The 576716-nt window shown below is 39.5% G+C and overlaps 3 protein-coding genes, 1 long non-coding RNA gene and 2 other non-coding genes across 15 annotated transcripts in view; 3 read left to right on the forward strand and 3 right to left on the reverse strand.

The window, feature by feature from the left end:
• ZFPM2 (zinc finger protein, FOG family member 2) overlaps positions 1–11461 on the forward strand; it is a 305791-nt gene extending 294330 nt beyond the window's left edge. For both annotated transcript variants that reach the window (XM_051611559.1, XM_051611558.1), the window contains 3 exons: positions 436–642; positions 4589–4813; positions 7982–11461. In XM_051611559.1, the coding sequence (XP_051467519.1) occupies positions 436–642; positions 4589–4813; positions 7982–10473 (2924 nt within the window). In that variant the 3' untranslated portion in view covers positions 10474–11461. The remainder of the gene's footprint in view (positions 1–435; positions 643–4588; positions 4814–7981) is intronic.
• Positions 11462–171730: 160269 nt separating this feature from the next.
• OXR1 (oxidation resistance 1) lies at positions 171731–442689 on the forward strand. 8 transcript variants are annotated; one of them, XM_051609265.1, is made up of 17 exons: positions 171731–171812; positions 207980–208058; positions 311698–311894; positions 378735–378817; positions 389916–390023; positions 391083–391202; positions 396300–396452; positions 402134–402318; positions 405447–406240; positions 410040–410208; positions 413239–413401; positions 430120–430200; positions 433518–433643; positions 434349–434501; positions 437617–437712; positions 439994–440067; positions 440667–442689. In XM_051609265.1, exons 1-17 carry the CDS (start codon positions 171794–171796, stop codon positions 440800–440802), a joined length of 2736 nt encoding a protein of 911 aa, XP_051465225.1. In that variant the 5' UTR covers positions 171731–171793; the 3' UTR covers positions 440803–442689. The 8 variants fall into 8 exon arrangements, with proteins under 8 accessions (XP_051465225.1, XP_051465229.1, XP_051465232.1 ...); XM_051609270.1 differs by lacking the exon at positions 171731–171812 and adding an exon at positions 197744–197843; XM_051609266.1 differs by lacking the exon at positions 171731–171812 and adding an exon at positions 304714–304879 and having other exon boundaries at positions 208001–208058.
• Positions 194226–194308, forward strand: TRNAL-CAG (transfer RNA leucine (anticodon CAG)). The gene has a single exon. It is a non-coding gene; the product is annotated as a tRNA-Leu (tRNA).
• TRNAL-CAG (transfer RNA leucine (anticodon CAG)) lies at positions 224296–224378 on the reverse strand. The gene has a single exon. It is a non-coding gene; the product is annotated as a tRNA-Leu (tRNA).
• On the reverse strand, positions 356029–366641 carry LOC127380426 (uncharacterized). Of its 2 annotated transcripts, none has more exons than XR_007888498.1 (4): positions 366353–366641; positions 361524–361604; positions 357002–357124; positions 356029–356459 (listed from the first exon to the last, which is right to left on the reverse strand). It is a non-coding gene; the product is annotated as an uncharacterized LOC127380426 (long non-coding RNA). The 2 variants fall into 2 exon arrangements; XR_007888497.1 differs by having other exon boundaries at positions 366035–366641.
• Positions 442690–446052: 3363 nt separating the features above from the next.
• On the reverse strand, positions 446053–455553 carry ABRA (actin binding Rho activating protein). The gene is made up of 2 exons (XM_051609274.1): positions 454736–455553; positions 446053–448350 (listed from the first exon to the last, which is right to left on the reverse strand). The coding sequence occupies exons 1-2, from the start codon at positions 455485–455487 to the stop codon at positions 447873–447875; spliced, it is 1230 nt and encodes a 409-aa protein (XP_051465234.1). The 5' UTR covers positions 455488–455553; the 3' UTR covers positions 446053–447872.
• Positions 455554–576716: the final 121163 nt, after the last annotated feature.

The following is a 576716-nucleotide window of genomic DNA, read 5'->3' on the forward strand; positions in this document are numbered from 1 at the left end:
TTAAGGGGAAATCTGATTTCTTTTTTGCAGCTGTTTGGTTTTATTGTGCTGTGATTTGATGTTCAAAATAAAGCAAAATTGCACATAGGAAAAAATATACAGGAAGTTTGATGAAAAGTAATTATAATAAAAATGCTATATACAACATTTTCACCTATATTTGATTTTCATGATGCTGACATTTTAGGAGACAAAATGGCAAATTAAAATGAATATTCATGCTGCAAATAGTTAGGAAAAGTATCCCAAAATTGTTATACATTAAAAATTCCTATGTTGACAGAATGAAGACAGTGAAAGTAAAAATCATTTGCCTCTTTACCTTGAACAAGCCATAAAAATTTTTAAAAAGAGTGTGAAGATACGGCACTGAAGTTTTAAATACTGGAATCTGATATCTTCAATTAAATCTTTCTGCTTTTATATTTCCTGTAGGAGGGCAGCTTTGGTGTACCACGACCAAGGCCATCTCAGAGGGTGAAGAGCTGATTGCCTTTGTTGTAGATTTTGACTCAAGGCTGCAAGCTGCTAGTCAGATGACTCTCACAGAAGGGATGTATCCTGCACGCCTGCTGGACTCCATACAACTGCTCCCTCAACAAGCTGCAATGGCATCTATTTTGCCCACGGCTATTGTGAACAGTAAGTGATTAATACTATTCTCTGGTGTGTTTTTTTTTTTAAAACAGCAGTACTTTGTGGCACATATGAAGAGCTAATACAGTGATAGTGAATTCAAGACCACAGAAACCACACAACTCAAACCCACAGATTGAAGCCTGCTTTTGTTCCCCCATCATCTCAGATGAACTCATAGAGATAAAAAGAGGAGGAAGATTGGTTTGGTGGCTGGGCTCTGCAAGAGCCTCACCAGAGTATCCGACCTGCCTTCGAGTAGAGCTTCTGTGATCTGCTCCCAGAGGCAATATGATCAGAACAGTTAAAAAAGCAGATAAGATAGGCCTGTTAGCTCACAAAGTCCAGCCTCTGCTGCTCAAGTAAGCTTGTTGCTTACAGCTGCAGCTTCTGGTAAAAATTCATAATACTCAATAGAAAGAAAGAACAGATTTCTTCCATGGCTGTTTCAAAAAGTGACGGAGGTCATGCCTTATAGCAACACTGAATTATTGTAGTATCTCCATTCAATGTGGCTACCCAAGAATGTTTTTACATCCTCTGGGCATCAACAGACCCTGTCACGAACAAAGTACAGCATGTAATTAAGTGCTGTCCTTAGAGAGGAGGGACATGAGTACATGATAAGTCTGTCTCTGAACTGGAAAACTAAATATATAATAAATATATAATTAAATTTTATTTCTTCAACTTACTACTGGTTTTTACCTTTATACAGCCCTATTTCCTCATCATCCTCTCTAAGTACTTTACAAATATGTTAGCTGTTACCATGATCCTCCTCAGACACCACTTGGACCTATTGCACATCCTTATCTCTCAGCTCTTTGCAAGCATTTCCATTTAGACCCCATGTTTGTGCACTTTCCCCTGCTCCCCAAGGTTTGTAAGCATTGTAATAAGGTGTACTGAACTACTGAACACAGTATTTCAGGTGCAAATGCACATGCAAGCACATGATCTTCCACTCAAGACTCACACCAAATGACACTGTGTCTTAAACAGTCACACCATCTTCAAGCTCTTCAGACAGGACTATTTAAAATATCTGTGGTAATTAATCTCATTCCATGCTTTCCTTTTTTTTTTTTTTCAGTTGTTGCTTATTTTCTGTGTAAACAATCTTAATAGTAGCATGTTTATATTAGCCTGTTTTAAAAGATTGAACTTAAAATGTTCAAGTCATCCAAGTCCTCCCTTCCAGAGACTGAGTTGACAGCAAACTCAAGTCCTTTAGCTAAGCACATTCAGTTTTACCCCAGCAGTGGGGCTGCTGTGAGCTGACACACCTGTTCACAGAACTAGCAATTAGCATTGTGCAGGGCCCTTCCAAAAGAATGTGTCACAAGCTTCTAAAATGGACCACCAAGTTACCATAGTTAGGACAGACCAGCGTTTTATGACCAACAGCTGCAAGGAGGCCACCAGGGAAAGGATTACTGAGCCTAAAAGGCAAAGACTCATTTACACCCTGTTTCAGCTGAGGGTGTCTATTTGTGCAAATCTACACGAGGCCAACTGTCAGCTTTGGCAAATTAATCAGATTTCTACAGCATCAAATTTCTGGAAGCACCTTTGCTGCAAGCACTGCCTCTTGCAGAAATAACACCTTTGCCTCATTCAGCTTGACCTTTGATGTTTCATTTCCTGAATTGGTCCATTGAAAGTTTTGAAAAGTATCCATTGAAACAAATTGGTTTGTTTGGTTTTTTTAATAATTAAAACATTAACTGCAGGTAGTCTTTATTTATTTTACATTTCTTTAAAGGAGTAATAGTTTCAGATCCCATCCTGTTACATTGATCTCCCTGGAATTCCATCCTCTCACTCTGCAAAATTCCTCAAATGCGTTCCTCTGCATGGCATGTAATGGAGTCACATATTCACCATGCATAACTGGAGCATAACTGGACTCTCCAGGCCATCTAACCTGAAGGAAATAAAGATGGCTGGAAGTAAAAATCATTAAAATAATCAGAAAGTTCAATTCTGTGATGGAATGCTATCAAATTAATTCAAATAGGACATGTTGCCCATATCAGAATTTCCTTTTGGACTTTCCTTCTGTGGAAACATCAACAGTTCACCTTTTTTAACCCATTTGAAGCCAAAAAGAAATGCTGAAACGTCAGCTTTCATATGAGATGGACATTTCAAATTATGCAAGTTGTATCAGTAGTGCTTTAATAGTGGAATATACTGAAATACTAACTGTTCAATTTTTAAATGGTTTTGGGTCTTAAATTCATGCACAATTATTCGGCAGCTAAGGAAAAAATAGAAACTGGTAGTGGGGAAAAAGAAAAATTATGCAAATTAATGAGCAGAAAAATAGACAAGCATATACAGTCAGAGAAGCAAACTAAGCAATATAAATGTTGTCCGTATTTGTAGGTATTTAAAAAGTAAAAGACTAATTGATTTCAGTGGGTTGGAGTCTTCAGCTTTGTTTGCCCATAAAAATTGGAACAGAGTAGTTGTCCTAAACATGTCAGTATTTGAAATTAAACATAAATTGTCACTAATTATAATGAATTACATCATTGGCTATGTGTGCCATATATTTCAGAGCAGCCAACCATTCTTCAAGACTCAGTTACCAAGATGTGTTTGGATGCTGACTGCAATTGCCCCTTCTCTCATGCTGAGTTCAGCTGGCACAGTCTGGCTGCACTCATAGCTTTATCCTCTGTTGGTCACATAAACAGGCAAGAAGTGTCCAAATCAGTTGCAGGGAAAGATCCTAATCCAATGGTTACTTCTGAACTGTATGCAGGAATGGTGAGTGTGTTATTTAACTTAGCTGAAAAGTGTGGAAGGGACAGTTCTTGTGATCTAACAACATAAACAAGAAGTTCCAGTTCTCTATTCTGGACCCTGTCACTGTTAAATGTACTAGGGTAATGTACCCTAGAGGACTGGGATTTCTTTCCTGTTCCTACTGATAGGATGACAAGTTCAGCTTTCAAAGAGATCAAACAGGTCTTTTGTCCTTCTGCGACAGATACACAACATGTGCTGTGTAGGTATCCTTCTGACAGGATATTAACAACCAAATATCTGTCCATTTTGTGTAAATACACAGTATTCATTATTACTCTTCATACGAGTAAAGTATACAGCCTTCAGTACATGATCAAAGTATCTACTCCCTCTGCTGCTGGCAAACACTCTGTGCAACCTCTCCTTTGTCTTCCCCTCAGAGAGGGTGCTGCCCCTTTGGGATAGAAGACAGTGAAAAATTACATTATTCTTAGCAAATATCCCTTTTGCATAGTGAAAAGTGGAACAGTAACAATTTACCAAATGCAAGAGGACAAAAGTTCATTGGAAATTTTAACTTCTAATATTAGGAAACACAGGGACCAAGGAAATAAACATGCTGCTTAGTATAACATTACGTTCAACACTGTAGTATCTTATGGAAACATAGTCTAGTCTGGCCTCTTGGATATCAGAGCAACAGGATTTTACAGTATTAACTGCATAAACATTCTGAAAACATACAGACTTCAGAATAAGCTGCAATTGGCACTTACAATTTCTAAGGCCTGATGCTGGAAAGACTTGTGTACACAGAAGAAAAAGCACAATTGAAGGATGTCACTTATTGAGTAGTGATGTACTGGAAATACAGATTATTTATTGAATTATTATTGCATATTCTCAACAAACAATTTATTTTTTTTTCCATAGATAATTGCAGGCCAAAAACGTCTAGCTTTTTTTTTAGCAACTATTTTTTAAATCTCCTTTTGAAAGAAACAATTGTCTCTCACGTTCGGTCTCTCACCAGCAAGTGACATTTTAATAAACCCATGGCTCTGTTTTCAATATTTTATTAAATAAGCATGCATTTAATGGGAAAGTGAGGGGAATTAATCCAGCTGTGTTAATTGGTTGGCACTTAGTGCACTGTGGCTAACCTACACCTGGTTATATTTGCTTGTAGAGGACATATTCCCTTGCAAATCCTGTGGCATTTGGTATCGAAGCGAACGGAACCTGCAGGCCCATCTCATGTATTACTGCAGTGGGAGGCAAAGAGACGGGCCTCAGCTGCCAGAGGAGAATGAAGATAGTGCTCAGCAGATATCCAGTGTCTGCCCCTTTCCACAGTGCACCAAAAGTTTTTCTAATGCGAGAGCTCTGGAAATGCACCTGAATTCTCACAGTGGTAAGTACCGTATATATACCTGTCTCACCTTCTAGGTTTAGCTTTTTGAAAAATTATTCACTATGGACATTCAGCTGATCAGTGTGTCTCCAAATATATACAAGTATTTGGTGTAGATACTACTACTGTCAACATTTTCCAACCTGTGTACTACACCCATCACCTCTCCCAGGTAACCAGTGTCATTTATCTTATCTACTGAATGCTGTCTCTCTCTTAATGTGTGTATACACACATGTAGGCAGCATTTCTTTACTGATGGAGGTATGCTTACAAATCCAGACACAGTTTGCTGCTCTTGGTCTCTATGAGATTCAATCAATTACTGCAGAATTCCATCCACCAAACATGAGTCTGCTAGACTACAATCTCTGCCTACCCTGTTTTGATGCTCAGCAGAGTAATATACACCATCAGAGAGCAAGTCTTTCTGAAATAACATCTTGAGGCCCTAGAGTAGGCTTCTTTGAGAGGAGGCTTTAAGGATCCCAAGGTCCAGAAGAACTCTGTGTGCTTTTCCCAGGACACTTGTTTCATAAAAACTTTCTGTTTCATAACAATATTCTTTGCCTCCTTATAAACTGAGAATAGTATTTTCTTTCTCCATGTTGTTAAAATTATAATACTAGATATACAGAGAGTGTTATTGAAAAATTCTTCACATTAAAAAGCTAGAACTCAGCAGGAATCTTATCTCAGTCCCTGAAAGTCCTTTGACTGTGCTGTTTGAATATGTTTGGAATTAGGGCTGGAAGCACAAGTTATGAGTTTGCAGAACATCCTGCACTAGAGTTTTCAGTAGCAGAGAAAACCTAGAAATAAGAGACTGCAGTGTTAGGTTATGGGTGTGTTGACTGTCTAGCACAGAGTTGTGTCTGGAAGGGAGCAAGGGCCCTACAGGTGTTCCCAATGCTCCTGTTATGTGGATGGAGTCTGAAGGACACTGATACGTGCTTTATTTACAGAAGAAAGCCTTCTTCAGCTGCAATATAAAACTCCTGGGGGGTGGGAATCTACTCTGTAGACTTGGTGAAGTGAAAAATGTTCTTCTGATACTTGGGCAGCAGTTACAAATCTAGATAGCATCATGTTGCTTTGGAGGAGTTTGTTACCTCTCAGAACAGGACTAAAAGGGTCCTGAGTGAAAAACTACGTAGACAACACAGACAACACTTAACCATTCGTTTAGAGGTCAGATCTTTTTGAAATTCCAGATCCTAGCTCCGAATATCAGGCTAATGCCATTTTCTGTCTCCAGCCTAGCAAATATTTCACTGTTCAGTGAACCAGAGGAACAGCAGGAACAGCTTCAACATGAGCAGGTGAATGCAGGCCAGCATGTCTTACAGCCTAGTAATTAAAACCAGGCATACTTGGAAGATAACAAATTCATTTCTCCCCAGCAGAGGAAAATTCTGAAATCTTAGCCACTGTGTAAAAAGGTTGCTTCAGCTCTTTCCATTTAGTGACATACAGTCGACTTAGGTGTAGAAAGGGTTTTCAGCTGTGAGCTGTGAGTGACCGTGTCTTCTTGCAGTCTAGAGATAAGCATCTGTATTCCTTGAAAGACAAAGTTCTGAGATCCTGCTGAATTTCCAGTAAGGATATTTAGGTATTCCTAAGATCAGAGACTAAAACTCAGGCCTTCCCCTTCTTTTTAGTCATAAACCAGTAATTTCAATCCTTCTTGCTCTATTTTGAATCCTGTCAGTCTTTATTTTTCCATACAGATTATGATGAGTTAGAAAAGGTTCTGCAGTCGGAATGAAACATTCCTTTTCCAAATGCCCTGTAAGCTCATGCTGTGTTTGCTTCAACTTCTGCCACTGTTCCCATTGGAAGCTGCAGGAGAGCCACACCATTGGAGCATGAAATGCAAAGTCTGTAGAGATGCTCCACTGTGACTATATCACATGATGTGGAAGCATATGAAACACCATCTCATGAGAGTGGTGGAGCTAAAGCTTCATATGGCCTCCTGGTGAAAAAATGCCTGCCAGGGAACAAGTGCTTCTTACAGTGCAGCAGATCCCCTTGGTTCCCTTTTGGCCTCTGAGGCTGAGAGTAGTGCAGATTTCAAATGTCACTCACAACTGTGGGATCACTGATGTTAGGGGTGAAGTGAGGACCTCCAGGTACAACAGAATGACTTTGCACAGACTGAGCCACAGTATTCTTACAGCTTTATATTGTCCAACTACCATGAACCTAGTTTACGTGACCAAGGCATAGTATGTGTGTGTGTGTGTTGACACAACAAACATCCATTTTAGATTCTGCGTATCATCCCTACCAATGTTTTCTCAGTTTTTATTGTCTAACAGGTAATCAGATTCTGTGTTGTTGCAGTAGAGAAATTTGATCTTATCTCTTTTTAAAGCATTTTCAGTTTCAAAATACCATGAAACGTTTTTTTGTTTCAACAGTGATTCTAAGATGACTTTGAATGTACTTTTCTTGATAGGGAAAGCTGTAGTGATTTCATGAGGACAAGGTGTTGTAATATAGCAGTAGCTGCCTATATCCATTATATATGGAAGATAAAACGTGAAGCCGTGTCTTACTCCTCCTCCTCCCTTCACAATGGACGCAAACTCATCAGTCCTTTCTGACGAGGACAGATCTGTATCCTGTTCCCACACTACAGCTAACCCATGCAGGCAAGAGCTGAGCATCAATAATGCTCAAAATGCTACTTCTGCTCTGTCTGTGGCTTTCAGGCACTCTGGAGGGTGGTACCTCAAGCCACAGAACAACCTTGAGCCTCTTGACCTTCATGTGTTTTCTGTGCATTCAGAATTTCCAGTGATTTTGTATGGGGAACATTATGTCTCCTTTAGTTAAAACTGTAGTTTCTAGGACATTTTCATTTAGCCCAGTCTATTTTTATCCTTTCTCTTGTTCTTTCTTTCCCTTCATCTCTGCTAAATGCATGCAGATACGAAGGCTCTCCAAAGCAGAGCAGAAGTCTGGAAATATCCTCTAGCAGTTTAAGGAAAGATATTTTGAACCAATTCAGTTATTTTCAGGGTGACTAATACTATCCCATCAGAAGAAAATTTGTTATTCTCACTGTGTTTGTACCTTCTGTGCAACTGATTTTCCAGTATATTTAATGAAGGACAAAATGGTCACTTTATTTTGAATTTTTCTTGTCTTTTTCTATAGGAGTGAAAATGGAAGAATTTCTCCCACCTGGTGCTAGTCTGAAATGCACAGTTTGTACTTACACTGCAGACTCAGTGATTAACTTTCATCAGCACCTGTTCTCCCATCTTACTCAAGCTGCCTTTAGATGCAATCACTGCCACTTTGGTTTCCAAACTCAGAGGGAGCTACTGCAGCACCAAGAATTACATGTCTCTGGCAACAAAATTCAGAGAGAAAGTGACATTGAACACTCTCCAAGTGGAAATGAAGAAGGTTTACCGCCAGCAGCGGACCTGTTGAGCAGAAATGATGTTCCTCAGAGCCAAAAGACCATGCAGACTAAAGATGCAAGTTCTGATACAGAGCTTGATAAATGTGAAAAAAAGGCTCCACTTTTCGTTCCAAACCAGAGACCAGAAACCCAGCCTGCAACAAATAAGCAAAGTTTTTCGTACACTAAAATAAAATCTGAACCTTCCAGTCCGAGACTTGCTTCATCTCCAGTTCAGCCTAGTATTGGTCCGTCTTTCCCAATGGGACCTTTTCTTTCCCAGTTTGCTTTTCCCCAAGACATCACTGTGGTTCCTCAGGCTTCAGAGATACTAGCCAAAATGTCTGAACTGGTCCATCGAAGACTGAGGCATGGAAGTAGCAATTATCCTCCTGTAATTTACAGTCCCTTGATGCCCAAAGGGGCTACATGTTTTGAGTGTAACATAACTTTCAATAATTTGGACAACTACTTGGTACACAAAAAGCATTACTGCAGCAGCCGATGGCAGCAGATGGCAAAGTCACCAGATTTTTCCAGTGTTCCTGAAAAAATGCAAGAAGCTGTAAGTCCCAGTAATGGTCAAAGCTCTATAAACATCCTCAATGCACCTCCTCACACATCAGATCCAGAGAATCAACTTCTGCAGACATCTTGCATAAACTCTTCCAGTGTTTTAGATCTGATTGGGCCAAACAATAAAAGTCATGAAAAAGACTTTACAGCACAATCTAAGAAGCTGTCAGCTGCAAGCAATGGTGATGAGAAGATAAACGGAAAACCATCTGATGTGAAGAATCCCAGTGCTCCTTTAGTAGAAGGGGAGAGTGATCCTAACAAGACCACATGTGAAGCCTGTAACATTACTTTCAGTAGACATGAAACATACATGGTCCACAAGCAGTATTACTGTGCCACTCGCCATGATCCCCCACTGAAGAGGTCCGCTTCCAACAAAGTGCCTGCCATGCAGCGAACAATGCGTACCCGGAAGCGAAGGAAGATGTACGAGATGTGCCTACCTGAGCAAGAGCAAAGGCCACCACTAGTTCAACAGCGATTTCTAGAAGTGGCTAATCTTGGCAATCCTTGTACATCTACACAAGAGTCAACAGAGGGCCTTGGAGAATGTTACCATCCACGATGTGATATCTTTCCAGGAATAGTCTCAAAGCATCTGGAAGCATCACTGGCTATTAACAAGTGTGTTCCAGTTTCAAAGTGTGATACTCCCCACTCCACTGTGTCTTGCTTGGAGATGGATGTGCCGATAGATCTTAGTAAAAAATGCTTACCCCCATCAGAGAGGACGTCCACATCTCCCAAAAGGCTGCTGGACTACCATGAGTGCACAGTATGCAAGATCAGTTTTAACAAGGTAGAGAACTACCTGGCTCACAAGCAGAATTTTTGCCCTGTCACTGCCCATCAGCGTAATGACCTGGGACAGCTCGACAGTAAGGTGTTTCAAAACCCAGAAAGTGAAAGAAACAGCCCAGATGTCAGTTATGAAAGAAATATAATTAAGTGTGAGAAAAACGGAAACTCCAAACAGTCCTCTCCAAATGGAAACTTATTTTCCACACACTTAGCAACACTTCAAGGACTAAAAGTCTTTAGTGAAGCAGCCCAGCTTATCGCGACAAAAGAAGAAAACAAACATTTGTTTCTTCCACAATGCCTTTACCCTGGAGCAATAAAGAAAGCTAAAGGAGCAGATCAGCTTTCTCCATATTATGGAATAAAGCCAAGTGATTATATTTCTGGTTCTCTCGTCATTCATAATACTGATTTAGATCAAAGCACAAATACAGAACGTGAATCTCCTAAAGGCCAGGTGCCTTCTAATGGTTGTGCTGTGCAGAAGAAAGAGTCTCTTCCACTATTGCCAAAAAACCGAGGCATGGTAATAGTTAATGGGGGACTAAAACAGGAGGAAAGACCTGCTGCAAACCCACAGCAAGAGAACATTTCCCAGAATCCTCCGCATGAAGATGGACACAAGTCTCCTTCTTGGATCTCTGAGAATCCCTTAACTGCAAATGAAAACGTCTCTCCAGCAATTCCTACAGCAGAGGAACAGTTGTCTAGTATAGCTAAAGGTGTGAATGGTTCTACCCAGGCCCCAACCAGTGGAAAGTATTGCCGACTGTGTGACATCCAGTTCAACAATCTTTCAAACTTTATAACTCATAAGAAGTTTTATTGCTCGTCACATGCAGCAGAACATGTCAAATGAAACAATTGGTCACCTTTGGTACCTGTGTTTAGCATATTGTTCCATACAGTCTAAAGAAAGCTGTTTGAATTACATCTGGACAATCAGGAGATTTCTCTATTGCTGAGTTGAAGACTTAAAGGTGTAATTTCATTACAGTCCATTAGTAAGGTGTATTATTGGTGCCATTTTCAAAAATATTAATTTATTTTACCAGCAGTATTCATAGCTGTAGTTATGTTATTTTTTATTTAAAAACTTTATATTAAAGTCATTTGTAATGTTATTGTATAGTTATTGTGTAGCACATATGGTTTGCACTGTATAGTAGATTTTGAAGAAAATAGTCACAAACAATACAGAAAAGCATTTTAGAAATAGCTTCAAAAGCACTTGTGTATTCTGATTTTTTTTCTTATATGCTGTTGCAAATATATGTATATGCTAAAATATAACTTGCAAAGAAGTTTCAACTATGCTGTAAAGTTCGCCTTAAAAATTCAATTTTTGAACAATTGGGCTCAGTTTGCATGTTATATTTTAGCAGATACAGTACCTTAGTCATTAGGCTTTGCATTTGTATGTAGCAGTATGTTTCTGTCCACTTTCTTAATCCGAAATGTACGTTAAATGAAGATGGCCATTTTTTTTCTTGTATAGTACTTGTATTTTCTTTCGCTGATGCATCTCTGTCTCAATTTTTAAACCTTTGCTGTTAAATGCAATACTTTATAAAGAATGAACAAAATTACTGGAAGCAGTATTGTAAGTAATGAGGTCATATCAATCAGTTTTATCTTTTGAAAGGCACAGTCTAAAACACAATCCTAAACTCAATGCTGCAATTATGAATCTAATTCATATATAAGATATATTTAAATATAAGAGTAGCAATACTGCAACTGGTGATCACAAAGATAATGTTCTACTTCTGATAGAAATAATTTCTCAACAAATGTTGTTACTATGCATGTATATGGATGGAATAAAATTCCAGATCATCGGAGAAGTTTGGCAGCAATTTCTTTAAATTTGTTTTTTATAGCTCACAAAATGTAAAGAAGCTCTTAGGAACAGGATAACATTGCCCCCTCTTCAGTGGAAGCAAATAGAGTATGAGTGCAAAGGAGGGAGTTCTTGCTGACAGGTCATGAGTACAGCTAAGTCCAAGACAACCTAGTGAACTAAAACTTAAAACGTGAAGGTCTGAAGCCATGAGGGCTGTTCTCTTCATTGGAGCTAAGGAAGACATGCTTTCTTGACAGAACCTCTATATGTCAGAATCAGTGGAACAATCTCCTTCATAACACCTCTGGTATGATTCCTAAAGTGTTCAGTGGTCTTCTATAGAAAGCAATAGCATTCATTTAAATAAAACAGCAGTTTCTCCACTAATTCAATACAGAAATACTATTCAATAACTTATATTAAAATCTGAACTAATGTGCAATTAATACCCTTCACTTGTAATTGTTCAGTCTCCCATACACTGTTTGCATAAAAAAATTCATAGCATAAAAGTGACCTGTTGATGCATTTTTTTTCTACAGATTTGAAAGAAAAACCATGACCTGACTCTTCACATAAACAGTTCTGTTTAACTTAGTTCCTAAGGAAGCCAATGAAACAACCCAGAACAAAACACATAGAAGGATGGTATTTCTGCTAAGCAGCCAGTTAGAGTCAAAGGCAAGAGCATGCAATACCACTGATGTTCAGCAATCCCATCCCTGTGTACTTTGAAACTGAATTTTTCCTTTTTCTTTACTTTATAAATGTAAGTGCATGTGATCCCATAGCAAAAATAATAAACATTTCAAGAACAATAAACTGTTCTGGTCATTAGCTGGGTTTTAAACACAGAATAATAGTGCTTAAATTGTGTTAATTCTCACATTCATCAAAGGTAATAGATATTAATATCAGTAGAGACAAAATTGGTCCTATAGCAAATACTTTGGGTAATAAGATGGGTGAGGGAGAAAAACCTACCCTCTTTCAGCTTAAAACAAAAAATATTTATTAGAAAATACCACACCAACAAATATAAGACTCCACAGTATTTGAGGTAGGTGGTACATTCTGACCTTTTTTTTGGTGGTAAACAGTATTTTGAAGATACAGAACCATAGAATCATAGATTGTATTGGTTTGGAAGGGACCTCTAAAGGGGGTCCAAACCCCCCTACAATAAGCAGGGACTTCTTCAACTAGATCACATTGTTCAGAGCCCCATCAAGCCTGACTTCGAATGTCTCTGGAAATGGAGCTTCCACCACCTCTCTAGGCAACCTGTTCCAGTGATCCACCACTCTCATATTTAAGAACTTTTCCCTAATGACTAGCCTCAGTCTACCCTTTTCTAGCTTAAAACCATTACCCCTTGTCCTATTGTTACATGCCCTTGTGAACAAAACCGATTACCAATTAAAAGAACTAAGTGATTACATCTGGATTGAAACAAGCTAATTCTAAAAGATCTACATGCATAGACAAAAACTTTGAGGTGACGTTGGTCAGAAAGAAACAGGTGGACTAAATTACAGTTGCTGAGCTCTAGGGATGTGTTTAGATCATGAAAAAGTGAAGGAGAATATCAAGGTTAAAGGGAATATCTAGCTGAAAAGTGGTGCTGAAAGGGAAATGCCTTCTCCAAAACATTTCTGTCTGTAAATGCTGTTACATTTCAGAGGTTAATCAACGCCTACCATTCTACATCATAACCTTTCCACTGGCTGGTCCAATTCCTTTCACACAAATGAACATACCTGGTAGCAGTTTCTCTTTATAAGTCCCCTACTTGGTTGACCAGTCACATTTTTACAAGTTCAAAACAAGCATAACCTATTCATCTCAGGGTGCAGAGTTACTCAATTTTGTACACCTTTTACACATTTTATTCACTTCACTGGGGCACCTGGGAATTCTGTTGTGCTAAGCCCCAAAGTTACACCATCACTCTCCCTGGAAGTAAAACTTCACACTAGCCAGGTGGGTAGCAAATATTACTGACATTTGCTTTCTGAAATATTTGTTAAAAAGTATTTAATAACTATATATGCTCACATAACTGGGCTCAGGAACCATGTTTTTCCATAACTTTACACACTATTTTCCATTTTTCACTTTCTTTATTCCACCCATTTCTTAATTTGCTTAAGTATCAACACTTTGGCCAGGCAGAAGTTTCTTTCCAGTCTTTAAACCAGTCTGCAAAATACTGCCTTAACCCCAGCTGAGGGCTTTAACATAATCTATGTCTCAGTCATAACTATTGTTCAGAGGACTAAAGTACTGAAGTCTGTTTTCGGACCAAGTGATTATTGGTATTCTCTTCTGATTATTCTTATGCATTCATTCAAGGTGATACAAAAAAGGTAAACTGCCTATTGTTAGAAACTTCTCTTATATATAGACTCTTTCCTTGTTCTACTTTTAGGGTTTTGTAGGTTTATTTATTATTTATGAATCAACTATGCAAAAAGAGTCCACCCTTAGTGAATCTTTGACACCTGGAACTCAGCAGGAAGCAGAGTACCTCAGATAAATGGTTTGGATCCGCTAATTCCTGCCACCTGGAGTCAGTGAATAAATCTTTGGGGACACTGAGTGGGAATGAATAGCTCAACAAAAGGCATTAAAACATTTCCTGGTTTTGTGATACAAAAAATAAAATTTCTCCATATGAAGGCAAAAAACTGATGTAGAAAAAACATCAAGGTGGAGATGGGCTAATTAATTTCTTTCCATGTGCATAAACTACAAAACGGAATCCACTCTAAAAAGGTGAAGTTGAGATGGAGTTCTTAACAGCCTGGAAAACCTGGCTTAAAGAAAATTCTATGGTGAGTACAATGGGAGAAGGGTGGTGTGGGGTAATCTTATTGAGGGTCAAAGAAGATAAGGAAAAGGGGAATCAGCACTTTGTTAATCTTGAGAGTACAGTGTGGGTACAATGATGGCTGCAGAAGGCAGCAGTTACAAGGCATCAGCACTACAAAAGCACTGCACATACCTGGAGGCCTATTGAGAGAGACTAAAATACTGAGGAGACAAAACCCTTCGAAGATCACTCCCAAATGCTTAATATTGCCAGTGCAAAGATTCTGGCTCCTAGTGGTCTCCTTTTCCCCAAGGCTGACAATGAGGAAGGGAACCACTACTCTTCCATCTTCCAGGTCACCTTCATGGCTAGAGACACAGCTGCTGAGAGCTGTCAGGACAGACACTGCACGGAACAGATGTGTGTGACCCTGTTGTAAAATAGACAAAAGTCAGATACCCAAGCTTCCACTGTGTTAGCCTGTGAGCATGCCTGGTCCTCTCATGTGATGTCTTTCACGAGGTCACTGGTAGTGCTTAGAATCCAGAACCCTTAGAGCCACAGCAAAATGAACTAAAATAATACTGGTGGCACTTGTGTATGGACTGAAACAGAGCATGGGATAGGGAAGTAAGCAGGAAATCTGCTCTCACATAATTAAAGCTTCTTTGTAATACGGAGGCACAAGATGAATGAATTGTGACTGGAAGCACAAAATGGGCTTTTGTGTAACGTGAACAGGAAACTCTGACAATTTCAGCTTCTAAATACATGTTTTTATTAGTCTATATACAGACACACACATACATTAGGCATGAAATATACACAGAGAGATGTGTGTGTCCAAAGAGGGAAAGAACCTAAACTAGATGAAGAAGTTAGATGAAGGAGCTGAATGAGGTGATTAGACAAATTCTTTGTTGCAAAAAAATGTTTAATCCTCATTGCAGAGGTAACTGGCACCTTTTGGTGCATGGAAGGTGATGATGCATTCATTCACTTCCAAAATTTAGATGTGCTCCTGGCAAAACTGCTCTCTTCTCTTTTTTCTCTCAGCTGCTTTGCACAGGTCCCAGGCCAAGTTATTTGTTCCTACCTACCTACCTACCTACCTACCTACCTACCTACCTACCTACCTACCTACCTACCTACCTGCCTACCTACCTACCTACTCAATTTCTCATCCATTCATTTTTTCTACCTGCCAGCTTAGCTCGTTTTGTAATTATTTGTTTTTTGTTCTTTTTTCTTTTTAAAGAATATTAAGGATTGGAAGGGACCTGTGGAGATCATCTAGTCCAACCTGCCTGCCAGAGCAGGTTCCCCTAGAGTATGTTGCACGGGATGGCATCCAGATGGGTTTTGAATGTCTCCAGAGATGGAGCCTCCACAACCTCTCTGGGCAGCCTGTCCCAGTGCAGTAAATAAGCTTTTCTTTAGGTTGAACCTCTTATGTTCCAGTTTGTGACCATTGTCCTTGTCCTGTCACTGAACACTAATCAAGGTGCCTCATTCAGGGTGGAGGCAGGTGAAAAGAGCCACCTGAGCTGGTGTATGGGAGAGGGTGGTCATCTCTACCAGTGAGGTGGTGAGAGGCCGCTGCTGCCTGCTTTATGAGCCAGATCATGGAGATCACCAGCCCTGCAATGTTCACAAGACTCCCTTAAATATCTCAGCCTGTCAGGAACCTTTCACAGCGCAATCAATAATAAAAAACAATAGCTCATATACCACTCAGTTTTGTCTGCAGATGCCTATGGCTAAGAATAACAGTTCTTCTTTTCAAACTTTTGGATAGGGTGCTGAATAATAAAAACCACAAATGTGATTAATAGGACTGGATAAAGCTGGAAACACCTTCAGAAGTAGTTTTCATCTCAGCTTCCCCAGTTCTAGGTGTGCTTACTGAAACTGTGAAGCCAGGCCCATGTGAAGTGATGGCTCTATGTAAACGTAACCACTTTCCAGGACCACCAGTATTGATACTGGTTTGAAAACACATCTGTAATCAAAACAGTTTTCTGCTGAATTTTTCACATTCACTAGTAATTTTTTGTTTGTTTGTTTTAAGAAGAGAAACATCTGCATGTCAGAAGTTCTCTCCTATAGCTGTGATTGGCATATACAGAGCAGACTGCAGAAACCACAGCCCTCAGCCTACACAGTGTTGAAAGCAGCTGTGCCACTCCCAGTCCTGTTTGAAGCGTGAGCCTCAGGGGTGGTAAACAGAGAAGCTGAAATGCAAAATGGTAATACAGCTTCAACTCTCTGGAGCCCTAAATAGTGCCCATGGATGTCTGGTTTATTCAGTCACTTGGGAGGATTCACCTTCATTTCATTTGCTTTCCCTTTTTTGAGGAAGCCTTGTTAAACCCGTTGCAATTGGATCTTAGGAGGATATGGGGAAAATACCAGTGGGCTGATTATGTTGGTGTTTGGCTAGAGGGAGAACAGACTGCTGCTTTGATGCTTTGACATTTTTGATCTTGTGCTAATTCTGATGAAACTACCCCCAAGAGATACGTTTATGGAATCTAATAAAAGACCTGTAGGTTCAAAGACTCATCAAGGAAGAAAATTGTTTTAGAGAGAAGCCATCTCAGTCTGTGATTGAAGTTTATATTAGGGTAAATATGCAAAGGGAAGGAAACATTTTGGTTTACTGCCACAAGTTTTCAAAGAGAACAGAAAAGGAACCTCCTCAAATGATGTCTTTCAGCAAAAAGAGCAAGTAAGAAGAATCTGAAAAAAAAAAGGAAAAAAAAAAGAAATCTGTTTAGATGAATCATCATTGAACTCTTTTCTAGACCAAAGGAAGGAAACTCTGCAGATGCAATCTGGGGATGATTATTCCAAAACTCTCTCCCTTTCCAATCCCTTGAAACCAGAATACAACTCACAACAGGATCGTGTACATGGCAGAAGCAAGGTGCAGGGTACTGAGATGCAGCCACCCATGACGAGGGTTCCCCTGTGTGCACCTGCCACACCTCATTTCCCACATCCTTGCTCTGGCAGGTCTCTCACAGCTCAGCTGGGTGAACACGGTGCCCCACGGTGCCAAGGCCCTGCCTGGGCCTCATACAGCTGCTCTGGCAGCTGTTCAGCAGCACTTTTAGCTGCCAGCAGAAACAGGGTTTCTCTATCAGGGCAGTGCTGGGTGGAAGAGGCAGGCACAAGCTTTCCAAGTATGTCCACAAGAATACTAACACTTATCGCTGGCCAGCTGACACTGCACAGCTTGCATCCCCCAAGCTAGCTTGCTCATTTGATTTATAAGAAACATAAGATAGATTCATTTTAAAGGACTAAGCATGAAAAAGGCAAAGAGCTACCTATTGGGAGGTACAAAAATAAGAGCACTATTTATGTTTTCGGGAGGATTTCAAAATAATAGTTTATTTTTTTCCTTGATGCTTTTCAAATTATGCCTCAAATGCATATAGAAATATAGCAATAAGAGATTTATCTTTTTGTTGTTACACAGTTTGGTTCGTGGTCTTGTTGAGGGTGAAGGGATACCTGCAAGGGAAGAAGCAGGCTTGAGTGCAAGCATTACTGAGGGAAAATGGATATACCAATGGCTTGTCCCATCTCCTGGATCTTCCTCTTCAGATCCCTGCCACTCATCCTGGACTTCCGTCCATGCTCTAAAAGATGCCAGACTATGCAATCTACTACCACTGCAGACACAGAGACACTCTCCTTTTGAAATGAGGTTTATGTACACTCAGATGGTTGTCATCTCCTCCACTTAAGTCCCTTTGTTAGGTAGGGCTCTTACAATCCTCCCCATGTCTTGCAACTCACTCCTTTGTAAGTGTTAGTCACCACAGCGAGAGCCTTGGTCAGTTGTCTGCTTTTGCTTAGAAATATTTCTTTCTGGGAAAACTCCAGGAAAAAATAGATTGAATGACGCTGTTGATAATTTTAATGCTCGTTGTTTATATAATGACCTCATATTCATCCACAAAGTGGGGGCTCAATTCATTGTGCTCAGTAGTCGAGGTCTCACCAGCTCTTAGGGCTGTCAGGACAATCTCAAGCTACAGGTGAGGGCAGCTACGGGGACAGAGGGCAGTCAGCATTTATTGCTTCTCTCCTTCCAGATGTGTTACTCTGCAAAACAAAGAGTCATCAGATCACAAAGAGATGAAGGGACAAGAGGGACTTTAAGGGTTATAAGATGTGGGGATTCTATCCTCATGGTGGGTTCTGCCTTTTCACATTAAACAGAGATTTGGAAAATGTTAGTCTATCAGCAACTGAAGTTTATCATCAGTGTTAGAAAACTTGACATGCAGTGTGCTTTTGTAATTTTTGTCAGAAATCCCTTTCCTTTTATGAGAAGTGTCTTTTCTTGGTAGGTAATTCTTAGATTAAGTAAAAGAAAAAAATGTCAATGTTGCATGAATTTTTAATATGTTAACATACTATAATATTTCTAAAATCTATAGCATCATTGAAATACTTTCAAAGCTGTCATGTAATTTATGGAACTAAATGGTACAATTATGTAAGAGATCATAGAATCATAGAATCTTAGGGGTTGGAAGGGACCTCGAAAGATCATCTAGTCCAACCCCCCCTGCTAGAGCAGGGTCACCTAGAGCACATCACACAAGAACGCATCCAGGTGGGTTTTGAATGTCTCCCTTTCTAATGCAACCCAGGATGCCGTTGGCCTTCTTGGCCACAAGGGCACATTGCTGGCTCATGGTCATCCTCCTGTCTACCAGGATTCCCAGGTCCCTTTCTCCTGCACTGCTCTCCAGCAGGTCAGCCCCCAACCTGTACTGGTGCATGGTGTTTTTCTTCCCCAAATGCAGAACTCTACACTTGCCCTTGTTGAATTTCATCATGTTTCTCCCCGCCCAACTCTCCAGCCTGTCTAAGTCCCTCTGAATGGCAGCACAGCCTTCTGGTGTGTCAGCCACTCCTCCCAGCTTAGTGTCATCAGCAAACTTGCTGAGGGTACATTCTATACCCTCATCCAGGTCATTGATGAAGATGTTGAACAACACCGGTCCCAGTACCGACCCCTGAGGGACTCCACTGGTCACACACCTCCAACCAGATTCTGCCCCATTGACTACAACTCTCTGACTCCTTCCTTTCAACCAGTTCTTGATCCATCTCACTACCTGATCACCAAACTCATACCTGATCAACTTATCTACGAGGATGCTGTGGGAGACGGTGTCAAATGCTTTACTGAAATCAAGGTATACCACATCTACCGCTCTACCATCATCTATCCACCTAGTAATTTCCTCATAGAAGGCTATGAGGTTAGTCAAACATGATTTACCCTTGATAAAACCATGCTGACTGCTCCTGATGACTCCCATATCCTTGATATGCCTGGAGATAGTGACAAGAACAAGTTGTTCCATCACCTTTCCAGGGATGGAGGTGAGGCTGACCGGTCTATAGTTACGTGGGTCCTCCTTCTTGCCCTTTTTGTCTATAGATGTTGACATTATTTCACTTATCTGGACTTTACTGTGTTATAGGGATCCAGAGTCACATTGGGTCAGTCACTTCACAGAAGAAACTGTCTCTGCTCTGCAGGAACCTTCCTCACCAAGAACATTCTGTGTATTTTTTTCCTTTAATATAAAAATATATCATAGTTTATGTCTGTTATGTTAGATTTGATAATGCCATTCACAGTAGAAAAATACTATTTATATAAAATGTTCAGCTTGCAGGTATCCATTATACCTTCCTGGTATGAAACTGCTGTGTATACTTGCCAACCATCTATAAAGGTTAAGTGATAATACTAGGTTTTGCATTAGCTTTAAGATCATGACAAACACAATTAATACCAATGACCAGCAAGGTTAAAATAGGATTCATTCTCAGGTGATAGAAATGCCAGTTTTCTTTCTCAAGCAATTAATTCCAAACCTTTCTTATTACCAGGTAAGATTAAAAAGAAAAAATGAGATGTTGTGCAACATTGTCCAGTGACACTTATGAACTATTACTCTGGGCTGTGGAGGATCCCATTGTGGATGCATTAGTGGTTTGGAGAAGCACAGTTCAAGCACCGTCTACTGATGTCTAGAACCAGCAGTGAAGTGAGAGGTGTGATGCAGGCTTAGATAAAAATAAATTACTTGTTTCATTACAGTAAATAGTTTGATGCAAATTGCAGCATTCTGAAAACATGAATTACCCTGCTATCTAAAGTTCTCTTAGAAATGAAGATGAGGTAAAGTTAGTACTCTGCTGAGTATCAAAACCTCTTGTCTTTGCAGGATTACCCACTGCTGCAAACAAATCACCCATAAATATGAAGGTCAGGCATTTGGAGCCTACATATAATGCTAACAAAACTCCATTGAAATGAATTATGGAATTGCTCACTCCAGTTGCAGAGACTACGAGTAGATAAAAGAGAATATGTCTTTGTGACCTTTACACAAGTTCTGCTGCATTTATGTACTACACAGCTTCTTTTGTATATGATACTGCTGGCTGTAGGGTTGGAGCCAGTAGCTCCTCAAAATTACAAAGAGATAGAGCCATGTCTCAGGAAAAGTAATGTCCAAGATAGGCTGAGGCTGGCTCTGGAAATCCTGCAGCCCAAACACACCCCTGCTCAAGCAGAGTCTGCCAAGACAGCTTGCTCAGTGCTGTATCCAGTTGTGTTTTGAATATCTCCCAGGACAGAGGCTCCACAATCTCTCTGGGTAACCTGTTTCAGTGCCTGGAGTTGTTCCTCCTCGGGGGGAGGCCTTCCCACTTCCCTTTGCTGAACTCCACGACATTCTTCTTGGTCCATTTCTCCACCCTGTTCAGATCCCTCTGAAATGCAGCACAGCCATCTGGTCTGCCAACCACTCCTCACAGTTTTGCATCATCTGCAAACTTGTTGAAGGTGTGTGCTGTCCCAACATCTAGATCATTAACGAAGATGGTAAACAGAATTGGCTCTGGCATTTACCCCTGGAGTACACCACTAGTGACTGGCCTGCAGCTGGGCTTTGTCCTGCTGATCACAGCATTCTCAGCCCAGCGGTTCAGTCAGTTTTCAGTTCAACTCCTTGTCTGTTTATCTAGCACATAGTCCATCTCTGTGAGGATGTTAAGGGACACAGTGTCAAAAACCATGATGAAGTCAAGATAAACAGCATTCACTGCTTTCCCCTGTTCATTCCATTGTAGAAGCCTGTTGGGTCAGGCATTATTTCATCTTCATAAATTCATGCTGACTGCTCCAAGAGACTTTCTTGTCCTTTATTTGTTTGGTGATGGTTCTCAGGATTATTTGCTCATTACCTTACCAGAGACTTAGGTAAGGCTTTCTGACATGTAGTTTCCTGGATCTTCCTTCATGCCTTCTTGAAGATGGCAATGACATTTGCTTTCTCTCAGTACTCAGGGATCTCCCCTGATCACTATGATCACTATCACATAGTCAATCAAGAGTCGATTCACAGTGACACCAGCCAGCTCCCTCAGCACCAGTGGATGCATCCCATTATATCCCAAGGACTTACATATGTCTAGTTTGTTTCAGTGTTTCCTGGCCTGATCCTTGTCCACCAAAGGTAAGTCTTCCTTGCTTCAGACTTCCCTCTGGTCTCAGAGGCCTACAATTCCTTGCTTACCAGTAAAGATGGAAACAAAGAAGAAATTTAGTAGCACTGCCCTTTTCACATCCTTCATCACCAAGTTCATTGTCACCTGCCCTATTCAGCCTCTGGCACACATTTTTCTTAGTCTTTGGTGCCAATAGACCTGCAGAAGCTCTGTTTGTTGCCCTTCACAGCCCTCACCCCATTCAATGCAATGGGCCAGTAATGTGCACTTGCAGCCCAGAAAGCCAAGGCTAGCCTGGGTTGCATCAAAAGAAGTGTGGCCAGCAGGTCAAGGAGGTGAATTATCCCTCTCTGCTCTGCTCTCATGAGACCCCACCTGGAGTATGGTGTCAAGTTCTGGGGTCCACAGTACAAGAAATGCATGGGCCTCTTAGGGTGGGTCTAGAGGCAGAACACAAAAATGGTCAGAGAACTGGAACACCTCTCCCATGAAGAAAAGCTGAGAGAATTGGGATTGTTTAACCTTGAGAAGAGCAGACTCCAGGGGAACCCTTTAGGAGCCTTTCAATGCTTAAAGAGGGCTTATAAGAAAGAGAGAGATTTTTGACCAAGGCGTCTAGTGACAGAACAAGGGGTTTTAAATTGAAAGAGAGTAGATTTAGATCAGTCATAAGGAAGAATTTTATTTTACAATGAGGGTGGTAAGACATTGGAACAGGTTGCCTGGAGAAGTTACGGATGCCTCCTCCCTGGAAGTGCTCATGGTGAGGTTGGATGGGGCTTTAAACAACCTGACCTAGTGAAAGTTGTCCTTGCCCATGGCAGTAGAGTCAAAGTGGGTGATCTTTAAAGGGATCTCCCAACCCAACTATTCTGTTTTTCTACGAACTTCAGTTGGACTTTGTCTGTCACCTTTTCAAATTACCTACATCTCAATGTTATTTTACATGTCTTCCTGCTCTTTGGCATCTTCTTAGGCTGTCCGTACATTGTTCACCCTGACTATATTGTCAGTTACAGTAAAGGAAATACAGAACAGTTTTGCCAGGAATCAGCAAGACTTTCTGGATTATGAGAAGCACAACTGAAAGCAGCAAGAGGCCTATGGGCTGCATGTGTAGTAATTGTTTTGGAGCCTTCAAAATTGCTATGGTATGAAAAAATGTCCATGTTTAAAAAAAAAAAAAAGGGATCCAGAGCCAAAATCTGTAGTTTCCTGTAGGGTCCATCACACTCTGTCTCCCAGTAAGATGCAAAATCCTTTTTCACTTTCTCTTTTCCTATATTCTTGGTACCAGGACTTTTGTATCACTATTTTTCCTTTCCCTCTTTCTCCTTTTCACTCTTCACCTTATTTTTGATGTCCCACTTGCCTTCAGTCAGACCTTGTATCCTATTACATCCAACCCCTGAGAAAACAAAGAGAAAAATAACAAATCCCTAGAACAGTAAAAACAAGATTCACCAGATGTTACCCTGATCATCACAGGTCTGGACTCCAAGGTTACCTCTAACCTCACTTGAATTAATTCCTCTGTAAACTGTAATAAATGGTAGAAACCCCAGTGAAACAGGTTTTCATTTCATCTTCTAAATCAGAGAGTCATTTCTGTAGTGTATCCCTCCACTGCCCAGTGTCAGCTTGGATGAAAATGTCTGTGTAAGAAAAATACAATGTAATTTGCAGTGAGGTAAGCAAAACTTTCAGAAGTGCTTTCTGGGAGAAGGGCAGTTTTGTTTCTCAATGCTCAGTGAGGATGAAGTGATTTTTCTCCAGGGGCCTTGTTGTTATTCGTTCAGACCCCTATCAATGAATTGGTTTGCCTTTTTTTCTTTTTTTGTTCCACCTGTTCATCACAAAGAAAACTCTGTTTTAACATATAGATATCTGCTCTGGAGCAGAGTAAATCTTATTCCAGAGTAGTGCAAAACTAATAGGAATACAGCAAAACCAAACCCATCTTTGCCACCACACAAATCACTAGGCATACAATGAAGATCTCTCTATCCACACTTACATTACAAATGAATGAAGATCTAGTAATTTTGCATTGAAAATGGATGCAGTAAATAGTCATGCTGTTCTACATTTGGCATTACTCAGACTAGATTCCCCTTTCAATTCCACCAGAATAAAGTCATTTAGGCCAAATTATAACTGGAGTTACTCCACATTTTTTCCAGTGCCACTGAGAACAGAGCATGTCCCGGAAACTGCAGTTAGCTTGTCTAAATAAGACCTCATATCATCATCTTCACAAAAAAATAATTATTAACATCATTTTAAAACAATTAAAGAGCTCTGGTTTTATGCATTTTGGGTCAAGCCCAGCTACCACCACATATACATCTATTTTTTGGAATAAATAATCTGCAACATTTTGAAAGGCAAACTATTCATAAAATTACTACCATTAATGGTGTCACGTTGTTCTCTGACTTGTTCCTTCTCTGAAATGTATGTGACAGCGGAAGGTCCCATCCAGACAACAGTTCATATCTTTTACAAGAAGATGGCTTTGTTGAGTTGTGTCTAAGAAGAGCACGAACAATATTTGATCTAAATAAGGTGTATTATTTTTTTCCCTGGGATGTTGCCAGATGTTCCACAGCAAGGGGACAGTGTGTGTGACTGTGGGACCTGATGCTGATACCAATGCATATAACAGCACATGGTGCCTGTTAAAAATTCCTACTGAAAGCAATGTACATCTACAGGAACTTATTCAGTGTCTGCCCAGGCCTGTTTCCCCAGCTAGTTATGTCCTCTCCATCTAATGGACTCTTAGATAAGCAGAGAGCAGACATGGAAAAGCATCATCTTCTGTCACTGCATCAACACAGTTCATGATTCCTACAGTTTAAATCACCCTCAGATGATACATACAAGATGTGCCCCTTCATATGCTGTGTGACAGTATCTGCTGATTCAGCTCCAAAGATACAATAAAGGCTTCCTCAAGTTTCAAGACTACTGTCTTCCCATTCTGAAGGGTGGATATATCCATAATTGTGCTATTCTCAGTAAAAATTGTGCTCTAGGAAAGTATGGAACAGCTTTCTAGTTTAATAGGTGCGTGAACATTCATACACAATTTTTGTCAGCTGCTGATCCCTCTGATACCTTTCTGGAGATACTGTTGGAAAAGTTCTTTTGTCTCTTAATAGCTGTTTTAAGTATTTTTTAATCTCTTCTCTGAAGCAGCAATGATGCTTCTCATTGAGGCAAAAGTGAAATATGATACTTACCCTGACCTCTGTTTAAAAGAAGGTCTAAGAAATGCACAATTTGAAAATTTCTGGGTGATGTCTCTGTAAATCGTGGGAATCCATAGGAAATATGGCCCCTTTTCTGCACTACTCTGAGACTAACAAAGGTTTCCTAAGTATCTCCTCACAAAAGCAGTTCATTCAGGAAATTTCAGTTCAGGCTCAGTAGGGCAGTGTAACTGGTTGATGTGTTGTGCAGATGTAGATATGGGGCATAGAAAATAGAGAAGATTGGCTTTCGGTGATAGAATCACTGACACACTGATGAGATCTCAGTGGCTCAGGCATGAGCAGTTCAGATCCTGAGCAGTGGACATGTTTTAAAAAAAGATTATTCCTCAGGCATAAAGTATTATATGAATGCGAAGTGTTACTGTTTTCCAAATTCAGTCGTGGTGAACATTTTCTTTCTAAGCAAATAATCTAGTTTAAACATGTAGCGTACAAGTTATTTATCTTAGATAAATGATATTTTTGTTTTATTTCAGTGCAGAGTATTTAAAGTTAATCATTAAAAACCAACACTCAAACTTCAAACATGTATAGATGAGAGTTCTGTCTTCTATGTAACAGTTTTCAGAAGGTTGAAATATTTTCAATATAAAAAGCACAAGTGTGCCATACCACCAGGCCATTCCAGATGCCTGTTCAGCCTTTTGAATAAAAAGAGGTCAATTTAATCAAACCACCGTGGCAGACAAATGTAATGATATACCTGCACTGCAAGTGTTTAATATTTTTGGCAGGTGCTTACGTAGTGGTCAGGAAAGTGCAGTTCTGCACAGAGTAGGACATACACTTTTTTTGTGGGAGTTCAGGAGAAGGATTACATTTGAATTGCTTGCATGTGATTGCTTAAGAAAAGCAGTATGTTCTTGTAGAGATGAAATGAAAGGCCTCACTTTCCAAGATCGGCTGTCTCTCAATAGCTCATCCCCTTTTCCTAACAACAGTCTGAATGCCAGCTGGCATCCTGAGCAGGAGTCTAGCTGAGCTGTGAAGGTAGCAGTGAGGATCGTCGTGAATTTGAAAGTGAATTTCAATTTAGCAATGCTCTGGATTTTTGTTGTTGTCAGACTTCTGAATGTTTTACTGTTGAACATACAGTTTTGGTTGAACAATGATGTTCAGTTTGACTGTTTTCTAGACCTGAGTTGCAGATTCCATTTTCTAACTTCCCTCTGAAGAAGGGAACCTGGTTCTGCACTAATGCATTCAGGAGATATACTTCACTGGCGAACACCAAGCAGCCTGAGACCTGCTTAATATCAAACTGATTTCTATGTTTGAATGGTGTTTCTTTCTGTAGTCAGTTATTTATAAAACAATTAAAGAGAAGAAAGTGTTTGTAAAACTATTGTTGAGTAATTTTGATTAAGAAGATGATTCTAGAATGTTGGGAAATAAAGGCAATATTATTTTAACTAGAATACCCAAAGTTCTACTTCCGGTTTTCCTTGACTATAGCTATTTTCCAAGTAACTGTGTGCTGTGGTTTCTTATGCATAAGTGATACACAGATTGTAGGAATTGTCTGATTCAAACTGGCTGTCTATTTTAGATCTGTAAGTCTCATTCATTAGCTAATAGGTAACAGATTCTATGGAATACAATATTTTAATCAGGAAGATCTTGCCCACATCTGGAAAAGATCTAGAATATTTGACTACGTGTGGTAAAGTGTGTTGTTTAGTTAATTTGCACAAGAAAAGCTATGCTGAGGCAAGTAAAAGTACATTGATGTACATTGCACTTTCATGTCCAGAAATCATACCAGGATTTTGGCCTTTTATTTCACAAAGTGAATTTCACTTCACATTTGTAATGGTTGGCATTGGCTTCAATTTGCCTTTACAGAAAAACTCCTTTATGTTACTTAAACAACGTAAGAATATGATGAGGAGGGTAGTTGTTTCTTATATGGTTTATGGGGTATGGTCATCTAGACTGTCTGTCTACACCAGATTTTCAGTAAAATCCATAAACACTTTACTTTTCCTGGTCCCTTTCTCACCTGGAGTCAGCTCTCATCAGACTTTAAAAACGGCCTTTTCTCAGAGCACTTTTAGACCTTTTCTTGGAAATGTATGAGGAAGCCATGATGGTTTCTTAGCTCTAGTAATATCAGGAACATTTGTAATAAAAGTAAGAATGTATAAGAATGGTGTGTCTTAGCACAGTCCATACTCATTAGCTGCCTTCCAGAGTGACAGCAAGACTGGTTTAGTTAGAGGCAAATGCTTCTAATCAGTGTGGATCATGTGGGCAAGGGAAGGATTCATCTTTATTCTATACAAATAAGCATGTAGATATTTTCTTCTGAAAGTAAATGGTCAAAAAAAGTCCACATTGTATAGTGGGTTTGACCAGAAGGCCTGTCAATCAGGTAATTTGATTTCCAGTTAAAAGATAAACTACTACTGATACATTTATTTTTTCCCCATCATTCTTTAATCTGACTTTTATCTTTTGTGAATGACATTGGGCGTATATAGTTATCCAAAATGAATATCTTGTTTATATATATGGATTCTTCAGATTGCCCACATTAACGACTCTTAACCTTTAAACTGATTTATAAACATATAAGAATAAAATGTCAGCATTCATTTGTCATCTCACAGTAAACTGTCAGCATTTGTTTCTCAGCTAAAATAGAGTATCTGGCTAAGAATTTACATTAGGCTTTGTAATCAAACTAGATTAACAGCAGTGCAGCTCAGCATGAAAACTTGATACCAAGCATGCACACTCCATTAATACCTTAATGTTCATTCCAGGCTACATCTTGCCACAATCTAGTGAATTCAGTAGGACTTGTTGCTGAAAAATATGACCAATTCATGCAATCTCTTTGTCTAGCACATCAGCATAATGCTCTAGTGGTCTGTAAAAGGGAAGGGACAAAGTCTTAAAGGATAAATACAGGACATTGGCAAGCAATGGTGTGCATTCATGAGGAGTGAGAGAGAAAAGTGCAATGAGTGGATCTTGGCTTGGAAACACGCCCTGAACTTCTATTGACCAAAACATGAGCAATAGCTTAGATATTTGTAGCTAGTTGAAAGGGGACATTCCCCAAGGAGGTTTGTTACATCATCCATTGAACTGGCCGGCAATAACAGTTCTGCAAATGTTCTGAAAACTGGTTAAAATTAGTTACTGCTACCTTAAATCTGTATTTTATTTCCTGGAACAGACCTGGAATACTCACTGAAATGGTGGAAGAAGCTCTGCATTGCACGAAGAGGAAAATCAGTGTCAACATACCTGATGTGGAGTTACTGTTCTGACTTTCTTTGATGCAAAGGAAGGATCAAAATAGGTGAGGAATAGACATAGTTTTCAGTGATAAGATCCCATATTTCTGTACCAAATATGGAGAAGAGGAAATAATGTAGAAGGACCCAAGCACCAAACCAAAATGGATGTGATACATCTGGTGATGCCTGTGCTAACCAGTGGCTGTTCCTGAAGGCATGGAAATGTGCTTCCTGGTGTGCTGTTTGTTCAGTTAACTTACAGTCATCCTCTGTAAAAAGCCAGAGTGCAATACAGAGGTATAAATGTAGGTGTTACAAGCAGACTGTGCGTCCCCTGTCTAGCTGAGACAGTACCTAGAGAGGAAAGCACCACACCCCATCATCTCTCCTGTCCTCCCCAGATCCTGCAGTGAATGCATGAACATTTCTTGCCCGGTGCTGGCAGGGTTCAGTGCCAGCGTGGGGAGTCCCAGGCTCACAGCCCCCACCTTCTGCAGGGCCTGGAGATAACTTGCCAGCTACATCTTACCATTACTCTGAAAAGATGGAAAAATTATCTCTGAGCAAAAATGAGAGGAGAACATGTTAAAGTACAAGTGTAAACGTTGTACTGAAGCCTTGCATTTAAATTTAAATATTCAACAGCTAAAAATGCAGGGAAGTCTGTATGATGAAAGCTTGGATATTTAAAGTCTTAACAGCTTTTGTTTAAAACTATTCAGAGTACTGTAAATACATTTCATAATGTTTTATATTGTTTATAATGTTTTCTGTGGGTATGTAGTGTTTGTTTACTCAGGAACTGTACACAATTCTCTCTTTGAAGAGGATGGGGAGTTGTTAACATTTATTTATCAGTTTTCTACATACCACCATTCCTGATTTTTAACTGCGTAATACTTTCCCAAAAGTCATTAAAAAGCCTGGCTTACAATTGAACACAGAGTTCAGTTTAGTTGCAGGAAACTTAGGTCTACAAAACAAAGTATAATATTATCTCAGTTCCCCTACTGTGTAGAACAGATATTTCCAAGCCTCAAGTCAAAATAAATATATTTGAGGTGTTTAAAATGCTGATTTTTAAAATAGTCAGAACTTCAGATCCATGGTGAAATTACTTTTTTTTCCCTATTACTTCCAGTGGCAGTCAGTCTAGCTGCTGCCATCATTGAGGTATCAGTGGGTCTTTCCCAGAACAGGGTAACCAGACATTACAATTCCCCAGCCATGTGCAACTTTGCTCTCTATGGATCTTGACTCAGTTGAAAGAAAGAGCATTGGCCCCTGCATGACCAGTGCTACTGCATGCAGATTTTTATCTGTCCTTCAGTCAAATACAGAGCTGAACAGAACTTGGTTATCTTGAAGAGGTACAACATTTTCCTTAGGCAATTACCCAGATTGTTTTGACAAACCAGTACGAGCATTGGAGTTAGAGTAAGCTTACAAGTATTATTACATCCATGCTTCTTTGTCTTAAATGGCTGGCATGGTCCTGCTTCAGCAAACTTTGCTTAAAAAAGGTCGTATTTTGCAGGGTTTTCATGTTCCTGATATCACGTTTCACATTTACACTGAGGAGCAAACTTCTAATCCTGGACTTCCCTCTTCTGGCAATTTAGTATATTCTTCAGTCTTGACTTAATGTGACTTCAGTGGTCAAACATAACAAAGCAGTGTAACCTAAAGGACAAATATTTAACACTCAGTACAAAAATACTAAGTAAAAAGAGAAAGAAAACTTACTTCAAATTTGGTGAACAAATTAAAATTATATAGACAAACATGACATACTCATGCGTGAGTGCTCCAGGTGCATGTATCCATCTGTATAATCTTGATTGTTTTTGTGAATTATTGTGGACCTCATAGCAACTTTCCAGTATCTGAAGGTGGCCTACAGGAAAGCTGGGGCGGGACTTTTTACAAGGGCTTGTTGTGAGAGAACAACGGGTAATGGACATTAGGAAGAAATGCTTTTCTTTGAGGGTGGTGAGACACTGGCACAGATTTCCCAGGGAAGTTGTGGAAACTGCATCCCTGGAAGTGTTCAAGGGCAGGGTAGATGGGGCTTTGAGCAACCTGGTCTAGTGGGAGGTGTCCCTGCCCATGCAGGGGGGTTGGAACGAGGTGATCTTTAATATCCCTTCTAAATCAAACTGTTCTGTGATTCTATGATTCTGTAATTCCTGGACACAGATATAATTCATCATCTGTTATTGATTCAGTATCGATGAAGCTCATTAATAAAGGTAGCTCTCCAGGATACATTTGCTATATTCACAGATCATTGTAACAGAGAAACATATTCTTTATAATTAGCTGAATCCCAGTAACTGCTAATATAGCACTCTTGACCATGGGCAGATTAGTGTAAAATTTAATTTGTGCTAATCTGTCCAAGACCAAGGAAGCACAAAATATATTTTATGCAGTGTTTACCCACTTTACCATATATAGATATATGCATGAGTAACAAATCATGCAGCTTCAGGTTTACAGGAGTGAATATTGATAGTGCCATTAGGCCTGGATTTTATTATTTCATTTTTGTTGCCATGGGAAAATAAGGACTGGAGTCATTCTTAAGCAAATATATAAATGCAAATCTGTAAAGTTTTTAAATAGGTTTAGAGTTATCAACTTGTATCTAGAGAGTAGCTGTAACTTTTCAACTACTTTCATATGGGGCACACAGATAATTAAAATATTCCTTATTTTCCTTTGTGTAAAATTGCTAGTATTTTAGAGAACTTATTGAAGTAGGTTTTTTTTGAGTAAACCTATGAAAAGCTACAGATTTTGTGACTGAAACCAAGAGTGTAATTTGTTACATGAACATCTGAAAACAGCTGCTCCTCTGGTTTTAACTGCAGCAGGAGTGCTGCTGGATTTGGAGGCTCTTGTCATGGGAATTGGTTTTGATTTGCTTTAGCATGATAAAACCAGATGTGTGGAGCGAGCCTGCTTGTGCACTGACTGCTTTGTCTCCAAAGAGTACTGTGAAAATGTTGCTTCTGCTCAGACATTACATAGCTCTCTCAGTATTTCTCACAGTTTGAAAATACACACTTTGTTCCTCAGAAAAAGCCTGTAAAACAATGGGATAAATGCTAAAATGTGAAATGGTTTGACAGTTGATTATAAATTATATTAGAGAACGTGTTTGCTGTAAAAGTGAGGGCCATCTAGTAGCTTCCAAGAGCTGTTTGGCAGCTACTAATATTTTTTTTTAATCAATGCTTCTCCATGATTTATGTTTACAGCCAAAACGGAATTGAGTGTCTTTCCATAAGAAGTCTGACAGGGTTCAGCCCGTGCTTTGCTATCCATGGACAAGTCTGTCTCTAATGTTTGATGCAATACAGTAAAACAAGGCAAGATTTGTGAGCTTTGTGAGCAGCAGCAGGGATGCTCAAGGTGGCTAAACAGGTGCCCAGTATTTATATGAATTTGAACATATTTCTTTAGGGTTAGATCCAAATTGGATGACCAGTACATTGTGAGAATTTACCCGTTGTGTGATTGCAATCTGCTGTGGACTTGCTAGCGAAAGGCTGCACTGTGATGTCCCACATGGACTTTACTTTGCATAAATGATTCCAAGATGATCAAGATACACTTGCCAATAGATGGAAGTGAAGTCCTTAATTTGTAGAAGTTGCTAAAAGCAAGAGGCGAAACATCTTCACATTGGTAGGTACTTTCATTGCTGGGCTATGGAACAATTTCAACAGCCTAAGAGCAGCTTGGATTTAGTCTTTTACAAAGGCAGATTTTGATGGGTTTATGGAGCAAATGTTTTTTACTGGTATTTGCTGCTCTGCTTTTATGACTCCCAGTGTCCACATTTGCCTGTTAATCATGCATAGCCAATATTCAGGTGGCAATGCCATGCTTTGGCAGACAGCAGCTCCCAATCCTCGTTGTTTTTTAAAACCAAACATAAACAACTTACCAGTTCACTTTGAAAACCTTTGCTGCTGTGGTTCAGCAGCTGAGCTACAAAATTAAAGGGCTGGATTGTTACTGTGTCACAAGGTCATATCAGAAAAATAATGCATTCTGTAAAACATTCATACAGTTCACAGAAAAGACATATATTTTGTTGTTGGACAGAACCCTCATAGTTATTTAGTCATTATTATGTACTATTTATTGTTCCTATAAAACCACAGAGGCATGGCATATTTTTATAACAGGTCTGTACTTCTTGCTGTGCTAGCCAGCTGAGTCTGCTCGTGAGCCTCTCCAACTCAAATATCAATTTGAATTTCAAGCATGCATAGAGAAACATTTTGCCTTCTCAAACCCAACCTGTGTAAGGGCCAATAAACTTCTAGCCTGATTCAGCATTAAATATGGCTTTGCCTCCCCTGCTGTGGTCCCTGATACCTCCCTGCATGATTATGACCTCAGTTTTCTCTCCTTGGGGTGCAGCCCTTTTAAGGCTAAAAGCCAAGATATAGCTGGAAACTTCTGTGCTTACCTTAGCAAAGGATTTGGTCCATGAAGTGAGGCATGTGCAAACCTCTAACCTGAAGAAGTGTTAGCCTAATGACTGCAAATTTTTAAAACCAAGCATTATGCAACTCTGTTTTGCCTTAGGATCTTACTAATCCTAGCCATGCCCAATCTGTGGATTTTACATATCAGACTGTTCTCCAGGTGCTTTCTAATAAGATAGTAGAACTCAAAATCATCCTTACCACCTTATCTCATTCAGGAACTCTTGGAAAAATCTGGCATGCCAGGCCCAACAAGGAGCCAAGAAAGAGCTTGGTTTTAGCCAAGAAACTTGGTTTTAAGTGGTCTCAACCATTTCCACAATGTCTTCAGAGGGACAAATGAAGATACTTCTCCCTGACAGTGCCGCTGTTGACCTATCTCAAGAGAACAGTGAGTAATATGATAGCAAAATCAAGAATCAGTATTCATAATATTATTACAAGCAATTCCTTGTCTATTAAAAATAGCTCTGCCACTTAAAAAAAATCAAGGCCTTCTTAGAAGAGTTCACAGAGGTTGTATGACTTCTAAAATAAATGTGCCCTCACTTATCTTAGTTGCTAGTACACGGCATTACTTTAGCTCCAGCTATTTGAACAATACTTCTCACAGTAGAAAAGACTCAAATACATCTTTTGTAATGGGAGGAAAAGGGAAATAAACATTCAAGTGAAAAAAAATGTTCCCAGACTCTCATGTGCAGAAGGAAGAATAAAGGAGAAATGCAAATATAATCTGCTAATTGGTTTTTGACAACCCATTGTGGTCAACGTTTAGCAGTAGTTGAACTGCAGTATTTTGGGTACTCTTTCTTCTCATTGATGAAAAGAGATAAAAAATGTAAACTAGATAAAAATCTTTCCTGTCTAGATTGTAAGGTAATTTACATATCTTTTTTAGATTTTTCAAGGTAGCTGGATGGGTTGATAAGAGCTCTCAATGAAAAGATCCTCAATTACATTTAGGACTGTCTTATTCTTCACCTTTCAAGGATATTTTAACCTCTTTCTCAAGTTCATTCAAGATTTGGGCCCTAAAATTATTTACAATAACTAACTGCATGTGAAATTTGAAATTACAGTTCAAATCACTTTCTTACTCCCTTACACAGAAAATATATGATACTTCTACCTACACATTGCATACCCACACTCCCAGTTGCAGCTGGTGTTATAGATTATAATCTGTGCCTTTTTACAAGGTCATCTATTCCTTTCTTGTTGCTTTATGAGTTTTTCTGCTCTTGTCATTTCAAATGGTATCATGTCTATCGATCATCATCTTCATGTCTTCAGTTTTCACATCAGCCTCTTGCTGTCTCAAATTGAAGCTTTAAAAATTCTTATCCTGTGCAGGCATTGTAACTGGAATCCCACCTAACCTATTGCTACTGCTGTAATATCTTCCACATGATTACTGTAAGTACAGTACATCTGATAGGATCTGGAAAGCAAAGTACAGACTCTGTAGTCGATAGTGACTTTTCTTCTGCCATTGGAAAACATTTTTATCTTCCCAGGTATTACTATCATCAAGGGAATCTAAACACCTCAAAACCAGAATAAAACTAAACACATATGCCAGCTGTTCCTACCTATTTCACCTCTTCATTTGAGTATAAACCTTATAGATTTTCTACTGGAAGATTTTGATACATATAAAAGATTTTGTTAATAAGGTGAACATGAAAACACCAGAGATATTGTCCTGGTTTGAGCCAGGATGAAGCCAATTTTCCCTTTTACTGATTTTTTTTTTTCTTCAGTGAGCTTTCTTTTAACTAGCAACATTCTGTTCTAGCTAGGCTGATAAGACATTGGAATGTTTTTTTAACTGCTGGGTCTCCAAGGTTGTGCCTTCACTCTGCCGGCTCAGACACTACGGGGAGATCTATGACCCCCCTGTAAGAGGTTGAGATAGACAGACAGCAAAACTGGCCAGAGATATTCCATTTCATATATCTACGTAAGCTCAGAGGAAGGTCAGAGATCACAGAAGACAACTTCCTTCCTATTTCTTCTTCTTCCTTTCTCTTCCGTCCATGGCCGGCGTCCGGGGAGGACTCCGTCCATCCATCACTGTCGACCCCCAGGCTCGAGCTCTCCTGACCCTCATCACTCTCTCAGCAGCAGCTCCAGGATTCCTCGGGACTGTTCCAGCTGAGGGGAGTGCTGTGGGAGTTGCTGGGGGTGGGGGGAGGAGAGAGGCTCTTGCTCATACCTGAACATATTTGTATATAATTGTGTATATACATTCTTACATAATTCATGAGTGATTAATTAAAGCTGTGTAGTTTAGTTTTCAATCCAGCCAAGTTTCTCTCTCTTTTTCTCTCTCTCCTTCCCTGCCTGGGTGGGAGGGGGAGGGGATTGAGAGCATTGTTGTCTGATCTGAGTCAAACGGTGTCAGATATGTAGAAAAATAACAATAAAATAATGCTATGGATGTTTTATATATTTTCATTAACTTCATGAGTTACATGGACTTAAGCTGAAGGAAAATAAACTTTCTGCACTTTTATGACTCATTTGTAACAGAATTGCATAAGAAGATGCAATCTCTTTTCTTCTTCCCTTTAGCCATCCCCAACTTTCATTTAAAGGCAACCAAGTTATCAATAAAATGTTGCAGAAAGGCAAATAAAGGCTTAAATTGATATAACGGTTTTAAAAGTATTAAAAAGAGGTGTCCATTAAAATTATCCATATTAGTGGGTATTTACTGTACTGATAAATTGTTCTGTCAAGGCTGAGTTCAGAGTTGAATTGAAAAGCTTGAATGTCTACAGTGCAACTAAGCATTAACACATCAGCAAAGCAGAAACACTGATAGTCGAGGTTACAGACGGAAAAGATTAAATGTTTTAAATCTCTGGAGAAATATTTGTCATAAAGGAATGATATCCAAATTATTTTTTACTTTATCTATTCTTAATGACTGTCATTAAAAAGAACTATTTATATCTTAGTTTTATACATCTATATTTAATAATATCAAATTCTGTGTTTGTGTGTGGGTTTTTTCTATAGAGTAGAACCTTGTGAGTAGATCTGTACATACTGTATGACCAAAATAATTTCAATAGTTAATATATATGCTGCATCAAGTATTAATAATTTTAAATATATGCAAAAAGTACCCCACAGCCACAACTTTATTTCTAAGCTAAGAAAAAACAGCTGGAGATTGAGCTGTGTCCCATATCTGCCCATTCTGTTCAGCTACCAGCATGCTTCCTGGCACTTTTAGCCTGTGTTAACTAGCTTTCTAGCAGACAAACCTGAGCATAATTCAGTCTTAATGACATTTACTGAACAACCAGAATGTTTAGCCTTCTGCAGAGTGCAGCACCCTAATGGATCCTAAAATAGTAAGACTAGAAACCAAATAAAAATGTTTACAGAAATCTGAGACAGAGATGTAAAACCTCACCTAATATTTGTGTTGCAAATGGATTGGCAAGAGGAGTTGCATGTTTGTTTTGAGAGCCTTTCTCTTTTAAGAAAAATATAAGACACCTAAAATCTGATATTCAAATTCTTATGTGTTGACAGCATACAAATCTGAAGCTACAGACAAATACAGCAGCTGGGCCTGATTGTGACAGCATGATACATAAGACTGTGAAAGAAATGGCAGAAGGAGGAGATTTTTGTTTCTTTAGTTTTGTCTAGTCCTGTACAGTAACCTCTCTAGATGGTTGCATATTGAATGATGATGTCTTTTATGGATTGGGTCTGTAATGGCACACCTCCCAATTCTGTTGCAATAAATGCTTTGGTGTCTTCAAACACCACGGTACAACTGGTTTCCAGCCTTTTGCCAAAAGTGAACTGGCTACCTGGCTGGGGGGTGATTTCTTAACTCCAGGTACCTATCAACTAATATTTTTTTCTCCTGCTTTCTTAATAATGTGAATGCCTCTTGTTTCAGAAGTTCAGTTGTTCATAAACAAAGTCCTAATATCCAATCTAAACCTCCCCTGGTGCAACTTGAGCCCATTTCCTCTTGTCCTATCACTTGTCACTTGGGAGAAGAGACCGACACCTCTTTCACTACAGCTTCTTTTCAGGTAGCTGTAGAGAGTGAGGTGGTTGTAGTGAGTGATGTCCATGTCTCTCTTGCACTGGGGAGCCCAGCACTAGACACAGTACCCAGATGTGTCTCACCGGGATAGGACAGAGGGGAAGGATCAGCCTTCTTGGATACAAGGGCTCACTGCTGTCAACTTGTCAACCAGGACATCCAGGTCCTTCCCTGCCAAGCTGGTTCCCAGCTGGCTGGCCTCTATCACGTCCTGATGTAACAGGTTGTTTCTTCCCAGAGGCAGGACTTTGCATTTGTTTTTGTTATACTTCATGTTCATCTTTATTAAATTTCTACACCCTGTCCATGTCACTCTGAATGACAGCATAGCCATTTGGTCTGTCAACCACTCCTCATAGATTTGTATCATGTGCAAATCTGTGGAAGGTGCATACTGTCCCAGCATCCAGGTAATTAAGATGGCAAACAGTATTGGCTCCAGTATTGAGGACACCACTAGTGACTGGCCTGCAGCAGGACTCCATGTTGCTGATCACAGTCCTTTCAGCCCAGCAGTTCAGCCAGTTTTCAGTCCATCTCCCAGTCCATTTATCTAGCTCATACTCCATCAATGTCTATGAGGATGCTAAGGAGCACAGTGTTGAAAGCACTGCTAATGTCAAGATAAACAATGCCTGCCACTTTCCCCTTATCCTGTGGGGCAGTCACCTCATTGTAAAAGACTTTCAGACTGTTCAGGCATGATTTCTCTTTTGTAAATCCATGGTGACTACTCACATTCCCCTTCTTACCCTTCTAATGTTTGTAACTGTTTCTCAGGATTATTGCTGCACCCACTTTCAAGGAACTGAGGTGAAGCTGACCAGCCTATAATTTACTGGATTGACTTCTTGCTCTTCCTTAAGATAGGAGTGACATTTGCTTTCTCTTGGTCTTCAGAACATCCTCCACTCACCATGGTCTTTCACAGATAATGAATAATTAAGAGTGGACTCAATGACAACAGCCAGCTGCTTCAGAAGCCAGGGGTGCATCCCATTAGGTCCCATGGACTTACATGTGTAAAGTGTCTTTCAATTTTCCCTGATCTGATCCTTGTGCACCAAAGGCAAATTTTCTCTACTCCAGACTTTCCCTCTGGTGTCAGGATTATCTTGGTGGTCTTCACCGTCTTTGGGTATCACATGATCCCTTTCAAAGGCAACATTAGATAGACAAAGCACTTGCATTTTGTGCCAAGAGACACAAATGAGCTGTGTCAGCAGCCTGAGCTGAGCCTGAACATGGAATGGCTACAAAGCATGGCCAGTATCTGGAGCAGCCCTAGGTTCAGGTGACTCCAGGAATCATATATGACATCCAGCACATAGTAAAAGGAATTCTTCAAGTTATTGACAGCTTTGCATAGGAGAAACAGATCGGTCTGACAGGTACACAAACAGTTCTTTGTTCAGGGTTCTGACGCTAGCCAACTGTAAGGCTTAGACCCCAGTATGAAGTTTCACCTCCAGTGACACATCATACAAAATGCAGAAGTCAATGTGGGTAGAACAGTCAGAATTTATATAGCAAACATGGACTACAGTGGTCTAATTTACAGTCACACTCTGACAAATAGATTTCTTCTTCACGAAGGTACGTTTTCCCACATTTGCTTTTTCTATTCCTTTGAAATTAGGGAGGCATCGTATCTTTTGCACCTAAAAAGAATAATAAAAAAAAATCATTTCAGAAACTCTAAAATAACTTGTTGAATCTAATGAGCAACTTGGGCATGAGTTATTACTGAAGCTGGCACAAAGTAGATAGGAGGTCAATAGGATACACATAGTAATTAAAATGCAAAGATTGCATTGTTTTTAAGTAATACCACTGGGATGCAGGATGCTGGTGGTGAATATGGTTTAAGAAAAAACACAATAACATCTACAAAAAGCAGATAAAAGGATTTTTTTTGACATTGCAGAGAGTGAAAAATCTGATGGAAAAAAATGACTAATTTTTTTTTTATTTAATTTAACATTGGAGTATTTTTTACAGCAATTTTTTTTTTAAATTAGAAGAAAATTGATTGGATCAGTAGAAGACCAAAACTAAAAAAGATAACTGTTACAATAATTGTCAATAGACACGTGTTCTTGTGTTGTTCTCTGAATGTAATTTGTGTGACATAATTTAAATTCTGGTCAAAGTCATTGGGTCATGATAACCTCCTTTCCTGCTACACTAGCAGCCATATCCTTCTGCCATAGCATGTAATGAAGACTAATTATGTTCCATTACTCATTTTAATAATTTATTATTCATTAGCCTCCCCATCGAATATATAAATATTCCTTTTAGATTTTGCTATTTTAGATTTTACTAGTTTAGCACACATAATTTAAAAATAAAAATCTACTGGGCCCTTTCCAGATTGAATATTTTCTGAGCTGCAAATACTACAATGCCAATGGTGAACTGCTGCAAGACAGAGCTTTCAGTGTGTCTTCAAGGAAATTCCCAGCATGACTACTTATGCAATTAGATATTTGCATTAATATGCATAACATTTGCCTTGAATCTCTTTGCAAACCAAATGTTTTCTAACACAGATGTTAGTGTTGAATTAAGAAAAAAGATGTTCAATAACATGAAGGAAGAGAGCTTTAATTCTGGTAGCAGCTCACAAAACCTGTTTCAATTTGTTCCTTAATTTACCCTTTCCAGAAAAGCCTCCATCATCTCAAAGTTTCTAAGTGCTGCCCCAAGTCTCCTGTAACCCCACACCAAGGAGGAAGAGGTCTAAAACACCCAAGCAGTGCAGCAAGGGTTTCCAGCTCCTATTTGTTCTCTGGTGCATTTGTGGAAAACCACAGCTTCCAGATGCTCAGAACTATGGGTGAGAAATAGACTTGGTTTATCTCTGAAGAAATAAAGTGGCATGTGAGAGTAATTACACTGGTCCAGAAAGATCCAATAAAAGAAAGTCCTCTCAGGAGAAAATGTAAAAAGGAAAAAGAGAAAAGACTTTCCAAGCAGAGTCAGATTATAAAGCTAGGCAGCACTTGTGTTGCCAGTTTGTTGCATTGCTAGTATCACCAAGTTTGATGAGAAAATATCACAGCCTCTGCTATGGTTTCAGGCAAAATCATTACAATTCTCATCATTTTCTACACAAATTACCCATAAGGGAAGGCTCTTTTAAACAGTCAGCAGCAGTCTTGCTTATTGTACAGTGCTTGCTTTGCTGAGGTTACACCTACACAGCAGAGTGCATTATAAATTCATAGACTGTACCGTGCAGGAGTATTCATGTTGAGTATCTGCCAGTGCATCCGCAGTGTTTGAGCGCAATCCTAGCGAGCAGCTTCCTGGCTGGCTCACAGATTCCAATGCAGTGCTGCGGCCCACGTGCCTCTCTACATAGCCAAGGAGATTAAAAAAATTTACAACCAGAAAAGCAAAAAGTCTACCTTTTGCCTTGGGGATCTCCTGCACTGCTTCTTTACATAAGTGTGCAGGACAGACACAGGAGAAAGATATGAGGTTGAGGGATAGTGACAGGTTTTCCTTTAGATCGGTGGGTGCATATTCAATTGTCCTATCGGAAATGTAACATGCCAGAATTGGATCCCCTAGTTTAAAAGACTTCAGACTGCAATGAAAGGTGATACTTAGGTGTAGGAGTCAGGAAGTGTAACTACATCCCTGTAAAAGTGCGATATATCCTAGTGATTAGGACTGGGGAAGGGCTGCTGGCAGTAGATGATGAACAACCTTAGTAAGATGTTGCACCTACAACCTATCTTTCCCCTGCTTTGTTTAAGAGAACAGCATTGATTTTGTGCTTTTTGCCCTGAACCCTGGGCAACCAAACCTAGGCTTAAAAAGTCAGATGATTCAATCAAAAAGCTGAATAGGTAGTAACCACATCAGAAGTAGCAATTTTCAGTTTCTAACAGTCCATGTCCAATCCCTCAAACTAAGGCTTTATCAATCTTTTTTTTCCACTTTTACTTTTTTTTTTTTTTTTCTTTTTTTCTAGACAGCATAGACAGCAGAAAATCCTCAGTAGCAGAAGCTGTTTAGAGTCCCTGGCCCAATATCGAATCCTCAGATTTGGCAGTAGCAGGTTTCAGCTGGATTTTCTGGGCAGTAAGTAACTCAGCAGCAAATTTACTCTTTTTAATACAATGGCAACAGTCCTTGGAAGTAAAAGGAATTACTTCAGATGGTGCCAAAATTTAAATGAAAAATCTAACTATAGCTGGCCTTGCAGCCTGCTGGCAGCACACCCTGTGCTTCTGTGGGAGACCAGGGCTCAGGAGCGGGCTCAGGAGCGAGCTCAGGACTCGAGGCAGCGCCTGGGTGAGGGGCCCTTGCTCCACCTTGGGCTGCTCTGCCCACCTGCTCGGTGCACGGGCAGGTGCAAAGATCAGTGACAGGGTATGGAGAAAAGTGTGTTTACACATACAGGTATGTGTATGTCCAACAGAAGGACTCAGAAAAGCCTGAAGACCCATTCTAGGGTGCTTTCTAATTGGCTGCTGCAGTTTTCATGTTTTTTTTTTCTTATTCCTTTGCATTAATAAATACACAGTTCTTTTACACAGAAGAAATGCAAAGGTGACAAACGTACGCCTCTTCAAGAACAGCATTTTCCTTGGGGATTAGAGAAACTGGATATGTAGTTTGTAAGATTGTTAAGATTTCGTTTAATTGCAACTCCTGTAGGTTTGCTGTCTCTAAAGCACAAGTGTACACAGCCGTCACTTTTTGAGAAAAAAAAATATGGAAAAATACCAATGGAGAAGAAATCCTTATAGCTGCAGGTAAAATTGTCTTTTTAGGTGCCAAATAGGAAGGTCCATATCTTCTAGCCAAACTAGTCCAGACTACATCTGCTTGAGATAAGCCTTAGCTCTCTCCTTTGAGGTGCAGTAGGTGAGTGAACACTTACAGCAATATTTACATAGGCTGTGAGAACAGTCCTGGGAACCAGGAAGCTGTCTCAGGTCTGCTAATACACACATGGCCTATGAGGCTCTTCTTGCAATGAAATCTCCAGCAGCATAACCAGGGAAAAGCAGAGTTTTCTCCTGTGTGGAAAAGACTGAGCATCAGCATGGAATGCCACATCTCTCTTGGCCTGCCAGCACCAGCACTGTGGGAACTGCACATTTTTACAACAGCTCAGTCTAATCAGTACAAATTGTAAGGATCCTCCACCACTCAGAAATAAAATATAGGTTGAACAGTACTTAAGTTTAAGTAGTCACTACCCATATGCTTAAGTTAAGCACATGCCTCAGAGTTTTACTGTAATGTAGCTTCAGTGAAAGGACTAAGACATGGAAAAATCATATTAACACAACTGCTTGGATTAAAGTGCACTTTTCTCACCTGCTTGCTTCCGTAGAGAGCATATTATCAACAAACTGCTTTTAAATTTACTAGCTATGATGCCGGGAATTTTTTTTTACCTTCTTTCTGGAAAAAGTCAATTTTCAATCCAAAGTTGTAAATCCTTGAGAAAGGGATTTTGAGCAGATTCCCCACAGTGACTGGAATAAAAACATACCAGAAAATGTGCATGTTGGGATGGCTGCCTCATAAGAAACAATGCCTTCTCCTTCTCAATCACATTATGATTGCCATTCTTTTAATGTATCTCAGCAACCTACCTAGACATCTTGCTTCACTTCCATATGAGGTATTGCATGTTTTGAAATATGCTCTAGACAAGAAAAAAACCCAAGAAAACAAACCAACAACAAAAATGACTAAGAAAACTGAAGTGAATCACTTACTTTCATGGTTCTAATAAGCACAGAAAAAGAAGTATGGAGTGAATACAGATAGAAAAGTAAGGGGAAAAAAAAAGTTATTTGAAATCACATATTAGTCCCTAGACAGAGGAAAGTTTGGCAGAGTTTTGTAGTGCAATGTGTGTTTTGAAATACTTGGGTTAAACAGACCTTACCAATATACTTTTACAACAGGCATTTGCAGACACACTTTCCCTCTTATTTCTCAACCCCACTCCTGTCAAAACACCTAACACAAATACATTTCCCTCCATTTCAAACACTGAAATGTTTGAGTGTAGGAACTAAATCTCTACACAATTTCTGCACTTGTAAGTCCTCACTTCCGAATCTTAATTTTGCCTGTCTTCTGTGTGTGTACTTTTGAAGCTTTGAAATTATTTGTATGTAAATTTGTTTGATTGTTTAAAAGCAGAAAATGAAGAAAGAGGGTGCCTGAGATATTCTTCCTGTATGTCTGTGTAATATGTACCCACACAGCAGACATTTGCCGGTACAACATACAATTCAGGAAATGAGAGAGGAATGAAAGAATAGCCCACAATATGGCTCTAACACTGAGAAATAATTTGACCTAAATTAGGAGGCAGGGTGAGGAGTAATCAGACTGAATGCAAAGGAAGTGTTGCTAAAGCCCATAATATAGTAATGTGCTATTACTACCCTTTAAATACATTTGTTGCTCATTTACTACAGTCAACTCATGAGGAAAAGCTATTGCAAAGTATTTTCACTAGGGTGAAGACAATGCCAGCATGTTCACTATGGCTTGACAACTAACAACTTCATCTAATTGCACTTAAGAATATCACTATTTTTTTTATTATAGGGATCCTAAGACAATTTTTTGGTCAAAGTTTCTTCATGTCCTTTTGGGGGAATAGTAATGGTGCTTTATTACTACCTTGTATGGAGTACTCCCTTTGTGTGTTTAAGACACAGTCTCAATAAACCATCAATGGGATCAGCAGGCAGTTTACTGATTACTTGAAAAGTTATTTTATTCAATGCATGTACATAAAAGCAGCTACAGTTCACAGTCTACAGAAATCTATCAAGAAATGTAATGTAAATACTTCCTCTGTATTTACATATTCTGGAGAAGAAAGTATAATGGAGGAGGTAGTGTGTTGATCCCCTGCCAAAGTAATTTAGTGTTTTCTTGGATTCGCTTTTTCTCTAACAATCATTTATGTTTTCTCCAAACAGTGTTAATTCTAGCTAAATCTAAAAAATATTTTTAATTAATTTATCGAATATTTCAGGCTTTAAAAGGTATCTCCTGGATTTAGCTAATGGAACTAGTTACCAGCACAACTCCCCTGGCTGTTCATTATCAGCAATAGGACTGAAGTTATCATCTCTTCAGAGCTGCTAGTGGAACTGATTGTGTGAGGGCTCCCTAACCCATTTCACTCAAAATAAGCGAGTTTGCAAAAACCCTTCTCGATAGTATGGACAGGCATATTTGGCATTCTGTGAAATGAAGGTATGATATGGTCCCTTTTAATCACTTTTCACACACATGCATAGAAAAATTAAAGAAACTGTTAATCGTTCTCACAGTTTTTTAAGTTGAACACCCAGGAAATAAAGTTGTGAATGTTTTTGGAAAACTCAAGAGGTCTAGTGGGAAATTAAGTGCAAAAAAAAGTCTCCATGGGGCTAGTGTTTGTATTAGCTCCTTATATCTGCTTTGTAATCACTTAGCATCACAAAGTGACTCGGCAGACAGAGAATAAGAGAGAATGCTTGATCCTAGGAAAAAGAGTGTTGATCTGCTGGAAGATTGTTTACAGAATGAGTACTACATTGTTTTTTAGCATCTTCTTTATCTTATTTATATGCTTCTTGTTATCATCTTTATAATAGCAAATCCAGGAGTGGATTAGTATATCCAAAGGGAAAAGTATATAGCAAAGGGGAAAGTTTTTGCTTAGTTAATGGAAAATGTTAGGGAAACGTGAATTGTACTTGAGATATTTTGTTATTGAAGAAAGACCTTTCATTTGAATAATTTCTGTTGATGAAAATGTTATTAATGTCTTTGGAGCTAGGAACTGGACATGTTGGAGGTAGAGGCAGAAGAGCTGCATGACTACTGCCATGAAGCCTGCATGGGCTGTCTTTCCAGCACAGTATGAAGCTGTGGATAGACTAAATGCCTGCCAAATCCTGCCAAAATTCAAATATTTTATCATAGCACTAATATCTCTTACTTGAGTTTTGCAGATAATCTCTATGTGAGATATGGTGAAAGGCTTTCTGAATGAAAAAAAAAATCTATTGACTAGTTGTATTTTTTGCTTCAAGTCTCACTTTTGTCTTAAAAGAGGGTGTGCCAACACAGGTCTTTTATTGTCTGGAAGTACTGATTTCCTGATTCTCTTCCTTCCAGTTTCAGAGGCCTAAATGTGGTATGGAAATTGCACAAGTGCATTCTTTGGCAGGTTTTGTCAAAGTTACCAATGGCCTTTGATTATGCTTTCCATACTGACTTCACAGATTTGGCTTGGGCTTTTCTAGGAGGAAGATGACAGAATATTCCTACAGTTATTTTTCATTTGAAGCACTGATTTCAAACAGACTAATTCCCTTTTTTGTTGCCTCCAGATTCAGTATGTTGTGAGGTTCCTGATGGGCTGCCCGGGGAGGAATGATTTGGGACATATGTGGAAGGTGCAGCCCCAAACTGAATAAGAGGGCTCCTGCCCCAGCAACTTTGCCATTGAGGTGCAGAATCAGGGGGCTATCTGGCCTCACCACAGACCAAATAATCTAACCTGCTGTCCCAGAATAAATTCACTTTCCATGTTATCCATAAGGTAAATTTATCTAAGAGATCTTTTAAGGTACCAGTGCTAAAACGACTGTGATCTATCTTGCCAGTCTATTTCAGTATTTTCAGCATTAGAAAGTTTTTCTTAATATTTAGCAAATCTTGCTGTAATTCATGCTAATTTCTTTCCATCCTAGTGGCTATAGACAGATTTATTTCCTTCCATACTGAAGCAACCTCTGTATACTTGTTTCTACTTGTTTACTTTCTATACATAAAAGAAAGGGGCTGAATGCCCCCACTGTTAAAAGCTGGGAAAGCTGAGACCCAAATATCAAGCAAGAAGGAATTGCAAAGTAAATGTAGAACCATATCATAGAATCATAGAATGGCTAGAGGTGGAAGAGACCTTAAAGATCATCTAGATCTAACCCCCTTGCTTTGGCAGGGACACCTTCCAATAGAGCAGGTTGCTCAGAGCCCCATCCAACCTGGCCTTGAACATCTGCCCAAAGGGGCTAGAAATAAAGGTAGTGCTGATTATATCTGAACTTCAGGTGCATCCTCCAATTTGAAATGAACTATAGTGTTGCGCCTTTGCGAAGGAGTGATTTATACAGCAAGGTCTTCCATCACTGTCATTAATTGTCTAAAGACCCCAGACCCGACTGCTGACTGGTAGGAGATTTCTGAACACTGCACAACTTGTGCCAAGCAGCATCTATTTCCACTCCCCTGCCTGGATGGGCATGGAATGTGAGCTATCCTTTTTGGTTTTGAATAAAGTTTGTTGGTGAAGGCTCCGTTACATTGTGAACAGAAAGCACTAAACAAGTACTAACTCCTGCTCTCCAGTAAAACACCTCAAGAATTGCTGGCAAAGTTCATCTGGTGAAGCAAGTACCTAGTATCTTCTGCACATCCTCTGAAGAGACAGGGGACATGATGGTTTTGCTGCTTTGTGCTTAATTAATGCATCTTTTTTTAAGTTCATAGCGTATCTGTACAGGGGTGACCTCCCTGCCGGCTCCTGCGACAAACGACATGCTCTCGGAAGGTTCACCTCCAGCTCTAACGAGCCTTCAGCCACAGGAGGGCAGCAGCTCGACGCACCGCGCTGAAACTTCAGCCTCTGGTCTAGTACAACACGACAAAAACAGCAGAAAAAACCGGTATATCAACAAATAAAGGCCAAAATAAGTGGCCGTATTCCCTCCTCTTCTGCAGTGTTGGTTACTGTGATGGGGTGCTCTGAGAGTAGCACAACATCCTTTTTAGACAAGTTGCAGATGTATTCTTTATATATGTGTGTGTGTATTTCTTGAGTTATATATAGATTTATAGCAACCTCACAAAATTTGTGTCTTCCCTTTCTTGGTACAAATCATATGTAGCAGGCACACATCCAATGCTGTGGCTACTTCTAGTACTGCTTTTAATTAAATTCAATTGTTCCTGTGGTATTTGATGGAGGATATATGACTTAATTTATATCTGTGTTTAAGTTTTTGTTTTCTTACTCTATACTATGTTACAAATATTATTGGAAAAAAACCCCACATCATTTATTAAAACAATAAAGTGATTAAAATAAATTCCTCCGTAACAAAATTAAAAGATACCTGACTTCATTCCCATCTGAATTGTGATTATATTTTAAATAAACTTTAAAAGAAAGCTATGTGAGAAACAGCTATTTCAGTGAGGATTTAGAGGTGAAAACAAGCTTTCATGAAGCAAGTGTTGGAAATGCAGGCCTATGGCAAAGCCTAGGATGAAAACTGCCTCAGCATGAGCAAACACTGGTTGTGTTTGCCTTGCTTGCAGAAGCAAGGGCTAGGGCATGATGCACTTCCTGACCCTCACTCCAGACCTCCACTTACAGCTCAGGCAAGCTGCCCTCATGCTGCTCTTGCTGCTCCTGCAGCACAGAAACCCTCCGTGTCTCCTACTGCCATGGTGGAAAAGAGGTCAGACTGTCTGAAAAAAAGGACACGATGTATCTTTGTACCTACAAGTCCATGGATCATGGGCACCATGGATCACAGATTAAGCTCAAATGGGCATGGAAGGATCAGTGTCGTCCACAGTGCTGACTGTAGGCAGTAAACCTGAGCCACAAATGTTGCAAGAATTAAAAACTTTTTTTTTTTTTTTTTCCCCCCAGTTCTTGAAAAAGTGCCCAAACCCCACATGCATAAACATAGTCATCAGTTGATGAACACCACCACAAGAAAAATACTACTTTGTGTGCATGTACCCTTCAGTAAAACTAGTAGTTTTTACTTTGCATTTTTAACCTCCAGAATCTTCCATTCCTGACTGACATCCAGATGTTCCTGTAGCTCTACTCTAGCTTATAGGGCTTTTTTTTTTGCTATGTTGAGTTTTGGATACTTTGAGAAGGAGTCCATCTCACAAAGCCTCACTTCTGCAGGCAGTTTTGCCCAGCTGAGCTCTGCAGTGGGATCCATGCCCTGAGCGGGCAGTGCGGGCTAGTGCTCGAAACGAGAAACCAGCCTGCGGGACTTTTTTATTTTGATACTGTAATTATTGCAAGTAGCCACAAGATGGTGCTACTATGCTTTGGTTGAACCTCGCAGTGAGGCTGGAAGAACGACAAAGTAGCTAATAATGTCGGTAATATGTCAGAGTTGTTGAATATATTCATATTGCAAAGTTGTCTTTTTTTTTTTTTTTTTTTTTTACAAGTATAGATGGAGTTCAATTGCAATGAATAAAAAGCTTTCATAAAAATATCTGGGTGGAGGACAGTAGATTACAATAGATGACTATCAGTATCTAACACATACATCTCCAGGGGGAAGCCTAATAGCAATCTTTAAATATCAAATTCAGCCTTTTAGTTTATAAGAAAAGATTCATTTTCAACCAAATCTCATCTAGATTAAAGATCTCCATTTTGGACACTGCAATAAAGCAGTATGATTGCTATGAGATAACACTGGTATTTGAGGATCAGAAGGGAAGAGGGAGCCACTTGCTCCTATCATTTACAGAGAAGCTAATGAGCCACTCCCTTTTTGCCTTCCACGTGTGCAGCTTTGAGGTAACTGTACTATTCCTGTAGTGCAGCAGAAATTACCTAAATACAGCTTCAATCCAGTAGAAAACATTTGTATTAGACAGTAAGAGATTAACCTGGGCAAGTGATATGTGGAAAAGGTCACGATTGTGCTTTCATACCCAGGAAAGATGTTGAAGCCTGCCAGCTCCTGCACTCCTGTCACAATCTCTTCCTCCAGGAGTCTCTTCAGGCTAGCAGTCAACACAGTTCAGCAAGTTGTGCCTGTTCTAAGGAGCAGGGCAGGCAGTAAATGTCATAGCTAGTGATCTCACAGTAACTGCAAAGTGGAAGCTCTCAAAAGTGGGTGAAATGACCTTGTATCTTAAGCAAGGAACAGACACCATCCTGCCCTTCCCAGATTCATCAAGGTGGAGGAATTTTAGCAGGGTGATTTATCCCAATATAGAGAAGACTGAGAACCTCAGCTACAAAGAAAAGGAATGGAATGGGGACACTTCACTAATACATATGGTGAGAATTTTCTTTACATGTTTAAGGGAACTGAAAGCAAATAGTGACATAAACTGCAGCAATCCAAACAACAGATCACTTTTCTCTATTGAGTGAGGTAGCTGAGTGCTGAACTGCTGTGCTGAGGTCACCATGCTATGAAGGGCATACAAAACCCATGTCAGTCAATGCATAAGAAACAGCAGGAAACTGTAATAAAGAAATGAACAGTAGAATCTGCTTATCACATGTACTGCTCATAACTTTTCCTGCAATACTCACTTAAGACTTCACAGTAGGGTTTTTTTTCTTTCTATGCATACAGATGAAAGGGAACATCAGACATGCCAGTGGTCTGTGAGTCATACACCTCCTGGTCACTTGTTAAAATTCAGATGAAGTAAGTATTGTGACACCATGCCCCTTGACCAACATCAGGGCATAGACTGGACATCAACCACAACATCCAAGATGATGTGCAGGGTACTCTACTGCCATATAAAGTGGGATTCTCCCAGAGCACATTACCATTTGTGGAGTCAAGAGGCAGTACCAGTCTCACTGACATTCAAAAGGCATTTGCACGGCCAGCTGCTGTTTTCAGATTATCGAGGAATTCAGTGTCCTTGTCATTCCACCAGAGCCATGGTATCATGCATGATCCCTATTGATGATAGTGTGGGTCACCATGTGGGTGTGTTGTCGCTCATCTTTTTTTTTTTACTGCCTCAATCAAGTTTGACTTACAGCATGTTGTCAGACTTTGTTACTGTTCAGACCACATTACTTGGCATCAGAATGGATGCTGCTGGAGACTCTGAGAAAGGAACAAGATTTGAGCTGTCCCAGATGGGTGGAGAATTGGGTCTGGGACAATTGGATGAACCTCCAGGCTCTCAGGGATGAATTTTAATGCTGGTATAAAGCCAGTGGTTGCAAGTGAGGTAAGGGCAAAGGTACCTTTGTCGGCCTCCTGAGTTGTGCCCTAGACACTGCCCAGGCTGAAATCACTGGGCAGCACCATGCCTTTGAACAGGTGAGAGAAACTAGGCAAGGGAGAAAAAAAGACACAGCAGCATGGTGAACTGCCCAGCCTCTCAAACTCAGGGAGCATAAGCTAGCCCCTCCAACCAGCACACCCTTGAGGCATGGCACAATCGTCCTGTTACAACAGTGCAAGTTAGGGCAGCCATCTATCAAGATGATAATAGTGGTGATAATTAGGACAGGGAGATTCTTGGCCCTGAACCAGACACCCTGACTCTTCCTGACCCTGCAGAGGAGGACACACCTGTCCCTCCATATTGTCCTCCCCTCTCCTTAAATACTATAAATACAGAGGAAATTGGTGACCACACTCCCCAGCCTTGGCATGGCCATAGCCCAGGAGCAGGACCCCCTCCTCTCAAGTTCTCAAGTTGCTCAAGTTCTGCTCCCTAGGTGACTGATTTTGTAAAAGCCCAGAGGAAAGCTGGTAAAGTGACTCAGGATGCTCCAGTGGGGGCAGCTCTAACTTACCTCAATGAGGAGGAGGTGGCCATCCTACCCCTTGGACCCAGGGTGCAGTTGCAGCCATTCCCAGGGGCAGGTAATGCTTTCACCCTGTAGGATGCCCCTGGCCATGATGCAGGCTCTGCCCTGTAATTAGCAAGAAAGCAAGTGATGTTATAGGCCACAGCTGAGGGGTATGAAAATACCATGGAGCTCTTAACCATCCATTATTTATTTGATCACGTTGGGATCAGAAGGAATTCCCTGGCTCTCCAGGATACAAATGGGGTACAGTGCCCCAGCTGCCACCCTTGGGTGTAACACTATGGCAGCTACAGGGTACTGATGGCAGATCCTCTACATGGACAGAAAGTGACAGGGACAGGATGGCTAGCCAGTTTTTTATAAGACCCCACTTTCCAAGTGCATCTACAGCAATGGCATCTGTGCCTGAAGATCAGATATGAAGGAGCCTTTACCCAGGCAAAGGACCATGTACTTCCACTGGCAAAACAGAGAGGGGACAACTCTGGCAGCTCCTGGCCTTTAGCCCCTCTCAACAAATAGCAGAACAATGTTTTGTTACATCTTTTGAATGTTCATCAGCAGGTGGCCCCCATGAGCCACATAGTGCCTCCTTGCACCCTCGTGTTAACCCCTCCAGCTCATCCTCTGCCAGAAATGGTGGGAGTGTCTGCTGCCAGACGGAAACCTGCCTCCTAGTTCTGTTTTCAAGCAGACACTTTTGCTTACCCCATATCCTGGCCCTGATTAGAAGCTGTCATGAATCACCAGCACCTGATCACCTTTGTTGTGGACAGCAGGGCCCAAACCTTGAAGTTGGAGAAAACCTTATCACTCTCTACAACTACCTGAAAGGAGGCAGTAGAGAGGTGGGAGTTGATTTCTTTTCCCATGTAACAAGTCGTAGGATGAGAGGAAACAGCCTGAAGTTGTGCTAGGGGAGGTTTGGACTGGATATTAGGAAAAAAAAAAATCACCAAAAAGGTTATCAAGCATGGGAACAGGCTGCCCAGGGAAGAGGCGGAGTCACCATCCCTGGTATTTAAAAGGTGTGCAGTACCAGTTTAATGATTGCACTTGATGACCTTAAAGGTCTTTTCCAATCAAACAAAGTCCATGATTCCTGGCCCCCCTGCACACTATAGAGGGACAGAGAAGTATGGCTATGTGGTGGGTTGACCTTGGCTGGATGCCAGATGGCCACTCAACCGCTTTATCACTCCCCTCCTCAGCAGGACATGGGGGAAGAAAACGAAATGAAAAAGAATTTGTGATTTGAGATAAAGGCAGTTTAATAAAGAAAAAGCGAAGGCCACATATAGAAGCAAAGTTAAACTGGGATTTATTTTATCTTCTCCAACAGCAGGTGATGTCCAGCCACTTCCTGGGCAGTTCAGCCTCAGTACACTGAGCAGTTGCTCCAGAAGACAGACTCCTTGGTGAGAAATGCCCCCCTTCCATCTCCTCCTTTCTCTTAGCTTTTATTGCTGAGCATGATGTCATGCAGTCAGCTTGGGTCAGCTGTTCTGGCTATGCCCCTACCAACCTCTTGTCCACCCTCAGCCTAATAGCCTTAGGAAATCTGTTTTCAGCCTAGGGCAACAAACTCCAAAATTTAGCTGGGGAATGAGTTTCAAATAGAGTTCATCTCAGTGTGCTAATTTATGGATTTAATTATTTATTTTTACTGAAGGCTGCAATCTTTCAAACTGATTACGCTTTGAAGTTGCACATTCAGGCAAAGCAAATCAGTAAAAGGTCATGTAAAACTGCCCTTGTCATTAGTTTTCAACAGTTGCAGAGGTTTGGATGTGTTTTAGAATTCGGAAACTTCATAAAGAATGTGTCATCTCTGAGTGTGTACCTTGGATTAATAACTTACAGAACATTTATCTTTGTTTTAGAGGGCAGTTTGAATTTGAGCTACCCATTACTGCAGTAAAAAACATTTTTTATTTTGCTGTATCCACAAAGCTGCACTTGTCTGGACAATATAACCCTTTAGGATACTCTGCAAAAGGTAAAGCAGCTCCAGTAAAACCTTCCAAGATATCTCAAAGGGTGTGGAAGAGTAGCTATATTATCACAGTACGTCATCAAAATTAATTAACTTTTCTGTAACACCAATTAGTCAATTCTGAGCACCATATTTTCAGTCATAGTAGCTTGTGCTAAGGTATTCAGGACTACCATTAATATCTTTACATAACACTGTGTTGCTTTGTGTAGCTATGCCCAGCTGTGGGTCTGTACCAATGAGAGTAACATGGATATCTTCCTCATTCATTTATTTTCTTGCCAAGACACTTTGCAGAGCAGTTTAAGAACACAGTGTACTTTAAGGTTATATATTGCTGGCAAAGAAACCTGAGATCACAAACCCTGTTTCTGGCACGTCTTATTTGTCAGCCTACACCAAGTCCCATTGGGGCGAGATTAATGGCCTTGGGAGTCTGCAGTAACAGTGGCTTATGAAATGCATTTCATCAGCCTGTACCATAGCTCAGCTCCTGCTTGTACGGATTATTTTAGTCAGACTAAGATCTTAATAGCAGGCTGATGGCATATATGCCAACAGGAAATATACTGCCACAGAGATATTCCAGAGACCGCTCTAGAGACACCATTCATGCCTGATGCTGCTGGATCTGAAGCTGGTAAAGAATATGTCTGCGAGGGCAGAGTGCCTTACTTACTCTGTATATAATTCTCTCACCCTGGCCTCAAAACTGATGCAATTTCCAGACTATTCTTAAATACCTCATTTTTTTAAAGACTGAGAAAGAGATTCATCCACAGGACTCTGCCAACTCATGCCTGATCTGTGCTAGTCAGTGCACTGTATCACTTTCCAACCAAGATTTATTTACAAAGAAGCAATTTCTCTGTAGGCAGGACAGATACCACAAATTCAGATTCTGAGATGAGTTCAGGTAAGGGTCTTTTGTCAGCATATCTGTGGAGCTTAGAGGAACCTCAGTGAGCTCGCTGCGCTCCTGCATCACTTCTCTTAACCTACGACTTGCCTAGTACTAAGTTGACTGCATTTCCCTCTCAGTGGGCAGGGCTCACTGATGACTGTGTGATGTGTTATGCACGCAGCTACCATAGCGTGCAAGGACAGCACCACCAGGACCTTCTGCAAAGAAATGTAGCTCTTTCCTAACCTCAACTGGAGAGGCTGAGCTAAGCAACTCCTCTGCCCTCCAGCATTGTTTCCTGAGGTGGACTTTGTGTGCTACAAGAACCTGAGGACATGGTTTAGGTAAAAGTCATTAGTGCTGTTTTTGCTACATGTAGGTTGAAGATCTTAAAAACTCTCAGTGCTAGAACAGATTTTCTGCTCTGTACTCTGTTCCAGTGACAGTTGTATAACTTCAATAGTAGCAGGACCTCATGTTTTATTATAAAATCCTTTCCTAGGTTATTAACTCTGATATTTTAAGGACTATATTCTCAATAATAATTATTCATTGTAGTTATATCTGCTTCACTGTACACTAGCCATTTACTTGTGTGTAAAATGGAAAAATTGCAGGTGGATAAACTCAGGCTAGTATTTTCCCAGTATACATAATGAAGTAATTACAATGAAGTTATTAGAATTCTTATGTCTCTAAACACAAATGGAAAGTCTCAAAGTTTTGATACTATATTTGACTGTTGATTTGGCTTCCTATTTTTCTGAAAGTCTTCCTCAGCTTCAGCACAGAACTTGCATATGCTTGGCCACATTCCACCGTACCGAAACCCTTCCACTAAGATGTCTGTCAGACCTTTCACACTAAAAACTCAGTCAACCCATCTGCAGATAGTCAGTCTGGGGCTGCCTGAATCACAAGAAGGGAAAGATTATAAGCTGATTATGAAGTCTTTCAACTTTTGCAGTTTTCCATAAGACACTGAGAACAAACATACACAGCATCACAGAGATGAAAATTTACACACACACCCCATGAAGGCCAGCTGCTCAGAAAGGCATGTAAAGTGTCTCAGGTGGGAGCAGACCCTCCTGCCCTGTAAAGCAGCTGCGTACTCTGCAGTGAGCAGTACCCTCTGCTTTGCACCTGCTGGGATGCTGCTAGAATGAGGACACTTGGAGCACTGAGCCTCAGAGGCACCATTCAGTAAACGTGCAGGCAGTTAGTAACGTTTTAAAGCACCTTCTAGTCCTATCTTTTTTCTTTTCCTTTTTTTTTCCCCACCTGACTCCCAAGTTACTTCCACACAAAAGCACATATATAAAAGACTCTTTACCCATTCCAAAACCGCCTAAAATTGCAGAGTTGATACATTCTTCTAAGGGAAAGAAGAGAATATGGAGCTCCTAATTTACTTGGCGAGTACTGAAAGCCCTAGCCTAGTAATAGGAGGCTTTTAAGATGGGGATAACATTTTAGTAGGGCCTGTTTTGATTGAACAAGGGGTAAGGGCTTTAAACTTACAAGAGGGTAGATTTAGGCTAGTTGTAACAAATTTTTTGCAATGAGTGTTGTGAAACTTTGAGACAGATTGCCCAGTGATGTGGTAGATGCCCCATCCCTGGAAACAGTCAAGGTCAGGTTGGACAGGGCTCTGGTTGAACATGTCCCTGCTCATCTCAGGGAGGTTGGACTAGATGACTTTTACAGATCCCTTCCAATCCAAACCATTTTATGATTCTGTGATTCTATGATTCTATGATAGTATTATATGGACAACAATTTTCTTCTTCAAACAGCAAGTTTGGAAACAAGAACAAACCCTGCTTGCTTCTTTGAACAAGGGGACCTAGTCACCTTATTGCTGCATACATTCTTCAGCTTCAGCATCTGTCATGGGAAGAGGTTTATGCCTGTATCTTCAGCTTCTGGAGGTCTGCTTTGAGGATAGATTAATTTTTTAACTTTGTGATTAGTGTTTGCTTTTGACAAACGTCTCCTGGGACATAGGAGTCCTGCGGTTTGCTCCCAGCTTGGAATCTGACAAACTGTGGGCTTCCACTAGAATTTCTTCCTTCCTGGAATGTTTCCTAACCACTGCAGAGTTAGCTAAGCAGGACAGTGACTCATACACTTGTGTCTTTTCTCTTGTTTGTCCACTTGTGAAAAATTTTGAAAGGTCTCAATGTGGTGGATTGAAAAGCAAATTATGAGTTCTGGAAAATTTTCAGAAACAGAATCTGTGTTTTCCCAGGAGCATTCTTATGGGACCTGAAATATGGATATCAGTTTAAACATACTTTGAGATTTAACCCTATTGATATTTTTACAATTATTACACATATGATCTTTGTGGACAGTGCTCAGTGCTGCTGAGATTCAGAGACCAGTGTGAACCCACTGATTTCTGTGGAGTTATTCTATATTTGCATAGTTTGTTATGTATCTTGTTCTGTGCATCTGCCTGCTCACAAACAAAGATATTTCACTGATAATAATGCAATTGTTCTCTATCTTACTATTAGCAAAGTGCATATAATGATGCTCATAAAACTTACACTGATCTTTTCTGATGGGTTTCAGTACTGTTTTCTTCTTTTATTTAAACTAATAGTTTCCACCAAGAAGGAACATGAAGTAATTGGATGAAGCATACCATGTAACCACATTAGAAAAGTTTTGCCCATAGTAAAAATAAGGAGGCTGAGTTTTAAGTTTCAAAACACAATGCTAATATTTTTCATGAAAAAGCTGGTTTTTTGGTTGTTGCAAAAAATTAATGTCAGTCAGGACTAGACTAGAGACAGATGAAAAGGACAAAACAGAAACCAAATGATACTGAAGTACTGATAAAAGAACCCAATGCCAATTCTGAGTTGGATATTTTCATTATTGTTCAGAATTGGTGATTTAAAAAAAAAATATATAATTCATCCCAGGTAATCAAGAAGTAAAGGTTAAAACATACGAAAAGTTTGTTCCTGCTGTAGCCATATTCTAGTGGTTTTGACAGCTGACTGTTTTTATCTTGGATTACTTGCATTTGTAAATAAACTATGTTTCTTTGGCTAAATTCAGGAAAGCATCAGTAATGTGTTTAAAGTTTTTTGTATTGTCAGATTGTTCCTTGGACCAGCTAGGACCTGATAATATAGTGTGTTTTTCCACTATAAATTCTGTGATCCTTTAGGATGGCAAGAAAATTGGATAAGCTACTGGGTGTAATAGATAATACTTTTTGTGCCTAAGGTACCACAGGCCTAAATTGAATTAATACAATTTTATACTAAAATGATAAATGTTATAATATCCCCAGAACAGTTTAGTGCTTCTTTTTCATTATTCATTTCAATGTAATTCTTGACCCTATGCAGTTATATTTTTCAAAATGAGCAATATTTTGGAAATCTGGATGAAAATCTGAAAAGAAGGTAAAATGCAGTGAAGAAAGCCAAGAAGGCCCTTTTCTCACCAAGCAAACTCTGTTGGTTCTTATTTTATCTCCATTTTGGGCCTAGTGGTGGCTAGGCTGGGCTCTATGTTCTTCAGCACTGGAGAGCAGCTGGTGCTATGAACAGTAACTTAGCCTCTGTACTTTCAAGATTCCTACCAGCTCAGAGCTTGCTAGGCCCTTTCCTTTCCCATGGGAATCTTCCCACTCCAGGCTCAGTGCTGCAAAACTGAGAGACAAAAATCAATTGAATCATAAAGCAAAACTGAAGCAGGCACACCGAGATGGGGTGTCCTGCTCCTTACAAGTTTCTGGATTCACACAGTTGACACAGATTGCAACTAGGGCAAAATCTTTTTTGTTTGATTCCACTTCTACAGAGAATAAAGAGAATCATATTAATAAGGATCATCATAGTGAGACCAAAATTTTTTCATCCACCTGATCTGGCCCAAGAAGTCTCTTACTGCTAACGAGAATATTCTGATAAATGTAGGAAAGCAGATAATTACAGTGAGAAGTGTTGCTAGCCCATCCTACAAATGTGTAGCTTTTGGCTTCAGATGTCAGGCTTCTTATAGCTGAGATATCAATTGATGATGACCTCGGCTTTCTGGAAAAAATGTAATACTTCAGTAATAAAGCAGTGTAAGAATCTTGTCCTAAAATTCAGTAACTGGATAGAATTTTGTAATAATGAACTGGGAAAATCACAATACTATTTTCATTATTATGAAAAATGAAAAATGAATCATTAGTCACATATTACGTGATGTAGTATTAAAGGATACAAGAGAAAATGCTAATTCTCTAATGCATGAAGCTATAGAAAAAAATCCAACTCACCAAATTAGATAACAGGTCCCAACCTTTTTGAAGCACAACATTAAAATACTTCTGATAGCAAATTAAATGTAATTATTTTTAATTAAAAGTTGTTTTATGATGCTGCATGTTAGACTTATCAACATGATTATTAGGTAGGTTTTGTTGCTGAGGGCTTTGATTTTTTGTTAGTATTGTTTTTGATTGTAGTTATAAGGCAAGGCTGCTGCACAGTGATACTATAACTTTTGCTGCAAGTCTCATCTTTCACTCTCTTCTTGACAGGTGAACAAACCAAATGCATGGAGGGCAAGATTGTGTATTAATCAAGTTCACAGATGTATTAAATGGGAAATGCTATAAAGAAAATGTATGTATGGAAATCTATGGAGCTTAGACTGATTTATCATAAATTTTAAAGTAAATAAAAAGTATTAGTCTGGGGAGAGTGTAGCTGGCTAGGACTAGCAAAACATGCAGAAATGCACACCTTCCTGTGAGAGAGGAACCTGGAAGGCACCTCTCCAAAACTACTCCTGACAGAACTGAGTTATGTAAATCTCATAAGCTGGAGAAAAATGAAAAAGTAATCTTGAATATTTTTTTTTAAGTGACATAACTGCAAAACAGAAGAAAAAAAATTATCTCTATATAGCCCTTATTTTGGCTCTCTTTGAAGGCATAACTGTGGAGGCAGGCTGACAGAGACAATCAGGTGAAACAGTTGTAAGAGAACTGGCATCTGGGCATAACAGTTCTGAAGACCATGACTGAAACTCATGCCAGTAGAGGTCTCATGTGAAATCTTGTTTGGGAGGAGGGAATATAACCTAATATAACTCAAAGAAAAATAGCCTGGAAAGGATGAACTCAGTGGAAAGGAAAAGCTGAATTGCTCTAAGAGACTCTTGAGTTAATGGTGAATCTCTTGATTTATCTGTTGATAATTGCCTTTCAGTAAGCTTTACTCACAAACTTTATTCACAACCTACATTGCATACCTTTTGGCAGTTCATGTGGTCCTTGCGGCCTTTTCCGTTTCCTGCTGCATTTTGGAACTTTAGTGTCTTTCTGATAGGTAGAAATATTGCATTTTATATTCTCTCAGTGAGCCTGCTGTTCTAGATTTGAGTGCTAATGCATATGTGTATTCACTTTGTTCTGTGTTTTATGATCCATGTTGCCACAGGAGAACAGAAAATTTGCCTGTAGACTGTAGGCAATAACTCCTCTAGTGTCAATGGGATCCAGTTTTTACTATGATCACCTCTTAAGCAGATGATGTTTCTAAAACTCAAAGACCACAGAAGCCATAATGATGTTCTGAAGGGAAATTCACCATGCAGGACAGTTCTATTTAACTTTTAGTTTTCTGCTGTGGAAACTGGTCAGTTAAAAACAGTATTCAGCCTGTGCTGTAACGTGGATCTGTAGCTTGCATCTGTTAAAATGTCTTTACATTTGGGAAAGCTCAGGGTCAGTTCAACTGAGCAGAGTTGCAATAGGCTCTGCATATTTCTGTGCTCAGTTCTGAGCTGGAAATACCTGATATACATTTTATGCTCCCTTGTTTTTTAACTTGAGAGGGCAACCTTTACCTTGTAGCTAACAAGTTCTTTTCAGCCCTCTTGCATGTGCATGGTTCGAATGTTCCCACCTCTTAATGTACTCACATGAGCCATAGCTAAATCATAGGGACAGGCAGTGAAAAGGCAAGGTGGTCATTAAGCTTCAAAAAGGACTGGATTATTGACATGGCTAATCACACTGTGCTGGCTGCAGTAAAGGCTAATAAAAGGTGAAAGATACAATAGTAATTGTGCATCAGGGTGACATCTTTAATATGGATATTGAGAATAAGGCCTCATGACTTTGTACAGATTACTCCACATCTCACTGTGAAAGGACATTGGATTGGTTGTGGCCTTATCTACTATCTCCATTTCTCTATAACAGGATAAACTGAAGTGCCTCAAGCCTGCCTGTATCAGCAAGGGAAGAAAATAATATTTTTATTTCACAGCCAATAGTCTAAAGGGTTGTAACAAAGGCTGGATATCTCTCTCCAGTGGTGCTGCACTATTGCCATGTTATCCTCCACAGGTAAGTGCCAGCTTGTGCTGATGAGGTCCCAACGGCTGCAGCAACGTGCTTTTACCCTGGAGAGCTGTACACTCCTTTGGTGGGAGCTGTGCTTTGACAAGAGACCAGGTATAAAGTACTAGTGATTGCCTTGGTCCGGGTAAATTAAAGTGTCACCCTCAAAACTGGCTGTACACTGACAAAGCATCATTGTGGGACATAATCTGATTGACAACTATTTTGTTCATTTCAGGGAGCAATTGTTGGCTGCTGACTTCGACCAGAACAGCATGGTGCCCCACAAAACCACAGAGGCTGTACATAACCTGTGATGTTGAACTCCGTTTTTGGGCTATCTGGCAAAACATTTTTAATTACAGAAGTGCTGGATATTCTAAAGCCCTGAAGGACAACTTCTCCAAGTTGACTGCCAGATAAAAATAGGTGCAACTAGCATTTTTGCAGCAGTTTAAAAGCAGTTCTAAAATTTTATTACTTTATTTAAGACCCTCAGCTAAAGAAAGATTTATCAGTCTGCAGTAGAGCAGCACCTTCTCATAAGAGCTCAGCAGTAAGCAGACAGAAAATGTGAAGTGTCATATAAGCTCTACTGTATCAGAAATTGATTAAAAAACAGCCTGTGGCTTTCTAACTAACTCACAAAAGAGACTTACTGCTGTGAATAGTATTTTTCTCAGATTTTCGAAGGAACCATTCCTACTAAGAATTCTAGATTCCTTCCTTCTTGATGCAGCTCTTCTCCAGACAAGTCAGGAGTGTCTCCAAGGGACAGAGAGGCCCAGGATATGCAAGAGCTCTTGCTCAGGTTTGGTGCTCAGGATTTGAGCAGGCTGTGCTCTTCTTCTGAGCAATGGGGCCTGCTGAGGGACAGATAAAGGAGGAACAACATAATTTGTCCCCTCTCCACCCTCAGCAAGAAGACTTTAAAGAGTTTATACAGCTTTGAAGTTGGCCTTTCTAATGCAACACCTGGAAGAGGAAGTGTCCTTTTGAAACTCTTGTATAAGCTCTCAAAATGGTCACTATACTTCCTGACTCACCAGCAGGCCCCAATGTAAACATTCGAGTATCTACATTTTAAAAGACAAAAATAGTTTACTAAGTCTAACTGCTTCCAAACACACACACAGAACCTTCCGAGTAATGTATCAGTGATTTAAGGGAGACTGCCCACCTTGACACTGTCACAGATGTGGACTGCATTGTGGATCACCAGCTGAAATGTGAAATGGCACAGGGCAATACACAATCAGTAAAAAACTGCAGCCATCACAGTACTAATTAAAGCAGAGGCTCAACCAAAAATGTTCAGAGGTGATGTGGTTACAGCTTTGCTCAGGTGAGTTATAATCAAGCTATAAAAACATCGACGGTGTTTGATTCTGATTTTTATTTTAAACATTTTCTTCCTCTCTATTCCATTATTGAACCATGTCAACACGTATTGATGTACATGTAAAAAAGAAAGGTACTGATTCACAGTAAAGGTCAATTGTGCTGAAACAAATCTTTCTGGCATATAAAAATGATAGTTACTGTGACTAGACTTTAACAGATTTTACAAGGTGAACAACATGGAGAGAACGTTAATGTAACCTGCTGACTTTTGTCCATGATAAATTAACAAATGGGTAAAATGATAAAAACCAAGTCAAACTGGTTATCTACTCGCCACCAGAGCTACCTTTTGGTTCTATGTATAAGTTCTAAAAGATAGTATGGAAAAAGTAATCAAGAAAAAGCAACGTTAAAACAGATGTATTTCCTTTTCTGACAAGGACTGCTTTAAGTGATAAAGAGGGAGTGGAATCTGACTTTAAAAAAAAATTCCAACACTGTCCCACTTGACAATCCTGCCCCTAGCTAAGAACACATGGTCTAGGTGGAAGCACCGCCAGAAGGACACATGATCAGTTAGAGAGCTATCCTCAGAGGTTTGCTGTCTGTGTCAGGAGCACCACCACCCCATGGACAACAGACAGGACCCTCAGCCAAGGGGACATGCCAGCCTGTGGGAGCCTCAGGACCATGACCGGTAAGTGACCATTGTTCAGATCCCAGAAGGCTATAAAATGAGCCCCCTGCTGGAGAGCCCTGGGTGTGATTCTCCTTGCAGGAGCGGGTCTGTGATTGGAAGCCTTCCCCTTTGGACTGGGACACCACCCAGGCCCTCCTGGGACTTAGCACCCCCACCCCCCTTTTGGTGAGTGATCATTCTTCTGGATATCTCCTTGAGTGAGCTCTTGCCCTCTTTTGGGTGAGTGATTCCATTTTTCTAGGTGCCTTTGAGTGTGAGGTTTTCGCTTTAGTGAGTGAGTGTGTGCACATTTTGGGTCATCTTTCTAAAAAGACTATTTGAGAAAACTTAGGAATTCTTAAATAAAGTTGTGTAATCGTATGTTCCAGCTGGACATCTGAACCTGGGGTTTGATTTGGTAGTGGAAATGTAGAGTCAGCAGTGGGTTAGAATCTGGCTGCAGGTTCTTTCGCAGAAGAGGCAAGTTACATACTGGGAGGTATTAATATGAGAGACAATTGAAAAGATAAGGAAATCCATTATTGTTGATCATGTTTTTATCTCAGAAAGATTTCTCTAAGTACAGGTGGAAGGTTATTAGAAAGATTTAAGTTACTTTTTTTCAGGATCTCAGCCACCAATCTTTTATACCTGAAACATCCTTATGGAAAAATACAGATAAAATGCAGGGTTGTCTTTGTGCTCAAGTCATATAGCAGTTATGCTGCTAGCTGTGAAAAATTAGATGGCTTCTATTTCAGTCTAGTTTTCAAGAGTTTATGTAACTTGGAAATATAAAGGGAAAGTGACACTGAGGTTAAAGAAGAGCCACTTTCCTTTGCATACTTCTCTGTTAATTTCTGAATCTTTCATTCCAGCCACCCCCACACCTGGCTGTGGCAGTACTTAAAGCACTAGTTTCTTGCAGCTGTATCATCTCTTCACTTGTACTTGGTATTTAAAAAACAAAACAAAACCAAACCCCAACAACAAAAAACCCAGAGAACCTGATTTAACGTGCTTTAAAATAAAATGGCAAATATATAAAATGGCAAATATATCAAGCTACTTTTGACATTGGGGAGCACTACTTAATTCCCTTCAGTAGTTGCATCAAAGATAATGTGGCTTTAATTTGAATATGAAAATTATTACTTTGTTATTTTGTTCTTTTCCCAGAAAGAGATATTTTCAAAACTTCTCAGTTTCCCGTCAATCTCTGGGTGCTGCTTATCTTGACTTTGTCATTCAGAAACTGTACGTCCATGTGTACTTGATAGTGACACTCGTGTTCACTGCAGCATTTGAGGAAAACCCACTAGTAAACTATATAGCTAAATCAATTTATTCTCTGTACTCTTAGAAACTTATAAAGCAACATTTATTACCTACATGCCTTCTCTTGTCTACATTAATGAGCCCTGGAGACAATTATTAAGCCAGGACAGGTAAGGTTGTTGTTTTTTTCACTGCTTTGAATCTATATACAAAAGAAATTGTATCTTCATCTGTTATCCACTGTGCCTATGTACAGAAGTTGAGAGGTCTGTATGCCTAAGTCATCATGAGCAATATACATCAGTACTCTTTATTTGTACAGAACTGCAACAACTTATAAATAGCTTGCACTTAAGAGGTTCTCAGCACATGACTTGTGCTTGGGGCATGCATATCTTTGTTCTATATTGATGGTTTTGGAAGACTTACTCACTTACTTAAAAATGGAAGTACAAAACTGGTAGAATTTGAGGTATTACTAGATATTATTGGTCATAACCTGAGAAGAATCAGCATCTGTGGTAAGACAGAACACACCGTGATAATATTTTTCCCAAGTTCAAAATACCATCCTAGTCTTCTTTTCAGAACAGCAAAAGACAGACAAGGCATCTAGGAGGTCAAGACGCTTATCCTACTAAAAGGTAGGGAGGCTGGTAAGTCCAAAAGGAAGGACCTTTACAAGAAAACAATCTAGTTAAGGTGTTTGTCTTCAGGCAGAATCGCAAAGTGTTCACCAGTTAGGTTTTCTTCTAGTACAGGAAAGTATTGGCTTCACAGTACTTGCACAGAATTATCATGAGTCGGAAATTTTTCACTTTATTTCATAACAGTAGTTCTTAAAATTTCATTTTCTGGTTTACATGAAGACATAATTATGGACAAGAGGGCTCACTCTGTACTTCACAAACACAGTGGCCAGGTTTTTTTAAGTGCAAGGCTTCTCTTGCACTGAGGATTTTTGGAAGAAATGCATGAAAAGTAGCTAAGACTGGAAGAAGTATGTGTAGTTCCAATCCAGCTCCTTCTTTGTCTCTATATGTAACAATGCATCATTTTCTATGAAATATCCTTGCATTTTCATCCATACGTTCATCATTTTGAAGGGAGGGCATGACTAACTTTTCTGTCAGCACCTTGTCCTGTCAGATTCTTTTAGAGACATAAAGATGTGTCCAGGTTCTGTGGGATACCATCATATTCCTGAGCAAAATACAAAAAGTTGTGTCTGTGATAACATGAGCAGCAGCAACTGCTGACTCAAGTCTTAGCAAAACAGTGGCTTTTTACTTGCATTCCCCTTCACCTGTCCCCTGATTTTAGTGGCCAGTTACCCTTTTTTTCACTAATCATTCTTGACTTGTGGCTGTCAGAATTATCTATGAGTCTGTTTGCTTGGCTGGTGTCTTTGAATCATGGATCTGGAAAGATGGCTAAGACATGTTTCTCATTTTTTAAAGCACATTATGTGAAAGACCTCTTCAATTTTAGGTAACCTGCCATCCAAAAGGAATTGAATGACCTCATCTGTCAGTTGTCTGTGTTTTGTCTCCCAGAACCTTTGCCTCAAGTGCAAAAGTAGTAGATGTATTTACAATGTCACCACAAGGATGGCTGCACAGCATTTGTTCTGACTTTTCCTGGGCTTGAGAAGGATGATGCACTAACTTCCCACTAAATTTAGGAGGTGATAAAGATGAGGAAACCTGGCCCTTCTACACAACTGTGATTATGCTATAGAAAATGTCCCATACTCTGTGAGTTGGTCTCACAAATGCAAGCAATGGGTCTTGCTTGAGATAAGGCATTGTATTTGTTGTCTGCCAGTAATAATTATCCCTCAGTCTGTGGTTATTTTTACTTTCCCTGTCAGTGCACACTGAAATGGAAGCACTCCTCTCCATGAAAAGCAGATATGTTAAGATATTTAGTCCACATGTTTTAGGTTACTAGCAGATGGTATTTAAAGGGAATGAAGAACATTCTTATTTCTTTACTCTGCTGTATGTTCCTTAGAGGGCCAGGCAGTCATTGAAATTAATTCTTCTGAAGCAATTTGCTCAATCCTGAACATGAAGTTTTTAGTGACCTAGATAAACTGGCTCCAAATTTTACAATTATGGAAATTTTTGCAAATCCACTGATCTAAATGGTTTTATGTCCTGGTACATGATGTGCAGAGATGTAATTTTAAACTGTTTAAAATTCACTGTCTTCCCTAGTTTCTAATTAATTTCTTCTACATATACCACAGACAATAGCAGAGCTCCTGGTCTTTGTCCTTTCCTTCTGCACAGACTTTGTCCATATAGGTTTACTCTTTGAAGCCACAGGAAGCAGCAGAACCTCTATGCTACAACCTTGCCAAAACCCAGGCAGGAATTCACACAGCACTCAGGAGTTAAGGTTGCTGTCTTAAATATTCAGTGGGCTGAGGTGTCTTTGAGAGTGTACAGAAGAGAAGTTGTGGTACTGTAAAAGTACTGCTACTTCTCTCTGCCAGACTGAGTTCCAACAAGGCTCTCCATTGCAAATAAATCACAGTTATTCTCCAGTAAAAGTAAGAGATCTCAATACAACTGAAAGGATACTGCTCAGAATTACTTGTTGTCGTATTTAGATCCAGGGAATTGATTGCTTTGTCTAACTAGGAACTGCTATTTTCTGAGCTATTTGCTAAGTGACAATGGCTGGTAGCTGACAGACCAGTGTATTTCAAACACCTACAGAAAATAAATCTTTACATTTTAAAGCTAGGAAATATTTCACCCAAGATGCTCTCTGAATTATCCAACACATACCAAAAAAAAGCATAAGAAAACTAAGAAAAATACCATTTGGGACAACAGCCTTCAAAAACTGAACAATAAAATATATAAACAAAAATATTTAAGAACCTTGTCAATCTCAATTGAGTTTGGTTTTCATTATGTTTGAGGAAAATGGAAGCTAAGCAATTGCAACAATATTAAGTGACTCTTCTGAATCCTTTGTGCTTTGGTTTACAACTACCTAGGAAAATACAAGAAGAACTAATGGAAGAGACTGCCTGAAGCATCTTCAGCTTCTTTGTGCAGGCAACACAGACCATCTCAATAGAACTATTTCAACAAAGTTATCTACATTATCTACAAACTCACCCCTGAACCTGGATGAATATCTAACCATCTCAGAATGCCAACATTCGGACTCCTATCCCACTACCAGTACCTAGACACATGGTTCAAAATCTGCCTTAAATATCTGATGATTCACCACTTTTTCCTCATTTCTGCTAAATAAGCGTCGAGATTCCTTGTCTCTCTCCTGCCTGGCTCACCAATAATGTCATGGTTTGGGCCCAACACAACAACAAAGGAACAGCCTTGTGACCGCTCACTCAATTACCGCCCCCCACCCCCACCCCCACACACTCTGGGATGAGGAGGACAAATTTCATAGGTCGAGACAAAGGACAAGGAGGGTTCTTCACTGCTTAAGATCCCAGACAAAAGACTCAACTTGGGGAAAAAAATAATAATTTAATTTCACACTAATCAAACACACAAAGGACACAGACAACACAGAGAGCAGGGCTTGCATGTGTTACCCCACCCCTCCCATCTTCCTGGGCTCAAATCACTTTGTTCCCAGTTTCTCTCCGTCCTTCCCCCCAGCGACACAGGGGGACAGGGGATGGGGTTTAGAGTCAGTTCCCAGGCTGGTGGTTCTTGCTGAGCCATCCTCCTCAGGAAGAAGGATTCCTTACAGTCCTTCCCTTCTTCCCCATGGAAGAGAGTCCTCCATGAGCTCTCCTTCATGAGTTCTTCCCACAAGGTCCAAAGCTGATCCAGTGTGGGTTTCCTACAGAGTCACAGCCAACTCTCCTGGCACCAGGATCTTCCACAGCTGCATAATCAGAGTCCACAGGCAGCAAATCCTCTGGCCACAAAATCCAAGTCCACTGGCCAAGTTCACCACTCCTGGCGCTTTCAGAGAATGTTCCACCACGTTCCTCCACGAGTGCAGGGGGACAGCTGCCATCTTGCCATGGTTAAAGGGAAACTTCTGCTTGGGCACCTTCTTCCCCTTCTTCCTCACCAACCACCAGCGCAGCTCTTCTCCTTTAAGTGCTTCTCTGCTCAGGTCTCATTTCAGTTCTTTCATATGTTAATCACAGAGGTGCATTTTATTGTCCCTCTAAAGGCTCCTTGGCTGGTTTTGGAGCAGGGGGAGCTTGCCAGCTTCTTACAGAGCCACCCTGGGGCCCTTCCCCCTGCTATCAAAAAAAAAACCAAACCAAACCAGAACAACAAGTCAGGTCTTCAGATTCATTTTCTACCAAAACCTACACAATGCTTTGGACACTGTTTCTTTTTTCTGTAAAACCATTACTTTTATCAGTCTTTGTCAGGCCTCCAATTGTTTATGTGCCTCCAGCAGTATTCCTGAAACAGTGTGGTACTTTATGGAATACAGAAGTTTCACACAAACCATAGAATCATTTTGGTTGGAGAAGACCCTTAAGGTTATCAAGTCCACCCATAAACTATGTCCTTAATTGCCACATCTACACATACCTCCAGGCATGGTGAATCAACCACCTCCTTAAGCAGCCTGTTGTGAAGCTTGATTATCCTTTCAGTGAAGAAATTTTTCCAAATATCCAATCTAAATTTCCCCTGGAGCAACGAGGCCATTTCCTCTCATCACTTGTTACTTGGGAGAAAGGACAGACACCCACCTCATTACAACAATAAAAAGCTGGTTGTACCAACTTTATGTTGCCCTGAAAAACATAGAAGTGAGGAAGAAAACGAGAATTTATCATGCTGTCATCTTAGAAACTGCAAGAGAAGAGCAAGACAAGTGGCAGAAATATAATTTCTCACTAAGAATCACCACAAGAAAATAATTATATTAGCTGGAGACTTTGCTAACATTCTTTTTTGGTGAAAAATGGTTTGCCTGGTATGCACCTAGATAAACGTGAAAAGACATGCCTGAAAAAGACCTGAAAATTACAGTATTACAAAATAGAGGTAATGGGATTGTAATGCAGGCAGTGGGGAAAAACTGGTTTACTTAAATATAGTAGAATTTAATTCACTTAGTGTGTCTGAGTGGGGTTTGTAGCTCTGTTTAACTCATAGCTAGTAATAGACTGGTCAGGTAGAAGGTCATGGGAAACCCAAGAAATATGAAGCTGAAAAGTTCTGCACATCTTTAGAGAGAGTTGGCTCTGTTTCATCCAGTTGCAGCATTAGGATTCTCTAGCTGTCAGAAGACAAATTAAATTCTAGATTGTCAAATCTCAGCAACCTTAAATTTTATGAAGAACTACAGTCCCTATTCACACTATGCAGATTTTTGGCTCTCATGGTCTCTCACCTTCCCACCTGCACAGAATTGTACCTTTTTTATCAACACTGAAAGCAGAATGGTATTCAGAGAACCATTACTCAAGAAATCATTTGCAGCAAGAGAGGTTATTTCTGACTATCAAATCCTGCACCCCAAGGGAAGGTGGGAATCATGCATATTTAACTTACAGATCAAATGAGCCTTTTTTTTGTGATGAGTTGTTGAAAGTTAGAATAAAACCAGATTTGAAGATCACTTATCTTCTAAAGCCAACTTTTAAGTCCTGAAATGTGTCAACTGATCTCAAAGGTGTATCAGCTATTTCACAGGGAAACACGTTATCATGCTTTTTAAACTTTTTCACTATGTGAGTCACAAAATAATAGGTAGCAAGTAATTAAGTTTGAATAAATTTGAAAGCCTACAAACAGATTTCCCAGCTGCAAACAAGGCACAGAGCCTGTAAAAGCTATATAACTTCACATTTACTCGGACATTCCTTTCATTTGTTCTCTAATAGCATTGCATTGAAGAAGGGGGGAACAAGGAAAATCTGTACACTGAGATTATATTGCTACTTGAGCCTGGAGTAGGTATTTAAATAGCATTGATAGAAAAAAAGGGCATCCTACCCCTGTACAATACTTCCCCTCTATTTATATATTGGAGTCTTGGCTTTGTATGCCAATGATAAGACAGATGTAACACCAATGTTGTGAGAGGGATTAGGAAAGCAATCTGGAAGGCTTCCAGCAGAATCAGATAATCAGCAACCAGCACTTCACATGTGAGTTTTTAAAGCCCAGTTCAGCAGACAGCATACACAGGGAGACAGACAGACAAAGAGTGCAGAGGGTTTTCCTATGCTGTCTACACAGTGCATGGGGTCATACTGAAAAATGCATCAGGGAACTTGCGAGTGGCTGAAAACACTTTGTTCATGTGTGTTAATTTAAGTCATGCATAAGCAGAGACTTTGTCCTGCCTTTTTGTCTTCTCAGTATGCAGATGTTTGCAGCAAGACCCTGACAGGTAGCATACCTGTGAGAAAAATATCAGTTACCAGACTCGTTTTGTAAGCTCAACACTAGTACAACATCAAGGTCTCCAGTTTTCTTACTGACATCTCAGTCACTCCAGTTCTTGGTTGCCATGCCTGCAATTTTCCGTTACACTACAGGTGATGTGCTTATCAGCTGTGTCTTTTCACTCCAGCAGCATTTGTGAAACCTTGCTCAGGTAGTATGTCAGACACAAAACCCAACAACTTTTCAATCATCTCGCTACTGTGTTGCTGGCACTAGGCCTGATGCATAACTGAAACTGCCTTCACAGAGTTCTTCTACACTGACAATGTGGTAGAACCTACTGGAGGAATAAATTATCTGCCAGCCTTTATTTTTGGTTGCATCTGCCATTTGTCCTGCTCCTCTGCCAGAGGCAAACCTCTCTTCTGGGGCACTGGAGAAGTGCGATGCTATCGGGCATTGGCTGTTCTGTGGATACATTGCATTTATGTGCGCTCTTGTCTTGTGGCTTTCACTTTTGCAGCAAGCAAGTTGTCACCAGAATTGTAAAAAACTATTAATCAAGGTAATAAAAAATAGCATTTCAGTTTTCAAAATGACTACCCTTGGATACCTCCACCCAGCACAGAACTGAAGCAGGAGAGGGCCAATATGTCAGTATTTTATAGGTTGCTTACCAACCTGCATGGTGAAATTTTGCATCTTTCTGTGTACTCAGAGTTGGACTCATTAAAAAGGAAATTGCAGAGTCACTGAATAACTCAAATTATGTTCCTCTGTGTCCAGCATTTAAGGAATTGATTCAAGACTGAGCTACAGGATGTTGAGTTGGCTGTGTTCACACCAAGCCAGAACATGTGCATTTGTATGAGAAAGCTTAGTACCCTGAGATAGCCAAGCAGAGACAGACATCACTCATACCTCAGTCTTTGCTGCCACACAGGCTTCTGGCACACTCTACCTCCCACCACAGCAGGCAGTAGCTGGTCTGTCACGCAGACAGATGAAAGCTGACTACTTACTTTGAGACGTGGAGTGCAGCTGATGTGATGGCACTAAGTGCTCTGGTGTTATATGTAGATACATCACAGCTTGTTAGCAGTAAGTTGCCAAGCTCCAGCTTAGAACTGGCTATGCCTTTGCCTGATGTCTCCAATTCAGAGGTTATTCTTGCATCTGATTCTGTCAACTTGACAGTTTCCTCAATTTTCCTCAAATGCCTATGAGCCAGTAATGTGTCCTTGTAGCCAAGAAGGCCAATGGCTTCCTAGGGTACATTAGAAAGGGTGTGGTTAGTATGTCAAGAGAGGTTCTCCTTCCACTCTGTTCTGCCTTGGTGAAGCTGCATCTGGAATACTATGTCCAGTTCTGGGCCCCACAGTCCAAGAAGGACAGGGAACTGCTTGAAAGAGTCCAGTGCAGAGCCACAGAGATGATAAGGGAGTGGAACATCTCCTTTATGAGGAAAGGCTGAGGGAGCTGGGCCTCTTTAGCTTGGAGGAGACTGAGGGGTGACCTCATCAAAGTTTACAAATATGAGGGGCGAATGTCAGCAGGACAGAGCCAGGCTTTTTTCAGTGATGTCCAATGATAGGACAAGGGGCAATGGGTGCAAACTGGAACAAAGGAGGTTCCATGTAAACATCAGAAAAAACTTCTTTCCTGTGAGAGCAACAGAGCACTGGGACAGGCTGCTCAGAGAGGTTGTGGAGTCTCCTTTGCTGGAGACATTCGAAACCCACCTGGACACGTTCCTGTGTGATGTGCTCTAGGTGATCCTGCCTGGCAGGGGGGTTGAACTAGATGGTCCCTTCCAACCCCTAAGATTCTATGATTCTTTGATTTTCTAGACTAATTCATGATTTCTTAAATTCAGATTTCCATTAAAACCTTACCTTTGCAGTTTTTCAAACAGATGTTGAGGGGGCAATCAAAATGTAGCAGATGTTTTTACAGATCAAGACTTATTTGTGAAGTGTCCATTTAAGACACTTCTTGATTATCTAGAGATAAAGCATCTTGCCAAATTAATTTCATTACTATGAATTATATCACTGTATTAAGATGCAACTAATCCATGAGGCAATGCTAAAAAATTATTGATTTCTGTGTTAATTATACAAAAGATGTTTAACAAAGAGCCCTATGAACCCGTCATCTCCCTTTTCATTAAAGTTGTTGAGTTAAGTTATATCAAAGAAATATTATTTATAACTCTCTACAAAATAGCTAAGACATCATAAATCCAAGTATCTTATAAAAGCAAAATGCCAAAGAGGGTCTGTGTTATTTCATTAGGATGGAGACACCATAATTATTTCAGCCTAATTGTGTGTTTGGGAGAATCAGTGTAATTTCTGTTTCTCTTGTTCTAACATAAAGCCCCAGAATCTGATCAGGAGAATGGAAAGTGTTTGGTATAAGGAGAGACTAATAGAACTAGGATCATTTAGGTCAGTAAATAGAAGCCTGCAATGGAATATCATCACTACTTCTATGAGGGAAGTGCAGACCAGGGAAAGAAAATAATGTTATCTAATGGACAATGTTGGCAGAAAAACAAACGGGTGTAGATAGGCCATTATTCCAGCTAAGAGGGAAGTTAGAAGAAAATTTCTACAGTCAAAGGTGTTTGCAATAACTTTCCAATCACTACAATAACTGAAAAAGCCTTACTATTAAGATAGAGCTTAAAAGGTTTGTGGAGAAAACTATCTGATGCTGCTGCAAGTGATAGAGAAAGAGTAGACTTGTGACCTTGAGGATGTTTTTTCAGTCCTGTGCATTAGGTTATCTTATTAAAAACTGATCAAATTCACTACAGAGACTAGGTGATGAATAGAGGGCAGGCAGGACTCTGAATCAGCTCCAAAAGAGAAGGAACAGGCCATGGTCCCTGTTTTAAAATAGAGAGAGAGAGAGAGAGAGAGAGAGAGAGAAAGAGAGAGAGAGAAAGAGAGAGATGAAAGACCAGGACAAAGAAAGAGACTCCCTCTCCAGAACACCATGCAGACCAAGGGCAATTATTGTGCTGAAAGGTATTTCTTTTTACTATGGGATCCATAATAAGTGAAATGATAACTTGGTGTTGGAGCAAATCCTTACTATAGGATGATTAAGGGATGGATCAGAGGCAGGGAAAAGAAATTAACAAGATGGATCAGGGACAACCAGGCATGGGAAAATGGAGGAGAGGTATAAAAGGGGCCAGTGGCATGTAAGGCACTGGCTGTTGAGCACACTTGTCTCACTGAGCCCTGTGTGTGATCATTGCTGTTGACCCTATATTCTTGTTAAATGCTGTCTGACTATCCTCTGTGTGTGCTTATTACTTCCTTATATATTTCATTCATGAGCCAATGAACAAGGCATGTTTAAATATCAGAGACAAATTAAAAAACGTCAGTTTTTTTCAGCTTAATAATCAGTTTACTCCCATTGCATGAGAAGGCAGTAACCCTAACCTGTGACACTGCTTTATTCAGTGTATTGAGTACTCTAACTGCATTAACTTTCATATATAATTAGATTTTTTGAACAAGATGACCTTGTGTTTTACTTTACTTACAGGTGATCCTTAGAATATTTTAGTTCTAACACCTTCCAGCTACTTTAGAGAGTGCTCTCATTACATAATACTAGGGACAATATTTTGCTAATAAAATGTCATTATTTGCCTGTTAATGTGATCAATTGGTGCAATTCCTTTTTCTTTGCATAGTGTTTAGAAATATTTTCAGAAGAGCCACATACTGAAAAAGATGAATGGGACAAGATTCTGAAGGACACTGAAAATAAAAAGGCCCAAGTTTGTTCTGAAAAGACCAAGTCTGATGTGTAAACTTCAGAGTTCTTTATCTTAGGCAGAAGACTGACTGGTTACCATGCAAAGTCTTCACACATGCAAGCCATACAGATGGGCAAAACATAATTAGTTTAACTAGACCAGGTACTGAGGTTATACCATCTAATCTATAAGGACGTTCCCTGCGTGTGTTCACATCACATGTAACAGGGTAACTACATCACACATGCTATGGGTTAAGAGTCTGAAAAGAAATAAACCCATAGAAGCAGTCTGCCTTGCAGTAGCCTGCAGTATTCACACATGGTTTGCTACTGTGATGTTTTGCCGATACTAAAATTGGCATGTAGACAGCACCTCTAGAATAGGCAGTCCCTCAGCTGCAAGTAGATGGTCATAAGAAGAAGCAAGATTATGCAGAAGCAGCATTGTATGTTGCCCAGTTTAGGTAATCTCTGACAGGCATCAGCATTAGCCCAGACTGCAGCCAGGACACTGGATGATAGTGTGTCTCTATGCTGCTCAGCAGGAGAGTCTGGGCTATAGTCCAGATCATTTTGATGATGTGGATATCACAACCACATAGTCCACAAAAATGGCCTCTTCACTAAAATAGAAAAGAAAAAATACCTATGTATTACTGCAAGATTTTGTTGAATAAATTGTATTTTTCCAATTTTAAGGCAATTTAGTAGCTACTTAACTTTCTAAAAAAGAGAATGTCACTGACCTTTCCTTTTCAATAGATGAGCCCCTTGTCTTGACCATGTCTGAGCTTCATAAAATCTAGTTGCTCTAGGAACCTCATTATTATACTACATTTCAGTATTAGTGGACTCACGCATTAACTCAAAAATGTGATTTCTCCAGTCATAAGATCTATAAGAACAGTATCTCTATCTTGGAAATGGAAAGAATATAGAGAGTAGTTTAATCACACACCTCCAAAGGATCAATTTTGATTTGTTTTGTTTTTCAAAAGTCTGTAGTTATTCTGAGTTTTAACTACAAACTAATGTGGATTATGGCAAGTTAATTTTATGTTGGCATGTTCAATAGGATGCATGTTTTAATATATGTTCATTAAGGATACTAACACACTGACAATTTTTCTTCTTATAAATGTAGATAACTTTGATCCTAAGTACCAAACTTATCTCTTCTAAAACTGTAGGGAGTCTGCTCTTAAAATAGACTTTGGCTCTGCACAGACAAGATGAGGAAGTAGCAGGGGGATAGGTTTGTCTGTATTGCAGACTTTTTCCATTTAACGATTTGCTTGAATATCATTTAGTGTTCTGAATACTATTAAAAGGAAAAGCCTGCAATAGCAATCAGGTGTTATTCTTCCCATTCCCCTCATGCACTCTTGCTGAACAACAGAAGGTCAGAAAAATCTAAAGGTGGTATCTCGTATTGCTGAAGAATTACCCTTAGAACTATATGTTAAGACTGGGAGAAAAATAATGTAATATTTTTAAAGGGTTGTTTTTGAGGTATTCTTTTGGTGCCAGAAGAGTTGATTTAGAAGCTTCTCATTGAAAAGTACCAAAATTTTGTTTTAGCACATAACCTTGCAATGAGGGTGGGTGCCAAGAAGAGTGGGCCAGCCTCTTCAGTGGCACCCCGCGATAGGACAAGGGGCAATGGACAAAAGGTGTAACACAAGAAGTTCCACCTCAACGTGAGGAAAATCTTCTTTACTGTGAGGGTTACCAAGCACCGGGACAGGCTGCCCAGAGAGGTTGTGGAGTCTTCTTCTCTGGAGACTTTCAAGACCTGTCTGGATGCGTTTCTGTGTGACCTGCCGTATACGATCCTGCTCTGGCAGGGGGTTGGACTCAATGATCTCCATATGTCCCTTCTAACCCTTACCATTATATGATTCTATGATTCTATATTTCTTAAAAAACAATCCATTTCATTCATTTCTCATTTGCAAAGGAATGAGTCTGCTTCTCCCAGCAAATACAGCATGTACCATTCTGTGGTCCTCCTGTTTCTCCTCCTTTACACTGCTCCCTTCATTTTCCCTGAGTGCATTTCTGAAGTCCATATTATATTTACAAAATCCTTATTTATTCTTAGGCAGTACCTGTTGCTAACTGCCTAAGATTGTGGATAATTCTTGCAGTGTTTACTGTCTGATTTCCTGCACCATTGCACATGAGAAGCAGCACTTTTAAAGTCAATGAGCCAGCACAGATGATGTGATCTATTTCACATTAAAGTCTTTAAAATACATCCCCAGAGGAAATGTTACAAGTAAAATTACTTTTTGTTTGTGTTTTGATTGCTCTCTAATTACATGTCCAATGCTGAAAATGCACAACTTTACAGTGATTAATTTACCTCTATTTACTGCAACCAGACTTTTCAGAGGTAGTCTGCAATTTGCCTATCTAATGCTTCAGATTGTAGGATCTGGATCATGTTAACTTGAAACAATAGTTTGTTTTCAACATTACTGCAATTACAAGAGAACTCAGGCATGAAATTTTAACTGTTTACACTGTTTAACTGTTCACAGCTTTTCTCCTTGAGCTAGTAGATGCCAGGAATCAAAGTCTGTAAGACACTCTGACTCATTTTTTCTTTATTTCCATGCCTAGAACAAAGTGCTAGCCTTAATTTCACCTTTAATGTTTATTTTGAGAAATATATCCTGCCATGAGATAATTTGATATATTTCTAAATAACTGAATTAAGAAAAAAATATTTTCTAGGTAATGTTGTTCAATGTGTAGATCCCCAAACTGGATTAAGGAGGAGACAGAGGAGCCTATTCAGTGCCTTCCATCTATCACTGATTTGCACCTGCCATGGGCTGGCACAGGAGCATGCAGGCAGATGTCTGGAAGGGCCTCTCTCATATTTCAAACAGCAGGAATCTTCTGGCATTCGGCCATGGACTCAACTTTGTAACGATTGAAAATCCTACCACCAAGATGCCTCTGCCCATCTCTCTTACTCCAGAGTAGGGGAAGAATGAGAAGCCTTTTTGAATTTCCTGGAGAACAGCTGTTGAATGGAAAATGCAAAACAGGTATTCAGTGCTGTACAGATATGCAGTAGAAAATCCCTGGTGATGCTAGATCTAGTGGAAATTTAGTTGAGTTTAGAAAAATACTGTAAAATCTACTTGATGTTGTTCAGATTATTTTCCAAAATAAAATTGCCAAGCAGAATGCCTTCTTTGTTAAACACAGTCTTGCTGCTTGTATAAGAATATCCACAAGGAGTTTACTCCGGATGGGAAGCAGCTCACTTGCTGAACTGATCCTTGACAACCTGTTTCTCTACTAGGAAATACTGTGCTTGGCACTTCTATGGAACTGGGAAAGTATATATTTTATCAAATACTGAAAAATCCTCAACTTAGACTGAAATCTCAGATTCTTCCCTTTGCATCTAAGAACTCCATACGATTTCCTGCCAAATAAGATGTTTCAAGTCAGGAAAATTTAAAACAATTATAACAATTATGTATGCCACCAGACTCTGCCTGACAAACAAGTATGACTGCAGTGACGTCCTCAGAGTTTCTCCCGGATAATATCTTTCTCACCACCACTGCCATTAATCAAAGATGTGACGCACATTTCTCTGTATAAAACTGGAAATGAGTCAGACTCTACAGATATATGTGACTCCTTGCAGATACTCAGGCACCACTGAGTCGTGACTTGAGTAACCAACTGCTTCAAAGCTGCATGTTATTTGAAGTATTCTTTCACAGGAAAAAAAAAAAAAATCAGCAGGAAACTTGTTCCTAGTTTAGTTCTGTTGCATAACAAGATGTGTCAGGTGCCACATATTGCTGTACACAGATCCTGCAGGGATGAAAATGTGAATATGTGATTTTTCTCTTCCTTCTCCTACTATTTGCAGCTGAGAGAATCATGTTGTAAATTTGAGAGGTCTCTGACCATGAGAATCTCAAGCTTTTGTTAAAAAGACCTTGACTTTTATTGTGATAAGTTTTTCTTCTTATCTTTCATCATGTTTGATATGTTGTTAATATGTCAGTAAAGATGTTGAACAACTGGACATTACAATTACAGCATGTAAAGGCTTTCATTCCCTGGTCAGAAATTGTAATGCAAAAGGGGTTATTAAAAGCTAAGATGTGATGTTCAGAAAGTTGGCTTTAACCATCCTACAGTTAAGTTTCCAGTCCAAGCTGGGCATTCAGGATCTCTCCATAATCAAAAGTGAGGCATCCTACAGAAATTCTCCGATGAGCCAGTCACTAATTTCACATATTTTAAAATTAAATTAAATCCCCTTGGATTTTCCTCTCTCTGCTAATTAGCTTTATCTAATGTAGACTAGACACTTCATATTTGGGTAGCTAAAATCAGTCGTCATGAATTCTAGCTTAGAAATTGTGGAATACGCAGCCAATTATTCACTTTAAAAATATGCTTGCCTCAGTCCAGTTACTCTCGGCAAGATGTTCCTCGTTAGGTATTCAGTCCTATTCTTTTCGCGTAAAACAGTCTTAGAGTGCTTTAATATAAAACAGTCTTAGATTGATAGCAAGACCACAGGCTTAAAAAGCCTGCTGGCAGAAGGCTGTTCTATGTTCTCAGTGGAAGATATTTCCCAGTTTAGAGTAGCACTGCATTAAACACCAAATATTGATTTCTGCTCTAGGGAAGATAAAAAAAACAAAAACACACAAACAAACCCCCACACACACACACACACACAAAACCCCCCAAAAAACCAAAACAAAAAATCCCAAAACCAACCAACCAACAACAAAAAAACAAACAAAGAAAACCCAAACAAAAACCAACACAAAAACCCCCAAAACTATTCTCTTCATATGTTTCACTGAGGTATCTGTTGGCAAAGACAGTAAATGTCTAATGTATCATTACTTTAGACTGACAGGAAGCACAAGTCAGCGGGGCTCACTGAAGTTATGCAATGTTCAGTTCTTCCTGCCACCGTGGTGACTGAAATTATTGCTCCGTTTTCCTACAGGAAAGCTGGGGAGGGACTTTCCACAAGAATGTGTAGTGATAGGACAAGGGGGAATGGTTTTAAGCTGAAAGAGGGTAGATTTAGATTGGATATCAGGAAGAAATTCTTTTCTGTGGAGGTGGTAAGACTCTGGAACAGGTTGCCCAGGGAAGCTGTGGATGTCCCCTCCCTGGAAGTGTTCAAGGCAGGTCAGATGGGGCTTTGAGCAACCTGGTCTAGTGGGAGGTGTCCCTGCCCAATGCAAAGGGTCTGGAACTAGATAACCTTTAAGGTCGCTTCCAACCCAAACCATTCTATGATTCCATTGTTCTAAGAAAAATCACTGCTATTAGACAAGCTAGTGAGTATAATGCATATAAAATGCTCCACAGAGCTCCAGTACAGAAAGACAAACCTGTATAAGGAGGATATGCTAGAAAATCTTGTTAGTTTAACCAGTTCAAGGCTGCCTAGGCTATCCTAAATTCTTGACTAAGAAACAACATGAATATGAAATGAATGAATTCATTTAGGCTGAAAATTATGGAAAGCTCATTAATCATGTATATTTTTAATCAAGACTTTCCATAGAAGTTGGGAGTCAACAATGTGATCTGTTTTAAACTGGAGCTAGATAGCTTTATAGAAAAGAATCTATGAGGCAGCTGTTCGAAGTAGCAGACAATGTGATCTAATGACCCTGCTAATTCATGTTCCTATAAACTATCTTGAAAAAGTCAGACTTTTCCTTACTTCCACATATCATGAAATATACCATGTTTCAAAAAGATCAATACAGAAAAACTACTGTGTTCTGTGCAGTGAAGTCTTTTCTTTTGAGGCATAAAATTCCAGACTTGAGAAGCAAACTGAGACAGCATACTGTTAATCTAACACTTTGTTTTAACAACCGCATCTAAAAGTCAGGCTGCTTTCATAGTCCTCAGTTTTACCTATTTACTTTGATTGTTTTATTTTTTAACTTTCCAAGTGTTTTGATACAAAAACTAGAATTTAGTTTGTTGGGGTTTTTCTTTATATTATTTCCAAGAGTTATCAAGATTTTGCTTCCTTTCTCAAACAAAACCAAAGGGAGTTTAGAGATTCTCTTATCTTCCAGGAACACAAGCATGAACCTACTTTGACACATGCCCATATTTCTTGTACTTATGTCTTGTTTTCCTCTGTTCAAACGGATTCTAGATTTATGTAAGTATTATCCCTTAATATTAAGTGCAAACATATTCATAAAATATTGGAACAATCTAACTCCTGGTTAAATAAAAAAAGATATGTAGACTCAACATTTTTAAGCATATCATAGCTCAGTTCTGTTGCTAAAGTGCCAAAGCCACAGCAAATGTGATTTCAGGTAAACACATCTAAAAGGACATGCAATTCCTTCCTTTCTATCAGAAAATTCCCATGATATTAATATTATATATTTTTAATATTATTACTTTTTTTCCCCTCAGGATAAAAGAGCTGTTTTGAAAGACAGGTACCAAAAAATTTACCAAAGTTATTTGTAGTTAATTTCCCACAAGTCCGGTTTTCTGTTGTATTGGGCATGCCTGTATCACAATTAACAAATAAGAGCACTGTTTTGTCTGTTAATTCTGACATTTCTGTACTTCTTAGTATATAACTTAGAAACTGTAGCATCCTTTCAATATAATTGTATACTACAGCCCATAGTTTAAAGGAGAAATGTTGGGATTTTTTCCTGACTTTATATTTTTATGCCAAATTTTCTATCCATAATTCAAGAGATTTAAATTTTCCAGCTAGCTAATGGAAGGAGAGTAAATGTAAAAAAATTGCTTAATAACTTTGTGATTAGTCCAAATGTATCTGTTTGAATAAAGAAAAAAATCTATAGATTATTATTTTCCAGAATTGCTGCAGTAAATTGCTTTTACCTTCAGATCAGCATAGGTACACACAACAGGGTATTTACATAAATGTTCTTGGTGTTTGTACCAGGGAACATAATAAAATATTTACTATAGACTTGCTTTTTTGCCATGTCTGTCATAGTCTCACAAAAACAAAAATTCATACTACATTCTTCTACAGTCCACGAGAGTCTTTGGTTGTATTCAACAGAAAGAAAAAAAGAAAAGCTTTTGGACCTGAAATGGGCAACTGATATTAATATGTACTCCAGCCAAAGGCATGGTCATGTCCTCTGTAGATGAGTGATTCAGCCTTAATGAGCAAAAATGAGCTTACATGTAATTTTGTTAGTTTTTTTTATTCCTAGTTTCCAGACAGAGGAGACTTTTCTGTTCAATCAACAGCAACAGACTCACAGATTCTAGATTTTATATGTGTTGTATTTTTCAAGGCCATTGCCTTGAAGATTACCTGTAAGTAGAGGATTTTAGAAGTATGCCAATTAATATCAGAGTGATATTCCACATTATCTGTCTTTCGGGGACTGAATACATAAATTACAGCTGCTCTATCAAACCTATTTTCAATCTGACAAATGGGGCATGGCTTTTTTGTCACTGATCTCGTGTTTCTGGATTTGGTGTTTCTCATCCTTTCCCAGTGGTATCTGAGGAACAGAAATTTTACTAGCACCCTTAGTTTGTTCTTAAGAAATTCTAATGAGCTATGGGAAAACAGCTTTTATGGTCCTGTCTCACTAATGGCAACAAAAGATGAGAAAATTAAAGTAAATCTTTCAAACTCAGAGAATCTGAACTTGTTTGGAGAAGACAAATCAGGTTCTGTACTTCAGAAGTATCCTGTTACCTAGGACCACAATGAAACATTAGATTATGGACTATGTGAATGAGCTGTTCATTGTTTTGAAATCCTTCTTAACTGAACAGTACCACATCCATGAGGTAAGCAGATCTTGTTTTAAGCAAATAAGTGGTTAGTCTTCCCATCCATAGTTTTGCAAAAGGAAGATTGTTACTTAATTGCAGTAATCTGTTTATGGTAAAGTCATGAAAGAAGACGTTATGTTTCTAGCAGAAGTGGTCACTACTAGGATCTTGCTCTTATTCTAAGACATTATGATAACCAAATTCTAAGAAATATCTGTAGTATGAAATGCTACACAAGTCTGGGAAATACATCTTATGTTAAGAATATTGCTGTTTTAGTTAAATAAGACACATAGCTTTTTTTGCTTTTTTTTTTTGTAAAAAGATCTGCAATGAGCTGACATTGCATTAGAAATAGTGCAATGACTCATTATGAGATTTGCTCAAAATATTGTATTTTAATACTCTCTAAAATGATACACAGAAGTTAAGAGGATGCTCATATGGTTGTTTAGTTTTTTAAAAGCACAGGAAGGCCAGTAGTGTGGTTAATGCATCAGACTGCAGTTTAGGAGACTGGAGCTGAACTTTAGTATTAGAATCACAGAATCATTGAATGTCTTGGGTTGGAAGGGACCTCATGAGGTTTCCCTGGGCCCACTTCCCCGCTTGTCCAGGTCCCTCTGGATGGCATCCTGTCCCTTTGGCATATCGACCAGCCCACCCAGCTTGGTGTCATTGGCAAACTTGCTGGGGGTGCTCTCAATGCCACTGTCAATATTGTTAATGAAGATATTAAACAACACTGGTCCCAGTATGGACCCCTGAGGAACACCACTTATCACCATTTTCCATCTGGACATCAAGCCATTGACCACTACCCTCTGGATGTAACCATGCAGCCAATTCCTTATCCATTGAACCATCCATCTATCAGACCCATATCTCTCCAATTTAGAGGGAAGGATGTTGTGGAGGACCATGTCAAACGCCTTGCAGAATTTCAGATAGATGACATCCATAGGTCTTCCCTTGTGCACTGATGCAGTCACTCCACTGCAGAAAGCCACTAGGTTGGTCAGGCAGGAATTGCCTCTAGTAAAACTATGCTGGCTCTCCTGAATCACCTCCCTGTCCTCCATGTGCCTTAGCATGTCTTCTAGGAGCATCTGTTCCATGATCTTCCCAGACACAGAGGTGAGGCTGACAAGTCAGTAGTTCCCAGGGTCCTGTCTTTGTACTGGATTCTTCATCTGAAACAGCGTGACTGACAGGACTGCTTTTCTCTAACCCTTTTCTTCTTAAAATCCTGTTATCTGTAAGCTCTCAAGAACAGAAATAGTTTCTTGCTGTGTATGTGAAAATTATGGTTTTTGTCATAAAGCTCTGAGTTTGACTGGTCCAGCTGACACTGAAATGTCACAAGAAACATAAGAGTCTTTCGATTATTTGCCTAAGTTTAATATTTACAGTGTTAGCAGTGATGGTGTCCACTGCAGTATTATGTCCAACATCCTGGTGCTTTCTTGGAGGCTTTTCTATAGGTCTTGGCAGGAACTTTCTCCATTTCCCATGTCTCACAGACTAATGACCCAGGATTTAGCCTGCAATGAGGAGATGTAGAGCCATCATTGCCTAAACTACTTTGGGTAGCACAGCAGTCTAACTATGTAACAATTTTGCTCAGATTGATTTTCATTCTCTTGTGTGTCTTTCGTGCTTCTGGTACTTGAATTGGCTTGTCTGCATTTAGGGCAGAGCCTAAGTAGTCAGATGTTCTTCTGAACTGAGTCCATAAAAAGTTAGGGATTATTGCAAAAAGTACTTCTGAGCTGAGATAGGGATAGAAATCAGAGAACACTCATAAGGATTCAGAGTTCAGAGTGATTCCACGAGGAGGATTGAAGCAAACTTTTATTATTTGAAAATACCTCTAGGGATGTTAAAATATTAGAAATAAGACGATTTGATCTTAATGCAGTGAGTGTCTTATATGCAATTTTAAGGAGCGCTGTCTGACTGAAGGTGTATGTTCTCCTGTGAATTGATAGCACATTAGTGTGTGGAATGCAGCATGTTTCAGCTAAGATAATTACATTTACATTTTCAGAATGGTTCTCACATAGGGTCTGAGCCAAAGGTCCTCTGAAGTCAATGGCAATTTCCCTTTTTAAAAGTATGCATTTTAAAATCAGTATAACTGAAATCCTAAATGAAATAGTAGATACAAATTGACATTAAATCTACAGTTCCTACCTTCAGTAGAACTCAAAGCCCTTAATTCTAACTTTATATTATTCATCCCTGAATAATAACACTTCCAAGGACTTTATTTGCACAGTTTAACAATGGAACCTCTTGATTGGAAACATAAGGTTCCATTAGCTGAGCTGATAATTCAGAATTACTGCATCTTTGCCCCTGGCAAATGCAATCTATTTAATTATCCAAGTCACTAGAGGGAGACACATGCTGTACGTGGGCAAAGGGCGTGTTTGTAAGGAGAAAATCAGGTAAAAAGAGTTCTTACACCTACCCAAAGGAACTTGTCCTTGCCCATCCACCAGGTTATGGCTGCTCCTGGCATGGTGTGGGTCACGTATCATAGAATCATAGAATCGTATGTTCTACCACAGATACATATGGTGTGACTGTATTAGTTACATTGCTTACTTCACAGGTTCCTTTTGTGAACAAATTTGTTTTACAACTACACTTGAGGAACCACAAGGTATGATCTCTGGTACAGCACTGGTGTGCTCCAAACAGGTTCCTTACTCATGGGACCAAGGTTTAAGTTGCATCCTGCAGAGAAATGGATACAACAGCAGGAGTGTTCAGGTAGATCATCAGGTAGTAGAAAATAAGTTTATATCTCTCATTCTACTTCAGTAAGATGTTCTTCTTAAGAATAACAGTGCACACTGATTTCTTTATTTTTAGTTTTCTAGCTATGCTATGCCTGATCCCCTAATTATCTAAACTGTGTATGAAGTAAAAGATGTTCAGAGGGGAGCTACCAATTGAAGAAAGGTTTTTATTTTAATAATTAAACTTCTGCCTCCACATTTCATAAGCAAACCCACAGGCTTTTTTTGTGACTTTCAAGGATCATGACTTCCAAATTGCAGAAAACAAACCATGCCCATCCTCTTCCATTTCTTGAATAGCTCTAGGTATCAGCAATTACAAAAATGTAATTTGTTCCTCATTATCACATGTGAGAGTTCCAATGAAGCTCTTGGAAGTGGTAGCAAAAAAATCCCTGTGGTAGGAGCACATGAGCAAGACTTCATACTCTGGCTTTCTGTCACTATTCCACTGTGATGGCTCCAAGTATGAAGTTTCACTGTCATTACACTGAACTGAAAATTTTTTGCTTTGTAATTAATTGCAGGAAATTAACTTTCAGAGAAAACAGAGACCTTTTTCTATTCTAATAATTTCTAAAATATCTTGCTTCTAACAGCTGGAGAATGAACACTCTCTTAAGAGAACAGATATAAATTTGTTTTGGAAGTTTGCTATTCTTTGATAAATTTTGTAGACTTTATTTAGCACTTCATTGTTCAGTATGACCAGAGCTCCAGAAAAGCGGAGGAGTGAATGCAGATGGAGCCAAAATAAACTTTTCTTGCAGTTTTGAGACCTATTGAAGAAGCAGTGAGAGTAAAACCTTTGCTTCTGTTGTCTTGTCAAGGGAGGACTGTAGCTGAAATAGCTGCCAACATCTCAGCCTTCGCAAGCCCTAAATTACTAAGTTTTGAAGACAAGCAGTATTGGGTGCTAGTTAATGGGTAATGTCCAGTAGACAAATCAACCTTGCACTTGAAGATTTAGTAGACCTGTGTTATATCAGTTATTTCTAAGTACTGCTGCCTTGAAATCTTAAAATAAAGTGATCTAGCAAAACACAAAACCATCCACACAATTAGGCATGAAGCAGCGAATATGGCTGGTTTGAACAGTTATGCCAGAGCCTATGAAATCTACCTTCTGAAGGACAGCTGAAGGAAAGTATTAGTCACAGCAATCAGAACAACAGCAGCCACAATGACCTGCAAGCAATGGAAAACCATGTTCATTAAAACGTTTGGCTGCATCTGGCCACTGGCAGTACAGCTCTCATAAAATGACTACACATAAAGGCTAAAGGCAGAGTTGAGCGTGACACCAGTAGCAAAAGAGTCGAAAGAGACATATCTCCTCATGCAGATAAGCTGAAGTCTATGACATTCTTCCACTTTCTTCTTTAGATATTTCTACAGATGATAGCCGAAGGAAAAATTCTTATCCAGCAGACCCAAAGCTGAAAATCAGAGCAGTCATTAAATCCCAAATTCAGTAATTCTTAAATCACTTGAAGATTTTCTTAGAATAAGAAATGCTTGTATTGATTCAGCTAAATGGTTGGCAGCTACTCAGAATAGGCTAATAAATGCATTGTGTTATGATTTAGTTTTCATATTACTCCTCATTATGAAGTTACTATTGTGTTGTGCCATTGTTTCTTCATATTGTCATCATAGCAATGCCCGTCCAAAAGGCAAATAGAAATTTTCAGACCATCGGGTACGAAAACACGTATCAGGAAGGTTTTCTGTTCAGCTGTGTGGAGTTCACTTTATAGGAAAACAATCCTGCCATATGTGTCTAACACCTCAGGATATGTGCTTTACAGCAATACTTATGTCATGCATCCAAAGCCACAAAACAACTTTAATGAAGGACAGTATCAATTTGCCTCTAACACATCTCTACTTTGAACATCACTTGAGTTGTCCTGTGGGAATTCAGCTTGTTTGGATAAAATCTGAATTTTCTTTGCCTGCAGAAATATATAGCTTGAAGAAAACCTGCTACATTATATAATATCAAACAGCTTAACTACTACAACTAATTATATTAAAGACTAAACTACTAGAAGCACTGAGAACACTTCACATTTGATTACAAACATGAAAGCAAATGGGAAACAGTGAGTTTATCTAAGGCTGTACCATGCCTTTGAAAAATCAATGTCCTTCCCATCCTTTCCAACACCAAGCTACATTTTGTAGGTCATACTGTAAACCATACTTAGAGGAAACCTCCCTGGTGGAAATTATCAGAACTGCCTCTGGCAATTGTCACAACCTTTAGCAGCAGTACTGTTAGTTTTTGAAAAAGAGTATAAATGCTGTCTCAGTTTCCTGCAATTCGGCTGAAATGTTCAGCTCTTCACAAGGAGAAGGATTAGAAAATTAGTCTTTCCAAAATTAAATCTGAATCTTAAAGACCGAGCTCTTCAGATCTGAGTATTAAACAAAACTGTCAAGTGGTCTGAATTTTTCAGCAGCCTAAGCATTGCACTTGCATGGTGGGAGAGGCCACCATCTTCAATTCAGCAGCTGTAGCTACGTGGGCAGAAATACCGGCAGGTGTTAGAGATTGAAAGCCTGAAGACTTGCAGTACCTGGCAGAATTTTAGAAGAGGCTTAATCCAAAGAGGAGCATAACTACAAAAAAAAAAAAAAAATCAACAAATCTTTTCTTCTTTTCTTTTTCTTCAATCCTCTTTTCTAAAAATTTATTCTACTAAAAAAAGTGGTAAAGGTCTGCTAATACATGACATATGTCTAGTAATAACTGGGACTGGAGTTTGATTCAGCACAATTCACTGTATGTTGACTTTCTGGGGGTGTCCTTCAATGCTAGTGAGAGATGTAGTAAAAAATGTAACATGCAGTGTGCAAATACTCTGCAGCAGAATTTGGGGAGAAAAGATAACAAACATAAATTGAAAGTTGAATACTTTTTCTCATGCTATTCTCTTATGAGCATCTGTAATATATATTTTTTTCTAGAATTTCTTTACTACTGGCATTTAATGTCATGAAGAATTTACTAAAACCACTTACAAGTTCCATTGTTTTTTTTTATTTCTGTGTATTCTCCACAGAGGCTCCCAAGAGTTGTTGGTTGATCAGTGTGGTCTGTGCACACACTGTATATTTGCTTCTACATATCTGTTGCAGCAGTCTTTCGTTGTTGTAAAAGGTACTAGGCTTTCTGACAAGAATCTCCTGGCTTGTTTGTTTCCCTGAACCTGGTTGTCTGGTATCACCACACAGCATAAAGAGCATCTGAAGCCAGACTCTGATGGAGGCTTCTGCTCCTCCAGGCTCTTGAGCCTGAGCATAGACTTTTGCCCAGGCAGTAAAACACTAACCAAGTAAGATTTCAAGTTCCACTGTGGGCCTGTGCCTAAAGCATTGAATAGACAACATCTGTTTAGATGGCTGAGTGTACTGCAATCTATGTGACTTATATGCTAGGCTACAACCTTAAAAAGTTTCTCTTTATCACTGCAATTTGCTGTCATTATTTGTGATATAAAGGATCAAATGAAGAACTGTAACTACTCTGACAGATAGCTCTTTTGGCAGTGAAGAATTTACCATATCAAGTGATCTCAACATTTATTTGATTTGTCAGTCTCAATGACAGCAGTCATTGTGAGCTGCTTTAGAAATAAACCTCTAGAATGTTTTGTGCAGGGAGAAATATCCTTCTTGTACTAGAAAAGTAGTTCTTTCAAAGGTTTAAGGAGTCTCTCTGTATAGGTGTGTTTGAGGAGCTGCTGTAACATTACAGTCACTGTGATATCTGAATGTAAATGAGAACTAATATATTATAATTATTTAGTTTTCATACTGTTTCATCCTTTAAAAAGTGTATTAAAGTCTTTTCCCTTTGTTTTGTAGCAGTGAGTTTCACAGCCTAACAGTGTACATTTGAATACTAGGATGTGTACAGGATTTATGTATACTCTAACAAATATGCTGCCTTTTTGTTCCTTTGCTCTTGTATTATAAAAGATAAATATTACTGCTGAATTAACATTGTAGGATTAAGCATATGTAGGTTTTTTGCACTGTTTTGCTTTCTGCCAGTTTTTTTTTCAGTACTATCATCTCTTTGCCATCCAAACAACTACCAAATTGGGAATTCAGCAAAATTTTTAATGGCGCATACTAATTCTGTGTACAGTATCCTAAAAAATCCCAAATTCAAACCAGAGCTGTTTAAAAACTGATATGAAACTGTTTTCATGTAATTTCATACTTCTAAAATGGTGGTGTCCACACCTGGGGAACTGTTCCTAACTACCGGCCATTACACAAAAACTTTGTAAAATCTTTATCGCCAATTATTGTTATTTCTGCTTTGCAGAATATTACTGATCCACTACAAAATTACCCATTTTGCGTTGTCTAGGTACACTGATCAAACAATGAGAATTTACAGAAAAAATGAGAGTTGCAAATGTTTTAGTGGAGCTTTTGTGCAAGAAAAGAGTCAAGTTGTTCCCTTGATAAACCAAAAGGACAAAAGTTGTTCTTCATGCATTAAGTCTCTGCTCTTTAGATGTTCTTTGGTAAGTAACCATGGGTGTAGAAAAAAGGTGTCATCGTTTATGGCCTAAAATTGTATTTCTCCACTTTGCTGTTGGTTTAAAACAGTGGAAGAGCTGCTCAGTGAATATGAACTGGTGGGACTAGCTCATCCATTATCATGCTGCTCTTTCAGTAGACCTAAACAATGGACAGTATACAGCTTACCAACTGAAGTGCTTTATAAAATAAATCAGCACTGGTGACACAGCCCTGCATTATATGTCTGTCTTGGAGCCTCACAGTGGAAATACTATTGACATGTTTCCTTTTCAGAAACAATACATGTTCACATCATGGCTACAAATGACACAAAATTAATTAACTCCCTAAGTGGCTATTAAAATTTATATGTCAATTTCTGTTTTTTTCCTCATGGTTTTGCAGAGGTGATGCTGTATTCATTTCAGTGGCATTCCTCCTGCTTCAATTTGGAATATAGAGATGAGAAGCTATTATCAGGAAAACAACTGATCATGACTCATGTTCAGTGAAGTACCATTTAAAATATTGTTGCTATTGTGCTTAAGCAGACAGTATGTTTATGCCTATTTCTGTCCAAACACTTATGTTAAACTCAAAAATAGTTACTTAATACTTGAATACTCATAGCAAGAGTTCTGACCAAGGTATAGATCTACATGTTATTTTAGATAATAAACTATCTCAGATATTCTTGTAGCTATTATAGATACCATTAAAAATATAAAAACAGAGTGTTTCCAAAACAGTGCAATAACACCTCTCCCCATTAAGAACTATCTGCCTGTTTCTAGTAGGAAATAAGTCTGAAAATAATTTATTAACCCATGTGACATAGAATGTGACTGAAGCAAAACCAATTTTTCTGTAAAAAGAATGTAAACGTCCAGAAGGAAGTAATTGCACAAATGCAATTAGACAAATCTCCTAAGCCAGAGTACAATCAGAATTAAGTAACATGTATTTCCTTTATTTTTCTAACTATTCTATTTAAAAATAAAAGATCATAATAGAATCAGAATAGTTTGGGCTGGAAGAAACTTTTAATGTCACCTAGTCCAACCCCCCTGCAATGAGCAGGGACATCTTCAACTAGATCACGTTGAACAACCCATACAACCAGACCTCAAAAGTTTCCAGGGGTGGGGCATCTATCACCTTTCTAGGCAAACTGTCCCAGTGTTCCCCACCTTAACTGTAAAAATGTCTTCCTTATATCTGGACTAAATCTACCCTCTTGTTCTTTAAATCTATTACTACTAGTCCAGGACCACAACAGGTCCTGTTAAAAAGTTTGTCCCCATCTTTCTTATCAGTGCCCTAAAAGTATTGGAAGGCTGCTATAAGGTTTACTCAAGGCCTTCTCCAGGCTGAACAGCTGCAACTCTCTTGGCCTGTCTTCACAGAAGACATGCTCTCATCATCTTTATAGGCCTTTTCTGTACCCACTCCAACAGCTTCCGTGTCTTTCCTGTGCCGAGTACTTCAGAACTGGACACAGTACTCCAGGTTGGATCTCACTATAGCAGAGCAGAGAAGGAGAATCACCCCCCTCGACCTGCTGGTCAAACTTCTTTTAGTAAAGCCTAGGATACACTTGGCCTTCTAGGCTGTTAGAGCACATTGCCAGCTCACGTTCAGCTTTTTGTTTGCCAGTATCCCCAAGTCCTTCTCCACAGGGCTGCTCTTAATCCTTTCATCCCCTAGCCTGTATTGATATTGGGGACTGCCCCCTGCTCATAAGGTTCAGAGTGACCCACTTCTCAGACTTGTCCAGCCATCTCTGGATGGCATTTCATCCCTCAGGTGTGTCAACCATACCACTCATCTTGGTGTCATCTGCAAAGTTCCTGAGGGTGCATTTGATAGGTTGTTATCCTAAAATTCTCTCAAATGATCCTCTGTATCAGATACACTCTTTTCTCCCAGCAGGAATACATTTGGTCTAGTTGATCTATGAGTCAGTGAACTTTACATCAACACTGAAAATACAGAAGATTCATGAGAGTGTATATGAGCAGCAAGAAAGGATACAGAACTCTGTTAAAAAATAAATTGGACAAGTAATAGTTGTTTTTCTTCTCTTGGCATTTATTCCTGCTGAGTTTCCTATTAAAATTCAATGGCTTATTAAGGAAACTTACACATAAAATAAAGTAATAAATATCAACTACTAAAATAAGGTGAACAAAAACTGCAAGAAGTTTCAGTCACTTTTTTTTTTCTTAAATTTTTATGTCACGGTTATAGGACTTAATTTCTATGCAAAATTTACATTCAACATATGGTATGAAAATAATTATACTTCTTTATTTCCCCTAAAACTGAAAGCAGTGTTTCTGTTACAAGACATGATTACTTCAAGAGAATTCATTCTCAAATGATTGTTTTTATCTAAAGTGACAGATTTATCCTTTCTTTCACAAAACAGATGCACAGAAATTGGCCTCAAAAAGATTTTGGAATTTACTTTTCATAATTTCATTGCCTTTCCACACTTAGTGTAGGAAATACTGCTCAATTGTACATACCTAATTCAAGCTCTGGCCTTCCAGTTATCTCAAAAAATTCAAAGAGTTCAATTATTTTGTCAGGATATCTACATTCAAGAGTACATTTAACTCTCTGATTTAGAGATCTGGAGAATATTCCTTAAGCATGTCAATGAAGACATATTTTTGTAATTTTTATTTAGCAAAGGAAGATGAAGAAATTAGACATAAGACAAAACAACAACAACAGCAACAAAACCAAACCAAACCCAACCAACCAAACAAAAAAAACCCACAAAAAAACCCCAAACCAAGAAGGTAACGGTCTGGTTTACTCCTTATAGAGCACTTTCATATAAGGAATCTTAATATATCAACAAGACTTGCTTTAGATTCATGCCAGGAATGATAAAAAGCAGGATTTAATATCTACATCTTAACTTGAATCAATTTTCTCTTGTTTAAGAGAAGCTTCCTGCTTGCTATTTTAGTTTACATAGACCTTATTCAGTGAGGATGCTTTGTAATTTATGATGTATTTCCTGCTTTCTACAGTGATAATTTTAAGTGAAGTTTCAGATAAGGTTGGGTTAGCTTTAATTTGTGCAAATGACTTAATTATGGTGGATACAGAGTCTGCATCTATGTTTCCCTTATCCGGCATCCTGGGAGACTCTTAGATGCTCTGAGCTAGGGTCTGTGAGCAACTGCTGATTATTCAATGCCTTCTTGCAGGCCTGTGTCTGAGAACCATTCACGGAAGGACACTGAAGCAATGCCAGAGGAACAACACACTACTTGCATCTTTGATTCAGATCTCTGGGGGAGCTCCCTGGTTCCTAGATTTATTTCTTCCAAGTCCTGGACAAGAAAGACTCCCTAGTGCCTAAGCTTTGAGGGGCTTGGAAGGCCATGCAGGCAGACAAATAGGACAGGCATGTGGAGGAATGTCTGCCATACAAGCACTTGACAAGGAGTTACAAAGATGGCAAGGTTACCTGAGGGTGCCCAATGCAATGCACATAGGTCCAAGGCAGTCTGTTGTCCTCAGATGCTCACAGGCTGGACACAGGTGGGAAGCTTTAAAGATGCTTTAAAGGATGGCTCTTTGCCGCTACTTTATGCTGTCACCTAATATTGTCACATTTCAAGTGCACACAGAGCACATACTTCTTTAGCTCCTACTTCTCTGACTATGCTGGAGCAGAAATATTGAGCATACAGAGACCACTTGCTGTAGCATGCTAAGGACCGATTTCTGAGGTGTATCTGACAGTGTAAGAAAGGGTTTACTTTGTTTCCTGTGCACACACCTATTTCAAGTCATAGACCTTTTGTTTTGTGTTAGTAGGACCACACAAAACCAGATGTATTGCAAAGCGTGTATTGCAGGCACCCCAGTAGGCTGGAGCTAGTGGCAGAGATGCAAGATATATCTTCTTCTCAGCTACAGGAGACATCTTGATCAATAAAAAAATAAAATAAGCAAAACAGAGATGGCCCAGCTCAGGAAAAAAACATTTACATTCAGACATAGACATTTACCTACTCTAGTTGAACCAAAATAATCAATATCATAGGTGCCCTGCTCCAAGAGCCTCCTGGGACTGTGCATGAAATGAGCCAGTTATCAAGCTATGCTGCAACTAAAATGAGTGAGTGATGAATAATGTTCTAGTTCCTCTTGGCTTGTTTCAGTGACAAATTCCATTTTAAACAGTTAAATGATTACAAGCTTTGAAATTAAATTTCAGGATGAATAATTAAGCAGCACTCTCCAGTGTCTGTGAGAAATCACATTTCTTGCTCTAGAAACACTTAGAGTAATAGATACAGGAGTAGATTGGTAACACATTTCTGATTAAATTTAGCCTATGTAGAATGACTTCTCATATATTGCAATCAACAGTACACTGAAGTCAGCTGCATGTTTCATATAATTTAATTTATTATTAACAAATTATAAGCAGAATAATTATAAAAAATACACTCACAGTTGAAAATTAGGTACATTTGGCCACTTCTATGGGAAATAACCAAAAATATAGTAATTTAAATCTGAAATGCAGGTTTAGCTGAGATACGTAAATAGACTGGGGCTTTTTCTTTTACTACCAAGTGGAAAAACTCATTAGAAATAATTGTTTACATGGTTGGTTTATAAACAACTGTTTTTCCACTTTGGAAGAAATTCTTTTCCTCCTGGCAAAAATCAAATAATTTACTGATAGAAGTTTAAATAAAAGAAGACAAAAGAAAGATACCAAGAGTAACCTTTCTATCTGTTCCCCTTTATGTCATCCCTTTCCCTGGTGATGTGAGAGGATCTATTTCAAATTCCCCTTTGGTAGATCCAGAGCAGGCACTATAATGTGGTATTGCTTGGATCATGGCTCCTTGCTTTATAGAGGGGTCTCTTCCAAAAGGTCCCTGTAATGATTAATATTTCCAGGGCCTGTGAAACTTCTGTCTTGGAGACAGGAGGCTTATATTCTTGCTTATGTTAAAAAATAATATTTTGCTGAAAAGTGTTTTACCTTGTCCTGGAGACAATGCAACTATAATAGAAAAATTACTGAGCAAGGCAGGCACTTTTTCAAGTCATCTAAATAGATATTTGTGTGATGTCAGTGGAATTTTAGCATGGTCCTGGAAATGGAGTTTCAGCCAAAAAGTCTAATTTTTTACTTCTCAAGAGGTGAAGTAGCAAAAAAAAAAAAAAAAAAAAAAAGCTGAAAAACTATTGTTTTGAAGTAGTTAGTAATTGGTAACTGATGTCAAGAATTTTCCTTTCCCATGTGCAACTAGTTTATTTCACCTTTGGAAAGCAGACTTATCAAAATACATTCTTTGCAAAATATGGATTCTCACAAGATGCAGCCACACAAGATACCAAGTAACCTTTCTCTGGTTATAAGAATTTTGCTTTTTATATATCAAAGTTACTTGTTTTATCCTTCCTATAAATCACACAGGTAACATTTCCAAAAACCATGGTGACTCACCCAACAAACATATAAGCACCAAACATTGCATTAAATCTCTTAAGAACTATGTTACTACAGCTGCAGTCCTACTTCTGCAAAAGGGAGCAAGAGATCCAGCCTTCCAATGAATGTTGCTAAATCGAATAAATTTAACTGAGAGCAGCCACAGCAAATTTTCTTAAACATTAACAAGTTACATGTTATAGCATAGTAATCATGCATATTTAAATTAGCAACCAAGTCTATAATTCCTACTGCCATAAAACAGAAAACCTAAGACGTCATAAAAAGCCTGAGAAACTTTGTAATTCCAACCACATTTTTTTAAGGTAATTTCTGTAGAAGTAATTCCATTTGTTATGGTAATTTTGGAGTCTGTACAAAGTGTCATAGTGAAGGCCTCTCTTCCAATCCAAAAAAAAGCACAAATACAGGCTGGGTGGAGAATGGGTTGAGAGAAGTGTTGAGGAAAAGAACTTGGGGGTTCCAGTTGATTGGAAGCTCAACGTGAGCCAGCGTGTGCTTGCAGCCCAAAAAGCTAACCATATCCTGGGCTTCAGCAAAAGAAGCATGGCCAGCAGGTCAAGGGAGATGATCTTCTCCCTCTGCTCTTGTGGGACCACACCTGGAGTCCTGTGTCCAGTTCTGGGGTCCTCAACACAAGAAGAACAGGGACCTGCTGCAGTGAGTCCAGAGAAGGACCACAAAGATGATAAGAGGGCTGGAGCACCCCTGCTATGAAGACAGAATGAGATGGTTGGGGTTGTTCAGCCCGGAGAAGAGAAGGCTCTGGGGAGACCTCATAGTGCTTATAAGTTTCTTTCCAACAAAACCCCAAAATCACTCTTGGCTTTCAATACTGTTATTCTTCTCTGGAAACTACATTACTCAATAAATATTTCCAATGGACCGGGTTCTTTTTTTAACCAGTTCCCATCATTATGAGATTCTGAATAATGTCAGCCCAGGCGCAAATTAAAATTGAGTGTTCTTGACCCAGAGATTACTGGGTTCAGTGATTTTATTGGCTTTGGATCACACCCAGATCCAAGGAACAGAAAGATCTCATTATGTGGTCCAGATTTTCAGAAGCTCACCTCTCATTAAAAATTAAAACAGTAACTAAGTTTTCAAAAGAGTTTATCACCTTATCTACTGAGCTGTTTAATTAGCCTGACCAGGAGTGTCACAATGGGAGCTTCTGGGCACAGAACACATTTGAAAACTGGCCTTTCAATTCTCATCATGTCAGTAAATTTCCCTGCACATTTAACTTAATGCTGTCTTTGCTTCTCTAAAGCAGCAAACTTGCTTGGAAATCAGCAAATACTGTTGCTCCCTTCAGTCACTGTAAAATAATTAGGAGAGTTGTTTGCACATTGTATAATATTTTAGCATCTGAGATTCATAATCCAATAGCATTTTTCCAATTTCAGTGGTCCAATATTGGACCATCCTTTATTTCCATGCACTGTCTATTAACCATATACAAATATCACTTTAAACTCTTCCAGTCATTAAGCAGATAACACCATTGTATCTATTTTATTTTGTTGTTTCACTTTACAGATTATTGACCTGCCTGTATGTACAGAATGCATATGAGTGCCAGGAGCTAATTACTAATTTTGTTTAATTGCAAATTATTACTAGACCCTGCTTCACGTTAGTTTCAGAAATAAGCTGAATCACTTAGTTCAGGTAGGACAGTGATCCAGATATGAAACATTCTCAAAGGAAAGGAAACTGGCTTTTTGTGTAATGCATTATACAGGATTTAAACACGGAAAACATGTTGACTGATGTCAAAACCATTTAGCATCTTTAAAGTATAAAATAGAATGTAATTTATCAAAAAATGGGCTCATATCCTACTGCAAAATGTCAGTAATTCCCAATAAATCCTGACCTAGCCTCTTGGAAAGAACAGTGACAGAGGCAACAAAGAATCATTTATAACCAGGAAAACTTAAACATAAAACTCTAATGTCTGCCTGCAGACCTGCTAGTAGCAGCAGTGTGAGCAGATGATGAGGGCAGAAACACTTGAGACTACAAACAACCTAAGCTACCTCCTAAGGCAAAATGGCCTTCAGGGCCAGAGAGATCAAATCACTCTAGTTTCTAGAGGTAAAAATGCATGAGAGTGATGTGGCAAACATAACATTTAGCCATCTTCTGCCTATTCAACTGGTGAGTCACAGTTCTTCAACTCGTGTTCCAAAATGAGCCCAGAGAAGAGTAAAACACAAAAAACCACAGTCAACACCTGAGCTCCTTCGGGGCTCTGCCCTGACACCCTGGAAGACTCTGTTGTATCAGTTAATGTACCAGTTCGAAAAAAAAACAAACAAGCACAAAAAAAACCCCAAACAAATCCCTGCAAAATGCTGGTTTTCTATTAAGACCTTGCAGACATGGACAGATGCTCACTCATCAAAAGTAATTTCACTGATGGTTTACATTTGCTTCCAAAGTTAAATTCCATTACAGTTAAATTTTTATGCAGTTATATTTTTTTCTATTCGTTATCCTGCAGCATTTTTGCTTTAGCTGCATCAGCAGAAAACCCCACATAATGTTAGCATATCTAATAAGTATAAAATCTGATATTGTTGGCATTAAGTGCATTTTTTGGCTTCTGTTACAAATATATGCCATTTATGCTTTGCATATAGATTATTTTTTTTTAATCAAGAATGTTACCAAAACATAATCTGCTTAACTTTCCATCAGTACGGAAATAGCTTAATGCAGAATCAGTTTACAGAATTTTAAAAAAGCAAACTTTTTTTTCAGAATGAATGCATTCATATTGAGAATTTTCTATAAATGTATTTCACATGAAACTATGAATCAGTTGCAGATTTTAAAATCTTAAATTCAGCTAAGATACCAGGCTGAGATTTTTAACAGGAAATGGTAATCCCTCCCTGACAGGCTGCTTTGCAAAGCAGCAACAGACTGAGTTTCAGGCTTGTGTTCAATTTAGCTCAACAGAAGCATGTATTTAATCTCAAAAAATAACTACCCAGTTTGTTTGTGTCATGTAGACTTAACGTCATGAGCCATGGAAGATGGAGGTGTTTATTGCTACCATGTACTTCTGAAAGTAAAAACATCCCTCAGAACTATTTTATTTATTATTCAGCAATAGTCTAGAACCACTATTGTTCTAAGTTATGAGACTAATTTAAAGAGGGCAGGACTCCCTGTGCACACAGGGCAGCATCCTGTGCTTCCACATGTGCAATGCCCAGGATTCTGCACCTAGCAAAGGCCGCCCTTCTTGGAAAGTCACATGGGCAGAATGAAGGCATCATCACTTCACAAGAAGTTGCTCATTAGTATCTATAGGGGGTGGTTCATTCACGTAAGTGTAATTCTTGGAACTCATGTGTAGATGTGGTGCTTAGGGACATGTTTCAGTGGTGGACTTGGCAGTGCTAGGTTAACGGTTGGACTGGATGATCTGAAAGGTCTTTTCCAACCAAATTGTCTGCCTCTGTTCTTCTTATGAGGAATTGAGGATCATCTGTACCTCTACACAGCACTCATTGCAGACTGGCACTGATTTTCAAGTTAGTAAATTTGATGGGCTATGAGCATCTCCCAATCAAGTTGTTGCTTCAGTGCTCACCTGCATGTCTATTTCCTGGACTCAACAATCAACAAGGAATGGCAACCAAGAAATGTGTCCTCTTCAAGTCTTCTGACAATTTTCCAGACTCACAAACTTCTGCAAACCAAGGTTTCCTAAAACCAATAAATGAAATGCAAGCAAACTGTCAAGACAGAAAGCTCATCATTTGCAAACATATCTCCTCATACACCACCATAAAAGCAACCTACACATAATCATTCTAGATCTTACATGTGTTGCACAATTGGACTTTTTTTCCCCTTGCATCAAATACTCTTCTGGAAACTCTCCAAATAAAATCAAACCATCCTTAAGCAACTAAAAGAGCTCTTGCTAACACAGTTACAGCAAGCAAACTCCCCCGTCCTCAAAAAAGCAACGAAGCCACCTCCAGTCTCTCAGCGCCGATCCTCAGTAGAAACCCACAGAATACAGAAGTCTGTCTTCTAAAGACAGTCTTTCCACCTGAATTTCATTAGACTGTAAAAAATATTCTTCTATGGTCCGTTATGGCTTTCCCCAAGACTTTGTTTGACTAATCTCCTCCAATTCCGCAGATATTGTTCCTATCTTTGCTCCAGAGGCTTTCTTAACCTACCATCTCTACTTTCTCTAGCTTTATATTTGCAACTATTCTCAGACTTTAATAAGCTTGGTGTTTGCTTTGTCTGTGTCAGACCTGGCTGTGTGGCTAAAAGATTTTGTTTGTTCTCTTTCCCTTAAAAATATTAGCTTTACTTTGTCTCCCAAATAGCTTCACTTCAGCTTCATATATTAAATAAGTAGCTACTGTATCTCACTTTTTTGTAACATAACCTCCTGTGCTTTGACATAATTTCCCTCTGTAGAGGGTCTTCAGAGGCACTCTTCAGAAGCAGGAATTTAAAGCTTTCTTGCTGCAGGCTCCAGAATACATCACTCACAATATATCTGTACCTTAATAGCATTTTAAGTTAATCCATTAATTATTGACATAATTATTTAATTTTTTTTAAAGCAAAAAACAATTATAATCAGATTGAACTTACAACCCACAATTCACCAAGTAAAGAAACACTTTTTGTTCTGACTTGTTAGACAGAGTCTGTAGAAGGGAAGTCTTTAAATGGTGCCACAAACCTGAAAATCTGAAGGGAAGCTCAAATGGCTGCCAGAATTAAGTATCTCAAACACATTAACCTTGTCCAATTCAGGCAATCTAGAATTTTATATACTTGTAGAAATTCATGTGTGACATTAACATGTACTACCCGTGCTCATAAAGATCTAAGAATTTAGCATAGACTAAATGAACACTGTAATCACAGGCCATTGAATTTAATCTTACTTACTTGAGTAAGTAATTAAATCTTATCTTACTTGAAAAAAAAGTGAGAATTACAAAGCCCCACACTTCCCATCCTCTGGGGAAGTCAGATTTATCTTCTAATTTGACACAAGATGGCAGAACTTCCCAGTGGAACTAACACAGTTCTTTTGAGTTTGTTTTGTTTAGGCCTCCTTTCTGAATTTAAATGTTTGCTATCCACCCCTGCAATGACTCATGGGAATGTTAGTGTCTTCCAGTGACTTGCTTTGAAATCAGATTTTTGCTGCCAGATCTGAGCATCTAAGCTAAAGCAAATTGTATTATAAGCCCACTTCTCACCTACTCACCCATTCCAACCTGATATAAGTTACGTCCACCAACCCAACCAGCTGACATTTTAGATGGATAAAACACAATAAGAAAATCTGGGGTTTTGTTTGTTTGTTTGTTTTTAAATATTCAATCCACCTCTTTTTTTCTTAATAGAAGTCCCTGTTTCATTTAATTGAGTTATACAATACAATTTCTTTGGTTGCAATGATACACATATGATTTGAAGGAGTAAGAGGTGGGAAACAGGTGATCAAGATTTTCTTCCTAATGATCTGCCAAAAGAGGTGGTTTTCTCTGTAAGCAGTTTGCTCTTCTTAGAAAACAACTGGAGGCTGCTTACTAATGGGGAATATTGTGAGAATGAAACATTATATCAGTGAAAGTACATGTGATGAGAGGCTGAATGATTCACTCTACAAAAATCACAGCATTTTTAATTTAAGAGGAACGAACTAGATCCAGTCTCTTAAACATGTAATACTTACTATTTCACAGATATCATATTCTAACTTGACAATTTTAATATTAAATCTTTTGATTCTTGAAGACATTTTCCAAAAAGCCTAGGATGTCCCTAATTATTTTTCAAATTTAGCTTTAGACATCATCAAGGTTAAAGAGTTACAGATCAGAGGATGCAAAACTGATTGCTAGAAGAAAAAATATATTGCATAGGCAGATTTCCAAGATCACGCTCATTAAATTCATCATTGAGACAATTTGTTACTCAGTGTTGAATGAGATCAAAATTATAATGTTAATTAAAATTTATCAGATATTTCAAGCTAAAAAAAAAAAAAACAAAACACTGATGCTGTAAGAGAAAAATACATTAACAGGTACAAGAATGATATGGAAGAAAGTGTTATTTCCTGATTCTTAAAATGGAATTCTCTACATGAAAATGGTAATATGTAAAGCCTATTTTTACCAGAGAGCATAAACATTGAAAGGAACTGATTGCATAGGAGACCAAAAAAAGAGAAACTTGTCATATACCATTCATATATTTTTAATGCTAATTAATAAAAACACTTCACCACTCTGAAGAAGTTAAAAGATGACTGACTCATCAATATTTATCTGATGTTAGACAAGACAAAGAATGTAATTCACTATGATAAAAGACAAGGGGTAACTGATCAAAAATGGAAGAGGGGAGACTTAGGTTAGACATTAGAAGAAATTATTCTATATGAGGGTGGTGATACACTGCCATAGGTTGCCCAGGGAAGCTATGGAAGCCCCATACCTGGAAACATTCAAGGACAGGGTGGATGGGGCTTTGAGCAACCTGTTCTAGTGGGAGGTGTCCCTGCCCATGCAGGGAGCTTGGAACTAGATGATCTTCAAGGTCCCTTCCAGTCCAAACAATTCTGTGATTCTATGATACAATTCTATGAATTTGCCAAAGGGAAATCATGGTTGACCAATCTGATAGCCTTCTACAGTGCCCTAACTGGTTGGTTGGATGAGGGGAGAGCAGTGAACGTTGTCTACCTTTACTTCAGCAAGGCTTTTGACACTCTCTCACATAACACCCTCATTAGGAAATTCAGGAATTGTGGGCTAGATGAGTGGACAGCGAGGGGACTGAGAGCTGGCTGTGTGACAGAAACTCAGAGGGCTGTGATCAATGGAGCAGGGTGGAGTTGGAGGCCTGGAGCCAGTGGTGTCCCCCAGCAGTCAATACCCGGTCCGACCTTGTTCAATATATTCATCAACCTGGATGAGGAGACAGAGTGTGTCCTCAGCAAGTTAGCTGATGATACCAAACTGGGAGGGGTGGCTGACACTCCAGAGGCCTGTGCTGCCATCCATCGTGATCTGGGCAGGCTGGAAAGCTGGGCAGAGAGGAACCAAATGAGATTCAACAAGGGCAAGTGTAGGGTCCTGCACTTGGGAAGGAAAAGTTGACACACCAATATAGGTTAGGGGTGGACCTACCGGAAAGCAGTTCTGTGGAGAAGGATCTGGGAGTCCTGGTAGACAGTAAATTATCCATGAGCCAGCAATGTGCCCTTGTTGCCAAGAAGGCCAATGGAATCCTGGGGTGCATAAGGAAGAGTGTGGCCAGTAGGTAGAGAGAGGTCATTCTCCTCCTCTCCTCTGCCCTGGTGAGACCATATCTGCAATACTGTGTCCAGTTCTGGGCTCCCCAGTTCAAGAGAGACAGGGAACTACAAGAGGGAGTCCAGCGGAAGGCAACAAAGATGATTGGGGGATTGGAGCATCTCTCTTACGAGGAATGGCTGAGAGAGCTGGGACTGTTTAGCCTGGAGAACAGAAGGCTGCAGGGAGACCTTATTAATGCCTATAAAGTATCTAAGGAGTAGGTACAAGGAGGATGAAGCCAGACTCTTTTCAGTAGTTCCCAGTGACAGGATGTTGGGCAATGGGCACAAGCTGGAACACAGGAAGTTCCATTTAAGTATGAGAAAAAACTACTTTACTGTGATTGTGACAGAGCACTGGAACAGGCTGCCCTGTTACATCTAGTCTAATATTATCAAAATTAAGGTCATTATAGGATTGAATTATGTGGTTTTTTTCAGCTTCCCTTGGTATGATTGCAGTTTACAGCAGACTTTTCATCATAGTTTCTCTGGCATACAGGTCTGTCCAGGAACATACTCAAAGATTAAATGCAGATGAACAAGCCTGGGCAGAGATTTTTAATCCTTATAATTGTTAATTCCCATCATATATCCAGTACATTCCATGGCAAATTAACTATTTATTTTATTTCAATTATTGTAGCTACAATAAAGGAAAAACAGTGAATCTGGGAAGCTCCGCGTCAACACATTCAAAAAGCTAGTATACAGAATTGTCATATTAAAAGATGTCTAACTTACCAGTCAGAGTTCGCACTAATTTCACTTGGAAGTAAATAATAATTGACAATTCCATAAATTTTAGAATTCTGTGCCATCGGTAATTGAATACATTGTAGAATCCTGGGCCTATAAAAGTCTGGTGAATCAGGAAGTATATTATTGCCTTGGTGGGTGTAAGACACAAGAACTTAAAATGAGTTTATTTTCTAACAAAGTCCGTTTATTTAACTCCACAGGGCAATTCATGTGACATCAAACTTTAGACATGGATTCTGTGACCTTCAAGAAAGGCAGCTGTGATGAGGGTACAACTGGTGAACATGACAGAATACAGGGCTAAATCACAGGTAAGACTTTGTACAGAGGTTCAAAAACTAAAAGGTAAGCTTCAAAATAACTGGGTAGACACTTCTTCACTGTCCAAGCAAAATAAATCTGAAAGCAGCACAAATACTGATACCCAGACATGATATTTCTCTGAGAAATCTTTCTACTCCTAAAATGACATATGGAAAATACAGCTGATATTCCACCTGGAATGTTAGTATTTCTCAGAAAATCTAAACCCTTATCTTTGCCACTGATACATTTCATTTCAAGCAGCATTTGCTTTGTCTTTCTGATCCACATACTTTCACCTTCAGTTATGCTAAGTTTTGGAATCATAGTAAATTGTCTAGCAGCCCCCAGATAAGTTTTCTGTCAGAACGCCAGGATAAATGAAAATGTAGCCCTTTTTAAAAGTATCTCCATAAATGAAGGAGACAAAATAAATCTCATTGCACCAATAAATAAATAAATATGAAACCCATTATTATATTACATAAAAGACTGCCTAGATAAATTATGTTGCAAGAGTTCAACATAAAAGACATAGAGAATGACCTTTTTATTAGAATCTTTCTACGTTACTTCCTAAGTGAAAACATGTGGACCATGAAAACAATTATATTTTTCTTCATTCACAATGTTAAAGAAACTATGGCTTTTTTTTCTCAAGTGTCTGTACCCTAAGGTAGTAATAAATATTTTGGACAGCTTAAAAAATAATTAGGTCTGCAGTGGCCTTTATTAAGTATATCATAACCTCTTAGTCTAACTTCTGCTCGTCAGTAATTCTGTATTTGGTATTCTTCATTGGTCTTTTTTCTTCTAGATCTCAATGTCTCTGCCCTTTTATTAATTGCAGCCTCCTATGCCTGGGAGCTGGGGTGTAATGTGCTGGGTGGGATGTTCTCAGTCTCTCACAGTCTGCAGGGGTCACAATTTCTGTTAAATTCTGTATGTCATCAAGATTATATTATTTGTTCACTAAATAATTATGCAAGGAAAATCACCCTCTTCAGATTCTATTGTTTCTAAATTCAGAACTAAAATTTCCATAATTACAATTCACTCAAGAACTTGATCTCCTACTCCTGTGCTTCCCCTCCAGAACACATTTTTAGGAGGAAACTTGCCTGGATAGCGCACAATCAATTTACTCATTTCCAGAGCTGCTTCTTATCTGGAGAAATAGACACATTAAAAGTCTAACAGTTTGGCTTGTTCCTTTGGATGAAAAAACAGTGATACCAAATAGTTTATTTTTACACATTTGATGACCACAACCACATTAAGGAAACTGTTGAGTGATACTATGTACATTAAGCTGCTATTAGAGTCACTTAAATCTAAGCCAGGAACAACCATGACAGCAGCTCTGTGGATACCTTCTTTTTTTGATCAGACAGTTTGCACTGAACTGACTATCATAATTTCAGGATCTAGTGTAAACACTTTTTCTCCAGTATACCCAGAAAAATGCCATTCACTTGCATAATTACTGGCCTCTAAATGAAGCTGGTTTATTCTGATGCAGAGGAGAGATACAAAACATGGGGCACCAGGAGTATCTATGTGGGTCTCAATGTGAGTGGTAATTGGAGAGCAATAGCACAGCTGCTGAATAGGGGTCCTTTTCTCTTTGACATGTAAATAAAAAGTAGTATGCTGATTACATTACAGTTACAGAAAGAGGACAAGTGATAATCCTAGCATTTGGCTTTTAGTATATGTTTGAAAGATTCCTTTTTCTCACTGGAAATTGTAAGATGCTTCAGTGTGTGTAGGAACATATTCTGAGGGTGGCAAAAGATTTAAGCAGTGTAAGAATTTCTATCACAGCTATTTGTACATGCACACATACAAGTTCTACATTCATTAGCAGTAGAGATTACAGTGATAATCCCCTTGAATTTATCAATAAACCTAACAAAGTATCTCCAACATGACTGGGAAGGCTATATTCAAATAATTTTTTCCTCAAGCAAAAGCACTTTTTTTTTCAAATTTTCCCAGACTAGTAGTATTGAAACCAATTCAATGGCACCAGAGAAAACAGGTAGAAAATCAATTTGGTGAAACAGATACATCTAAATTACATCTGGATCACTGTTTTTCATCACCTTATCTTATCTCTACCACTGTGAAACAATTCACATAGCTGAATTACTGACAAAAAGCAACCTGTAGAGACCAGTGTCCCTATATGTGCATCTAAGAAACATGATACATACAGGGCTAAGACATACCTTGTTGCCTACCTTCAAAACATAAGCATAATACTGAAACAAATATGATTTGGGTGTCTTTTACTACATGCAGAGTTCCTGAAAGCAAGATCATACACTATTTATGAGTATATATCAGTCATTTACATAGTATGTAGGTAAGACTAAAACGGTATAAGGCTAAGCATTCATTTCTTCAACACCTGGAAAAAGGCAATTGAGGAATGCTTGCCTGTGACTGATGGCTGATGAGTCAGCAGGGAAGTGTTGGCTTCCATCACTCGTTGGAATGACCTGACCTTCAAAACCTGAGCTAACCCTCCAACTCTGCCTTTTTTTTTTTTCCCCTCATTATTATATACTTTTTCCTCACCCTAGTTTTCCCCTGAGTTTCTAACTTTCTATTACTAGCTCAGTAATCACTTTTTCATATTTTGTTTTCTTCTCTTATGTGGATTTAGCTTATGAATTCACTTGGCAGCTCCACATTCCGGAACGCTGTGTAAAAGTCACCCAGCTGGGCTTCACCAAACTGGGTCTTGCTCACGAGCAGCTGAAACCCTGGGTTGGAAACTGCAGACAGGCTTTGGTTGGTACCTGTGTTTGTTCTGGTGATGATGAGAGAGAGCAACTTCAAGGAATTCATCCAGCTGAAAAACATTAACACAAATACTGCACATTCACCTATGCAGGTTTTTTTTAATAGATATTAGATTTTTGGAGACTACTGGGTGGGTACTTTTTTGTATCTATCACGCTTCAGCTGTGGAGAAGACTGGAAAACTACCAACTGTGATGAGCTATAATAAGAGCATTATCTACTTACAGAAATTAAAATGTGGTATGACTCCTATGAAAACTGTTAGCCTGTTAGAAGCAGGTGTCTAAAATAATCTCATCTACTGTAATAGGGAACAAGGTAGATAGAAGGTTAACATGCAATACAAAGCTTACATCTGTATCAGATGTATTGATTTAATGTATCAACAACGGATTACATGATGCCCTTGTTTTTCACTCCTGCACTGCAGCAGAGGCTAGCTTGTTGTTACCAGGCAAAAAGGAAAGGAAAGTATGCTGGTTCAATCAATCACTTAAAGGATAAAAATATATGCTTTGAAATGTACATATGGTTTTCAGATGACAGAAATGTCCAGGAAGAAGACTTAATCGCATAAATGAGATGGCACCAGCTGCATCAGAGCCCTGTAGCTAGAAAGTAACATTTGGATCGACATAATTTATAAAGAAAAAAATGGCATGAACATTTAATGGTGGTGCTATAAACAAGGATATAGAACACTACTGAAATATATGTGCATTAATTTGACTTGGAATACTATATTGTGGGTAGGAAGGGATTCTAAAATGAAGATTATTATAGTTAGAGAATATTTGTTTGACATGATGTACACTGCATTTTTGTCAGTTTTTCCATTTCTACTAAACTCAACTAGAGTTTTAGAGAGAGACTTTCTGAGGATGAGGCACGGCTGCCATGGAGAGGTTTATTTCCTAGGGCTCAGTTCTATAGTCACAATGTGCCCAAGCAGAATCAAAGTATGGTTCAATGAGCAAAGACTGGACATACTCTTGCATGAGCAAATGAAGCATTTGAGAAACAAAGAAAAAGATTTAGGAGTTCTGAAGGATCTATGTCCCCAGTGCCTGAGAGATCTAATGCACATGTTGGACATACAAAAAGAAAACAGTAGAGAAGCTAAGGGTACCTATGCTGAATTTTTGCAGCATATGGCACTGCTAAAGCCCTTGCTGGAAAAGTGTTCCCTGTTAAGCTGCTAGTGCTGCAGAAAGGATATTATAAAAGAGGTTTTCAAGACAGATACAAGGATGATTTGAAGACTGGATAACTACTTATCAGTTCCATTCCCTTTTACCTACATGCAAAGGAACAAAATGCAGTAGCTAGAAGTTAAACTCAGCCAAACAAAGATGAGAAACAGAAGTGATTTTCAATTGGCATAACTTCACCAAAAACATAATCATTCATCTGACGTATGAAATCTTGAAATGGCATTTAGAATCACCCCACCTTCTACCTCAATAATTGAAGCATCTAATTTAGGAGATTTATTAAGTACAGAGGAATAATCACCTTCAAGGGATTATTGAAATGTTATAAGGCCTTGAATTACACAAAGTTTTTCTTGATTTATTAAAAAAATCCTAAATTGGAAACCTTAGTTGCTTAAAATTCAGTGAGATAAATTGAATTTTCACTATCTCAAGTTAACTTGCACAACTAGCAGAATACAGTAAAGAGGAAATTAAATTAAAACAAGTGGAAATCAGGAAGCAAATCAATATTGACAGGAAATCAGACAAAGGAAAGGAAATAATTTTTTTTAAAAACAGACACTGCCACCTCCTCAAAATGCTTGTCTCAGGGAAAATTATACTGGTGATTGCTCTTGAGAGTCAGTGCAACCAGGAATGGAAAGCTATTCAATGGATTCAATAATGGATATTTAAGGAACTAAGTAACCTCAAATGCATCCTTCAATAAAAAGCAGTAGAGTTTATTATGTTTCTGCAGATATATGAAAAACAATTTTTGCTACCTTTGCACTCCAGGTAGACTCTAAGATGCCAATTGATTCAAATGGGAGTGAGGAATACTGGAGTAAATGACTGCTCATTTTAAATGAGGCTGTCAAAATAAGGTCCTGAACAAGTTAATCATCAGATGAATTATAGAACCCAGGAGAATGTGGAAAAAATACAGGGTAAAGAAAATTAAACGGAAGCAAAGAAGATGTAGTCTTGTAAAACACTGGTTATTTTTTACCCCATAAAAGTAGAAGCACAATGGAAGTAGGATCTGTTTAGAGTGCATTCACAGATGTTCCACACATCATTCTCTTTAGCACAAATTTGAAAGCCTAGAGCTAACAATTCCCCCAGCATTGACCTTCTGTCACTAGAGAGGTGGTCTGTCACAAGCAAAATGAAACACTCTTCTTGCCCGCTACAGGAGGTAGAGGGAATTAAGTAGAGAACTAAATCTAATGGATACAACAATAAACTAAGATACCAGAAATCTAAAAGAAAGATGAAAAAACACACATACTGCACTGGATAGCCAGAAGAAAAAATAGAAGGGAGTTTACATTTACAGTGCTAGAAGATGAAGCATGTTATAAAGCCCTGGCCATTTCAGTTACGTAAATCCTTGAAAATAAATAGCCTTCAGAAGGTATTTATCTAGCTGTGGAGGTGAGGATAATGGTGGATAGCAATAATGAGTGATAGGCTTGTGTATTTCATCAACATTTCATTTCCAGTCTTAAAGACATGCTCATCTGACCTGAAAAGTAATTAAGGGTTTCTATAGTACTAAGTATTTGTGTATTTGCATAACAAAGAGGAGTATGTCATGTATGTAAATTCAAATACAGAATTGGTAAAACTAACAGGCATAAAATAAGTATTTCTATCGCTGTGGTTACCTTAGTAGAGTTGCTGAGTCAGTACTAGGAGCTACGTACCCTCTAAAAATTTGCACTTGACCAACATTTTATGGGTTTAGCTGGTACCACAGTTCAGAGTGTATTATACCTGTGCACGCTACTGCAAAATATTCAGTGTCAGACTGAACTGCCTGTGTGCCTGACTTTTCTCTCAGTTCATTCCCACACCAGTTTTATGGGCCTGATTCTCCACCTTTTACCTTGGAGGCAAACTTTGAAATGTAATCACAATTATATACAATCTCATGCATTGTTCTTACGATGTGTTCACTCGTGATGCACACTTGAGGATTCAGGGAACTACCTCTACAGTCACTATTAATACACTTTTTTTTGCTCATCTTCTGTGCATGAGTTACAGTGGTGGAGGTGGAAAACTTAGTTTTCATCCATGGGTACTGCAGGCTCTCCTCACGCTCACTGCAGGCTCCTCTGGTGAGGCTTAGCACCTGTTCAAAACTGACAGCCCTAATTCGTCCTAACGTAGAAACTAACCAAGGACCACCATCTTGTATTATACTGATTTCCATGTAGTCAAAATGGTCATTCTGTGTCCTTAAGACTCAGTTTAGAAATTCAGATGGAGAAAACAGGAGCAGGAGACCTGCCCTCCCTGACCTAAATCACTCACCTTTGTTTACCAGCATGGTAAACAAATCATCCAGTTAGTTTGTGCTTACAGTTAAATAATTTGAAGTAGGTCTAATCTTAAAAACGGATAAATAATAAGCAAGCCAGTAAAATCACAATGCAATATATGGGATTATTTTGTACACTGCTGTAGCATATACCTCTGAGTATGTGAATGTAGATCTGCCATGTATATATCCATAGAGACAACACAGAGACATATGACATAGAGATGAGTATATTAATCAACATACACACAAAGTGCTTCCCAGTCAGATGCACCCACAAAACTTCATTAACTTAAGAAGACCTTGCTGCAATTTATGCCATGTTCAGTGAGTTAGAAAGAAAAAAAGTTTATATTTGTTTAATTGCTTGAGTGTAGAGTGTCAGTTTCCTGGTACAGATTTTCGGTGGTAGCAAGTAGCCTTCCTGGTAACTTTTCCTTTTATTTCTTTTAGAAGTTTATAATTTGGAGCTGGAAAATAAGTAATTTCATGCTTCAAGTATAACAATATACTGAGACTTCTTATCCTTCTCTCACACAGGGAAATGTGCTGTTATCATCAGACCTGATGCAGCCATTAAGCGGAATCTACTTGAGCTGTTTTATAAGAACTTCACTGATGTCACTAGGTTTTGACTTTAAAACCTATTATTTATTCATTCTTGCTGAAGATGAGTGATAACGTTAAAATGCATAGCAAATGTATCAAAATAAATTACTTTTTTGTAAACTCTAGCATTGGTTTACTCATATATACCATGCCTTTGATATGTACCACTGGCAAGCCACATGAAAAGCAAAGCCATAGCCTTTGCCTGCCTACTCAGAGCAATTTACTTCTCCAAGATGATTAATAGCATTTTTAGGTCCTGAAACTCGAAACTTGAAAGTCAGACTGGAGGTATATACCATTTATAGTAATTATAATAGAATATTTTTGTGGAGAAAGGAAAAACAGCCATTTCTACAACAAGAAAATAAAATAATTATTCTCTGAGTACATTTTCCCTTGGCCACTGATCATGTTTCACTGAATCATGTTTCTTCCAAAATTTCAAAACATGATTTTCCTTTAAAACTGACAAAAACTAACATGCATAAGAATAAATATGTCAACAATACACAATACATCTGTTAGCTGACATCTATGACACCACAGCATTGCATCCTTTGCTGTGAAAAAAAAATGCTATTTAGACGATTTCCCATTCCCTGATGCTAAAAGTGGTGAAGAAAGAAAAAAAACAAAGCTCTTCATTTGTTCCTGTGTCTATAGATATGTGTGTATGTGTGTATATCTAGCATGTATATAAATATATATAACTTCCTGCATGGATGAGAAAGTGCATCCCTCCCAGATACTCCTTCCCAAATTAAAGGAATATTTTATGAAACAAAGGTGTATAAAGGAATTGTATTAAGTGTGGGGAGCCTGGTGCAATGCATTGGATCAAGTGTAGCTGGCAGATTGGTGAAAGCACAAACAAACAAGCAGTTGGTTATGCTAACATTCTTTCTCTGTGTGACTGTTTTGTCTGCCTGTTTATGTTTAGCTGTGAAATGCTCAGATCACAGCAATGACTGATCAGGAATATGTGTCCTCTGTGAACAAGGTCTTAATCTCATGTTAATTTAGTAATGCATTTAACATACTGGTTTGCACTACATTTCTATGAAAGGACTCCAAAGCTACAATTGCAGTCTACTAGTTCACTACTTGAAAAGCAAGTGGCTGCACTTTTCCTGCTTTCGTGAGACATCACAACTGACATGTGAAGGTGATGGGGACATTGTTGGTTTTGCCCTCACATTAATTACATGTGTGCAATATCAAACAAGTTGCTAATATATTGGATCTGTCATCATCAACCATCAACCTAGAACACAAACCCAATATCAGCAATGAGAAGGGTAACAGTCACTGTCATGACTGCAGATCATGTAACTTCTGTATGCTCTTGCATACTACAGAAATCTGTTAGAAAGACTTGATGCTATTGCTCCTTTCTCTATCTCCTGCTTTATTTGGAACATCAGCAAGGGTTGTGTACCAAAAGAGTATCTTCTGTGGAGCAGCTTGTTTGAGATCATTCCTGTATTTAAAAAAGGGATAGCTACACCACCAGTTCCATGTACTTGAATTTATCGCAGCAAGGTATATTCAGCAGATAGATTTATTTTTTTTTTACAAATATCCCTGAGAAAAACAAGCAACTCTGGCTTTTCCAGAGTCTGCTACAACTTCCTTTGAAAGGGAGCAGGCTGTGATGGAAGATCTAATTCATCTTAGTCTCCACACTGCTGCATATCTGGAGCAGCAGTGAGTATGAGCCAAACGAGACCAATTATACTAGTCAAGGCACCATGGGCTCAGTACCTACAATGCTTCACTGAAAGAAATAAAGAAAGAAAGAGGAGGGGCGGAAAGATGAAAAGTCAAGGAGCCAAGGAATATTCTATTATACTGTATGCAGTAAATCTTCAAAGCCTCACTTCATCTGTAAGAAAGGTGTAACACAAGATATCAGTTGTTCTACCTGATCCTTTCCCTAGATGTTTTTGGAAAGCTGTCTTTAGATGCCCAACTCAAAGTTTTTCTTCTCTTACTTTGACATATCTCAACCAACGCTTCTCATGGACCTTTCTGCCAGAACTACTTTTAGTAATTTTTAAACTTAATATTTGAAATGTCTCTGGTAGTTTTGGAGCTTATGTCTCGATTTTGTTCCCATTTCCTCCTTCGTTTCAGTACACACTGTGGAATTTAGGCCATGCATTCCCTGCAGCCTAGTAGAACACTGGCTATCCCTCCTCACCTTTCTCTCCAAATGCTATGGGCCTGACTATGTTTGAGTTTTGGGGACGAAAATTCAAGTTCTGCTTTCATTATTGAGAAGTCTTGATCTGCTTCTGAAGAGAGTTTTGTAGGGTAAAGTCAGAGGTATTATAAAAACTTTGACCTAGCCAACAGATCCAGACATGTACAAGACCATAGTGTGGGCCATCAAGCCATCAAGCTAACTTTGGGCTATTTATGCTGTAATAAAGTTATTTGGCAGAGCACTATGATGCATAGATTAACAATTCAGAAAGATACTATAGTTTGAGTTCTGTGCAGTTGTGAGCAAGTTACTAAATTAAATACATCAGTGGCCTAATCAAGCCTGGGAGCTCTTATATCACTTTCAGTTGATTCAAGAAATCTAACATACAGAAAAATAACCAAGTGATCACCTTTGTAGATCTTGTAAATGCATATTTGCTGTTCCCTCAAATCAATAGCTGGAAGACAGTTAATAGCTAGGATATCACTAAATTGATCAAGTACAGTATGGCGGGGTGAAGAGATGAAAAAAAAAAAACAGCTCCTTGTTAGCATTAGAAAAATCCAGAAGTCATTAGCCTAGCCATTTTACAAATATTTGTACTTTTTTTCCACCTAACCATGCCAACTAATGCAAGTCATATTACTAGGTCTACTGAGTGTTCAACCCTTCTGTCCTCCCAGTAATGATTGTGGTAAAAAGTCAGGCTTCAGGGTATAAATTAATCACCTTTATTTAGAGACTGGCAGAGAATCAATAAAAAACCTGTAGTATTGCCCGATTTAACAAGTTTCTTTCTAAATACACTTCAGCTCATTTGGGCTGGTTATAACCAAGGTTTTCACTTAAAATTTGCAGCCTCTTTTTACTCCAGACCTTGCCAGGGCCCCGAGTGCATAGCGGGAGGGTGAAGGCATGGGGCAGCTGAGCCCAAGGTCAGCACCCTTGCTGACAGAGCAGTGCTTGTGGTTGCTCCTCGGTGCTGTCTCTGATCCAGATTCATCACCTGGGCTTTCTGGCTCCACCTTGGAGCTGCCCCATCCCTGTGGACTGGCTGAGCAATTACTGGGCTGTGCCTGACCCCCAGTCACTGTCTCCAGGTCTGATCCCATCCTAATGTGTTGTTCAGCATCTCGGCTTCTTCGTGCTGAGGTAAAGGCTCCTGGCAGCCGTATTATCTCTGTGAGCCCCCTCCCAGCTCCCCTGGCAAAGCAGCCAGCGCTTGTGGCACCATGGTGGTGCTGGCCTTCTCCTGTGATCTTAAAGGGGTGACAATGCTATAGAAAGTCTCCCTGTAAGCTCATGGAAGCCAGGAGCTACATTACAAAAACAGCAGGACGTGTTTGGTTTTTTTTTTTTTAAAAAAAAAAAAAAGTGTTTGTGAGAGCTGTGGAGGAGAGAGGATTAGTTTCTAACAGACTGGTTTGAGTTTAACCTGAATAATTATCTTTAGTTCACAAAATATAGTGAAGTGCAACAATTACACAGCATATACCAGTGTTATGTAAGGTGATAAAACAATAGAAATATGTGAACAATTCTTTAAGCCAGGACAAGCTCAGTCAGTGGTGTATCTGTAACTACTTCAGCTTTGTTCCTTTTTTCCTGGGAAGCTACAACAAAAGGTAGTGAACTGTCAGCATTGAAATGGGGCCTGTTTTTGTTTTTGAAATATTATTCTTCCCTTCATTCAGTCGTATTCAGATGGATAAGAAGGACAATCCTTGCAATACTTCTGAAGTGCAAGTATTACAGTTCCCAAGCTAAAAGTGAAGCAATGAAACAGGAATCTACCTAAGACTCCATAGACCCAGTGGTTTATTGTCAATCTTACAAAATTCAGCCTAGGCTTGGACTCTGTCTCCGTCTGTCTCTGAAGGAGTCCATCTTTCTACAGTTATTGAAATTCCTGGTGCTTAGCTCAGAAAGACCTGAACTCCACCTCACCACAACAGATCAGTTTGCTGTCAGGTAATGCAATTTATGTAGGGTTCCCTGGCCTGAGGAAACAGGCAAATCCCACTTTTCCCTAAACACTCAGTATGTGGCAGAGCCCAGGAGCAGAGGGGACTGCCGGGAGTGGCAGGGCAGGACCTAGCAGCCAGGGCTGGTCCCAACCCAAACCAGGAAAAGGCAGCCAGGGTCACTAGGGCAGACCTAGCCCTAGATATCGGGCACCTCCCTGGGGATGGTGATTGGGCAAGGGCAGGCCAGGATGTGGGTCCAGCTCAGTGAGGCCCTTGGCTGGGCTGTGAAGGCCTGTGGGGAGCTGGAGATGAGCCCTGCTGAGGGATCAGTGGGGCAGGCAGCTCGGGGTCCTGTCATGGGGTCCTGGGCAGGGTGGGAGGTACCTGGGGAGGCAGGACATGGACAATAAGGCCCATTGGTGCCTTCAGGGCCCTGACACAATGATTAATTAATATATGTTGATCTTTTAAATATTATTCAGATTCTCTTGAGTTGTATGGAGTTGACTTAAGGGAATTAAATGGTTTTAAAATGAAGTGCAATAGAACTTTTATCCAAAACTGCTGATCATAAAATCATTCAAGTTTGAAAAGTTCTGTAAGATCATCCAGTTCCAGTCTTTAACCTAACTACTTACCTAGCTCAATCAACCTATTCTTTTTCTGTGATGATGATCATTCTTTTTCTATGTCAGCAAAATAAAGATGTTTTGTATGTTATTTTGAAGACATTTTTTAGCACAGAGTTTCTATTCCAATTTGGAATATTGCAATTTATGTTTCTGGAAGGCATTCTGAAGAGCCCACAATTTAAAACTATTTTTTTTTTTTCCCCCCTGAAACAATTCCCACACATTATTTAACTTCAGGTATTGAAAACACTGTTCCACAGAAGAGTAGTTAATAATTCTTTCAGCATACAGAAGCCCACTGCACTGGGGAAGCAGTGAATGGCTCAGCTCATTCTGACATCATACATTACACACTATTTTGTAATTCAGTTTACAAGTATTTCTAGAAAACTTTTATCTGTGAGCCAGACTGAAATATCCAGATCACGTCTTTGGTCTCACAGGTGCTTTCTGGAATTCAAACCACACCACCAGGAAATACAGCTTTCTAGGGCTGTTTCACACAACCAAATCCAAACAGGCTGGACAAAATCATAGGATCTTCTAGGTTGGAAAAGACGTTTAAAATCACCAAGCCCAACCCTTAACCCTACTCTATCATGTTCACCCCTAAACCATATTCCCAAGCATCACATCCATACAACTTTTAAACACATCCAGGGATGGTGACTCAACCACCTCTCTGGACAGCATGTTCCAATGCCTGACAACCCTTTCAGAGAGAAAAAAAAATAATAATTCCTAATGTCCAGCCTAAACCACCCCTGGTGTATCCTTAGGCTGTTCCCTCTTGTCCTATTACTCACTATTTACTTATGAGAAGAGACCAGCACCTACCTCTCTACACTGTCCTTTCAGTCAGTTGCAGAGAATGATGAGGTTTTGTCTCAGCCTCCTCTCCTTTAGACTAAATAGCCCTAGTTCCCCCAGCTGCTCTTCATAAGACTTGTTCTCTAGGCCTTTCACTGCCTAATTGCTCTTCTCTGCAGCTGCTTCAGCACCTTGATGTCTTTCTTGTATTGAGGTGCCCAAAACTGAACACAGTAGTCAAGCTGGGGCCTCACCAGTGCCAAGTAGAGAGGGACAATCACTTCCCTAGTCCTGCTGGCTACCCTGTTTCTGATATAAGCCAGGATGCCATTGGCCTTCTTGGCCACCTGGGCACACTGCTGGCTCATATTTAAGTGCTTGTCGCTCAGCACCCTGAGGTCTCTTTCCTCTGGGCAGCTTTCCAGCCACTCTTCCCCAAGCCTTTAGTGCTACAAGGGGTTGTTGTGGCCAAAGTGCAGGACCTGGCACTAGGCCTTGTTGAAGCTCATACAATTGACCTCAGCCCATCAATCCAGTCTGTCTAAGTCCCTCTGTAGAGCCTTCCTACCCTCAAGCAGGTCAACACCCTCACCAAACTTGGTGTCATCTGCAAACTTACTGAGGGTGCATTCTATCCCCTCATGGGGAAAGTCATAGTGAATGACAACAGTGAAGCAACCTCCATGCATCCAGTGCAGAAAGTGAAAATGGATTTCTAGTTCAGCTTCACAGCATGAACTTGTCCCATCTTTTTGCCTATTTCCTCAGGCCAGAGAACCCTACACAAACTGTGTCACTTGCCCGCAAGAGAGTATAATGCTCCATTGTGGTGACCTGGAATTCAGGTTCTTCTGAGCAAAGCATCAGGAATTTTAATCACCATTAAAAAAATTACTCCTTCAGAGCTAAATTGATACAAACCAAGCTAGGTTGTGCTATAACTACTTCTGCTGGCCTAAAGAACTTCAACTGAAGGAGAAGGATCATCTGGGCACTTCAAAACCTAACCATTCACATTCCAAGTCAGCCTTCTTCGAGGCTGCCAACAGAGTATGTGGGGAATACTACACGATTCTACTACCTCTGTAAATTAGTCACAGCAAGCCCTAAAAAAGATGTGTGATTCAGATGTATCCCAAGGAACTAGGCATCTTCTACCAATTGGATATTTTAGCGAGGAACCAAGGATTTTAATTCTTTCGTGTTTGAAAGTTGACACCTCAAGTACTTTGGTAAGATTTATTAACTGGGGAGTAAGAAGCCCAAAGGTTTTACTTCCTTGTAAAATGCCTTTAAAAAAGGCACAGAAAGTATGTAATTTTGTCACCTGCTACAGAATTCCAGGTCTGAAACTTGTAAATTTTAAAAATATCTAGTGGAAAGAATCAACAGCAAGCAAAGATGAGCTTGTTTGACCTTCTAACTGCTAGGTTCAATAGCTGCAGGAATCTAGCAGTGAATCCAGTGCTTGTAGAGTATTAGAAGGAAGCAAAAGGGAATCCGTCCTCATAAATATGGATAGGAAAAGCAGTATATTTTTGCATTCAAAAGATACTGTTTGCTTGGTTTTGTTTCTTTCTTTCTTTCTTAAGCCTTATACGAGAAAAGATCTTTTCCTAGGCTTATTTTTCAAATATGATCTGCTTGATGGCAATGTGCTCAGTCCCTGGGTGGGAAATATGCTTCATTTAAGTAAACAGCAATCTCATCCCTTTTATCTTAGCTAAACAGTTGGTAGTGAAAATGATGCTGGGAGGCAGGTAAGGATGGTGGACAGTGTTCCATGAAACATTGAACAACAACAGCAACAAAAAAAAACTCATTAATTATCTGTATTTAAAAGTTCCATCAGTATGGAAAATTGACTCTGAAAAGAGAATTTCAAACTGTTTGACGATTGCATATCCTGGGCATTCTAATGAACTTTGTCACCACTGCCAATTTTATAAAAGAATGAAGACTCCAGCAAGGCACAGATGGTATTTCTGAATGAACAGATGATTAGGACAAGAGAGTATTATGCTTGGAAACACATTTTATCGATATGTGAGTAAAGCTGTTAGAAGGACAGCTATGGAAAAGAGGACCTAGCTCTTTAAGAAACACCTGAATACTATAAGAAATTAGGCAATGGCTAAAGATTATATAGTGCATTCTTCAGTCCTACTTACCAGGAATTAACTGGAAAACTATCCAGACATCCTGAAGGTTAAAATGGTACCCACAGGAAGATTTGTGAACAACAAAAATTAGTAATCTGTATTTACCTGAAGAGAGATTTTGCACTAGCTATTGGATTTCCAAACAGCACCAGTGTGAAGAACTTAGAAGAGGGGCAAAATTCCACATTGATTCTGCATGTAAATTAATTTCAGTGAAGCAAAAGAAAAATTTACACTCATTGACGTTTACAGACTCACAAGCCCAAACATACACCCCATGTTGTACTGCAAGTTAATGCGTTTATGGAGTTACTTCTGATTACACCTGTGTCATCCACAGCTGAGGTGGGGTCACTGACTTCAGTGGAAATGCTGTGACTGTAAAGCAAGGATCTGATGTGACAAGAGGTCAGAAAAAGGGTGCATGGTATTTTGCATAACTGACTTTGAATATGTTAACTTCATACGTAGTCTGACTATTTCTAGGTGAGGGTTGGAAACAACAGATTTGGATCCCGCACCAATTTCAAATCCAAAATAGCTCCTTTGAGGTCAACTGTCTCCTTCTGGTGACTTCAATATGGTTTACATATGGGATGAAATGTATCACATCATAACATTTTTGTCAGGGGTGAAAGATCTTCGGCACTGTATCGTGCAGGGCCACATCATATGTGTCAGTCTCAGCTTTTTCCATACATTTTCTTGACCGCAGAGGACAAGCCTTGGAGGCAGATGACCTGGAGAAACAGAGCAATCTTTGAAGCTTAAATGAAATTATATTTATCACCAACGTAAGAAAAATAATATATGTCCCTCAGGTAGCATTTATCCAATGCCAGTGATAAAAATATATGAGGGACTACCTAAGCTAGTTAAAAACTACTTGTGTCCAGTTACAAAATTATTTATGAAGTTAGGAATAAACAGGAGATTTGGATTATTCTGGGGAAAAAAAAAAAGGTACATTCTCTTCTAGGTTTCTTATCCAATGTGAGACAAATGCAAATTTTAGTAATGAAGCAAATAGAAGCCATTACAGGAATCCCTTCCTCCCACATGCTCTCATGTCGCAGTACTTGAGTTTTTTGTGTTATTAAATGGAGCCCATAGGTCAGGTGCCAACTCCATTTTTGTATTCGTGCAAGTTGATTTCAATGCCAACAAAGACATATTAGAGCAAAGCAGTGAGACGTCATCCCCAAATCCATTTTGTACATGTGAGATGAATACATTAGCTTCTTAGCAGATGGCTGTGAATTCTTCCAGACAGAGCATGTCTCCGGCTTTCAAGAACCATTTATCAAAAGTAACTCTGAATTGTCTTCAGTTCTGCAGCAGTCACTCCAGGGGATCAAGTGCTAAATGGTTTAAAGATAAGAAACAATAGCACTACAAGCCATTGTTCCAAATACTGTGCCCATTGGTCCATGCATCACATCAGCTGGAAATTAATGTGTATCTATTACTTGTTGCTTTGTGATGCCAGAGAGATCCCTGTTCCTTTAGAAAACATTCTTCTCTTAGTCAGTGGGGAAAGAGGGTGTGGTAATTACATTTTGAACATCCAGAATTATTCAGTGCCTCCATTTCTTCTGTTATTTATATGATCCTGCCATTTTGAAGTGAGAAGAGGCAAGTGGAAGTTATGAAAAAGGACATCTGCATAATGTAAGCAAGGAAATTATTTCCTAGCTTTCTAAACAGAATTTTAAGATAAAGTATACATAGATCTATTTAGTAAAAGGTTATTAGAGTTCAGCTAAATAGATTCAGTAGAATATGGGTGAAGTGATAGGATTGCCATCTGTGGTTTGAGAACACCTTCCACTGAACGATGTCAATGCAATATGCAGTCCTAAGCCCATGAGGCCTCCCAGCAGTCTAGTGATGTAGACAAATTTACCTAGTGGGCTACATTTCTCCATCATGTAGAATGAAGGCATACAGTGAGTGGGGAGGTGACTAGTGAAACTCAAGGAACAAATAACAATGTTCTTACTACGCATTTCCATAGAGTCAGAACAGGATGTTCTAAGTGGCTGATAAAATGCCATATTTTAATTTTTCAATATCCCACAGTAGACACAGTATGTGAGGAATGTATAATGAGCCATTAGTGAAACTGAAGCCTGTAAATATCTGGAGGGCACTGGTCATGTTTGTGGGCTGTAATTTAGGGAACAGGAGACAGCTGCAATATTCCTAAGTGAAATGTCAGAATCATCTAATCAATACACATAAGAGGGGTATGCAAACTCTGGAACGGACTAAAAAGGCAACTCCCTTCCCAAATCCTTAGCAATCCCATCTACAGTACTCTGTCACAAACACATTTCACATATATTTGGTGAACACAGCAGGCAACATGCTGTAAGGTACTTCAACTATTCGTGCAAATAGAAGTCGTAGTTTATTTTTACTGTGTATAAATGTGTAATTATGCTTCGGCAACTGTAAATAATTTGGCAAAAAATAGACAAAAATCATCTGAGAATGCCATTAACAGACAAGGGTTTAGATCTATATTAATGACTTAGTCATTAATTTTCTGACCATCCCTTTCTCTCCAGTGGTCTGGAGATGACAGAAAACAAAATTTCTTCACATTGAGAAACTGTAAGCAAAAAAAGTCTGATCCTTCATTAAAAGAGTGAAAGTACACAGACCCATCCCACAGAGACAGAGAAAGAACAAACACAAACTTTCTGTCTTCACTTAGTGAAGAGGAGGGGAATAACAGTTCGTATCCTCTAATAAATTTCTTTCTTGTCAGGAATGAAGTTTTCTAGTTTCCTTACCACATAGTTTCTGCATTTGTAGAATGAAGTATCTGTGAAAATCAACCTCAACACTTGTTAGAGTTACACTTTAATGCTTTACTTCCCCACCCCCTCCAAAAAAATTGAGTTGAAGGCAAGAGAAATTTGCAAAGCCGTATTATCAGGCCCATTACTAGTTGCTCCCTGTGAGGGACCAGCCCTCAAGACCTGTACTTGCTGGAATTGGTGTAGAAACCCCATTGTAACCCCTAAGCAAAGTCTTGTTTGCATCCCAAAAGTCCTGCCTGAGAGGATGGAGACTGCACTGATGGATGCATGTGGCCTGAGGCTGCATGTAAGATCGAGGGGCGGAAGGGGGGGGAGATCCACTCCAGATTCTCAGGCTTATGACTCAAACACGCTTGCTCATCCTGGAGAAACAAGGTAACTAGGCCTATAAAACAGGGGGCTGCAATGGTGGGCTTGGGGAGCCTCACTGACATCCATTCTCCCCCGTTGGCTGGCCCAACACTGGATCCAGGACTGCTGATTTTCTATTATCTATCCTCTATAAACTCTTCTTCTCCTACTCTCTCCCTCTCTACCTTCCTAACATCATTAAGTAGCACAAGGCCTAACCACAATATTTTTCTCAGGTTGTGCAGCTTAAATATATGTGTATTGTACTCTTGTGATCTAATTGTCAGTCTTCATGATCGTGCAGCCTGAGATAATAATTGAAGTATCCATATTCCTTCTATAGCTTCAAGTAAACCTAATATTCAAATACAGACCTTAAGTGTTGTTTCACCTGAATCTGATCAAGGGGTATTGGACAGTCAAGCATTTCCTCTGACTGTGACATTTTAATCACTCTCCCTGGAAGGACTAGGTCGGAGACAAGGGTTGGATCCAGCCACACCTGGGCTCCTCTCTGAGAAGGAGTTTAGAAAGCAAGGAGGTCCAATCTGAATCTCCCTGGGTTGCCCTACTCGGGTCATGACACTCCCAGATCCTGCTAAGCACATGTAGTCCTGATAGATGGCACTGTTCAAGAGTGTCAGCAACCAGGAAGCCTTGTAAAATCAAGGGGTGCTCTATTTGGGAAAGTCAGTGAGTCTAATGGATCTGTGTACATTTGGCTAGAACTGGAGTTGAGTAGGGTCACACCTACTAGGTAAGTAAAATAGCAGTTAACACATTCATTCTTTAGGAAACTAACACATCAGTTCAAATTATGTGACACCCACTTTTATTCTTATTCTTTGTTTTCCTTTCCTGTTTTCCCATTTATTTTCTTTCAGCTGCACATCAAGAAAATGGATATTGATTTTGGAAATGCTGATCTATAAAAAGCAAACAATATTAAAAAATAATAGCTGGTCAAAAGGTCTAAATTAAAATACTACTTTTTTGTTTCTCTAGGTGCAAAAAAAGTAGTGTATTAAAATGTTGAATTAAAGCTGAACACCTTCAGAATTCAAATGCAGAGGACACAATTTATGTATTTGGAGAGCGTGAAGCTGTGACTGGCATTAGAATTGGAGTGTCAGTACCTTTCCCATAAAGAGGGGAAGGCTGCTGATGTACATTGTTGCAATACTGTTTGCATAACTTAACTAGTGACTTATTCATTACTTCGGAATTAGCAAGACAGTAGATAGCGGACTGGAGAGATGGATTCCTTACTTCCTATGTATACTTCCTAAACATTATCAGCAAACCCACTAAGAGATCTTAAGTATTGGATTCAGTTCTGTGCAAGGAACAGGTTACCAAGGTTCACAGATAATGCAGATTTTTTTTTTCTCATGAATGACCGAATGATTGGTCATGTATTACAAACACTGGGGCTTTATTAATACCCATATATGATGTGTGTATGTCCCTTTTCAATTTACTTCCCCTCCTGAAATGAGACATTGGCTGAAACATCTTCTCACTTGTAAGTATTGTCTGTTTATTATGGAAACCACTGAAAGCCAACACAACCCACAATGCTGTTATTTACAGTGCTGTTTTTCAGAGTAGAGCAGCATCTTGTAGGATCTTCTTCCCAACAAGCCACAGGAAGGAGCAGTCCTGTAACTTTCATTCTTGCTTTCCCCTTTGGATGTGTCTGCATTGGAATTGTTGACTGATGTTGAAATAATTTCACTGTGAAGTCACCCCTCTGCAGAATTTCTTCTTAATGCAGAATAGGGACCTCTTCTCTCTGAGTTTTGGTTTTCTTGGAGCCCATGTGCAGGATCAGAATTTCTGTTGATTCTTACAAGGAACAGCCAGGTAGCAAGGAACAACTGAAAACTGTGCACCTGGTGTGGAAAACACAAGGTGTTTGGTTTAGGGACAAACCTCCTATTAAAATACAAGCACACCAGTAGATTTCAGGAAGGGCTGGACTGGGTCCTGACAGAGGGATTGTGTGACAGTTTGTGGAATAGAGAAGGGAAGAAAGAGAAAGTTTCAAGTACCTGCAAGCAAAAATATTTAAGTGGTTCACTTTTAGTTAAAATGTTTGTCCTATCCCACAGTATGCCACTGGGGAATCATAAAGCACGCTGGGCACATAGGATAATTTCCACAGCTAAAAAAATATTATGTATGAAAATACAGATTGTGAGATTTTAGGGATACAGGTTCTAAAATAGAAGACATGCCTTAGTACTGATCCCCAGGCTAGTATAACACCATCAGATATATGGAATAGTAATAAAACCCTCACACCATTTTCCTTAATGGAATTTTGTTAATCAACAATAGAATAAAATTGCAGTTTTCAAGAAGGAAGCTTGCACTGCTTCTCTGAAGTACTGGTATCTCAGTTCTGGTCAGAACTTTGTTATTGGGGAAAAAACTTGTTATTTCACACAGAGTTCATGACAGCAGAGTTTAGATTTGCTTATTGCAAAGAGTTCTGCTCATTTGCATTGCTGAAGCCTTTACACTGAATTGGGTAGTATGAGTCAAGACTTGTAGTGATCCGAGGAAGTAAGCTGACACTAATAAACACAGACTGTTCTGTCATTGAGCTAATCTTTGACTGGTTTTGTTGAATGTTAACAATGAAAGGCTATAGGCATCTATGAGTCTCATTCAGTGGTAAATAATGCCAATCCAAATTAGGAATAATAATACAGAATAATTATACAGAAATGATAGCAAAACTAAATAAAAGAAAGGGTTGCCTCAAACTTTAGACATGTTAGTAAAGCATAATACAAGGGAAATAAATGGCATTTTAATTTTAATACCCTTCTTAAAAGAAAAACTGAAACAGCTCAGCCACTGTGGCTTCACTTATTTTTCCCTAAAGGACAAAACCCAGATCTTTGGCAGGAGATTATTATCTTACCTTCATTGCTTTCCTGTTCAATTTGTTAAGCAAACAATTTTTTTTTTGACTCAGACATCTAATTTTCTTCCTTGGTCAGTATTTGGTACATTGCCATATAATCAGCTGTAGATGAGCAATATTAATTACTGAAAACTGTGATAAACCCAGTGCATTGATATTAGCTATCTGGGGAAAAATCCTGACAGAACTGATACTCTCAAGCCACAGATTGCTGTGTCTATGATCTCCATGGAATGACCAGATATTGTTTAGAAGAAGTAACTAAGAAGATCAGATATAGCAGTTCTGAAACTCATGACAGATCTGTACTGAGAGCCTGTGGCTAGCTCAAGGGCATTCTTACTAATTAGTCTGATGAGGCTTTTCACATTCTTAGTGCTGCTATTGAGTATGAGAGGCATTAATCACTAAGTCAGATGACCTGTTCATGTTAGAGGTATGAATGACTAATGCACATTCCCAATCTGAAGAGACAGAGAAAGATGACACAAAAACTATCTAAAGACAGAATAGCAAAATTATATTTGGATGTGAAGCAGGCCAGAAATATTAAAATACTGTCAGCCTGAATTTTTAAAGTAACTTTGAGTAATTATTTGACCCTTCCTGATGTCTAGGTGCATGCTAAGTGAACATGAAAGAACTGGAGGTGAGATCTTGATCTCTTTAAGTCAGCATTTTAATCCAAATGTTTTTCCAGAGCCTAAATAATGATCAGTAGTTATTAACAGTGCTATTCATCTTTCCTCTAAAAACTGAAAATACTTGAAATCGCTGCAAATGAAAGATACTGTCTGACTAATGTGAAGCTTGTCACATGGGGTTATGCCATGTATTTGAACTAAAGAAAATAATGCTGGGAGGAACTGTGAAAGGTCATCCAATCCATCTTTGTGCTCCACTGGTCCATTTATTCTAGTACCTTGCTTGTGGTAGTTGCCCAGTTGTCGCGGTTTGACTCAGGATCAGTGATTAAATGAGTGACAATAATGCTTTCAATCCCCTTCCCCTTCCACCCAGGTAGGGAAGGAGATAGAATAAAGAGAGAGACTTTATGGATTGAAAAATAAACTAGACAGCTTTAAGTAAACTGGAGCATAAGAGGTTCTATGTGAATATCAGGAAGAACTTCTTTCCTGTGAGAGTGACAGAGCACTGGAACAGGCTGCCCAGAGAGGCTGTGGAGTCTCCTTTGCTGGAGACATTCAAAACCCGCCTGGACACGTTCCTGTGTGATGTGCTCTAGGGGATCCTGCTCTGGCAGGGGCGTTGGACCAGATGATCTTTGCAGGTCCCTTCCAACCCCTAGGATTCTGTGATTAAATACTAATGATAAAAGAAAATATGTACAATTATATACAAGTATGTTCAGGAATGTGCAAAACCTTATTGCTCCCCTCATCCCCAGCAACTCCCAGCGTATCTCCTGAGCTATGAGCAGTTCCAAAATGTCCCAGAGCTGCCGGAGAGAGTGGCAGAGCAGACGGGAGATGAAGGGAGAATTTTGAGGGTCAGGAATGCACGAGCCTGGGGAACAATGGTGATGGACAGATGGAGTCCTCCCTGGACGCCAGCCATGGATGGAAAGGAAGTGAAGAAGAAACAGGGAGGAAGTTGACTTCCATGATCCCTGACCTTACACTGAGCTTACATAGATATATGGAATGGAATACTTTAGTCAATTTTGCTGTCTGTCTAGTCCACTTACCCCTACAGGAGGGTTACAGATAGGACTTTTCTGCTCTATTGCATCTGAGGTTGCAGAGCAAAGTGTCCTTGATGTCTTGGCAGTAACATAAACTTTCCAGTGCTATCAGTCCACTTGCTGGAAAACTTGCTTCTAGTTAAAAGAGATCTCACTGAAGAAAAAAAAACAACAACCAGTAAAAAGAAAATTGGCTTCATCCTGACTGGACACCAATCGACCTGACTAATTCCTGATTTTAGCAGTTTATACTGTTTACCTGAACTAACAAAAAAGAAAGATAAAAAATCTGTCACTCTTTTCATTTCAGAAGTCTGATTACTTCTACTACCTCTTTACATGATAAGAAGCACTTAATTGTATCTTTAAGTAAAATCTATCATGAGGGAAATTGTGTGGGCAAGTATGCTTATACATTTTATTTCAACTACAGAAAATAAAGGGTTTCCAAATCAAGGCAGTCAAGACCCTGCAAGGATGAAGTGGGGTAAAATTAAAGAGAAATATTTCAGAAACATTTTAAAATACTGCCTTTTAGTCCAGGCATTACAGGGAGGGAGGAGGGGCTGGTGGTTCACTGCATGAAGTAGGGAAATTAATTGTACAAACAAATTTAATTATTGCAAAAAAATCTGTCTCTAGTGACTTGGATTTTTCACCTCATGCATCATTACAACATGTTGCAGTGAGGCTATTAGAACAGAATATACCCTTCAAACAGGACTGAAAAGAAGCGAGTCAGTGCTCTCTGAGGTTTTGTGAACTCCTGCAGCATTCCTGCCTAGACTTACTGGGTATGATCCAGGTGTCCAGGCGTAAGTGTGTACTGCTGTTTGAGATGCCTTAGATATATCACCTGTCTTCCATCTACATCTTCTGAAGGGTAGTGGTCTGCTGTACCAGGTCCAGTGTCATTTCTGCCAGCCCCCTGCAGATGTCTTGAAAAGCCTACAGCATCTCAAGTGGTTGTGGACTGAATGGCAACTGCTGTGTTGAGTTGTAGCTATAAACCACAACCTAAGTTAGAACAGTGAAAAATGGTCAGTGTGCCACTGGAAGTGCTGAGAGAGCACATCACTTCAGCCCTTTTGCAGGGCAGGAGATATGGGACAGCGTACATTTGCCTTGCATCTTGTCAAGAATTCATGATGGTTTTGGAAGCAGGGGAATCTGATCTCTGTGTCCCTCTACAGTGGTTCAGGAAACCTCCCTGAAGTTAACAGTTTGGCAGTCTCCTTGTCCTATCTCCTCTTCCACCTATAGTTGCTCAGTTAGATAGACTCCTGACAGTAGTGTGATAATTTTGTTTCATTACAATACGTAAAGTAACCAATTCCACAACAGATTGCCAAGACCTTCCGATATTTTCACCCTTCACTACAGCAGATTTCAGCATCTGACCTTCCCGGTGCAGTACAGGTTTCTAGGAACTTTTCTCCAGCTATTGAAATGGACCTTGTCTGTAGCCTGAGAGGCTCAGAAGATAAATATTCTTTAGATGATCTATTTAATTTTTTTATTTATTTATTTACATATTGTTTTATAATTGTCAGTGAATAACAGAGTAAAGATCATACAAATACATATATATCAAGAAAATTTATATTCTTCATTAAATCATGAACTATCTTCAGACTACTATGAATGAAACTGTACAGAAGTATGCATTGGTTCAGATCACTACTGCATGGAAAAGGTCTATCCTCAACTCCAGGAATTAGCTTCTAGCTTTTATTCATCTTAAGAGTAAAAACATACAGTTTTATTCCTGCCTGGGTGCTTTTTTCTGATGCTTTTTTCCTTCCTTCTCACCTTTGTTTAAATGCTCTTTAATTTCCCACTGAAGAAACCCTCAATACAGGGATTGTTGAAGTCTTTTCTGTAACAGGATTAGGTCAGTGAAAAGGAAGTTAAAAATATTTTAGAATTCTTCTTGACTGAGAATTCCTTGTCACATCTTGAAAAAAATTTATCTGAACAAATGTATTCAGACAGCAAAAAAAGGAATTGGGACTCAATTTTTGGCTGGTATGGATTGAAGAAAATCATAGACAACCCTACCATTTACTGAACCCATTTTTATTTGTATTCAAGTTTGTCTTGCTCACAACTCTGGCTGATAAACTCAGAAGTACTGAGCTACTATTTAAAACACCATTAAAGGATTACAGTAATGGAATATCTCAAGTTGAAAGGGACCTGTAATTATCACTGAATTCAACTACCTGGAACTGTACCATATGCCTAAGAACAAGGTCCAGATTCTCTTTCAACCCTGACAGACTTGGTGCAGTGACCACTTCCCTGGGGAGCCTGTTCTAGTGACCAACCACCCTCTCATGAAGAATCTTTTCTTAACATCCAATCTGAATGTCTCCTGATGCAGCCTCATTCCATTTCCTTGGTTCCTATCAGTGGTCACCAGAGAGAGGAGATCAGCAACTTCCTCTCTGCTGCCTCCCTTGAGGAACTTGTAGACTGCCGTGAGGTCTCCACAGGTGAAGAGGTGTTGACCTAAAAGAGAGGTGAAGAACATATTAATACAAAGTGATAGTAAGCAGGGAACTGTTGAATTTGCTGTTTAATTGCACACACAAGGCAAGATTCTATTTTCTTTGAGCTTGTTCCTGGCCTTACATCTCTATGCATATATTTGCCCAAGCAAATATTCTGTAGTGTGCCAGGTATCTAAGTATACTAAAGGATAAATGTAGTTAAGCTCATAAGGTGAGGTTGTTTGGACTATTGTCAGCCCTGTGACATGTAATGCATGCTGATGCCAGGTGACAGAAATGAAGGGGGCTACAGCCCTCTCACTGTTCCTGGCACATACTCTGCTGCTCATACTTTCTGTCTCTTTTTGTCATGTCTTGACACTTATCCAACCCATGACCTAAGTTCTTGTCTCACAGAGTTTGTCAGCATTGATGTGCTTATGTGCAAAGATGCCAAATAAGCCTACATAAATGTGGGATGCTTAATACCATCTTACCTGGGGTAGAGATATCTGCTCTGGTAAACTACCACTATCTTTGGTTTATTGCCTCTGCGATGTCATCTAAGCGCTTTTCTCTAAATAGAGTATACTTAGAAACAATGGCTCTAAGCTGTTGATTCACAAGTTCACTTTATTGGAGAGGTCTGTTTTCAGAAGAGCAATGCATACTTAATTCTCTGATTAAAAAATGGATTGTTTTCACTGAAAAGTAACGTGTTTTGCATATCCAAGTCAGCTTCTGAGACCATGATTAGATTAACCAACAGGAGAGAAAAAGAGTAATGTTTTTTTTCTTTACATCTATATTTTTCCATACAGTTTTCCTTTTAAAACATGGTCAAATATATGACAGACCCAGTTTGGGTTAAATGGCAAAAAATGATGGGGTTTTGCAGCCTTCATGGAACACCACGCTCTACAGGCACACTCTGCTACTTGAAACACCAGAAAGAAGATTTTATTCCAATATATAGTGATAGCTTAGTGCATCATCTGCAGTTAGTTCATCATTTCGTGGGTTTCAGCAGACACTTTTCTTCTGTAAGTCTTCAAGTAAAGGAAGGAACACACAGAACAGCTACTTTAGCATGGTTCCTGGCCTCTCTTTCTTCTTATGTTTTCCAGTTGTTTAGGAGGTGCCATACTCCCGCTACTCATTTCCAATTTTAGGATCATTGTTAAGGTACCCAGATAAAGAAAATAATAAGAGGGAGAGACAGACAACTGGGAACTTTTGAAAAAAGCTCTTTTTAGCATTACAGCATATCTTTCGCAAACAGCTACACCAATTTCTTTCCACAAAAATTTGCTGAGGAAGTCTAAAGGGGCCAGTTCTCTTTCTGTTCTGCTGTAGGATTAGTCTCAATAATTTTTTTCTCAAAAAAATCCCAGCTGAAAAAACAACTAACAGTTTAATTCCTTCTAGATTATTTTTATGAGAGCTGCTTCATGCATCTGTGCCCTTTTGTTTTTAAAACTACATACATACATGTGGAAATGCGACAGGTTTTACAGATTCAGCTGAAGTAACACTCATAGCATTCAAAATACTCAAGAAGGAAAAATTAAGTGAGGCGATCAATAGAATCAATGGAATCCAGAGAAGCCTAGCAATAACAGGGGACAGCTCCATCAGCACTGGTGAGTTCATCTCATCCAGTCTTGTAGACTTGTGCATGACCAATTTGTTTAAATGCTCCCTAAACTGATCCTCCTCTGCTGAGCCTGTCTTCACAGCCACCACCTGGGGTATGGGCAATCTGTTCTGGAGCACTGGACTTGTTGTGAGACCTGAAGAGATACTGTGTCATCATGTCTTTTTGTAAAATGGAAATAATACCGCCTTTTCAAAACATGTTGGATATACATGTTAACCCTATAGAAAAATTACTTTTTATTATTGCCATGAGCATGTATGAGTGAAAATGCCAGTAGAGTTAAAATCATATGCTAATCAGTCATGCCAGGTTTTATTGCTTTCAAGTCTGCTGCAATCATGTCTTCTCTCACCTGAACCATATTGTTAACACACTAAACACACCTCAAGGAGCCTGTAGGGAGTAATCTACCAAGTGTAAGCATTTAGTGGGTTGCCTCCTCTACACTTCACCTATGTTACCAGTACATATGATTATGTAAATGCAAAGTGGAGGTTGCATTTACATTTTTGCACTTGGGCATACTTTCGTGAACATATTCCTTTCTCATTTTACAGTGAGAAAAGCTTGGCATTGTGGTCACCCTAAAAAATGTAGTATAGATATTACCCTGATATTTGAGAAGACATGTTATTTCCTTCCAAACTTCATAAACCCACTAGTGAATAAGCAGACTGGGATCTTCACAGTTAGCTGTTTCCCATACCCATGTCCATAGCCAAGTTGTTCTAACCTGTGACTAAATAGGATTGCTAGCAGCCTGCTGCTAGCATTTCTCAACATTGTTCCCTGGATTCCTACATTGTAGCCAAAATGCTACAATTTTGTCATAAACTCAAAGAAGATTTTTGAGAATGCAAGTATTTGCAGCAGAGCTTCATGAAGCCCCTATGCAAAGACCTTCATAGGTAATTAGGTCTAACTGCAATCTAGGTAGACCTCTAAGCCAGAGTGAGGTGCCAGGCTTCCCACAAAACAGAAACAGCTCTAGCTTTCAAAAGACAGTTCTTCAGAAATCAGTACAGGATGTTGTCTGCACTATCTGAGTGATTCCCAGAGAGGGATGTTGTTCTGCTGTGACACCACCTACAACAAGCAGACAATATGGAATAGCTGTTGACCAAAGCATTCTTTTGGTCTTTTAGCTCTTTTATTAGTGTGTGATGTGCAGTCCCCAACATTAACAACCTGATGAATTTTTCAGCTGCAAAAATATTACAAATCCAGGCCAGGGTTTATTAAAGCAGATTGTGCTGTCTAGAAAGGGAGAGGCTAATCAAAGCTGAAGTTTTATGGTCTCATTGATCATCAATATAAAAAGAGAAGGGAAAGTCAACATTCCTAAGAAATCTTTTGAATACCAGAGATAGCCAACCCCTCTGTGGGTTTGAATGCTATATTTCTATTGTTTTGCTAGAGGGCTCCTTCAATTAATATTTTATTTCACTGGAGATGGCTTAGAAAGGTCCTTTGATCCTAAAATATCATAAATTATGTACTCATTTCAGATGCTATGACTTACTCAAGGGAAAAAAAGGAAAAGAAAACACACCCCAGGACAGGTAAGGTTATCAGGTGCAGGTTCATAATTTAATAACTGTCCTTAATATAGAAATTCCCTAAGGATAATGTCAAATATGGTAAAATACTTGTCATCAACTGCAGTGGTAATACAACTAAGGTAACACAGAATCTACATCCAAATGTCTGCTGAGGCTTAGTCCCGTGAAGGGCTCCATTCAAGGAAACTTTTTCAGAGGTCAGGCAAATCTGTCAATCAGTTTGGTATGATTCAGATCAAAGACCTAAAATCACATCCTAACTCGGTCCCCTAAACATAGTATTAAACACATTAAACCCAGTAATTTTCAGTCTCAGCTAAGCAGTTTTTCTTCTTGTACATATTTATTGCCACACCCCTTCCCCTTGGTCTTTTCACCCTCTAACTGATGTCTTAACTAGTAAGACACAACCTCTTACTAATTGCCCTTTCTCCCTATATTCTGCCCCTACTATAATATGTAAATATCTATACAAAGTAGAACAGGTTGAATATGTGAAGAGGAGATGGTTCTCTCTAGCACAGGTATTTCTCTTGGGATAAGGGGTACTGAAGCTCAAGTGCTGTTTCTGAAGGTGGTATAGCTAAACTTACCGCTAAGATAATAAATATATGGGATTGGGTGTTAGTTATATTTAAACAAGTTAAATAAGTGAGAGAATTCCTGTTTTGAAAGAACTCCTTTGACTTCTGTAGTTTCAACATGAGCCATGGCTCTAATGTGCTCGCTAGGTAGCATTGCAATTACATTTTGACAGCCTGAACCTGACCTAACAGACAAATGTAAATAAATAAGTAAGTAAATGCACCTTCCTATCTGCTTTCGTGACTCTTGAAAATAAATCAAATGCTGCAGCACATGTATGAGTTACATAAGGAACAGGTAAGAACAGCAGATTTGGAACAAGGCAAAAGACAGATGTGAAGAGTTCTGAATAAATTATGTAACTAAAAGTATGTCTACATGAACAGATTATTAGTGACTTGCAGAAGTAATTAATTAATATAGAACTTTTTAATTAGAATCTCCATTATCTATGAACAAATAGGTATATTTTTAGGGGTTTGAAGTCAATTAAAGGTTACTCTTTGTTTTTGAAGAAAGCAGTTTCAAAAGATTCTGTAATCCTGAATTTATAATTCATAATGTGACAGTGAATACACAACACTTAGGAGGAGATATGATAAACAATAAATCAAGTCTAAATGGAGTTTCATGCGTGCTCAGAAATACCTTGCTATGCTAGAACTTCATTCAGTGTTGTACTGGCCATTGCATACCAGAGTAATATGTCAGAGGGATGCAGAAGGAGAGCTGAAAATGTGTAATTCATAAAGCATGTGTAATTTGAGAAAAAAGTTTTTGTTTGGGATGAAGAATTACTCCTGCAGTGGGGACCATTTCCATGTTGGCATACTCCAGGTTCTGATTGCAAATAGGCAGCAATAACTGTAGTTTCAGGTCAACACTGAAGACTGCCATTCAGAAAGCATTTGGGAATAACCTTTTCTTACTTTGATCCTTCTGAATCCTTTCTATCTTTTTCTATTTGATCTGCCTAAGGCCTGTATTATTTTTTTCTTAAAAGCTCTTAGGAACACATAAAGAGATGAATCAGTTACAGGAAAAAACTTCACTCAATACTCAGTAGATTAACTATGACAGTTTCATAACACTTGTCAGTGGGGGTGATCTGATCCAGTCTATCCAAATCTAAAATGGAAATGACATTTCCTTCTGCATGATGAGCTGCCTGATAATGAAAATAGGCCAAAGATAGAGATTTATGGGTCAGCAATAGACTCAACCTCAGAAACAACTGTCAGCCAATAAATTTGAATAATTTCAGTGCTGACATATAACTATTCATTAGCAAATTGTTAGCACAGGATATTAACACAATGTTATAGTTGTATTGTTATCTGAATATAGTTTCAGTCCCATGGAGCTCAATGGTAAGCTCTCACTAATTTTCACATGAACTCATTCAGGTTGTTAAAGAAGCATGAGTAAGCTGTTTGAATCACACTCATCTCTACTAAGTTTAGAATCAAAATGTGAAGCATAATATCTAGCAATGTGTCTCTGTTTCCAGTGCAATGAACAGCTAGATGCGTCTCCAGAGTGTGCTTAATTTCATTCTGAGATTAGTGTCTAGGAGAGATTGGAGGAATCATAGAATCATAGAATCATAGAATCCTAGAATCACCCACTCTTCTTCCCTTGACTACAGCAGAGCCTTGATCACTGTCTTGACTTGCTGCCTAAGTTTTAGATAACTAAAACTGGATGATTTCTGTGGAATACAAATCCAGTTTCAACAGCATCACAGCCATGTCATTGTAACAGTACTTTTCTTCAGACAGCAGAAGAGTTAGACAAATATTTTCACCTTCTCTTTGGTGTAGTCAAGTTACAAGAGATTAACCGGAACAATATGATGTGGCAGAGAGAAAAAGTCAGTATTAGAAAAGGAACCAATAGTAATATTGATGCTGTGGATTTTATTTTTTTTTACTTACTAAGATGATGATCATCAGCTTGTCTGTTTCTTGGCTGCTACTAGTAGCACTTAGAATCACAATAGTTATGATGATATACAGCACGGAGACTTATGTCAGCACAGCTCACACCCAGTACACTCAGTAAAGCTCTGTAATACAAAGAGGAGGTTAGTAATAGGTGAAGGTAGTAACGTTACATCAATACTATGCCTCTAATTAACAACTGAATGACTGCCAAGTTCTGCAAATGGGATCAACACCAAATGGATCTCTTCATCTCCCACCACCTACTTTATTATCAGCTAAAGCTAGCATAATGCATTTCCCTGCAAACCCAACAGTCATGATAGAGGCTAAAGTAAAAGAGAAGGAAAGCCTGAAAAGGGATATTAGAGGTTTGCTTAGAATACAAAAGCTTATCAATTTGTCTGCCAGACATATGCCAAAGTAAAGTGCCGTGATCAAGAGCTGATGTATGAATTATTTCTGTCACAGAGGTATAGATTCAAGAATAAAGCTTTGAAATACAGTTCTTAATGTTTTATATGTCCCCGGGGCAAGTCTCTCTCTAGCTTTGAAATGAACACCAGTTAAAGCACATGGAAGAGATATCAAGGAGGAGGGGGAAAGGGAGTGATTCATCACCGAGGTGTGAGATGGTGGGGACTGCAATGCCAGGATTATCAGAGTCTACTTCACTTTCTCCATCACACCCTGAGAGGGCAGAGATGAGCAGGCAACAGTTTCTGCAGGAGCAGCAGCATCAAAAGCAAATGAATCATAGAATCATAGAATCATAGGGGTTGGAAGGGACCTCGAAAGATCATCTAGTCCAACCCCCCTGCCAGAGCAGGGTCACTTAGAGCACATCACACAGGAAGGCGTCCAGGCGGGTTTTGAATGTCTCCAGAGAAGGAGACTCCACAACCTCTCTGGGCAGCCTGTTCCAGTGTTCTGTCACTCTCACAGTAAAAAAAATTTTTCTGATATTCACCTTAAACCTCCTATGCTCCAATTTGTATCCATTACTCCTTGTCCTATCACTGGTCATCCCTGAAAAAAGCTTAACTCCATCTTCTTGACACTCACCCTTTACGTATTTGTAAACATTGATGAGGTCACCCCTCAGTCTCCTTTTCTCCAAACTAAAGAGACCCAGCTCCCTCAGCCTTTCCTCATAAGGGAGATGTTCCACTCCCTTAATCATCTTTGTGGCTCTGCGCTGGACTCTTTCCAGCAGTTGCCTGTCCTTCTTGAACTGAGGGGCCCAGAACTGGACACAATACTCCAGATGCGGCCTCACCAAGGCAGAATAGAGGGGGAGGAGAACCTCTCTTGACCTACTAACCACACCCTTTCTAATACACCCCAGGATGCCATTGGCCTTCTTAGCCACAAGGGCACATTGCTGGCTCATGGTCACCCTCCTGTCTACCAGGGCCCCCAGATCCCTTTCACCTACACTGCTCTCAAGCAGGTCAGCCCCCAACCTGTACTGGGACATCGTGTTGTTCTTCCCCAAATGCAAAACTCTACACTTCCCCTTGTTGAATTTCATCATGTTTCTCCCCGCCCAACTCTCCAGCCTGTCTAAGTCTCTCTGAATGGCAGCACAGCCTTCTGGTGTGTCAGCCACTCCTCCCAGCTTGGTGTCATCAGCAAACTTGCTGAGGGTACATTCTGTACCCACATCCAGGTCGTTGATGAAGATGTTGAACAACACCTGTCCCAGTACCGACCCCTGAGGGACTCCACTAGTCACAGGCCTCCAACTAGATTTTGCCCCATTGACTAAAACCCTCTGACTTCTTCCTTTCAACCAGTTCTTGATCCACCTCACTGCCTGATCATCAAACCCATACTTGATCAACTTATCTACAAGGATGCTGTGGGAGACGGTGTCAAATGCTTTACTGAAATCAAGATAGACCACATCCACCACTCTACCATCATCTATCCACCTAGTAATTTCCTCATAGAAGGCTATGAGCTTAGTCAAACATGACTTACCCTTGGTAAAACCATGTTGACTGCTCTTGATGCCCCCCATCTCCTTGATATGTCTAGAGATAGTGCCAAGGACAAGTTGTTCCATCACCTTTCCAGGGATGGAGTTGAGGCTGACCGGCCTATAGTTACCTGGGTCCTCCTTCTTGCCCTTCTTGTAGACTGGAGTGACATTTGCTATCCTCCAGTCCTCAGGCACCTCTCCTGTTACCCATGACTTACCGAAGATGATGGAGAGTGGACTAGCAATGACCTCCCCCAGCTCCCTCAGCACCCTTGGATGCATTTCATCCGGACCCATCGATTTATGGATGTCCAGATTACGCAACTGATCCCTAACCCAATCATCATCTACCTGGGCAAACTCCTCCTTTATCTTGACTTCTACTGGGGCTATATGAAACTGGGGCTCATGGGGAAAGCCTGCAGGAGTAAAGACAGAGGCAAAGAAGGCGTTCAGCACCTCTGCCTTCTTTAAATCCTCTGTCACCAGGGCACCCACCTCATTCAGCAGTGGGCCAATATTGCCTCTGGTACTAGTTTTGTTGGCTATGTATTTGAAAAAGCCCTTTCTATTGTCCTTAACCCGACTTGCAAGGTTAAGTTCCAAGGAGGCCTTAGCTTTCCTAGTTGCCTCCCTACATCCTCTGACAACAGTCCTATATTCCTCCCAAGTAACCAGCCCCTCCTTCCATGATCTATAGATTTTCCTTTTCCATTTGAGTTTGCCCAGCAGTTCCTTTTTTAACCACGCTGGTCTCCTAGCTCCCTTACTAGATTTTCTACCCATTGGGACACACTGATCCTGTGCTTGCAAGAAGTGGTCCTTGAATGTTGTCCAGCTATCTTGAGCCCCTGGAGCTCTTTGTAAATTTTTGTTGTAGTTGGTTTACAGCTAACAATGATTTTACAGTCTGGATCTAGAGAACTGGTCTAAAACATGTCCATTATGGTCCCATTGGATGTTCTAAACTGTTTTGGAGGCACAATTAATTGAAACCTATGGGCCCCATAAATAGCTAGGAAAAGTATGAAGGAACGGAAAATAATTGTATGGATTATTTCCTCCATGTTCTGAGGAGTATTCCATTTATACTTATATTTGTACCTATATTTATATTTGTAGGTATTTAGTCATAGCTTTATATATATTTATATATGTATTTCACATACTGTATTTTAAAAAAAAAAATTATCAATAGAAATATTTTCTGACTTCTTCAAGTATATCACTGCCATGAAGAAGGAGATTATGTTATAAACTGCCTTAGCTAGGGAACGTACTGAAAGGAACATGCATCTCCTACCACTCCAGACAGATTTGGATGTGCCAAAGGAGAGGAACACTGTAACACCAAGAGAATTAAACATAGCTCCCAGTCATTGCTTGAGACCTTGCTGGTAATAATTAGTGATGTCCTCATTGTGATGCAAAAAGTAAGCCATCAACATGAGACAGGAACAACCTGGCCACATGGCAGAGGAAAGTATATAATGTATTTTTTTCAACACAGGTATTTTAATCTGTAAAACATATGGTCTAACCACTAGACATGCTCCATTTCAGTTACAATTTCTTTCCACTCCACACACTCCCAACACAAACCAGTGTTAGTACTGATACTTCTTTAAAACTCCTTTGTTGTATTTTTCCTTTCAGTAGACAACCCTTTTAATGTAGCTTTATATTAAAAATAAATCCATTAGGGTTTCTGTTCAATATTCCAAAAATTGATCTATAAGTCTTTATTCTGCATTTTAGAATTGTAAAACAGTAAGCTAGAGTCTTTCAAGTACTTTCTTCACTCAAGTCCCAGGGGATAAGAATGCTTAATACGTGATCAAAATCTAGTGCTATTTCTTGCAGAGTGCATCTGACTTTTGATCTAATCTACAGAGAGAGCAGAGTTTTAGAAATGATGCAAGCTGACAATTGATGTCTAGCTTATTGACATTTAGAAGGGTAATAGTTTGCTGGCAGCTTGTCCAGAAGAAGTTTCCAAAGGCTCAGTGTACACATCACCCAAAGCCCTCACTGAAGGCCAGTCTTCAAATGTCACTGGTAGAACATAAACATATGAAAGGTTATCCTAATTAAAGCTGCAATGGGATAGTTCAAGACTATTAAAAAGCAAAAAAAAAAAAAAAAAAAAGAAAGAAATATTACAAAAATAGCCTAGATAAATTATTTTATAAGAAAAAGGAGGGGTTTGTTGCTGGTTTGGTTGGTTGGTTTGTTTGGTTTTTTTTTTCATTTGGAAACAAGGAATTTAGATCTTTATTTGTCCTTCTTTCAAGTACATTCCTTTAAACTTGTATTAACTCTCACTTTAAACAGCTCTTTCTAAGCTATTGAAGGCTCAGAATATTTTTCCTCTTGGAAAAGGAATTTCCATTTGAGAAATTCTTGACAGGTTTAGCAGTAATAAGCAAATTTTGGCATTATGAAGGGCACCAGAAGAGGCTACATAAAAAGGCTGTGTGAAGGATTAGGACAACGCCAAGAAGAGGGCTGACAGTCTCTCTTCCTATGCACTGCTGTGTTGAATCCCTGTTCTGTACCAAAATAAAGTCTTAGTACTCTCTTTAAATACTCATCTGCCTCATCATTCCCAGCTTATCATAAATCCTTCCCCCTTTTTCAGCCTCTAGCAAACTGTGTGAATGAAGCTGCTCTAAGATGATGAGGGTACTGTGTATGAGTCTTGCCAACTTGGAAATTCAATGTCTGCCTAATGATCTGAAGAGGCCTGGCCTGAACAACAAAGAAACACTGAGGACAAAGATATTTGACTACTTTTCCCCTCACGTCTGAACAACTCTGCAGAAGGGAGTGAGGAAACATCCTATGTGAGCATATTGCCTTTTAAAATACCTCTTATGATCCGCAGAACTATACAAAACACTGTAAAATCTCAGCTGCAAAACAAGAGATACCTTGTCATAGCAGTCTCTTCCTTCTTCCCCAGTATTGCTCCCAAGCAAATTTCTGTAGCTCCCACCACACACAGTTGCCCTCTCACCAAAGGGCTGCCATTGTAAGAATTTAATTTTTCTTTGTTGTCAGGTAACTGGCATGTCAGTATCAGCCCTGGATAGGCCATAGTACAAATGAAGAAGTTCACAGAATAATGTTTGGTAGCACAAAACAGGAGCTCAAAAAAGGAACCAAGACAGCTGAACACTTGCTGCACTAACAGTTTGCACATCAGGGAAGTAGTGTCGAGCTCTCAGCATGAGTGGCTGGTGTAGCAACCACATCTAGAAGAATTAGAAATGTAAATATATGTAGTTTCCCATTCATATACTATGATTAGATGAAAAATAAGGTAAAATAAGACCTGTGCTAGCAGTGTGTAGACTAAATCCTCACCACTACATCTCACCATGTGGTGAGTCAACAGGCAATTTTTTCTGAATTGTGGGATGCAAAGACATGTACTGTTTCTACTGGTGTTTTACATCTTAAACACATTCCTCAGTGCACACCCTAAAAGAGTTTGGAACAAATTACTTCAAAGGAGAAAAAGTCCAAAACTCAGAGGGCTGTGATCAATGGAGCAGGGTCAATTTGGAGACCTGGAGCCAGTGGTGTCCCCCAGCACTCAATACTCGGTCCGATCTTGTTCAATATATTCATCAACCTGGATGAGGAGACAGAGTGTGTCCTCAGCAAGTTAGCTGATGATACCAAACTGGGAGGGGTGGCTGACACTCCAGAGGCCTGTGCTGCCATCCATCGTGATCTGGGCAGGCTGGAAAGCCGGGCAGAGAGGAACCAAATGAGATTCAACAAGGGCAAGTGTAGGGTCCTGCACTTGGGAAGGAAAAGATGACACACCAATATAGGTTAGGGGTGGACCTACCGGAAAGCAGTTCTGTGGAGAAGGATCTGGGAGTCCTGGTAGACAGTAAATTATCCATGAGCCAGCAATGTGCCCTTGTTGCCAAGAAGGCCAATGGAATCCTGGGGTGCATAAGGAAGAGTGTGGCCAGTAGGTAGAGAGAGGTCATTCTCCTCCTCTCCTCTGCCCTGGTGAGGCCACATCTGTAATACTGTGTCCAGTTCTGGGCTCCCCAGTTCAAGAGAGACAGGGAACTACTAGAAAGAGTCCAACGGAGGGCAACAAAGATGATTGGGGGATTGGAGCGTCTCTCTTATGAGGAAAGGCTGAGAGAGCTGGGACTGTTTAGCCTGGAGAACAGAAGGCTCCAGGGAGACCTTATTAATGCCTATAAGTATCTAAAGGGTAGGTACAAGGAGGATGAAGCCAGACTCTTTTCAGTAGTTCCCAGTGACAGGACGATGGGCAATGCGTGCAAACTGGAACATAGTAAGTTCCATTTAAATATGAGAAAAAACTTTTTTTCTATGATGGTGGCAGGGCACTGCAACAGGCTGCCCAGGGAGGTTGTAGAATCTTCTTCTCTGGAGAAGTTCAAGACCCACCTGGATGCAATCTTGTGTAATGTGCTCTAGGCCATCCTGCTTTAGTGGGGGAGTTGGACTAGACGATCTCTAGAGGTCCTTTCCAGCTCTGGCAATGCTGTGATTCCATGAAGAAATGGTTCTGGGAATGACCTGAACTTAGGTTCTAAAACATGTTCCATCTTAGAGCTCTAGCTGTATTCTCAAGAGTGTGTTGTTACACACAGCCAGAGAGCAGCAGTTCCCAGCCTTTAATTAACTCTTTTGAACATATCCACAGTGTGGAACACACTGTCCTTCCCACTTAGGCCTCTCTCTCTGTGTCTTATCATTATTTTCTGCTCCAGAATTTTCTCCCACCTCCCACCCTGTCGTTTCCCTAGTCTCTTTGCACAGCTATGAAAGGAGTCTCTCACAGCTTCACCTTTGCTCCACAGAAGCAAGAACCCAAATGCTAATGGTGCCACTACCCAGTATGCTACTGATGAGAGGGAACTGGCCTTGTGCTTCCTTAACCTGCTGGTCCTTGAACCTGGCACTTCTCCTCTGGCCCTTCCTTTTAGAAAGCCTTCATCTCCCAGGCAGCCACTCTCAGCAAGAGCACACTGCTGCTGTGTGGGGCCACCACAGAGCCTTCAGCTGTTCTCTGTCTTCCTAAAATCTGTTTCTTCACAAAATCCTTAATTTGTGAGGATATCCATGGGGCTAAGAAAGCATGAATACTGCAGTTTCATAGCAGGCTTACTTTTATGATACTAGAACTGCAATATGATTTCAGAACTTTGCCTTCCTGCCAAAACCTCCGCTTTGTCCTCTCCCTCAAAATCTGGAGTTGCTTCAGAACTGACAGTTATATTTTTATGGACCTTCCTGTATCCTGTTTTGAATCAGGGCTTCACAGCAATTTTTTGCCAAATATAGGTCTGCTGCCTACACAGTGACAAAACATTTGGAGATTTGACATAAGAGTCAATATAGAAAGGTGCTTAAAAAGACAACGAAATTATGACAGAAAAATAATGCCAACAAAACCTGTCCATGCAACTTGGTATATTGGGCTGTACTAGATTAGACTGAGCACAATGAAGGTAAATTGCTCACCTATTGACTTTTATTTCCGTTTAAAGATAGTGTAAGTATAACAGGAGGAATTCTGGGCTATCGGGTAAACAGCCAACCTCACAACAAACATGAAAGAGCACCTCTGTACCTCTTTAGGAAAAAGAATAGAACTAGACAGTTATGTTGGTGATATGCACAGAAATGAGAGCACAGCAGGTTTGCAGCATGAGCTCTCTGTGGATTTTGCCCTGAGTCTGAACTAAAGCAGAGCATTCCCATTGTCAGAATTTTAGTGGACTTCTGTGTATGTGTGTGTAGTTTCTTCTCAAAATTTGGCCCAAGAATATTTACAGTCACTGCTGAAGGCCAACCCAATTCCATCCCTTTGGAATTCAGACTTTTTGTCCTCATAAATAGTAAGAAGGGTTTAGGGACTGACTCCAAACCTACTGAAAGCAATGGCTCGTTTCCAACTAGTATCAAAAGAATCTGGATAAGTATAGAAAGATCCATTTGAAAATATGTATTGTTATTGCTTTTATTAATGACTTCAGAGAAAGTAAAATCCTCCCTTAATCCTTTACCAAACTGAAATGACAACTGTTTCATACATTATATGGAAAAGCTGGACATTGACTGAAGAGCAGAAAGGTCTCTTTTTTAAAGAAAATATTCTTTTGCATGTAGTTTCTCCCGTCAGCTCAGAACACATTAGAATGTGATGGAGCACTAGTTAGGTCTACAGTGGTATTAAAAATCTAGGGATAAAAGGGATCAGTGAAATGGCAGACTAATGAATATGAACATAATCTGTATTTAATTTGTCAAGCTTAATGCCTTAATTAATAATTTAAATTAATTTTTTCTTCTTCAGTCATATTTCTCAGGAAATATTTACTCTGCACCTGCTAAAAGCTGCTACCTACACAACTTCAGTTAAATTAATACTGTGAAGGAAAATAATCTATTGTCTCATAGAGGATTGGTAACACAGCCTGTTATTAAGTTTTCTTGACACTTTCCATTATAGGACTCTGCTTCCAATTGCTTCTAACTTTGTTAGACTCTCACCAGTTGCCTGCCAGGTGCTACTTCAAGGTGACAATTTTGGAATGTTTCATTCAAAACAGTTCAGTCAATTATGAAATTAAGATAAGGAAAGAACACTGGTTTCCTGCACTGAAAGCTTTATAGAAAAATTGTTCTGAGAGTTGCTTTAAATGAAGACTTAAAAAGCCTTCCAGTACTTTAGGAGATTTGCATGCAAACTTGATGGAGTCAGTTTGATATTACTGGCTATGTGCTATAGCAGTGACAGGTAATTTCTTAAAACTGTCTCTGCTTCTACAGAAGATTGGGCTGTCAGAGAGGAAAACATGTGGTCTGCAGTATGATCTTTTTTCAGCAAGGGTTCTTTTTGTCCCCAAAGACCATAATCCCTGATGGTTTATACCGTTTATTTTACAAAGAGCTGCCTCACCCCAAGTGGGTGAAATGAGAGCAGTCTAGCTGGACTGATAGAACAATAGCTCTTACATCCACCCTAGGTGTTTGGTTTTCAGATGCATCCCTTTCTTCAGGGACACCACAGGGTTCTGGCCCAACATTTCTAGCAGAGAAGTGCAAACATCATTGCTAAGCAGCCCAAATTTACCTCGTAAGTAGTTGCTGATGAACTTCGTTAACAGAAAGAAATCTCAGGGTGTTTTGATGGTACATAGGCATGTACTGAAGCCTGCTCAGATGCCCTTAATGCCTCTTTCATCAGTCTGCCCACAGTGGCTTTTGGGGTAGGTAACTGTGCTTCACATGGTCAATTTGTGCAAATGCACAAGTGGACAAACAGAGAAAAACCTATGGAAATCATCCTTATTTGGATACCAAGCATTCTTATATATGTCTTCCCATAGCACCTCTCAGAGGCAGCTGGATTCACAGGTTCAACCCTAGCCCTCCTCTGCTCACATCTTGGCTTTACCAGCCCCCAGGCTTCACTGATTTTTCTCTGTATGTGCCTCAAGCTGTGCAAATCTTGCCTTGAGGGCAAGGCTGGCAGGCTGGGCAGCTGCAAGAGAGGATTACCTGGGAAGGAGGAAAGAGCAAGAAAAGCTTATCACTGGCTTCACACTGAGGACATCTGCTCTGTCCCATTCCAAATCATCAGTAACTGTCAAGGACCCTTTCTTCCCCCTCTCACAGCTGCAGCTGAGGGATGCACAGTGGCCCTGCACAAACAAGCACCCACAGCCTTTCACATACTCTCCTCTTCCTGCTTTGAAGCATTTGCAAAGGTGGAGAGCACACTTCCCTCTTGATGTCTTGTGCTGTTTAGAAACAGTAGCTCTTGATACCAGCTGGAGTTGTTCTACAGGGCTTTTATTTGGTGCCATAGACAGAGAGGATGTTCACAGCTTCTCCAGCCTTTCAAAACCATAATTTCATGACTCTTGCAGCTCCAGGTTTGCTCTGGTAGCTGTCTGGTTTCAGAGTATCCCAGGAAGGCCAGGAGCACCAGGAGCTGAGGGCTATGAGAGACCAGCAACCCTATCTATGTCTATCTATGTTTTGGAGGTGTGAAGTGGGTTACTTTGGAGCAGTCTCATCTGGTTCCACAAAAACAACACCACACAAGCCTTCAGGAAGGCAGAACTCTAGTATGAGGTTCTAGGAGGACATTTCAGAAACCCTTGCACAAAAGTGGGATAACATCTAGCACAGAATAGGCTCTATTTTTAAAACTGCTCTTCTCCCTTGACTCTCCATGACAAGCTGTCAGAATAACCATGGCTGGTTTGACCTCCCTTGTCATCAGTGATAAATACAGCATCTCGGGTGGCAGAAGCACTATGCCTGAACATATGTGCTAGCCAGCTGGGCAGAAGATATCTCTTTCCTAGAGAAGCTTTCTCCACAGACTCTGAGCATCAAACTAGATGCTGGATCCCTCCAAAACAATGGCCATTGCATATATGGTAGAAGACCATATATGGTGGAAGACAAATTAGTCCATGGTGAAGACACAGGGGTAAGAGCATCTGACAAGGAGGGAGTATGCCAGAAGCTGGGGGTGAGGAGTTTGTGAACATCATGTGTAACTGACACCTCATGCCACAACCCATACTGGGCTTTGCATCTGAAGTGCTCTCACTGTTAGGCTGACATCTGCCTCAAAAACAGGAATCACTTGAGACTTTATGGATGCTGTGCATCCTGCTACATGGCCGAGCCTCCACCTCCCACAGCTGCAGGGGGGTGCAGGCAGTAGGAGGAGGCTGGGGGCCTGAGGCCATGGACCCTCCAGACACTGTGCAGCACAAGCAGCATTTTGCCTGCAGACAAAAGCCATCTCCATTACCCTACCAATGCAATTACTGTCCACAGTTCCAGTGGCTGCAGGCTGCATTATTGGCTGTGTTACAGATTAAGGCTGGTCAACCCGTGTACCCTTGCTGGTGAGGAGGAGAGGACGTGTGTGGGCAGCCACTGCCATGCACAGCAGCTGCTATGGGAGACAACAGTGCCTGGCAGAGCTGTGCTCTGTGGGCAAATGCTGTCAGCCTTGGGAAGGGCTCATCAAATTTATGCCAGCCAAAAGCTGATCCACAGGCATGGGAGGAGGAGGAGGAGAAGGACCTACAATGTGGGTGCAGTTCTGGTGTCAGGAGGGTGTGCAGAGGAGACCAGGCAGGAGCCTTTGTGGGATGAGCATTGGCAGGCTCTGGCTCTGCATGCACAGCTTTCCTGACAGCATGGGGATCTCCTTGCAGCCTTTCTGACTCACCCTGAGGGAACTTCTGATGTTACTCAAGGAGCGCAATAAAGTCAGGGCATCACAGGCAGCCTTCCCTGCTCAGGTTAGGGTTAAGGTTAGGGATAGATACAAGGTTAGAGTTCAGGTTAGGGTCAGGGTTTAAAAGAGTGTGAGGAAAGTCAGAGTTTAAGAGAAACTGAAGATTATGGATCAAAGCAAAAAAAACTGCAACAGCAGGAGAGAGGTTGCACCTCTGTTTTCTGAAAACTGGATATTGGATACTTTTGCAACTAGCTAAGGTGGTAATTTATTGCTAGTTCCTCATGTCCTTATGTGCTCCTAACAACAGCGTGTACGAATAACCTATATAATTATGTTGCTGATATGACTGTGGACTTGCCAGTATTGAGTTAATGATAGCCAAAAGAAGTGTTGGGGAGAATTTCTAAATGTGAATTCATGGGCTGTATCTGCTGTTTTGTTTTTTTTCAACCTTACACACAGGCAGTACACATCATTAATTTTTTTTTATGACTAGCAAATGATATACTAGGACAAAAACTAGCATCTGATAACACCTATGATCAAATGTGTTCACTTGTCCTAGACTGATCTAAAATCATGTTTTCACATTGGGATTAATGTCATCATTACATCGTTATTTTCCTGTTACATACACGTGTGGTGAGGTGTGCCATTAGATGTGTATGCTCTGAAGCTATTTGTAAACTGATCTTCATTGTGAGATACATTAACTGCTGTGATATGGCATAGGTGAACACAAGTAACAAAAGGGAAGACAACAGCAGGTCCCTGTAGAAAGCCCAGAGAGTGTGATGTCTCCCTTTCCCCTTCCAGAACTGCAGAGCACCAATAGGGAGTGGCTGTGCTTGGCTGTCCAGCCCTGGCCTTCTGGCTTTGGGTAGTGCTTGCACACAAGCGTGTTCAGTGAATGCAGAACTGAAAGGAAAGGAGGTTTCTACACCTTTCTAGTGGGAAATGTGCACTCTCACAATGATGTTTCAGCTGCATCACCAAGCCTAAAGAGGGGGAGGGGGCTTGTGATAAGGCTGGAGGAACTGCAGTATGGGGTAAGCAGTGCAAACTCACTTCACAAGCCTCTGCTTTCATGTTGCTCTTGATCAGTCATAGATTCTTCTGGTTTCACATCATTTTATATACTTGGTAAGGACTAGATATCTGGATTTCAGTAATCAAATAAAAAAACTATGCCAAGGGAAAAGTTATTCAAAAGCTTCCTAAAGCAATGCTGGCCTCACCTAACCCAGGTTACTTGTAGTTTCTTCACTTGCTCTTTCTGTACCCTATTCTACCTTGACTTATGTGGGATTTCTTACACTGCTTTCAGCTATCTGCTTTTTATTATATGCATTATTCTAGGCATGCCCAGTGCAGACAATAAGTTTGTTCAAAGTCCAGTAGTTTTGTCACACCAAGGGCTATTTGTTAGACAAACAGCTCCATTCAGATGCACTTAATGACAGCCCTGTCATATGACTGATGTTTGTAGTGCTTTCAGAACCACAGCACTGTGCTTAGATTCAAACCAACCTAATTGCAGGAAGCAAAGAACATGCATTAGATGGGATTGTAGGTGTAAGCAGAAGTTGAAAACTAATTGTTTCCAACAGGTCTCCACAATCTCTTACTAGAGGAACTGACAGATGTTAAAACAGCCCTACACCTAATATTGATTTGATTTCCAGCTGGTTCCTACTTAACTGTGTCTTATAATAAATTAGTGACTCACCAATATATTGTTTATGAAAGCAGGATGCATTTAAGTTATATTTAGAATGCAAGCATATCTTACTAGAAATATAATATTTAGCAGCTCGTGCAAGGAATACAGAGCAGAGCAATTACAGCTTATGGGCCAAGTCTTTACAAGGTGAAAAAGAGGGTAGTCATTTATATGCTTGCATAGAGAGTGTTAAAACAGCGAGAGCAAAAAGGAAAGATACTACTTTATCTGTTGGTGTTTGTGACTACAGAAAGTACACACATTAATCTTTCATTTTTATAAGTGACTAATAATGGGATGAGGTCTCTGACTTATAGAACAACCAAAGAACTACAGTGCATGATGAATTATATAATGCTAAGTTGTGTTACCGGAAACCTCCATGCAGCTTTAGGCACTTCTGTCCCAGGATGCTTCACGGTGACTTGTGGTGACTTTTTCATTATTTGCTTTAAAGAACCAGCAAACAAATATTGCTGGATCAATTATTCTTGTATTCTTCTCATGTAAACTGTGAATATGGCAGGAATTACATGCCTCTGAAATATATTAAAATGCAACATGAGATATATTAACTATGGAAAGGCACCTCAAAGTTGAACATTATATGTGCAATTCTACTAGTGTCCTTCAAGAGTTACTGTGAGATGTGACTTCAAAATTAATTCGCCAGTACAGCAGCCTTCTAAGATGAAGGGTTAAATGAAAGAAAATCCAAAGCACCTTATTCTACATTAGACTGAGGGTGAGGTGGAAGGAGGAAGAGTTGGCTGGTTCTTTGTCATTGATAGTGGTTAAATAAAATGTGAGAGAGCAGCAGTCTTGCTGAAAACATTTCTAGAACTTAAAAGATCTAGAGTTGCTGAGCAATATGACTGTATCTTCCTGTATTTGAACCCTACACAGAGCTGCCAGGGTTATTCTACAGCAAGGGGTAAAATTTTTATCTTCAAGCTGCATCTAGTTGCTTAGAGGAATGTGAGTCTGAAAGAATGAGATCTGGTCTGACATGTGCTGTACAGGGCAGTGCAAATGCATCTTTCCTTCTAAGAGGTTACCTCTGACAAGATTAAAAATGCAATGAATCTTCACTATTATCAGAATTATTTTCCCCTTACATGTTTTATTAAGAGTATCTCAACAATATCATGTTTATTTGAAATTAATTTATTGGAGGGTTGCTTCTCATCCCTTTCATCCAAATCAAGAATCAAATTGCAGGATGCTGTCTTAGAGAAGCATATATGGGTTAAGACTAGGAACTGCAGAATAGGATACAGGAGCAATTGTACGACAGAGCAGCAGCTGTGACTTTAGCATGTGAGAGCCTCTCCAAGACAAAAAGCTGATAAAAAGGGTCCCTCCCACTTCTCTCAAATATAAATGACATTGAAAACCAGTGCTGGAACTTTTAATGTTCTCCTTGAAGGAAAGACATATGTATTCACAAATCCTGTGAATTATTTATTTGTAGTTCACCCATGATACTGGTCTCTAGACATGCTTGGAAAGAGGAAGGAAAACACTTTAAGCTGGCATTTCTCATACACAAAGAGTTAAAACATAACTTGTCACTAAATGTAAGACTGTCATAGAATGGATGAGTTGCTTCAAACAATGCTGAATTTGGGAAGGTGTTGGGCTTTGTCAAACTATCTGTAGGGATATACTTCCAGATTTATCAGATTCATGCTTCAACTCCATGATCACCTTAGTGTATGACAGAGTCTGGTGTTGCATGAAAGGTGTAAAATTTTTGAAAGCTTAGTTTTAAAACAGGCACTAGGTAAAGTTTCAACTGTAACTACTGCAAAAATGCTCTGAACTAGGTGTCTTTTTCCTGCTGTTTTGTTAGCATTAATAGAATTTTCACTTTCAGTAAATACCAAGTTCATACTAATGTACCTTATTGTAAAAACATAGCTTGTTACTATGAAAGTTTAGTATTTGTGCTACAAAGCACACCAGGGTTTAAAAAAAGCAAGCATCTTCCTGACAACAATGTAAATATAATCTTCCCATGTTTGACTCTAAAATGTTAGTTTTGAAATGTCCGTTCTCGTATTTTATGTGTGCTTGATGGAGCTGAATGGTACTGAATAAACTGCTGATCTTACATCTTTGGTTCACTGATTCAAGCCTACAATGAATTGCTGAGTAAAGCAAAATGTTTTTCAGGTCAGGCCATATTGCATAACAAAGAAAAGTTGCCAATGCCAGAATCTCTGTGTATAAACTGTGTCTAGCCAGAGTATCTATGAAGGATCCCTACAGGTTTTGTTGTCTGCTTACTAGGAAGGACTGAAGCCCTACTGTTCCTGATTTTTAAGTGCTGTTGTCTATGTTAGCTGTACTAAAGCTATCACAGCTATGTTGATTCTGCTGCAGTCATCCTGCTATCATTAGATTGTAACTCTCTATTTTCCTTTGTAGCCATGTTTCAGTTCATAGAGAGGGGACTTCTTTTTTTATATATACTGTTAAGGGTAGCCTGAGCGTGGATCAGATGAGCTTTTGCTGAAAGCCAGTGTAATGCAAAATTAAGCATGGGAATTACTCCATGTACCTTTGCAAATGAAGAGTGTAATGTCTTACATGCGTGGTGCACCTGCTGTCATCCCCAGACCATTCTCAGGATGCCCCAGACCACTCTCAGGATGCCTGCACAGCTCTTCAGCACCAGTTCCTGCGCTGTAGTAAAACCATTGCCATCTGTTTGGCAACCCTAGATGAATAAGGACTCAGGGCCCTTAGTTCCTACACTGCTCCTGGAACAGATTAAGAATGTTGCCTGAAACAAATTATTCCTTCCCTTCTAGTTAAAGAACTGGTTTATAGTCAGGCTTGAGCCAGACTATTAAAAGCAAGATGCATGTTCTACACAGAGTTTACAGACTCTATAAGGCTAACGGCCTTTCTCCAAGACTCCTGACCTGCCATGCCAGCCTGTACATCCTCATGCCCAAAGGTGCAACCACCACATGACAGATTTTGGCTGTCTACAACTTTATCAGAACAGTGGCTTGAGACAGGAAAATTCACTGTTTAGAGCAGACTTGCACATCTTTGTTCTAGCTATAGACTGTAGCTTGGGCTCTCCAAGGCAGTCAGTAACACAGAATCACAGAATCACAGAATCTTAGGGGTTGGAAGGGACCTCAAAAGATCATCTGGTTCAACCCCCCTGCCAGAGCAGGATCACCCACAGCACATCACACAGGAACGTGTCCAGGTGGCTTTTGAATGTCTCCAGCAAAGGAGACTCCACAACCTCTCTGGGCAGCCTGTTCCAGGGCTCTGTCACTCTCACAGGAAAGCAGTTTTTTCTGATGTTTACACAGAACCTCCTATGTTCCAGTTTGCACCCATTGCCCCTTGTCCTATCACTGGACATCACTGAAAAAAAACCTGGCTCCATCCTCCTGACACTCGCCCTTAACATATTTGTAAACATTGATGAGGTCACCCCTCAGTCTCCTCTTCTCCAAGCTAAAGAGAACCAGCTCCCTCAGCCTTTCCTCATAAAGGAGATGTTCCACTCCCTTATCATCTCTGTGGCTCTATGCTGGACTCTTTCAAGCAGTTCCCTGTCCTTCTTGAACTGAGGGGCCCAGAACTGGACACAATACTCCAGATGTGGTCTCACCAAGGAAGAATAGAGGGGGAGAAGAACCTCTCTTGACCTACTAACCACACCCTTTCTAATACACCCCAGGATGCCATTGGCCTTCTTGGCCACAAGGGCACATTGCTGGCTCATGGTCATCCTCCTGTCCACCAGGACTCCCAGGTCCCTTTCTCCTACACTGCTCTCCAGCAGGTCAGCCCCCAACCTGTACTGGTACATGGGGTTGCTCTTCCCCAGATGCAAGACTCTACACTTGCCCTTGTGGAATTTCATCAAGTTTCTGCCTGCCCAACTCTCCAGACTGTCCAGGTCTCTCTGAATGGCAGTGCAGCCTTCTGATGTGTCAGCCACTCCTCCCAGTTAGGTGTCATCAGCAAACTTGCTGAGGGCACACTCTGTTCCCTCATCCAGGTCATTGATGAAAATATTGAATAGTACTGTTCCCAGTACTGACCCCTGAGGGACTCCACTAGTCACAGACCTCCAACTAGATTCTGCCCCATCGACCACAACTCTCTGACTTCTTCCTCTCAACCAGTTCATGACCCACCTCACCACCTGACCATCAAGAGCACACTTCCTCAGCTTATCTACGAGCATGGTGTGGAAGACAGTGTCAAATGCTTTACTGAAATCAAGATAGACCACATCTACCACCCTGCCATCATCTATCCACCTAGTAATTTCCTCATAGAAGGCTATAAGGTTGGTCAAACATGACTTCCCCTTGGTAAAACCATGTTGATTGCTCTTAATGACCCCCTCATCCTTGATATGCCTACAGACAGTGCCAAGGACAAGTTGTTCCATCACCTTTCCAGGGATGGAGGTGATGCTGACCGGTCTATAGTCACCCAGGTCCTCCTTCTTGCTCTTCTTGTAGACTGGAGGGACATTTGCTATCCTCCAGTCCTTAGGAACCTCTCCTGTTGCCCACGACTTACCAAAGATGATGGAGAGTGGCCTGGCAATGACCTCCACCAGCTCCCTCAGCACCCGTGGGTGTATTCCATCCAGACCCATCAATTTATGGATGTCCAGATTGCTTAACTGATACAATACAGAATACAACAATACTAACCCAACAATACTAACCCAATCCTCATCTACCAAAGCAAACTCCTCCTTCATCCTGACTTCTTCTGGGGCTTTAGGGATCTGGGGCTCCAGCAGAGAGTCTGCAGCAGTAAAGACAGAGGCAAAGGAGACATTCAGTACCTCTGCCTTCTTTATATCCTCTGTCACCAGGGCACCCACCTCATTCAGCAGTGGGCCTGTATTGCCTCTAGTGTTAGTTCTATCTGCAATGTATTTGAAGAAGCTCTTTCTATTGTCTTTGACCTCACTTGCAAGGTTTAGTTCCAAGGAGGCCTTAGCTTTCCTAATTGCCTCCCTACATCCTCTGACAACAACACTGACATTCCTTGTGCCAATCAAGGGGGCAAGTTGATCATCGAAGTCTTTATGCTTAAAACTCATTCCACTGTGAATTTATGGAGTGTTGCTAATGTACATCCTCCCAGATCATAGCGGATTTGTGGGCACTGGGCAAATATACAGTGTCTGTTTGCAATCTCCAATTGACCAGGGTATGCTCTGCATTATCTTCCTCCTTTCAGACACAAAGTTAGCAGCACTGAAGAGTCAGCATATATCTGAGCTGATGGTGATTGTCCTCATTTAGACTTCACCCAAAGGAAGTGTTGACAACTACTATGTACCGATAGTCTTCCTGGAATGGATCAGGTAGCAGTTCTGCTGAAGCTAAATGATCCCACAGTGTTTTGCATTCAAATGTACATGTCACTCTTTAGCAAGTCTGCAACAGAAGATGCCCTGAGCAGTTAGGGATGAGACAAAGAATGGAAACAGCTCATGTAGAATGTTCAAGAAAACACACACAGGCTTCATTGTGTTGCCCTATTTGAGGGTCATTTTGTTGCTTGTGAGAACTCTCATATGTACCTGTGCTATTCAAGCAGTGTGTGTCACCTGTGAATATCCTGGAGTCCTCAGTCTTCTTTCTGATGGGAAAGAGGGAAGGGCAAGTCTATCCTGTGGCTTGCTGTATCCTGAATCTGTCCAAGGGACAACATCTGTCTTTGCAGAACTTGGCAGCAGAATTGTAACCATGTGCAAGTCAGACCCTTCCCTGCTTCACACACAAAACTCAGCATACCTAACTCACAGCACACCTACCCTACTCACCAATAGGTCTGGCTTGATATTTGGTGGTGATCATGGAATCACTCCAGTTGATGGCACCATGGACACACAAGCCTCTGATCTACAGTATGAGCCCAGCTGCACACAGACAAACACACACACAACTACAGAGTCCTTCACCCAGAAAAAGAGTTGGAAATGGAATTTAATGAGCAGACAGAATACTCTGATTAGTTTTTTCCCCTGTGCTTGATCCTCCTCAAACAACAGTATTTGCTCCATTCTCTCATTTTTTGTTCCTTTCCTAAACAGCCCATAATAAGCCTAACACAACCCCAGAATGCTTTCCACCCACCCCATAATCAATACCATCCTCCAGAGCAGGGACCTGCTCTGCTCAGTGCCCTGGAAAGCCGCCCCCAGAAACTCATGGTGCTGGGTCTCACACAGCCCATGGGGCTGATGCTCTCCTGGGACAGCCCAAGGTGGGGCTAGGACAGAGTATTATTTGTTTCTCCTGCCCCTATATTTTTCTCATGGTCTTCTCAGAAGTATTTTTTGTGATCAAGGTGTGTACACAGAGGGGAGGGAGAAATCCGTGAATCTTCCTGTTTCCTCTCAGATGTACTTGTGTGCCAGCCCTGAGGAGAAAAAGCTCAAGAAATACAGGAACTCAGAAAAACTACCTCTACTGAATTAAGCTTTCAGACCCTCACTTCTCCAAATTCCATAAATATGGCAGCAGATAATTTGTCTTTTTGCTGTGTTCTTGTGCAACAAATGCCTGAGGCTAAAAGTACAGAACTTACAGAGCACATATCAATGGCATCTTACTGCAGAAAAAGTGCACACGAGCTTTCCCATACCAGTGTTCTGGCTATTAAGATCAATTTTCTTTAAATCTCCTTTGGGTTTTTTAACCAACATAGATATATATACTGCTTATTCTTGCCCAAATTAACTACAGGTAAGCTAACCAATGAATGGAAGCTTTATCTTTCTTCCAACCTGCACTGGCCAATATCTCAGAAACAAAATGTTTTATTTAAATACTATGTATTCTGTATGGCATCCTACAGCTTTAGGCTAAAATGCACTGGGGACACGTTTATTGCCCTCATTCATAATGTTTACTTGTTAATCTGTGTCAGCTAGCAGCTGCTAGACAAAGACTGTGCCTGGTCTGGGAGAAAATTTGAAATTTTTCCCAACAGAAAGTATGGGAGAGGCCACCACTTGGGGGTGCACCGTGTTCTGCCACCTGGCCCAGCATGTGGGCTCGGTCCCCACTTGATTTAATGCTAGAGATATTATTCTGAATTTTATAGATATGAGTCTGGCTGGGCAAGAGTCTTGAGAGGTAGGAGATGCAAATTTTGGTTCTTGCAGAGTGAAGAGGTTGCCAAACTTTCTGCTTCCCATTTTGAGCAGTTTAGTCATTTAGCTGGTATATAAACTGAGGAGAGGACTGAAGAAAGAAGGCAGGAAGTCACCCTGGTGGCAAGAGTAGTGAAATTATGATAGGACAGAGGCATTCAGGGAGCTGCCCTGTCCTGCTGTGGTACAAGTGCATGGTGAGAACGTGGGATAAAAGAGCTCTGTCTACACTTCAAGACCTGATCTGGCTAAGGTGTAAGCAGGTCTTTTTGTGAAGAAACAATTCCATTAATGTTGGACAATTTAACTAAAATATTAAAAAGGTGCATCAGGACAGTACAGGAATTATTTGGAGCCTTCAAGATTACAGTTATGCACACACATGCCTAAATTTTGTATCAAATCTTCTTTGGAGAGGGCCCTATTCTGCTGAGATCCCCTGGTTTCCAGGATAGTCTCTCACCCCTCAGCTGCAGTGGCTGTTTCTCGTTGACTCAATATGATTCAATGATCCAATATTGATCACACTGAAACACAAATTACTTGCTTTCATGACCCTTCATTGGTGATTGCCTCTATTCATTATTTACCACTATGGACATTTTTTCATAGTTTGTTTCAGTGACTTTTTTTTCATCCTTTCTTCTCTGACAAATATGTGAAATAGCATAGATTTCAAACCAAATCCCTGTAGGAAACCTCTAGACATATTACCACACAAGCTTTTTCTCTTTGCAACCCCATTTTAAAAGCCATTAGTTAGCAAGTTTTGAATTCATTTAATGTTTTCAGGCTAAGTTTATACTTGTGAAGCTAGCTTAGGTGCCTGAAAGAATTTTTTAAAATTAATACATTACTGATATTATTTATCAACTAGATCCATAATGTAAGAAAAATATCAAGTTAGTTTGAAAATATTTATTTTTCATAAAATAAAGTTGTTTTTATGAAGAGGGGAATATAATTATTTATTAATGATTATGTCAAACATTCTATTGTTTGCCTAGGACTGAGATTTGATGGGTAGTTTGCCCTTTTAACATATTGGCTTAAGATAAGGTTTTTTACAGCTCTTTGTTATTTACCCTGCATTTTGCACTTTATTAAAAATCAACATGCAGAGTTGAGGAAGCTTATGAGATTTTTCCTTGTTGGTGGTTTTAAATGTTTTAAATGCATGGGTTTTAGGTCTCTTGGTAAAAAAAACAAAACAAAACAAAACAAAACAAAAACCTAACCAAACCAACCAAACAAAAAAATAAACACAAAAACTAGCTGCTGCTTTCACATTTTTCAGGAGAGTTGGAATGGAAGTTCTTACTCTTAATCAGCTCAGTCTGTCAGAACTTGTGGAGTGACACTGGGATATGCTCATTCAAGTCACCTCTAGTTCTTCTCTGCTATTACTAACTCTTTCCCCCATGATCTTTTCAGACATTCTACCAGCTAATGAGATTCATAATTATTCTTAGCTTTCTGAAATAAAAATGTCATGTTTAGATACGAATGCATGTGCTTCTGTGTATGCATGGTTATACATGCAGTAGCATACATGTTTGCAAACAGCAGACATAATGAAGGCACCATCGCTTGCCCATATACTTTGCTAAAATTCTGTTCTGTGATCAGTTTTTCTTCATCTCATCAGGCTTTGAAGTGATACTACAAGAAAATCCATTGGCTGCAGACAGCACATGTGCTGCAGGCAGTGTGCCAGGGACCTAGGCAGTAACAGCAGAAGAAGAGAAAGCATCTGTGATGGTTTTACCAAACCACTGTTCTGAGCCTTCTTCTACAGCTCCTAGCTCAGACACATGGGTTTGATCACTTTAGAGCTAAATATATATATATATATATAATTACTTAGATGACATAACATAAAAAATATAGTCCTAATAAGACCTAGTATTATACTGCAAGAATATTACAAAACAGACTAGTATTAATTCCTAAAACTAGATTATTTTGTGCTATGATTGTTTTCTATAAGCAAAAATACTCAGCTTTAGGTTATAATGCCTGAGGGGCAATATATTTAATCTACTCATTCCTCATTTTGACAGAAAGAGAGTCTGACTTTCATCTCAAGCATCTAGGCATTTTTTAAAGGAGCAGAAAACAGAGAGCTGCAGAGAAGGTTTATAATGTAACACTATAAACCAAAACGCAGTTACAGATGCGTAGAGGAATGTTTCCCTCTTATGTCTGGGATTAGAAAAATTACAGGCAACCAGAGTTGAAAGCTTCACTCTTCTTTCAGCATTTGACAGTCTCCCTTGTAAGACACAAATAGACACCATAAAAAAGGCTTTACCTGAGCTACAGTTACAGATTTTGCCTTTGTCCCTCTTTCATCCAAAATCTTGTCTGCCTTACACTGCCGGTAAACACATATGAACACTTCTTCATCTAACATCAAGTCCTTGTGTTGTGGTTTTTTTCAAAAGGAAAGAGATTAACTGTGGCCAACTACATTTTTTTTATATAAAAGAATAAATTATTTTATTCCAGCAAATACACACATAGTGAATAGCATAAAAACTGTGCAGTAATTTGTGCAAAAATCAATTACAACACCGTTGTATCACTTCATACATTAGAGATCTCGCTACCTGTATTTGAGCCATCAAAAAATCAGTAAGGAATATATTTCTACATTTCAGAAAAGGAGTAAGACTCAAACAGGAGGGGATATATAAATTATTTTTTAAGGGGGAGCACAGCACTTTTAGTATAGCCATAAAAGGGGATATGTTCTATGTGTTAGATAGAAAAAAACCACAGGTGATCCTTCTCAGATAAATTTCATACCTACATCTTATTTCCTTTATCAGACAGTATGAGACTAAATCTTGAGACTTTTATTTATCCTTCTACCTTATCTGAGTAACCTCCCACTAAAATGGTACATCCAAATTACAGCACAGAAATGTGACAGCTTATTGCAAGGCAGTGTTATTAACTCTTCCTGCATATGCACCAGTCACATGAATCAGCATGACCTGTGCCTACTATTACATTCTTTAATTTGGAAGTATTGTGCTGAGTTCCATATTTCATTACATTTCTACCTGGGTCTCTGATAAAACAATCTAATCAGATAAAACATGATTATATGATAACTGTAGATGCATAGCATGAATATTTGATCCCTACATGATTTCTCTATTAAACTCATTTTGTTTCTCTCATTAATTTTACTGAAAATCATTCTGCAGTAAAGCAAGGATGTAATCTGCCATTGACAAATTGCCTCAGACTCTTCAGTCCCCATATCTTTATTTTCAAAGGCTGTTCCCTCCATGTTTCTTCTGGTTACTTAAATAAAAAATAAGATGAGTGAAAACAGTTTTTGTAGCTCTTTTCATCAGTCTTTATAAAAATGCAGTAAAGACAATTCCCGTATCTTTCCCCCATCCTCAATCATGTTCTTTCAAGGTTTCAATTTCCCAGCTTAATGCTCCTCCTGTTCTGTGTTTGGTCTGTCAGTAACTTCCTAGACACCACAGCAACCTGTTCCTTTACATTATCTGTACTTGCTGATAATGAGACAACCCTCAAATTGCTCACTTTCAGTTCTCTGGCTATTGAATGAAATCTGGAGCCCTAAGCTGGGAAGAAGACAGAGCAAGGTAGAATCTCTTGAGCCCAAAATGCTAAGAGGCAATTTGTTTAAAACAGCCGAAGGTGAGAAATACCTAATATCTCAACGGAATGCTCCCCTGTACACTCATCACTCCTTCTGAGTACATATGAGCCTCTTCCCCACCTCTTGGAAGAGGGCCCTGAGTAGCAAATGCATATGTATTTTGCAGTAGGACTTCTCTGCAAGACTACTTCACTTGCAAGTAATAATTAACTACCCATCTGGTATACGTTGAAAAGAGCAAGTGAAAGTGAGCTTTGCTCCCCAGCCTTTTGGTAAGAAAATTTGTGCAGAAATGGAAGAAACTTTGATCCAATGGTGAGAAACCTTACCATCTAAGGAGTCAGTCCTCTTGGTGAAAGTATATGAAAGCATATCACTGCTAAATTCGGACCCCACAAAGGTTCATTTGAAAATTCCTCTCTGAACAGTTTGTCCATCTACCCATGAGCTAGTACCTGATTTGGCAGCAGGCCTTCACTTCAGGGCTTCAGGCTTTTGGGCCAGTGAGCTCCCAATGCTTTCATATGCATGCCCTGAACTTCTGCATGTAAAATGCTAGAATAGCCTGAGGCTTAGTGGAAACTGGCCCTTTCATGGTATTACTTCAGTGAAATAGGCATTTTAGGATTTTTTATTTTCTATTTTATCATTGGGGGAAAAAACCCAACTATTCTAGAGAACATTTATCTATTGGTTTAGAGAGAGCAAATGTTAAAGTAAATATCCTGAGCTTTCAGCCCTAGAGCATCTCTAACAGAACCAGAGGCTATAATTGTAATTTGCAGAAAAGTTCTTAGAAGATAATATTTCCCCATCATTCATTATACCACCAAAAAAGAGTAAATTGAACAAGTAAGTATTTATACAGCTATGCATCTGTGCTTATATTGCCACTGTTTTATATATCTTTTGATAGCTCTTTTAGAGACCCCACTACATGGTAGGAGAGTCCCTTGTAACTGACTGCATCCATCCATCCTGCCCATACACCTGGGAAGTTGTGGTGTTTCACAAGAATGACACAGAGGCCCAACTCAAGTAAAAGAAGTAAGGCCCTGTTAGCACTCATCTAAAACCTGCATCAGCAAAATGCAGGTACCTGACCTGTTAGACACATCCAAAGTGACACAAATCTTGGTTCATGCCCCCTCTTCAGAGGGACTCTGAAAGCTGCCACTCACCAGTGCAGCTCAGTCCAGTAGGAGCTTTCAGAGAGACTCAGAGGGCTGAGCACTGTACCACTGAAGTGCTGCTCTGAAGCCTCATTACACCCCATTGCTTGTGGTTAGTTCACTCCCCATGAGTAGAAAAGCCTGTTCCTAAATCTCCATTCTGCCCAATTTAGACTTCAGGCTTCCCTGTTTCTTCTCAACACATTTTTTTTTTAAATACTGTGGGGAAGATGTTTTCAACCTGTCATACTTAAACTCCCTGTGAAGTTTCCTTCTATTTCCATTCTGTGGATAGTGAAATATTAGGGAAGGATCTAGAACCTAACACTCTTGTGAGAACTGCAGCAGGGAAGATTCCCACTGGAATGCCAGGTAATGTGTTGCAAAGGGAACTGAGGCATGAGTCCCTGCTCCACAGCACTGGCCAGACTCTGTAACCTCTGCTTCTTTGTCTTGTGTGAGCAAAAGACATGGCAACTGCCACATCAAAATTCCAACCTTCAAATTTTGTCTTAAAAATAAAAAGAAGGAAGGCTCTCACCTGGACACTTTACATTATCAAACATTAAAAGCCATCCTCAGCTAGCAGCCTTTTGCTTCACCTGTACTGGATTCATTATCCCCAAGCCAGGGGACGCAAGCCAGCTCTGTCCCAAAACACTTTGTTTCTGTGGGATTTTTAACCCAAATGCAGCACCTTTTGATTGTAGAGTGATTGCATCAGATGGCTTGAGAGATAGGTTAGTAAAGGGCAGATCTGTGTAAGTCCTTTGCAGATAATTATTTCCTGAATAAAAAGATACTTGGCTAAAAGTTGTGAAGGAAAAACAATAAATATGATTTAAATATTGTGTTAACATGAGGTATTTTCCCTTTGGTAAGAAAGGGCTGAGTTTAGCCCTTGTCTCAGATAGCTCATTCTACAAGAGGTTTCACCATTCTGCACAGAATTAAATTTAGTTTACCTTCAGGAACAAAGTTTCTTCTTCATACCCCTCCCTATACTTCCTACCTGGTTTGCTTAAGTGATTCCCTGCATTTGCAATTGTCATCCTCAGGATGCAAAAACGTCCAGTGGGGAACTTTGTATTCAGATCACCTGAATCCTAGCTTATGCCCTGAACTCCTGTGCTACCATTTTTTTACTGTCAGCCAGTATATTCTGATCCATCTGACAAATATCACAAGGCATTTAAAGCCTTTCAGCATTCCTCGATGAGGGCTGCCAAAACAGTATGCTCCAGACTGCATGAATGATTTTGTGTCTGTCTTATCACACGAGCTGTGAAGGGCTGATCAACTCCTGGGGAGGTTCCTAAGGGCTAATAAAATACAGTAATGTTCATCTTCCTGCTGCAAGCCTAAAAAACTGCAGCAGGGCTTACATTCTCCCAACACTGTTATGACAAGTCTTGCAAATCCCCTCTCCGGTTACATGGTTTTAAATGATGAAGGAAAAGTTTGTCATGAAGTATCTTGTTCTCTCTTGCAAGGAAATGTAACTTCTTTTCCTCATAGTTTTTGTGTGACATTTTCATCCTTCAGAAGGTCCTAATATTACTTTTCTACCTTAAGAATTATTAAAAACTTGTTTGAGATTTTTCCTCTAATTGCAGTATTTAAAATGTTGCTCTTAAGATGATCTAGTAGAGATATTCATTGTATCTATAAAGCATTAACTGCTGGTACGTGTAAAGTTTGTTAACTCTATAGCATAGAAGGTTTGTGAGCCTTTATCTTCAAATTCTTTGGCTGAAAAAAAAAACAAAAATAGTTTCATACTCTTCAAAATGGGTTTAATCTGAAAAACTCCTAAAGTAATGGTGACCTGTTACTTAGTCCCATGCTTTTCACATATTTATCTATGCAGGTTGGCGTAGGTAGCTAAGAATACTCAAAATCAGAAAAGAAGGGAGAAGAAAAAGCAGGTTTAACAAAATACAGAAAGTGATGATATAAGGCATAAACTCATGTTAAAAGTTTAGGAAAAAAAATAATAATACCAACAAGAACCCCCTAGAGTTCTATTAAAAAATGCTGTTTTGTTGTTTGTCTTCAATGAGATTTTCTTCTGCTACCAAATGTCAGCAGTGATGCTCACAAACTCAGTTAGGAAAGCAGTGCGTCATCCTGTTCCCAGATGAAAAATGCTTATTGCATTTGCCTTTCTACATACTTCCCTAGGAGGATCTGAAATAAGCATTCTCAATTACCATTATGGCTAGTGCTATTTATTAGGCTCTGTACAGCTGTGTTATGCTTGTTTTCCATTAATCTGTTCTTTCAGTTAAAGTACTGTTTAAATTTGCTGTAAAATCACAGTCAAGAAGACAAAAGAAATACACAGGAACACATCAGAGCTGCCCAGTGTAGCACTGAGATCCAAAATGAATACTTGAATTCCATCTTTGTGTTACCTGTCTTCCCCTTCCCTAGGTTTCTTTTAACAAAGCAGCATATTATTGTACTATAATTGTACAAATTGGAAAAGCAAAGACCAGTACCAGAATAAAGCATCTAAATACTGAAACTTGACAAATTAAAATAATGTAAGCATTTTGTCAAAATAACATGGGAACACCTGGAAGTTTTGTAAACAACTTTTTTAACTTTTTGTTTGTTTGTTTTTTGGTTTTTTTGTAATAAACTTTTACTGTAAAACACCATTACTAATTCTAAAACATTAACTCCCTCAATGTATTAATTCCTGTTGGGCACAGTGAATTCCTAAGGCAAAGAGTGACTAAATTGTTAGAAATGCAACTCTGGAAAAACATCTTATCACAAAGACAGTTCCCTCACCTTTTTAGTGGTTTGAAGTTCCAGAAGGTTCCAGGTGTACTATTGGGCAGAAGGCAGTTGACTGACTTTTTTTCACTTTTCAGAGGCATTTACCATTTTGCAAACCCACTAATAGCTAGACCTTAGATTTATTCTTATACAGCAAAGCATTTAGACCCTTACTGCTTACATTAATATGTAACTGCAGAATAATATTAGGTCAGGATGACTGGTGTTGTTTCTTCCACTTCATTATATTTCGTTTGGGGTTTACTTCAGATTGAATAATTGCAATATAAACATGGTGCTCAGAGCTTTTGGTGAGGCAGGAAATTTTGATTCTCTCAGCTGGGATCCCTGTAGGAAATTGCCTCTGCCTTTTTTGTTGTGTAGTCACAAGGTAATCCCCCCTGGTCCTCAATTTAAACATAAAAATTGAAGTCTGTGTTTGAAACTCAGAAATGAGCAAGGACTGAACACAAATCTAAAATGAACTGATGTTTTTCTAAGAATTTTTTAAAACTTACAGATTTTATACTTCACTTTGCCAATAATAGACAAAGTTATACTTCAGTCTTACCTTATTTTACTGAAAAATAAATAGCATACAAAGTTTTAAGATGTACAAGAACAACAGTAACACGGGTATTTATTTTATGAAACCTCCTGAGTTTTCTATCAGCCCTATTAGCCCCCCTTCCGGAATTTACAAAAATGCAATTGGCAATTATATATTATACAGTGAAAACCATAATTAAAGATCTTTCTATCTAAGATGTGTAAATAATACACCTTTGAAAATGCAAGCTTAATAGTACAAGAATCTGACAGCTACAGACTGGTGTATCGAAAAAATTTTGAGAGATTGACTCATTTGACAAAGGATCTAAATTCAAATGAGGACCACGATCAAACCACTACTAAAATAACTTCCATCTAGGCAATGCAGCAGAAAAACTGGTTAAAAGCACAGCTAAAAATATCTACTGTGACTCAGAGTATTTGAAAACCCACAATAAAAACTGCCAGTAAGGTGCACCTGCGCCCCATTTACTTGTTTTTGTAAATAATTTGTCTTCATTTTTAGGAGATATTTATTGCAATGCAGGACCTGAAAGTAGAAGATGCCAGGAGTTTCAAGTCTGCTGAGAAACAGTAGGTTTCTACTGCAAGAAACAAGGAAGCAAACAGAAAAACAGAGATCCTGTTTGTGTTAGTTTAAATATTGCTTTAAAATATATGATCTGTTCGCTGCCTTACAAGTGGCAGACTTTTATCTCTGCATCATTAAGCAAAGAAAATATGATGGAAACCAGAAACTACCAGTAGCAGGAAAAGTTGGTATTGACATTCAGGTGTTAAGTTTCAGAGTGGGAAAATTTATTGAGGGTTTTATCAAAAACACAAGTACAGGGTAAATTTAAAAAGTTAAATTAAAAATTGAGTTGAATAAAGGAAATAGTTCTGTGTTTTTCAGCCTTCTTTCCAACATGGAATTGAAAAATTCTGAAGTATTTAACTTTTGTAATTTTGAATATTTGTTTTTAATTTGTTTTGTTTCGTGTTTTGTTTTTTTAAAGAAACCCATACATATTTCAAAGAAAAGGTAAACAGGTTCTGTAATTTCAATATTAAAATGTAGAGGAGGTTTTTGTTTCTTTGTTTGTTTTGTTTTCTTTTTTCTCAGATAAAAGGAGACATCAGGATTTATTTTTTTTAAGAAATTCCCTAATATTTTTCTATTTTTCAAATTTACTTAGGGGGTTTCTTACATAATTTCCGTCAACAGACAGAAGATTTTCATTTCTATTTAAGCTAGCAGGTCGTTGGAGAATGTGCCTATCTATTCCTGTGTTTTTCTAGTCTACCTTCAAACAAAACTGGAGTTGAACAAGAAATTTCTAGCATCTGAGAATATTTACCTCCAGACAGAAGTGCAGGGGTATTATTATGCTGCCTACACCAGATAAGTACAGCTGTGATCCTCCTGACCCTAAATCACCAGTGTGGTTCTCTATAGCATCAACAGTAAAACTTCCATCATCTTGGTGCATTGTCAATAAGCTCCCAAGGACACTTAAAACAACTAGCAGTTGTATTCAACTCTTCATTCTAGGTAGTTTTTTATAAGGCTTGCACAAAACATGCAAAAGGAATTCTGCCTCTTATGCTCAAGGCGAAATTACTAAATCTCAAGCAATTCTATCATAGCGATTCCAGGAGTGAAGTGCTTAAGGGGAGCATCTGATCAGGTAGCCAGTGTCCTTCATTTTCATTAATATATCAGCAAAGTGTGCAATACAGGAATGTTTCACATTCCTTTTAGTGCCTTCCTTGCCTTTTATCATCCTCCATGCTCCTTTACATTGCTTTTGCTGGTTGCTAACCCTCTGTTATGCCTGAATACAAATACTAAAATGCAACTTCAATTACATACCTTGACCAGCTATTTTTGGTCAGCCCGTATGTCATTATATAACAGCACATACGCTATAGATAAAGGTCTTGACTTAGCTAAAATAATTTTCTCCAGTGGCTTGAATTTAAATTTTGCACTTATTCTTACACTTGCTTGGAAGTAGTTTACCTTCTGGCTTACTGCATCTTTTTATTTTTCTGTCAGAGTCAAAACAGCAGAGATCAAGTGTAAACTTTAAGAAGCAACATTTCCCTTTAATTTTTTAATTAGATTTAGTTTATACTGTTTTGCTCAGTTATTTTGTGCTTTGTTTTGTTTTGTTTTGTTTATTTTGTTTTGTTTGTTTGTTTGTTTGTTTTTAAATGGTGGGACCAGTTTTCTTTGTGGCTAAAAACCACACTTCCCAGAGCTGATTGAAAATTCATAAAGCTCTATCAAATGCTGACATGTCTTCCTGTTAAGAGCATGTGACATTCTCCTTAGAACAGCATCTGTGAAGTATTATTAGTTCCAGCAAGGTGTTTTTTTATTATAAAGACCATTGAAGACCTTGATTTTGTATTTTCTTTTACTAATGTGTGTTGCTTTATAAATTCACATGGAAATCCCACAAAAGGAAAGTTTTTGATTATTCCCACAGTAAACTTGCAGTTGCTTTTTTTGCCTATTGGTATGTTGCCTGTTGTTTACTGGAGGTCCCCCTTTTTAAGATTATTATATCTTGACTGATGTTAGTTTTTACAGTAATAGGATGGATGATTTGTATGAAATCATAGATTATCTCAGTGTGCTTCTAGTCTTCATACTGATTTACAGAAGACAACCAACGGCTCAATCACAAATGCACACCCCTGGCCCAGCTCTGCTGACTAGCCGAGGCGTCGCCTAATCTTCCCTTGTAAACAACCTTACGACTTGTTTGAGATTACTAAGGGAAATCAAGGGGCCATATTAGATTAAATATTGATTCCAAAGTAGTATGCTGCACTCCTCTCTTGTTTTTAATAGCAGCACTAATAGCACTCTGCTCTTACTGCTGCTCTCCGAGAGACAGATGCTTCCGGCAGCTTCCTGATGCAGAGTGCTCCACACACACGTCTTTCCACATTAAAAATCTGATATTCTCCATTTATGTTGAGTTTTATAATGCTTACTGCAACTTGCAAGCCCTACAATAATTAAATAATAGAAAAGTTACGATTTTCTATTTTACAGGGGTGCTACTTCAATAATGTTGAAAGAAGGCTGGAACTGGTCTAGGTTTTATTTTATTATTGAAGACTATTAAGAAAATATTCCTGAAGCATTTAATACATTCACATAGTAATATAAGCCTGTGACTGTGTTCATAACACATTGCTCAATTATTGTTGTCTTTGAAAACAAAGCAAATTAATGTCACATATACAAATCTACATAATGTGACAGGAATGCATGAGCTGAGTAAGTTTCCTAGACACTACTGAGAACATCACACACACAACCTAGTAGAATGTTCCCCTCCAAGCCCCAAAATACCTGGCAGAGCTCTCGGTTAAAGAAATCAGAGATGGATATTTAAATTTCAATGTCTAAGGAAAAAAACAACTTCAAAGCCCACAGAGGGCAGTAAAAAGATTACTGCAGACTGACTGGGGAGAAGAAACCCATTGATTACAGTGAAGAAAATATCTGAGTGGAATATGGCCAACAAATGCGAATGCTGATCTAACTCTTAAATAAACACATGTTCTGTATTCTCCCCTGGTTAGTATTCAAGGGTATTTTTCTTTTACATTAATAAGGAACAAATATTAAATGCATAGTTTTAAATTCAGCTACATTTTTAATTGCTTCTCTTAACAATTCTATTTCTTACATAAAAACCCTTTTTCTAAGGAAACAACGGAGACTCATCCACTTGGCAACCCTCACATTTTCTGTGTAGCCCTGGCAGGACAAACCCCTGCTGCTTTGAGCTCATCAAACTCCTAACAGGAGGCTGTAGAAAATGGGTGGATTGTCATCTCTTTCCTCTCATGGAGCAAACACTGCTGCTCAGTTTGCCACTGACCCAGACAGACCTGTTAGCAGCAGAATGGCCATTTGATATTGTCAGGGAAGAAGAAAGGACACCAGAAAGCTAACAGATTTCAGAAGGATGAGTATACACGAGTCTCAAACCACTCATGTCCACTGGCCACTTCTGGAGTGCATGATAGCAGAGCCCATTGGGTTGGTAAATGGAGTGGATACTCAACAGTGACAATCACCAGTTCTCAAGGACTGTGGGATATGGTTAGGGTTTACTTTAGGAATCTTCTAAATGTCCCTAGCAAGATATCTATATATTCAGGACTCACATGGGTGGTAGGATTTGGGCCATTTTGAATTCCAGCATGGGGAAAGCTGTTTATCCCAAACCTTCAAAGGCCTTTGCCAGTCATGCTTAATGAATATGAATAGTGAAATGGGGATTTTTCATATCCTGGTTTATCAAATGTAATGAGGCTTTTTGCTGCATCACTCGTAAACTCAAAATAACACAGCAGCACACCATTAGCTACCTCTAGAGTTATTAGTGGTCACACTTGTTGAAAGCATGGATATGATCCACACTGGGGATCACACACAGTGTAATATACAACAACTGAATTTATCACAGGTGTTATCTAGCCCAGTATTCTGTCTCCAGCAGTGATAGGAGGAGATACTATTTGGAGACAGTATAAAAGCCTAAACTTCTTGTAGTCTGTACACCTAGTACTGTCCTAGAATCCACAGCTCTTGGATTCCAGAAACTGAAGGCAAATCCCAGACTTTTACTTTTTATGCATCTCTTGCCATTGGATTTTGACAATTCTTTTTTGAACCTGCTGATGAGGTGTCATGGTTTAACCACAGCTGGCAACTGCCACACAGCCACTCACTCTTTCCCCCTGTTAGGGTTCTGTGGGAGCTGGTCCCCTTCCGATCCCTATTCCACGCTTACCTCTGTAGCAGGAGGCCCTTAAATGCTCATTTTCCTCTGCTCCAACTACCTTCCTAAAACATTTTTTTTGTTTTAGTTCCCTGATTTTTCTTTAAATTCATTGGACTTATGCTCCCTGGCCCCCACAACATCTCAAATTCATTTCTGTAAACCTTGGAACTAATTGGATGTGGGTTTTAAAAATAATGATACAGATACATCATAATAATCTAATATACATTTTTAATCAGTATTTCAGACACTAAGTATTTTTCTCCTCATCTTTCAGTTTAGGCTCATTTTCTTGATCTTTCTCTAACAATTGTTTCTGAAGTTTAGTTTCAGGGTCAATATAAATCAATGCCAGGCAGTAGGGAAAAAATAAAGATACTTTTGCTAAGAGGCCCAAGATAGTATTGAGTAAAAATTAGGATGCTTCTTTATGCACTATGAAGTCTAGCAATCTGGTGTTGTTTTGTGCTTCTTAACTGTAACTAAAAGCAGTGAATTGTTTGGTATCTTCTAGTAAAATTGTTCCTCTTCCCTTGAGCACAGCTGGACACACACTGATCATGCCAGCCATTCTGCTGCTCTGAAGAACATCTCCCATTTGGGCCCCAGCCCCACAACTGGACTCTCTTTATGCACATCTCTTTGTTCTCTGTACCTAGAAATACGAACTTTGGTTTGGTGTCCCCTCCCTGTAGTGTTTAGTTTAAAAGGATATACAAGAAATGGTCACATAAAGGATCATAAACCATGAAGGAATAACCTTTACCTTTTATTTACATCTTTAATAAAACTTCCAAGTTATACACCTTGAAAATTAGTTTTGCCCTGTAAGAAATAAAAAATATATAATTTTTAAAAATCATCAAAATAATCAATGCATGTTCTACCTACCACACAGGAAGATTATGCACTTGACTATGGCAATGTTACTTAGGCCAGTGAACATGAAATGTAAGGGCACCAAAATAGAGCTGAGTTACATGAGGAGAACGTAGAGAAGAGAGAATCTGAACACTGCTGTCAGGGAGAAGAATAAAATAACAATGAGAGGAGAAAGCTGAGAGGGCTGAGGTGAAAGTCTGAGAGCTGCTGGTATGTCACAGCCTCAGATCATCAGCACTGCGGTATCATAGGAGATACCTTTGAAAAAGAAAGATTTTACTAGAGCTTTCCCAAATGATAGGAAGAGAGATTGGTAAAGAGCTGTGCTATTCATGGAGACCAAAGCTGCATGTCTTCTGCGTGCTGAGGAACTGTTCCTCTTCTGTCGTCTGATAGGAGCACAGCAGCATAGCAGATATTTAAATCTTTGTTACTGTGTAAGAAAAAAACGCAACTCTCCGGATTTTTATGCTGAGCAAAAGTGGAAGGAGAAAGGAACAGCATCCAGCTTCAGCTGGGTGTCTGCCTCTAAATAATGTGTAGTTCACTGGTTGGCACAGCAGATGCTACCACCACTTACTTGCTAATGTCCACTTTGGTAATTTGCATCCGGATGGTGATGGTGTCTTTTGAAAATGTGAGAACTTGTTATGTCAGGCAATTTTTTTTTTATAATTGAATGCAATTTACAATAGCATGAATTGGGTAAGAAAAATCCATATGTGTTTATCTATCCTTGTGAAGCAGCTATATTTGACAAGTTCTGAAGAGACTCTTCAAAGAAAAAGATGTGAGACTCAAAATATAGCTACCCCTGAAGACACTGGTAATGCAGACTTAAAAAATACCCAACATGTTTTCACCATAATTTTAAAAGTAATTTGTTCCCATGTTGGACAGTATTCTGCACTCCTTAGAAAGTAAGAATTCCTAGTGGGAAGCTTCTCTCCTGAGACTCAGGACATCTTTTGGTCTCCTGATTTATCTAGAGCTGTATGCTGGTGAAGGTGCAAACTGTTCTAGGAAATTCTCCAGGGGCTGCCTACTGTTCCTGCAGAGCTCCAGCTGCAGCCAGACATACATTAGCCCTCTGTTATCCCAAATCTGAGGCTGCACTCAGAAAACTGCCTTTTCTATTTCCCCTGCTGTCTATCTCAAGATAAATAGCTCCAGGTGAAAGTGTTACATAATTTTTTTCATCACTTTGTACAGTTATGCATGCTGCATAATTTACAACCTCTTACATACAATACATAGTGTGAAGGCTGCTGTTAGACACGGGCCACAGAATATAGTGTATTTCACGGCTTACAGAGAAACTAGAATGAAGAGACAATTAGTGAACATGATTCATTCCCTTTTTAACACTATAATCTTTGTGATATCATCTTTTGGTTCTTGAAGTACTGCAGCAGAGTTGCCTATATAATCTTGTCTATTAATCTACCCTATTGTATGTCAGTCTGTGAGGAAAATTGCTTCCCTGCTCTCACTTTATTTGATGTTACTGACAAGTAATGCTTCCTTTCCTGATTATACTCACCTACTTGTAACTGAGCTCTTTTTTTTTTTCTGCAGCAGTCTTTGCTGAAGGCTGTGTTAGAGTTCAGATTAAGATAAACTTCTCAATGAAATAAATGATACTTTTTAAACAATGTAATCTTGACTGTGCATACTATTGGATGTGATGTCGTCAGAGTAGCAAGTTACCATGACACAGATGCTGTCCGATACTCTTTTCTGAGTGAGAATTTATTTGGTATTCATACTGTAAAGATGCTTTTTGTGCAGCAGCAGTTTTCTTTATCTGTAAAAGCAGAACTGAACAAAAAGTCCTAACTCCTGAGAGGGTAATATAATTTTAGGCTTTGTAGTATGTTTATAAACCTAAAACAATGTAGTGTTGTCATGTTTGTCCATACAGGTATTTTAGGAAGACAGGGAATCGTAAGCCACGGCTTAAAAGCCACTTCGGAAACAAATACATTAGGGGCTTTTTAATTTCTAACGATTATCTACAGCTCTTTATTACAGCTCTTCATTTGAAACACAATAGTGTTTGTGGACGTGGAGTGATCATGTCATTTATCTTGCCAAATTGGTCTCCCAGCCTAGAAAATAATATTTAGGTGGCTGTTCTGTAAGCTCTTTAAGGCCTTGGACCTGTCACGTTCCGACTCCCATCTGACTGCTGTGGGCTTCCCTAGAGAGCCAGGGCGAGTTTGTCTCTCCCCAGGTCCACAAAACCTAACACCTCTGAGCCGGACGGAGATCTCATCCGAGAAATACTGCATGAAAACTCCGCTTGGCATCGTCTCCTACACTTTCCAGACCTGATTTCTGACCTGATTTTCTTCCCGGAGGTGGGGTGAGGGGGTGTGGAGGCGGCCGTGAGGTACATCGCCCGGCCCGGAGGTTCGCTGCCCAGCCCGGCGCTGGGGCGGGCAGAGCCCGCCCGGAGCCCCCCGGAGCCGCCCCGCGCTGCCCGGCTGGCTCGGGCGGGAGAAGCCGCAGCGGAGCGCACGGCGCGGCTCCCGCTGCCGGGGCGCCGGCAGAACCCGGGCGGAGAGCGCGGGCACCGCCCCGCTTTCCGCGGCCTCTTCTCAGACGCAGCGGGGAGGCCCCGCACGGCGGGAGGTCACCCCCAGCCGCGGGGAGCCGCCCCCGCTCCTTCAAGCTCCAGCTGTTCTTTCCTGCGGCGCCTATTTTTAGCTCATCCCCGTGGTAGCATCCGGCCCTGCCCCGCATCTCTCCGGGCTCCCCCCGCCGCCCCCCGGTGGTAGGTTCCGCGCGGCGGCGCGGGCACTGAGCATGTCCGCAGCCGCTCGGCAGCGCCCGCCGCGCCGGGGCTGCGCTCGCGCGCCGCGCTCGCGGGGCGGGAAGGAGGGCGCGCGGCCGGGGGCCGCGTGAGGGAGGCGCGTGCGGGAGGCGCGTGCCGCCGCCGTTGCTGCGCGGGCGCCGCCGCCGCCCGCAAGTAAGTTTGTCCGCGGGCGCGGGGCCGGGCGGGCGGAGGGAGCGGGACGGCGGAGGGAGCCGCGGAGCCGGCGGGAGGTGGCGGAGCGGGTCCGGGCGGCGGGGGCGGGGGGGGGCAGCGGCGCCGTCTCGTGCGCAGGTACGTCCCAGGGCAGGGTCTCGGAGTTCGGCGACCCCCCCCCGGCCCCCCGGGGCTGGCCTCGGGGGGGACGCGCGGCGCGGCCGGTTGCCCCCGCGCGCCCGGCCGCCTCGCTCCGCGCCCCGCGAGGTCGCGGCAACTTCTCGGTCGCCCGCGGCCCGGCCGCGTCGCCCCGGGGGGCAGCGGTCCGCAGCGCCTTGCGGGGTCCTGCTGCCCGGAGCCGCGGCCTGCCGGCTCGGCCGCGGTGGGTCCGCGCTGCGCGGGCTGGCGCTGGGTGAGCGCGTCCCCCCAGGTGCGGGCGAGGGTCCCGCGGCCGCGCTGCCCCCGCCGCTCGGGGGGTCGGGCTGGGCCGGTCTGAGCGCCGTCCGCGGTTGCGAGCGCAGCGGAAAGAAGCGGGAGGATGCGCTCACCCTTTGAGAAAGGCGCGGTGCGAAAATACCGAGCAAGGAGCCGTGCAGGCAGTGCATCATCAGAATTAGCGAGGCTGTGGCGTCCAAAGGAGTTTCTGGTTTAGCAGATGGTACCGTAGGAAAGAAAGTGTTTGCTGAGAGAAGCTGTAACGGCACACGCTTTTGCTCCCTCGTGTGACAGTTTATTCAGGGTGTTCTTTTAGTTCAGTAGGGGTGCAGGGTTTTAACTTACCTGTCAGGAGCAACCGAATACCAAACTGTGCCCCGAGGTTTTTTCTCTCTGAAAATGGGGTTTTGTTAATAATTTTTAAAATGCTTATTCTGTCGTTGTTCCTTCCACACGTAAAGTCGGTTTGAAAAGTGTTTATTACTGTTACGAGGGAATGTGAAGTGCTTCACTTAGTGTTGAAAGCAGCATGTTTTCGTTAATTTATTTTCATGTGCTCTGAAATGAGGAGAGGTTTTGGAAACTGCTTTCCTAGTCAGTGGAGGCTTGTTGCTGTTTGCAAAGTTGTATTAAGACAGCCATCTAATTAAAATAATAAGTTAATAAAGAAGGGGAGTTTGAGGAGCTTTCTGTGAAGCTGAGCATCACTTAAGAAAATTCTGCTGCTTATCTTGTCACTGGTGAAAGAATTGGACTGAGAGAGGGGCAGTAAAGGTGCTCTTGGTGGACAGTCAGTCTTAATTTTTGTTAGACCATTCCAGTAGGTATTCTCACTGACCTGTCTTTTGACACTCGTATAGGCATTGTTATCTTTGCACTTAGATTTGGTGGAGTACTCAGAGATGAATATTTGTATAAACTTACATGTCTGCATGTCAAGACTCATAAAAATTTAGACATGTTTTAAAGTAGTTAAAGACCCAGAACTTGCCATCCCTACTGTGTATATCTTGATTCTGTTAATTAGTGTTATTGCAGTGGAGACAGGAAGACTGCTGTATGATTGTTTCCATGCCTCTGCAACTCTTCTCTCCCAGATGAAACAACCGCCCTCCAGTAAGTCACCCTCGCACCCCGCCCCATCAGTAGGGGTTGATCTGTGGATTTCTGAAAGCCAGGCCGTGTGTGTGATTGAGATCTGACTTATGCATGAATAAACTGCTGTCCTGTCAGTTCCATTTTTATGAGTATATACTAATGGGGAAAAAATGAATTCTTGAGTAGGTGCCTTTTGCCTGCTGCACCACAAGAGAATGCAACAAGAAAGAACAGCTGTGTTGCCTGTGTTGACAGCATAGTGAAAAATAAGGAGGGAAATTTTTGTGCATGACAACCTGCTGTTTTTCTCCTGTAGTTAAATTTGAGCTGGAATAATACCAGGTATTTTAAAAAATGAAATTATTCAAAGTACCAGAATCTTTCAAAGCCTGAGGGTTAAAAATGCCTTTCCTTATGCTCTTTGAGTAATAATTTATTTAATTATTTGTGTTGCGTTTTACTCTTATGACATTTTAATACTTATAGTTCCAGAGTCATACAGATTAAATGAATTACTTCAGCATCCTAACCAAATAAGCATTCTTTGATAGTCAAAAGATACACTTATAGAGCATATAAGCACATCCTTGAAATATGTGCTGTCCTATAATTCCTGTAGAGTCTCAGTTGATTCTTTGTCTATGTTCAGGTTTGAGCTCAACTGCCAGAAATCAGTAAATTATTTGAGTGGCAGTGGGGTTACTTATTATTAAGTGTTTGGGAATGTCTAGTTAGCAGATGCAGGGTTTGCACATAGTCTTTTTCTCTTCAGGCAGAAAAAAGTAAGTAATCTTCTTTCTCATCTTCATGCATGTCTTGCCTTGAACATTCTCTAATGCTTTGTTATTTGCTTAATCTAGGAAATATCTTCTGTGTTTTTCTTTTTTTTAATAAACTGTGTCATCGCACATTATAGGAAATCATATATACTCATCCCCCCAGGACTTCAGGGAATAACTGAACTATGGGAAGAGACGTAAAAATTCTTTAAATTGAACTAATTTTTTTTTTAATTTATTTAAACACTCTCCTCCTCCCTCCCCCCCCAAGCCCCCAAACCCTATTAGTAATGCCCTTTTAAATTTTTACAGGGAAGTTATTATTTTCTAAGGCTGATAGCTGAAGGCAATAGTCTAGGATTGTCAGAATTACCTGTCAGCTGTTAATTCACAGGAAGGTCTCTTATGATTTGTTTTTGTTGATGAGCTACTGTAACTTATTTCTTCTTCTCCCTTAGTGAGCTGCTGTTTCTGAAGTTACTATAGCAGAAACATGAAATTAAGCATGCTATTGAAACAAGTGGGAAGTGACAACAGAGAAGCAAACAGTTAACTGTTGACAAGCATGGTTGGGTGTCAGGTTAGCACGAGATCGATACATGTTCCTGAATGGGTTCATGCAGGAGATACTGATGCTTTTGTTTAATGGAGCTGTTTACTTAAATTTTGCATGGCTGTCTTGTCTACCACAGCAGATACTTGCCAAGGTAGGGTGTCTGTCTTTGGTGTGTGAACTGTTACCATCAGAGGCAGAAGGAGCAGTTTGGGATAGGTGAAGAACTGCATGTGTCCCAAAACTCCTGGAGAAGACCTTCAAGTGTTTGAAAAACACACTGCTGTCTTAATTTCATCAGTGGTGGTTTGTGCCAGGAACAGATGCTTGCATGGCATACTGCAGCAGTGAGCTGTAAATTACCCTTTATTCTAGCATCTGCTCCTACCAGTTTTCTTGAAGATTAGACATAGATATAGGGAAGGTATCTCCTGGATATCTCAAGGTGCATTATGGATGGATATGTCATATAGTTCCTGAGACAGGAAGTTATTTGATCAGACATCAAAATCTTTAAGACTGTGCAAAGGCCTCTGTCACAGAGCTTTATCTGTGGCCGCAGCAGTACAATTAGTAATTTCCTCCTGTACTTAATGTTACTGCCTGTATCTTTCAATTGCACATTGAAGCAAGTGATGACCTCCTGTTCCTGCTTTCTTACACTGCCTTAGCAAAACAGACATAGAAGGAGTGTTTGCTATTTTTTGTTACTTGACTGCCTGTAGTAGGGTTTGGAGACGAAGAAAAAGCCAGAGAGAATTTGTGTGAATTTCTCTTAAAATAGCTCAAGGCTATGAAAGGTATACCAGTCTCTGTTTTCTTTTTGCTGGACCCAGTTGATTTTCAGCTGGACTGGTAAGTCTAGGCCAATTTATATATTTCTGGTAGGCTTCTGTGACCCTTTTGTTTTACATGATAGGAGACTTTTTTCAACATCACCACTAGCCCTTCTTTCTTCCTGCTCTACTCCCTCCAACATCAGAGGTGAAGTAACAAAGTACTTACTCAGCAGTAAAGTTAATCAGCATTGGCAGCCTGACTAACTGATGTGAAAAGGAGAGTTAACATTAAAACTTATGACTTAAAACCTATGAAGGGACAAGGGAATTCCCCCAGCACAGCCATGTACGTCATAAAACCCGTATGATAGAAACTGGTGGATTCTGTTGAGCAAATTCTTGGTTGAATGAGACTTACCACTTAGAAAAAAGGTTACTATTAATTTAAAAATATGGAGTAAACCCTTCTTGACACTTGGGAATGCTTCCAAATCCATTGTGAGCTTTCCAGTAATTAATTAGCCTGTTTGCTATTAATATTTTAGTTTTAGCTTGGCATTGTTTTTATTCAAATTCCAGCTATCAGATTTGACTATCTGCCTGTTCAAAGAGCTACACATTGTCCTATAGTTTTCCTGTGAAAGTACATAGAGATTGATGAAGACCTGTTGATAAGACTGAACTTATAAAATCTTTTGATGTTTATCTATTTTCAGTCCTGTTTCATTTTTGAAACTAGACAGTTACTCCTTTTTCTGTCACTTGAAAGTTAGACCTACTGCATCCTGAATGCAGTACATGTCCTGCAGGTGCAGTATTTTCACACACAAATGAAATCATTTGGGCAAAAAAACCCAGTGCCTTAGTAGGAGGGAGAGAACATAAAGAAATCTTTAACTGTGAAGTTGTTTAATACTTTGCTAGTAAATCTATCAGTGATAAACAGAAAGGTGGATGAAAGAGGAGATTTGGAACACTCTAGACAGAGCTTAAGCTGATGTTAGCAAAAGCAAGACCGTTTTGTGTGGAAGGAGAGGAACTTTGTTCATCTGTGATTAAGAGCCTTAGGCGTGCAAGATCCATTGTTACAGTTTACATGTTCTTCAGGAATCAGTGTCCAAAGGGAGCATATCACTTGTGTCCCGGTGAAGGCACAGTTGACATCTGTGCAATCATGGACTTACAGTGTATCTTACAGAGCATATAAAGCTGTAGCAGTTCTGTAGCAGACTCAAGGGAGCAAATTACAGGGATACCTCTGGAAGACAAAGTGCTTCTTGGTAGTGTACTTTGATAATACTATTTGTGCACACTTTGGTTTTGGAAGGTGTTCTTGCAGCCATTGGGACAGTATACTAGGAACCATCTTTTCTGTCATCAGTGGGTGGTCTTGCCCATTAACCCACCAAATTTGGAGGGAAAAAAAATGCTGTGTGAATACAAGAATGTGTTGATATGCTTCTTCTTTCTAGATACTTGATGTATACAATTCCTGTTAATTTTAATCTAAATTTGAGATGTGGAAGAAGGAAAAGAATAATAATTTTTCTCCCATTCTCCTTTGTATAAAATTCTTTTGGGATGTATAGATGGGAAACAAATTCATAGGTAAAGCATAATTCACTTAAGTACTACTTTGATACTGTAGTCAGAACTTTCTTTCCCCCAAGGTGTGGCAACCAGATTCCGTGGAGAGACCTTCTAAAATAACAGCAAATACATTATTAGTTATTCCATAATCATAAATATAACCATAGCTGTACAAGAGCTTAGTAATAAATCACCTCCATATTTCATAAATAATACAGGATATACTAAAATGTTGTATTTATAGTACTTTTCATTTTAAATTATTAATACTGTTATATTTCAGAAATTGATATTTATATACTGTTGATGTAAACCTAATCTATTCAGTCATCTGAATCTCTGGCAGTTGAATTCCAAGTTGTCTTATGTTTTTTTTGCACTGGAGAGCCAGGACATCAATGTTGTTGATACAGGCACATTCCAATATTATTAATTATTGTCACAGCTTCTGTAGCTTCTGAAAGAGAATCTGTAACAGCTTTTAAATCCCCTTTAGAGAAGGAAACAGCTCATATTCAGGACTACAAACAGCAATTGCAAGGAACACAGATATGATGGGAAAGAAAATATGTTTGTTTCTTCTGGCCTTAATTCTCCTTTGGTATTTTATCATTAGTCTCTCTGGGTTTTCAATAATTTTCTCTGGGATTATGACTATATATTAATTTTTCTTCTCTTTGCTTGAGTTAGTATGAACACTAACTGCAATGAAATGTTATGGCCATAGGACTAATACTAATTAGTTAGTAGTCAAACTCACTTCTAGATGAAACCTCAAGCCCCTTGTGGTACTTTCTGCCTGAATATTTTTTTAAAATTAAACTAATTTTAAGTGTGGTCTTAAACCACTGATAGAAGTCCCACTCCTACCCTCTGTTGCCTTTATTATATCACCATGGCAAAAATAAATTTTGTCTTTCTTTGCATGCGTTTTCCGTATACCAGAAAGGATGATAGTAGCATGTGGTCCATGTGGAACACTTGACTGTGAAATTTTTTTCCATATGCAAACTGTCATACCTGCTTTTTTTCCCCCTTAGTTTTTTCACTAAGGTCTACCTCACCTGAAAGCTTATAACCCAAATTTTTGGTGCATCAAGAAGTTTTACCGCAAGCAGTGAAGGACTTGACACTTCTAGAATGGAAACAGTGGGATAGCTGTGTGTAAGAAATTGTGAAGAAAGTTTTGAAGAGGAAAAAAATTAAAGCTTCACTGCTCAATTGATTTTTGTATTTACTACTTCCCACTGTGTGCCTGTATGTTATGTATTCCTAGTGTAAGCTCTCTACAGTGAAGTGTGTGTATATTTGCTTGTTTTAGAGGGCCAGCTGTTTTTACAGAATTAAAGTGTGTTTTATGTTTATCTTCAAATTAAACTGTTAATTATCAAATCTGAAGACCCAAATACATGATTTTTCTCAGGCGTCCCTGCTATAATAGCAGCTTCATGTACCTTCCCAGTGTAACCTTGTACTTGCTTTATCCTCAGGCTGTACCTGAAGCGTGGGATGTGAAGCAGTAGCAGCATTGCTGTGCTGCATTGCATCTGAGAGTACCTGCAGGCACAGCTTTCCATGTGGAATGTCCCTGAGTTCAGGGGTCCAAGAGGGCACAACTTGGTTTCAGCTGAGTCCGTGTACTCACATCTAAGCAGGACTTACCCAGCATTTCCTCTTTGCCATAGACGAGAGCTGCAGAAGAAATTATTGAAGGAAGTTAAATTTTTTTATATGTTATTTGTGGTCTTAAGGTCCTTAAAGCTTTGAGGCACTGGGATGTGCCTGCAGTTCAGGTAACCTTATGAGCAAGCATCCTGATGAAGTGATGAGGCAAAAAAAGTTGTCTTTGGAGCTGGGATCCATGAGTGATAAGGTCTTGGCTTTGTATCAGGTTAGGACTTGGATGAGCTGCCTGGATAAAATCTTGATGTAAGTTGCACTGAAAAGCAGAACTAAGGATGAGGTTGTCAGGGAATGGTGATGGCATGGGGCTGAGGGAAGATGAGAATGGCACTGGGCGACTGGGAAGATGTGCAAGTAGTAGAGTCCATGTCTTGTGAGGGTAAACCTTTACAGAGTCCAGAAGGAATTGAGTTTCCTGGTCTTCCTGTTCAGTTGTAATTCAGGCAAGCTCATTATTAAGGGTATTGTGCCTCATTGTTCTGCTTCCCTACAACCTCTTAACTATTTCTCTTACTTATTATTGTAAACTTGTATTTCTGACTCTCGTGGGACTTAAAATGCCTGGATATCCAAAGTAAATGAAGACTTCTATTTAATTTTGGTCTCTACTTCAGGTCTGTGTGTCAAAAATGAAGACAATACTAGCTGCACAACATAGCATGATATGATAATTAATGTTGGCTAAATACTGTAATGGTGTAGTGATGATCACCTTGGAGAGGCTCATGAGGAAATTAATACTTCTGGCATCCTAGCAGAGCTTAAGTCGAGTACCGTAAGGCCATGGACTGAACAACTCTGATCAGGTTAGACAGTGGATACCTTAGCTGTTAACTTGGTAAATAGTGTCATTCCTGCTCTCTGAGTATTGAAGCAGTCTTAGTGGAAAGAAATGCTGTGTGAACACATAGGTGAAAACTGTATAAAGCTGTTTATGTATTGTCTTTGAGAATACTGTTTAGACACTTGGTGACCTGTAGCTCTTGACTTGGTGAAAATAGCAGCGGTAGTACATGAGAGGTTGGTACCTGCTGAAGTCCTCATCTAACTGCAGCCAGCCTTCTGAATTAGGATGTCCTCAGAGAAGATTAAGGTGGTTTTGGTTTTGGTGAGTGTGATACTTTTCCTTATGCTCCATGAAGGACATAAAGGCTTTATGCATCACAATTATGTGACTTGTCTGCTGGAAGACTAATATATGTGTACATTGTGTGCAACAGCACTAGCAAGGGTCTGCAAAATGGGTGAACATAGTGATGGTGGCAGCAGATGGAGTTCCCTAGGTGTGGAAGCTGCATGTCTGGATGGAGCTTACGGTGTTTGGCAACAGAACAATGTGGTCATGAAATTTAAACAGAGACTTATCTGTGTATCTATTTTGGCACAGGGAGCACCATTTGTCTCAGGGCCGTTCTGCCACCATGTCCTATTCATGCTCTTAGCCAGTATTGCAGTACGTTTTGAGTGAGGGTACTTAGAGGTAAGGCTTGATCTCACTGAAGCTTAAAAGGGTAGGTATTACAAATATACCCCTGTACTGAGAATACCCAGAAAAGATACTGTTGCTTCTCTTTATGTATTTTCCTCAAATGCCTCTACCATTTTGTTTTCCCCAGTTATCAGACATGTCCTAAAACTGGAGCATGGGCAGAAGGCAAACTTGTTACTGCTCTTTCAGATCCCTTTTTATGGCCTCAGTCACTTTGGACAACTTTTGTTTTTCAGATGTACCCAAAGGCAAAAGTTCTGTAAGATGATGTGGTAATGGGCAGTAGAGACCAATTCCCCAAAGGAATAATTGAATGTTAGCCCATGTGACCTCCTTTGAGCAACACAAGGGAGCAGTGGTTGGAACCTGTGGGGCTTTCTTCAGCTGAAATGAATGAGATCTTGAGGAAATCTGAAAGTTAGCATTGATAAGGAGGAATTCTAGCTCCATGAAACATGCAGTTTCTTCTAAATTCTTGTATTAGCTTTCTGCTTCCTAATTTTACATCCCAGTTACTGTAATTACAACCCAAAATTGCAAAAGTACCTTTCCCTTTTGCTATCTGAGTGAATCAAAGAGTAGTAGGAATAAAAATTAAAAATAAAACCTCTTAAAAAGCAATCCTGTTTTAATTTCACTTCCTTCTAATACCAAGTCATGATGTAGATCAGTTTTCTATTTTTACTTTACCAAATGCACACCTCTTTAGGTAGTAGAAGTTAGCTTTAATTAACAGTATCTTTTTTTCCAAAGGTTTGCAAAATTGTCAAGGTGAATTAATTCATAGTTGCTGAAGTGAACCAGGTTTATACATCTGTGAGGACAAAAGCAGTCATCAGTATGCTTTAATGCATGTGAGTCAGGACACTTTGTGTAAGTGCATGATTATTAGAAGGATTTTAAATAATAGTTGGAAAAAAATGAAGATAATGATTTTTTGATGGGGAAATTAATATAAATTGTACCAACCTGCAAAAATACAGACTGAAGTGGTGTGAAACAGTGAAGCTGGTATAAGCAACTTGTAGTTTTCCAGATGCTTGTACCTGAAATTTTACACCACAGTGCTTACACAGTGGCACCATGCAAATTTCAGTTTATCAAGCATTCAGTTTCCATGCCGGGATTAAATTACTCAAGTTTGTTTGGAGTTCTGGACTGTTGCAATTTTAAACCACTAGTGTTTTGTCATGTGTCCTTGTTTGGGAAGAATCCCATTCCATTTAATAAAAATTGAATTATGATAAATTAATGATTTTTACCATTTCTGGGCTACAGCACATCTGAAGCCTGCAAATTTGTTGATGCTTAAGATATATGTAACTGAATAACAGTTCTCATTGAATCTTTTAGTCAGTTCCTGGTGCATTGCTAACCATACTTCTCTGGTAGATAAAGACAGATAAAATGAAGTATTTTCTCCATAGAAACCAGACTAATCACGCACTTCTTGATCTTGGGCTAGAAATGCAACATTATTCCTGAAGGACTTCAGGCTATAACCCTCTAAGATGCTCTCTTCAAACACACAGCTATTGAGCTGTGCAAGGACACTTATGAGGAATACAGTGAAATCTTACAGATCCATAAAATATATGTACCTGACTTTGCATGAACTTTGACTCTGAATTCATGTGTTTCTAAGAGCGCATGACTCCTAATTAAGAATCCCCACAAAGGATCTGAAGTGACCATTTGACTCAAAACTTCTTCCCCACTCTCCTGTCCCCTGCTCCCAAGTAAATAATCTAACCTGCCTCTTCATGCTTTTCTTTTTTTAAGTCTTTAGATGTTACGGGTACGGTGTTAGTATTGCTAATATGTCATGCTAATTATTACACTTCTTTTTTTTTTGTAAAAAATGCTGATGCAAAAAAACTTGTTTCTGTGAGACTCCTAGGAGAGTGCTTTGAAAATTGTAGCAATTTGTGAGCCCAGTCACATAAAGCATGACGTTAAGTACAGTTGCTTAAAGGTGAGCTACAAGAAGAACATTTAATTCCAAGTTTAAATGAAGTTCTTAACTAATTGTTTGGGATTGGAGATTATAGAGACTGTAGCTTCATCTGGTAAGAGCACTACTACACTGAAATTCATGCTTAAGCTAGTGGTATTTTTTCTCCTTGCGCAAGTTATCTCTGTTTGGAAGTTCTAGTTTTAATGCTTTCCTCTTAACAGATGTTACTGTTAGAAGTCTTTACTATTAATTTATAACCTAAACCAAGTAAAACTCTATGGAGCAACAATACATCCTTGTATAAACAAAGAAATTTAACCCTTCCCTGTAAGAGCTACTTCAGCAGGGTCTGGAGTCTAGAACAGAGACGTGAGAGACAGACTTTTACTGACTGATTTTAACATATGGAAGATGATGGATAATTTTCCTTTAATCAGCTCTATGAATTAACAGGTAGTGAAAGATTGATTCTTCTCATAGGTTAGTGAAGGGTCAGACAGTTTTGCTAGCAGGTTTTGACCATGTGTGGAGAATATTCCTACCTTCTGTTCATCAATAAGGAGGCAAACATTACATGTTTATATTTGTATTTAATAAATTCAAGTCGATATGTATTTTTTGTTCTTTACTTTCTGGCTAATTGGTAGCATGAAACTAATCTGCAATGGACTGGACATGCATGCTACCAAGGGTACAAATTTGTGTTCTATGCCTTTAAACTGATTAAAAAAAAAAAAAAAAGCAGCAAAGCTTTCTCTGATGCGGCACCACTGATTTTACTGTATTTTTTACATGTGACTTTTCCCTAAGTGCTGTCCACTACAGTGGACAGAATGGGCATAAAACGTATTGGTGGTGTGTAGAGCAGTCAGAGGACACTGGCTCTGGGATACAAATCCTTGACTTACTTCAGTTGCAGGATGGTTAGGAACAAATGACTCAAGTTTGTTCTTTGCAGGGTGTTAAGCCAGATGTGGGAATAAAAGTAACTTGCTTAAATTTTTACAAAATAGTATATTGTGTTGTTGCTTTGCATTGTGAATTCAAGTAGCTCTGCTGTGCTTGCCAGTAAAATAAACGGATTATAAGAACAGAGCAAAGCCCTCTTCATTCTCTTCCAATTAATTTAATTCCTGCTAAAATCCTGTTTATGTTTCAAAAGGAGTCACCTTGAAACATTGCAGTTCAAAGTTCAGATCTTTTGGTTGATACTGGCTTATATGTTGAGTGACCCAAATAAAAATGAATAGATAGAATCTTCTGTTGTTGAATTGTTTGTTGTCTTTTTAAGGTGTTAATTTTTTCGCTTTGCTGTATGCCATACAAAGGATGAATTTCGTATTGTGGAGACAGTATCAATGTTTATAATTCCGTGGTCATAGTTCTTACTTAATGCTATCAGCACAGTCATTTTTTTTGTAGGTGCTCAGCAGAATGTATCAGCATGGGCCAGATTCTCCTCTGTGACTCAGTAGCTGTTGTCATTACATTGGTGCAGGCAATTGCCTCTCTGATGATGCTGTAGTAGTGGTAGTGAGTTTTTTGTGTGATTGGAGGATCTAAGCCTACAGCAACATTATATAAGTAACTTCTGACAAGTATTGAAATTTGTTTTCAGTTATTTGGTAGTGTTCTGTTGCTTCTGTCTTGTCCTTAAGCATCTCCATATATGCTTGAATTTGCAGTGTGCTAAAGTTGATTTGTGCCCTTGTGTATTCTGTTGGGATAGTGGTGAAGTTGTCATGTTGGTAAGAACATACTCTGTCACTCACTCCTCTTATGCCCTGAATCACCTCGGATGTGCCACAGTTGAATATTGCTGAAAAAAAATGCCTAATGCAGGCAGCCTGAGCTTATGTGTAAAATGCTTGTGTTCATCATGATGTAATACCTGAAACAGAGCAGAGGGCACCATTTATGCATAAATATAGAAAGCTTGAATTTTTTATCAGAAGATGGTGGAAAACTAGTGTGCATGATGCCAGGCAGAAGAACAAATTAACTGTAATTTACCAAAGCAGTACGGGTTTCCCAAAAACATAGGTGTGGGGTTAGTTACTAAACTGTGTAATTTTTACCTGAAATAAGAGGGAAGCAGCAGTGTGATTCTACATTAAGGGGATGCACAAAGCCAAACAGTAACAGCAGAGCCCTGTTAGGTGTTGGAGAGGCACAAGAGGGTATTTGAGTTGACTGTTTCCTGTGTGCTGCCTGTACCTTTTGCAATGTTGATGTTCTCTGGTTCTATGTGGAGATCACAGCTAAGAAGAGTAATAAGATAAGCTCTTAGCTAAAAAAAGAAGGGAGGTGCTAAGCTTGAGGATGAAGCACATGTAGACTCTCCTTTGGACTTCCACCTGGAACCGACAGAGTATGTAAAAAATCCTTCTTAGCTAATGAGATCTAGGGAGTTCCCATACTGGTCACCTCCCGTTTTAACCTGCTGAGAGCAGCCCTGTAAAGCAGGCAGGTTTGTTACATTCATTCAGTGGTCTGTAATAAAGTGTGGTACTGAAGTGAAAGAGATGATCTCCCCTAGTTTGGAGTGAGGAATTAAAGATTTTTAAGATGCTGTTTAAGTGGAAATGGACAAGTATCAAATAAATGATGTCTTCTTTCAAGCTTGATTCAAATTCTATTCTTGTAATCCTAAAAACCACGCTTCTCAACAGTGGACTGCATTTCCAGTGTCATTTTAATAGCATTTGAGCAATCAGCCCTGTTATTATTGGTATCATTGTATACAAAGTGGAATTTAATAATAAAAACTAAGGAATTACTTATATTTAATATATATTTCATATAGAAATACATTTAAAAAATTTCCATAGTAGCAATGGCTTGCAAAACAAAAAGTTGGAACATTAAGAAGCAACTAAAATACATGTTTTTTAAGAAAAAAGTTAGGAAAAATTTAAATAAATTCTAAGTTTTAATTAGAAAAAGATTAATTATCTGACTTTATTAACAAAAGTGCAATTAGGTCCAATTTTGTTCTTCTCTATTGTAGTTGAAATGTCCATGTGAGGATTTAGAAATCTTAAAACTCTGCAAGTGAAGCCTCTAATACAGGCACTGTATGTTTCACCACTTCTTTCTTGATTTAATGGTATTATCAACACTGACAAATTGACAATCCCAGATCCATCTTAAAATTGAAGTGCTTGCCGTTTCATTATGTTTTCCCATGAGGTTTATCTCTGACATTTGTTTTTTCAATTACCTTTTGCTGTTATTCAGCACTTCTTGCACTTTGATTTTTATAATGCAAATGCCTCTGAATCCATCAAAGTTTATTTTAGTCTCTTCTCTGTTTCCATACTGTTTTCAGTTCCAAGTAATTTTTAAGGATTGATTTCCAAAAACATGATTGGTAAAGTATATTAATGTTCAGAAAGCAATATTAAGAGTTAATAGTTTGTCTTTTTTGAAAAATCAAAAAAATGAGACCATTTCTCTTTTGAATTTTTAGTGAAATTAAAGCATCACAAGGTATGAATTAGGGCTTTAAGAAAATTTAAATATCATGGCATAAATTATCTTCAAAGTAAGAAAAGTCTAATGTTGGGTTGCATCCATTGCAGTAAAAGCATAACATAATGGCTTAAGAGTATGTGTAGTGCTTCTAGCTCCTGTCTTATGCTAAATGTGTAATTGGCCAGGGGAAAAAAAAAAAAAAAATCACAATAAAAGAATGATATTGTTGGCTACTCTCTTGCAATGGAAGGCCAAAGTGGAGTAGACTGCTGGTGCTGATACATTTTTGCAGTTACAGATCTTGGGGCATTAAGCTTTTCATAAGTGAAACTGAATTCAGTCATTGTTATGCTTGGTTTTCTACAATGCTAAATTCCTACTGATTTTTTGGAAGTTCAAAAGTGCTTTGACCTTTACTGAAGCTAGTCAGAGCAGTGTGTGTTTAGGACTACTGAACTCAGACCAAGCTGCATGCCACAACACATTATACACAAGGCTTCATTGTTAAATTGCCATATTACCTCGCTAATAGCTAAATTAGACCTCTGCTCTTGAATCGCCCTATGAAGGTGTCTGTCTTTTTGTCCATCCATGAGAAGTAGCTACTTGACACATAACCTTATTTTGTTAAAAATCAGCCTCTGCAAATACTGTGTGTTAATTTTTCAGCCTTAGTTTGAAAATGGCAACTTTTGCATTCATATTTTGTGACAGAACAAGTAGCTTCATTCTCTCACTGTAACTTCTGTTTATGTTCATGTTACAGGAAAATTAAAAGCAAGGACTCATTCTTGAGTGTTTGGCCACAATATTGGTAGATGTTAGAAGCATGCTAACTAGCTGAGCAATTTTCCAGTGAGACATTTTACATTGATCCTTTTTGAATTGATGTAGCCTGTTTTTGAATTTCTCCAGTTGCATATCTTACGTTTCCCAAGATCTCAAATGTGAATGTTGTGCCTCCTTTTTGAAAGTGCTGTAGTTCTTACTCAATTACTTCCTTGTCAGTGTGTTTCACATTTTCTCTCATTAGACAAAGTAAACCTGCATGCTGTTTCATTACTGAAGTGGTGAATTTTAATTGGCTTTATAGTTTAATTTCTTCTGGAGAGTGACTTTATGACATCAGTTTAAATGAGTCAAGAAGCTACCTTCTGTGAAGTCAGTCTGATTTTTCTCTTTGATTGAAACAAATTTCTATGTACAAGTGCTGAACTGATTTTTACAGGCTTTTGTTAGGAGCTGTGGTAGGGTTTTTTCTTTTTTGCTTTGTTTTAAATCCAGCTCTGGGCTTGTGATACCACGTTTCCTTAGGATTTTGTTGCCTGTGTTTCAGTGAATGGGGCTGATGTTGGTATCTTGAGTCATTCATCGTACAATGTCCTTCCAACTGCTTAAATTGAAGAATGTTTTAGGAGGAGCAAGTATTTAGGGGTGGTTACTGCAGCCTTAAACATTCTTCTCATGTCTGTGCTGCTCCTTGTGTTCAGTTTTGAGTGGGGATACTTTTGGCTGCAAGTTTTCATGCTACTTGTTATTCCTCAAGTTAAAAATTCCATTTGGGAAAGGTATTGATCTGAAAGGTGATAGTGGTGCAGCCTGCTGTGAAGTTGTTTTGGAGTGGGACTGATTTGAGCAGTTGTTTGTTAAATAAGGAGTGACTTCTTCTGAAATCTTTTTTAGTATATTTAGATGTGACCATATGCTTTCAGAGTGTTTTATGTCCTATTTGTTACAGTTTTGAGCACATTGGTGACTTTGTCTCTCAAGCATGTTTATCTTGAGTGGATTCATCTATTTTCTTAGTTTTTTTTCTTTCATAAGGTCTAATTAAAAAAATTGCTCTGACCTAGATTTCTTGCAAATTCCTTAGATCATGTTGCGTATACTACTTGCAAATTATAGTTTAATATGAATGGGAAGATTTCAATGTTATTTTTCTTTTAATTGCAGTTTAACGATCAGATGAAGTATTGTGTCAATGCAGAATTTGAAAGTAGGTATTTTAGAGGCAGCCTTTTGTAAGCAGTTTTCCCCAGTATTTCAAATTCCTGTCATATAACAGAGGATCAGTGTGAAGTATTCTTGGAGGGAATAGTTTCTTATGTTGTTGCTAGATTAGTCTTGAGACCTTGTTTCTAATTAACAAAAAAAGCCCAGCAGCATAATTTCATATGGGAAAGAAAACTTAGGAAAATGCATGGTTGAGAAAAGGCAAAAAAGGACCTTCCTCAGCAGCATCTTAGAGACAGTTTTACCAGGTGCCATTTTTAATTTTGGTTTTTGTTTTGATTCGTAAGGTAATATAAGGTAAGACTGTCTTTGCAGGAAGAATGATCTCTTCTTATTCCTAGTCTTTCCTTGTCTCTGGCTGCTGCAAAATACAATAATGAGGCCTTATACATGTAAAAGTGAATTAGAATATATTCGTTTTAAAGATAAGACTTACCAGAGACAAAATCTGATACGCTGTAGATTCTGTGTGACTTTCCTCTCTTTCCTCCCAGTCTCAGGGGAGATGATCCAGCATGCTTCTGCTGAGCAATCTTTATTTTCCAGAGATTTCAACCCCGACATACCCACTCATCCACCTAACCGCTCTTTGAGAGATTTTAATTTCTAGGGTTGCAGTTTCTGGGGCCTCTGGGAGAAGATGTAGATCCAGAGCATGCTTCTGCCAATGTGGTTGCAGATTGCATTCAGGTACCATTGCTTGCCATCTGGGCAATTTTTTTGCTGTTATAGCTCGTATTTCTAAACATACCAAAGCCAAAGTCAATATGTACTGAAATTAATCCATTCTTTTCTATCCCATTCCTCCTTGCTCCTTTGGGACAAGGTAGAGAATGTGTGTGTTCATAAACCAGCATGGCTTAACATTGCTGGTTTTCGTTCTCTAACCCAGGGGTAGACTGAGGGATTAGAAAGAGTAATTAATATGTAAACTAGCATTTTTCTCAAGTTCTGTTTATATGTAGATACTGAGTGTTTAATTTCTATCAGTTTCTGCCCCCTTAATTTAAATCTTAGTGAAAGGAAGGATGTCAGTTCTATAAACCATACCCAGAGCTGTGAAAAACAGCATTTGCTGCAAAATGGGGTTCCTGATGAAAGCAAATATGCTTGCAGATAGTAGTCACTGCTTCTTATAAGGCAGGCCTGTGGCAACACTCTGCAGTAGGGAGACAGATGGGGCAATCGAGGCAATCTACTTGTGTCACTGGAGTTTGCTACATATACTTAGTCCTGAGCTACTTAAAATGAAAATCAGCATAAAAAGCCATAAGAGGGGTATGTGCTGCTCTAAATTTTAAGTGTTTAAATGTGGGGGTTCTGTTCAAGTTCATTCATTGCTGGACACAGGGGGTTTCAATTCTGCTTTGTGTATATACGTGTGCTGCAGGTTTCAACCTTTTGGAATCCATTTTGCCAACTGATGAGATGGTAATTGATATATTCAGATGAGTTGTGAATTCTATGTAGTTTGTTTGGCAATATTGTACAAGTTTTGCTGTAAATTCAGGAAACTGGCAGAGAGCTTTCATTGAAATTTACAGTATTGATAGCAGGGATCCATTTGTAATCTTTAGAGGTGAGGTTCTTCAGCTGTGTCAGGATGATAAACAGAAACTCCATGTTAATCTGACTTGGTAAGGAGCTTTCAGGATCTCAAGTTAGCAGATTCATAATCTGACTGTTTGTAAACAGATGCAGCTGTTGACCTTGTTCATTGTGGCTGTGCTTCATCATCATAGCTTTAGAAGAGCAAAACACAATTTCCCCATTACCTAAATTGCACCAAAAAAAAGTGGAAGCCAGATCTTTCTGCCATAAGTTTCTCAAATAACTGCATTATCCCGTAGCTGAAGACCTAGTGCTGTTTTCATGTTCTTATGCAAGACTTTTAATCCTTGGTGATCAGCATCCTTTAAGAATTAGAGCATCCAGTTTTTCCACTCCTGTTATTTGTATGGCCACACAGTGCACATACACTTGTGCTGCTTAGAAGCCACTGTCTGAAATAAATTGATTAATAGGAAGCTGTATTTAAGGGTTCCCCTGCTGGACGTGTTGTCTTTCTATTACTTGCTGTTCTTGTTTTTATTATGCAAAATAGATTGTGTTCATAATTTGACTGGATAAGAAAAGATGAATGCCAAACTCTTAATAACTACCTCTTTAAAGTGCTGAGTGTTAATTGGGTTTCTCATGAGAAACTGTCTTGAGAGGCAATATGACTATATTATATTATAATTGCTTGAAAGCAAAACATTTTGAAGATTGAAGCAACATCAAGTAGATTGGTTTTCTAATAAGGTACTTGAAAAGAATTAAAATTATTAATATTTTTAAATGCCACAGCAATATTTTTCAATCCAGTGGCTTGTGTCTTCACTTTCTCTCACAGAAAGCACCAAACAGAACTTACTCAGTGGGAATGTGTGAGACTTTTCATCCTCAGAAGTTCTCTTGCATGTCTTTTTATTTCAGAGATTAAGCTGACTAGAAGAAGTGAGAGGTCGGGTAATAAAGTTCCCATTTTTTTGAGAAAATAGGGCCAGATTTCACAGGTAACATCTTTTTGCATTTTCCTAGGCCTACTTTCATGCCCTGTCAATCCTGTCTGTACTTGTGTCAACAGTGCTCAGTCCGTCAGTGCAGTGATGGTATTCCTGTTGCATTTGCTATGGGAAGTTGAGTGCCTGGAGGGATTTTTGTATTTTGTGCCCATTCAGAGTATTGGCACTTGATCCCTGTGTTGTGGCTGCGGAGCAATAGTGTAATGATGACTATGGATGAAACTGCTGCTCTGCAGCAACTTTTTTTCCTTTTACATGACCTTTTCACCTCATTATTCATAAATCCCAAATCCAGAAACAAGTAGCTAGTCAGTGTGTGTTACTCAGAAATGCTGGTTGCAGCCAATGCCCACCACTCATAAAGAAGTAATCCATTTGCAGTAGTTTTTTTTTTTTAAGCAAAAGTATACTTAAAGCTGACCAAACAGCAGATGACTGGGTAACATCTTTACCTGAACAGATTTTAGTTGACTTTATATTAGTTGATTTGTGGAGTCTCCCAAATATTTTTAGGAGCTTCTGTATTTCTTCACACTTTACAGACTCCTGCATCTTCCCAAAGAAGATGGTTAGGCCCTAATATTGGGGAACATGTCACCACTGTGAAAGGGCCATGCAGCACATCATGTCCTGGTATATTGCTTCTTGCAGTTAGCAGGCAGATAGTCTGTAAAGCATAATTGAGCTGCTCTATAGGAGACTGAAGCATCTGTCTCCCACCTACTTGGCTTCATGCCTCTTGCATTCCTGAAAGCACTGACTGGGACTTCTGCATGTGAAACCATCAAAGAAGAGATTTTGGGTCTTGCCTTCAGGTGTTTTACTCCTTCACTTAATCTGCTCTTAGTGTGGTAGAATGACAACTGCTCCTGTTTTTACCAAAGATGATGGAGACTGGCCTGGCAATGACATCTGCCAGCTCCCTCAGCACCTGTGGGTGTATTCCATCCGGACCCATCGATTTATGGATGTCCTGATTGCTTAACTGATCCCTAACCTAATCTTCATCTACCAAAGCAAACTTCTCCTTCATCCTGACTCCTTCTGGGGCTTTAGGGATCTGGGGCTCCAGCAGAGAGTCTGCAGCAGTAAAGACAGAGGCAAAGGAGACATTCAGTACCTCTGCCTTCTTTATATCCTCTGTCACCAGGGCACCCACCTCATTCAGCAGTGGGCCTGTATTGCCTCTAGTGTTAGTTCTATCTGCAATGTATTTGAAGAAGCTCTTTCTATTGTCCTTGACCTCACTTGCAAGATTAAGCTCCAAGGAGGCCTTAGCTTTCCTAATTGCCTCCCTACATCCTCTGACAACAGTCCTATATTCCTCCCAAGTGGCCAGCCCCTCCTTCCATGATCCATAGGTTCTCTTCTTCCACTTGAGTTGCCCAGCAGTTCCTTGTTTAATCATGTGGGTCTTTTGGCTCCTTTGCTTCATTTCCTACCCACTGGGATGCTCTGATCCTGAGCTTGGAAAAAGTGGTCCTTGAATACTGACCAACTATCTTGAGCCCCTTTACCATCTAGTATTCTGTCCCATGGGACTTCTCTTGACAATTGATTGAAGAGACCAAATTCAGTGATAATAATGATTGATCTGCCTATTGTATAAGGAACTGGGAAGCACTTTGCAGTATGTTTAAGACCTAGGTGTTTCCTGGGTATGTCCAGTTCTTTTTTTTTCTTTTTTTTTTTTTTTGGAAATAAGATGTCATAAGTGGCAGAATTCAGGAGAAATATGTAGAAGAGAGGTAAGCAAGTAATGACCCTGAACATCCTACAGACTGTAAAGTGTTTACCAGTGTTGGGGACTTACAAGAGAACTCATTTTTCCTTTCTTCCCTTCTGCTGTCACTGTAAACACTCACTTCCAACTATCTCTAACGCAGTTTTGTGTTTTTAGGCATTATCTTGCACGTCATCATGCTCCTACACGCTGCTTTCCCTACTGAGAAACTATTACAGCACGGTGGACAATACAGGCTGCCTGCTGTGATAAATGTTGGCTGCCCAAGGGCAATGACATCCTTCTTGACTTCACTTCTGAGTTGCTGACTGTGCGTCCCAGGAGACCTACATGAAAGATCTTAATAATAGATTGAGTCTCAGTTTTGTTACTTATTCTTAGCTGGTGAAATAAATTACAAAATCTTAAGTAAGGAAAAAGTGCTACACTTCGTTGTGTACAAAGTAACCACTATCACAATTAATTTTACTAACAGGTGAGAAGAAATTATTTGCAAGTTGGGAGGAGTGGAGCGAAAATGTTTGTTTATTCTTCTCTGTGTAGCTTGGAAAATATTTTTTTTTTGTTCACTGCCCACCCCTCATTGACTTAAAAATTTATTTTAGTATCTTGACTTGTTCATGGCTGCTCCAAACTGCTCATGAATTCAAGCTGATCCAGAATTCTCATTGATTAGACTTTGATTTCTTCTCCCAGACAAAATAAACCAAAGGATGCTGTATTTAGCTGCTTCTAAAGGATGTGACAGAACCAATACATATGAGAGTCTGACTTCTTGTGATAACCTCTCCCTGAAAAACATCCCAGAAAAAAGAAGTTGCAGGTCATATGTTTGAAGCTAGTTTGGCAGTCGCCTGGTCCTCAGTAGGGCTAACTAGCATCTTGGCAGCCCTCTCCAAAACTCTGCTGAACAATCAGCTGTGTTTGGCATATCTGGAAGACAGAGGGCCATCTTCCAAGCTGCTGTGCTGAGACTGGGATTCATGAGTTAACAGCATGTTAGGAAATGTAAGTTGTCCCAGACAGGAGGGATGACAGACAATATGTATATGCAGTAATCAAAATTTACTGCATACAATGTTGGGGGTTTTAATTATTCTGGACAAGAGGCATAGGTGTAGTAAGAGTGTAGGGAAATTGGGACATAAGAACAGAAGTGCAGTTTGAATTCAAAGGGCATATTAGCAGTGAATTTTACTACTTATAATTAAATCAAACAACAAAGGTTAACCACTAAAATGCTGGCAATTTATTATCAAATACCATGCTAGGTCTAGAACATCAGCCACCATCTTTAAAGGATCTTAAAATCTTAAACTTAATAATGAAGATTATTATGTTAAGTTTGCTATTTGTTAGTAAATAAATGGCGGTGAATGAGTAATATTTCTCTTCCCGAGAATCAGTCTCTCTGGCAGGTGTCCCCGCTAGAGGAGAGAAGGTCCAGCAACTTCCCAGGGCAAGTGTACGGAGATCTCTCCGATTAAAAATGGGACCAGGCTTTTATAGAATAAAGTGAATTGACTGCTATCATTTAACCATTAGCCATACCTCTGGCATCTCTCATTGGAAAATAAAAAGAAAACAGTGGAAAAACCATGAAGTCCTTGTTCCCACCAAGCAAACTCTTTTGCTCATCTATTTGCTATTACTTTATCTCCATTTCAGGCCTAAGCGTGGCTGGTTGAGCTCTATGTTCTTCAACACCGAAGAGCAGCTGGTGTTTTGCACATCACTTGGCCCTCTGTTTATACCTTTCAAGGTTGTTACCAGCTCAGAGTTTGCTAGGCCGTTTCCCTTCTCATGGGAAGCTTTCACTGCAGGCCAGGGCCTGCAAAATGAAAGGCAAAAAGCAGTTGAATCATAAAAGTGAACTGAGGCAGGCATATTGAGAGATGGAGCACCCTGCTACATAAGCCTATGTCTAATTATTCATGCAAAAAAAGGTGTAAATTGATAGATTCAAATAGGTGTGTCTCAGGGTACCCATTCCACATTTTTTGTGTGGAATCATTGTTATTGTGGATTTAAGGCAAAGAGCTTTCCAAAGTGAAACATTAAATAAATATGTTAAAATCTAACTTACGGTTTCTTCTGAAAATTTTTATTTCAAGGTGGATAATAGAACATTCTGTCACAGTTAAGATTCTGAGAGCTAAACTGAAGAAGCATGTAGTCATCTAACTCTGCTATTTTGTTTTCCTCTTATATATAAGCCCACTAGGGAGCTCCAAAATATAAACTCCAAAAGAATGACAGCAGCAAAAATAAATTAGTAATAAGGCATCTCAATAAGCCTGATTTGCCTAGTATGGTTTGTGGTTTTTTGTTGTTGTTTTGGTTTTGTTTTGCTTTTAGATTTCATTCTTCCCTTACATAATAAAGTTTCTGAGTCTCTTGCAGATCACTGCCCTTGTGTCAGGTTATACACTCTCTGTACCTGTCCTGCAGGCAGCATGTTAGTATTTCAGGTTCCAACTTCAGGCATGGTCACTTGCATTTCAGAGGAAAATACTTGATTCTGGAGAATCCGTGGTTATTTCTACTGGACATCAAGATAATGGCACATATTTCAGGGAGGACTGTGCATGTCTGTAGCAGTAACCTGAATCCCATGATGGACCCTTTATTTTGCCCCCACTGAGGCCACCTAAGAATACGAAAACCTTCCAAACAGTAGGGTTTTTTGTGTGAGTTTTTTTGTTTGTTTGGGGTTTTTTTTGCCTTTCATTCAGACCATAAATCCTGTACCTTTGACAGACAGGCAGAGATTTGGTGAGATATTGTACCACTAGCTGCCAAAAGACAGCTCTCCAGCTCTTGTATTGTGTCTCTGAAAAGCATCAAAATTTCCTTGTCAGATTTTGGCTAGTAAAGTAACCACATGTAAAACTCCTTCCCTGCTCTTTTTTGATGTGAAAAACTCAGAAGAGAAACTTGACATTTCTGAAGTAATTTAAACAAATCATAGACTGTCTATTAAAAGTAAAATAAATCTTCCTTAAACATCTTTGCATTGATTAGACCTTTTGTAATCTCTTTGCTGCGGTGCTGTAAATCTCTTGCAGCCATAGGTATTCACCATCTTCGGTGAATGAAGGAACCTTCATTTAAACAGTAAACAGGCTCAAGTGTTTATATAAAGATTTGTAATTCCCTCATTTAGCTTTCTGCTGGGAGGAGTTGGATGCCATGTGTGATTTTCATAGGCTATTGTTCTAAATACCAAAATAATATTCCTATGTTTTATTAATAAAAAAAATGGGATAGGATAAGCCCTTTGTGCTGTTGCTTCCAACAATGTATGATCTGAGACCTGTTTTTATATACTCAAAGGAGTCATATTAATACTTAGTATCTTACAAATAATCTATTAATTTTTTTGCAGTACTCACAAATTTTAACAAGTCCAAAGCTGGATTCTGCAGTTAGGATGGAGTGACACTGACCACAAGTATAAACTGGGAGTGGAGGGAGAGCAGCTGTGCAGAGGGGGATCTGGAGGTGCTGGTCCACAGCAAGCTCTGCTGCATTGTATATGTGATGTATGTGCAGTGGTCCCTGCTTCTTTCTCAGAACACTAACACTCGGGTACTCAGAGAATGAACCAGACGCGTGTACCAGTTCACATCGACTCTTACCGTTCCTTTACACTGAACACAAGACAGATCCCAGTCTGGCATTTCAGGCTCCCTGGGCGAGAAGGGTCCGACGCAGCCCCACCCCCCCCCCCCCCCCCCCCCCCCCCCCCCCCCCCGCCGCAGCTCCAGGCACACAGCACCACGGACAGCGCCCCGCACGTCAGGATGGCCGAGCGGTCTAAGGCGCTGCGTTCAGGTCGCAGTCTCCCCTGGAGGCGTGGGTTCGAATCCCACTCCTGACACCTCCTTTTTGCGGCTGCCCCTGGCCCCTCGCCATCGCTGCTCCGCAGGGCTCGGCTCCGGGCCGCTTCCCTGCCATGGAATCAGCAGCCGCTTGGGTGCAGGACTTGGGACACCAGCACCAGCCTGGCCAGGGAGACCAAGCCAGGAGATGCTGCTGCTTCTCCTGCGGGACAAAAAAGGCCTTGTGCAGGGACCCGGGGACATTGCACCGTTGGGCTGTGACATTTAGCAACACACCCAAAAGCACCTGGACTGTGCACCTGAGCTGCAGTAACAGCAGGCACAAGTGTAATGGGAGAGGAGGGGCTGGGGAGCAGCCCTGCAGAGAGGGATCTGGGGGTGCTGGACGGCAGCAGGTTCAGGAGGAGCCCCCTGGGAGCCACAGGGCAACTTGCATCCTGGGGGCATCAAACACGGCACCACCAGCCCATCCAAAGAGGTGATTGTCCTGCTGTCTTCAGTGTTGGTGCAGCCTCACCTTGAGCACTGAGTGCAGTTCTGGGCCCCACAGTTTAAGAAGGATGTGAAGGTCCTCAAATGCCTCCAGAAGAGGCAGCAAAGCTGGTGTACAGAGCTGGAAGGAATGTCCTATGAGGAGCTCCTGAGGACTTCGGGCTTGTCTAGTGTGGAGACAAGGGGGCTGGGAGGAGACCTTAAGGCTCACTCGACAGCTTCCTGAGGAGGGGAAGGGGAGAAGGAGGTGCTGGTCTCCTCTCCCTGGTATCCAGTAGCAGGTCATAAAGGGAATGGTTCAAAGATGTGCCCAGGGACTTCAGAGTGGACATTCAGAAGCATTTCTTTCCTGAGAGGGTGGTCAAACGCTGGAACAGGCTTCCTAGAGAGGTGGTTGGTGCCCCAAGCCTGTCACTTGGACAACTGCACGGTGCCCTTAATAACATGCTTCAACTCTGGGTCAGCCCTGCATTGGTCAGGCACTTGGACTAGATGACTGTTGTAGGTCCATTCCATTCTAAAAAAGGGGGTGTCTTAAATTAAAATAGATCTTATTTTTTCAGCCTAAAGAAGGGAGTAGTTCAGACTTGGACTAGATGATTGTTGTAGGTCCCTTCCAACTGAAATGCTCTATTTTATTCTACTAAAATCTCTTCCAACTTGTTACTAACATTAGCAGTTGTGTTATATCACCTTTTAAGGTCATATTTTGTTTTCTAACGTGGTTTATTCTCACCAGCTCTTAGCCTGAGGGCAGCAGAGATGTAACAGTAATTGCGGTATTTCCTATACTTGTACATGACAGTGAGCTGGTGATGGTGGTAAAACTCAGACTGCCTGTTCTAGCCTTAATGTCAGAGACCCTTTGATCCCACAAATGATTGATGGAATAGGTGTTTTTTATTTTTATTTATTAGTCAAATCTTAAATCAGATGAACTTAATGAATTTCACAGTGTTGCCATATGTAAAGTAATAAATGATTCCAGTTTTACTCAGTTCTGCATGGATTACTGTCTCCAACTTCGAGCATCCACAATTTTTAGCAAGAAGGGTGATCAAAAGTCTAGAAAACAGGACCTCTAGAAAAAAATGGAATTCTAGGGGGTGCTTGACCTAAAAAAGAGGCGCATTGAGGAGGCATGAGAACAGTGCTTAAATATGTCAAATGGTTTTGTGAGAAAGAAGATATAAAATGTTCTCTGTATCTGCTGGGTAAGTAACAAATGATGAGCTTGAGTTGTGACAACATTTTCAGGAAAAAAATTGTGATGTTTAGAATAACAAAGCCCTGTTTCAGTTTCTGCAACTTCCATCCTTCTGTGTTTCAGTTTATAGTTAGGGAAAGGCTGTGGATATTGTCTGTCTGGACCTCCGAAAAGCATTTGACATGGTTCCTGATAGAACTCTCATTAAAAAAAATCTGGCTGCTCATGGCCTGGATGAGCACACGAGCTGTTGGATCAAGCACTGGCTGGACAGTCGGGCCCAAAGAGTGGTGGTCAATGGAGTCAAATCCAGCGGGGGCCAGTCACAAGTGGTGTTCCTCAGGGCTCGGTGTTGGGACCATTTCTGTTTAACATCTTTAATGATGATCTTGATAAGGACATAGAGTATATCATCAGTAAGTTTGCAGATGACACCAAGCTAAGCAGGAGTGTTGATCTGCATGAGGACATGGAGGCTCTACAGAGAGACTTGGATAGATTGGATCGTTGGGCTAACGTTAATGGTCTGGGCTTCAACAAGGCCAAGTGCCAGGTCCTGCACTTGGGCCACAACAACCCCAGGCAATGCTACAGGCTTGAGGAAGTGTGGCTGGGAAGTGCCTGGCAGAAAAGGACCTGGGGGTTCTAACTGACAAGCGGCTGAATATGAGCCAGTAGTGTGCCCAGGTGGCCAGGAAAGCCAATGGCATTCTCACTTGTATTAGAAATAGTGTGACCAGCAGAAGTAGAGAGGTGATAGTCCCCCTGTACTCAGCCCTGGTGAGGCCACATGTGGAGTATTGTGTCCAGTTTTGGGCACCTGAATTCAAGAGAGATATTGAGGTGCTGGAGCGAGTACAGAAGAGGGCAGCAAAGCTGGTGAAGGGCGTAGAGAATATATCTTATGAAGAACTCTTGAAGGAGCTGGGAGTGTTTAGTTTGAGGAAGAGGAGGCTGAGGGGAGACCTCATCACTCTCTAGAACTGCCTGAAAGGTCATTGTAGAGAGGTTGGTGCTGGTCTCTTTTCACAGGTAATTAGCGACAGAACAAGAGGAAATGGCTTCAAGCTGCAACAGGGGAGGTATAGACTGGACATTAGGAAAAAAAATCACAGAAAGAGTGTTTAGGCACTGGAATGGGCTGCCCAGGAAGGTGGTTGAGTCACCATCCCTGGGTGTGTTTAAGGGTCATTTGGATGTGGTGTTGGTGGATATGGTTTAGGGGAGAGCTTTGTAGAATAGGGGTGATGGCTGGACGTGGTGATCCCAAGGGTCTTTTTCAACCTGAATAGTTCTATGATTCTGTGATCTCTTTTTCTCTATAGTTTTTACTGACTTTGTAAAATAACGTTTCTGCTAAGAATTGTTTCTTCTGCGAGAGTTAATTTTGTAGCTTCCCAGCTTACTATGAATTTGGTTCTATTTGGGAAGGAAAACGGTAGAACTTGTTTTGTTGGTCTTTAGAACTGGAAAGTCAGAGTGTGTCTGCAGTCAGCATTCTTCCAAACAGGACTGGGAGAGAAAAATTAATGAACAGTCATCTTTGGGGGCCACAGTCATGGATGAGCCTTTTCTGCTATGGTAAATCCACCTCAGGTTCAGCTGTGTTTGGTGGAATGAAAGCTGTGCAGTGCCAAGAAGTGGAATACTTTAATTATTTACAAAACTGGAAGTGTAACCTTTGATCTGAAAAACTTGTTCACCAGTTCTTAAGAGATCTGGCCCCAAAAGTCTGAGAGTGGCACAGTCTGTCTACAGTCTGCAGCACACTCCAGCTGAGAACTTCACTGTATAGTCAGCTTTCTTCTTGAAAAGGAACGGAAGTGGAAAACATAGCAGAACTGGATATGTAGAAATTGTGAAAGGAAAATAAGGTATTGTAAATATTTAATATTGTCATTTTTGTACCTTAATGGCTTTCAAAATGTTGGATAAAAACTATTAATGTCAATAAATGAATGGTAGTGGCACAACCACAGTGATTACAAATGAAACATTTTTTTATTGTGGAGAATATAGGAATTAATAGGTAGACATGCCAGTTGATTAGGGGAGACTTTTAGTAAGAGAACTGTCTGAGAAGAAGCATTTGTAATAGAGTCAAGAAAATCTGCATTATCGTTCTTGAGTTATATTCTTCTACCAGCTAATGACTAAGCATAAATACCCTTCATCTTGTATTTAATAAATGTAATTATCTTTTTATTTTCCTCCTTTTGAATATCACAGACTAGATTAAGTGAAAGTGCTTGTACCTATTTAATAAGAAACTGATATATTAAAATTATTATTGTTTATCCCTTTGCACAGGTAAGTGACATCTTATTATAGATGCAAGTAATTATCACTGGAACTGCAGTTAAAATGAAAATCAGCATTGCAGCATTAGTTCAAAAGCTGAAATGTGAAAAACAGAATCCATGTTTTTTTTAAAATGAATCTACTACTGCTGTTGTCTGTAGCATCTGTAATCAGGTACAAAAGAAATTGAAATGCCTCTTTTTATGATGATAGCTACTAAACTCCTGTGTGTGGCACATTCTGCTTTGTCTATCAGACACTCACTCTGCTCCCTTTTGAATTAGTACAGGTAACTACAGCCCAGGCTCATCTTCATTTCTTCCTCCCCCAAAAGTTTCTTTGTTTTGGTTGACTAGAGACTCAAGTCTTTGTAATTCTGTTCCCTGCTGCTGGTCACATTCAGCTGAGATTATTTTATTCTGAGGAGGGAGGGCTTTAGCTGTTAAAAAGTGCAATGCTTGTGAAATATTGAACTGAGCTTACAGTACCACTACATTTCGTAATAGTGCAAAAGAGTACAGGAGAGAGAGCAGTTCATCTGCTTTGGTCCCTGGAGTTGTTTTATCTCTATTTCCGTGAAATTACTTATGATTCCTGCAGTCCTCCCTCTGCTGCTGTAAATTATAGAACCATGTTATATTTTGTCTGTAGCATTAGCAAATTATATCTCTAAATCTGGTACACAGCTTCTCAAATGGCTTGTAATCAGACAGAAGTGAGACTGTTGTATCGGCTTGATGTGGCAAGGTTTTGATAGTGCGGGGGCTGCAGGGATGGCTTCTGTGAGAAGACATCCCGAATTGCCTCCCTGTCTGACAGAGCCAGTGCCAGCTGGTTCCAAGGCATCCACCACTGGCCAAAGTTGAGCCCAGCAGTGATGCTGGTGGCACCTCTGTGATAACATATCTCAGAAAGGGTATAAAAAGCTGCATGGTATCTGTGATAGACAAGTGAAGGGGAGGGGGGGTTGCAAAGAGAGAGATAGAACTCTGCAGACACCAAGGTCAGTGAAGAAGGAGAGGGAGGAGGTACTTCAGGTGCCAGAGCAGAGATTTCTTGCAGCTTGTGGAGAAGACCATAGGGAAGCAAGTTGTCCCCTTGCAGCCCATGGAGGACCACAGTGGAGCATGTATCTGCCCTTCAGCTCATGGAGAACCCCAAGATGGAGCAGGTGGATGTGCCCTGAAGAAGCTGCAGCCTGTAGAGAGCCCAATAGGAGCAGGCTCCTGGCAGGTGCTGTGGCCCACAGAGAGGAGCCACTGAAACAGCATAAATTACTTTTACTGGGTACAAGCATTTATTTAAAGATTTTAAACTTTAATGGTAATTTGAGAAGTTATGACCTGTGAATATTGTCTTTGACTTCTAAGGCTGCTTATGAAATTGTGTCAGAGTTCACAGATGCTTTCCTTGTGCCAGTGCAGCCTGTGCTGTAAATCACATCATTTCAATTACCTGAAGTATTTTTTTTTCTTAAGTAAATACTGGGTTTTAAAGACATTATTTTATTTTTTTTTTATTGAGAGGTTAATAATCTGATTCATTTCAGCTGTCTGGTTTTAGTGTATTCTTATATGCTATTATGTTTGTACAACTAAAGGGACAGCAAGCTGAGGGATAGGAAGTAAAAACCAGAGTGGGCCTGAAGAGAGTAAGACCTCACTTGCTACTGGAGGAAATTTGTCACTGATTTATGTCTGAAAGCAGCAGCCCAGCTGCTCCAAGTGATGTTGGTTTGTTCAGCTTTGAGGAATGTTAAGTTCATGAGCTTTTGTGTCTGCTTGGGATATTCTTGATTTTCCTGGAGAGAAGGGTGGATAAATAGCACCAACTTCACATGTCATAGCAGCTGAAAAAAAAAAGTGGAAAAAGACACTGCATCTAACATTTATGTCTCAGCAGACTTAGATTTATCATTAACGTTCATTGACTTTAGGTAAGCTTTTGGAAAGGTTTTTTTTAGTGTACATTTTTAGCCTGTTACAGTTTTCAGGGTTGTTTATGTGTGTTGTTGTTATTTTATTTTTTCCCCAGGGGGTTTCAGTGGGCTTTATAACTTTCTGTAAATGAAGAAAAATAATGAAATCCTGACCACTCCAGCATACTCCCTGTGAGTCTTCCCTGTATGCCTGGTGTTTTCTGTTCATAGGCAGAAATAATAATAAATAATTGATAGTCCAGTAATTGTGCCTATAGAAGGAGAAGGGGTCCTCAGATTTCCATGGAACTTAGATTTTATGATATTCTAAAAGATGTAGAGGAATGTCCCTTTATTCTGAAATCATTGGAGAGGAAGCTGTGTGTGCTGCCGCGAAGGTGAATGAGGGCAGAATACCCAGGGCAATTAGTTAGTTGTTTTTGTCTGTCTTACTTTAAAAATCAGTGCATTTCTTAGCATGCTCACAGACACCATGGTAGGACTTGTTTTGTTTTCTACTACAGTAGCTGTGGTTTGCATTGAATTACCTACAGGCACAGGCAGATGATCTAACAGGGAATGAGTGGTTGAGCACATCCACATTGCTGCATCATTTACACTATGCAGATTTGGTGGCAGAAGCTACACTGAGCTAGGGCACAAGTAAGATGTGTATTTGGTATAGTGCAATGTAGAAAAGGAAGAGAAACAAAAGAAAGCAAATGGAAATTAAGAATATTGTGAAGCTTTGGTGATTATATTATTTTAAAGAATAAAAGATGGGGGTTTAAAAACAAGGATGAAAGAAAAAATATCAGGTGAGGTCATTTGAGTTGTCATTGGGCTGAGGAGGTAAACTGGTAGTTCTTTTTTATGTGGTGTTGTTTTAAAACCACAAATATTTAACTTTATTTTGGAAGAAGAAATCATCTGTCATGGAAACAGTATGATTCCAATGAAAAGCACACAGCAGTCTTCATTTATTTAATTTGTAAAGAAAAAACTGAAAGTGTAAGAAGATTAAATTAACAGGATTACAAGTGTAATCATAATAGACAATAGTATTAGAACTTTGGTGACTGTGTCATTGCTGTAAAAGACTGTTGACAGATGAACTAATCTCCATAATCAAATCTATGAAGTTAATTTATATATTTCTAAAATACTTTCCCTTCAGATATCAGAAAAAAAATGCACATTAAAAATACAGAATACTTCTGAATGATCATAGTTTTGGCTGCCCTCATGATTTATTGTAGACAAAATTAATTATTTATTAAACTGTTGATAGTGTTACTGACCTTTGATCAACAACAGATGGCAGTTAGTTTTATTTCAGCCCATTTACTGTTTAAAATTTCATTTACATTTCAGATAAATCAGTATTTACATTAGTAATTACATTTGGTTTTCTCTGTTTTAATAGGACTTAATATTTTTCATTCTTTTATTTCTTATTTTGCTGCTTAAGAAGCTCCAAGACCTGCCAAACGAAACCTTTAATTGTTCATTTGAATTTTAAGGTATACTTCTTTCAAGTGTTAAGGTAATTAAACAAAGCAGAAACAAAGTCAGGCTAAACAGAGAAATGTGTTGTGTGTTTCATAAAGGTTTGAAGAAACTCTTTTTATTTTGAAGTTGTTGGTTGTGCAGTATGCTGAAAAAGTTGAAATAAATAGTCTGAGGCAGTTTCACAGAGCTTAAGGCCAGAAATAATCAATCTCACTGTTTATATCTTGTGGCCATTACATTTCTTCTGGTTAACCCTGTATCATCCTAGTGTCTGACTAGACATAGCTTGTGTTTTTTGAAGCATAGCTTTTGGGAAGATCTTGTGCTCCTACCTAAGCAGCCTGTATGCTGCTATATTCTGTATTACTTGCTGTCAAACTTTTTCTTACATTGCTTCCTTAGGTCTTTTACACTGCTGTGTAAAGTACTTGAAAATTAAAGTGACATTTTCTTTTTTTATGTGTTTTGGATTAATCTACATATCCCTCAGCTTCTTTTACTCTGAACAGTTCAGACTGTTAGATGAAAAGTAGTCTGTAGGGTTCCTCAAGTATGGAAGAGGGCAGATGGAGAAAGCCAACCTTGTCAAGACAGAGGGTAGGAGAAGAGCTCAGACATACCAAAAATGTTCTGCTGTAGGTGATCTTACCATTTTCTTTTGCTTTTTTTTTCATCTTTTGGTATCTCTGAGGGTATTGGTGAGTTTATCAGAATGTTCTTTCCTAAGCACTAGCAAATGAGTAACTTTTAATAAGGTGTGCTACTTAGGTCTAGTGCTGTATCATTGAGACACACTGTGTACATACTGAATCACTGAGATACTCTGAATTACATGTGTTTAATCTCCAATGGCATTGGGTGGAATTACTCAAAAGGGCTCAAATGTATGACAGTACACTTTAGCGAAAGAAGTGTAATGTGTTTTAGTGGGTGATATAGCTGAGAACAGGAAAGTGTTTGGGTAGTGTTGCTATCTTTTGGAAGGGTCCATCAACACAGAGGCCCTGCCTTTGGGGTGCGAGTATAAAGAATTTAGTAGTATATTTGTTAAATATCGTATGGGCACTCTGCATCATACTTGCGAAGTCTGAATAATGTTTAAGAGCTTTTAGATCCTTTTACATTATTAGTTATTTGTTATTCATTGTTTTGTTTTGTTTGTTTTTGTTTTGATTTTTTTTGGTGGGTTAAAAAAAAACCAACAAAACACAACAAAAGTGGTTATGATTAGTGAAATAAAGCAGTAGCTGGTTTTGGTAAATGGTGAGATTTATTTCCACTGAGTGCTTGCTTCATGACAAGGGTATAATTAGGAATATTTCTAGTTAACTTCATGCTTTGCTTATCTGTTGTTTTGTTTCTCGTCAGTCCTTTTCCAGAGAAAGCCTGAACTAACTGACTGCAAAGTCTTTCTCGGAATTGTACTTTCCATTTTACTGCAACCATAATACTTATATCAAAAGCCATCACATACTGTCTTTAATGTGGCAGTATATCAAAGCTTTCCTGAAGTGTAAAAATTGTTTCATCCTGATTAGGTCTCATTGCCACTTCATCATACTGGAACCTAAGTAAGCATGACCTGTTCTGTGTAAATCCATGTTCATTTTTAGTTGCCCAAGTGCTGGAGTTCTCTCTATGATTTCTGTTTTCTGTGATTTTCTCCTTCACTTGTTTGCATCTGCAAAAAAAAAAAAGTAGAATAGTGATGCTGCTAATAATCTTATTTTGTATTCCAGGTGACCCCAATGTTGTGGGTGTAGCAGTCACTCACTTTCCATTCTTTAGGTTATTTATTTTTCAACTGGTAAAAATCTAGGTATTGTTCTTTTTGTTTCAGAGGAAGCAATCTGCAAAATCTTTGGGTTTGGTTGTGTTTTGTGACTCAGATTTTGTCTTTGCATATGGAAGACATTTAGTTCTGCTCTTACTTTTCAAGGCTTACTATGCGTAGTAGTGTTTAATTTCTCAGTTCTTGCCTCATCTGCTTATTGGACCCTTTTAGATTTCAGTATCTTTCCACTCAGCTAAGGTTTATAGTTTGTTACATGTTCTGGTTTGATATTTTAGTCCTTCATGTAAACTTACTGAACTGTCTCTTTTAACAGGAACTTTATATTGTTTGGTTTTCTGACCTTTCAGCACAGAAATTTTAAAATGTTCTGTTCTTGCTATTTCCTTAAAACAACAAATCATCTGTAGTCATCCTGTCATCTTACTTGTATCAACATTATATTGTAATTACCCTAACTTCAACCATCGTTTCACATCGCCTTCCATTCATCGTTTCACATCGCCTTCCATTCATTGCCTCCTTTTTACATAGACTCATGGGATCACAGGATAGCTCAAGTTAGAGGGGATCTCAGAGGGATCTCATGCATTCTTCTGCTCAAAGCAAGGTCGGCTATGAGATTATTCCAGGCTTTATTTGGATGGGTTCTTAAAAGCTCAAAGGAGGGAGGCTGCACCACCGGCCTGGGCAGTGTGGTCTACTGCTCGACTGTGCTTATGATAAGCAGCACCACCATGGCCTCACTGCACAAAGTTTGGCTCCATCTTCTTGGTAACCTCTCTGTTGGTACTGGAAGGAGTCGTTATGCCCCCTAAAAGGCATCCCTTCTCCAGACTGGAACATCCAAGCACTGCCAGCCTCCCACAGGGCAAGTATTCTAGCCTGACGAGGCTGGGGTTCTGTGATGAGCTTGCTTTGGTTTATCAGTGTCTTTCTTGCATGAGAGTGCAGAATTGATGCAGTATTTCAGGAATGGTCTGATGATCTCTGAATAAGGGGGGATGAAAGCCTGGGATGCTGTTGTTCATCTCTGCTGCCAGGGAACGCTGCTGGCTGGTGCTCAGCTTGCTGTCCCCAGGGCCATTCCAGTCAGGCAGTGCCCATCCTATGCCATTGCAAGAGTTTTTTTCTTCCCAAGTACAGGACTCTGTATTTTTGTCCTTGCTGAATGTCATAAGGTCCCTATCAGCTCATTGCTTCAGCCTGTCCAGGTCTTCCTGGATGACAGTCCTGCCCTTAAGCCCATCAACTGGTCTCCCCTAATCTGGTGCCATATGCAAACTTGATGATAGTGCAGTTCATTGTTTCCTCCAAGATAAGTATCTTCTTTTGTAATTCTATGTGAACATTTTACATCATATTTATCACTATAATACAATCGTTTCTTAGCAAAGGATCTTTATTCTTCGTACTTGTACTCGGATTTGCATAGGTTTAAGCAGTCAGTGCTAATCTCAGTAAATTATACTTAAATATATCTGTTGTAAATGAAAATGTTTACTGAGTTCTTGTGCCAGTTTTACTGTAAAAAATGGCAGCTTTAAGACATAATTTTAGAAATGATGTTGCTGCTAAGAAAATTTTCATTCACAGCCTTCAGAATTTATGTCCAAGCAGATAAATTATATTTCTCATCTGCTTCAGTGCAAAGTAAGTCTGCTTTCTTTTAACAGCCTTTCTTAGCAGTTTGATGTGGGTGTCTAGGAGAGAGGGGGTGGTTCTCCCAGGCTGTTCTGCCACTTTGAGCTGGGCATGGTACCTTTCACCAGAGAGGAGTGAGGTTCAGATGAAAGGCAGTATCTGACACACAGTTGCTCTTGCTAAGCCAGTGCACTGCTATGGGAAACATTTCTGTGGAAAAACCTTCTGTGGAAGGGAAAAAATGTCCAAAGTCCAAAATAATGCTTTGTTTAATATTTTTGGTGACTGTATAAATTTTATTTTATTTTATTTTTTCAAAAAAGAAGATACCTGTGCCTCAAGGAGAAGGAACATGATGCTGTCAGCAAAGTTTCTGCTGAAATAGGTGGCAACATATCCAATACCTTACTCTTCTGACTGTTGCACCAGTCACCTTCAAGAAAGTATTCTTCAACTACTCAGCAGTTTTGTACCTGTTGATTTTCCTCTCATGGAGTGTCCTGTTTTCTGAGAAGCTGCAGTACCATATGTCATCACTAACATCTCCAACATTATTTACATCCAAGAAGTAAGAAAGCATCAAAGCCCATCAGTTAAAGCTCTTACGACTATAAAGACAGTCTTATCTACTAATGTAAGATGCTTAAAATATAATAAATGCTTGTGATTGGTGCTCTTTAGTGGGCATAGAGATGATCATCAAATGACTGAACAAACTGGGGTTACAATTTTCCCTATCAAAGTTTCACCAATACTGCTGAGATCATAAGTGACTGTGTCATTTTTAAATATGGGATCTGAATTTCCAGGTGACAACCTAAATAATTCTGAAAAGTAAATTAAGGAGCTTGAACCTTGCTACTTCTAAGAGAAAAGAGACCCCTGACTTGGATATTTATAATGGATTTACAGATTTAGGATCCACTTTGTATAATCAGTTACCTAAATGGCTTGGGTTACTAAATGTGTGCAGTGGGGCAGAGGCTGAGTTGCGCTCCTTAATCTCATCCATATTCTGTGTTTGAGCTGCATATCTGACAATGTAGGCATAGCTAAGGCTTCCAGTTAGCCTTACAATCATAAATAGGGAACTGGAGTGTGATTTCCCAAGACATGCAGGGAATGCGCATGTCCCAAATCCATTGATTTTCAATTACAGTGGACACTTGGCTTACTTAGAGACTTCAGAAATTCCCAGTCAAGACAGCTAACTTGAAGCGTGCATTTGTTATGCTCTCAATGTAAAGAGACTGATGTTGGTGAGTGGCAGGGGGAATAATTGCATGGGAAAGAAAACGTACCTCAGGCTGATGTTTGTGCTGCTTACCCATCTGCAAACCTGTGATTCTGAAATAAGAGGGCATGGATAGGAAGACTTTTCTTTGCAGCTGTACAGGTGAAGGAGCCACACCAATTAAAACAAACAAAAAGCTACACAAAAAAAATGAAATGCTTTAAGAGCAATTGGTAAATTGAGACAGTAATGCCACTGCCCATACCAATAATGAAATATGGTGCTTTCCTTGCCTGGAGTTAACAAGACATTTTACCTGCTGTCATTTTATCTGGTGTGGCATGGAGATATGAGATTCTTACACATTTAGGAGGGAGTCTGTAGACAAAAATCCTCCTGTCATCCAAGATCATGTAATCACAGCCTCTTATGTAATCACAGCTTCTTCCTGATCAACAAGACATTTGTATTTAGATCACACATTTACATTTGAAAAATCAACTAAGTTCAAGTACACTTTTTGTTTTGTAAGCTGTGTCTTTTTGCTTTTGCTCAACGTTTGGGAGCTGGGCAGGAAGGTTTCAGTAGGATAAAAATTCTGTGCTGTGGTGTCAGTGTGTGTGTGTGATGGCTTTCATAGGGGAAGTGAACCAAGGTCAAGCTGTGTCAGGCTGGTAGGAAGGGACCTGGTGAGGGAAGCCTCGAGCTGGAGGGGCTGATGCCTTCCTGTGCTTTCCAGTTGCTATTTAGCTGCTCCTTAGGCACTGAAGGACCAGAGCCCTATGAACAGGGACTGCAAAAGGGACTCAGTTTGTGGGACTGAATATCCAGCATATCCCTATCCGTCTTGAACTGGAGAACCCAGAACTGGACACAGTACTTCAGATGTGGTCTTCTAGGGCAGAGTAGAGGGGGAGGAGAACTTCCCTTGACCTGCTGGCCACACTGTTCTTAAAGCGTCCTAGGATACTTTTGGCTCTTGTGGCCATGAAGGCACATTGCTGTGCCATGGATAACTTGTCCACCAGGACCCCAAGGTCCTTCTCCATGGGGCTGCTGTCTAGGAGTTCAACTCTTAATCTGTATTAGTGCATGGTAGGCCCACTCCAGGAAGTGTCTGATTTATATTAATGGTTTATTTCTGGGAAAATTACTAATTTAATGAGGTTGTCATTCAACAAATTGAGCACCACCGAAATGCAGTTAAGATGCAAATTTATTTAGCTGCATTCAGACTGGCAGTTCAGGAAGATCATGTTTAGTTGCTTTGAGGCACCTGAATTTAACTTGGGCACATGAATTCCCCTCTCAGAGATGAGGGCTTTTAGATGTTGCATTACCACATAGCATTACACCCAGGTCTTTTGCTGAATAACTGCTCTGATAACTTCAGGTTTAAGGCCTACCAGGAGGATTTGGTCTTGGGTTTTTAATTTTTATCTTTTGTTTGTTAACCTTGACATTGTTTTGCTAACCTTTGTATTTGTATAAAATTGCCAGCTATTCTCTGACGTTGTGCTTGAAGATGTTTACTAATGTATTTATTGTTCAAGATACTAAAATCAAAGCCCTCAGTTGCTTGATCTAAAACTCTCTCTTTCTTAACCAGGTGAACAGAAACAGCTTGTGCAAAGCAGTGAATTCGTAAATGTGAAACAAGCCTACATCATCATGTTTAGCACTAAGAGGTCAGTTTTCATCTTTTTTTTTCTTATGCTTTTCATCTCCAAAAAACTGTGGCTGCTGTGAATCTGATCTGAAAATTTTACGTTTTCTGAATGTATTATTACGCAAAATACATCAGGTAGATTTATTGCTCTTTCTGTTATATTCATTGATTTTTCTTTGCTGTACAGCTCTGGTTTACTTTAATTGACAGGTATGTGGCATACAGACCATGTAACACAGGGCCCAGTGATATCCCCAACACATTATAGGTTACAGCAAGACTGGCAGAGAAGACACTGTACTAGTGCTGGGGGGCATCCCTCCTGGTTTCTGGGTACAACGCACCAGTATAAGATTAGTTCTTTTCTGTCATTTTAGGGAATCCATGCTGGATATAAAGTAACCTTTGTCTCTGACTCTGCATGTTTCAGTGTCATACCCCAAACGTCTCAAAAACTAACATTTTTTAATTCATGCTTTCTACTTCCTGCACCCTTTAAGTGCTCCTCTTGAGCTTCAGGTTGTGCAGTTCTGCTCCTGTACCCATCAGCAGACAGCATAGCCTTGCTTTCCCCCACTTCCTACAGCTGCACAAGCTGTGCGACACCTGAGGCACCTTGCCAGGTATCAGTTACTAAGATACTATAGACCATTCATCTTCTCTGTGAAATCCATTATATTTTTGCTTATTGTTGGGCTTTTCATTTGTTAGTACAAGCTAGCCAAGGACTCCGACTCTTGTGCCCCAGTCTTGGCAGTTTGCCCCGTGCAGTGGCTGAGTACCTTTAATCTGGTGGGAGAAGGGTAGGCTGTCTTGCCTTTAAGAAGCAGCACAAATGAAGCATCATCTTGCATACCTGCAGGAATCAGAGGTGGCAAATAAGGAGAAGCAGCTTTGTTTCTGAGGCAGCAGCTCCTGCACCTGTTGTGCAAGGCTGCAGTGAGAGCTGCAGCCTCATCTGAGTCAAGGTGCTGCCGAGGCTGCCCCAGTCCCTTGTGCTCCTGTGAGTATGGGCACTGCTGCCTCACGAGGCAACAGATTCAATGGGATATTTTGTGTCTCTCTGAAGAGGTACTGGCATCTGTCTCTGTACTCTCTGACCTTGTATATGAGATGAAAATGCAGTACATTTTTTAGGGTAACTTTTAATGAGAAGGAAACTTTGGTCTTATTTTTAGGTAAGCACAGAATCTGTTGTTTTGCCAGTATGATGAGGTTAAGGTAACTGCTGCTGAGGGTACAGTAACAGAATTGCAAACTTGCCATTTGAGGATTTCTGCTTTTAATTGATTGCCTGTGAAGGTTATTAACACTCAAGTGAACCAAAGATATTCTGCTAAGAGAATGAAATTATCGCATTACATTATATTCAGATGGTTTAGTTATTTTTACCACTGTTTAATGTTATCGCATATTGAATCCTTCTGGACAGATCTAAACATTTTTTTACTCTCTGGATAGTCTCTTTATCTTTTCTTAGTATTATGAAACAATGCCAACATAAAGAACTGTGTTTTTTTTGGTAGCAGAGGTCTACAGTTTTTAACAATCTTTATTTAATTGGAAATATCATGAGTAACAAAGCTATTTTTTTATAGGAAAGGATGATTTAAGGTTTATTTTCTTGTAAAAATAGTTTTTAATTATTTTTAACAATACACTACTAATTATAATCTACACAAAACATTTAACATGATCACAAGACTCAGACTAAAAAACTAAATTATCTCACTATCGCCAGATCTTTGGAAGTTACCAGGTAAGCACTCTCAGCTCCATTTTTTATTTATACCTTTCTTTTAATATTGCATGCAAAGTTTATTTTTAGTGGATAATCCCTATTGAATGAACTGAATAATAAAGTCAGGAAAAATTACTGTTTTATCAGAAGAGTTTGACAAAATTTTTAAGTGAGGAACATATTTCTCAGCTGCTTTATAAGATGCTGTGTTGTTAATGTGAACTGACATCGCTAACAAAGAGGTGAATTCCTCTTGATTTCAGTTTAATTTGAAAGTTGATCCCATGCTTTTAAATACTGACCTCTGTTGTCTTGTATTCTGCTTTCATCTTCTTCTCCGTCGTGTTAATTTTTCTACAATGAATTAAATCCATAATGTACACCTGCATTGAAATAGCAGTGGTCAGTATGTACACCAGTGAGTTTCCAATGTGATGTGTTATTCATGTTGTGTACTTCAGTCTTGAAAGCACAATTGCTGATATCATGGTCCTCCTGTATGTAAATAGCTTTAAAGAAAGGATTTTTATTTTGTGGGAACCAACTTTATTTATGAAAATTGCTCTGCAAAGATAGGCTCCAAATTAGCTTATCCTCTGGCTTTGCAATAAAATGTCTGTCTACGTACCACTGGTGTCATGACATTCAGGGATACTCTAACCTGTGGCTATATACATACTTCAGTTTGGAAACCTTATGGTATATAACTTGCTTAAGCTATGTCCACACAGCTGGAGAGTATTTCTCCAGGATGTTATGCTCAGTTGTTTTCCTTTTCTAGCCTAGATCAGGGCGCTTCAAAAGATGGCCTGTGTGACAGATCTAACTGTTGGTGCCCAGCTGTTTGGTCCTTAAATGAGTTTAGGAGACTGAGTGAAGCAGTTGTGAGAAGCAGGAGGTGAGAAGTATGAGAACATTTGCTTAAGTGTTTATATGATATGGCTCCAGTTCTGGAGCTGCATCCATTTGTCCCTTTTTTGAGGAACTTTGCACGTGGCATATGTTTGAATTGAGCTTGTGGAGGATACCATCTTGGTCCTGTGAAGTGCATGGAATACCAGTCTGGCTAATCAGAAGTCAGCTGCCCAAATCCAAGTCTGTCTGAGTTGTCTCTTGCCCTAAGTGTGTGATGTGTCCTTCTCCCTCCACTGGTTTCCACCTCAAGAAGGTCTGTAGAGCTAAGGGAGCACCTCCTGTTGGCAGCACTGTCATGGGCCGGTATTGGGGGACTACCGGCTGTCAGGATGTTTTCACGACTTCCCCCCCCCAGTGTGGAGAGGTTTGTGAATAAGACCGAGGGTCACACGTGGCATTCGCCTTTCACAGAGAACGGCCACTACGGGACCGTATCTTAGAGGGTAGATTAGAATACCCTCTCACCACGCTCACAAATTGTTACTGAGAACAATGTTTAGTTTACCGATGAATTGGTTTATTAAGGGTCAACACAAACTAAGGGATCAAGGTTCAGGAGAGGTTGTCTAGGTGTATATCAGAAAAGAGTTTCAAACATACTGTGGTCTTGTTAAAGGTACACTCCGAGGGAGAGATGTAAAATCAATGGAGTGAAAGGGTAGGAGCTGAGCCCGGTAGGAATACTAGAGAGGGAGAGAGAGAGAGAGAGAGAGAGAGAGAGAGAGTGTGTGTCACCTCTGTCAGAGGCAGTTTTTAACCTATTGTCTATTTTTCTGCCAGTTATCGTAACCCTTAACGCTGTTTTCTTGTTGTGGACTTATCTGGTAGAGCAGGAGGCCTGTTCCAATCTGTCCTTGGCTAAATCAGTAAAAAGACAGCAATCTTGTTTTGCTGGCTTGAAAAACATTTTGTTTATAGTCTTATGTGGGGGGAGAGAAGATGGACCGTTCCCCACAAGCACTTAGGCTGTTGAGGGCTAGTGTAACCAGGTTTACTTCCAAGTATTTTGGAGGAAAGAAAGACAAACAGAAAGAGGAAAGGACTCTAGTCTCCAGGCACCCTGATTGCCCTGATGTGAACTTGGCATTTGTTTTTATTGTGGTCTTCTTTTGTGAAGAGCATTTTATTTATAGGGTGTGACTCTAGCCTGAGGCACTGGTGGTGAGTGCAGCTGGTAGTTTCTGATATGTCCTGATGGCTGGTTTGGTGCTTTGTGATGGATGTGCAGGTTGTGTGAATGGCAGTGCTGGTAGCCCTGGCCAGTGGGCCAAGAGTTTTGTAACACAGCAGTTGTTTCTGAAGGCAAATTGATTTCTTTCTGAATCATATTCCAATCAGCCATCCTGTAAAGTAATAGTAAATTTTCTTGGACCAGGTCTGTCAGCAGTAATTTGAGTCCTGTGATAAGCAGAAAAACAAACCTTTCTTCCAGTGTCTACTTGTATTGTCATGTTTATAATCTCAGAGGATGGATAAGCTGGGCAGGGAGTTTGACTGGTATAGAAGGAAGATGAAGAGATTTGGGAAGACGTATCTTCTTTTTAGTCACTGACAGTTACTGACTTCGTGTTCTTATATCTGGTTTTGATTAGGAAGTTAAGGAAATACTGTTAATTGATAGGCTCCTGATATGAACAGACTGTAGTGTTTTCAAGATAAAAAAAAGCCTGGTTTTTCCCCTTAACTGCAGAAAGGCTATATTTACACATGATTTCTGAATTTTATGGTTTTGGCATTAGTCCTGGACTGTTCTTTTGTTTGTTCTTATACCTCTGCCAGGTTCTAAAGCACAGCCAGTGCATGGCCATGAAACTCTGTCCATTGCTGAACACTGAGAGGGTATCTCAAAGTTATTTTATTTGGAATTTGTAAGTGTAGAAAAATAATTATCTCATTTGACCTAAATTCACGTGGTGCTAACTGTTCTGGTCCTTTTGCTTTTTAATTGGAATTGACATTACTTGAGAGAAGCTATAGCTATAACATGCATTGTCTCTTCTGCTCTGTTGTGGTATAAACTTTCTTACTAATGAACTTTGTTATGGTAGTGAATTGCAAAATATTATCTATTGACATAGACTCTTTTTAAGTTTAATACCGTTTCCTAAATATGAGCTTCTAATGTCATGCACTGTTTTATTGCTTCGGGGCCTGGAGGCTGAATAATGTGAAATGATAAGGCAGCTGTGGGACTTGGTGTCTAATTCAACCAGAACAGACAGAGTCTAGTATACAGATGTATGTAGGGCAGCAGGATGGGTAACATCCTACACTAACAGTCTCCAGTTTTCAAGAGTTTTTTTCCCTTATACACACCTGGCCATTTTTCCAGCCTGTGCTATGCTCAATGAGAGCTCAGATTTATTAGGAGATCACATAACTATTCAGATGGGGTGACTCAAGCCTTCAGAGCATAGACGGGCTCTGCATTGCAGAATTCACCCATCCAACAAGAAGTGTGGCTCTCTTCTGATAATCCACAACTTCTCGCAGCAGCATTTGCTCTAGGTGTGGGTGAGCAAGAAGGAGAAGTGGACCCGAGTGTGTTGATGCAGTTATGAAGGGTTGCTTGCTCACATCAGATAGCAGCAGGGAAGATTTTTCTTCTTCACCTTAAGTGTTCACACTACCTCAGTGCCAACTGATCCAGGATGTTAGGGGCCAGGTTCTCTGTTTCTTGACAGCTCTGCGTGTTTGTAGCTCCATATCTTAATTTTACAGCAGAACTTCAGCTTCACTGTAGATTGACAGTCTTTGTCAGGTGTTTCCTCTGTCAAGTCTTCCAGCTGCTTAGTTTTCCTCTTTTCATTTGATTTGGTATTTGCCACACACTACTTCCTCTGATCCCTTGGTGCCCAGTTTCCTGTTCTCTGCCTCTACCTTGTCTGAGCATCTGCTGTGCATCTTCTGCCTCTTGCATTCAGTTCACTCACTTGGACTCAGATCACCAAAATTCTTAATGCTCTTCTTGTGACCAGGTCCATCCAACACTCTGCACTTGGGCCTCTGCAACATGGTAGCTGCATTAGGCATACACTTCTTGAACCCTTATTCACTGTTAGCTTCCCTGAGTCTCACTTCTCTGAATATTACTCCTACTGGAGCGAAGATGGTTTTAACAATTTTTATTTCCTCTGGTAATAATGAAAATAAACCTCAAAGTAGCAGTGCTTAACTAATGAAGTAGTTAGATAACTAAAATTTGATTTGCCATAAATCTCTCATGGTTTAATGCTGGGCTGGCAATGAAACAAATGACAGATGCTGTTTGTTAACCCCCATCCCTCCCCTTACAGGGAAAAGAGGAGTAAGGGAGTGAGACTCTTAGGGGTTGGAAACTAAACTACACAGCTTTAATGAGACAGTAGTGATGAAATACTTACAAATATATACAAATATGCACAAAAGCACTATCGCGCTCCCCCTGCCCCTCAGTAACACATCACCACCAAGGCTGCAGGGCAGGCTCTGAAAAGTCCCAGACTCAGCTCCTGGAGTCAATAGCAGATGGGAGCTGGGATGCAGGAACACTGGGGTGCAGGAATGCAGGGGTCAGGATCAAAGGCAGATAAATTGAGTTAATCCTCCCAGGATGCTGGCCATGGAAGAAAGTTTACAGAAGTTTACAGAAGTTGGCTTCACCTCAGCCAAAACCAACGACACTTGCACTTCAGTTAAAATCCTTAATACTGTAACTCCCTTCTTCAAAAGTGACTGGCACTTCAAATTATAAAGAGAACCTAACATCTCAGTGACTGGAATTATTTTTGTTATTTTTTTCTTAGCATTGGAATGCTAGCATGTTTATTTACTTCTCCAGCTGATCTCAAGCAATTAATGCCTAAGGAAAGAAAACCACAGACACCTTTCAGGTCACATTTCCAGTTCCCTTATGCTTTAGAAGATTCAGGATGCACAGAGTTTCTGAGCAAGACACTGAAATCATGTTGTATATGTGGCTTGGCTCTCCAGCGTACAGAGATGTGTGCCCTGTTACATCCTGTTCAAGCTCCTGCTGAAGAGCAAACCCTTGGCATTTCTGAAGTCAGTGCAGTGAAATTCTTTTGCTTGTATTCTAGAAGTCAGGATTTCACCTGAATTTTTTAACAATACTGTTTACCAAGAGTATGCAGGATGAGAAAAATGTTATTTGGCTTTTAAAGAAACACATTTGGAACAAAAATATGTTAAGGTATAAACTGAAGGTCAGTCTTGCTGAATGATGAAGTCAATTAAACATACTCATGGCTCATTTCAGTCATTTCTTCATGCATAGGAAAGCATGAAGATACTTCCTAGATAAGGATGAACACTTCTTCATGCTCCCATTTCATGCTGAGCTTGGGCCTCGGTGCCCTGCAGGTATCTTCGGTTTTGTTATGTATCCAGTCCTGTCAGAACTGTTCCAGTTAGATTCCAACTGTAAAAGTAACTTTTGTAAGATTTCTTTAATTTTTAGGAGACAAAGTCTGTAGATTAGATAATTACCAGTGCTGCCACACATGAAACCTAGTCTCAATATAAATCCACTACAGTGTAATTTCAACTTCAGTGTAAAAGGCACACCTATGACAATCAGCACCTAACAGAGCTAAGTGGCATGATCTAGACTCTGCTGCGTCTTTCATATGTAAGAATAGCTACACTGCTGGTCAGAAATACATTTCCTTGCAGGGGCTGCTTGCCAGATACATCCCTGAAACCTTCTGATGCAGAACTGAAACCACATCATGAGAGCTGTTGTAGTGTCCTGCAGACTTTTTCAAATATTTCTGGCAATTAGTTTTTTCAGATATCTCTCTCTCTTTGGAAGATTTTTTGAAACCCTGCCCACAATCTTAACACTGTATCAAAGCAAAATGTTTTTCTCCCTGTATCTTTATTTCCTAACAAAAATCCCAATATCCTGATAAAAATCAAACCTCATTTCACAATGTGATGCATCTGCATCCTGCCAGTATGTATAAGGTCTGAGGTTAAATTTTCAACGTGGTAAATAGTAGATATCTGCACAAATCCCGTTTTCAGCTAATAGAATTTATTCATGCTGCTCCCTGACACCTTTTTAAACACTTGTACTGGTGATTTATTTTATTACAGTGGTATAGAAGACACGTAGAGTGTCTGATTCTGATTCCGTGTTCGGCAGCATGAACCAGTCCGAGGGAACAGGACCAGGTGCACGGCTGTGTCTGTGCTGTATTGCTGCAGATAGTGGTCATAAGTTGTTGGCTCCATATTTATGTGGTCATAAATTGCCTGTTTTGCTGACACTTTAAAGTAAATGAAGAAGAGCATTAGCACTGCTGACTTTCTGGCAGAAAGCCTAAGAGCAACTTGGTATGCCTTGTGTGTCTAGCTAGTGCCACTCGGATGGAAGGTTTTCATTAAGTGCATGTCTGTGTGTACAGTGAAGAAGTCAAAGGCACTTGGGAAAAAGAAAGTTTATCTGCTCCCGACTCATTGAGGAGTAATTTGGTGAGAGCACTAAATGACTTTCAATTAATTGGAATATATTTTCTTAAATATTGCCAGAAAGTACAAGAAAATCAGTCTGAAGGGGAGACTATAAAATTAATCCTTAGATCTAATCTATTTGCTCCACACTTGTTGGAAAATGTCATGTTGGTACTAGTCAGAGATGCAGGGATTCTGAAACTCATCTGATACACTGAATTTCGTTAAGCTCCCTAATTGCAATTATCAGAAGAGCACTGGAATCTGGTTTGTCTACAGCCAGTATTTTTGATTTGTCATTTCCATAACAGTTTTAAGCCTTGCATTGTTAATACAAGTATAATTTTTATAGCAAATCTTGTGCAACTGTAGGTAGCCATATTAAAATTCTAGCTGCTGAAATTGCACCTATTACCTTGCAATTTTAGCTCTGTTTCCTGGTTCTCATAATTACAGGAAGAAAATTCACTCAGTTCTCTTCAGTGTCTAGAGGGATGTCACTATGAAAAGAGCAGTTCTGAGGAGCAGGGATAATTAATTTACCAGTAGATATGGTGCAGGATGTATTTTGAACAGCGCTTGGTGTATGAGTCATTGCTCTATCTGCATTATAGCAAAGCCAAAAGAGCCAACCCAGGTTTTTACAGGGCTTGTTATGTCATACTGTATTCTCTTTAATCCCCGTAATCTTTTTAAGGCCTCAGTAGGATGTGACTTCCACCCTTTTAGCCGTCTTTCAACCAAGGTAGAAAACCACTCAAGTTTTCTTCCAGAAGAAATGGAGCTTTCTCAAAAGTCAGTCCAAAACTGTGCAACAAACTCCATTAGGGCCTGAGGATGACCACACAGTCTTAGCTTTTGTCCCTATTTGATCTCCCACCTGTAACGTAACTCTAATATACTTTTTGCATTAAATAACCACAGTGAAACCATCAGTGGCTTAAGCCTTATCATGACATTCTTTTGTTCCTCAGTATGACAAGTGCTGGTCAAACACTGGAACAGATTGCCATGAGGTTGTTTGGTCTCCGTCCTGGGAAATAATCAAAACTGGAATGGATATGGCTCTGAGCTGTCTCTGTGCAGGAGCATGGACTGAAGGATCCCCAGAGGCCTCCACCAGTCTTGGTGACTCTGTTGAAGGCCATGAAACACAAAGAAATACTTTCTACATTACGAAGCCACTGAACCCCAAATTCCCAGGAGCAGGGAAGCTTCATCCTACAGGTTCCCACTGTCTGTATTGATTTCTCCTTTGGGGCTGGTCTTGGCCACTGTCCCAGAGGATGCTGAGCTAAGCTGACCTTTGGTCTGATCCAACATGGATGTTCTGGTGTGTAAGAGGGTACTGGGCTAGGCTGCAGGTAAGGAGTAAGTCCATTTATGGAGGAGAGGTTATTTAGGAGAGGAGGGTAAAGCATTGCAGCTATGCCTGCGATCCATGTAGAGTATCCCAGGAATCATCCTGACATTGAGCCTTGTTTCTCCTGTGAGCATTGTAACTTGGTGGAGATGCTGAAAATCTGGCCAACACCGGTGTCCCCAGGCCAATCTACCAGGGCTGCAGGTGGGGCTCAGCCACTGAAGTGCAAAACAGACTGGTGCCCTGTGCTCACCTCTTCTCTACCAAAACTCAGCAAAGCTTCCTCTTTATTTTATCTGTGTTTAGTCCAGTTGTTGGGGACCTGACATTATCCAAAGAGATGATGTTTGTGACATTTGACCACTGGGCAGCCGGGAGGCTTCAGTTTCTGTTATAACTTCAGTTTAGTTTCACCTGTTCAATAAATAGGTTTATCATATTAATGGTTGACATCTTGTTAAGGTGTGTGAAAAGTTTGCCACAAATTCTAAAGGCCACTGTAGGAGAAGCCAAAAAGGGAAGATTTGACATGTGATACTTCTGAAGTCAGAAATGGAGGTAAAGTAAATTTAAGTTGGAAAAACAAAGCAAAACCTCCTCACCACAAAGACTGCTGCTTCTTCAACTCTGAGTCTTTTTTCTTTCTTTATAAATGTCAATTTCTCTATAAATAAACAACTTGCTCTTTTAAAATAATTGGTGATGACTCAATAGCTCATTTTTATTATTGTGTATTTTAAATATGCAGACTTCAGCAAGTCTAAATCTGTGCTCTTTGGGGGAAAAAAATAAGTCTTTAATCATACTCATACCTAGCCTTCCTTTTATCTGGTAGTTTACTTGCTTTGACAGGTGAGTATAACTTTCTGAGATCTGTGTTTTGTTTTTGAACTCACTCGCCTACTTACGTAACTTTCCTTATGTAGACATTATAATTTTTATTTTACTTCAACAGAAATTGGTCAGATAAAGAGGCAGGTTTATAGCCATTTACAGTTTGTTATATTCCAGTTGATGTTTATAATATTCTCTCCTGAAACTTAAGTGTTTCTCATATAAAAAGGGAGGTAAGGAAAATTGCTTGTGGCAACACAGAGGTATTTGTTGTTCCTGCTACTCAGCAAACCCTGCACTAGATACTGAAGAGGGGATCTTGGTGCTGCTGTTGCTTGGGTATGTATTGCTTTGCCCAGCACTGGTTGCCACAGGTTGCAACAGCTCTGCTCATCCATTTAGTGAATGAGAAAGAAAGGTGGGAAAGCACCTAGTTTTGTTTTCTTAGAGGTAGTGTGGTGTAAAGCTTGTGGGCCCTCCTCTTTGGGGAGGCATTAAAGTACCTGGGTGCTTTGGTGAGGAGTCTGTAGCTGTGCAACAGCAGCAGTGGGACCATCCACTAATGCAGTGCTGTGCTGGGCAGAGCAGGAGCTGCCTGAGCCTAGCAGCAGCATTGAAGGAACAGGAAAATAAATTAATTCCAGTTAAACACAAGTGTGTTTACCACTCTGAGCTAAGAATGAATATTTCTAGCAGTGAACAGCCAGTGGGTTGGCCCACCAGTAAATGAGAGCATCCCCCGTTCAGAGGGGCATGTGACTTTTGCAAGTGGAGCAAGATTTTGGCTTCATAATGGGCATACTTACTGATGAATACTGTTTGTTCTATCATTAGCATGTGTTACAGAGCACACTAGCAGCAGAAATAACAACAAGCTGCCCCATATTGTGATGATGCCTGTCCATGGGAGATCCATGTGCAAGCTTGGCTGGCAGCAGGTAGCTTTCTGCCTGTGCTGTCACAAGTGTCTCTATGCTGTCAGAAACATCTGTGTCTTATTTTCACTTTCCAGGCACCCATGTTTCCTCATGCCATAGCTGCCCTTTGGGCTTGCCACTCTGCAGGGTGACTTGTGCCAGCAGAGAACCAGGACCCCTGCAGAGAGAAGAGATTCTGTGTGCATCATCTTTAATATGAAGATAGACTTGCACTGTCTGAATTGATTCCAGTTCATAAGGCTGACATTTAATTGTCATCAGAGACAATGTCCTCAGCAGAGTTAGCGCAACTTTCGTGTTGTAATAACTGTGAACAGCACAGAGCCCCAGGTAGATTCCTTTCAAGACAGATTCATTAGGGCAAAAAGATCATTAGCTACTGGTAATGGATTGTTTCTCAATAAGATAAATGCAAATTCAAACATGCTTTGAACTGCCAGTGTAGGCTTGTTTCAATGACAAAGGGATCAGGTGAGCCATGGTATCGTGATTATTCCTTTTATTTCTGTTTCTTAAAAAAAATCTTTGAAGACCACAGTCTTGGAAATACATTGTCATACCCATTAATGAGCAGTAGAAGGAATGAGATATCTCAAAACTCTTTCAGTGACCACCTTCTTAGTGTATACTTGGCTGAACTTCCTCTAATTATTTTTAATTCTTTTCAAAGTGATGTGTGGATTTGGTGTCAGGAGAGAAATACTGGAAGCAGTTTCAAGTCATACAGTGGCTCATGCTGAGTGATGAGCACTGATCAGAACTAGGCACCAAGTATGCTTTGTGATGAGCATATGATGAGAGGATCTCTACCTTGCTGTATTCTCCTCTAGTCCATCAGCAACATTCATAAAACCAGAATGAGAAAAGTTTGGTGTTAGCCAGTCATCTGTTGGAGAAAATTTTATATGAATGAAAACATACTATGTGACAATGTCTTCTCATGCATGATGGTGCAGATTTGGCAATAGTAGAAGCCTGGCTTGCCGGTAGAATTATCTGTTTCCCTGAAACCTCTTCAGGATTCACATAGGGCATGGGGTCTGCCTCTGTTCTTTCCCCTTCTGGTCAGTAAGGGCTCTGCTCAAAGGTGCAGCTCTGGCTGCAGCTGCTACACAGGGTATCCTTATGCCTTATTAATTGAGACACTGTATATAATAGACACTTGCAGGAAAAAACCTTCCCTTTGGTAAAACACATGATCCTTCTGTGCCTTTTACCTCCTGTTTGCATTGACATCCTGAAATATGTTTGTTTTTTCTTAAAAATAAAAAATTAAAAAAAAAAAATTGTCCTTCTGTGTATCTTACCTGCCAGAAGTACCCCCTCATGAACCACGCCAGAGAGATAAAGATTTCTGAGCTGGTTGTGGTTCTGTATGTCTTGCCTTGTGAGATTTTCTCATAGGAAATATTTGCCTCATATGTGAATGTTGAGTTTGGCCTCAGTCCTTGTGACTAGCAATGGCTAAGATGCATGTCATTTTAATCTCAAAGAAGTGAATCATGTTCTTCCTTTAATAATGAAAGTCATTTAAGTCTGGACATCTTGTCTAGCTAATGTGATTATTTTGGTTTTAAATGGACTATAGGGTTGACTATATTTAAATTAAGAGTTTGAACCTAGGCTCAGTGAACAGCTTGTATATAAAAGAGTGCAGATATTGGCATGTAATTTTGAAATAGCTAACATTCATACTGACAGGAGGTTCTAAAATAGTTGTTCTTCTTTCCCTCTTCTTTCCTATTCACCTCTCTAGATTCTCTCTAGTCCATCTCCTGAAAGTTTCTGAAAGCTGTTTTATAGGAAGAGACTGTCTTCATAGAAATCCTTACTATCAGTTACTCTGTGCTTTGCCTCAATTTGGTGCATATTTTATTAGTGACTGTAACCTACATAGTAACAAAGGATTTGGCAGATTTTTCAATCTGTGCACGCCTTTAATTCAGGATAAATAATCTGCTGGAGAACAAGAAATTGAACTTTCTACAGAGATATCTTGATGAAATCCTATGGTCTTAGTTGTTAATGATGGCCTTGGATTTAGCCCTTCCCCTCCCCTCCCTCTTTTGTTTCATCCACTATTATAGCTTGTGAATATGGAAGAGTCGACAGAATATTGTGTTTTATTGGGTAATTATATTGAAAATTCAAATTAATAACATCTGCATACCTAGGTCACCCGTTATAGTGTGTTACTAGAAAGGAAATGCTGTTAACTACAAGCTACACAGAGCTCATGAGTGAAGACATTTTAACCTGGGACTCTGTGCATCATGTTACATTTCTTCTCTTTCCTAAGTCCAGCAATTCCTGTGTAGCCTTGTCCAAAATGGAGATTTGAATCAGGGGATAAAATCCTTCAACCACTGAAGTAACCTGTGAACTCCCATCAGAATGAGGGAGTTCTGGCCTGAATGGTGGCCAGAACCTTGTGCAGTTCTCTCTCTCCTCCCGTGGAAGTCTCTCAGTGGGGATTAAACTAGAGTCATGAAGGGACTGTAGAAAAAAGCTACAGTTCTGAATATGTGTTTGAATGCATCATCTCTTCAGTGAATAGATTAGTGAAGAGAAGTTTTCTAGGATGCTTAAACCATCTTAAACTGAAGGTACATATGTTCCTATTTATATGATCTCAATATTCACATTGTAATTGAAATGAAGCTAAGGAGGTTCTAGACTTCCAAGTTGCTGTTTTGCTGATGACATGCACTGTTTTCAGGTTTCATCCAAAATGGATGCCAGGGGAAGACCAGCCAGCCCTGCACCCTGCAACTTACAGTTGTGGATCACTGCTTTAGGCACCTGCTTATTGATTTTGTTGTGTGTCTGGCAGCCCCAAAAATGCTGGACTTGCTGTGTGTTCACAGCAGGCAAATGTGCTGCTTTCCAGATTTCAATACTGGTAGAAATACTGCCTGGAACCTGGAATTAAATACTGAATTAGCATTAGCAGTTCAGGAGATAGTGATCTTAATGTTGCTTTCTGTGAGGATGTTCTGCAAAACATCCCTGTATATGTTGATGGATTGTAGTGCTGCTTGCCCAGTATGAATGAAAGGGTCAACACCACCCCATGGGTTCAGGCTCTGGAGACAGAGATAGATGCCTTCTGAATACAGCGTGTGGTCAGTGTAGTATTTTGGGTAGATAAGCAGATCTACTCAAAGAATGTTTGGTAGTATTTGCAGGTGGAAAGCATTAGTTACCCTTGTCAGAGTCTGTGTTAATACCCTGTAATTAAAACACTCCCTCAGTCTGTTTCTTTCTCCGGAACAGTTCATTAATTCATCTTTTTTAGCTGCAAATTTCTAATGGTCTAGCTATGTGTGTTTAGAGGTCATTATTGCATGTCTGCTGAGCATTTGCAGTGCTGGATATTGAACAGTGCTGGACATTGAACATTTATGGTGCTAAAAATCCTTTGTGTTCCAGAATGTCACTTAATGTGTGCTTAACTCTAAATACATAATGTGAAAAATTCATTAATTTTCTGATTCATGTGTACTTTTGAGAGGTTTTTAAATTTTAACAAAACAGAAACAGGTGCAATATACAAAGTATTAAGGAGAACAAGTTAAAAGAAAAAAAAAAAAGACAAAACCCACAAACCATCCAGTTTGGAGCTGGAAGCTGTAGTTTCAGGAAGCATCTGGAGTAAAAAATAACAGCTCACCTCTGGCAAAAGTGGGAGGGACGTTCTGGTTTTTCCCTCTCATGCTCTGCTCTGCTCGCTCCCCTGCTTTTGCTATCTAATCAAGTGACAGAGATTTCCAGGTGGTGGCTTGGCAGGTGAGTCCCACTCAATAAAGCAGCAGAAGACCAGCTCACAGGAGTAATGATTGTTGCTTTGTCAGTGCAACATATAGCTTGACATCCAGCACCACAGCTAGTGCACAGAAGGTGTGGGTCTAGTGCAGGCCTGGTGGTGGGGAGGAAGCAGAAACCCCACCAGATTTTGGGGCTTGGATTCTGAACTGCTCCTTTCTTTAGGCTGAAAAAATAAGATCTATTTTAATTTAAGACACCCCCTTTTTTAGAATGGAATGGACCTACAACAGTCATCTAGTCCAAGTGCCTGACCAATGCAGGGCTGACCCAGAGTTGAAGCATGTTATTAAGGGCACCGTGCAGTTGTCCAAGTGACAGGCTTGGGGCACCAACCACCTCTCTAGGAAGCCTGTTCCAGCGTTTGACCACCCTCTCAGGAAAGAAATGCTTCTGAATGTCCACTCTGAAGTCCCTGGGCACATCTTTGAACCATTCCCTTTATGACCTGCTACTGGATACCAGGGAGAGGAGACCAGCACCTCCTTCTCTCCTTCCCCTCCTCAGGAAGCTGTCGAGTGAGCCTTAAGGTCTCCTCCCAGCCCCCTTGTCTCCACACTAGACAAGCCCGAAGTCCTCAGGAGCTCCTCATAGGACATTCCTTCCAGCTCTGTACACCAGCTTTGCTGCCTCTTCTGGAGGCATTTGAGGACCTTCACATCCTTCTTAAACTGTGGGGCCCAGAACTGCACTCAGTGCTCAAGGTGAGGCTGCACCAACACTGAAGACAGCAGGACAATCACCTCTTTGGATGGGCTGGTGGTGCCGTGTTTGATGCCCCCAGGATGCAAGTTGCCCTGTGGCTCCCAGGGGGCTCCTCCTGAACCTGCTGCCGTCCAGCACCCCCAGATCCCTCTCTGCAGGGCTGCTCCCCAGCCCCTCCTCTCCCATTACACTTGTGCCTGCTGTTACTGCAGCTCAGGTGCACAGTCCAGGTGCTTTTGGGTGTGTTGCTAAATGTCACAGCCCAACGGTGCAATGTCCCCGGGTCCCTGCACAAGGCCTTTTTTGTCCCGCAGGAGAAGCAGCAGCATCTCCTGGCTTGGTCTCCCTGGCCAGGCTGGTGCTGGTGTCCCAAGTCCTGCACCCAAGCGGCTGCTGATTCCATGGCAGGGAAGCGGCCCGGAGCCGAGCCCTGCGGAGCAGCGATGGCGAGGGGCCAGGGGCAGCCGCAAAAAGGAGGTGTCAGGAGTGGGATTCGAACCCACGCCTCCAGGGGAGACTGCGACCTGAACGCAGCGCCTTAGACCGCTCGGCCATCCTGACGTGCGGGGCGCTGTCCGTGGTGCTGTGTGCCTGGAGCTGCGGCGGGGGGGGGGGGGGGTGGCGGGCGGTGGTGGGGGGTGGGGCTGCGTCGGACCCTTCTCGCCCAGGGAGCCTGAAATGCCAGACTGGGATCTGTCTTGTGTTCAATGAGCAAGGAATTAGAGGACGTCCATGCCAAAGATCCCCTCAAACCTGAATGTTTCTGTAATTCTACAGTTATGTGCTATGATTGTGAACAATTTCATGTCACAACACTCCTGTGAATTGAGAGCATTAAAGCTGTATCTTGGATATGCAGTTAATGTGTCCTAAACCTTTGCATTTTTACCCTTTTACTCATTCTAGGGCAACAGCTAGTCTTTTCTGACTCCCATCTGTATGGACAGACTAGCCTGTGTAACCACCGGAGATTTTATACTTCTTGTTATGAAGGGAGACAGAAACGGAGTTATTCCAGTATTGGTAAATCTTCTTGCCCCCTGTAGCAGGGTGGGCAGTCAGTAAGCAGAAATACAGATGGAAGGGCATGGCCATCAAAGGCTGCTCATAGAGTAGCAACTCCAGAATGAGCTGAGGTTGCAGCCTCCACCCATTCTCCTATCAGTACATAGCTGTTTGGGTCTTCAGCCAGCAGCTCCAAAATGTTTTGTTCGCTACTTCAAGACACATTGAGGCTGTAAAGCTGATTGAATATATCTTGAATGACTGGAAGAATAAATAAGTATGTCTTAATTTAAGTCATGTCTAAGTCATAAAGGTAACGTACCCATTGGCAACATGTGAGTTACACATGCAAGGCTCTTCTTGCAGAACTAAGTGCATAGCAGACATACAGTGACCTCAATGAAGAATCAGACTAAGTCTACTCAAGAACAGCACCAGTGTCTCCTTTACCAGCGGGAATGTTTTGGTTCAGAACTTGGGTAGTTAACTCTCAGGCTGTTGCACAAAAATCTGCTGATGTGGCTAACTTGTTGGTCAAAACGTAGTGGTACTTGGCATGCAGAGGGTGGATTCAGCCCTGATTGCTGACTCATGACTCACTTCCGTATGGCAGTTGCCATACTGACTGAATTAAACAGTGGCAAATGAACTTTAAGCCTCAATAAATCTGACACATCTGTACTCCCCAACTTCTTTGACACTGACTTAACTAACTGCCTACCCACCACACAGCCAGACTCATTGGACTCGACGATGGAGATTGTTCTGTCACAGCATGTTGATGGCTCCAGCATATGTGTTCCTCAGACACTGAAAAGAAGCCTCTGGGGTACGAGGTGCATTGATATTATCCGTCATAAGGTTTAGCTCTGCAGTTCCTGAGTACATGTTCTGATGACAGCAGGTGAAGACAAAACTCAGTCCTGTTGGGTATACTCTGCCTCTATTCCCTCAAATGTCTTTATGCTAGTGCCCAATCTACAGTTTCATTAATAGGCTCCTATTCTTAGCAAATTTGAAAAAACCTGATTCCATTTTGCATTATATGTGTGTGTAACAAAAGCAGTTCGGAGTCTGAAAAATAATTTAAATGTGGCTATGCGTAATAATATCCTTAGTAATAATGACTTGTCCTGTGAAAGCACATTTGAAGAATAAAGATTAGAAAGAGGCTAAACCCATACAAGCTAATGTGAGTATTAGCAATGTTCATACTGATTGATGGAGCTTCAGGTGCTGTTCACATTATGGTAAATTAATAGATTTAGTCAGAGTAACAGGAAACATTTGGGGGCAAAAACATCTTTCCTCAAATAGAACTCAATAAACTACTAAGATTTTCTTTTATTTGTATTTTTCTTCCAAGTGAGTTTGAAGCTGTTGTATCTGCCTGTAATGTCAGTTGATGAAGTTCATAATTTCATGGAAATTACATGGTGCTTCATAAAACTTTAGAATAAGAAAGGGAAACAATGTTAGTAAATTCTGGTTTATTTTGGGCAAAATTCAGAAATAACAGGTAGCAAAAAAGGTTTCTCCAAATTCAGAAGAGTGGCCACACTGCACAAGGATGTGGGTACACAGTTTTTTCTGTTTCTTCTCCACCTTCTGGGTGTTACTCCCCAAACACTTTCTGGAAAGAGACTTACCCCAAGACTTTTTACAGCTGAAATGATGTGCAGAATGGTCAGCTGAGCTGGCTTGTCATGGGGCGGTAACCTTCTCAGGTAGCACGACTGGGAAGAGAAAGTAATAAGCTCACATCTGTACAACCCTGTCAAAAACCAGTGAAGCTGCAGAGGTCTGAGTCTGGTGGTACGATGCAGTTTTAATATGGAATTTAAAATTGTTCTTGTAGATGTCATGGTAAAGCTTACTGTGCTGTAGGGATTTATGCTGGTGTCAGTGCACAGTAGCAGTCAATCTGTTTAAATGTTGAGTCCAGCATCTCCAGCACTGGAGATGAAAACCATCACAACATCACTTGATATCAAAGACTTGTCTCCCACATTTTCTATCCCTCCTCTGTCTTTTGATAGGCCTTCCTTGGCCATTCTGGGTTTCTGTCCTGCTTTAAGCAAAGCCTCTCAGAGAGCATCCATTGTGATTTTCTGTCTTTCTTTCTCTGAATAGCAGAGTTGTTTTTCTCCTTATGTTTCAGGGCTGTCCCTGTGGGCTGTAAAAGAAATATTTACTAATTCAAAAAGAGCAGCTAAATACTATGGAACCAATGCATCTCCTTCCAAAGAGAAAAGGGGAGTATGTTATATGGATGATAACAAGGTTAAACGTGGTTAAATGGAGAATTGCTTTACAAATATGATGCCTTTTCAGCATTTTTACAACTTTACATTTTGCCCCTAGTTCTGCAAATGCAGCTGTGCTTAATTTTACCAGTATCACTAATCCTGTTGTGAGATCTTTTTGGTTGCACAAACACTAATATGAAGTGATGCATAGACTCAGAATGTTGTCAGGAACCTGGGAAGTTCTCTTCCTGCCTCTTGTAATCTTTAGGGACCAGACTCACTCCTTTATAATAAGAATATACTTACATCAGTCCCAGAAACAGATTGCAAGACAGAAACAAGTTTGCTTTGCCTCAGGATGGTGTTGTCTCAACTGCCAGCTGCCTTTGCAGGAGAACTTTAAGTTTTGTCGTGCTCACAGGTAGAAATGGATTTGAATAGTAACAGAGGCTTTGACCTGTGCATATTCCATCCATTCTGGTGGGAATTAGAGGTTTGGAGGGGAGCAGCTGAGAAAGAAATAATCTTTGTTTTACTCTATTCACATGGGCCTTCTCTATGAAATAACTCATCCCCAAAAGACCTTGTAAGTAAGAGTGCTCATAAACTTCCTTTGAATTAAGTACATTCCTTTTACATTCCCAAAATCAGTGAACTACATTTGAAGATATAAAGCAAATTAAATGTGTGGAACCCTGTGGTGTTTACAGGAAACAAGAAATACTAGAGAAGGCTGGCATAGCATGTCTGCACTGTCTGTGTTCATAACACAAGATGCCTCAGAAGTATATGTTATCAGCAGGATCCAGGAGAGATACAGCATCCATGTGTGTGGCAGGGGAGGGAGGTTTATCCCTTGCAACCAATGCTGAGTAGTAGCTTTTTTCCCTCCCAAATCAGTGTTTCATCTCAAATTTGAGCACCAACAGGAGAGCTCTTTTCTCTGTGATTGCTGCCTGTTGACCTGGAATAACTTAATTTCCTTCATACCTTTAATCCCATTGAGGAGTTCCTCAAAGCAAAAAGATGGAATTGCCTTCGTTTTAATGATCATATTGGCTGTTCACAAGAGCCCTGGGTTCCTGTTCAGGGTAAGGTGTTAACAGCTGTGGGGACAGTGAGTGGATTTCTTGGCCACTGTCATTAGAACTAATTCGAAAGAAGAGCAGATCTCAGTCCTCTTCCTGACCTGTCCTCCTCCTGTCTAGTAACCTTTCAACTCCCATGATAGAAGCAGTTACATTTATTCCTACAAATAGAGGGTGTGGATGTGGGTGTGTATTTAACATGTCTGCGGAAAGGTAACTTGACAGCTGACACTGGGGCAGAACCTGACCTGCAAGATCCTCATTACTAATTGATGAGTAAGCATCTAACCTGACTTTCAGCTTCCAGCTCAAGTGTTCTAGCAGTCAAAAATATCCTTGTGCTTGGTTGGAAAAGAAAAATAAAGAGAATCTGTAAATCACTGGAGATGTGGTAAGCATGGAAACTTGTTATGACATAATAACTATGTTACGTTATTAGCAGTGAATTAATTTTTATTTTTAGATTACAAATTCCTAAAATATTTCAAGCATAAATGCACATTTATACTCTGTTAATGTCTGTCCTTATTTATAAAGGCAATAGCCAGCGGACTTGAACCTGAAGGAGCTAAATGTTGCAGACTCATGGTGATTAATTCATGTTAAGAGTCAGGTGATGTTCTGTTTCTTAGTCTCTCAAGTGGAAGAACCAGAGATAATAGTACTTTATCTTCTAACCTCTGCTGGAGGAGCCGTGCCCTTTCTTGCTGCCTTCCAGGAAGACTGAGACATGGTAGAGAAGTTTTAGCTGTTAGACTTGTCTGTGGAGACCTGGGTATGGCAGAAGGAGACTTAGGGAAGGGGGAGCTCAAAAAGGGCTTGAGTCCAGCTAGCTGGAGGAGGGAGAACAGTATGGGATTATCTATTGCAGGTGATTAGCTCTTTCAGATTTTTGCAGGGTAATAAACAGGCTTCAAATAAAGGACAGTCTGCAGCTTGGTTTCTATTTCCATGCCATGAAGCCACTTCCTACTTAGTAAAATTCTATTACAAGTGTAAATCCAGGCCTTCTGCTATTGGACATTAGTTGTGCTTGGTACCTTGGGCCTTTCTCTTCTATCCAGATGAAAATGATCAGGTCTGTGGCCATTTGACCTCTGATAGGCAGGTCAATGATGCTTCTGAGGTTCAGGGGACAGAGGTGATGACCTTCCATCTGGTTTTATATGGGCTTATTTGCAATAAAAAAGAACACTAGTGCAGCACAGCTAATTAGCACACAATGGCGATGATGATAAATAATGATACAATATATACTATATAATAAAAACCCTAAAACCCTAGAGTCCTGTGACTGTACTATGCAGTATGTAAAATAAATAAGCAATATCACAGAATCACAGAATGACTTTGGTTGGAAAAGACCATCAAGATCATCGAGTCCAACCACTAACCCTACTATACCAAGTCCAGCACTAAGGCATATTCCCAAGTGCCACATATAGACAATTTTTGAATACACCCAGGGATGGTGACTCAGCCACCTCCCTGGGCAGCACGTTCCAATGTCTGACAACCCTTTCAGTGAAAAAAGTTCTTCCTAATGTCTAGTCTAAGCCTCCCCTGGCACAGCTTGAGGCCATTTCCTCTTGTTCTGTCACCAGTTAGTTGTGAGAAGAGACCAGCACCTACCTCTTTACAACATCCTTTCAGGTAGTTGTTGTAGACGATGATGAGGTCTCCCCTCAGCCTCCTTTTCTTCATACTAAATAGCCCCTGTTCCCTCAGATGCTCCTCATAAGACTTGTTCTCAAGGCCCTTCACCAGCTTAGTTGCCCTTCTTTGAACATGCTCTAGCAGCTCAATGTCCTTCTTGTATTGAGGTGACCAAAACTGGACACACTTGAGGTGTGGCCTCAACAATGGCGAGTAGAGAGGGATGATCACCTCTGTGGTCCTGCTGGGTACACTATTTCTAATACAGGCCAGGATGCCATTGGCCTTCTTGGCCACCTGGGCACACTGCCTGCTTCTATTCAGCCGGCTATCAATCAGAATCCCCAGGTCCCTTTCTGCCAGACAGCTTCCAGCCACTCTTCCCCAAGCCTGTAGGGTTGCATGGGGTTGTTGTGGCCCAAGTGCAGGACTGGCAGTTGGCCTTATTGAACTTCATACAGTTGACCTCAGCCCATCAATCTAGTCTGTCCAAGTCTCTCTGTAGAGCCTCCCTACCCTCAGGCAGATCAACACACCCTCCCAACTTGGTGTCATCTGCAAATTACCGAGTATCTCCTCCTCAAGAGAACTGATAAAGATGTTGAACAGAACTGGTCCTAGTACTGAGCCCTGAGGAACCCCAATTGTGACTGGCCTCCAGCTGGATTTAACTCCATTCATCACCGCTCTCTGGGCCCGGCCGTCCAGCCATTGTTTTACCCAGCAGAGCGTGTGCCCATCCAAGCCATGAGCAGCCAGTTTTTCCATCAGAATGTTGTGGGTGACAGTGTCAAAGGGCTTACAGACGTCCAGGTAGACAACATATACAGCCTTTCCTTCATTGACCAGGCAGGTCATCTTGTCATAGAAAGAGATCAGGTTTGTCAAACAGGACCTTTCTTTCATAAACCCATGCTGACTGGACCTGATCACCTGGTTGTTCTGTATATGCTGTGTAATGGCACTCAAGATGATCTGCTCCCTGACCTTCCCTGGGACCAAGGTCAGACTGACAGGTCTGTAGTTCCCTGGATCCTCCTTTCTTGTGGATGGGTACCACATTTGCTACCCTCCAGTCCACTGGGACCTTCCCAGTTAACCAGAACTGCTGGTAAATGATGGAAAGAGGCTTGGCGAGTGCATCCACCATCTTCTTCAGCACTCGTGGGTGCAACTCAACTGGCCCCATAGACTTATGGATGTTTAGGTGGTGTAGCAGGTCACTGACCATTTCCTCTTGGATTAAGAAGGTCTCATTCTGCCCCACCTCCCCATTTTGCAACTCAAGGGAGTGGGTGTCTAGGGATCAACCAGTTTGACTGCTAAAGACTGAGGCAAAGAAGGCATTTAGCACTTCAGCCATTTCCTCATCCTTTGTCACTGTGTTTCTCCCTGCATCCAATAAAGGATGGAGAGTCTCCCTAGTCCTCCTTTTGTTATTAATGTATTTATAGAGAGATTTTTATTGTTTCTGACAGGAGTAGCCAAGCTGAGTTCAAGTTGGGCTTTGACTCTCCTAATTTTTTCCCTGAATTGCCTTACTGCATCTCTGCATTCCTTCCAGAGGCTGTAAACTCTCTGTTTTGTTCCTTTGTTCCAGCCATATCTTTCTATATAGCCAGGCCGGTCTTCTTCCCTGATGGCTCATCTTTTGGCACACTGGGGACAGCCTGCTCCTGTGCCTTTAAGACTTCCTTCTTCAAGTATGTCCAGCTTTCCTGGACTCCTTTACACTTTGTGACATTCTCCTAAGGGAGAGTAAGTCAGTCTCCTGAACAGATCAAAGTTTGCCCTCTGGAAGTCCAAGGTGGCAGTTTTACTGACCCCCCTCCTTACTTCTCCAGGAATTGAAAACTGTAAGCTCATGGTCACTATACCCTAGACTTTCTCCAGCTGTTAATTCCTCCACAAGTCCTTCTGTGTTCATGAGCAGCAAGTCTGGAAGGGCATCCTCCCTGGTTGCCTTCTTGACCAGCTGTCTTTGGAAGTTATCTTCCATGCACTTCAGGAACCAGGAATGCATGTTAAGTGCAAGATACATAGCCCCTCACTGTGTGCAGAAAACTGTAACCTGGTAAACATTAGCCATCCCCATGAGACTTTCCTCTTTTTCTAAAAACAAGATCTTTACACACTTAAGAGAGATAGTATCTTCTTTCCCTCAAAAGACTTTCTATTTGCATGAGTAATACCTTCCTTGCATATTGTGGAGAGGGAATCTGCTTTAATCTGCTGATTCCCCATGGTTTGCTCTCCACACTAACATAAGGACTATTTATGTTTGCAACAAAAAGAAATCATGCTGGGTTTGAGTGTGGTTTTCTTGTTGACATTTTAGAAACTATTTCAGGCTCTTATTAATATTTAGGCAAACGAGTATGTTTGTTTGTTTGTTTGGTGTTACTGTTGACATTTCCTAAGGGAATTGCTGAAGATGTTAACAACTTCCGAGCACAGGCATGCTGGAATGGAACAGTTCTTTGCTAGTGGCCTTGAAAAAAAATCCTCTCTACTGATGTTTTTTGCTGAAAGTAATGTGATTGTGATAACTTATGAGAGTTCGGGTAAGTGTGAATCAGTCCTGGCTATTTTGAGGACCATAAATGTCTGCTAAACTCCTTAGTGTTTTGCTACTTGCAGATATAACAAGCAGAAGGTGCCAATTTATTGTGTGCATCAGAGCTTCAGTGCTATACAAACATCTGCAGTGGAGAGCAGGAAGAAAGTCTTCAAGGAGCTTTGGTAATTAGCTAAGCCTGGTGGCCAGGAGAGCTTGTAACTCAACCAGCAGAAATTGGTCAGTTAGAGACTTGCCTCATTTTGAAGCCATTAGCTGTGAAAAACAGCCACATAACAGAACTTAGCTTTATTTGTGTGATGTGTGCCTCAAGGGCACTGTAGGTTAGACACAGGTTGATGTTGTTCTGAGTTTTCTTTTTAAAGCCATGCTTTTGAACCTGTGCACTGTCATATCTTTAGTATCTGGTTGGTACAAACAGTGCATAATTATCTTAGCAATTAACCCAGAACTATCCACTTAGAAATTTTATTTAATCTTTTATATGAAAAGGTTTTGAAGACTTCCAAGTAGGCTGGGTTTTGTTCTGGAGTCCCTGATGAAGTTCTTACATGCAACCAGCCAGCCAGTTTAGCCTATGGCCTGTATTAAAAATACATTGTTATCTACAAGAATCAGCTATAGCTCACAAACTATTAGCAATACAGTATCTTTTTCTGACTGGTCACCATATATTGCAGCTATGGAACGAATTTTCCTCAAAACACTTTGCTGGTTTAAAATCTTTTCAACTGAAAAGCATTTCTTACCTCAAGTGTTATATCCTATACATTCTCAGTGAAACTGTAGAGAAACTAGTTTGCAAGATGGTCAGACAGCAGCATTTACACTATGTTGTTTGTTCTGTTTCCGAGCCCTTCGTTGCGGGAGCCTGGGGAAGAGGCAGTCTTTGTTGGTCTGCAACCGTTTCCCTGCCTTGAAAAAGAACAAAAACTGTCAGGAAGAAAGATACTCATCCTAAGGGTAGACTCCAGTTACATTAAATAGAATAACAGCCACTTGGAGATGGGACTGGAAGGCAGCCAAAAGGGCGCTGTCAAATTTTCAATAGCCTGTCCCTATGCCTGTCTTCCAGTGATCAACAGAGAATGTAATTTCAACCTTCAAACTATTCACTGCAACCAAAGGGAACTGAATGCTGTTCCGGTTCTATTTTAAAGAGGGTTGTAACCTAGATGAGAAGATACTTTTCTCTCAAATGTGTGTGTTGTCCTACTATTGCAGTAAATAATTGCAGATATTGCTATTTACTGGTTTCAGTAAATTGTCCTTTTGACACCCTCATATGTATTTCATATGGAAAGACTTCAGCTTTGACCAGTGGATGTAGTATAATTTAATGGGATGTTTTCATAGAATCATCAAATGGTTCGGGTTGGAAGGGACCTTAAAGATGATTTAGTTCCAACCCCCGCTCCCACTAGACCAGGTTGCTCAAAGCCCTATCCAACCTGTCCTTGAACACTTTCAGGGATGGGGCATCCACAGCTTCCCTGGGCAACCCATTCCAGTGTCTCACCATTCTCATAGTGAAGAATTTCTTCCTAATTTTCAACAGAAACTGCATCGTTGTGTTACAAAGTGGAATTATGTCCTTCTGTTTTTTTCATTAAAGGTAGGTAGGGCTGCATTCTGCACTGTTAAAAATCTGGATTAATGACATGTTGGAAGCTGAAGTGGTCTTTGAGCCAGATAATTTTACTAATAAAAATTTTTAAGCATTTGGCAGATAGAAGAGAAAGGGCCATTTAATAGCCACCTTTAAATTCGGTATTTGCTAAGTGCACTGGAATCTGGTACTCTGGCTGTCTCTTGCTGTGCTTGTGCAAAGTCTGTTACTTCTATGTGTGATCTATGAGATTAAAATAATGACAGATGTTTTCTGTAATGTGGATGGCATGGCTTGCTGGCATGGTGTTCCTGGACTTAAAATAGGCACTGCCGTTAGCCATGTCCATCCAAAGAGTTCTTTGGGAAGACACGGCATTGTTCAGCCAGAGCTGCATCTTATACCTCAGCACTACACAGGCCTGCAGGTGCTGATTACTTCCCAATCTGTCATGAAATGTCCATGAATTTTTCTATTATAAAGCCTTTCTGAAAATGTTTACTTGGTTATAAATACTCAGTTTTGTTTTGTTTTTTTTCATCTCTGTTTAGATTATGGTCAATATGAGGGCAAAGAACATGACTGAATGAGTAAAGGAAGGGGACAAACGAGAGAAGTTAAAAGAGTGGGGGGTGTATGAGAGAGTGAATGAAAACAAGGGACAGAGCTGAGAAAAAAAAAGAAGTTACATAAGAATAAACATTTTGATGGCTCTATGAAAATGTTTCAGGATTATAAATTAAGGTAAGAGGTAGCACAAATGATACTGTTTTAAATACGGGGAAAACATTCCAGGTGTCTTACATCATAGTAATAAATTTTAGTTCCTTCTAAAGTTTTTAAGTGTAGAAAAGCAAACTGAAGCAAAAAACAGAGAAAGAAAGACTGAGTAGTGGGCTGCAGAATGAAGGATGTAATAAGAGAAGGAAGAACAGAGAGGGAAGGCTGCCTAACTTCACTTTGCTCTTGTGCATTTTATACTCCAGGTCAATACTTAGCGCCCTGGATATTTTCAGACTGCCTCTCCTAGTATTGCTTATGCTTTTTTTATAAGAACACAAATGCTTTCTTAAATAATTGTGCGTTTTTCATTCTTTTAGAGGTACAATTAAAAAAATGGTAATTAAAGGTGTTATTTTGTATACATTGCAGTTGCCTCTCCTCATTCCTCTCTCCCTTTACAGAGACCATTTAGTATTTTTTTACAAAGAGAGAAAAGTAAGATTATTTTTTTCCTTTAGGCAAGGGCTAGCAGTTAGCATACCATAGAGAACTGTGAACTACCAGTTCTATTGATACTTGTTTGATCTCTTATTAGAAAGGAATTTCTCTATTTAGACAATTATAAACCCACCCTTAGTGTCTCTTCAGTAAAGCTTATACTAAAAATATCACTGTTATGTTGGTATCAGCTGATATCACTGCAATACAAAACTCACTCATAGAGGAACATAAACAAAACCCATGACATAACTCCGATAGTGTCACTGTTGTTTCAGAGCCAGAATAACGCTCTTTGTGATTCTCTTGGGCTTTGTTTTTCTAATATTTTTTCTATTTTTCAGTGTTACATCTCATGTTCCTACATTTAAAACACTGTGAAGAAGATGATAGAGTAATTTAAAGAAAACATCTTTCAGTTTCCTTGTGTATCGTGTTTGTTATTTTCAGTCAATAGATGCACCTGAGCATTGATTTTCTTGCATCACAGTATTGTTCTGGGTGGAAAAGACCTTTAAATAATCGAGTCCAACCACTAACTTAACTCTACAAACCAAAAGTAGCCCAGCTCAGGGATATACTGCTGGTTCTGAAGACATTTTTATTTTTTAATTAGCCTTACAAGGAGGTTTCTTGATTGACATTTGCAGTTAGTTTTCTTATAGACGATAATAAGTGGATGCAATGCAAACCCTGGATATGGGATGATGTTTTAGAAGTAATCTCAATAAATGTTTCTTCAAATTATATTATCTGGTAAAAGCAGGAGTTAAGGAGCATCCAAAGACAGGATTAGGCTCTCTAAAATTGTCTCTTCCTTTCTCCAGCTTCTGAATCCATTTCCACTGACATTTTAAATGATTTTCTAACACAGTAGCTAGATAATGTTTGTCCTTGATTCAGTGGGAATGTTCTTTCTTAAACTGAAACTTTAAATGTATATTCTCAAAACTGTATCTGTTTGTTTTTTTCTACAAGCATGAGATTAATCTTCCTGTTAGGCTTCTCCTGTTCTTAAATTTGTCTCCTATCTTTAACCTTTTTCACATTAATATAACTGTTTTATAGCTCAAAATGTGTGGTATTTTCAGTGGAATGGAACAAAAATCTAGTGTGAATGAACTGATTTGGTAATATGCCAAAATGAACCAGTTATTTCATTAGAAGTGTGCTTTTCCTAGAGGCTGTATAATTTCATAGAAACATAGAATGGTTTGAGTTGGAAGGACCCTTAAAGATGATCTAGTTCGAACCCCCCTGCATGGGTAGAAACACCTCCCACTAGACCAGGTTGCTCAAAGCTCCATCCAGCACGGCCTTGAACACTTCCAGGGATGGGGCTTCCACAGCTTCCATGGACAATCTGTTCCAGTGTCTCAACACCCTCACACTAAATAATTTTGTCCTAATGTCTCATCTAAATCTACCCTCTTCCAGTTTTAATCCATTACCCTTTGTCCTATCACTACAAGCCCTTGTAAAAAGTCCCTCCCCAGGTTTCCTGCAAGCTCCCTTCAGGTATTGGAAGGCTGGAATAAGGTGTCTTCTCCAGGCTGAACAACCCCAACTCTCTCAGCCTGTCTTCATAGGAGAGGTGCTCCTGCTCTCTGATCATCTTTGCGGCTCTCCTATGGACTTGCTCCGATGTCCTTCTTGTGTTAGGGGCTCCATAACTGGACACAGTACTCCAGGTGGGGTGTCACAAGAGCAGAGTAGAGTGGCACAAACCCCTTCCTTGACCTGCTGGCCATGCTTCTTTTGATGCAGCCCAGGATACTGTTGGGTTTCTGGGCTGCAAGCACACATTGCCAGCTTGTGTTGAGCTTCTTATCCACCAACACCCCCAAGTCCTTCTCCTCAGGGCTGTTCTCAGTCCATTCTCTGCCCAGCCTGTGTTTGTGCTTGGGGATGCTCTGACCCGTTTCAGTCAGTAGCGGTAAGAACAGAAGATAGAATTATAAGAGTTCACTTATTTGTGAAGATGTAATTTCCTACACTGAAATGTAATTAGGTATTGTAATATCAGTGATATTGTCTATCATGTGATATGGGAACATGTGCTTATTTGCATATATGCTGTCTCTGTGTATAGTGTTACCTTCACAATGATTGTTTAATTTGGAGTGTTTGGGTTTTCAAAACAGTGTATCTGTCTAAGCTTTCTGATCAGGCCTATCTGATCAGCTCTGGGAATGTATAAAAATGTGCATCTGGTTAATGAGTATTTTGCTGCCAGGACCTGGTTTTAATGCCAAGTTGAGATAGCTGAGCTGTGTCTGTACAGGGGAAGTAAAGTGGTGCGGATGCTTGATGTTCACATTATTGAAGAGGTCAGTGGGTCAATGATATGTTTGTTTGAATCACTAAAGACTGGAAGAGCAGCAAAAGGGTAAAGTACACAAAGCAATGGATGTAATTCAAAAAGATAATGTTCATAGTACTTTTTCTATTTATAAGGCAAAACATTAATTCAAAATAATTTAAAAGGTGATGGTTTTATGCCTATTAAAAAATATATGTATATTTTTAACCCAAAAAACTGAGGAGCTGATGCCACAGAGGCAGAAGGTCTAGGGAGTTCAAAAAACCTTTCATGTTCACTCAGTGGTAATGAAACACTCAGGATTTTGTTAAGACATAATGTTTTTTCTAAGGAATACCAGACAAATCCTCATTGCACAGGGAATGAAAATTCTGGCTGACTCGTCTGGATGAAGCTTTCCTTGGGTTCTGCTCTTTGGACGCCTGTTGTCACCCCAGATTTCTACACTGTTTTTTACAGTGTTTTAATTCCCTTCATGTGATGGGGCTAAATCTGGATACACAACTCATGCTAGAAAAAAGCAGGCATAAAGTGAAATATCTGAAAGTGTTGTATTTTGCCAAGGTTATTTCTAAGGTCATGGCCAAGCAGAGAGGAGAGTGTAGACACCAAAGCTAGAACCCACCACTCCATCCACTTCCCATTTCTGCCGGGACAGGAAAGCTTATTAGTGGAAGATCTCATGTGTCACATCAGCTGGAATTTCATCTGCCATAAGAATGGACCACAGTCAAAACATGATCATTCATAGTCCTGTCTGGTGTTTATATACAACTGAATTAAAACTTACTCACAAAATTAAGACGTATTGCTATTATTACCTCTCTCTTTTTGTTCTAGTTTCTCTTGGGTCATAAAGAGGGTGTGTCTTTTTATTTCAGCATAGAACTACTTTGTCTAATATAATGAGGTTTGTGATTATTTTTTTTTTCCTGATTATTTTTGGTTTGCCTTTGTACAATAGTTAAATATTTGTTCCATTGTGCTAATGAAAGGCATGAGTTCAGGTTATCAGTGCTGAAGTGCTGCTTTATTACTGCCTACTGCATATCCATCTCCATCACCTCTTTGTTCTTAAACTTGCCTTTTTTTTTGATGTGTTGCTTTTACATGTCTAGATCGATCAGTATCACCATGAGGCTGAGTGGGATTGTCCCAGTCTTTTGATTTATTTCATAAAAATTACTGACTTTTAAACTCTTTTTCAGAGTTTAATAGCCACTTTTGATATAACAAAAGAAGAGAACCTAGACTTTTAAGAATATTCCAAAGAGGCTATAAAACAGACTACCAGAATGCTGTTTACTTGAAATGATCATAGTGATAGAGATTTGAAAAGAAAATTTGCATAATGTTTCAAAGAGGAAAAGAAAAAAGACAAGATTGATATAATTGTATCAGATGTTATGCTGAAGGGTCTTACATTTATATCCTTGCAGTTCTTTTTGGTCTGCTGGGTAAGTGGGGATGATAAGTCATGCTGGACTCACTTCTTCCTCTAGGTCTGATTTTCTTTTCTCATGTTGAAATTCTAAGCATAAAAGTTTTCAGCTGGAGAAAGGATACTTGAATTGATCAGATTATTTTATGGTTGCAAACAATGATTTCTTAAGAATATGATTTAAGCTAAGAACTGTAATGGCACTAAATTTAAGCCGTCAGAAAATTCCTGGATTAGATGTAAAGATAATGTCACATTAGAAGAGTTTAATTCCTTGTGCACTATCAAGTCTTAAATTAATTGCATGACAGAAAAAATGTAACTGAGAATAAAAGGAGAAAGAAACCACTACATTTTCTCCTGTGAGCAGCTATCAGAGTTCTACAGCCTTCCTTACATCTTATACTTGGACTTTAAATATTAACATACAAAGTGCGGAAATCATAAAATATTCCAAATACGAGATGGAATTCATATGTCTCGGGTTTTTTTTGAGAGACATTCCTCTTTCTGTAGAACTTTTCTAAAGACTTTCAGTATTGTAGAGTATTTCCCTGGAAGGTACAGGTAAGAACATGAAAACTAATAAACTGAAGAGAATTTTTAAAAAGTACGTGAAGTAGATGGATTGACAAATTATGGAGGTGATTTTGGCCTGTGAGAATAGAGTAATGCTTCTCTGAGGATATCAAATACATCTTTGTTCCTCTTTCTCTTCCCCACCCTCCCCTCACATGCATCACACAGTGAGTTAACAGTGAACTTTCTGGTCATAAGGTTAAATTCTCATTCATAAATTATAAAGCTTAATGCTGCATCCCAGCTCTGAATAGTTTTGTGTAATACAGGAGCGGGAATTCCATTATCTGTGTAGGTGAAAGTTATTTGAATATTGTTTAAAATAGGAAAGACTTGAGAATAAAAAGCCTAGTTCCCAGAAGAAATTACTGAGGTGTCTAGTTTGATAAAGGAGCTTTTAATTTTTCTGTATTGGTTGTCATCCTACAAAATTACTGGGAATTTTGCTGCTGATGTTAGCAGAAGCAGGTTCAATGTCTGGATGATTTCCTTATTAATTAATGTTAGTGTTAGGAATGATCACCTTATTTTAGCTTGACTTCACTCTTTGTCTTGTGTTCTTTATCGTAGTTCATGGTAGCAAAAAGGCTTGGCAAGGATTATTAAGTCTGTCCCTCTGCCACTTAAAACTGTTACCCATGTTCCATCTATATAATGACTGCTTAAATACCCATTTCTGTCATCCTAAATTTCTAAGACCTTCTTTCTGTATGGGCATAAAAAGTAGTTCCAAGCAAATGTACAAACATATTAGGGGAAGCTTTTTTTTTCTTCTCCATGTCTTCTAGAAGCCAGTCCCACTTTTGGAGCAGGCACACTATGATATCACAGACTTGTTATATTAATTACTGTACAATATATCACAAGCTGCTAAGGTCTTGTTCTTCAATAAGGGTACCAGTTGTAACGACACGATGAGCAGATTTAATAGCATTCATGCAGAACTCACTTCATCGCTGCTTTATAGTATGTGAGATAACAGTTCAATAAATATTGTGGGCCAGCCTACAGGAATTGAACATTGAATTTTTAAATTAAAATACTTTGGTTTCTTGCCAAAAGTATTGGACACGTACTTTGTCATTTGCAAATCCTGCATTATCAGGATTTGGGTTTTGTTCCGTAGAAGAATGATTGTGTTGCTATGTTAATTGCAAGTTGACTTGAAATTGTTTTGGTGTAATTATTGCCTTTGTTGGAGGCAGGTTTTAAACAAACAAATTTGACCTTTTATTACTCATAGAAAATTAGTTCAATAAGGCCAAGTGCAAGGTCCTGCACCCGGGTTGGGGCAATCCCAAGTACAAATACAAGCTGGGCAGAAATCGATTGAGATTCTTTAGTGTGAGCATGGAACAGGTTGCCCAGGGGAGCTATGGAAGTCCCGTCTCTGGAAGTGCTCAAGGGCAGGTTAGATGGGACTTTGAGCAACCTGATCTGGTGGGAGGTATCCCTGCCAATGCAGTGAGGGTTGGAACTAGATGATTTTTAAAGGTTCCTTCCAATTCAGACCATTCCTAGGATTCTATAATATTTGCCATACCCACTGTCCTAAGCAGTTACGGGGTTTATGCATCATACCTTGACTAGATATTCTATTTAGTTATTAGGTGTTACATTATTTACATTTTTAATAATTGTGGAATATTAGGCCTCAGTACAAATGTAGTTGGAAGTACAGATGAGCATTTGAAAACTGGAAGAGGATAGATTTGCGTTAGATATTAGGAAGAAATTGTTCACTATGAGGGTGATCAGACACTGAGACAGGTTGCCCAGGGAAGCTGTGAATGCCCCATTCCTGGAACTGTTCAAGGCCACGTTGGATGGGACTCTGAGCAACCTGATCTAGTGTGAGGTGTTGCTGCCCATGGCAGGGGGGTTCGAACTAGATCATCTTTAAGGGCTGTTACAACCCAAGCCAGTCTATGATTCTGTGATGATTTTATTAAAAAAAAAAATTAATAAAAAAATTACATTCATTATTAGAATCACTGGAATATGTTGGAAACTAAGCATTCTGACTTCAAAAGGAATTGCACATTGGGGCAATTCTCTAATATTTTCTTAAAGCCAAGCTAAGCTGATTCCACATGACAGCATTCTTAATGAGACTCAATAAGCGGTACAGTTTGTAACCTCAGGCCAACTGCTGAGCAGAAGCCAAGAGCAGTTCTGCAGCTTTAGTGAACCCATTACTGTGAAAGAGTCTGGATCCTAGAGCAGCCTGAGTCACTCATTGCACAAGAGATGAAGCTCCAATAAATACAAATGAATATCCAAGGTGACGGGTGACAACTTTGTGCATGCATGATTTTCTCTGATTTGACAGTGCCTTGACATGGTCTTAAGGCATGTGGCTTACTAGCAGCCATTTACATTTTTAGCCATTGAAATTTTGGTTTTATTTGCAGACAGTAACATTTGGGGCTTGTGCTTTTGTGTAAGTATTAAAAATTTGCTTACTTTTTGAGCTTCTCAGAGTTACTCAAGATCTACAACTAAATCTATGGATTGTTAGGATAGTCAACAATGCTGAAATGCATATGCTTTTTCTTCTAAGTTATGCTTATTTGTATTAAGTTCTTCTGAGGGTGAATTGATACTGGAGCTTGCATAGGTATGAAATGTCTTTAGTCACTTGATGACAAGAAGGTAGTCTTGAGCTGCTTATGGCAAACCCTGTTGCAGGCCCATTCATTCCCTGAAGTTGGAAACAAAGACCACATAATTCTGTCTTGATTTTTAATTTTACTAGTCCCTTAAGTTTTCCTTTCTACTATTTAAAAATAGGGGGTTTTAATAAATAACCCTGAATTTGTTGTTTTATTTGGAAACTTTGGTACATCTTCAGGGAAGTATTATCAGTTGCTGGAATCAGATAAAACATTAGCACATGTTAAAAGAAGCTCCAGTCTAGCATTAATGTAATGTAACTGGTTATCATTCTGCAATATTCCTGCTTTTGCTGTGTTGTGGATAGAAATGGGTAGCAGTACTGAAAGATCTTGAATTTAGCATGCCACTGTCTATTGAGGGATGGGATTATGAAATCTTTCCATTCTTGTCTTGCCCAGATTAAAATATGAGTACATTGAAACTCCCAGCCTTAATGTCCCTTGTGTTTTCCAGTGTGGGAGAAAGTATTCTGTGATTTTGAGGCCAGCACCACTCGAGGCCAGTTTAAATCACTTAGTCAACTCCTGAGTCACAAGCTTCCCAACCCTCCCACCAGCACAGCCACTGGCCTGGAGCCCTCTGCAGGCTGCATCCCTCATGAGCAAGGCGAGGAAATAGGGGTTAATAGACCATTAGAGGCAACCTAACTCTTCAGGTGCTATGGCTTTCCTAGTCTCTACGAAAATATTCCTAAAGGATCTCTGGAAATACAGTATAAATGGATTTAAGGACTGAAAAGAATAGCAAAGCACAGAGCTGTATTATTTAAGCTTGAAGTGAGCAGGGATGCTGAACCAACTCTACAGCTGTTCCTATGCATCAAGGGCATAGACTAAATTAAACAGAAGAGCTGGTGGCACAGGATAAAAATGGTATTGTACAAGAAAATAGGCAGAGATTTGTTTACAGTGGTAGGAATAGTATATGATGTGCTGGACTGTATATTTCCCTGAGATAATATTATAAAATCCCCAAAAAGTCCAAGCAGTTAATCATGTATGCCGAGTTTGTTATTCTTACATAAGTTTTACCTGTAAGCTTTGTGAAGTTGCTGAATCACAGTTTTAAGTAGTTAGCACAGAAATGCAAGCTGATAACAGGTTTCCCATTTATGCTTTTGATCTTCAGCCTAGTAAGATGGCAGAAAAAGATGTTAAAATAACAGAGCCAGTGCAAAAAGATTATGCAATCAGCTGCAGTTCCCCATTTAGTGCAGTGAAATTACTGAATGGCAACAACAAAGCATAAGCTGTCATCTCCTGACATTATAATTAAGTGCAAAACAGGAAAAAATGCACTGTTAGAAAGTGGAATTAGAATCACTGTGGATTTGCAGAGATATAAAGAGACAGATAAACACAACAAAAATCAATATGGTTAGTGTCCTGGGCTTTACTGCCACTTGACAAAATTATATGGTTTATATTTACAGTTGGGAATGTTGTCCTTGAATAATGATGACATTGCAAGAAATGGGCTGCTGACCACTTAACATTATCAGACAATGAAGGGACAAAGCAGTTGTTTAATCACTGAAGGAAGGGAAAAGAATGATACTTATACACTATTTTTCCTTAAAAGGCCTCAGACGTAGTACAGTGCAGACTGAGATGCCTGAGCCAAATCACAAAACACAAAGTGAACATCTACGGGGTAGATCAAACATTCGGAGTTCCAGGTGGCAATATCCATAATCTGAGATGAAACAAGTGTTGCTAGCATGGTTTTGCAAGTGGGCTGAGAGTTGGTATTTGAAATTGCTCTGTAAATGGCTATCATTCATGGTTATCTTCTTAGGAACATTTTAGATGTTTCCTTCCAGAGGAGACTGGCATGAAAGTAGTTGTGTTATGCAGAAGTAGTTTATAGTGTCGTTCCCCATTCAGTGTCCTTGCTAAGTTAAAATTCACATATGGAAGAGAAATGGTCATGATTATCTTCCTTGCCTGTGGTAAGCCAGAGGTTTTATAGGCCTAAGGCTATTTTATAAAAAAAATAGTAACTGATTCTAACACAGTATTCAGGAGAATTTTTCCTTGGAGTAAGGCTGCATGTTTGAGGTCTCTTCATTGCGAAACCATCGGTGACGTAGCAATAACATCTATCAGTATTGATAGGACTTTTAAAATGCTCATAGACATCTTTGTCACATGGGTGTGATGCCATGGCTTTGTGCAGCTTGTTGCAATGCAGCATCTGGACTAGTACTAGACCCGAACTTCAAATGATCTTGTATTCTGAAAAAATTGGCATTTGACCCCTTTTCCAGTGTTGCTGTTTATGTGCTCACGGGTGTGTGATTGCTGACTTGGGGAAATGAACAGAGCAGCTGTGCAGAACTCCAGAATTTCAACTTTTCCACATTTCAAGTCACTGGCTTATTTATTGAATCAGAATTCATTGCTGTTCCCCATCTTCGCAGAAGTTTAAAAGGACAAAAAGCTAAACCAGCCTATAAATCCTGAACGTAATTCTTACAATGCATATGTCTGCAGGCCATGAGGCCAGTTTTCTTGAAGGTATCCCATGGGAAGTCACGCATCACTCCACTTTGTCTCTTGTACCTTGTGATGTATTCCTGCCACTGTGATAATAAATCAGGAGATGAAGTAATTTGGTTTTGAGTGGAGATGGATGAAGCACATGTAACAGTCCATGCCAAGCCTCAGACATTTCCTGTAGTGGAAGGAGAGCTGTCTTTCCTCTCCATTGGTATCACCTATATTTGCAGTGCCTGGGACAGATTTTGGGTGGGTGGGAAAATTGTACTGGTGGGGAGCTTACCATGTTGCACATGTGATTGTGGCCATCCATGTGTGAAGCACTCTACCCTCAGCCAAAGGAGGTGTGAGCCACCCTTGGGTCGCTCTTCCTCGTGCAAACAAGGTATTGCAGGAGAAGACATCTCAGTAATCCAGGTGGGCTGGATCGGCAGTACTGGAAGTAAAGGGCAAGGAGTGGTGGCTGCTGATACCCATATAGATTTATTCTCCCTTTGCCTTGAGAGTCTCAAGCTTTCTTCTGTGTGCTTCTGTTATTAACAATTACGTTCTAAGTTCCTAACTGCAGGCAAGTTTTTATGAGTGAGTGGTGTAATTCTTGTGATCAAAGCATGAGCTTTGATTTTCAGAATAGTATACAAGCATCAATTAATTGTTTCCATGCCTGTTGAAGTTTCTCTCTCATTCTGAGTATCAGAGAAATAATCCCCTTTCCTTATTATTGTTAAATTTGTTTTGCTGTTTGATTTATATTCCTTTTAGAAGGAAATTCAGATATGAGAGCCTGGGGGCACTGATAATCTGGAGAAAGATATTTGCTATCAGTTCTTGTTGACTTTATTGTTCTGACTAGGAGGACTTCATTTGGCCTGAATAGCCATTCTTAACTACTGCAAACTGGTAACTGGGTCAAAAATGAATAGTATTTTGCTAAATTGTCAGTTGAGTCATTGTTGTAGTTATAATTATTTTGATGACATTCTCAAAACAAATGCTTGCTACATAGTACAGCTGTTGTTCTGCTGTTGTCATGCAGATTTTCTGAAATAAGGTTTCTTTATTTAGATCTTGGTTTATACGTGCAATAGACGACAGCTTTCACTCCTAGGTAAAGTCAGAACATCAGGAAGAAATCAGGTATTTTGAAATATTTTTAATGTTAGAGTTTCTTTTTTAACTGGAAGGTAGAAGATGTTCATAAGAAAGGTTAGATTGCAAGACACCTAAAACTCAGAACTTTGTACCCAGGTTTTTTAAGGCCAGAAGTGCTCATGTGGGTCACCACCACCCTGTTACAAGTGCAATTTCAATTCAAGCTCGCTGAGAATCTTGTCTGTAGGGTTTTTGCCTTAATTTAAATTTACTTTTAGGGCACTGATGGGAAAGCCTATTTCATTCTTGGATTGTAATGGCTTCATCAGAGACATGGAGTCTGATCATCAATTGTTAATTAAATTTCTAATTATTTCTAATAAGAAGATAAAAAAGAAAAATGTCATAGTAAAACCCCCTGTCATATTTTATTAAGCAAGTTGACCCTCTAATTTTCATGTTTCTGCAAGAACTGTAAAAGTGTCACTTTAAATTAGATTGCAGCTTATTGATGGAGTGCTAAGGAAAGTAATAACCATTCCATCCCTTTTGTTTCAATGCCATAATCTCAAGCGATATCGCAACATCTTGATGAGCATTTCTCCTGCAGCTAAAGCAAAGCCTTTAGCACTGGTCTCTTGCACTGAGAGTGCCTGGGTGTAGAATCTCTTACTCATGAAAATTCATAACTGAATTTGTACAAGATTGATTAGCCCAGATGCTTACATATGGTGTTTCAGACATGAAAATGTCTGTTGTGCAGCTTTGGCACCGTGCTCACTTGCTCTGGCCCAGTGCAGAGAGGGAGAGGCCTGTGCTGTGGTCTGTGTTGAGCGGGGATCATGTCCCCTCTGCAGGGGCTTGGCAGCAGCTGAGGCTGTTGCTGCTCCTACCTCTGCAGGAAGAAAAAGGTCTTTTTGCCTTGCCTTGGTGAGCCAGGCCCTGCAAGGGGAGGAGAAGGAGCCTGTGCTGGGGGATGGAGGCATCACTAATACTGCCAGTCTCTGTGGCAGTAGAGCAGAGCCTTGCAGTGCTTCATGGGAGGAGTGTTGTAAGAGATGGTGTTCCACAAAACTCCAGAATAAGGAGCAGGGAACAAGTATGATGGTTCCTCCCTTTCTCTTTCCATCTCTCTTGAACGTGAGGTAGTTGCCAGATAGAGGATCTGAAGAAAAATGGAGAAAATGGCACAAAATAGTGTAGCAGTTGCCATCTTCTATCCTAAAGTGTGTAGAAGACAGTCCTCCAAGGCGATTTAGTGAAGAGTTGAATTCATTTATTTTTGAAGGGGAACTGAAGTTTTTGGTACTTCTGTTTGCGTTTTTAGAGTTAATCTGTGGTCTTCATCCGAGTACTTGCTGCTGGTAGGCTGCAGAGGAGCAGCAGCACCTTGGCTAGAGGAGGGGGAAGGTTAGCAATACTGTGCATTTGATGCTGCTGCAGCTCTGATGTGGCTCCTTGAAGCTTTTGTTTGTAATGCAAAAGGGAGGGTGGGAATGCTCTGCTGCCTGCCTAACTCAGCATCAAGACTGGTGCTGAAAATGACATCGAAATGACATTGGCGTTACCTGAAGACAAGATGTAAATGGCATGAAAACAATGAAAGGAAATAAAGGAATATTGGTGAGGGTAGTGTTGCTAATATTACTGATGATCACTGTTAGAGCCCTTGAAATGTGTTTCCATTTGAAGGAAGGTGGAAGGGGAAAAGATAAAGACAGAGGCAGAGATGACCCTGGTAAACCAGAAAACAAGGGCAGTTACAGCAGTCAGGCAATGAGCAGTAGAAGCCAACCAATGTGATATAAAATGTGGCAAATTCACAGTTATGAAGCTGGCTTTATTGCCACTGTTTCCCAATAGTCGGAGGCACAGTGGGTAGCTGTTCCCCTTCTGTCCTGGCCAAAGACCAGCATCCTCCAGATTAGCAAAAGCCCAAACTCCCTCATTCCTGTGTGATCATCACTTTGACAGAAATAGGCTTGGGGGAAAAAAGCAAAACCAACTAGCTGCTAAGGTGAAACAGTGTCACTAGTAACAGAAATTATGGGACATCAGCTGTCCTCAGCAATTCTGAGTCAGATACCTGCACAGGCCGCTGTTACTAAAAGTGTTGTTACTGTCGTAAATACAGATGTGAATTTTAGAAAATAAAACCAAGCAGTGATACAGGAGCAGCTGCATCTGTGTCAGGAAATATAAATAATTTAATGAATACAATCTATCGTTTATGTTTTTAATAGTGTCTCTTGGTAATAGGAAGGAAAAGAGAGTTTGTGGAACTGAAGACAGTACCTCCAGACCTCATATTTTATAAAGATTATTGGATCTTCTGTTGAAGTGGATACACTTAGCTGTTCTATGGGTATATGATATGGAAGGACAGAGGAACTTTTCTTGGAATGGGCTCCTTTTAGTACTTCTGATGTCAGGTTGGGGTTTTTTTATTTGGATTTTTTTTCTTGTTTTTTTGGTTGGTGTTTGTTCTTGTTTTTTGTTTGTTTGTTTTTGTTTGCTTTTGTTTTGGGTTTTTTCCCAGCAGTAGCTGAAAAATAGTTTAAACTATCGTGGGGGGCTTCATAAATATACATGGTAATATAATTTGAGTAGAAGCTCTGCTTGTATTCTGGCAGGAACGTGTTGAGGGACTTAATGACTGTCTTTGCACACTGCTAATTTGGACTGGTATTTTTAGTTGTACTCCCAATAGGAACGGCACTGAGTTTTTGACAGCATCTCATAGACAGCTTTGATGGCTGACTCCCAGGGGAAAGGGGCACTATGCAGCTGCGGTAGCCATCCCACCATTAATGCTGATGCCTGTTTTACTCTGATAAACCCAGGTTTCAATTACATCAAATTTCCAGAAACAAAACAACCTCCTAAAACTGCAGATCTTGTTCTTGGATTCCAGTGAGACATTTGATTTTTTTTTTCCTGGAAGTTCAGGGGAAGGGATTCTGGACATATTAAATCTGTATTTATACAACTTACCATATGTCCTACCAACCTTAACCTGGAGATTCTCAGTCTGTGTTATCTTGTTAGCTGTGTTTGAATATTGCCAGCTTTTCTCCTCCTGTTTTTACAAAAGGTCGGGAAATGAGAGAGAAGTACTTTAAAAAGCTTGTAATAGGCTACGTAATAGACTTTATGAAAAGCTGCAGATACTAAATTGAGAGTTCTTCACATAAATTATACAAAGAAGAATGGTACATAAAAGGATTTTTTTTCCTAGTTTATTTTACTTACATGACTGCACTGTGATAAACTGTATATTTAAATACGTCACTTATGGAATAATTCTGCAGACTAATGATGATACTGATAGGCTGGGATAAGAAAATCTTTTGTGACACTGGAAATCATAACTTAGTGAAACATTATGTCTGTAGGACTGAAAACCCCCCAATTTTTTGTTTCTCTCCTATGCATAATCACAAGCAGTGTTCATGAAGGGTAGTGCAGTAGCCCTGTTAGCCATGCAAGGGATTCTCATGAGCAGTTCTCTGAGCTTCGAAGGACTGACTTAGCTCTTTTACTAGTGTTAGAGTTTTAGAGGGCCAGAGTTCTTGTCATCCATGCTGCCAGGAGGCCGGCAGAGTGCCTAGCCTGCATACTGGAGAGAGAAGGACTGCTCTGATAGATTGGTTGTGGATTGCAAGTGACATACAGAGTAGATGCCTGGATTGTTTTGAAAAATACATGGTGTATTTTTTTACTATGTTTTTGTTTTTCAAGCAACCAATTTGTATCAGTAGCCCTGAGGGGTACTCATTTTTTTAACTAGGATTTCAGGAGTAGTTTTTGCTAATACAAGGACTTCTTTGTAATTGCATTTTTTTGGAGGTGGGGGTGTTCAAGGACCTAAAATACCTCAAAAATTGAACACTATATTGATTTTTCTCCAGTAGTCTTAGTAATAAAAAAATCTCATATTACATCTCTGCTAGTCACTGTTTTTTCCATTTACCCTGTTTTCAGTGTCTGCTGCATCATGTGCCTTTTATTTCCAAAAAGTGGCAGCATTCAAAGGCAGGTGTGGGTACAGAGTTCCCACAGCAGTAGGAAATAAGGTACTCTTGGGCTGCAGAGAGGCAGATTGCAGAAGCAGCAGCAGCTGGATGGTGACAAATCCAAGAAAGCTGAACTTTCTGTTTGTGTGTAGAAGACCTGGGAGGCTTTGAGCCAAATCACAGGTAGGCCCGAACTTCTGAAAATTGCTCTTCGCTGTCCTCTAACTGAAAACATTTTCTGGAATGGAGGGTGCAGGCACCTTGCTTTGGACTTTCCTACCTCCTGCTGTGTTCATTGCATGTTTCTGTTGATGAAAGCAGAGCAGGTACTACTCAGTGAACAAACCAGGCTCTTTGTGTGGGAGAATGTGGAAGACACTCTAAATGTCAAGTGAATGTGCTGGGAAAAATAAGGGCAGCTGGTCAGACTGTTACCAGATATTGGTTGTTCTTGAAGAACATAGGGCGTAAGAGATAGGCTGCATAAAGTGGGCCTCTCCATGGGGCGCTGTGACATCAACATGGATACATCATCTATGAAGCAAAGAATTTCCTCAGCATAAGTGTCTGCTATTGCCTTGCTGTTGCTATCATTTTACAAAAAGGCCAGTTTGTATTGACACTGTGGTAATGAGAGTCACCAGGCTTGGAGACACCTTTCTAATTTCATTTCCAGTCTCCACTCCAGGCAGATGTATGGCAATAACACATAGCAATACCTGATCTTGCAAAATGACGGTGCTTGTGATCTGATGGCAACAACTGAGCACAAATCCAGAACCACTAAGGAGGCACTTTTTTTGGTGGGAGAAAGGACAGGCTGCTCGTGGGGAGGCCAGCATGGTAACCATCCCCATGTGAGCACGGCTGGTGATGGTGGCCAGTGCTAGCCCTGAGTCTAGTGGTCACTCCACAAGCTGATGGCAGTAGGGCAGGTGTGAGGGCAGGCTGGGAGGTTGGCATCTGGATCAGTGGGTGCAAAGGCAGGCATGGGTGTGGCAGCAGTGCCATTGCAACATTGTTCACCCGTACTGGATTTGCCTCCAATAAATTATTCTGAAGTTTAATTTCTCTTACTGCCAGGAAATTTCTTATTTTTAAGGTTTAGTTCATCTGAGCTCTGTTTACAGCTGTTGAACCTTATGCATTTGTTTGCAAGACTGGAAAGTAATTTTCCTCTAAGCATTTTCCATATGTAACCATATAAATTCAGTGACAATTCACCTTTCATCCTTCCCTTATGAGCTGAGTAGATTGAACTTCTTTAATTTAGCACTGCTAGGCTTATTTTTCAGCCTCAGGGTTACTTTTGTTCTCCTTCAAAGTTTTCAGGAAGTGAGTGGAAATAATAAACTTTATCATCAGAAATGTCATTCTAATCTGCCAGTGATTTAATTCAATCATATATGAAAAGAGAAAGATTTACCTTTTTTTACCCCAGCGCTGGACCCAGATCTTTATGAAAAGGCAGGCATGGCTTTAGGTAACCAAGTCTGTCTTTGAGCCGTTTCTTTCCAAGACAGGATCTTTCATCCTTGCTTGGAAACATATTATCTTGGAGAACAAAAAAAGAACATTTAAGTGACAAATCCTTTTTCAAAAAAAGTGTGTTGACTGACATTAGTTTTCTTCTGTCTAATTATTGTCAAGTCACTATGATGACAACAGTGAAGAAAAGCCTTAGAGGCCTTGAATTATCCTGTGGGTGGTAAGGGCACCTTCAGATAACTCTAAATATTACCACATTTTAATGAGGAAATAGGTTTTGAACTAGCTTTTTAACCTAAATATAATGATATACAAGAAGTTTTAAAGTTTGTGTGGGTGAGGAGAACAGGGCCTTTTACCCTGTGCCTAGAGCAACATTTTGTGTTGTTTCATTGATCATTGGAGAAAAATGCTGGATTGAGCCAGATTCTATGTCCTCATTCCTTTACTAGAACTACTGTATAAAAAAAGATGAGTTGGTGACTTTGACAGAATTACACAATAAAATCTATTATAGAGAAGCAATCAGGTTTTCTTACTGCACTTAAAGCCATTCAATGATGTGTCTTCCTGAATTTTATTTGCAGGGTGGTTCTTGGGCACACAGGCTGCCACGTGGATTGAGAGCTGTCTCACAGGCTGTCAGCAGAAAAGGCTGATCGGCTCTGCAGGGGGCTGGTGTCAAGCTGGGTGCCACAGGGCCTTTAATTCCAAACTTTTCCACCATCTGCTTTCAGGAAATAGAGAGAGGAAATGTTACGGACCTTCTGGATGTTCTTGCCTGTGGCTATTAGACAGTCTTCTATAGTACTGAGCACTGGCTCGGAGCTCTGCCTGCAGTGCCTTTCTTCACCCTAGCTCCCGCAGGGAGCCCAAAAGAGCCTGACCTGTTAGAAACTTTATAACACATTTCCTCTGAGTCTTAAGTGTTTAACTATTTAGAGAATTATAGACGTGGTGAATCAGCCTTGTTATACTCAGTGAGTAAGGCTTCAAAAACAAATCAAAGAATCAAACTGGGCATTTCCCAGCTGCCCAAGACTCCTGCAGACTCGGGTTGTGTTGCTTTCTTTGCTGTGGCGGCATGTTTTGCTCCTTGCTGTAAGGCATAGGTCTGTGCTAGCTACAAATTCCTATGGCATTATAAAATTATGAGGAACAATGCGTTCTTGTGCACCAACTTCTTTGAGCAGCATTTATTCCCTAATGTGTGTGGCACTGAACTGGGGCCATCATTCTGCTCAGTATGTGTTCCAATGAGCAGCAACAGTCTCTGCTAGCTCAGACGTCTGATACTTTTATATCAGAGCCTTGTTTCTGTTCTCTGAGGTGTTGAGGACTAAAGCACTGGCACAAGAAATGTTGTGGAATAAACTGTCAGCTGGAAACAGGGAGAATCTGCAAGGTTTGCAGTTTCCTAAGGTTTTTTATAAAACCCCCAATATGCTTGCTAGAGGGCCGATCTGCTTCAGGATGCGGGTGGCCAACCATTTCTGCCTTCTGCACAGATCTCTCAGTCATGCAAGTGAATTGTGATGAAAATAAAACAGCTGTGTTATGTAAATCTGAATGCCCTTCCAGCTGGAGAAGAGGATGAAGCTTAATATTATCATTGTGGTGGTGCCAATGCCTTTTTTTTTTTAGAACATGTAAGACTGTCTCCCACAGCATCCTTGTAGATAAGTTGATCAAGTATGGGTTTGGTGATCAGGTAGTGAGGTGGATCAAGAACTGGTTGAAAGGAAGAAATCAGAGTTGTAGTCAATGGGGCAGAATCTAGTTGGAGGTCTGTGACTAGTGGAGTGCCTCAGGGGTTGGTACTGGGACCGGTGTTGTTCAATATCTTCATCAACGACCTGGATGAGGGTACAGAATGTACCCTCAGCAAGTTTGCTGATGACACTAAACTGGGAGGAGTGGCTGACACACCAGAAGGCTGTGCTGCCATTCAGCGAGACCTGGACAGGCTGGAGAGTTGGGTGGGGAGGAACTTGATGAAATATAACAAGGGGAAGTGTAGAGTCTTGCATCTGGGGAAGAGCAACCCCATGTACCAGTAGAGGTTGGGGGCTGACCTGCTGGAGAGCAGCACAGGAGAAAGGGACCTGGGGGTCCTGGTGGACAGGAGGATGAGCGTGAGCCAGCAATGTGCCCTTGTAGCCAAGAAGGCCAATGGCGTCCTGGGGTGTATTAGAAAGGGTGTGGTTAGTAGGTCAAGAGAGGTTCTCCTCCCCCTCTATTCTGCCTTGATGAGGCTGCATCTGGAAGATTGTGTCCAGTTCTGGGCCCCTCAGTTCCAGAAGGAAAGAGTCCAGCTCAGAGCCCCAAATTGGTGGAGTGGAACATCTCCCTTATGAGGAAAGGCTGAGGGAGCTGGGTCTCCCCAAGAAGAGAAGAGGAGACTGAGGGGCAACCTCATCAATGTTTACAAATACGTTGAGGGCGAGTATCTGGAGGATGAAGCCAGGCTTTTTTCAGTGATGTCCAGTGATAGGACAGTGGGCAGTGGGTGCACACTGAAGCATAGAAGGTTCCACGTAAACATCAGAAAAAACTTCTTTCCTGTGAGAGTGACAGCGCACTGGAACAGGCTGCCCAGAGAGGTTGTGGAGTCTCCTTTGCTGGAGACATTCAAAACTCGCCTGGACGCCTTCCTGTGTGATGTGCTCTAGGTGACCCTGCTCTGGCAGAGGGGTTGGACCAGATGATCTTTCGAGGTCCCTTCCAATCCCTAAGATTCTGTGATTCTGTGTGACTGTCAGCATGGAGCATGAAATGCATTTGAGGCTTGTGCACATCTGCACTAGCCTCTTGTAGGATTTTTTTTTCACTTGTTCCATTGTGCTTGGAGTGCTTAGCATTTAGAATCATAGAATCATTTGCAAAATTAATCCTTGTAATGGAGGAAGAATACTGATTGCATTTGCAGAAATGGAGTAGGAACTAAAAGCCTCATTCAGCAAATATTGCAGATGTCATATTGTGCTAAAAAAAAGGGTAAAAATGTTAAAGTGAGAGATTAAGCAAGTAGCAGTCATGTTTGAATGTTAGTTTGGTTGCATTTCCACTTCAAAGGCAGCAGAAAGCAAAAATATTTATTTAAAGTAAATTTTGATTAAAGGTTTAGAAACCCCTAAACAAAAATAATTGGGGTTTTTAATTAAAAGAAATAAATAGAGGATTTTTAGGGACATTCTAAAAAAATACTTCAATCTGTGATTATTTTTTTCTGAAAAGCGTATTTTTTTCATTCTCAGGTGATTCAGATTTGCTGTTGATGGTTTAGGGAACTGTTCTGTGGAACTATTTTATTAGCAGTGATAGCTAAATAATATCTAAGCAAGTAGTGGCAAAGCCAAACACCTTCTGAATTATTTATAACTTTGTTATTTTATATATTTATTTCCGTTTTTTAAAGTTGAGATATTTATAATGTTAGGTGATGTTCAGCATCCAAATAGTAACTGTCCAACCGTAACACTTCTATTCAAAACTGGGAAAATGCTGTACTTAAAATGCATTCTTTCTGTTAGTGTCTACCGTTAAACGATGCATTTGAAACAGTTTGATATTTGCTGTACAGTAAGATCATGGATGGGAAGTAATAAGACAGCATCTTTTTTTAGCAGCCGAGTAAGTTATTAGCCTTAGGGTACATGTCTCTGTGTGGAGCAATAGTTTAGTTTGGGATTTTTCTGTGGTGTTTTGTGAGAAATGTGAAGAACGGTGAAGAAGTCGCTCTCCGCATAAGTCTTTTAACTAGCTTGTTCTGGAAGAAAAAGTACTTTCTGGCCATCACACCTTCAGGAGTTTGATGTGAAAATACTAAGAAAAGGAACTCTTAAGTCTTCTTTGAGCACTTTTGTCCTCGGAGAGGTGTAAATGTGTGCAAATACGTGTATTGCAACATCTTACTAGTTTCTGATTCTGCCTTCTTCCAGAGGCAGACCTGCAGGAGCTGAGGCATCTGCTGCTGCTCTGCAGAAGGACAGAGCTAATCATGTTATTGGCATTCAGTCTCTCCCTCATGTAATGCTTGTCTCTTTCCCTCTTCCCATATTCCTTCTGTAAATATTAATGTGTTGTCTTGTTTGAATTTTTAAGACTTCATTTTTTTTCCCTGCAAACTAATTTTCCGTAATTATTTATGCTTTTTCTGAAATACTTGCTTAGAAGCTATAAACTCATTTTGGGGATATAAAACAAAATACTTTTTCTTCCTTGGCAGTGAAGACTAAGGAAAGAAATGGTGGTTTATTAAGATGCTCAAACTTATTTAAAATTCAGGCAGCAATTCCTGTCTGTTCAGACAAATACTTGTTCCTGCTGTGAGGGTGACTCCCAGTGCAGTCTGATAGGCTGGATATTCATGCCAGTGTCACTTCATCAGTGATTTTGAAAAGCAACAGAAGAGACTATTTTGGGTAAGATTATCTTGCAAGTGAGAAAGAACCTGGAAAATATCTGGAACCCTCCACTATTGTGGTATCCTCCTCATGAACAATTTCAGAGAGCTGGGGATCATCACTTCTCTCCTTTCATCCCTCACTGCAGGCAAAAGACTTCCAATCTCCCTTTGGTGCACTGAGAAGCCAAATACTCCAGTGGCAGCAGCGCCCAAGCCTTGTGTTAGGCATTTTTAGGCATTTAGTCTTCTCCTTCCCTGCTGGACGCTGCCACAGAGCAAAGCAGGGGTGCTTTTCACAGCTTCTCTTATTTTCTTTCTCCTCCTCCTCATCAATACTTGAGGTTGCATAGTACTCAGCAGGCTGCATATGCAAAATCTACTGATGTTTTAGTATTTGTCTTATTTTGGTCTTTCTGAGCTCCGTGGAGCTGGATAATACAAGAACAACTCTTGCATCCTTAGTGAAGATACTGATAATTTAGACCACTGCCATAGATGCAGCACTGCCATAATTTTTACCAGGGAATCTCAGGTGTCTGCTGCTCTCCATACATGCCTACTTTTCACGATCCCTGAAAGAGATTAGACAGTAATCAAACTGAATATTTATATTTTCTTTTGTTTTCACAGGACCCTTAGGGGTAAAATAGTTTGTAGATTACATTAGCTGTGTTTCTGAGTTTTGGGTTAATTTTGGTGTTGAGCTTTTTCCTGTGTTGTACTAAAAACCTACAGGCTGTTATTAGTAATGTACTATTTTCTGAGTGGAAAAAACCCAACCAAACAAAAACAAAACAAAAAAAACACTTGAGAGTTTGCAAACTAACAGAATATACTTTTAAACAGACAAGCTGTTACTGTGGTGATGAGTGATGGCAGACTGGATGATCCTGATTTTCACTGCAAAGTGTTGGTCAAGCTGTCATGGTTTGTTCTGTCTGTGATGGCTGGGGTCTAGAAAGAGGGAGGGACATGTATCTTTTGCCTTTATGGTGCTTAAATAATTGCCAAGGAAAACAAAGCAAGGCCTGTTTGGAGAGGAAGAAATTTAGAGACAGACTGGTTCCCAGTGAATAGTATGACACTGCAGCAACAATAGCATGAATGGGAAATTTGTTTATTTTTAGCTATGTTTCAGCAGTTTCCCATTTGTTCATTATTCTTAATGTAAGCTTGCTAGGTGCAGGCTTCTGTATCTATGTGGGCAGCAGGAATGCACATAGAAAGAAAATGTACGTTAGGAGCAGAGCTGGAGAGGTTTTTAGCAAGAATGGTCTAACCAAGATAAATTTACTTCTGTGCATTGATTATGTATTTGTTTGAATCTTTTCGTTATTTGCCCTAGTAGGGTCATCCCTCTTTGGGATGACGGCAGTTGTCACCTTAGTAAGTCTTTCCAATTTACATTGCTGCTGTGAGCAATTTTCTGTTGTGCTGAGGAATAAATAAATAAATCTCCTTATGCATCAGGTGCACTGGAAATTCAGTAAGAAACAGCTATTTCATGTTCCCTCTGTTTGTTGCACTTCTTAAACCTGTAACTACATGGGAGGAATGTGGAAAACACAAATTATAGCTCCTATGATTGCTGGCTAAATGATTAGCCAAATACTATTGCAGTGGGGGCATGTCATTCCGAAACTGCTACTGCTGTGGCTACTTCTTACCAGGTGAAGTTTCCTTTTCTTCAGAGTCCAATTTAAGAAAAGAATATGCAAGCTTGAAACAAGTGATGTGATGGAAATCAAAGGTCATTTGCAATTGGATCTTGTACTTCTTTGGACTAGCTGGATTTCTGTGACATTGAAAACAGGGTATCTGAGCAGTACTTTGCTCTAGAAGCCAGCTGCTGACACTCCACTGCTGAGCTTAGGGGTTTTTTTGTGGTTTTTTGTTTGTTTGTTTGTTTTGTTTTCTTATTTGTTTTTTGTTTGTTTGTTTTGTTTTAGATTTGGGTTATGCACTAGCATCTGTACCTAGGAGTTATATATCACTTTCTAACATGCATTTGAACTAAGCAGAATTTTGTCAATTTTTTTTTTCTTCCATACTATGTATGGAAGATCTGTAGTCTGAGAAACATGAGGAAACAGACTTTCCTAGCATCCATTGCCAAATTAGAAAAAGACAAATGATAAGGGCACCTAGGGCAACCTTCAGCTTTTCTAGCTATCACTTGTAAGCCTGACTGACATTTTTGTTCATGTTAGTTTTCAATGAGACATTTGGTTCCAGGCCTGTCATTTTTTATATAACCTTGCAGGCAGTATTAGCTCCATACTTGTGTCAGAAGGCTGGAAGCTGTGGTATATTTAAAAAAAAAAAAAAAATCATAAAAAAAAATCTTTATGGCAAAATGCTTCTATTAAGGAAAAAAAAAAGAAAACAAAGAAGCAACAGCTTGAATTAAGCCACTTACTCTGAGACATCTCTGAAAAGAAACTAGATCTTGTTAAAACTTGACAAAATGGTCTGGGTGCCATTTGCTTGTGTTTTTCTTTTTTTTTCCTCCCCACAGAATTATGCTGTTTCATCAAGGCTGAAATGTTTCACAGGGATGCATCAATTTCAAAGGAAAGGTTTCTGTAGTTCATGGTACATTTTTATCACTTCCCAAGGTAGATGCCAAATAAAAGAAATAATCTTCCCAATTTGAAAATGAATACTTTCACGCAATTTCATTTTGTGATGCTGCTTTGAAGGTTTTGAATCAATTCCAGCACACAACAGAAATACATTGCAAAATGAAATTGCTATTGTTCAGAAAGCTCAGCTTGGGAATCCTAGATGTGTGTTGGCATGGCACTTGTGTGGTTAGAAGCATACAGACATCAACATAAGCACCTCTTTATTTGCATGCACCATAGCAGATTCTTTGTCTTATTTTAAACCATACTAATTTAGGAACAAACATATGTAGACCTTCCTTCCGAGGCTGTTAGTTAAAAGGCTGTAGCTGTTCTGAGAATTTCCATGTGGCCCAGGCAACTGCTAAGAGAGATGCTCTAGAAATGGAGGCTGTATTTTCACATTTTTCCATCAAGCAGTGGACCTTTTCCACCTTGGAACCTATATCCAGACCATGTGTCTGGGCTACATAAATCTGTCAGATTTGTGGTATATGAAACTAACCCCTATTGCTGCCTTCCCCTCTCATTTCTGTGAGACTGGTGATTCATGCATCCTATTGCACTAATGCAGCATTTCTCCTCCTACAAAACTCAACCTTTGAGATGTAACTCATTGGCTTTACAACCATCATGTCCCTGGAGAACAATGGAGGCTTGTGATGCTGTGCAGAGCTGGTTACCATGTGTCTCCTACAAACATTTCGTACTTAAAGGGTCTCCCAGAGGGGAAAAAAAAACAAAACATATTCTTGCTGGTTACAGCCTTTTGTCACAGCCTACCCTATGACACAATGCATGAAAGAGTTTAATTAGAAAAGGATAAAAACAGTTAAACATAACCCAAATCTGCTTGAACAGAGCTGTTTCTAGCCACAGGTCTTAACATAGACTGCACAAGCAGCCATAGGACAGATAAATCATAGAACTATTCAGGTTGGAAAAGACCCTTAGGATCACCGAGTCCAACCATCATCCCTACTCTACAAAGTTCTCCCCTAAACCACATCCCCCAACACCACACCCAAACAACCCTTAAACACATCCAGGGATGGTGACTCAGCCACCTCCCTGGGCAAATGGAAGCCTGTGTTGGCATGTGGATGTAATTATATTTTCTTTATTCACTTACAGATGTTTCTGATAACAGTCTTTCTCCTACAAGAAATATATATGAGAGTGGATCTTTCTTGATCCCTCTTGGGGATGTGACTGCCTCTCAGAAGTGTGCACACAGGGAGGCTCCAAGTGCTTGGTGACATTTTTGGCAGACACAGTGGCACGTGCAGTCTGTTGCACATGGTGCAGTCAAAATTCTGCTGCCTCAGCTATTCCTTGCCTACTCACTAGCACACTGTGTGGTGCACACAGGTTCAACTGGTTAGGCTTGTGGGCTGAAAAATAAACTACTACTTAATAATGTTACCGTGCTTTACTTTGCACTAATGGTTTATCAGTACCAGGTCATACACGTGTGGAAGATGGTATTTTCTGCATTGATCACCTTATTTAAAAGAAAGAATAAATAATTGCAATTCATGGGCAAACTCCAGCAAGCTGACTTAAAGCACACAGTGAAAAACCTCTCTGTAAGTGGAACTAAAATTTATTTTGGCTTTCATGAATAAACCCAACTCAGAGTGAAGTCTAGCTTACTGTCACAGGAAATCGGCTGGCAGCACAGAGGAACCCACACGCTGGTTCTCCGGTGTCCTTGGGCTGATCCTGGGCGCAGTGTCGATGTTGCATCACCGGTAGTGATGCACAACCACGGCAGAGCCGGCCGGCAGCAGGCGCTGCACCGCGGGCTGCGGCTCCGCGCCCCTGCGCGGTAAAACTGCTCCTCCCGCCGCGGGGCCGCGGCCGGCCGGCAGGGGGCAGCCCCGCTCCGCTGCCACGCACCGCCCCGCTCCGCAGCCCCGCTCCGCAGCCCCGCTCCGCTGCCACGCACCGCCCCGCTCCGCAGCCCCGCTCCGCAGCTCCACTCCGTTGCCACGCACCGCCCCGCTCGCCTCACTCCTCCCGGTGCCCCCCCGCCGCGCCTCGGCCTTGCACCCAACGGGTGCTGCAGGCTGAGGGAATCGTTCTGCCCCAGCTGCAGTTACAGACTGGTCTTCTGCTTCCCTTCCGTTTTCTGCCGGCTGTACAAAACGCTTTCAAGCCACCCGTAGCTGTGTTTTAAAATCAAACCCCAGCAGAAGCCACCGTCTCTCTCCCGGGCGGCGCGGTGCCCCTGGGGGCCGGGGTGCCGGCGAGAGGAGGGGGCGGGTGCGGAGGCAGCGACCGAATGATGGGACAGGATTGTGGGGCCGTTTGCAGTAGAGCAGCACATAAAACAAATAGCTGCTGCGGGCAGGAGCTGTGATTTGCTCCCTGGGTGCTGCCCCGGCCCGCAGGCTGAGCCAAGCCCGGCCCTCGCAGCTGTCCCCGGCCACCAGATTGCAGGCTTTGGGGGGAGACTTCACTCTGCTCCAGCTCAGTCGAGCAGCTTTTGGAGTGCCACGGCTGGCATAGATAGTTTAGACCAGAGACTGCTCTGGGCTGTTCTGTTTCTTGACTTCTTACCTCTTTAGAGGTGACCAGACTATCGCTTTGCATAAATGCTGGGAAAACATGGGGCAAAAATGTCTGCCTTGGAATTGAAAAGAAATATCTGTGTGTTTGGTTATGTATCATAGATATAACAAAGGAATGTTTACCTATTATAGGCCTTGTGATAAGAAATGGTATTTCTAGAGGTTACAATTAATTGCATGTATTTGTGATTGTGTGAAAATGTTGCACATTCTTCTTTCTAGAAGTGCAAATATATTAATTTATTTAAACTGTTATATATATTGAAAGTGAACAACTTGTCATTAAAGTTGAAACAGACTATTAGGTATGCCTGGAGAGATAGCAGATGCCCCATCCTTGGAAACACTCAAGGTCAGGTGGGACAGGGTTCTGAGCAACCTGACCTTGTTTGAAGATGTCCCTTCTCACTGCAGGGAGGTTGGAAGAGATAGCCTTTAAAGGTGCCTTCCAACCCAAGCCATTCTGTGATTCTGTGAGTCTATGACTTCTATCTCATATCTGTGTGGAAATGTGTCTGTGCATGTAGTAGACTTAGAAAGCTTAATGAAAGATGATCCTGAAAGGATCATCAGATGTTTTGACTTGGGAGTAACTTGCAGAGGGCAACTCCTCCTGTGAAGCAGCAATATTTTAATAAAATAGCACAGATAGGACTTGGATTTCAACCATGCAAACCCATGTGGTGAGATGTTACAACCCTGCAAAGCTCTGCTGTCTGAAAAACTCCTGGTTTTAGTAAGCACTGTTCAAGATGTGTTTGCTTCCAGCCTGAACAGAAAGTAGAATGTTAGTAAAGCAAAAATATTTTCCATTCTTCCCCAGAGGTACTGTTTTCCCCATTTTCCCCTCCAGACTCCCACTTTGTGTCATGGACATCTGTATGGCTTACCTCTTCTCTGCAAAATGCAGCTTTTTGCACCAAGAGAAGCTACAAGGGCCCCTTTTCAGTAAAATCTTTACAGTTTAGGTGCTGTGGCTGTGCCAGGCCCATGGTTTTAACTCCCAACAGTTTTCTGTTCCACAGACCTCCTTGAAGGTCTTTGGAGACATCTAAAGTCTTCAAGTAAGTTAGAGGAGATGTAAATTAGCATGCCTTTACAATTCTTCTTTGATGTTGCAGATAAGATTAAAAGAACAGGTTTTCATGTGTCTTAGCCCAACCAGTGTGTATTGGATGTCAGTGTCCAGGTGCAGGGCAGGCATGGCCTCTGTGAGGAGAGGCTGGGGCTGCCCTGTACCAGGCACAGCCAGTTCCATCTGGTCCAGCCAGCTCCAACAGACCTACCACAGGGCACAGCTGAGCCCAGCAGCCAAGGTGGTGCCACCTCTGTAATAACAGTTTTGAGAAAGGGCGAAAAATGATGGAGGATGTAAAAGGGAAGGGTCAGGAGTGAAGTTGAGCCTGGGAAGGAGGAGGAGTTGGGAATGGTGTTCTGAGTTTTGCTTTTATTTCTGATTGTCCTTCTTTGTATTAATTTGCAATAAAATTAAATTAATTTCCCCAACTTTCCCCAATTTCCTGTCCTTATCTTGACTTGTGAGCTTTTCCATCTTATTTTCTCCCCCTCTCCTGTTGAGGAGGGAGACTGAGAGTGGCTGGGTGGGCATCTTGCAGCCAGCCAAGGGCAGCCCACCACACACAAACACTGCTTTGCTGCAGGTGCTATTAAGAAGACCAGATTTTAAAACAAAGCTTTTGGAAGAGATCTCAGAGATTTAAAAACTATTTAAAAAAACCCAGTTCTACCATCACTTTTTGGTATCTAGACTCAACACTGACTTCAGCCGTTGTTTGTATCGAAAGCATTAAACAAGTTAAATTTTCAAAATTAAGGAAAAAAAATAAACCCACTGTGACCTTAATGGTGCTTATTCTGTGTTTTTTTGATAGTCCTTTCAGGTCCAGCTTTAGAAACCTTTTCTGTGGCTTTGGCTCATTGGTTGTAAGTGAGCTTCTATGTTTCATGGTCCATTGCTTAACTTGCCTCAGGAACTGATAAATACATCACTGAAACCTGGCACCATGTCCAGTGCAAATTCAGCTTGTCGGACTAGTGCATCAGAGCTGATCTTCATATCAAGCAATGTGAACACACAGTCACGTTGGACAAACAATATTCCCATGCAGTTGGTTTGACCTGATGTAAAATATTTGCTTTAATGAGACAGAGATTCTAATATATCTTATATTTCCAACTATATATGAAGAAAAATGGTGAGAAATTTTTCAGTTACTAGCATTGTGTTGTTGCTTTGTTTTCTCTGGCTTTTGTATACAGAAATAGTTTCCCACACACCCCTTGCAAAAACCTAAATAATGATTTAGTGATGGGGGTGAATAAAAGAAGTATCTGATGTAGTTACCTAACTGAGCATTTAGAAGAAATTATGCTGTTTAGAAAATTGAACGCAACATCAAAGTCAGCATTTATTTCCACAAAATTCTAATACAATCCAGGCATCAAACTAAAAAAAAAAAAAGAACACCTGTTGTTCTCCACGTGTTCTGTTTTTTTGTTGTTTTGTCTGTTTATTTTTTTTCCCCTGTATGTAATATATATGTAGTACATACGCACATCAGGATATAATTGTAGAGAACAAATGTATGCATGTTAGCTGTAGGCTGTTAATTTTACTAATGGAGTTCTTGCTTAGTTTCATTATGGCTGTTTTCCTTTCCTCTCCCAGAATGAGTTTTGACTCAATGTTTCATTACCCAGTCAGCATGGCTTTATGAAAGGCAGGTCCTGCTCGACAAACATGATTTCCTTCTATGACAAGATGACCTGCTTAGTGGATGAGGGAAAAGCTGTGGATGTTGTCTACCTGGACACTAGTAAAGCCTTTGACACAGTTTCCCACAGCATTCTCCAGGATAAACTGACTGTTCGTGGCTTGGTCTGGTGTATGCTTCGTTGTGTAAAAAACTGTCTGGATGGCTGGGCCCAAAGAGTTGTGGTGAATGGAGTCAAATCCAGCTGGCGGCTGATCACGAGTGGTGTTCCCAAGGGCTCAGTGTTACGGCCAGTTCTCATTACTGTCTTTATCAATGATCTGGATGTGGGGATCAAATGTACCCTCAGTAAGTTTTGTGGATGACACTAAGTTGGAAGGGAGTGTTGATCTACTTGAGGGTAGGAAGGCTCTGCAGAGAGACTTAGACTGAATCCATGGGCTGAGGCCAGCTCTGTGAGGTTCAATAAGGCCAAATGCCAGGTACTGCACTTGGGTCACAACAACCCAATGCAATGCTACAGGCTTGGGGAAGAGTGGCTGGAAAGCTGCCCAGAGGAAAAGGACCTGGCGATGATGGTCAACAGACAGCTGAACATGAGCTGGCAGTGTGCCCAGGTGGCCAAGAAGGCCAGCAGCATCCTGGCACACTATCAGGAATAGTGTGCTCAGCAGGACTAGGGAAGTGATTGTCTCCCTTTCCTCAGCACTGGTGAGGCTGCACCTTAAGTACTGTGTTCAGTTCTGGGCACCCCACTACAAGAAGGACATTGAGGTTCTGAAGCATATTCAAAGAAGGGAAACAAAGCTCATGAAGGTTCTAGAGAACAAGTCTTACCAGGGGATCTGAGAAAACTGGGGTTGTTTAGCCTGGAGAAACTGTTTAGCTGAGAGGAACCTTCTTGCGCTCTACAACTACCTTAAAAGAGGTAAAGTGTTGTTCTCTTCTCCCAAGAAAGAAGAGAACAAGAGGAAATAGCCTCAAGTTCTTCCAGGGGAGGTTTTAATTTGGTATTAGGAAAAATTTCTTCACTGAAAGGGTTGTGGAGCACTGGAATAGGCTGCCCAGAGAAGTGGCTGAGTCACCACCCCTGGAGGTATTTAAAAGATGTGTAGGTGTGGTGCATAGCAGTATGGTTTAGTGGTGGACTTAGCAATGTTAGGTTTACAGTTGGACTTGATCTTAAGGGTCTTCTCCAACAGAAAGATTCTAGGATTCTAGAAAAGGAAAATCCGTGGGATATATTGCACTGAAAATCAAGAAGAATAGAAACAACATCATAAGCTATTTCTTCAGATACAGATGCTTGAACTTCTATTGAACTTCTATCACATCTTCTATTTTAATTTTTGTTGCTGATTGAGAAAAGTTCTGCTGTATGAACATTACTAACAAAAGCAACCTAATCCTCCATGCACAGCGTCCACTCATATGAACTCTGTTCCTGACTCCAGAGAACTGCACAGGGTTTGGTGTACAGAGTTGCATTCATTTACATGACTCATATTTGGGACCTCACTCAGCTGTCAGTTTTCCCTTGGCTTACCCCCTTCACAGAAGAGATTAAATCACCCTCAATCAGGTGAAGTCAAATTAATCAGTAGGCAGGTCCTGTGACTATCTCTTCTTTAATTTCCAAATGTTTAAACAAATTCATAGAGGCTGAGCTATACACTGATGTGCTTTATAGGATATAAAAGTATACGTGTGTATCTTGATAACAAAACCCACTTATGTCAGGAAGGATGTGAATTCCTGAAGTACTTGGTGCTTGGGCAGTGAAAAATAACATACTTTTTACAGGGAACGATGGGGTCTCCAGCATATGTTTACTTCAGGAATATATTCATTTGTACCCTTTTAAGATACTGAGATGAAGAAGGACAAAAAATTATTAACAGGGTGACCTAATTTTTTCCATGATTCCTGAAGCAAAAGGAATTATTTATCTGAACCTAACTCTAAACAGAAATTAAGATAATTTTCCCTAAGTGACTTAAACTCGTTTATAATCCCCTAACAACCTTAATCAACAGGTTTAAGCTGTTGTTAAAAATCTATTTAAGGCCTGTTACTTTGATACTAATCCAGTGGCACAGTTCTTAGTGGAATCAGTACAAAATAACTTTGTTCAGGTACTGAAGAGGATGCAAACAATGTGAAAATGTGTTGCAAGGGCTATGTGTGTGTTGTGTTGCTGTACAGGGTTGTATTTGTTGACACAGGAGGCCCTTGAATGCTTCCTTGAAATTAATCAGAAGAGTCCATGCTGCAGCAGTGTCCTTGAAAGGATATCCAGCCGAGAAAGTGCCCACTGGGGCCCTACTCCATGCCCTGACCCAGATTTTGAGGAGCCTTGTGTTGCCCAGGCCTGTCCTGTGCAAGAGCCTCTGAGTATCAAGCCTTTCTGCAACCTCTCTCCTGTGGCTGCCCCTGGCAATCAGTAACTTGTGTTCTGGGAAGGGTGAGAGGGAGGTTAGCTGCAGGGAGGAAGGCAAACACACTGCAGCACCTCCATGCCGACAGCACCACTAGGTAGCCCTGATCCCAGCAGAGATGCAGCCGCTGCCTGACAGGGCTCACTGTCTTCAGTGAGCATGAACTTGTTTCTCTTGAACCTCTTCATGGTCACATCACCCTTCGCAGCTGCTTTGGTGAGAAGTGGCTGGTGCTGGTGCTATTCCTGCAGATCTCTGCAGAGGACTGCTGGTGATGCCCTCTGGACAATGCTGTAAGTAGGCAGAAGAGCACAAGTGAAGCTTCCCATGTAAAAATTTCCCCATTTCCAGCAGATGTAGGCTGATGTCACACTTGTTGTGGCATGATGGTATGTTATGTATGTAAGAAAGAGCTGTGTGCCCTGGTGGTGTCAGTGAATTCTATTATGGTATGCAATGTAAGAGCACCAGGGAACACAGCGTGCTCAAGCAAGCTAAGCTGTCTGGATACGCTTTGGTAAACTTGCAGTGATTTATACAGAGATATCATGGTTCTTACAGCTTTCTGGTGGCAGCATCCTGAAGGGCTGAAGGGCCTTCTTTTCTTGTTTTCCTTGGACTGTTCTCAGAAGGTACCAGAGGCCACTATAAAAGTTAGACATTGGATCATGAAAGAATTAGTTCTTAGTGACACTTGGGGAGACACAGCAACAGGTTGACAATTATGTGAAACTAATGGGCTGTCTGCTTCCAGGGTCTTCCTGACATATGTTGGAGCTTTGTACTGTGGTACTTTCCTTAGCAAGTAAGTGTGATTCATGTAAACTCACATGCAATAACAAGTCCCTGATAGATTCTGTGCACTGCTCAGAACTCCTGCCCTTCAGAGATGAATAAGTTTTGGTCCTGCTCTGGTCTTCAGAGGTGTTGATTCACATTTTATTTCCTTGCATTTGTGCTGTTAAAATGACAGCACAACCTCACCTCTTAATATCTTAGAACTTCTAGGTCTTTTACCTGGGGTCTAGTGGTTCCGTTGCCCTGTTCATCTGGGCATTTTTAACCTAATGAGTTCCCTGATGGAGCAGGGAGCAGGTGCCTCAGGCTTGCTCATTTCCTTTTAATGTCTCGAAGAGGAATATTTCAATTAAGTAATATCAAGCCTAAAATTGGAGAAATTTAATGAAAGAAACAGGAACTTGGTCTATATGTTCTAATATTCTTTTGTCTAGTTGCCAGAGTCTGAGGTTCCTTTCCATGAAGACAGATATATTTGAAGGAAGAGAGGACCTTTTTTGCATGGAAAACATGTTCAGCATATCTTGGTTTTCTCTAAAACCTGTGGATGATCTTTTAAAGGCTGATTCTGTCAATTCATGTCACATTGCATGTCTTTTCAAGATCTGATTTGAGAACTGGTGTTTCTCAACTGGCCAAGAGCATAAATGGACTCCAGAGATTCCTGGGTGAGAGCTGGGAGCATTGTCCATGCAGCAAAACTGAGCCTGTCCAAGGGTTTGAGCTCCTTTTTCATATCATATTGAAGTATGAGGCAATGTGTCCTTCCTACAGGTGAACAGAGCTGTTTAACTGACTCTTGTCCAGAAGTGCTCAGTTTGTTTGAAGAATAATTTTCTTAACTCATGTCTGGACCATGTATTGCTTTTGGGTAGACTATTGGGAAAGTCTGGCATTGAACCTACAAATTTTACTAAGCCCTGTGTTACAGATTTTAGCCTTTATTGGCAAACTTGATACTATAACAGCTGTTTATAGATGGAACAGTGCCTTTGTTCCCTTTCTGAGCTCTTTGTTATCCCAAATGAGGACCTGAGACATACCACTGTTCCTTCTCAACCTTCTCACATGGCTCTTTCTCCTTCTCAAATAACCAAGGTCTGGGTGAGGTCATTCCTATATGACACAGTCTCCAACTAGAAGGCACCATGGAGCTTTGAAGTTCTCCCTGGCTCACTTGCTTAGTTGTACTGACAGACTCTGTGGTGTCTGACTCCAGAACAACAGATGCATGTTTCTTAGTGGTTGCAGAAGGGAACTTCTTGGAGTTCACTAACAATTTTGTCTAGTTTGTTGTGTGTTGATGACTAATCATATATCTCTCTGGAGGCCATTATTTCCCTTTGTTATGCCCAGAAAGAGATGGCTGTCTGTCAATCTACCTGTATTTGGAAAATAAACAATTTGGACAAAAATTTTCAGCTAAAGGGAAGCACTATACTGTATCCTGAAAGGGGCAAATCATGTGTTCCATGGTCACAGAAATGGCTCTTTCAAGAAGAAAATGTAAGCCTTTGGGCACTCTTCCACTGTGTAAGTTCTGCTGTGGTAGTTTGTTGCCCAGCAGACAGATCCAATCCAGGTTTCTGCTTGAGCACTGTAGAAGACTTCAGACTGCATAATTGTTAACAGTGCTGGAACTTAAAGTTTTAATAATGATTTTTACCATGTAACTCAAAGTTAACAATTTTATTTCAGATTACGCTTTCCAAAGGCAGCTTTATGTTCAAAGTAATTAATTTCTATATTTCTATTCATTTCTGTAATTCATCATGCTTACTTTGACTAAGGAGTATCCTAAAGCTGTCTCTCCCCATGTATGGAAAGCCACATATGCAAGTACTAGAGCAAATAAGGTTAAATTACTTTGATTTGTTTTCTTAGATATTTCAACTACATCAACAATTCAGCAAAGATATAAACCTGAAAGGTTGGTGCACTTCCAGCTTCATCTGTCTGTTCTGTTGTGGAGTATGTCCTAGTGATTTTTCATGTTTGCTTTGGCAAGTGGTTACCAACGGGGATGGATGGTTGCTGTAAGGAGCATTAGTGGAGTTTTGTTTGTTTTATCAGTGTTTACCAGAAACAGGGAGAGAAAGGAGACAAAGCAGGTCAGAGGTATGGTATGGCCTCTGCACAAAGAGAGAGTAAGCAGGAACTTTTCCATTTGAGAATATATATATAAACACATACACATACATAATATTTGTAGAGCATCCATTAAATTTAGCTGTCAGTAGGTTTGAAATAGTCACTTGATGCTGTATAGACAAGCAGGCTTTTTTTAGAGATCCTCGGCAGAACAAACACTGTCCACAGGGTTGTAGTTATAACTAGAGCTTTATTATTATATAAAAATTTTAATAATCAGCATAGGTTATTGTTGCCTAAAATTTCTAACAGTTAGCATGGGATATTGTTACAGAGCATTCTTAGCAATGATGGTAACTTCCAGATAAACAGAATTTGTAGTAGTTAGCATAGCTAACTTGCACAATCAGGAGGTTTTTAGTTACTTGGGCCCTCTGCAGGTTGGATCTGATTCATAATAATCAGTGTGTGATACAATAACCATAATGTAGACTCAGACTTTACCTTAAACAGCATGAGTCACTCTGTCTCAGAGGAAGCAGGTGATGGTGGGGACATCCCAGACCCCCAGGGGATCACAGGGATGGCCACCCAGCAGCAGTTCCATTCTGTGTTGCACTTAGGACCTGCAGCTGCTTGTTCTCACATGCTGGGACACTTCCCTGTTCCCTAACAGGTGTCACCGCATCCTGTGGTGCTTGGTGGGCAAATGCTTTTGTTGCAGTGCTGACAGGACGGGATTGTCTGTTCTCTAATTGTGGTCATCACATCTGGGTGACAACCACAGTGTTGAAAAGGAGAAGAAAGACAGGAGTGATGTGTGATTAGCATGTTCACATATTACAGCTGTTTGTCTTAGAAAATATTGTTGGTTATGCTAACCATATTACTGGGGTCTGGGGAACAGGGGTACCAGACACTGAAACAGAGGAAGTTTTTTTCACCCAAACCAAACTAAATTGTCACAGGTTCCCACAGAGGCCAAAAGCATAATTAGGTTGAAAAAGGGACCAAACACAGATATAATCTCGTTGATCTATTCAGCAAGTTCCTGTGCTATCAATTTTCAGAAGGATGATTTTAATAAGGAAGAACTTTTTTCGCTGAAGGGGCTGTCAGACATTGGGACATGCTGCCCAGGGAGGTGGCTGAGTCACCATCCCTGGATGTATTAAAAAATTGTCTATATGTGGCACTTGGGAATATGACTTAGTGCTGGACTTGGTATAGTAGGGTTAGTGGTTGGAATCGATGATCTTAAAGGTCTTTTCCAACCTATGTGGTTCTGTGATTTCTATGATTCTGTGAAATATGGAGGTATAATACATTTGCCCTTTTTCTTATGCTGTCCCTTAAAGTTCCAGTTTTTGGCTACTACTGAGAATAAGATAGAGGAAGAGAAAAAGAATTATTCTGGCTGGCATGGTAGTTCCCATACAGTCATAGTTACAGTAGGTACGTACACAAAAAACAGGAAAAAGGGAAAACTAACAAACAAACAAACAAAACCAACCCCACTTGTTCTGCTAGTACAGACATATAATAGAATCATAGAATAATCTATATATGTATACTTAGCCAGACTGTGCTTGCTCTGAATGAAATTAGGAAGGTCCATGTAATATTGATTAACCTGTGCATTGATTGTGATGAGGAACACAAGGTTGCTGCTGGCTCTCTTTGACAGCGTGATTTACAGTGACTTCATGGAGGATGAGACTGGCATTTTTGTAGCCATTATAAATGCTGTTGGAGTTTTGATTGCTCAGCTGCAAATACTTGATCAAAAATACCAGTGTAATAACATACCTATTTACATGCTTAGATATATGGAATAATAAACTGCCAATTACAGTGCTGTTTAATATTAATGGTTGGAAATATTAAATCAGTTGAAGATGTCAATATATTTAAATATTTTGCAAGTGGACAGTCTAAATTGCACATGCTCCTGTCCTCACAGCAATATGTGTCATATGTCACAAAGTTGGCATAATTCATGGCACCAAGATACATAACTGTACAAAACTTGCATAAAAATCAGGATTTTTGGTATTCAGGAAACTGTAGACATACGTAGAGTATCCAGGAGCTTTTATGTATTGCGTCAGAGAGAATCCAGTCCAAGCAGCTCTTTGGATCAGACCATTTAAATCAACTGTGGTCAGGGAGCCAAATGTCGACAGGTTTTGAATCAGACCTCTGGGGGAGATAAGAACTCAGAAATACTTAGTTGTTAAGGTTTTTCTTATTTACTGCTTGAAAGACAGAATGCATATTCCAAATTATGTAATGACCTTTTTGTAAAATTTCTCTTAGTTCATGTATTCAAATAGTTTTTGTATTACTTTTGTTCATACACATCCAGATTACTAGAGTGAAGTGAGGTGCCAGCACAATTGTTGCCTTTAATTATCTGTTCTTACTAGTGCCGTGAACCTTTACCTTTGTAGCTGTTTTGCAGTGTTGGGCTATGAAAATTTCCAACTGTCTCCCATGCTTTTATCTATCTTAACTACATTTAATTTGTGAATTTAATTACAAGAAGAACAGAAGGAAATCTAGAATCAGATAAAGTTCTCTCTTTTTTCCTTATTCTGCCTCATTTATAGAAAGGGATTGTTTATTGCAAATGTAAAATTCAATATGTTAGTGCTGAAAGAAAATACTGAAAAATGCTGCTGTATTTTGTCTCCATGCCTGTGTATGTAAGGACATTTTCAAGTGCCTTTGTAAGAACAGAGGCAGGCTTTTATGCTAATCCCAAACCTGTGCGTCCAACATAAGAAATATAAACAGATTAAGTTATTTCTCTCAAAGGGCTCATGGTGGAGCTTAAATGTGAAATGGTCACTCAGTGCTTTTTGATCAGGGGAATATTTGACACACAGTGACAAGTGGTGTTCCACAAAGGTCAATGCTGGAGCTGGTGCTGTTTAACATCTTTGTTGGCGACATGGACAGTGGAATTGAGTGCACCCTCAGCAAGTTTGCTGACAACACCAAGCTCTGTAGTGTGGTCGACACGCTGGAGGAAATGGAGGCCATCCAGAGGGATCTTGACAGGCTTGAGAGGTGGGCTCATTCCAACCTCATGAAGTTTTGGCAAGGACAAGTGCAAAGTCCAGCAGCAAGGTCAGAGCAATCCCAAGCACAAGTACAGGTTGGACTGACAGTGGATTGAGACAGCCCTGAGGGGGAGGACTTGGGTGTGTTGGTTGATGAGAAGCTCAACCTGAGACAGCAGTGTGTGCTTGCAGCCCAGAAATCCGACTATGTCCTGGGCTGCATCAAAGGAAATGTGGCCAGCAGGTCAAGGGAGGTGAATCTCCTCCTCTGCTTTGCTCTCCTGAGACCCCACCTGAAGTGCTGAAGCCTCCAACACGTGAAGGACTTGAACCTGCTGGAGTGAGTCCAGGGAAGGGCTATGAGGATTATCAGAGGAATGGACTACCTCTTCTGTGAAGGCAGGCTGAGAGAGTTGGGGTTCAGCCTGGAGAAGAGAAGGCTCTGGGGAGACCTTATAGTAGCTTTCCAGTGACTAAAGGGGCCTGCAGGAAAGCTAGAGAGGAACTTCTTATAAGGGCATGTAGTGAGAGAACAAGAGTTAGTGGCTTTAAACTGGAAGAAGAGAGATTTAGATTAGACATTAGGAAGAAATTCTTCACTATAAGGGTTGTGAGACACTCACAGGTTACCCGGGGAAGCTGTGGATGCCCTGTTCCTGGAAGTGTTTCAAGGTGAGATTAGATGGGGCTATGAGCAGCCTGGTCTAGTGGGAGGTGTCCGGGCCCATGCAGGGGTTTTGGAATTAGATGATCTTTAAGGTACCTTCCAAGCTAAACCATTCTCTGATTCTGTGATTCTTTCTAGAAAGTCTGAATAGCAGTAGCACATACATTTGTTGAACTTTAAAATTCTGAGCCATGCAGGCCTTGGGTGAAGCGAGCATCGTGCCCCATGGAGACACCCAGATATTATATGATGGTTCCTTTTCCTGTGTCCTCCATGCTTGTGGCCTAACTCTGTCTTACAATATGTGTGTCCCACATGAAGGACATAGCCTCCCATTCTGTTTTGAGTTACTTCTTTGTTTTCTTCCCATCATTGTTGTGAAGTGCTTAAAAGATACTACAAGTCTTGGAAAACATTAAAAAACCCAAGCCTTGCTTAGCAATTGAGAAATGGACTATGTGATCCCAAGTGGTAGCTTAGCAGGAAGGGAAACAGAGCAGATAAAACAGTATTTTGGAGCTGGACACATGATTAATAGTTCTGGATTCATCCTTCTGGACAAGGCTGACTTTACCAAATGCATGACTGTGTGAAATAAGCACAGAATGTGAACAAGAGGGAAAACTACAGCTTGGAGACAAGGACAAATTCCCAGCTGCAGCAGAAGAGGGAGTACAATGTATTTTGTCATTTAAAACTTTTAATGAGAAACTAATTCAGTCTTATTCTTTGTGCTCCCTGAGATATGAAGTCCCCAAAGCTCAACATCTGATGCAGACAGCACATTTTCTGAAGCCACATCTGCTTCATGGTCACCGGAATGTGCTGCAGGGCTGCTGCTTCCCTACCGTCAGTGCCTGGCAAAGCTTTTTATAGCCAGCCATAGACTTGTGATGGTGAGTAGCATGCTGGTGTGAGACAGTCTACTGACTGTACACAGAGAAATATGCAGACTGATCTACATGTCTGTGCTTTGCATAGACGGAAGAAGTGTCTCAGCAAACAAAACAAAATACCAACTTCCAGCTCTGTGCAAGAAATGCTTCAGTAGATTTCTTTTCCACAGGAGCTGTGACTGAGTTGCCTGAGTGTTGTCTTGTGATCCAGCAAGATACAAAGTCCGAACTGAGATAAAATGGGAGGAGTGCTTGACCTTGCTTCACCTCTGCCTTATCTGTAGATTTTTTTCCATGATCTCTATTAATGTCTGTGCCACTTATCTATACCATTGGCAGTGATATGGCTCAGGAGATGGCTTGCAAAGCAGCACGCTCCCTGTGCTGTATTCTGTGCAAATGCAGTTTTCAAGAGGAATGTCTGCAAATCCCACATAGCATTCATGCCTGTGACATTGGAAAAAGTCTTGCTGTCCTGTCTGTTGAGTGTCTCTCATATCACATTGTCACCAGAGACAATATTGCTTGTATATTTAAAACTCGGCTGATCAGAGGTGGTCAATGCCAGGCTCTGCTTAGCCACAAGTCGTATGAGGAGCATCTGAGGCAACTGGGGTTGTTTAGTCTGGAGAAAATGAGGTTGAGGGGAGACTTCATTGCTCTCTACAACTGTGGGGTGAGTGTTGGTCTCTTCTCCCAAGATAACAAGAGGAAAAAGCCTCAAGTTGTTTCGGGGAAGGTTTTGATGGAGTATTAGGAAAAATTTCTTCACTGAAAGTCTTGTCAGCCACCGGAACAGGCTGCCCAGGGAAGTGGTTGAGTCACCATTCCTGGACGTGTTTAAAAGATGTGTAGATGTGGTGCTTAGGGATGTGGTTTAGTGGTGGACTTGGAAGTGTTAGGTTTATGATTGGACTCAATAATACTAAAGGTCTTTTCTAACCCAAATGATCCTGTGATTCTATGATCTGCAGCTGTGTGTGAGCCTGTTGCTTCAATCAGCTCCTGCTGCTGTTGTGAAGCTTGCACATAGTCCACAGCCATGCATGGGCTTGATTGGATCTGTGTGGTTTTGATGTCAGACAGGAATGGGCTCAAGCAAAGGCTTTACCCATATTTCATTTGAGGCCTACATCTGTCTTGGATCTCAGCTTTGAAGTGTAGGGTAGGAATATTTCTTTCTTGCCTTATGGTAAACATGATAAAAACCTTTACTGAAGATGAGACTCTCCAAAAGGCAGATTAGTGCTGATTTTTAAAAAATCTGATGCATCTTATGATGTTTTATAGAGAAAGTGTTTAGGAACAGATCCGTCTATGTCCATTGCACCACCTCTGTGATAGTGCATGAACCCCCTCAATATATAACAGGGGAAAAAGACATGTCACTAGACTGCTTGTGTGGGAAGAAAAGTACCTTTCATGATCTTTAAGAAACCTAACATATGCATGGGTGGAGGACCTGACAGCTGACCAAATTAGAGAAGGGCTGATTCAACAAGGCATGTGCCAGCAAATTAACTCATTTGTCCAAGGTAAAAGAGCATCATGTTATGGCTGGGTGTTAAGGAGAAATACTTCTCTGCAATATTACTTAAAGCACAGTTCTGGAAAATACAGATACAAGCAAAGAATTTAATAACAGTATCAGTATTATGTTCATACTTCTGCTACAGAGAACGTATGAGTAGCTATCAATAGAAATACAAATTTTTTTCAATGTAAAATATTGCTAGTCCTGGTTTATATTTTCATTTTTAGATTAAATTTTTATTTTAGATTAGATTTCATTTTGAGTTTGATTTTCTCAGCCCTCCAGATTCATCTGCACTTCTGATAGTAGTAAGAGGTTGCACTTTATTGTCCCTCTTCTATCACAGGTGCAAAAATCTTCCTCCGGTTTTCTTCTGTTTTTATTTTTCTAGCATTGCCTTTTCAGTCAGCCATCATCTGACTTAAGCTCATCTTATTATATACAAATCCTTTATTTTTGACAGCTCTCAATAGTACTGACAGATTGGTGTCCATTTATTAAAACAGACACTTGATTTTAAATGCCTTAGTTTCAATTGTCAGTAGATTTGTGGAATAAACAGTTCCATTTAAAAGAATGTTAGGTCAAGAAATTCTGGAGTAGTAAGACTTGCTGTCAGATTCTTTTAAAGATTAAAATTTTAAAATACCAAATTAACTGATGCATTAATACAGTGTTAGACTAATGTATTCTACTAAACAGAACAAAAAGTATAGTAAAACAGTTGGCATGATGCAATAGTCCACAGTGATGACATTGTAAGACGATCAAGGAAAAATACATAGCCAATATTTCAGGTCAGTCTTCCTAAAGGAAAAGATTTATCCAACCTGTCAGTAATAGAATAATCTCTTGCTCCAAACACAGTAACAGAAGATTGTAAACTTTTAGGATATTAACAGTACTTATCTTGCTGTAGTAGTGAAATACTCTTGAGAAGAAAAAAAGAAAGGAAATCTAAAATCCCTGAGGTAATCCTGATTCCTCCTGACTATGCTATGCAGCAAACAAACGTTCTCATCACAAGATGATGCAGCTCTTCAGCATACTGCCTGGAATTCAGAGCAAAGCAAAACGATTTCTGTGTGTAATTCTCCATGACCGTGAATCAGAGAGAATTCTTCATCTCATCTCTCAATCCTAAATAAAATCAGTGTTGCGGCAGTGTGTGCCTCTGCCCTCCCCACTGCTGGCATGGTGTTTAGGAAGGCTCATCAGTCTTGCAAATTTTTGTTTTGGTCATGGGACAGTTGAGTGCAGAGTGACCTCAACAGGTTAGAGAGAAGGGCAGTCACCGACCACATGAAGTTTAACAAGGATGAGTGCCGGATTCTGCACTTGGGACAGGGCAACCCTGGTGCTAAGTACAGACTAGGGAACGAGTGGCTGGAGAGCAGCACAGCAAAGAGGGACCTGAGGGTCCTGGTTGATGGCAAACTGAATAAGAGCCAGCAGTGTGCCCTGGCAGCCAGGAGGTCCCACCATGTCCTGGGGTGCATCAAGCAGAGCGTTGCCAGCCGGTCAAGGGAGATGATTGTCCCGCTCTACTCTGCACTGGTGCAACCTCACCTTGAGTACTGCTTGCAGTTTTGGGCACCAGAATATAAAAAAGACATCAAGGTATTTGAGAGTGTCCAAAGAAGAGCCACGAGGATGCTGAAGGGTCTGAATGGGAAGACTTCTGCGGAGTGGCTGAGGTAGCTTGGATTATCCAGGTTGGAGAAGAGGAGGCTGAGGGGTGACCTCATTGCAGTCTATGGCTTCCTTACAAGGGGAAGAGATTTGGCAGGTATTGATCTCTTCGCTCCTGTGACCAGTGATAGGACTTGGGGAAATGGCAGGAATTTAAATCAAGGGAGGTTTAGGTTAGACATCAGGAAGAAGTTTTTCACCCAGAGAATGGCTGAACACTGGAACAAGCTCCCCAGGGAAGTGATCACAGCACCAAGCCTGCCTGAGTTCAAGAAGCGCTTGGATGATGCTCTCAGGAGCATGGTGTGATTCTATGGATGCCCTACATAGGGACAGGAGTTGGATGATCCTGATGGGTCCCTTCCAACTCAGCATATTCTATGCTTCTATGATTCTACGATTCTATGATTCTATGACTCTATGATTCTATGATTCAAGTGGAAGCTAAAGGAGATGGTCAGCTCATTGTACAGTGGGCACAATTTAATGACCAGCTAGGCTGGTACATGGAAGTCTCCCTCTTGGAAAATTGCTTCTTTACAACACAAAGTACTTCAAGATATTGCTGTCCCCTCTACTGAAGGATATGAGTGTTCATGGTCTATTTCAGTGGAAAAGAAGGAAAGTTAGTTAAACACAGATTATGAGAGCTCTGTGGTGGGTTACCACAACTCAACAGCAAAGCAGCAACTCATCATTGCTGCAGCTTGATGGGTGAACATTTGGCCATATCCTTATACATGACATAGATTGCTACGCTGGGAAGGTGCTCTTTTGACTTTTTATAAATTTAACAAAATGCATACATTCTTGGTTACATTCTAGGGTGAAGAGGACCAGAATCTGGTTTGCAGTTGCCTATCCTCTAACGTTGTTCAGTCCTGTTTAAGCCAGTGGGCATACTGAGTTCAGTGCCCCAAATTCTAACCCATATATTGTATTTCCTTGTAGAAGATTTGCTCAAATTGAAATAGCTTTAATATTCGCATGACACAGCTTTTTAGACTAATTACCGAGAAAATAAATTAAAATGCATAATAAGATTCTTGCATGAAGTACTGTAAGAAAGCTTTAGAAAAATTCTTCTGAGACAGAAAAGTCAAAAAAGGTTTTACATAGTGCTTTCCAGTCCCTTTAATCTTCAGAAAAAAGTTATTTTACTTATAGTGACAAAATTGTGCAAATTGTAACTAATTAGCCTCTGATCATTTTGTCTTTACTCAGCTTGTATGAAGTGCTGGGGAGAGGACATTTATCTAGGGGTGTGCTATGCATTTGCTTTGCTTTGCCTCCCTTTCTAGGGGGTAGGAAAAGAATGTTTGGAGTAAGCCTCAGTGAGACCATTCAGTGTGTAAAACGAATGACCACTTCCACATGGCATAAAAAGTCTCTGTCTTGTCTTCTGTGAGTAGCTTTCTACAGATCAGCCAAAGTTAGCTGGTATTGGATGCTATGACACAACTTTCTTCTGCCCTTTTACCTGAGCAAGTTGAGTAACCAAAGATATTAATGAATGTATCACTGTGTGTGGTAGATGAATTGCATCCCTCTAATTATACTGACAGGACTAAGAAAAAAACCTTCCTCTGGGTAATTTGGACATAATTACATCTATTCTATAGTCCTGTCAGCCACAGTTGTGTGTCTTTGCTGTAAAAATGGCAGTGCTGAGGTCCCATTTTTGAGAGTGTAACATCAAGACAATCCGTATCAGATTTTATATTTGTTTCAACAGTGCAAGTTTCCGTATAAAACTCTCTGCTTTATATTTAAAAGATTTTTGTTAGCAAGTGGAGTACACTGATAAATAATGATGGGAAAAGCCAAGTCACTTTGATTTTAATGCTCAACTACCTGCTTTCAGAAATTAGCACATTAGCTGTCACTTCATTGCACCTTCAAAGAATGGTATTTAAATCTTCCTGACATTTTTTTCTAACATCTTCCTTAACTGCAGGTAATTTATAAACCTCTAAACAAGTATGAGTCATCTTACTTTTCAACGTAATGACTCCTCTGCACTGAGTAAGTAGTGCTAGGCAAGAAGGGAGATTTCTCTTCAAAGAGAACCTGAAAGTGTTTTTAGATTGTTGCTGTCATCCTCTACCTCAGCAAGGCCAAGCTTGCGTATGTATGAGCTTTAGATGCATTTTATGTTCTCTGCTGTTTGAAGCTCACGTATGTGTGAACCAGCTGTTGTAAGAAGGATGCACGTAGCTTCAGTAAGTAGGGCTGGGCTGAGCTTATTGTTTGAGGAGGCCTTTAGGAAGGAGCTAATGACCTTGCTGTGGTCGCAGCTCGGACTTGTGGTAGAGCTGACCTCCTAGCAGAGGAAATGTAAGGAGGAGGATTGTCTTAGAGACAATCTTAGCTTTGCTGTCACTGGTAGAAAGAAGCTGGAGTTTTGCAGATTTGCCTGATGCTGTCTGGCAAAACCTATCACCAAGCTCTCTGGACATGTGTGCTTGTTACTGAGTATGTTCAGTGACCTTGTTTGTGTTGCTGTGATTGAGGTTGATCAGCAGTGTGGTATTTCCATGGAGTAATTTTCCTATCCAGCACAAGCACTGATTCCACTTGTTCTTGAAGTTATAACTGCATGCGAGGTGTATATTTGTTATCAGTTGCTCTGAGTTTTGAAGTCACTGACAATGGCTGTTGAAACAAACTCCAAGAGCCTACCACTGAACCTGGTGAGAAACTGGGATCAGATTGATGTTCCTAAGCATACTGCTTAATCTAGCTGTGCTGCGGAATTTTTTAAGTGTGTTTGATGTCTTCTAATTAGCTGAGCCAAGTAGAGAAGGAGCCACTGATGCCACGTAACAAAGAACTAAGACCATGCAGTACCCTACGTTGTAGCCTGCCAGCATATCACCAGTATATCTCCAATAAGAACTTGAACCTCTTTGTTAGCTTGAAAGGTCCTGCCTGAGTTGTCTAGTTGGACATGCAATGCCAAGTGGTGGTGGGTCTGCCTCTAACTCTAGCTTACCTCTTGCAGCTGTCCTGAGGTACTCTGGCCTTTGGGTAAATGTCTAGAAAATTGTGCACCATTGAAGCACACTTTGGATGGAGGCATTTACTGGGTCTAAGAGCATCCTGACTGATACCCAAAATGTGTTAAATATTTGTGGTTTTTAGTAGTGTGTTATTAGCATCTAATTCAGGTTTGAGATTAATTTAGGTATATGTGGGAAAGTATCAGATATGTTTTAAGACCTTGTTTTTATGGGAGAAACTATTTACAGGCTTGTAAGAATGTGAGTCAACCGACCATTGAAATCCTTTCAAGATTGCTTTATTACTAGGTAAAGCAGCTCTGGTTCAGTACCTGAACTCTTCTGTTGCCATTTTCAAACAATAACTTTGGAGTGTTTTCACATTTGCTTTGATGTCTTTGATAGCTCCATTAAATACTGTCAAACAGAATATAGCTTGACTGTATCAGATATATTGGATTATGAGGTTATTCCAGGAAAAGTTTAACAATTGTTCTTTGCTTTACTACCAACAAATACCAGGAATATTTTCAAAATCCTGCATTTTTCCATCCTATGCAAATGCTGTGTGTGGCAGTAGCTCACATGGGCTTTGAACTCCACAGGAACCCAGTAAAATAAGCTGTCTGGAAAAAGTACCTGGGAGAGCCCAGTGGTTTGTGGCCAGTTGACCCCAGGATGGGCAGAGGCACATGTAACAAAAGCTTTGTGGGGCTTTTTCCCTCTCCTTCTTAGTGAGTATAGTAATTAGAAGCTGCAAGATAAAATCAGAATAGGGAGTGGGGAAAATAAATACTAACTGGAAAACTGTTAAGAAGCTGCTTGTCAAAATTTTACAGTTTTACTGAACTGATCCTCAGAAACGAGACCAAATCGATCAACTACATTTGTCCAGAGTTATTTTTCTGCTATTAACTATGTATTAAACAAAACAAGTATAGAGAAAAAGTTCAGAAACAGCACTATATGTGAAGGTTTTAATGCTGGAATTAAAAATTATGTTACAGCTCTGTTTTGTTTTGTTGTTTGTTTGGGTTTTTTTAAACAGATTTTATCAGTAGAAAGAAGTGGAAAACCTTTTAGAAAAATTGTTTTCAGAGAAAAATACTCGTTCTTATCCTGTTAAATATCAATAGAATAAGCTAGATTAATCAGTGCTTTCTGAGAAATCCAGATGTTTTGAGATTATACTACTCCAGCCATAAGCAATTGATTGCAGATTAATAACTTCCTTTTTGGAAATATTCCCAAGTCTATTGGATGCTGAGTGTTTTGAGTATTTTCTCTTTAAGAGGTGTCGTGCTGCCAGTACAGGCTTCCTACCAGTGTCTTTCTTTATCTACTGAAGATCCAGTTTTGCTGCTTTTGAAAACAGTAAACATGTTGCCACTGACAGTGGGTGGCGTGGAGTAAGGCTGTGCCAAACCACACATTTGTGTTTGTCTCACATCAGCACTTAATTTGACAGGTCTTTGAAATGCATTATCTTATTTTTCTCATTTTCCTTCTTCTATTACTTCTTAAAAGAGCTTTCTTTTGTATTGTTCTTGCTAAGGTAAATATTTTGCATTGTTGAGAATGCAGCATGCATTTTAAAACTGCCTTCTGTGCTTCCTATTAGCAATTACAAGAGCCTTATTCCAATGGTTTAAATCATTAGTCTGTTTCTTACATCAGGTGTCCATGCCAAGGTTTTGGTAGAAGGGGGCTTTTGGGATGTCCCCCTGTGAGAAGAGGCCAGGGGTTGCTGTGTGCTCAACGTAGCAGGTCCCAACAAACTCTGCAATGGACCCATTGCAGGACACAGCTGAACCCATCAACCAACCTGATGACACCTCTGTGAAAACATATTTAAGAAAGGGTGAAAATAGAAGGAGAAGGAAGAGAGAGGAACCAAAGAAGACCAGAGCAGAAGGAGGTCTTCCACAGCAAAGGAACTGTGGCCCATGGATGCGCCTATGCTGCCGTGGAGAAAACAAGTAAGAAAGAAGGAACAGTGGAAGAGAATAGTGGGAAACAGCAGCAGAGACAAAGTGCTGTGACCTGACTCTTCTTGCACCAGCGTCACCTCACTGAAGGGACTGAGTGTGACCTGTGGTAATAGCAAGGGGACTGGAAACCAGCGAGTGGGAGGGAGAGGGGTCCGGAGGGAAGGTAAAGCAGGGAAAAGAGAGAGAGACGGTGACAAGTGGTGTCCCTTAGGGGTCTGTACTGGGACCAGTGTTGTTTAATATCTTCATTAACAATATTGACAATGGCATTGAAAGCACCCTCAGCAAATTTGCTGATGAAACCCAAGCTGTGTGGTGTGGTCAGTACGCTAGAGGGACGGGATGCCATCCAGAGGGACCTGGACAAGCTGGAGAAGTGGGCCCAGGGAAACCTCATGAGGTTCAACGAGGTCAAGTGAAGGGTCTTGCACCTGGGCCAGGGCAGCCAGAGATATGAATACAGGCTGGGGGAGGACATGCTAGAGAGCAGCCCTGTGGAAAAAGACCTGGGGGTACTATTGGATCAAAAGCTGGACATGAGTCACCGATGTTCAATTGCAGCCCAGAAGGTCAGGTGCATCCTGGGCTGCATCAAAAGAAGTGTGGCCAGCAGGTTGAGACAGGTGATTCTGCCCCTCTGCCCCTCTACTCTGCCTGGTGAGACCTCACCTGGAGTACTGCATCTACCTGTGGAGCCCCTAGCACAAGAAGGATGTGGACCCGTTGAAGCATTTCCAGAGGAGGGCCACAAAAATGATCGAAGAGCTGGAGCACCTCTCTTATGAAGACAGGCTGAGGTTGTTGGGGTTGTTCAGCCTGGAGAAGAGAAGACTCCTGGGGGACTTTATAGCAACCTTCCAATACCTGAAAATGGCCTGTAAGAAGGCTAGGAAGACAAGGGCATGTAACGATAGGACAAGGGATAATGGTTTTAATCTAGAAGGGGGTAGATTTAGGTTGGACATAAGAAAAAAGTTATTAATTACACAAAACTGGAAAGAATTTTTAGATTAAGTACTGCTCTAGTGTGGAATATTGGCACTGTGGGATTACATGGTGAACACTGGACTCCTAGGAATGAAGTAGCAAGAAAACCAAAATGTTACACTTTTGTCTCACAGTAGCCATGCATTTCAAGTTAATCTTCAACTTGTATGATAGCTTCTGAAAGAGCCCAAATGTGTTGTGGATAATAGAAAATGCTGTAGGTGTCAACTCTGCTAAGTCTTGATGTTCAATGATACAAGAATGGTCCTGTTTGTTGCATGTTTTTAATAAGAGAAGGTAAAACTTATTTTTACTTGACTTTAACTCAGCTAGAGAGTGAATAGACGCTTATAAAATAAAGTTCTAATTTGTAAATTCTAAAACGTAGCCAGAAGAGGAAAAGTTTGTTCAGTTCCAAGTATATGCCCCATCATGTGTTAGTTACCTTTGTTGTCTTTATTATACATAGCTGGAATTGAGTCTTTGTGTCTTTGTTGGCAAGTGGAAAGCCAGGTTATATTTCAAAACAGTTCACTTGCTTACTTTTTATTAGGTGCAGGCAATTCTAAATATATGTTATAGCCTTTTCAATGTAGAGAGTTCTCAGAGTCCCTCAAGAGATGGAAAGGAGCTATAGGACGTTTTTCACTGAAGTCAGAATTACTGTGGCTTTTGCTAAAAGAGGGTGTTTTCTCCCTGGCTAATCACTTTACTGCAGTATTTGTTGTAGCTTTCATTAAAATGATGAAAATAATATATATAGCAACAGCAAATATCACACTGGGGTTATGGGAAGTATTTGTTATTAACTTCTAAAAATAAGAAAGTCAGACTTTTCCAATAATTTCTGACTGTCACCAGACTCTTTAAGGCCTAGTGTCTATTAGCTGTATAACTCTTGCTAGTTTCTACTCCAGTGACAAACTGTCAAATTAATACTGTCCTTTTCATTTACTCATTTCTTATATGTGAGAACCACTAACTTTTGGGCTTATGTAAGAATTTTTTTAAAAAAGCAACATCCTGAGAAATTATTTTTAGGAGAGGGCAGGTAAAGAGAAAAAAATACTATATTTGTTAGAAAGGGAAGAAACCACTGTCTTGAATTTTTACTCTACCATGTGTAATCACCCCATAAAAATGGAAAAACTTAAAAAGTTGTTTTCAATACCATGAGAATTGTCATTTTAGTAGTATGGCTGTGTATCTTTTCCATGTCCCGAAGGTTAGATACGCCACACAGTCCTGATTCACTGAAATGGAAAGAAACAGACAGACTGACTTTCAATCAGGTCATACATTCAGTAAAGAGATTATTCTCAAATGTCTGTAAATGCACTTTTGAGCTCAGTTGTTGATGAAGATGAGGAATATTCCAAGCAGTTGTAGCCTGGACAATGTGATGCAACTATCACTCTCTTTTTTTCCAGAACATTAGAAATTAGTTGAATCAGTATCCATTTTGAAGATGATGAGTGAATTCATTTTAACTGCTTGGTTGTATTCCTTATTGGCTTTTGGTTTTCTGCACTGAAGTGTGTTCTGTGTTTTGTTCTGCATTACAGTGTTTGCCACAGTAATGTGTTGCTCTATATTTTTGTTTAAACTACAAAAGGAAGAGAAAGAATATCAAGGAATATTTTTAAAATTTGGGTTTCTGTTCATTTGCAATGAAGAAACTGTATTTAGGCTATCTGGCTATTTTTTTCATTACTATGTGTTTCTCAAGAAGGGAGCTCATAAGATGTGACAGAGTTAAATATGGTCACTCATAATTACTCTAAGCAGTCACACTGAAGCCCATCCTGCATAACTCTGTGCTGAGTTGCCCTGGGCTCCTTTTATAGTTGCCAGAAAAAGAAAGAATCATCTCCAGGGAGTGATTCATCTCTCCTGAGACCTGGATTGCAGTCTAGGGATCTCTTTTTTTCCATAAATCTGAAGTCTGTATGATGACATTTTCAGTTTCAGTTACGCAGGATGAATCCAGACCTATTTATATAGAGATTTCTCTCTTAAGTAATTTGATTCTATAATATACATTCATTTTGAGTTTCAGAAGAAATTATGCCTGTTGGGGGTTCCTGGAGGGTACATGCTGTGAGTGGAGACACTCCTGGCTGCTGCTGTTTGAGCAGCAGGTAAAGGAGCATGTATTGTACCATCTTTTTCCCAACCTACATCATGGGTCTTGTCCCACTCAGCAGCAAGAGGAGCACAGTTATGCTCTGATGCATTGAAGACCGTGATGGGGAGCAGCATATTTCTACATGTCTGGTCACCTGATGGTCAGCAGGATAAACCAGCCCTACACCAGTGGAATTAAGCCAATTAGACTGTAGACAAAAATCTTTGCCCTTCTGTTAGGTTTCCTTCAGTCTTTCCCAACAGAGTTGTTTCTGTGAAAAGCCACTGCTCCCTCCACTACTGATTGTGGTTGACTTGTTCAGCTTCTGTTTGAGTGCCATGCTCAGACTGCCAGGTCTAGTTCTGCTTTGTATTATGGATTTGTTTGGAATGGAGTAAATTGGGGGGCAAGCTGTCAATACATGCCATAGAGAGGAAGGCTTTGCCATAGTAATGCAACAGAATGAGAAGAGAAGCATCTTCATCTGGATATATTATGAATTATTGCTCTTTCTTTTATCTGAGCCTTCTCCACATTTTTCTATAATAAATGTTCCTGTTCTGACATTAATGGTACCCTTTTCCTGTGGGAAAGTGAATTCCTGCAAGCTTATTCTCCATCATCAGACAGAAAAGACGTGACGAGGGCTGTAATGTCAGTCTGAGCTCTTTGTGCAGCCTACCACTGTGGGTAGAACTTGTCCATGTCCACATGATGTTCTCTGACTGTTGATTATGCAACATTATGATGACAGGACATAAAAATATTCCTGCAGAAAGAGCAGAGGTTCACAAAAAATTCGGAGTTTTTTCTAAAACGTCCCTAAAATAGCATTAGTACATTGTAAAACTGAAGTTCCTGCAAACTTTTTTTGCAGTCTGATAAAAAATGAAAATGGAAAGACAGATAATGTGATAAAATAACTGAGATGCAAGAATAGAAAGAAAAAAAGACAAAAGTTACAAAGAACTAAGATGTAGGATATGTAGGAAGAAGAAAGAGACTAAACAGAGTGATAATGCACAGAAGCTAAAATGTATTATTCCGTTGGAGACCAGTACAATACTTGTGGTTACTTAAAATCTGTTCAAAAAAATCAAGAGTGACTTAAAAGGAAGAAGCAAGTGAAAATATTAGTGGAAAACCCCACAGAAAATGTGAGATTGAAGGGACTAATTTCACATAACCTTACATTCAACAGCATAGAGTTTCTGCTCACGCTTGCAGTGGAGTATGGAAGTCTTATGTCTTATGTTCCCATGTTTTAGCATTTACTGTTTTGAAAATGTACAGTACATGTCAGATCATATTCTTCACCAAGAGTATATGTTCTGTATATCTAACTGACCTCAGAGAATGTGCAGGAGGACATTCTCTTTGGCCAATTAGCCTAAAGGAAATCCAAAGTTTGCCCATTGCAGACAGATGTGTCCTTACTATGCAAATGTTTGAGTTAAATAAAGAATTATGAAATCTAGTGAGGCACACAGTGTACCTGGTGGTTCCATAGAGTGAATGGCCACATCACCCTCCACATATTACAAACAGGTGAATAAATAAAGGACCCCCAGTTGTTTGGAGCTTTCCGCAGCTAATATTTATTTTTATCCCTGAGTTTACAAAGGCAGATGTTTTATTGTTTGCCGTACTTTGCTTCTCCACTATATATGGATTTATAGAGAGTTTATTAAGGAAATTCAATGAGAGTCTGACAAAATGTTCATTTTAGTATTAGAAAGTTAAACGTTAACATTCCTATTTATGGGCAGACTTTATTTCTCTGGTATAGCTCTACTGGGTACCAGGAACCCACTGTCTGGAAGCAATGAGCCTGATTCTCATCTCCTCAGTAGGCAATACAGTGAGTAGGCAGAGGGATGTTTAAACCAGGTGGGATAGGCTTCAGGATAGGGCTTAAAATCTTGAAGTGTATGAACTTGCTTCCAGTTACATGGAAGTCTCATGTTCCTGGCACAGTGGAGTAGTGACATTGCAATGGACATTTCCCTGTGCCTGTAGGGTCCAGCTTTAGTCAGGACAGGTCATTGTGGCAGGAGAATTCCTGTATAATCTGCTCTAGGAAATCCTGCTCTAGCAGGGGGTTTGGACTAGATGATCTCCAGAGGTCCCTTCCAACCGCTAACATTCTGTGATTCTCTGAAATGTGCCACAATCTCTGCTGGCACCTCCTGTTTTTTTGTGTGCCTACAAAAATGGCAAGCTTCGGTTCAAGCCCCATCAGCATAGTGCTGAATCAGGAAAATGGCTCTGCTTCTTTTCACAGTGGTATGAGAATTTGGTCTTAGTGCATGCTACGTCAAAATAGATTGTATCCTGAACTGAGTGAAAGTGTCTTCATGTCATCTTCCCTTACTTCCACCAAAGGACCTCCTAATGAGTTCAAAAGCATCCTTCTGCTTTTTTTGGTTTTTTTTCCACATCAGGTCCTTCGTTTCTGGATTTTCCAAGCACCTTTATTTATTGCTGCAAGGCATAGTTTCTTAAATAGCTCATTTAAGGTGGAAGATGGCTGCTGTAATTTAAGACTAATTCTTTTACAGTAATTTTTAGAAAAAGAAATCAAAAGTTGACATAAAAAATAATGGTACTATTTGTTATATTTTTCCTTTGCACTAAGGATTTGGAAAATATGAAGTACAACTGAGGTACATGACTTGAGGTATATCTATGCAGTAACCACTGCCAGTCAGGTTTAGCTAATCTGGAATACTTGTTATCCTGCACAGCACAAGAGGATGCTTAGGTACTGACCATGCAAAGAAAGCAGCTCTTTATACATAATAGATGTATGTTGACCATCATAGGTAGAAGCATGTGTTTACTTCTGTGGCATCCCTGTCCATGCAAAGAAATGAAATAGGTGTTCTACTGGCATGTGGACCTGTGTGATGTCTACTCTTTTCTGGGAGGCTTTTCAGGATGCAGTGTTAAGGTATCATTCCTGCCTTTCCTCAGAAGCGCTAGGGCAAGCTCCAGAGATTTCATAGTCATCATCGTCTGTGATGCCATGCATGTTCCCTGGTGATTCCTACTTGTCCTTTTTAAGATGGGTGTTCTGGGAAGCTGCAGGTGGGGATACAGGTAACGGTTCTTCTGGTGGATGCAGATACCACTTCTAGTTAACAAAGAAGTGAGTTGAGATGAAGCAGTGAACACCAGGAATTAAATACGCCCCTGGGGAAGAAGGGGCCAACTTGGTTCACACTGTCAGGTACTCCTTTCTGGATCCATGTTGTGGACAGGCTTGAGGCTTGGGAATGCCAGGATACCTGAGTGGTTTCCATGACATGAGGCTTTAGAGGACATCTTAGAGAGCTGGTTCTGTTACTGGGTTAAGTATGAGGATGTGAATGCAGGAAGAGAACAGTGGCAGGAAGCACAAACTTTGTGAAAATGGCTGTGCAGAGAGGTGGGATCTTCTTAGTAGTGGCAATTAATTATTACAAATCACCACTCATCTTTCCTACAAACATGGCTTGGCAGGGAGTGAGGAGGGGCCTGATCTTGGGATGGAAGTTCAGGAACTGTGTCCATGTACCACATACCAGCCTCCATCTCTGCGTCCTGGACTCCCAGCTCAATTTGTGTTAATTAGATAGCCCCCACATTCCATGGCTAGGGCTCCTTGTTTAATGTGAGATTTACAGCAATAAAACCAAATTTGCTATTATCAGCCATCAGGCTTCAGTCCGGGAGGACAGTGTTATCTGCAGTTGATGCAGGTGCCACCGTCCCAAACTGCTCAGTGTCCCAGTTAGCTGCCTTCACCTTGTGTGGCCACGGGCTTCTGTTTTGTCCCTAGTTTTCTGCTGTTGTATTCGATGCTGATTGGGACCATGGAAGATGAATGGTACTGGAAGGTGCCATAGTTGTGCAGTGCAGGTAAGTTTTGTGCAGGAGCCCTGGTTTATTTCTGATTTTCACGAGCCCCACTACACTAGCCCAGAAGCCTGCCCAGCACACCACGCTGCACAGATGGAGGTAAAGACGGGGATGAAGTAATTCATTCTGTTTATGAACAAACTGCCTGGTAAAGATGGGGATGAAGTAATTCACTCTGTTTATGAACAAACTGCCTGGTAAAGATGGGGATGAAGTAATTCACTCTGTTTATGAACAAACTGCCTGGTAAAGATGGGGATGAAGTAATTCACTCTGTTTATGAACAAACCAAACTCAAATCCCAAAGTTTTGGAGGTTAATACTGGATTAAGCATCTTGGGATGCTGAAATTAGACTCCTCATTCAATGCAAAAAATTAAAATTAAGTATTAGCTTTGGCTCTGTGCATTAAATAGCTCTAATTCCAGTTGGTGTTTCTGTGTGTTCAGTGCTTTTGGACATTAGGATGTTCCTCTAAGTAGGAATATAATTGTTTCACTCTGAGCTGCTGTGCACATTGCAATTCATGGCCTGAAATAGTAATTCCATTTTAGTTCTCAGCATCTGATTACATTGCCTTTCAAAGCAGAGAAATCTGCTGAAGAGGAACATTTGTGCTGCAGAGAGCAGAAGAAGGAGACAACTTGTACTTTTTTCAGTGGTCTGATTCTAAATGTTCCTCCTAAATGCACTGGAAACATGTCAATGTAAATAATGCGAGATGAAATATTATACTTCACTGTGTAACCACTTTTGATCTACTGAAATTGGAAAATGCCTACTGAGCTGGTATACCTGACAAAGATATGTTTTCCAAAGCACTGTGGATACGCTGGGTACACTCGTTTTCTTGATAGGTTGGTGCTAGAACTGTTGCTAAGACAAAATTAATCATCATGCCCATGCCATTAATGTTATGACACATCCCTTTTCCTCTTATTTGTTTGTGCTTCTTAACTTTTAAAATGCTATCTAATTTTCTGGCACACAAGTGCCTGCAGCTGAAACATCTGGAATGCAGCACAGAGGTCTCACTGCATGTTTCAAAGAAAGGTACTCCACCCACTTGCTGGGGGTGGGGAAGTAAAGAGATGTTGTAAAGGATTAGTGAGAAGCATGGAAAAAAGAACCTGTAGCTTTTCAGCTGGGGTAATTCTGACCAGTGATCCAACAAGTTACCTAATGGGAAGCTGAGATTAAATACTGCTTAAAGTACTGGAGAGAGGTCATTGCTGTAGCAATTTGCTGATGTGTCTGCATTTGTCTCTAATTTTTAGAGAATGAAAATTCTTCTGTTCCACATTTCTAGGTGTTAATTTCTGCCTGTGTGTATTTCCATTATTACCATGTGCTTTAATGTCTACACCTTCCTGCATCTCTTACATTATAAAGAAACAAGAGAAATTGCAATGAACTCTTTTTTTTCTAGCGATGATACCAAGCAATTTAATGTTGGCTTTGCAGACTGTACTGTACATACAGCTTCTTTGAAAACACCAAGCTGAAAACATTATAGCATGAGTGGTCTAATCTTTTTTTGTTGGTAGCTATTTCTTATTTGGGTACTTTTTTTTTTGTAAAATATTTTATGTAATACAAAGAAATATATTGGCAACCTACTTACTCTAGGAAATGAGCCTTTCTAATGATGAACTTCTGTTTCATAAATTGCAAGATGGAAAAATTTGATTTAACAGGCTTTAAGGTAAAAGTGAAGAGCAATGGACATGGCCTTTATTAGTTATAAGTCTATCTGTGTACTCTCCTTGAAAGGACGGGAAGAAGGAAACTTACAGAGAAGAACAAAATTGCATTAATAGTCTTTTATATTAGCAAAGGTGTTTATACCATGGGCTGCATACTATGTTTTGGTTTGTTCTGAAGGTGAACTTAATGATCAGTGTCGTCTTAGTCAAGGAAAAGGGTGAAAACTGAGGTCATTGGTAGTAGCAGTTCCTAAATTTACAGTCTTCTGAAATCTGTCCCTTAGATGCCATTTCTAGAAAGAAATTTTAAACTAAGAGTCAGTTTGCTCCCAATTGAAACCTTTTAATTCAAGATGCAGATAAGAGGCCAAAACTATTAAAATCATCACTGAATTTTACTGGTACATGCTTTGGAACATTAATTTTATTACAAGACCTGGGAATCAAATAGTAATGTAAATTCTGTCTTATCTTTTTGCTGTTGTTGTTTTGAAGGTTTGTTTTAAAATACAATTGTCACAAGGACTGATCTCTTACAGGATATTAAACATAACAAGTTTAAGTGTTGTCAATGATGCATTGTTTTTTTGCGGTAAATAACCAAATTAGTTCATACTTTTCTATTTCTTCTTCCTGTGAATGACAGCTAAATGGGAATAAATTGCCTATCTGTTTCTGAATGTCACTTTTAGCCACCTGCTTTCTGAACTTCAGAGATGCTCACTAACGACAGCCCTGGTATTGCTTTGCCTTCTTGTGCTATTTATAGTTAATGTCAATACAATAAGTTGTTTATCTCTCAAACTGGTTTTATTCTGGGAAGTTAGGGATGTATGCCTCTTTTCAGAATTGACCTTCACTGTTTCTAACCTATCTATAATTGGAAAAAGAGACATATTGCAGTTCCCCAATGTCCAACAGGATTAAAACCCTGTTGTTCTCTAAAAGTACAACGTGTGATTCATGGGGTTTGTAAGGCTGTGATCTCTGTTGCAGTGTCTCTTTCAAACTACAGTTTTGCAAGCCTGTTATCCTTGATAAGTTTTGTGGTTCACTATCTTCTCACATCTCACGTGTCAAGCTGGCTCTAAGAGCTAGCTAGCACATTCCACCACTGCTGGTGAAAATGAAGAGCATGAAAAATGAAATGTGACTTGCAGAGGAGCTGGAGAATTCCTATTTATGTGATTGCTTTGGATGAGTCACTGAAGTAGAAGTAAGATGGCTTGTGATGCAGGCAACTAGCTCCAGGAGTTGCCATTCCATCCTGTTCCTTGTGGTCTATTTGGTAGGAGGGACAGAAGATGGGATGAGAGGCAGGGAAAAAGAGTTACTTAAGGTGTTCCTCCTCCACAAAGTATCTAAGGGGTAAAAGAAAGCAAAAAAAACCCCTCTTGATGTAGTTCTTTGATGAGCTTAATGACTTTGATGAACGGTGTTGGCTGTGGCAGTGGCAGCATGACCCCCTTGACAGTCTTGCTTCACAGGATAGAGGAAGGTCAAGAGACTTGCGCCTGGAGGAGGAAATGTTCAGCCTTCCTTTTTATTAATTTCAGAGCTGAATTGGTACTCATTCCTAAAACATACACTTTAATAGCAAGCAGGCATTTTAGATCATAGCACTGACTAAACACTTTTGATCTGGCAGTTGTGAAGGGACCAGTAATTCTGCAGTGACAAGAGGTAAACTCTCTTTACAGGAGACAGGCGCTGACTGACCTGGGAGGTGGCTGACATCAGTGTCATGCAAGTGTTTGCAGAGGAAGTCACTTAGAAGACAGATTGCTTTTGCCAGGGACTCCTGGTGCTAGAGAAATTGTAATTGAAAGCTGCTCTCATTTCTTAATACAAGTCCTTGTTTTGCTGCATATGGGAATATGTTCAAAACAGCTTTTCCTTTTGGTATGTGCTATCTGAAAGTACCCACAGCTCCTGAGTGGAGCGGGCTTTTTGCTTTAAGACTGGTGACAGCATCCTGACTGAAAAAGGTGTTTCTAGCTTTATATGGTTGTTTCAAAGCTCTCTCATTTTCTCATGAGCCTACTAATGGGAAAAAACATTCCAGTTGGCATATAAAGGCACATGCACTTGATTACATTATCAGAGGAGATACCTTTGGTTTTAAAGCCATTTTTTGGGAAGAAAAAAGAACAGTAAAGCCCCAAAGAGGGAATGATCACAGAAGATGTTACATGCAGCCAGGTGTCTGTGTTGACCTGTGTTGATCCCTCTTTGGGGATCTGGAGAACACAGGGATATGCCTGCAGTGATGGACTTGAGAGACTGATATTTCAGTGGGCATTGGCCCAGCACTGAGCAGGAGCATAGAATCATAGAATGGTTAAGGTTGGAAGGGACCTTAAAGATCATTACGTTCCAACCTCCCTGCTATGAGCAGGGACACATCACACTAGACCAGGCTGCACAAAGCCTCATCCAAGCATCTTCCAGGCTAATATCATAGGGATGTTTGTTTGTCTCCAACATTAAGAAATCTGGGGAGGGCAGTGGGAGGAATGAGAAGGCATTGCCTTGTGAATTGTGTCTCTTGTATTCTGTTGCTGTACAATAATCACTTACTTTTAGGATTTCCCTGTATAACCATAAACCTTTCCCATTGCTTCAGCAGAACAGAGCCCATGCAGGTGGGAATATTTTAATATGGTCTATTGGAGTGCAGCCACAAACCCTCCTAGAGGAAGAAGAGGAGCTCAAGAGAGACTAAATGGCTATCTGTGTCCTGCATTTCATTTCTTCCCAAGAGAAGAAATAAAAAAGGGAGGAGAGAAGAGGAAAAGGAGGGAGGAGGAACTGAACATGCAGAAGGCGTGGGACTCCTAGAATGGACCTTCAAAGTTGGAGAGGAGTCTGGTAGAGCAAGAGGAAGAGAAGTTGGAATGACAAGGCAGGGACATCCCAGCTCTGTAGGGCACATTTTTTATGTTAGAGCCCTGCCCTCCAAAGTGAAGGCCTCTGTCGGAGTGCGATAATTTCAAACTGCTGTCAGGCTGAGTCCTAAGAAACAAAAAGGAAGTGATTTCTTATCGGAGTGTTTTGTGCAGCCAGTTTAAATGGATTTTTTAGCCATTATTTGTATTGCTGATTGAAATGCAAAGGCTAATATATCTGCAGTGATTCTCCTGACATTTCTGCTCTTGGAAGCTTTCCAAAATCTGATTGCTTATATTATTTCTCCATCCATCTTCTTTAAAAAAAATAATCCCTGCTGCAGTGAAGAGTCTATGTATAAATAGTATTGAAGTGGCTTAGCTCGGTTCCATGAATTTTCTTATCTGAGTTTTTCTTATGTGCTTCTTTATTCCTGTAATCTTGGTGAAAGTGGAACAGTATGAATGGAGAAATATTAGAGAGAAACAAGGAGATAAAGATGGAGGGGATCTTCAGAGTAGTGCCTTCTGCTTGATGGGAGGGGGAATCAGAAGGCAGCTAAGCATGGGTAGCTGGAGACTTGCTGTGATTTTACTGTGTCAGCCAGATGAAAGACAGCACTTACTGTCTGCTGAGCTTAATTTCGAATAATAAATTGTGGGTCGTTTGAATGGATGTGAAGATAGGGAGATGAAAAGAGCTGTAGTTTGTTAATACTGTATTTGAAAACTTTTTAGGCATTTAGTGATAGGAAGAAGGGATAATCAGCAGGCTTGTTGACTTTTGCAGTTCTGCAGTGCTCTGAGAGAGCTCAAAGCAACACCTGGAATTTTTAGCTTTGTCACCCCTAATGAGACACAGTTTTATCAATTACTCTTCTCTGAGCAGTGGTGAGTTACTAAGTAATCTGTTCCTCTTTGTGAGTAGTGAGCTAAAGGAATGATGAATAAAGAGACTTACCATCTGTATGAAGGTACCAATATGGATGAAGTCCTTTCTCTCAGTCTTCTGTGAGAAACCTTGAGTTGTAAATGGAGGAATGAGGCTCAAAGGATGGTCAGGCCAGCTCCACTGATGGTTCCGTGAACAAAATGTGGGGACAAATTCAAATCTTCTTTGGAACAATGTGGATGTCTACAAATCTAGCCTAAGTATCTACCATCAGTAAAAACTTGAAAATTTTAACGTTAAACTCATTATCTCACCCACATTAAAACTGTGATCTTCATCTTAAAGCTTTGAAAATCCCTTTTCTGAAAACCTTGGAAGCATTACTTGTGGAAGCAGCAGCCCCTCAGGCTTACGAAGGGGTCATAGAATCAGAATGGTTTGGATTGGAAGGGACCTTAAAGATCACCTGGTTCCAACCTGCTGCATGGGCCAGGGCACTTCCCACAAGACCAAGTTGCTTAAGGCCCCATCCAACCTGCCCTTGAACACTTTCAGGGATGGGTCACAACTTTGCCTACAACTTTGCCCACAACTTTGTCCATAACTTTGCTGGGCAACCTGTCCCAGGCTGATGTGATGCATATTGAATGCATAAAATTTGTGTTGTCTCATTCCCTGCAGCAATTTAAAAAGATACTGAATTTGCCTTCTAATGTCTTGAAGATCTCATTTATACATTTAAGGAAGAACACCATGCACCCATATATGTTAGGGGTGGACCTACTGGAAAGCAGTTCTGAGGAGAAGGATCTGGGGGGCCTGGCATATAGTAAATTATCCATGAGCCAGCAGTGTGCCCTTGTTGCCAAGAAGGCCAAGGGAATCCTGGGGTGCATAAGGAAGAGTATGGTCAGTAGGTCAAGAGGGGTCATTCTCCGCCTCTACTCTGACCTGGTGAGGCCACATCTGGAATACTGTGTCCAGTTCTGGGCTCCCCAGTTCGAGAGACAGGGAACTACTAGAGAGAGTCCAGCAGAGGGCAACAGAGATGGTTGGGGGATTGGAGCATCTCCCTTATGAGGAAAGGCTGAGAGAGCTGGGACCCTGTAGCCTGGAGAAGGCTGAGGGGAGACCTTATTAATGTCTGCAAGTACCTAAAGGGTGGATGCAAAAGGGATGGAGCCAGACTCTTTTCAGTAGTTCCCAGTGACAGGACAAGGGGCAACGGGCACAAGCTGGAACATAGGAAGTTCAATTTAAATATAAGGAAAAACTTCTTTACTATGAGGGTGACAAAGCACTGGAACACGCTGCCCAGGGAGGTTGTGGAGTCTCCTTCTCTGGAGACATCCAAGACCCACCTGGATGCAGTCCTGAGTGCTGTGCTTTAGGTGATCCTGCTTTAGAGTTGGACTAGATGATCTCTAGAGGTCTCCTCCGGCTGACAATTCTGTAATTGCTACCCAGAAGGCATCTTTGGCAGGAGGATACAGTGAACGTGTGGCTTTTTTTTAAATGCAAAGGCATGTTGGTTAAAAAGGTGGATGAAAAGAAGGAAATCATATAATCAGATGGCAGTGGGAGCTATTAGGGAATTCTGCTTTTGGTTCTAGATCTTTCCCCAATATTGTAACTATAGATCTTGAACAAGAAGTTCTCAATCCTTGGGTTTGTTTTTTTTTTTTTTAATTATTATTTTTATCAATATCTGCTAGAAGCTGTATTTTAAAGAAATCTGTTCTGGTACTGTAGCAGATTTAGAAGATCAGAGTTACAGTGAAGGAAACCCAAGGAAATAGTGGTTTGCTGCATTACAGATTTCTCTTATAGCACTGCTGCAGTTTCCCTGTCATTAAAATTCTGCTGCTGCTGTTTGAGTGGTGGAAGATCCTGAGATAGCTAAGCAAAATGCAGTGAACTTGATCTTTGTGCTTCTCAAATATATTAAATATAATTCTAGGAGTAAAACATACTCTTGTGAGAGCAAGTTTAGCAGATTCCGGGTTCAGCTGGCAGGTGACGTGTTCACACAAAGAATATTGGTTAATGAAACTGCTCTTTTATTCCCTATAGGACAGAGTTGTGCAGCCAGGGCAAGTATGTGTTTCTCCAGCTTGCTGTGCTCAACAGTTTCAGCCTTGGTTTTATAACAGACCATCTGACCAAAATACTTGTAGTTTGCTGATACTGATTATCAATTAAGAGTTTTAACTCTTGGTATCATCTTGAATGCAAAGTTTTCCTTCTCTGGATATGGACAGTGGTGCCTTTTGCCTCCATGCAGTTTTTGAGCTGCCACCTTTGCTCACAGGACAAGATTCAGATGGAGGGAGTTCTGTCCCCTAAGCATGTAAGGCAGCAGCATCTCACAAAAACACGCCTGGTACTTTCTTTTAAAGGTGCTGGGAGAGATGTAATTTCCTTATTTATAGCACAGTTTGGTGATTCAGTGATCAGTTTTTTATATGAACAGTGTATTTAACCTTCTAGACTTTTTACTTTGCTCTAGACACTTAGACGGGTTCTAATAGGTGTTTTTTGCAGGCTCCTAATATGTTAAGAAGTTAAGCCCAAACTTACTGAGTACAGATAAATTCAGAGAGTTACTGAAGTGCATGGAAAGAGCAGGATAAAGTCCCTTCATTTTTTTTCTGTTGATTTTTGTTCCTAAATTATTCCTCTTCCTCGCTCCTTTTCCACATATGAGTGAGAAGTTTTACCTTTCCATTCAAAAGAACAATTATAAAGGCTTAGCCATAATATATTTTGTTTCCTAATAGTTCCTTTTCATGGGAGATTAGGCAAGGAAAAAACAACAACACATATTGTGAGATTAGTTAAATACATCTTGAAGTCCTGCCAATACTACCTGAAAAGAAAGTGTGATTTACTGTTTCTTACTTTGCATTTAGGCAAAAAGCCTCTGATTTATATGGTAGGACTTCTAAACCCTTGATAGTTTTATTACATGCATCTAAATGCAGCTTCTATGTTTTAGCTTGTATGCTGTTTTTTTATGAATTCTCATCAGGTGGTTGTTTAACAGTTCTGCCTGGGAGCTGAGCTGTAGTTAGGAAGCTAAATGCGTAAATGTTTCCAAACTCACTTGCCTCATTTAACATACTGTAGCATCATTTGTCTTCTGGGCTCTGTTTTTGATCACTTCCAACTGTGTTTAAATCTCTCCTTTGCTTTTCTTTTTCATGCTGCCAGATCCTAGCTCCTCATCTCCTGTACCTTCCCAGTGCAGCTGCTTGTCAAGGCTTATGTCTTATCATGGGGATCTTAACCTGGCAATGCCAGACCAGCCTTGAGCTGCTCTTTATTATGGACTAAGGGGGGAAAAAAGCTTCTCTGTGCTTTGGAAAGCCATGGTATAGTGCTTTTTGATTGGATTCTTCTTTAAATAATGTAATTTACTATGATGCCTATAGATTGCTGGTGTCTGGTAGCGGGGGGTAGCTGCAGAGATTATAGCTATTCTACTTTCTGGGCTTATTGATTTAAAAATAATAATAAAGAACCCTGTGGGGCAGCTCTGTTCTACCATCTCTTGTTTCTATGTTTGTCCAACCTTATTTGCTGTCATAGTGAGAGAAAAAAAAAAAAAAAAGGAAAAGATTGTTACTTATCACAGGCATAAATCTAAATGGTGGTTCAAGGGAAAGGTCATTCTTTTCCGCTGGTGAAGAAATGTCTTCAGCTCAGCATGAAACTGAATTTAGGTTGTCTTCTTGAATGTCAGTATGTGCTGCTGGGAAGTCCCACCTGCAGAAGGAAAGAGAAGCAAGTGGTGGTGAGGCTCTTCATAGCATGTCAGGACCCCTGCAGCAGGGGCTGGCAGCCATTACTGCCACCACAGAAGCGTAGGGAGCTGCCCAGGAGTGCTACCACTCTTCCCTTGCCTTCCTGTTTTTCCTTTCTCTCCCTCAATGTCTTCCCCCCAACCTTTGCAGCTGGAAGGTTAGGAAGATACCTAACCTGGGGATAAACCATAATGATCTCTTTCATAACTGTTGCAATGTCACTGCGGTGATTGGGAGGACTGACCTTGGTATCTTCTGTTAACTTCTTACTGGGGGCATGTGCCTTTCTTGCTTGTACTACCAAGGTTGTAGTGTTCTGAAAGTCAAGCAGCTCATCTGTAAATCTCTGAGAAGGAAAGAGTGAAACACCTGTGCTAACTGCAGTGTGCAGAGCTGGGAGACATGGTCCTCCATGGTCCTCCTCATGGCCCTGACAGTGCCTTTAGGGAAGACACAACAGCTCAGACACCACTGACCCAAGAGTTTGTTCAAGGACAGGAGCACAGATGCAAGATACATCGTGAAAGAAACTGAGAAAAAAGCTGAAAGGGATTGTTTTGCTTCAGTGTTGGGCAGGGATGGTTTGCTGACCAGGAACTGAACCTTAAGGCAAGGATCTACAGGCTTGTGTCATCGTGGGCACGTATCTGCCCCTCAGGCATCAACTACTTGGTGTTTATTAATGCAATTTCTAACAAGACTTCCAAAATGCTCTGCTACATAAATAAAGGGTTTGCATGATTAAGTGGTTTTATGGTGTAGCAGTTTGGTAGATAAATCTACAGAAGGATGTTAGCTGTGTCCTCCTGAATCTGTGTGTGTGCATGTGCCTACAAATACGGTTCTGCCATACTATGATGCTGAAAGGAGTCCAGGTACCTTAACTCCTGCAAATCTGATCTTTCTTTTTACTATTGACATTCTAATTGATAGTTAGAATTTTACATTGTACATATAAAAAAAAAAAACAAACAAAAAACAAACAAAAAAACAGATGGTATCCTTTGATGAGCCATGCTGTACATTCATGGTCATCTCCTTCCCAGGATAGAGATGGCTGAGCCACCTTGCTGGTGGTCTCAGTGTCAGGCAGGGACCTCGAGATGCCACTAAATCAGGGCCCTTGTCGGGAAACTGGGAGAGACTCAGAAAGACACAACTGATCTATTAAAGACTGAGCAGTAACACACTTCATCCTGCTGCTCTCTATTTTTGTTTAATTGACTGGCAACACTTGTCAGAAGAATGTTCAGCTTTTGAGAAAATACTGGCAAACTTGATAACTGCAGTACTTGATATTAAGGTAGATTTACTAAACACACAACTTAAAGATTAAGCCTTCAGTCTACACCTAACAAACTCTGCTGTATTTTATTTTTTTTTTCCAATATTCATTGATATCATGGCTATGGATAAAAAATTTAGTCCTTTTCCTTTCTTAGACAATTTCCTTTCTCAATGTTTATGTTCTACTATGTGGTATAGAATCATAGAATCACTTAGGCAGGAAAAGATCTTCAAGATCATTGAGATCAACCACTAGTCCTACTCTTACCAAGTCCAGCACTAAGCCATATCTCCCCAGGCACCACACCTAGATGACTTCTAGACACATCCAGGGATGTTGCCTTAGCCACCTTCCTGCACAGCACGTTCCAATGTCTGACAGCCCTTTCAGTGAAAAAGTTCTTCCTAATTACTAGTGTAAACATTAGGAAAAACTTTTTTATAGAAACATGGTATATGTTTTTATAACAAGAAAGACTGAAAAAAATTGTTTGTTATTTAAATATTTTTTAAAGTGTTAATATTTTTAAGTATACCCTTTTTTAGAGTCCTATATCTGCATATAAATCTGAACTATGTGAGTAGTGGACTATGAGTTTGTTTTGTCTGTGACTGTTGTAAGTGGAATGCCCACCCTGTCTGCTTGAAGCTCAGGCTGGAAGGACCCCTGTGCCACCCCCAGAAGCCCTCAGTCCTGGCACGGTGCATGGACACAGCCTTCAGGGCACTTGTTGCCTTGTCCAGCAGGAGATCTGGTGGTGCCAACACTTTGTGTAGTCTAGAAGTGCCTTACATTCAGTAAATGGGAGAAATCAAAATTAATGGGTACATTTTTTATTAAAGACAGATAATTTTAAATAGTGGAAATCTGCTATCTATATCTCTGGTTGCTTCCAGCAGCCAGTGATATGCTTTGATCACTGGGTCATCAAAGCACAGTGGCTTGATAACAGCAGAGGAAAACAGGATTACAGGGGAGGGCCTGAAGGGACTCAGGACTAAATAATCTTAAAAGACAAGAGGGAATTTTGTTTCTAAGGAAACTTGAAAAGAGAAATTTGCTGCCATAGTTCTCAGTTTAAAATGAAAGCTAAGGAGAGAGGAGAACTGCACCAATAAGAATGAAGACAGCCTTTAATGGCCCTAAGGAAGTTTAGTAGGCATTGTCCATTGCAAGCCAATATCCAAATAAAAAATATATGCTTGGTGTAGGATAGATACCAGCAGTGCCTCCTGCCATTCTGCAGACCTAGAATTTACTGAGAGTGGGAACAGTTACTTTTTTGTCCCCACAGTTAGGAGGTGTTGAGATTATTGTTGAAATCTCATTCTCATAATATAAAAAACTTACATGTTCTTGAAGAGTTTTCTTTTTCTTTTTCTTTTTCTTTTTTTAACCATAAATTTCTGTCCCCAGAGCACATTTGCTTAGGCTCAGGTTGAACACAGTTTCTGTGCTTGCCTGAGACACTTCATTCTCTCTTGGGGACACTCATGCCCTGGTTCTCGTTCCCATGGCTCCAGCTGCTCTGTCCAGCAGAGCTTCCCCTGGTGCACGGTCCCTTCTGCAGCCAAGGTGATGTATCATCAGGGCTTGTGGGCTGTGCTGGGAGGGTGGAGATGTAAGGAAATGTCTTTACAACGTTCACACTCCTGTGTAAAAAGTTGTTAAAAATGTTCCTCCCACTACCACAGAACTGAGAAACAAAATAGTTGTGTGGGTTTTCAGTTTGTTTTTAAATAGCTGTTTCACAATCTATCTGTTCAGATTTGTGTTTCTCCTTTATGTATAGATTCTCTTAGTATAATCTGTTATTAAGCATCTTATCAAGGGGCATTACTTACTATTTTGGGATGACAAGACATGACAACATATATGCTCGGTATCACATTTTCTCAATAGGTGTAATAAACAAACTTCCCATTTTCTAATTGCATCTGTGTGGGATCTTAACAAGGCTGCAGATCTACTGTGTGGCTGCAGTACCAGAGTGAGTAGAGTATGGATTGGCACTCCCATTCAGCCCTCTGGGCTGCTCTTGGAGCTCTGGAGGAAAAGCCAGCAGCTGGTTTGCCATGTTACTGACCCTCAGTGAAAAGAGAAAGTTGGTTGGGATTAGTTGGAGCTGAATATTTAGAGCAGGAGAATGTCCTACCAGAAGGGCAGGATGATAATTTTGTCTTGTTTAAGTACAAAATATTCCTGGATCTTTGAAGATGTTCCTCTCCCATCTGGTATAAGCTTGGCTCTCCTGACTGATGAATCAGAAATGCAAAAAGAGCAAGACAAGCACTTTTTCAAACCTGTATGTGTAGTGCTCAATGAAACTCTCTCAAGAAAAAATAGGTTGAATTAACATCTTTTCAGTGGACGATGTGGTGCATATATCCAATAATAGTCAAAATAGCCAACCACTATAAAGCTCATTTTATACAGTCTATACATTTTCTGCACATTTCACTGAAGTGCTAAGATTATACTTATTATTCAAAATACTTGAGTTATGCATGAGTTGAAGGGCAAAAATTCAATTCTACTTGGACTATGATGATGAGAGATTTCTCATTTTGCCTAGTTTCTAACTTGCCTTTGACAAGTCAGGTGCTTCCGCAGAGATTTATCCGATATTAATATATCCTGCAGAGCACTCTGAGAGCCAGTTTATGTTCTTAGCAAGGAGAAATGCTAGATGTTTTAGTCTCCTCGAGGAACAGCTTCTGTCTCTCTCTTCACTGTAACGAGTCTGCCCTTTGTGAGCTGGTGCTAATTGCTTCATTTTATGACAGTTGTTTTTTTCCTGTGAGGACTTACAGAAGAATATGTTATGCACACATTGCAAATCCATGTAATCTTTATTTCAAGACTAACCTATGTTGCAAAAGTTTGAAGACACGGTATTTGTACAAATTGGATAACTTAGTTGCCTAAGAAGGCATTGTTTGGCTTAGAGTTTAAGTTGCCAGCCTTTGTGCAGTCTTGTCATTGACCTGTATTCAGTGAAGACAGGTGGGTGCTTACAAAGACTTCTAGGTATTATATTTTTTCAGTCCTAATATCAGAGTAATGTGCTGTGCCTGGTTCTTAGAAATGTGAAACAGCAATAATGGCTTTCACAATGCAGCCCCATAGCCCCCATGCCTGGTGGGAAGCAGATAACTTTGCCAAAAAGCCACTTTGAACTTCAGAGTGAGGATGAGTCTTGTGGCTTTAGAAGAGGAGAGGAGGCTCCATTTGGGAAGGAGCATGAGGAGAGTTTGAATTATTGCTTGTGAGATTTCTGTCTTGATATGCCCTGGATTCACCTCTCTCCTCCAGTCCATGGTCTGGAAGGTCAGACTATAGTCTTTGCACTTTCTGCAGCATGTCCTAATGCTCAGACTGAAGTTGGAGGCTCTCTTGCTTGCTGCACCTCTGGTCCTGGGACTGGCATTCATGGCTGCTGAGCAGCACTGTTTAACATGACAGTGGCATGTCACGGTGTGACAGAGTGGGCTCCCCGGCTGCAGCAGGGAGGCCAGGGTGTGAGATCCCTGCTTACCTGGAGCCATTCCAGCTGATGGGCTGAGATGCTCCTGGCTGGATCTCACTCACTGTTTATGTATTATCTTTTCCCCTTTCACAAAATACCTTTACAAGCCTCTGAATTTGTAGTGTTGAGATCAGAATGTCTTATCCCATGTATTTCTTGAGGAATAAAGGGAATAATGATGTACAGATTGGTTTTATATTGCAAAATAAGTCTTTAAGTTGTTAAACTGTGTACCTTTCAAGTTGTATGAGGTACTGGGCAAGGCAGAAGAACGTGGAAATTAGCATTTCCATATCTTAGGACAGGCATATTCACAGCATGTGGTTCAGACGTGAGCTGCAGTTGCCTGCTGTGCTCATGCTTATTTGTTGAGATGGTAGGACTAGAACACAGAAATCGGTGGTACGTTGTACTCCTCTCATTTCCCTTTTAGAAGTTAAAAGGCCCTTTTGCTTCCAAATTTGACTACATAAATGTATGCGTGTTATGACTGCAAGTGCTGTAGCAATGTCAGGAACATGAAGTGCCCAAGGATATTGTGGCTGACTTGTAAACAACTCAGAAAGCAGTCAAGCCTAGGGTTGGAATCAGAAATGTAAATGCAATTGCCTAAATTAAAGGCTATGGATAAAATAGGTTTGTTGTCTAAATTACTTGCAGTTAGCACAGAAATTAATTGCTATTATGACAAAGTTAATTATATGGAAAAATACTACGAATTTATATGGCTTCACTGTAGGTGACATATTCCGTATGTCTCAGGGTATGCCATGCAGCTCTCAGACCACCGGCTACTGCCTTTGAAAGCCCTGAATTCAGTGGTTGAGAAAGAGAAGATGGTAATACAGGATATGGTCCTGCATGATGTGTATAGGCTGTGTGAAAAGATTGCATAGTCTGTAATGAAGAGATATCAGAAATAGTTCTTTCTAATCAGGTGAAGTAAAGACTTTCCTTAGTGATGCAACCTTAAAATAGTTTGGACCATTTTAGTCCATCCTTATAAATAAAGTTGCATAGATATTATGCTACAGCATTAATGAGACAAATAAGAATGAAATAGGAATTGTCATCACTTTAAAATCATTATGCAGAGTTTTTCTGTGCTGAATATGACAGCTGGAAATTTCAAGACCCATGCAAATTGTACTAAAGTAGATTTGCATAAAGCATTGGAAGAGCTTTTGTGAAAATGGAACTAGTGGGAGTTATTTAAGTAACAGTATAGCAGCTATTAACAAAATAGCAAGATTCAAAATAGTAATTTACTTTACATATCTCCACTAAAACATGTCCAGAATCAAGATAACTGTCAGCAAATAGTACAGCATTGCAACCCACCCCCTCAAAATCCTGAAAGTAAAGATCGAGAAATTCTCATCCCTGACAAAACACACACCCTAATTGCAGAGCATATTACTTCCACCATTTAAACCAGCTGTAAAATATTATACAGCCATGGTTAAGCCATATCATCTTGAGCTCTTAAGTCTTACAGAAGCGTATGCAGGAGAAAAAATAGTTAATTCTATATGCTGTGACTATCTGAGTTAAATTATGTATTTAGTGTGACCACTGCCATCTTCCTCTCCATCATCATCACCTCCCTCCCATTTCTGCCATGCCTCATCCTCCTGTGAGTGTACATCTCCAGGCCCATCTGTGCTGTGTAGAGCTCCTTAACTCCTTTACCTGTGAACTCACTAATGCTTCTCTCCCAGGCAGTGAGAATGCCTTGTCACACTTGAGCCACAAGTGGATTCTGGATTCTTGCGCTTGGAATTAATGGATGTAACCTGGCAGCAACCGATCTGTATGTCTTCTGTAAATGGTACTCCACGGGTTTGACTGTAGCAACGCTGTCATGCTCCCAGGAATAATCACAAGGTTTGTGTGAATTTTCGTAAGTCTCTGTTATGTGATGTGCCCTTGAAACACAGAAAGGGCCAGTGCTCTCTGTAGAACTTTTTTGAAGTGTGTGGGTTGCCAGTTCCACACATAACTAAACCAATTTTTTAATCATTTAGATACTCTTCATCTTTTCCTCTAAAGCCTGATGGAAAATTCTGGTTTGTCATCGTGTTTTCCTACAGAATGAGGGATGGTGGCAGTTTTCCTGCATGTGCTGGGACCACTTCCATAAGAATGACTGGGAAGTTGAGAAAGGGTGGTTTTAGTTTGCTTTCTGGTACTCTGACAGTTAACAACTGTTATGTCTTTAATGTGCCTGTTAATTTTTGGTGATGTGTGTAAAGGAAGACAAAAAAAGGAATGTTTTTTATGTTTGCTGTACATGCTGGAAAACTTATGCTGGGGGTATAGAGAAAAACACAATTTTGAAATGCCACTAATTTTTCTGCACATAGCTCTTGTGCCTGCACTGTTTTCTTTCCTGAAGCTGGGTGGAAATGTTGTGTTGCTGATACATACCTGTGACTTTGAATTGCTTTTTGACTATGTAGGTGTGAGTTCATTCCTAATCCTTTCATAACACCACCCGTGTGAAGGTCTTGTTCTCATTTTCTGCCATCAGATGGTTTCATAAGCTGCTTACGTTGTCAGAAAACTCTGCTGCATGATCGACATGTAAAGTAACAGCCTGAAGGGCTTTTCTGTGGGGCTTTTTGTTTGCTTGTTTACTGACAGACATTGATTTTAGTGGTATTTTATTTTCTAGGTGGTTGGTTTTGTTTCTCTCTTCAGTTCAGATTTGAATTACAAGTGTGTTGCACTTGGTTGTGTGTAGGGCTTGCATAGTAGTGGATACTCAGGGATAATATGTGAGACAGAGCATGCACTGAGTGGCTTTTTCCTTGTGAAACCCCTCCACCTTCAAGCAATCCTCGGCTCAAGGAATTTGTTTGCTGAAGTACCTGCATTCTTCACAGGCCCAGTGGATGATTTCTGCCTGACTTGCGTCACTTGTTTTTGTACCGAGCGCTACTCGTAGCCTGCACAAGTTACTTCCATCATGCAATTATATACCATTCCTAGAAGTACTTCTTTGTGTGTGTTTCAAACTTGCTGCTTGCCTTCATTTGGTGCCCCTTACATCTCCTACAGTGCAAACCCATTTGTGCTCCTCCTTCCCATAGCTGGTGGCTGCGGAGGTCCCTGCCCTGGTTCTCCGCCGGCAGCTCCTTCCTTCGGTCTCTTTCCTTTTGCCCCACGAGGAACTGACTTGTCATCATCACTCATGTTTTTTCTCTGTGTCAGTCTAATCCTGCTATCTTCTTTCTGGAAAGGGGGTGACCAGAGCTGCAGGTGGTATTCAAGGGCATTAAACAGGTTTTCCAGTAATCCTCCATGGCATCGCCTCCTGCTGCAAATGTGCAGAAGGAGCCTCAGGTGGTAAATGGAGTCTGACTGCAGACCACAAGCCTTTTATCTGATCCCAGCACAGTAAAGGAACTGGTTTTAGACTTAGTCTGTGCAGACACCAAGAGTTAGACCTTCTGTGTTTGTCAGACCTTTGCAGTATTGTGTTGAAAGCAGTTTTGTTTTGTTTTGTTTTGTTTTTTCAGAATCAGAGAAATCCTGGCTGTCAACATCAGTTTAAATCACAGTTCTTGCTACAAAGAAATCAAATTTATAACCAGCTCTTCTGGTATTCAAAAATACTGAATGCATCTCTGAAGAATAGGCATCACTCTTCAAATGAATGATTTTGCTTCCCCTATTAACTGTGTAGTAAAATTTCTGCAGTAGTCACAAGGGGCACAGGGAGTTGTTTTTTTATTCAGTAGATAAAAATGAGCTAAGCTTTCCTCCAAATCCTCGTTGCAATAAGGGATTTTTACGTAGAAATTCACAAAGATCAAATTGTACAGATTCCCAGCTCCTGGGATGCTTTGTATGCTTGTTTGCTTCCACCAGAAATGGTTTAAATGATTTTTTTTACCTTTTCTTTCAGACTGGACTGGCAGCCATGCTTGTTTTAGATGCTTTCAAAATCTGTTTAGAGAATAATACCTCATTTATTTCTCATGATGCTTTGCAAAAATTCAGTTTGCAATTATAACATGAAGAGTACGTGAATTGTATGAGGAACAGAAGAGTTTTGTGATAGTGAATGCCAGGGACAAAATTCTAATGCTCTTAAAATCCATAGCAGACTTGCAGGGAATTCACTAGCCCCAGGATTTCAGAACTTCCCATATTTATGGACTGCCCAGAGCAGTCATTCAAAGCCTCACCATCCAACTACATTTTCCTGTTGAGGGAAATGATAAGAATCCATTCAAAGTGACCTGTTCCTTGGAGGTGCTGCTGGGGAGTGCAGGGTGCCAGCTGGTCTGGAGGAGTTAAAAGCTGGAGCCATCTGTTTGGCTGTTTCTAAGATGCAGTAGAAGACTTTGCAGTTGTATTCAAAGGATGGAAAAAGGAATAAAGCACAAGTTCAAAAGCTAGTCAGTGTATCTACCTGCAGGTTTGTCATACCACACAGGTTAGAGATGCACATTCCTCCTAGATTAGCTAAATGAGCAAATTCTCTGTGATGGGTAACTGGCAGGATGCTGAGAGGCAGATTTAGGCTTTCTGTCTCTGTGTGGTAGGTTAAATTTACTGAGCAACTGCTTAAGTGGTCTCAGGCATCTGGAGTTACTGGGATGTGTGACATCTCTCCTAGGAAAATACAGCAAGACATAAATGGAGCAAATGACTTTTAATGGATTATTAGCAATAGTGCAATTGAATTACACAAATAGGTGTGTGGAATGTGTGTTTGAACAGGATTATCCAAAATGGAGGTGCTACTCAGCCATGTTGCAAGCAAACCTGGCATTTCCATGTCCAGTCAGTAGCTGAGTAACCTCTACTCTGGACCTACCTGAACTTCAACCCAGAATGGGTTACCCTAATTAATTGTCAATAATTGGGCCTTCATTTTCATTCCATTCTAGCCTCTCTTCTAACCTTGCTGCTTTTCCTGTGAAGGTGCCAGTTATAACAACCAAGTGAGAGCACGACCATGTTCCCCAGAAGCTGTCAGTGGCCAGAAGATAACAGTAGTGACAAGCTTGGTGTTTGACACTTCTCAAAGGCTGCAGATTTTTTGCATAGATTTCCCTCTCCTGGAACTCCAGTAGTCTAATGATAGCTGTAGAAAAATAAATTTTCCTCCCTTCTACATTAGATCTTTAGGTCACACCAAATGATGTTGAAAGACTTGTGTTGCTTGTTGTTGATAAGTTAGCTGAAAGCCACTACTGAATACGTAGGGTAAAAGATAAAAAAGCTTTGCCACAGTAATTCTTATGTCTTGTATTTATTTCTCCACAAGCACACAGCCTGAAAAACTCAAGAACTGTGAATGTGATCCTAAGGCATTTCATGTTCAGATTCCTTTCTGTCAAAGGATGAATCTTGTTTCAGCTTAACTGTGCAGCTTTAACATAAAACAAAAAAACAAACAAAAAAACCCCAACAAACAACAAAACCAAAAGCAACACAAGGCTAGTACTAAACCAGGGTGCTGGAAAAGGGTCAGGCTTACAAATAATTTGTTCACTTGGCTTCAAAACATGCACAGAACTCAGGCTTTTATTGCAAGATGTGGTGAAGGTACAGTTTAAATGCTGCAGTGTTTTTTCAAACTCTTTCCCAACCACAGCTGTATCAGTTCAGGTGAGCTGAAGGAAGATGCGTCTGAGTAAGTTGCTTCTTTTTGTCAAGTCATTCCTATAAAGTTACATTCTTATTTGAACCTGTGTCCTACTCTGCTGACCTCATTATCGCAGAGCCTGGATTAATTCAGATCCTGTATCTTTCTATCTTTCCTGGCAGCAAAAGCACTGTCATCATGGTATCTCAAGAGCAGTCTGACAATATTAAGTGCACTTGCTTGTCTTTCATACTTCTGTCCTTTAATTTTAGTACTCTAGTACCTGTGACTCTGGAATTCTTAGATTTGGCTTATCCTGGATTGCAAGAGTAGATAATTTTTTGCACATTAATTTGCTATAGACATTTCAACTTAGTCTTTTATTAATCAGGCATCACCTGAAAAAGGCCATGTGGTGTTTTTACTTCTCAGATGACAGGTATTACTCCTTTATTCCTATGTGATTCTAGAAGAACAGATACAGTATGTTTGTAACCACAACCTGCTACTCCCCACAGTGCAGCAAGCTATTTTAATAGCTACCTTCACACTGTTAATTCAAAGCTTTATTAATTGAACTGACCTTCAGGTATCCTTAGTTGCTAAGAATGTGTTCATAATTCAGCTGAGAATATAAATAATGTCATTTTACCACTTGTAAAATGTATTTCAACTCACTGTCTGTCTGTCTTCCTTTGGGGCAGAGCACAGAAATGCATCGCGTAGGCCATATGTACACCTAACGATTTTTAGGCCTCACTTGCTTTATTTTGGGATTATAGAGGTACTAAATATTGTACTTTCTTTGCCATCAATTATTTTGCACAACACAGAAGCAAGACACTGTAATCACAGTGCAAGCTTTGGCCTGAGATAGATTATTACTTCTTGAAAACTAGTTATTTTCTTCCCAAAAGTCATCCTTTAAATCTTAAAAGATTTCAAGTGGAAAAGAATTGGACTTTTTATACCACCTGGAATATGGCTTATTCAACAATGTAGCATAATTTAACACCATTTCTTTGCTAATGAGTAATTGAAGTATTCCAACCTTTGTTTTAGGTAAATACATTTGACCAGCTGTAGGCTTACAGCTAAAACTACTTAAAACTAGGTCTTGGTTTTCCGGAGCATCATTTCAAACATTAGAGCTTTCTTTTCTTCTCACACAATGTTTGCCCAAAGGATGCCATGCCCAGTCTCACCTTGATTTTTGTATGTATCAGTGCTCATAGAAGTGTTCAGCCAGTTCATCCCAAGCTGTTTGGGATGGTGTCCTCACTGATGCTCTATCTTTGGGGAGGTAGCAATGTGCACCTGCCTTTATGTTGATGGAGTTCTTAGAGACATATGTCTAGATGAACATCTGCTTTGACCTACTACAGCCTTTCTTATACATAAGAGGGATAAAGGTCCCTGCCATCCTGACTTCTTTGTGCAGAGGCATTGGAGCTGAGGAGTGTTCCATTAGGTACATCAGGTACCCTGAGCCAGTCTGGGGAAAAGGTTATAGTGGAAGTAGTCTTTTTTATTGGACCACTTAGAGAAGTTAATTTCTAACCTCTGACTTTCTAACTGTTGATCCTTTCCCTGGACTAGCAATACCCCATATAAGTATAGTAATTTCACCTTCAGTGTCATTTGTCAAATTCTACACACGCTTTGATACTTCATTATCAGCTCAGTGCACAGCTTGGTCATGAGCTAAAGGTGTTCCAGGCTACTAATTGCAGTAATTATTATTGCAATATTAGAATCAGTTAATCTTTTAAAGTAGCTTATTTCATTCTCAGTGCAGGAATCCATGCTGCTGAATTGCAATGAATACACAAACAAATATTTTTAAAAATAAGGAAGCACATAGTTAAGAGGGAGGCTGCTTAGCATTAAATCATTACTGTAATAAAATTATCCCTTGGCATTAGAGAATTTTATCCTTTTACTTAATTTGCTCCAAAATTTCAGAATTATTATGAACCTTTCATCTCAAATCAGTATCTCACTGCAATGTCATAAAGCTCTTTTATTTCCAGAATCAAATTACATAAGCAAGTGTATTTATTTATAGACAATTTAAGAGAAGTGTTGACAAACCCAATATTTATGTAGTGAGCTTCATCATAACAGAGCATTTGTCTCTTCATATAGGTAGCATAATATCTCTCCAACTCTAGGGGCATAAAAACTTCTATTTTATGTTGCTAGAGGTAGAGGAGATGCCAGAACTAGAGTGATTCAGTGATGGGAGCGTACTCACCACCGCTCTGAAGCAGGGTTTGAGAGTTTTTGTTAGTCTGTCTCTAGCAAAACTCATAAAATTACTAGGTTAGGGGACGAGTGAGGAGTGATGTCATTTGACTTGACTTCAGCAAGGTTTTTATCATTGTTTCTCACAGTGCACCCAAGTTACAATGTTACGTCTGGATGTGTGGACAACTGGGTAAAAAAGTTGTTAGATGACTGGGCTCAGAGGATAGTGATTAGTAAGTTGCACTTTACCTGGATGACAGTAACAAGTTGAGTAACAGTGATTTCTTCTGCAGGGCAGAGAATTTCTCTTCCTCTGCCCCCTGCTGTTGCAGTGCACAAAATGGTACCTGAGATTAATGGAATTCTTATGTTTCAGTGAGGAACACCATGTTGAAACTATTGCAGAATGAGAAATGCAGTTATGGAGTTACATCTGAATTTAGAAGATCAGAAGTCAGTTCTTTTCTCTTGGGACTTTCAGCAACTTTGCACTGAATATATGAAATAATTTATTTTCTCTTATCCGTGGAAACTTAAGCCAGGCAATTTAATAGGAAGTTAATTTTTAGCAGATCATCTTCTCCGAAATAAATGAGGGACTGATCTTTCAAGCAGCTCAGCAGGCTGATCTGAGGACAGTTTACCATTTGTAGGTACATGTGAGATGGAAGTACTGGAACTGATTTAGCAGGAACTGAAAGGTGAAATTAACACAAAGACTAAATTATCACTTCTGTTTTGCTGCAACATGCATGAATTGTTGTACAATGAAAATATTGCTGTTATTCTATACATAATCTAGATATAGAATTATTATTAATAATACTGTAATGCCTTAAATTGCCTTTAGGTTAAAGAAAAAGTCCCAGTCGGTGGATATTAGTGGGCCAGGATGCAACCCAGTGGCAGCTGAAGCTCAGACAGCACAGCCCAGTAAATCTTTGCTTACCACTAAGACAGCTACTTCTGAGGAGGAACAGAACAACACCGCAAACACCCAAAGGCGCAATCCACGGAGGAGTGAGTTGAAGAGATATTACACCATTGGTAAGTTTTCTTTCACAGAAAAAGAATAAAATACACTTATTAAAAAGGCAAGGTCTTCATGTTTATTTGTTTCATTCCTTTTGGTTAATTGCAGTTGGCTGCCAAGGTTACAAATGCCCACAGCAATCATTAAGATGTCTTATCTTAATGCTGATGTCAAACTACTTTGAAGAATTAATCTGCTTTGTTCTTTCTTTCACCTTTAAAAAAAACACAACAAAACACACACACACAAGTAACAAGTATTGAAGAAAGTATGAAAGCAATTTTGGGAGGAAGGGTGTAGGAAGAACAGAGTTGTCTTCGACAATGGATTGCATCAGAGTTTTGGCAGAGATTGTTTAGAAGGCTCATGGTTAGAAAGGATTTCCAGTTTGGAGAGGAAGGAAGCCTGCTGAGTGTGGAGGATTAATTAGGGGAGTTTCTGGATATCTTTCTCTGAATATCTGAATATTTTAGTTTTCTGGATATTCTTCTGGGATGTCAACATCTACGTGATTCTTATAAAACTGTCTTAAGCACCCTAGAAGATGTTTCCTAACTTGCTTCCCCATAAAGCATTTCAGAACTGGGCCTGACAGATTTTTTTGTCAGTATTTTGCTTCTCACCTGATTAAAGCTGAGTGGAAAGTGGTCTTGTAGTGTTTGTGCTGGGTTCATTAGTGCTTGTGAGAGGCAGATGTGCTAATGGAAGTGGTACGAACAAGAGGGATGGATGTTAATGCTGTGCTTTGATGAGACAAGGTATCTTAGATTTAAGCAAAGGAAGTTATATATTTTAATTGTGGGTTTGTGTGCTGTTGAATTATTGGAGTATAGTGTGATTATTTCATGTTTCAAGGTAAATATTTGTGTGTCTTTAACTTGTCTAAAATGTAAAGAAAAATGTGTTGCCTTGAACAACTTTCATTGTTTCATATCTGAACTTTTGAAGTTGTCTGTCATGAAGTTATGTTGTTTTTCAACAAAGAAACTACATTAGAAAACTGCGTATTTTAATAATGAAGGTTTTTTTTTAAGTGGTGAATGATTCTATGCATTTTCCTTTGGGAACCTTTGCAAAATCCTTATAATGTGAACTCCATCAACACTGATAACCTAGACGTGCTTTTAGTGGTCACAAAGTCTGAGCGCTAACTAGTTGCTCAGGATCTAACCTCAGTGCTGGAATAATAGAATGTTGCTCATACATTGATTACTATGTTTGAATATTGTACAGCACTTGGTTTGACAGACTTGTTGACTAGACAGGACCTATGAAGGTTCTATAGTCTAATGTCCTGTTTCAAGTGGGACTTCAGCCAACACTAGATCAGAACAGCCAAAGCCTTGTCTTGGCAAGTCTTGACAATCTCCAGGTGTGGATACTCTGCAGCCCCCCTCTCATGCTGGAACATGGACAGCATGTCCATAGGCAACAGAAATCATGAGCAACTTGCCCAAAAGCAGGCACTAACAATTGGGAACAGTTGGAGACCCTGAGGAAATATGAAGAGAACAGACCACAGAAAGTGGCCAAGCTCACGTTTTTCTTAAGTATCATCTTCCGTTACATTTGTCTGGAGTACTGGGCAGGGTGGCCTGGCTGGACTGACCCAGTATGGGAGACATATTGGTTTTATCTTCTTACACATCCAGCCTTGTCTATGTGACTTGCCTAAATCACAAGGAAGGAGTTGCTAGAGCCAGTATTACTGCATATTACATGATGTTTGAATTTTGCTGACAGGTAAATTGAAGAAACAAGATTTTATTTGTATCTTCACAAACATTTAATGGGATATGTTCCTGAATACTGTGAAAATCAAAGCTTTAATCTTGGACAGCATTATATGTTGATGAATGCTGAGTTTATATTATGAATATATGTACCAATACCAGATGAACGTGTTTACTGGTTGAGTTTTTCTGGTATTGAGTCTATGGCTTTGATGACGTGAGAGAAAATGATCTTCTTAGAGCCCCTATCAATTTCAGCATACTTTAAGTTATGACTTATGTCACCCCCTTGATTTAAAAGTATTTTAAAATTTTCTGAGACTTGTCTCAAAAATTATTTCTAATAGTCTGACGTGTCTTTCTAATACTGACACACCTGCAATCGGCTGGGACTCTAAAACAGAAAAATATTGGATTCTAATTATGTTCTCTGAACAGCTGGCTGTTAAATAGCTTAAACAAGCACATTAAACCTGTTGCTGACCTTATACAATTATACAGGGTTTTACCTTGTTTTGCCATTGTTTCCGTGTTCTCCACTAAACACAGTCTGTGCCCAAGATTGAGCAACATGAACTAATCATCGCTGTGATAAATGGATCACGAAAATGTGCTAGAAAACTAATGCCTTGCTGGCTTTGCTTCTTTAGTTTTAAAATTAGTATTCTGTTACATTAACCTCAGACCAAACAGGCAAACTACAGTATTTATGGTAGTGATTAATGGAGCTAGAGCAAACTAATTCCAACTGTGTTTTCTGTTACTCTTATTTTTCTTAACAACTTATTTGCAGTAATTGTCATGATCTTCAAAGTATTTGTTGATATGAGAACTGAGTTCATATCCTGAAATATAAACCAAGCATGACTTCTATATTTAGATATTTTCATGTATACAGTTTACATGTTTTGTACTCTAAACATCAACATCCCATTGGCTATTAAAACTTAACTTTAAGGCCTAGCTGGATTTGTTAATGGCTGCCCATTTTATTGAATAGGCATGCAGCTTAAAGTCATGTATAAAGAAATGTGTAACCAGCTTTAATTATAAATTGATGGAAAGAGTAAAAACAAAATTATTTTGAAAATAAGAGGTTTTTTAGATTTGGCTATGCAGAAAACACTTCAGAGATGTTTATATAAATCTCATTCTGCTTTGCAGACCTAAAGACACGTGGGCATTTACCTTGTACAGGCTTTGCAGAAGAAATTGTAGCAGCTTGTGTGTGTTGCTTGCAGCTACTGTGAGCAGATACAAGCAGTTGTCTGACAGGCTGTCCTAAATACCCTGTAGCATCAGAATACTTTTTAATATTTTGTGTCACCTTATGTGTACACAGATTTACCTAAGACCTTTCAAAGTTGAGTGTGTAATGAGGAATATCCTGAGATATTCCAAGATATTTTGAAGTTTCATCAGCACTGCTCCTACTTTAGAGAGCAATCCATAAGACACACACTTTGCATTTCATCTTTCTGACAGACTTCATCTCAGATCTTTCCCAAACTCACTTCTTGAAAGTGGGGGAGAAGTAGGTAAGAGAGAGAACTGAGAGGAATAGGCAATGGAGAACAAGTTGTGTGCTCAGATGAAATGAAAGAGAAAATGGAGAGTCAGTGAAGGGGGAGAAATAAAGTCTTCCATATGGCAGGCTCAGCAGGCAGGAGTGCTCCTGCACCTCCAGTGCTGAACTGGTGTGAAGAAATTGGGTGGGAACTCCTAGATTAATAAGGCAAGTGTAGGAAAAACAGTCTGCATGGTGGGTTGGACAAAGTTTTTTCAGAACTCTAGAAATGGCACCCAAGACACTTAAAAATAAAAACCTAAAATTAGACTTCTTAGATGCTGCAGGCACTTAAAAATTCAGGCCACTTATTTCTGAAGTGCTTATTGTTGAGCAACTCCCTCAAAAGAATAAAAAGAAGGTATCTGGGTCTTCAACACTCTAAAAAGTGGGCTGGAATATTATACAATGAAGAAGTACATGAGTAACCTGAATTCAAAGCAGTAAGGCTGTATCAGCGTGATGCTGTGTCCAGGCTACCCCTGGCTCTTAGCTGGCTGCAGTTAGCCCATGGGCAGCATCACAGCTGTGTTGCTTGTAGCACCCAACTGAGGGGTTGTAGGACCATAGCTCATGGTAGGATGCCTCAGGGTATATGTTTAGCAGTTCATTGAGGGGACTGGAATAGCTAATGTTGTTGCCTTATGCAGAATTGCGCTTGAGGTGTACACTCTAGTGCTCGTTAAGCCATGAAAACCTAGTGTATAGTGCTTAGGTACTTCTACAAGGTATATATACCCACTAGACTATCCACCTTGTAACCCTGGCTTTGTAGATGTAAAAGGCTTTCATTCGTCCTATTTTCCATTAGAATAAAACTGCAGCACTGGTATAGAGTAAATATATTATTTAAAAATAAGATAGTTGCATAAAAATATTTTCTTGATTCTGGGAATCAGGGAAAATAAATCATCAAGAAAGACAGAAGTTAATGCTAGAAAATGTTGTTAAGAGCACAGTCTTGGTGGGGAGAGGAGGAACGCATCAGTTTTTATTATATCTTCTAGTATCCTATAAAACCTTTAATGCAAACATTGCTGTACAGGCTTCTGCTAGCACAGCTTATTTTGCTTAGAAGACAACTCAACTATCCTAAAAGGCATCTCTTGTTGGTTTAGTCTGTTATCTTCAGTAGAAGGTGCTGCTGCTACAGCTACACACACTTAGTAGTTTAGGCAGCATGCATGGGTATCTATACATAATGTACAGTATGTGGACACTTGGAAAATACTAATTGCCAAAGTTCCCTTCAGTGGTTAAATTAAGAAAAAAAAAAAAATTCCACTTGTGCGGGGAAAAAAATATTTACCTTTTTCTTCTCCAATCTCTCTTGCAAGTGACCAGAAATCTCAAGATAGAAAATATTTTCTGCTAGCTTGACCTGGCTATATTAGTACTCTACACTTGTATACTCCTTGGATATTGACATATTGGCTATTCAGTGCATTGACTTAACTGATACAAAATCAGTGTGGAAGAAAAATTAAGCTTTTGGGATAAGCATCTCTGAAAAATTGTATAATAATTGACTGAGTTTCCAAAGCAAGTGTCTACTAGAAGTTTTTGGAAAAGTAGTGGAGTTTGGTGCAGTAGATGCTGTAAATTTGGGCTGTGACATCTCCCTTTTACAAAAAGACAGATGGGAGATGAAGCTGCCAACTCTCTGTCAGAGTATCCAGATGCTGTTCACATGTATTTGTGGACTCTGACTCTGTCCCTTTAATGCACTTAGAATTCCTTATTGAACTGCTTTCTGAGGGACATCATTCTGACTGTTTCCTTTCAGATACGATCTCAGAAACTTTTTGGGGAGGGGACCATTTTATGAGCATTTCTTTATCTGTTTGTGAGTGATAAGAAAAAGGAAATAATTTGTGGAATGTCTGGATAATAAGGAAATTTGCTTTCATAGCAACAGTAACTATGCAAAATTCTTGCTCATTCACTTTTCATGAAGATTTTTATTAGTGATTCAGATCATGTAGCTACTCCAGATGAGCAAGCGTTTGCTCATGTCTTTATTTTTATCTTTTCTAGAATTTAAAACTTGTAGCCATTAAAAGCCAGGTTTTAGTGTTGTATCCTTCTTTTGTCCTTTACTGATACTCATTGTATCCTTTGAATATAAATGAGTTCTGAGCTGTGGAGGCAGCACCCACCAGAAGAGTGATGTGCATTAATGTCCTTTAATCTCAGCATGTCCCTTTTCTTAGCATCCTAGTTTTGGTTTTAATCATATAGATTGCTATCATAAAATCTGCTGAGTTATTTTGAGCTACAAGTATTCCAGGATTTTATAATTTCCCTACTTTATATCAGGAGATGGCTGAAATCTTTTATTGTTTGATAGGCAAACTACTCAACTTGCAAGATCAGCTATCGGTATGTACTCTTGGGAATCTAACATTTGAAACTCTAAGAAAGAAAGAGAACCTGGTTTGACCTGTGAGCTCAAGGCTGACAGAGGGTGCATCACCTTCAGTCTCTCTCATTGGAGGCCTTCTGTTTAAGGGAAAAACAACTGAGGAAAAGGACATTATTTCTAACACCTCACATATGCCTTGAGCACCAGTCTTTTGAGTACTGTGAAATAGTGAAGTCTTCCTTCTAGCAGCAAAAGAACAAACAAGGAGAATGTGGATACACTGCTGAAATAGCTGAGTGATTTAGTTATAGCAGATGCAGATAAGGCTGAGGCTTTTCAGCCTGGAGATAAGAGTTCAAGGAGGACAATAACTGCTGGAAATGGGAAAGGGCTGAGTCAGGGGTCTCCTGAGAAAAATCTCTATCCATAGAAGTTCACAGGACCCAACAGGATACATATGAAGGATGCTGAAGGAGCAGGCTGAAGTCATTGTGGGGCTGCTCTCTATCCTCTTTGAAAGGTCATGGAGATCATGGGATCCATGATGACTGGAAAAAGGTAAATGCTGCATCCCTTTTCAAAAAAACCCAAGAAGGATTATTCAGGGAACTGTAGTCCTCATTTTAGCCCCAAGGAAAATCGTGGGGCAGATCCTCTTTGATCCACTTTCTGCACAAGTGAAGGAGAAGGTGATTTGGAATAGCCAGTATGGCTTTGCCGTGGGTAAATCATACTTTTCAAACTATACTGCCTCTGGGATGAAATGATCTGTGGCCACAACCTCTCTGGGCAGCCTGTTCCAGGGCTCTGTCACTCTCACAGGAAAGAAGTTTTTTTCTAATGTTTACGTGGAACCTCCTATGCTCCAATTTGCACCCACTGCCCCTTGTCCTATCACTGGACATCATTGAAAAAAAGCCTGACTCAGTCCTTCTGACACTCACCTTTTAGGTATTTATAAACACTGTTGAGGTCGCCCCTCAGTCTCCTCTTCTCCAAGCTATAGAGATGCAGCTCCCTCAGCCTTTCCTCATAAGGGAGATGTTCCACTCCCTTCATCATCGTTGTGGCTCTGCACTGGACTCTTTCAAGCAGTTCCCTGTCCTTCTGGAACTGAGGGGCCCAGAACTGGACACAATATTCCAGATGCAGCCTCATCAAGGCAGAATAGAGGGGAAGGAGTTTGCTTGGAATGTATCAATGTGGTTTTGAGTGATTTTTTTTTCTGCTCTGAATCACTGTAATTTTCTTAATTGAAAAAAAAAAAAAGAATTCCAATGCAAACCAGCATTACTTTCTAGCTTAGATGAAAAGTTAAAGGTTCTTTTTCAATAAAGTTCTTGATAGTGGCTTTTATTTCTGTTTCAAGACTTTCAAACTTGAAATCTGAGGAAGTGAGATTCCCTGCACAGGCAGAGGGCTGTTCCTAGTTTACTGCTTTCATCAGCAGAGAACACTGTTCTCAGCAACTTACAAGAGCTCAAATTTTGCAGTTGTCATCCGGAGCTGCTAGGCTACATTGATTTCCAGTTATTTTATCTGATAAACTTCTGAATGAGAAGAGAGAGTATTATCACACCAAAGCACCTGTTACGATTACTCATATTTTGTTCATTGTAAAGTCAAATGTGAGGTTTCCAGACAGCTTAGTAGTTCTATACTGAAAAAAAAACAACAACAAAAAAAAACAACACTACATCTTATTGCAATAAAATTGTGATTTTTTTTTTTTACATTAAAAAGTTTAAATTAGCTGAAATTATTAGCTGTTCTTCTGATTCCCCACTCTTAAAAAAAAAACACTTCAAAATTTCTTAAAGTATCAGGACAGAGCTGTTAGGGCAAGGGCAGTCTGATCTGTTTTAGGATCACTGCTTTTCTCCATGACAGTATTATGAAAGCTATGATTTTTGGGTATTAAATCAGAGACCTAAATTTATTGATAGTGTCAAACATCTTGGCATATTTTTTTTATTTGTTCCCTTAAGCTTTTTGTAAATCCACAGAAAAGCTTGCAGAGATGGGAAGTGGGGGTGGAAAAAGACATTTTGGAAAGGACCAAAGCACACGTACTGCAAATAATCTGTTTGGAAAGTTACTTCCCTTCCCTCTGAAACTAACATTGAGATGATGAAGCCAGGTAAGTTTCCTTCCATACATGTAGGTATGAAATCCAACATCAAATCCTATGCTACTTCACAGAATCATAGAATGGTTTGGGTTGGAAGGGACCTTAAAGAATAGTAGAGTAAGTAGAATAACTACTCTAAGGCAGAAGTTGGTATGGAATACAGTGAAAAAGTGGCCAAATCAAGCTGATGTGTGAGTGGGTAACATTGGACAACCTCCAGCCCTACTCGATCCTTGGTGTGAGAGGCACCACCAGTCTCTGTCTCCGTGAATTTCAAATACTGTGGTTGTGTCAAGGCAAGGTGGCCTGAGCTGATGGGGTGGGACTGTCTCCCCTTCCCCCCCCCCCCACTCCCCACAAGCAGATTGCTTTCCTGTGAGTCTGGCACTGGTCCAGTTCAAGCCATTCTTATTGTACTGGGACAGACCCTACCCAGTGTTAAATATTTCTGGGTCCTGAACATGAGGGACTACCAGATTCCTTCTAGCATGTACTGGGCTCCAAACAGGATGTTTGAAAAGCTTCTTCTTCTGCTGCCGTTTGTTTGTTTTTTTCTTCTTTTCTTTTTTATTTTTTCTTTCAACTAACATTTACCCTTTGCTGTGTTCAGGCTTTCTCATGATATTGCTAGATAAATAAGATCAAGATGTGATTTTGGGAGACAGAGCTGCTGGGTTAGGTTCATCTCCAGGACAGCTTGCTGTGAAGTTCCCTTTGGATTTTAACAAACTGGCTTGTTATTATTCTCTTTCCCCCCAAAAAAACCCCACAAAACTATGGGAACTGAGCATCATTGCTAAACCCTGACTTTTTTCTCAGGCCAGGAAGAACAGTTAGATTTTATCATGAGGTTATTGTACTGTTGAGCATTCCAGAATTACAGAGCATTAGTATGCACATAGGAGTAGGCAAAGACTTTACAATCATGAAATATTCAACATTTCTGAAAGAAGTCTTTTTATACATTTAAAGACTAATTGGCCAGATATGTTAATGAAAACTCAATAGTGGCCACAGCCCGCTATGTTTCCAGTGAATTTCATTAATTAATATGCTTGAGAGATTCTTTTATTCTTTTAATTTGCAGAAAATAGAATGACAGTCTCTTTCCTCTGCCAGAGGGAATGTGGCAAGCATGATTTGGTTTAAGAGTTGTTGACTTGCAGTTTGTCAGGCACCTTAGGCATACATTTATTTAAGAACATGTGTGACCATTTGGATATGTAATTAGGTGCTTTTATGATACATTTACATTTCAAGTTATTTTACTGCTTTTTCATTTGTATGTAAAATATTGTTCAGATTCGTCGTTCAATTGTTTCTAATATTCTTGCTCTGATTAAGTCTGAGAGAAAATTGGTCCTTTGTATAGTTGCATTTGAAAACATACAACTTAAATGTACCAAGAAAATTAAATTATGTTTTGAGAAATTGGCTTAAACTTATTCATTCTGACTCTTATCTGTCATTAGATGACAAATGTTCTACCTACGAACAAGAAACTCTCATTTTAATAAAATGTTAGACATTGATTGTTCACAAGTCAAGGCTTCCCAACATACCTACTAACATTCACATCAGGTGGGTATTGAAAACTGCTGGGATCTCAGAGAGAAACTGTTGCCCTGAGAAAATACTCAATGACATCACTGCTGACTCTGAGCTAACAAAAAGTCATCTAGTGGTGTGGCCCAAACTCAGGTCCAGCAGAAAAGGATTAATCCATGTGGCGTTGCAACTACATAATCCACAGCTGAGTTGGATTTGATATGTTATCTGACACTAAACCTGTACTGATTAATTTGTTTTTTATCAATATCAAATACATACATTCCAAACTTATCAGATAGAAGAGGATAATGTAACAGTTGTAAAAGATAAACCTTATTTCTTACTAGCAAAGATTTCCATTGTCTGCTGAAAAACAAACCAAGCCAGGTATGCCAAGTAGTTTGGCCTTTTTTAAGATACTATGTTTCTCTTTAAGGATTACAGATGGGATTGTAACTCATCACACAAGTAAAAAGTATGAGAGTTAGGGGAGATAATTTGAGAAGTGAAGGGCTCACCTCAAACCCTCCAGCAAGAGAGGAAGAATATGTTTTTCCGTGGCAAGTTTTTTGTGAATAATTGGCTTTTTAAATGAGATTACATCTGATGGAACATCAGATTCTTAGGAATAGCATGTCCTTATCACAGTTGGGTGTAACCAAGGTGCCAGAAAACACTTTTTCCAGTAAGTTCCATTGATAAAGGTAGATTGAGTTCAACTCAGTGTCTCAGTAATCATGGAACAGGATTCCTGCATTTGATGGTCTTTTAGAAGCCACATCTCTTTCAGTATTTTGCTCCCATAAATACCATTGAATTGATTTTCTTACCTCATTAGCTGGAGATAGAAAAAGCAGAACTTTATTTTCTTTTGTATAGTTTGCCAATTTATTCTTTAGGGCAATAAACATTTTCTCCACACTGGCAAGAACAACGTGCTGCAACTAATTTCTTTTATGTTTTTGTTTTTTTTTCTATTAATTTTTTTTTCCTGGGAGGGTTTGCAAATGGCAGTTTAGGACAAATTGAAAACAGGATGTTTAATTTAATTTTTGAACATGAATAGTGAAGCTGTCTTATATTGGAAGAGGAAAATTCTTTATTATGACTTGTATCTATATTACTTAGCAAGAAAGGCTGAGAGAAGATTTCATATAGTTGAAATCATATGTTTGAGGGATCTATAATTCACCTGAATAAACCATGAGTTGATAAGCACTGCTTGGGTACAGGAAGAGATACCCAGTTGCAGATGTAAAGGTGTCGGAGCCAAGGAGTGGGTGGCACTGCAGGTATGAATAATTTAGGGCAAGTGAAGCCCCAATACAGGAAGAAAGCAGCAAGAGGGTAAGACTGCAAACAAATGAGAAAGGAGCTCAGAGAGTGAGGAGGAGAGGAACTATCAAAAAGCTCACTTAAGGATTTGAATACTGAAGAAGTGTATCAGAAAAGTCTGGTCTTATGCCATTAATGTCTGTTAATAAAATCAGCCACTTTGCTTCTGATTCTTGTTCTGCTGATGGCATTCCTGTCAAATGCTTTTGGTCTAAGACATTTTTAATTGCAAAGAATAAGGAGAGAATTCCTATCTAAATTATTAGTAAAAATACAGAAGTCTAATTTCAAATGTACTGGTAAGTGGTTTCCTTCAGATAGATTCTTGTGAGGGTAGGAAAAGGTAAAAATATTTAGCAAGTTTTAGGCACCCACCTACTTGTAGGCTTGATACTTGCCCCTTTTCTACTGACAGGATGACTTATATGTAAATGGGATGTAAAAATATAGAGGAAAAAATCTAAATATAATTTGTTTTTTACTTGCTAGAGATTCCGTGGGATCATGTTTCTCTAACCAATGCACATAGTATGCAAAACTATGTATAGAGGTATCTAACCTCATACACTGCAGAGGTATCTGTTGCTTAACAGCACAACTGATACTTTATTTTTGAGTGTTCATAAGCTACCTATAAATTACTATAGTATCTCTGTGCTCTGGAAGCTAGGAGATACACCTTATGGTGGTTTTGTGTTTTGTTTTGGCTTTTTTGCACCATTGTATATAGATTGTTCTATCTTTGCTAAGGAAACACAAAAAATATTTTTACAAACAGGACAGATTGTTAATATTAGCAAGTATTTTTATTTTCTTGGAATTATATTCCATGATCTTCATATTCATCTGCTCAATGAAGTGAGTTCCCTTTGAACCATCTGCAGTAATACTACAGCTTCTTCTATTTATGCCATTAAACCCTCCTTGGTCTTCAATTAGCTTACTAGTTTGTTGCTTAAGGCAGAAGTATCAGAAGTAGGAAATAGATGTGCAAATTGCTATTATTTATAGGAACAAAAACCTTGAGATGTAATTTGGGTATGTGCTCTTCCCAAATGTCAAGCCAACAACATGCCTGTTTGGGGAGGGCAGCTGTTGTGCAAAGCAAGAACCAGTGTCTGATGTCATTCATATGAAACCACACGGCATACAGGAGAAATGTATTAGTTGTTATTGATACCAGTCTGTATGTAGGTTATTTAGCATCAAATAGTGCTATTTGAAAGCAAATTTAATTTATGTGGGACATCAATGATGATCCTGCTGGAGTGATTTATGTAGAAAAGTTGCTTAGGAATGTGATCCTGTCCTAGTGGGGAAACTGATATTAATAAATGAAGATATTGACAACTCTGAGGCGTTTGTTAGCTTACTAGTGTTAGTCGTTTGCTAGCACTTGAGACAGGAGGAGAAAATGAAATAAACAGGAGGCCCTTACAACACAGTATATTCAGGAAGCACTGATAAAGGTAATATAGAATTATTAAAGTCTTTAAGTAATTTCCTCTTTCTTTATACTAATATTTGTTAATAAAAGCCAGGTCTTCAATTGAAGTGTAATTGGATTTCATTGCTTGAAGCAAACTGCCCCTGATGCATATCCTGCTCAGGAAAATGTTACAAGTTGCTGAATTAATGGAGGGTGGGGGAAGCAATGTGTTTTCAGTTTCATGCTTGTACTCCTTTTATGAGAGCTTGTGTTTTTTTGCTTGTGCTCCTGTAAGGATGTAAAGAAACAGAGAAAGCTCTTCCCACTCTTGAAAGTTAATTCAGGAGAGGACTGGAAGATGTATTTGCCTTTTCATTTAAATTGCATCTAAATTCACAGCAAAGAACTGATGAAGAATTACTCTTTCTTTTTGTACACTTCTATAAACAGTAGAATTCAGGCTACATGTCCCAAAGCTTGTGAGGTCCTTACCTGTGATTATGTTATTTTCTGTGATTTTGTAATGAATCCTTCTTCACTTGAAAAGTGGGACTACATGTGAGATAAAGACATTTTACAGAATCACAGAATTTCTTGAGTTGGAAGGGACCTTAAAGATCATTGAGTTTCAACTCCCCTGCATGGGCAAGGACACCTCCCACTAGAACAGGCTGCTCAGAGCCCCATCCAACCTGCTCTTGAACACCTGCAGGGATGGAGCCTCCACATTATCTCCGGGCAGCCTGTTCCAGTGTCTCACCACCCTTACACTGAAGAATTTATGCCTGATCTATAACCTAAATCCCTCTTCTTTCAGCTTAAGACCATTACCCCATATCCTCTCACTGCAAGCCCCTCTGAAAAGACCCTCCCCAGCTTTTCTGTAGGCCCCCTTCAGGTGCTGAAAGGCCACTGTGAGGTCCCCCCAGATCCTTTTCTTTTTCAGACTGAACAACCCCAACTCCCTCAGCCTGTCCTCATAAGGGAGGTGTTCCAGCCTCGGATCATTTTTGTGGTCCTTCTCTGGACACGTTCCAAAAGGTCTGCATCTTTCTTGTGCTAGAGGCACCAGAGCTGGATGAAGTATTCTAGGTGAGGTCTCACCAGGGCAGAGTAGAGGGGCAGAATCACCTCTCTTGATCTGCTGGCCATACTTCTTTTGATACAGCCCAGGATGGAGTTGGCCTTCTGGGCTGCAACTGCACATTGGTGACTCATGTCCAGCTTTTGGTCCACTAGTACCCCTAGGTCTTTTTCCACAGGCCTGCCCTCTAGCATGTCTTCCTCCAGCCTGTATTCATATTTTAGAATGTTTTCCTTCTCTTAGGAAACACAAGTTGATAGAAGCAAACAGTATGTATGTGAATCACGAACTGATCACTGAAATAAAACTAATCAATGCACAAACTTGTTTGGAAATAAGGTTCTGCTTGCTGTGCAAAGTAAGCAGCAGCAACAAAGGAAACACACCTACTCGCTCCCAGTCTTTTTTACATGCAGTCACACAGCTGTTGAGTTTTCACAGCCATCCACCCAAAACCGTCTGTAGACATCTGTCTTGTGCCTGTGTGTAATCTAATCAAAGAGATTTTAACTTCTGCTGTAACATTAATGTGGCAGCAAAAATACTTTTTCAAGATGTAAGAGTAGGTCTTCTGTTACAGTTCTCATTCTAGAGTATCAGCATGAAAGTACAACTTGTGAGACATAAGCTCTGTGTCTATCGTGTACATAAATGCTGTGATTTCCGTAGCATTGATAAATATGAATATAAACTACTCCTGTTATCTAGAAAAGGGATGTAAATGGGGAAGAGTGGCTCATTCCATAAGTTAAAAATACTTTTTTATGTTCTGTTCTCAAACCTTAGAAGATTTTAATTAAGAACATCTTTCTTTCTAAGTGTTTTACCCATTAGCACATAATGCATTAACTACTTTTCTTATCATGCAGAGTTTCTCACATATTGGACACTATTGAAATTCAATAGTGAGGACACCTTGACATTGATACAGTACATTATTTACTTCGGAAGTTAAATTTTTTTATTGATTCAAACTTATTATAAGATTACTTTATTAAAGAATGACAGTATCTTGAATGAACACAGTCTCTTCACAGTAGCTGTTTTGTATAGTAATTAATAAGTAATAGTAAGTGATCAAACTCTTAATTACCGTGGCATCTGGTATCCCCATTAGTGAACCTCCAGTGCTTGGTGTGTCACAAACAGAACAAGAGACATAGTCCCTGCTTCAGAGGGATTCCTGTCTTGGAGGCTGCTGAGTAAGGCTCAGGGATAGGCAGCACAGAGTAAACAGTGAGTGTATCCATGCTGGCTAAGCTGGTGCCCTGCCTGTAGATACATGGAATCGCTGAATTGTCAGAGTTGGAATGGACCTCTAGAGATCATTTAGTCCAACTCCTCCACTAAAGCAGGATCACCCAGAGCATATTCCACAGAACTGCATCCAGGCGGGTCTTGAATATTGCCAGAGAAGGGGACTCCACAACCTTCCTGGGCAGCCTATTCCAGGGCTCTGGCACCCTCACCATAAAGAAGTTCTTCCTCATATTTAAATGGAACTTCCTATGTTCCAGTTTGTGCCCGTTGCACCTCCTCCTGTCACTGGGAACTGCTGAAAAGAGTCTGGCTTCATCCTCCCTGCACCCACCCTTTAGATATGTACAGGCATTGATAAGGTCTCCCCTCAGCCTTCTCATCTGCAGGCTGAAGAGTCCCAGCTGTCTCAGCCTTTCCTCATAAGAGAGATGCTCCTTTGTTGCCCTCCACTGCACTCTGACAGTACCTGAGTACTCTGAGAGTACCTGAGTTAGCATTTAGGATGATAAACTGAGCCAGGAGTTCTATGCAATCATAGACCTTAAGGTTCAAGCTGTGCTTGTGCAAAACCTTGCCTCTTCTGCTTCCACAATCACCCTTTGCTTCTCTGCACAAAGCTTTGCCACAGTATATACATTTTCCAGGCCAGATTACCATGATCTGGAGATCTGGGGTCAGCACTGTGACATGTGCCAGGCAGGCAACAACCGCAGATTCTCCCACTGCTCTTGACGTGGGTGTAGGCAGCACGGCCAGAGACTTCAGTAGCAGCTTAGTGGAGATTTGGAACTGCTTAAGAATGTCCTTTCCAGGAGCAGACCTAGAAGAAGAACAAAAGTATTGGGGACATAAATGTAGTGCATTGAAGCTCATCTAATTGCCATACCCGAGGCAGAAGCCAGTTTCTTCTATTATGGGTATACAAGAATCAAGAAGCAATAACTTTTAAGTATTTAGGACTAAGAGGAATGGTTTGTAACAAATAGTTACATGCTTTTAGGATATACTTTTGCTTATTTTGATTTACTAGTATTTTAAATGTCAACTATAAAAACAGAACAGATTTTGCCTGTTCACCTGCTTAAAATATAGACTTACGGGTTGTGAAGGGAGTTGCTTTTTCTGGATATATCAGGAGTCTCTGGATATTATTTTAATCCTTTTTTTTCTTTGGCAAGCTGAATAAGATCTTTAGTCATACTATGAGCCATGAGACAACAGCTTGAACTGACATTTTTGATGTCCTGAAGTTGTAGATGTTAGTAATTCCTTAACAGTTTGTTTATAGTTTATCTAATGTTTTTGTACTTCTCAGAAGGCTATTTAAAAAATCTGTTATTAGTGTTCTATGTTTTATATAACAGTGTTATATTGTATAAGAGATAATTGTATTAGTGCAGCCAAGGGAGAATATGAGGAAAATATTCCATTTGTCCTCCACTGTGAAAAGACAAATAGCCTCTCACTCTAAAATCCCACGTTTTGTAACCATGCATGTGCTCTTGCAAAGTTCTTCTGAAATACTAAACTGCAGAACCTGTGTCTTTTTTCTTTTTTGTGTGTGTATTTTGATATTTTGAATTTACAGAAGTACTTACTTATTCTTGAGAGGTCAAATATTTTTCTGTAATTCTGTGGAGAATATAACTATCTTCCGATCTGAACACCAAATGTAACTGAAAAAAACAACAACAAAAACTGACCCTTAAACTGCTAGGAAAAGTAACATTCCACTTATTTGAGCTAATTATGCTAGTAAGAGTTCATTGAATTAACAAGAGGATAACAAGCTCTCTCACTCTGTTCACTAGCGCAGAACTAATTCAATCTGGTGGCCCTCAGTGGGATCCATGCCTCTGAAATGAACTGGTGATATAGGAATGGTTTATACTGGTCAAGTGTGTAATAAAATACTATACCAATTAATACCCATGAGGTGGTCTGTTACAGACATGGCACAGAAACTGAAAGGAAGAGAACCATAAAGTAAAACATTAGCCTCTCACCCATGATGTGATCTCTCCAGACATGTTTAGCCTTATTGGTAAGAAGGTCCTGAGAATATGTTTAGGCTGTGGTAGTGCCATCTGTCTGGCATGCTGATAAAGCAGGTTCTCAGGTCTTCAGTGCTCTGATCTAATGTACCCATTGTTGTCATTACATTCAATTGCAAGTCATGGAAAACAAATAGAAATTCAGTGGTGTGTGGCTCAAGGAAGCATTTTATTTATTCATGAGCTGCTCCACCATATTGTGACCTGCTCCACCATACAGATGTGCACAGATCTATGGGGCTGGGTGTGATACACCCAAGAGTGCTTGGAAGAGCTGGCAGGGGTGTTCACCAAGCCACTTTCCCTCATTTAGCAGCAGTCCTGGCTGACTGGAGAGGTATCAGCAGCTTGGAAATCAGCCAGTGTAACCCCCATATATAAGAAGGGACAGGAGGATGATCCAGGAAATTACAGGCCTGGTAGTTTGACTGCAGTACCTGGTAAGCTGATGAAGCAGATCATCCTGAGTACCATTATGCAGTACATGCAGAACAACCAGGCAATCAGGCCCAGTCAGCATGAATTCATGAAAGGCAGGTCCTGTTTGACTAACCTCATTCCTTCTGTGACAGGTGACCTGCTTATTGGATGGGAGAAGGCCTGTGGATGTTGTCTACCTTGACTTTAGCAAGGCCTTTGACAAGGTTGCCCACAGCATTCTCCTAGGGAAGCTGACTGCTCATGGCTTGGATGCACATACACTTTGCTGGGTTAAAAACTGCTTGGATGGCGGGGTCTAAAGAGTTGTGTTCAATGGAGTTAAATCCAGTTGGCGGCTGGTCACGAGTGGTGTTCCCCAGGGCTCAGTGCTGGGGCTTCACCTGTTCAACATCTTTATTGGTGACTTGGATGAGGAGATAGAGTGCACCCTCAGTAAGATTGCAGATAACACTAAGTTGGGTGGGAATGTTGATCTGCTTGAGGGTATGGAGGCTCTGCAGAGGGATCTGGACAGGCTTGATTGATGGGCCAACGCCAGTTGGATGAGTTTCAGTAAGGCCAAATGTCGGGTCCTGCACTTTGGCCACAGGAAGCTCCAGTAGCGCTGCAGGCTTGAAGAGGAGTGGCTGGAGAGCTGCCCAGCTGAGAGGGACCTGGGGATGTTGGTTGACAGCCAACTGAACATGAGCCAGCAGTGTGCCCAGGTGGCCAAGAAGGCCAATGGCATCAGAAATAGTGTGATCTTATCCCTGTAGTCAGCCTTGGTGAGGCTGCACCCAGTTTTGGGTGCTGCAGTATAGGAAAGACATTGAGGTGCTGGAGAGGGTGCAGAGAGGGGCAACTGGGCTGATTAGGGGTCTGGAGAACAGGTCTTATGAGGAGAGGCTGAAGGAGCTGGGGCTGTTCAGCCTGGAGAAGAGGAGGCTGAGGGGAGACCTCATTGCTCTATCCACCTGCCTGTAAGGAGGTTGTAGTGAGGTGGGTATTGGCCTCTTCTCCCTAGTGACTAGCAATAGGATAAGATTAAATGGGGTCAAGTTGTGCCAGGGGAGGCTCAGATTGGATATTAGGGAAAGTTTCTTCATGGAAAGAGTGGTGAGACATTGGAACAAGCTGTCCAGGGAGATGGTGGAGGCACCGTCCCTGTAAGTGTTCAAAAACAGGTAGACGTAGCACTTTGGGAGATGGTTTAGTGGTCATGGGGGTGTAGGGCGGATGGTTGAACTTGATGATCTTGAAAGTCTTTTCCAACGTTAATGGTTCTATGATTTTATGACTCTATTCATGGCAACAAAACCTACAGCTCACTTTGAATATTGCCAAACCTGTGCCTAGTCCTTGCATGGCTGTCAGACATAATTGATGGCGGCCCAAACTTTTAGTGTATAAGAGCCTTGAAAACGGGAAAAAACTCAACACAATATGCCTTTTTGTTTTTCTATTTCTAAAAATTCTGTTTGTAAGGTTCACAGAAAGCATCTGTGCAGTTATGTGTGTAAGGTACATTAATTCAAAAGTGATACATTTTTTAATGAATGGGTGTAGGGATCCAGAGGCAAACTGCTTCCAGCCTCAGACTGGTTCTATGAGGGAGAAGGTTGCTGAGGACCTTCCTTTCATTTTTGGCCCAGAACCATCCTCCTGGGATTAAGCTCGATCAGGACCTGTTCAGGCTCATACAGAGCACATTGCTGGTGCTGGGGATGCAGAGAGAGCGAGCTGTGAGTTCTGCCTCACAACTGCAGGAGTCACTCCCAAAGACTGGGGCATCTGAGTGCTCCTCACTCAAAGGGTCTTCTGAGCACCCACAGTATTTTGGTGTGGCTTTGTTCTGCCCTCAGCACGCACAACTGGGCCTTCAGGGTTTGGTTATATTTATAAATGGCTACAAGGTCTGCAGGCACAACAGACTGGAAATTTATGTGATGATACAAAATGAACACAATTGAGATGATGGGGGATCTCCAATCTCTATGCATGCAAAAAGAGCTGAGTAATGGAAAGATTATTTCAAATTTGAAAAAAAGTTTGTGTCATGTTTGTTGGATGTCTTTGCAGCAACCACAAAGATTCTGACTGGCTGCAAAACCAAACAGAATATTGTCGCTCTGCCTGAAAAGATTTTTAACCTTAAAAATTAATACATAAACACCCCAGGCTTTGGTGTGGGTTTTTTTGGTTCCTCGTTGTATACTTCAGTCCTAATTTCTCTTTTAGTTTTGTGCTCCAAATTAGATCATTGCTATTAGCCTATAGAGTTCACGTAGGACAGGCAATTGCATTAGCGAACTGTGGAAACAACTTGTGTGGTGACTGATTCTTCCAGAATAGCATTTCTAAGGGCACAATATGTTCTGCAAGGTTCCTTCTTGACATATTACGTGGATGACTTTCTCAGACATAGGTCAGGTACAAATCCTGCTCTTTTAACATTGCACGGCCCTCAAATAGCATTAATGTCATGTCTGTAAATGTAACAGGGACAGCTTGCTAATACAAATCGCTGGCAACATCTGTCAACTAGATTGAACTAATCAGATCATTGCTGCTGTAGTAGAGAATATAATTGTTCCTTGGTGTGAATTCTAGGCCTCCAGTTACACAATCAAAATGGCACTTAACCACGAAGATGTGGGTGATGGTATTTTCATGCCTACATCCCCAGCACTGCCTGGTTTCACTCATTTCCTAGCAGGGCTGTATGAATTTTGTGTCAAGCAGAGATTTGGCACTTCCAGGATGTTTTGGGGAGAGTTTCTAAAGACAATGTTGTGCCTAAAATACAATGTTGTGACAGAGCTTTTCTTTTGCTAAGTAAGTTTGTTTTACCATGTTAATAATTACATTTTGTATGAGATGTTAGTAGTATAATGATTCTGAGGAAATAATCGTGTTACAGTGTGTTTTAAATAGATCTATGCCTTAGACTTCTAGAAACAGAGTAAATAACTTGTCATTGCCTTATTTCCTTTAAAATCTGTATACAATAGTAGTATTTTATAATACAGCAGCCTGTTTTTGTCTCTGGCCAAGTGGCTGCTTGTGAACTTGCCTCCAGTATCCTGATTTTATCTCGCAGGTTAATGGGAGGGGGAAGAGAGGAGCCTGTGGCACCTGGAGGACGGAAGGCCTGAATGAGAAGTAGGATGCAAAGACATGTGAGCAGCACTGTGTGGAGCTGCTTAGGATGCAGCAAGATCTGCCTGGCATCCCTTCACTTCTCGGTTCTCCTGTTTCTGAAAGACTTTGTTAGCTCAGAGATGTGCTTGGCTGGCTCAGACCTAGCTGAGGAACCTGCAGAAGCTCCACATGCTGGGAACACTGATGCAAAATAGTGATACTGCTAAGCCTAGCAGAGCTAAGAAAATCCTACTGGATTTAGCTGATTATGCCCATGTTAGTCAGTTGTCTTGTGTGCTTGTGAACGGCCTTGGTTTTGCAGGATGGGCAACACAAAGTGGTCAGGCTGTCCACAGATCCTGGAAGCAACAGAGGTAGCATTGCCCTTGAGCTAGTAAGCTGTGCTGGCTCTTCTCTGATTTTTTTTAGACAATTTCAGATACAGTGAAAGCTACTGTGTCTGCTGATTTCTGTTCTCGCTGGATAAGTGCAGAACAAATTAAACATTTTTTCAAATAAGATTGTTGGGGATATTAAAAGTATCGCCTTACTTAGGTTTTATCATGTGCATGATTGCCTTGGGCAGTAGTTTCTATTGTCTCCTTATCTCAGTCCATTGAAGTACTCAGCTGCTGCTTTCATGTAGCCTGAATGAAGGCTGTTAGCATACCCATTAAGTTTAAGAAGTGTCTTTGCCTAGAGACAAGATCTAATATTGTCTAGAGATCAAAGCCTTGATTGATGGCAGCCATTAACACCATCTCACCTTAAAGATATCTTCATGTTCACGTAGTCTATTCAGACAAACAGATTCAGTATCTTTTCAGTTAGCCTGTGTCATCCTGCCTCTGTATGCACCCCCGGACTGGGGAGACAGCAGAACTGCTTCATTACTGTTAGTGCATTGTGGCTGTTCTACATCTGAACTGTCATCTGGGGCTTTCCCAACAATGCAAGTGTCACTCGTTCCATCTCTGTCCTTTCATCACTAACAGTATGGGTGCTTCGAAGTCAAGCCATGGTGTCATGCAGTGGAGGAATGGGTGTCTATGGGCATGGAACTGATTGAGAGGTTCTGCATTGCTTTTGCAGTATTTTGTAAGATACAGGGCTTTCTATTTATACAGTTAAAGTGCATGGATGAAGAATTGTTGTAGTACCATTATCTGGGTGTCCCATGTTCCAGGACTAGGTGAATGCAACACTGATGTTGTGAGATCAGTTACGACACAAAGTTTGTTTACAATTGAGTACTATCCCTTAATAAGGAAAGTTACTTATTACTTTTTCAAAGGGTGGAAGAGTTAGGTGTTAAATTTTCTGTTCTTAGCTTGTTTTCTGTATGACTACAAATAGTTACTTACAAAGATAACTTCATTTCTGCAATGTAGTGAAAGCTCATCTTAGCCTTCCTGGGCTTAGGGGTATGGCTTGTAACATTATTTGGAGTGGTTAGGGTGTGGTAAGTGATACATAAAAAAAGTACCAAGCTGAGATAGATAAAAACAGAAGCAAACACCAGAGGAGAAAAATAAAAAAAATTGAAGAGATTAATAGGAAACTGAGCAGACCTCATACTCCAGGGGCTGGGATGCCTGGGATGAACTAAATAACTTATTCTTAAAGCAGGCTAACATATATTACTTATATTTTTTGTATCCTTAAGGAAATAAATATGTAATTTCTTTCTTGTAAATACATAAAGTCATTGTCTTAAAGACAGTTCTGTGATTATATATGCAGATTTTACCAGGGTTTACATGAACCCGTGGGACCAGATAGGATATATGTGAAAGTGCTGAGGAAGTTGGCCATTTGTAAGGCCTCTCTCTGTCATCTTTGAAAGGTCATGCAGATCAGGGAGATTCCTGAGGACTGGAAATAAACAAATGTCACACCTGCCTTTAGGAAGATCTAGGCCAATCAGACTCACCTCTGTCCCTGCTGTGGAGGAAATGGAAGCCATCTCCAGGCCCATAAATGCTAAAGTAATGATTGAAGAACACCCACCATGGATTTACTAAGGGCAAGTAGTGTCTGAGCAAACTGAATGCATCCTCTGATGGGATGACTGACTCACTGGAGGGAAAGCACTGGATATTTTAGAGTGACCTCCAGAGGCTACTCCTAACCTAAATTATTCTGTGGTTTTTACCTAAATTATTCTCTGGTTTTTATCAGTAGTCCATGGACTTTTGTGAGTCCATACAATGCTCCTAAGATATTCACACAGTAATGATGGCTTAGTTCTTAAATTGTACACCTGAGACTTGTTCTTCACAAAGATAGTGGCTCTGGCCCACCAAATAATAAAAAAAAAGCTATTGTTGTATTTTGGCTTCAATTAAAAAGAAACTAATTTTGCATGAACTGGCTATTTTTAACACTTCACTCTTTTGTTAAATTCCCATCCTACTGCTGTGATTAGAGAATACTTTGTTGTGAAAAAGCTGTTTAGGTCACCCTCCCTGCATATTGCTGGGGAAGACTTAAAATAGTCTTGGAGACTCCTGAACAATCACAGTAGGGATGTGGGATGCTATGCTCCATGGACTGAGGATCCCAAGGCCTCCTGTCTTTCATGGTGACTGTGCTCATGGAAGACATATCCAGAGTAGACTGAAGTCCTGCTGGCTGTGTAGCTGGGACAACGTGACACCTGGTGCCTGCAGGAAAGCGTGGCCAAGAGGAGCGGTATTGGGTCTGTGCTGTTCTGACTAGGAACTCTCAGCACTTATACGCATCAGTGACTTCAGTGTCAGCACTACCCTCATGGTGAAGGGGACAAAGGGAAGAGGTTTTGAGAGCTAATAACGAAGAGAGACTTAGTGCTGAGGCTGGGAGCAGTCAGAGTTCAGGGGAAACCAGTATCACATGTAGCAGCCATCCAGCATATAACGGACTCTATTTTGGGATGCTCTTTATGTTTTTGATTCTTGTAATTCATCTTGTGGTTTTAGGTGATGATTGCAGCTGGAAAATAACACAATGTTGAAAAGTTTAAACTGTATAGTATGAGTAAATAGAAAGTAATATGTGAAATGGAATAGTACATAATCACAGTACTGTATTCTGAAGTGTGTTTTTTGCCATAGCAAAAAAGCTTCTGGCTCTTTCTTAGGTAAATAACAACCCAGAGTTTGAAGTTGGATTTTTACTTTAACACTGTCTTTTGGCATTTTGTCTAATAGTCATGTACTCAAATCCAAAGACATCTGAAATTAATTAGAAGAAATAAACAGGAAAGTATGCTTGCCCAATGTTACATAGTCCATTTTATTTTTATTTTTTTTCCCAAAACAACTCTCTAGAGATAAGTGGCACGTTAGTGCTTTTTGATGGGAGAAAATGCTAACCTAGTAAACAGGAAAACTTCTAAAAGGGGGTTGGACTAGCACATTCCAGGAGGTTGGAGTTGTGCAGATTAAATATATGCAGCATTTAAGTGTTGTGATTTCATTAAATCAGGATTGCAACTTCAGAGTTTCATCCTTTGCCTTCCAAGTAAATGAGTAATGTCAGTGATAGGGTGAAATGAAGAAGGAGTCACTAATCCTCTGGGGACACTAACCATAAAATATAGATTATATCCTTTTAGGACCTTCTAGGATCTTTTTCATATGAACTTCAAAGAAATTGTGTTAAGTATATATATAAATAAACGTAGTAACATCAGTGGAGAACAGGTTTCTGCCCTCAGGAAGGTCTGTGGCAGATAAGACAAATTTATTACTAAGCAAAATGTGTGTTTTGGGGGGCTGTTCATTGGGGTTTGTTTTGTTTTTCTTCTTTAATGAGACATCAGCTGTCTACTAATTAGAATAAATCTGTCAGCATTTGTAAATGTGTTCCTTTCATGATTCAGAAGATAAGCCTGCTTTGTTCTTTCTCTTTTCCCCTCTCTCTCTTTAATGAAGTGTTTCTTAATAAACTACTAATTAAAACCTTCTGCACCCATATTTCATGACAGTTAATTTGTGCCAGAGAGCCTTCTTACTGAATCTGTTTCTGTCATGAGTCTCCTTTGCAAAAAGATTGTCCAAAAGGGTGTGTTTAGACCCAAAGTCTATCTTTGCATATCAATGCACATGCATGTGGCAGATCAAACTGGGATGAGGGGTCCATGTCCAACATCCAGGAGGCTCCTGCCACTGAGTCCTGGGTATTTTTAGCCTCGGGAGCAAACGTGTCTTTTGGTGTCTGAAACCTCTGCCCCAAGAACTCCACTGGCTGAAACATTTTGCTAAGGTGCAGAAAGGTATTTAAATGATTGTACCAGTGCTTGGAGTTGACTGATTGTATTGGCACTGATGGTGGAATAATGTATTTCTGCCAGGGAGAAACAAATATATAAGGTCCAGGTAAAAAAAAGGAACAGGACTGGGTCTTGTTTAGATGTCCAGTTGTTGTGGCTGAGTTTGCTTACAGCTGGTGTGATTTACATCTTGGGGGTCAAAGGCAAATAATGTATTTGATATGGAAAAAAAATCTCTAGCATGGATTTGATGAGATAAACGGTTATTTGGATTTGGAGTGTTTACTTGTTGAACATCTTATCTTCTGCTTATTCCTTACCTGCATCCAGAAATAAGTCTGGCTGTGTTGGAGAGATTTCGGTTCAATTTAGCAACTGATCTGATCACCCTGAAATTCTAATACAACAGGCAGAAAATGTGTACCCTTGGCATCCCATTTATCTGAATGCACACTGAGTTTTTCTCCGTATTGTGGCTGGAAGGCCTGATGCCATGTCAGCGCAGGAAGGATGCTGAGATGTCCCTGCTGCAGTTGCTGTTTGGATAAAAGATTAAGGGAACCTGCCTTTAACTTTGTCCTTTGAGAGGGCTGAGCCTGTGCCCCCCATTGCATGGTCAATACCTGGCAGGTGACTGAGGCATGTGGAGGCCAGTGGTGAGGGAGGATGAGTGTCCAGTGTGGGGCTGCCCCTGCTGCCTCCTGGCCGGCAGCTCCCTGGGAGTGGCCCCTGGACCAAAACGCATTGCCAGGGATTATTTTCACTCAATCAGGTCTTTCATATAAAAAAAGTAGAAAATGGGGGAAATTATTTATTTTTAATTATTAAACTGTGTTTCTTGATGGATTAATAATGTTAGAGAGCTGATTTAATGCAGCTTTTGGCTGCAGCAACAAAATAAAACTCTGTTCTTCTTGCATAATGCAAGACAGTTTTAGACTTTGATTTTCAGGGTAGATAAAATCAGTTTACCCTAAGTTGCAAGCTTTATTCATACTGAATAATTCTTCACTGTGCAAACTCAAGTCTTCCTTTTTGTTGTTCAACATCAGCATTTAACTCAGCAAATTAACACAAATAATTTCAACGTTTTAGAAAATGGAGAGTGAATTAAATAACTCTGCAGTGTACTGAGTGAGCCTGCAGATGCCATCTCAGTCCCTCTGCTCCTCTGCTTGTATTTTTGCTTTAGAGAGGCAGGAAGTGGACAGAGTGTCTGCTTTATATGGCAAAATGGGAGAACAGTCCTACTACAAACAATCAAGTTACAAAGATAGACAACCCTCAAAAGTAGTCACAATTAGAGAAAAAATGTGATGTCTCCAACTGTAAAACTTTACAACGTAACATTTATACAAGATATCCTTGGACTCTGACTGCAAGCCTACCTGGTAAATTCTCAGAATTGTATGTTCAAGGTCAAGTGAATTGAGTGAAATGTATTTTTTTAACGTTGTTTTGGTTTGGGGGGTTTTGTTTTGTTTTTAAGTATGGACACCAAATACACATGTAAATCAGACTCTTCCTCAAAAGTTACTTTCTTGGACTTTTTACCTCTCTTCATGCTTCCATACCACTGTCTTTTATGATTTTTTTTCTGAAGTGGCTCCTGGAGCATCTCCTCAAGCAAGGTACTGCCCTTGCCTCTTTTCACCTTTGCCCTTTGGCCCTTCTTACCTGTATTCCTCAATGGGCTTGATCTCAGATATGCTGTGGCTACTGTGGGAGACGGGACACCCCCTTAAATTTTTCTTTTGCCTACCCTCTACCTGTAGCAGTGTCATGTCTCAGGACAAACAAGTAGGTCAATCTGCTACGTCTTTCCTCGCTGCCTGGGCCTGCCTGCTAAGTGACTTTATTTGGAGCTACCTTGGAGGATTAAATGTGGCTCTTGGATGTGGCTTGAGCTGATCACTGCTTAGAAAATATTACTCAGAGTGTCATAAGGGTTGTCTTTATCACAGATTTAACTTTAGGGAAGTGAAGGGTGAGTGTGAGGAAGAATTTCTGTGTCCCATCAGCTGAGTACAGACAAAATACTGTGGTTGCTGAATTTTATACCAAAACTTCCTTTTGAAAAGAGGTCCTTAGGAAATCCTTAGGAATATCCTGGGTCACTCAACTGCAAAACTCACTGCTTCTGTGGGAATACTGATTTTGGTTACTGTTTCTAAAATGCACAAGTGAATGAGTTTGGAATTTGTGTTCAGTGACAGGTGAATGCATTAGTGATGTTTTGTAAAATTTCAGTGGAGTTCAATTAAAGGAAAATTGAGCAAGTCCAAGTTAGTGTGCAGTGGTGATTTTGTCTGCCTTCTCAGGCTTCAAATGATAGATACTTCTCCAGCAGATCATCTGTAGATAGAGTTGGCAATCAGGCAGTCCTAGTAGGCAGCATATGTAGCTTCTCAGTTTCTCAAGTAATGTAGACATACTGTAAAATACTACCTCAGTATCACTCCAGAACTACTTCTGCTTCTCTGTTTGCTGCTAGTTGTTGAGTAGATCCCATTTCTTCATACAGCTCATGACCCATTTGTCACCTCACATGCATATTGAATTGCCCATAGCTTCAATCACAGCTGTCTCCCTCTGGGGATGTGGTAGGGGGGCAGTGTCCTAGGAGGCATCGGTGGGGATGCTCACAGCCTTGCCAGTGGCTCTGCACGCTGACAGCTTCCTCATTCAGCCACTGTTTCTTGCCACAAGCATTCCTCCTTTGAGCCTTTTGCTTCCATTTATCTACAACCTGAAATACAAGCTGATAGGTGTCAGTGCTGTTGCTCTCCCAAGGCATAACAACGCACCCAAGAGCAGGGTGATGCCATCAGAGGTTCTGCTTGTGGGTGTTGGTTGCTATCCACTGCAGCTGTTCCCTGTTACAAAACACCCATGGTGGCAGATTTCTGCCTGTGTAGATGTTACCAGCTCGTTTTACTATTAGTTTTTCCGTTATTCCTTTGTATTTGTTAATGATTGAAGTTTGCCTAATTTAGACTGTTTCGATTTCTCACTTATCCTAGTCTGTTGTAGCAACAACAGTACTATTGACCTGCTTAAACCACAAAGGAACATGAATGTTGAGTAAGAGTATGACTTGCCCTTCCTATTTCCAGAGTTGGACCTGTCTGCCCCCTCATAGCATGCTTGTTTCTCTTCTGCCCTGCCAAGTTATTTCTGATGCTAATTCCTGACTCCTCTGGTGATTCTTAGTGTACTGCTTTGCTGTACTTCATTGGAGACATTGTTATTTTAGGAGAATCATGTCCCTTCAGATTAGTCATTTAGAATGTACTAGAGAGACATATGTTTATGTGTGTATGTATATATATATATATATTTATATCTTCAAATGCCGTGCAGAGAAAACCTGAAAAATAGTGTTTTATGAAAGGCACAGAGAATGAATTTTTAGAAGTTACCACCTTTGTCGCTCTGTAAAGTAAATGGGTACATCAAGGCAAGATATCTTACCAGGAAAAGGATATGAGTAATCATCTGATGTGGCAGTGCCTTCAGGTAAAGTTGGTCCTGACCAAAAACTGCTGAACACTTAAGGAGTTGGTAAGATTTCATTATCATATATCCCTCTTCCAAATTTGTGTGTGACCGCATCTTTTCAAGCTCTACCCCTTCCTTCCAGTACTGTGTGTGTTGGTAAATCGTAGTTAGGAATGGGTGTGGTCCGGTGTCCTCTGCTTCCCTCCAGAAGGGAAGTCAGTGCAGAATCAAGGCGAAGACATGCTTGCTGCAAAAATTACTTAAAATCAACTCTGTAAGAATAGTTCAGCACCAGCTGGGTCAGTGTACAACAAGCAGGTGACTCTAAGCAGTATTGATGTGTCCATGTTTCAGCAAGCAAGGCACAGGTGAGAACTAGAGCTCCCATGTTGTGCACTGCTTCACCCCTCAGAGTCTTCTCCTCTCCCAGGTCGTCATGTTCCTTTGGGTTTCTTCATCACCTGGTACCCATGCCTTACAACATGCATCCAGGTGCCCCTTACTAGTGGCCGGTCCCTACTCTGTGTCTGAGGGAAGGACAGGGCAGCTGAAGGATGGCAAGAGGCACCTCATCCTTCACCTCTTCATGCTTTGCCTGCAGCCTGCCACACACGCATGATTACGGGAAAACTACTGCACTTTTACCACTTTTATCTCAAGAAGAGGCTTAATACATTAAAGCTGGACTCAGAGGAATAATCTCTTTGTTCCTCTTTGAAGAAAGGAAGAAAAGCAGGACAACACAAATTTTTGTGGTACTTTTATACTGCAGGAGGAAAGATTAAAATTAAGACAGAACTTGATTTATTTTAGCTTAAAAAAAGAAGTGTGAAAAATTTCAGAGATTTGAATGTAATTTATTACTCAGTCATAAGTGGACAGGAGAGCTACACGTTTCTCTCCGGTAAAATTGCAAAGAAGTGGCTGTCTTTAAAATCAAATACCTTTTTGGCAATAAAGAACATGTTAAGCAGCTTTGATTAAACAATTGAATGTTATGAATATGGCTATTTTTATGTATTATGGTCAATTCTCATGTTTTTCCAAATATGCCTGAATATGTTTTATCCTTTAATAAAATGAGGAAATAATTCAATATGTACCTGTAAAAGTAGTTTGCAGCCTGTCCTCCCAAAGAGTCAGCAAGTCCACTGATGATAATTTTAATGGTCTGTAAATAAATATCAAACAACATTGTGATTGATTTATTGTTGTGGGGTTTTAAAATTGTTAGAAGACATTTGTTCATTACTGCTACCTCCATTCTCTCCTGTATTTTTATTTTTCATCTGACTCAGCATTTGCTGCATTTCCAAAATACAAAATAAGTTCTTTATCAGTAACTCTGTGCATGTGTACTAGAAAATCTATTTTTTACCTTGATTCACAGAGAAAGAAGAGTAGATTTGTTTCTGGGTGAACTTGCTTATGAATCCCAAAACAGATATTTCTTCCTATAACTTCAAAAATGGGTATGAAAGTTCTAATCCTTAAAAAGAAAATAATTTAGTAATTTAAATTCCTCATCTCAGAAAAATGTTTTAATTTTCTTTGAAATATATAGTCAGTTAAACATCTCAGTAACTTTACAAGGGATAATACAGTCAAGTCAGTTATTTTAGCTGCAGATCTGCGTGTCTGCATTCATGGCCTTATATAAAAATGTTCTGCTGAATTTATTTAGGTGGTATGATTAAATAAAAGATGGAATTTCTCGCTGTGACAACAGAAATCTATTTTCTCATTAGTAATTCTCAGAAGTTTGTTAAAATTGGAGAGGGAATCGCTGCTGATTAATGAAATTGCAGCTGATTCAGTGACAGATCGAGGGCAGGAAGGGGTGGGCAGGATGCACAATGCCTTTTGACCACAGCAACCGGAGTTACTGCATGATGCTTGTAGGAATTACTCATCCATAAGGAGAGGGAATGAACATTACATTGTGTGCACAGTTTACCATCTTTCCTCATCCATGGCATTGTGATGGTGCAGGTCATGACACTGCATTTAGCTTCAGTGGGATTTTGCTTCAGCTCGTGACCCGTATACTTGGAGTTCACTGTGGACTGGTGTGCTGGGATTTTAAAACTCCACTGACTGTGATTTTCTGAAATGTGAATATTGAGGTTTTTTGCAAAATTATTTTCCTTACATAAAGCAGTGGTTGGCTTTTATGGTTTCAGTTCCATGAGCACTTATATTTGAGGGTAGCAGGCTCCTTTGCACATGCATGCAACCAGGAAGTGTCTGCAACAGACTAGTTTCTTGTCAAAACTGTTGCTGTTACTTCCAAGTTGGACCAGAAATGCAAACCAGATAACAGGAACTAAATTCAGAATATCAAAGAGTGAAAAATAGCATGTATCTACTTGCAAAAGAACTCTATGTGCTAAACTGATTAGTTCTGATATATCTGTAAATCAGTATTTTCAAACCCCAAAGCATGTTGTGCTCACTGGAACACAGAGCAGTTAGAAACCAAGACAATTCCCTCTTTTTTGGTACTTCTTTTTGTTGATTTTGCTATACATGCCCAGCCTTTTTAGATAATGTCTGAGATGAACCACATCTATGTTAATGTGTCACAATTTTGCATGAACTTCGAAACACACATGACAAAAAACAAAGTTCCTATAAATCCCACGTTCTACCAAGCAGTCTCTTGTTCAGCCCATGTATTCTGAAGACCACGGTAGAGATCTCTTGGTAAGTGCCTTGAGCCCACTTGGTGACTGGCAGTAAAGGAAATGCTTCTTTTCAAGCCTGCCTTATATGCGATTCACTGTTAGGTATCTGATTCATCATCAAGATCAGCCTCCTATCCTCTGCAGAAGCTCCACTTTTCCCCCGAAGAAACCATGTGTTTCTGGCAGCAGCCTTTGTCTGTGGGCAGCACAGGTGCCATCCAAAGAAAACCACACTGTATTTTTTCCATCAGCCTCCAAATGAAGATTGAAGGGAGAGGAAGAGAAGCAACAAAGAGGTGTCCTCTGAGCAGCTTGCTGGAGGGCCCTCAGTCCCAGCCTTACAAAGCATTTGTGGCCAGTGGTGAACATCTGTCCCAGCTGAAAATCAGGCTCTGCTAGGTCTTCTAGGGCTCCTATCTCCTTTTGAGATAGTCCAGTGCAAGCTGAAGAAACTATTTGTCTGCGCTGCACACAGTGAAAAACTACCTCAGCCAAGACGGACTCAAGGTGAAGGATCATTTTTTTCCAGGAACCCTCCTACATATGAAGGTTTGCAGGCCCTGAGGGAGCACAGGGTATGTGATGGTACCCAGTGGGACAGACCTAAGGTGCTCTCATGCTAATGTTTATCCCAAGTTGCCAGTAAGTATCCATTGGAGAGTGCTGCAGGGGATCAGCAGTCCTGAGGTTTTAGTTAGCCCCCTAACACTAAGGAGAGTACCCCAAGCTTATGCATTATGTGGAGGCCTAGGGAATGTGGCTCTGAAAGTGCCTTTGTGTCACTAACTGATCTGAGTGAATACACAGACATAAAAGAGGTGAGAATGGCAAAGCGGGAGCCAATCAAAGTAGCAAATGAAAGCTTATAAAGCTAGATAAAATGCTAAGGACAGATACTCATAAATTAAATAATGTTATTGAGTCAGGTTTGTTGCTGGTTTGGGGTTTTGTTTTTTTTTTGTCTGTTGTTGTGTTTTTGTGGGTTTTTTTGTTGTTGTTGTAAGTTTTTTTCCCTGAAGAGAACTGGAGGAACAGAAAGGATCAGAGCAGTAGCTACTGTGTTCTAGCTGTTCCCAGCTGGTGGCTGGCATTTTAGGAGCATTCCCAGCAGGTGTTTTTCAGAACAGTGGATTGATTACTGTAGGCTGAGGCTCTTGATGAACCAGCCTTAGAATAGTAGAGATTCAGCTGACTGTAGATGTGGTTTTGAATTTAACCCTATTATTGTAAATCACCTAACACACAATTTCTGTTAAAGTAATTATGATAACCATAGCTTGCTTTAGGACTGCACTTAAGTGTTTCAGGAATATCTCTGGCATTTCAGAACTTTATATAGTGATTATACTGGCTAGCTAATGCTGTGTAGCTGGGGGGGGAGGAGGGAGAAAGGTTGAAATAATTATTTCCAGAGTGCTAGGTATTATAAAAGAGTTTAGTGCTCAAAATATTTTATTAGTATAATTAGAAACAATCTGCTATAGGAAAAATAAAATTAAAATATGAATGTGCATGAGTGCATAATAATCTCATCACAAGTAATTATAATATTCAGTTATAAGATATACCAGAAATGACAAAGATCTTGGGGCAAAAGGAGGCATTACTGAATGATTGTTTAAGTGTTTTAATTACAACCAGCAATGTAGGAAACATTTAATTTCTAAATCTTTTTCTTTCTTTCCCAGGAGGAAATGTTTCTTTTGCAACCAGCAATGTAGGAAACATTTAATTTCTAAATCTTTTTCTTTCTTTCCCAGGAGGAAATGTTTCTTTTGCTCCCTAAATGACTTTGATATCCATATATGTTTTGTTATTATGTTCCATTCCAGGATGTGCAAGTTTCCTTTATAAATTATTGTGATATCTGTATACATTATATTCACTGGACATTTCCAATCTAGGATAGTCTGTAACAGATTATTTTAGAATAACAGAATCATAGAATAGTTCAGATTGAAGGGGACCTTTAAAGGTCATCTAGTCCAACCCCCTTCATCTAGGTGCATTTTTGATCTCTGGCATCTGGCAGCAGGTCTGAGTCTGAGATTGGTGCCATCTATTAGGAAGAAGTGTTCACAACAGCATTTTCAAACATGAAGTCTTACTGGTATGGAAGTATGAACTTGAAACTCTTTTCCTTAGTAAGACAGCAATAGCAAGAAAAATAACTTAAGCAAAAGTTCAGGCAGGTCCAGTGTTCTAACATAAAGTTTCAGTGAGAATTGTCTGTTTCTTGTTCCTGTCCATGTTAAGGCAGTAGATTTTTGCTGGAGAATTACTCATTTACCTTCAAAGGATTAAAGTATATCTTAATGGCTTAATGAGACAGCCGTTTGAAAAACTTTTGGAATCCACCGAATCACCAAGAACAGGATGTCAGGTTATTAATGAATTAATTAATATTAATTAAGGATTACATTACTACTTGTAATGCCACAAATAACTGCAAGAGTATACTCTCTTCAGAAAAGGTAGTTTTATTGCAATATATTATTAGAAAAGTTTTATTTGTGGCTTGGAATCCCTCATCTCTCTACAGATTTATTGCTACAGGTCTATTCTTATGGTTCATATTTTGCATCCCTAGGACACTTGGCTTTAATCAGAATTAACAGTGCCACATTCTGCTACAGAAGGAAGACTGGGTTTGAGTTTTAATATCGGAGGCATGGCTAGTTAATTAAATTGATGTGTTTGTTGGAACACTTGAGATTCCCTTGAAAGCAAGCCCAGATGTAAAATTTCCAAGACAAGCTGTAATACCTTCAGCCAGAAACCCAGACCTACCATCTGAGAAGCTCAAATGTAGTTTTTCTGTGATTTGCAATACACAGATCAAGGTCATGTGAAAAATGTGCATATTGGCAAAAGTCTAATGAGGGAAACCTGGGCTTAAGTATGACAGCAAACTGGTGTTCACCTTAGTGATGAGGGATCCTCATGCAGTTCCTCCACTGTCTGCAGCTTTTGGCTTGTACTTTCAGATGACTCCAAGGTCTGGCCAACTTGTGAGATTAAAATGTGTTTAGCTTAAACTCACTTTGTCCTGATGGGCATTCCTTCTAGCATCAATCTTGTGCCCACAATAAATCTGCAGTCAAAATTTTCAACTTTCATCCAGGGTGCTGGGAAGTCACTGTCAGAGCCAGAATTAACACCAGCATCACAGTCAGGCTGCTCTTAACTGCTTGAGTAGAGGTTTTGTTGCACTGTTTTAGGTATTTTTGGATAAGGATTCAATTACGTTTAAGTAATCTGTAATAAAAATGAGAAGTTAATGAAAATTAATACAGTCTTCTCCATCAATGCCAACTTTAATTCAGGGGTTGGAAAATTATCAAAGATGTTGCTTGTTTCTTTTTTAAAAAATCATACTTGATAGAGAAGAACCACAGCTCCTATTTTGAAGTGTGCTTTCCTTATGTAGTTCTGCATACCCTTTAGCATCTATTGCTGTGAAATATTTGGTTAAGTAATTACAATTTCAAGGAAAAAAAATTGTCATAGAGAAAGCAACTGCATCCTGTTAAATATCCTTCCTGAGAACTCATTTGATGAGGTAGTTTTCAACCTAGTAAAGGAATTTAGCCAAGATTTGAAAGCTCCAAATGAAGAGAATCTGTGGACAGTTTCCGTAGATTAGCAAATGTCATTTTTTTCAGTTCCTGGCAAATATACTGCCTCTGTAGGGTTACAGGTGCAATGCAGAAATTTAAGGAAAGTAGCATAAAAAAAGATCACTTGCAGATTCAAACTGCACTGGAGTCTCTCTCTGGAAGGTAAAAGGGAGCAGAGGAGAGCAGGGAGAAATTACTAAACCTGTCAAAATTCCCTTTAGCTGTTTGCCTTTACTTACTGACAAGATCTTAGGAGGAACATAGCAGGTTTAGCCTATGATTCCATTCTTTTTATGTAGTACCATCATTGTCACGGAATACAGCTTTGAAGAGTGAAGTTCTTGGTGCGGTGAAGGAACTGCCTCTGGTGAACCAAGAGTTTCTACAATAACAGACTGAAGCCAGAAATTTTAGGGTTCAGACTGTTGAATCCAAGTTGAGTCAGAGGTGATCTTCAGGTCCTGCCTGTCTGTTAGGCAGGAATATGTATCAGCACCCTTTGCTATGGGAATTACAGAGCATACTTTAAGAAGCATAGTAAGTGAGAACATTATGTCCTTAGAACACACCTACACTTTGGTAAGTGATTGCTACCTTAAAGCCAAGTGGAGAAGAAATATATAACTTTTGTTTTACAAGGTGTGGTGGGGTTTGGTTTTTTTCATACAATGCTGTCTTATATACAGACTCTGTTCCTGTTTTACCTTCCTTCATGTATCCTCACTTAGGATAAACAGCTCATGTAGGGCTTTAGCTTTAGAGTATTTTCAATTTATTCTGAAGATTAGAGATACGATTATAAATCTGAAGACTTCGTTCTTTTTGAATTTGATTGCAAACAATATTATTTCCTAGTCTTTGAGGATGAAAAGAAGGAGAAAAAAAAAAAAACACACACACAAAAAAAGAAGGGAAAAAGGGGGCTCAGTGGTGAATGCATTTCAAGGGACACTGGAAGCACACTGTGTAGGCCTGTATTGCATACGTGTCCCTGAATAAAATCATGAGCATTCTAAGATTTTGTGACCCTGCACCAGGATGAGAAAGAGAGCCATGTGCAGAAAAAATTACCCCTTGTTTGTCATGTAGCCCAGCAGCCAGACCTAGTATGAATGTCACAGTAAAATAAATGTTAATGGCACTACAGGATGAAAATCATAGAACTCCCCTCCCACATCCCACTCTGGGGTGAGGAGGACAAAACTTCATGGGTCGAGAAAAAGGACAAGGAGGGTTCTTCAACGATTAAGGTCCCAGGCAAACCAGACTCAACTTGGGGAAAAAATAGTAATCTAATTCCACACTAATCAAACACACACAGGACACAGACACACACAGAGCAGGGCTTGCATGTGTTACCCCACCCCTCCCTTCTTCCCAGGCCCAAATCACTTTGTTCCCGGTTTCTCTCCTTCCTTCCCCCCAATGGCACAGGGGGACAGGGGATGAGGTTTAGAGTCAGTTCACAGGCTGGTGGTTCCCACTGCTCCTTCCTCCTCAGGAAGAAGGATCCATTGCAGTCCTTCCCTGCTTCCGCATGGGATCCCTCCCATGGGAAAGAGTCGTCCACGAACCTCTTCTTCATGAGTCCTTCCCACCAGGTCCAGAGCTGCTCCAGCATGGGCTTCCCACAGAGTCACGGGCTCATTCAGGAACAAACTCCCTTGGCACCAGGGTCTTCCAAAGCTGTGTAATCAGAGTCCACAGGCAGCAAATCCTCTCGCCACAAAATCCAAGTCCACTGGCCAAGTTCACCCCTCCTGGTACCTTCAGGGAATGTTCCACCACATTCCTCCACGAGTGCTGGGGGACAGCTGCCATCTCGCCATGGGTTGCAGAGAAACTTATGCTTGGGCACCTTCTTCCAACCACCAGCACAGCTCTCCTCTCCTAAGTACTTCTCTGCTCAGGTGTTACGTTGATTCTTTCGTATGTTAATTGCTGAGGCACATCTGTTGTCTCTCTGATGGCTCCTTGGCTGGTTTTGGAGCAGGGGGAGCTTCTCAGCTTCTTACCGGAGCCACTCCTGGGGCCCTTCCAAACCAAAACGTTCACTTAATCAACATAGCTTCAATAGTTGGTGCCTTTAGGAGGTTTTGGAAAAAAAAAAAAAAAAATCATGTGGAAGTTGTATGGCTCTGTGATTTTTCTCAACCACGTAAGTATGGATTTTTCCCTATAATATGGCTGGCACTTCCTTCATTGTAACTGGAAGGGACAGAGGACTTCTCCTTCCCACTGAGATTCAGGTTTTAGAGATTTGTTTTGTTTTGTTTTGTTTTGTTTTTGTTCTGAAAGCCATGGACTGGCAGTCTCCATGCAGTGGCTTAGGATGCTAGGAATTTCTAAGTCATCCATTCAGATTCCATGCCACTAATAGAAGCTTCTAGCTGGGCTTCTGTGATCTCCACCCATCACAGCTGAATGGGGACCATAGCTATGTGCCGACTGGGACTTGATGTGACAGATTTCTCAAAACACATCTCAACATGGTGCTGGCCACTGTCTTCCTTAGGCCTTACATGCTGAGGGCTTTTCTCTTTGCCAGTCCATTTCTGAAGAAACAAAGGAAGATCTTTCAGAAGGCTAACATACTTGTTCAGCATTTTTTAAGTGAACAACTTTCCATCCATAAAAGCAATAAACATACTTTTTTAATTAAAAAAAAAAAAAGTCTTCTGGAAGATCTGTTTCAAAGGGAGAACTGCAAATGTGAGCTGCTTGGAAATGCAAAATTCTGGATTGTTCTTCCTGAAGGACTCCTTATTTCAAGTTCAGAGCAAGATCTGGTGTGTCTGTGATGTAGCTGCAAGGAAAGATTCCCAGATGCGGAGATGACTCAGAGCAAAAATGTCTAGAATACCTAGAACCCTTTGCACTTTTCCAGTTCTTCTTTCACAGAAATTATCATAAAAGTTTATAGATACTGAAGAGATTTCTCTAGGTGTTTATCCAGGCAATCTTTCCCAATCCCATCCTGCCTTCCAAGGGGCCAAAGGCAGAGCTGCACTGCCTGCAGGTTGAAGAGTTGCACAGGAGAAGGCACTGCAATCAGTTTGAGTTTGATGACAAAAGATAGGATAAAAATTGAGGGTGATCCTTGGCTAAATATAACTGAGTTTTCACAGTTAACACTGAGAAGAGCCTGCGCCATGGGGTGACTGACGTGCAGCTTTGCTAAGTTTAGTATGTCCTATGTGAAGTACCAGCATTTGGGTATTTCTTTTCAGGTCGTGCCATTGTTGTTGCTGGGTGTGGCAGCAGTTTCTCATAACCCATATGGATGGAGGCAATGAGCCCCTCCACAGAGATAAACCTGTTACAGTGCCAGTGCACATTCCACAAGGAATGTTCATGCTTCCTCAGCAGGAAAATGCTAGTCTGGTGCCAAGGACCAGATCAGGGGACTTCCTTTTCTAAGCATTTCTTGGCAGGGAGGGGCAAAAGCTGAAAAAAAAACAGCTCAATTGCTGCCCTGCTAGGCCTTTGCCTGCTTTTAACAAGTACTGGTGGGAAGTGGGAGGCAAGTGTTCTCCCACCAAGCTATGGCTGTGAATGCATAATTCCGTTCTTCCTACAGAGGAATTGGTGTTGTCTCTTTCAGTACAGTTTTGCTGCTGCAAAGAAAGGTAATAGAAACAATTGCTGCCATCAGAGAGTGAGCAGAAGACATAATTTCTGCTCCAAAGTATTTTTTAAATCTAAAATCTCATCTTAAAACTTACACTGCTGTGAAATTGCACCATATTCTTTCATCACTGCTGAAATTTCTTCTTCTATAATTTAACTTTATAATTTTTGGGTTTTTTTATTCTTTCATTCTCCTTCCGGTAGGCATATACTGTATCACAGCAGTGCCTGAAGAGCTGTTTATGCAATGTGAGCAAAAACCTTCTTCAAGGAATATGCAGCTTTAAAAGTAAATCAGAAAATAAAGATGGGGAAAATAAAGTATTTTCTAGGTACTCAGAGGCAGAATACATGTCTGTGGTCACAGAGGAGGAGTCAAAGGCTGGATGTACAGCTCCAGTAAAGTATGAAGAATCACACTTCCCACAGTAGGGGATGTTATTTGTGAGGAGATCTAGACCTGCTTGTAACTCCCTGCATCCTGCTTCCCAGAGGTTACCTTCTCCTGCTAAAACAGAACACCTTCCTTCTAAAACAGAAGTGAGGGAGAGCATGAAGTGTTTTCTTGAATCCTTCATTTGCATGAACAGAAAACTTTTTAAGGGAGCAAAAAATTGCATGGACATGCTTCCTTCCTCTTCCAGTAACTGTGCCCATGCCTCCACTCTCCCCTCACAGGATTACATATGAAATCAGGGAATTTCATTTATAATGAGGGAACTCTTAATGCTGGAAGGATAGACTGCTGGAGTAGGTAGTCTTGTTACTAGTTCTATTATTTTTCCTTAAGCCCTTCGATCTCTGATATTTATGATTTCAATACACTGTGGATTTTCAGATACTGAATTTTTTTGCCTCAGAGACTTGTTACAGTGTCCTTTTTGCTTGTTGACTGTTAGGTTTTCCTCCCACATAAACAGAAGTTTTAAAATTGTGGGTTAGAATCTATCATAGAAAAGCTCTGGAAATAAAGTAGCAAACTGTACTTTTTATGCCTTTCAAGGACATAGCTTCTTATATGCCAGAGAAGAGGAACTGGTAAGTAAATAGAAAGGAAGAAACAAAATAGTGAGACTTCCTGCACTCCAGACTATGACAAAGAAAAATGTGAACCTAAGGTCTACAGTGTGACTTGAACATTTGCTAAAACAATCTGTCCTTTCTAATGGCCACATACTGATATTATTGACCTGCAGAATCCCCATTAATAAAGGGTTTCACATAGGAAACAATAGCAAGGTACATTTTAAAACATACATCTTTTGGAACATTCTTTTAAACAAAGTTTGACAAAGTGTGCTATATTTAGACCTGTACTTTTCCACTGTCAAAACATTACAGCTCAAAACAATACAGAATGCCCTCAGGGAGACACACAGTTCTGTATTCTGTAAGGAGGCAAGAAAAGATGTGTCTTTCATGAACAAGGCTTGGTCAAATGCTTTACTTTTAATTCTTCTGCTGGGTGCTGGGTTTGTTCTGAAAACAATCAACAAGAAGAGACTGTTCCCCTTTCATTTTTCTCCTGATTAATCCTCTTCTGCTCAGGATACTAGTCAGTTTATTAACATTTTTAAATGGAATTTGTAATGGAATAAGAGAATCGAAGTGCAACACTTGCAGTAGCACCACAGGGCTCTGCTGTAAAAATCTCATGGATGCCCACTCTGTGCTCTTCAAACAACCTCCCTCTTTACCTAAAAGCAAAACTGGTTTAAGAGTGTGACCCAAGAAGTCAGAAGGAACTGGTCCAGAGCATCTTTTTTTTGTTTTTATCTATGCCTATTCACTGGATTCATGTGAAGTTAGATCATTTCACCAGTGCCATCTCTGAGCAAGTACTTCTGCATGAGAGGAATGTGCTGGCATGAGACTGCCCTTTGGAAAAGTTTCAGGGAAATTATTTGTAAAGCTAACACCAGAGATTGTACCTTTGCAGAGGTCAGCAATGCAAGATTTGTTTTGTACATATAAGGAATTCATTCAGAGTATGTGAATCACGATAATGACTTTTTTTTTTTTTTTTTTGAAAATCATGTCATGACACTGTGTCCTTTATTTGGAAAATCATGTCAGATGTGGCAAGTTACTGCTTGTAATTTTGTCCTTCAGAACAATAGCCATGGGTTGTAATGGAAGATACAAACTTAAATATTCATGCTTTTTGTAAAACTGTTTTAACAGTAAAAAAAAAAGACTATAGAACTTTGTTTCTTGTGAGCAGAACAGTTCTTATCTTCTTCCCCCCAGTATCCCCACTGAACAATCCAGTACACAGTCCTCCATATTAAAAGAGATAAAGCAAGGCCAAGTGTTTACAAAAAGCAGCTGTTTAAGATGTATTTTGTTACTAAGCTAACACACACTTCCATAAGTCTCCTCTTTGTGCAGCTTCATGCACTTTATGCATATCTTTATGAAGCAAGAGCTCAGGCTCAGCTTGTGTAATGCTCTCGTTTCACTGACTGCACTACACTTTCATTACAGAATGAACCCACTGAACATCTGAAGAGAAGTACAATGGCATTAGTTAAACTGTTTCATATATTTTAGCTAAGTGAAACCATGACAGAGGAAAAAAATATACTTCTGAGGAATGTAAATTATTGAAGTACAAAAGAATCAATCACATGCTACTTTGCTGAAGTCAGTGAAGTGGCTCACAGGATCATTCAACTGCTAACTAACGGAAGGAGAATTTATTGCAGTTACTGATAACTGCTGAAATTCACTTCTTTATTTTCTCCTCCTAAAAACATTATTACTATCTGTAGCCAGGAGTAAATGTAAAGAGCAGTATCTCAAGTAAGTTTGGGTGTGATTGAGTGTCTATCAGTAGGAAAGTAAGGAGGAAGAGCATCATCTGAAACTGGTTTGGAGATCATCCCTGTTGATCTATTTACACTTAGCCTCAGACTAATATTTGAATTTTTCTTCTTGAAGTATGAGTTCTGAAAAACAGAAGGCAAAGACCTTAAAAACAAAAGCACTTTGAAACACTGGAGATGAGTCTGAAAATCCTAATATTAAAGAAATCCAACTCCCTGTATTAAATATAGAGATGGCACGAAAATATTTTAATGGAGTGTCTTTTGACTCACAGCAGGGCTGACTGGCCAGCATGGTTACATCTTCCTTGCCTCAGAACTTCTGCAAGATTCTGTCTGACACAGAGTCTAAAAAAAGTGTTAGAAGAGCAGTGCATTTAAAGAGGAGTGGCAGAGAGTGTAGTGGTACTAACATCTGCTTATGTGAATGTTTTTGTTAAGAAAAGGGAAAAATAATTTCAGAGGAGGAAAGGGCAATATTGCTTGCAATAAAACAAACCATAGCTGCTCTGCTTTTTAATACTTAAGAGAATTTTTACCCTCAAATGATGCAAAATGGCTTTGTAAAATGCAAGAGGCATGGCAGACCACAAAATTGAGCAATTTTCCTATCTGCAATATCCCATTGCAATCTGCCCTTTAAGGCCTAATTACCTCTTTCAAAAGACTTGTGTGATTGTGCAAGCTACACGCTGTTTCTGTTCCTAATTCTTTAGAGTAATAATGTGGATACTTGAAGAAATGTCTTGCTATCTGAACGAACAGAAAAGTATTTAAACAGTCAAAACACTGCTGTGGATGTCAAATGTGTGTAATAAATTGTGTTTCCCAGCATAAAATATCATCTAGGCTAACCACTTGGTGATGCTGGTTTGTTGCCTGAGACACCATGTCCTGAGTCAGACCAGTTTTCAAAATAGAGCTTCCACATCCACAGCATTTTGGTTGTACTGTGTCAGGGGTAGCACTTGCTTATGGTGAATGCAGATCCTTACATCGCTCCTGAAATCCCTATTTATATCACCATTGGAGGCTTACTCCCCTCTGCTATTTCATTCAGTAAAAATCTTCTGTGTGCATCTGCCAAACCACTCATCCAGGGCCCTGCAGCACTTGCAAGCTTGTTTTGCAGGCTTATGTGTCGTCCACATAGGAAGGGTGGGGAATGTTTATGGTACGAGAAAGTCCTTGTGTCATCCAGTCTGAATAACCTTAGAAAGTGAATGCTGTGACTTATGCTCCCAGATATCACCACACCTATTAAAAATAATATTAAATGTTTAGTCTGTTGAGAAATGTGAATTGCAATGTGCTATCTACAAGTTCTAATTGATCTCAGCATTTTTTATTAAATAAGTGGACACTGCATGCATAAAAAGCATATAAATCACACTTTATAAAACAAGACTTTTTGCTATATTGTTTTCTACCTGCTGGCTTCAAAATGTAAAGGCAAAACGTTTGTATTCAGTGTAAAGCCTACTATATATCTAATTTGAAAGAAGGAAAGTTAACCACAGTTCCTTGGTAATCTCTCAAAGTGTTGAGCAATCAGAGCACCCAATTGTTGGTAGCTTAAGTCACAAATGATCATAGCTTTTTGGCACAGATTTCTTCCCATTTGGTATGGACTTTCCATTTGCTTGTAGTCTCTGTGCTCTACCAAGGAAAATTAAGTTGTAGCTCCTAATAGTTTGTGCTATGCATCAACAGTAAGTATTTTTCCCACTGGCTGTGTTGTAATGTTATTTTACCTTGGTTTTGTACATTTTGCAAGTAGGAATGTTATGGCTTATTACAGGACTGTCTCTGATACAGCTGTAAGACTTGGGCAAACAAATTGTGGGTATTACTGCTGTTTTCCTTTGGAAAGTATAATACTCTATTTGGTAAGACAGAGAAGTTAGACCATTACACTCAATGATAGACTGTTTCCAGGTTGATTTTTTTTAATTATTATTTTTTTAATGAAACATTCCTACTGGGTTACAGGCTTTTCTAAGTAACACTCTGTTCTGCAGGCCACTTAATCTCTTAGTTGTAACAGTTCTGTTGACAATAACTTTGCATGACAGTAAAATGTTATTTTGGATTACAGAAAAATTAAAATACCATCTGTCTTCCTAAAAGCCCTGAATTCTGAAGATTCATTTTAATTTTTACAAACCAAAGAATTACCTATCATATGTCTGCACATGGAGGAACAGTGCTGTGAGACTCCCATGCCAACTATTGGTATTACAGAGTGTGCAGCAGCATCTGCAGAGTCAGGGTGGGGCGGTCTCCTCTCCCTGGCTGCCAGCAAGCCTGGCAGTGCAGCTGTGCCAGCACAGAGGGATGTTTGTTATGCAAAATCTAAAGCTGCTGTAGGATACATTATCTGCCCTCTAAGAGTCACAGTTTGCTTCTCAGGGCAGTCTACAGCCACTCCAATATACCCAGGATGTTTGGCAAAATCTGCTGGTTGTCCTTCAGTTCTTTTTTTTTTTCCTACATCTGCTTTCCTTTGTAGAGTGCAACTTCAGAGCCCTTAACACTCAGGCATTTGAGAATTTCCTGACAGTGCATTTGGACTCCTTCCGTACAGGTTCCTGACTTTGCTACCCCATACACTTTATGACTTCTCTTTAAATGAAGTTATTGTCACTGACAGCTGGTGAGATTTCCAATTTTCTGGATAAGGCAACTGAGATGGAGAAGCCACACCAACTTCTCTTCACTTCAGGAGATTAACACGGGGGAAAAAATGAAGGCAAAGTAATAGTTTTCCTCCCTGTGTGTCTCAAGAACAATGGAGGTGCCTCGTGTCTCTCTGAGCCCCTAGATCTGTTCTTCTGAGCTACCTCAGATCCAAGAACTTACAGGGGACCTTGCTCCTGGTTCCAGAGCAAGGAGATTGGGGCAGTGTCATGGCAAGTCATCATGCCAGAATGGCTGGGCAGGATGAGGTAAGTTAATGCTTTTGCTCACCCCAGCTTAGTTTCCTATATCCCACAGAGACCAGCAGCAGGTGGTAATTAGGGAAAGAATACAGAATACAGGTATGGAAAGGCACTTTGCTGGTATTTCCTTTGGAGCTGTAGGCAGTCTGTGGCATAGGGACTTCCAAAAACCAGCCTTTGTATTGGCATTCTTGTGCTTAATGGGTTATTGGACTTCCTATAAATTTTTCTAGTTACTTTCTGAACCATTCAGAGTTTTGGCATACATAGCATCCTGTGGTAATGAATTCTGTGATTCAGTTATGTTGTGTGACAAAATGTTTCCTTTTCTTTACATCTTCTGCTTAGCAATTTAATTAGGTACCCCCTTTCTCTTATTATGAGAAACAGTAAATAGTTTTTCTCTGATCTATTTTCTACTTACCTATTTTGTATTATTTTCTTCATAGAGAGAATCTGTTTGACACCTTTGTTGCTCTTCTCAGTACATTTTCTGGGTGCATTGCAACCTTTTTTTGAGACAGGGTCACCAGCAGTACAATGTATATTCATGAGAAGAATTTAAAGAGTCGTGTAACTATATTTTTTTAATAATTAATATTTATTTTGCCTTTCAGATTTTTTTGACTGACACTTTCATACATCTCTTTAGTGCATGGTAATAGCTCATTTAAAGCTCATCACTGTGTGTACGTATAAACATAGTGACGCAGCCAGAGAAAAACTTGTCTTTACATTTACCAGCATGGAATTTCACCTGCCATTTTGTTTATGATCTGTATTATTAAATAATTTTTAACCTTTTTCAGTAGCTTTTACTTTCCCACATAATTCTGTATCATCAGCAACCTTCTTGTTTTCTTCTCTTAGTCTAATAATCCAGTAAGTTGGAAAGCATGGATCTCTTTCAGGCTGCACTGATAATCTTTCTTCCTCTGTTGTGAAATCTGGCCTTTGCTTACTGTACTTTAAAAGATATTAAACAATGAGTCCTCTCATCCTACAACAGCTTCACTTCTTTGTTGAGGGACTTGGCAAAAAGATTTCTGAAAATATAAGTAAATTGCTATAAATGGATTATTCTTTTCCACATACTTACCGACTCATTCAAAGAAAAGCAGTAGATATACAAACCAAGACTGAAATTTTGCTGATGCTTTGCTATTTTACTTATCAAAGTGTATTCTAACTCTATTATTACTATTTAATTTCTTTATGAAGTACTGAGTAACACCAGAGGCCTTTACTACCACAGAGCCCATCAAAGCTTTCTGTACAAAAAAAAAAAGAAGAATTACTGGGGATCTAAAACAAATCTAAAATATTAAAATTGTTGGGTTTTTTGTTAAGAATTGCTTTCAGGCTCCTAATAAAGATGATATTTAATTACAGCCATAGAGGGTCTGTCAGCACTACAGAACTTCAAAATGAACAGCTGTAATTTTGGTGCATGAAGAAACAGATGAGACAGACAACAGCATATTTAATACTCCACAGTTAGAGGAACTGAGTGTTTCTAATCAACCAGTATTATGGTGGGTTACTAATAAAAATTAAGCAATTACATTTTATGCAGAATGAGACTTACTTTTATGGCCTTGGTTTCCTGCAGCAGCATCAGCATCTCAGCACTCATCCCCACTATCTTATTCCTGCTCCAGGGCATCGTGCACGCAGCTCAGCTGTTTAGCTGGACTAATCATTCAGACTTCTGGAACAGAAATGAGACTGTTGCACTACACTACAGTTAGCATACTGTGCTACAAGAAAGCACACCTTTCTTCTGTAACCTAGAGCTATCAGCCATACCCAATGCATAACTTCAACATCAGATTAGCAGGAACATGAAAGGCAAGTTCCGTTTGTGTTCAAATATCTGGATTTTTCCTTTTTTATTCAATAAGAAAACAGATCAAGGCTAGACACTATTTTTTTATCACTTCTATTCTCAGCATTACTTTTCCATTCACTGAGGTATGTTGGGCCTTACTAAAGTTCATGGCTAAACCAGTATGTTCTATATATTTCCAACCTGGAACTGCTATAATTTATCAACATTAGGCCCTATGGTTTGGAGAAATAAGCTTTTGACTTATGCAAAACACAGCAACCTGTTTCCTTGACGAGAAGCACACTACTGGTGCTTCACACTTCACCACTGTCAAACAAATCACTTACCCATGCCCAGTCTTGATCCTGAGGCACTGAAGTAAAAAACTTTGACAGATAACCATTAATTACCTAGCAAAACAAGAGTGTTTCTTTGGGAGTTTGTACAGAATATATGTACACAATCACAGAATCACAGAACCATCATGGTTGGATCACTAAGTATATTTCCTCCTCAGATGAAACACAAGGCAGACGGTGAGATACACTTTTAGGCATTCTGAGTGAAGCCTACAGAAGAGCCCATCTAAACAAATAAAAGAAAATTAATCAGAGTCAAATAGGATCCATAAAGATGTGTATGTGCATAGGTTTTTAAAGGTGTATACAGCATTGCAGCTGAATGCAAGAAAGACAACACAGTCCAAATCAGTTCTTGGAAAACCATGGCAGTAGTCAGAGACAGGATACTAAAATGTGTGAGGGAGGCAAGAGTAAAGCTGCTAAATTTTAGGGGAAAAAACTAAGGTGTACAGGATAGACTTTCTTAATTGAGAGATAATACAGCAATGGACAGGCTTCGAAAAATTTAGCTAACTAAAAGCAATATATTTGATTTTTCAGGGTAATCTGTAGTAATTATTCCCAAAAGGACAGAGTGAGTAACTATCCACGGGTTTTCTACATGATACTATGGGAGCAAATGAATCAGGCATATGCTGACACTATCCTGTCTTGGGAGACTCAGTAACAGCCTAGTAACAATGTCCTCTTCATGGGTAATGAACAGCCATGACAGATGGGGCAGAGAAACTATTTATTTGCATATGCAAATTCTCACACAAGGGAAACGTGGTGTTAGTCGGGCAGGGAAGGAGAGAGACATCAGATCTTCCTTAAGAAGCATGATTTAACAAGAAAGAAAAGGCAGAACTTCCTCCTAATAAAATCAACATACTCCTTCACTCCTTGGTTTTCATTCAAAATAACATTTCAGGAATGTCTTGCACAGATTTAGATTGCTCAGGAAAAGGTATGTACAAAATACTTTCACACTTTGCTCTAAGGAAAAGACCACAAAAACAGGTAGCAAAAAATGGAACCGAATTCACCCTTTTTCAGCTAATCCTTAATCCTAGAATGCACTGCCTAAGAAGAGCAAGTAAAATAGGAAATCAGTAACTCTTATTACAAGAATAAAATTGCAACCAGAATCATCAGCTGTTGCCATTAGCCTTATTCTGGTTCCTGATAAATTCTGATTTTATTTTTAGCTCATTTATCTAAAAAATATCACTGCACTTCAGATGGTATTCCTGTTTGGAACTGGCATTATGTGGTTATTAGTTGTCCTTAAATCTGCTTTTTTCATGTGTCTGAGCAGAATAATTTTGTTCAGATCCAATAAAAGGATCCCTGTATTTCTTCATGTCTAAGTGTTGCAACTAGAACTCATAACCTATAACTAAAAGCCACGATGTTTTCTGAATTGGAAGCTGGTGCCAAATGAATATAATGGGAGCATGTGACAAGCAGTCAATTATGTCTTTAGTCAGACAGAGCCTATTAATTATATAGAGTCACTTCAGTGATTATTAATATGAGCTTTTCCTCTCACAAGGCTTCCTCCGTGGTTTTCTAAAGTATGTGGATCTTGCTAGAAATACGAGGAGTACAGCTGGTTATCAGGTGGCAAGATGTTGATCACAAAGCAGACATTTTTTGTGTTGATGTTCTGAATCAATGCTTTCATTTGAAATCTCTGTTGCTGTATGGCGTATGGCACAATTTAAATTTAACAACTCTAGGTGTCCTACCAGAGGGACATTTTATGTTATAATGAACCAATCTGGCAATGTAAAAAGGTCTATTGTGAACTGGAATCTGGTTCTGTTGTTTCTGAGTATGTATCAGCAGCCTTCTTTCAGAGATACAGTACGTTAACAACATGATAAGCATTTAATGACTGTTAAGAAAAAAATAGTTACAGTTATACTGCAAAAATGAAAAAAAAAAAAAAAGGATTAAGACAACACTGCCTAAGATTCAAATACCTGATGAATAATACATTTTCTGATTACCTTTTGTAAGCAATGTTTTATAATCTGTATAATTTATTCCTCTGTGGAGGACAGGATTAGCTAGTAAATACTACAGAGCCATCAATTATACTGTCAGTGTTTTCCACGTTCAGTTTCAAAACACATGATGAAAGAACAAAATGTCAATAAGAGGATGACATGAAGACAGGGAGACATCTGTGTCCACTGGTAATTAACTTTGTTCAGCTAGTGTTACACACAGTGAGCATCCTCAAACTGCATGGGTGTCTGTATATACATGCATATGCATGCATGTCCCTTGGGGTCCAAATTAATTCCCTGAACAGAATGTTCTGTTTCTGATAAGCCACTATTGACCAAATAAGCATGAACTGAAGATCTGGAGGTCATTTCATATTTATTTGATAAGGTAGTTTATATATAGTGCTGTGTAATTGCAGTTGAAACTGAAGTTCTGCCATAAACACGAAAAAGTCCCAGCATGATATGCATTTGTCCTCTAGGCCTTATTTGAAAACTTCCATGTTGGTATTGTTGATATTCTGAAAAATGCTGATATGATATGTTATTGTATAATGGACCATTTAAACATCTAAGTATAAATATTATTATTTGAGAAAATAAGAAAAACAAATATTTATTTTTAGAATATACATTTAATAATGCTAATTCTGTTGCTGTTTTTTGAAAAATACATCCAGCATACATGAGAGTTGGAGAGTGACTAGGTGATAGCATTTTTCCGAGAAGATGAGTAACTGCAGCCAAGAAAGGTTATTTACCAGATTCTTTGAAAATTCAGGCCACATAGAGCTGAAATTTGGTGCTTCCAAAAGTGTCAGAAAAATGGCGGCATGCTTTTAAAATCTGACCAGATTATTTTGCAGGATGAGGTTAAGCATATTTTGCAAAGTAAAATTCATTCACTCACTTTACACTCACTTCTACTGAGTTTCATATGCTTAGTATGTGTTTTTGTAACTATACTGTGTATACCAGTAGAGGACACATGTGAATCAGTTAATTTGATTTTTTCTGTTTCAGTAATGTCCGAGACTTGATTGCATGTTTTATTTGTTTCGTGTTTCCACCTTTACTATCTAATTTAAATGATGGTATCAAGATTTTTGGAATCTGGCTAGAAAAGCAAAAATTGCTTTTTCCTTAGAGGTTCCTATAAAAAGGGAGAAGGACTTGTTGGGTTGTCCAAAGTAGAAATAGTCTGACTTGGATTAGGTTAGATAGCGACCTAACAAACAAAAATATATTATGCTAATAACTATAACCTATATCAGAACAGACAAAGCACAAACAGGTCAGATGTGGCAGTGACATCTGACAGGAATGACTTGTCCTTTTGAACCTTTTTAGATTTGATAAGACAAAAACTAAAAACAGTGAATGTTAAGGTACTTAAATATTATGAAATTAAACCTAAGTAGCAATGCACAGGACGGACTGCATGGTTTGATGCTTAAATGCATTACAGAGTGAGGCTGAAGTGCTCAGGTCTAAGGCAGCCATCCAGATGTTCTCAGCCTGGAGAAACCTAATGTCTAGTTGTGGTACTTTTATTTTATACAGCTTTCACAAAAGGAAAGTAAAAATTTATTGAGTCACATTTTAAATACTAATAAAATCAGAGTTTGAATTTTCTACTGAGAAAGCAACTCCCCTAAAATAGAAGCTGTAATGGTCTCCTGTCTTTTTTTGTGTTTTTTTTTCAAGAATAATCAGACACAAAACATAACCTATACCTGAAGTATCCCAGTCCAGAACCAAGGACTGCCTTGTTTCTCGTATTTATTCTGTCTTGACCCTTCAACGTGACATTTTCTGCTGAACACTGAACAGCGTCAATGGCTGAGGTGGAGATTGGCCCCATTTCATTCTAATTTTACAGGGAACTGGTTAGTAACATCAGAATTACAACCCTACCTGCTGAAGACTGAAATTCCAGGTTTACCATTTCTGAGGCCAGTATGCAGATGATAGCTTCCTTCTTGTTGAGTGTCTATTCTGGAAAGAGGACATGGCATTGTGAAACCTGTATGGAGAGACACACCCCACCCACAGTTCTCTCTTAAAATGTTCTTTTAAACACACCAGTTTACCTAGTGTCACCTACTGGCTATCTCTTTGCAACTTCTCCCACATTTATAGTGACACTGAATGGCCCTTTTGAACCATTTGGACTGTCTTAATCACAAAAACAGATTTATGAAGCCATTTTTGCTTCTAGAACTGTGTGCTTCCATACTTCATAATGCAAATTAGTGGGTTAATAGGGAAATATGCCTGAGAATGTGGGAGTTCTGCATGCCTCAGTTCTAGTTCCTCCTTGAAGGACTGCATGTGCATTCTGCATTGTATTTCTTTTATACTGGAACAGCACTAGCAACAGACTGCAGTCTGTTTTTCTCTGTCTTAAGAGTTTAATTTTTCACTATTTTTTAAATTTTTTTCACTAGAAAAAAACAATTCCTGAATTATTTTACACTAATAAAAATAGATTCCATTAAAAAGTAGGAGAGAGGTTAGGCTTTTATGCATGTTCTAATTCAAATCCCTGTTTTAGCGACTCATTATAGGTTTTGCAATCACATAAATGGTAGCGTCTTGACCAGACATGGTAATTTAGAATACTTAAGAAAGTTAAACAGCATCCTTATAGCATCAAATGAGAGCTGGTGCCCCCAGAATGAGTAAGGAAACTTAAGTGAGGGATGTGGCTCAAGCTGTCACAACCACATATTTGCACAGAAGTTACTTATATGCAAATGAACAGTAAATCTGGCTGATGGTTAGTAGGTCAAGAGAGGTTCTCCTTCCACTCTGTTCTGCCTTGGTGAGGCCGCATCTGGACTACTGTGTCCAGTTCTGGGCCCCTCAGTTCAAGAAGGACAGGGAACTGCTTGAAAGAGTCCAGCGCAGAGCCACAAAGATGATGAAGGGAGTGGAACATCTCCCTTATGAGGAAAGGCTGAAGGAGCTGGATCTCTTTAGCTTGGAGAAGAGGAGACTGAGGGGTGACCTCATCAGTGTTTACAAATATGTAAAGGGTGCGTGTCAGGACGATGGAGCCAGGCTTCTTTCAGTGATGTCCAGTGATAGGACAAGGGGCAAAGGATGCAAACTGGAGCACAGGAAGTTCCATGTGAATATCAGAAAGAACTTATTTCCTATGAGAGTGACAGAGCATTGGGACAGGCTGCCCAGAGAGGTTGTGGAGTCTCCTTTGCTGGAGACATTCAGAACCCACCTGGACATGTTCCTGTGTGATGTGCTCTAGGTGACCCTGCTCTGGTAGGGGGGTTGGACTCGATGATCTTTCCAGGTCCCTTCCAACCCCTAGGATTCTGTAATTCTGTGATTTCCAAATCACTGAAGTCAAGATTTTCACCTCAAAAAGCATGTGCAGGCCTCGGTTGTGTTAGTGCCTAGTGTACATTTGCTTGCAGCTTGGTAGAACTGGGAATTTGGCAACCTAAATAGCAAGAGGTCCATATACTGTGCACCAGGCATGTGAAGTGGTGAAGACATAAGAAGCTTGCAGAGCATCTGCTGGCATTTTGCCTGGAATTAGTTGCTGCAATTTGAAGTTACTCTCACAAGCAACAGATCTGTCCTCAGAAAAATTACAGGTCACTATCACTTCCTGAGGTTTTAATTTTTTTTCTCCTTTGAAATACTTTTATATATAATTATATGTTCAGACCTGGGAAATATTCTTAATTGCATCCTTTTCAGTTTTATCAAAACAGATCTCCCTCCTCTTTTCCCTACACCACCAGTTTTTAGGATGCAGCTCAGGCAGCTCTCTGCCTGCTCTGGTTTGGGACTCTGGAATTTAGCTACAAGACTGGGTTGTGTTTGTATTGCAGCAACACATTAGCACAATGTGTTATTAAGTATTGCAACATAAATACAGACATATTCTGACAGACTTTTCTGTAGCTACTGAAGGTGTTTTCTGTGATTAATACTGATATAAAGGCGTCTCCACTGGTGCCACAGAATCAGTATCACTTTGAGCTAACACACACTGCCACTGAGGACAAAGAGGCTGGCCTGCAACTTCCTCCCTCCCCTTCCTCTCTTACAGCCACTTCTCTCTCCGGTTGCTTTGCAGCTTGTGCCTCCACAGGTGTTTACACACAACCAGATCTGTTGATCTAACTGGGGATAATATTAACCCTGCAAAAATAAATATGCTTACTTAGTTTTGGCTAAACTAAAAGATACTTTTAAATGGATCAGCTTTACTGCACAGTTAATTCACCTGCCAATGGAATGTTGGTGAATGCTGGTGCTCATGCTCATAGCATGGGAACAGGCACAAGCCATTAAGAGCAAGTAGGACCAGCTCCTAATTTTTTGAGGGCCAGTTTTAAGTCATTGTAGAGTTACAGAGATACACTTAATGCACTGATACCACAGGTCAGAAAATAACCCTAGGAGAAATTATTTTTGTACATTCAGAGAACAAATGCAAACTTATTAGCCCTCCCTAACAAAAATCCTGTTGTTTCTAGACACTGAGGACATAAAGGCAGTATGGTCAGCTTTACTTCTGTAAAGTTGTTCAGGATCAATCTAAGTGAAAAAATAAGTATAAATATTGTTGAACATGTTTATACTTGTTTTATTTTTATGGCAAAAGTGACACACATTGCTTATGTAGTGTTTATGTTGCTCTTACCAATTAAAAAGTTGAAGAATGCTGCAAAGCTTTTCAGACAAAAAATGTGGGCTAGAATCTTAAGTCCCAGTATATGAGACTTATAAACAACACAGAATTAAGGTCAATTTTCAGAGTGGAGATATTTGTAAAAAAAACTTCCTATCATAGGTGTGGCACAACTAAGTAGAAACAGCATCTTAAAGCTCATAATAGTACTCATGGATGTTTGTGTTGGAGATGCTTACTGAAGTAGTATAGCTCTGACTATATTGTCCACAATGTAATAATAATGTAATAATTTTATTACCTCAATGCCTTGAAATTTTATTAGTAGTCAATGAGTGTCACACATCTTAAAAAGAGTTCCATTACCTTTTATGAGTACAGATGCCTAAATCTTCTTTAATTAGTTAAGACAGCTCAGCTGAAGAATTTGTTCTTCCTGAGTAAAATCATTGCTAAATGGATGCTTTTGAGTATGGGCAATAATTTTAAATATTATGAAAATTGCATTGCAGTAATAGGTGATTATTTTATAGTTCAGTAAGACTAGTTGTGAACAAAGCAGATGAAAGCAGATAAAATATAACAAATTCATACTTATCAAAACATTTTCCTTGAATACTTTATCCAAACTTTGGCTGCATCTGAATCTATAGCCTCTGTCACTGCAATAAGAGTGATAAATGCTGCATAATCGGCTTAGAAGAGAAAAAAAGATCTCTTTCAAACCACAGAGGAAATACATGCAATCAATACAGTAACAGAGGTGCATCTATGTCTAGAATACTGGTGAGCAAGCCAGCTCGAAGTTTCAAAAGTGCTGAGCACCACAGCTATAAACTTGTGCCTGGTGCAAAGACATTGGTAAGTTTTTGCCTAAATAGAATCAACAGGGCCAAAGGCCAGCTAGAACTTCTTCACAGCAGAAACACTGTAATGAAATGAAAACTAATTACAGTGTTTAGGGCAAGACAGAGCTGGTAGGCAGAACAGTTTATATACTAAACATCTAGTGGTAGTTAGACCATGCAGTGACTTTGCAGTTCCTGATTTATTAATTAGTCCTGAAACAGACAGATTACACATCCATTTCTACTGGCAGGCTTCAAGGGAGAGGGAGGGAGAGAGGTCTACTTCTGCTGAAAATTTCTTGTTTGGCTTCAGTGAAAAGGTTTTATTTGAAAAAAAGTCTTGAGCATCATTATCTCCTGAGTGGGATCTGATTTAAGTAGTAGAAAGGTTGATTTGAGTGTACTGTTTACATGAAGTAACTCTCAGAAATCAGCACTCCAAAATGCTGACATTAAACTCTGATTTAATTGAGCAGCTGCAACAATTGCATAGAAGTTGAGATAGCTCAGCACTTTGTTCCTCTGTTCTGCATGTACACAATAGATTTGTTTCAACAAGAGCATTTTTTATTAAACAGTGTTTCATTTGCAGTTAGATGCAGCATATAATAGCATCATGCTCTGATTAGAATGTAAGTACATTAGCTTACAGTTCTGCATTCCTAAGGTCTATGACACAGGTAGTAAATGGAATTATATGGCTGTTCTAGTCTCCATACATGCTGAATGCACTTCATAAAGCATATCTTAATGATGATATTCAAACCCTGAGATACTTCTTTTCCCTGTTAATATACTGGATCATATTCTAACTGGCTTTATTTCTGCAAACCTTAAAAGTTCCAAGAAATGTGACAACAAACACCACAAATCAAAACACCATTTTCAAAAAGAAAGAAACATTTGTATACTTAGTAAGTTCTGCTGGAAGACCGAAGTGATGTGGTTGAGTCAAAGGCTGAGTCAGGTATCAGCGTTGGCTCACACTCAAAGGAGGACGAGGGGACATGGCTGAGCTAGCACAGCAAGGACAGTGACCTCCAGGATGGCAGGGAGGTCTGAAATTGGGAAGGATCAAAAGCAGAACGGCAAAAAACAGTGTCACAGCTGATCTTGTTTTACAGTTGCAGTGGTAAAACATCTTAATATCCACGAATGTGAGAAAATATAAGAGATTGCCTTGATTCTTAGTTTTCATGCTTCTTAGTAAAGTGAAGCTGAGACAATACCTGAAAGTTACCAGAAAGCTTTGCAGCACATCGTTGTAAAGCAAGGAGCTTTCACAAGACATCGCTAAACCCCCGAACTGCGGGTAAGTTCACAAAGATGAACAGGTGGCCGCGAGTCTGCCTGAGACTGAAGAAGCCACGTCCCAAGCGTCCTGGTTACAAAGGCGCTGAGGAGACCGAGGCGCCCGCCGCTCCTGTTCGTGGCCGCCAGAAAACCGCCCTGAGGCCTTACCCCCTGCAAGCCTTCTCCGGCCGGGACGGGCGGCCCTTCTTGCAGCGGAGGGAAGTTTGGGAGGCCCGCCTGCCCCTGCGCGGCCCCGCAGGGAGACGAGGAGCCTCTGAAGGGTGCGGGGCGGGGCGGCAGCCGCGGGAGGAGCGGGAGGAGGGAGCCTCCGAGGCGGCGCTGCCCCTCCGGCAGGGGGCGGCCGCGCCGCGGGGCTGCCCAGCCCCCGGGCACACACGCCTGTGCCGGGGGAGGCAGCGGCCGCGGGCCCCGCCGCTTCGGCCGTCCCGGCTCGCTCCCCGCGCGGCCCTCGGGTCGCGCCCAGCGCCGGCGGCGGCGCCGCGGCCCCTTTAAATGGGGGCGGGGCGGAGCCCCAAAGTTTGTCCAAGTTGTGGAGCGGGGCGGGCGGCCGCGGGGAGCTGTGAGTGCGGCCCGGCCATGGGGCCCCCCGGCCGTTAGCGCCCCCCGCCCCGCCGCCATGGACTACCTCACCACCTTCACCGGCAAGGGCGGCCGCCTCCTGCGCGGCACCGCCAGCCGCCTCTGGGGGGCCGTGCCCAGCGGCCTCCGCCAAGTCCGCTGCCAGGACAGCCGGAGCCGCGGGACGCCGGGCCCCGCCGAGCCGGCGCCAGGTACCGGTGGGGAAGGGGCTTGGGGGAGTGCGGGCGGCGGCAGGGGCAGCAGCCGGGCACGGGGTTCGTCTTCTCGCCCCTTCTGAGCCTCCCCTGGAGGGGAGTGAGCAGCAAAGGGAGAGAGAGGGTCTCCTCCTGGGCGGGGAGCGGCGCGGGACTGCCCCGCCGAGCCTGTGGCGCGCAGCTTTGCCGAGCCGTGGCTGGGAGACCTGCAGCGGGGCCGCTGCTCCCCGGGACGCGCCGGGCGCCCCGGCGGCATCCGAGGGAGCAGGCGGCGGTAGAAGCCGAAGGGCGGGCCGGCACACGGGCCCAGCCTGCCCGCTGCCTTCCGAGCAGGGGCTGCGCCCAGCGGGTCGCACCCGCGGACAGGTCTAGTCGCAAAAAATCTTCGTTCTTGATGCACGTGTGCCTGATTTCAGTGACAGGGCTGCTACATCTACTTGCACTCCCCTCGCACGCACACACTTTCTTGATGCTTTCATTGACCGGAGTGTGGGACCGACTGGAGGACAAGTTCCTTTGTGCACAAGGTGGTTTCTGCCTCGTGTGCTTCTGAGGAACAGGCAGTAGTACTTTGGAAGTTGGTTTGGTGATGGTAAGGGCAAAAGTAGTCCTTCTGCCTTTCAGTAGTCAAACAGGTCAAGCAGGAGGCATTAGGTGACTTTTTGTCCTGTGTCTGGGAGTAAGAGGGCTTCTTTTGTTACCTCTTTCTTCATAAAGTTCTTGGGCTGCAAGTGTGGATATTGTACCATACTCATCTGAAGTGAGCAGCCAGATTGGCAAAAAATGCCATGAAAACTGGAGAAGTGAACAGCAAGTGTCAAAGAGGACTTGGCAATAACGATTCAAGGGGGGTATTGGAGATTAAAAGCAAACCATGGGATGGCTAGTAAAAGCAGTATGGTCTAAGGAGTGCTTAAACCATGGAAAGACCACGGAAAGAAAAAGCCATGAAGTCTGTGAAAATGCTTTCCAAAAATGTAAAGAGCAGAATACAAGTAAATATTTTCCTATTTTTAGCTGTGTGTTAAGTGGATGATCTCATGTTTGTTGTAGTCTGGTGCGTAAGGTTGAAATCAGGCCTCTGCTGAAAGGTAATATTAAAAATCATTAAGTTTCTTTGTTACTTTAGGTTACTTTGAAAGAGTGAAGTAAATGTTTTTTATCAAGGAAAAGGAGGTCTGCTACTTACTGTACTAGGCAAGGCAATAGGAATGCTCACGCGGTGTGTCAGATACAGATCACAGAATGTCCCTGGCTGGAAGAGACCTCCAAGATCATCCAGCTCAGCCCTAGACCAAGCACCACAAGCTCTCTACTTGGCCATGTCCCTAAGCACCAGGTCCATATGCCATTTAAATGCATCCAGAGATGGTGACTCCACCGCTTCCCTGGGCAGTCTTATTTCAACACCTAACAATCGTTTCAGTGAAAAAATGTTTCCTAATATCTAACCTAAACCTCCCCTGGTGCAGCTTGCGTCCATTCCCTCTGGCCCTATCACATGTGACCAGGGAGAAGAAGCTGTTCCCCTCATCACTCCAGCCTCCTTTCAGGTAGTTGTGAAGAGCAATGAGGTGAAGAGCAATGTGTTCCTCTCTTTGGAGACATCTAGGAAGAGAAAGAACAATTTGTTTTGCAGCAGTGAGATGAAGTGTCTTGAATAAGGCCTCAAAAACCTTAGAGGCTTGTTGACAAATACTACCTATACACTTTTTCAGAAGCAAAATGTCTGTAAAAGTCCTTAGGATCTTCTGCTTTCAGCTGTTAATCTAAAGCATCTCCTGTGATACATGATTTCTTGTATGGAGAAGGTCTCTATGACTATTCTGCTCTTGCTCTTGGACAAAGCATTGACCTAGATTGCTTTACATAGTGTTTTGTTTTTTCCTAGCTCAGAGCAGGAAGTCTATTTCCTCAGATACTTCCATAAGCTAATGCTTAACATTTGTGTTAATGAAAAGTCACTGCAGTTCTGCTTTGTGGGTTGGGTTTCCATGTATATTTTCATGTGCTTGTTTGACAGAACCATACTTCAGGTTTTCCCTCACCTAAGCAAAGCACACTGTATGAGGCAGTTAGATCCTGGCCCTCCCATGCTGACTTCTCCTTCATGGGATTTTTGCCAGTTATAGGCAGAAACCAATGCTTGTGACAATAGCATTCTTTTTCTGGCAAATATTTTGCTGGCCTTCACAAATCAGTGCTGTGCCCTGGTGATGGTTGCTGAGGAAGCTGTAATAGTGATTACAACACTTCAGTGGAAATCCAGCCTCTGTTTCAATTAGAAGTGGGTCACCTGACATTAGCTTAAACCTTAATGGCAAATTCTCACTACTCCAAATGTTCAGTCTCTATATGTGGTATTCTGGATCTAAGCCTACCTATTACTTTAGGATTTTTCCCCACTTAGAACTTTCAGAAGGATCTTCCCAGTGTTCATTTTCTTTCCATGATTCAGTTGTGACTAGGTGTTACTTGTTAAAACAATAGTTCTTCATGAATGCCTTAAAACTCTGTTCTCACATTTCCAAAACAAAGAACCTTCTACAGTAAAGTATTTCAATTTTATTCATGTACTATTAGTAAATTTACATTTACTGTTTACTTTCTTGTGTTTGTAAGCAATTGAACAGTTTCACTATAAGGTTTCCAAGCTCAAGGAGGCAAATCTGGTCAAATGCTGTACCTTAAATCACTGTACTGAGCCTGTGTTCTTCTTTGGGTACATGCAGAACATTTTGTGGATTTCTTAGTAGGGAGAAAGGAGACACTGGGAGACTGAGTAGTGCCATTGAAAGCTATAAACCTGTTTAACCAGTTTACTTTTTTTTTTGTCAGCAGCCAAGTCAGTGAAATAACTTTAGGAAGGTATTTTGTCATTTAATGGTTGTGGTGGAGGATAAAAATGTGAGGAGAACCAGAAATTCTAGAGAAAGCATCTGGCTTTCCTTAAGGTGCTATCAAGAGTTTCAGAACATGAAATTCCTTAAAAAAAAAAAAAAAAAAAGGCCTTATGGTCTTTGAAATATAACTTCTGAAGATAGTCTGTTGATAATTTCTAGAAAGAGCTAGTGTGTATATATTCAAGGCCTGGTTTTACTAGGAACTTTAGAACAGAATGTAGCTTTCTTCTTTACTGGTACGTATTGTAGGTGATAACATGTTGAAGTTGTATGCATTTTTATTTTTTTAAGATGCAACTTGGAGGTTATGGGGAATGTGTGATTAGGGATTATCTTTACTGCAGATTTACTAGAATGTTTAGTTTTATTTGAGTCTCATCTCTGCAAACTTCTTGAATGAGTCAACAGCATGTCTTATAGTTTTTACTATGCTGTTTGCTTTGTCTATTGTGTAAGGAGGAGTGTGGCCAGCAAAGTAAGGGACATGGGTTTGCTTCTTTTCTGTGACACTGGTTAGGCTGGAGGTTGAATATACTCTTTGGTTTGGTGCAGGTCCAGCCAGCATGTTTAGGGGCATAGGGCATATGACCTTTCATGAGGTATTGGGGGAGCTAGGCTTTAGTTTTGTGAAGAGGAGACCATGGTGACTTAGAGGCATAATGACCTACATAGAATCACATCTACCTAAAGGGGCACACTCTTATTAGTAAGAGATGAGAAAAGAAGGGGCAGCAGCCATGAATTTTAGCTTGGGAGATTCAAATTGAACAATAGGAAAAAACTGCACAAGGAAGGTAGTCCATCACTGAGGCAGGTTACAGTTTAAAGCTGACCTAATTTGATGTTGACCATAATCCAGGTTCAAACTAGAGGCTGGAGGTGTACTCTAGAGTTTTCTTCCAGGTAACCCTTTGATTCTGTAAGGATATACTTCCATACCTGGAGTCTCGTGCTTCTTCCCTCTTAGATGTTTTTACCTTGCTTCTGTATCCTCACTTCATGGAGGGAGAAGATAACACTGCACAAGCAGTGTTGTTATCCTACAACATGTCTCATTAAGTACAGAAGCTAAAGACATGAAAATCAGTCATTCAGAACTCCTTGTTCAGAGAATCTTCTTAACAAGTCTGTCAGGAAGTTGTTGTAGCTGCTTCCTGTGAAAAGATTTTGGTTTCGTTGTACTCTTCTGGACTCAACTTGATGGTTCATTTCTGGACCATGTAGCCTGTAGGTTTATCTGCATTTTTTCTTACCAGCTTTCATGTCTTGATTGGTAAGATGACCATGCACAGTATATCTAGTAAGCCGTATAGCCTGTCATTCCTCTGTACTATAGTGAAGGTACATTAGAAAGATAAATGTGCAGGGCCAAGTTATAGTATGTTTGTCAAGTCCTGCTGTAAAAGTTAATATCTTCCTTTCTAAAAACCTGTCTCAGATAAAGCAGACATCAGAATAATATAGGTTATGTTCTTACTTCCTTATTGACTACTTCACTTTAACAGGTGTATGATATGAGAGAGGCTTCAAACTGGGGAGGGACAATTCTGCAAGCTTTCATGTACAGGCTGTTCTGGATATAGCACATGTGAAATGTACCAGCACCCTTTACAAAGAAGCTAATGCTTTGCTTTCATGTCTGAAAATAGTTCAGTTGGTACAGACATAAGAAGCAAATGCGATCTTGGAATGTATCAGGCTGGTGACTCAGTCGTCTTATGATATGTTAATGTATGCACAATCTCTTCTTCCAACTTACACGCTACGAGCGCATAGGAATTCTTGACAATTCCTTGGGTATGTGATGTTAAATGTCTTTTACTTCATGATATGCTTTGTGCGCCTGCATCTTGCCCTGTTGTTTATCTTTGAGCTTTGGGGCTACAGAAGTCCTTATGTGTCCTTATGCCCAGCCTTTGCTGTTGGTCGTGCTTTTGTTTGCTGATGTGCTGGTGAGCCGTTTTAAAAACTAGTCTGTTGGGAGCTCATTAATATACCCCTCCGTTCTGCTAGTTTCTATTAAACTTTCTCCTTTAGTGATTTTTTTTTTTTACAGAATTTGCAATTCTTGGTCCATTTTTTTACTTTTCAAGAGGTATATCAGATGTCTCACTGAAGTTCAATTTGTCTGTTTCAGTCATCTGCCAGATTAGTTTACTGAGTAAGTACAGTTTATTCTAGTACTTTGGTATCCTTTGACTGTATTGCCTTTTTTTTTTTTTACTGTGTCATGTTGGACTTTTGTCTTAATTTTTCTGGTTAATGATCTTACTACATGTATGAATAATACCTTTCTGTTCATCACTAAGCAGCACATCTTGCTGTATTATGTGTATGGATGTCCCTCTAGCTTGGTTTGGTAGTCACCTCGTGCATCTGCATTCCCTGCTAGAAAAATTTGGGAGGAATAGTTACAAATAAATCAAATTGCAAGCAAGTCTGTTTAATTCTTCTCAAAGTAGGGAAGGTTATGACTTCAGGCTACGTTTCTCAGTGCTTTATCCAACCGGGCCTTGAAAATGTCCAAGAAAGGAAACTCCACAACTGCTCTGGACAATTACATTTTTACCTTTTATCTAGTCAGAAGCTGTCCTGTTTGTCCGTTATGTCTGTTGTCTTTTGTTCTTCCTGTATACATCACTGAGGAACCTGGCTCTATCATCTTGATGCCTGTGGTGAGGTTATGTAGAAGGCACAGAAAGGCTGCTGTTACAGTCCTTCAAACTCATCTCTCCTTCAGCTCTTGTTACCTTAACCTCTCTTGCAGCCCCTGACTAGCTTGGTGCCACTTCACTGAAATAGTTTTCATTTATCGATGCCTTTCTTGTGTTGAAAGGGACTGGGAGGGAGAAGGACAGGGACAGCAGAGCCAGTATTCCAAAAGCAATGAGTGCCAAGTTAAGGAGAATAGTTGGCTTCTGTCTGGTGCTCTGTCTGCTGGCTATGCTCCTGTTAATACAGCTGAGGATGCTGTTGGGCCTCCTTGTTGCCAGGGCACACTGCTGGCTGCTGTTCAGCTTGCTGCCTACCAAGACCTCAGAGTTTTTTCCAGCAGAACTGCTCCCTGGCCGGGCAGTGTCAGGCTGAACTTCCTGTACAGAGGACTGTTGTCCTGTTACATTTTATAAGGTTCCTGTAAGCTTCTCCCTCCAGCCTGTTCAGGTCCTTCTGAATGGCAGATGTGCCTTCAAGTATGTTGACTGGTCCCCCCAGTTCAATGTCATTTGCAAGCTAATGCAATAAACTTACACAACCAGAAGCACTGAATGTAACTTGACATACACAGTAGATCTGTTTGCATTAGCAGAGCAGTTGTAGTACACAAAGCTGGTGCATCATTAGGGTACGCTGACTGAACTCTTAGAAAAACTAGGCTTAAGTGTGGTAAGGCAAAGTGTAAATTCTGAAAGATGTGTAAGAATAACTTGATATTGCTCCTTGATGGTCATACTGCTTATGTGGTATTGTGTAGATGTACAACTAAATGAGTGTAAATATCTCAAAGAGGTAGACAGTAATCAAGTGGAAAAGTTTACTTCCTTTGCTGTCTCAGTAAAGCAGTCGTGATTTTTGCAGGTTTTCATTAATATATGTATTTGGCCTGCAGAGATGTTGTATGGTAGGTGAGGATTGCAGTTAGGTAGACTCTACTGTATACATATTTCAGATGGAACAGTGAAGGAAGCTTAGTGTTGTTAACACATACTGTGGCATAGTATGAAGATTTGTTGAAGCTTTTCTATCTACCTTAGATATGAATGTGAAGAGAGGAGAGCCTGTGTGATGCACATACCGGGAGTGTCTTGCATGGGGCTGGCTTTATGTATCCTAGGCATTTGGAGAAGTGGCCTGCCTTAAATTTTTCTACTGAATTGCTTTTCATCCTGAAATCATGCATTTAATTATTTCTGTCTAGGTACTGTGCAGCTAACTGAGTAGCAGAGGGTCAAGCGTTAAGGGTATCAAAAAATGAACTTGAATCAGTGCTGAATCTGTGTTGCAGGAAAAAGGTATTTTGATGTGTTAGAAGTGCTGATGCAGCATTAACAAGGTGTTGGATGCATTTAGTTTGGGAGTTTGCTGGAGAAAAGCATGAATAAAAGAATCAGTGGAGAGCAGTGATAGGGATCAAGAGTTTTGAGAGCGTGACTTACCATTAAAGACTGAATCACAGAGTAAGCAGCAGTTGCTTAGCAAGAGGAGACAAAAGGAGGCTTTGTTCATGGCACTGCCTTTGTCTGATAAACCTACCATTTTGGCAAGAAATCTGCAGGCTACTAGCATCTTGTAGGCTATTTATTAGGGCTTCTTTGTTTCTGGTTCCTAAGACTTAAGAAAATAACTGAAAATAATATTCCAGTAATTAGCATAAGTATATTTAACTGCAGGAATGGGAGAAGAGTCAATGAGACAGTTGCTCTACTCAAATGTAGACCTTGTTAGGAACCCCAAGTCAACAAGCCTTATGGAATATTAAGATTTCCTACTTCAATATTTTAGATTATAAGGATCTAATTGTTATAGAGCAGAACTAATCTAATAATGATGTAGTATCTGTGCTTCCTCTGTTTAGTCAATTAGAAAGTTGTTTCATGTGCTTCTAAATATCATGTATTGGAGAGTATTTCAAAGACTGCTTTTCCTTACTTTCATTTGATTCAGTTTTAAGATCTTGTGCAAAATTGTGTCCTAGACAAGCATTTAACAAGGCTGCCGCCTCTGCCTTTTTCTTAAATACATGTAAATCTAATGCATAACTTGCAGTTCTTGGGGATGGGGGATGAATCATCTTTTTCTCATCTTGATTGTAATAAGCTCAGTTATTAGTTGTAAACAGTTTGCATTAATTGTTGATTTGCTTTATCTGAAGGGATTCTTGTTTGGTTTACCAGTTTATTCCTCTGAAAAAATGGTCTTTGTGATTTCTGTTAACATGGAAATAAATAGAAGATCAGCAGCTGAGAAACACTGCAAGTTATTTGAGATTTAAGCTTCTGCTGAAAAACAGTAGGGTGAAGGAGAAATTCATACATTTTGCTCTCTGCAGAGCTTGAAGATACTCTTAAGCAGTTCTTACCATGTTACTCAGTACAAATCCTGAGTTCTTTTTACCAGCTCTTATTGCCAGAAGTTCAAAGGATGTACTAGAAGCATCAGCAAAAAGATAATCGAAGGTCTACAATTCAGTTCAGATTGCACACTAAGAAATGAGAAATGTCATTCTTGCTGGTTCAATTTGAACTAGCAGTATCACAGGGATATTTTCAGTCAATCAAAATTCAGTGACATAGGGCCATACAGAGCCAGTTGGTAGAACCTCCTCTATAGATGTTGAAATTTAACTTCAGTTTTATTGAAATTTCAGTTGAATAATGCCACCGACTAGTATATATATTTTAAGGTCAAAGCTGCCTTACTGGAAACTGTGTGTTCCTAAAACATAATGTGTGTTTTTTTGGTTTTTTTTCTTTCCTGTGTATAAATACTTTGGAACAGTAAGTCCTTCTCTCTGGCTATGTTGATGATCATATGTAACCATTCTTATGGTACAGTCATCTAACCTAAAGTTTTTTGATCCATGCTTTCAGGCTAAATATTGGTCTGGTGTCATTTTCAACACTGCCTTCTTCATCTTTCTAGTTCTAGTCTTTTAAATCCTGCACGGCTGAAATATTTTCTTGTCATTTGTGCATCTAACAGGCACTTTTTCACTTCAGTGTTTCAAGCTACTGTGGTGGCTCAGTCCTGCAAAATAGTAGTTCAAAATTAAAGCATTAACCCTGATGTTACAAAAGGTCTGGTCTTATTTTTGTCTAAAATAACATGGGCAGAGATCTGGAAACCTAACGTCACAGATCCCCTTTGCAAACAAGTTACACTTGACTCTTGAGGTTGTGCGCAGCATGGTTGATGGAGTCAAGCTTTTCTTACATCTGTGGTCTGAGGACAGACTTTGATAGTCTCATTGGCTTCCTGCTGGCAGATGAGGTAATGATTTGTGTGTAACCTACCACAGTGAACTTAGGTGCAACAGAGTTATCATCAGGAAAATAAGTAAAATGAAAGGATTAGGTTGATTCCTGTTCAAGCTGAGGTCTTTTCAGATCATTGCTGTTTATCCCTGCAGTTGTTTCTGTTTTCGTGTGCTTGCTAGAATACTGAGGGCACAAGGATGGCTGCAAGATTTACTTTCCTCTAAAAAAAGTAACCTGGTGAAAGATAGTTGGAGTCTTTGCACTATGCCATCAGAGAAGCTGAGTTAATGTTTCTGCTAATGTTTCTGACCTATTGTCACAATTGAAATACCTCCTAGTTCTATTTCTAAGATGTTAGGGCAAAATGGACAGGTTCTGCATGAGCAGACAGCTCAGGCACTTGGGTTGTGGGCAGAGGTGTGGATTTTCATAGCCATGCCAGGTGCTTGGCCAGCTGGGCAGTCAGTGCACACATAGCTCAGTGCTTCCTGCCCCCATCCCCTCTTAACTTGGGGGACTTAGGTCACAGCAGGTTATGAAACACTGGAATTCTTTATCCATGTAGCAAGGGGGAAATAATGCTATTGTAGAGGGAAGGAATGAATGTGGGCATTGATGGAAAGGGTAGGAATTACTGACTTAGGTATGGGAGGGGATGACACAAAAAAAACTTAGGAAAAATCACAGGTGGCTCAAACAGGGACCTTCCTTCCCTACTTCTGCCTTTCGATTGTTCTTGTTTCTCTGACATTACCTTAAGTCTAAAGCACAGGAGGTCCTTCTGGCCTGAAGAACAAATAACTTTCCTTTTTCATCTGGCGTAAGGAACGGAAGTGGTTATTTGCGCAAGCCTTGATTCTGCTCTTCAGTTACTGGAGAAGGAGAAAAGATAACAACATCTTGAGTAGCGTCTACAAACTCTTTGGACACTTTTACATGGACTATTAAGAATAAAAAGGAAATATATATTTTGGTTAGGAAATAAAACAAACCAAAGCCAAGATTGAGCTATATAAAAACAAAGCATGTATTTGTAGTGTAGGGCTTCTTTATTTCTACTTAATGGGGGAAAACGGACGTGGGGACAGCGGAAGATGATATTCGTTCTACAATATGAGTGCTCCCTGTTTAGATTATTAAGATATGTATGGGAAGGATCCTGGGTGAGATCAGTCTTTCTTCAGCTGCATCCTTTCACTTTTGCTGGTTCAGTATTTGAACCAGACTGCTTCTGAAACAAAAAGATTAGGCTGCTGGCAAAGCTTTGATGCGGGGTGACAAGTTTGGAACATCGTCAGTCAGGCAGCTCTTGGAGTTCTTCAGTAGCTTGCTGAGAATGCACCTGTTGTGTTGCGAGGTCAGGTAGAAACTTGGGTAACAAAATATTTTACCTGAAAAAGGAGAATGTTGGCTACTGTTAAGTCTACACACGAACTCCTAGTTTATTTTCTTCATTGAGTTGGCTTAATTTTCCCTAGACACATTTGTAGTGTCTTAAAAACTGTTACTATATAATCAGAAATAAAGGTTCTTTTTAGGTAACTTTCTAAAAGCTGTCGTTAATAAGGGGAGAAATACCTTTTAATGTATTGAATGAAAATAGCAGGATGCAGAATTAACATCTAGATGTTCAGAATTTCCAGAACATTTATAAAAGTAGGCTTAAGGTCTTGACTGTCATTCATAGGTATAAAAGTTTACCATAATGAGTACCATCTATAGTTAAATTTTTATCCTGTAGGTGTGGGAACATTCTCTCTCTGACTTTATTCAATGTATTAAAAAAAGTAAAATTAGTCCAGTGTTTATTTCCATATTATATAATAAAACACCCCAGGGGAGTACTTACGTTGAATCTGCTAGAAATCACTTGTTGTCCTCTGCAGCTTGCCCTGTTGTCACAAAATGAGTGGAATGTACCTCTGTCAAAAGAGAGAATTAGCAGTATGTTTCAACAATATATTTTATTGATAACTAAGCTCAACGGTAAATGCAATAGTGGTTTAACAATATTTGATGGCAAGGTACACTTGATTCATTACTGTATTGAGTTAGACTGGATTTAGAATGATTCACACAGAGAGCAGAGATGCAGAAGGGTGAGGGAGACCCTCCTGTTTTTTAATGTACAGCCTGTATATATTTGCTACAGACAGTGTAATTATGAAGTTAAACACTAATGATCTTTGTTTATTAAAAAAGCTGTAAATACTCTGTACTTATCAAGCAGTGCCAAAAAATCCCAACTGATTAGATGGAACATACACCAACTCTAGATCATCCTCCCTCTAGACAAAACCAGACCGGGTACAACATAAAATCAATTAAACAGTAGTTTCAGAAATGTTGCTTGCCTGATGGGGTCAATCTGCTCCTTAGTTTTCCTTCATTAGTAACTTCCTGGATAGCAGCAAGTACTTACATTGTTAGTTGATTCCTAGTTATCAGTGTTTTATTTTGGGCAAATTCTCAAAGCGTTGCAGAGGAATAAAGTCCCTATCCTAGCAGTCAGCTGTCTGCTAGAGGCACCGGGAGCAAGCTGTAACTGGTGAATTAGATGTCTGCCCACGGGGCTGTAGTCAGCAGCCTGTGACAGTACTGAGAGGAAAATGAATTTAACACGCACGTTGCCTCAATTGTTTTCAGATGCTGGCCAGAAGAAGACCCCAGACAAGAAAGATGGGCGACGAATGTCTTTTCAAAAGCCTAAGGGGACACTTGAGTATTCTGTAAGTTACTGCTTTGTTGTTAGAATGTCACTGCATAGCAACTGCAGACTTAAAGTTTCATTACAAAATATAAATGAAACAGTAATGTGGATTATCTGTAATATTAGAATTCTGTGCATCTGATAGCTTATTTTGGCAGGAATTAAGTCAGGAATTAGCTTGTAGTACATTAGTAATGCTTTCTCTTTTTTTTTAAGTTGTTTGTGTTTTGTTTTTTTTTCTTAAAAAAAAAACAAACCTCCAAGCTAATCAATCCATTGGCTGGTTTGCTTTTAGGTAACTAGTTAGAAATGGTAAATAACAATTACAAAACCATATGCAAGTTCCCTGCTTTTAGCTTTATTAATGAAGTGTTGAAATCAGGAGTAATAACAGAAGTTGAGGGGGAAAGATACATCTTGATACTGACCTTCTGGTGTTCTCTTAATAATTTTCATAGATCTCTACCTTTTACTGTACAGATCTGATTCTGCAGCAGTATCTGAAAATGGAGCCTTCTCTGCCTGTTCTGTTCTTGAAATGACCCTCAAACTGTGCTGCAGTCAGCTTTTCACATTAGTGGTTACTAAGGGAAACAGAAGTGAGAAGTATCTGTCTTATGTTATATACTGGAAATATAATTAAGCCTATACATAATGCTTATAGGGTTAACGTTAAAACAGGGAAAGTCTGTCACAGTTGTCTTTTAAAGCTTTTGAAGTAGGACATGATAAAATAAAAATGAAAACTTCTTATAAACAAGTCTTGACCCCTTGGTGTTCTCTTATTTCAAGAATAAGAGATCTGGGGGAGATTTAATGTTACATTAAGCCAAACTGTGATGTGGCTTAACTCCTGAGATGGCTGTGCTAGTCATTTGGAGAGAGGCAGAGGATGTGTGTATTGGAGCAAGAAGCACTTCATTAGTGTGGCTTATATTAGGAATTTGAATATAGTTCTAGCATATACTAAAGATTTCCTTCAAGCTGAAATTCAAAAAACAAATTTCTGCTGCTTAGGTTTTAGCAGCTGAAGAAGGGTAAAGTAAATGTGACTGTTATTTCTCTTTAACCCTATTTTGTCTGAAATAATTGGAGAAAATGCTCAAATGTATCTCTGTAAAACTGGGGTTCCTCTTCAGACAGTAAATTTCTTGTCTCTTGCCACCCTATGCATGCATGTACTGTGTAAGATTCCAGGCAAAGTTAAAGCACAAAGCTTTCATTTATTTTTAAATTGCTATGTTTGTGTCAAGTTGTCATGTACTTCTGCAGGTTTTTGTTCTCCAGTAGGTAGGGTTTTATTTGCAAAAATTATAAAAAATTAACTAAAAATAAAAAATTAACTTCCTTAATACATACTGAAGTATGCATGACTTCCTTGTGAGTAAAAAAGATTATTCACAAGAATCAAAGACTTTTTGTTTTTTGACTTAGTCCAGCTTCTAAAGGAGCCTATTGCATCTATGGAACATGGTGCATTTTGGTTTCACACATACTGTATTTTCTCTGGTCTTGTTGTACATCTCACTTGTGAAGTACTTAACCAAAAGTTCTGAAAATTTGATGTTGGTTTTGCACGTATGTTTTAATAAATACACAGATCTAACCTGTAGAAACCACAGTTATGCTCATTGTAAGAGATGTTTTGTAACTACTGTGATAATGTACTACTGTTACTATTTATGACTTTATTACATGTGGAGATTCTTGAGTTTGGTTTCTGTCTTGGTCCTGCTGTCTCTCCAAACAACAACAAATGCACAAGGACAAACTTATGTCTATGTGTGTTGCTGCTTTATGAAGTAGTAGAAGGATGAAGGCAGGAGCCATACTCCCCCCTCTTCCCAGTATTGTTGAAAAGTTAGTGGGTTGTTTTGCTTGCTGGTTATTTTAAATTTTTTTTTTTAATTTTTCCAGTGGCTACTGAAAGGGCTTATTTATATTACTGAAGTCTGGAATGAGGTGGAATCTCACTGATGCTAACTGTGGGTTTTTAAGGTGAAATATACTTCCACCAGAGTTTTTTAGAAAATCACATTACTTCTTTGGAGACAAAATGTTTTTCTCTCAAAGAATAAAGCAAAAAAAACAGTTAAATATGTTAATCTAAAATTCCCAATGCTAAAAAACTTGAAACTACTGTTCTGTATGTATCACAAGTTAGATGTCAACAGATGTAGTGTTAAGTGGAGGCAAATCCTAAGCTGCCTCTAAAGGATACAGGAAGCTCTGGTTTATTTTTGCTGTTATTGCTTAGACAGTTAACAGATTTTTTTCTTCACAGTTAATATAGTTTCTCATTTTCTGAATGTCAGTCAATAGCTTAGATGCAATTGAAAAGATCGGTTATTTCACAATTCCCAGTTGGTGCTCCAAGCCTTACCCCTTCTGTACATAGCTGATGCACACCAAAGACCTGAGGCTTTAAGGCTCAAGGATCAGGCTCTAAGGATCAACAAAGCAAATCGCTTAAGGTGAATTCTTGTTACTAGCTGGAGGATTCTTTAGTCCTTTTCGTAGCTGTGAAAATAGCATTTCTACTTTGCTTATTTGACATAACTTCGTTAAATTAACATAGCATTAGAAGTCTTCTGTGTTGCATGTTGTACAGGCACAACCAGTGTCTCCCTACAGGTATTGGAAGAGCTAGCTACAAATAAATAAAGAACAAGCAGACAGTGTTGACTACTGACCCTCAATGATAAGAGCATGCTAGCCTCTGCATGACTTCAACAAAGGCCCTTTAACCTCTCTCACTTTTGAGAAGAAAAAGGAAATAATTGTGGGAATTTACAGTCAGTCTGTTGCATTTGAGGGGAAAAAAAAAACAACTACAGAAAAAGCACTTTTTGGTAGTGTTGTTTGTTTTCTTTAATTTACAAATGAGCAATGGAGGCAGATGATCTGGTTCATCACTGTTGGAAGCTCCAGTGGAAGGCTTCCCTTCCCTTGCCTCCCCTGTAAGTCTCTGGAGATCAAAGGTTCTCTTCTCCTGAAATAGCAGATAAACACCTAATGCACAGAATATGTTGTTCAAGAAGAGCCTGATGTCAGCTAATTAAGGTCACAGAAGCTATTCAACCTGGAGAAGAGAAGGCTCTGGAGAGACCTTATAGCAGCCTTCCAGTATCTGAAGGAGGCCTACAGGAAAGCTGGGGAGGGGCTTTTCACCGGAGAGGGTAGTGATAGGACAAGGGGTAATGTTTTAAACTGAAGATTTAGGAGATTTAGGTAAGACATTAGGAAGAAATTGTTCATGATGAGGGTAGTAAGGCACTGGAAAAGGTTGCCCAGGGAGGTTGTGGAAGCCCCCTCCCTGGAGGTGTTTAAGTCCAGGTTGGATGAGGCTTTATGCAGCCTGTTCTAGTGTGAGGTGTCCCTGCTCATAGCTGGGAGGTTGGAACCTGATGATCTTTAAGGTCCCTTCTGACCTTAACCATTCTATGGTTGTATAGTAGACCAGAAAACTGAGTTTTAAGTCAGAGTCCATAGTGTTGAACTGCCAGTCTTCCTGGCTGTGATCTTTTCGCAGATATTTTATGGTAAGTCCAACATCAGAAAAAGGGATTTGGGACTCTGTTTCAGTTAGAAACCAGTTAGATGTGTGTGCTGAGAGCAAAACTACAGGGGCTTCTTAAGTCAGCTTCTTAAAGTAAAACAAGGAGGAATTTTTGATCCTTTCTTAGCTCAAGGAGCATGGGTGGCAAGTGTTTTTGTGGTGACTGTCAAGCAACTGAAAGTTTTCTGGACTTGGAACCCACATGAGTACTTGGAATTTTTTTCTTGTAATGACTTGCCGAACATGTTTATTTTCAGAGTAGATAAATGGTATCTGCTAATATGTTCTAGAATAACTATGGATTTCACTTTCAGTCCTAGAGTTGTTTGGGTAGGGAGTGTTAAATGTTCTTTTCTGGGGGAGCTAGTTTTACTGGTCAAAACAATAGAAAGAGCTTCTTCAAATTCATTGCAGATAGAACTAACACTAGAGGCAATACAGGCCCACTGCTGAATGAGGTGGGTGCCCTGGTGACAGAGGATATAAAGAAGGCAGAGGTACTGATGCCTTCTTTGCCTCTGTCTTTACTGTTACAGACTCTCTGCTGGAGCCCCAGATCCCTAAAGCCCCAGAAGAAGTCAGGATGAAGGAGGAGTTTGCTTTGGTAGATGAGGATTGGGTTAGTATTGTTGGGTTAGTATTGTTGTATTCTGTATTGTATCAGTTAAGCAATCTGGACATCCATAAATTGATGGGTCTGGATGGAACACACCCACGGGTGCTGAGGGAGCTGGTGGAGGTCATTGCCAGGCCACTCTCCATCATCTTTGGTAAGTCGTGGGCAACAGGAGAGGTGCCTGAGGACTGGAGGATAGCAAATGTCACTCCAATCTACAAGAAGGGCAAGAAAGAGAACCCAGGTAACTACAGACCGGTCAGCATCAGCTCCATCCCTGGAAAGGTGATGGAACAACTTGTCCTTGGCACTGTCTGTAGGCATATCAAGGATGAGGGGGTCATTAAGAGCAATCAACATGGTTTTACCAAGGGGAAGTCGTGTTTGACCAACCTTATAGCCTTCTATGAGGAAATAACTAGGTGGATAGATGATGGCAGGGTGGTAGATGTGGTCTATCTTGATTTCAGTAAAGCATTTGACACTGTCTCCCACAGCATGCTCGTAGATAAACTGAGGAAGTGTGCTCTTGATGGTCAGGTGGATCATGAACTGGTTGAAAGGAAGTCAGAGAGTTGTGGTCAATGGGGCAGAATCTAGTTGGAGGTCTGTGACTAGTGGAGTCCCTCAGGGGTCAGTACTGGGAACAGTACTATTCAATATTTTCATCAATGACCTGGATGAGGGAACAGAGTGTGCCCTCAGCAAGTTTGCTGATGACACTTAACTGGGAGGAGTGGCTGACACATCAGAAGGCTGCACTGCCATTCAGAGAGACCTGGACAGTCTGGAGAGTTGGGCAGGCAGAAACTTGATGAAATTCCACAAGGGCAACTGTGGAGTCTTGCATCTGGGGAAGAACAACCCCATGTATCAGTAGAGGTTGGGGGCTGACCTGCTGGAGAGCAGTGTAGGAGGAAGGGACCTGGGGGTCTTGGTGGACAGGAGGATGACAATGAGCCAGCAATGTGCCCTTGTAGCCAAGAAGGCCAATGGCATCCTGGGGTGTATTAGAGTGTGGTTAATAGGTTGAGGGAAGTACTCTTCCCTCTTCATTCTTCCTTGGTGAGACCACATCTGGAGTATTGTGTCCAGTTCTGGCCCCCTCAGTTCAAGAAGGACAGGAAACTGCTTGAAAGAGTCCAGCATAGAGCCACAGAGATGATGAAGGGAGTGGAACATCTCCCTTATGAGGAAAGGCTGAGGGAGCTGCGTCTCTATAGCTTGGAGAAGAGGAGACTGAGGGGCGACCTCAACAGTGTTTATAAATACCTTAAAGGTGAGTGTCAGGAGGACTGAGCCAGGTTTTTTTTCAGTGATGTCCAGTGATAGGACAAGGGGCAGTGGGTGCAAATTGGAGCATAGGAGGTTCCACGTAAACATCAGAAAAAACTTCTTTCCTGTGAGAGTGACAGAGCACTGGAACAGGCTGCCCAGAGAGGTTGTGGAGTCTCCTTCTCTGGAGACATTCAAAACCCACCTGGACAAGTTCCTGTGTGATGTGCTCTAGGTGACCCTGCTCTGGCAGGGGGGTTGGAGTAGATGATCTTTCAAGGTCCTTTCCAACCCCTAAGATTCTGTGATTCTGTGAAATATAAGCCTCTAAATGCTGGTTAGGCTACTACACACTTAGGAGTGTTTTCTTTTTTCTTGATTCTTCCTTTTTAAAGCCAATAATTGTGTTCTTGTCTAGCTGTGACTTTTCTTTGAGCGTACCACTGTCATAGTCTTTCTCCCAATTTTGGGACATGTAAAATATGTGGATCATAAAGATGACATTTTGTTTTATCTGTTGTATCTTTTATGATGATTACAAGTTTCATTTCCCTGATGCTGAATATTACAGAAATTTGACAGTCATAATCTGTTATTTCTGAAAGTTTGAGTTGTTGTATTCTCTTTCCCCTTTGTCCTTACCCCTCCTTCTAGTCTTCTCATTTATTTTGTTAGTTCTTGTAATATTCTTAAACTATTCTTTTGTTGTTTTCTGGTTCTTGGACAAGTAGTCTTTAAATGCATAAAAAAATATAGATAAATTCTTTCTTTGTGCACTCTGATTCATACATATTAAACGTATAATTTTTCATGAAAGAATGATTGAACTCCAGTTGTGAAGGTGCAATGCAAGTTCATTAAAATACCAGTAGATCATTTGTTTTTAAAGAAGCTTTTGAAATAACTTTGCTGGCTGCTAATCTGACAGAAATGAGCCACAGTGGTGACTCAGAAGCCATTTGCATGCTGGTGCACACAAACACACCTGGCAAACATGAGTGTATAAATAGTGTTCTGTGAGGTGAAGGGATGTACCCCTGCTCTAATGGAGACATAATTATTTGAATAGTGTTTTGATTTGGGATTTTTTTGGAAAAGGAAAAAGGAAGGTATCGATCTTAAGTGACTCTTTCTGTATCTAGTGATTTGTGTAAAAATGTATTTTATCTAACTTAGAATTTTAGACTTATTTGTATATATATGTCTAAAGAAGGAAGAAGTGACTAGATAATAAAGTCTTCTATATCTTGTCTCTGCATAAGAGAGCTGATGGCTAGCAGCTTGCTACTCAGTATAGGAAAGCTACTTGCATATTTTAAGACACCCTTTTTCAACCTAAGGTATTATACAAAGCAGAGTTGGTGTGTGTTAAGTTGAACATTGTCCTGGATAAGCTATTATTTTTTCTTTTTATGTTCCATTAATCAGCATATTTTGATCTTTATACTCAACAGAGTATACTGAAGTAAGCAAAGCAAATGTATCATATATATGTATTGAACCACTTCAAGGCACCAAGTGGCCTGTTTGAGACTATTTCACATTGTTTCAAGGAATAAAATAGTGTTTTCACATGTCTGGTTGTTGTTTTTCAGAGGTTTACCTGTATTGGAACAAATCTTGCCATTCTGTTAAAACCAAAAACCAAAGCAATCACTATTCATCATCCCCCTCCCTTCTCAAAGGGGAAATTTTCCCGTGAAGATTCAGCATAATGCTTTATATCCAAGTATTTCACTGAAATGCTTAATATTCAGAACAGCATTTAAATAGCTACATGCATAATGTATAGACAGTTTGTTTCCTAGGAGAGAAGGAATGACTTTTTGCCCTCTTTTCCAGTATTGAATTGATGGGAGGGGAAATGATGTGGCTGTGGTATGAATTACAGAGATGAGCCAGTGGCTTCTGAGGTGATAGGTGCCAACAGGGAAGCACCAGTGACATGCCTCAAAGGAATTCTAGCCAGTTAGTCAGCTTCATTAGGGGCCCAACTGAAATGCCTCTGTGCAAATGCACATAGTATGGGTAATAAACAAGAGGAGTTAGAGACGTGTGTACTGGCAGGGTTGTGATCTTATTGACATCACAGAGGTGTGGTGGCGTGGTTCCTATGACTGGAGTGTTGAAATGGAGCCATGCAGGCTTTTTAGGAAGGACAGGGAGGAGACACAAGGAGGGGGTGTCACCCTCTAAATCAGTGACCAGCTGGAGTCCAGTAGCTCCACCTGGGGATGGATGGGGACCACACTGAGTTTATGAGACATGATTAAAGGAGGACAGAGACAGGTCATTATAGTAGGAATCGGCTACAGGCCACCCAACCAGGAAGACTGAGTGGATGAGACACTTTATAAACAGATAGTTGTAGCTTCACATTCACAAGCCTTGGTCTTTAAGGGAAACTTCAGTTACGTTGGTATCTGTTGTAGAGACAACACAGCAAGGTATAAGCAATCCAGGAGGATCCTGGAATATGTTGATAACTTCCTTCTGCAAGTGGTAGAGGAACAAATGAGAGGAGATGCTGTGCTGGACCTCGTTCTTGCCAACAAGGACGGAGGGGCTGAGGGGAATGGAAAGCTCAAGGGCCATCTTGTCTGCAGTGACTGTGAAATGGTGGTATTCAAGATCCTTGGGGCAGTGATGAAGGGCACACAGTAAGCTCAAGACCTGGACAGGAAAGCTGGAGAGGGATTTTTTTACAAGGGTGTGTATTCATAGGACAAGGGGGAACAGTTTTAAACTGAAAGAAGGTAGATTTAGATTTCATCTGAGGAAAAAATTCTTTACTGTGAGGTGATGAGACACTGTAAGAGGTTGCCCGGGGAAGTTGTGGATGCCTCCTCCCTGGAAGTGTTCAAGGCCAGTATATTGCTACCAAACAGCTGTTGCCCTCCAAGATATTTGTGTGAGCAAACTTTTGAACTAGGCAGTCAGAACTTTACAGTCTGTTTTAGCAAACCTTCTGTGTTACGTAGAGCTTCTGTGGAAATACTGCTGTTCCTCAATTTGTTTGTCAGTTTTGTTACTATCTATGTAACAAGTACATACCTGATCAGGTAATGGTCCTGTTTTATTTTCTCCTTTATTAATAATTTTAAAAAGGCATATGATAATATTTGCATTATTTGCATATTTGTGTGATTGTGCAGTACTGAGTTACTGAGAGGTACTACAATGCAGTCTTTCATACCTAAAATACTAGTAGAGAGATGTTTGCTGCTTCTTTTGTATTAACAGCTTTCTACATAAATACTTGTCATAATAGAATTAAATATTTGTTCTGCAAAAAGCTAAATGCAATTTGGCAATACCAATCTCTTTGTCCTTAATGAATCTAGGGACACAAATGCAGCTTTACAAAATGATAATAAATTCTATATGAAAAGGAATTTTTTAACTCCTGTGAAACTGAATTACGGTAGTATCCTAAATTGCCTTCTCTCTTTATTTGTTGAAGTATAACAGCCTTCAAAGTATGTTGTATTTGTAGCACTTTTTCTTGCATGATAGCCTGCTTCTATATTTAAAGTATATAGTTTGCTCCTTTATATCTGTCAGTTATACTGTGTTATTCCTCCACTATCAACATGTGTCCCCTGCTCTGGCAGGGTGGTTGGACTAGATGATCTTTCGAGGTCCCTTCCAACCCCTAGGATTCTATGATTCTAACATGACATAATTTTTAAAAGAGTTAAGAAAAAACATTTATTTTCTTAAATTATTTTGGGATGTGTGTTCTGTTTAGTGTTATGTTTTGGAGCGTTTTAAGTGGGAATGTGTTTTGAGAAGCAAGTCTTTATCCTTGTATATACTACTTCAGCTTTGTAGCCGATAGGAACTCCGTTTGCCAGCTATTCTCACAATGCAAATAAAACCTATTAAAATACTGTACCTTTAATCACCAGATAATAACTAACACTATAACCTGTAGAAGATACACATTCTTCCACTCTGGCATAAAGTTTGCTGTTTCTGTGAAGAACTGAATGTGCCTTGTTACATTCTACAACAGCAAAACATATAGTGCTTGTTAGTTCTGTGGAACATGCTAGTTCAACTGGAACAGTCCACCATCGAGTACAGCAGGAAGCAGATGAGCCCAGTGTCTGTTTTATTACTTACCTCCACTGCAGTGCAGTTATGGAAATAAAGCATTTTAGTCATTAATTTCCAAACACTATCTCTTTCTATGTGACTGTGTAAGCTCAATGTCTACTCTGAGCAAGCAGTACCAAAAGCTCTTAAAACATTTATGCTCCAAGACTTGTCCATCCCTCTCATCACCCTACTGTGTTTTTTTCTGCCCCGATTCAGTCATTCAAGCAGAGGTAGGGATGTCTGCCTTTAAGTTTAGCAACAGTTGACAAGATTTACACAATATGGTGTTCCCACATTTTTGCTACAGAAGTGACTGAAGAGTCTGCTAATGATACCCACTAGCTTTCTCAGAACTGTTGTGTGTAGAACATACACTATAAAGAAAAATGTGGCTTTGTCTTTCACTTCTTTCCCCCTTTCCCTACTTTTTCCTTGAAAATTAAAGAACATTAAAGAAAAGGGAATTTAAAAGAGACAGCATTCTTTTCTGTAATTGTCAAGAAAAGTTAAAGTTAAGCAGACAGCCTAAAAACTGAAGGAAGATTAAACCTGTGAATAATTTAGTCTAGTACCTACTGTTATATAGAGTGGAAGGTGTAGACCTTCTGCAGATCCAGTAAGAGGAACAAATGAGAAGACATTTAAGATAGGAGCAAAATTTTTTCTTGCTGTGCTCCGTATTTTGCAGCACAAACGTAGCTTTGCTAATATTGCTTCATCTTCTCTCAACTGATAAGATTTATTTTTCTTGGTACAGTGTTTATGAAACCCTGTACCTTTAGGCAGTAAACATCTTTTGGTTTTATGTTCCCTTGTTGTTCAGCATTCTTAAATGCTTACTGTGAATTCCTTACTTTGAAATACTCTATGTGAGTAAAAGTTTTTTGCCCTTTGCTTTTTTCTGTTGGTTCATATTGAATACATTTGGGGAGATGGAGGTGAAAATAGGAGCTCAAAAAAAAAATTCTTTCTTTACTTGGGAATCACCTAATCAAAATGGTTAAGCTCCATCTGCTGGCATACTGGTTGACCTGTTTTGCTTTACTATTTTTGCTTTTTATCTCTGTGATGGATTTTACTTTAAAGTGAAGTTAACAGAAGCTTAATTAAATAGGAAGAATGCGTTTGCATTTATGGAGTTTGCTTCAGCTTTTCTGTAAGTGAAGGATGGAGAAGAGCAGTTGGAGAGAGAATGAAGTGTTCTGTGAAACCAGTCAACTACGTATTGGTCCAGTGGCACCCAGCAGTGAATTTAGAGACCAGCAGTTCTGGTTCAGTAGCTGAGCATACACAGATCAGCATGTGTGAGTGACACTTCTGGCCACCTCAAAGCTTAGTGGAAAGGCAGGTCTCCTTACATGAGGTTGCAGCAGACTACTATCTAGTGGATAGGGATGTTTTTGTGGGCTTGGTTTTGGGTTTGTTTTTTTTTGGCAATCATAAGATATGAAGATGTTAAAGTTCATAAAAATCTAAGTAAACTTACACATTAAATTTGTAAGACACTATTTGAACTAACTGCTTATGAATTTTTCTTTTTCTTTTGTTCCCCAATATATACAGGTGGAATCAAGAGATACTTTAAACAGTATTGCCTTGAAATTTGATACAACACCCAATGAACTGGTTCAATTAAATAAGCTTTTCTCCAGAGCAGTCGTTCCTGGACAGGTACTATTACACTATATAAGTTGCTTATCCAGCAAAGGCCTTTTTCCCTATATTTCTCATCTTTGCCAGAGAAAGTGTTAAAGTACTTCTTTGCTGCCTTTCCTGTAAAAGAGATTTTATTTTTCTCTGGTTTGTGAATTCTTTGTGCCTTTTAAATAACTGCCTAACAAGGAAACATGTAATGAAGCTACCTGTCTGTCTTAAATAACACCAGAGGAGTGTTAAAACTAAATATAATTAGTGGTATAGTAACACTTAAGTACAAGTTAAATTGTTAGTTTGCAAATATAACAGGCTGTTAGCCAGAAGACATTCAGGGTATAGCTTGCAAACAACATTCCTGACTGTAATCCTATTTTAGTAAATAGAATAATGTTTCTGTTCCACTCTGAAAACTTGCAGTCTTTACCAACAGTATTTGAAATATCACTCACTTCTTATAGGTCACCATTTCTTACATCTTTTTCTTTCCCTGATTTGCTTTCACTTTCCACTCTTATTAGGAAGCAATGAACAGGTCAGCTACAGTATTAACCATTGGCCATTTAGTGTTAGCCCTCTCAAAAAATCCTGTTTTTATTTGATCACTCCAGAACTTTTTCTAGGTAGCTCGAAGGCCTACCATGGCCAAAATAATGTATTTAAGAGGGGGATAACTTAAGTTGATTATTTATTTATTTATTTATTTTTACATTTAGTGCCAAGAGCTATATCTATGAACTTGTTCCCCGGTGAAATACTAGGGCAGGTCTTCCTTGGCCACTGTATCAGGCATTTCTGGCATGCTGTATACTTTTTATTAATTCTAACTGATTTTTTCTTATATTATGACTCAAAATCTACCTTAAGATAGTATTTAAAAACTTCAAAAGGTAAAATTAAGTACTTTGTGTGGTATTGTTTATTCCCTCAACTCATAATTCCTGTTTAAGTTAATGGGAGGAGGAATGAATTTGTATAACCTATTTTGAGAATGGCTAGCAAATATACCTGAACTGGTGGAAAATTTAAAGTAAACCTGAAATCATAACTTCTAACTACATTATATCTTCTTTATAGATTTTGTATGTGCCTGACCCAGACTACATTTCTAGTGTGGACAGCTCCCCCTCTCTAAGTCCTATAAGTCCCCTATCACCTACATCTTCCGAAGCAGAGCTTGACAAGGCTACAGTAAATGTAGGTATACCTGTTGTCCTTGAAATTAATTTTCCCTTGCAAGATAAATGTTACAGATGCTAAGCTTTCTTCTTAAACTATCCTTTTGTTTTGGGGAGAATGTACTTTACAACACTCCCAGTTGAAAAGTAAAATAGTACTTTTTAAAAAGTAAATACAAGCTTTTGATCTTCGTAAATTAGAGTTTTCTATGTGAAAACTGATTTGAAGGCAAGTTACTTGTAGCAAAATACTATCCTTGCAGACTGAAATTTTAAATACTGTCTGTCTCTAAACTTACTGGTAATTTTTGTGGCAATGATACATTGGCAAGAAAACTCAAGAAGCAAAAAGGTAAGGGTTCCCCTCACTCCCTGTAGAGGTGCAGGAGGGTGTTCTCTAGTTTCATTTAACAAAACACAGTAAAGAAATAAAGTCTGTTTCAGAGAAGGGCTAACGCAGAGTTAATGATAGCTGACTTCTGCTCAATAGTTCTACCTTTGCAAATTTTCAAATACTAAAATTATTTAGCCCTCAGAGCTGCTTTGTAATTCAGCTCAAATGTGGATTTTTGGCTGGTAGCTAGTTTTGTAAAAGCGTGTCTTTCCAGGAACACTGATTGCTGTCAGCAGAATCCTGTGAGGAGAACAAGAACCAGAAAGTTGTTGTATAGGAGCCTGAGCTTCTCTGCTCTTTATGCAATTATAACCTTATTCAGCTGTTTCTTAATATGCCTCTACTATTCTTTTCCCAGTTACTATATTTTCTCTCAAATAACAAAATCTTTTGATAGCACTTCTTGATAGTGCTCAGTCAAGCTGTCAAATGTCTACTCAAGGATTCTGTGTGCTCAAAATTTTGGAAGGTTTGAGACTCTAAGCATGTGTTTATTTGCTTACATGGCTGGTCCAGAGAAGATTAAATATAAATATATTGCTTTGTTAACAGATGGGTTTCCAAGCTGTGTTACAAAGGCTGTGGTAACCCTTCTGCTGAAAATTACAATTTGTTTTTTCTGTTACACCTTTACTCTGACCTAGTATGTCTGTTATTGTGTGTTGTTTGCTGTCATTTGTATTGAACTGGTATGTTTTATGGCAAGGTGAAGGTGATGTAGCGCAGTAAATAGACTAGTCTTCAGGAATATGTTCTTCTCTATCAGTCTCAGAATGACTGTAAATGCCAGGGTAGGCCTGCTCATTTAGCATAGGTAGTGAGAAGTTAGTCAAGGGGAAATGGTTAGTTTTACTGCTAGAAATCAGAGCTACTCCTACAATGTGCTAGATCCCATGTCAGAAGACCACCTTTTTTTGCTTTTGTGGGTTATTTTGTATATGCTTGTTTGCATGTAGTAGATAACGAGGCTTACTAATGTTTCAAATAAATTACAGGTATGCTTACTTTTTTATTGACTATAAAGCAGAGATAAAAGCTTGAAAGTGTAGAAGGAACAGAGTAGATTAAAACACTTCAAAAGTTGAAATCCTCTTATGCAAAATGCTTTGTTTAGTGTAGGCAGTTCAATGTTAGTAACAATTTGAGTGTTAAATTTATGTTAGCTGAAACATAATGTGTTGTTACTGAACTATTTTGGGCATCTCATGTGGATCACTAGAAGCATTCTTTAATGCTTCAGGGAAAGTCAGACAAGCAACATGACAATTTATAATAAAGTGCTTATGGAAGCTTCTGTTGCTGAGGTCTTTCAAAGTCCATGTAAGAGGGGAAGGTATATTCCTAGATAGATTGGCCAAAAGAAAGCAAAGAATAGAAATCACTTGTACTTGTCAGTGTGGACTCTGTGTGTGTGCATGTCCAGTTTTATGTTTAGAACAGTCTCTCCAGCAACACAAAAAGTGCTTATCTTCTGTTTGAGCAGTTAAGCCTGAGGGGTTTTGTTCTTCATCATAGCATGGTTTTTTTGTCCTTCCCTCCTTCCCTCCTTCCCTCCTTCCCTCCTTCCCTCCTTCCCTCCTTCCCTCCTTCCCTCCTTCCCTCCTTCCCTCCTTCCCTCCTTCCCTCCTTCCCTCCTTCCCTCCTTCCCTCCTTCCCTCCTTCCCTCCTTCCCTCCTTCCCTCCTTCCCTCCTTCCCTCCTTCCCTCCTTCCCTCCTTCCCTCCTTCCCTCCTTCCCTCCTTCCCTCCTTCCCTCCTTCCCTCCTTCCCTCCTTCCCTCCTTCCCTCCTTCCCTCCTTCCCTCCTTCCCTCCTTCCCTCCTTCCCTCCTTCCCTCCTTCCCTCCTTCCCTCCTTCCCTCCTTCCCTCCTTCCCTCCTTCCCTCCTTCCCAGAAATATGGGCATGCATTCTATAATGCTCTGTGTTGATCTGTGTCATCTTTAACTCTCCTCCAATTTTGGCTCCAGATTAGCAGTTTAAGCACATTTCACCGTAAAGAGGCTATGTTACTCTGCCTCTATAACATAAAGGATCTTCTCTCAGTGCCTTGGTCACTGAAATCAATGAGTTCTTGATAGAAATTGAGTAAGTTTACTAACATCTGACCCTCTGAGGCAAAGTATGAACTATGGTATGCTCTGTTCTTTTGTTTGTTTTATCAAACGTTAGAGTAACTTCAAACAACCATGTGACAAAATACAAGCCAGCATATGGCTAATATAATACTCCAATCACCATGTTTTCTTACATTGCTCTGCTTAAGCTGATGTTTCAGTATGTATTTCAATAAATTTGTGTCAATGTGTATGTAAGAACTCAGGTAATTTTTTTAAACCATTCTTATGCTGATGGGTTTTGTGAAGGGTTTCTTCTTCTGATGCACATTTTTTAGAAGATCCAGTAAGCATTATTACCTGTAAAACTTAAAATCCACTTCAAAATAATCTGCAGTTCCAAGGGTGTTTTCTCCAAAAAGTTTGCTTTTTAGTTATATCTTCTTGAGCTTTTTCAGCAAAATTCAGTTCAGTGTTCTGTAAGTTGTGTTTTTTGTTTGTTTTCTGACTAAAAATGAAAGATGCAAAGGCTTAAGTAGTTCCAGAGATGAAGAACTGAAATAAATTGTGCATAGTGTTCCTGGGTAGGATTAAAGGCATTTAGCTGCAATCTGTACTAGTGAATAGAACTAAACAGAAAAGCAGAAAACCAAAAGGAACATAGAGGTTCACATGTTTTATAAATACACTATTTTGTTAGCAACTAAATGTGGCATTTATGTATGAAGTGAAAGTCTACATGTTGTTTAAGTTCCAAAAGGGTTGCTGTAACTATGAGATAGCCCTGGTGCAGTCTGTCTATTATACATATAGTTGTTATTTGAAAACATCGTTTTCACTGTCTGTCCTGTCCCTGGTAGAGTTCCATGTTCCCTACTTTGTTGGATCCACTGTTAGGCAGCAAGGTAGGTAACTCTTCCTGTTATGTGCCCAGGAAGGTCATGAAGGAAATCTTCTGGAAGTTATATCCAGGCACATGAAAGACAAAGATGGTTGGGCACAAACAGCCAGCACGAGTTTACCAAGATCTGTTATGCCTGACCAAAGTGATTGTTTTCTTTGATGAGATGACTGGCTCAGCAGATGAGGGAAGATCAGCAACTCATGCTACTTACCGTGACTAGAGCCAGGCCCTTGACGCTGTCCCAGTGTAGTCTTGTAATAATACTGAGGAAATGTTGAACTGAATGGGTGGACTACAAGGTAGGCTGGAAAAATTGGCACAAACTCTGGGCTCAAAAGGTTTTAGCATTTGTGTGTGTGTGTGTAATTGGTTGTTTTTTTTATTCTTTGTTTTGTGTGGTGTTAGGTAGTTACAAATCCTTGAGAGTCGATACTGGGGCTAATATTTTTTATAATCTCCCCATCAGTGACCTGAATGGGGAAACAGAGGACAGAGAACGCACCATCAGCAACCTTGGAGTGGGAGGGCAGCAAAAATGAGGTAGATTGGTTGACAAACTGGAGGGAAGGGCAAGGGCTAGTCATCAGAGAGTCTGAAGAGATGAAGTAACAGAAACCTCATGAAGTTCCAACAAGAGCTTGGACTTATCTGAGACAGAAGGAACCTTTTATGACAGTGTGAGGGCTGGCTAGCTACATTCCACCTTGCAGAAAAAGATGTAAGGACCAAGGAGAGGTTGAGGCTAGTGTCCTGGTGGAGATGTTGAACAGTGTCCACTTGTGATGGTGAAGGCTAATCATGTGTCACGTGGCACATGAGAGGAATACAAACAGGTTAAGGAAAATGGTTATTTCCGTGTTTGGGGGGCTTGTGAAGCTGTATTTGCAGTGTTGTGTCCACTTCTGGCACCTCCAGTACCAGAAAAAAATTGTCATGCTGGAGGGAGTCTAGTGGAGGCCCATTAGGGTAAGCAGAGAATGGAAACATAAGGCACAAGGATTGGCTGAGATTTGGGTATTTTTTGTAGTCTGAAGAGGAAAATACTATTGGACAATCTGATTTCTGTGTTGTTCTGCCTAGTAGACAGGTTAAAGGGAGCAGAAGACTTGGGTTCTTCAGAGGTTTATAGTAAAATGATGGGTAGCTACAGCAGCAAGAAGCTGCACAAGGGGTCCTGATTAAGTGAAAGGAGAATATTTTTCCATGATGAGAGTGGTGAAACACTGAGCAGGTTTATTGGAGAGTCTGGGCAATCTCCAGCCTTGAAGAATTAAACTCAACTGGAAAGGCCACGAGCAATCTGATTTAAGGTAGGCTTAGGTCTGCTCTGAACATAGAGTTGAAGTAGCTGAGCTTTCAACATAAAGTGATGTATAATATTACTGGAGGGTAACAGAAGACAATGAATAGGGCTTCTGTTGAAGTTAGAAAATAGTCCTTTTTGTGAACTTCTGCTCAAATTTTGCATGTGACAGTGTATTGGATGGTGTCCTTATGTGAGTTCTGATAATTATTTTGTTGTTTATTCCCAGATCAGTTGTGAATATCTTTGTCCACTTTAATATCATGGGATGAATATCATGTGCTTCATTGGTTACATGCACTGTCAGATCAAAGCAGTCCTTTAAACTGCAGTGAATTTAGAACCCTATTTTTACATTTGCTTTCATGTCAAAGAATAAAAATTACACAACAGAAAATGTCTTAAAGTTAATATTGAGAAAAGCAGATTAGTAAGTTCCTTTTTTTTATATATTTCCTTTTAGGATCCAGATGGAGTCCAACAGAAAGAGTCAGCTGCTTCACCAGCACATACATGTGTTCGCCCTACAAGAGTGGTATCATCCACCTCCGAAGAGGAGGAAGCATTTACAGAGAAATTTCTAAAAATTAATTGCAAGTACATCACTAATGGCAAGGTACTTAAACATTCAGGTTTTACTGTTACTGTATTGGATGTAAAATTAAAGTACATTTCAAACTATAAACATGCAGTAAAATATAGTTACTGATATGTAGATAGCTGAGTTTATAGACATGTCTGTGTAAGTGTATTTTTTTATTCACTGTTTCTTTTGGATCACCACACCACTTTTATCTTAGACATGTTGCAAGCAATTAATATGTAATTAATCTGTGACCAGCTTTCCTGTAGCAGTACTGTTAAGTGGCTCTCTTCTTTTGAGGGCATTGAGGTCTGTTTGTTCTTTTGTGTCAGTACCTCTCCTAAGTAATACTCTTTACTTACAGTGCAGAAGAACATGCCTTAAACTTTAAGGAAATGTCTAGTTGGGTAGCTTCATTTACATTTTCCTAAAGCAGAACAGTGCAAGCAGAACTAACCTCTTATGCTATAAACAAACACTTCTATGGTGGGTATAGCATGGTAGAAATCTTGATTTTTCTTTAGTGTAGTAGTACAGTTCTCTTAGTAGTGTCAAAACATCAAAGCCTCTAAGATAGTAGCAGTAAATTCCATTTAGCTCATAAGTGCACAAGTCTTGCATGGATTTTTAGGGACTGAGATCATGTCAAAACGCTTTACCTCAGAATGCTTTAGGAAAAAACAAAATGTATTGCTCTCCCACCCCACAGAAAAATTACTATTAGACACTTTAATGATGAAAAATCATGCCTTCACTCAAGCTGAATGAATGCAAAGAAACTCAAAGTACTCTTAATACTTCCTCCTTCATCTGAAGTTTGGGTATGTAAGTACAAATGCTCCTGATTCTGTGTTGCTCTGCAATAGGTTTGCAGATAAGCTACACTAATAATAAGAGATTCTTATTAATCTGTTTAAAACTGCGTATTTTTGATTATTCTTTTTTGTGCTGATGGAAAAGATTTTGCAGATCTGTATGTCTAGACTTGAAGTCTTTTGACAATACATGTGTATTGACAAAAGCTGTGTTAGAAGTTGGTGAGACAAATACTGGAAAACTTTTGTTTGTTACTTTATTCTACATTGTATTTTGTTTTTTATGTGGATCCTGGACAAGTCAGTACTACTTGGTTTTCAGTGCTCTGATGCAGAGGAATTGAGAACTGGGAGCCTTTTAGAAATTGCCTGTACTGGAAAAATATGTTTGGACACTCCGTTATCATAAAGTTTTGCCCTAATCCTCCCTTTATAATGACTGATCAAATTTCTATCTCTGATATTATATAGGATTTAGAGCTCCATTTCCTGAAGTTTAAGTAACTTTAATGGAAAGAAGTTAAAACTGATTCAGAATTGAGTAACTGCCTGCAGGTGTGGTTTAATCTACCTTCAATATGCATGTTGTTGCTTATCTGGATTAATATTTTTGAACCAGCTTTAAGATTGAAGGAATCTATTTTTAATAGCCTAGTTTGTCCGTGTGGTTTTCAGCAATGAAATGGCTCAGCATTTCTCTTTGAGGCTGTTAAATCTGAACTTCACATGAATAGAAATTCACTTCATGTCTTTAGAATGTCTTAAATGCAGGAAACTCCTATAAATGGTATTTTGTGGAAGAATCAGAACTTACTCTACCGTGTGACGTTGAACTATTTAATAGCTATATACAGAGTATGATTTTTACTTGTGTTTCATTAACGGGTATTTTGATACTTCTTTCCTCAACAACATTATAAATATGATCCAAGACAAGTCACTCGTTTTTTGATGGAGGATGTTGTAAAATAGCAGGAAAGGTTAGGTTGTCAAAAGTAACTGACTAAAGAACAGTATGCTGTAAGATTTTTTTTTTTCTGGCATCAGTGGTGTTACCCATTTCTGGGTATTTTGTAGAGCAATTGTGATATCTGTTGCCATGGTAACCAGAAAAGTCTGTTCAGAACCTTAAACGAATGCATGGTACTAAAATGCTCAAAAGTTCATCACTGGCTTACTCTGAGACAGTAATTTTGTATAAGTATTGTAGGGAGTGCTAGCACAGAAGTCTGTCTGGTCCTTAATGGCAAACCATCAAGGGAATGAAGCTTCAGGCACTATCGTTTTAAGATGATGTGTCATTTTACCTCTACTTAGGTAACACTGTGTGTTAGCTCTCAAAGGCTGGAGCTGTTTCACTTTCTGTCTTTCAGGGAAGACGACCATAATGCGTTGAGCAGTTCTTGACCAATGCTTGACTAAATGCGTATGCTCCCACTTACATCTTTTGTCCTGATGTTATCTTTTTTCCTCTCACAGAATTAATAGCACTGCTATTAAAAGAGTCACATAAATTGTTAGAGAAAGTGACGGAAACACTGACGTGTCTGAAAAAGAGCAATTGGGGCCAAACAAAATGCTTCTTTATCTGCCTGTTACCTGAGCTTTATCTAGCTGCCTAGGTTAACATTCAGTGATTCTTGGTAAAAATAATAAAAAATTAAGAGAAGTTAAGAATCTCACTTCTAGCCTGTAAATTTGGGGCAGCAATTCTCTAGAGAAGTACCCTACCCTAAAGTGTTCCTGTTGTAACTGTGAACCGTATCAAATAACTTGTGCGTCAGATATGTTGCACTGGTCTCCCTCCTGTCATCTTTTAAATAGATAAGAATGAAATAGGTCATCTCTTTTGAGTCACTATAAAGCCACTGCTTTCAAGATAGCTGTATAATCTTTGAGTTGTTTGCAGCCATTGCAAGGGAAGTGTTTGAGCTTCTTAGTCAAGTACACAGAAGCTTGATAGTTCCAAAGATTTAATTCTTTATTTCTGTATCAGTGTAATTAATTTTAAATAGAATTACACGTTCAGATTAATTTTTATGCTGACTTTTTACCTGTTGGTGTTGAGGGTTTCTTCAAAGACTAAGATAAACAGCTTTTAGGTTTCTAGCTGTGCCTTTGGTCGAGGCTGCAGAGGTAGGTAGGCTTTAGAGCCTCCCATTTGTGTCAAGGACAACTGCCTGATGCACAGGCTTGTGTTTATTCTGACATCAGACAAGTATTGTCACTGTTCTGGAAAGTTTCCAGTTACAACAGAATGTGTCTCACCCTTGCTTCCACTATGTAGTCAGAAGTCTTGCACACTTCTATGGCTGAATATTTGCCTGCAGAAAGTTGCTGCCTGCAGAAAGATGCTCTCTGCTGTTCCTCAGTGTTGAGTCTAAATGCCACAAGGTGCTATGCAGTTTCTTTATGCACATTCAGATTTGCCCTGGAAGCAGACTTTTGTCCTGGGTATGATATTTCTTTAAGATATTGGCATGCTTGGCCTGTAGGGTTTGGAGGGGTGAGCTGGTATTTTCTGGACTGCTAAAATTGAGGCTGAAGCAAGATAATTGCAATGAGAATATGTGCAACTGGTTTTCCATATGTGTTATTGTAATGTTGTGGCTGTAGTGTTCAGATAAGCAATGAAAAATTGAGTTAGGAACTTTCAACTTGTTTTGCAGTAAAAGATTCTTTAATCAATTTTTTTATCTGGACTGCCAGCTGAAGCAAGCATCTAATTTGTTTTCAAGATCACAGCTAAAGCATTGGATTTTGTTTGTTTAGTAAAACCAAGGACCTTGTTGACATGGCTGATGTTATGACAGTTGTGACAGCTCACCCCCTTGATAGAAAAATGTTATCTCCTTTTATTACTTCAAATCTTCAGAACTTCCTGAGTACTTAATAAATTAAGGAGGTTTAATGAAATAAGAACAAGTGATAACAAAATATTAGTCTGGAAATGAAGAGTTCTCCAGTGAACTTGATTGCTGGTTGCTTCTACCGAATAATAGATAATTTTAGAAGTTGGCTTTGAACATTTCAATCCTTCAGCTAGAGCCTTCATACCACCTTGCCACCTTGCCTTTTTTTTTTTTCTCTCCAGCCTGTTTTGAAAAACCATGTGCAGCGTGTGGGCAATGAAAGAATAGAACAGATTCTTGCAGTTGAAAGTGACCCATAATGATCATCTAGTCCAACTGCTGTCAAGTCCATGGCCTTGACTTTTCTGGGTCAGATCTGAAGAATATTAATAAAATATTAATAAAATTCTTTTATGTGTGGCCATTAGTGAAAGAGCTCAGAGATAGAAATTATGTTGCTTTTTTTTGTATTATGTACTGAATTTACAGAAGTATATTTGTTTAAAGAGAAACAATTGTTTTTCTGAGTAGACTCATTGACTTTTGCATTCACTGTTAGATATCTTCTAGACTAGCGTGGGTATAACTAAGTGTAGATAGTCATCCTCTTGGAATTCCTTTTTGCACCTTGAAAGTGCATTTCCACAATACAGTGCTGGGAAAGAAATGCCGATGATAGTTTTGTTTCAGTGTCTTAAACACCTTGGAATTATGTAAATATGTTCCACTGACTCTTTGTACTCTAAAAGCATGTATAAAACCTTGTCTCTGAAGGACTAAGAGGACATAAATACAGATGCTTGAGCTACTTTTGAGACTGTTTTCATTTTTCCATACTAGTGATAGCATTTTGTCATTACTGTAGACTTCAGTACTACTTTTGATTTTTTTTTTATAACTTGAAATTTTCTGCTTGCTATACAGCATCTTGTTTTTCTACTGTGAAGGTCATAAACCGTCACAGTGCTGGGAACAAATTTCTGGAATTAGGAAGGATTGTAGTTGTGTTTCATGCTGTGCTGATAGGTCTTCTCAAAACAAAACTTAAACAATACACAATGCTTGTAATCACTGTGAACATTTTAGCAGTGAGATGGGTATTTATTCAAATCCTGGTAAGTCTCAGCAGCGCATGAAACAACTTTTGTGATTCTTGTACAAAAACTCTGAATATCTTTCCAAATGTATAAACTCCTTAAGATTCAAGATCTCTTAACAATCACCCTGCTTAAAACTAGGTAACGTCCAGTTCGTAGTTCAAACTCCAACTCTACTGTTTTAGCAGTTTAACAGATTTTCGTAGCAAGCAGCTGCTAGTGGTGTTGGCATGTTTCTAATGCTTAATAAAAGCCCTCAAAAAACCCAATTCAACATATTGTAAATTAGGTCAGTACCTGTATTGTTTAGGAACCCTGCAGCTCATAGTATGAGTATCAACTTTCTTTAAACTTTCATTCTAGAAGTTTAAAATCTACTTGTATTCATGTACTGCAGCAATATAATTCTGATTAAATACATCCAAAGCTGCATCTTGATGCAACTGCATCTTAAAAAAAAAATTTAATTTTTTTTTTAAATTAGTTTCATTCTACAGATGTATTTGTCCCATTAGTCAACAGGTCCATTAAGCTGGAATGACTTAGATACTGTGGTTGCTTTTTAGTAAAGAAAACTAAGATAAATTAGTTTTTTAAGAACTTTTTTATGTTCTTTAAATAGTCAAAAGTGAGAAGAGCTAAGAGTCAGGTTTTAGACAATGGTTGAAGTTTCTTGCAAAATTAGCAGTAAGTCTTGTGGTTATCTGGGAAGGATGTATCTTTACCTCAGAAGAGCTACCTAGAATATCCTTCAGGGTGCAAGGGTTTGTGGTTTTGTTTCTCTTCGTTACTCAACCCAGCTATCAAGTGGTTGTGAGAAACAAAACTGTTTTCGTAAAGCAGGTGGAATTAATTTGCTTCCACGGAAAACAGTTATGTTTCTAGATGACTGCTGAATAAGATGAAATATGAAGGAGAAAATTTACCACTTCTTTTCCTTCTCATTTTAGGGTACGGTCAATGGGGTGCTGCTAGTGACACCAAATAATATAATGTTTGATCCTCATAAAATGGATCCTCTGGTCCAAGAGAACGGCTGTGAAGAGTATGGCATCATGTGTCCAATGGAAGAAGTGATGTCAGCTGCTCTGTATAAGGAGATTGTGGACAGCAAAATTAAGGATTCATTAACCATGTAAGATAGGATAGTATTTATAAAACTTTGAGTAAATATGAACTGTATCCATATTGCTGAAGATACAAAACTAGCAAAACCATATTTTTCTTCTGTTGTTTTCCTTTATAAGAACATCAATGATGAGCTTGGAAAGACCCTTGAGAAAAGTTGCTTTACCTTAAGTTCTTACATCCTAGATACTATATTGAATAATCCTCTTCTACATACATGGCTTTTAACTTACTTCAATAGTCTCTTTTAAAAATCAGTGTATAACAAGAGGTGCTGCATCACTTCCTCTGACCCCACTATGAAAGCAGTAACAGATATTTTCAGTTCTTTAGTAATTTAACTGCTGTTCAGGAGTAGAAGAGTCCACCTTAAAATGCTTTAGTTGCAAATCTTTATTGTTTAAGGTTTTCCACTTTCTTCTCAAGCTCTTGTTGCTGTGAGAAATGGTTGTAAGACTAATTCTCTGAGATTTGTGTGTATTTTTATGACACTAGGAGTGAATTTTCTCCTTTTTTGCCTAGTGAAAGAACTGCTTATTTGCCATTGGGTGTAGCCTTGTTTGGGTTGAACAGAATGAATTAGAATCTGTAAGCCTTATCACTGGTGTTTAGTGTGGTAAACATTTAAAGCTGACTTTGTACAGCATTATGGAAAATCTTTGCTCCATTTTGTCTGTTGCATAATTTTTATATTGCCCTTAAAAACAGGATAAATTCTAACACTAAAGCCAAGAAGGTTTACAAATTTAACAAAAAAAAAATCATGTTACTTTTAACTACAGGTAAAAAGCACAAACATTTGCAAACTTCCTTTACCATCTAACTGCAGGGAAGTGGACTTGTTTAGAGAAGGTAGAGTTGTCTTTATGTATGAGACACGAAAGCTGTTCGCCCCATATGGAAGTGTAAAGGTACTCAGTAACTCTAAAAAATGCCCTTTTACAGTTCTTACAAGTAACATGCTAAGTACATCTTTCTTGGTAATCTAGATTAATGTCTGGACAAGCAGAGAAATAACTTCTCTTACACCATTTTTGAGCTCAGCTTCAGCAGAGACCTGGTAGTAACCTGGTATCTGTGTATGGTCTTGTTTGATGCCTGAAGTCATGTGTTTCTTGAAAGAGCATCTAATGTACATGTTACTGCAGTAGTATTTTTGGGGCTTTTGATGTAGGATAATGATTATTGCTTTCTGGAAGTTTATTTTCTGGATTGAGTTTTAAAAAGGTTCTTGGAGGTCCTACTTCAATTGATATATAGTGCAAGTAATGAGATTATGAAAGTCAGATTACTCTTTTTAAACTACCTGTTTGAATCATAACATTGCAGTTGCAAAACAAGTCTCTCTCCTAATGTTTAATTTCTTAACTCAATGTTGGTTTATAAATGTACCTTCCATGTCCTGTTGATTTTTATTCTCTTGTAGCCCATGCATTTTCTGTTTTGTTTATAAAATAAATGCATATGAGTGGAAACATGTCTAGTAAGAAAATGTCACACTCCGTGTTCAGAGCCTTGTATGTCCAATTTGATTTAGCCTTATTGTCAACTTCATAAACTACTACTTGGAACACCAACTTGTAGCTTTTTTTTAGTCCCATTAGTTTTGTGCCTCAACCTCATCAAAATGGAAGGCATGGTTGTAAATTTTGGGGAAAATAAAATTCAGATTTCCTAAGTCTGTAACCAGAACAGCTACAGCTAGGTATGACACCAGTGTGTCTCAGGATGAGACTTAAATCGTGTTTTTCCAGTGTTGGGTTTTTTTTTCTTATTATTCCAGTGTTATAATTAAACCTCATCCTTTCCCAAATTTGCCAACAGTCAAACATGTTTAAACTCAGAAAAACAGTTTGAGCACTGAAAGTAAGATTATTGGTGTAATGGAAACTGATCGCAAAACTGATCAGTTCAGTGTTGTATGGTTTTACACAAACCATATATAAAAAAAATATAAATCACAAGCTATACTGAAACAAGAAAAAATATATCTGAAAACATACAGAATTTCTATGGATTTCATGAACCTCTTGTTGTGCTTGTCCCAAAGCACCCATTAATTAAAAAAAATAAGGAAATATCTCAGTCTAAAAGGTGATAAATCTTAAACTTTAATCCACATGCTTTGAAAGCAAAATTTAATCAGCACAGGCTTAGTACAGCTTTATTTTAATACATGGATAAGGGGCAAACATTGCAAACATCCTGAATTTTAGCCATCTCTCAGTAATGTGAGTAATATGACCTAACTGAATAACAAGATTTGTAGAAATATGGAGTGGATTTTATCCTTCAGGATGTGAGATCAAGGTACAAACTTCTTAAAAGCATTTGATACTTTATTGGCCATTATGAACTCTGTTCAAAAGTATGTTTGAACGTGAGACATTTTTTGTAAAGGTTGTGTACTGTTCAGTTTATTTGACAACACTGGAAAATCTTCAGTTGTGTAGATACAGATGAGCATGTTCACAGTCCCCTTGTAGTCCTTATCTTCTAAAACTTGCAGAATTTCTGGATAGCTTATTTTGAAAGGCAGGTTTGAATAAGTTTATTTTCTTTGGGGAAATTAAGATGTTTTACACTTGTGGTGTGTTTGGGTTTTTTTTTTAAGGTTAGACCAGATTATTTCTGCCATTCATTTCTTACCAGTGAGCTAGGTGTCGACTTCCTATTAGGGTGAGATAGGTCTACACAATTGTACTGGCCTCTTTGGTAGACTAAGCTTAAAACATTTTGGAGGGTTTCTGCCTTTAGAAATTATGGTTGTGTGTAGCTTTTTGTTTGCTTGCTTTTTCTGTGTTTTTTGTTTCTTTTTACTCTTCAAGCATCTCAAACAATCTTGTTGGCTTCATAGGAGAGCTTCTATTTGCAAAAGTATTGTCTTTAAGTTGTGAAGTTCTGTATCATGCTGGCAAAAGGTCTGCCATAAGTTTACCATTATAAGAGCTATTTTATGCTTGTTTCTTATTACTGGTGCTCTGGGTTAAGTTTTTTTTGTTGTTTGTTTCAATTCTGTTTTCTTTTTTTCTAAGAGCACACTGAATTTTTTTCAGCATTAAGAAAAACTTAGTAAAGAAAACAGCGTGACAGAAAAGGCACCTGCTTATAATAACATTGTTATTTGTTCAACAGAGATGTAGAACAGCTGTCTGTAAGGGAAGTTTGCCATTCCAAGAAAGCTGCAAAGAACAATACAGATGAAGTGGATTCCAGGATTCGAGATACAGGCAATGACAGTGGTAGTACTGCCCCGAGGAGCACAGAGGAGTCTCTTTCAGAAGATGTCTTCACAGAATCAGAACTATCTCCAATACGTGAGGAACTTGTTTCCTCAGATGAGCTTCGACAAGATAAATCTTCTGGAGCATCATCAGAATCTGTCCAAACAATAAACCAGACTAGTGCTGAATGTTTAACTATCATTTCAGACTCAAATGCAGCTGCCAGTGACTTAAAACCCAGTGCCGAAATGATTGTCAACGATAAACGGGTTGATACCCACAACTTAGGTTCAGAAAGTGCCGAAATGTCTGTAAAAGGGGGACAAGAACCTAGTGAAAATATTGCAGGTGTCCTCCAGCTGTCTTTACAAGGATCACATGGTAGTGAAGAGCATGACAAAGAGGCAGAAGTGGGTAATGATCAAGATTCCTCACTAGCAAAAGAACCAGAAGGAGAAAGTAAGACAGAAGAGGAATGTCCATGTTGTGAAGATAGCACAGAATCTCAAAAGAAACAGATGACTAACGAAGGAAAACTAGCGAGAGAGCAAACGCGAGACTCAGAGACAGAAGTTGAGGAACTCCGCCAACTCTGGAAGACCCACACTATGCAACAAACCAAACAACAAAGAGAAAACATGCAACAGGATTCACAAAAAGAAATCAGTCAGAAAACTGTGACTGCAGGAGATGGGCAATTAGAAGGTGAGTCAGTATTTATGTATTAGCCTTCAGACTTAGAATGTGTCTCCCTCCAGCTCATCAGAATTTCTGTTCTTTTTCATTCTGTAGAACACATCTTCTCATATATTGTCTATATTTCTCCTTGTCTTGAAGATAAACTTAAGTTATACCTCATATAAACCAATGGGGAGCATATTGCTCAGGAAGCTGAAAATTGGTTACTGTTGTTACTGCCATTCTTCCACACTGAAATTATATTTATAATTGTATTAAAATACAATATCTTTGTAGAGGAGATTTAAGTTAGCATGTAAAATTATATCAGTGATGCATTGGTCACTGTAGAGCTCAAAATTAAGGAAGTTCCTTAGCAGTCAATTTGCTATCACTTAAATTTTGATCCCAGGGTACATGTATATGAATGAATTTCAGGGAGTGAATTTCATCTTATTTATAGCATGTCTACCATATATTTATGGTTTATGATATGAACAACAAGCACTGGGGGCTTAACACTGTTTGATACTTTCAGCACTTTGTTTCACTTGCCTGTCATCATACGTTCATGATAACTAGAGCAAGGTTGAGCATATAAAAAGCATATATCAGGATAACTAAGTGCTAGATGGTAAGGAAGTAGTGCTATGAATATGTGGAACAACTAAGTTCTTGAGTGCTTTTACTCTGCAAAAATGAAACCATAGGATTATTAGTTGAAAGTTACCTTGAAAGTCTATTGAACCTACTTAATTCTTATTTTCAAAATGTCCTTTTAAAGTATCTTGAAGATGCTTCTGTATGTATTTGGTTTTGCTTTTGAAAAATACATCACTTTCTGATTCCTTATCATCTTAGTAATGGAGATGAACTATTTGTTTTAATTGTGCAGTATTTTGGTAGTTAGAAAGAAAACAGATGTATAATGCCTGTCACAAACTAATAGATTATAGATGAAGTGCATTTGAAGGTCATAATGTTTATGTGAATCATTAAAAGTCAAGATTGTGTTGAATAAAGAGGCCTATTTTTCAGATGATAGAAATTCATCTTACACTTGAGTACCTGATGGGATAGTTTTGGGTTTGGGTTTTTTTTCCTTCAGTCAAGGAAGTAACTGAATTTTGAAATTTGCAGCAGATTAATAGTTGCATCATTCTGTGGTAAGTTTGGCTTTTATGCTTTAAATATTAGAGGAAGCCCTCTCGCAAAACTGCCAGCTTGCAGCAGTTGCTGGTTGTAACTTTTAAAAAATGCTAGCACGAGTGGTTTTTGCCACAATTGCTGTTTTTCTTACAGTTGAATACTACTTGTAATTCAGTTGTATTAGATACTTCAGTTTTGTTGGTTTTCTAAGAGGTTGTATCATTGAATGCACATTTTTCATGCAGGATGGTCTGTACAGTCATGGATTATATGTATATATATAATTAAGTGCCAGCATACAGTCAGAGGGGTGCTGGCTAGAAACCTGCACTGTAGGTTGTGGGGGTACAGTAAAAAGAATTTATTTATTTAAACAAAGAAGCATAGGTTACTTTTTGGAGATTTGTACCAATTACTTTAGTCCAGCTTGTGATGGAAGTATTGTTTGTTTCTTATTCTTGCATGTTGTATTCAAATGCAAAATAAACAGTAAATTATGGAATAGTTTTTCTAAGTCTCAATAGATTTGGTGAAGCTTTTTCTGGCTTTGTCTACAGGCAAATTTAAATAGAGTTAAGGTAAATGCATAGCTCCATTGCTTTGGTCTTCAAGGTCACCAAAGACTAAATATGACAGATCTGTTACCAGTAGGTCACTAAAAAACACTAGGTCATGAAGAAACTGAAATACTGTAAGTGCTAATACCCTGCCTGTTGAACTGAAACTCTGAAGTAGTCATACTGTGAATTACCTAGATAGATCTTTATATATCCTGCATATATCCATAATAAGGACTTAGTTGAATTTCTTCTCTTTTGTGGGAGTTTTGAGCATCTGGGTTTTTGGGAACTCCCATTTGTTGATCTTCAGAGGTCAAATGTCTTTGAATTTGGAATTAATGACCTATTTGTTCTGAATGTTCAACAGGTGATGCCCTGCAAATCAATAATAAGGAGTAGTCTAGAATAGCTAAAAAGGCCTTGGTACTTTTTTATTATCAGGACTCTCATACATTGTCTTCTGTTTTTACAGATACTTATGTTAACTGCTGGACTGAAATAGAAGCTAGATGTCATTGATACTTAGGAGAAATAATGCTGGTCTATAGTTTTTGTGTGTATAGTAAACAAGCTTGAGGTCTCGGTACAGATGACATGTCTGTTTGCTGCTGAGTTAGGTGGATATTGGCCAGGGGCAGAAAAAAATGATACACAATAGCCATTACTAAAATCTTTTCTGATTAATTCTGTATCAAATATACAAAAATATAATGGAGAGCACACCAAAAAAAGAGGATCTTAAATAGTTGTTTTGAGGTTTGGGGACAAGGCTGAATTATTCTCTCACAAAATTATTTTTTCTTTTTTAAGGTATGGTACAGATTCCATTTCTCTGAGCCCTTTGTCAGAGAGTCATAAAATTCTGTATCAGAAGGGCCAAAATCCCAAATATCAGATCATTTTAAGAATTCTTCTCTAATGCTGCCACAAAGTTCACATATTGGTGTTATGAGACAGGGATTTTTGTTCATTTTGGGTTCTTCTTGGATTTGCAGGTTTTTCATCTGACAATTTACCTTTGATCTTATGGGTTTATCAAATAGTTCCAAAACATTCAATTGAATGTTCTACAGTACCGTATCCTGCAGGTATAATTCCAAAATATTGTAACTGAAAATTAGGAGGCACACATTTAAATGTTTACTGAAAAAAATGTGAGGAACAAAGCTATTCTGCACTTCATGGTGAAAATGTGATTAAGAGAACATAGAATAGATGTGTTAATAGGTCAGGATGGTGTTGTTTCCTATGCTTAGTGAATCTGTAGTCTACATAACCATATGAGGAGAACTTCAGCTGTAAAGAAGAGTGCCCTAGAAAATGGGAACATATCTTTCTGTAACACCAGAGATAGGTTAAATCTTTTGTTGTTACAGCTCACCATAAGAACTCTCAAATTTACATTTTCAATCCTTGTTTTAAAAAGTCTCTTGTGGATGGAGCACGTTTGGGCAATTAAGCTAGGAAAGAAACAATTTGGAGAAGGCTTCTTCCATTACCTTGTACTGACTTGACAATTCAGACCCTTGAGGATAATCTTATAATTCTTAGTCCAATTAAATATATTGCAGGAATAAAAATCCCTTACTGCAACGTCCAGTATACTTAATCCTGAAGTGGTATTCATACCTTTGAAGTGTTTGGTATAGCTAACAATTTAAAATCAGTCTCAGACCTCTGTTAGTGGTGCCAGAACTTTTCTTTTTTAAAAAAACTAAAAGTATTGAACATTTTCAACATGTGCGAATCAGGCCCAAGTACTTACTTGATGCTGTATCTTTTGCATGTGTATAGAGTACCTTTTTAACAGTGGGAGGGATGTCTACTTCAGTGGTGAGAGAGATGGATTGAGGATACCTCCTGAAGTGCTGTTGAGCATGAATAAAGACTGTCATAATGTGATGTGAGCTTGGAAGCAGGAATGAATGTTAGGATTATTCACATGTGTTGTACTCTGTTGTTAATTCTGCTGATACAATTTACCTAACAAAAAAAGGCCAAGTAATAGTACCTGTATGACCATACATCCTATATACTTGTGTTACCTAATACAAAATTAGCTAATAATTCCAACTCTGTTGTGCATTGTGGATAGCTTACTTTTTCTTCACTAATAGGTTCTTCTCTTACAAGAGAAAAAAGGCGACATCGATCTCACAAGTTCCTGCGTCTCAGGGTTGGAAAACCCATGAGAAAAACATTTGTTTCCCAAGCAAGTGCATCAATGCAACAGTATGCACAGAGGGATAAAAAACATGAATACTGGTTTGCTGTTCCACAAGAAAGGTAAGAAGGAGGTAGTCTACAAAAAAATCAACACTTTTCAATAGGTTCTTGAGCTTTAATTTTTTTTCTGCAACATGCAGAATTTTTTATTGTCTGTAAAGCAACACAAGTAGGTTTCAACAACTGAGGGTATTGATGGTGGACTCGTACATAACACTGGGATACCTTGTTACCGTACTGAGGTTTTTAGTGATGTACTGGAATTACTTGCAGGTTCAGGCAGTAGTTTTTTATGGTGTTGTTTAGGTTTGTGTTTGTAGCAGGTGAATAATGAAAGATTCAAGTAAGAGCTGTTTGGTAAAATAAGTGAGTTCTGCAGCAAAGTTTTTCCTGTAATTATCTATGTTTCCCATTATTTGGAAACTTTGTAAAAAATATTTCTACTTCTTAAAGCTCTGAGTTCAGAAGAGCTAGCTGGGGTTCTTTTGATTATCTTCGTCTATGGAACATAAAACTTTTCCAGGAAGTAACATAAACATATCTACTGGAAAAATACCTTAATTTGTTGCAGTGATTCAAAGACATGAGATGTCTGTGCTCAGTCACTGTTCAAGTCTTGAATTCTTAAATAATCTTTACTACTAAGAAACTAACTTGAAAATAAGTTGAATGTGATTTTTGGGGTATTGGAGATTATTATATCCTTGTCAGAAGAGGGGGGGATACAAAGAAGGAAACAGCAACAAAATATTATCAGCTGTCATCTTGTATAAATACCTATACACAATGATCAAGTCACTTTTTCATCTTTTCTTTTGAGCTGAATGGCATAGAATGTCCACTTGGGGCACTGCAGTTGAGGACAGATATGGATCAATTGGAGAGAGTCCAGAGGAAAGCAGCAAGACTAATTAATGCCTAGAAAGTGTAACATATAAAGAAAATTAGAAGTAAGTGGGGTTCTTTAATCTAAAGAAGAAGAGATTTATTAAAAACATGAAATCATGTGTAAGAGATGGAAATTACATGAGAATATTTGAGTTTTCCATCAGGGAGAATTGAATCTATTCTAGCACATCACTAACCTGCTTTTTAAACATCACCCCTGTGACCCCTAAATCATGGAGGTTAAGGAGTTTCTTGAGACAAATGTCAGTCACACTGATTCCAGTGTAGCAAATGCTGTCTTCTCCAGGTGACCTCTTGTGGTTACATTCAACTCAAATTTTCTTCTTCTATTTGTATTGTATTTCACTGAAAACAGGTAAATGTTTCACATATGGCAATGATGCTTATGTGAGCTGGTTAAAATTATTACTGTCTCTTTGGTTCATTTTCTAATGTGGCAGAGCAAGTACTTCTCTTCAGCATAAAGCAGAATTTATGACATATTTCAGAAGAGACCATTCTTAGTTTACAGTATTCTCATCTCCTTGGGAATTATTCGACATATGAAAGGTTTCTCTCTCTAACTGCATGGGGAATTAGTAATCTTTTCTTTATCTATCAAATGTGTGTCCTGTGTTTTTTGTATACAAAAAGTCACGTGGTGGCAGTAGTGAGGTGTTTGTTTTCTCAATTCAGTGTTAACCTTGCTGAATGCTACTCTGCAAAGTATTTAGTGTCAACCCAGCTGACTTTGTCACCTACTGGCAAGAAAGAAAATAGTAGGTGTCTGACAAACCTGCTTTATTTCAGTGTTCTTAATTTCAAACAAGCCAGTCTGCAAAGGAATGTCTTAGAGTTCCTCAAACAACAGGTTTTATTTACTTTTTAAACTGCTATAACTATACACATTTTCAGGTTTTTAAAGTTAAAATCAGGATGCTTTTTTTTTAATTTTCATACTTGTAAGGCTTTTTCAAAAAAAAAAAACCTTGTTCAGTGCATGACGAGTCTGCAGCTTCTTGTTCTGATATTGTCATAGAACTTATCTAGCCTTATGCATCTTTTTTCCCTTTCATCAGTGTTACCCAGGAACCTTAACTTTAGCAAGGGTCTCTTTTAATAACTGACCCTGTTAAAAGACTATTACTGTATATCTGTGTGCTGCATCCTTTTAGACATAGAGACACATGAAGATTATGCTTTGAGGGACTTTGGTGGAGGGACATCGAAATACTGTTCTTCAGGCGAATTCAATATTCTTATTCACTATAGTAAAAATCTCTGAAGTGAGATATAAGTAATATTCAAAATCTTGGTAACCAGATCCCATAAACCTCTAGCTCTGAAACTCTTTTCCACAAGGAAAAGATGTTGGTGGGTTCATTGCATGTTCTTTTTCTAAATGCTCCATCTGTGCACCAACAGGAAATGCTTAATCAGAATAGACTGACATCTATTAGGGTTGCAAATACCTTCCTTCAAGGATTTGGGGCATTTTGTTCTCCAAGACTGGAGAACCATGACATTTGTGGCTGGTAACTTAGAAGGAGAAAACTTTGAATCTTGGTACTTACTCCAATACTGCAGTTAGAATAGTCTGTAGTTTGTGTCTGTGTGCATATATCTAGAGATATATACGTGTGTGTGTATATACACACACACTCTCGGTCTTATTTTTTTATATTAATTCTTATAATGTTGTGTAATGTCTGTATAATGTTGGTTACAGGTCCTGGGAGTGTTCAGCTCTTCGTCAGGGGTTGGGAGAACAGACATGCTGACTTCTTTGAATTCCATTTTTGTTTGGTTTTATGTAAATTTTTTAATTAAAAAAATCTTAGTACTTTACTTTGGAAGCTACTTCAATTGTAAACAGAAGTTTTCAAGGGGACAGAGATGGTTGAAGGACTGTACTTTTGTATGAAAACATAGCTAGTCAATTGCCACCTTGTTTCCTGTTTTTCCTCCAGTGTCAACTTCATATAATTCAAAAAAAAAAACAACCAACAACCAAAAAACCAAATAAAACCAAACAAACCAACCTTACAACCTTTTTTCAAATATGTCTCTAATATCTAGTAAAACATGAAATAGTAAGTATTTTCACTTTAACCTTAAATGCTTCATAATTATTGGACATAAGCCAAAAGATCACAAACTTACCTTATTTTCCTTTTCTGTATCATTACTTGACTTCTCTAGGACAGATCACTTGTACGTCTTCTTTATCCAGTGGAGTCCAGAGTTATATGCAGAAGATACTGGGGATTCTCTTCGGGAACCTGGATTTATAGTTGTAAAAAAGAAGGAAGAGCCTGGAACTAGTGAAGAATCTACTACTGAAGATGCTGCTAAAGAGTGGGAGGTAAGGGAGAACAGTGTCAAATATTTTTTTAATACTTTGATAAGAATATAGTTAAAATAGTGTTAAATACTTTCCAATAAGAAAAACAATAATGCAATGTGCTTTATTAGTTTGCTTACTATGATCATGACTGTTTAATTTATGCCATCCTAATGCTTTGCTCTAACATCAGTTCAGGGCAACATTTCACAATTAGAAGTCATTTTTGTATGGAGCAACTTGTAACTTCAAATTCAGAGTTGAAAGGAATGTGAGTACAGAAAAGAAGTTGCAGCTTTCATAAAGCAGTCAAGTAAACTGAGTTTTGTGATATTTATTATTCCCATAAGTAGAATGTTAAATACTTATTGGTAAGTCTCAAAACAGAGATGAAACAAAAAAGGAATATTTATCTATTAGTGGCATGTTTTTTTAGTAGTCCATTAATTAACTTCTTAGTTGTAACTTCTTAATGTACTAAGATACTGTTGAATGGACTTGAGTAATACACGGTAACTGTAACTATCTCTGCTTTATAAGAAGCGTGTTTCTCCCATGTGAATCTGTGTCCACTGTGTTTCTATGGACACATCTTTACACGTATACATGGTTTTGTTTTGTAGTGTACGTACAGTTAAAGCACTTATAGTTTTGTGCATCCCAAGTGTTAAGTCAAAAGTTTGATGATTTTTGTCATGTATATTGTAGCAGTATCTCATCAGCACTGTTTAGCTTGAGTCTTAGGACAGCAATTGCAATCTCTGTCAGACTGATTTTCCTTTTTCTTTCCCACCCCCTGCCCCACCCCACAACGGAGCTTGTTGAAATTAAGGAAGTCTATTCTTGTTTTTCATGTGGACTGTAAAAGAGATGTTAAAAATTGTTATAGTCTAACTACACGTAACAATTTTCTTCTTAGATCCAAAGCTTAGAATCATAGTAGAAGTGGGACTTCAAACTTATCACTTACTTAGCTGAAGTATTAGGCTGTGGTTACAAGACACTATCTGTGCAGCTCAGTGCTTTCACATGGAGTATTTTTGCTTTGAGACATAGAAATTAGTATCATAAAAGCATGTCTTCTGAATCTTCTTGTTTTCAGCATATATGTTACTTGAATATTTGTACCAAAAATGTATTTTGATGTTGACCCTGCTCCAAGCCTTTATAAGTGTTCACTGTTTTAAAACTTGGCCTTGTGGAAACAGAGGATCAGTGGCAAGTGATCAATATTAGGGTTGAAGGCACAGTATAGCTCTCTTCCAATGAGTTCTTCAGTAACTTTACGCCTAATATAATTACACCATAATTTTCATAGAAACTACTGAAGTTTTCTTCAGGATTAAGTATTGTAACTTTGTAGGAGTTGTTTCTGAAGATAGAGGCAGTTCTTTTCCTACATCTATTAAAATCTCTAGATGTGGTTGTTTACTATGGAATGAGGTTCTGCTTTAAGCCTTTATTTAGGTCTCCTCTGGAAACAATTGTAGAAGACATGTTTGAAGAATATTGTTGTTTCCATACGTGTTACATGAAAATTATGTCAAGTTTGATTCTCTTATAATTATACAGCAGTAATTTTCTGAATTTAAAATTAGCGTGATTAAAAAGATATTCTGCAAGTACAAGAAATAACTTTAGTGTGACTTCTTATGACTGACATCTAGCACAAATCTGAAAGCTGTTAAAAACTTTTTAATCAGAAGTGTTTACCAGTACCAGATGGTTCAACCTATTGTTATATACAACTGTATTTTAGTGACTTTTAACATATATGCTAGAAAGTATCAGTATGTACAGGGAATTGTAGCTGTTGTTGTCATACCTGTAAGCCCATTGAGTTTCAGTCATTATTTTCAATCAATACACTTTCTTCCTTCAACCCAGTAAGCTTTTTTTGTGTCACCTCTTGATCCAAGTGTAATCTAAGATAGCGAACAATATCATTCAGGGATATTGGGATGAAAAATAGGCTGCCTTCAGAACACAATGATGGAAAAACTGAAGGTGGAAGGGATTTGGAATGGAAGGGAAAATCTTCGTGTACAAATGCATGACAAAGTGCTGTTGGCCTGCTGGAGGAGGAAGCTAATGGAGAGGAGCTGTATTTTCAAAAAAATTTTCTGCTGTCAATGTACAATATCTTAAAACTGGAGAAACAGGGAAGAGGATTAATGGGTAACTCAGTTCTAGTGTTCTGAGACAGCTTTGCTTGTCCTGTGTTAAAATACTCAACTGCAGCTTTTTATCAAGAGACTGTAAGGAAATACTGTGCTTTTTTGGTGGAAAAGGAGTTAAGGGGAAAAGAAGGAAGAGCAAACATGAATAACAGGTGGTAGGGGTCAGCTTATAAATTTATTAAAGGGATCAATGGATAGGACTGATCTCTTAATCTGAATTTACTCAATTTCTTAATCTGCTTATACTTTCTTCTGTCACCCATATACAGAGGTATATTTACTTTCTATCAGCTTTTTCCCTGAAGTAATCCAGTAAATCAGTTGTCGTTACGTGTAGTTGCAAAGAGATCAAGACTCCTGACATCATAGTAAACAATAGTTTGATCAAGTAACACACTGTGTGAAGTGTCCGGAAAAAAAATCCAGGGGATCCTTTAGTTGACTCTTCCTGTATTATATACTATGCACTGAATAGATAACTGACTTGGAAATAAACATGGACCTAATGCTATCTAACATTATAATCAGTAAAGATGACTAATTCATAGCTGTCAGTTACTGAGTTTAAACCAAGCTCTTTGTGGTATTCCTTGTAGCTCCAGTTGCTGACATTGTTCCCCAGTATCTGCCTTCCTTAGAGGCCTCTGTCTGTCCCATTGGAGAACTTCTCTAAGAAGGGTACTTTTTCACCTAAGATCAAACCAGGTTGAAGACTTACTTCTGGTGTCTACTAGAAGTTAGTAGACAATAATTTTTTATATATATTATGTAACAAATGAAACTGTGCTGGTAGTTTATTGTTGGTGTTAGCCCCATCTGCTTTTCTGAAATATCTTTTACCTTCTTGTACTTACGTGAATGGGCAATTACAAAGGAAGAGGTTATTTTGGGTTGTGTATGTTGGGTTTTTGGGGTTTTTTTAATCATCTCTGCTTAGCCTAGGAGGTTTAGAGGTGTGTTTATCATGGTATTTTTTTACCTACTATAAGTTCAAGTGCTAATGGCTTTCTTTATCTTTAGCACAAATAATGCCGTTTACAAATCTATGTGTTGATATGCAAATGCTTTATCCAAAGTGTATTCTGTGCTTGCATCTTAACATGACAATAGATGACAGTAACCTGACTGTTCTGTTGAGCAGTGCCTCAGAAACAACTTCCATCAGTTCTTTCTGGTGTAATTTTGTTTCCTTTTTTAGTTCAAGTTGTGTGTATTGTAAAGTGTATAGGAATTAATGGCATAGTGTTAAGGTGCCTGCTGTTAGATAGCTGCTGATGCATTAAAATTATTTTGGTGCCAATTAGTACCAGAGATTGAAAGCATAAAGGAGGTGGTAAAGGCACAGTAGCACAGTATTTGAAAACAGGGATGGGTCCTCAGGCACTGTTAATAGGATTGGATTTACGCTTTAAGAAATTTAAGATGAGTGAAAAGGAAAAACTGGTTGAATTTTCCTACAGTCTCCAAATCCTGGTTCAAAAATGAATTTTCAAGTAACACAACTATTTCCTGTTTCTATAAAATAACTGCTAATACTTCCTTATGGCTACATAAAACACATTCAGCATGTGTTGCTGTGCATTAACAGGCATGTTTAGTAGACTTTGCTCTTGTATAATAGAATGACAGCCTTTTGAATTTCAGCAGTCACATGCAATACTTAGAAATGTTTCTGTTAGTTAAACGTTTGTGATTGGAGAGAGGGATTCTGATGCCAGTTAACATAATGCAATGTCCTTTCCAGAGATCGGTAGTTTTCATTTTTGCTTTTGGAATTAGCTTGACGAAATATTGTATACTCTCTCAACCTCATGCATGAGATGTTTGGGGTTTTTTTGCTCTGTTTTCTCTGTTTAATCTATTGGGAATCTATTTATAACTTGTAAGTGAAAAATCTTGTTTTCATTACTTGGAGCTGTCCTGTAGTTGAAAGCATGGATGGGGCATTGTAATTGCTGGTTATTTCATGTATCTATTTAATAGAGAGAACTCGGACAGAGCCTCTGCTAAGAGTTGAAGCAGAATCATTCAACTAAAAAGCTTGTGCACTTAAGACTTTTAATGGCTTTCAATCTACCTTTGAAAATCCTTAGGAAAATACCGTGGATAGAAAAGTTACGCTTTTTCCCCTCCCCATAAGCTGTTGAAAGGAAATGAAGGATGACTTCTCAAATTAGACTCCCCTTCTTTTGGAAACAGTATCAGCCAACTAAGAAGCTGTGTCAGTCCCTGTTGTACTGGATATCACCAAAGGTGGCTTTTTATATCATTTAGTGTGTTTCTTGGATGTGGTAAAGGGAGAAGGGATCAGACCTCAGTTAGCTGTAGCACCATGTTACCTTCAACTGCAACTGCTTTTAGAAAGATCCAGTTGTTCTAGAAGATGAGGTAGTTGTTTTGCATAGAAGCCAGTACCTGATTTTTTTCTACTTACTTTTTAACTGCGTTCTAAGTTCATGACTCCTGAACTTAGCACTCTGAGGCATCTAGAAGGCTTTTTGTACTAAACCGAACTTGTCTGCCTCTTATTAAAGGTAAACTAGGCCTTAATTCAGCTGACTTCTCTATGCTTTTTATCATCAGAATATGAAACTGCTTTTCTTTCACCTAGTGGGATTCCTTCCAAAGACAATAATTAGGTAGCCTGAGCATCTAAATTAAGTGCCTTTCTAATTTTTAAGTTCTTAGCAAATTATATCCTAAAACTGTAATACAAGGAGTAAACATAGAGGATGTACATCTCTGATCAGAGCTGTAAAATGCTATTCTAAATTTTAAAATATTGTGAGTCTGTAACAGAGTTTATAATTTTTACATTAATGTACATTGAAACTACAATTTTTTGAACACTAATTAAGGCTGCTTTCAGTTTGTTCCTTTGGACTCTGATGGAAGTTTTTATTATAATCTGTGAAACATGCCGGTTAGATATAATTAAATAGCAATCTCATCTCTTTAAAATACATTCTAATAAGAAAAGCTACTGGAAGTGAAACAAATGTCATTGCTTATTGATTTGTTTGTTCCCAGGCAAACCAATACAACGTCATAAAGCCAAGCTTTCTTCTTGTCAGTCAAAAATGCAAATCACTAAATGACATGAATTGCACTGAATCACTTGAATTATACAATTTTGTTCCTGTGATTTGTCAGGGCTCCCTCTGAAACTGGAGTATTAAATTCTAAGAATAATTTTATTTTGTACATATGCCTTGTATATAATCTTCTCAGGAGAAGTTTGAGGGTGCTTATCTTCAGTACAGCAAATTTGTGACTTTTTCATCACAAAACTTTGTCACCTATGCTGCTGCTTCATGTGGAATCAACAGCAAGTTCTAAATAAATTGAGCAATTATGCCTCCACCCCCAGTACCTCTGTGGGCTAACCTCTGTCCCTTGAGAATGAAGAAGCAAGGGAAATAATTTATTTTTTCCTAATGAATTATTGCTGAAAAAGCATGCATATTAAATACAGCAATTTGAAAATTCAACATCACAACCTTTCCTTTGCTGTGGTTGGTGTCAGAACATTGTGTTAGCTGCTGTGTGAAACAAAGTAATGCCATCTAATCAAACTGCAAAGATTTCACAGCCAGCATCCAGCCTTCCTACTCAAGCTTAGAAAGAGTTACTGAAACTACCCTGTTTCCACACTGTGAGATCTTGTCAGCTGGTAACTTTAAATCTGGTACAGCAAAAGGTCTGAACTAGGTAATCTGGAGTGCAAATAAGACATTTCGTAACTTGTACCTCTGCTTGTTGGCACTCTTCTTTTTCTCTGCTGCTATTCAATATATTTTATGACAGATAAGTTTATTAGAAAAACCTTCATGAATAACAATTACTGAAAGGACTATGCTCTTCTATCTTGAACGTTGATTATGTAGAGATATTTAGCTTGGTTACAGACTTATAATGACAATAATAAGATTACCAGTCAGTGTAATTATAATATTCTGTGCTGTCTAGGTAGCAGAGAGGTGAATGCTTTTAAGTGTGTGCTGCTGTTCTGCACATATTTTAGGTCTGAGCCCTTACTCCTTTCTAGAATCTTTTAATTAAGAACTTTTATGGCAAGGCATGTATTGATTAGCAACCAAGATACGAGGTTCTGATTCAAATCAACAGATCAGTAGATCAGTAGTGTAACTCCTAAATGCACAAAAGAATAAAAGGTCCGTTTGTTTATTTTTAATTAATGGGTCCTCCTGAGTTCAAGCTTCTTGTGTGGGCTTCTTTCTCTGACTAACAAAGTATCTCTTCCACCAGTTTGGAAAAAAGACTGTTAAAGGGCTGGGGTGGGTGGAGGTCAGTCACAGGAGAAAGCTTTTACCACTTGTACCGCACTGTTTCATGGTGCTGCTTAGGCTCCCCGACCTGCTTTCCACTCGTCCTCCCCCTCCAGCAGATGCTCCCAGCTGCAGGGCAGCTATCAGCTGGTGGGAGCTGCTACTGCTGGAAGGCTGAACATCAAAAACAAATTGACAGGAGGTCTGATAGGAGAGAGCTGCTAGTCTCTTCCCATTAAACTTCTCGACTGTAATTACATGAAAAAGTGAGTTTTCAGATCTAACAAAGAAGTTTCTTGCTCTCTTTTCTTTTGAGCAAGTTTTTTAAATCCTTTTGAGAAGCTCTGGGAGGAGCCAGTTTTATTTTGGTAGAAGCTAAAAACTTTCAGGTAAGTTGTTTGAATTGTTTAAATGTTCTAGAATAAACTGTGTGATGGTTCAGATTCTTCCTTTCTTCCCCATTTTTGTATAAACTGTGTTGACTAATGTTCTGTGGGGGAGTTAGTTGTGTGGCTGGCTTTTGCTTTTTGGGTAGAAGTCGCATGTCAAGAGACAGTTTGAAATATTTTTGCATACTCTCCATTCCACTAAGCTTTGTCAGACATTGGGGGGAAGAGGTAGGCTGTAGCTTGTTTTGTTGTTTTGTGGGTTTTTTTAATTATTAATTGTACTTGCCTCATTCAGAACATTTCTAAGGCTGTCCATTTTTAGTTTTTGTTTTACCTAAGTATTAGCTCTCTTACTATTAAAAAAAAAATATTTAAAAAGTGGGCATATGGCTCCTTGTTTGAAACTCTGTACCATTTGACTGTGTATCTAATATATTATTGTATGTTTAAGTTTACTAAATCCCACCTTTCAATGTCCCAGTGACAAATGTTCTTACATGCCACATTAGCAGTTCTTATTAGTTGGAACAATTTTAGAGTTACCAGCTCCTGAGAAAGGTTTAACAGAAAAGAAAAACACCTTATCCATCTGGATTACAGTTAGATACTGATGCACGGGGAGGGGTTCCAGTGCACAGTCTGCAGTAACTGCAAGTTCTGTTAGTAGTTTTCTCTGCTCAGGCATCTTGGTTTTTAGATCACAGTGAAACAGCATGAGTGAGTAATGTTTTAATGTTATTGTGATGCTGCCTGCTGCTGTCTTAGCCTATTTAATACTTTTACCCAGGACTGAGCACTAGGTGTTTTTAGAGGAGAGACAGAGTTTTAAAAAAAAAAAAAAAGCCTTCAAGTGCTACTACAAGGAAATTCTCAGACAATTGCTGTGCATATTACTGTTGCACACGCCTGTTTAAACAAACATCCTTCCTTAAAAAAAAATAATAAAATAATTCAGTCATGATTCCAAAGATAACTTCACTGCTGGGACTAGCAATTAACCCTTAACAGAAAGTTTAGCTTAAGACAGAAGCATTCATTTTCTTCTTGTGGCTTACAAAACTGAAAATGCTGTGGAGCTGTCAGGTCCTGAATGCTTTAAAACTTTTATTTTTTAAAATAGCATTTAAAAACAAAAACTACTTTAAGTGGTTCTGTACTTTTAAGAAGTAATTGACAGGGTTTATATGCAGTTGCAGTGTGAGTAAGGCAAACTATTATTTTAATTTAGAGTGCACATTTTTACCATTAGAACTTGTTTATGAACAATTATTGTGTAACAGAATACTACAACTAGTTCTTCGGGTTAATGCTTGTATTTTTCAATATTGCATAAGAAAAATTTAGTTGTACTGTATCTTTAAATATTTTAGCCTTTTAAACAAACTAGTGCTCTGCAACCACACTTGAATACAGGAAACCTTTCTTCTTCTGTGCCGTCACCATTTGCGGTACATCCCCCTGCCGTGCACTCCATTTGTTCCCTGCCATGTCAGTCAAATGTGTGCGTCTAGCAAACTATCCTGTCACCGTCGTGGGGCTCTGCCTGTGCCTGGAACTGACAGCAGGTACAGAGAATGCTTTCGAACCGCCTTGAATTATTTTTTATATTTTTTTATTATTATTATGATGATTTCTTCTTTAGTCCATTTTATTTTTAGAAGGGAAATGTCTCGTCTCTGGTATGGGAAGAAGGGAAGAAAGCATCAGCCAGTTAATCATAAATATGCTCTGGTAATTTTCAGTGTAGTATGTGCATTTCTGTTACTGCATTCTTGTAATATTGTGATGCAGAGACAGCTTCTGAAAGTTTAAATTTTGAATGTGTACACAGGATGCCAAGTCACAGATTTGCATGAGTTTTAGGTTCATAACCTAATTAGTGGTGTTCCATTGGCATTAAAGATAAACTACTTTGAACATTAATGGGTTCAGCAGTTCTAGGGTGGGGGTTTTTTCCCTTTTGATGCATTTTTTTTTTTAAACAAAAATGGGATATATAGCTAAATACTGTGAACAGTAGTTGACATTGATGTATAATTAGAAAAGTGTGTGTCTCCTGAGTTAGTGTTCGGTTACATTTTTAGAAGTTATTCAACCCTGTGAAGGTCTGAAAATACTTATAAATTGAAGATAATTATGCTGTAGTCCCACTCTCACATATATAAGTGGGACAGGGGACGGACCAATGCCACCATTTTTACAATGTATTAGATTTATCTAAATAAGTATTGTGGTTTTTTTCAGTGTTGTTTTTCCCAAAAAGACCTTTATTTGTTGTAGTATGTAAAGGAAATGGTTCTCAGTGAGACTTGCAAAAGTAACATCTTGGGGATAAGGAGGAAGTGAACTTGACAATATACTTCTTATGCTTTTATGAGCTGTTAGATCCGGAAGCTGTTTTTCATACAGACTCTGCCTGCAGTTGGCTTCTTACTGTCTTTTTCAGAGTTATAGATCTCTGGGTTTTGCTACATATACTTTTGGAGATGCCATTGACTGAATTTTATTTTTATCTTTGTAGCCAGGTTACTTGCAGAATAGGATATTGTCATGTAGCTACAGTTGGTTCTGTAAACGTGTGTTGCTAAAAAACTTTTTTTTTTTTTAAATAATAAGCTCTTAGTTTTCCTCTGTGGCAGTGGAATGTAGAATATAATTCCTAAATTAGCTCAAATGTAATTTGAACATGCAGTGTATCGGTGTAAAAGGTATCTGCAATTTACAAAAAATGTGTTCTTTAATATATAGATAGATAGATATATGTTGCTCAGCTAATTAAAGAAGTGGTAGTATTCCTTGTTATAATTATTCCCCTTAAGACCCACACTTCATTTTTGCCAGGCCAACTATGCTAATAAAAGTAATAGTTACTAGCTCTTCAGGAGCAGTTGGCTTGAAGAAGATTGTATGAGGATCATCTTTGCTGTGAGAGGTATAGAACAGGTTGTTTTACTGTGTAAAACAAATCAAATCAGAAAAAAATGCTATAGAAGTATCTATAGATAGAAATATTTTTAAATGTTGCTATGTCAACAAGATGTGCTCCATTCTTGAAGTTGGGTTTTTTCCTTCAGTCGATGATCATAAAGCTAATGTGCAAGTGTAGCCTTTCAGTAAAGAGGGAAGGAGTATTAGTACCATTACTTCTTGTATACAAGACAAAGTGGGGGAAACACATTAAAGAGAGTGTCTGCATATGTGTATTACAGTTTTTTAACTGAATGTTTCATTAGTGTTTGTTCTGAAATTTGGATTAAAACCTATCTGACATGAAATAACATAATTGCTGGACCAAATGGAGTGATACGATGAAGTAAAAATGCTTGCTTGAAGCAGCTAAGTCTGCCTACATTATTTACCTGAAAGGCTGTGTTATTTTTGTTGTGTTAGAGTAAATGCGGGCTGAACAGTATAGGGGCTTGATACATTTTCCAGAGAAAAGACTAAAATTTTGGTGAGTAATCAATGCATTATGCTCCTCTTTCAAAGAGCCAGTAATACTGGCTTCCCGCTTTTTTCTTGCAAATCTGCTTGATATTTACTGTGTCTCTTTATTGTATTGCAACACAAGAGATGCCAGAAAGTTTCTCGAATGCCAGAAATGCAGGCAACCATTCTTTCTGCCAGAGCACTTTAGACAAAAGACATCAGACAATGCAAGAGAACAAAAGGTGGATTGCCTTCTTTGGGAAGGCTTGCCCCAGTGCTTCGCAGAGCTTCCATTCAAAGTACAGCCAAAGGGGACAAAACCAGTGAAAACTTGTATTTTATATTCTTAAGGTATTATGGAAAGGAAATTAAATTGGTGTTGGTTTTAATAGCGTGAGTGCTTTGAGACTTTCACAGCTTCAGAGGTTCTTGATTTATTGGCTATCTGTAGTTGGTAAGCTAATGGCTGTAGTTCTTTCGCTGCTATGGAGGTAATCATAGGGGCTTACATGTGAAAGATGAGCATTTTAGTACTTCATCCCTATGGATGTCAGAACTGCAAGGTTACATCAATCCAGTAACACTGCTTCAAAGATTTTTTTTTTTAATTTTTATTTCAGTCAGCTTTCTATACTGAGTTTTGTTGTTAGAGAATGATTATAAGTTTGAAGGAAAGCAAATGAGTAGTAGAGGCTTGTCCTTTCTCTGTGGTTTTAATGGTCTGTGCAATCTAAAGTTGATTCTTAGTTGATCCTTTTTCTGAAGGAGAGACAAACAGTTCCATACTGGAGTGTGGTTCAGTTAGCTCCTCTAAGCATGTGTAGACCTTGCTTGTCATAACTGAGGAGATCTCTGCGAAGCACTGTCAGAACCTTGCCCCGCCTGTCTTCTGGAGTGGCAGCTTAAGGTCAGGCACCAAGTGTTGTGGTTTTAGGAACCGAACCTCTGGCTTCTCCTCTTGCTGATGCTGAAACTTGCTTAAATTATTTTGCAAGGGAACAGGGTTTCATTGGTAAAACAATAAATAATAGTGCTGCTTCAGATTTTTTTTTTATTTGGACAAAATGAGTGAAGTTGCTTCTTTAAAAAAGTAGTTTTCATAATCTAATTCTTAGTTCTTTGCACAAACATGCTAATCTTTGTTTTGTGTTTGCCTGTATGAAATTTGGTTCTCTTGCTGGCATTATCATATCTCTCAAATTTAGTGATTTCTCATATCTTGAAAAAATAGCTTGTTATAACAGTTTCCAGACTCGGTATAACACTTCCTGTGTGCTGCAGGCTTTGATTGCTTTCTTCTCAAGTTCCCTTATTAATTCTGGTTATTGCAGATATTTTAATTTAACTTCAGTATATATTAATTATGGTTTGGTACAGTTGCTGTGGGTATAGGGCACTTCGAGACAGATAAATTATAATCCATCCTGCATAGCTGTGGGAACAATACTGATCACAGGGAGAATGTTGCAGTCATGCAGTGCACTCAGCTCTTTTGTCCCTGCACTGGAAAACACCTCGTGTGCAGAATGGTTCTGAGACAACCAGTTAAAGATACTGAAAGAGAAAGAGCCACAGTGCCAGATAATTCAGGAGACTGCTGTGATTCTCCAAGCCCTGTCCTTTGCTTAAAGTGACTAGCTCTTGTGCCTTCCCTTCCTTGTCACCAGTAGAGCAACAGAGAACTGAACTGGCTGAAAAACCATACAAGATGGAAAATGGTTAGCGTTGCTGGCCACACTCATCAAAAATTAATCAATTAAAATTAGTCTTAATTTTTGTAACGATACCTTACAACTGTTTATCTGATGTTGTAAACCCTGTGTATTAATGGATTATTGTAATGTAATCAGTAGGTCCTAAATAATCATATTTGTGATGGTGAAGACTACTTCTTCAATATTACTTTCTCTCAAGGAGTATCTAACGTTTTCAGAGGAAGCTAAATTCATCTGAAAAATAAAGTTAGTGTTTTATGATATTCATAACAGCATTTGGTTCACAAATCCATCTTTTATTTCCCTGGAAGATATGTACGGATTTTAGAAGGGGTTTGATCTTCCCCCTCCTCATTTACTGATGAATCACAGACATTTTTGAGTAACTTTGTAAATGGCCTGATAAAGTTACATTGCCATTTATTTTTTCAATTTAATATCCTGTATTTTAAAGATAAAACTTTCTTGAACTAAAGAAATAATATTTTTAAGCTTGCAGTTCATCTGATTTTATGCAGATGTGTGAAGATTCAAAGTGAAATTGTTCATCTTTCATTCTCTTTCTTAATGTTTATTTTTTTAGTCCACATTCCCAGTTAATCATGAGGCTATAGATAACTTACACTGAAGAGAACCACTTACACTGTTATGCTTTCTCAATTATCTCTCAGAAGCACTGTGCAGCTCTGATAAGACCCTCCCTTTCTTGGGAGACAGTTTCAGCTAACTCTGAAAGTTTAGCTGTACTTTGTCTGAGGGCAGCAATTACAATGCCCTGCTAGCAAACATGCATTACCTGCATGTTTGCTGGTCACTCGTGGCTTTGTTAAACAGGCAGAGGAACATCTTACTGGTGTAAGAAGTTTTCACATTCATAGCTGCATTTAGCAGATTGATATGAGCAGTGGCTGAAAGGACCAATGTGTCACCCTTTGCGTGGCAGACTGTCCTTCTTGGCATTCAAACAACCATAAACGTGTTTTTTCATGTGGTGTGAAGGACAAAAAAGTTCTGTGTTAGAAATTTTAGTTTATTTTACTGTGTTTGCCAGCATAATTTGTAACACTTGGGTATTCTAATACACTTCCAGAAATAATTAGTTTCTCCAAAAGGAGAATCCTAAGCCTCTTGATTGGTTGACTCATTAGAATGTAAGCCCTCAATTTGACTTACTGCACTAGATATTAAAACTGTTATGTGTTCTACTAAGTGGTTAACTCAAATACACGTGGGTTGGAGTGCTAAGCTGATAGGCATTCATGTGCTACAGGAGTCATACTATATTTTCTCATCAACGTTGCTATTATTAATAAAGCAGGTAGTGTTAGTTTTTTAGATTTCTTAAGGATATTGTCATTTCAAACTTGATTAGCCCTTGGAATTGTCCTGTGGTAGTGTGTTCCAAATCCCTAAGCAGAATAATTTTTTGCCCTGAAGCACACTAATCTCCTGCTTCTACACGTTCTTTGTTTTGGTCTATTCCAACCAGTGCCCAGATTAACCATAAGAGGTTTAGCTCTTTTTCTCTCTTCCTGCATTCTTTTTGAAACAGAAAATAGCTAAAGAGAGGGTCTTTCAGGAACACTTACTGATCCTAAAAATAAGTAGCTTTGGACATCAAGGAAACTGGATGCTGATATGGCATAGTGAAGAGAGTACAGTAAACAAAACACACAGCAAACTCTGATCGGTAGGCCTGCACTGTAATCCTGGACAGAATACTTAAATAGCTACAAATTTGGGTGATTTGGTGAATTCTGTGTAAGGACTTTGGAAAGTCCTATGCTACAAGGACTTCAGTGTAAGAACTTGTTCAGGCTGCCTCAGGACCTTGCACAGGCTATGAAAGCTTCCAAGGATGGAGATTCTGCAGCCTACCCTGGCAAACCTGTTCCAGTCCTTAACCATTGATAGAACCAACCTTTGGAATCCAGTGGTCCAGCCAGTTTTTCATCCTTGTTCTTCATGCATTTGATATGTAACTGGTTTGATTGCAAGGCTACTATAGGATAGAAATAAAAGCCATGGTGAAATACAGAGAAATGGAATCCACTGCTACCTTCCCAAAACATAAATAATTTTATCACAACGAAACATTCTGAACTGAAAGCTACAGTCCAGTATGATGCATACAAAACTGCATTTGTCTTTCATGGAAGTCCTTGCTTTCTGGCTATTATTAATACTGCGTGAAAAACTAGTTAAGTTCTTTGTTACAAAGAATGAAAGTTCAAAGTGTAATCAGGTAGAAAGTAGCTCTTGGAATGATCAGAATAGACAGCTGACAATAGGAGTGGAGGGGAAGGGTAGAAAATCACTGGTTTGCTTAGCTTGGTGAAATAGAATAGAGGGTTAATATGACTACAGTGAAGGAAAACAAAGAATTCTTAATGGAAGAAGAAACAGCATAAGCACACCATGACTTAAACCAGGTTATAAAACAGAATAAATTTCTAACTAATGATACTACTAACATTGCAAAACCGCCTTCTCAAGCCTTGCAGGGGCAAAGTGCTACCTGCTTTCAAGATCCATCTCAATTTCCTGAATGAAGTTGGAGGTAGTTGCCAGTAGGCTTAGACATACATGGCTTATTGATTAAATGAGATACAGAATTCTGAAGTACACAATTTTGTCCACTGCAAATCTAAAATAAATTATGTTGACCTAAACAGTAAGCATTTTATAGAAGGTCAGGTACAGTAACTGAACTGTTGGGTTATCTTAATGTGCTTATTTAAAGTCTGGCTCGATGATGAATGGATAACCTTGAGACAGTTTGCTTTGTGGTTTAATCACAGAATTTAGTATGGTCTGTATACTTAAAATATGAACTGGGTTTGAGAGGGCAGATTCCTTGCCCTCCTTATTGGTTATTTGACATTCTGTGACATGCTATTTGTGATGTTTGTCATTGCATACAAGTGATCCTCCATCATGCAGGCTTTTCTTCACAAAACAGTTATAAAGATGTAATATGACAGTGTGCAATAGGTTCAAGATGCCAAGGAGCTATCATTGTGTGCATAAGCAATAATGTTTCTCTTGGGTAAGAAATTTATAAAAATACCTTGTGTACACTGTTCTGAGAGTGCAGGCAAATGAAAGGGTGTGTCAGAACTTGATCGCTGAGAAAAAGGGCTGATAAGCAGTTTCCAGGTGCAGGATAGTGATAGAATACATGTTTGACAGGTCAAAGGCAAGATGGTATTGCCTATAAAATTGTCTACATTCCAGTATGTGAAACAGCAACTATATAATGGTGTTGGGGATTATGTTGTTTATTTGGGTTTGTTCTTCGTTTCTTTTGCAAGAATTTCCGTAAGTAACCACATATTTATTGGTCATTGAAAGTTAACAACTGCCTCTTATGGGATAAGAGCTGAGGTTAAAGAAGTTACGAGGCTGAAGGGTCTTCACATTATCGCTTTTCAGGATTACGTTCATAAGGTGCTGGTGTGAACAGTGTAATTTGCAATAAACTGTTATAGCAAATAAAACCACACTGTCACTTGTATGCTTGAGTGGAATGCTGTTAAAGCTTTTCCTATAGCTACTTGACTCTGAGAATGCACAAACTAATACAATTTACAATTTTATTTATTTTCTAAAAGAAGAGTAGACAGTGGTGGAAATAAATTGAGTGCTAGTAATTACTGATTTTTCAGTAATAAACCTGGATGTCACAAGTATTCCTTTTTCCTTGCCTTGCAGTTGCATGGGGTAGAGTGAACCATCGCTGCTCAAGAGCCAGTCATGCATGACTGTGGGCTCTGTACTCAGGACAGTGGCGAGTATCTGGCCAAACACCTTGTAGTAGGGGCAGGTAGATGGGGAGCTGCTGGACTTGTGGTTATCTTCCTTTGCACTGTGGTAGGCTTTGGAAGTTTTTAATACACTCTTACTACATGGGACATCCATTTAATCTCTCCACCAGCTATTTAAGATGCTTTCATACAAATGATGATTTTGAGTCGTTCTCAAAATCACATTACTTGCTGTAGTAACATCAAAATGAATGTTGTAGTCCTTTAGCCAGCTTGTTGCACCAGAGCAGCATGTTCTAGAGCTTTCTGACTAAAGGCTTTCTGGCTGTTTACTTCCTGCCAAAGTGGGGGTGCCATTTGAAGTGAATGTGTTGGCAGATGAGCAGCTCCTGAAGCTTTGGAGGTGAATAGAAGTCTAGGATAAAGATATTGTGAGGTGGTATTGGGGAGTTACTAAACTTTAGTCCTGCTACCTTGTCTTTAACTGTATCTTTACTGCCAGATAGAAGAGTCAGAACCTACCAAGAAGCCTGAGGTTTGCTTCTAGGCTTTATCTAGGAAAGCAAACCAGATTCACAGGATTTAATAATCTGGGTGTAAAGAGTGTTCAAGAGGACTTCATGCTGAAGAGTTTGGGTTAAGGCATGCAATTCAGATTGACTTCTAATTTAGCATCCTGATACTGGTAACTTTGTGCTCCTATATCAGTTCTGTATTCATCCTGGAGCAGTGAGACTGCTCTGACTGCTAGTGCCACTAGTGTTTAATTTGTGATTTTGCTGTGTCTTCTTGTCTACAATCACTTACATGTGCATTGTCCTTGCAGAAACAAGCATCTTTTAGCACTTCTTGTTTGTTTGTTATCATTGCACATTTTCCATTCATTACTCTCCTCCACTTTTTTCTTTCTTACCTTTTTACTTTTCTTCAACTGTCAGTGGAATTATTGTCTTCCTGTCTCCATATTCAGGTAGTGTCAGTGGCTGAGTATCACCGCAGGATCGATGCTCTAAATAGCGAAGAACTGCGCACACTCTGCAGACGTCTCCAGGTGCCCTCTTCAGTAGTTTAAAACCCATCTCCAGATACTAAAACATCTTTCTTTGTGGTGTCTTTTCTCAGGGCAAGTCCCACACCCAGTGGGTTTGTCTTGTCTATGGCACTACAAGGACACAGCAGAAAATTCCTTTTTTTTTGATATATTTAATTGTGCAATGCTCTGATGGAATCAGTAATTTTTTTATGGAATTATTCTTCCAACTTTTTCAAACAGGAATTTTCTGTCAATTTGAAAATTTATTCTCCGTACTGCTTGACTTGGAGTGATGTGTTTTAACTTCCACTTTAGACTGGTGTGTTGTGTTAGATAGAAGCTTTCCTAAAAAGAATGCAAACCAGGTGAAGAATCCAAAACCTTGTTGCATGGTTGTTTAATTTTATATAGGAAGCTTTCATCATGAATCTCACAGTACTTGGCAAGTATGAAGCTTCACACCTTCTGTGGAGTAGGTAAGTATTTTTCCCATTATGCAAGCAGTTAACTGAGGCAGTTTGACACAGCAAAGGCCATACATACAGAGCTGGTAATGGAACTGTGTTCCAAAAAAAAGAACTTCAAAAACCTTTGGTTTGGATTTTTGAAGGTTTACTAATACGGACTTTTACACTGATATTTGCATTCTCTTTAGGTGTTTCTTAGCAGTTTGATGAATTAAAAGTGTTAGTTGCTGTGTATGTCATACGTAACTTACTAATGGAAAGCATAGCTTAGAAATCTTTAGAATACTCCTGAGTGTTTTGTTTTCCTGTAGCAATTGGCTGCTGAAACTGTAAAAAGTTTTGGTTATTTTATTTTTTACTTTGATCTTGGCTTTTTTTCACCTATGATGTAATTACACATCAGAAAACATTTCCTTAGCTGTTTTTTTTCCTGTTTGTTTAATAATCAGTAATTATTTGCTTTAAAGTGTTTTGCAGTTAGTATGGTTACATAAATCAATAAAGAGCCTGAACCCAGAAGCTGCAGTTCTACTTCTGTGGGAAAATTAGAAATTTAAAAAACACCCCAATTTTCATTCCCACTTGAGAATAAAGCAGTTCTCTTTCTGTCAAGTGGTGGTGGAGAACCCTTGCATTAACATCCAGGAGGTGCAAGATCTCCCTCCAAATACCTTTTACCCAGAATTCCCAAACTCAGGGTTTGGGCTGACTTGAAAAATGTGATGTGACGGACTAGAGCCTATAAGCTCTCTGCTCTGAGACCATTGAAGTGTTTGTGGTGTAGACTGCATGGCAGTTACTAAACTCAGAAGCCCCTGGAATCTGACAACAGGTCAGTTTGCTCTTTCAAAATTTAGCAGGAAGTAAATTTGTAAGTTTCAAAACTACACTGTGTTCAAACAAATACATTTTGAATATACATGTCTTTGTCCATTTCTTCTTCCTAGAAGGAAGTTGTCTTAATGTAATAATAATTTGTAAAGGTAAAACAAAAAAAAACCCAACCAAAAACCCACAACCTCCTCCATATCAGTTCAGTCCAAATTCTTCATGTTTGGCATGGTAGACTTTAATCAGTTACAGAATAACAAAGGGAATAAGCCTGCTACTGTGCATCAGAACAATGTTGAACTTCTGTAGAGTTGAAGCAGTACTATATGATGGATGAAAGGCAATTAAGGTGGAAAAGTGTTGGATTACCAAATAACATGTTATATAGGTAGCACGCTATAATGCAGTCTGTAGGTCATCTTTTTGTACATGAAGTTGTATGGATAAATACATACACTTCTTTGTGATATGGAAATTAGTGTGTGGTTTGCATTAGAAGTGTTTGTTACCTTCCATTGTAAAATGGAAGATTTGAACTTTTTGCTTGCTTGATACTCACTTTCTTTAAGTCCATCTTTTTAATTGTATGAATATACTGTGATACTTCAATTTTCGAAACCTATTCTTAAGTAACAGGAGTTTGCAATAGTAAATTTTTTCATAGTTGTTGAGGCATGGGAAAAGGATATCCTTTATTTTTAGCTCAGGTGGCTGGATTTGTTTAAGTAGTCTTACCTGTATTTTGGAGTTTGCTTTGATTTGGCCTTTATTTTGTTAACTAAAAAAGCTCTCTTTGCAAAAGTTTGGCAAAGTTTATTGTTATGCTATATGAAATACCATAGTTGTGTCCTGTATGTTTAGAGTATGAGGAGTGTGGGAGGCATAGGTTATTAGTCTGGAGTTGGCAGGTGTTTTTGGAAGGCATTTTCTTGAAATTCTCAGGATTCAGGCTTTAAATAATTTGGACAGTCTGACTTTCAGTGAAACTTGGTGCACACTATTAAATTATTCATATGCGCTTATTCTTGTTAAAGTATTTTTCTTTAGGAAATCTCTCCACATTTAAAGTCTTGCTGCAGTGACTTCAGTTACTAACTTACTTCACTTTGTCCTACTTCTCTGTTGGATTTCAGTATCCTCACAGCAAATTCTAAGTATCCTTGAAGCAAGATTTTTAGAAGGAAACCTGTCTGGATCTCAGCTCGTCTAGTTCTGAACACGTGGCATGTTAGCTGGAAAGTGCCAATGAATGTGGAGTGGAGTAAGAAGCTGTCATGAACTATGATATCTGATGTGTTTTTTTGTGGCCTGCCACCTCTATTAAATGTCAATCTACAACAACTCAATAGGGTACCTGTTTGGGGCAGTTATTTTATATGACTAAAGGATCTTCATGCATAGTGCATCTTTGTCAGACCACAAAAAAAGCAGCGTTACTGCTGTTCTCCCCTCCTCACCTTCTCAATTCTTTCTTCTTTGATATTGCCATAAGTACTCCAGCAGGTCAGCTTATGGAGCAGCAGTAGGCCTTTGACTTCGTTCAGATGCTTTACTCACAATACTTGACAGTATTTTCACATCTACTGCATATCTGAAAACTTTAGAAGAGTGTTGACTCAAAGCACCAAGAAACCTCCATGTTGAAGCTTCAGTTTCTTTTCTATCTGAGTTTTTTAGTTACTTTTAATGTAAATGCTATGTTAGTGTTAAAAATGCAGGCAGTGTGTAAGCTCATCTCCGAAAAGAATTTGAAGTCCTTCTGCTGTGTACGAGGACTTTTTTGTGGGTTTTTTTCTAGCATAAAACCATAGCTTGTTTCTCAGTAGATGTCTGTGTCATTAATTGTTAGTATATAGTTGAGTACTGACTTGCTGTTGGAAGTGGTGGAAGTCTTGATCAGATCAAATCTAATGGATTTCTCAACTTTTGAAGGAGTTAAATAACTGTAAATCAGTAACTGCATGATTTAAACCTGCAGAATTTCCTTTCCTGGTAATACAAACGTGAAGCTTATTTCTTTTTTGTCTTTTTTTGTAGATAACAACAAGAGAAGACACCGATTCAAAACAGGAAACAAACATCAAAACAGACCTGGAGCCTGAAGTATTCCGGCCAAATCTTAGCGATCCCAGTGAATTACTACAACCAGAACAAATTGAAAAGGTATCAACTTATATATGTAATTTTTTTTTATTATACATCAATGTATCATATGACCATACTGCAAAACACACCAGTGAGAAGACGTTGTATGTTACTGAAGCACAAGAGAATTCATAACTAAAATGTTGCTTTGTTTCTTATCATAACTTTCAATACATGATGACAACACTGGTCTGTCTCTTAGCCCTTATTTCATTCTTCCTAGAAAACAGCGTGGCTTTCATCACAGTTCTTGCTGTCCAGTCCAAAGTCACCTCATTAAATGTGTTTACTGAGGGTGTGAATCAAGGCTGATTGTGTTCAAAGGCACAGGAGGGCAAGCATCATTTACCCTTTGACTTGTTTCCTGTTGACCTCAGTGATCTAGTTCCCCAGTAGTGAGACATAGTATTGTTATGCAAGAATAACCATGTGGTTTTACTGTCTTTGGGTAAAGCTTTTAGAGACCTTGCCAAACACAAGTTCTTCAGTTGGTAAACCATTCTTTTCCTGCAAGTCAGTGATGGAGCTAGAAGAAGAAACCTGCTTGAGAGACCAAAGATAGAAAATATATGTGTAAAACTGTAGGGTTGGTCTGAAGTTTAAAACTAGCTGTTCAGGCCACTTGTTCAGAAAAACATAATCAGCTTTGATTTGTATGTAATATAGTCTTAAAAATAGTGAAAAATTTATCAAATAAGAGTGTCGTTGTTTTCTTCTTAACAGCTCACAAAGTCTCTTCCACCACGGACGATCGGATATCCATGGACTCTTGTCTACAGTACTGCAAAGCATGGCATGAGCTTAAAGACTTTGTATCGAACTATGCTGGGATTAGACACACCTGTGCTGTTGGTTATCAAGGACAGTGATGGGCAGGTAGGAAAATGTTTGTATGGAGGTAGGGAACCCATCAAGAAAAATGTTTGTGACGGCATCTCCTTGCTGAAGGAGGATCATAAGGAATAGGTGACCCGTCAGTCCCTCGTGGGAGATGAAACTTAGTGTATCAAGCTGATTTTCCTGTTGATAGTTACATAGAGGCTTTTGAAAAAACGTTTCACTGTCAAAACAATCCTCTCATCTGCTACATTTCTAGGAGATGCCTTACGGATGCATATTAACTGTCACAATACGTTTCTTACAGTACCCAATTACTGAGTTTACTTCTACTATTTTTTTTATTGCACTTAAATTATGAGAAAGCTTTCTGATTCCAGAAGATCTTGTTAAGTTGAAATGTCATTGCCAGATGTGGACAATGCTGCTTAGTTGATTCTGTGGCTGCAGCCAACATGTATGAAAGTCTTCCATGGACTTTTGGGTCAAGTAGCCGCTGAACTTCTTTCACAGGGTATGCCAGATCTTATGTAGTGAGTGAAGTGAAATCCATGTGTATTCAGCAAGCAATATATGCTACAGAAGGGAAGATTCAGACAAGTTTTACGTGCTCACTCCTTCACCACTGTAGTGACAGTGGTGTTTCCAGTAGAATCATAGAATCATTAAGTTTGGAAAAGACCTTCAAGGTAATCAAGTCCAACCATCTGCCCTACACCCCCGTGACCACTAAACCATCTCCCAAAGCCCCACATCTACCCATTTTTTGAACACCTCCTGTGATGGTGCCTCCACTGCATCCCTGGGCAGCCTGTTCCAAAGCCTCACCACTCTTGCAGTGAATAAATTTTTCCTAATATCCAGTCTGAACTTCTCCTGGTGCAACTTGACCCCATTTTGTCTTGTCCTATCACTAGTCACTAGGGAGAAGAGGCCAGCACCCACCTCACTACAACCTCTTTTCAGGTAGTTGTAAAGAACAATGAGTGTCCCCTCAGCCTCCTCTTCTCCAGGCTGAACTGCCCAATCTCCCTCAGCCTCTTTCTTACACAGAATCACAGAATCTTCAGGGGTGGAAGGGACCTCTAGAGATCAGTTCACCCCCTCTGCCATAGTAGGACCATCTAGGGCAGTTCACACAGAAAACTCATCCAGACAGGTCTCGAAAAGCTCCAGAGAAGGAGACTCCACAGCCTCTCTGGGCATTCTGTTCCAGTGCTCCATCACTCTGACAGTAAGGAAGTTTTTCCTCATATTGAGGTGGAACTTAGTGTGCTCTAGTTTGCGTCCCTTTTGTCCCTTGTCCTATCACAGGGCACTGCTGAAAAGAGGTTGGCCCCTTCTTGACACCCACCCTTCAGATATACATATACATTAATAAGGTCCCCTCTCAGCCTTATCTAGACTAAATAGCTGCAGGTCTCTCAGCCTTTCCTCATAAGGCAGGTGTTCCATAGCAATATTTTGTTCTTAAACAATACATAATATAAATAAAGTAATAATAATAATGTAGGAAGGCTTCTGTAGGTGTTATGACTTAAAGGAAGCTCAGTTTCTAAGTCCTACCCCTCTTCTGCTCTGTAACAGTGGGGTGTCAATGGTGACTTCTAAAATGTGCAGTACTGCGTTACTATTGTGCATACTTTTTTCAGTTTCTTTTTGCAAGAGGTTAGTGCTTGAATGAACAAAAATGTGTCAAAGCATCTGCTATGGCATAATTTATCTGTTTGACTTAAGATGCAGTCTGATGTGCATTATCAGGCTGTTTTGAAGAAAATTATCCCTGATACTCTGTAGAAAACTACCTGGTTTTTTTCTCATAACCAATCAGTGGAAGACTGAGTATTGAGGATGAAAGGGTGTTCTGTTCCGTAATGATCTCATCTTTAAATGACTCTTCAGCCTTAGTGTTTTCTATTTCAATTAGAATTTTCTGAACAATCAACTTTCTGGACTGCAGTAAATTCCTGAGAAATAAGGAGTTTTCTAACAGTGGTTGTTCTGAACCAGTAACTCAAAACTGAGCTGGGCCAGACTTCATTAGGTGCTTGACACCTGTATAAAGGCCTTGAGTTCCTGATCTGAAGTTCCTACTCACCCAGTTTTGCCTTTTTTAACAGATATTATGGAGTTCAACATATAAAGGAATGCTTGGAAAATGTACTTATGGTTAGCCTTAGGGAATTTCTAGCCTTAGGAAATTACTTTAGGAAATTTCTTAGGATGGGCACAAGAAAATAACTTCCACTTCATATCCTGAGCATGTTTGATGTCAGGACATTGTCTTTAGTGTCTTACTCTGACCAGATCCATGCTTCTCAAACTCTGTTCAATGTGAACAAAACCACAAAACTTCAAAACTTTTTTCCTTTCTCATACAGGCAAATGAGAGAGTGCTTGTGGAGTGCTTTGATACTTATATCTATTAGACTCTTGCAGATGTTGAAACAAACTTCCTACTAGCAACAGAAATACTGATTTTGGGAGGGTTGTACTTCATAGGGTGTAATTGCTTTTCCATAATGATGCAGGGTTTTTTTCAAATTATTCTAGTTCCTTAGAAATGTATAGTACTTCAATCAGCTATAAAAATGCAATAATCAGTCCTTAGACCTTTTTAACTACTGTTGCAGTGTTCTTATTACTGAATATAACAAACAGTTTTACTACCCATAAAAAGCTCAGTTAAAAACTGTCTCATAAGACAGGATAATCAGTGCTTGCCTGTTATTTGGATTGGAATGAATAAATTACATGAAAAATAACAACTTGGTTACAGCTAGGAACTTGCTGAAGATAGCCTCTTTGGGAAAGAGAAGGTATATATGAAGTAGCAGAACCTTTTGATGTAAAACTAAAAATATATATATTGTTTCTAAGAATTTCCTGATCTTAGTTTTTATGCGTTTGACTATTTTTTTTGTTACTGCATTCACTTTTTATTGACAGGGTCCTCCTACCTTTTTATTGTACCACAAAGCACTGTACTAAATCTTAACCAGTGCACTTGGAACTGTGATACCATGTCAGACTTACCCTGCAGTGCGTTTCAGATCTGGCAGTGTTTACAACCTGATTTGCTTCTCTCATTAGAAATTCTCAGATTCTGTGTAGTTTTTCTTAAGTATTTTCTCTTGCGTATTTTTGCTTACAGGTTTTTGGTGCACTAGCATCTGAACCATTTAAAGTGAGTGATGGCTTTTATGGCACAGGGGAGACATTTATGTTCACTTTTTCTCCAGATTTTGAGGTAAGTATTAAGAACTTCATATGCTTTATATGCTTTTTTGCTTTTTTCCAACCATATGCATTATCTTAAGATACTTAATGAATAAATCTAGCAGTCAATCTAAAAAATTCTAGATATCTGAAAAAATGTCACTGTACTAATTTTTCCACAGAATCCTGAAGTGCACAGTAAATTGGTAGTGTTTGCATGGTGCAAAACACATTTAATCTGCACCCTTTCATTGTACTGAAGATGTTTGTATTATAAATTCTGCCATGTGTTTGACTGAAAATTAATGAACTACATAATTTTAAAGGGCTTATCATCTAATCTAAACATATTTTCTCAGTGTTTTTATTTTTGTAGAAGATTCGGTGTTCAAAGATAACTTGTTTTGGAATGGTATTATTTTAAACAGAGTAAAACATAAGAGACTTTCTGTTTCCATATATCTCTTCCCTGCATTTTCTGTGTAAACTTGGTGACTTCATTAGATCATAGAATGGTTTGAGTTGGAAGGGACCTTACTCTGGTTCCAACCCCCCTGCCATGGGCAGAGACACCTTTCACCAGACCAAGGTTGTTCAAAGCTCCATCCAACCCGGCCTTGAACACTTCCAGAGAGGGGACATCCACAACTTCCCTGAGTAATCCAGTCCAGTGTCTCACTGCCCTCACAATAAAGAATTCCTTCTAATCTAAATCTCTCCTCTTTCAGCTTAAAACCATTCCCCCTCATCCTGTCACCCCATGCCTTTGTAAAAAGTCCCTCCCTGGCTTTCCTGTAGTCCAACTTCAGATACTGGAAGGCTGCTGTAAGGTCTCTGTGGAGCCTTCTCCAGGCTGAACAACCTCAACTCTCTCAGCTTGTGTCCATAGGACAGGTGCTGCACCCCTCTGATCATCTTTGTGGCTCCAACAGCTCCATGTCCATCTTGTGTTATGGGCTTCAGATCTGGACAGAATACTCTAGGTGTGATTTCATGAGAATGGAGTAGAGGGAGCAAATCGCCTCCTTTGACCTGTTGGGCATGTTTCTTTTGATGCAGCCCGGGATATAGTTGGCTTTCTGGGCTGCCTAGTGCACGTCACAGACTCGCATCACAGTTCCTCATCAACCAACACCCCCAAGTAGTTCTCCTTGGGGCTTGTCTCAATCCATTCTCCTCCCAACTTGTAATTGTCCTTGGGATTGCCCCAATGCAGGTGCGGGACTTTGCACTTGACCTTACCGAACTTTGTGGTTGGCATGGGCCTACCTCCCAAGCCTGTCAGGGGCCTTCTGGATGGCCTCCCGTTCCTCCAGTGTGTCGACCACACCACACAGCTTGGTGTCATCAGCAAACTGGCTAAGGGTGCACTCAATTCCACTGTCCATGTTGCCAACAAAGATGTTAAACAGTACTGGTCCCAGTATTGACCCTTGTGGAACACCACTTATCACTGATCTCCATTTGGACATCAAGTCATCATTGGCCACAACATTTTGAGTGCAGCCATCCAGCCAATTCCTTATCCACTGAGTGGTCCATCCATTGAATCCATATGTTTCCAATTTAGAGACAAGCATGTTGTGCAGGACAGTGTTGAACACTTTGCGCAAGTCCAGATGGATAACATCAGTTTATCTCCCCTTGTCCTCTGATGCTGTGACCACACCATAACAGGCCACCAAACTTGGCAGGCACAATTTGCCTTTGATGAAGCCATGTTGGTTGCCACCAACCACCACAACCTTTTCTATGTGCCTTAGCAGAGCCTTCAGGAGGATCTGCCTCATTATTTTGCTTGGTACAGAGGTGAGACTGACAGGCCTGTAATTGTCCAGGTCTTCCTTTTTCCCCTTTTTGAAAATGGAGGTTGTGTGTCCCCTTTTCCAGTCAGTGAGAATGTCACCAGACTGCCATGACTTTTCAAATACACAGCTTTGCAACTTCATCCTCTAGTTCTCTCAGGAGCTGTAGACTTATCTGGTCAGGTCCCATGTACTTTTGCATTTTCAGGTTCTTTAGATGATCTCAAACCTGCTCGTAACCTACAGTGAGGGGATCTTCCTTTTCTCAGTCCCTGTCATTGTCTTCTGCAACTTGGGTGGTGGGGCCAGAGCCCTTGCCAGTGAAGACTAAGGCAAGAAAGTCATTGAGTAGCTTGGCCTTCTCCATGTCCCGCATTGCCAGGTCTCCTGTTTATTTCTAGAGATTGGCCTCTAGGCACCCACAGTCTGTCTTTACTGACATTTTATTTCCCCTCGAGCCAAAAAGTTTAACTTCCCAGTCTGTTTTTGGTTTTCTTTTTGCATTAGGTTTTCAAATGGACAGGAGACAACATGTTCTTCATTAAAGGAGACATGGACTCTCTTGCTTTTGGTGGAGGAGGGTAAGTTTAATTTCTTTTCGTTATTTGAGTAAGTTGAAAGTGTTTGCACACCTTTGAAAAGAAAGTGCCTTCAGTCCCCTCCTTGCATGTGTGTCTTGGTGTATTCAGAATGGACACAAGATGGTATGACTCAAGTTATGTAAATATGCAAATTAAGTGTCACTAGAACAGGCTTGAATTGAAACTGTATCATCCCAAGACATGCCATTGTCTTCAGAAGTTATATGCTCTCTCACCCCCCACGTAAGTGCATAAGCTTCTGGGTTGTTAATCCCTTATTTGTTACCAGCCTTCTACTTTACATGTGGGCTTACTGTTGTGCCTTTTTCTTAATATAAATGGAAGGGGCTGAAAACTGAAGAGTTCTGGTTAGCATTTTATTTCAGAATACCTGAAAGAGGAATATTCCCAAGTTAATATTAAATACTAAAAAAGAAAAAATAAATCTTTGCAGCTTCAACTTCATCAACAACTATGAGTTGTGTTGAAAAAGAATACTGTAATTAGTCTTCATTTTTGAATTCTGAATATAAAAAAGAAAAAAAAGTTCAATGCTTATTCCCTCAGTCTTTTGCTTTAATACATTGTCTTTCTTGCAGAGGGGAGTTTGCTCTTTGGCTCGATGGTGATCTCTACCATGGAAGAAGTCATTCGTGTAAAACATTTGGGAATCATACACTCTCTAAGCGAGAAGACTTCACTATTCAAGACATAGAAATTTGGGCTTTTGAATAAGTGTTTATTTCTACAGGGTATTGTCCCAAACCTGACATGAATCAGTGCAGCTCAAAAATTCCTAGGAGCAATATAATGCACCGTTTTATCTCCTCAGTTTTTTTGTAAGTTTTCAGCTTGGCCATCTAGTTATTATTTTGAAATAGCAGGCTTTTTTTTTTTCCCACACTCTTACATCTGTAATATACTGTCCTACTTTTTCTAAGCTGTAGACACTTTTACAAAATATAGAAGATGTTGACTAAAAATTAACGTTAGGTACTTCGAGCCTTGCAACCTATTCAATTTTTTATCCTTATTACAGTTGCCTCCCAGGTTTCCCACACACACCTTTCTGCAATCCTGCTAGGGGGCTGCTTCATCGAATATAGGTTATTATTTTTGTATTCAAATTTTGTCTATGAATGAAGTTGCCCTCTGAACCTGTGTAAGAAGAAAGCTGCGTGTGGGTATTTGGCAGCAATACTGCAGAGATTGGTCTGGACCAATGATGGGTTAATTCATACGGTGCCACAAACAGACGAGAAGCCTGGCATTCCTTCTTACCACATAACAATACACACGGTGAAGTTAGAAGATATCCAAAGTCAACAGTGCCACTTGTCTTATTTATTGTTCATGTTTAGAAAAAAGTCAGTTAATACGTGTTCTAGCTGCATGCAGATTGTATTAAAGAGTGTCTTGCACATGCTGTTAATGATCTGCAGGTTTGGGACAAAGACTGACAGTACTGAGCTACATGGAAAGGACTTCTAAAATACAAGGGAATGTAAGAATATGATAGTTCCACAAAATTAAAAGGCTAAAGCAAGCAGAACTTGGTTAACAATTTGTAGCTATAGTAGGGCATTAAAAGTACAGAAACAGATGCATCCTTCTTCAACATAAAGTGTCAGATATATACTGTTATACTGTTGTAGCCTTGTAGCACATCAACTCCAAGAATATAGCTTATTCCTGTCCAAAGAAAAAAATAGTTGTGATGTTTTTGAGTGGGTCTATGTTGTAAATTTACAGTTAGCACCAGCTCTGATTAAAATGAAATAATGTACTATAGGTAGACAATATTGTAATTCAGTAGACTTGTGGAATATGCAAACGTACTGTCATGTGACCTCAAAAAAAAAAAATGACAGGCTAGAATCCAGTTCCAGTAGTTCTTGTCCACTTTTGTAGGAAAATCAATAAGCCATTGTGGCAATAACAGCTCAACAAATTGTTTGTTTCAAAGCTTTTATTCTATGTTCTGCAAAAACAAAACAACAACAACAACAAAAAAACCAACTAAAAAAATTGCTGTTGAGTGTGACAGTGACTGACATTGTGCTGAAATTTCAGCTATTTCAGATGAACATTGTATATTATCTTGTAAATTAATGTTTAAAGTAGTTTTGTTATTATAGAAAAGTGTTGGTTGACGGGTTTGCTTATAGCACTTTAAATTATTCTAGAAATGGAATAAAAGCCAAATGGGTTGGCTTAATTAGACGTAGTTGTATATTATTTCAAACTATTTACATCTCTGGAAAGTTCTAAAAATTAATTTGAAGACAGCTTACTGCTATGGTATTGAGAAAGGGCAGATGTTTCATCTATAATATGCTAATGCTCAATATTAATAGAAATACAGGGCTTTGTTTCCTGTCTCTATGTATAGCTCTCTGTCCTTATTAGAACTTAGTACAATGTCTAGACTAAATGTTTACAAAATAAGGAACTGTAAATAAATTAAAATGGCTTTTCTCCCCTTTGGTCTTCCACAGCAGTATTATTGTCTTTGTGGAGTTAAGACTAATTATTACAACAACAAAATCCTGTAATGGATTTGAAGTACTATAAGGTCACAGTGATGTATAGCAAATAAATCTAAATATATGTAAAAATAAACTTGAGTTGGAGTTTATTTAGAAGTTGGCGTTTTCTTGGAAGCACAAATGCAGGTTCTTGCTGTTCATTTAATAGCTTTACTAAATATATGGGATGTGTTTTCTCATCCTTTTGGGGATTTTTTGTTTTGAGAGCCCAGTGGGAAGCAGTGAGAGTGAAATATTCTGTCTTCAACCACTTTCAAGGGAAGAAAAAAAGCATCTCAGATTATCCTTGATGACAAAGCCCATTAATTGAAGTACTTAGTCTCTATCCTAAGCTCAAATTGCAAATAAAGCCTATTTTATATTTTAAATGCTACTGGGAATAATTTTATGAAAAATTATACTTTGAATAATTTTTTTATAAAAGCACAGAAAAATCTTCAGTAGCTGAATGCCTGTGAGCATAGGTCCAGTCTTAGAAAGACATGCGGGGGAAAAAAAAGTGGAACTCAACCGGTATAGTGAGCAGCACAATAGCAATCATGCTTGTACAAACACTGAATTAGTTAGGGAACAGAGGAACACATTTCAGTCAAAGTTTAAATGGATGTTGTAATACTTAAGATGTGACTAGCTGTGTAAAGGATCTACAGAGGGTAATGCATGTTGTCAGTTAATGGAAGACCATTAATTTTGTTAACCGAAGGTGTAGTTAACTTCCGTATGACACATGTAAAAGATGGTATAGGGGAGACCACGATGCTGTCTTGATGTACTGCCTGCATTCAATTCCAAATGAATTTTCTGTAGTATAATTCCTTTCCATTTTTCTTGGCAAGGTTCGTTTTTGTGATTGTAAAGAGTTGAGGTTTGACATATACTCAAGGCTTTATCAGCTACATTTTTAAAGAGTTTGGTGCCAGAAGACACTGTCTCATCATGCAGTACCCAGGTGTATTTATTGACTTACTTGATGTTTTGCTTAGATACCTGGGATTCTTACCACATCATCTTTCAACTCTAAATCCTATTTATGTTAATTACTGCTTTTGTATACTCTGCAAAGAACATAATTTTTCATGTATGGTTCATGCTTGCAACCTCCTGCAGTTGATTTTTTTTTTTTAATATATACAGGAGTTACTAGACAAGTAAAAACATTTCAAATTTAAAAATAGTCTTGATTTGAATACTCCCCAGTATTCCTCATTCAGGACTTGGATCTTAAATCTCACTTATGTTCTTCCTTTGTAAATGGATGCATGTCATCAGGGTGTTTTTCCTATTGTCACAACTGTCAGGTGCTCTCCTATTTCTCCCCTTAAGAGTAGGTGCAATTGGAACGTGAAGCAACACTACAGTGTGATGCTGGAGCAGAGAGTCCTGCTTTGTGGATGGTGCACACTCTTTCTGTAGTCTGTACAGACCAAAGTGGTCTTGCAGCACTAGCACCCATGTCTGGGCTGTTTAAGCTCTGATTTCGGCTGTCCTGCTTGTCTGACAAGCATTGTGATCCTTGTTGAGGTTCTGTTGTAGTAGTTACTCTGCTAGTAGTAGACATACTGTTGAACACTGAACTGCTTTCAGTGTGCCCTTTGGTGGTGGGAGTGACTGTGGTTGAGATGTTGGTGCAGTGCATATGTCACCCTGGCAGCAGGGCTTGCCGATGTTTGTTCTGTGATCAGTGACCATTTAACATCTCACCACAAATGTTATGCTTTCCCCTACAGATAATTGTGTTTCAGCAGCCTTCACTTGTTTTAAAAATTAGCTTTAATGCTGAACCTTTTTAAAGAAGGAATTTCTGCCATGGAGGAGGGAGCTGATTTTCAGTGGATGGGATCCAGTCAACCATCCATTCACTTCAAGCCACTGCAGCTTCAAGCAACTGTTTTAAGATTTGAAAAAACAGAAAGGCGTGAAAGTAAAATTTATTTCTTTTGGTTTAAATTCCATGCTGTCACTTAATCATGGAAGGTATATTCAGAGTTTGGAAAATACACCTCACAATTCTTACAGAAGATGAGATGAGGTTTTTGATATCAAGGAAGGAACTTTGCTTTCCTAGCAAACTACAGTTCTCTCTGCTGCATTCCATGAAGGAGAAAACGGGAAAGTTCCACATCTCCTCTGTCCCTGAATTGCACTTCAGCTGAGAACTTCACCTGCAGTTTAGTTTGTCCTCACCTCACTTGCCCCCAGTATATGCATATGCATTTTATTAAACTATTAAAGGGTAGTCTTGTCCATAATGACTTCTGGTGGGTGTACAGGAGCTTGCAGAAAAGTCAAATGTCAATGATCTGTTGCTCACAAATTTTTGAGGTTATGAAACTTATGTATCACAGTATTAACTTAGGTGCAGGTATACCTGTATTTCAGACGTTAAGAGTAGGTCAGGACAATAGTTTCCTCTGGTGTAAATACTTAACTTTCCCTAATGAACCTGGAGGAAGGTGTCAGCATTTGAGAATGCCAGCAGTATTCAGTTCAAATCAGGTGTCTGGCTTCCCATGTTGTATGGGGCAAGAGCAATAAAAAGCTGAAGCTAAAGCTGATTTTGACTCTGCCAGCCCAGCCTTTTTTGTGAGTAGGCATGCAGCAGGGCAGAGGTGACTCTCATGTGAATGAAAATTGTTGTCAACAATTTCTGCCTTCTTTTCATGTAATTGCTTCTTCATTGGAAGCACTGCTCAGCAAGTAGAAGATAAAGGAGAAGAGGCACTCCATGCTTTCATCTTCCTATTAAACAGGGAGGAACAACTGGAAAAAAACTTATTTTGCAGTTTCTACAGGCTACTTTGTTGGATCAAGCCCTAAGCCAGGAAGGTGATCTTGATTCCTACTTCAGCAGTACATTACTAGTTGTATTCCAAATGTTTCCCTGAAGGTGAAGTAGCAGATGGCATGGACTTCATAGCAAAGCATCACCCATTCTCATATGCTGTAAACATGCATAATACTGAAGACCTCTTAGAGGTTTACTTCAGTTTGAGTATTTCAGTACAAACTTTATGACTACTACTGTCTCAGGTCAGTGAATGGAACTAGATGGAACTGATTCTGCACACAGTGGTGAGATGCTCAAGCTTCAAGTCACACATGAACACAATACTGACAAAAACATTTGAGGTGAGCTGGTTCTCTGCTGTGTTGTCCTGTGGTAGGATGAGGATTCTTATGAGCAGAAATATATAATTCACTTAACACTTGCATGTCTTAAGTGTGTGTTCTTTGTACAGGTATTTTATAGAAGGACTGTTTCATTTCCATGTGCTCTGAAATCTGGTGCTTTGGACAGAGAAACCTTCACAGGGAATTACATTAAATGCTGGTGAAAAGGAAAATGTACTTAAATTTAAAAAAAACTTACTGATGTTTTACTTCACAAGACATACACACAGACTTCTTTAGTGTGTGAGAGGAATAACCCAAGAAATTGTCAATTAAGGGTTTTATTTATAGTTCATGTATTGCTTTGACAACCAAATTTCCTCAAGACAATTTAGACATCTGCGAAGGTCGTTATATAAAGACATAAAGAATAAGACAAGAACATGCAGATAATGATATGTAAGTATTGCACTCAAAAGGTCAGTTTTGCAGGTCAGCTTGAGTAGTCGGAGATCTTGAGAAAATATTGAGTAAGTTCTGCTGAATCCATCTTATAATGATTTTTTTAGTTCCTTAGGTTCACAACATACAACTGTGTCTAAAATATTCATTATTTACATAGACTTACAATATGCATACTCGTAAGTTCTTGTATCACCGACTTAGAGAGTATTTTACTTATTTGTCCATTGGAGTTTCAAACCAGAGTATAGTTACTCGTAATAAGATCTCAATATTTGTTTTATCACACAGACAAGATGTTTTCATACATATTTTCTTCTGTAAGAAAGTATTTGCTCTTTCTGTTTGAAATAATCTTTTTTTGGGGGTGGAGAAAAAAGCTTTTTCATTATGCAAATTACTTGCCCAGGCATCTTGTTCTGAAAAATGTTTTTTAAATTAATCACATTTTTAGTAGGATAGCTATTTTTACAGTAGTAGTTTAGAGAAACAGTGATCTATATAATCCAGTAAGCATTGGAGACCCTATAGATTTGTGTCTCAAATTTGTACATAATACAAACAATTTTAACAACTAGAAGTATCAGTTAATTAGCATTTACTCCTCTTCAGCATCACCTGGACTGAAATATATTATTTTCGTAACATCAGAATGGTTCAGCTGACAAGTGCTGTAAAAGTAGACCAGAGTTTCTCTGTAATATGAACACCATTTTCCTAAAGTTTGTTGATTCCAGTTTCAAATGGTGTTTGTGTCTTTTCTCAGAGAAGTATATTTCAATGGAGGAGGCCAATTGTAGGAACTTTTTTGTTATACACAACAGTACAAGTACCTGACTGTTTTTGTTATGTTACATGTTGTTTTCCCTTATATTTATAAATACTATTTACATAGGTAAATTATATGATGCATTGCACAGCATTTCATAGGAGGTATTTTCTATGTGACTATCAGAATTTTTTTGTGTGCATTACATTCTATTGGGTGTTTTCTCTCCAACATCCATAATTCTAGATATAAAACTAATAAATTAGTTCTAGAAATAACTATATATAAATAAAATATAAAACTGAATTTATAAAAAGCTATTTTGTCTAAGTTTGTATGTGATATATAAGAGAAAGTTGTGTCACTAGTTGCAACCAGATAATACTCCAGTAGTATTTGAGTATCCTGCTTGTAAAGGAAACAGATGTGGTATCCTTGATTCTGTATTCAAACTATTCTAAATTCATTTAAATAAATTATTTAGAAAATACATGCACAAGATCACTTTCATGACAAAGAACTTGGTCGTATTTTATATTGTCATTGAACTTCTGATCTGGCATTCCTGATATCCCAGTTTAAATAACTGGGAAAATCTTCAAAACACATAACAATTAGAATTCATTTGTTGTTATGGGGTTTAATAATCAGCTGCTTATATTCAATATGGATTTTTCTCTTTATTTTTCATGTAATAACCAACTGAAGTGTCCTACAAGCCCTTCTAGTATAGAGAAAAATCCATTTGAACGCTTGCATTACCACACAGTAGTTATAAAATACGTAGTTAGAAAAAGGCTCATTATCACTTGTGGGTGAGCAGGGGAGTCTTGTATTCAAAATGTGCAAATGCTAATAGCAAAGGGGAAGTAGAGAGAGGTTTTCCAAAGCAAATTGTTCTGGTAGTAGCATACCTATTTTAATAAAGTAATTATGACATTATCATCCCTTCCTTGCCATAACATTTCTCCATCAAAGTCCACCAGCCCGTGTTTCCTGGCTCTCAGGAGAATCCCAACAACCTTATCTGAAATACGAACGTATCTCTCAAAGAGTTCCCCGAAAGTGACTTGGATCTTGCCGTCGGGCTGTGGTTTAGCCATTGATTCAATGATGAAGCACATGTCTCTAATCTCCCGGTGGATGTGGGCCTCTGCTCTCTTGGCCCTTTCAGCAGTTTTGGTTCCTTCCTTTGGATGGCCATAGCCTTCATCTCCTTTGTGCAGGCGTGTGGACATGGCCAACTCATGGTCAAATTCTTCGCTGAAGGGGTTCAGCTTCTGTGTTACGATGTGCTGGTCGGCCCATTCTTGCCATCTATCCTTCAGGCTGTTGACAGCGCTGTGTTTCCTGTGGGCTTGGGTGCGTGCTTCTTCACTAAACCTGCTTGCCCTGAAACAAACAAAAGGGCATTTGACCTTTGCATTTCATCATTTAATTACATGGTTCTGCTACTAATCTCTTCTACTGTCTTGGTTTCTGTGTTTTTCCAGATGAGATGCTAACCACCAGGTGGCACGAGTTCACTACTTCTAAATGAGGTTTTTGGGGGCTTTTAATCCAGGTTCTAGTTTGCACTCAAAAACAAATTTGCTGGTCACACCTCAATCTCATCTATGCTACCACCCTTCAGCCTAGATCTGAGCTTGTTATGACAAACTTTTGCCCAGAGTGGCTTAATTCTGATGGGACCAAAACAGTGTTTCACTGATCACCTGCACTTTCTATACCTTGGATCAGTCACTCAGTTTCTCATTTCTGACTGTCCAGAAGAGCCTTATATCTGCCTCCCTGATGTTAGAAATGATAATAACTGGAAGTGTATGGACCGGGTCCTCAGCTATTAAGTGAAAAACAGAGGGTAGGACTAGAAAAATCTGTCCACTGTAATAGACATTGATGTTTAAAGCAACAAAAAGCTAATAGCATGCAGTAGCTCTGCCTGTGCTTATAGATTTTAAGTATGATTCTAAACAAGTGTCTAAACAAATTCATATTCTCACGGTCAGGGTACACACCTGATAGGAACTTAGGGCTACTGAGATTTGTGTCAAGGTCAAAGGATGACAAAAGACCAGTGGTCTTCCTGATTTTTGTGTGTGTGCATAGCAGCATCTTATTGCTGCTTGACTCTAGTCAGACAAATTGTAGATACTCTTTCCTCTAGTGGGCAATCTCACGTGGTGTGCAGAAGCTATAGATAGTCTGAGCTAATCTTTGTGCTGTCTACATCCTGTCATTGTGTCTGTACAGAGCTCGACTGGGGAGTGTTGTGCTATGGCTGTGCCAAAGTAATTTGTTTTGTAATATTTTTGCTTCCCAGAAGGCTGCTCTGAAACCTCCCCCGTAATGTCAGTTGGATATTAACAGTTACACTGGAGAACCAAACACAGTCAGCCAGACAGTACACAGGACTGCAAGCCTGCAGAAAATTTTGTTTCCCTACTGTTTAGGTACTCCTTTGTGTTCTACTAAACCCACTGAAAGAAAGAATAAGAGCAACAGAGATGTTCTGAATCCAGATCCATGCACCAGAAGGATGCCAGTTCTGGGCAGCTGTGTCACAGCTAGGGGAAGAACTGCAGACATTTAGAGTCAGGGATAGAAAAAGCAGTAGATGAGCAAGACCACTCTGTTGGAGTTGCCATTAGCTTGGCATAGCTATTTTGAGAAACTACTTAAAAAGTTCCAAAATACTCTTCCCCATATTGATGGTGAAAAACATCAGGAGACTTGAGCACACACGTGTTGCCAAGTACACGAACCTTCCTTCTGTGGTGTGACTGCAGAGAATCATGAGAACAGGCAGTGTGTATGTACCTGTGGTTTTGTTCATGTAAGTGAATAACAAGTAGATTCTGTCAGGAAAGCATTACAATACATCAGTGGGGTTAAGTTAGGTAATTTTGTTTCCCAATGATAAACCAAAGTCTCCTGCTTATAAATGGTTGTCATACAGAGAGAGGGAAAGTTGTCATCCTTTGCCCCTTCCTGAACTGTGGCTTCATTGCCCAAAGGAACTGTGGGCACAGGGTTTGGTTACACAAAGCAATTTGTCTTCTGAAACCTATAGATTTTCCAGAAGCGATTGAAACCCTGTGCCGGTGCAGCTGTAGCTGAAACTTGAATTTTTTCCCCATGTCTTCATGTGGGAAGTTATCAGTGAAGGAAGGGGGGAAAGAACCCTAAGCAAGTCAAAATTGCTTAGAAGAAGCAATACCAATAGGCTTAGTGGATCTGATGAGCAGATCCCATCACAGATTTTGTCTTACAGCCACAGCAGCTGCTCCCCCTTCTCTCCAAGGGCCATAACCCCTGAGAAAGTCCTGGAGCTTCAGTTCCTCAGGTTGAAGGGAAAGAAGCCAATGAGTGAGGTAACATAACTCAGTAGAGGCTTTGTTACCTCTTTTTATTTGACAGACTAGTAAGTATTCTCTTCCTACTGAAACCTCTAATTCTCTTTTCTAGCTGGGTTCTGTTACCACCTTCCCTATCCTAATCACCATCTCAGTGGTTGAGAAAAACACCATCCTACCTATCTTTTTGCTTTTACCACGTCCCATGGGGTTTAGAAAAACCTTACTGTTACTTTTTTTAGTGCATCTTCTAATTTAACCATTTTTTATGAAGTGCAGTTTCCCCCATTTAGTTTAATGACAAGTTAACACAGGAAACTGTACACGTAAAAGAATTTTTTCATGTTTGTGTAGCACTTACACACTGGCTTGTGGATCCAAAAAGAAGCTTGTGAGCATGAACCCCATATAAGAAGTGCTTTACCTGTAGCATTTAAGTAAATTAACCTGTTAGCCAGAATGATCACCCCAAATCCATTCTGAACTTCCAAGAGGACAATGATCATGTTCTGTGTTCCCTACGTTACTTTCAGGAAAGAAAAAATATGGATCCCTTTATAATGTCTTGAGTTTCATATAATTCTGTACCCCTTTGGCTCCTAAGCAACAAGAACAAAATACAAAATGTAGGCACTAAAGTGGCTTCTGCTAAGCAAGCAACCTTATTCCAGTAAATTTTGCAGCTGAAAATGATGCAGGTGCTGATGTGAGGAAAAAAAAATCCTAATACTCATGGCTTTTTTTTCCTGGAATATGATGAGGAAAATGGAAGATTTGCTGTAACAACCATCACTTATGGCCATTTTGAAGAAGATTAAGCTACAGAGAGATTTATAGAAGTAACTGGCTGAAATAATTGTGCTCTAAGGCTATAAAATAATTTTTTAAAAATGAATAGTTAAAGCATCCAGTCCTGATAACAGCACTATAAGTAGAGAGAATTATTTTTGCGTCAGGTTTCAGTGGAAGAGATTGGTCTAAGTAACATAGAGGGTGTTATTTCAATCATTTGCACCTTGGTAAGTATGACTATTGGATTTTTTCCAAGGTAGCAGCACTAAAATTAGACATATGAGAAAAAGGTAAGTAAAGTTTAGCAGAAAGATAACTGTTTGGGTTTTGTTACAGCATAGGAGGTTTAAGATGAATATCAGGAAAAATTTTTTTACTGTAAGAGTGACAGAGCACTGGAACAGGCTGCCCAGAGAGGTTGTGGAGTCTCCTTCGCTGGAGACATTCAAAACCCGCCTGGACGCCTTCCTGTGTGATGTGCTCTAGGTGACCCTGCTCTGGCAGGGGGGTTGGACTCGATGATCTTTCGAGGTCCCTTCCAACCCCTAGGATTCTATGATTCTATGATATGTAAGCACAAATACAGGCTGGCTGGAGAATGGATCAGAAACAGTCTGGAGGAGAAGGACTTAGGGGTGATGGTGGATGAGAAGCTCAACATGAGCTGGCAATGTGTGCTTGCAGCCCAGAAGGCCAATGATGTCCCAGGCTGCATCAAAAGAAGTGTGGCCAGAAGGTCAAGGGAAGGGGTTGTGCCCCTGTACTCTGCTCTTGTGAGCCCCCACCCGGAGTACTGTATCCAGTTATGGAGTTCCTAACACAAGAAAGACATATAGCTGTTGGAGTGAGTCCAGAGGAAGGCCACAAAGATGATTAGAGGAGTGGAGCACCTCTTCTCTGGGCACAGGCTGAGAGAGTGAGACTGTTCACCCTGGAGAAGAGAAGGCTCTGAAGGGACCTTATAGCAGCCTTCCAGTATCTGAAGCTGACCTACAGAAAAGCTGGGGAGGAGCTTTTCACAAGGGACTGTAGTGAGAGGACAAGGTGGAATGAATTAAGACTGGAAGAAGGGACATTAAGATTACACATTAGGAGGAAATTCTTTAGTGTGAGGGTGGTGAGACACTGAAACATGTTTCCCAGAGAAGTTGTGAAAGCACCATGCCTAGAAGTGTTCAAGGCTAGGTTGGATGGGGATCTGAGCAACCTGATCTAGTGGGCTGATTTTGAAGGTCCCTTCCTACCCAAACCATTCTATTATTCTTTTATTGTTACATTTTTGTTGTAATTGAGGTTATTTACAGACTATATCTACTGCAAGTGTATCCAGTTTTCCCACTGCATGTGTGAAATCTTTGGTTTGAGGTTCTACATTCTGTGAGAGGACAGTGCACACAGTCTGTCCCAAAGGCAGTGGCTACAAACTTAAAAGCTGTAGGTTAATGAAGGGTGTTTTTCACTTTGGCTGTTCACCATTTGCTCCTTGTGGGGGATGACTGGTCAGCTGCACAGCAAAGCATCATTCTAATCTCCAATCAAAATAGTTAAAGTAGCTCCATATGTTCAGATAGTTGTGCTAAAAATAACTGTATGGTTGATATCCAGGACTACGTTAGTCATAGTCTAATGCTGGTCATAGTACTTATCAGTTGTGAGGTGTAAAACCCAAGTAGTGGGAATGGTGCTGCCTGCCTGCAAAGGCACCACTAAGACTTTTTTTAGCATTTTCATCAGTGCTAGTCCCAATTTTCATTTCTGAAATGGTGATTAGGATATGATATGAATCTACTGGCCCTGATCCCCCAATTCCTGTTGCTTTGCTCTTCCTTTAGGCACAGGTTGGTTGGGTGGGTGAAAACCCTGCTGACTCCTTTCAAACTGACTCCTGTCCAGCTGGTGTTGTGTCTGTGGGTGATGGACACAGAGTAGAAGCAGTGAAGACTCAGGCCCCACCACAAAATGGCTCCTGGTACGAACCCAGCCTCTTCCCTCCCATGGGCTTGGGCAGACGAGCATTGCTGAGCCCTGCCTGGCTCAAGCTGGGCCTCCAGCCGCCCTCCCTGCCCAGCAGAGTGGGCAGGCAGCACGGGGGCTGCACCTTGGCCACCCCTCGATGCCCCCTGGCCTCACGGGCTGCACTCTCCTTCATTGAAATTTTACAGCTAGATGTGAGGTTTTACACCCAAACTGTTCAGGTTCAACCACACCTTCCTTCCTGCTGTCTTTGTTCCAGGGCATTGCCAAGTTTGTAAAACAGAGGGCTGGAACAAAGTGTGTTGTGTCTATATAACAGCTGCCTACAGTTTCCCATCCTGCAGCATTGGACTCATGGATCTTCCAATCTTTTACTAGCAAGAGAGTGATGAATTAGTTTGGTATCTGCTCATTGGCAAGTCTGGCCACAGCACAGCTGTTTGTAGCTGTCTTCTGGAAGGGGAGTTGTGATGGAGATCTCTGGGAAAGGAAATGAGAATTTCTACCAGCCTCTGCTGTTCCTCTGCTCTTCTGGGAGACTTCCCAAGGTCTGCATGTCTATGACTGAACTCTACTTTCTTACTACCTGGCCTCCAAATTTAAAACACATGTGGTATTGTGTAGTAATCTTAAAGCATAAGCATCTTACTGGATGAGGTATTACTCAAAACTGTCTGATGCAATGAATTTGCTACTTAATTCAAAATTTTCAGTAGAGCCTATAGTAACTCTGTAGGTAAATAACAGATTCTGCTTCCTTTTTCCTTACACAGTTTACTGTCAGGAACTTTTACTTCCACAACATATTCAATTAATGTACTTCCCTGCTGCCCACATATGATAGTGTCCTGAAGGAGACCTTGACTTTGAAGAATCAATTGATAATTCAAATGTTCTTTTTGTCAAATCATTTATAACATATAGCATGAATCCTGCAGGTGTTGAAGTAGGCTGGATGCTTTCTAATGTGTTTGAGGTCCCAGGTCCTGTGAAAGTTTTCATTCTTAGGCTTGATGAATTACAAATCTATGGAAAGCTTCCAGAGAGAAGCAGTGAACCCAGCTTTTGCTAAGATGTACTTAAAAGTAATTCCTGCAATGTCTATTTTGGACATTCTCTACAAATTACCCCTGACAATATTTACAATTTGTACTAAAATACTAATTTATACTAAAATAATAAGTATTTTGAAATATTGTCAAGTATATTGCTTTAGACTTAACATTTGTTGGAATAAATTAATAACTGTGGTTCTTAATGAGGTAAAAAATGTTATTCTGGAATATGAACTAAAGTATTAAGAGGTAAGTAATGATTTTGATAAGCCAGTATATCCAGTGTGAAAATTAAATATAATTAATATTTCCCAAATGACACTTCCTGTGTCTACTATCTATATAGTATATAGGCCGTAATCTCAAGGCTATAGTTGTTGACTACCTGCTTCAGCATGGAGAGATATATGAAAGGCTTTCTGGATTTTTTATTTTTTTGTTTGTTTGTTTGTTTTTTCTTCAGGAGTAATAGTTTATCTTCAACCATTTCCTACCATTTCCCCACCTCCACCCCCCCTACCCTTTCATCTTCCTCATGGAAACCTGTACCTCTCTCAGGGTCTCTTGATCATTTGTGATCATGTAGTAAATTTTACTTACAGAGATGGCATAGGTCGTTTAATCCTCACAGCTGTCACCTCTCGGTCACTGTCTTCTTGCTCAAGTTTGTCCTCTGCTTCCCCATAGCCACTGTCCACTGTATCTACGCTGTCACGATGGCACTTAAGTAGCAGATTTTCCTTAGCCTCCCTTTTGTCCTCTTGTTCCACCTGTTTCCAGCCCTTGGTCAGCTCTGATACCATGTTTGAACACTTTCTCCTCATGGTTGGAGATAATTTGCCACCAAGAATTTTGTCAACAGCACTGGATTCTTCTTTGAGCTTGGTCATCTCTGAATTGCTATTGTTTTTCTCATACCTTTCACTGAGAAGGCTAACGTCACCTCCCCGTTCATAGGCTTTGCTTACAACGGTTTTGGTCACCTCTTTGCTTTTAATGCTGAACTTTTTGAGGGCTTCATCTGATTCCCTTGAATTTTTTTCAGCATCTCTTACTGTCAGTGATTCCTTGGCTGAGGATTTTTTGTCATCTTTTCCTTGGTCCCTCTTGACAGATGGAATTGACCATTTTTCAAAGGATCTTTCTTGGACAGGCTGAGCTGATGAGTCTTCTGCAGGGAGAACCCATCCAGAAGGCTCTTGGGCTTGCTTTATGTGGTGGTCAGATACCCACTGCTGCCAACCTTGTGCCAAGCTGTAGACTCCGCTGGCCATTTGGATCTTGTGGACAGCCCTTTTGGGAGGAGAAGCGCTTGACTTTCCTTCAGGAGCCACATCACTGTCTGCTGCCATGCTGGCTTTTCCTCTTCTTATGCTAAGCACCTTCTGAATGAGCTTCCTGAAGTGAATAATGTCTGCTGAAGAGCACTACAGATATTTAAATAGAAGCGGGAGCAGTTTGCTCCCATGGAAAATATGTGAAACACTTCTCACAAAGATATAGTATCCTCAGTGTTACAGAGTCTTTTTTTAAACTGCAGGGTTGTATTTCATCACGGCAGATGAATGATGCATGATGTAAACAGGGTGACACAGACCTGCACTGGAAATGGTGGGAAATTAACAGCTCCTTTAGTCCCCTTTCCCTGGGACTGCTCAGTTGTCAATTTGTTGGCCAGGGTCTTGTTCTCCTGGAAAGGCAGAACTTTGGTCAGAGATGCTGAAACAGTGTCTGAAACTGCTAAGTGTGACATGCTGTCAACTGCTGACAACTTTGGCCAGAGACCTCTCGTCATCACAAGTAAATAGTGGCCTTCATCATGGAGTGTAAAGCCAGAAGCAGGCTAAGAACGAGAACCATTTAGAGGCATTTTCTAAAAAAAAAGGCTAGGTGATTTCTTTTTATCGCTCATATATCCAAAGAAATCCAAGTTTTAAAAAAATTTTTAAAGGTGCTTATGTGCTCTGTTCCCAGTCATAATCTATTAATGACTGTCTATTTCGAACGTAGCTTCAGGGGGGTCCAGGAACACTATCGTGTTTGGTGTCAGCACTAAGAATGAGGGAATCACTGTCTCTAGTGTGGGCATTAATATAGTTAGTTTGACTTGATCAGATAGATAAACATCTCCTAATTTTAGGATTTAAAAAAAAATAAAGTGTAGCCTATTCAATTCCTGACTGCTTTTAAAGAAAGTTCTGTATAAAACTTGGTGTTTACTTGTACATTATTTACCCCATAATTATGTTTAATTGTATATACATTGTAGAATTGTTACATGATAATAAAAGAGACATTTACTGAGATACAGTCCTGTGCTATCATATTCCTTAGTATAACGTTTCCTAAATAGGAAGGGAAAATGGCATTGCTTTTTCCATCCATCATACCTTGCAGCTTGCATGATGACCTGGGGCACTTGCCATGTGGCACTGTGAGGCACTCTGAACTTCAAGGAATTCTGTTGGCTTCATTGGTGTGACACCAGAGATAAATATGAACTCTTGGTACTCTGCCTTTTTCTCTTCTCTCTATTAAAATCTGGGCTGTTTTAAGTAGCTTAGGTCATATCTAGCTCTTGTTTAATAGTATTAGACTATATCATACCTTGGACTTCTAGGCAGAATTCCTCATTAATCTGTGCAGTCATTTCCTCTTCAGAACTGATGACATAATATAAACTGGTGTTGCTGTCAGATATTTACTCATACTGTTATTTTAGAAAGAAATGTGTCACCTCTCTATACTGTACGATCTCAGCTATGACCAACTGCATCATAACTGTGAAATGGCATTGTGAGGTGTACTGGTGCAACTTGATGAAGAAGCATCTGTTACCAAACATTGATTTGGATGGTTTTTCAAGGCTAATCAGGAATGGGAGCTTGTGTTTCAAAAGTAGACATGCATGCATGCACATAGGGTGGTTCATTTTCCCTTGTATGCAGGGAAGATGCAGACTGAAAGAATGAGGCATATGCAGAGCAGGAGTGTGCTGCTACCTTGTTATATCGTTCCAATGGTTTATTGAGTATAAGGGTGGCCAGAGCTTTAGGAATGAGATGAAAACCAAATACAGTGGAAAGGGGTGAGGCCGGGGAAGGAGCACAGCCCTTTAAGCCCCTATCACTGCTGAGAACAGACAAATCCCACTCTTTCCGAGACAGTCTTTCTCTGTGAGGACTGTTGTATTCCTCCTCAGTCTTCTAATTTCTTCCTAATTTTTCTTGTGTTTTCGTGATCTCTGATCATACTTTTGCCAGCTGCTGGGTGTTCTACACTAGGTCCTCATCTTTCTTCAAGTGTGATGACCAAAATGGGGAGGGTGTTCTGGTTTAAGCTTGCCCATGGAGCAGAAAAGGAACAGATGTCTTGCATGCTGGACTCCTGGTTAATATTGTATTTGTAATCCCCAAAGTTTCCAAAAACTTTCCTGCTACATGGCTATCTGTATTCACAGAGCTGACTGTTTCTTACTATGTGACCATCTTTGTTGTTACTAAATTGTGTTCTAATTTGTTCAGATAACTTTTACAGTTTGTCAGACCAATTTGTTTTTTAATTCCTGTTCCAGTGTTCTTGCAATTTGATTAGTATTTCATAAATGCCCTGTCTATTCCTCTTCTGGAATCACAAATCAAAATAGCATGTAAGTATAAAGCAGACCCAGTTAGTAAGCACATTCAGTTTGATAGAGAGATATTGGTATTTATTTTTGTGTGGTTTTCCAGTTAATTTTGTATTCATCCAATTGATGTTCTATGAGATATAAATAAATAATAAAAAACCCACACCTGATTAATGTGAAGATGTGTAGCATCTCTGCTCTTGCCCATCTTTGGAGGTTGGACCAGATGACCTCTGGAGATCCCTTCCAACCTCAACCATTCTGTGATCCTGCGATCTTCCAAAGCCTGCTACATTGCTGTAAAAAAAAATTTAAGATTACTTTAACATATTTTGCCAAATCAAATCTGCTTATAATTGATCTTGTTACAAAGGCCTCTGCTAGGTAAATGTGTGTAATTACTGTTGAGGTTCTGGGACACTTTGATTCTGTATATTTATATACTGTTTAAAAGTCCTTTCATTTTCTCTGTCATGCTGTGGAATCGTAACACTCTCTGGGAGACCAGTGTGTCATATATATATATATATATATATATTTTAAGGATGCTTGGTTTTAAATGTAGAACTGTATCCTTCATCCATTACCAAGGCTGGAAAAGACCTTTAAGATCATTAAGTCCAGCCTATGACCTAGCACCACCACATCGGCTAGACCATGGCACTAAGTGCCACATCCAGCCTTTCCTTGAGCACATCCAGGAACAGTGCCTCCACCACTTCCCTGGGAAGTCCATCCCAATGTCTAATCACCCTCTCCTTGAGGAAATACTTCCTAATATCCAACTTAAACCTCCCTTGGAGCAGCTTGAGGCCATGCCTTCTTGTCTTGTTGCTAGTTGCCTGGAAAAAGAGCCCAGCCCCCACCTGACTACAACGTGCTTTCAGGTAGTTGAAGAGAGTGATAAGGTCCCTTTACCTTGTCAGACATTGACATAAGTTATTCAATGTTTTTGATGTCTTAAAATGAGGAATTTAATTTTCAATCAATTTTAAGTGTATGAAAGATGCTATCTCTCTCCTCAGAGCTAATGGTGAATAACACAAACAAGCTGTGTTTCATACTGAAGTATAACCAGCTGCCAATATCAATAGGACCCTCAAGACTGAATTTTCTCAAAGTATGTTGTATCAGAGCATCATACGTTGCCAGTGACCACAGAAAACCTGGGCATAGAACTACAGTTCTGGATTTCTTTTCATTTAGAGTTTGCATCCAACATATCACCTTTAACACCAGTAATGAGCAGCTGTGTCTCATTCTGTGTGGGGGTTTGTGTACAATCAAGTTGTCTAAGAAATGGACTGCTCCTGAGCCTTTGCACTGGGTCTGATCTAGCCATTAGCAGAAAACAGTCCTTGCATTCCCTGATGCAGTTCCTTGTGTTTGCATCCTTTATATACCCATAGCCTTTTTTTTCTGGAATTCTTTTGTACTGAGTAAACTATCCCTGTGTAATTAACAGGGAATCTGGAATCTGCTTTAAATTATGTCATTTCAGGCTTCAGCTATATGAGGGATCAGGGCTTATCCATGACCTATCACGACATCTCTGCTTCATGTAGAAAATACACCCAACAAACTGCCAGGAAAACCCTGGTCAGAGCCAGGGTTGAAAGACTCTCGGGTTGTGGCAGAAAGAGGGGAGACGGGGTGGTGGGTGGTGAGAGAAGACCCACCATCCAGTAGCAGCAACTATAGCTCATGAATTGTAGAGCAAAACCCCAGTGCTTGTCTTACTCTAGGTGAGATGGACTTGAATGCAAGCCAGCCACATAATAAAAAACAGCCCTGTAGAATCTGAACTGGCTAAAGATGAGAATTCAGCATAATTTTTCGCCTGAGTCTTGTAGAGAGACCTGGCTGTTAGAGCTGAGACAAACCCAACAGAATACAGACATGCATCCATGTATCTTCAAGTTCCTATACAAACATTGATAATGAAGTGACAAGTCTTTGCTGTCTTGAATATATTACTCCTCTAAAGTTGTCTTCTCTTTACAGAAGAAGAAAACTAAAATTGGGTTGTAGAGCCTTAAAGCACTTTGGCACTGTCTTCCTACTTTTGCATATAGTGCCCACTGCTTTCCTTGGGAGTTAAATGCCTGGAAGGAATCCATGCAGTTTAATCAAATTCATACCAGAACAGAAAGTGGAGGTAACCTTAGATGCATTCAGCCTCATTGTACCTTCAAGCATAAATACATCTTTTATCTGAATATCTGTGGGGAGTGAACAGAAAAAAGGAACAAACAGTAATAAAAGAATTTCATTTAAAATTACAAGCAAACATTTGCAGGAAATAATTTGCATTAAACTTTCTGTTCTATTTGCATTGTGAGGGAGTTTCTGAAGATTATGACAACAAATACATTGCTGTTCCAGTTTATATTGATCATATCTCTTTGTCAGTGAATTATTATCTTTTTCTGATATGAAAGTTATTTCATATTTTGAGCAATTTAACTTAATGGTTCCAACTTGCTGACGTATCTTAGTTTACAGTTTATCAAGAAATAGTTTTATGGCTTTGAGAATATGACATTATTGCCTGCTACTGAAGCCTGTCCCTGAGCAGAACATTGGATACACGGAATGTGAAGTCTTTATGTAACCTGGCAATATGAGATGGGTGGGAGCCATACTGGAAGACGAGAACCTGAAATCTGACACCTAGATGTAATATGATAGACGATAAATGTATTTTAAACATCTAGAAGAAAGAATAGTAAGTAAAAAACAAACCAACACCCCCCACACACCCACACACCCACAGTTCTATGTAGACCAAAGATTTTACAAAACCAGAGATAAGAGGTGTAAATCACAATTTTTCAGGTATTAATAAGGCAGCGTTCCCACACCTAATGGATTTCAGATTTTTTTTTCTGTTAAAATTAACTTCATGTTTCTGTTATTGATTTCTCAGAACTCAACGTGACAAATGTGAGAGGAAAAAAGATTTTTCATAGTTTTTGAAAAAAATTTTAGTTTCAGAAATTATATCTTCTGGTTAATTAAAGCAGTACAGAGCAGAATTGAATTTAAAAATTTATAAGTGTTTGCTTGATTAACGATTTGTTTAAAATGTATTTACTTCTGGATATTACTGAGTGTGAATCACTTTGTTCTTCTTATCCTCACAGTCTACCATTTTTGTTTAAAATCTGACAATGGAGATTATAAAACATCGACAATTGATCCATATAGTCAACTTACCACAGGTTTTTGAAAGATTTTTGAAAAATTATGTTTAACTTCTGACAGAGTTGCTAATTATTGTCTTTGTATATATATATATATAAAAAATAATTTCTGAAATCATCATTTGAGGAGGCAGCAGGAAACAGAGTGGATGTTTTAGGCAACAAGTTCCAAACTCTTATAACACAGAAAAACCATAGAACAAAAAAGCATAGAATAAAGAAATACAGAAAAATTGAATTTGTAGATAAAATAAATATTTATTTTTTTTTAATTTGCTTTGAAGTGTTGTAATTCAGGAAGAGGCTCAGAACTGAGGAAAAAAGTATATATCAGTATATTTTCAGTATTTAATTGTGAGGTTTTTTAATATTCACTAAGGGAAATACCTTGAAGTCTGCAAATACTGAAATTTAAAAAAATCTATCAATTAGGTAAAGCAGTTGTCATATTTTTAATGCCTCAGTCAAAGTCATACTTGGCTGTATTGCTATTACATATCCTTAAAGGTCCTGACACAAAGGGTTTTTTGAAACCAGTGACGTTATTGCCCAGATCTGGAGGTCTCTGTGGTAGAAAGCAGAAGACCTCATGACTGGTTCCTCACTATGGTTCTTATAGGACAGGGAATTTCATTTTAAAAGTTATTTTCCTGTACTGAAGCTGTAAAGGGGGGCTGTGATTCTTGACCTTTGGGTAATGCAAATGAAGTCTCCTGAGTGCTGTTGGCTCTGCCCGCTCCCCCCATGACTGCATTCCTCTGCCACAGGCAGGACATACCATTATTTATTAGTTCTCACTTAAGCACCAACTGCTTTAACAGCATGCAGCTGTGTTATTGTTAGTAGAGGTAGATCCTTCACTTTGCTTGTTTTTAAGCCAGTGAAGGTCCTGTAGCCAGTCTACGTGAGGAGCACTCCTCTCTGAAGTGACTTGTGTGAGCCCGGCTGACATTCAGTGTCAAGAAGTGAGTAATGGGAATTGCCAGGAGAACCAGGTGGGATTTCCATGTCTCATGTCTGGGCCTCAGTTGCCATTGAAGTTAGAGTTTAGATTACCAGGGATCTTTTGGGGTTAGTTTTGGTCAAAAACATGTTGGATTAAGTTACACAGCTACCTGATTTTTAAACTATTCCTCAGACATCTGCCTTATTTCTTACATTATATAAGATTAATTAATGGGCCATGATTAAGATGTAAAATTATTTGCAAGAAGGAGATGAGAGCAGAGGAGTGGAATCTTGCAGACTATACCTCATGGACATTATTTTAAACCACCCATCCTCGGATTTGTAGTGCAGGAGCAAGCTATGCTTTCCTTTTGGATACAAGAATATCTAAGTGCTGGTGGTAGAACCGAAACTGGAACGAGCTGTTCTAGGAGAGGGTCACAGGTACATCCACTCAGTTTTCTCATCAGCTTGGTGTGCTATTTGTGTGGCTTCCTCATGCTCTGCTTAATCACACTGACAGGTATGCATATTAATCCAGTGAATGATTTAGTGATTTTAAATATAGACAAGCGTATTGACAGAGACTTGGATGGGGAAATCGAATCCACACACCCTTTTCTTAACTGAACAAAGCCAACTTCCCTCACAAGAGGTGTCAGCCATTTGAGCACAAAAAGTTTGAGGAGGTGGTGAATTTACAAGAGTGGCTTTTGATTTTTGAAAATGGGTGAGCAGTCAGCTTGAGATGTTTTGCTTCTCAAGCAGGTCAGCTGTTTCTGTCTCTCTCTGGACAGGACCTTTCTAGGACAGGACCTTTCTAGTTCATTCACTACATCACTAGACACTGCTGACTTAATCCAGAGTTGTATAACTCAGGAATCATAGAATACCAAGTTGGAAGGTACCTCAGGCATTATCTGATCCTAACTTTCTTGGCAAAATCATGGTCTAGACAGGATGGCCCAGTACCCTGTCCAGATGAATCTTACGAGTGTCCAGTGTTGGGGAATTCACCACTTCCTTTGGGAGATTATTACAATGGTTGATTGTTCATTGTAAAAAATTTTCCTCTCGCGTCCAATTGGAATGTCCCCGGGAGTAACCTGTACCCATTACCCCTTGTCTTTTCTATGTGACTCCTTGTTAAGAGGCTTCTTTGTAGCCACCCCTCAAGTACTGGAGCATGGTGATGAGGTATCACTTAAGCCTTTTTTCCTCCAAGCTGAAGAAACCCACTTCTCTCAACTTTCCCCCATAGGGCAGGCTTCCCAGTCCCTTGATCATCTTTGTCACCCTTCTCTGGGCCCTCTCCAGCTTGTCCACATGTTTTTTGTATAGCAGAGCTCAGAACTGAACACAGTATTCCAGGTGTAGCCTGACAAGCACTGAGTAGCACAGGAGATGGTCAGGAGAGGGATTTGACTAAGCAATAACAAATAACAATAACAAATTCAGTATTATTTAACAGCTCCAGGATGCTGGCTCAGCTTTTTCAGCCTTTTTAAAATAAGGAGAAAGGAGAAGCACATGTTTACACTGGAAGACTGTTATGGCACTCACATCACTTGACTGGGTATGGTAGTTTTGGGGCTACTGCATTTGTCTTTTTTCTATTTGGAGTCTGTTAGGATTTGTTGCAGAGGCACAACCCCTGAGGGTTTAACAAATTTTCCAAAATAAAAATATCAGAAACTTAAGTTGGATGCAAGTAATCTATTTTTGCTCTTTTCTTTGACAGATGATTGCCAATAAATTTTTCTGCTAAAATTGCTGCACTATATTAATATTGGTCTTTATTTCTCTCTTGGTATTTCTCTTCACATAGTGATTTATAAAGTTTTAGCTATACTCAGGAAAGAAAGAGAGAGAAACTGGAAGATTTTGAGTGGTAGGATTGTGATAATAAAGATGAAAGACTTCTCGTCATACATTTGGAAACCCTCTGGGAATCACATGAGAAGCATTTCAGTGAATGGAATCCAGAGGCAAAAGCTGGCACCGAGGAACATACTGAGCCAGGATAGGTCCTCTCAAGCTCAGTTTTAAGGGCTCTCCTATTTTGCTAGTTGACTAATAAAAAGGTCAAGATTTAGTTGAGCCCCAGGGCTACAATATCCCACACATTTGGCAACCAGCTTAGGAAAAGTTCTCATCAGGAAATATATCTGCTGTGAGTACATTAAAAGTACAATAAAAATAGTTGGATGTAGGAAAAACATTTCTCATTGTCATTGTTTTGGAGGTGCTGGTTGTGAGCCTTCAAATATACTTTCTCATGAGATTCATGATGGAGACAAGTGAGAGAGGCCTTGTGCTGTGCTGAGCACTTAGTGCAATTCCTGCCCATCCACCTCTGCCATCAGTTCCCCCCCACGCTGCTGTCTCACAAAGCCTGCAATCCTTTGGGTCCTTGTGCAGCTCCTCCCTGCTGGTGCTGCTGCTGAGTCCTGCATGTGCAGGTGGGATGGGATCCATGTGGAGGCCAGCGAGGCGGAGTGCTGCTGCCAGCGGGTTCCAGTGCTCAGCAGTGGGAGCAGGGAGCAGGGTTCATGGTGCCAGGCACTGCAGGTCTTTCAGGAGCATCATGGGAAGAGTCAGGTACACGGAGCAGGGGTCCATAAGAAGTGGCCAGCTGAGGAGGTAAAAGGAAGACTTTTTTTTTCTTGATTATTAGTGATAATTTTTTATTCTGAGCTGTTTACTAGGAATAATATTTAATAGCAAATAAAGTAGGTTAGCAATAAAGAAGAACTTCCAAGGGAAGATTTGATTGATATGACAGAACAAAATTTTATCAATTATTTAGTCATTGCACCTTCCATGTTTGTGTTATTGCCTCTAGTTTGGGTTAGTTCCATAGATCAGAGTCTAAGGCTCAGCTGTGATACAGTATGTTTAGGAAACGCTGGTATTTGATACAAATCAAAGTGCTGTGACTTTCTCATTTAAAAATTGTTTTTTTCTACATATAAACAACAGTGGACATCTCTACACATAATTCGTGTTTTAGGATCATAGCATCAATTTGGTTGGTAAAGACCTTTAAGATGATCAAATCTGACTTCCATTTCTGTCACTAAATCATATCCCTAAGCACTAAATCCAGACGTCTTTTAAATACCTCCAGGGATGATGACTCTGCCATTTCCCTGGGCAGCTTTTTGCAGTACCTGAAAGCCCTTTCAGCAAAGAATTTTTTCCTAGTATCCAATCTAAACCTCCCCTGGCACAACTTGAGGCCATTTCTTCTTGTCCTATAACTTGCTTCTTGGCAGAAGGAACTGCCCCCACTTTCACTACAACTACAAGGTAGTTGTAGAGAGCAATAAGGTCTTTCCTCAGCCTCCTTTGCTCCAGGCTAAAAAAAACCAATTCTCTCATCTGCTCCTCCTAAGACTTGTGCTCCAGACCTTTCACCAGCTTCCTTGCTCCTCTCTGGACACACTCTGACACCTCAATGTCTTTCATGTATTGGGAGGCCCAAAACTGCACACAATATTTGAAGTGTGGCCTCATCAGTGCAGAGTACAGGGGGACAATCAGTGTCCTAGTCCTGCTGGTCACACTATTTCTGATACAAGCCAGGATGCTTCTTGGCCACCTGGGCACACTGCTGGCTCATATTCAGCAAGCTGTCAGCCACCACCCCCAGGTCCTTTTCCTCCAGGCAGCTTTCCAGCCACTCTTCCCCTAGCCTATAGCATTGCCTGGGGTTGCTGTGACCCAAGTGCAGACCCATTGATCCAGCTTGTCCAAGTCCCTCTGCAGAACCTTCATACCCTCAAGCAGATCAACACTGCCTCCCAACTTGGTGTCATCTACAAACTTCTTGAGGGCACTCTCAATCCCCTCATCCAGATCAGTGAGTAAGAAATTAAAGAGAGAAGCAGTTCAAATCTAGGGAGATCTGGAAAATTCAGGTTCTGATGTCTATTGCTGCTGATTAAGGCTTCTTATACAGGGACTCCCAACAATACCAGTGACCATACTGCCAAGATATGTGATCACTGCCTGATACAGTGAAGGAAGGTGGCCCATCAGAAGAGGAAAAACCTTACATTTCAATTGAATAACAGTCAGAACAGATAATATAGACAACTACAAAGAAATACATGTTATTAGGACTGGAGGATATGGACAAGTGTGGACAAACCATGGGATGAAGGGCACAGAATGCAGTAATAGAATTCACCACCCTAAAGGGTACATAGCAGGTCAGGCTAGGTGTGCAGTGCTAAGTGATGGCAGTGCTGATTGCACATATCACTTGCTAACAGAAAGCTAAAAAAAACCTTGCAATTGCACCCAAATAAATATGAATGCATGATCAATGTTTTCTTGAGTGCTGGATGGATTTTCCCTGTTGAGGACAAGATACATCTTACTATATCGCTGCAGCACTGGAAAGTGCTCTTCCAGTGCACTTAGAAACTGCTAACTTTGAAGTGTTTCAGAGTAACAGTGGCAGCAGTTTTAAAAGTACCTTAGTGACACTGGAAATCAGAGGAACACCGATGTATCATGAGTTATTTTTGTTGATATCTTTGGAGGTTACATGACTTAGGTCCTACCCACGCCATTCTAACAAAAATTTCATTTGTCTGTATTCACTGTCATGGATAATCTTGAGCATTTGCCATAGTACATTTAAATATATGCCTAACTCTAGGACAACTTCAGTGTTTCATCAAAATGAAGCTCCTCTGCCAATGTTGCTCAAGTTCTTCTGTAATGAAAATGCAGTGGCTTAATTTGGACAGAATTTGTAAGAAGCATGCGAAACTTTGTAGCAAGAGTCAGCACACTTCTCTGCCAAATTCACCCCTGATTTAACTTTGGAAGATTTGTATCCTCTGTGATTCTAGAACAGAGCAAGCAGCAAGAGTCCTTAGGCCTTGTTTACTTTAGCCATGACAACAGGAGCTGCAAAAGAATTAGTGACAGAATTAAGACAGCAACATTGATCCAAAGCCCTTTTACAGGACAAAATCAGTCAGAAATATTCTTCCATTAATGAGTAATGTGGGTAATTCTGTCTAGGCATGGAGCTATGACCTCCTTCTCTTTCCACACTGGTGTTTTATTGCTTGATCATTCTCATGCTTGGTATGTTTCCACTCTTCTCTAAACTTCACCTGCCTTCTTAACAGGCAGATTTTTGTAGTCTAGTCAGGACTAGTTCATATAAGTGCATGATTGCAAGTGTCACTTTCAACACTTCTCAGTGTTTTCTGTTTTCTTGTTGTAATTTCAGATCTTGAATTAACTCACAGGCTAAATTTCTTTGTACAACACTACCTTTCCTACATCTGTACTATTAGACCATTACAGCATCTCAAATAGATAGATAATCCCTACTCTGTGTGACTGTTTTTAAAATAAGATGCTGACCTACAAGCCAATGTAAATAGATTACTTATGGAAATAAATGACTGTTGGAGTCGGGTTTGTCCCAAATTCTTCTCTGAGTGGAGAGTTGGATGCAACTGGGGGATCAAGAGTCATGAGGTTAATGAGGTCAATGAGGTCATACTGTCAAGGTCTGGTCTGGGTTTACTACGACATGAAAGACTCAGCTCTGATCCTGACTGGCATGTTCACTTAGCAGCAATACCATCCTGGCACCAGTCTGCTCAGAAACTTGAAACCATTTTCCATGAGCCATCATCTTGCTGCATGACACCATCAGAAGAGATATGTTCCCCAGCACGTGAAACTGCTTAGACCATCTTGCTCCATGTTTTTTGTAAACATGTTTGCTAAGGAGAAAGATACACTAGTGGAGCTTCCCCATTTTTAAATTATAAAAGGATTATCAAAATTGTAGCAAACTGTGTTTGAAAACTCTCATTAACTTTCCACTTAGCTGTCAATCAGCTCTATTTGAACTATGTAAAATGCTCTATTAAAAACTGCACATTAGAAAGACCTCTTGCAATAAATAACTTCTATCTGCAAAATGGGAATCATGTGCCTACTGCTATTGAATTTTTTATAAGAGCTGACCAGCATCAGTATAAATAGCTGCCATGATACCAAACATCAGATACCAAAAATAAAACATAATGGCTTATTACAAATCAATTTCTGCCCTGCACACTGAATGAGGAGAGGTTTCTCTGGAAGGTGGACAGAGTTCTTGGGTTCAGACAGATGCCTGGGGCAGAGAGGGAGCAGAGCTGCAGGAGCATAGGCTCTTTTACTTTTGCAAAGTAGTAGTCACACAGTGCTTGACTATGCTGCTTCATCAAAAACAGCTTTTTGCATGCTGCAAGCCTTTTTTTTTTTAATGTATTTAAAAGATTTTCTATGGATCCCTTTCTCTATTGCAATATAAAATTACATCAAAATCAAATGTTTCTTGAAAATAGTTCAGTTTCGATACAATTCTGACAGAACATCAGGAATTTTCAAAACTGCATCTTTTGCTGCCATATCAGAATGACCCTGCTCGCCACCAGGCCCCCTGAAACCCAAAGGAAAATCGCTTGTTTTCTCCCTGTGTCTCACACACATGTGCTTTTTGAACACTGCCAGCTGCTCAGCTGGGTTACTGCAGTCCTTGTCAGGCTTGCTGCCTTCCCCTTGACTGTCATTGCCACACTGACCAGTCTGTCTTTCCAAAATAAAACAGATGAGAATTGCAGTACCTTCAGTCAGCAGAGACCTCAGCAGTTCTATAGTCTCCAGAAACTCTGGAAATAACCTATTAATATGTTTCTATAATGACATATAATGGCACTTCATTCGCACACACATGTCTGTCCTTTTTCAGCTTGACTTGGCCTAATAGAGCTCTGTCAACACAAATGGTTTTTATACTGAAATTAGGCTGCTCATTAGTTCTGTTGTCTTTTTCCTGTATCATTGGCTGCACAGGATGGTTTTTCACCAGACTTTAATAAGTCTTAGGATAATTTAAACTGAATAACACATCTTTTATTAGTGGTGCAATAGTTAATGTAAATTTCATGAGGTGCTATGGTTATGCTTTAAATTGGTTTTAAATTGTTTTATTGCACATTGCTGGCTCTCTCCTTGTTGTTCGTTGTTATTCCCATGTGATTCAGTGTAGTCCTTTGAACAAAGCTGCTTGCCTAAAAAGTTTATAAACAGAATCAGCATTGAAGATGAGGGGTTTTTTTTACTTTTGTATAAAGAGAGCCTTGGGCTTGAAATTTCCAATCAAATACTTTAAATGTTAAACATCAACACATATCTTAATTGCATTTACTCCAAAAAGAAACTGGTCCTAAAGTCTTCCAAATGAACAAAGCATCTTAAAAAAATAATTACTGTGTGTGGGGTTATGTGATGTGGTGGGATGACAGAAAATATAATGGCATCTTGACCCAAGTCCTGTGACTCTGTTCTATGATCTTTTGACTAATATGAGAATCATGGAGAACTGCTGCCACATTTAATTAAAATAAGCACCGCATCACCCAGGGAGAACTTTCCTACTGCTATTGCTACTACATCATAGCAGGAGGAACACTGAGGAAATGCCACCTAGCACCGCTCTGGAGCATCAAACCTCCCGTTCCCCAGCAACCACAAAGAAAATGCTAAGATCCTTACAACTTTCTCTAATTGAAGGTAACACGTTAGATCAGTCACAACATGGATTTAGGTCATGACAAGGAATGGAAATAATTTTAGAGTCAATGATGGATGGTCCCCTGTTGATAATAGATGCTGAGAAGCAACTGATCCTTGGTTCTTAGGCCTCTCTGCAGACCACAGAAAAACAGCAATGCCTTGGGAAGTGTACTAAAATCTGATGGATTCTTCTTGGGGGTCCTCAAAAGGTTAAGAAAGGAATGTCCTTCCTACTGCATATTCTGTAAATCTCTTTTTTTGATCCACTGATTTATCAAAACTTGTATGAAGCTGTGAGGGGAATAGAGTAGGACTGTGGCTGGATGTCAGCTGCTGTAGGCTGTGAAAACCATGTCTGATATTAGCTGTCATGTTATCATTTCCTCTTTCCTCCCATAACTGTTTATCAACATTTATTGAGAAGGCAACATGTGAAGGCTCCTTAAACAATACAGGTCTCCTTTCTCAGCCTTATTAAAAAAAGTTGTCTTCTGCTTGTCTTCCAACCTGGTGGATAAAATATTGTCCTCAGTTATGCTCAAATGCTTATTTAGGAGCCAGATGACATTAACGGACATACAGTAAAGCATTTTTAGGAAGCTTTAGCTAGCAGAAAACACTGCTGCACAGCTTACCAACAAAAACATTTTTACATGCACCTCAAATCTCTGCCGTTTCTCCACAGTGGCTTTTCATAGAAAAAAAGTCTGATTGGTGACCTTGTTCTTATATTGGAAATGTTGTGGGTTTGTTTTTGTTTTGTTTTGTTTGTTTGTTTTTTAAATTGCATAAAGCTCCAGAATTAAGGTAATCACTGAAAAAAGTAATTTCCCTGGTACAAGGAAACCTTCTATTGTGGTAATAATGCATGGGAGGCAGACAATTTTCCTTGGTCTGTTCTGTCTGTGAAATACCTTTCCACAAGAGCAAAGGATAAGTCTTTTCTAACTGCTCCTCTAAGCAACTCTGAGCAGCCTTTAAAGGCTTTAAAGTTTAAAAGGCACCGGTCAAGGAAGCATGATCAGTTTAGTACAGCACTCTCAATCAATATTGATTTGCAACTAAGGGGAGAACTTGACCAACGAGCAATCACCCAGGGCTGTAAAAGCAAAAGTAGAAAGCTACTCCATCTCATTCCTATAAAAGGCATCAATAGTTGTTTTGCTGGAGGCAGAGGATGACATAGGATGGTGCAGCAATTGTGAAATTGGACCCCAGGCAGAGGTGGACACAGCCATGCTACCTTAATGGCACTTGTTGCTGCTCTCCCTGGTACGGAATCTGATGGCTGGAACAAGCTGTTGTTGCTTCTCTGACAGTGGCACATAACTCAGCATGGAGAGCACCACCTGTAGCCTTTCTAGTCCTAACATCTTGAAATCATATTAAGGGTACAGAATTTCAGACTGAGGAACTTTCACTTCAACAGCAAGGTCAAGTTCTAGGGCGTATCACCTGAATGGCTTCTCTCTAGCCAGAGACTAACCCTTAGGACAGTGGTGTTTTGTTGGGGTTTTGTTTGTTTGTTTTTGTGGGTTGTTTTTGTATGTTTGTTTGTTTGTTTTGGGGAGAGCGTGGTTTGTTTGCTTGTTTATTTGTTTCTTTTAAAGATTTTTTCTTCTTCTTCATTATTTCCCTATAGCTAGGGCTCTGATCTTTGTTTTCACAGATCAGATTTAATCTCCTTCCTTCAATTTTCAGAGGGACAGCACATACAGAGACAGGAACTTGCCTTGAAAGAAGCTTCCAACTATGATCAATGAGGATCTTGCATCTGGTGCAGCAGTCAGTTCTTCCTACTGACTCTCTCTCAAGAAGAGCTTGACAATAAAGTGTCACAACCAAAGACTGTTGCATATGATATATCATCTGCCACCACCCGGATGATCAGTACCACTAGACTATTAGCATGACAATGCAGAGAGCCACTTCTTCCTTACTGTGGTAGTTTTCATTCTCCTTTCCTGCATTTTATCAACTGGCAGTGTCTAGCAGTTGCAGAGGAGGTATTTCACCAGAAATCTTACAACTGATGTTGTCAGCCCTCAATCAAGCTACTGAAGGATGCCTTATGGACAGGGAGAGACTCCTGTGGCCGAGGGCGATAACTGGCATTGAGCCTAATCTAGTTCTCATTAAGTACATTCACAGTTCCCTGAGGAAAGGGGCAGTATAAATGCCAGATCCCTCTAAAATCACAATGTGAAATGAAGCTAGAAAAGAAGTTTAATTTACTAAATGTGGAGATGAGCTCCTAATTCAATCTAGAGACAAACAAGCTGGAAACCAAATAAATATATCAATAGGTACCTGGATCTTGATTGCAGTTTTAGACTTTATTTTGGTTTGGTTTTATTCAGCTAGAGGAGCTGAGGACTGAAGCTGATGGACACAAATCATCTTGGATGCCACAGCTTGTGTCTGATTATAAAACAAGTCACATTCTCCCAGAACTGTCGTTCTGGGTAATTATTAGTGGTATATGGACAATGTGTAGATGTGGTATCTCTGCTCTGCAGTAGTATTCTCCTCTTGGTATGTTTCGGATGGAAAGGGAAAGTCTAGTGGTTTATCCAGTACAAAAATGTGATTCTGCACAGAAATAACTTGCTCCTGTCGTTTGATCAGGGATAGTTTGTGGTCTGCTCTTTTTCTTCTGAGATTGTTCACTCTTGGAAGGTACAGAGTAATTTCTGAAAGCTCTTAATCAGTTGATGTTCTGTGACATTCCAGAAGTATTTCAGCAAGCAAACTACTCCAATCCTGTAACAACAATTCAGGTAGAAAGGGAGATTAATAAATTTAGGGCTATCTTTATTAGGAACCAAAAACTGAGAAATGTCAGGCTGCAAACAGTGCCACTCTGTGCAAATTGTGCTGCCAAGCTTTTCATCTGGCTGTGGGGTGCTTGGCATTAGTTTTGTTGGGATGTTGCCTGTGAAGTGCTCTGCAATAGCCAAATGAGCTGCTGGCCGGGCCCTGGAGCCGGCGTTGGCTGGAGCAGTGGGGCACAACTCGCCCTCCACCTGGTGGGTGTTCAAGACGCCATGCTGGGGCATGGGGGAAGTGTGAGGGACCAGCCCTCCAGACCTACTTTGGGAAATGGTATCGAAACCCCATTGTAGCCCCAGCTCATATGCATCCTAAAAGGCCTGCCTGGGAGGTTAGAGACTGCAGTGATGGCCTGCATAGGCCTCGGGCCTGCATAGATGAGATAACTACATGATCGAGGGGCAGAGGGGGTGTAGGTCCACTCCAGCTGCTCACACATACTCGTTGTGAAATCAAGATTCTAGGCCTATAAAATAGGGGGCTGCAGTGGTGGGCTTGGGGAGCTTCATCGACACCGACTATCGACACCGACTCTCCCCCATTGGCCGGACCAAGGACGCTGGATCCAGGACTGGTGATTTTCCTGTCCTCGTCATCTCTTTCTTTCTCTCTCGTCTCCCACCCCCGTCCCCCTTCTCTCACCTTTTTCTTCTCAACCCCTTTTCCTTACTTAATGTGTATATATATATATATGCGGGTGGTTTTGTTTAGGTTGTTCAGTATTAACTCCTACTAGTGTAATAAATGTGTTACTTGTTATAAACAGATCTTGTGTGTCGCTGCACCTTAATCTGATCAAGGGGTATTGGACGGTCAAGCTTTTACTAGGACCGTCACACATTTACTATCTCTGGGAAAAGACCAGATCTGAGAGAAGGATTTTGGGCCCAGCTGCACCTGGGCTCCTCTCTGAAAGAAGTCTAGAAAGCAAGGGGGTTCAGTCCTCATCTCCCTGGGCTGCCCAGTCTGAGTTGTGACATGTACAGGACTGGATCCAGCTGCTCCTGGCTCCTCTATTGCAGCAGCAGCTTAGAAAGCAAGGGGGTCCAGTTCTAACCTTCCTGGGTTATTAAATCCGGGCCGTGTCAGGGGAGACTCCAAAAGACTCTCCCTGTGTTCCCTGTTCATTAGCTTCAGTGTTCCACAAATGGCTGCCCAGGCTATTTCATCCCTGCACATAGATATAGGTGTCTTTTAATAAAAGATACCAGTGCATGCTCTGAACGTGGCTGCCCAGCACAGCTCGTGCAATGCTGCTTTGCCAGCAGTTTTAAGGAAGGAACTGTGCAGTGTTTAGCCTCTTCTGTCTCTTAGAAGCAGCCAAAAATGTTGGCACATATCGCTAACTGCAGCAAACAAACAAACTGGATGATAAAAGCAACAGCAGCAACTACCAGCTTTAGCCTTTTATTTCCTGCATATCTTAGAAGGATGAAGTATTTGATCTTCGAGGCTATTGATGTTTGACTGCTTGTTCATTCTTGATTTTTCTTCTGCAAATCCTTTTAACTAACTTTCAGGAGTAATTTTCCATTGCCATGTATTTTCTTTCCTAGATACATTGCATAGTTTAATGTCCTCAGCTGTTGCCAGGGAAACAGAATTTTGAACCTGGCTTGTCAAGCAAATGAAGGAGCAAGTATTTCTATAAACCTGGATCAAAAATTATCGCATATTTTTTTAAGGTAGTGTTAGTAGCACTTTTTGTAGGGTTACTCAACTCTTCCAGTAGCTACCCCCTGGATTGTAACTCCTGCTGTTCAGCATGACATCTCCTTTGGGCTCCTTATTGGGAAAGTCCCAGAAAACCCGACCCAGCTGTTTCCAAGCAGAAAGAGCACAAAATGTTTTAGATGCATTAAACTAATGCTTACACCTCTCTTCTGTGTAGAGCTGCCTAGGCAGCAAGCTGAAATTTTCCATGGTGATAAAGACTTAGAGGGAGGGGGTGGATATTTTTTCTCCTGGAATCTGGGCCTGTATTTGCCCTCACACCTCTCCCAGATGAAGCTGCATCTATCCCTTCAGGTGGTTTATTCTTTTATGCTGCTCATTAGAAGGGAGGGAGTGTGGAAGTGTGGGCAGTTATTGGGCTACACTAGTGCTACAGTTACGCACTGGGAGGTGCATTGTCTGGACAGCCCTGAGTCCTCTCCTTCATCCCTGATGCCAGCGTGAACACACATATTTTCTCTGTTTAGTGTAGTGACAGGCCACATCACCTTAGAGTTCAGGAAGACTCAAATGCTGTAGATGCCAGAGGGAAATGGAGTGGTGGGTATGCTAAGCTGCCACCAAGGTCAGCTGCAGCCCGTGTGATGTCTCAGGGTTGTTCCCGAGACTCCTCTGGAATGTGCAACTCCCCATAAGGTCACTGGGTATTTTCAGTTTGTGGTCAAGTGCCTGCACTTTGCAGTACTGACTGCATAACCTCCTCCAGAAGCATCAAGTCGTTTCCAGTTTGTAATGTTGCTATCTATAGAGCCTTCAACTCTAGCATTAAAAAAATATTGAAATCAGTATCACCTTACACTTCATAAAGCTATCCCTACCTTGAGATGGACCTTTAAATGAAAACAACCTGCATCATAATCTCCAAGAGCCTTCTTGTACCTTATGGTATTTATGTTAATTCAGATAGGGTTTGTGGTGGTGTTTTTTTGTTCTGTTTTGTTTTGTTTTGTTTTCCCATCAGGTAATGAAAAATGTTTCTATAAACCTCAGCTTTTTATCAAGATATAAGATTAGACCTACTTAGATGCTTGAAATACTTACATGCTGAGATCCAAGCTAACAGTAATTTTCATGGTTTTGTTGAAAGTGGTTATAGTGCTGCCTTGCTTTACTTCTGGTCAGAAGAAAATAAAATTAAAAAAAAAAAAAAAAAGCAAATAAAAACTCTTTAAGGATCAAAAGGCCTGACTAATTTAGTTTGGAATAAGCATTTTGGGAAACAATGTGATGGATTTTCACCTGTCTGAAGCCCTGTTAATACACTGTAGTTGCTGGTGGGTAGCGTCACTGCTTCGTGGTGCTGAAGTCCCCATAGGATCTTTCTTGAGTTTGGAACAAAAGGGATCCCATTTTGTTACTTGTGCTTAGCAGTTTCGACCCTGAAAAGTTTGCCTATGTAAAGCATCATGTTTAGGACTGCTGGACTGTATGTCTTGAAAACAGTCAAAACCCTGTACTTTCTTCTCAATTACAGACCATATCTATTTGGCCATTTCTAGTAATTGGTAATCAAATACTCCAAATGAGAAATTTGGTTGTTATAAAAGGCTCTTTCTGCTCCTGTTGTGAGAATGAATTCTGAAGCAGCTTCAGTGGTGATTTTTTGATCTGAAATGTTCTTTACTTTCAGTGTTCACAGAAGTGGGACCTGTGGTGCAGGACCCATGCAGAGGGTTCATGAGTGACAGTTAATCTAGAAGCACTGTAACTGTTAAGTCTTTCTATCCAGACTTGACAGGGTTTAATTTTGGAAGACAGAGATTTAAATAAAGACTTTGATATACAAACAAGCTATTAAAGCACAGGTTACCACGTTAGCTTCTCTATGGTAACTATCTGTGTGTGTTTCAGCTTTCAGGTGCTCTTTAAGAGCTGAAAAATAAATTAATTTCCACCTTAATTGAGAAGTAAGTAACTTTCAATTAATTGGCTCACATTTGAGGTCAATAGAAAGGGCTTCTTCAAATACATTGCAGATAGAACTAACACTAGAGGCAATACAGGCCCACTGCTGAATGAGGTGGGTGCCCTGGTGACAGAGGATATAAAGAAGGCAGAGGTACTGATGCCTTCTTTGCCTCTGTCTTTACTGCTGCAGACTCTCCCCAGAAGCCCCAGATCCCTGAAGCCCCAGAAGTCAGGATGAAGGAGGAGTTTGCTTTGGTAGATGAGGATTGGGTTAAGGATCAGTTAAGCAATCAGGACATCCATAAATGGATGGGTCTGGATGGAATACACCCGTCGGTGCTGAGGGAGCTGGCAGGCGTCATAGCCAGGCCACTCTCCATCACCTTTGGTAAGTTGTGGGCAACAGGAGAGGTGCCTGAGGACTGGAGGATAGCAAATGTCCCTCCAGTCTACAAGAAGGGCAAGAAGGAGGACCCAGGTAACTATAGACTGGTCAGCATCACCTCCATCCCTGGAAAGGTGATGGAATAACTTGTTCTTGGCACTATCTCCAGGCATGTCAAGGATGAGGGGGTCATTAAGAGCACTCAACATGGTTTTACCAAGGGGAAATCATGTTTGACCAACCTTATAGCCTTTTATGAGGAAATAACTAGGTGGATAGATGATGGCAGGGTGGTAGATGTGGTCTATCTTGATTTCAGTAAAGCATTTGACGCTGTCTTACACAGCATCCTCATAGGTAAACTGAGGAAGTCTGGTCTTGATGGTCAGGTGGTGAGGTGGATCATGAACTGGTTGAGAGGAAGAAGTCAGAGAGTTGTGGTCATTGGGACAGAATCAAGTTTGAGGTCGGTGACTAGTGGAGTCCCTCAGGGGTGAGTACTTGGACTGGTACTATTCAATATTTTCATCAACAATCTGGATGAGGCAACAGAGTGTGCCCTGAGCAAGTTTGCTGATGACACTTAACTGGGAGGAGTGGCTGATCATTGAGTGAGACCTAGACAGGCTGGAGAGTTGGGTGGGGAGAAACTTGGTGAAAATCAACAAAGGCAATTGTAGAGTCTTGCATCTGGGGAAGAACAATGCCATGTACCAGTAGAGGTTGGGGGCTGACCTGCTAGAGAGCAGTGTAGGAGAAAGGGACGTGGGGGTCCTGGTGGACAAGAAGATGACCATGAGCCAGCAATGTGCCCTTGTAGCCAAGAGGCCAATGGCATTCTGGGGTGTATTAGAAAGGATGTGGTTAGTAGGTCAAGGGAGGTTCTCCTCCCCCACTATTGTGCCTTGGTGAGGCCACATCTGGAATATTGTGTCCAGTTCTGGGCCTCTCAGTTCCAGAAGGACAGGGAGCTGCTTGAAAGAGTCCAGTGCAGAACCACAAAGATGATGAAGGGAGTGGAACATCTCCCTTATGAGGAAAGGCTGAGGGAGCTGGGTCTCTTTAGCTTGAAGAGGAGACTGACAGGCAATCTCATCTATATTTACAAATATGTTAAGAGTGAGTGTCAGGACGATGGAGCCAGGCTTTTTTTCAGTGATGTCTAGTGATAGGACAAGGGGCAATGGGTGCAAACTGGAGCACAGGAGGTTCCACGTAAACATCAGAAAAAACTTCTTTCTTGTGAGAGTGACAGAGCACTGGGACAGGCTGCCCAGAGAGCCTGTGGAGTCTCCTTTGCTGGAGACATTCAAAACCTGCCTGGACGCGTTCCTGTGGGATGTGCTCTAGGTGACCCTGCTCTGGCGGGGGGGTTGGACTGGGTGATCTTTCGAAGTCTCTTCCAACCTCTAAGATTCTGTCATTCTGTGGTTTGCCATGAGGTACACAGGTATGGATTGACTGGGGAGGTGAAGAGGAGCTTTAGGGCAGTTCCTCCGCTCAGCACAGCAGCCCCTGCATCTCTCCCTCTTGCTGCAGCAGCCGCTGCCCTTCCCTTCCGGCACCCTCATCACTGACAGAGTGGCAGAACCTGCCTTCGGTTAGAAGCGCGCTCGCCGGCAGTTCCCAGACCCACAGCACTCAAGCCTGTCTAAACCCTATAGTTTCCCGGTAAATTCAACCTGCGGCTGCCTGGACAAGCCCGTGTGCCAGCGTGGGGAGAAGACGCCGTGCGGTGCGGCGGTGCCATGCGGTGCCCTGCCTGCCGCGGATCCCTGGTGCCGCGGATCCCTGCCTGCAGCTCCGCTGCCATCTGAAGTCAGCTAGAGGAAAGGGCTCGCTGATCCTTTTGAGCTAACCACCCACTTCAATCGCCGTTTCTCTTTCAGAGAGCAGGCGCGGCCCCCGGTGCGTGTTCCTCCCATCCCCAAGCTCCTGCTGACACCTGCTGGCGTCCCGCTCGCAGGAGCCTGGGGATGCCGGGGGGTTTGGGTGGGGAAAGTGGGCTGTCCCTGCTGGTTGCCTGCTCCTGCCGCCTGTTAGTCTCTGCCGTGTTGGTCGTTGAATCCTTAGAGGCGAATAGTATCTTTCGAACATGTATTGGGCTAAGCATACATTGCTTCATATGCATGGTGTAAGAGCACGGGGTATCTCTCAGCACCTTGAAGAACCATAAATATTAACCTTAGGTGCTTCAGCATGTTTTCTAGGCTCTTTCTAAAGGAGGACTGCCATACTGGAGGTGATGGAGCAGAGATCCACACCCCCAGCACCAGCCGGGAGCTGGTTCGCTGCAGGGTGAGGCAGCCCACAAACCACTCAAGGAGCCAAGAGCCTCCACAGAGCAGCAGATGTGCAATTCAAATTGGTTCACCGTTTGCTTCAAAATGAAACGGTTAGCAATGCTGATGATTTGGCATAATTTATGGCAGATAATTACAAACCATTAATTGTTAGATCCACTTCAGAGTTTCTGACTTCACAGAAGCACTCAGGGCGATACTGGGGTCAGACAGACACCAGGCTTGATACAATTCAGTACTTGTTTTCTAGCAAGCCTGAATTATGCAAAGACCTTATTCTCTGTTGCCTTGCTTGAAATACACTCACCTATTTAGTGTGTTAAAATAAACTTGAAATGCAAATAAGTTTGCACTTCTCTAAATTACAGTACAGCCAGCGTAGTAGGAAGCATGGTCCAAAAGTTTGAACATAGGATTAAATCACCTTATCTGCATGTGAATATTCTGCCATCTGAATCGAAACAAGAGCACTTGTTTTTGCCTTTTATGTGGCAGATTCAAAAACTGTGACATGCTGTACAAACCATTAACCATTACAGCTGGAATTAGGCAAATGAAGCATTCAAAGAAATGGTGCTGCACCTTACAAACCATGCTCTACCATGTGCGACCATGTTTTGAGAGGGAATAATGACTAGAGTCACCGGGCTAGTTCCTAGTTTGGTTATTTTTGTGTTGCAGTAGCACCTGCAATGTCAAGGTGAAGGGAAATGCCTTTCGGTCTGCTGAGGAGCAGCTAAGCAGAAGGAAAGAAGAGCTGCCATCTCATGTGGGGAACTGAGACTGCACTAAAGGAGGCTAGAATTACAAAACCTTTTAAAATTATTATACCTTTGGAAACTTCGTAAGTAGAGATACTTTCCTTTGTAGTGTTAACTCCATTGAACACAACTCTTTGGATCTGGCCTTAAAAAAAAAAATAAAAAAAATCTCTTTAAGTTCAATAAGGAATTTGAACCAGTTTTTTATCCAGCAAAGCATATTAATATCCAAGGCACAAGCAATCAGCTTCTCTAGGAGAATCCTGTGGGAAGTCTTGTCAAAGGTCTTGCTAAAGTCAAGGTAGACAATATCCACAGGCCTTCCCTCATCCAATAAACAGGGACAGAAGGATGATCCAGGATATTACAGGCCTGTTAGTTTGACTTCAGTACCTGGGAAGTTGATGGAGCAGATCTTCCTGAATACCATTATGTGGTACATGCAGAACAACCAGGTGATCAGACCCAGTCAGCATGACTTCATTAAGGGCAGGTCCTGTTTGACTAAACTCATTTCCTTCTGTGACAGGTGTCCCTTCTTATACATAGGGGTTACACTGGCTGATTTTCAGTCTGCTGGTACCTCCCCAGTCAGCCAGGACTGCTGATGAATGATGGAAAGAAGACACAGCTGTCCCAAGTTCTCACTTCACATCTCCTGTGTACCTATGAAATGGTATTGACATACCCTCTGTTAGAAATAGTTGCCCATCTACCTTGTAGGTGCACATTTATATTATAATATATTATAATATTTGAGAACACTTACCCTTTTTGTGATTGCCTAACAGTGTCTCACTGCCTCTTATTTCACACTGTGAGACTGTCTTAATTTTTACCTGAAAATCTTACTAGTCTTTCTGTACATGGACACACACTTGGAATTTCACCCTGTTCCCAGTACTGCTCCTTATGTCCATCTAATGCTAGTGATCATCATTTCTTCTTGTATTTGATTTTGATCTCCCTCTGGTGTTGCTTTCCATCTATGTGTCATCAACAAGTCTTACAAACATGCTCATTTATTTTTGTTGTGCCAAAATCTTTAGTGAAACTCCTCTCAAACCAAGCTTCGCAGGGCTGCACTGTAGCTCATTTTTTATTCCCAGCTTGATACTTCACGTTTCAGTACTACCCACAGCTGTTGTCATCCTTTCTTAACTCTTTTATTGTTTCTGCTTTTTATTGTTTATCTATTAATGTCTCCTGCAATAGTCAATCACATTAACTGATCAAGACTGCCAAGAAAATTAACAAAGAAAGAAACAGGCTTTATTTAGGACTTTCTGTCCTTGATGAATCCATACCAGTTAACCCCTTCACTGGACACCTTTTTTTCTTTCAATACTCAGCCTATCAAATGTGTTTTGGAGAAAGAAAACACATTCAGACATAAATAGTGGGGGGAGGGGGGAAGACATCTGCAGTTGTGTGTGCTTTTGTCTTCTTTTTAAATGTGCATAACAGACTTGCTCTTCTATACCATTATTCAATAAATATATTAAAAATCCTTGTTTAGTTGTGATTCCAGGTTCCTCTTCCTTCAGAGCTATATGACTGAAGCTCAGGTCCCATTTTCCTAAATTGAACATAAAGACTATATTACCCTTAGTGTGGGTGTTAAATAAATATTTCAGGCTAGAACTAAAAGTCATACCTACTGTGTCTTTAGGAAATTTTCATTACTGTGCTCGGTCTGACCTGTTCTTAAAATCATAGAGAAGGTCTCAGCACACAGGCAAACAAATCTGAGTTACATTTGTGCATTAGCCCATTTTCTAGTATTCTAATGCTTATATGCATGAATCAAGGAACACTCCAATTACAATCCTAACCACATACCAGAACCATCGATACTCTTAAATGTGAAGTACGTGTAATCACATTTCAGCTATTTAAATTCAGCTGTGGAAGCAGATGTAGGCAGTCTATTTTAGTTTATAGAAGGCCATTAAGCAGTCAAGATAACTTTACTTGTTTGTCTCAAACAAAATAAAGGAAATTACTTTGACTGACCTAAATGTTTGTGCCTTTTTGTGAAGTTCCCTCCATGGATCCAAGAAGGTTATACAGAAGGAGCAACCTATGGTTATAAACTCTATCCTGAACTTTAGGTTGCTGTAACCTGTGACAAGTATTCAGCTGCTTTGTTTTCATATTATGTGCTATTTGGAAAATAGGAGATAGGATAAAAACCCATCAGTTTGCTGTAATGCAGAAACCATTATGAATAGAAATACATATGGGGGGAAACTTTATCAAGACATATTGGAATAAAAGTTACTATTTAATAGTTAAAGTAGTAAATATTAAAATAAAGAATGAAAGAAAGGAGGAGGATCAGAGACAATATCTGGGGTTGTAATTTTTTGGCCAGATATTTTAGTTTAAAAGATGATAGCTTAGTTGTTTCCATTCTTCCCTTGTAATGCAATTTCCCCCATCCCCTCCAAAACTAAGCCCCGAATGTGCTTTAAAAGCACTTGCCTTTTTTTAAACTCATAGTTGGGAAAAAGAGGAAGCTCAGCAGGACAATTTTACCACTGTTAAAGAACACCAAAATTCCTGCCCATAGAGGAATGACAGCTTATGGAGCTCACTTCCCTAAGATAAATCTGTATATCCATATAAAATCATTACTTACTTAGGAGTTTCCTTTTATCTACCTGTTGGGAAGATGAATCCTTCATACTTGATCCAGTTTAACTCTTTCCTTGAGATTCTGGGTTCTGTACAAGTAATGAAACACAATAATACCATGCTGTGTTTTGCAGTATATCACAATATTCATCAGGCAATCTGGTAAGAAGTGTATTAAGAATAAACCTTACACTAACAATCAAAAGACAAAGTTCCCTTTGAGTTTGGAATTCTGCTTTCAAGTATATACTCAAGATGAGAGGTACGGGCTTTTCAGTGTGTAGTAAGGCCACTAAATCATGCTGGCTTTATTTTCAAAGGACCTGAGCCTTTAAGATAGGCTTGACCAGCTCAGCTGGTAAATGCTCAGTGCATCCCAGTAATCTCTCCTTGATACTCCAAGTACTCTCATTTACTCCTTGATTTTCTCTGCTATAATGGAGCAAATTGCTGTGTGATTCCTTACACCAGGGAATCATTAGCATGTACTGCAGGTTTTTTGGTTTTTTTGTGTGTAGAAGCAGTGATGCTGTTGATGGTGAGATGGAAAGATGAAACCTCCTTGTATTTATAGGTTTTTCTTAATTTTGTTTTTATACACATGGTTTAGACTAATGTTGCATGAGGATCTCTGTAAAGGCTTATCACACTTTCCTCAAAACAATTAAAGCTAACTTTATGAGCTCGTAATGTTTCTAAGGTGCAAATCAGGATTATTAATTCCTACCCTGGGTTGTATTACCTAACTTGTACCAAGCCTGGATTTGGATGCATATCCTTGTTTGGCAGCAAAAAGTTCTTTTCATAGGCTACAGAGCTGGCTCTTTGTAAGCATAGTTTTGAAAATGTAAATACTGTGGACCGTTTTTCCCAGGGAATTAAAATAACGTGCAATCCTAATTTATTGCATTCAGTGATTAAACACATAAATTCTTCCTTATGTATTCAGATTGCCATCCATCAGCTCTTTCAAGACTAAGTCTATAGTGCCCTTCTAGATAGATGGAGAAAAGCCTTTCATTTATTATCATACACAGTGTTATTACTGCCTGTAAACTGCTGGCTGCAAAAATAATTCTTCATGTTTCTTGTAACTTAGCGTTTCTATCTTGGCAGCAAATGCACTCACTTGAGTCTCATCAGCCTAACCAGCACTGCCACCATACACAGAGCTCTGTACACACCTCAAAACTGTATGGAGAAGACAGCAACCTTCTGAGCAGAGCATTAATCTCATTTAGTGAGAGGAGCAGAGGCTATACTCGGCAGGTATGGCCTCTAAGGAATGTTTCCTCCCTAACTGTAATTGTAAGTGTAAACTTACAGATTACAGTTTACACAGGCTGCTGTGTAAACTACTCAAGTGCTGGAGAACTCAAATGGTAGAACCTCCCTTGACCTAGGAACCACACCCTTTCTAATACACCCCAGGATGCCATTGGCCTCTTGGCTACAAGGGCACATTGCTGGCTCATGGTCATCTTCTTGTCCACCAGGACCCCCACGTCCCTTTCTCCTACACTGCTCTCTAGCAGGTCAGCCCCCAACCTCTACTGGTACATGGGGTTGTTCTTCCCCAGATGCAAGACTCTACAATTGCCTTTGTTGATTTTCACCAAGTTTCTCCCCACCCAACTCTCCAGCCTGTCTAGGTCTCACTCAATGATCAGCCACTCCTCCCAGTTAAGTGTCATCAGCAAACTTGCTCAGGGCACACTCTGTTGCCTCATCCAGATTGTTGATGAAAACATGGAATAGTACCAGTCCAAGTACTCACCCCTGAGGGACTCCACTAGTCACCGACCTCAAACTTGATTCTGTTCCATTGACCACAACACTCTGACTTCTTCCTTTCAACCAGTTCATGATCCATCTCACCACCTGACCATCAAGACCAGACTTCCTCAGTTTATCTATGAGGATGCTGTGTAAGACAGCGTCAAATGCTTTACTGAAATCAAGGTAGACCACATCCACCACCCTGCCATCATCTATCCACCTAGTTACTTTCTCATAGAAGGCTATAAGGTTGGTCAAACACGACTTCCCCTTGGTAAAACCATATTAACTGCTCTGAACGACCCGCTCATCCTTGACATGCCTGGAGATAGTGCCAAGAACAAGTTATTCCATCACCTTTCCAGGGATGGAGGTGATGCTGACCGATCTATAGTTACCTGGGTCCTCCTTCTTGCCCTTCTTGTAGACTGGAGGGACATTTGCTATCCTCCAGTCCTCAGGCACCTCTCCTGTTGCCCAGGACTTACCAAAGACGATGGAGAGTGGCCTGGCAATGACCTCCGCCAGCTCCCTCAGCACTTTTTCACTCGCCTATTTCCGCTTTTTGCTGTGCCTCGTTTGGTAAAAAGACAACACTAGCAGAATTAATCTCTTTAATGATGGCATGGAAATAAGAAAAAAAAAATTAGAAGGATTACAGCTCCATGCTGCTCCTTGATCAAAAATAGTAAACAAAAATATGAAAGTTGTTAAGGGAACAGTTTGAGATAGAAGCTGCTGATCTTTCAAGAGAAACACAATTTAAGGCATTTAGGTTATTGAAAGTTAAAAACCAAACAAACAGCATTGGGTTGCCAATAGACTTTTCTGGGATTTCCAGAGAGCTGGTGTTGGCCAAATTCCTCTGGGCTGCTCTGAGTTTCTTAGAGCCTGAGACCATGGAGAATTTTTACATAGATTGTTACATGTGTTTTGAAGGATACACAAAAAGGATAATTTGAAAACGAATTCTTCCTTCTTTGAAGCTTCCTGCTTTGAAGCTTGGATTTGGTGCCATATACACGTCTATCTGGCTTCTCCAAGTGCAGTCCCCAGGAAATAGGCCTTGTGCCTTTGCCTCCCAGGTTGGAACCCTGTGGCTCTCCTACCCTTACCATAGCATGAAGACTATGGCATTTTTGTGTTTGAACTCTGTTTGTCTAGAAGATCCACCAGATTACTCTTGGTAATGTTTTCCTGTAGGAATTTTTACTGGTTTGGAAGAATGAGGAGTCACTTTAGACAAAGTGCAGTTTACACTTACCACAACATGAAATGACAAAGTAGGATTTTTTGAGTCTAGACTTATAAGTGAGTATGAGTGTCTACCTGACTGGAGCGTTTCAGTTCTGTGGGCTGGATGCCAGTTTATTATTACACAGTCATTTCTGTTGCTTATGCTGCATCTTTATAGCTAAAGTTAGGTTATTATTTTCAAGTCTTAACTGAAACATATAAACTAGATTAATAATACTCAGAAAACACAAACTAAGGTAGTGACATTAAATGCATTTCTTTGAGGTCTAGGAATCTGCTATCTGGTTGTCATCTTTTTCCCTATTCCTGCTTGCATTTCTTCCCAGTCCTACTATTGAAGTAATGGAGCCCAGGCCTGTGGTAAACAGCCTGACAGACAGATTGTGGCACTCTGATACATTGTTATGTGGAAGATGAAATATGTCACAGGAAGAGGTGAACTGGAACTGATTTTAGGTTCTCATTCTATTTCTCAAGAATGCAAAGAAAAGGGGACATGGGGCAGTTAAGGGCAGAAAGACTTTAAATAGCATTCTTGACATTTTGAAATAATGATAATTGCTGAAAAGCTTATAAACCACTGCCTTATGTGGATTAAAGAAGTAGAAAGGCCAGCTTTCTCTTAGGCAGAGTACTTTGTAGTGCTATCTCAGTTTTGGGGATTAAGTTGGATTTCAATAGGCTTACCTTTCCTAACAAGTGTCTGACCACCAGTGCCCCTTATGGCTCTCCCAGGTCACACTCTCACCACCTGTGAGAGAGAGGAAACTCATCTTTCTGCTTGTAAGCCAAATCCAGCACTCACAGCAAGGAAAACTGCTTTTCTTGGGCTGTTATCTACTAATATTATTTACCATATGAAGTAATCTGGATTGTAACAGAAACGGGGTGTAGTGGCAAGAGGTTAGTCTAGAGTTCTTGGCAATGCAGAGGAGCATAGATATAAACAAAATTGCTTCCTTCTGCTCTCTCTGCTCCTTTGCTCCAACCTTCAACACACTCTTTCCTATGCTGTGAGATGTCCCTGCCTTCTGTGATTTTTTTCAAATCGCTTTCAAAAGCTTTTGAATACTACTGTCATAGAGGAATTACATCTTTTATTGGGATCAAACTGTTCTTGAAATTTTGTTATCCTTGCAGTGTCAGCCAGTCTGACTTCTATCTGAGTAGGCTGACTATAAACACTGGCTGGACCATAGTCTGCCCCTGGCTTTGCAAGGACAGAAAGTTCTGTCACAACAAAGTGCTTCTCACCATGTGTAGGAGAGCCTTATAGACACAGCAGTTGATCCAACAGGGGAGAAGCAGACATCTGTAAGGTGAGGGGATAGCTAATCTGGTGATACACCTGCGTGAAATTATAAACTCTGTTGGAAACTGGGTTCTGAGATGTCTGAAGAGCCTGTGAGGATGTTTAGCAGGGTGGCAGCCCTATGTGGGGAAGTAGTCTTCCATCTCCTTGAGGACTATTGTGGGGAAGGTGGTGGGTGCTCTGTGGGCAGTGGGCTGATGGGGCTGTGCCCCCCAGGGCTGGCTGTAAACAGGCTTCATGGTGCTGAGGTTTGTGCTCCTGGTGCTGTGGACACAGGCCCAGATACAGAGCCCTGAGTCACTCCTAAGCACCTGATACTACAGGGGAGGTAAACCAAGGTAGGAAATACTGCAAAGGATGAGGTTCTGTGATTACCTTGGCAGAGATGATGATTTGGGAAATCCTTTCCTTCTGTCTCCTTGTTCCCATCCTTAGTCACAACTCCTATTGCATACCTGAATTCCCTCTCCTCTCATCTGTGCTGCTTTAATTGCCATTGGACAAGCTTTAAACATGACCCCTATATGAGGACATCTCCTTTTGGAAGTTTCCTGGTCAGCTTTTCCATCTTGCCAAAGGCACTCATAGGCTGTTTGCACAAGCTAAATCATTAAAGAAAAAGATCTGATTTATGCTATTTTCATTCTCAGTTCACCCCCAACTGTTAGTTCTGCACCTGTATGAACTTCCTGCTCCTCCAGTTATGCCTGCTGTAAAAAACATTTCAATATCAGTCTGTCCCATAAAATGGTAAAACAAATGGTATCTCGTGTTCCATCATGGAAGTGGAATAGCAGGAATGAGCATTAAGGGACAGTCTAGAGACTGGAATGATTAAATCTGTACCCAATGCAATGGCTCATGTGGCCACAGTCTGAGAAGTAAGGTAATACCACCTGGAACTCCAGAAATGCAAAGTTGTTTGTTTGTTTGTTTGTTTGTTTTGTAAGAGTGTGTAACAGAAGGTGATGCAGAAGGAAGCTAGCTGGTCTAGCAGAGACAGCTCTTCATTTTGTGAGTGGCAGTAACCAGCAAAAGGGGATATCTGACTCACAGACCTCCTGCCAGACTAATCTTCTGGCAAATAGCCACGCATGAAAATGTCAAACCTACGTGCATTCCTTCACAAGTCGGTTATTCCCTAGTTCTGTCTATGTTGAAATGACAAAACAGCAGTACCCAGAAATGGAGGGATAAATTGTTTTTAGTGTGATCAGTTTTATGGTGTGAAATTTTCTGTGTAGTTTCATAGTAAAAGATTTTCTGAGCTGGATGGTGATTTATACAGACCTCTTTTCTACTGCCTTATTAATAGACATTAACTTGGCTCTGGACTTCTTGCTTCACTCCAATGAAAAATACACTTCGTATTTGTACAGTCTCACACAAGCAGGTATGGCTGGGGAGACCTAGGCCTCCCCAGTATTGTAAGAAGCAGAAAGAAAGAGAGGTTTGTTTTAAAGCATAATTATACAAAAGGCTCAGACAAGACAATTTCCCCAATGTGGCATGAAGAGGTGACATCAAACCCAAGGCAGCTTGGGACCATTGTTTTCAAACAGCTATAGCTTTCATGTGCTTTGTAATTAAGGTCACTGTGGTTATGATAGTTCTGTTAAAGCAGAATTCTTTCCTGATAAGCTGTCTTCCTAAGGTTAAGTAATGATGTTTCCTAGGTTGGGTGTATGTCTGGGAAAGTTTAAAAGCAATTGGCCTGGGTTCAAAGAATAGGACATATGGGAAAGTGGTCTCCTTTTCTTTGCAACACAACTATAAAAACTGTGCCTGGAGGAATATGCATTGTAGTGAAATAGTGGCAGACACTTGTCAATGTTCTTTTCTATCAAAGGTAAAGACAAGAGTGAGCCAGTCCCTTTGTCAGACCAATTTGCAGTAGAACAGGATTACTCAGTGTAATATCAGGCCACAATATAACAACAATTAGTTGTACAAGAATGAAACTTAATTTCATCTTTTCTGAGGTTGTCTCTCAAGAAGCATGTCTTTAAGCAGTTTTTGAGCTATATTTTGTTCTTTCACAAAGGATTCAAAATATTATTTTATTGAAATTTCTTATGACACAGAAATATCTGTCTCAGAAATAGACTAGAGGAAATTTGGTATAAGTTATGGTGCTTTCTTTAGAACTTCTGACTAGATAAAAAATGCTTTGTACTTAGAGATAATGCTGCCCTGCCACATGATTTTGGCATGAATTGGCCTTTTTAACACTCAGCTGAACTACTTAAGAATGTCTTGTGTAATGTCTATGTGGCCATAAAAGAGCAAGATCTCTTTGCTAGGGAGAACTTATTCCTTGAAGGGAAACAATCCAAGCGTTAAGTGTAGTACCTGTGGGATCACATTCTGTACAACTGAAGTGAGCCAGCTTTTAAAATCAAAATAATGTTTTCCACTCTTCTATGAAAAGCACCTGCAGCTGCAGAATAGTTTGCAAAGCAATAGGATTGTTTTTTCTTAAATGTAAGAAAAAAACCCACATTAATTTTTCTCTGTTCCACTTCAAATTTGTGATGGAGTTTTTGCTGTAAATTTTTTTTAACAGAATTCAATACGCCTTAATAGAGTGAGGCTGTCAGGAATGGCTGTCAGGTGCAGATGAAATTCTGGTGACTTAGGGTTAAAAAAGAACAAATTACCAGAAAAAATGGACTTCTCTCTCAAGTAAAAGATGGGAAGTCCATCAATCAATAATTAGTGAATTATGAAATACTGCATTTTTTTTTACTAGAAATCCATGGTAGATTCGGACAGCAATGCATATTTATAATTTCAGTTATGCTGTGGTTTAAGATTGTGGTGTTCATATTGAGAAAAACTCAGTCAACTTGCATGGAAGTTATTCACCAGCTTGGATGTGTAATAACTCTTTCCCATGGAATTTACTGCATTTATTACATAAATATTTTAAAGTAGGAAAGTTTGTGGTAGTTCTGATGTTTAAAATAATCAGTAGTTAGTGTACAAAAAACATTTTTTTGCAATTTTAGGTTTCTTGGTAGGTGAGCAAAAAAAATCTGACTTCCTTTCATTTACCTGCAGAACCTTTGGTTTATGAAGTACATTCTTTGATTTTTTCATGGTGGACCTTTGACTATTCTTTCACTTGTGTTACAATATGATTTAAAAAGAAGCACTTGCTTTTAAGCAACTTGGTATGTTAAGAATGAAGCTATTTGGAAAAGCTGAGGGAATTGGAAAAATCAGGAGTCTATTGCTTAAAGCTGAGCAAGAGCAAACTCACTCAGTTCTGCTTTCCAAAACAGTTTTCTTAAAAAGATAGCTATAGAATGCCTAAAATAATACTGTCAGTGTTGGCTTTGATCAATAACCATTTAAAAGAATTGCAGTTTTTTGACTTTCAGGTGTTTGGAAAAGTTGTTCACTGGCCATAATCTTTACGATGTTTTGATTTTGCATATAGATGTTGATAAACCCCATCTTGATAAGATCTTTTGTGTCACAGATCATTGTAGATTTGAGTTTGGTTTGAGTTTTTCTGCGAGTCCAGAAGCTTTTATAATTTTTTTTTTGATCCATACTATACAATGTAGACAGATAGAGTACAGTTGATACTTAATTAAGAGCCTAGAAAAAAAGTCTTCTGCCAGCATCTTCTTATATCATGGTTTGTCTCCCTTATGCTGGTAATAGCAAAGTCTAGGTGGACAGCTGGAGAAGTAGTATTGGAAGTAACTGTCACGGATACCCAACATCCTGGCTGAGGAACTGCACCTGGATCATTCTGCCCAGGAGGAATCCTCGAATCCTCATGTTTGTATATTCAGGGAATATATCTCAGATTTTAGATATGAAAGCATAATTAAATTGTTATGCTACTCTGAGTATCACTGGAAGTCTCACATTAGCACAACAAAACCCCAAGTCTTGTGACCCAAAAGGGCAGTTAGACACATGCATCTTCTATAATTGGTGGCTACTGCATGTGACTTGGAAGTGGACGGGATGGCCTGTGGTGCTGCTTTCACAAGGGAGAAACAACAGTCTCTCTTCTTCTGTCACTGGGTTGCTGGATGAGTTCAGCTGAGGAGGTTGGGCAATCACCCAAATCAGAGTAGAGATATAAATATTAGAAAAGCATTCTCATGAGAGGTTCATAGAATTTAAAATTTGCTTCCTTGATTGGTCTCAGAGCCTGACAGAGCTTGGCAGACCCATATATTTTCTCAGGCATTAAATGAGTATGGGTTGAATTATCTCCTTAAATGTTTTTTTTTATTTTTGATGTAGTACAGAAATTGTGAAATTACTTTAAAAAATAAAAAATAATAAAAAAAAGAAGGAAAGTTTGTATCCTGAATCCATATTTATCATAGAAGAAAGGCTTAGGAAAGATCTCAAAAGGTCACCTAGTCAATTTTCCTATCCCAAGGCAGGATTAATGACACATGAAGTAGAGTTCCCACGCTGCAGTGCACTGCTAATGCTTGAACCTCTTAAAAGTGAATGCAGAAGCACCGCGTAGAGTTACAGCATTCTGGGGCAAATCTTCAGTGGTCAGGAAATATTATTTTCTGGAGATATTTGGGATAGGCTTGCTGAGTTTGCAGCAAAGAGATAGAGGCTGTAAACCATTGAAGCTGTTCAGCCTTGGAGGACAGTGAGAGCAGCTGAAAGTGTCAGATGCATCAGGATGCATCCCTGTCTCCTGTTGTTTCGCTGGGATTTCTACCTGTGGCAGCTTCCCTGGTTTGTTTCTATTACCTAGTGCTGTAGCTGCAGTCTGTGGGTTTCTCAGCCACTCCAGCTAAATGTGTCCATGTCCATTCTCTCGTACTGAACTTGCCTGGTGTGGAGCAGTCTTTACTCTTGTCATTATGTTCTGCCACCCTTCAAAAGAAGGAGGCCACCTGCAGGACAACAACCTGCTGGGATTGACACATGGCCCATTTGGACTCCAAAATCATGCACAGGAGAGAGAAAAGTAGATTGTTTGGGAGGCCAAAACACATCCAGGGATCATTTTAACAACTTAATAGAAAAAGTAAGGGGGTCTCTGTACATTCCCTGTTGCAAATAAGTTTTCTCCAACAGATGTAGCTTCTGCCCTGAAGCTTCAGCCCCTCCCTGTACCTTCTTGCAGACTTCCTTTATGGATGATCTCTCCTGCACAAAGTTGCCTTGTCGCCCTGGCACAGAATGTCCCTATCTGCTCTGGACTTTTTACTTGAGGATATTTTTCTCTGGCAGTTTTCTGCGTATTCTGGTCTGTCTTCCCTGAAAACCTTACCTCTTCTCAGAAAAGTAAGTACCTAGTGAATGTTTAACCTTTTTTGTATCTGCAGGAGTCAGATGAGGGACAGAGGCAGATAAGGGACAGAAGCACTCCTAAGACAGTGCCTTGGACTGAGGAAAATGTTTTTCTTGGAATAAAACCTGAAAGCTGATAGCTTTCACCCCTGTGAAGAGAACATCCTCAGGGAATCAATTTAGAAAGGCACATTATACAGTGCTGACACTTCAGTATGACTTTAGAATCGAAGATGTAGATTATCAATGTTAGCTTTTGATTGTGACTATTTTAGTGAGCATTTTTTGAAGAAATAGAAGGTAGTCAGGCTCATGACTATCATAATGGCTTTAATTCCATAGTACAGTGCTGGGTTTCCATCTCTGTTGCAGGAGGGGAAAGAATTATGCCAAGAGAAGACCTGTTGCTTGATCACCTCTTAGATACTTTTCCTGTGAGGTGCAAAACAAACAGAAGCAGAGTTGACTTTGGCTAGCACTTGACTGACCCTACTATGGTGTCCCTTTTGTCTGACAAGGAATTTTTTTCACTTGCCTTTTCCATAGTTGCATGTTGTGATTTGACAGAGCATTTTGGCAACCTAGTCTCCCATCTAGTTCAACACTGTAATGTTCAGAAGACAAGTGATCCTCTGAGAACTGCAGTGTGCTATTAGGAAACATTTTAATTAATGGCTGCTGAAATGTTAACATTGAAATGTGATATACAATAATTCCCTGTTCTGAGTTTCTGAAACACAGCAGACCACATCGTGTTTTAGGATGTCCTCAAGGTAGTAAAGTATTTATGGGCAAATAAAAGAGAAATTATTTACTAAATCTTGCACCAGGAGATTTAGAGAAAGAAATCTATATTTAAAGTTATTGTGATTTTTGAATTTAAAGGTAGAGTCTCTTCCAGCTTGCAAATGATCCTTCTGACACTGTCACCAATTGCCAGTGAATCCAGCTGCTCAGAAATGGCATCACAGTTCTCATGTTGGCACTCTTTCTGCTTTACTCCTTTTATATTGCTATATGACTTGTGGAAATCTGTCACTGTCTAGATTTGCAGCCAAATCATGAATATGGCTTCATTTAACAATTGTGATCTTTACAACTTTAAGTTAGCTATTTTTTCAGTAACTTCAGGAGAATTTTGTTCTGACTGAAAACCTTGAGAGTGAGGAATAGCTTTATTATATTTGGGGCTGTAATGTGAGCATGTAGCACAGCTAAATATTTTTAATGTATAAAATATATTAAAAACTGATTCACACTTTAAGGATGGTATTGTAATCTGTCTAGCACAGGTTGCTGTTAGGGAGGAATACATTTATGTGTATGAGTTCAATTTCATTACTAACACAACTTTCTAAAGTTTGGACTGAGACTGTGAATTACATTTTTGGAGTAACTAAGAATATCACCAACACATCACTGAAGTCACCTTTCACTCTAGACAGAAGGAAAGTGTCTTTAATATTTTTGTCTTTCACATATATTGAATCATAGAATCATAGAATCCTAGGGGTTGGAAGGGACCTCAAAAGATCATCTAGTCCAACCCCCCGGCCAGAGCAGGGTCATCTAGAGCACATCACACAGGAATGCATCCAGGTGGGTTTTGAATGTCTCCAGAGAAGGAGACTCCACAACCTCTCTGGGCAGCCTGTTCCAGGGCTCTGTCACTCTCACAGTAAAAAAATTTTTCTGAATATTCACCTTGAACCTCCTATGCTCCAATTTGATCCCATTACCCCTTGTCCTATCACTGGTCAACACTGAGAAAAGCCTAACTCCATCTCCCTGACACTCACCCCTTATATATTTGTAAACATTGATGAGGTCACCCCTCAGCCTCCTCTTCTCCAAGCTAAAGAGACCCAGCTCCCTCAGCCTTTCCTCATAAGGGAGATGTTCCACTCCCTTCATCATCTTTGTGGCTCTGCGCTGGACTCTTTCCAGCAGTTCCCTGTCCTTCTTGAACTGAGGGGCCCAGAACTGGACACAGTACTCCAGATGCGGCCTCACCAATGCACAATAGAGGGGGAGGAGAACCTCTCTTGACCGACTAACCACACCCTTTCTAATACACCCCAGGATGCCATTGGCCTTCTTGGCCACAAGGGCACATTGCTGGCTCATGGTCACCCTCCTGTCTACCAGGACCCCCAGGTCCCTTTCACCTACACTGCTCTCAAGCAGGTCAGCCCCCAACCTGTACTGGTACATGGGGTTTCTCTTCCCCAAATGCAAAACTCTACACTTGCCCTTGTTGAACTTCATCAGGTTTTTCCCCGCCCAAGTCTCCAGCCTGTCCAAGTCCCTCTGAATGGCAGCACAGCCCTCCAGTGTGTCAGCCACTCCTCCCAGCTTGGTGTCACCAGCAAACTTGCTGAGAGTACATTCTATACCCTCATCCAGGTCGTTGATGAAGATGTTGAACAAGATGTTGAAGATGTTGGTTGTATTTCAACAAGAACAGTTAGGAAAACAAATTGAAAATCCTAAGTATTCCACATAGATGGAAGTGAATAATTACAAAAAGAAAATGAAGAAACAAGTTATAGTTGGAAAACTGTGATGAGCTTCACATCAAGTAATAGTAGAACTTAGGCTTTTTGAAAAAATGTTCTCTAGTGTTTCTGGGAAAACTGCAAGATACAGAACCTTAATCTAGTTGACTGAGTCTTTACAAACTGAAAACTGTTTGTACTTCTCTGTGTTTTTCTTCTAGGCCTAGGATAGATACAAATGGGAATACACATTATCTTTTTAAAAGAGCACAAAGGAACCATGATGTGTTCCACAAATCTTTGGTTCTAGAAGCCTTAATAAAATCTCAGGGTCTATTAATGCTTCTCCCCAAAGTTTCCTTACCCCTCTTCCACTAGTTATCAGCTCTGTGTGCCTTTGGTAGTCTTTCAGCAGAGTTTTGTTTTTGTAGAGATAGGACAAAGGGAAATGACCTTGGCATTAGTCAGTGATTTAAACAAATACAGTCACAAGAAAGAGATGTCTGTATACCAGCCTAAAACCCACATCCTTCAGACTCGTGTGAGAAAACTGTTTCACCTGTGTAGAGCCACTTGAATTCACTGGGACATGTGAAGAAAAGGAAATCAATGGTCTGGAAAATATTATCTGTGCTGGAACATGTGTAATGAGATGCTGCCAACAGTTCAACTGCATAAGCACTAGGAGCCTAGCCATGAACATCTGTTGAAAGCACACAAACACTGTCTGTTCTAGTTGCTTGGTACTTGTGCAGCTGAGCTGCTGCTGAAATCTGGGTATGAGCTGTCAGACAGAGAACAGGACTGATCTACTTGGTGCTATGAATGCAATTTTGCCTCCTGGTTACAAGCCTTCAGGATAATATCAGGTTTGGATTCTTCCTGTCCACTGAAAACTCAACAAACTAAGCTTTTAGTGAAAATTTCATTATGAGACAACGTTTACTTATATAAACCTGTTTTTGTCTGGTAAGAGTAACTCAAAGAATCATAGGATCATAGAATCATAAGGGTTGGAAGTGACTTCTGGAGATCATCGAGCCCAACCTCTCTGCTGCAGCAGGAACACCTGGGGCAGATCACAGAGGAACACATCCAGATGGGGCTAGAAAGTCTCCAGAGAAGGAGCAGCCTGTTTCAGTGCTCCATCACCCTCACAGTAAAGAAGTTTTTCCTCACGTTGAGGTGGAACCTCCTGTGTTGCAGGTTGGTGCCATTTCTTCTCGTCCTATCACAGGGCATCATTGAAAAGAGACTGGCCCATCTTGTCATCCACCCTTCAGATATTTATAGATGTTAATAAGGTCCCCTCTTAGTCTTCTTTTCTCAAGACTAAACAGCCCCAGGTCTCTTAGCTTTTCCTCATATGACAGATGTTCCACTCCCTTAATCATCCTTGTAGACCTCTGTTAGGTACTTACCTTTGTAGGAATGCACTTACTGCTTACCTCACAGCTATGATACTGGAATGCTGTATATAAAACATCTTGCTTTGCAGGTGAGGGTATTATTTTTTTTTTTTTCCCTTTACTTTGGCGAATGACATACAAATGACCAAAAATCTTCAGACATATGAGCTATAGTGTTACATTATTGTAATTCCAAAAACATTTTGTGCTCTGAGATCAATTAATTGCCTTCCAGCTATTTCATTGGTAATAAGCACTTTATGGTAATTGCATATATGTCACGTGGAATCGAGGATATATTGTTTTTATTTTTGGAGTCAGGATATAATTTTTCAAAATTGACTGATTAAAGAGGAAGATAACCTAGGTGTGACTGAGGAGTCTTGATTTGCCTAGCAGTTCATCTCCATCAACTTTCTGTGACATGAATTAGCCTGTAGATGTCCCCCAACACGTTGTGCTATGTCCAGTAGTTCAGTTCTGTTGAAAGCAGCTATCATGTTTATAAATTACAAACAGCTCAAGTTAAAGAGAGACAGAGAGATGAAAAGCTGCCCAGGAATGGCTATTTTGTGCAAGGACTGTGGAGGTAATGGCAGAGTGAAGAGCATCTCAGACCAAGAGAAACATAAACTAAACAAGAGCTGATAAAAGAAATAGGAATAACAAGGCTGAAGACATCAGGAAAAGGGAGCCAGAAATTACACACTTCACTGTGACTCTTAAATATGGAAATGATCAGTTTTTCTTTGGCTTAGTGAACCAGAACTGACCTTAGCACTGTAATACATGATGAAAAGAATACTGCATTTCCATGAAGTGACAGCTTTGTGAGTGCATAAGGTCTTCCACAAAACCAGCAGGTTAGTGAGAGAAAATACAGCTCAGCCCATAATCCTCCTAATAAGATGATGAACCTTGGTGACTTTTACCTGTGTTTAGCTAATGTAGTTAAGTACTGCATAGTGTCTGCATCAGTGCTGGACTTGGTCCTGCCTACATATTCTATGGTGGAGCTGGCTGAACCCTGAATATGGTTTGTAGGTATGAGCAGAATCCTAAACAGTCAGTTGTTTCACCCATTTTGCAACGTATTCTCTTACAATAAACAGTAGGTTTCTTTTCACACGAGACTTTGATAAATGATTTCTGTTTAAATCAATACCCATATTCACATGCAAACAAGCACATTTGTCAAAGAGAAAGAGTGTTCACTGGTCACAATGCGTTTTTTTGCTCTGTTATTTGTCATTTTGATCATTATTCTTCTGCTTTCAAAACTATCCATGGAGGACCTGAAAGACTACATAGCAACATTTCCTTCAGTACAGTTAATGAAGAGTCAAAGCAAATAATAATGAGTGCCTCGAGATGCAAACTTCTAATTCTGTGCACAACTTAGCATTTCATAGTATTTATATTCTACTCTGTTGCTTCACTATCATAGATCACAGAACAGTAGATAACAGAAAGTCTGTAACAATAATATTGCAGGCGACGAATACACAAACACAAAATTTGGACCAAATTTCTTCCACCATAGCAGATTCATAAAACCCTATGGAATCATTGTGGTTGGAACAGACCTTTGAGAAGAAAAAAGAGTAAACCTACCACTGCCACGTCCACCACTAAACCATGTCCCTCAGCACCACATCTACACATCTTTTAATACCTCCGCAATGGTGGCTACACCACTTCCCTGGGAGCCTGCTCAACTGCCTGACAACCCTTTCAGTAACCCTCCACTGGCACAACTTGAGGCTGTTTCCTCATGTTCTGTTGCTTATTACTAGGGAGAAGAGACCAATAGAACCTCTTTTTAAATAGTTGCAGAGAGCAATAATGTCTCCCCTCAGCCTCTTCTTCTTCAAACTAAACAACCCCGGTTCCTTTGCTTGCTTCCCATAAGACTTGTACTCCAGACCATTCACTAGCTTTGTTGCCCTTCTTTGGACATGCTCCAGAACCTCAGTTTTCTTCTTGTAGTGAGGGGCCCAAAACTGAATACAGTACTTGAGGGGCAGCCTCTCCAGTGCCGAGTATGGGGGACAATCACTTGCCTAATCCTGCTGGTCTCACTATTTCTAATACAAGCCACGATGCTGTTGGCCTTCTTGGTCACCTGGGCACACTGCTGGCTCATGTTCATCCAGCTGCCAATCACCACCCCCAGGTCCTTTTCTGCTGGGCAGCTTTCAAGCCTGTAGCATTGCATGGGGTTGTTGTGACCCAGTGAAGGACCTGACGATTGGCCTTATTGCACCTCATGTAATTGACCTCAGCTCATCAATCCAGCCTGTCCAGATCCCCCTGTAGAGCCTTCAGGTCTACCTTACTTGTGTTCCAACTGATAGATACTTATATAATCAGCCCTTACATTCTTCAGTAATGGACTTTTCAAAGCCTCTTTCCAGGCAAGCTATTCTTATGTCACATGATTGTAAATAGCAGAGAACCTCTTCAAATAACTTCCTTGGTCTTCTTTTCTTCATCTTCTTTTCTTGTCCATTGTGGACACAGTAACGGCAGAACACCCAGTGAAATAATTGTTTCTTTTGCAACAGTGGTCTGCATACCAGAAGACTACTTGGTTCTGCACTTTCCTCCATCCTTCTCTTCCTTAAGCTGCACAATCCCATTTCTTCCAGCTCTTCTTCAGTGAATACTTTTTAAAGATTCTGGATTTTTTTGTCACTTTTCTCTGGAGTGTCTGCAGCTGTTATATATTTTTCTGGTAGGAACAATGTGAAATTATCTTGTCATGTTCAGCTTGTCATTCAGCATAATATACATAATTGTTTCTGTAGAACTGTTAAATAATATTTTGCTTGTTTTCCCCCATTATTTCTGCTTAAATTGAAATATTATGATAAATCATAATTATCTATATACTAAATACAATTTTCAATATTTTTCCACCTAACTTTCAGTAATTTCCTGCAAATATCTCTTGCTCTACCTCTGAGGTTGTTCAATCAATGTACTTTCTCTCTGTAATGGTGAAAAAAATCCTTAGAGATAAAGAGGTAAACATGAAGATATAGATTAGGTTATGGTTGGTGGATTTAGGTTATGGTTGGACTTGATGATCTTCAGGGTCTTTTCCAACCAGGATGATTCTGTGATTCTGTGATATCTTTATTTCATTAGGATTTTGGACACTTGGTAAGTAATCTCAGTTGACTTTACTCAGCTGTTACTAATCAGAATGATTTTCCCAGAGTCACACAGTGAGCATTTTGTTGTAACTAATGCAGTACAGAAATGGAGATAATATTTTGACCAATTCATAAACCAACAGAGAAAAATAATTAAATCCTGGAATAATTGAAACACTCACTCAAGAACCATTTAAAATTTGAGATATTAAAGTAGTTCTAAAAAATAAAATTTTAATGCATAAACCACAATAAGTTTTTTCTTTAAGTGTGTGAAAGGCATCACTAGAATTTCTTAGTGGATAAAAGACAAGTTTACAAAAAATATTTCTTGTAGTTTCTAAAGGAATTAACAAAAAACTCTGAAGGAAGTGTGTATCAGACAACTTGGCTGCCTTCTATGCCAATGCTTTGTTACACAGCTCTGCAGTAAGCTTTTTCTCCTTCCATGGATAAGCTAAAGTGAACAAATTTCTGCAGGCCTATTGCTTCTGACCTGTGAGAGGAGCTGTAAATGAGCCCTTTCACTTGCAGAGTGAGCCCCAATCTGAAGGAATGTGAAAAATTGCATCTGAGCTTTCAAGAAACAGGTTGCACACAGGGGACTTGCTGTGAAGGAGCTTTTGAAATGAAAGGTTCTAAGACTTCTATAACAAGGTAACCACATACGTTTAGCCTTCAGTATGATTGATTGTGGGTTTGGTAGTTTTTCTTTGGTTTTAGGTTTGCTTTTTTTTTTTTCTTGCAGTGGTGATGTACTGCGTTTTGCTTTGTTTACTGGGGCAAATCCATAGCTGGGTTGTAGGAGGCAGGAACAACAATTTGAACTGCTGACTGTTACAGTGAGACTGAGGGTGAAAAGAACATCTTAGATTTCATCTTCTGTCTAAAGACCAACCAGAGAGATTGAGGAGATCAAGTGAGATCAGGTCTGGTTGAGCAGTATGATTAATCACTCTAAACAACGAGACAAGTAGTAACTGAGTTGTTTTTTTTTTCTGGATAGATACCCCATGAAACCATTCTCTCAAAGCCAGAGCAGGTGTATGATAGTTGCATTTGATTAAGATTGATTCTACATGTGTTAATCAAGGATACCGAGAAAAGTTTAACAGCAGGTTGATGTATTCCAGAAAATCAGCTTACTTGGCTGCAATGCAGCCAGAAAAGCGGTGAACATTTCCTGAATTTCAGCTTTTCACTGAATTTGCTGTGCTTTCCTGGTGCCCTTCTGCCGCACTGCCCTAGAATAGTTCTTTCCAGTGACATGGTCAAGGATGTGTCCATAAATTAAACAACTCCTCTTGTTAGCACTGCAGAGTTTACACATTTCTTTCTCCTAAGTAGGTGGACCTAAAAAAGTAAATTTATCTTTTTTTCTTTTTATTTTTCTTTTCTTCTTTTCTTCTTTTTTTCCTTTTTTAATTTCTTGCTACTCCCTGCTTCTGCTCGTTCTTGTCTTTTGCAGGGAGAGGCAAAGTTGACCTCAGTATTGGAAGTTTTCTCTCCAGTTCTCTCAGGATGCAGAAGATCATTTCTTTCTCTGACCCCAGCCATACACAGAAATAACAGCAGTCACAGTATGCTGAGATCAGCCACTAAGGAGAGCTTGGGAAGACATACATGTCACATCAACAGCGCTTTCCTTCTTTTGACTTAATCTCAGTACAAGGTTGTTTTCTGGCCTTTTTTCTTCCTAATTTAATGAAATTATATTGAACTAGTTCTCCTGATATCAAGTCTAATTCTTTGAGGTTATATAGGGACTACTCCAGAAAATTGACAGCTTTAAATTGACACATCATTTCCCAGAGGAAATTTCTCTGAGGAAGCATTATCTACTTTATTCAGAAAATGAAACTCTCTGTAGAATAAAGGGAGGCCAAAATACCTCCTTTAGACTGATGCATTTAAATTGCATATTGAAAAAACGTATAAAATTGTTATGGAAACAAACTCTGTGGTATTAATTTTGACGGAGTAAATGGATCCTGGGTCACAAAGGTGTTAACTTGGTCATGTAATTGTAAAACAGTCACAAATACATGAGATATTTGAGTACAAAGAGGTATTTTGAGTGGAGAGATCTTGAATTGATAATTCCCATGGTAAATAGACGGGAATATTAATTCCAAACACTAAAAAAAACATTGATTAGACTCTACAGGAGGAAAAAACCTACAAACCAAAACCAAAGACAGTACAAAATATGTGAGGTTTTGAAGCTGAAAGGTTAGGAAGATGCCTGACTGAGCAAAGCAGATCTATTTGGGAGTCTCCTGAGCCTTTTTTGTCAGAGATGTTGGTTGGAGGCTCTTCATCTGGGAAGCATCTCTATTAGTAGAGAAAAATAAGCTGTTTCTGCTGGTGATTTGTATTAATCACTCTGAAGGAGAGGGTTGTTTTTAGTCGTTTGCTTTCTTTCATAAAAATGGCAGAGGAGAGAAGGGAGGAGAGGTTAGGCAGTAGCAGGTGAGGTAACTGGGGCTTACTCCTCGTCCCAGGAGCCAAAGCAGCTATTCGCTCATGGTGAATGAGTTGCTGGGACAACCATAGCTCCTGGCTTTGTGGGTCTGGCTCAGTTCCACAGCTGAAGTTGCAACCTGGTATATCCATCTGGGTTCCCACTGCCTCTCCTGGAGTGCACTTCTGAGACTGTTCCATGGAGTGAATGCAGAGTCATAGGAGAAAAAAACAGAGTGAGAGAGAGAAAAAGTCTGGGGAGATGGTGTGTGAAGGAGGCAGGAAGAAGATAGTGCTGATGTAGTGGCATGTTACAGGAGAGAAAAGACTGGAATATGATCCCCAGTCTCTCCCAAGAATGATTCTGTGGTGTTTTGGTCCTATACATGGTCATGTATTTGGGATTGTTGTCTCTATCATGTCCAGAAATGGGAGATGAGCCTGCCTGGAGGATTTAAGTATGACACTAACATTGAGAATGTAGCCAAGGAAGACTTCGATTATCATGTACATTCAGAAGTAGGACAGGACTTTTCTCAGAAGAGTATCTCTTCCTCAACTTTGGTGAGTTTTCCTGTCTAAAGCTGCCTTGAGGGATGAGCTGAATATAGATTTTTCTAAATCATACTTGAGAAGAGTATTCTGAAGTATTGATTAATTTTGGAAACCATGTTATCTGTGTGTTTCATTGGTCTAGGCAGATTTTGAAGCATGAAGAAGCTTGACTGCACCCAGAGAACATTGTGTCCATGCTGAACTGGAGGATGTGGTTCACATGTAGCTCCCCAGTACTGGTTGTTTTGTTATCAGGATCCTTTCATTCTCACTCAGCTCCGAGATGAGATCTCTGTAGTTGTCATCTTCCTATGTACATTAGCTTCCTTCTGAAGACAACCTGGAGATGTGGACAAGGGGGAACCTGTGGTGTGTTCTGCTATGTTCCCAGCCAGAGTAATCAGGGAACCAGGAGTGGGGGATGCACCCATCCTGCATCATTGTCATAGCCAGGGGTTCTGCATGGAGAATAGCACTGATCTCACCAGGAAGAGTCAATCTTGTCAAGATCTTCAGTGATGGCAGCTGCCTGTGGAGGGCAAGAAGTGGCAGAGCAAAGCATAATGTTTCCTCACTGCAGGAGAGGAACTAAATGCAGCCTTGGAGTATGCCTGCCTCATTACTGCTGCCCTAGTGAATTCTGTGTCCTTCCTGGACACCTTTCTTTGGCCCAGAAAGCAGAATTATTCCTAAGGGACTATATTATGTCCTCACGATATCCTTTCCAGCAAGTATAAGGCCTGCAAAGTAGTGTTGCTTCAACTGAATGGTTAAATGTGACCATAGCTAATACAAATGCAATGTATGTTGGTTTTGAAATTAACAACTTATCAAAACTAGTATGTCTATTATGTTATAAGGAGTATCTACAAAAAAAAAGGAGAGAAAGTAAAAGAAGTCCACAACCTATGATTATATCAGATCTCCTTTATTTCTGTTTTTCACAGTGGTTATATAAGAAAAAGTTGTAATTATTAACTAAAATGGTGTTGTTCGTTATTATCAAATTATACAACTTTGCTGCCTGCTTTCTAGAAACATTACACTACAGATTCTGAGGGGAAGCTAAAATATAAACAGTGTTTTTTTACATAAACATTCACTAAGAGTCTTGCTCTTTTTTCCTAAAGACTCCACATGAGCACTTGATTGAGAACTTAAATTACATTGTTTGAAGACTGGGTTTAACATTTTTCAGTACAGATAAACAACATACTTCAAACTAAACACTGCTACATGACATGTGCAACCTTAGGGATATACCATTTTAATAATTACTGCTGACATAGCTTGTTTATCCTCAGCATAACATAATTAATTGAAGTGAATTTACATTTGATTTTAGGGATGTAAATGGACAAATTAAAAGTCTTGAATTCTAATATTTAAACAACTGTTTCATGTGTCTCTTATGAAAATAGGAGGTGTTATTAAATGCCAATACTGACTTCATACCTGGTTCATGAACAAACCGACAACTTGGGATTGTTTTATGTGTGAAGTGAGAAGGTCATCTGGGGCTCTCTGACACTTTGAAATGTTTAATTTCTTCTTGAGTGTGTTGCTTGAAGTCCCTTGTACCTACAGGTTTCTCTGCTTGCTTTCTTTCTCCAATCATGTTATAACCTCAAGGCAATCATTCTCCAACAATATGGACAGAGAGCCCCCCCCGTTCTAGATAATCTTCTCGTATGCCCAGTTCAAAGTCAGTCTGTTGCTGGTATTTAGTGTGAAGCCTGAGATGAGGCTCCCATGTCCTTGTTCATGAAATATTCCTCAGTTTAGTTGTTGCCTTAATCTAAGCTAAGGTTCTTCTGATTGACAAGATACCTGTGTATTCTTCATGTCTGGAAGAGTGTAGCTCTCTGATAATGTAAACGACTGTCACTAGTATATCTGGAAGAAATGGTATCACAACACATGATGGCTTGTGCCTCAGTTCTCCCATTCCACTCCCCTAAAATGGCTTTTCATGACAAGTGTTGCAAAACAGAAGCCAGTGCGAAACATGTTTCTGAGCAAAGTAACTCTGTGAAGCAGAAAGTTGGAACCAGAGAACAAAAGGTTAGTTTTTGTGTAGAAAAGATAACAGCTTGAACCTCTCTCCCTCTTCTCTCCCCACATTAGAGGAGGGTGCACTAGTGAGGTTAGGTCAGCACACACATGTTTTAAATTAGTGGTTTCTAAACAAGGAAGTGACAATTATTTGTTATGATTATTTGTCAAATAATCACATCTGTACTTAATCACTACGTATGTGCCAGTGTTTGCATTTCTCAGCAGGCTGAATTCAGTGAGAATAGCTTTGGATGGTAAATTGTGAGCCCACATTTTAATGGGCACAAAAAATTTAACACAGTATATGTTGTGTTATAAGTTATGAATAAAAGTACCATATAGTTCTAGTCAGTCTCACTTGTTATCTTTCATTTGCAATGTTTATGAAGCATAGCAATGAAACTTACATAGTCTCTGTGATGTGGGTTTCTCTCCTTCACAAAGCCTTCTTATCAGATAATATTTTTTTTTTTTTGTTACCAAATAGTGTTCTCTTGTTGTTAATAAATACACAGCCTGGTGGTCAGGCTAACATTTTCAGTATTCATCTTATTTATGTTTCTTTCTTCTTCCAGTGCATGTAGTCTCGTCCTTTAGAAAGGCAGGTTTTCACCAATGGTTTAACTTCCAAGTTCAGCTGCAGTCTTATTTTAGGTGTCACAAACAGAGCTTTTTGAACTTCCAATGCTCATTTGAACAAGAAGAGGTTTTTCTTAGACATTGTTCTCCTTTAGAAGTTCTTATCTCAAATTCCATCCAGAAGTAAATCTGGGGAAAGGGAAATTGTAAGTATACTTTTACACAAGTGTTTGTTTGCCCCAGAGGTGTTTGTGCTGTCATCTCTTAAAGTGCTTGAGTTTAGGAGTCACTTGGGGTCCAGGAAAACATAACACACTTTTGAATTATTCCAAGGCTTTGGACTGAATCCTTGGAGTATGTGTGATGCTGTCTTCCCTGCTCTGAAAGAACGCTTTCCCAGCTGCATCTGGAGTTTTAACACCCCGTTATGTCATTCCTCTATGTATTACAGAGAGCCAGGGGGAGATGTGTATCACTGTCCTGTTTGTGGTCATTGGAGCATGTCTGACACAAATACAGATGGGAAGACTTGGTGGGAGTTCCTGGCTGGAGAAATGCCTCTGTGTCTTGGGGCTGCCTTACAGTGCTGTGTTTCCATGTGAGGGTCACACTTCGGCAAATTCACACTGCCTTACATGGTGGGAGGTTCGTGGTGTTGATGTTCAGCCCCATCCACGTACCTTTGCCTTAGATATCTTTACAAACTCATTCAAAGGACAAAAATTTGGCCTTTTTCTCTCAGACCCCACTGCCTAAGCCCTCTCTATCCCAGGGCTGTGAGCTACATCCCAGTGGGTACCACTGTGATACAACAGCCATGCCACCCAGCTGGTCCATGTGCACAAGGGCTCTGCACAGTTTCCCTTTGGGATCAGTGACCAGACAGAGGCTTCAAAATAACATGTTGGGTAATGTATCAATGGGAGCAGCTACTAGAGAAAAAAAAAAAAAAAAAAAAAAGGGTTTTAGCATAAAAAGAGTTTTAGCATTTAGTATCTGTGTAATTAGCAACCAGCCATAGAGAGATGTAATATATTTGTTGCCTATAACAGTATAATTCCACATTCATCACCTACTTCCTCATTCCTTTCAAGGTAAGTTGAGGCACCAGAGATGATGAAGAAGGCTTGGGGAAGACATTATAGCAGCCTTCCAGTACCTGAAGAGGGCCTACAGAAAAGCTGGAGAGATACTTTTTATAAAGGCTCATAGTGGTAGGATAAGGGGTAATAGTTTTAAACTGTTATTATTTCTTAATTAATGTTTTTCTGGATTTAAATGGTACTGCCCCAGCCTCAAAACCGAAGCTGGAAAATTTCTAGCTTGGCAGTTCCCTCCTTACTGTTTGACTAAGTGAATTTGAACCACCTAAGCCTAAAGGAAACCTAAAATTCGGATTTACAATCTCCTGAGCACATGCTCTCATGAGTAGGTCATTGCTTCTAGGTAAGCACCTTTCTTCATGCTTCTCTGTGCACACTTTGCAAACAAAGGTGGTGAGCTCAATTCTGTCCAAGCATGCTAGGAGATTAAGCATATCTATTGAACTCTTTTCTTGTGGAAATTTAGATTTAAATCAAGTATCTTTCACTAGGGCTTAGATACAGTCCCCAGTGCAAAGCACTTCATGATCCTGTTTGAGAAACTCCATGTTATGACCCCAAAGATGTTACTGAACATTTCAGGTGCATGAGAAAAAGCGATCTGAATCCTGAGACTTGTATGCCTGAATGCACCCTCAGTTTGAGCTTCGGTGGAATTTATGTAGTCTGAATCCCATCACAGCTCAGCAGAAACAGCATCTCCCTTTGCAGAAGGAAGAAATTGATGTGTAAGACAGAAAACTGTTATGCTAACAGCAAAAGAGAAGGGTAAAATTTGTCTTGTGTCAATTAGATCTCTTCAGAATCTTTGCATGACTGAAATACTAAAAATCACGAGCTCTAATCTGCTAGGGGAAAAGGAAAGATACATCGTCACTTCTTTCATTTCACTGACTGCTCAGGATGAGAATTTCAACAGATACCACTGAGGATGGTCACTTAGATAGCAGGTAGTATTAATCAGCAAATCACACTTGAAGACAGAATTACAGACTGGGGGTGAAACTTGTGTTATCATGCTGGAATTCAACCTGCACAGCTGCTTCTGCTGTCTTCTTGGCTATATTTAAATGTCACAATTCTTTGAAAGATAGATTACTTTAATAAAAACAATGAATTGCAGTAAATATGGGAAATTCTTTTACTTCTCATATTGTCAGATAGGAAAGAATCCATCCCAAAGTCAAAATTTGGTGGATACTTAGATTATAAAGATTATGAATGAATTAAAGCAAATGACCTTATATAAGTAAACATGCAGTTCCTTAAGAAACTTTAATTTCTCAAAGCTGAAGCTGAGTAAAATAATTAAAAATAAAATTTAAACAGAAAAATACGATTAATATCTGAAAATTAAAAGAAAATTTCACTGAATTCCTCAGAAGCCAAAATCTGGATAAACATCTAGGCTGATTTAAAAAAAATCAAACTCATAGCAAGCTGGTGTAGAGAAGAAATGGAATTACCTAAGCTGAATTTGGTAGCAGCGGTTAAAAATGTAGAGTCAGGAATTAGAGGGAACGATTCTTCTGTGAAGCATTTACCTGGAACAAAACACAAATGATATCACAAAAATGAAAAAATTAAAGGAAAAGTATTAGCCAAGCAAAGAAAATTAGAACTCAAAGGCATTTTCGGACAGTGTGTAAGAAACAAGGAAAATAAGAATACTAATATTGAATTCAGTAATAATACAGAAAATTTGAAAGTGTTAATTCAGTTATTACTTATCTTTAGGATTAAAAAAAATGATGTTGTGTCATATATCACTTTCTTTTCTACTAGCATCTTAGCAGGATGTCATAAGGTAATTACTAAATTCAAGGTCCAAACAAACCATGTCCAAGAGATTTAAAAGATATGGCTTAGGAGCTGTCTCATTTATTCATATTTATTTTCAGTAAATCAGGGAACACTGAGGAAAATCCAAACTAAACTAATGGTAAGCCAAAATTGGGATATGGAAAAATCTGAATAATTCATAGACCTGTCATCATAGTTTTGATAAATGATGGTATGGTAATCAATTAATAAAGAATTAAGGAGGGGAGCAGTAAAATTAACAATAGTCAGCATGGGCTTGTAGATCTATTAAAGTAAACATTATATAATCACTTTGGTCAATAGACAGAATATTAATAACATAGTTTATTGAATATTCTATTAAATATTTGAATTATTATACCGTTGTGGTTTCCTTTAGGAAACAAAAATGTTACAAATGGTCTATTTTAAATGGATTAAACCCTGACCAAATGTGGATGTAAATTGGGATTTATTACTGAGTAAAAGAGGAGCTTGTATTAAAATTGGAATGGTTCTTGATTCCAGGCTCTTTAAATAAATATCATAAATGACTTGTAAGAAACATATATTCATTGATGATTTTTAGATACATACGATTCCAGGCTTAGGTGGGAGATAAAGTAAGTGACTGGAATATTGTGGATCACCTAGTAGGTGAATGCCAACCTATGGTATGCAGCTCTGTTTCGTGACCAAAGGAGAAGTGCACACCCACAGGAAGCAAAAGAGCAGATCGTGGTTACACTATTGATGACTGCTTGGAGAAGCAAAGACTACACTGAATTGGTCATAGTGGATGAGCAGTCAGGTCACTGTAATGTCTTGAGGGTTTCCCCAGCTGAAACTGTTAATGCAATCTTTATCTTTTATATAAGAAGCTAAATAATAAAAAGGAGTGGGTGCATGATGTACAGCCTAGTATTTAATGCGTATGCACTCCTTGTAGAACACCAAATCACAGAATCACAGCACTGCTGGGGTTGAAAGGGACCTCTAGAGATCATCTAGTCTAACGCTCCCACTGAAGTAGGATAACCTAGAGCACTTTGCACAGGACTGTATCCAGGCGGGTCTTGAATATCTCCAGAGATGGAGACTCCACAACCTTCTTGAGTAGCCTATTCCAGTGCTCTGTCACCCTAACTGTAAAGAAGTTTTTCCTCATATTTAAATGGAACTTCACTATGTTCCAAATTTTACCCTTTGCCCTTCGTTCTGACACTGGGAACTACTGAGAAGAGCCTGTCTCCATCTTCCTTGCACCCACCCTTTAGATAGTTATAGGCATTGACAAGGTCTCCCCTCAGCCTTCTCTTCTCCAGGCTAAAGAGTCCCAGTTGTCTCAGCCTTTCCTCATAAGAGAGATGCTCCAATCCCCCTATTATCTTTCTCACCCTCCTATGGACTCTCTCCAGTAGCTCCCTGTCTCTCTTGAACTGTGGAGCACTCCAGCTGTGGCCTCACCAAGGCAGAGTAAAGGGGGAGAATGACCTTCCTCGACCTACTGGCCACACTCTTCTTTATCCAACCTAGGGTTCCATTTGCCTTCTTGGCAGCAAGGGCACACTGCTGGCTCATGGATAATTTACTGTCTATCAGGACTCCAAGATCCTTCTCCTCTGAGCTGTTTCCCATCAGATCCACCTCTAACCTATATTGGTGCTTGGGGTTCTTTCTTCCCAGGTGCAGGACCCTACACTTGCTCTTATTGAACCTCATGAAGTTCCTCTCTGCCCAATTCTCCAGCCTGTCCAGGTCATGCTGAATGGCAGCACAGGCCTCTGGAGTGTCAGCCACCCCTCCCAGTTTGGTATCATCAGCAAACTTGCTGAGGATACACTCTGTCCCCTCATCCAGATCATTGATGAACACGTTGAACAAGACCAGACCGAGTGTTGATCCCTGGGGGACACCACTGGTTACAGGCCTCCAGCTCAACCCTGATCTGTTGATCATGACCCTCTGAGCTCTGTCACACAGCCAGCTTTCAATCCATCTCACTGTTCACTCATCAAGCCCACTCTTCCTGCACAGTAATTGAACACTTTTTAAGTAGTCTCTAAGAGGTCTATTTCACAAATGAATGGCTGTGGTGTAACAGAAGAAGAGATTATAAAATCAAATGGATAAAAGTCAATAGTAGGCAAATTCGCTTTCAAATTAAATGTCTATACTTCTAAGTGAGTCATATGAATATTTGAACATTTATGTATAAGAGCAATATGATAATGTAATGTGATATACAGAAGTAATATGATAGTAATATGAAAGTAATACAATAAAAGTTAAGTAATAATGAGAAATGCTCAGAGCTTCTTAAAAAACCTCTATCTCTCGACATTTAAAGATCATCCTTTTTCATTCAGCAAGTTTCAGTTAAAATGCACCTTCATGAGCTCATATGGCCAAGATTGTGTAGAATGCCATTCTTGAAAATCGTAGTAGTCTATGTTTGTATCTATGACTTGATGAAAACAATGTTTTTGGTCAAGATAACCAAATCTGAAAAGCAGTTATCTTTTTATGACAGAATTAGACTTTCTGATTGAATGTCACCAATTCTTGCTAATAAAGCTACAAGGCTTGTCAGTGGTAACACACAACTCTAAAATGCCTGCTAGGGTTTCTGTAAAAATGCATTATAACTTCTATATTGTTTGAATTTCAACTGTAACTTCTCTAAGGTGAAAACTTGCAATTTTTACTGTACTATAATTTTAATTACAAGCCATCTATAAGTATAATTCCTTGAAACTGGAATTGTTTATTATGCAGTCTTGTTCTCTTCATGTTTATGCAGCCTTGCCCAGTGACTGTGGTCTGATCGTAATTACTCTAATCACACAGTTTCTGATGTGTCCTGTTTTTTCCTCTGTGTGCCATATATTTGTTCTGATGACACAAAGGGCATTGTATCTAGTTTGTGAAAGACCTCTTGAGTGTTTTAAAACTTTCACATTGGTACAGTGATTGCCATTACAAAATGGTACCTAATATATCACTTCCTCCCTGTACTTCCAACATAAAATAACTGTGTATTTGTTGGCAGATGTTGATGTTTTAATTGCTCCCAATAGCACTTCCTTCATGTAATGCAATTTTAGGGTCAAAATTTGCCCTTAGATGAACTTGTCTTCAGTGGTTTTTAGACTGCAGTTAGCTTCTGACACTAGCAGACTCTCAAAGATAAATGTCATGCCTGTGTTTGGAGCTCTCTTTTAGTCTTGGCCGATAAAGTGTTATGCTCTGCCTCAGTGCATGTGTGCACCACTTACTGGCCTAGTGCACTGGCAAGCAGCATCAATTAGTGCATTAAAGAAAAGGAAATGCCTTTATAGGCTTTTGGGGAAGTGTGCTCAGAAACAACCCCTTCACCCTTTTACAGATGTAGTAGTGGTTCCTGAAGTACTTCTTAGAAAGACATTGGTAGAAACACTTCTAAGTAAGGTAGATATATTTCTTCTGTGTCAACATCAACCCAGGTGCTAGTTAGATGTGGAGGGTCACTGGATATTGCTGACTCTGTGGGAATGTGTCAGCCCTGTCCTTCAAGCCAGATGCCCCCAGCTCTTGTTCTCCCAGGGAAGTAGCTTCTCAAGACATTTGTCTGTGTCACCTTTCCAGAAGGCAGGCAGCCTAGGACTGGAGGCATCAAGACACTGAAGAGACACAGCTCCAGGGGGCAACAGCCTCCTCAGTGGTAGGAGGGGGAAAAACTCAAATACCTAGGAAGTAAAGTTAAATAAATAAATAAATGTAGGTCTCCCAGAAAGGAGTTTATCAGAGTTCTCTCTTCCTTCCAGCTTATTCTTTCCATAGTTTGAACAAAAGCAAGCATGCAAACAAGCAAGATAAAACCTTGGGAAAACTCAGTTACACAGGCAGCTTCACTTCTGCCGCCCCTGGCTCCCAGCGCCTGTGTGCTCTTGATGAGTTACATCAGTGTGCGGAACACTGTTCTTACAGGATTTCTCCTTGAATCTGATTATATTAGGAGAGGAATTTTTCTGAAGGGTGTGGATGCTTTTTCAGGGTTGGAAATGTCCCCTGGGGAAGTTTTCATGTCAGCTAAACAATCTATAGAAGTAGACAAGTGTTCTGCATTAGAGTTTCTACATACACTTATGCCTGCACAACCATGATTGCTACATTTACTTCTGTCACTTGTTTTTTTTTCCTTTGGATTTCAGGCTCTAAAATATTTTTGCTATCAGAATTTTGCCAGTACTTCCAAGTTTGAATCTTTGAGATTATTGCTCTCCCTAAAAAAGACAGTACCAGTGCCAGCACGGTTCATGGATGACTGGATGCTAATAAAATTGGAATTTATCTTTTTTTTTATGATGATACTGACAGTTCAATATTAAGAACAGAAAAACAATAATTTAATTTCTCTTTTTTTATCTACCTGTTTGAACTTCGGGAAGTTCAATCGATTTGATTGCTGCTGGGTGTATCTTTTTTTACTTAAACCTCTGTTGAAAAGAAAGGAGAATTTATTCCATGCTCTGTATAAAGCACTGTCTGGTTTTTATCCCTGCAATTGTTATTTCAAGTTTACAGTATTCTCTTAATTCTGAAAAGTGATTACATGAAGAGAGTATTTGCATGGTACATTATACATTAAACCATATTTCTCTGTTCTTTCATTTCCATTTTCTAGTACATCAGGTCTTTGATTTGGACCTGCATGCTACAATTGCTGTTTCAAATTTCCATAACAGAGAGCTCTAGATTGCAATAGATTTTATTCAAACCAGGATACTAACCTGACTTCTGCTAACTAACTGCAAACACCTCTGACAACTTCTTGGTTTGTTTCCAGCCATATTGCTGTGGGAGATTCCCTCTTACAAGTCACCTGGTGATTTGCAGTCTACCACCCGCTGGTGATGGCTCCTCACACACCGGGGTCTGTGGTCACTCATGCAGTGCTCTGGAGGTGGCAGGGCTGAGCTTGATGATGCAGTGCCAACCATCCAGTGTTTGGCTTGCTGTGATAATATTGTTCTATAATTCATTGTCTTTCGCTATCACTTCTCAATTTAACAACAGCACAGAACGAGGCAGCTCCCCCACTAGAAACAAAATGGAGCTGAGAAAAGCATATGTGGCCAAGTTACATTGTTGCTACTAACCTTAGCACTGAATATATTGCTTTAGACCTCCTGTCTTCAGTTCATTAGTCAAAACTCTTCTGACACAAGCATGGTTTGGGTATGTTTCTATCTTGCAGCCCTTGTTTCTGTCAGTTTTGATGTTGTTGCTATGTATAAAATCTGAGTCTTGTTTTACAATCCCAGTGTTGTCTGTGGAATCTGAGCAGCGCAAGAGCTCCACTAACAATGTTATTCTTCTCTGTGATCACTGTCACACTCTATTTAGCTCTAGTTTTATTTTTTGCCATAAAATAGCATTCACGGTCACAGTAATTCTGTTACCACAATGATCTGAGAGCCAGTAAAGGATATTAATGAATTAATAATGAAGCATGTGGCTTAGTTTACGGTCCCAGAGGATGCTTCATCTGAGGTGGGATGACTGCAGGCTGCATCAGTAAGTGTCCAGCCCTGGAGCTAACCACAACTCAGTGGGCTGTCCAGAAGTGGTCTGCTTTGGTTGGGCATCAGCTCAGAGGCTGTGAGGGGCTGGGAGTCCTGAAGCAACAGCAGAGCAGAAAAGACTGTTCAGAGTGCTCTGAGAAGGAATTGCAGACTGGACTTTGCCTGTAAGGAAAGATCTATGGAGAAGAGGAGTTTTGGGATAAAGCAGTTCCCAATCCCCAGCAAAACACATTTTTCAAATATTGTAAAATAAGTGGATTGAAAACACATGCTCATGGCCATATTTCTGTCCCTCTAGTGATAGCTGAGCACCATTTTGCATGAAAGTCCGGCATTTCATTATGCCTCTATGAGACTATAAGAAGATTATCAACTTACTGGCAACCAAAGGGTATGCATGCTGTCCCCTTAATTGTCTATGGATTCCTGGCTCTTGGGTGCTCTGTCACTTTGAAGCTCCTGTTGCTTGCAGTAGAAGGGGAAGAGTGAGAATGACTTGGCATGTAACCAAGGCTCTGACGAAATCAATGATGGCTGAGAGACTGATATGGTAGAAAACTCCTTTCTATAACTTGTGTTCAGCAGGTTGAATAAGGAGAAGCTGGTACAATGATATAATGGGAAGACTGTAAAAAATGTCATGTTATTAATTACTTCTGTGAACTGTTGCTATATTGCTGGGCTTAGGAATAAGACACATTAATATATGGTCAGTTGTTCTTCCTATGGGATCAGTAATGGCTCAGGCATTCATAAAGACAAATGGAAACTGAAGCCCCTACTTTCCTATTTTTATACTTATCTAAAATACATACAATTTAAAACCAACTTTGACATAATCGATTAGAGAATACAGTATTGATGAGGAAAATTCACAGTTAAGGCCTTATTGTGCTGTATCAGCAGAGAACAAGAAATCAATTCCTGCTTCAAAATTGCAAGGCAGGCAGTGATTACAGCACACCTCCACTCTACTTGTTCCATAAGAGGGAATTGTAGGAGAAAGGGTGAAAATACTTGATATATCTAGTAAGTTAAAAAGTAACATTTTACATGTTCTTCCTGATCCAATGTTAGGCCCATGACTTTAATAAAGGTGAGCAATAAAAGTTGGAACTCTTCTATGTCACTCTACCACAATCTCCTGTATTTCATTCCTACATTTTGGAATACCTGACATGTTGTAAATGTGATAATTTAGCAGTCACTTTCTGCAAGGATCCAACAGTCTAGTAACTTCCAAAGATTTTGGACTGGGAGAAGTGGTGATAAAGCCACTTCTTAAGAGCCTGACACATGGGGAATGATGGCAGAGTGCTGGCTTCTCCATATGTAAGAAGACAGAGCTGGCAGTTGTACATTAAAGGGACAAAGAGAAGCCCTGCAGAAAGCTGGGGAGATTGAAGTGATCAATTGAAAAACCTAATTGCAAATCAAGAATTGACTCCTTTGCTCTAGATAACCTTTGAAGTTTTGTTTAACTGCCTGATCAGTCCCTCTCTATTTCTCAATTAGCCACCTGTAAAGTCATCCACTCAACATTGTTCTTTTGGTCTTTAGGGCCTTCAAGGGGAAAAGTTATATAGCTGTCATTTAACACAGCAGATGCTTTAGGCAACAGAGTGATACTCAAGCACCAATAAAGAACCCACCAAGAAAATAAAATCCCAAACAATAGTTTTTTTCAGAATCTAGAAATCATAGAATTAATGTTCCTGTATGTATATACATTACAATATTGTTTTTAATATTATCTGCCCTTCATATGTCTTCACCATTACTAAATGCAAGTCAGTGTCTGGAAATTAAGTTCTCTCAAGGAGCTGCATCAGTTTTAAAAAGGGGAAATACATGAAGAGTTGAAGAAATTAATCACTTCCTTTTATGGACAGAGATCTGAAGTACAAAGAAAGAGTCCAAAGGCCATAAAAGCTGGACTTCTGCAGCATATAGATCAAGAGATGGAGACATATTTCTGCAAGCTGATTTGTGTCTTCCAGCTTAAACAGCAACCTTAAGGTGAATAGTTTGATGAATGTGTTTGTGCCTCAGTATTGACTATAGAAGAAACTCAGAGGACTATGTTTTGATTAGACACCTAACTTTGAGATTGCACAAGTTAAATTAAGCCTTATCCTAAATGACAAGGTGACCTTAGATAGTAGAATGTGAACATTCATTTAACAGAGACTATTTCATAGAGAAGATTATTCTTCAAATCCTATGCTTCCTTTGCCAGGAATTCTTTTGAATTTAATCTGTGGAGCTCACAGCACCTTAAGGTATTATATTGATGTATGAATAGTAACAATACTTCTTTTTTCTGTGAGTAACTATTAGCATAAAGTAGTATATAGTTAAGTAAATTATTCTTTCAGCTGTACAATCAGCCAGTGCATAAACTTAACAAGAACCACTGAGAGACACATGTTTCAGAACTTCATTCAAAACTAAGCTATAACTGCTTTTTGGCTTTTTAAGTTTAGTGGGTTTTTATTTTTATATTTTCTTTCTTTCTGTTGTTTGTGGGTTTTTTTGTGTGTTTTTTTTTTGTGGAATACAAATAAAATTACTCAGTGGAATTCTGAACAGATGGTTACCATTTCCAGCCTCAGATGGCAGAAAGCCCTAGAACCAAGCAATTACAGTGTTCTTTGATGCAGAACCAGCTGAACAGATTTTAATAATTTCTTCAAAATTGGAGACACCTGACCCCCCAGAAAGTGCTGCAAGCTGGGAGATGGAGATGTGCAAAAAAAAAACATATTCCTGATGTCACCAGAAAGTTTTTGGTGGCAAAACCATAAAGACCAATAGGAAATAATTTTAAAATTACTTTTGTTGTTGTTTTCTGCCATTAATGCAATGAAACATTACAAATGGACCAGTAAAATAAGTTTTAAAATACTCTCAGGCAAGATCGTACTGTTTTGATTTTCCATTACTGCAAATGTTTTACCTCCCTTCAAAGAGTGCTGTACAGGATATGGATACTCAACAAGACCGGCTTTATTGCTCCCTTTTATAAAGCTCATGGGCCTAACCCAGAAAGGATAAGGAAGAACATGTGAAATGTTATGTTGCCTTATTTACTCTTACTCTATTTTCTTGATGTAACTCATTCCTTTGGAAGATTGAAAAGTATTCTCCTAGTTTCAACATGTGTCTGAGAAACCATGATGCCAAATTCACAGCATCCCAGAGAATCACAGAATGGTGGGGGTTGGAGGGGACCTCTGGAGATCATCTAGTCTACAGGTATTTTATTATATTATTATATATTTATTATATTTAGGTTAAACCTCCTGTGTACCAGTTTGTGACCATTACCCATTGTTCTGTCACTGGCCACCACTTAGAAAAGTCTGACCTCCTAGTGTGACATTTCTGTGGCATCTCTCCTGTACGGAGAGAAAGAGAAAGAGGCAGCCTAAGCTATTGCTAAGATGTAGTTTCACCTGAGTCATCTCCAAATGATTTAATCACTTTCTCATTCATTCAGCTCTGGCTCCTCTATCATAAGGTCGTGTCTCTCCTGCTCGGCAAAGTCCTGTCACGATCCTGTCCACATCTCTAGAGCAGGTGAGGTAAAGCAAGGTAATTGTATGTCTCTGCTGTGCGATACTAGTACCATGTGTGGTATAAGTACTCTGCAGTGCATCTGGTACATCAGTCATGTCTGCTGGCTAACAACTCTGGTCTAATGTCCCAATTGTGCTTGATATAGGTTAGAAATTATAAAGGAATTTTATCATGTTTTTGTTGGACTTTGTAATTCAGGAGTTCCCCACCTATCCTGTGTCCAGTTTTCCTTAAGACTTCTCAATTTCTTGGCATACTACATTAAATAAGATAATTGTACCTACGTTTGTAGATCATCATGGGTTCTCTGGAGTTTGAAGTGCTAGTGTAGGAGCATAGAAGAGAGTGTATAAAATGGTAAGTATTCCAATTTAATACTGTGAATTAATTTTAAATGTTCAGAAATGTAAATATGACCACTGAACCTACCTATGGTAAGTTTACTAATTCTCTGTGTGCTAAAGACACCACAGTTTCACAAATAACTTCATGTCTTCCACCTCAACACCAGAACGCTATTGCTAAGACCTTACATTTTCTAAAAAGCAGCAAAAGACACAAAATAACCTTGATTTTCTCAGATGACAGTATTTTGAACTGTAGTGGCTAAATGGTTAAAACTTGCATCCCAAGGTTTTCTTTATATAGACAGCATGCATTTTCTTGCTTGGCTACTATTATGTGTTTAGAATCAAATTTCGGTTTAATGAAAATTGAGATCAGAAGAGCTCCCTGTGCATAAGATACACAAACTCAGTACAGACATGACACATCCTTCTGATTTTCCTTGTCCAAATTGTATTTGACTGATTTATGCTATGTTATCACCTACAGTAACTTTTTACAACATATGTCTGGCAAAGTTATCCATAAAAATGAATGCAATAAACATTATAATGCAATAATTCAGTTTTGGTTTGAGACTTGGGAATTGGTTCCATTTAAGTGCACTGCTTTTCACAATACAATCCATTCAATTGTTTTTCCTATTCATTGGAACAACCTCAGCAATGTGGTAGATCTGCACTCAGTGCATTGTAACTTGATTTGATCTTTTTGTTTCCTACAAAAGGAAATCAGTAGAATCAAATGCAATTATGAGCATTTTTACTGTCAAAAACCCCCTGAGGCTGGAGGGCAAGCAAGCATGTCATTTCATTCAAATGTTTTGTAGGATACTTTCACATAACAGGAAAAATGTGTAAAAATATTTAAGCACAGTTCTACTACAGTCCATTTTGAAACCATTTTTCACAGAGAAAACTGACTGGAGAAACAATTTGTCTCTAGTGCTCCCAAATAACTAAAACTCTTTTCTCAGAGTGTGCTACTTTACTGTTTAATGCTTTTCTCTCACCCCCACAATTTCTGTAAAGTAAGCTGGAGTGTTTTGTTTCTGTTTTCCCCATATTTTAACACTGGGGGATGGTGAGATCCAGATGATGTCAGCCATTTTGTGATGTGATTAAGTGCCATGATGTTGCAAAAGCAGGGAGTTAAAGGTGAATGCCTGCACTTCCTGATGCAAAAGATAGTGCTGTTGACAGAAAACCATTTGGAAATGCCCATTAAGAGAGAAAGGGTTATGAAGCAATAGGTGATTTGTTCTGTGAACGAGCTGCAGTTAATGGTGCGTATAAGTGGAAAGAATGTGCAGCCTTTAGCTTTCTGCTTGAAGAAGCACAGCTTCACACAAAAAAAGTGGTGAAGGAAGGAGGGGTTGAGAAAGAAACTTCTTTCTGCCTTTTTAGCACCTCAAATTGGTAAATATAATTGGTAAATGGTAGTTCTAGACAGGTGCCAGGCATGAAAGGGGTGGAAGAAGGTTTATGCCTTAATTAGGAAATGCAGTTGCTGTTGTGTAGTGAAAGGCAGTTGCTATGAAAATAAGAGCAGCTACTGCATGTGAAATCTGGTGATGTTATGACTTCTAACTTGAGCAAAGAGATAAGTAAAAAATATGTGAAGTTAAAGATACTTTTTTTGTTGTTGTGATACTTCGAAAGAGACAGTGGCAAAAATACTGAATTCTTGTTTCATGTGAAAGAACTAAACTAATTATGAGAGAACCTCTGGTAGATCACATTAAAATATAGACAAATCAATGGTATTTTTAAATCTAGGACAGCATTTCTATAAGATCAAAGTATGAGTTATTAGACTGCATAGTTATTGACTTGTTTAATTGCACCCATCTGTTATTATATTGTTTCCTATTTTCCATCAGTGATACCATCATTATCACTGCATTTTTTATACTTCAGTAAAAAAATTGACATAGATTCGTGCTCTGTGATTGCTGAAATTCGACTGAAGTAATTTGGTTAGTGGATAATTACTTAGAACTCTCTTGACTCAAGGGTAAGTCATGCCTGACCAATTCGGTGGCCTTTTACAACAAGGCTACAGAGATGGTGGATGGTGGCAGAGTAACTGACGTCATCTACCTGGATTTGTGCAAGGCATTTGATGCTGTCCCACATGACATCCTGGTCTCCAAACTGACAAGGCATGGATTTGACAGACAGACCACTTGGTGGATAAGAAATTGGTTGGGTGGCTGCTCTCAGAGAGTTGTGGTCAATGGCTCAATGTCCAAGTGGAGGCAAGTGATGAGTGGTGTCCCTCAGGGGTCAATACTGGGACCAGTGTTGTTTAACATCTTTGTTGGAGACATGGACAGTGGGATTGAGCGTATCCTTAGCAAGTTTGCTGATTATCCCAAGCTGTGTGGTGTGGTTGACACCCTAGAGGGAAGGGACGCCATCCAAAGGGACCTTGACAGGCTGGAGAGGTGGGTGAGTGTCAACCTCATGAAGTCCAACAAGGCCAAGTGCAGGGTCCTGTGGGGAGAATGGCTGGAGAGCAGTCCTAAGCAGAAGGACTTGGTGGTGGTAGTTGATGAGAAGCTTAACATGAGCCACCAGTGTGTGCTGGAGCCCAGAGACCCAATTGTGTCCTGGGCTGCATCAAAAGAATTGTGGCCAGCAGGGCCAGGGAGGTGATTCTGCCCCTCTACTCTGCTCTGGTGAGACCTCACCTGGAATACTGTGTACATTTCTGGTGCCCTGAGCACAAGAAAGATATGGACCCGTTGGAAAGGGTCTGGAGAAGGGTCACAAAGAGGATCACAGGGCTGGAGCACCTCTGCTATGAAGACAGGCTGAGAGAGTTTGGGGCTGTTCAGCCTGGAGAAGCGAAGGTTCTGATGAGACCTTATAGCGGCCTTCCAGTACTTGAAAGGGGCTACAGGAAGGCTGGGAAGCAGCTTTTCATCAGAGAAGATAGTGATAGGACAAGGGGTAATGGTTTTAAACTGAGAGAGGGGAGATTTAGGTTACATATTAGGAAGAAATTCTTCACTATCAGGGTGGTGAGGAACTGGAATGGGTTGCCCAGGGAGTTTGTTGATGCCCCATCCCTGGAGGTTTTTAAGGCCAGGTTAGATGAGGTTTTGTGCAACCTGATCTAGTGGTAGGGTTCCCTGCTTATGGCAGAGGGTTTGGAACTTGATGTAAGTTCCCTTCCAACCTTAATGATTTTATGATTCTATGAAGACAGGGAATACACCTTCCATCCCTTCACATTTTGAGCATTGCTTTTTCAAGATGGATGTAGCTATGTTTTTTTTCCAGATTCTGTACAGCTGTGTTGAAATAGGTGTATGGTTGTCATGGAAAGATCTCTCTATGAATTCAGGTGTTCATTCACATGGCACAGCTCACTAGGCTGGAATCTTGTAGTACCAATATAGTGGGATACAATTTTGGCTGTTCTTCATGCAAATGAAATTAGAGCTATGGTAACAGGTGTCCTGTAGGAACTTAGTAGGAAGTATATAATCATCCACACAGCAAGCACGAAATGAAACACTACTGATCAATCAATGTGTTTTTCTTTTTATTGTGGTATTTTTATCAAGATAGTTGTGGTGGTTCAAAATTCTTTTCTCAGTCTCTATTAATCGCTGCTTCTCATGTAAAACCATCCTGAAATCACTCTTTAAACTGATTACTTTTCTACTTTCCTTACCAGCTTCTCTGAGTTACAGTACTCTTTCTGTTGGTGCCATGGTTTATGAATAAGGGAAGTCAATCTTCTGTGGCAGAATGGTTAAATTAAAGACTCTTACAAGATCATGCAGACCCTCAGTCTGACTACAGAAATGATTATAGACTGAGGTGCAGGTCAAGTTCCAACTCAATTCTAGTTGCTCTTTACTTTTGGGGGAATTTGCATTTATATGTGTAGATCTCCTGTCTTCTGTGTGGTTGTGGTATGTGACTGAGAAACACTTCTTACTATATGGTTTTGCTTCTCGCTGTTTTCTGTGTCCTTTGTTGGAACTGGTCCTCTTTTTTCATTATTTTTCTTGTTTCCTAGTTGCCAAGCACTGCATGATCTCTCTGCTGTCACCATGTCTTTATTCAGAGTTAAAGAAATGTTCATGTGCCAAGACCAGACAGTCCATTGACTCCACCTCCACCAACTTAATCTCCTTTACTAGGGCCAAAACCAGATGTTTCAGAAGGAATTTCAGAACAGAGAAAACACTCAGTCAGTGATTTAGTAATTCCAAAATATTCTTCCAGCATCCAATATTTTGTAGCTCAAGAGCTCCCTGAGCTTGCAGCTGTGTGTCTCAGTAGAATGATCATTGGAAGAAAAGAGAAAATACATTATTAATTTTTGCATAGGAACTTTACAATAAAACCACACTAACAAAGTGAAGTGTTTGCATTTCACACATGTTCTTAACAAGGGCTTAAGAAGATTAATCCAGCCATGGCAGTGAAGGTGATGACAGGTTACTGTTACCTGCCCTCTTCTTCTGCTGTAAATTACTTACACCATAGCATGGCCAGCAGAAGTGAAGATATCAAACACAACTCTGCCAGCACCTTTTCTGATGCTGCCTTTATGGTTTGATGTAACTGAGAGTTGTGATGGCTGAGGAGGGGGCAGACTGAGTTTTCAGACAAACCTGCTGTCTCCAGGATGATTTTTAGCCCAGGATCACTTAGGACAGCTGAGTGGGATGATGGTTTAACATGCCAACATAATCCAAGGAAGCCTTAACTTCCAAAGTAGGAGACTTAGGCTCAACAGCACTTTTGATGTGAGCTCCTGCATTCGACTCAACCTAAGCTGGACAAAAGAACAAACATCTGGATTGTCACTCATATAAGCTGAGGTCTCTTGGAGACCTCTAGTCACCTTATGAAATTTTCGGCAGCCCAAGCAGTGGTGATAAACTTCAGTAAAAACATATATGTTACTTATTGGCATTTAAAACAGCCAGGGAGCATTATTTGGCAGTAAATCTAGTGTGTTTCAACAGTAAACATGCTTTAGTAAATAATACATGCTTGTAAAGCCTCTGTGTATTACACAAATTTAAAGGCTAAAGGAGTTGTTAAAAATAGGCATGGACTTAATAAAAAGCATTTTATGTTCAAATCCCTAATTAAACTGCTGTAGCCAATTTAGCATAACTTAAAACCCTTCCTGCCGTGCCTTCTTTTATAACTGTATTACATTCCACCATAAAAGGAAAATCTCTGTTGATAGTGTTTGATATTCTTTAGTCTACTGGAGCCAAGCATAACTAAATCCTATTTTCATTATATTTCACATTCTGCTTACTAATATTTGTACTATGTGACTAAGTTTCACTAGAAAAACAGACAGTGTTCCCAGCAACGGAAGTAGAATTTAAAGGAAGGTAAATTTAAAACCTTGTTTCAATAGTGTGATTTATATAGACTAAAACAATGTAAATCTTAGACTTCCACGCTCTTTCTGGTTTCTCAGAAGAGCACCTACGGGTGTCCACTGGTGCAAAAAAATGATAATATTTGTATAGATTTCTTCAACTCTGGCCTTAGCTATAAATATTTCAATAAATTTTCATTTAAAATAGGTTTATATATTTCATGTCTTGTTTCCATGACCTTCACAATTTGGCCACACTTTTGTCTCCCCTATTTGCTTTAATCTGTATAGAATTATTCTATCATCTCAGCCTATTCAGACAGACTTGAACTTTTTAAGAAGTGATCTGTAAATTCCATATGGAATGACCAGGGTAATACCAGTTAGTACCAAAAAACAAGCTGCCTACTTCTGTTACCAGGTGTCCTACTTGGTATCCCCAATACTGTTTAGGCATTTATTTATGGGTGTTTTTAAAGAGAGGTCAGTATATTTGGGCTTCTGATGTAGCCATTTCAGTTGGACAGGCTAAATATAAGACATACTTGGCAGTTATTTTAGATGGGATTATAACCTGAACAAGTATTTGCTAGGACAGGCAAAATTTATTTTTGTTCTTGTTCTGATACTGTCATTGATTTGCTGTCTTGCTCTGAAAAGCTCATGTAATCTCTTTTTTTAGTTTCTTTTCTATTTTATGTCTGCCTTGGCTTTTTTTTTTTTTTCTTTATGTACATTTTTTTTTTCCTAAAAAACCCCACCTTATCAGGGTCGGGACTGTCACATTCAAATAGATTGTGAAGTACCTCACATAACCCTGTCTCAGTCCTCATATAGAATCAACACTGTTCCTGAAGTACTATAAGTAAACATCTGGGAATTCTCAAAATTAAAGTTCAGGGATCCAAAAGTATTAAAAATTGTTTTTCAAGCCAGTCAGTATAAACTATTTTTTCTTGGGAAGTTTCAAAAGATATCTGTTATATTAGAGCACAATGTCCAGTTATCTTAACATCCACCAACTGTCAATCACTAAAAAATCCCAGTCCGTTCTCCATGACAGAGTCCTCAAGAGAAGGATTTCTGAGGCTTCTTCTGGGTAAGGGAAAGAACCAACAAAGAACACACACATATACACAGTGCTAAATTCTGGACATGGGATAATTCATCATACTAAGCAGGTTATACTTGCTTACAGAGTTGCCTGGGTTAACATTTTAGAAAAAGTTTTAGGATAGTACCTCAGATGGAAAACAGCTGTGGCATTTTGATAAGCAAACTGATGATTCAAGTGTCAGTCAAAGTGAAAATACACATCCCCAGTCCTTTGTCAGGAAGATCATGTTGTTCCAAGCATCATGCTGCATGGGGGACAGATGTACAGAAGATAGGAAAAATCTGAGATTTTCCTGGTTTTAATGGCATTTTCAGAGAATGCTATTTTTTTAAAAAAAAAAAATTCTGGTATAAAATTAACTCCAAGCTGAACACAATTTTAAATTTAGAGTGTGTGTATCAGTAGACTTTAGGACAGTCTATTACATGTTATGCTTAGACTGAAAAAATCAGCAAGTTTGTAAATATATTGTGCCTCTCAGAAAAAATTATTAGACTCAATTCAGGCTTATTTTCCCATCCCAATTGCCTTGAAAAACTCACTTAAATTATCCAGAAGACAAGTGAGGTGACTCTTACACCAAAAATTCATCAAAATGAGTCATTATAGATAGAGCAAGGAGAAAACACTTTACTAATCCTACCAGTAATTTCATTAATCAACTGGTCCCATGAAAGCAAGATACTCTGCTAAATTCAGTGGAACAGAAGGGCTTATGCCCAAGAGAACACAGTAACTTACCGAGCTATTTTCATGCTCTTAAACTAACTTAATATCACTGTTTTATCCTAAAATAGTAGTTTTCACATAGCAGGACTCTGAGATGTCCATTATGAAATGTGATAGACATTGTAACTCCGAATTTTGCAAGATGAATTAAAAAACCTAGAAGCAAGCACCACATTCAAACATGGGTACCCTGCTTGTCAGTACAAAATTTCAGCTCACTGGCACTCCTGGGCAACAGGATCCTTGGTAGATTTTTTGTTTTGGGTAGCTGTGTTCGAAGCAACTTTGGCATGTAGGAAATGCAAGTGCTTCCCAGCACATCAGCAGCTGAGACACATGGTTTTGCATGGTTTAAACCTTGGATTTAAATTCCTCACCTCAGCTCCAGCCCTGGTGTGCTCTGCTACAGGAAACACCAGCAGAAGAGGCTGGGTTCAGTTTGACATCTGCCCAAAATTCCCTAATATTATTTTATTACAATTCAGAGAACTTGCAACAAGTTTCCTGGTACATAACTGCCCAGGGCAGGTGGACACCAGACTGCAATAATGTACTATAAATCTTTTAACAAACTGGATCCTATATGCTGGCTGTTAGATTTTGATTATTTTGATGATTATTTTACAGGCATTTCAAACATAAATTGTGTTGTAGCAACTGTGTCACTTATTGCTTAATTGAAATAAAGAGCCTTTTTCTATCTTGAAAGAGAATCCTCCCCCATGCCCACCTAAAATTTGCAGAAAATATATATAGCCAGCTGGCTAGGACTGAGCTCTCGTCAGTGCAAGAGAAAAAACAGTCAGTGACTCAAATGCAAGCACATTGCTTTATAGACTAGATTAAAAATTTCCTTTTATGTTTCACTTATCACCGTACAAAGAAAAAATACATTAAGACATTATGATATTCAAGAAACAAAACAACAGATTTTTCCAAGCACACACTCTCTTTGTCAGTAGTTCTGGGTAAAATGTGCTGGCTTTTATTTACCAAGATGTCATATTTAATATTACCACAATTTATCACCTATCAAAGAAAAGAATAATATATAAAAACCTTAAACTGGTTAGCATAGCTATGATTAGACATCTACAAGGTCTACTGTCCAAATTAGTGACATTATTTTTTACATATTTTTATTTCTATTTTTGAAATAAGAAGAGTCATAACCTGTTTTGGCAACCATGGTTCACTAGATGAGAGCAAGAAAAGTTGAATGCAATAGATCCAGTATCTCAGGGGCACATAGGCAAAGATTTTTTTAATGGCATTTTATATTGAAACTTAGCATGTGAGTGGCTTTTTTTTTTTTGGGGGGGGGATTGTGGTCTGAGTAAGTATCACAGCAGGTCTATCTGTGATATGGTTGCCGACATGGGCATAGCCTTTGAGGCAGAAGGTTTGCATTGTAAAGAAATGTTTGAATAAGTTTTCAGTGCTGTTTCTTAGTGTTTGTTTATTAGTATTATAAATACAAATGTACTTCCTATTCACATTATTTATGGGTTTTCTGAGTCATGTCTAGTGGCAGAACTGTATTCTTCCAGGATAGAATGGAAAACACTACATTCTCAAAACCAAAAGAGTTAAAAAACATTTATTCAGTGCTCTATTGAAAGCTATGACTTCCAGATACACTGCTTATAAAATATTGTTCATCTCACATCATTGTGCTTTCAAGTTATTGTCATACACTACTGCAAAGCTGTAGAAATAAATGCTTTTTCAGCTCTTTTCCTTCCAAATCAAGTTGAAAAACTCAGATTTATTATTAAACATTAGTTCTTCTCCTCATCTTGACTTTTTAAAAATATATTTCCATATTCTTGCATTAAGATTTTTTTAATTGTGTAAGTAGAAATGGCAAAATTCTAGAAATTTGTAAAGCACTGGACCAGCTATGCTTAATCCCTGTGTTAGAGACACTGCCTCAAAGACAAAACAGCAATCATAATCTTTGTACATTACCCTTTATCCCTGTTTGCAACATGCACATCAATCTGGACTTAAATGACTGAAGATTTTGTAGCTGAGATACAATCTCTCTGGTTTTCCTCCAAAGGACCAGACCACCAGAAGCAGCTGCTGACTGAACTTCACCACATCTTCCCCCTGTCTGTTTCTCTCAGCCCTGAAATACAATCTGGGACTTATCAGAATTTGTTTGATCATATTTGCATTTACACACGCACATTATGTTGCTACCATAAATAAAGTATTGCTGTCTGTGTGAACAAATAGCTGCTCATCGATGTCTCAGGTTCATAATTCTTTAAGAAAATTGTTTTTTAAATCTTATTTTCATGTGAAAGGTTTTTTGTGCTTATATCCAGAAGAGTATAACTGAAAAAGAAAGCCAAACAATGATAATGTGACTTGTAATGAACTAAAAAAAAAAACCAACCAAACAACAAAATGAAACAAGAAGACAGCTAAATGAAAATTGATATGATGTTAAGTTTGAAAAGTTAGATGTTGTATGTGTCAGGAGAATCTAAAGTTGAACATAATGTCTTGTTTTTACAATTGATGAATTTTAATTAACAGATAGTTTTGACTGCAGTTCAAGTTATCTGAACAGGTTTTTGTTTTTCTTAGTTATATTACTACTGCAACTCATTTGGGCAGAGGCTGAACCTGTGATGGACTATACAGGAATGAAAGCACAGTACTCTGCCAAATGCCTTTCTTAATTAAAAAATATCTACATCAGTTTTGTGAAACTGTGACAAAAAAAGTGAAAATGCTAGACTAAAATGGCAGTTTTGAAGAAAATTAAGAGTAGAAAAAGATGGACATTATATGGAAACACCTCTTCAAGGCAGATACTGCAGCTACGATATTCATAGAATCATAGAAAGGTTTGGGTTGGACGCAAGGAACCTTAAAGATCATCTAGTTCCACCTCTCTTCATGGGCAGGGACACCTCCCACTAGACCACGATGCTCAGAGCCCCATTCAGTCTCTCCTTGAACACTTCCAGGGAGAGGGGAATCCACATCTTCCCTGGGCAACCTGTGCCAGTGTCTTACCACCCTTAGAGAATTTTTTTTTTCCTAATATCTAATAAAAAGCTAACCTCTTTCAGTTTGAAACTATTATCACTCATCCTATTGCTACATGCCTTTCTAAAAAGTCCCTCCCCAGCTTTCCTGTAGTCCCTTCAGGTATTGGAAGGTGCTATAAGGTCTCCCTGGAGCCTTCTCTTCTCCAAGCTGAACAACCCCAACTGTCTCAGCCTGTATTCTTAGGAGAAGTGCTCCAGGCCTTGGATCATCTTTGTGGCCCTCCTCTGGACTTACTCAAACAGCTCCATGTCCTTCTTATGTTGGGGGCTCCAGAACTGGACACAGTACTCCAGGTGGGGTCTCATGAAAGCAGAATAAAGGGGGACAATCACCTCCCTTGGCCTGCTGGCCACACTTCTTTTGCTGCAGCCCCTGATATAGTTGGCTTTTTGGGCTGCAAGTGCACATTGCCAGCTCATGTTGAGGTGTTGCTCTGCTCTGCTTGCCTAACAGTAACCCCATGGACTCACGTGACTGCATGCTTTCCAGCAGATATAAACCTCAAGTAGACCATAGGGAGATGATGCACATCAGAACAGGTGTCTTTCTGTTCTGTGCTCAACCAAGTCAGTCATCAGAAGAACTAGCATTTACTGTTGGGTCTTGATTCCTCTGTTCCCTCTCTGCTGGGTTTCCAGCTGCATAAAAGAAGGGAATCACAATTCTCTTACCCTTTGGGATGTGCTTGGGGGATCTAGTGGGAAGGATTTAAGGAATGTCTCCAGAAGCTCTGGTTCCCAATCAGCACAGGAGCTTGCTCTGGAAGACCTCTATAAAATTGGATAATTGGGGTGTTGGATAATTGGGATGTTCCTATAATTCCTTGTCATATGAGAACATATTCAATAACTTGGCTTCACAGTTGCACAATAAAGTATGAGGGTTTTATATTCAGAGCCATAACTCAGTGCACGTTTTCTTCATGAGACACTATTCCTGAAGGACAGCAAAGTGCAGTCTTACCTTGTGACTGACACTGTGGCAACTGTTTCATTAGTAAGCTAGACATAAACCCTAACTATCAAACCCAGCTCTTTAACATCAGCATGGGTTTTAGGTTTTGGTAAGATTTGAAGTCAGATAACACATAAAGACATCCTTTGTTTTCTGAACTACTAAGAGAGATCGAAATCACTGGTTGGTATTAAGAGATTTTGTTTGGAATAAAAACACATGGATATGTGAGTATTGTTTTGTTGGAAAGCAAAAAATTAGAGTTGCACTTTCAGTTCACTTGCAATCAAGTCTAGCAAATAATATTATCTGTAGCTTTGATTTCTGTGCTGTATTTACTGACTCTGATTCACACAATACAAAAACAAAGTAGTTGCAGAATATTAAATCTTTAACTTTCTTGTTTTCTTTTCTAGTTTAGTTTATTTAATGATAAGAGATGGTTTTTTATGTTTAAAGGAAATGTTTGCATATAAAGCTTGTGTTTTGTATGGCTTGGAACAGATCTGTGAATATTGAAACGATTACTGAAAGCTTGAAAACCCAATTTGATTTTAAAAAATATATTTTAGTGCACAAAGACTGTAAAGCCACACGCATTCAAATTTTTTTTAATTTCCCAAATAATAATGACATAAAAAAGAACACTATTTATAAAAGAACACTAATTATAAAAGGCAAAATGAAAAACAGTTAAGAAGTCTAAATCAGCTTAAAATGTGGTTGACATATTTGCATAGCTCTACAAATATCTGCATATTAGAGAGCCTGTCATCTTGCCAGTTAATAGCTAAAACTTAGCAGCAGGAACACAAAAAAAATTCACTGGTGGTTTATCCAGGTAATCCTGAATTTTCTTCTTCCTGCTATCTGTATATTTATCATTATAACTGAGCATGGGTGTCACACAGTGTAGATGGCTAAACAACACTGATATTCAGATGTTGTATTACCTGAATTTAGGTTCTCCTGTTTGTTTTGTTGTTCAAATATAATAAATATCAGAAGAAATATTACAGACAAATGGGTGAGAGATTTGAAAGCAGACATTCCTATGCAACTCTTTAATCAGTAGACATTGGCATAACCTTGGAAGGAGAACTTGACTGAAATCAATCTCAGCTGGTGGATCAAAAATGAGGCTTTCAGGAAGCCATGGAAATATTTAACATGGAGGACAGTCCCAGAAATGGTTTTCAAATGAAGTGTATGAAGTGCTATTCTGAGCAAAGAAAGACTTTTTCCTGGCTGTTGCAGTACTGATGTCAGTCATGAGACTGATGGTGCAACTGCTCTCCTTATGATTAACCAGCACTGAACATACACTTGACACATCTGAGATCTGTATCTGCTCAGGGGAGGGGGGGTTGTGTGATGTGAGCCTTATGTTCTCACTGACTGTGGCTGGCTATTGGCAAGAGCTGCTCCTTACCCCATCTCAAGTTGACACACTCCAATACTATTAATCTGATTCATCTGTGTTTGCCTTTCATGCACACTCAAATGCATCCTGAGGAAGACAGACATGTTTTTTAAAAAAGCAGAATATACTAGCCTGAGGGATGATCTATTTTGATAGAGGTCCCTCTATTTGCCATACCAAAGTGGAGAATGATTTACTCTATCAAGCCAAAAATGCTTTACATTTTCAGCCTTTCCCAGTAAAATATTATGTTTAATGCTCTCACTACTTTTGAAGGCATGGTCAATAAAGCTGCTGCTTGACAGGTTTTTGACTCTTAAAGCTGTTTTTCTTTGGCCAGGATCTGCAAAATAAGATAATAAATGTATTAACAATAATGACCTGATGTATAGTTTTTGAATAAATGAAAAAGTTCAAACGGTTTGGAGTAAATCAATTAACACTAATTTTTAGTAGTGGTTTAGGCACTTAGACACCAAATTCCATTGTTTTCTTATTAAAATTCAGTGAAGGAACCAGTCCCTTCTGGTTCCTAAATCACTCAATTTGTGCTAGGCATAGAGCAGTGCATACTCCAAGGTACCTCCTGACCCGCAAAAGCTGATCCCAAAGGGATGGGGTGAGGAGGATGGAGGGGTGCCTAAGGATGGGATCCTCAAAATGTTAGGTGGAAAGTTGTTAGGGTAGTCAGGGGGACAGAGGATGCCTTGGGCTGTGACCATGAAAAAACGTGAGTGTATCCATGTCTCCAGCTGTGTGGTTTAATCATCAGATTACAAGCTTTTCTGCATTAGGATACTGTAAATCTTTCCTCACAGAATTGTTCTACTTGATATAACTAGATGTTTATCAGGTCAGAGATACCATGATTTACTTGTTACTTCTCTGAAATGCAGAGTGCCTCATTAAATTCAGAATTCACTGTCACAGGACCTGATACTTTACAAATACTTGTACATATTGCATTATAATTAACTGAAGAGTCCTGTTTAACTCAATAACTAAAGTTAAATAGATGTGCCAGCTTCTGTAGGGGTGGAGTGTGAAAAAATGAGAAGTTGTTTATTGAAATAGATACTTCTTCTTTGTTATGAACCTCAGAGTTCATAACCTAGCCAGAGCTAGTTAACTACGATTTTCTCAGGCTTCCTTGGAAATGTTACTGAGAGGTCTGCTTAGCAAAATTCAGTGTAATACAATAGGATGTTTTTACTCTAGGCTCAAGTTCTCAGTGTCTGAGCAAGCTTGACTGTATGCCTGACCATATCCTTCTGTAATAATAAACTCTGCATCCAGAAAGCCTGTATCTCCTTCATTGCTGAGATCAGAGCCAAATTTGAATCCTGATTCCGTAGTATGGTCTCTTGGTCCTGGTGGCATCACAGCCTGTCCCTAGCAATGCCACCCAGCTGTCAGCCATCATCCAGGGAATGGGCTGAGGTTGTGCAGCTGCTGGACTGTCTTTCACAGCACTGCTTCCTTTCTTTTAAACTGAGACCACTAAGACATAGTAACCAGGCAGACAATTTATTATAAATGGGATATTTCCTCAGATTAATTTTTTCCTTTAAAAAAACCCAACCAGCTTTAAAAATCATAAATCCCCAACTCTGGGAGTACTTGCTCATTGCAGTGGTTTGAGCACATGGTTAGGCTCATCCTTTCATCCGGACATATCAAATACAATGGAGTTGTCTTACTTTTCCTAAGCATGATGATTGTATTCACCTCAGCTTTAAAACTCACTTATTTCAAAGTACCAAGGTGCTTAGCTTTCCCATTGTTTTCAACTCTTCCTGGTCTCTGCCACAGGAGGAGTTGATCCCACAGTTGATCTGATAAATGGAAGCTATAAAAAGACAATCATTTACAGGATAAATGATGCTAAAATACATTTTAACACTGACTTTACAAAGATAAAATTTATAAGAATGTCAGACTTAGTAATTAATTTCACACAGAATATAAAGAAAGATGAAGGCTACAATGTGACAGTCAAGCCAAGATCCTATATCAGTCAGCATAAGAATGTAATCTCTTTTTAAAAGAAATACATTGTTTTGTCTTTCTGGATTACTGATTAATAATTTTTTATTTGTGTCACTACCGGAATAGCATTCTGTTGTACATGACATTTTAGTGTCAGACGAGGGAGAGGTGTGCTGTCTAGCATTAGCAGTGTCACTGTGAAAGCATATATTTCCCAAAGGGTCATAGAGCTTGTGATGATATAAAAAACAACTTATCAGTAAGTGCACTGAGTTCTCTAGATTATTTGGCAACAGTGCCACAAAAATAGGTTTCCCATGACCAAAGGTGGTGGGTTTTGATTTATTCTAAGGAATCGATGCTCATTGCAGTGGCAAACTGAATGAGTCTGTCTCTCAACAAAATTAATTATATTATATTCTCTGCTCCTTGTCTTCTCACAGAACAGGAGAAATTGTCTTTCAGCTAGTTGGCATTTATTTTACTTATTATTTACCCTTATTGGCAGAATAACAACAAAACCAAAATCAGTGCTGAACAGGACCAAGAACTAAAGCCATGTGATCTCAGTTCAGCCTGGAACTTGGGAAATCAAGCATTGCTTGAAGCCAGAGTCCTGGCAGGTGGCAGGATATGGCTGTGGCATGAAAAGCAGATAATGAATTCAATGGACTGCATCATAATTTACTTTGTCCTTTCACCAGGAACGCTGCCAGTCACTTCAGAGAACGGTGTATGCTGCGTGCCTCAAAAGGAGACTTGTTCAGCCTCCCTTTCCAGAAATCCCCTTTTCCTGACTTAGCTTCAGTGCAAGACTCAGAAGCCTAGTTCTGTTTTACTGCCTTGACGCAGTCTGAGATAACCCATGCTGCAGCTCCTGTTAAGTTTCACTCTTTGTATTGGAAGAGCAGCTGCCAGGTTTCCTGCACCCAGACCAGAGCCAAGGAGCCCCTCACTGCAGTATCCCTAGATAGCTGGTTGCCATTTCATGCCTCAGATGTTTCATCACTTCCCTTCCTGTAGAAGATTTCTGAGCTGCATGATCCAACACATCAGGGCCAAAATTTCCTCTGCAGATGCTAGAATTATAGACAGAAGAAAATACCGTTGGCCCTATCTCCAACACAGTCTGAGAAGAGACTCATGCAGTGCACCAGTCATGTATAGAAAGACAGGAAAATGAACAGCATGTTACTGCTGTGAAAAGTGAAAAGGCAGAGGCAGAAAATATGAAACAATTGATTTTGTTTCCATTGCAATTAGTTAGTCTTCAGGATATTGACAGAGATGAACCCATTTCTCTGTATGAAGCTATTAACTCTGATCTCCATCACTTGATGACTGAGTGATCTCAGTCATTTAATGAAACACTAAATATGTATGAATGTATTAATAGAAGACTAAAGATAAATAGAACACAGAGATACTGAAGCTATATGGCAAAAATGATGCGTAATTATCTCAACTATGATAATCTCAGCTTTGAAATTAAAGGTCACTTTTCTGAAATGATGATTAATGTGGATTTTAGAAAGAAATATAATATAAAAATCAGGTCCATTTTTGTTTTGAGAGAGTAATTCCATGTAACCAAGGGAATTCTGCACTCCACCCACTATACTGTGAATGGTTTTAACATTTTTTGTAGTTGATATTCTGAATCATTTCATAAAAGGACTGTTTGCTCAGAATGACTGCAATATCACGTTTTTTTACACAGAGATTATTAATCTTTGAGTACTCATGAGCCACTTCTAAGGGTCTCACTAAACATGCCTAAATCTTTTAGGCTTAAATAGAGGTATACTGGGACCTAGATTTTTTAAATGTCTGCGTGTTGGTATACCTGCTGTAGCATATGTACCACTGCTGTAAGTAAAAGCAAAGGCAGGCAGCGATGTAAGATGCCAGAATTAAGATTATATGATTGAACTGCAAATATTAGAGAATAATTTATGTGATCTGCAGTAACAGTAGTAATGGTGTGTTTGCGATCTTACAAGTATGTCCACTTCCTTGTGTTAAAATACAACTCCTTTTCCTCAAATCCCAGCCAGCTTTAGACATTTAACTAAGCCAGCTAAAATAAGAAATAGTCACTAGCACCTAATTTGTGTATCTAGAGGTATCAATTTTCTCCACTGATTGGGTAAAAAGTCCCTATCCTACGGGGCTGTGGCAGGGCATGAGACATCTAGATGGCCAAAAGCAGTATGGCATCAAACCTACCACTTGCTTATTAATCACAGACAGTTAAAGGAAGGGGAAATGTGTTTTTTTTTCTTTCAGCCACTGTAACTCAACAGAGATGGAGTCTGTTTCCTGCTTGTTACTGAAGTTATTGCATTGTGTTATGTGATCATTCTGACTTTGCAGACTTTATGAGATTAACCTATTTTATGAATACTACTTCACGTAGCAAAAATGGTGACTGTTTATCAGTGAACTGCTTGCTCAGAATTTGAACTTAAATGTGTTTTTTTTATATTTATTTCAATTTTTTGTCTTTTTATTGACATATATTCCTTGAGTTTGTTTCCATGTGTTTCAGCTTCATTTTACTTATTTCTTTTTATAGCATGCAGAGTTTTGGTGATCATACAGCCTTCAACAGCTATCTTTGATATGTTTCGCTGGTAGCTTCAATAAACAGTTTATTACTGTAATGTTTCTATTATTTTTGAAATTACTATTGAAATTCATTTCTATATTGGTATTGTAGTCTGAGATATGTTGTGTTTGTATGGAAAACTGGAATTATAGTCCAGTCCTGTAATACTTGTGATTTGTAAACCCAAACAGTGACATTGTAAAAGCACAGAATGCCTCAAATGAGAGGAATCCTCTGGAAGGTATCTTGGCCAACCTGCTGCTGAAAGTAAGGCTCATGCTGAGGTCAGATCTAACTTCAAAGTCAGATCAGTTGTAGCTTATGTTGAAAGGCAGCAGCTGCTCTTTTCATTCCTCTGATTTTCACCGCTTTTCTGTATTTTACAGTGACTTGTTTTTTTGGAAACTCCTGACTGAGTAACTGGGCAGAGTATGAAGAGAATGACTTTGGCAGTATTCTAACTTTGTCATCTAAATGCTTGATTTGTAATTGTTCCATTTTAGGCATCTTCAGGTGTTGGTTCATTCCCTCTGGAAAATGGGAGCCTAAACTTTTTTCTACACTCTGAAAAATTGTATTTGTAAACTAGCTTCAAGAAATTTTAGCTCAAAGATAACGAAATTTAGGTAAACTATGTTCCATGTCTGTTGCCTTTGGGCTTCACACAGGTAGATGAGAATAAGAAGCTGGGCCCTGGAAACTGGGTTTGCAATAGGAGGGAGGTGCTGATCCTTCTGCCTGTGCATGGCTGTGCTTAGATTAAAAAGTGCTTACTGAGAGAAAGCATGAATTCTCACCAGTGCGAATGGAAGCAAAATCAGCCTCTTGGTAACTGTTTTTCATGCTGGAATGTGATATTTGGTTTATATCCATCTTCTCTTCCATGAAAAAGTGGCTTGGTGACAGCCAAAAAGGGTTAGGACAGATTAGATCCAGACTTGTGACACAAAACATTTATTTTCAACTGGAGATTGAAAATGTTCTATTCAGCAGACATTAAAATAACTCAAAATGTTGTACTATGTCTTTGATGTATGAAGCCTTAAGAAATGTGGCTGCCAACTCTATCTGATTACTGAATCTTTATGGTCTGATACATTCTAGGATGCAGAGTTCAAAAGATGTTTGCATTAGAGTATATAGGTAGGCTAGGAATTGTCAGACTTAAGCAGACCAGTTACCCATTATCCTCTCTCCAAGTAAGTAAAGTATTAGCTGCTTGAAAGGTTCCAGAGGTCATCAGTAGGAAAGAGTTGCACACTGTATATAAGTCATCCTGCAGCCTGTTGCATATAATTCACTAGCCATGTCAATTAGCCATTGAAGAGTTATATTGTAAATTAAGAAGTTATTTTAAAATATTGGTAAGTTCTTTGTTTGCACAAAACCTTATGATAGAGATATTTATATTTAAATTACTCATTACTGTGAAAAAGATATTAAATCTTCTCCACGTAGAAGATTTTGCCTGTTAATTTTATCTTATGTTCTATTCTTAGCCTTCTTAAAGTAGCAAGGAGCAGCTGCAGTTTAGGGATATTAGCCTAATAGAGCACTTAGATGACATAAATGCAACTCTTCATGAAGTCAACAGGTTAATTGTCTGCTTCTTTACTTTCTTATTCAGGTCCAGTTAATCAATATGACTAAAAGGAGGGAAATCTGGATTGGAGGACTCAAAATAATGTCTTTCTTTTTTCTTCCTCCTGTATTGCCTCTCTTTCTGTTCTGTGCATTTTACAGAGTTCTCCACAGGATTCAGATGGTAAGGTTTGATGTGGTAAAATGTGCTACAAACATGTCCATATTAAAAGTTAATTGGCCCTGTCTTTTTATTAATTCCTGTTCCCCATTCATTTTTCCAAAACCTTAACAAAATCCAAAAGATTTTTAAGAGTTCAATATGGTTAGATGTTCAAACCTATGTAATTGAAGATTTTCATTATCTTAGACGTTTTCCTCCCTTATCACGCTTTTTATTACTTGTGTGTTTCCCCAGCCTCATCCCTTTGCTTTCAATTTTAAGATTTATCTTTTTCCATAATTTCCATGTCCCAGTCACCCCTTTTACCTGACACCACTTTTCCTTGGTATTCAATGTTGTCATAAGCAACAAAGTCCATGTATTCTATAATAGAAGAAAAAGAAAAAAAAAAATAAAATTGTTCTGGAATGATAAATTACAGTTTTAGGAGACCCTTGAATAAAACAGTTTCATAGCTCTCCTGCACCAGAAGTGTTTTTAGGCTTATTGGTTATGCTAGGCCAGGCAGATGATGAGCCATCTCTAAAGAGAAGGTAAGACATAATTGTGTTACAAGCCTGTGAAGTCAGACTTGTTTAACATCAAATATATTGTTTTTGTTCTCCCCCTCAGAATAATTAAAATAAAGGTTTTGTATAATAATAGAGAATAACCTCACAAACATTGTGAACATCGATTTTCTTAGAATTTTTAACAAGACACTTTATAATAGTTACAAAAATTGTTTCCTTCAGACATATTCAGAGGAAGTTGTCATTAAGGGCTTTGCAAAGGATCAGAAACAGGGTTTCTGCTGAATGATCTAGCTCCTAGACAATAAATAGCATAAATAGACACTGCCAAACAATTTGTTTATGACATGTTTTGCCACACCATATGCCTTTCTGAAGAGAAGTCCATGGTGGTTTGTTTGTTTGTTTTTTTCTTTCACTATCCAAAGTTATTTTTGGCACGGTAGGCCAATTGTAAGAGGTTTCTGAGTTTTGTTGTTTTAATTAAATCCCATCCTTTTGAACACTGCTAAAAAAAAAAAAGACACCAATGTGTTAAAATAAAATAAATTGTTTACATAAATTAGGATAAAACCCCCACTCTTCTATTTTCTGCCCAATACAGAAAAACCCAAATCCAAACCTAAAACCAACAACCCAACAAAAACTTCAGAATTACTTTTACAGAGAAGAGAGAGTGATGGTTAATAAAAGTATAGGTAGATAATTGAAAATGACCTGAAGATTGCCTTCCTTCCCATCATCTCTCAAAGCCTAGATGTGCTGTTCCTCCTGTGTTCTTCTATAATCTCTAAAAACAGCTCAGTATACTCAGTTAGCTGCAATAAAAGCACGAATCAGGTCATATGACATCCCAGTTCACAAGCAGATTTGGTTGGGAATACTAGTGCCACAAACAGTAATTGAGAACTGTGGCCATTAGTTATGTCTTGGAATCGTAGACTACATACATGAGAAACAACACTACTTACAGCTGCTGTTTGGGATCAGCTGTGCCTATCAGAAACCTTTGTCCATGCAACTCATGTTCTTCCTGTTACTCCATATAATTTGGACTGTCACTGAGTTTTCAAACATTGAGTAAGGCCGGAGAGCTGTAATCAAAGAACCTGAACCAAGTAAATACAAATAATTCACCCTAAGACCCATAGAAAAAATCCCCTTCGCCCCATCCCCGTATGTCAATGCCTTTTCCCAATAACGAAAACTATGACACAGGATGTTGAACCAGTGACAGGTTTAACATGGCCAGAAAGGAGACATTGATGTAATTAGAAAATACATTAGAAAATGTCTTTGGATTAAGCGAATACTTTTGTTTAATTTTGACCTTGGAAATTCACTAGATATTCGCTATTGAAACTGTTGCATTAATGAAGACAAGAAACCTACTTTGGATAAGTGAGATTATTTTTTTTTCTTTTGGTGATTTTTTATCTCAGGATTTGTTTAATGAACATGCTGTTTTCACAGCAGAGAAGCAGAAACTGCATCAGTTACATATTATGTGACTGTGCCTATAAATACAGCAGCCTCAGATTCAGTGCCAAAGCTCTGTGCTCTCCAGTCAACAACTGGCACTTAATTCAATTGCCCATCCTGAGTTATTGTAACTCAACCATCTGAAGGTTCATTTAACCTTCCTACATCTATGCAAATGGCAGCTTTATTCAAGGAGTAAATGAAACTCAATCAAATGACTACTAAAATTTGTGGAAATCGGAACATTCCTACTACAATTCTGTGTTCATCAGCATTAGTGGCCATGTTGCAATGACATCAGTTGGCTGGTGACAAACCTGTGTACAATAAGGGCGAGTTCAAAATTCTTCCCACACAACAGTAAGTGAGTATGTTAAAGCTGTACTAAAACTTAACAGCAACAGCAAAAAGCCCTTCTCTGACCTGGGGGGTCCCTTATATTTCTTCTGTCTTCCACCTGACCTGAAGGTCCTATTTCACTCCATTTGGTTTGAGACACTGTTTAACAACTATTCTCTAGGATATGTTTCTCATGAGCAAGCTAGTATCTCCCTCCTCCCCTGTCTTATTTCTGAGTTAAAGCTGAACTGCTTTCACTCGAATCTTTGAAAAATTTCCGTTTGAGTCAGCTCCCCTGATCCCAGCATCTTTTGTTTCACTGCTATTGGCAGATAAGCAAAATATAACTGTTACCTTTCCAAATTGCTTTGTACACATAACTAACCAGTATTCATACTTTGAGGCCTGTGATTAGGCCAAGAAGAATGGAAAAAAAGAAAAATAAAAAGAAAAAAATGAAAGGAAAAGAAGAAAAATGAAGTAGTATTTGCTAACTATTGCAATTTAGGCCAAGTGGGAAAGGAGCCTGAGATCAAAATCTCCCATTGCTTGTAGTTAAAAAGTAACAATTTTATCTGGAATGAAATAGAATTAATCCTCTAGTGTGGGCTGCTAAGTAAAGTTAAAATGGATTTTTTGTTCCTTTTCACTAGGGGTAGCACACCTGAAGTTGAACTATGTAAACCTCTGTCAAAATCAGTGATGGATCTTCCCTCAGAGGTAATAGCTAATAATAGCTAATTTTGTATGCTCCATTCTTATTTGCTAACTGCCATCTGTTGCTCCAGGGCATCTTGAGCATTAGCATCTTGATTGTCCATATAACTTTGATTTTCTGTATTTTCTTTTGTGCTTGGCTGAACCATTTTCTTAGTCTTATTTATTGTCAGAAATTATGTGTTTACTGTACAATAAGTCTGTGCATGTGTGCACGCATTTGCTACAGAGCAGCACTGAAGAGAGATTTTTACATCTTGATTCAGTTTCACTGTAAAAGTATGTGCTGCATTATGGAGAAATCAAGTGTTTCATTTTCTTGGATGGGAATATACTGAAAGCCTGTACCTACAGAAATGAAAGCAAATGCCTTTTCAGGGCACAGTGTTTTCTTCTGAGACAAGGTAATTAATTTTGGAATTTGTGATTTAAAAATATAAAATTAAAAACTACCTTTAAAACTGAGTCATATTTTTTCAACCTAAAATGAAAAAGTATATGTAGTAAAGATAACTCCTAAGGTAAATGTTATGATTTAGTGGATACAATTATTAGATCATTAAATTATTTAAATTAGATTAAAAAACACTAAAAGGACACATTCAAAACTACATTAAAGACCTGATCAACATTCCAAGACATTTAAATCAAATATATTAAAAGCACATAAATCAGTAGTGGCAGCACAAATGCAACATCAAGACGAACTTTATGTAATATAATATTACAAATACTTCTTCTTTAGAAGAAACATTAATGATTTAACTAGAATTGATAAAAGGAACATAACTCATAGATAAGGTTCTTACTTTGAACTACTCTTGCCCTTTTTCTGTGTCTTGCAACAGTGAATGATATTTCACCATTTAGCATTGGATGTCACAGGTACAATAAAGTACAGTCTGGGAATTTCTTTCTTAGACAGAGCCCTGCACCTTAGACAAAGCCTTGTTTGGGCTCCTATAAACATGGCTGTGGTGGATTAGACCAAAGGTACTTCTCACCCAAGATCCTGTCTCTGACACTGCCAGTAGCAGATGTTTCAGGAAAAGGAATAAAAATTGAGTGAATATAAAGTGATAGTCCCCATGGCGTATCCACACAGCTGCTGGAGATATATAAGTTAGGGAAATCCTGAGCCAGAGGTTGCAGCCTTTAATCCACATTTAAAAACACTGCATGAACTTTTCCATGATTGTACCTAACAGCTTTTTGAACCATTTATACTTTTGGCATCCTGTACACCTCATGGCAATGAACTCCGCAGATGAAGTAGGAATTTTGTGAACAGCTGTGTCTTCTGTTTGTTCTTAAACCTGGATCCTGAATACACTTCTTTATTCTCTTAATATGAGGGACAGTAAGTATACATTAGCTGTTCATCACCTTCTTTTTGTTCATGATTTTATGTTATTGAGAAGATATATGACTATATGTCTTTTCAGTTGTCTTTTCTGCAAAGTTTTTGGGGTTTTGACTAAACTATCCTTCCAAAAAGTCTATTCTAGATCTCTGCATCTTAAAAATGGGTTGATCCCACTCACCTTTCAAAACCGACCTGAACTGTGTAAGTTAGGATCTTGATCACTTGTCATTCCTGAAGAGACCTATACAATGATTGTTAGATGAGATTTAAGCCAGGTCTCAAGATCTAAATTTCACACTGTATTGAAAGACCACAGCTCCTGCCAAAGCTGTGGACAGGACACAAGCATTTCTTTGATATCCAGGAGTGAAAATGATGTAACATTTGTTATTTTGAGGTAATTGTTATTTTGGGTATTGTTGCACTGTGTTCATGGAAAACAGGACCTCTGATTTATTTTGAATGGGGAGTCTGTTCTGGCTAGATGAACAAAGAAACTGCACTTGAGATGTAAATTTTCTTTAGAGAATGAATGGTTTTAAGTTTGTTGACTCACATAACTGGGTGTTGCTTTATTGACTTCAGTGCAGCAGTTCTGATTTACAGCAGCTACAGATCTAGCTGGCCTTTTATTTTTTTCTGTTTATGTAACTATTGCAATGCGATAATGAAGTGTCCAGCTGGCCATGATCTTTTACTATTCCAATGATCTCTTTTAGGTCAGATATTAGAAATGATGTCTGTTTTACCAGACTGTTACAGATCCAGTACATATGAAAAAAACTGCCAAGAGGGTGAGGTATGAATGTAAGTGTATTATGTCAAGAGCAGAAGCTCCTCATGGTGGTCTTTTTGAATTACCTCAGATAAAACTCTAGGCTTTCTTTATGGTTGACAGAAAATTATAGGCCTCCTGGGCAGGCCAGTTGGACCACAGAAATGAGGAGTTCTATTTATTATCAAGGTAGCTTAGATACTAGGATGAGTAACTAGCAATTATTTCCCCAATAATTTAAATATTTGTGCCAAATCTTATAATCAGCTAAAATCTGAAGTGTTAGAATTCCAATTTTTATGTGGTACAGTATGAATTAAAATTTTTTCCTCTACTGGTACTAGCAGCATACGCTATCTCCAGAAGAGAAAGGCAATTAACCACTTGGGTTTTGTTATACTGGGGAATAAAATCTCTAGAACAATGAAAAAATTAGTAGTGTTCTTGCAAAAAACCCAAGGCCTTGCCAGTGGCTCCTAAACACAGTCTGTTTTAATACCTGGAAAACTAGATAAATCTGGAGTAAATGATCTAACTGGAAATTGTTAGTGCAATATTCAGTTGCACACTGAAAAGAACGACTGCTCTTTAGATGTAGCAAGATGGTACCGTATGGACTGTTCATTTGCAAAATAAATGACACGGTTGAATGAGAACCACGTGGATGGAATATATTGAAATAATTAGGATAAAGGAGATGTGAGATCTGTCATCTATAAAATAGTGACGAAACTGCAAAAATAAGCGCAATTTTTGGGAGTGAGTAGTTGAAGCTATAGGGATAATTCATTACCATTATTTTAAATAAGTTACATCATTTTGTCTTCAAGTTAGAATGCTAGTTTTTGGCACGATAACATCAAAAGCAGAAATGTGTTACGCAGATTTACTCAGAAACAAACATTTAAGTACCATGGCCTAATCTGGATCCTAACATGTAGATCTGGGCATGAAGCAGAGTTTTCTCCCACGAAAGCACAGCTGCAGGGCTGTGCTCCACAGAGCAAAGGCCACTGCAAGCATCTAAACCCAAAGCATTTACCTTCTACATCTCTCTTAAATGAAAATTGCAACCTTGCATTTAAGTATGAATTCTTGCTATATAACAACTGGGGATAGACAGGAGCTGTACAAAGATGTCAGAAGCTGTACATGTGATCTTGTGGTTCTGCGAAGTTGGGACTCTCATAAGGGTATTTTTGTCAGACAGTCAAACTGCCTCTGGTCTATTTTAAAACTGTTTCTTTACATAAATGCTATTTAGATAATCCATCTGGAAGAAGTGTCTGCATCTGAAGGTCTCCAAAACTGGGAGATCATCCCTTTCCATAGAGACTGCTCAACTCATGGTGTATTTTGCATGATGTCAAAGCAGCAGGTTTCTTACAGATTATTTCTGTATCTGGGAGGGATTCACATGGTTTCCTTCTTAACTGTTTCAATACTTCCCTAGGAAATGGGATAGAAGAGTTATTATTTTCCTTAGCCTGAGAACTTTGGATCCAAGTGGCAGAAAAGTACCTTGCATTTACTTCATTTGCTATTTATTGTTGAATGCAAAATACTTCCTGGAGCAGGAACTGAAATGTAGGACTCAAAAGGGACGTGGGATTCAAAGACTACCTTCATCTTCATCCTAGCCAGTCTGAATAAATCCAAGTATCCTTCTTCTCATGTAAACGCTCCAACATCTATCTTTAGTGATTTGTATAAAATAAATGTATATATAAATAGATGTATAGTATACACACATGCACACACATATAAATACAAAGGCACAGTTTCATCAGTGTCATCACTTCCCTTGATTTGCTATTCTTAATCTATGTTGCTGGGACTCAAATGTGAGCAGGGATTAAAATTAAGTGTGCTGATCTTTGCAGGGTCACATTCTTAAGAATGCTTCCAAACCTTGAATTTGTATTTCTTCCATTCATAAATGGTTTCAAAATATGCTTATGCTTAGAGTGGGTCCTTATAATCACATAGGATTTGCAATGAAGGAAATACGCACAGATTAGTTTCTAAAAGGGAAGTTGCTACTAGATCCTGTCAAAATGAAGCCAAGCTACCAGAAAGCACAGTGCACTAATCAGATTAGCCCACTGTCTTGGTTTTGTGTAAAACTACACACAAAATCAGAACAGTCTGGTGCTAATGTGGCAGTACTACTGTTACAAGCAAACCTATACTGTCAGTGCCACATGAACACTATACAGTCAAGGGCTGCCAGTACTGTCTTAACCTTTACAATGTGAAGGCTTCAGTCATGTGTTTCTTATAACCTATAACCTTATCCCTTAGGGATTATCTTTCACTCACTGGATAATGGTTTTCTAGATATGTCTGATATTTCTCATTATTTATTTTAATTAAGCATACCTTGAAAATAAAAATGAGAAAGTCTTCCTGCCGTGTTGTCCTTATTTACAAGAAGTGTTTAATTGCCACTAGGTCAGTAAGGAAATATTTACTTGACACTATGTCAGTAGGCAAACATTTTATTAAAGAATAGATTTTGTCACTTTTGCTAAAATTTTAATTTTTCACTGACCATGTACCATGTACCAACACCTTAAATCTCTAAGTGTCAGGTGCTCTGGATAATACTGCTCCTGGTCAGCTGATCAAACATAACTTCTTTTTTATGAGTGCTGGTCACCATTGTGCTGGTTTGGTTGTGGCATGGTTTCGATAGTAGGGGAGAGGCCCCACGGGTGGCTACTGTAAGTAGAGAGATAATAGATGTGCCTCTGCAATTAAGATATGAAAGAACTGATATAAAACCTGAAAGGAGAAGAGCTGAGCTGGAGAGGTGAAAGCAGTGCCGGAGAGGAGATCCAAGGTTGGTGAGGAAGATGGGGCTTGCCTGAGCAGAAGTTTCCCTGCACCTCATTAATTTATGTAGAAACATGGTGGAACATCTCCTGAAGGTGCCAAGAGGGGTGAATGTGGAACTGCAGCCTGTGGACTTGGACTATAGCTATGGAGGACCCCATGCCAGGGGAGGTGTCTGTTCCCAAAGCAGCCAGTGACTCTGTGGAAAGCCCTTGCTGGAGCAGCCTGCTCCTGAGGGACTGCACCTCATGGGAGGGACTCATGTCAAAGACACTAATGAAGGATTCTCTCCCAAGGGATGGACCTCATAGGGAAGCAGAGGAAGACTGTAAGGAATCCTTCTTTAGGAAGGAGCATCAGGAACCAACAGCCTGTGAACTGACTCTAAACCCCATCCCCTGTCCCCCTGTGCCACTGGGGGTAAGGAGAGAGAGAAACCTGAAACAAAGTTATTTGGGCCCAGGATGAAGGGAGGCATGTTGATGTATGTAAGCACTGCTCTGTGTGTTGTCTGTGTCCTGCATGTGTTTGCTTAGCGTGGAATTAAATTATTACTTCTTCCCCAAGTTGAGTCTGTTTTGCCCATGACCATAATCAGTGAGGGAACCCTCCTTGTCTTTGTCTCAGCCCATGAGCTTCTAGTTGGTCTTTGTCCTCCCCATCCCAGTGTCCTCTAGCAATATTGACACTGAGAAGATTCCATTTGCAAATTACATTACATGCTGAATTTATATTTGCTTTGTAATGTGCTGGAGTTATGAGTCGTCTTGCACTCTCTATAGTGGCCTGCATAATGGTGCTCTTATTCTTGCTGGCTTTTATTTCTACAAAACAACTAATCTTTCTTATATAAACTTCCTTAGGGTGATGCCTAATGTACAACTTGCCGTGCTACTTTTCCAACAGACGTCGGGATGGTTAAAATTCCCCAGCAGGATGAGAGCCCGCGATCGCGATGTTTCCTCACGCTGGAGTGAGAAGGCTCCATCGATAGGCGCCACGTGATCGGGCGGCCTGTGATAGAATCCAACCACTAGGCTCCCTTTGGTGTTCTGATGGGAAGATGAAAGAAGTGGGACTTGTATAATTTATATGACCATTATATTTCCTCCTAAAAAACCATCCAATTTAAAATTACCAAGTGTGTCTCGTATGCATATCTTATATCCAAAAGGTCAGAATGGATTTTCATATTTTGAGGACTTGTTTCCATAGTCATAATAAAATATAATATGTAAGAGAGGTTATATAGATTTTGGCTACAGTTTCCTTACAATATATTAATTTTCGAGGCATTAGAAGAGTGTTATAGAAGAGTATTTTAAGTTAATAGATTTTACAGATAACAAAAATAAAACTGGTGTTAGTTCATAGTAAGGTATATAAATTGCAGAGCAAGCCAAATACAGGAGATTATACCTTTATGTGTAGAACAGAAACAAAAAAAAAGATATTTGTGTCTTTTGATGAAAGTAGAGAATTTTCAATTCAGTCTGGAAAAGATTTGCTGAATCTTCTTTAAATTGCAAAATTGGGAGATTGGACTGCAACTTGAGGTGCACCTCATTGCAACTGTTGTTATATCACTAGGAAAAGTCATACAGGTCCCTCTCACATCATGCTGCCCAGACCCAGAAAAGTGCTGTATCTGCCTGACCTTTTTAGTGCTTCTGATCACTGACTTTGGACAGTTACTAAGACTGTGCGTTGTGCAAATTATTTCTTTCCCTATGTTATAAGTTTATTAAGATAGAGGCTTCCAGAAGAGAAGGTGAGATTCTAATACTATACTATATTTTGAACAGTTGTGGACAAGTTCCTGCTAGAGCTGTGCACAAGTGGAGTATTTCCTTCTTTCCATTTTTTAGGCCATGTTCAGATTTAAAAGAAATACAAAAGAAATATAAAACTGTACTGAGCTCCTCGATTCTGGTGGTCATTTCCAAGGAAATGTTATCAAGAAAGAGATCCTCACATGTCAATATGCATTTATATGTAGCTTTGATTACTTTTTTCCATTTTCTTTGGTGAAAATTGTACTGAAAATAGCTGAAGCCGTATACACCATGACTGATCTGATGGCAAATGTGGGGTCATGTTTGATTTTTACATTCTTACTGCCTATCCTGTTGTCATCTGAGAATCCATCACCTTGCTTTGACTAGTGTTTTCTTTAATTTTAGCTAATGTATGTCACAGTTTGCATTTTGAGTTATATGTTGGCTTGCTCTTCTAAGAGCCAGCACTGCTGTTATCCTGTCAACACCAGGTTTCAGAAGGAATTCCTTTAGTGAATTCAGTTCTGTGCCCCTCAGAATTGCAGTTCATCCCTGCAGAGGTTGTCTTGCTGGTTCAGTTTCTGTGTTCAAAGCAAGACTTCGGTTTCAGTTGTTTTCACAATGCCTTCCACTTACTGAATTACTGTTTTCATTAGGGAGTGCCCTGGAAGCCTATCTGAAAATATTTGTTTTTAATAAACATGCATACAGGGTGAGGGAGAGAGAGAGAGGCAGAGACCTTATAAAAGTATATAAAGTAATTATTTTATATGTACCTATTACTTTTTTTTTGGTCCTATAATATCATTGAAGATACTACAGCAAAAGACATTTAATGAAATATTGTTCTATGCCATAGATTGAAAACTATTAAAACCAAGAAATGAACATTTTAGGAAAAAAACACTTCTATTTCCTTAAATAGTATTACCATGCTTTTGCTACTGATTTATCTGTATTGAGCAAAAAAATAGTTTCATTGTTCTAAATGAGCATTTACAGTATATTTTGGACCTGTTACAAGAACTGCTAATATAAGGAGGTATTGGGATGGTCTGATTGATTTTCTTGAAGTGTTACTACTCTTGAATAACTTGACTATGTCACACAAGTGCCAATGCAGCCTTCATGCCAATCCACACCATGCTATCAAGTTATTTTTCCCTCCCTCATCTAATCTCGTTTTCAGCACCTGTACCAAAGCCAAACTGCCATGATGAGGGTCTCAAGGTTGGAGAAGGAGGGGGTGAAAATTACTTAAGCCTGAGAATATTTTGGCATAGATGTTGTAAGATAGATCTTCGTGAGGAGCATACCAAAACCACAGGTCATATGGAAAAGGCTGGGACAATTTCTGCCCTCATATAGCAACTAAACTGTGCTGTAAATGGTAGGTTTCTTTGTGTGAGAGGAGACTTTGGCTGAGCATTTATTTAATAGGTTAAATGTAAATACAATCCAGGAGAGAACTATGTTTTCCAGACTAATCTGAATTCTTGCTGGGAGTTAAAATATGTGTGTTCTTTTCCTTATATTAAAGAAAATGAGGAGAAGTACAATCTAATCACTTGGTTATATTTCATAGAGATGGGAGTAAGAAGAGGCTTTAGGTTTCTTCAGCTTTTTATTCTACTTTATTATTCTTCTGAACATGATTCTCTCTTCTCAGGAATACTGCTGTTTGGGATGCAGTCTTACTGAACTTCTGCCCAGTGCTTAAACCAAACCAAATCTGAATCTTTTCCAGGAAGACTGGGAGGAGATGTAAAGATTGTTTAGAAACAAGATTAAAAAAACAAATGTGGTGTCTCTGCCCTGCTGCTTTCATTTGGGCTCTGAACTCAGGTCAGATGGGCCATCCTTACCACAACTCCTGAGAGGACCCAGCCAGGATAAGTTCATTATTTTTAGGCTGTCAAAAAAGACACAGACATTTTGTAAGTGACCTCGATGCCAGATTCCTTGATCTCATGTTGTATTGGTCCTTTAGGGCCACATTTGGAGGGTAGCACTTAGTATAGCTGGGAAGGAGGAAGGGAGCTCTGGCCAGGCTCCTTGCAGCTCCATGGGGGCACCATGGGAACTGGACCCCTGCCTGCCAGTGGACGAATCTTAATAAAAGGATTGTGAAATCAGCTAAAACACAACAAAACCAATACTCAATGCATCTCTTTCAAATGCACAAGAAGAGTTAGGAGTTATTTGAGGATTTATCAGTATTTCATGTGTCAGAAAGTAGATTCAACTAGACCAGACTAATGAAATAATTGTTAAGGCATTTAGCTATTCAAAGGCACAAGATGGCCTGTAAGTATGAACTGATATTGCACAGTACAGCTTGTGAAATGCTAATGTTACAGTATTTTTTGTTTACTGATTTAGTCTGTTAATATTTTAGCCTAGATTTATAAAATAGTTAAATTAAGTTGTGTCCTTTGTCTTTGTAAGGATCAAAAGCAAAATGTTGTCAGTAGCAGAAATTATTTACAATTATTTATGTCTGACAAGTACAATGAGCAAAAGAAAGAGCACTTCTAACCTACCTTGTAAACTTTATTTTCACTTTAATTTATACTGCTCAAATGAATACAGGAGGATTGGAGAGAGACACACTGTGGCAGGATTTGACCTGTGCGATAGTGTTTATTTATGTTGACACATCCTTCTTTTGAAATTCCATGGTAAATATACAGTGCTGAAATTTTTCTGTAACTTCTCCTGTAGTTGCCTTCTATTGTTATTTAGCAGTGGTAGCAGTAACAAGAGGCAGATCTCTCCCTGGGTGTCAAAGAAGTGCTGCATGTGCTCACTCTGAAGGGACAGAGAAATGGTTTTAAAAGGTGGAGGAGAGGGAATAGGGACATGATTTTTCTGTAGGTGTCATTCCATTATAATGAATTAGATAAAGCAAACACACAGGTGTTGGCAAGATGTTTCACAGAGAGAAGAATGTAAATTCACATTCTGCTTTGCTTGGAGAAACACTTTCCAAATCTCTCTAATGTGATGATCTATTTTTGTGCTTTTTCATCTTTTCTGAGCTGGATCCATTTAATCAATTTAATTAATCAAATTTAATTAAATCTGAAAGAATTTTTATAAACACAGACCTCCTCAGAGCTAAGGTTGTGCAGTTAGAGGCTGAAGAAACTTATCTAGACTGTGGATTGATAAGTCTGTTCTGGATAGCAGGAGTGATTTATAAAATGTTCTGGCTAATATCTAAAACTAACTAAAGAACTTAAAGATATCATTAAAATTTTTAAGTGTAGCAATTCTCTTCCCACTGCCTAATTGTTATCTTTTTAATGCCTTCCTTTTCCTGAGCTAAATTAGTGAATTACAAGAAAGTGTCATTCATTTGTCTATTTTATCAGTGCAGAATGACACCTTTTTACTTTTCTTGCTCATAAGCCTTAGTGTGACTGAGTCACACTTAAATCTGCTTAGTGTCTCAGTAAAGATTGTACCCATCCACTATTTTATTTGTTGACACAGACCATTAAAGTATTTTTCATATTTTCAGCTTTGTTTTCCAAGTCTGGTTAAGAAGCTGTTCCTTCTGCAGAAAGGAGATTCATGCCCCTAAAGAAAAAGAACACAATCTCCTGTCCTCTCTGCCTACTTCTACAAAGAGGAATCTGCAAGTCTCCAGAAGAATGTTTCTTTACATCTCTGCACTGAATCCCATTCTGTCTGGCTCTGTAGATTATACCAAGTTAATAATTAGAAAAAAAAATCACATCTACCATATTTGCTCCTATCTATCATCGACCTCAGTATCTAGGGCAAACTTATGAATACTGGCAAGTTAGTTACTTACTAATGTATTTAAGAATAAAATTAAGAATCTTAGGTTTTAGTTCTTATTTTGAAACTAAGGTAACCTTGTACTTTAAATTCAAAGTTCCTTTTTTGACTGTAAATTTTCAAACAGAGGAATGATATTACTAGATCTTATTTTTAGCTACCAAAAGCTTGTGATATCAGCAACTCAGTGGAAACGATTTGATTTTCAAGACTTCACACAAAAATGGGTTAAGCAAATGAAAATTAGCTCTAGTGCCAAGCTGGATCTCTCAACTTATGACTGTGAAATTAACAATTACATCAAAATAAAGAGCAGTGTCTTAGTGCTAGATATTGGGGAATATGCTGGGTTTTAGAGTTAAAGTAGGCTGCAGCTGGTTTATATAACATGTAACAATTCTTAACATAGAAATGATACCTTTTTATCCCTTTAGGTGGCTTTTCACTATATGTAAATTAGTTTTAAATCTAAATGAAGGTTTTTCAAGCTTACATAGGTTCTTTAGGGTATATTGTCATGTTAAGCAGTTGCCATCCATTTCCTTGTTGGTATAAATCATTTGTAAATTCAGCACTTACAAACAACAGTTCTGTCTGTCCCATGAATAGTGGCAACTAAGTTTGTTTTCCACGCATACCTTAAGAATGCTCTCTACTCTTTCTCTGATTTTAATATAAACTTATGCTGTCCAAGAGGGGCTTGTAATTTCATCCGTAATGGGCAAAAGAGAATGAAGGAAGGGTTATGTTTTTCATTTTGTATATATTAGGGGTTGGATGGAAGCACAGTTGTACAGAGTTTAAATAGTATTGCTTGTATCTCTAGATTCATACATATGGTATTGTTCAAATCCTATTCATGATGAAGACTGAAAGACTGAAATTTTATTGAATTTCTAAATGAGTTCTCCTCTATCTCTAGATGATATTGAAATCTCTGTCAGTACCAGACCAAGCTTCCTTTGTTTCCCAAATCTAACTCACTTCAAAAGACATACCGAAGAATGCTTTCTTCCAGAATTAAAATGTGTTTGTCCTGCTAGGATGGATTTCATTCTGTTTTCACTTCATAGTCCCATTCCATTCTGAGCTGAGTGTGTTCTTTCCTAACTTACTACTAGCAAGCAGTGAGACTCTTAATTTCATATGCAATTTAAACATTTCTCTCTTTCATGCCAATGTGTGGAGAACTATTATAATATGCAGACTGCAAAGCAAAAGATACTATTTGGAAAGAGTTTGCAGAAGAAGTCCCTTACCTATGAAATGGTCTGTTTCCAGGCTAAAAGGTGTAAGATGAGACAGTGAGATGCGTCTTTGTGGAGCCTGGTCTGTGCTTGAACAGACAATAAACAGAGCATCAGTATACCACCATATATTCTAGGAGATGCATATGTCCTCCCAGCTCTGCACAGACCTTGTCCTCCCATCTCAGAAAATATATAAGAACTTCATAGGGTCAGAGAAGGATGTCTGAAAGCGTGGAAGAGCTTCCATACAAAGAAAAGCTTTTACAGACTAGGACTTTTATAGCTGTAAAAGAGATTTCCAAGGGGCTCTCGCTGAAGCCTGTAAGGCTGTGAGGGGAAGAGCATGAAAGTGATAATTTCTGTCTTTTCTTGTATAGGATCAAATTAAACTATCAGTTAAAAGGCTAAAACTTAACAAAGCAGGCATTTTATATGCCAGGTAGTCAAACTGTAGAAATACTCACCAAAAGATATCATCCTGAGTCCACTGGTGACTGAGATTCACATACAGCAGTTGAGATATGCAGTAAGTGGTATGGATGTTAATTCCAGCTTGCTAAATTCCAGGTGGAGTGACCCTGTTCCTGTGGACATATCTGCCTGCACCAGGAAATCATAATGTACCATAAGTAACAGAACTAACTGTCACTGGGAATTTGATTTACCTAGTCTCTGCACATCTAATATTTGGCTTTGGTAGTGCTAGTCAGTTCCTCAGAGCTCTGGGTGCTAAAAAAACGAAATCAAGTACTTAAAAAACTTAGAACAGAGATTTATTTCTCTTTTATTCTGCCTCTAACAGTTATCTCATTTCATGCAAATATTGTATAAAATGAAACCTTGTCATAAAATGTTTGTTAAATCTTGTGTATCAGCGAGTAAATACTAATGTTGTAATACCTATTTCCAAGTTTTGATCACACTATTTTAACACTTTCATTCATCTTCTGACATTACTTTATCCAACACCTGTCTATGAGTCACTCCTTCACCAAGGATGTAAGAGAATCTCTCTTTCTGACTGACATGAGACAAGCCTCTTCCTGTAAAGCAGTACGGATGAAGGTGAAACTTTTTTCTTGTTTTTACACTGGAATTCTCTCTAGTTTACAAATGAGGTATTTCCCTTAAGATCTTCCAGTTAAATTAAAGATTTGCACGTGCAGTGGTAAATGAAAACCACTGGAACAGGTTTAAATTTTGTTGCATTCATGTAAATTGACAATAGTAACTTTATGAAATAGTCCCAACTCTGTGAAGAAATGTACCAATAAGACAAGAAAAGATTCTAGCTCTAGCTCTCTGTTTTAAATATTGTAACAAACTATTCTCTAATTATAGCAAACAAGACATGCTGTTAACCTTTCCACACCACTAAGTAGCTTCACTGGTGTTCTGAAACCATACTTCGAAACTATAGATACAATTGTAAATGATTTTTTGTCCACTCAAGTCTTTTCTAACCATTGCAGTGACAAGACAATTATGAGATTCTCTATTGTGTGAGTTCTTTAAAAATGTTTCAAGTTGTTAGATAAACTGACTTGGCTTTCTATGAGCAGATCTTGTTTCTTATGATGCGGAGAAAATGAGGAAATCTCTCTCTTCACATGAAATCTCCATAAAACAAGAAATAATTTAAAAATCCTTCCTGAATGATTCTTTCTGATAAGTTTTGTTAAAGTTACATTGGAACAATGGATGAAAAATTATGTGCTGGGATTTATAAATTTATGGCTGCTATGAAAATAGTGTGTCTAAGATCTACTTAGAGGTGAAATACTGTCATTAGCACACAGACTATTAAAGCAATGCTATACATCTCATTTTAGTACCTGGAGTACTATGTGCAGCTCTGGAGCTCTTAGCACAGGAAAGACATGGAGCTGTTGGAGAGAGTCCAGATAAGGGCCACCAAGATGATCAAAGGACTGGAGCACCTCTGCTATGAAGACAGGCTGAGGGACCTGGGGCTGTTCAGCCTGGAGAAGAGAAGGCTCCAGAGAGGCCTTATAGCACCTTTCAGTACCTGAAGGGGCTACAGGAAAGCTGGGGAGGGGCTTTTCACCAGAGAGGGCAGTGCTAGGACAAGGGGTAATGGTTTTATACTGAAAGAGGGGAGATTTAGTTTAGATATCAGGAAGAAATTCTTCTCCATGAGGGTAGTAAGGTGCTGACATAGGTTGCCCAGGGAGGTTGTGGAAGCCCCGTCCCTGGGTGTGTTTAAGGACAGGCTGGATGAGGCTTTGTGCAGTCTGGTCTAGTCAGAGGTGTCCCTGCTTATAGCAGGGAGGTTGGAACCTGATGATCTTTAAGGTCCCTTCCAACCTTAACCATTCTATGATTCTATAAATTTGAGTTACTTAGAGAGGCATGTGGTAAAAAAGCTGTCAATTTTGTTTTCCTCCAATGTCAGGATCTGTTTCTTCCCATTGAAATTTTGGTTTCATTGATGCCTGCCATACAGAAGTGAGAGCACTTTCCTAGGACATTTCTTTTGCAGCCTGCAGTTGTAGTTGCCACATTGTATGCACACAAAAGTATTTTACTATACTTAAAAAGAATATATTTACAACACAAGGTAGGGCCTGGTTCAAAATGAAGATTTTCATTTTCTGCACTATTTTACTAATTTTACATTTTCTGCCCTATTTAACACAGTCAATCGATGCTGTCAATAGCTCTAGTGAAGAGTAATGCTAACACTTTGGACAGCAGCATTCTGAGTTAATTTTAAGTTTTAGGGTGTTTTCCAACTTGTAATGGTGTATTGCAAAGAAAAACAATACAACAGAAATAGATAGTTGCTATAGCCAGCATCAACAAGTAAGTTTCCAGTTTTTTGGACCTAAGTGTCTATTTAATTTTGTCCTAGCCAAATGAGCTCGTACTTTGTTCTCTAGATGCTGAAAAATGTAAAGAACTACATGAGAATGAGGTCATTGTGATAATGTACATTAGTAGTAGAGCTGCCCTAGTGTGAGAAAAGTCTGACTATATGAAGAAAAAGTAAACCAAGTCCAGGACTGAAATCCTGGATGAGAAAACATTTTCATTAGCTATACAAATACAGTCTCATTGTCTATTAGCTATTTCTCCATTGAAAAATCAGGGCAGTATCCAATTGAGTGATAATAGAACACCTGCGGCTGCTGTAAATCTCTTGGTACCTCCAGTTATTAAAACCAGATGAAGATTTAGTTGCATACCTTGTCCTCTTCAAATGGTCCAAAATTAAATGTCTGTAATACCCATTACCTTGTACACTTCAGAACTTGGGTGAGTTTGGTGCTCAGGAAAGCAGAGTGAAAAACAGCTCCAGCTGATACTTAAGGTTGGTATGCAAGGCCGGTGCAGGAGCCATGCCATCTTTATCTCTGTGCCTCTCCAATTCTGACTTGTATTGACCTAATAGTTAAATATAAATGGTACCAAATCAAAAGGTGAGTCTGAAATGTTGGCAGTACTTAAAGATGATACCACTGCATATTATGACACGTTATTTAATGCTTCTTTCAATGTCTTTAGTGAAAAGATAAGTTAAATAGTCTCTGTTTCCAGCTAAATATGAAATGCTTACTCTTCAAATCTAAAATCACCCTCAGTGGATGTTTTTGAGCCATTGCTGACTATTATATTCCTCTACACAAAGAGGTCAATCCACTTGTTTCAAAGCAGTTACTGGGATATTCAGGATTCCTTAGTAAAAATCTGTTGTTCTGAATTTTAAGCAAGGTCTTACCAAATAAATGCCCCTTTTCAGAAAGAGCATACCAAAATGTTAGTCGGTAAAACCGTAGGTACTATTGACACCAGTCAAGCTAATATACTGTTTTGGGAAAACCCTTATGCTGTAAGTAACAGATTAAATTAGTTGAAGTGGGTGTATCATTTGTACTCCAATGTGTTTAGCATATTAAAACCAACACTGACAACATGAGACCATGAACCATTATAAATGTGACTCTAAAAATCCAGATCGTGTTTACATAGCTGTACTTGTGAATTCAGAGTGAAAGCAACACAGCAACTTTAAGTTATGTAATATAACTTGTTAACATCCTCTGAAATCTGGACAGGTAGCCCCACTGATGACCATAATGAGAATACAGATTTATTTTCCTTGTCAAGGAGTTAGTCAGAATTATGGGGGCAAGTGAGGGTTTCAGAGGTTGTAGACATAAACCTTTTGCAAAAGAAAATATTTGGACATCTCTCCCAGCTGCTCAGGAAAGCCAAGCGGGTTAATGTGCTTTTTTGACAACTACTAATGCAAATTTAATGTATTTTCTGATTGCATATGTCTACAGGAATTTTGAATATCTCCATCCTGTGACATTATCAAGAAGGTGAATAGAGAAATGGCTGCAAAAGCAACTCTGTGTAGCCGGAATTAAGACCAGACAGAAGGCTTGAGGTCTTATGCAAGTGAAAGTTAGTAAAAAAAAAAAAAAAAAAAAGTGTGTATCCTGTCTGGAAATGAGAGATGGTTGCTCCTCAGACATATTGGGCACCTTCTAAGCAAATTATAGGTTTTCTCAGCTAGGAATTAATAATTTATATTTTTTGGGGGGTCTCCCAGTGAATTTTAATCCTCTGAGATTTTTTCTTATTACCTCTAATCAGTTCTTCTTAAAGTTCTGTGTATCATATGCATCTCTTAAAAAAATAAAATAATAATAAAAAAATCAGATCAGTGTGTATTAGGAAACATAAGAAATACAAATAGCTTTCAAAAAAAAGGCACACTAAAAGGGAAAGGGATCTAACTTTCCTTGTGCAAACCGAAAAGAACTAATGCTGTTTCTGTGGCCTTGGGAATGTAATTTCCCACTCTCTTTCCACAGAGCCCACTGCTCTGCATCCTTATGAAAATTAAACGATTGGTCACTCTTAAAGCTAGTGCCATCCTCCTCCTTTGCTAGGCTTCATGGAGACCAGGAAGGGTGGTCTCATTCCCCCATTCCAAAAGCCAGTTAGTTGTTCCTCATCCTATCAGATGGACATGCATGTTCCCTGCTGTCATGGGTTGTACCAAGGGGATTTTCTTGATATCCTAATATCTATGGGCAATCCTAATCACCCAGCTTTTGCCCTGGTTGAGACCAGGACACTTCTGCTTCTGTACTGAGCCTGAAAGTTTCAACAGCCTTGCTTAATTCTGTGGTCCCAAAGAGTGATTTATGTTTGCTCTGAAGTTAAATTAGAATCATATAATGGAGACTCAGGCAACTAATCATCGTTATTACGAGGAACAACTGTTTTCCTAATACAAACCAGCTTTCTGGTAACACTGCACAAAGATAACTAAAAACTTAAGAAAACTAGATTTATCCAGATTTTATGGAATTCATATGAGAGCAGAAGGCAATCTTCCTTTTCAGGTTTTCTTTCCTTCCCTCAGCTCTTCCCTGAAGCTGTCATTTGACAGATCAAATACTTCAGCAGCAATACTAACTTGACCGCTCACCTGAACTCTTTGACCACTTGTAGGTGCCCCATGTCACAGCTTCCATTTCAGGTATGCCAACACAGTTACTGAAATCCATGCTGTGATCATGGAAATCAACTGGCTGTTGCCTTCTGGTTTTGTTTTAAATTGAGGGAAAGAGTATTTTTAGCTAAGTATTTGATAGTAAAGTTTAAGCCAGGGAAAAAAACATGGGCTATTTTGTAGATACTTCTGAGAGAAACGTGTATTGGCTTGATTCCAAAATGAGATTTTCATTTTTACTGGGTGCTTCTTTTCCTTTCACTTCCTGGCCACATTTTACTAGTAATACAAAATCAAATGCTGTTTTTACTTTCAGTAGGACCCGAATTTTACTTTAACTATGAATCACTGAGGCAGACTACTAGGAAGCCTTTAGAAGACCAGGTTAGATCTGAAATTTCCTGAAGGATTAGCAGAAGCCTGGAGAGGGGTGAACGAATTCAAGAATAAGAGAGTGCTATTAGAATTTCAACTATTTGTGACTTCCTGGAAATCAAACCAATAAGATAAAGTTGTCCATTTTTTTCACAGGCCTTTCATACACCAGAACAAAACCAAGAACAGGCCAGCAATTTAACGCAGAGTTGTATCAATGCAGTATTCACAGTACAATCTTGAAACACTTCAGTGTAGCAGAAGCAAAAATACTCCAAGACTCTGAAAGTCAGGAGCTGTTTCCTCAGATGAGGTGACAGTAATGAACCCAAGTCTGGCTCTCAACGCTGCCTCAAATAATGAGCAAAATCAAGCAATAGGTCACTTCAAATGCTTTCCAGACCTAAACCGGGGAGATATGTTGTAAATCTACAGTAATTGTAAAGAACTTTAGTGTTTTATTACCAGCAACAGTTTATAAAATGGAATACTATTGTTATAATAGTACAATACAATAATTTATGTTTGAAAGATTAAAAGCAATATCTTTTCTCCTCATTTTTGACAGTAACACCTAATTCCATTAGAAGCAGCTCTGTGTGGCTATTATTATCTTTGTTGATAACTGCAGAATCAGCTTTTTTGCCTTGACAACCAAGCCTTTTTGAGTTTCATATCAAGAGTACAATGTTGTCGAGTATATTCTAAGTGTACACATGCAGTTAAATTCGCATTCAGATATTTTTTTTTCTTGGAGAAATTTCATTTTCTCATTCAAATAGGGGTGCAAAATGAACGTTTGCTTACAGGAATTTAGATTTTTAAGAATGCCCAATGGATTAAAATATATATAGTGCCTTCAAAGTTTCAAGATGAAATCTCAAAGCCAGCCAATTTTTACTTTAAAGAAAAAAACCCAAATGCAGGGATACATCTCCTTTGAAACCTGTTGTCCTCTGCCCCATCAGAACTACTTTGATATAGAACAGTTTTGCTTTTTATAATCTGTTCAAATAAAGAAAATTGTACTGATGATAGGAACCAATTCCATGCAGATAACAGAAAATCTTACATTGTTGTCAGTCAGTTTGGCTTAGTTCTGTAGGTGCTGAAGATTTAGCTAAAGTTAAATAGTTGAATGTTGTGGTTTCTTAAGTGTCAGAAATCGTGTGTGTTGTAAAGAAAAATGAAAGCAGTATCTGATATTTTGTTCACGAAAACTGAGGTTAGCTGCCTTATCATTTTTGACTCAGCATCATTCTCCATAGTATTTTGTAATATACAATAAAGTATTGTAAGTTACATAGACATTTTGCATAAAAACATTCTAAAATATTTAAAAATGAGAGAATATACAGCGCAGAAACTCAGAGAAAATAACTGAAGATCTTGAACTCAGTCTTTATTTGTTATTTGTTTCCTAACAGAAATGTATGGCTCCATAGCTGGGCAATGCCAGTGACATGCAGATGGGTAAAAGACTGTCCAGCTAAATAAACAAAATTCAAGTTTTGCTGCAGCTGTACCAATGACATTTCAACTTAATTCACAAAGTATAATCAAGGGCCACGATAAGTTAAAAGAGGGAAATGTGAGAAAAAGCATTAGATGAGTGGCTTAATTAAAAATGTATCACATAAAAAAAACAACACAGTTTGAGGGATTATATTTTTTTAGATGTTTCAGTGTTTCCCACTGCAAGAAAATCAAAAGAAAAATGGACTTACCACTAGTAAAAATAAAACCTAATGGGCTGTTAAACTTCAAAGTCAATCTGAAGATACAGGAAGATAGCCTGTTCTTTCTTATCTTCATTATTGTAACCTTAGATGTTTCAGAGGACATTGGACAGTATTCAAGTGAATAAATAAGTAAATATATTTCTGTTTCTTATTCAATGGATCTTGTTTTCTATGGTCTGTTTCTCAAGTTTATTTTGACACTTTTACAACTACAATCCTTATAAATTTTAATATTGATCAATGTGTACAGTTGGAATCAAAGACAAAATTAAAAACAAACTAAATCTCAGGATCTGAGTTTAAAAGGCTTGTGGTTGTGGTCTTGAAGCAGAAACGTGTACAATAGCATAGTACACATAAACTACTTCATAGAAAGAAAACTAATTTTCACATAATTAAAAAACCTGATACATGTGGATGGAGAATATGGTTCCTTAGTTCGAGTTATTTTATCTATTCAATGTTACAATATGCAGGATAAATTTTAAAATATTAAAATGTTAATTTTAATTTATGAGTGAACTGCCCTAGTTGTGTGTGGTTTTTTTGGTCCTGCTCTGGCAGGGGGGTTGGACTTGATGATCTTCAGAGGTCCCTTCCAACCCCTAATATTCTGGGATTCTCTGTGTGATTAAAATGTGCTTGAAGCAAATTTTTTAGCACAATTCTTTTATGAGGGCTTTCTAAGAGTTTCTTCATTTAAGAGTAGTTGCCAACCAAAATGATTTTGGCCTTATCCAGTTAAAAATAAATACTTAACACAGAGTATGTATTTTAGCCAGATAAAGCACAACCAAGCAAGCACTGGTATGAAATAATTCTTCTTTTTAAAAAAACAACCCTTCAGTTAGGATTTTGGCCCTAATCCTGTCCTCATTAAAACAAGTGGCAAATATCCCATTGCTTTTAATATAAAATAGACTAACATTTTTATGGCATTCTGGTAATACTGGAAAAGAAAATAATCTCCTTAGAATCTCTCTGATTGATAAGAAGGAAGATAAATGCACAGAAAATGCTCAGAAACTTTCTTGGTTCTCAGTGAATAAAAATAATAATTAAATAAAAATAAAAATAATAATTAAAAAAACAACCAGGCATGGGATGAGCTGAGTCCATCAATATTTCCCCTGCAGTGAATCCAGGACCCACAGAAAGTGAGAGGTCTGGGGGATCTTTTTATCCTAGTGAGCTTGAAGCAACTGTCCAGGTTTCATAATCAGAGACTGGGTAACAGGATTGGTGCCCAGGATGTCCAATAGCAGAAAGTTTTCTCATTTTTAACTGTCCTTCCAAAGTATCTTAAAATATGACAGGAGGGCTAAAAACGTAGGGAATTTAAAGCCAAAAGGATACAGACCAAAGAAGCAGACAGACTGCTCTCTTCAAGGCCTGCTGAGCAGGGATTAAAGCAAGTCCTGCTGAAGGAAGCCCCTTTTGGCTGAGCTTTGGAGGAGCACTAGGTATGTGAGAACACAGTGGAGCTTGTGCCCTCCCTGCTCTCTGTTAACCTGGCACAAGCCAGCCCTGGCCAGGAAGCTATCCAGTGGTGTCTGGCTGGTCTGTTTCCAGTTCCTCAGCTTGAAAATTTGCATTGGATTTAACAGCCCATTAATGCAACCTCTGGGTTTGCAGAGGAGAGCTGAGCTTCATCTGGCTAATGCCAACCATGAGCAAACTGAACTGCACTGACCTACAAAGGGCATGGCCTTTGTTTCCCACAACACCCAATGGTAGCTGAAACAAACTGAATAATCTTTAACTTTATAGGTAAAACAGAAGAACACAAGGAGGAAGAAAGGAGACAGACCAGTGGCTTTCAGTTTTGCCTTGGACCATGGATGATTTTAGCAAAAAACATCTTGACTCATAGAAGTAAAATGTAATATATAGACATGTTTTTGAAATAGTTTCTTGTGAAGAGTAAGCAAGTATATTAATATAAAATTTAGGATGAATGTACATTAAAACTATGTTGATATGAAAAGGAAACGTTTCCCATTCTGTTTTAAAGTGTTGATGAGTTATTGCTTTGATACAGATGAAAGAAAATTCTTTATAGTTTTGGACTAAGTTGGGGATACTCTTAAAATCTGCCTTTATTATACTGCAAAGCTTGTGAAAGTATTTCAGCCTGACCACTTGTCCATGAAGCTGACAATGTGTAAATCTACATTTGTAGCCAAGAGGGAAAATGTTATAAATGAGTTCTGATAACATGACTTGAAAACTGAAATATCCAGACATGAGTCTGCACATGTTGTTTAATCCCTGAGTTTATAGCATTAGTCTTAGCTGGTAATAAAAAAGTTGTCTAATATCCTTCCTGACTGATCAAGTCCTTGTGGTATAGTATACAGATAAGAGGTTTGCACAAGAACTTCTCAGAATTATCATAAATCAAATACACTGAAATTGGTTGGAAAGTAGGTAATATGAGCTTTTTTACTACCACACTTAATTTGGGTTACATTTAATTCAGAAGCAATTCATTCCTAGAATGAGCTTAATGTTGATATTTGTGATCTTTTATTTTTATTGTGGACAGGCAACCTAATGGAACAAATAGAAAAATAAATTGAAGGAGTGACTTTTACAAAAAAGCTGTATAATCACATGTAAAGAATTAATTTTAATTCTTAAGCTAAAATAAGCATAGTCCTAAAAGCTAAGTTACCTGGTTGCCAGAGATGATGTAGTCAAATAAAAAAGTGTAGCTTTTATAAAGCTGTCACTCACAAAGCTCTAAAAATTTTTAAATATTTGCTTTGAAATGAAAACAGCCTTTTTAACTATACATTTTCCTTTTTTACTCTGATTTTTACTTTGTTTTGTTTGTTTGTTTGTTTTAGTACACATTGAAATGTATATTTTGCTTTTATCTTGGTATATTTTGGCTTATATTCACAGACATAGGAGATGCTGTTACACATAGGAAGTTGTTAACATGAGCCACTCATGTCAGAGTTGACAGTGACTTCCTGAAGTCCATTAATCTGCTTTGATAACCACTGCTGTTCCCATCACTCCTATTATATCAAATTCAAACTTGCTCACATGACCAAATTAAGCAGGTTTTAATCATCCCATAGAAATTACTTGGTGTCTCTGACAAAATTACTTCTGTACAGTAAAAGCCAGAGACTTCCAGTAAAGTCTGAGGAAATGAGGCCACTGAAGTCAATAGGCCCTGAATTAGGGCCTTGGCATTTGGTTCATCTTGTATCCCAAGGGTAAAATAACAGTATTTCAAAATAAATAACTGGAATTAATCTTTTAAATTTGAACGAAGGGTCACCGAAAATTATCTTTGGTTCTCCTGTAATGAGTATATGAAGTGAGCTCTACTGCAGGACTAAAGATTAACATACAAAAATTCTATCTTGTTTTTTCTAAGATACATGCAAATGTGTGTAGTTATTACTATCTCCCCCATGCCAGCTCTTTTTGCCTTAGTCTAAAGTTTCCTGGTCTCCTGACAGAAATGTAGTGTCCATGCAGGCAAAAGAGAGAAAGGGACACCAAAAAAGTTTGTATCTATAACTTGTATTTTCTTGTTTCTGCTGCTGTCCAGACAATACGGTTGTGTGCCCCAGAAAATCATTAAGGCCCTATGGCTAAAGGAAATCAATTTGACACAGTAAACTTTTTCTTTAAACAACAACAACTAGCCATTCATCTGCATATTAGTCTGTCTTCTACCATCACATAAGATGTATAACTTGAGTTTGCAAACTGTGCTACGTGAAAAGTTTTGAGAGCAGATCCAGCCTGGATGGTGGATGGCAGCAGGTTCTCCTGTCCTCTCAATGCAGACAGTGGCCTGTCTGTCTCTGTGTGCAGGGCCTGCCTTCTCCTGTGTCCAACTGCAACAGGCTTTCCTCTTCTCCCTCTCCAACCTCATCCCAGGGTGCTGGAGAAGAACGTTCCCTCAGACTTTACTCCCCAATACTTTCCCTCAGCTTCTGGTAGATGACAAAGCCTCTATGTCCATATCAACTTCTTTTGTCCACAAACTTCATTTAACAGTTACATTAGATACATAGAAATAACTGGAACCCATTCTCATAACCCAGCCCTACTCATGGACTTCCCACTAGGAAATTCTGCTTTTCACAGAATCACAGAATCTTAGGGGTTGGAAGGGACCTCGAAAGATCATCTAGTCCAACCCCTCTGCCAGAGCAGGATCACCTAGAGCACATCACACAGGAATGCATCCAGGCAGGTTTTGAATGTCTCCAGTGAAGGAGACTCCACAACCTCTCTGGGCAGCCTGTTCCAGTGCTTTTGCCTACATAGAAGTACCTGCCATACTCAGTATGCTAGTAGCCTCAAATAGAAGCATTTAATTTATATGAACATCTTAAAACAATAGAAAAGCTTTTAAATTTAATAATTGAGTGCAGTTGCATTGACCACACAAGGAAAGAATGAACGCAGATGACTTGCTCTCAGCATGGATTCTTAGCAGTCCTAATGACGTAAACTGTGACTTTTGTAGAAAGGGGCCAAAAAAGTCATGACTTCCTATTCATACAGTACATTCCTGTAATTAACATGAGCAGTGTGAAAAATCTATGTTTGCCTGGCAATGTCTTGTCTACCAATAACAATGAAAAGGAGGTTTTTGGAAGGGCTAAGAATTTGGATTTTAACCTTTTTTTTTTTTTTTTTTCCCTATTTGATGTCTTCTCTGAAAACATTCCATTTGGATTCAAGCTTTTCCCCAGTTGATCATTCTCTTTGGAGGTCAGTTGTTTTCTCAATGGCAAATAAGAACAAGTTCCACAGCTGTATTTTGACATACTTTTGCCTCTCTATAAAGCCAATATCTTTCTCCTGCCTTTTTGAATGATTCCTCCTTTCTTGATAGTCAAACATAGGTATTTAAGAGCTCCATATATCAAGGGATTCTGGCACTGAGGGTTTTGTTTTGTTTTGTTTTTAAATTTTAGATGGACTCTATCCTTCTGTTAACAACATAACTGATTACTTGCTTCCAGTTACCTTGACTTGATGGAAGTCTTCCAAATACCACCATCTTCAAACTATGAGAATGGGCTACAGCATTGCCTTTAAAGATCTGAGATGGACCACTAGTACTATATCCATAATTTAATTGCTAGTTAGTAGACGACTAGATGTAATTAATGCATTAGCACTGAGCTTCAGAATATTCTTTAGAGCTATTTTTTCTCAGAAGAATATCACTTCAAGTCACATGCCCTTCTAAGAGTTCTATCTCTATTTCTGTAATTCAAAGTACTGAAAGTAACTGCTTTAGTAAAGTTGTGCATGAAGTGCTATCTGGAAATGCAAAACCTCAAGCAGGCTTAAAGTTGCAACAAAAAATCTTAGCTTTTTCTTATGCTTTAGTGGGCACATTTAAAGATGTGAGTATTTTAAAGATGTCAGAATTTCAGAAGCTGAGTTCAGGACTTACAACTTAAAAATTAGTTCTCACTGTACACTATGGTTACAATGCTCACTCTTGAAGGCTTAGAGGTACCAAGAAGATACATTATGATATGGGGTGGTGATATAAAGATTATGCCCTTGATTTCTCAATTCTTTACTTTTGTATTTGATGATTTTTCAGAAAGCTATATTACCCAAACTGTTTTGTAATCATGAAGATCTAAGCTCTAATTCGCAAAAAAAAAAAAGTAGTTTCAAGGTTTTGTCAAAAACAATGAAAGTGTGACCCAAGGGCTATTTAGAGCTTCAGAGCAACCAAAAAATCCACTTTAAAATATCTGAGGCTGTTAGTTTTTTCACCTCCTGAACTCTGGGGACATGATTAATTATATTTGAATGCTAGCTTGGGCTGGCAGTGCTGAAGATGGACTAGGACAATATGTGATTCTGAGGCACACGGAGGGCTTAGTTGATCAGAATTCTTACCTAGTTTTGTTTCAATGTGTGTGGTTTTCAGATGCCTGCACATATCTTAGAAAACATCATATATAAAGTTTCCAAAGTAAAAAATAAATAAGATAATCTGTAGATCTGAATGGTACTTTAAAAATTGCTTCCCAGCAATTTAAAATTGAGTCTTTCAGTCAGACAGTGACAGAAGTTCCATTAGTAGTTGAGAAATTATATTTTTCCATTTAATATATCAGTATTTTCCCTTAATTTACAAAGTAATTATAGGGCACTGAGAGGTCAGAAAACATGCATGATAAGAAAATACTATTTTTGGCTGATAATGCATTCATTTGACAGGGCATACATTTTTTCCTACTTCTTCATTGCAGTGATAAATCTTTCTTAGTGATTAAAAGAAATGTAACTTTCTATTTTAGTGGTACTGAAGATGATTCTATTCTAACAGACTGAGTGTCAGGAGTAAATAGCTTTGGCTGATGTAGGAAATACATCACTTGCAAAGAATTCTAAGCAGACGTGTTGATAAATATGTCGCTATTTGGCCTTTTTTCCAACACCTGTCCAGAGATTAAGTGGAAAGTAGTTTGTACTTTGTCACTTACACTACAAATGAGTTTTGCCTCGAGTGAAACTCAATAACCTTAAAATACACAATAGATAAACACTAAATGCCAAATTATCAACAATTGTATTCTTAAATAGATTATGAGATGACAGGATGCCAATATGACAACCAAGCCATCACTAAGGCTGGTGATTTTATTTCCAAAGTAACAACTGGATGTAATTACAAGCTATAATTCTCTCCTCTGTCATATCTAGTCAATTTTTTAGGTCTCAGTTGAGTAACAGTGCTTCTCACACCTCATCTCCTAGGTAACTATTAGAAGTATGCCACTTTCAATTGCCAGGTGTTCCTGTCATCAGCCTGACCCTGCTAAAAAAAAATTAAACCAAAAGCTGTCTCTTGTGATTTCTTCATTTTCCTGTACAGTAGAAATGAGAGAGAGTGATGAGTGGTTTATAGGTCAAAACATATGAAGACTGTCAATTTATGACTACCACTTTCATTTGAAATTTGCAGCCTGTCCTGGAGTTGTTGGATGTGTCTTCAGCATTTCCTAAAACTATTAATGGATAAGCCTGAATTCTGCTCTAGCTGACACTCTGTAGGAAGGGCTCATATTTTAACACAGAAATTCAATCCAGGATCCTTTGCTAGTTGCATAGATTGTCAGTCAGTGCAGTTATACAGCGTTATACAGAGCACCCAAGGTAGCAGCCCAACTCACTGCTCCTATCATGAGTCCTTCTGAACCTTCCATCTTTGTATTAAAAACTTACACCAGTGAAGCTGTGTAGAACTGCCTGAGGATAAAATCTAGCCCAATCTCTTGTTTCGCTGAGTGTTAATATGGTGAGGCAAAAACCCATCAGTGTTAACCTTATAGCTCATTTATGTTATGCAGAGGCCCTTTGCTTCCCTCTCCCTCTTTTCCTCCCTACAATCTATTCTGCTTCCATATGTGGGTAACTCCCATACACATATATATGCATATATATTTTTGTGTGTGTATGTATGCATTTATAAAGGGCTGTTTCCTTGTTCTCCTCTCATAAGCAGTGTCTAGGTCCCTTGAAAGCAGCAGAAAGCCTCTCTTTAATGATGCTAAGTGTTTGGCTAGATCTCACCTGCAATGTTCTCATTGCTCTAAATAAGGAAGCACTTAACTCTGAATATCCTGATTCCATTTTATAGGGATATATGCAGTAAATAGACATATTGCTTTCTGGAAGGCATTTTGTGATGGTGTTATGAAATTTGCACCTATTTCTTGTCTAGCACTGAATAAATTGGCAGCTTTGGTTAATTAGACCCTCTGGTAGTTCAGTTCTGCTTTCTCCTTAATCCAGACTGCAGCTCTTAGACATAGCAATATTCCACCCTACTTGGGGATAGTTGCGTCGGTGGAAATTGCAGTTGATGGAGCTCAAGCAGCTGAACGTCTGCTCTCAGTTATCTTAGAAAATAGCTGTAAAAAATAACATTGATTGCTCAGAAGCATAAGTATGAAACAATATTCAGAAAAGAGGAGTTTAAAAGGATGAGTTAATTTGTGTCATAAATATTGGATTTTGGAGTCTAGTTGTGACAAGTCATCTTATCTCATGGAGTAGCACAGACCAGGACTGGATGTTGCCCAGATACTTGGCTAGTTTCCATAGCTGTCAGAAATCTTGTGATGTTTTTAAAGGAAGTCTCAAGAAAACAGCTATTGCTTGCTTTTAGTTGCATAGCTGCTCTCTTATCCATACATTTTAATGCACACACATAGAGACATTTTGATTGGGGAAGATTTCCGTGATAGAAGAAGCGCTTACACTGAAATGCGTTACAAGCCTTTAGACATTAATATTAAAGTTAAGCGTTTTGCAGGATATAATAAATACACTGGACTCAGGAACAAAACTTCTGTGTAATATGGATCTTAATATAGAAATTAAATTCAGAAGGTGTATGTGGTGCTCAAAAGAGTACAATAGTAATGAATATTTTATTCTTATTTTATAGGAAACAACAAACAATAATGAAAATGCTTGTAATTCAGCACGTTACTCAGAAGAAGTCTCTTCAAAAGATAATAAAAATCTTCCAGGTGACATGTTTTAGTGGCCTTGGGACACAATGTGAGATTTTCTGTATTCTCAATTCTAAAATCAAGTACAAGGTAAAGGGATGCTTTGCATAGCAATTTTATTGCAACATGCAGATACATGCCTTTTTTAGCCCAGGAAGTACAAAATAATATAAAAATATTCCCTTTCTGGAAGAATGAAGTAATCTTAGAAAGTTTGTTTTTAGGTTAAAAATACTGTTGCTTGTTCTTGACATGAAAATCAGGAAAAATAACTTACTCCTGAAATGCTTATAGTGGGTGGAGCCCACAACATTTTACTAGATCCATCACCACTTTTTTATACCCACAATTAAATAGATTTGGCAGTGGTTAAATCTATGTAGCAGTTGCAGAAGGCTTTGTGTGGCATTCCTATAGCTAGGTATATAAAAATGTAGACATATAAACAAACTCTGAGTACATTTTCTCTCCTTACTCAATTAAAATTCAGGAAGAATCAATGAATAAAGCAGGTGTGTGTAGTTGATGTAAAGACAAAAGGCTGTTTTATATCCTGGCACTTCATGTTGTGCTGGTGATTATGATTATTTACATGTCCTAGGTCTTGAATGTTTCTCAGTCTGACAGCTTGAAAAGTGAAGAGTTCCTTTTAAAAGTCTAGAACTGAAACTAACTGAACATAAACACTTCAAAAATATTTACATATAAATGTCAGTGTTAATGAAAGGAACAAATAATTTGTCATCTCATTGTGAGAGAGTCTGTATTGGTGTGAGAGCATCCTACTTTCCTTCCATAAAACAGGGCAAAAAAGGATCTCTTGGTTTATGTAGCAATGGACAAAGAGTAACTTGAGACGGTGTTCAAATAGGGCAGTGATAAAATGCAGAGAATTAACATCTCATGGAGCACAGAGGGCATAAGAGAGATTTTTTGCTATGTAAAAGGCAATGGATTTGCATGTAGGATTTTATTATTTTCTTTCTTCACTGCAGTATTTATTTACTATCTGATTATTGCCTACAGGGCACCAGCATATTATGTGCAAACAAGGGTATGTGGCATTTTTGAAGAAACAGATATAAAATGATATCAAGACCGAAAAATCAGTCCCGTTGCTTGTCACAGAAAGAGGATCTCTATGAAACCTGAAAAGCAGACAGTCAACCTTCCTGGAATGCAGTCTTTTTCCCTAGATAAACACACTTCTTTCCACCATGTAAATCTTCAGTGCAAAACTGCCTTCAGATTTGCTAAATTTGTGTCGTCAACTAACATAGTATTTCTCTTTTTCTATTGGCTACTGCCAGATTTGCAACTTTTTTTTTCTCCTATAGATGTGCTGTGTTGGCTAGTTTCTGGAAAGATTTTTTATTTTTTTGGCACCCACATACTTATGACTGTCAATCTGGCCTACAGTTGAATAATGCATTGGTATAGATCTAGCTGACAATTACATTATTGCTTCCTTTATAATTTTAAGTGCAACATTATCTGCCTTGGGGTTTTTATTCTAAGGATTCCAAACATGTGATAGCAATTTTCTACAATGAAGTCTTTTGAACATCTCCAGTTTAGGTTATCATCATCTCTTAGGATGATTTTATACAGATAAAACACAGATGAATATAGCTGATCATGTGATTTAATGCACATTATTTATATCTTGCCATTACTGCTTTTGCAGCTATTCTGTTTTAGTCCTGCTACCTAATCCTCACTTCATCTGTTTTTTTATTATAACCATTTGATGATTTCCATGCATAACCACCAAACAAAATGTTTCTTAAAAGGAAAATCAAATACTTTAAACAAGTGTAAGAATTATTGCTATATCTAAGAAAAAATAGGAAAGTGAAATATTTTTTCATACCCATATTCCCATTTGCAAACAAACATGGTCATGCTGTCTTTTGCCAATGGCTGTCATATTAACATGGGTTCAGCATTCAGCTGTACATGATAAGGAGGTGCTAAACCATGGGATGACTTATGTTGGTTATATGACTGCACAGCCCTTCTCCCTATTTCCCTCTGACTCCTGTCGGTAATGGGTGTTTCCACACTCCTCTCAAGTGCCAGTCCCAAAAAGGAGACCATCTTTTACAGGTGGTCTAAAACCACTAGAAATGACAGAAGATATAATTTCCGTACATGAAAATATTATTATATGTTCCAGACTCACATTTTAAGATAATACTTCATGGAGAAACTTCCATCACGTAATGATACTGCATCACTGTTTCTAGCACTGCAAGTCACTAGATAACTGATGTTTAAATCTGTAGTAGTATTTCTGGTTATGAAACCAGTCAGAGCATGGCAGACTTCTCCTAACCCAATGTTTTATTCTAAGACAATTTTGCATAGCAGTTTTCACATCTGAAAGGAAGGGAGGGATATAAATTTCCTGTGGCAAACAGGGTTTGATCAACATATTTTGAAAGAGAGGGCTGCAGCATGATATATGAAAAAGCCCAGCATGGAACTGTCATAGGAGTCATAGGAACTGTCATCCTCTGTCAGTTACAGTTATTTTCAGTGTTATACAAGTGTTGATCCTGTAAATACATTATGAGAGGTGAAACTGTCAACAGCTTCTTGTATTTGGTCCTAGATATCACATGGACTTGAGCTGGCTGTTTCTTCACTCCTTCAAGTACTGACGTTTGCTTGTATCTACATTCTCAGCAAGGCATGATGAGAAGTCAGATCCCAAAAGGGAAAGCATCATGACTGTCAACGTCAGAAATATTCTTGCAGTGAATTCAGCTTTCCTTCCTTCTCACCAAGGCCTGCTGCATTTCTCTTTGTCATGCTCTAGCTGTTCATAGATGCTAAACAGTGAGACTGCCTGAGTAATCTGAAATACAGTGGAGTGATTCAATGGTTCTTGTGATTGTTAATGCTGTAACAAGCGTAACTTGTCACATCCTTACTGTGTATAGTTTTTTATCAGGGTTTTTTTGTCATTGGTCTCCTTATTTTTCCAATTATCTGGAATCTTCCTAATGTCCAAAGGCTTAGTCAGTATTAAGATCGTAATGTGGTGAGTACTGTACAGGCACAGAATAATCTGTTTGTCTGACTATTTACATGATCTTAATGCCTCTTCCTGAAGACTGAATTCCTGACCCAGAGCACTTCCTCTCTAAAAGTAAATATAAAACTGTAAGGAAATGTAAAATCCTAGGCCTTCTAATATAAAACAGCTACATTTCAAGATCTTGAAACTCTAAAATTATGTTGCGTGTCTTTTTAAAAATACATTTGACATGCACAAAGTACTTATATGCTTTATCCCCCATCTACTTTGTTTCCAGTATAGTGATTTTTCTTTTTTTTAGGTTTTTTTTCCTTTATTTATTTATTTTCAGATTATGTAAGATTTTATTTTTTTTGTTCTCAACACAGCAACTGTTGAATAAATATGAGAGGCCTATTTGAAGTGTGTATGACATGTCCTCCTTTTCTGCTAGGCCAAGGAGAGTTATTAAATGAAATGTCTCTACTGAGGTAGCAGCTGTGATCCTGGCATACTTTCTGCAGAGTGATCTCTAAGTGGATGTCAAGAAGGAGAAGCCAAATATTTTTCAGTGGTGCCCTGTGACAGGACAGGGGAAATGGACACAAACTACAACATGGGAACTTCCACCTCAACATGAGGAAAAATTCCTTTACTGTAAGGGTGACAGAGCACTGGAACAGGCTGCCCAAAGAAGTTGTGGAGTCTCCTTCTCTGGAGACTTTCAAGACCTGTCTGGATACATTTCTGTGTGACCTGCCCTAGGTGGTCCTGCTCTGGCAGGGGGCTAGGATTTGATGATCTACAGAGGTCCCTTCCAACCCCTAACATTCTACGGTTCTGTGATTAAAAATGGAGAAGTGGTGTCTTGAAACTGTAAAGTAACAGAAAAGGCCATACTGCCACTGAAGTTTTGTGGTGGAGGACAGAGAGGAATGTTGGAAATTTTGATGTTATGACTTGAAAAAGAAGTGGGACATCTCCCACATGCATAAACTTAAATTTGTAATTCTATTCTGTCACCTGTCTTCACATGAAGTAATGTTACAAGCCCCGTTTTTGCAACTTTCAGAGCAGATCCCCATGCATCTGGAGGCTGGAACTCGACAGGGCTGGAGGTGGCTCTTGATACTTATCAGATGAGGCTCAAAGTGTTATTTGACAAGCAGCATGTTTACTTGCAGTGAGACTCTCAAGAGTGACTCAGGTGGAAATGAAGTATAAAATAATAATATTTCCTGGAAGACCCTATATATTCTAAAATATGGGACCTACAAAAGCTCCTACTGATGTAATTCCACCATGTTATTGAAAAATGGCAAGCTAAACTACTGTGAAGTTAATTTATTTGATTTTTTAAAAAAACAAAACAAAACAAATATTCTTTATTTGTTTGTGTATAACTTTATTGAGTTCTTTTTTTTACTTTGTTCATCTTACATATGTGGCTTTGATTTATTGCCTTTCCTCTTAAAAAGAAAGAGGTATTTCCTTGATGAAGTGTCCATTTATCAATAAAATGTAAATGTGTTCTTGACATTTTTATTTTATTTTTAGTGGAATATAATTAATAGCTTTTAATTTATTCTTCTTGATCTTTTTCATTCTTCTTAATCAACATAGTTTCATAGTGAATTTCAGTGTCTTTGTTGTCATACAACTTTTAATGTATTTGATTTTTCACATTTGTTATCTGTTTAATTTATTTTTTTGCTTCTCAGATATTTTATAGGCACTTCACCAGTGCTGATACTGTATTTGTGTTGGCTTAGAAGTTCCTTGTAATTTAAAATCCCACTGGTAGATCTCTGGGAGGAGACTGGCTTGGGGTTTCACATCCAAGAAATGTAATCCATGCTGCCTTTCTGCAGGTTTGCCATCTCAGTGATTTATGGCATTTGACAGTACTTCTTTGAAGAGTCTTTGAGAAATTTCTTGGGTTTCGGTAGATGATGTAACTCTAGTTTTGGTTTACATGCTTGTTAGCATTTTTTTTTTTCTTTTACCTCCAGTAGCTAAGACATCTTACCTGAAGCCATCATCCACTGCTGAGTTTGGAATCATTCCATAAATGATCTCAGGGTCACTCAAATGTTGGCCCAGACTCAGCCTGGGTTTTCCAAAAGTGCAAGTGAGCAAAGTGCACTGTTTAGAGAAACTGTCTGAAGTTATGAATCTTTTCCCAAAACCCAGAGCCTTCTAAGGTCTAAGATTCTCTAGCTGTCTCTTTTTTGTTGATCATTATAGTTTAATCAGTGTTATGCTCTGACTCACCTTGAGCCATTTTCCACTGACTGCCCTGGTATACAAACACAACCTTTTTTACTGAGCACTTGCAAATGTAGAGTTCTTGTATGTTCAGTGTTACAGCCTGTACACTATAGTACCTCTGCAAGGGCACGAAACCTACTGTTAGTCCCAAAGTTTTGATTTTAAAGTATTTTGGGTATTTAAACTTCAGAAGTCTATAAGAAAACCAGATGACCACTACCACTGAAAAAGAGACATTTAACTTCAGATTTGAATTATTGACCTTTAGCAGACATTAAATCCTCCATTTTGATAGAAGAAAATAATGCAAATGTAATGTTGAACAGTGCATTCTTATTTTTTATGTTAATTTACTCCTATTTTCTCTGTTCTCTCTGCTAGGAGATATATAAATATATTTATTTATTTATTTATTTATTTATTTATTTATTTATTTATCCTAGACCTGAAGGGGAATCACAGGTCAGCAGGAGAGTATCTGAAATGAAGGATAATGGAATCCCAGACAATGAGGCAGCATCAATGGGAGCCCAACTTAAATTCCTCTATACAAATGCACACAGCATGGGAAATAAGCAGGAAGAGCTGCAAATGTGTGCAAGCCTGCAGGGCTGTGATCTTACTGGCATCACTGAGACAGGGTGGGACAACTCCCATGAATGGAGTGAGGGAATGGATGGGTATGAGCTCTTTAGGAGGGACAGGCAGGGGAGAAGGGGAGGGAGAGTTGCCCTCTACATCAACAACCAGCTGGAGTCCGTGCAGCCCCACCTGGGGATGGACAAGGAGCTGACAGAGGTTATGGGTCAGGGTCAAAGGGAAGACAGGGGCTAGTGGTATTAGAGTGGGAGTCTGCTATAGGCTGCCTGATCAGGATGGCTGAGTGGATGAGGCCCTCTACAGGCAGATAGGTGCAGCTTCTCTTTCACAGGCCACGATCCTCATGGGCGATTTCAATGACCTTGACATCTGCTGCAGGGACAATACAGCAAGGCACCAGCAATCCAGGAAGTTCCTGGAATGGATTGATGACAACTTCCTCCTCCAAATAATAGAGGAATCAACAAGAAAAGGTGCTATGCTGGACCTTGTTCTTGCCAAAAGAATGGCCTGGTGGACAATGAGAAGCTTAAGGGCAGCCTTGGCTGATATCCCTTAATCTGATATCCAAATAGGGGAAGAATAAGAGGTTAATAATTTATTATTTTGTGGAAATGAAAAAGCAAAATGCTTTTATGCAAATTGCTCATGATATAGCATAAAGGAATTGCCAGAACAAGGCATTAAGTTTACAGTATTCATACTGAATTTAGGATTCATAGAATCATAGAATCATTAAGGTTGGAAGGGACCTCAAAGATCATCAAGTTCCAGCCCCCCTGCCATAACCAGGGAACCCTACCACTAGACTAGGTTGCACAAAACCTCATCCAACCTGGCCTTAAAAACCTCCAGGGATGGGGCATCAACAACCTCCCTGGGCAACCCATTCCAGTTCCTCACCACCCTTATAGTGAAGAATTTCTCCTTGATATCTAGCCTAAATCTCCCCTCTCTGTTTAAAACCATTACTCCTTGTCCTATCAGTATCTTCTCTGATGAAAAGCCCCTCCCCAGCTTTCCTGTAGGCCCCTTTCAAGTACTGGAAGGCTGCTATAAGGTTTCCCTGGAGCCTTCTCTTCTGTAGGCTGAACAGCCCTAGTTCTCTCAGCCTGTCTTCATAGCAGAGGTGCTCCAGCCCTGTGATCATCTTGATGGCCCTTCTCTGAACCCTTTCCAACAGATCTTTCTTGTGCTGAGGGCACCAGAACTGTACACAGTACTCCAGGTGGGGTCTCACCAGAGCAGAGGGGCAGAATCCCCTCCCTGCTGGCCACACTTCTTTTGATGCAGCCCAGGATGCAGTTGCTCTCTGGGCTCCAGCACACACTGGCGGCTCATGTAGAGCTTCCCACCTACTACCACCACCAAGTCCTTCTGCTTAGGACTGCTCTCCAGCCAGTCTTCCCCCAGCCTCTATTTGTGCCTGGGGTTGCACCGAGCCAGGTGCAGGACCCTGCACTTGGCCTTGTTGGACTTCATGAGGTTGACACTCACCCACCTCTCCAGCCTGTCAAGGTCCCTCTGGATGGTGTCCCTTCCCTCTAGGGTGTCAACCACACCACACAGCTTGGGATAATCAGCAAACTTGCTAAGGATACGCTCAATCCCACTGTCCATGTCTCCAACAAAGATGTTAAACAACACTGATCCCAATATTGACCCCTGAGAGACACCACTTGTCACCTGCCTCCATTTGAACATAGAACCATTGACCACAACTCTCTGGGTGCAGCCATCCAGCCAATCTGTTATCCACTGAGTGGTCCATCTGTCAAATCCATGCCTTGTCAGTTTGGAGACCAGGATGTCATGTGGGACAGTGTCAAACGCCTTGCACAAACCCAGGTAGATGACGTCAGCTGCTCTGCCACCATCCACCATCTCTGTAGCCTTGTTGTAAAAGGCCACCGAATTGGTCAGGCATGACTTGCCCTTAGTGAAGCCATGTTGGCCGTCACCAATCACCTCTTTATTTTCCATGTGCCTTAGCAGACTTTCCAGGAGGATCTGCTCCATGACCTTGCCAGGCACAGAGGTGAGACTGACAAGCCTGTACTTCCCTGGGTCTTCCTTTTTCTCCTTTTTAAAAACAGAGGATTCATACTGAAGTTGAAACGTTTCTAAATGTTACTTTCTGCTTATCCTATTATAACAGTGATTTATGCACTGTCATTGTCACCCCTCTCTTTTCTAACATCCTTACCAGCAGAGCTGAAGCTGACACTGGCAGTAACATCAAATCAAGCACCAGGGTCACCATTGTTGCCTGTCACTCTGTGAGACTACTGTGGCCAGTGATCAGAAATAACATTTATACCAAAGGCCATTTCTGCTGCAATAATCATGTTCCTGCCAACAATTCTCATCTGAGAAAGAAATAAAAGAGAAATACTATGTGATGACAAGTCACATTTCACCTTGTTAGAAACTGAAATCTTCCTGAAAAAGAGAAACAACTGACACAGCAGATTTCCAGGGAATGATCCTTAAGGTAATGGGGAAATTTAATTCTTCAACAGAGATTTAGAAAATTAGTTATAAATGGGTAAACTGGAAAATGAACAGTCATAGCTCTTTACTGCACACTGCCTCTGACTCTTCAGAGGTAAGTACCATAGACCAGTTCCAAAGCTGATTGAATAATTACTGAACAGGAAAAAGAGAAATAAACAACAATATTATGCCAGTGTACAGATATTTACTCTGCCAAGATGACAGGTGCCAACATGACTGAATGGAAACTCCAAAGCCAAACATGAAAAGAAATATTAAACAGAAAACAACAAGCAAGATCCTGTAATGTTCTGAAGTGGTATGTGTGACTCATTAGAAGAATATGAAAACCTGGAATTCTGTAGAAAGGGAAATCCATGTTGTAGATAAGTTTTGAGAAAAGTTGCTGTACAGACTGGTTAAGTAATGGTCTGTCCTAGGTTCAGCAGAAGAGTAATGGACTAATTTTGGAATGCTCACAGCAATGAAAACGTTAATCTTATCATCTTGACTACCAGATCCCCTACAGCAGATTGGGTTTAGCAGATCTGACAAACTACCATCTGAATGGATTAGCAATTGTTAAATATAATACTGGATATTTACACAAAACTTTTGAATCCTAACAATATTTTCCTGTCCCCTTATCAGAGGCTAGACCTTACTATAGAATGGATGCCTTGTGATTTCAAAACACAAGTTTTGCTCTGTGTCAGGGTATCTGTGCTCATCATTTAAGGACACTGCTGATATTTCAATCATGTTTAACACAAAGGAGACCTGCTTCTGAATGTATAAGGCGCCTTAATGACTACTGTTGCCTACTGTTGTTATTACCTTTTGCTACCCTGCCATTTTTCCTTGTGGGATGGACTTGAGCTTAATTTAGTCTTTCTTTCCTAACTGAACAGCAACATACTGTCTCAGCTGCTCCAGCTTTCCATTGCTACTGGATGTGAAGAAGGGAAAGAGATTATCTTTCCTCTCCTTTTCCCAGCAAATATGCATCTTTGTTCCTGCTGCTGTGGACAGCCCTCTGGCATATTCAGGCCATGCAATGCAAACACAAAATCAAAATCAATGAAAAATCATTATTGCATTATCCCTTCAGAGCTTTCTTTAGGCATAACTTTATAATAAGCTCCCATATGTTCATCTGGAAGTAAAACTAATTTTACATACTAGTTATTTCTATTCTATGTCTATATTTAATTGTTTCTAACACTCATATGTGAATGACAAGAGACTAGTTTTAGCTGAATGACCGAAATATCTCCTTAATATTTTAAATTGAATGAAACAATAGAGGTTTTTTATGCCCAGCTATATTAAAAAAGAATCAGAAAGTTTTAATGGTAAACTTTATTGAAAAAACCCTTAAAAGAGAAATCCATTGGGCTTTAACTGTTGAAAGCTAAATGACTTAGCAATTTT

This window comes from Apus apus, chromosome 2, assembly GCF_020740795.1.
Source record: "Apus apus isolate bApuApu2 chromosome 2, bApuApu2.pri.cur, whole genome shotgun sequence".
In the NCBI taxonomy this organism is placed as follows: domain Eukaryota; kingdom Metazoa; phylum Chordata; class Aves; order Apodiformes; family Apodidae; genus Apus; species Apus apus.

What these genes read in the sequence shown, in the direction of transcription:
- ABRA (XM_051609274.1), bottom strand. Translation starts at nt 455,487, where the DNA reads ATGGCAGCAGACAGTGATGTGGCTCCTGAAGGAAAGTCAAGCGCTTCT. An exon ending in AAACGACCTATGCCATCTCT is followed by an intron (nt 448,351 to 454,735) that starts GTAAGTAAAATT and finishes TGTTTGTTTCAG; the next exon opens with GGCAAGCAGGTTTAGTGAAG.
- OXR1 (XM_051609265.1), top strand. An exon ending in TTGACAAGGCTACAGTAAAT is followed by an intron (nt 391,203 to 396,299) that starts GTAGGTATACCT and finishes ATTTCCTTTTAG; the next exon opens with GATCCAGATGGAGTCCAACA. An exon ending in CTTTTTCTCCAGATTTTGAG is followed by an intron (nt 437,713 to 439,993) that starts GTAAGTATTAAG and finishes TTTTTGCATTAG; the next exon opens with GTTTTCAAATGGACAGGAGA.